At 44.4% G+C, this 455,497-nt stretch overlaps 2 protein-coding genes, 1 long non-coding RNA gene and 1 pseudogene across 32 annotated transcripts; 1 reads left to right on the top strand and 3 right to left on the bottom strand.

Moving 5' to 3' along the window:
• Positions 1 to 51,870: 51,870 nt before the first annotated feature.
• AFAP1L2 (actin filament associated protein 1 like 2) lies at positions 51,871 to 144,710 on the bottom strand. Of its 9 annotated transcripts, XM_037011389.2 has the most exons (22): positions 144,543 to 144,710; positions 141,618 to 141,704; positions 139,176 to 139,229; positions 87,527 to 87,655; positions 81,611 to 81,685; positions 80,273 to 80,367; positions 74,851 to 74,941; positions 72,181 to 72,264; positions 69,176 to 69,381; positions 67,854 to 68,033; positions 65,207 to 65,296; positions 63,687 to 63,771; positions 62,982 to 63,086; positions 60,477 to 60,688; positions 58,574 to 58,719; positions 57,673 to 57,784; positions 56,825 to 57,064; positions 56,536 to 56,740; positions 56,103 to 56,258; positions 54,135 to 54,328; positions 53,887 to 54,003; positions 51,871 to 53,041 (listed from the first exon to the last, which is right to left on the bottom strand). In XM_037011389.2, exons 2-22 carry the CDS (start codon positions 141,655 to 141,657, stop codon positions 53,015 to 53,017), a joined length of 2,643 nt encoding a protein of 880 aa, XP_036867284.2. In that variant the 5' UTR covers positions 141,658 to 141,704; positions 144,543 to 144,710; the 3' UTR covers positions 51,871 to 53,014. The 9 variants fall into 9 exon arrangements, with proteins under 9 accessions (XP_036867284.2, XP_036867285.2, XP_036867287.2 ...); XM_037011390.2 differs by lacking the exon at positions 141,618 to 141,704; XM_037011392.2 differs by lacking the exon at positions 141,618 to 141,704 and having other exon boundaries at positions 139,176 to 139,224; positions 144,543 to 144,561.
• A 21,526-nt stretch (positions 144,711 to 166,236) lies between these two features.
• Positions 166,237 to 454,789, bottom strand: ABLIM1 (actin binding LIM protein 1). 22 transcript variants are annotated; one of them, XM_017654275.3, is made up of 24 exons: positions 371,291 to 371,482; positions 306,671 to 306,805; positions 286,042 to 286,225; positions 282,466 to 282,575; positions 261,424 to 261,550; positions 259,858 to 259,951; positions 214,593 to 214,680; positions 211,392 to 211,450; positions 208,976 to 209,059; positions 200,327 to 200,404; positions 199,446 to 199,601; positions 196,357 to 196,392; positions 194,666 to 194,795; positions 184,888 to 184,992; positions 183,042 to 183,089; positions 180,098 to 180,244; positions 177,816 to 177,907; positions 176,454 to 176,559; positions 175,708 to 175,772; positions 175,020 to 175,080; positions 174,390 to 174,397; positions 173,188 to 173,262; positions 172,185 to 172,265; positions 166,237 to 171,046 (listed from the first exon to the last, which is right to left on the bottom strand). In XM_017654275.3, the coding sequence occupies exons 1-24, from the start codon at positions 371,346 to 371,348 to the stop codon at positions 170,933 to 170,935; spliced, it is 2,241 nt and encodes a 746-aa protein (XP_017509764.1). In that variant the 5' UTR covers positions 371,349 to 371,482; the 3' UTR covers positions 166,237 to 170,932. The 22 variants fall into 22 exon arrangements, with proteins under 22 accessions (XP_017509764.1, XP_073096469.1, XP_073096473.1 ...); XM_073240359.1 differs by lacking the exons at positions 166,237 to 171,046; positions 172,185 to 172,265; positions 173,188 to 173,262 and adding exons at positions 189,352 to 189,366; positions 192,384 to 192,503 and having other exon boundaries at positions 173,296 to 174,397; positions 180,098 to 180,238; positions 282,418 to 282,575; positions 371,291 to 371,566; XM_073240363.1 differs by lacking the exons at positions 166,237 to 171,046; positions 172,185 to 172,265; positions 173,188 to 173,262; positions 371,291 to 371,482 and adding exons at positions 189,352 to 189,366; positions 192,384 to 192,503; positions 454,555 to 454,789 and having other exon boundaries at positions 173,297 to 174,397; positions 282,418 to 282,575.
• On the bottom strand, positions 214,688 to 224,170 carry LOC108393483 (cytochrome c pseudogene; annotated as a pseudogene).
• Positions 254,792 to 261,667, top strand: LOC140850340 (uncharacterized). Its single transcript, XR_012133002.1, has 2 exons — positions 254,792 to 257,152; positions 259,764 to 261,667. It is a non-coding gene; the product is annotated as an uncharacterized lncRNA (long non-coding RNA).
• Positions 454,790 to 455,497: the final 708 nt, after the last annotated feature.

Raw genomic sequence — 455,497 nt, 5'->3', positions numbered from 1 at the left:
AGCACAAATACCTAGTTGTATGATTAACAGTTAATTTAATGTTCAATAATTAGCAGATAGGTTATGTACATAAGAACATTAAGTAGTGGCTAAAAAGATGATCAAGAAAAATGGAAAAGCTGGTTATGCTACAGTTTGTATGGGATGAACTAAAAATGAATTATGTACGTAGAACGACACTGGAAGAACATACACTATAATGTTAACAGTGACTATCCCTAGGTGGTGGAATAGGTGTGATTTTTCAACTTGCTTATTGGCATTTTCTTTTTCTGTATTGAGCACACGTTTGGCAATGACTTTCTTGATGAAGTATGAGAACTGGAGATAATGCCGAAATAGCCAAAGTTGATTGAGTGCTTAGTTTGCACAAGGCATTTTCAGGCATTGTGGTATTTCGCTTTTGTGGAGTTTTTAAAAAAATCAAATATCGTCAAGACTTGAGCAAGGCCCGAGTATTACTGCCCCATCGCTGTAATGGGACAATAGGTAAACGGCAGTTGCCATGACAAATGGAAACGATGCCAAAGTAAACTTTTTCACAAGGGCCGGAGCATAAATCCCGCGGAGTTGGCGGAGGATGGCACAGCGCCCCCTGCTGCGTGGCTCAGAGGTCGGAAACCAGTGCAGAAGTACGCACCTTCTTTTATTTGCCGACCTCGGCCAACCCCTTAAAAACGCGAGAGCCATTGCGGGCCCGGTGCACCTCCGTGGGCGAACGCCTCCAACCCCGGCGGGCTGCCCGCGCCGCCACCGCCCGCGGGGCTACAGGTGAGCCACCTGGCTCCCGCCTCGGGCGCACCTCCCGCGGGCCTGCAGCGCCCCCTGGCCAGCGCCCAGCCCCTCGGGCCCGCAGAGCAGCCTGGCGCCCGCTGTCCGCTTGCGCTCCTCGCCGCGCTCATCCGACCGAGTCAGAGCCCCGAGCTGTCTCCGCGCCCCGGCCCTACTAGCGGCCTCAGAAGGGGCGCTAGTGAGTTATCCGCGCTCCCAGGAGAGGGGACGCCCGACGCCCCCAGCCGCCCCCTTCCGGAGTTCGGAGGCCGTGGGGCCATTGTTCAGGGTTGCGGGCTTTGTTCAGCATTGTCTGTGCTGCGTGCACCTGAGCGCGGCCCCGAGACCCCGTGCACTTCTTGGGGAAGTTGGCGTCCCGCGCTGGAGCGCACCTGGCGCACGTCTCTCCCGGTCCACGCTGTCGGCGCGGGCGAGCCGGCTGGGACTGGGGAGGGGCGCTGCGGGCTCAGGAGTGGCTTCTTCCTCGGGTCCCCGGCACAGGAGGGTGGAGCTGAAGGGCGCAGACCACAGGTAAGGGGACTGGGGCTCAGTGGCTGTGGGTTGAGGAAGGAAACGTATTAAACCCAACTTTCGTGGTCCACTCGCAGAGTCTCCTAACCTGGCGTCCCCCAGAAGGGAATTCGCCTTTTGAATAAAGGCTTTGGGAACATGCTCAAGCCCACCTCCCCCCTTTACAGAACTGGCGCAGGTCGTGGTCCACTCGCAGAGTCTCCTAACCTGGCGTCCCCCAGAAGGGAATTCGCCTTTTGAATAAAGGCTTTGGGAACATGCTCAAGCCCACCTCCCCCCTTTACAGAACTGGCGCAGGTGTCAAGGTGGCTTCCAGGCAGCCGCGTGCAGTCTGCCGGCAGAGCCCGAGAGGGGTCCGCTGCCCTAAGAGAGCCTTGGGAAATCCAGTGGATTTGTCCTCCATCGTGTTTGCACATGGTGGGATCTGCCTCCCGCCCTTCCCCCACCACCCCGACCTTTGGCCACCTACTTCTTGCCGTCCTGCCCAGGGCTCCATCTTTGGCCACTGACTGGGACGTTGAACGGAAGGGTCTCAGAATTGTGTATTCGAAACTTGCCAGGTGACACTGATTTAGAAACATGGTGGGCACCTTGTTGCCCTGTGGGGTCATAGGCTTTTCAGCCTGGAGGGGCCTTTCAGTGGGGCCACCATGCAGTGCGTTTGGTGTCTTGGAACTCAGTATTTAGAATCTGTACAGTTTTCAAATTATGAGGTCCTTTAGTAAAATAAAAATCTTAGAATCTCTAAGTGTTTTATAAATTCAGGTGTAAAAAGTCAAGGTCTATTTGGCTTCCATTGTGACATTATATTAAGAAATGTGCATTTGTTGAAAGAAGTCAGAAAAGAGAAGAAGCAAGTCAGAAAAGTCAGAGAGATACATACCATTGCATTTGGCAAAGCCATGGGCGCTAACTTGTGAATTGCTAACTTTCAGCAGCCTGCACCCCTGCTCTTCTTGTTGCTGATGGGGTACAAAGCCCCAAGAGTCGTTTTTCATGTGGGATGTGGCTCTCATTCTTTTGTAGAAACCCAGCTCAGAGCCATCTCTTGATGGTATAAATATGTCCTAGACTAGGTCCCCAGGCAAGTCCCACAGGGGAGCAAGAGGTTCCTTCCTTCATTATACCTGTCTAAGCGAAGACCATCAGTGACATATGTTTCTTTAAATCCAGTTTTTGGTCTACCGTCCAGAGCTTGGAGTAGCTATTTCCCTTCCCTTAAGTAGGCTCAGGTCCCCTGGAATGAATCACAGTCACATGCCCCTGGGTTTACAGATAAAGAAATTAAGACCCAGAGGGTGGAAGACTGCCCCCCCTCCCCCCGGCATATGGGAGAGCCTGCCAGGAACCCGGACTCCGGGGTGTTTAATGAGCTTTAATTGGCAAATGATGACACGGGATAAACTGGTGAAAACATACAAGCCTTTTGTTACAGTGTGCTCACCTCTCAGAGGATTTCATCACACCTCCAACACCTGGAAGAGTGCTGGAGACAGGGCTTAATAGTTGTTATTGAATAAATGAAACTTCATACAATCATATCAGTGGAAGGGTCCACAGTGTTATGAGGTTTTAGAACAGTGGTCCTCAAACTTTTGTACTTTGCAGATCAGTGGGAAAAGAATGTTTTAATCAGGAGAACTGCAACAGAATTGCAGATTTTGTATTTTCTCCCACTAGCATATTAAAAAAAACAACAGATCCCTCCTATCAATATAAGGCTATTGCAGGTCTCTTGAGGACACTGTTCAGGGGGCTCTATCCTATGCAGTGCCTCTGCTTCAGCATCACTACAAGTCAACTCCCTAGGACAGCTGAATACATTTGCAGTCCCTTCCTTTACACTTTTAATCGTCTAACGCTCCACACTGCTTCCTTTACCTCTTTTACCCACAGAATTACCTGCTGGGCCTTCCTGGATTTGCTTGTTATCGTCATCCCTCACTTCCTTTCCTTATCCTGAGTCCCTTCTCTTGAACTGGACTTCCCTGCTCTCCGTTTGGAAAACTTTGCCCTCTCCCAGGGCGCTTTTGCACTGTGGCCTCATGTGATCCTGGCAGCCAGCCTTTCCAGGTAGATAGGATGGGTGATGTCACCCCCATTTTTGAGAGAAGGAAACTGAGAGACTGAGGTACAGACCATGTTTCCTGAGAAGCTCCTGCCCAGGTTTCCTTATGTCCAATTTGGTGCTCTTTCCACTCCATCTGTGTGCTGCACACTTCTTGTTGCAGCCGAGCTTTCTGCACCAGAGGACCTGGGCTTGACACCATTAGCTCTTTGACCTTGGGCCCCAACTTCTTCAAGACCATTTCCTCTTATGTAAAAGTGGAAATGATCATGTCTACCCTTATGGGGTTATGAGTGCTATGAAATTAATATATTAAATGCAATGGTAATCTTTTAACATCATACATTTAGAAGCTGTTTTACCATTAAGAGGGATGTTCACATACTGTGTCACTGGATCTTCACAACACTGCATAACTTTGTGAAACTGATAGGATCCCAGTTGACAGACAAGTGAACTGAGATGGGAAAATTGTTTCCTGCAAAGCCACCCAGCTAGTTAGAAGCAGAACTAGTCTGGAATTCCGTCTCTGGTCTTCTGGTCCTGTGTGTATTCTCCCAAACCTCAATGCTTCCCAGAGTCCCACGGCAGTGAACTTGGGCCCTGTACAACTTCAAGGATTTTCAAATATCAAAACGAACACTTTATTACTTATTCAAAAATATCAAACCGAAATTATCTCTGGCTAAAAGTGTTCTCTTAAGCAGGTGTGCCGAGCATGGGAGGCCCTGTGCTTTATCTGACCCTCTTTCCCCCAGCCCTCCAGGGAATCCAAACAGTACATTGTTCATCCCTCTGTGCTGACTTCTGGTTGTCAGACTGTTGGATTCTGAAAATTTGCAGTTCTTTTAAGGGGAAGTAAGACTTTTCCCTAACCAGCATCAAGGGATGTCGTCCACATTCCTTGACTCTCTAAGGCCCGAACCTAGTATTTTGCCAGACAGACAGGAAGATGACTGTTAGAATGAGCGACACCAGTGGCCTCTTGGCTGGACGTTTTTACCTGATTTCAAAATCTTCTATTCAAGTGTTGACTATTCTTGTCAAGGGCTCAGATTTCCATCCTGCTGATTGAGCGGGGCTACCAAGGGCTAATCTAATATTTGGGGTTGGAACTGTATTATGTAAGGAGGTGGAGGTGGTTTCCCTTTACACCCTGTGCTCATTTCATTTCCGATCATAGAGGAGAAGATGGGCATTGCTGTCAGCTGTCACAAGTCCGGCCCTTCTTTTTCAAAAGTAGCCTTGTTTTGGCCTCCGTTTCTTCTCTATCATGAGAAAGGTAATCCCTGGCTGGTGCAGAGTGCAGCACCTTGTGGTGCTCTGCAGCCAGTGCCACTCACCTGCTGTCCCAAATGTTGCCAGTGCTGTGTGGAACGAGGGTTTGAACACAACAATCAGATGAGAACATTGCGGGGGTAAAAGGCATCCAAGTCCACGTGTGAGAGCCCCAGAAACCAGGAATAATGTGTGGGTGTAGCGTGAGTAGCAGACCAGAAAGGAGCAAGTGTCATGAGGAGGCGTTTTGTAATGGAAAAGGCCCAACAAGGTGCATCTGGGAGTGAATGGGCTTCCCCTGGCTTGCAGACCACTCCTGTCTACTTTGTACAGGAATGCGGGGAACTCTGGAAACCTCACATTATGTGCTCTGGTGTGGGAGTTTCTGGCAGGTATTAGCTTGTGGAAGATGGCCAAAGGGCAAGATTCAGGGGTGGCAGATTTGTTATTATGTTTCTTTTCCTTTATTCTGATTCCCCAGAATCAGAAGGTGACAGTTGAACAGATCACCGGGAGGCCACAGTGGGGTCCCATCTACTTATTGTCTGTGTAACTGGGGGTGGGGGGGCAGAACAGCTTCCGTATGCCTCTCTTTGCTCATCTGTAAAATGGGGGTGACACTCTCATTAGCTGGCTGTGAGGGTTTGGAGAGAGACGGCTAAGTATGGGCCCTGGTGTCAGGCACACAGTGTATGCTCACTAGAAAAGTAGTTTGCCTGTGGAAGTCACACCATCCTTGAAATGCTTTTAGATATAGGGTTGTATTTAGAATGTTGAATCAGTGCCACAAAAGTTTTGAGATGTGTGTGGAGGGAATAAACTATTTGAGATGACTGGGTGGGAATAGATAGTAAAGTGTGCCATTAATACCCACCCCCCCTGCCCCCAGTCTCGACACAGCATTCATTTATCTGGGGATAAAAAAGGCAGTGAGCACAGAGAGCACGGAGGTTCGTCGGGAAGTGTCTCTCTAGCCCATCTCTAGTAGGCATTGTGGTGCTTAGTTTACCCAGCGGTTGTGTGCCTCACCTACTGTGTACCCAGCCAGAGCACGTTGCTGGGGCTCCAGCACAGACAGACGTGGAATCTGGAGTCTCTGAGGCATTTGCCACCCACCAGGCAAGACAAACGTAGCAGCGACCTGTTTCCCGAGTGGGCTGTGTGACAGGAGGGGCTGTGCTGGGGGACAGGAGGGAGTGCTATCAAGGCCCAGAGCCGGCACCATCTAATCCAAACACTTACGAGGAGGCGTGTGGCTTCTTGCATCAGTTTGCAGATTGCCAACATAAATTTTGTTTTAGTGAGCAGGAGCATAGTAGACTCTGGAAAACATTCCTCTGGACAAGCAGAGGTGCATAATGAGCAAGATGAGGTTGCGTAGGTTTGCCTCAGAGCGGACAGAGGGCACAGCGTTTACTCAGTGCCTTACTATGTGGCAGGATCCTTCTGTACGTCCACCCTGTGGAAGCCTGGGAGGCTGCTAGAATCCTGGTTTCATTAAAAAAAAAAAAAAAACTGGTCTGAACCTCAGAGTCTTGGTTAAAAGGCGTGACCCCAGAGATCATCCTGAACCTATGGACTAGACAGCACCAGGAGACCTTTATGTCTGTGCTGCCCCCCATCCCCACGCCTGGCTCCTGCCTGGCTCCTGGGCAGCAGCTGGGGACGTGACCCATAGGCTGGAAGCTAGCTATCCTTTCTGTCCACCTTTCTCCCTTTGATGTGTCTGGGAAGCTCTTGACTTCCTCTTGCAGTAGTAAAGCTCCAGCCGTCACTTAGATTAGGTGGAAACATGAGCCTCTTAGTCATTTGAAGCACAAAGACTCTGCTGGTTGGGACATCTGACTTTGCTTCACAACTATTCTGAAGTCCAATAAGCTGAGTATACAGGTGCAGCAAGGTCTGACCCTCATGGGTCCACGATAGAGGGAGGATCAGAGAGGGGTTTAAAAACCAAAAGCATCTAGTCCGGCTTCCTCTCAGGGTCCCAGGGCATTGATGAGAAGTGGGGCTCCTGGGTCAGGGTGCAGGCTCTGTGCCGCCGCAGGGCAGGTGTGGCCCCTGCCTATCAGGTCATCACAGTCGGGTGCACCGCCTCAGTGTGGACGGAGTGCTGAGTGGTGGTGCAAGGTCCCTGAGCTGACCTGGGCTCCGGAAGCAGCATGGGTAGAGGAAAGTGGGTGGATTAGGAGCCGGGGATATGAGCTGTGTGAGTGTCTGGGCCCCTCCCTTCTGAGCCTCAGGGACCTCTTCCATCATCTCTGAGGTTTGCATGGCTCCTTCACTGAGTTTCCTCTTTAATTTCACCCCCCTATTGGGCCCTGGTGTTCCCAGTTTCTGCTCCCTGAAGGGAGAATTCAAGCCCAAGGAGTAAGCTCTGTCCTATGGAAAGAACTCCCACACTGTTTATTCCTATTTCCTGTGATCCCAAGGAAGGTCTGGCAATAGCTCTAAAGTAAACATGAGTTGGGTCATTTTAAACTTTTCTGCAGAAAAATCTGCATTTCTTAGGTAGCTTTGACTTTCAAGGGAGCTGTTGCTCAGCAAATCCTGTGAAGTCAGAGCCAAGTTCTGTTTTATTCCTGCAGCTGGGAGAGGTGTGTTTTTAATACCCTGGCAGAGGTGGCGTAGTGCATCTGGCAACCGAGAGAATTCATCGTAGTCCAAGTTAAGGGGACCTTGGTGAGTTGCTACATAAACTGACATCCCCCCAGGGAAGATGTGGGTCTGAAGACGTATATAAATGAAAACTTGGTGCTCCCGCCCTGTTGTCCATGTTTTTAGATGCAGAGGAGTGGCACCTAGGGAAGATGTTCAAGGGACTTTCTGATTGCCTGGACCCGGCTGGCGTGCGTTTCCCCGCTGCATGCCCATCCTGGTGCACTGCATGCGGTGACGGACCACTACCCTCGCTGCCCAGGGGTGCAATGTTTCTCCTTCTCTATATTGGGTTTGTAGAATTATCTCCTGAATGAGTATCAGCATTATTTGTTCAGTGGAAGGAAACTTTTGTAAGACCCACACGTAGCCTTGCTTTTCCAGGTCTTTTTTTTTAATGGGTAAGTTTAATGCAGAGAAACTGTAGGGTGAGATCTTGAATGTACTAGATCCCAAAGGGCAAAAAATGGGAATTTCTAGAACCCATTATTAAGATATTTTTAGGTTTTTCCCTGATAAATTATACTGGGATAAAAGTCTAAATTTCATTCTTTGTGACTGAAAAGATAATTATGCATTTCCTGGGCCTTAAAGCTAAAATGTGAAGTATACATCATGTGTGTGCCCTTAAGGGATCAAGGTTAGTCTATAGTTTCTTATTAAAAGCCGCTGCCTTCCACTCTATAGCCCTCATAAATTGATAAAAAAATTAGACCCCATGGAACAGAATTTTACCCATAATTATAAACGTTATTAGGCAGTAAAAACTTAAAGCCAAACTTTAGTTTCTTCTTCAGCCACATTACTGTTTAATTTAGAAAGTGCAGGCTTGGTGATCTTACTGGAAGGTTTCAGAACATGAGGACATTGGAAATCAGATCTTCAATCTGTCTGAGCCTGACTCCTCATAAGAAATGGAGACGTTGAGAGGGAGAGATTCTACCCAAGTTCACATGGCTAGTCAGGGCTCTGGCTGAGCTAGGACCAGGACTCTTACCTCTGGGCAGGCACACCTTCCCCCAGTCTGTGAAGGAGCTGGGGGGTTGAGGGATGGGTGGGGAAGATGTTTGACTGTCCTTTAAAGTCAAAGCCATTGGAGTAAAGTCTTCCATGGCCTTTTGGGAATTGGGGTCTCTTCCTGGCTACTGTAGCTATTATGGCAGGTCTTATCCATGCCCTGGAAAAGGCTGAGAAGTCATCCTGTTTGGGAGTGTGATTAGGGAGCACCCAGAGCTAATTGCTGATGCTTGCTTTCTTGTCCTGGCCCTATAATTATATCAACATGCCCTCTTCCCTGTTGTTGGAAGCCATCTGCATTTTCCTGTTTTTGGAGGTAAGTTTTCTTGGTAGGGTGTAAGATGTTAAGAGGTTTGGTTTGCTTCACATCCTGTTGATTTTAAGTTCTAAAGGTCCCTCAAATGCATCTTATGCATCTTCATCTTTCCACCCATGGCCAGCCAGCTGCCTCATCTAAGCACCATCATCTTGTGCTTGGACCATTGCAGTAGCTTCCTGAATGGTCTCCCTGGGAACACCTGGTCCCACTCCAGCCTATTCTGCACATAGCAGTCATTTCAAAATTTAAAGCTGATCATGTCTGGACTCCTCTCCACCCCTAGCCCCTGCCTAAAACTTTTAAATGGTGTCCCATTGCTCTTAAGAGGCCTTGCTTGATCTGACTTCATGCCACCTTCAGTCCCCACTGTGCCCCCTCCCTCCACCCTTTGAAGTGCAGCCCATCTCCTTCCATTCCTGTCCAGCACTCTTGTGTCCTCCCACTCTAGGAGTTCTCAGTTATGGTGGCCCCTCTGCCTGAATCATCCCTTGCCCCAACACTGCCAGTTGGTTAACTCCTATTCATCCTTCAGCACCCAGCACAATTCCCCCAGGACCCCCAGATCAGGTCAGATTCCCCCTACTAAAATCTTCTGTAGCCCTGGGTACCTCTGCTGCATAGCACTTAACACAGACATAAGTTTACTTGTGTGTGAATTTTTAAAAATTAGTATCCATCTTCTGCACCAGATGTAAGCTCCATGAGCAAGAGATTCTGCATATTCTTCACTGATGACTATGTAATCACGGCACCTACCACTGCATTTGGCACATAGTCAGTGCTTGAGAAATAGACTCATGAACGAATAATGAAGCAAATCAACTTTCATTTTACTTACCACCTTGTCGTTCCTAAGTTCTAGCTTCCTGAAAATGTGGGAGAACAGAAAGGACTCAGAATGTCTTGCAGTGTCCTGCAAGGAAAAGCAAGAGGATGGCATGGCCGGCTATCAGAGTCCAGCTGGGCATCCCCCTGTGGTCTCTGAGATCGTCTCTTGCACTTCCTCCCTGGTCTGGGTCTCAGCATGTAGGTATGCTTTCTCTGCTGTGTTTGTTACCCTTCCCACCCACCTGTTCCCCTGAACCTGGAGGATGTAAGAGAGGCTGGAAGAATGGGCAGTTGCTGACCCCACCTATCCCCCTCTCAAAGCCATGCGGGTAGACGATGTAACATAGTAGCCTCATGGCAAAGGGATTGGGGAGCAAGAAGACATGTTTGGGGACATGACTCGGATGAGGCGTCTGGAGGTGCAAGCACAGTCCAGATTCTGCTCCAGCTCATTGCAGGACTTTGCTTCCTGTGGCCCTGCCCAGTTTGCAGAGTACCGATCTGACCATCCCTGAGACAAGAGAGGCCCATGGTGCTGTGTGATTTGTCCCGGGTCACACAGCTGTTGGTAGCAGAGCTGGAACACAAAGCCAAGGCTTCTGCCTCCTGAGCTGGCCGCACCACTCTGGGCTCCTCTGGCGGAGGAGAAGGTGCAGGCACGAGCTCTCTCAGCCTTGGTGCTCTCATCTGTAAAGGGAAAGGGTCGGACCAGATTAGTGATTCTCAACCCTGCTTGCTCCTTAGCTCCACCCAACGGCCCTGGAGATTCGAGTTCTGGAGCCCAGGCAGGTGGTCTTCAGAGGCTGGGTGGACTCTGTTAGAAAAAGAAACAGCAATCACACATGCATCAGCTCTCTGTTTCAGAGGGAACCTCAGCAGAATGCTGAGGTCATTTATAGGGGAGCATCAGGGACATCAAACAGGTACAAGGAGGGCTCATCAGAAACCGGCATCCACCGTAACAGCTGAGCACAGGTTCAGAAAGGCTCGTGGGCCAAAGGATGTCTTTACTGAGTGACCTCTGCTCATGCGTCTCCTCCCCTGCCTCCCACTGGGGGAGATGGCGTATCTCCAGCTGGAGAATTTGCTGGTGGGACATTTAAAAAGGAACAGTATTTTTCTGTTCTCTGCAGGGCCTTGGGGATTCCTGGGCCCTTTGAAGTAATTCATGGACTCGTTCAGGAAATTTAGTGCCCAGCTACTGGGTGCAGAGAGCTGGGCTAGGCTCTGGGGAAGATGGGAGCAGAAGTGAGCCTTCCTTCCAGACAGCTCAAGGGAGTGGAGTCCATGGGAACAGCGCACGTCATGGGCTGGGCTGCGGCAGGGGTGCGTGCGTTGGCAAGATCTTGATGATCTCTGAATGCAGTGACGCAGAAAGCCTCTGTTTTCTGGGAGATCAATTTGCTGCATTATTGAATGATTTTTTTTTTATTGCCCCAGCCTGTGTCTCATCCTCTGCCATTTTTTAAGCAAATCGAAGATTTTTTTCCTTTAATTCAGTCTGCTGCCTTTATTTGTAGTGTATGTCTTAATTCTGCCTATGGGAGCAAAACAACAGCGGCAGTGGCAGACTGGTCTAGACCAGTATTTGGCAGCTCTCCACTGCAGCTGACTGCTGGTTCAGCGTATTGGACTCGAACCATCTTCTCTGTGAGCAGAGATGGAGCAGAGGGCGAATCAGGTGAGCAGAAGCTGCCTGCTCAGAGAAAAGGTAGGGGAGAGAATGGGAAATTCTGCAGAGGAGCCACGGAAGATGGAGCTGGGATCAGCCCAGGGGGTGGCTGACTAAAAGGGAGCCACAAACAAGAGGTGTTGCTCCTAGACCCAGACAGCACCTTTTGGTGTCTCCTTCCTAATACTTTCCTGGCACTTGGCAATCCCTATGGTTTGTGCCCACCCCTTTTCCTGCTTCCCTAGCAGCCCCCAAGCCCACAGGCCTTCATCTGCCCCCTCCTGGCTTGCTCTGGACTCCGCCCACCCTCCCTGTCCTTCCCCTGTGCTTACCTGCCACACACTGATGGTCACAAAGCATCAGCATGTGTACTTCCCCTGCAACTAGACATTGGCCACATGCAGTTGGCTTTTCAAAATATCCCTCCCAGTGGCATTCTCAGAGTTTTTTACTGGGTATCATATAAAGAAGGAAAGATTTATCCACGAACTTCCTACCCCAAAACTTTTTACCCCTCATTCATATTAATTGAATAAATAGATCAACGTTTTGTTATCTCCAGCACTCCCTTATCACAGGTACACTGAAGGGAGCACCTTCAGTGTTATGTTGAAGGATCACATTTTCCCTTCTTTAAAATTGTTCCCTTTACATCATTTCCCAGGTGTGGTACTGTAGGGTCAAAGGTGTAAGCATTTTTTTTTTTTGACTCAATTTTTTTGGCCAGATTGTTCTCCAAAAAGGTTGTGCCAGTTTACAAGGCCATCCCTGGAAAATTTTTTCCTGATTTAATCTTTCCCAATTACATTTAAATTTAGAAGCTGGTCATTTAAATATCTCATTGTTTGAGTGAAAGCCTTTTGTTATCTGTTTGAACATTTTTTCCCAGGTGCTTTTCTATGAATTCTATGAATTATTTGTTTACATCCAAGATTAATTTTTACAGCGAGGAGCTGCAGCCTGGAGGGGCACCCAGTTATCATGCCTGACCACGGGCAAAGCTGTCAGAATCAGAGGTGCTCTATATCCCCTCTATATATGTTTAAATTTTTTCTCTTAAAAATACTCAAATTTAAATACAGTGGTACCTAATAGAAGTAAAGTAATAGGAGGGATTTCTTTAAGTTATCCATCTGGTAATTTTTGAGGTGCAGTATCATTCAACAACTCCACATTCCTGTTTTCTCTCTTTTTACCTATTTGCCCTGGTCACATAACGTAGAGACCGACTCCTCCCCTCTCTACTGTGTAATGACTGCATCTGGTGTCTTCTCTCCCAGTGTGCCCATCCCTCCATCTTCAGGAAGTCTACGTAAGCAGAGAGACCATTGGGAAGATTTCAGCCGCCAGCAAAAGTAAGTCCATGTTTCATTCAACCCTCCATTAAATGCTCGTTTTGATGTCTGTGTGATGGACCCAAGGAAAACCATGTTACTGCAGACAGTTCCGCCCCACTCCCGTCTTCCTGCCATGCTACAGCCAGAGCCTTTTCCCCACGGGCCTGACCAAGTGAAAACCCTTGGCAAATCCCTGTTGCAGAATGTTTGACTTGCGCTTTGAAGTCCTCTGTTATGTGACCACTGTACCCAGCCAGCCTCATCTCCTGCCATTCCTTCCTCCACCTAATCAGCATCCACCCCACCTGCTTCAGCCCCACCGGCCCATTCCCAGCGGGCCTGCATATCCCTTCCTTCCCTGTCTGGTGAAATCCCCCTCATTCGCTGCTTTCTGGCTGGTGCTTCTCTGACTTCTGCTCTCTTACCCCTGAGGTGGGGGGTGGGGGTGTGGATTCGAGCCAGAAAGCCTGCATTTGATTCTATGCTCCACCACTTGCTGGTCCTTTGGCTTTAGGAAGTTGTTGAATTGCCCTGTGCTCAGCTTCCTCATCTCTCCAGTGGGAATAAAAAGCCGTAAATCTGCGTAGGACTTGGGGGAGCCGGGAAGCTAGGGAGCTGATAGCTAAAGGGTATAGGGTTTCTTTTCAAGGTGACAGAAATGTTCTAAAATTGACTGTGGTGATGATGGAGTGTACCTGTGAATATAGTCAGAACTGTTGAATTATATACTTTAAATGGATGAATTGTATGTGAATGATATCTCAATAAGTCTCTTAAAAACACTAATCTGTCTCAGCGTGGTTGTGAGAATTACTCAATTAGTACATACTTAAATAAAGTGTTTCAGGCAGCACATGGCATATAGGAAAGATGCAGTCGATGCTAGCTGTCATTTGTTGAATTTTTGGGTAAGGGGACCTCGTGTTCCAGGGTGGCTGGCTGTGTCCTGGGCTAGATTGTGGCCCTGAGGGCTGGGACCAAGGCTCTTGGGTATCCTTCACTGGCCCAGTAGCCCCTCCTCTCATATAACATCACTGAATTAGACGTTTCCATTGTTACGAGGACTTTCATGTCAGGACCTGCTTGTGAGCGAGGTGCCGGTGGTGGGCCTGTGCTTCCTGCTGCAGAGGAGGGCTGCCTCTGGCTGGGAGCTTCTCCACTATTATCCCCTCTCCTGTGCTCAGAGGAGCAGCAGCCTGTCCCACCATGAGGTTGTTCCTGCCTCCACACTGCTTCAGGGGAGACCCACCTGGGACCAGACTGCAGGGGAGCTGGTTGTCACCTGTTCTGTTCCACTGTCCCCTAGTGATGCAGTGCTCGGCTGCAGCGGACATCCTGTTTCTGATAGATGGCTCTCACAGCCCCGGGAAAGGGAGCTTTGAAAGGGCCAAGTGCTTTGCTGTCACAGTCTGAGACGCTCTGAACATCAGCCCGGAGAGAGTGAGTGCATGTCTTGTCTTTGTACTCTGGTGTCTTTGGTTTCAAGTGACAGAAGTCTAATCATAAGCAGAAGAGGGCATTTACTGGCTTGTGGAACCAGGAAGGGTGCGTCCTGGTTCCATGCATGGCAAGAGCCAAGGGCTCAGCATCTCTCTTTTTTGCCTCAATTTTTGTGTCCTCAGTTGGCTTCCTTCCCAGGCTGGATTTCCTTGCATAGCAAAGGTGCCCTGAATTGTTCTTCAAGCCGGTGACCCCAGTAAAAGGAAAGTGGACTTCTTTCCCTGTAGAGCTGGCAGAAGTCCCACAAGGGCTCTGGTTGGGTGGCATAGGTCACATGACAATCCCTTGGCCAATCCCAGCAGTCTGAGGGAAGAGATTGGCCAGACCTGATCATGTGGTGGCCCACGTTCTTGGCGTCGGGGTACCAGGTGGATTCTGTTTCTCACTAATTGAGGTTGTATTTGTCAAGCACAGGGAAGGGAAAGCATGCTGACAGGACACAACTGTAACTACTGCAAGGACTAATCTTCCAATGAAGCACAGCTCCTGCCCTCTCTGTTCACTTGAAGGAACTACTCCTGCCTGATGAACCCAGCCAGTTTCTTCATTTCTTGTTCTTCAGGCTCCACATAGTAGGTCTTAAACATCAGCGCAGTGTGCTCGCTGTGGCTCTTGTTGCTAAACTTGGCATCTTGGAACAACCCACGAGAAAAATGGGCAGTGAACACAGTTCCCAGAAAACAAAACACAAATGTTTCTTAGACTTGTGAAAAGATGCCCAACCTTACTCAACATAACAGCAAATCTCCAACTGATACACCATTTTTCACTTACTAGATGAGCAAAAATCCAGAAGTTTGGTGACATGCTCCATTGGCAAATCTATAGGAAACTGCTGTTCTCACATGTTGGCTGGTAGGAGTATAAACTGATGCGGCCTCTAACCTGACAGTATCAATCCAGGTTACAAAGGCTTGGACCCTGTGGCCTGACAGTTTCACTGCTAGGAATTTATTCTACAGATTCTCCCAGATGCAAAGTAACCAACACACAAAGCTGTTCACTGCAGTGTTCTTTGTAATTGTAAAAGCTTTCAGGCAATCCAGATGCCCCTTCGCCGGGGATGGGTAAATCCATTGGGGTGCATTCATCTAATGAAACACCAGGTAGCTTCAGAAAGTGAATGAGGGAGCTCTCTGATGTGGAAAGACACCGAAACAAACTGAGTGTAAAAAGTAAGGTTTAAATGGTATGTATACTATGTTACTTTTAATGAAAAATAAAGGGAGATGAATAGAGTCTAAATTTGTATTTGCTTGTTTATGCATCAAGAAACTCTGGAGGGATTTATTAGAGGCTAAGAACAGTGGTTTCCCAAATATTACTTCCTGCATGCCCAGATTTTGTCCTCTTTGAGGGAGAGGGTGGGAATGAGCAGGTAGGGCACGAGAACAGGGGGTACTCATCTGTGTAGACTTTTTTATACTTTATGGATGTTGAACCTTGTGAACCTAGCCAAAGCTCAAATAAAAATTTTAAAAGGGCATTTTGGTCTGGTAAACCGTAATTACTTGAATTAGAGACTAGTTGCATGTAGGTTGAGGAAGGAAGTGGTTTTCCAAGGTGACGTTCCTGGGTTAATCCGGAGTAAAGTGTCTTTTAATCAGGGCCAGATTTTCTCCAGAGTGCATGTCACCTGGGCAGAGGGAGCACACCACTCTGGGCGGGGTCAGTGTCTCGTGGGTATCTGAAGGTGGCATCGCAGACATCATTCTGTCTAGCATGAACAGTCTAGAAGTTCCCGCCGTGAAGTCAGTCCATCACAGACCCTAAGAGGGCCGGGGCCGAGGACTGCCGAAGCCCCGCCACCTTCCACCCGGGGCCCCGCTTTTAAAAGGAAACGATTCCCTGTGAAGTCTCCCTAGTTTTTCATGGAGGAAGAGCCATAAAAACCAAACACCGTTGGCCCTGGCAGTGAAGTAGTGTGTTCCGAAATGGGTCATTGAAGACCCTGGAGGTGGCAAGTTGGGAGACACAAGCTTACAAGTTACTAGTGAATGTTTCACAGAGGAGGAAGCAGGCCCAGAAAGGCTGAGTGCTGACCTAGGTCACACAGTGATTGTAGGAGAGAGCTGAGTGGGAGAACTGGGGCCCTTGACTCTCCAAGACTTGCTCTGTTTGGTCATTTTCCCTCCCAGTGGGTAGCCTTGGGCTTGGATTAGGTGATGACACTTAGCATTCACACCGCGCTGTCGTGTAGCAGGAGGGCAGCTGACAGGGTGGCGTTGTGTGTGTGTGTTTGGAAAGGGTGGTGCCGCAGTGTCCTCAAAGGGTAAGAAGACCCAGGACAAAAGACTTCACGGCTGGTGCTGTTGGGAGGAGTATCACAACCCACAGGGTTCCTGAGTTCAGGGAATTTCATCTCAGTGTTGCAGGACCGCATCTAGAAATGTGGCAGTAAGTTCTGGAGGCTGATTTTTAGGTTAGACACCAGCAAACCAGACAGTGCCCACAGCGAGGAGCCAGGACAGGAAGAGCCCCGGAAGCTTCCATGTGTGAGGGCACCTGATTGACATTTTCATGTGAAAAGAGGGTGAGAAGTGGCTCTATTTTATTAAGAGGTCAGAATCTGGGTGTTCAGGGAGGTATATTTGGGCTTGTCCTGAGAAAAACTTTCTCATAGCAAGACTTGTTGAGCAAAGAGTTTGGGTGTGGGTCTCAGAGAGGGGGTGAGTGACTTAACCTCCAAGGTGCTCAGACTTGCTGGGATGCTGGTGAGTGGTTTTGGCATAAGGACCATGTCAGGTGGTTCAGTTGGACTTACGGCTCCAGGTTTCTGTAGCTGCATTTTTTAATTTATTTATTTTTATTTATTTTATTTATTTTTATTTTGGTATCATTAATCTACAATTACATGAAGAACATTATGTTTACTAGGGTCCCCCCTTCACCAAGTCCCCCCCCACAAACCCCATTACAGTCACTGTCCATCAGTGTAGTAAGATGCAGAATCCCTACTTGTCTTTGTGTTGCACAGCCCTCCCCATGCCCCCCCCCACATTACACATGCTAATCGTAATGCCCCCTTTCTTTTTCCCCACCCCTATCCCTCCCTTCCCACCCATTCTCCTCAGTCCCTTTGTAGCTGCATTTTTTGTGTCTTATTATCTCCATGTACAAGGGATTTGATTTATACATCTTACTTTACTTTCTGGGAAGAAAATTTCAAGTGGCTGTAAAGTAAGGCTCTTGATGAATACTCTGTTGTTAAGGTGGATTTAAGGTGTTTTGAAGTCTCCCTCTCAGCACTTAAAAGCTGAGAAGTTCACTACTTGGCTCTGCTAGAATGATGGCAACAGAGTGATTGCAGTGTGGTGAGAGATTTGGGCGGGCTTGCTCCTGAGCATACAGTAAACTGAAGATAAAAGGCAACTTTTTTCTCCCAAACCACCAATTAAATTAAATGCCTTAACTACTGACTCAAGCTGTTTTCATCTTGTTTTGTTTTGAAGTTGTTTCCTTCCTGTTTAATTGAAGTAAATATAGCCAGCTGTTGGTCTCAAAGGAGTTTTTTTAAACTAACTCATTAACTTCACTGAATAAAAAGATATTTGATCAAAAGTACTCTTCCTACTCACACGTTTTCCATTTTTCCCAGCCCCCCTACCTGCTTTACTGAGTATGCTTTCAGAATAGCATCATGCAAATACAAGCAATATGAATATATATTATTATTTTCCCCCTTTTTACACAAACTAGCATGCTATATGTGCTGTTCTATCTCTTGCCATTTTATCTTCATGTTATCTTGGCAATCTTTCTGTATCTAGGCATACAGGAAATATGACATTAACATAGGTGTATTTTTTTTTTTTTACAGCTTATTAGTGTTCCATTTTAAGGATTTACCAAGGTTTAATCAACCCCTTATTGATGGACATTTGCTATTACAAATATCCCATGAGTCATTTCACATCTGTGGAAGTGTATCTGTAGGGTAATTTCCCAATAGCCCCACGCATCTGTGATTTTCAATAAAGGTCGACAGATTGCTCTCCATGGATGCTGTAGCATTTATGCTCTTACCAGCAATGTTTGAGAACGCTAGTTTCCCCAGCAAACATTGATCTAACTTTTTGCTCCATCTCAAGCATCTTTTCTTACATTAAAGAACCATTTGTATTTGCTGTTCTGGGATCTTTGTTTATACTCTTTACCATTTTTCTCTTGGAATGTTGATCTTTTACATATCAATTCCTAGGCACTCTGTATATTGGGGAAACTAACCCTTTATCATGACATGAGGTGCAAATAACTTTACCATTTGTCTTCATTTTTTTGGTGGCACTATGGTATGTTTTGCCCTACAGAAATTTTCATATAGTCAGGTTTATCAGTTGAAAGACTTGATTTCCAGTTCATCGTAAGGTCTTTGACACTTTGATGTGATAAAGGGGTTTTCCCACGTTTTCTTCTAGAGCTTTCATGGTTACATTTTTCATGTTTAAACTTTGAATCCATTTGCAGTATATCCTTTATTCTTGTGTAGGTGGCTAGCCAGTTGTCTGAACATCACTTACTGACTAGATCTTCTTTTCCCTACTGGTCTGAGGTGTCCCTTTTATCACAGGCTACCTTCAAGGGAGATTTCAAAAGGGTCGCTCCTCAGAAACTCCTTCTTGAGCTTCTCCTCTGCCCTCTTTTCCAGTGTCCATCTTCTGCCCATGCCCACCAAGACTTAAATTTCTTCCTACTTAAGACACCAAGGGTGTCTCCTCAGAACCTCTTGTTGAAGGAAAGTCTAATGGGCCATGTTCACCAGGAGATGATACAGTTGGCCAAGTGCTCCAATCCTCCCCCAAGCACCAGCCCTGTTCACGGGACATCAGTGTAGGAATTTAAGTGGTGAGCAAGGGCAGCCTCACTGCTTCAATAGGAATCACTTGACCTATTTGCCATTTTGGCCTGAATTGGGATTAGTTATGAAAATAGGAAGAAAGAGTATCATATCTCCAGGGGTTTTGCAGAGCCAATGATTAGGTGCAGGACTTGGAAGCCTAAATGTTTATAGCCTTCTCTGCAAGGGGCACACTAGTGTCCTAAAGGTCCAGAGAATGACGTTAGTTTCCTTTCTCCAGTTTGCAAGGCATTAGATATTCTCATATGCCTCCTGAATTAGGATGTAAGATCTGGAATCACCTGTGGCTCTCACTCCTTCCCCTGCAGAGGAACTTCAGCTCCAGTACAGCTTGCCTCTGGGCAGGGTGCTGACTGACTATAGTCTGAGAGCCTGGAAGGACTGATGCACCCACAACCCAGGGTGGCGTGTGGTGGTCGTGGTCAGTGGTGACCCACCAGTGGTGGCAGCTGTGGTTGGCTTGGGTGGCATCCCTGGTTGGGTCAGCAAAGCAAGCATTTTGCCGAAGGCCTGAACTGGCCAATGAGAAGGCAAGCAGTATAACCGAGGTTAGTAGGATCATCCTCCCTACACTTTAGTTTCTCCTACAAAATGTGGGTATTCCCAGTGTCTCTTTGGTAATAATGAGCTAATATGTGAAATTGCTCAGAACACTGCCTGACCTGGGAGGCAGTTGGGCAGTGTGAGCAGAGACCCTGCCCTAAAGATGCTCCCGGCTCAGCTGAGAGCTGCCAGACTGGGGTGGAGAAGGTTGAATGGGGGCTGTCAGCACAGACCACCAGCAGATCCAACTGTTTCCTTCCAGATGCTCCTTCTGTTTTCTGGAACCTTCCTTTAGGGGACTGGAGAAAGCTCTGGCCCTGGTATTTGTTGAGTGGGCAGGAGGCAGGGCCAGGAACCTTTCTGGGCTCTTCTCTTCCCTTAGGAATGTGCTTGACTTGACCCCGCTCTGAGACCGCTGGGCCCCGTGTCTCCCACTGCAGGTCAGAGTGGGAGCATTCCAGTCCAGTTCCACTCCTTGTCTGGAATTCCCATTGGATTCATTTTCAACCCAACAGGAAGTGAAGGCAAAAATCTGAAGGATGGTTTTCAAGTATGTATGATTAGATGCTACAGGATTAGGAGGAAGCCAGCTGCTCTTCAGCTCACTCCTGAAGGGTGAGATTAGCTTCAGAGAGGGCTGAGGGCCAGCCTCTAGAACTCCAGCTGAGCACAGTGGAGTGATGGGCATTCCCTCCTCAGGCTGCCCCTTATTAGTACATGGTAATGTCCTGGGTGGGAAGTAAATGCAGTTTTAAAAAAAGTACTTAGGGCTATTACCTGTAGTTGTCAGCTACCTGGGAGAAGGGGCAAGTGAAGGTCAAGCCTGGGGTGAAGAGCCTGAGGGGGTGGGAGGAACCCCGGGTCCATCTCTGGATCTGTCCCTGCAGCTCACAGCACGCTTCTCAGAGGCTCAGTGCTGTGGTCTGGAGAGAGCAAGGGCCCCTGTGTTACCAAGAGTGCACTGAAAGTGGTGAATCGCTGTGTGTGTGCTCATACACACCCTGCAAGTATGTGTGTAGTGAGGGCCACAGCTTTACTCACAAGGCAGCTGATATGTGTGGATATGCACATGTTTCTAGATGGGTTTTGTGTATAAATGTGATGTATGTGTATTATATACATACACACAAACATGTACCTGTTGTTCATAAGCCCTCACAGAAGAATGCCTTTACTTGCCACTTGCCCCCCTGGTCTCTGCTGCCCTTTGCACTGCTGTCCCCTGAAGCCCTACTCAGGTCCCAGCCACTTACGGTCATCACCGCCAGCTGCTGAGGTCCTGAGTTCTGAGGCTCTTTCTCCAGCCCCGGGCCTCTGTGGGCCTGCCGGCACCTCAGGAGGCCGCAGTCCCCACGCTGGGCCCGGCAGGAACCTTGGGGCCTCTACAGGCCCCAGGGGCTCCCAGTGACTTTATCTCAGGCTGTTTATCCCGGCCTGTGGGTGCCTTGGACAGAAGGAGGGGCGAGTCAAGTACAAGAAAGTAGAAAGGGAGGAAACACATTAAAATGTTTTTAGAAACTACTCAGTGTACATTAGCCCTCCTTGTTCCCCTGCGTCCTCTTCCCCCAGGCCTCCAAGAGATGTGTTTCCTGTAGAGGACAGTTATAGCTTAATGCCCGTATCTTGGGCCCAGATACATGGAGCAGTACTTGCCAAAGTGAGGTCTTTGGTCAGAAGATCTGGGTTGGAATTGCCTAGGGGTAGTGAAAGGAAAGGAGCGACACACAACAGCAATTTACCGGAGAGTTCCGCTTTATTAGGGAAAGGTGCTGGGTTATATAGGAGGGGGCATGAATTGATTGAGGTGTCACTTCTACGGGGCTGGTGGCTGTTGGCTAGGTGCTGGGATTGGGAGGGGGGCGAGAGGTGATTGGGCTTCAGGTGGCGCCGGCGGGAACTGAGGACCCCGAAGAGAAGCCGGAAGTTTGCCATCTTACTGGTGGGGACCCTTCATTCCCCCCTTTCTCCTCTATGGGTTTGTGGACGTTGCTTTCTCTCTGGCTGCTTCCTGCTGAACAGGGGCGGAGAAGGGAGTGAGGGCTTGAGGATTGGGAGGAAAGGGTTGATAGGACTCCCCGCAGTAAGGACGAGTAGATGTGGACTTCTTCAGGTTTGGAAATCAATGAAGGTTCCCTGTAACCATAGGTTGGCCAAGAGGATATGGGTGTCAGGAGCCAGGCGTCTGCGGCTATTGTTTCCAGGAACAGTTTCCAGTGGAGAAAGGGGTCCATCTCAGCGTGTGGTGAGGAGGTCACGTGAGAGTGAGGGATCTTCTGTGGCCAGAAGCTGGTAGTTCCTGAATAAAAGCTGGTTGAAAGCTTAATTAGAGATTTTTCCTACTTGGGATTTGATGAACTTTATTATACAGGGTAAGAAGAGACAGGCGAGAAGAATGATTATTATGGGGCCTGCAATGGGCCAGAGCCAGGTGAGGAGGGGGTTTGTTAGTATTGACGAGAATGGGTTGGAATTGGAAGCAGAGTGGAGACTGGAGGCAAGGTCGGTGAGTTTGGTAATGTCAGTTTCTACAATGCCAGATTCGTTGATGTAATAGCAGCACTCTTCCCAGAGGAAGACGCAGGTGCCGCCCTTCTCGGCTGTAAGCAGATCTAGGGCCCGCCTGTTTTGAAGGGTGACTTTAGCTAGCGAAGGGACCTGTCTTTGGAGAGAGGCTAGAGAATCGGCAGTGGATGTCAGGGCTCCCTCAAGTTTGGCGTTGAGATCTCTAACTGCCTATAGAGAGTGACCCAAGGCTTCTCCCAAAAACCCTGCCCCAATGGCTGAGGTGATCAAAGAGCTACTGACTATGATGGGAAGGAAAGCAGCTCTTTTTGTGCGCGAGGGCAAGGGAGGTTGGAGCTCAAGGAATTCTGCCATGCTGTAAAGTGTTAACTGTGGGATTAGGGTGACGAGAATGCAGGGTGTATCGGAGTTGAGAGGCAGTGAGTTGAAAAGACTGCTATTACACTAAAAGAAGTGTCCCGGTTGCGTAAAAGTCTTAGAGCCGGAGGTAGGGGTGTAGATAGAGAGGCAATGAAGTGCGCAGGAGGAGGGTGGAGTTGGGCTTACACAGTGGTGGATGGTGAGATTATCTGCGTATTCTGGTTCCCATAGGGGTATGTCTGCCAGGGGGCAGAGGGGTTGTCTTTCTGCATGGAAGGAGTAGTTGGAAATATTAAGGGGCATGGCGGCCAGCAGTGGGCGCTATAGTGATGCACACAAGAAACAATTGGCGGTGTTGAGGGTGTGGTTGAGAAAGATGGTGGTGTCCTGAATGAACTGTAATGAAGAGTAGGAGAAATGGGAAGAGGGGTGGGGATAAGAAGATGAAGAGGCGCCATCAAGAGTTTGGATAATGACTTTTTCGGAATGTCTGCTATCTGATGCAACTTGAGAGATCTGGGAATGAGAGGGAACATACTTTCAAGAGATATGAAGGGTACTGTGGAGGGTCGAGGACCCCCCGTAGTAAACTGAGGCTGTGACTCTGGCAGCCCATCGAGAGTCCCAGGGATCTGGGATTGATAAGGAGAATGAGCCGTTGGGATATTTCATGAAACGGTTGGAGGAGTAATACTGTGGGTACTGGAAGTTACCTATGTAGTGAATTGTGCAAGACTAGTAGGGACATCTCCTCTAGGTATCTGGCCATCGCCTGCAATAGGCTTGTTTTTGGTCATAGAGGAAGCAGAGGTAGGGAGAATAAGGGGAGCTGCTAGTGAACACTTCAGTGGAGGGAGGAAAGTGGAGGTATAAAGGCTCAGAGCAGCTTTTCAGAGGGCAGTCTGGTGTGGCAATGAGGGCAGTAACTTTTGTTTGATGCTGTGTGTAAGTCTGTCTGACTTTGAATCGCCATACAAAGGAGGCTGGGTGGTGGGGAAGATAATAGGAATGAGGAAAAAAAGCGAGAGAGCAGTAAAGGAGGAAAAAGTCATGATTCGGGTATGGATGGCAAAGGGGGTGAACAGGATTTTGGAGGAAAGAGGACAGTACGGTCAGGAGTCTGGAGGGAGGGAGAGTCTGTAAACTTTTGAAGGTTAAGAGATCTTTTAGGTGATGTGGGGACAGAATGGTAAGGGGCGCTCTGAATGTCAGTTTATGAGCTTCCTTCTGCAAGAGCTGTCCAGCGGCTAATGCCCGTAGGCAGGGGGCCCATCCCTGAACTGTGGGGTCTAATTGCTTGGAGATATAAGCTACTGGGGCAAAGCATATTGGCCTAGGACTCCTAGAGCTTGACTGGACCTCTCATGAATGTATAATGAGAAGGGCTTCGACAAATCAGGAAGATGGAGAGCTGGGGCTTCCACAAGGGCTTGACGGAGCTTAATGAAGGAGTGTCGGGGTGAGGAGGATAATGGTTTTTTAGGGGGGCTCTTGCTGAGGTTGTATAGGGGTCTTGCCAACAGGGTGCAGGGAGAAGTTAGGGATCTACGTTCTAAAATATCTAGCTAGGCTTAGAAAGGGCCTAGAAAAGAAAGGATTTTTGTCTTGGTTTTGGGAATGGGCAGGTCAGAGAGGAGCCATTTTCTGTCTAAGGTAATGGACTTTCTTTGTTGAGATAGAAGGAATCTGAGGTAAGTGATAGGAGGGGAAGAGATTTGAGCTTTGACGGGGGATACTCGGTAACTTCTGGAAGCTAGAAGGTTAAGTAGGGAGGCAGTGTCAAGTTGAGACTGTTCCCATGAGAGACTGCAGAGTAGAAGATTGTCTATGTATTATAAGGTGGACATGGAGTGATCATGATGGAACTGTTTGAGGTCCTGAGCTAGGACGTGTCTAAAAATATGGGGACTATCTCGGAAGCTTTGTGGCAAAACTGACCAAGTGAGTTGTTTAGAATGTCTTGTGTATGGGTCCGTCCAGGTGAAGATGAAAAAATCTTGGGAGCAGGGGTCTAGAGGGATAGAAAAATGGGTCTTTGAGATCTAGGACTGAGAAGTGGGATGCTGAGGCTGTATGGATTTGGAACTAAGGGATGGATAGGGACAATGGCTATGTTGATGAGGCGAAGGTCTTGGACAAGGCGGCAAGATCCGTTGGTTTTTTTAACAGCTAATATGGGGGTATGTCTTTGAGATCTAGGACTGAGAAGTGGGATGCTGAGGCTGTATGGATTTGGAACTAAGGGATGGATAGGGACAATGGCTATGTTGATGAGGCGAAGGTTTTGGACAAGGTGGCAAGATCCGTTGGTTTTTTTAACAGCTAATATGGGGGTATTAAATGGGGAGTGAGTGGGTCTGCTTGAATGATGGGTTGGAGGCTTATGAGGGCTGAAGTGGTTAGGGGGTATTGGGCCTGACAGATATACTGAAAGGGGTCACATAATTTGATAGAGGCAGGGGGACATAGGGCCACGGAGGGGCTTGTAATGTCCCAAACTTTGGGATTTACAGGGTGTATGAGGGCAGAACCAGAGCTTTCATTGGGTAGAGGGGGGTCATCGGCTATGAGGGCCATCAGAAAGGGAGTACTGGGGGCTGTGGGAGTGGATATAGTTATGGAAATGTGGAGGAGGGAAAGGATGTCTCGTCTTAGTAAAGGGATGGGACACTGAGGCATAACCAGGAAGGAGTGGGAAAAAGGTATGGGATTGTCTTGGATTGTGCATAAAAGGGTGGGTGGGGGGTTTAATGGGAAAATCTGTTTACCTCCTACTCTGACTATAGGAGTAATGGCTGGTGTGGTAGGGCCCCGGTATTCTCACAAGACTGAGAAGGTGGCTCCTGTATCTAGGAGGAAGGAGATGGGGTGACCGTCTACTGTTAAAGTAACCCTGGGCTCCTGTTTGGTGATGGAAATGGTCGGGCGAGAAGCCCCCGGACCCCATCAATCTTCTTCTGCCAGCCCCACTACGGCGGGCTTAGGATGGGGGTTGTTCGTCCAGCCTCCCCTTCGGGTGGTTGGGCAATCAGACCCCCAGTGGCCCTTTTTGTGGCATCTGGGGCATGGGGTGGTAGGAGATCTGGGGGAGGGGCACGCCCTTGACCAATGTCCCTCTTTTCTGCACTTGAAACAAGCTCTTGGGGGGGCTTGTTTGTAGAGGGGCGCCCAGGTTGTGGTTTTATCAGCTGGGCCAACATCTGGAAATTGGCCTGATCAGCCTTTTGTTTACGGCATTCTTTCTCCTCCTCCCGCTTATGGAAGACTTTAAAGGCCACTGTTAGGATCTCAGTCTGTGGGGTAGCGGGGCCCTGTTCTAACTTTTGAGTTTAGCTTTAATGTCGGGGTAGCCTTGAGCTAGGAAGTATGTCATAAGGACATGTCTTCCTTCAGGTGTTTCTGGGTCCAGGCTGGTATACTGTAATAGGGCTTGAGTGACTCTGTCTAAGAACTCAGAGGGGATTTCATCTCTCTTTTGAATTATGTCTTGGAGCTTTTGAAAATTGACTACTTTACAAGCTGCCCTTTTTCAGACCTGCTATTAAGCAGGAGGCAAAAATATCTCGAGAGCGGAGACTCATGGCGGTGTTATAATTTCAGTGTGGGTCTTGTTCGGGGACAGCAGTGGGGCCAGGGGGATAGGTGGGGTCAGTCCTGTGGGTTTCAGTAGCCTGCATTTGGGCGAAGTCCTAAACTCGTCTGCGCTCTTCAGGGAGGAGAGTATTGGCCAGGAGCATGAAAATGTCATGATGCGTGAGGCTGTAAGACTGGAGGGTCCATTGAAACTCCCTGATGTATGTCATGGGATCAGTGGAAAAGGAACTTAGGTGTTTCTCTAGTTGGGCTAAATCTCTTAAGGAGAAAGGGATGTGAACGCGCACGCTGCCTTCGGATCCTGCTACCTCCCGGAGGGGGGCGATAATTTTGGGAGGCTCTTGGGACTGAGTCTGAGGGGGACTGAAGGGTTCTGGCTCAGTCTGTGGGGGAGTGAAGCAGTCTAGCCGTGCCTAGTCGAGCAGGTCCTGAAGTGCAGAAGGGGGCAAAGAAAATAAAGATAGAATCAGACCCACATGTCGCCAGCTAGCAGCCCAGCTGCTTGCCTCTGCTGCTTTAGTTGGGCTTGAACTCATGACTCTGAGGTTAAGAGTCCCATGCTCTACTGAGCTACAGCAGGGCTCCAGTTAATTGCTTATGGAATGCGTTGTTTTCTATTCCTGCCACATCGGCAAGTGGGGGAAGGGCATAGCTAGAAGCAGGGGCGGTGTTTCTACACATCTTCAAGGTCTCCCTATTTTCAGAGTGAGGAGTCTTGGCAAGATATGTTTTTGTGGACAGATAACTTCTAAGGACTGCACTGGTTGTTCTCTAGCTTGTGCTTTCCCATGCTGCGTTCAGACATGGGGGGAGGTGCTTTCCCATTCTCTCTACAAACATGTGAGAAGACAAAGGCGGTCCCTAACAGGGGAGAAACAGGTGATGAGGGCAAAGACGGAGGAGGCCCCTGGGACCTAGTTAAAGGGGGGCTGAAAGGCTCAGGCTTAATCTGCAGGGAATGAAGGTGGAGGAGGTGAGATGGGGGAGGAGATGGTTGGGGAGGAAGGGAGAAGGGCTGTTGTAGGAGAAGAAGGGGAAGGGAGTGAACGGGAGGCTTCTGTGGGGGCGGCGGCTTGCAGGCTAGGAGAACTTGGGAGGGGGCGGGGAGAGGAGGAGGCGGAAAGCTTCGATATAGGGAATCTCCTTCCATTTTTTCAGGCGCTGGCAGTAGTTAAAAAGATCGCGAGTGATGTTAGGATCAAGAGTTCCCCCTGCAGGGCATTGGTTTTTATTGTCTAGGGGGTATGTCGGCCAATCTTGGGAGCAATATTTACGGAGAAGTTTTGGTTTTATATCAGGCATCAGGGAGAGGGTAGCTAGATGCTTAAGCAGGCATTCAAGAGGTGAACTTTCAGGGAGGGATGAGGAGGCTCCCATGGTAAAGGACAGAGAAGGAGACAAACAGGGGAAGACGAACGGAGATCCTCGGACTGGAAGCAGACCACAAGGAGACAAAGGGCGTCCCCGATGATCCTTGGTGGTCTGCGGAAACTCGTATACGAGTCGGAATTTCTTGGGAAGTGTGGGTCGTCACCCAGACTTCCCTAAGAAGGCAGAGTGCCGGAGTCTCGAGGTACCTAGCGCTAGGCATTTTCGGCGGACGGAACAGAAGGAGGAGGGGGGGAAAGGGAGCGTTCTCATCTACAAAGGAGTCACCTCGTTTATAGCTGTTGGAGGGGGGTGCCTGAGAGTCGACCGCAGCTGTGAAGGCCGGATGCGGGGATTTATGACTGTCGGAGGAGAGGCCTGAGCATCCGCCGCAGCCGTAAAGGCTTGAGGCGGGGATTTATGGCTGTTTGGGGAGGGGCCTGAGGGTCCGCCGCAGCCGTGAAGGCCTGAGGCGGGGAGAGTTCCCTCCTCATCCCCGAGCGTCAGGGCCTTGCCGGACGATCACGGTCAATGACACTGCGATAGCTCGGGGAAGAGTGGCCCACCCCGGGGAAATTTTGCTTAAAAACTTTCAGCACTGATGGAAGGGATGGTGAATGCGTTTGACTGTCGGAGGAGGGGCCTGAGCGTCCGCCACAGCCGTGAAGGCCTGAGGCGGGGATTTATGGCTTTTGGAGGAGGGGCCTGAGGGTCCGCCGCAGCCGTGAAGGCCTGAGGCGGGGAGCGTTCCCTCCTCATCCCCGAGCGTCAGGGCCTTGCCGGATGATCACGGTCAATGGCACTGCGATAGCTCGGGGAAGAGTGGCCCACTCCGGGGGGAAAACTTACCTAAAGGCCAGAGAGGAGTGGTGAGTGTGATGAGCCAGCGCCGGAAAAAGAGGACGAGGGCAAGCTGCTGCTGGTGTCGGGGGAAGACGGGGCCCAGTTGGGGTGTCCCGTCTCCCGGGTTTCGGCACCAATGAAAGGAAAGGAGCGACACACAACAGCAATTTACCGGAGAGTTCCGCTTTATTAGGGAAAGGTGCTGGGTTATATAGGAGGGGGCATGAATTGATTGAGGTGTCACTTCTACGGGGCTGGTGGCTGTTGGCTAGGTGCTGGGATTGGGAGGGGGGCGAGAGGTGATTGGGCTTCAGGTGGCGCCGGCGGGAACTGAGGACCCCGAAGAGAAGCCGGAAGTTTGCCATCTTACTGGTGGGGACCCTTCAGGTAGGAACTGGCTATGTTACGTTCCTGGCAGACTTGCTGAATCACTCTCTGGGCAGTGATACTTAGGACCTGCCCTTCTAAAGACTCTCTACCCACTGCCTCCCTGTGAATGTTACACACACTAGCTTTTTGTCAACAGCTTTATTAAGCTGTAATTAAGTACCGCAAAGTTTACACACTAAATGCATACAATTCCGAGATATGAGTATATTTTTAGACTTATGCAACTATTACCATAATCTAATTTTAGAAAATCTTCGTCATCCCAACAGGAAGCCTCATAAATAGGCACTTCCTCAGAGAAGGTATACAAATGGCCAAAAGCACATGAAAGGATGCTGAGCATCATTAGTCATTCAGGAGATGCAACTCGAAACCATATGGGGTACCACTTCACCCCCACGAACGAGGCTGACATAAAAGACTGTAACAAGTGGTGGCAGGGATGTGGAGAAACCGGAATCTTCTTAGACTGCTGGTAGGAATGTAAAATGGCGCAGCCACTCTGGAAAACGGTTTGGCAGCTAAACATAGAGCTACCTTCTGACCTAGCAACTGCACCCCGAAATAACTGAGAACACATGCCCGCAGGAGAATTTGTACACTTCTGTTTAGAACTGCAGAATTTATAAGAGCCCCAAAATGGAAACAATACAGAAGTCCAAAGGATGAACCAATATACTAAGCATGGTATGTCCATACAATGGAATACTGTTCAGGAATGGTACCATGCATGCTGCAATGTGGAGGAACCTTGAAAACCTCATGCTAAGTGAAAGAAGCCAGACACAAAAGATCACGTATTGCATGATTTCATTTATATGAAATGTATGGGATAGGCCAGTCTGTGGAGACAGAAAGCAGATAGTCATTGCAGGGGGCTGTGGAAACGGGGACTAGGGAGTGACTGCTAATATGTATAGGGCTTCTTTTTGGGGTGATGAAAATATTTTAGACTTAGCAGTGATAGTTGTACAACCTTGTGAATGTATTAAAAACCAGTGAATTGCATACTTATTTTAAAAGGTGAATTTTATGGTACATGAATGATATCATTATTAACCTAATATTTTATTATAAAACAACACTTTGTACCCATTGTATGCACACTAACCATCTGCAGAAGAAAAAGCAGCCTGTCGGTTTAAGTTTAGGACTAAATGTCCAAAACTGGATGACTTTGACTCAAATGATTTGGCCTTGCCCTCTTCCGAAAAACGAAGCAAGTCGCAGCAAATTGGTTCATAAAGCACGTTAGAGATCGTCTAGTATCTCTCCCAACCCCTTACCTTACAGAGGAGGATGCTGAGATGGAGAAGGAGCAGGAGGCTGGGCCAGGACCGCAGACTGGCACTGCCAGTCCAGTAGGCCCACCCAGCTGTCCTTTCCCACCCTCCCACCCCCTGAATAGTAGGTTGAGCCTCCTCTCAGAGCTGTTGAAAGTTGCAACTAAGAGCTTGGGAGCATTATTCGTGACATATGAAATCCAGTCAATAAGAATGTGCTAGATGAGGACACTGGGGATGGAGAAAGAAGCCTCTTTATGTGTCTGAACAAGGTCAGCTTCTCTTCTGGGGATGTGGCCGGTTAGCACTTGTGTATCCTAGGGTGACTAGGAGAGGCAGCTGACAAGGCAAGGAGGCAGTGATGAGCTTCTTGGCCACAGTTGCAGAGTCACTGAGGACAGTAAGCATTAAGACTCTATTAAGCAGAACAGAGGAATGTTGGCCCGAATGGCAATGAAGACTTCCTGGGGCTCTCTACCCTTTTTCTGCAGTAAAGGTTTAAGTGTTGGACTGATTAGGGCATCTCTACCCCAGCCCCAGAGTACCTGCTTTTCCAGACCAAGATAATCCCCCAGTGTTTTGAGGTGGCAAAAAAAACCACTCTGACAACCACCTCATTGCTACTTTGTAATTAGTTTAAAAAATATTGCAATAAAACCTTCCAGTATTGCACCCTGTGATAACATAAAACCAGATAAAACGTGGCCTGCAGAATTGGCTCCAAATGTCCAGCAATCCTGGCCAGCTGGCTTGCAAGTTCACTCAGTCACTTCATTAATCTCACGTAACACAACTCTGAGTTCTTTGTGATTGAAAGTTTTTTGGACCCCATCTATAGCTTTATCAGAGTTTTATGGTATTCAGATAGCTCTGCAGAAATAGCACTCACCACTTTACCTCAGCACAAAGCATTTTACAGCTTTTCTAGCCTCTTTCAAACCATGTTAACATTTACATGCAGCTTTTAGACTAGTTATGATTGTGAAGCATTTTATTCTTTTTTAACCTAATAGTATTTGGTCTGTATTTTTGCATAAAGCTGCATTATTTTTCATGTTGATCCCTTTAAATGTTTATATAATAGTCCAACGAATTGAGCAATCACAGTGTACTATATCATTCCCTCAAAGGACACATTTAGGTTGATTCCAGGATTTTTGTCTATTCCTTAAAAAAGCTATAATCAACATCCCTTTACCTACAGTGGGTTTTCTTTTGAATTATTTTCCAAAGTTTGTTCCATGGACTGCCAGTGTCAGAGTCACTGGCAGAGGAGAGCTGATTTAAAATGTAGATTCCTATCATGTGATTGTATATTAATGATACCATAATAAAAAATAACAATAATAAAATGTAGATTCCCAGACCTGGTCATGCGCCTACCATTTCAGACACCCTGAAGGTAGAATCTGAGAATATGCATTATCAAGTCTCCCTAGGAATTTTTTATGCTCACTGGGATTTGACACTAATTCCAAAGGTGAACTTGGAATAGGCTGTTAGTTTATTCATTACACAAACTCCCGCTGGCACAGCACTTTCGCGGCCCCAGGAGACCCTGGGCACAGCATTTAATCCTCAATACTATTATTTTCCTGCTTTCACAGGGAGGCACGCAGAGTCTCAGGTCAAGTAGCTTCCCCATGTTCACCTGGCTGATATATTTCAGGACTAATATTTGAGCATCCCTGACCTTGGAGTCCATTTCGTAATCACTACTACATGATGGCAAAAATGTTTACAGATGTAGACCCCTCCCAGAGCCCGTGCATTGCAGTCCTAACTCCCTGACGCAGTGGTCTCTCTGTGAACTTTCACTTTCAACCTAGTTTAGTCCCGTTGGGGGCAGATTAGAAGAATCATGGTGAGACTCTTGCCTCAGGCCTCCCTGTCTGGAGCCAGACCCTGGGCTCAGAACAGACTCTGAGACAGAAATGCTCTACGGAGTAAGGGAAGTGGAGATAGCAGGGTTTTTCTCATTTCCCAGAGTTCAGAAGCTGCTAGGAATCTCACCTGACTTCTGGAAGGGCCAGGTAGGATGCAGAGGTGCAGAGGGTAGCGGTATAGGTATTTGTGTGCTGAGTGGTATGAAGGGTGGGTACCCAACAGGCCAGTAGAGTTAGAGGCCTGGGCTCTCATGTCCTTGAAACTTAATTTCTCTCTAACCACAGTGTAGAGTCTCCTGGGGCACACGGCTAATGGCACAAAGGCATGGTCACTGGGGTACCTTGGCATTTGGTGAGAAAAATTCTGTACCCATTAGATAGAAGAGTGTAGAGCAGGGGTCAGCAAACTTTGTCAGTGAAGAGCCATGTAGTAAATATTTTAAGCTTTGCAGGCCATAGGGTTGTTGCATAGATAGTACATAAAAGAATGGGCCTAGCTATTTCCCAATAAAACTTTATCTACAAAAACTGACAGCACACTGGATTTAGCCAGTGGGCTATAATTTGCCACACTCTGGTGAGGAAGGACCACTGGCTTTGGAATCAGCCTGACTGGGTTTAAACTCCAGTTCTGACCTCCACTAGGAGGGTGAGAGGCAGGTGGCATGACTGTATGTGTAACATTGTGGTTTAGAACTTGGGCTCTGGGGGTGGAGGGTCCAGGCCTCAAGTCCTGTGTGCACCACTCATGAGCTGTGTGACCTTAGATGAGTCCCTACTCTGAATCCCCAATCTCATAGATCTGTGGCAGGAATTATGTGAGTTAAGCATCTTTATACACACACATGTGCCTGGCACACGGTAAGTGCTCAGTAAGTATGAGCAGTTAGCATTGCTGTTCTCTGAGCAGTGGTTTCCTCATCCAGTAAATGAGGATAATATTGGCACCTTTGACTGTAGTTGTAAGGATTACACTCAGCAACAGGTGGGTGAGGGGTTTGGCATGAAGTAGAAGCTCAGTATTAGCATTAATTACCCTTTAGAAACGGGACATGACGCCTGTGCCTCCTGTCAGTCGGATGTATTCACATTAGAGTGACTGTAGGCCTTTCTCAGAGGACTGTTTTAAAGAGAGCCATTGTCCTAATTGATACTCAGTCCAGTCTGAGAACACATGTGCCCCCCAACACCTAAATCTACATAGTCTATGATTAGCATTTCAGAATGATGATCTAACGGGGTTTTCTCTGCACATGGTTAATAACCATGGTGATTCTATCAGCTGCCATGTTGTCGCTCATGTTTGGATGTGTTAACTGCCCATTGCAAAATCCACTGTAGTGAGTCACTGTTTTCTGCCCAGTTACACGAAGCCAGAAGTCCTTCCTCTGAGGACACTTGCATGAGTGTCCTTTCTTCAGATTAAGTAGAGCATCTGTACTGGGATTCCCAACTCAGTCCTTATCACTGGGCTGTTGGGTTAGAGAATCTTAACAAGCCTTGGCAGATGGGGGGCCTTTAGCATCCTGGTGAGATGGAACCACTGGAACCTGCCCTGACCTGGAAGTAGTCATAGAGCCCCACCTTCCAGCACCAAGCCCTGCCCTGGAAGTGGGCCAGAAAGGCCTCATGGTGGAAATGACCCTCCTCAGACCCTTGAATCAAAGCCCTGCCCTTTTTTTTTGCAGATTCTTCACGCACCATTTTCCCAAGCTCGGTTATCTACTATCCCACCCCAAGGAGGTGTTGTACTGCGACAAGAAGGGAATGATGCAGGGACGGGGAGGTGGGAGCTGGGTGTTGGGCCGGCAAAGTAGAGTTGTCAGCCCGGAACCACGCTAGGGGAGAGAGTAAAAACACACGTACATGAAGAATGATGTTAGGACAGAATTCAATGAGATGTGCCGGGTGAATCTTAAGTCCACGGGGAAGTTAACTTCACTGTGGTTGTGGTTCAGATGGTGAGAAAGTGCTTATCTCAGCAGCAACTCTCACTTAGAGTCTCTGCTGGGAGAGAGCGGCGTCACTAGTAATGGAGGAGCCCATCGTTTCAGGTTCCCATTCCAACTTCACCTCCCAAGGTTGCTGACTCTTTCTTCTTTGTTTTTTTTCTTACTGGGTGAGCTCAGAGGAGGGCGCACAGAGACAGGCCTTGCTCTGAAATACCTTCTGTGCAAAGGGTTTCCTGGGGGCACAGATGCCTCTGTGCCCCAGATCCTCATCCTTGTCACTGATGGGGGGTCCCAAGGGCACGTGGCACTGCCGGTCAAGCAGCTGAAGAAACGAGGCATCACTGTGTTTGCTGTGGGCGTCCACTTTCCAAGGTAAAAGTCCCAGTCGCTCTGGGTTGGCTTGGGGACCATGGTGTGGCTGGAAGGGGATCTGGAGAATCCTGCCTGTTCCTTTCTTCACTTGGTTATATTATTGCTGGAGCACAGAGGGTTCCAAGTCTTTGGAAGTCTGAGTATTTGCATTGTCTTTAGTCTGGACCCTTGGTTATAAGAGCCAGAAACTTGACTTGAATTTATTTGGGTAAAAATGGAAATTCATGGACTCACCTCATTCATGGACTCACTAGATGGGTCAGGGGTCCCACAGAGTGAATGTCAGGTTCCCCCCAAGAGACCTGAGTGTCATGAAGACTCTGTCCCCTATTGGTATCTGCTATACCATCAGCCTGGCTGTCTCAGGAGCCTGGAACTATGGTTCAGGCAGCACCCAGCCCACATGTTGCGAGCTCCACCCTGCAAAGACTCATTTCCCCAGTTTCAACCTGAATGACCGGAGAAAGGATTCTGATGAGCCTGAGTCACAGGCCCGCTCCTGAGGCCAGGGGAGTTGGGAGTCTGTGATTGGCTGACCTCCTCCAAACACATGTGTCCAGATGCTGGAATATTCCTTCTAGAAGAGAGAGGGGCACTTGCCCTTAAGACTTTCAAACTTAAAATTAGAGGTGTCGTCTCTGGGCCTCCAGTTCTCATAAATGTTAAGTGGGTTGACTCTGGGCACTGTGCCTGTGCATAGAAGTCTCTTTATCAATTTTAATACATAATTTATTCTCTCAATAAGTATAGGTTGTCCTCCTTGTGCCAGATGCTCTTGTAGGTTCTCAGGATACAGAGACAATACAAAGGTCCTGCCCTCATGGAGCTTCCATTCTAGGGAAGGAATAGATAATAAACAAGTGAGTGAATGAATAAGTATAACAGGTGGAAATAAAATGCAAAGGAGAAAAGGTACAAAAAAAGGTATGAGGTTAACAGTGATGAGGAATAGAGAAGATAGCTATCTTAGGGGGTCTGGCAAGGCTTCTTTGAGGAGTTGATGTTTGAGCAAAAACTGATATTTGGAAGGCTTGAAATGAGAACAAGCCTTCCAAATATCAGAGAGGAGAGTAGGCAAGGCAGGCAGATGGCAAGTGCAAAGGCCCTGTGGCAGTGGCTAGCTTAGTGTGTTATAGGAACAGCAAGACAGCTAAGGAATGGCTTGAGCCCAGCAAGCAATGGGTGAATTATAAGAAACAGGTGGAAGAGGTGGGCAGGAGAAAGGTCTAGAGACTTTCTGGTTATAGAAAAGACTTTAGAGTTTATTGTGAGGAGGCTGGGAGGTCTGTGGAGGGTTTTGAGAAGGGAAATGACATGTATTGGTTTCTGGGTAGAGAGCAGACAGGCTCAGCAGGGCAGAGGGAGAAGCAATAACAGGGGAAGTGGGGAATCTAGTTAGGAGGCCTCTGGAGTAGCTCACACAGAGAGAACAGTTGCTTGTAGCAGCCAAGTAGCTGTGACCCCACTGGGGAAATGGTTGGGCTTCCGATATGGTTTGAAGGCAGAGCAGTGGACTGGCTGGTGAGTTAGACAGGGTGTGTGAGGAGAACCGAGGGCTTTGGCCTGAGCTCCAGGGTGAATGGTGGTGCTACTCGGTGAAATGGGAAAGATGGACAGAGGAAAAAGGGAGATTAGTTCTGTTTTCACAGTCAAGTTTGAGGTGCAAATTGGACATCTAAGAGCAGCAGCTGAGTTGACAGTTGGATGTAAGAGTCTGGAGCATAGGAGAGTGGACAGGCGTAGAGACTAAAGCGGCAGGTGGTATTTACAGCCTCAATAAGATCACCTAGGGAGTGAGTGCGGAGAGAGACGACAACCAAGCAGATACCCTGGGTGTGCCTCCACCTGGTAGGCTGATGGTCACCGCCACCACCACTGTCATTGCAGAGAGGCTGGTATTTAACACAGGCCGCCTCGTCATTGGCTTCTTTTGTGTCCTTGAATGTAAACCCCTTGAGGGAGGGAGTGGGTCTTTGCTGCATGGCTCCCTGCCCAGCGTTCTCCTCGTGCATGCCGGATAGAGCGCCTTGCACGTAGTAGTTACCAGAAGGTCTGTTGAGGAGGGAATCCACACAGGGGAAATATGTGGCTTATTCCAGAAGTTTCTTCTCCAGCTGCTAGTTGGAGCAGCGCTGCTCAAATGATCTGTGGTGAAGGTGCCATTTGTTTTGTTTTTCTCATCCATCACAGACAAATACTTTTTTGAAAATACAAAAAAAAAAATGAATTACTAGAGAAAATGGAATGAAAGCAAAGATATACTAGAAGATCAAATGTTTATTATTCGATCCAGCAAACACAAAGTGACTCTGTCAAGTTGCTGTACAACTAGTGTCTAAATGTTGCTCTCAGTGTCCGGGCTTGTCTGGTTCTAGACCAGGGTCAAACAGTTAGGGGACCTGCATTAGCCCACAAACTATGCGTTGGCATCCCCGGCTTAGAGAAATCAAGAAGCCATTGGTCAGGAGAGGGGGCATTGCCCAGAGCTGCAGGCACAGGAACCCTCTAAGGAAGCCTGTTGAGCTCCTGGGCCCACCTGACTCCTACCCCAATTCCTAGTAAAAGGCCAGGACTGTTGACCAGTGGTTCTCCTAGTGGTTCCCTGGACCAGCAGTATCAGGATCATTGAAACTTGCTAGAAATGCACACACTTGGACCCCACCCTGTTAAATCTGAAACTGGAGCAAAGCCCCTCAACCTGTGGTTTATCTGGCCCTCAGTGCTTCCGATGCCCACCAGAGTTAAAAACTGGGCAGCATGATCCTCTGAATGAGATTAAAAAAACAGATGCTTGTTCACCCTCTTTCTCCTTTTTAGTATTTATTGAGCACCTTCCCTGATGGTTCTCAGCTACGGGTAACCATCTGAATTACCCAGGGAGCTTTTCAGAAAGTCTGTTGCTGGGCCGGGAGAGCTGAGGGTGGGGCCAGGCAGAGCTGCCCACTTATGCCAATGTGAGGCCAGCACTGTCCTAGGTACGGGGAGAAATGGCTGGTTTATATGGCTTCACAGGAGAGTGGGGAATTTTACCTAGGTGAATTTCAGAGGTAAATGTTTTTGCTTGGTCTATTTAAAAACATTTTTATTGAAGTATTGTTGGTTATAATATTGGTTTCAGGTGTATGACATATTGATTCAGTAATTATATACATTGCAAAATGCTCACCATGATAGGTGTAATGGCCATGTCACCACACAAGATTATTACAGTATTAGTCACCATATATAAGCTTTGCTTTATTTTGATGAAATTTTGGTGGGCAGGATTCTAAACGCATCACTTACTGCCCTATTGTCTTAAAAGGAGGTTTCTCAACATGATTTACCCTTTCTTCATGCCCTGGGGTCACCATCCCCGCATGGGTACTCACAGTGATGCCCTCCAGCTACTGAAGTGTGCTGGCTCTTTTCTCCAGCTAGCCTCACGTTGCTGACCTCTGAGTTTTTAAGTCCACAGTTTATAATGCTTCAGTGTGTTTTCCTGTTGCTAGCTGCCAGTGTTTGTTCTCCTGCTATCACCTAGAACCACTTTCCTTCATTTCCTTTCTGGTTAAGTTGTTCTCCTCAGCTACGGGTTACAAAACCAGACAACTAAATCTGTTCGGACCGTGTCTCTGATAGGACCTGATGGTTCCAAGCGAGCAGAAGTATGTGGACCATAGCATCACACACTGTGGCCCGTGGTTGGGTGTCCTGAGCCTGTGGTTCACCTCTGGGCTTCACCTGCATCCTAGATGGCCGACGTTGTGGCTGAGTGGCTTCTGGGTCGGTGGGGCTGTGTTGTGTCCACAAGGAGCCCATGGTCTGGGGATGGCTTGGCAGGAGGAGGGAGGCATGGTGTGAAGCTGTTAACTTCCCTGGTGGGGGTAGGGGACGGGTGGCAGGAGCTCCACATGCTGGCCAGCGAGCCGTGGGGGCAGCACATGCTCATGGCTGAGCTGGGGGAGGACGCCACCAATGGTCTCTTCAGCGCCCTCCACAGCTCTGCTGTTTGCACGGCCATCCATCCAGTTATGGGCAAGAGGAGCCTGGCCATGTGAAAGTGGGGGTGCGGTGGGGAAGCTGCCCTAAGGCAAGAGGTTAGGACTCAGGAGGCTCCCCGGGGAGGGAGGCTGAAAGGAACAGGGCCCAGCAGCCGGCCATGGGGCATTCTGCCCTGGAGTCGGCCTCCCTGTGGGTTCCTCAGCTGGGAGCCCTGAGTTTGTCTCCGCATGGCAGAGAGGCCCAGGGCTTGTCCCTAATTAAGGAGAAGGAGCCCAGGCAGTCTCCCCACTGTGGTCAGCATGGGCACACGTCAGCTTGGGGTCGCCCAGGCACCACTGTCAGGGTCCACCCGGAAGCCAGAGCGGTGTGTGTAAGGCGTCCACATGCGCACAGCACATGAGAGCTGTGCGGGCCAGGGAGCTGCTCAGAGACCAGCTGCCCAGCCAGCGGGCAGAGCAGGGCCCCTCCCCTGGGGTGCTCTGCCTGAAAGAGGCAGAAGGTAGCTGGGGCCGAGGCTGGTGGAAGCATGGGCAGGGGAGGGAGGTGTGACCCTTTCTCCTCTGTAGGGTGTGCTCTGTGCCACAGACTGCAAGGTGTAGACTCACCCCTGTGAGCACAAGACTCCGGAGATGGTCAAGGAACTCATTGGCAACACCCTGTCTGGAGAGGCTCATGGGGGATGGCCGCACTGCTGGCCGTGCTCTGCCCCTTCTCCAGGTTGGTCCACTCAGTCTGGGGTCAGAGGCCCAGCGCCTCTGGGGATCGAGGGTGGGGGTTGAGGCCCCCAAGGCCGAGTGCTTGACGGGGATTGAAGGAAACCTGGGACAGAGCTGCAGGGGCACAGGGGCAGTCATCTCTTTGGGGTCAGAGTCATGTGCTCGGGGTGAGTGACAGTGGCAGGTCACAGCCATTCTGGAGGGCTGGCAATGAGACAAAAGCTGGCCCTACAGGGCAATAGTCTGGATTTGGGAGAGTAGTCTGGTCATTTGGTTCCTCTGAGCGCTGGTTTCCATACTTAATGGGGGCTGAGGGAGGCAAGAGGCTTAAGATCTTGGACGAGTTCCAGTTGTGGGGGCGGTGGGGGAGTGTGGGATTCTTCAGGACTCACGGGGGCTCAGACATTCTAGAGCACCTGCTGCCCAGCCATCAGCCATTCCCTCAAATCCGTGCACCATCCTTCAGCACTTCATCCAGACCACCCGCCGCACAGCACCTGGTCGGTAACTGGCGAGCCTACCCTGATGCCCTTTCTGGAGGGCCGGGGCAGTGTGTGAACTGGCTGCACCTTTGCCCTGCGCCTGCCCTCAGTGACTAGCTCGGAGCACACGCAGCAGTGAAATGGATTGGCTGAGAAGCGTGAGGGCTGTCCCGGGCCAACGGAGAGGCCGCAGGCCATCTTGACAGGGAAAGGCCATGCCTTACACGTGGGTCAGAGGAAATGGGGCCTTGTGCCATGTCAGAGGCCACCAGCAAACGTGTCCTGAGTGCCTGCTCTGAGCCGGACAGTGCGTAGTGAGGACACAGGCAGAGTTGTTGCCCCCAAGATACCCATCCAGATGGAGCCTTGGACAAGAAGACCAGTGACCACCCTGAGGTGTCCCAGGTGCTGGAAGGGGCCTGTCCTCCCTGGAGCGTCACGGAGAAGGGGATGTTTGAGCCGTCTTGAAGGATGCAGGAACTGGTGGCAGGGGACAGAGGCAGTCAGAGCTGGGGGTCCCGGGAGAGGCCGGTGGGCAGAGACCATACTTCATGGCTCTGTGCTCAGACTCTGGAGAGAGGCTGTTGAACTTGTAATTCCAGAGTCACCACTAAAGAGCTGGGAACCCCCCTGTCCCAGTTTCATTTGCAAAGGGGGGTGATATGAGCACCTACCCCAGAGGGTTGTCCAGAGCATGCAGCGAGTTAATATGTAGAATGCTCTGATGTTGCAGGCTTCTGGAATGATGGCTGCCTATAGTAAGCTCTTCATCAATTCCCTCATTCAAGAAGTACTCACTGGGGGCCTCCTATGTTCCCAGCACTGTCCCAGGCTCTGGCGAGTCAGCCAGACAGCTCACACATCTGGCCCCATGAGCTGATGCTCCAGTCAGTGGGCCAGGGCAGCAGTAAATCAAATGAACCCATGAAAGAAACTGTTAAGTAGTTGTAAGTGCTGTGGAGAAAAAGTGCAGGGATGGATCAGGGTGGGGCAGGCAAGTGGTTGGGAGCCGATCTAGCTGCAGTTGTAAATAGAGCGGCAGAGTAGGCCTTGCTGAGCTCGGCGTCTAAGTGGGGAGGCATTGGGCCGAGGAGCTTTCTGGGCTAGGACTTGGGGTTTTATGCAGACTACTAGGAGTAAACATGGAGTGGGAGATTTCTTTCTAATGAGTTGGGAGTTTGGCAAACTTAATTTCAGCAGCTTCTTGAGTTCATAATTGACTTGACTTTTATCCCAACAAAATGTTTTGCTCCAGGGAAGACTTTGCCGTAGAGGTGAGCCCAATTAGCCTGCCTCTTCAGTGGGCAGCCTGGGGTGGTTATCTTGTTGGAAAAAGCCCTCACTGGAAAACCTGAGGGAACTATATTGCCACGGCCCAAAGGAGAGAATCTTCTTAGGTGAGGCCATCCCTGGAGCTGCTGCCAACCAGGAGGGCCCTCTGCCCACAGGACTATGAACTGCTCCTGCTGAGCAGGCCCATCGCCCCAGAGGCTCAGGGGAGCTGGAGGCAAGGACATGTGGGCTGTGGGTTTGTATCCCAGCTCTGCTGTGTTCTGGTAACTGTGTGACTCTGGGCAACCTAACTCCCCCCTCTGATCCCATATCCCCACCTGGAAGAGGGAGGTCACTGCCTCTTCACATAGCTGTGGGTTTGAGGTCAAGGTGGGGACACCTGGAGCCTGGAAGCCACCACGGGAATGGTGGCCCTTTGTTATCACAGAACGTAGTGCTCAGATGGGCCTCAGAGGTCATCAGGTCCAGTAGTTTGCATATCCTCTTGAGCTGTGGAGCCTCATATGAACACTTGTGCAAACCAGAAAAAAAGCACATTTGGGGTGAAGGGGTGGCACTGTGAGAGGCACCCTGGCCAGTCAGTTGATATACTTGGTGGTCACTCGCTGTAATGAAAAGGAATGCAGTTGAAAACTACAGACAGAGTTACTGTGTTGAAGAGGGAACTGAAGACCAGAGAAGGAAAGTAACTTGCCTGGGGTCACAAAGCCAGAACCCAGTGGCCTGCTTCCCAGCATTTCCTGCCCCATCCCCACCTGCATTGTGCTGGCCCCGGAAGGTAACTCAGAGTAGAAAACTATTGCCACGATTCGGAATTTTGAATCAGACACCTCTAACTTCAAACATGATAGCCAACTTAACATTTTTTTTTCCCAATTTCCTCTGGATAGTTTGAAACATCCCCTGCTCTAGGTGCAGATAAAAGCTGGGGTAGAATCAAGAAAGAAAACAAAGTCTTTCTTGGCCTGCTTCCACATTGGAATCCTATATAAGCTTTCACTGTTTTAGATAACATTCCAGGTTTCTGTCTTGCCATTAAAACTTTGATCTCCACCATTTGTTTCCTTGGGTTGTAGTTGGAAGAGAGTATTTGTAACCCACCCCAGCACCGACCATCTGTCCAGGTAAAGTGTGCCTCTTGGACTCTCATGCTCTTTCTGGGCCCCTGGACTAGACTGGCTTCTAAAGGGGCATTGCACTCCTGGGGCAGAGGGTATGGCTGGAACCAGCTCCAGGTCACAGGGACAGGCCTTTCAAAGGCAGGCACAAGCATGTGTATTCTTTCTTCACTTGCTCAGTCGTGTTTTTTTCACTAAGAATGGAGTGAATGCTTTGGAATCGCCTTCCTTAACCGGTGTCCCTTGCATTGACAAGAGGCAGAGAAGGGCTTGCGTTGAGCCCCAGCTCTGCAGAAAGAAAGCCTCACATCCCAGTGCCAAACTCAGGGCAAGATACCTGAGCCTCAGTTTCCTCCTCTGTAAAATGGGGTAACATTTGCTCCATGCCCAGAATCCTCATTTCCCTGCTCTATGTGATAGTAGGTATACATGGGTGAGGATTCAGGAGATAATGCCCTCAGAAGTGCTTCATCAGCTATGAAGTCCCAAGCAAACAGGAAGGCTTACCAACATCATTAAGCGCCATTCAGCTTGGTCCCCATTGGGCTGCACTGCTCCTCACCCAGGGTCTAGTGCATTCCACTGAGCTGGGAGCATAGAGGCTGCACTCAAGTATGTTGGCATCCATCCTTTTAATGATTTGCTATTCCTGATGAGGTAAGAAGCCTGCGTCCTGGAAGTTGTACATGCAGGCACTGTGGTGTTTTCTACATGGGGTTTGGCATTCTGTGTTGGAGTTACCATCTCCTGAAACACAGGAGAAACTTTAAGTAGAGTTGTTTGTGCTTAGAAATAAAATTTCAAGCACATGACTTCCAGTCATTGATCTTCAGCTTTCTTGTCTCAAATGGGGGTTTTTATAGGACCCACCTCCTTCGGTTGTGTCAGTGAAGTGAGATAATGCGTGTGTGGTACTTAGAACAGGACCGAGCCCATAGCAGTTGCCCAGTTGAAGGCCACTGTTGATGCTATGAATGAGTTCCTGGTTGTTTTCATGTTCCTCCAGCTGACACAACAGCAGGCTGGGTGCCCAGAGTTAGTAGCCTTAATAATTTTACCTTTGAAAAGTATACATTTTCATTACAGCGAGTGACCACCAAGTATATCAATATTTTTAAGTAGAAAGGACAGAATCACCAATTCCAATGGTATCCACACTCAGCTGTTTATCAAGCCCTTTGAGCCTGAGATACATGAACCCAATGAAGGTCCTGCCTGTTCTGTCTCCTCCCAAAATCAGGGAGGACGTGTGGTATTATCTGCATTTTGCAACAATCGATATGGAAATTGGTAAGGAGCTTAGATACTGACCACAAGGTATCATAGCAGAATGGGCCTGATTTTGACACTGGCTGCAGTTTCCTCTGTGAGATAACCACCTTTGAAAGAGGCATTACCCCTAATTTGTACCAAAAGCAAACACCGTCTTACCTGTTACAGAGTGCCTGCTTCATGTCAGGCTGTATGCTAAGATTTCCCATGGATGAGTTCATGTAATCCTCACCATACACTATGGAATAGATGAGAATACTGGAGCTTGGAGGGGCTAATTAAGGTGCCTCAGTAAGTGGAGGAGGCCACGGGTATTGGCTCCAAGACCCAACCCACAGAGGCTGCCTAGAACCACGCCGTGGCGGGCCTAAGCAGCAGTACTGTCTGCACCAAAGCATCCCTCCCAGTCCTGAGACCCCAGGCCGCTGCCGCGATGCTGCTGAGCTCTTCATTCCTGCCAAGCTCGGGTCTCCCTCCAGTCAGTCGTCACAGCCACCTGGAGCGCCTCCCGGCCCTCAGCAGCCGTGGGTTATGCAGGCATGTTGGGTCAGTTTGTAGGGCTGCCACAAGAAAATACCACACCCGGTGATTCAAACCATAGAGATTTATTTTCTCACTGTTCTGGAGGCTGGAAGCCCAAGGTTGAGGTGTCGGCAGGTTTGGTGGCTCCTAAGGCCTCTTTCCTCACTGTCCTCACATGGCCTTTCCTCAGCACATCTCAGGTGTCTCTCCCTCTTTTGTGAGGACACCAGTCATATTGTGTTTGAGCCCACCCTATGACCTCATTTAGCCTTAATGTCATCTTTAAAAGGCGCTATCTCCAAATACGGTCATATTCTAAGATACTGGGGATTAGTACTTCTGCATAGCAATTTGGTGGGGGACACAATTCAGTCCATAACAGTCCAGGTCTTGGCACATCCCCAGGTAGGCCTGTCATTCACAAAAGACCTTATGGGGCCCACCATTGAGTGTCCTTTACCACCCACACCCAGCCCCTCCTCTGCATACCTCACTTTCTTTCCCCTCTTTGCTGCTAGCTTCCCAGTAGCCCCCAGAGAAAGGAGAGAGCAGGGCCATGGTGGGACAGGGTGACCTGCCAGACCTCACACCTCTGGCCACACCCCTTCAGGCTGGGCTGATGTGCTAGGCTGTTGATTGGCATCTCCTTGACAGGCCCTGTGACTTACAGCCCTGCCAGAATGGGGGCACTTGTGTTCCCGAAGGACTAGACAGATACCGCTGCCTCTGCCCATCGGCCTTCAGAGGGGAGGCCAACTGCGGTACATACACACAGGACTCCTAAGACTGACCATTGGGAAGCCGTAGAGCCAGGGTTCCCCCTTCCCACCCTTCTAGCCACTAGGTAGAAACTGGCCCTTGAGCTAGAGCCGCCTACTTTCCAAGTACCCCACTGCTCTGTCGTCTCACGTGATACAGCCTCTCAGTGGTCTGTGAATAAGTAACTCAGGTGGTGGAGCCCTGGGTGGGGCAGCGGCTCCTGCTTGTTAGCTGTGAATGGCTGCTGCCTGAGCTTTGTGTGTCCAAGCCTGGCTGCAGGCTGGAGCCAGTCCAAGTCTGGGTCCAGGTTCTGGGTAGTCTCTCCTAGAAGAGGAGCAGGGAGTCTCAACCGTTTTTGGTTTTAAAGGTAGATTATAATAGGCTTTACCCCTTAGGGTTGTTGGGGGTTTTAAATAAGATTACTTATACAAAATGCTTAGTGCAATGCTTGATACATAGTAGGAGCTTCTGTATTTTAAGAAAATGTAGCTCTGAGTCAATTAGAGGTCTATGAGGAAGAAGAAAATCTTGATGTCCTGCCTCACAAGCTACACAAAAATCAATTCCAGATAGATCACAGATCTAAGAGTAAATGGCAAAGCAGTGAAGCTTCTGGAAGAGAATGTAGGAGCATATCTTCACGATCTCAAGGTAGACAGAGTTCTCAAGGAGGATACAAGAAACACTCGCCATGACAGAAGAGTTATAAAATAGTTACATTTAAATTTTTAAAAAGTGGTTGGATGGACACCCGTAGAGCCAGGAGGGAGAGCTCTGTGTCTGGCCCTAACTCTGTGATGTGTGCTGGTCACTGACCCCTGGAGCCTCAGTTTCTCTACCCTGTCTCCCTCCTGGGAGGGGGTTTTCTCCTACCCTGTGAGGTGGTTGGGCATCTCAGGTGGGATGGTGATCTGCATGACCCAGGTGGCTGCAGCATGATGGCTGCTGTGATTCCGGCAGCCCTGAAGCTGAGCCTGGAATGCAGAGCCGACATCCTCTTCCTGCTGGCCAGCTCAGCGGGCACCACCCTGGAGGGCTTCCTGCGGGCCAAGGCCTTCATGAAGCGGTTTGTGCAGGCTGTGCTGAGCGAGGACTCCCATGCCTGCGTGGGTGTGGCCTGGTACAGCAGGGACCTGGTGGTGGCGGTGCCCGTGGGCAAGTACCAGGATGTGCCAGGCTTGGTCAGGAGCCTTGATGGCATCTCCTTCAGCAGAGGCGCCACCCTGACAGGCAGTGCCTTGCAGCAGGCAGCAGAACGTGGCTTTGGAAGCACTGCCAGGACAGGCCAGGATCATCCACGCAGAGTGGTGGTCCTGCTCACTGAGTCACGCTCGCAGGACAAGGTGGCCAGCCTAGCACATCACGTGAGGGCCCAAGAGCTGCTCCTGCTGGGAGTGGGCAGCAAGGCTGTGTGGACAGAGCTGGAGGAGAGCACAGGCAGCCCCAAGCATGTCATGGTCTACAGCGGCCCACAGGACCTGTTCAACCAAATCCCTAGGCTGCAGGGGAAAGTGTGTAGCTGGCCGCTGCCAGGTAAGGTCCCAGTGCCTGTGCCAGCTGCAGACCAGCCTTGGCCCTACCCAGGGGCCAGCTGCCAGTGGCAGGCACTTCCTTCTTTTGGTTTCCACTTCACCAAGGCCTGTGCTAGGGGCTGGAACAGCCCCACCTCTGTGTACTAGCCACATGACAAGAAACTTCTCAGTTTAATGGTCATTCAAATGGGACTAATAATAGCACCTCCTGAAGTTTTGCAGGGATTCAGACAAGCAACATACACGCTTAGTATAAACAGAGTGTGCACTGTTATTTTAATTCATAAAATTGTTAGCATTGCTCCTTTTTGTTCATCATTATTGGTTATTGTTGCGCATGCTCTGTGAAGGCTGCGCTCCCCCCTCTCTGATGGCAGTGCACGGAGAGAAGCACTGCCAGTTCGCACATGCACACGCGCAACGGAAGCAAATGCTTCATGAAGTGATACCGGCCTTTCTACCTGAGACGTGTTCTGACATTTCCTGCTCAGTTTGACAACCAACGAAGTTGATTTTGTGACCCTCCACTGGAGCACAGCGCAGTAGAACACTGTGCCTGGGGGTAGACACGTGCCGTGTAGGGGGTGCAGCCAAGATGTAGATGCCAGAACACATCCACTCTGACTTCTAGATGTGGAGGTGGGAAGGTGCATGTGGAACTCGGCTCCTAGGCCCAGATCACTCAGCAGAGGTGAGACCAGCCTGGAGGGCGGGTGGGAGGAGGTCTCCCCAAGGGAGCCAGAGTGGGTTTTCTAAAAACAGTTTTAGATTTACAGGAAACCTGTGACAGTAAGAGTTCCTGCATATCCCATACACAGTGTCCCTCTTGTAAGATGTTAACAAGGTACATTTTTCACAATTAACAAACCCATATTAATATATTATTATTTACCCAAATAATATATTAATAATATATTAATAATTATTTAATATATTATTATTATGAATAAAGTCTATATGCCTTGTTCAGATTTCCTTAGTTTTTACCAAATGTCCTTTTCCTGTTCCAAGGATTCCACCCGGGATACCTCGTTATGTGTAGTTGTCATGTCTCCTTAAACTCCTCTTGGGACTTAAGTTTCTCAGGCTTTCCTTGTGAAAGAGTTATTTTTAAAAGCCAGTAAGTCAGATCCTCTTTCTTTGACCTTTCCAGTGGCTCCCTCTCACTTGGAATACAAGCTACACTCCTTCCATAGGCTTCCAAGAGCTCACTCGGCGGGCTCTGCAGCCCTGCATGGGGTGGGGGAGCTCCCACACAGGCCCGTCCCCTCCACAGAAGCCCCACGTATGCCTCCCGCTCACATGCACCTCTGCAGTGCTCAGTGAGATCGCCACGCCTCACTCCTTGTCCCGGCCCACCACGCCGCTCCTTGCTGGCCTCTCTTTTCCCCCAGTGGCCTCTCACAGAATTTGTAGTTCTCTGTTGGGTTCACGTCTTTCTCCCTAGACTGTCAGCCCATTGAGGGCAGGCATCAGTCCATTCTGTCCACTTGGTCTAATTAGTGCCTTGTGTACAGTGCACAGCATGTGAAAGGTGCTCAGCAATGGGACAGCTGAGGGTGAAGGGGAAGTTGCTGTCACCAAGGGTCCCCAGAGCTCAGCCACTTACCTGTGATAGGCCTTTATGTCTCTCACATCACAGCTCAGAGGGAAGTGTGGTCTGGGCCAGCAGGGTGACTTGGCTGTCTTGTGGGCCCACCTCTAGGTCCAAGGTCACTGTTTCTCAGCCAGCAGGGAGGAGGGAGAAGGGAAGTAGAAGGCAAGCCACTTTTTTTTGAGGACATAACTTGGAGGTTGTACATTTACCTACAGTCAGATTCAATCAGACACATGGCCCCACCTAGCTGCTAGGGAGGCTGGGAATGTGGTCTAGCGGGTCATTCACATATCCTGCTAATATTCTAGAAGAGGATGGAGAATGGCCACTGCTGTGGACAGCAGACTGGCCGACCTGGGCTCTGCCCACCCAGACTAGTCCCCACTTTGCTGGCCTGGCCCTCAGCCTGCCCGCTGAGGCCTAGTCTGCTTGTTCCCACAGGCTGCCAGGCTGTCGCTGGACCTGATCTTCATGTTGGACACCTCAGCCTCAGTGGGGTCTGGGAACTTCGCCCAGATGCAGAGCTTCTTGAGAAGCTGTGCCCTCCAGTTTGACTTAAATGCCGATGGGACACAGATGGGCCTGGTGGTGTAAGGCAGCCAGGCGCAGACAGCTTTTGGGCTGGACACCCATGTCGCCTGAGAGGCAGTGCTGCGTGCCATGAGCTGGGTGCCCTACCTGGGTGGGATGGGCTCGGCAGGCACAGCCTTGCTGCACATCTGTGACAGAGTGATGACTGTCCAGAGGGGTGCTCGGCGTGGTGTCCCCAAGGCTGTGGTGGTGCTCACAGGTGGGCAGGGGGCAGAGGATGCAGCTGTGCCCGCCCAGAGGCTGAGGAACAGTGGTGTTTCCATCTGGGTGGTGAGTGTGGGGTCTGTCCTCAGGGGGGCACCGTGGAGGCTTGCAGGTCCCCAGGACTCCCTCATCCACGTGGCGGCCTACACAGACCTGAGGTGCCATAAGGATGCACTCATCCAGGGGCTATGTGGAGGTGAGTGGGCAGTCCACACCCTTTGGGGCTGCCTCTGCAGTGGGGACCTCAGCCTGACCCTTCGCACACATCACTACAAGGACCACAGCTGCTCCCAGTTGCTGAACCCTTCCCATGTGCTAGGCTCTGTGTGAAATCCTGTGCTTATATGAAACTGCAGAAGCTACAACTGTCCCCATTTGATGTTTAAGGTACAGACAATTGAGCACAGGTACCTCTCCTCAAACTTGAGAATTTCTGCACTCTATTTAAATAGAAGATATCATTAAGATACCCACAGGTCCCCCCAAGGGTGTAAGACCCCAGGTTGACCCTGACTTGGGTAGTGAATGACAGAGCTAGGAGCAAACAGGCCAGCCTGACTTCAAGGTTTCCTTTTGCCGGTGACATCCACCTTTTAAAAACCATGTGGCCGTAATAACAATCGTAGGTTCTTCCGCGTGCACAGCACATCTGAGAGAACAATCTCCATACATGTGTAGGAAAGCTATGTGGGAGTTGGGTCTTTGACTAAGCCACACAGGATGGAGCACCAGCCATGTGCCAGACTGTTGCTTAAGGCCCCAGAAACACTAAGGTGTGTAAGACAGTACTCCAGCGGCCTCCCACCTGGTCTGGGCTTCTTCAGAGTAGGGGTTTTGGGTGTGATCCAGGCTGCTTCTCCTTTGTAGAAGCCAAGAGGCCAGTCAACCTCTGCAAACCCAGCCCATGCACAAACAAGGGCACCTGTGTCCTGCAGAATGGGAGCTACCACTGCGAGTGCCGAGGGGGCTGGGAGGGCCCTCACTGTGAGAACTGTGAGTGTGGCTGCTCTGCTGTGGGAGGGGTCGGGGGTGGCCTGGGACCTGCTGAGGCCCAGGAGCTCAGCCGGGGGCAGGTTCTAGGGTGTTTGCTCAGTGGAAGGAATCAGGCAATCACTTATGCATCCATGCACAGAACATTTAGTGGGGTCTCCTACTTCCCAGGCATTGTTCCAGGTGTGGGGAGCACAGCAGTAAACAAGACAGTAAGAATCTCTGCACTTGTGGAGCTTCGGTGCTGGTGGGGGAGACAAGCAGTTTATGTACAACATGTAGCATATGAGGGAAACATTACGGCAACTGGGAGGAGGGCCTCCTAGGGAGGCCTGAGTTCAGGAGCCGTGGGTCCAAGGGGACTGGAAGACAGAGGATGTGGGCACAGAGCAGGTGGAGGGCAGGTGTGGTGGGAGCAGGTGGAGGGCAGGTGTGGTGGGAGCTGGCCGGAGTTCTTTTATGAGTGTTTCTACTTGCTCAGAAAATGGGAGCATGGGCCGCCAGCTGAGTGCGGATGGGGAGGCAGTTTGAGAAGTGACTGGGAGAGGAAGAGCCTAGACCAGGCCAGGGAAGATGACAGCCGGGCAGCATTAAGGGCCCACCTGTGGCTCCTGGTCTGATTTTAAGTTAGAGTGGCCAGCAGCCAGAGGAGGATTCCCACCAGGGCCTTGGGTTTCCAGCCACTGGCAAAGGTTGGCTTCCTGAGCCCAGGCAGTGGATCTGAAGGGCAGCCAGATAGGGCCTCTGATCTGGCATCTGCTTGGGTTGTGGGGTAAGAGCAAGACATGCAGGGGCCCGGAGGCTGCTGTTTGGCCAAGAAGAGGACTCAGACCCTTCTGATGTCCTCACAGTTCACTTCTTTTCTAGGGACCTTGAGAGATGCCCCCAAAGCACGTGGTGCCTGCCAAGAGCCTTCAGGAGGGGAGCGGCTGTACCCCTCCCAGTGCCAATCAAGACCTGGGCACCCTGGAGGCTGCAGGGCGCCTGCCCTCAGTGGAGCACCCTGTCTGGTGGGAGTCCTTTGAGCATCTGCCTCCAGCTCGGTGCAGAGGCCCCCTGCCCACTCTCCTCACCCAGGGAGAAGAGATGCTCCAACCACAGACAGGGCTGCTTGGGACACAGCAGCAACCGGCTCCACCCTCTCATGATGGTGTTGGCGTGTAAGTAAATATGTACTTCGTGTACCTAGTTGTGTCCTGTTGAGCTTGTGTCACCTGCCCCTTTTTCCCTGAGGAGAAACAAAGGAATCTAGAGACTTCTGATGGCCTCTGTGAAGTTCACTTTGACCACAACAAATGCTAAACAATGTTTTGGGGACAGTACTACTCAAACGGAGGTCCTGACTAGCATCCTGTGGACCGTGAAGCGACGGCGTCGCAAGGAGGAAGTGGGGACCTTTTCACACACCTTTCCCCAGCGATGTCCTATATGCGTTCATTTTAGTTTGAAAAGGGACTTGGCATTTTTTACTTCATTTGGTGAGTGGCTCTGTGTGTGGGAGAGACTTGGAAAGACCCCAGACTGGAATATGAGCCATTACCCAGCTTGTTTGGCTGGTGGGGAGGGGCCGAGTGCACCCACAGTCCTGGCCAAGGGCCACGTGAAAGTGGCCTTGGTTCTTGGCAACATCCCCTTGGAGGGCCGACCTTTCAAGTTTACTTAAGGGGCTTAGTTGTGGGGTTGGTTGTGGGGTATTTGAGTGCTTTTATTCTGCTTTTCGTGGGGCAAAGAGAATAGCTCAACAAATACAAAGAAACAGGGTTTACACATAAAAGGCTTAGTTTCTATTTTTAGATCCCAACCCTCAAAGACTTTTTTTTTAAACCTTGTCTACTGAAGGTACCACTGAATTAGGCAGAGGGAATTCTCTTGCTTTTCTACAAAGACATCATTTACATACTATGAGTTTTGTCTCTTCCTTATGAAGTTTTGTACTACTTTGTCTCATCATTTTGCATTAGCTAGCACCTCCAGGATAATGTTTATAAAAATAGTGTTAACAGCATGTGTCTGTCTGCTTCTGGATTTTCTCATGTTATTTTCTGTGGATTATATTATCAGACTAGGAATGCTTACTGCCTTTCTTAAATTACTGTCATTAGGATACTGAGATTTGTGGCATGCCTGCCTACTTTGAGACCTCTCTTCACATTTAATCTATTCATATGATCAGTGTATTTTCAGTTGTTGAACCACCTTTGACTGCTTGATTTCTTTAAACACTGCTGCAATTCATTTGCTAACATTTTAAGACTTTTTCATCTATGTCCAAACGTGAGATTTGGTTTTTCTTTTGTGATATGTGTTGGAGTTTTCATGTCAGAGATAACTTTCTAAAATGGAAAATACACAGCATTTTCTTGTAATTTAAAAGTTTTGTCAGTATCTCTACTTAGGGCCTCCTTTTCAATTCTGCTGGTTTAACATAACCTTAGGTTGTCTTTTTTATTGTATCTATTTTTTCAAGAAGCCCAATTTTCTGTTTGGTTTTGTCATTTTTAAAAGAAACATACTCATACTTGGAAGGTTGCCTAAGTAGAAATTAAGAGAGTTCATAAATGTGTTTATTTTCCCCAACAATTATTTAGGAGTGTGTTTACCTTCTAGGAGTATTGATTTTCAGTCACTGTTACATGATCAGTTTCTGATGTTTCCTATGTGTGGGTAGATTAATTATACTATGAAAATCCTCTTTCAGCCTCACCTATGCTAAGATCCCACCTGTAGTTCTACCAGTTTTTACTGCACGTATTTTGAGTTGAGTTCAGCATGTAAATAACCAAGATGTTTCCCCCTTGAGGTAGAAGTCTTCCAGGCCCTGCCCCAAACCATTCCATGAAATACAAGAAAAGTCCAAAATATAATGAACATTTTATTTAAAAAAAACAAAACAAAAACTAACTCATCACTTGGTAAACTGACACCAAGTGTTTATAACAAAAGAAGTAAATGCCCTGGGATTAGAAAGACAGTAAGAATCAAAAAACCTCTACTTCACAAGAACCAGTGTTAGAGAACTCTGAGAACCCCCAGAAATGAGGCAGAGATGATAGATGAAATGTTGCAACCTGTGTTAAACAGTCATCAAAAGAGAAGACAGGCAGCCCAAAGAACGGCACTGCCAATTTTAAGATGAGAGAGACCACTGCAAACAAAATTCACCGCCCTTTTCTTGGAAGGGGCCTGGACCTTAATTTAGCACAACTTAAACAGCATTATATTAAATACCTCTTCCCTTAAAAAATGGCCTGGCCACAGGACTGAATCTGTAAACAGAGTAATCTTTTTTAAATATGGCAATGTAAAAAGTCCGTTTAATCTCAAAAGATACTTTTTACTGGTTTTAAATTATAGAGTTTTAACCTTTATTTTTCCCATAATACAGTATCACATAAATTGTATTTAAAAGCAATTGATCCAGTCCTTAATTTAGTGGTGATAGTGTCTTAGCTTAGTTCCAAATATCTTCCCCTGCCACTGGTTTCTCAAAAAGCAGGTCATAAAATCACAGAAGATTCAGCTGGGCCTACTAATTTTGGAGAGAAGAAACCTGAAGGCAAGGATGGTTTAACCCCAACACTGCTGAGTATTGAATAAGAGATGATGGTCAGGAGTTTAGGTCTTCTTGGTCATCAACGGCACGTGACTGGTGGGCCAGGGCCCTGCTACCGTGATCTCTCCTTCCACCCAAGCCTCAACATCAGAAGCTTTTCACTACTTAAAAAGCTTGATAAAGCAGTTGATGAAAACTCCAAAGAAGAAACATAGAATAACCCTAAATACAGCATTGTTTACATCCAACAGACTGAAGTTTCCAAAAAAGCCTTCTTTTTCTGTTGTATTACTTCCTTTGGCTCCGAAAGGCAACAGAGCCTCCTCTCAGCTGAAGCTCTCCATCCACGGCACCCCGGTCCTTATCCTGTCACAGAGTTGCCACTTTAATGAAGCAGGATTGTCACCAAGGTCCTCACCGATGGGACAGTCTTTAGATGAAGCTTGTTTCCTAGCTTGTTCCTTTCTTCTCCCATTCCTAGGGTACCATTCAAGTGTCAGCACCCCCAAAAGAAGAAAATTAGTTATTCACTGTAGCAACCTCCATATGCATAGAAAAATGTAAGAAAAAACTTTTTTCAGATTTCAACTTTTGTGTGTTCATCACTGCTGGGGGCACTGATTAAAGGATTGTGAGGCTGCAGCAGAGTGCTGGGAGTGGTCTGTGATGCCCACCACACAGTGACGGAGCAGTGACAAGCATGCTTATGTGGATTTAATAGTTACTGGCTCAAAATATCTCCAAGTAAGCAGGATAGAAATAAGGAGCAGAGTTTGTTGAAAGCAAGGGCAGCTGTAGGCATGTTTACTATGCAAATGGATGGATTAATCACACTTTTGGCCTAGCCCTCAAGGGAACCCAGTAATGACATCCGCTCTCGGTTTATACCTTACCAAGCCTTTTGCCACTCGCTGGCTGGGTGGCTTTAGGCACATCCTATTACCTCTCTGAATCAGTTTTTTTGTTTCTTTTTTTCAGTTTTAATGGCAGAAGTCCTTTAGCATCACTGACTTTTTTATTTAAAAACTATCCAGTCACAGTCTGTCTCTGAACTTCAGCTGTCTCCCTGGTATCTGCGCAGAGACCAGTGGTGGGGATGTGTGCAGGATGCACGCGTCCTCGGGCTGATGTAGGTAAGAACACTGGACTCAGACCCAGACACCTTTCTGGCTGGTCAGTGCCAAAGACTGAGCCAAAAACATGGCAGAGCCCCAGCTCCTGCCAAGAGCAAGACCCCATGCAGCTCAGAGCATGGGCCCCACCTTAGGGACAGTTCTGCCATTCCCTGGGGACCCAGAAGGAGGCAGGGAGTGACTGCTTACCTTGGCTTTCTGGAGGACGGAGCCTTTGCCTGTGACCATGACCGAGAGGGGCCTGCTCTTGAGTGCTGTGGCAGAGTTGACTGGGGTACAGTCTGGAGAGGGGGTGGCAGCTCTGGGCTGTGGTGACAAGAAGAGAATGAGGCCTGAGTCAAGGGGAGGGAGATGTGCCCACGTGACCCGTTCCCCCAACCCTGGTCCAGGAGGCTCTCTGCAAGAAGCTCAGAGGAGCTGTGGCTCCTGGCACTCACTCGGGGGCTCACATTCTCCAGGTGAGTGGTGTCCACAGTGGTGCCCAGCGTCACGGGCCCGGCCTCAGCCTTCTTCAGGTTGTCCTTCACCTCCATGATGTTGAGCTCGAGGTCCACACGCCTGCTTTCCTCCATCCTGCACTCCTCTTCCATTTCCTTCAGCTTCTGCTCCAGATTGGCCAGGACTCCTTTGTCTGTACAGAGAATTAAGCCGGCTGCAAGCGGCAGCTTTCCGCCAAGGCCATTCCTGGTCAGTGCCAGGTGGGTGGGTGTGGACGCCAGTTTTGGCTTCAACACCCAGAATTGGGATGGGCCTCTCTGTGTGCAGTGGGCAGCCTTAAAACCCAAGTCCTATGTTAGAATCCTGCAAAGTCTGGAGAAGGTGCTAGAGAAGGCTCTGAAGAGAGATGTCTTGACAAGAGGGTGAGCCTGCAGCCTGAGTCACTTCCGGTAGGCCCCCCAGTTCTTTGGGTAGCTGCTGCTGTCACAGTGACCCCAAGGGGAGGGAGCTTTGATGGTTGGGCTGTTTCAACCCTTAGTCCTTCTGGCCCTGGGTACACCCCAAGGCCTAGCAGAGCAGTGGTCCTCAGACCCTTATTTCTTCTCACCCTGGAGTACTCGGGGTGGCACCTCGGTGACCTAGGACGTCACTGCTGGAGAACAGGATGGTACCACATGTGCTCGGCATAGTCCCGAACACCACGAGTCAACAGCCACTGAAATTAACTTGTGCTGTTTCCAAGTTTTATGGTAAGTAAGCATCTGTCAGCCTTTGTTGGTGGCAAGTAGTCCCAAGGATCACTGTTTACAAAAAACTCATGGAGAAATTGATGTTTTGGGGATTGGAATAAAAAAAATACAGGTTCATTACTTGAATTATTTTCTTACAGTCTGTGACTTATTGGCCTGGGATCTGCAGGGCTTATTTGCCAGGAGGATAAACTATAGTGAAAACTTTCTCCTACCTAGACTATCCAGGGGAGAGAAAGCGCTGGGGACCCCTGGGTCTTCCTCCCAGCCCAGCTGTACTCTCGGGGTTTTCAAGGACTGTCACACACAAGCCTCTGGTCACACACATCAGCACGTGTTATGACTCCCATCTCCTTACCTCCGTGCCCTGATAGCCAAGGCTACTGAAACCTCCAAGCCAGTGGGCAGAGATGTATAGAGACAGCTGTATAAAGGGATAGGACGGTTGGGGGAAACAGGGAGTGGTGGAAATGTTCTAAACTGCATTATGGCGATGGTTGCACAACTCTGAATATGCTAAGAACCATTGCATTAGACAGTGTACGTGAGTCAGGTATACTGTCAGTGAATTACCTGTCAATAGAGCTGGTCATACAGAAAGGTAGTGACTGTGCCCCACCCGTAACTGTCCCCCACCAATCACGTTACAAGCTTCGCGAGATTCAGCTGAGTTTGTCCTCAAACCTGCTTGTGTCAGTGGTGCTCCGTCAACTGCACTCAAGGTACTAAAGTGAGCACAGAATCATGCTGTGCAAGTGAAGTCAAATGCCTCAGGAGGGGCCTGCAAAAGGCAAGCCACTAGGAAGTGGCTGACGGATGACAGGTGCATTCAGAAAATAATCTACAAGGACTCAGATGTTTTTGCCAGTGTCTGGAAATTAAGGACGACACTGTACAGGTGTGGTTAATGCAAGGACGAAGACATGGGACTCCCATCAGCTGGACTGAGAAATATGCATTTGTTTTAAGTGAAAGTAAAACATATATAACTTTTAGAAATGCCCTTTAGCCAGCTTTCCCAACTACCTCCTTGTCCTGTTGACAACAGGTCAGATGGTCCCTCTGCACAGGACAGCAACCTCTCAGATGGGAGAGAGGGGAGAGAACATTCCCGGGGGGCATCCACCAGGGGCAAGACCGGCAGGTCAGGTGCTCAGGTCACGGTTCATCCCGAGCAGAAGGCCCTCCTGGGGTCCCTCTGCCTGGGCAGCCCCTTACCTGTGCATCTTAACAGGGCCTCTCTCAGCTCCCGTTTCTCTCTCCGGAGCTGAGCCAGATGGCCCCGGGTTTCTTCCTTCTTCTTCTCGAGCCTCTCCTTTTCCTCTGTGTACCGCCTCACTTCGGCTTCTGTTCTGTTTTTGCCAAGTCTGATGTCTGCAGACCCAGAGAGGGGAACCCCCAGGTCAGCCCGTGTGACACAGGGCTGTCCCAACCCTCTGCATAGGCTCAGACCGAACCCTGGACTTCAGCAACAGATCAGAGCTAGACACCGGGCTAGCCTAGCAGAGACCAAAACAGGACACTGGGCCCATGCCTGCTTGGCTGTGTGACCTTGGGCAAGTCCTTTCACCTCTCTGAACTTGTTTCCTCATCTGAAAGGGAGGGGATGGGGCCAGCTTCCAAACATTCAGCTCTCATCTAGCACAGGCACCTGCAGTGATCGCTCTCAACCTGTCCTTCGTAGGTGGGCTGGCCCCAGCGGGGGTGATGGCCTCAGTGGGGGTGACGGCCTCAGCGGGGGTGATGGCCACAGAATCGGGGCAGCTTGGTGGGAAGGAGACTTTCTGCTGTTCATCCTGGACTTTGACTGTCATTCTCAGGGAAGCCTCCTCAGGCTCCAGACCCTCTTGTGGCATCTGGGTTGGAAGAAAACAAGTGCACAGCCAGCTGAGGGGCCTGGGAAGGTGAGGCTGGCTCACCTGCTAGGCGACAGCTGGTACCTGCAACCCGGGGTTCTCTGGGGACTCCACGAGGGGCTCCTCTGGGGCAGGGCCTGGGTCTGCAGGAATGGTCTCAGCCGGAGGGCCCAGTGGGGGCGGTGTAGTGGAGGGGTCCTGGGTCTGGGCAGCACTGGGGCCCTGCAGGATGGACTGGACAGGCGTGAGGTCCAGGTACACTCGGTCAGAGTCAGTCTCGCTTGGAGCATCTGTCACAGGGGCGGCTTCCTCAGGGGATTCCGCCTGCAGAGGAAAGAGAGTCAGGTGACTTTCACCATGGCCTCTGCTCCCTGGGCTCCAGAAGGGGCACCAGAGCTGTCTCAGAGCTCCTGTCCTGGTCACATGCTGGAGTGCAGAGTGCCCTCCCTCCTGGGGAAGCCTCCTACCGAACACTGGCCTTCTAACTCCAGCTCAAGTCCTGGATTTGCCATTCAAGGTGGGATACCCAGGACACAGCATTTGAGAAGAGACTCGCAGTACCTCCCTATAAGGTGGTCAGGATTAAATGAGGTCATCTGCAGAGGCCTTTATCCCAGTAAATGGAACCTGCTGTCAGGATGACTGTTCCCCCTCAGCTATCAGTTTGGCCCTGCATCCCAGCACCACAGCCCTCAGCCCCAGCACTGATCCCGGTGGTTAACCAGCTATTTCATCTAGACAAGTCTCCAAGCCAGGGGGACTGTGCAGCCCCAGTGGACAGTAGATGACCTCTTAGGTTTTTGCTGACGACCCTGCAGATGACTCGGGAGTCTGCTCATCTGAAGGACAATCCAGTGAGCTCTGGTGCTGAGACACTGAGGTTTAACAAGAGGAGTGGACAGCCCCAGGCCGCTGCCCAGCAGGGTCCTAACCATGGCCGTCAGCTCCGACATTGCCACATCGTCATATAGCATCTCCTGGTGATCCTGGCTGGGCAGGCCATCAATGTAAGTGTTTGGCTCTGAGAACTTTCTCTGCATCAGTCTGGAAGACATGGCAAAGCAGGAGAGGGGGAGATTCAGAACTGGTAAAAGCCACCAGGGTCAAAGGATTTATGAGTTGAGGGGCAGGGACACCGTAGGCTGTGCAGGGCCCCTGGGGACCAGCACTGACCTCACTTTGAAACCCATTTGTTAAGGGTTACCTCCTCCCTCTCCCCCTAGGGCCTTCCTACTAGAACCCCTGGTTCCAAATTCCTCCTCTAGGAAAACAAACTTGCCAGGCCCCATGCCTGTCCTCTTGGTCTCCTTCTGCCGTCTCACCTGGACGCCTCCCTCTGTGGATCTCATTCCAATGACAACAAACCCTCTCTCATTCCATCCTCACAGTGCACTTGGGGCAGCTGAGACCAGACTTTCCCCAATTTGTACATAAGAAAATGGACTCTGTTTCAGTTCGCTTTGCCAGCTGCCACCAGCACCACTTCAGCCGCCCCGACCCCGGCCACTTCTCCCCCCGGCCTCAGTCTGCTGGAGAGGGCTCCATGGGAACGTGCGGAACTAGCAGCAAGGAAAGTGGGCGACCAGGATGGGCCACGACTGCCATAAGGGGCTGGAGAGACGCCGCGGCTGCCCTGGGCCTGAAGCCTGGTGCAGCGCTGAGCTCTTCGCGGGGCCTCCCTGAGGGCTGCCCCCTGGTGCCTGTCTTCCTGCTGCTGGAGGGAGTTTTCGGCTGCCCTGGTGCTCAAGTGACCACCAGAGGCCAGTCTGGGCCTGGGTAAGGAAGCCCGGCTGGGAACAAGAGGGTGCAAAGGGGAGGCCCCTTTATACTCACAGCAGAGACGTTTTGGCTGCGCTCACAATACAGGAAACCCGTTCGGCATCCACGTAGTCATAGATGAAATCTTCTGGGTCTGTCTGGGAGCCTGACTCAGAGAGCAGGAGGCCCAGCCAATGGCCCATTTCCTCGGAAGACTTGGCCTGGGAGGAGGCCGAGAGGGCCGTGAGCAGGGTGGAGTGTGCCGCCTGGTGCCCAGCGCCCCCCAGGACTGTGCCCCCTCATTTCACTAGCATGTGCCACCCCAGTGACCTCACGTCACATTTCCTGCCACTAGTGATACCTTGAGGCCACCACCACAGTGCTGTAGGCATTTGTCTCAAGTATCACATGTGAATGACAACCACGTATTACTAGAATGCTAATGGGCTAGGAGAGAACTGCTGAAATTGTGTTTTATAGGTTGACACCTCGATTTTATGAACTGTCACATGTCCGTTGATTGCCCTGGTTCATATATACACAACTGTCTGGATCCCTGCTATGAAATAACAAAATTCAAATTTTTGTTTATGTTTTCAGTAAAGTCGAGATGTCTTAAATACCTTAGACCAGGTCAGCTACCTCTGAGAAGTTGTGAAGTTGGTGCCTGGTTTTTTCCAGGGGACAATTCATTCGAATCAAATACATGTATTTAGGTAGTTGAATTAAAACACCTACATCATTAATTGCCTTTGTGACAAGAAAAACCTGGGAATTCTATCAACGCTGCAGGTTTACTTCCATGCCAAAAAACAGCTACCACTTTGGCATTAACACAGCACTGCTCTACCCCCTTTTTGCTACGTTTTTCTTACAGAGGCAGCTGTAAGCAGAGTCTGACATTTCGATTCATTTTCAGGTGGGTTTCTCAGTACAGGTTTTCATGGGCATCCTCTAGCACCAGCTGCCACCATCCCTGCCCTGGGCACCTGTAACACCTTCCTAACTGGTCTCTTGTGGTCCTTTCTGGTCCCCTCCAAACCGCCCACCACCTAGCAGCTGAAGGAGGCATCTCTAAATCCATATCTAAACATGCCACCCTCCCTTGAAACCTGTAGTTCTTGGGATCAACCCCCTACTTCCCTCCTGGCCTCCTCACATATTCACAGCACCCACCCCACTGCCTTCCAGCACCTGTAAGTAATCAACAAACTAGGTAATTAGCTGAATACAATTTCACTCTTATACCAGAAGGTAAGCTCCATAATAGGGAACACATCTATCTCGTTTACCTTATTACTGTACTGAGTACATGTCTGTCAGTGGGGCTGATGGATAAATGACAAGCTTGATCCTGGGAAGCAAATGGATGTTGGGTTCAATACAGCCACCAGAGGGCAGTATTGGAGCAAAATTTGGATGAAGATCCTGGATGTCGGACGAACTGGGTGAACCAGGGAGTGTGCTTATGTGCGTGTAAAGAATGCTAGCTGCAAGCGGGCCCCGGCTCAGTGCAAGAAGGCATTATGTCACCTTTTATTTTTGTAAATGAACATCACATCAAACACAGGGTGCGGAGTGGGAGAAATGTAATTGTATCACAAACCTAATTGTTCTCTGATAAGCCCTATCCGTTGTTGTCATCTTTATATACGGAGCCCCAACTGGTGATACACAAACCAAATGAAACCCACTGTGAGTCCCCAGGTTTTTCCAGCTGCTCAGGGAGTTATAAATACTCCACTTGCACTATGTGCAGGAAGTAGCTCATTGTCCCACTCCTGTAACCCAATCACCCTGAGGTCAGAAAGGGAACGGAATTTTTTTTTTAATGCAAACAATCTCAGGCAAAGGAAGTAAAACTTAAAGGCAGTTTCACTGCTTCTCCCAGTGTAGGATTATAGTCCCTGCAGCTTGCAGCAAACAGCCGTGACCTCCATGCCCTGGCTAGGCCTGCCTCCCTCAGGGGCTGCCGTACCTCCAGCTTGAGCAGCTCCTCGCCCTTGTGGAGGATGCGGAAGGAGTAGAGGTGGTCAGGGCTCGGGTCTGGGACCACCTCGCAGCCCACCAGGCTGAGGGGCTGCTGGGCCACCTTGCTCCTGTTCCGGTCCTGGTAGATGTGCAGGTGACTGTCCCTGATGGAGCACCAGCGTGACTTCCACTGGCTGTTCACCAGCACGTTCAGGTAACCTGCAGGAAGGAACGAGGCTGCAGGAGGGCCTGGTGGCTGCACGTGCCCAGTCCTTCCGGAATGTCTCCCAGAGTCTCAGTGCCAAGATCTGTCATACTTTGCCCAAGAAACTTGCTCACTTTGTGGAGACTGTGAGTCTCACGGCGTATTCTTTCTCCTACCTTCGGGTGAGCAGCTAGGCCCTCTGAAGGTGGGCAGTATAGCTCTGCTGGTTTCTGGAAAAGGTATGTCCAGAGGGAAGAGCTGTGTCATTGCCTAGGCCAGGCTGGGCGTGTGTGCGCTCGGAGCAGAGAACAGAGGCTCCCACCCCGGCCTTGCCCTCAAGGCCCTATGCCCCCAGCCCGCAGCAGCCCTCCTCCCTGCTTCTGCTCATTGAGGCCGCGCGCAGGGCCTCCTGACTGCAGGAGCAGCTCCCTTGCCTCTACAGCCTTACTTCCCTCAGCTTCCCTGACAGCCTCTCCATCACGGGGTCGCTCAGTCTCGGCCTGCAGAGTCCTCCCCCAGCTGGCCTTGGCCGTCCCTGCGCCCTTCACTGCCTGCCCTGCCTTCCCTCGGAACACTTGGATCCCGGAGCAAGGTGACTGGGCTTCCAGGGGGGCAGCCCCAGCCGGAGACAGCGAGCTCCTAAGCGCAGGGGCTTGCCGCAGTCATCTCCAGGGCCCAGGGCTGTGCCCGTGGCCTCTATTGGCCACCGAGGCAGGGCTGCACCCATCATGCGGTCCTCTGTTCTCACATGGTAGCATGGGCTGGGTCCAGCTTCCTGAGGAGAGGACAAGTGCTCCCTCTCTTCCCTGCCTGCTTAGAGCAACGTTTACAGAGCTGACCCCACACACCAAGCACAGTCAGGTCTGGGCTACAAAAATGAGTAAAACCCAGTCTCAGGGCCATTTGAACACCCCCTGTGTGATGCACTGACATCACTGCTGCTCACCTTCCCAGAGGCCCTGGCTTACCAAGTGGATGCCTTCTCCACCTAAGGGACTGGTGGCTGCTCTGAACCTTAGCTGGGATGAACTGGGCCCATGCAGCAGGGTCAAAGTGCACAGCCACCTCCCACCCACCTGGTGCGGGACACACAAAGGGGACTGTGAATTTCTCAGAGACATGACACTTCACAGCAGCAAAGCAGAAGAATCAAGCCTAGGACCGAGGACTTCTGGAGCCTCCAGGCAGGTGCCCCACTTGCCCATCACAGTTCTCTGAACCAAAGAGCACTTTGCATCAAGAGAGGTGGGGAGTTCAGAGGCCAAGTCCAGGGAAGGACAGTGACTGTGTTCTCTCCTGCCCTTCTCTGACCACAGGGGACAGGAGCATGCTTCACCGCTGAGGAGACTTCCAGCAATAACTCACCGTATCTCCCAAACAGTGACTCACTGAAGCCAGGCCCCTGTGCCAAACACCATGCTCTCTGAGGCTGCAGGGGCCGGCAGAGCCAGGCCTTCACCTGGAGCCTGGGCTGGAGAAACAGGAGGCCCAGGCTGGCACGTGGGTTTCATGAGGAAGAGGAACAGGCCTAAAGATGGATAGTAATGGCCTCCAGGCTGCACGGAGAGCTGTAGCAGTGAATCGCAGGTCTGGAGCCAGGACAGAGGTTAATTTCTGGGAAAGGCCTTTCTCTCCTGGTCTCGGTTTCCTCAAGGCTGAGTGAGACCAGCAGAGGTGACCTCCAAGAGCCTAGCAGCACCCATACACACCCTCTGACCAGCACATGGCTTAGTTACCTCCCTAATGGTATCAACAGTCCCACCTACGTATTTGCTCCTCCCCATGGGCACCATCCCTCACCAGCCTCTGCCGGACCTCTAAGGCCCAGGTCCACGAAGTCATTTATGACCACAGAGTGGGAAAGGTTTGCTGTCCCTGAGTCCTTGCAGCTACTAAAATGACAGAGCAGGTGGTTATGGGTTTATAGCCATCATCTACTTTGGACTGTAGGCTCTCAGAAGCATGTCCTCCATCTGCTTGGTCCCCTTTCCCCAACACTGGGCCTGCCGTGCCCCATCATTATTGATCAATGAACATACTTTTTAAAAGACCATTAAGAGGACAGCCATCAATTACCCTTCACTTTCCACAAAGGATCCAGCACTGCAGCAAGAGCCTGCTTAGGCATTAAGAACCACCTGCAGTGCAGATCCACAGAGGCTGTGGACCACTACAGACTCATCACCCCTAGAGAGGTTTAAAGCAAGAACTAGAATCTCTGCCTTTGTGGTCTGAGCTGCCTTCCTGGAGAGGGGCTGCAGCCCAGTGGAAGAGCCCCTTCATCCTAGAGGCAGCTGTGATCCTTACTGGATGTCTCGAGGGACTTCTCCGCAGGCTCCAGTGAGGTAGATTTCTTTCTGCCCAGGTTCATTAGGTTGCTCAGTTTGAGGCCAGCAGAAGATTTCTTCTTGACTGTCAAGATGAGAGAAAATGCCATCAGCACTGTACACAGCCCACTCACATGCCCTTAGGAAAGATAGGAAAAACAGTGGACTTATTCCCACTGCATCTGCCCCTGGGTGCATGTACATACACATCTGCACGTGCACACACACACACACACACACACTCTCTCTCTCTCTCTCTCTCTCTCTCTCTCTCTCTCTCTCTCTCTCTCTCTCCTGCTCCCTAAACCAGGGTCCACAGGCCAGAGTCAGAATTCTCTAGAATCATACTCAAGAGGGACAGATCAACTTCTCTAACAGAATATGTCAGCATTTAATCTTTACAGACTGTATTGATTCAAAGACATGTGAAATAGGGTTAGCAAACAAGAAGAAATGAAAGAATAATCTACCCCCAGCAATTCACGGAACTCAACTTCAATCTGGTCATCTCTCCCTTGTCCCTGGATCTATTAACGTAGTATTTCCAAGAGTTTATACGTTGGAGGCATGTTAGAATCAGCTGTCAGAACCCACTAGGGTTGAGCCAGCCAGCCCAGCCGCCCAGCCTCCCAGCCCGGAAGCCACCCCCCTCCCACCCCCAGGCCACGAGCCACGGTGTTGGTACCATCTTTGGCCTCTGGGACCTCAGGGTGGCCATCTATGGAGCTTCCACAGTCTGAGGCGGACAGGTACTTCTCAGTTAGATCCGGCTGTGGAAAAGAGAGGCAAGTGGGAAATCTTGTCTGGGAATGATTACTTCAGAGATTATAATTTAAGGGAAGATAACGGCTCCTGAGTGTAAGCCAGGCGTTACCTGCAAGTCCATGTCAGTGGTGGGACCCTGGCTGGGCTTCACCTTTCTCAGGTCCCCTGCCCTGTCCTGGAGCACCTTCCCCTTCTTCAGGCCACCACCCACCCATTCATGTTCCCAAGTTCTCAAAACGGCCATTCATCCTGATGTGACAGCAGCCCCACAGCCAGCAGGAAAGGCCCGAGGGTCACCACCCCGACTGAAGCTGCAGGGCTGGGAACTGAGGGGGCTTGAGACCTGAGTGCTACCAGTGCGCCAGGCTCTGGGGAGGGCTGGCCTGTCTGCTTGGGGTCAGGTCATGAATCATGTTCCCTGGCCAGGTGGGGTGCTCGAGTGACAGACCCCTCTGAGCCTGCTCTGCATGCGTGTAAAGTAGGGATAACATCTCTGTCTGCAGTTCAGGGCTGAGGGGGACTCAGGAGAATCCCTGGCAGAGGGTAGTGGCTGCTGCTGTTAGAATGTGAACCCCTCAGAATGTTCCAACAGGCTTCTTCCAGACAACTGCTTACTCCAGGCCTCTGGAAAACAGGCTGAGGGGCTCCCAGTGTCCTGGCCTTAGGCAGGGACACTGAGGTACCTGGCCAGGAGCTCTGCATGCCAGGTCTGTAGGGGGAGCTCGTTTCTGGCCTCAATGTGAAGAGAACCCAACTTTACTCTGACTGGTTTTCATGCCAATGACCAAGGAAAGAGTAAGACAATTAGAACCTCAGTCCTCTTCAGTCACTTGGCAGGGCTGCGGGGACTTCACGGGGTGGCCTGTGCCTTCCTGAAGAACAGAGGGCCCCTCCCCGCTCAAGCCCCTGCCTCCTCCCTGCCAGGGGCGGGGACCCCAAGATGAGACACAGGGGACCTCTGCTTTGCACACACCCAGGCACCTCCCTGCAGATACACAGGGACATGACATGAGACCCCACAGGTGACGGCCCTCCCCTTCTCCAGCATCAGCCCAACTTCCCAGACATTGACCCTTAAGCAGGGGCCCTACAGCTCCATGCAGATGAGCACTAGAGCCCTTCGGCTGGGGTCAAGGTCAAGACAATTCTCCCTGCACTGGAAGCTCTACTGGGTAGCCCATGGGAAGGAAGAGCATCATAAAATACATCTTGATTAAGAATGGGGCATAAAGTGACTTTTGTTCTAATAAAGCTTTCCCCACAAGCAAGAAAATATTTTAGGTCTCTTATCAACTTCCATCAACTGAAGCTACTCTCCTTATCCAAGCATTATATGCTTCTTAGTAATGGGGATGAAATGCAAAAGCAAAGCTCTAAATTTTAAGTTTTTAATTTTTATGGAGAAACAGTGGAACGCTTCCGGGCAGAGTAAAGGCTTACTTTCTGGCAGTTCAGGCGCTGGGCTTCTGGGGTGTACTGGTTTCCCTCGGATGTGCCTTCTGAAGGCAGGCCACTCACCTCCTGGATGACCTGAAGGAAGAGAAAAGCAGTCAGCAGCGGCCAGACTGAAACGGGAGCCCCTCAAGGGGCAGTGAGCAGAGGTGAGAGACGCTGCGTGACTTCCAAGGAACAGAGACCATCTGCAGCCCCACCTGCCCTCGCCTCAGGCCCTGGCACCCAGGCTCCACATGGCCTCAGGGCTGAGCTGGGTAGGCTGTGGTGAGAGAGGCGTGTTTTTTCAGGCCCGCCATCCTGCAGGCCCCCATGATTTCTGGTGGCAGGCAGGCGGCTGGTGGGGGACAGGGCGGATTATTTGCAGTAAAGCCTAAGGATGGCCAGAGCAGCCAGCCTCACCTCCAAGAGCCCCTTCCTTGTCCCCATCCTAGGCAGGGGTGGCTGTTCAGTTACGAGTATGATGAAAAACTACAATCGCCAAACAGCCCCCTGGCTTTGGGGGGCTGTGGGGATAGCTGTGGTGTGTCACCACGGTGCTCAGGAACTAGACCTGCAAATTGCCTCCGTCCAGCACCAGCTCTTCAGAATTGCTTCTGACAGTCCCCTGCACCCTCCTCCAGGAAGGAGCCTTTGAACCGGCACCAGGGGCCTGGGCTGGGGGCACACAGGTCAGAGGAAGCTGTGGCTGCATTAGGCAACACAGCCTTTTTGAGCCAGGGGCCACCTGGGACATTCCTGGAGGGTAACAGCCCAGGGAAGCCACAGACACACTGCCCTCCTTGAAGCCCTTTGGAGATACAGACTTAGCAAAGAATGATTTCAAAATCCTCCTGTTTCAGTCTCCGCCTAAGGGTTTAAAATTAGCTTTAAATCAGAAAAGCCAAAGAACAGAATGCAGAATGGCTATAGGGACAGAGAAACTTAAGGTATTTCTCACCCAGACAGACTCCAGTGCTGGACCTTGGTCCACGTGGTGAGCCAAACGTGCAACATGGCACTGTGGGGAGACGGTGGGCCCTGGCCCTGGAGTCAGCCCCCTAGGGGTGTGACCTTGGGCCTGGCCTCAGTCAGCATATCTGTAAGGTGGGGCAACACCTACACCACAGGGCTGCTGTGGGGATGTGAGTAAAGTACCCAGCACACGGCTGGCACATTCATCATGATCCTTATCAGCTGGGTCCTGGATCCAGATGCCCCAAGCAGGGGAAGCAGGCTAAGCCGGGAGGGGGTGGGGATCCTCGTCTCTGGGACACACCTCCCTTGTGCCTTCCTTTTCTGGGACCCTCATTCCATCCTCAGCATCTCCCATTTACTGTCATGTACCTATCCCAACCCATGGCAGAGGTGTGATGATGCAGACTTGCCCAGGGAAGGTAGGTAGGTGGGACAGAACAGATGCATCTGGTCACGATCCCATCAGACAGGCTAACAGCCCCACCAAACTGTGAGTGTGTGCAGGTCTGACAGCCAGATTCTCACAGCAAATCCACTCTGCACTCATGACCCGGGAGGAAGAGGGCCTCTCAGTGAAAGCCGACAGGCTATACCTTCTGGAGGTGGTCTTATCTTTGGAAGTATCAGCAAGATTGGGGAGGGGGTTGGCAGGGGTCTCAGGAAGAGGGCAGGAGAGCTGGGGAGGGAGTCTGGGAGTCAGAGGAAGGGCACGTAGCTCTGAGTAGTCAGAGGAACAGCACTGGGAACGGCAAGCAAGAGCAGTGTGTGTGCATACGTGCAACTATGGTCAAGAATTTGTGCACGTGCATGTTTCTGCATGCAAGTGTGTGTGAGAGCACACACATATACATGTGTGCAGATGTGGGTGGAGGGCGGATACAATGCTCCTACGCTGGACACACATGCATGTGGCTGTGATGGAGGAGGGGGCAGCAGGGAGGGACGGACGGGATCTCTTGGGCTCTCTGCCCTCTCCAGAGTCCCTTCTGGGTTTGGAGATCTCTCTGCAACATCGGGCCGATTCTTGGTACCAACCTTGTATCTTCTGGGATTGTCAAGCTCATCTTTAATATGGGGTGGGCAAGTCCACCCACCAGGTGCTCCATTGTTATGAGGGCTACATCCTGGGTAGTGTAGGCAGAAGTGACCATGTGCATTTGTGTGGTAGAACACAAAGGACTGTGGTCAGAGTCCTACATTTGCAACCCAGTGTTGCCATAGTGACCCTAATCAGTTACCTCCTCCCTCTGAGCCTTAAATTCCCCTCCTGTAAAGAGGGATAGTGACACCACCCAACTACCTCCAGTGTGATGAGGTGAGTTACACTTACTAAAAGCGCATGGCCCATGCTAAGTACTTAACAAGTGGCAATGGTGTTTATTCTTCCTTAATTAGGAAGCTGGTGATGCTTCCCTAGAGGCCAAAAGACAAATGGATTTAAAGCAGAGCCCAAGTCCAGACCACTGAGAAGGATGCAGCCAAATACTGTGATCCATTCCGTTCAGAGTGATTGCTACCACTTAGAACACAAGAAGCCCTGTGAACTTGAAGGATCACAGACCCATTACCCATGACAACATCCTCCCTTTGGGAAAATGCTGGGGAACCAGAATAGGAGCCCCTGGGAGCCCCAAGGGGGAGCAGGCCCACTTCCCCAGTGGCCTGGAGCCTCCCTCACCCGGAGCCACTGCTCAGCCTGGTCCTTGCTCTGCAAGCCCAGCACGATCACATCAGCATTCATTGGCGTGATCTTCAGCTTGTGCTCCTTCTTCCGCACTTGCTTCTCCTTGTGGATGACGCTGCTGCCCAGCAAGTTCACGTCCAGCTGAGGGCTGTGGTCCTTGGAGGATTTGTAACACTGCAAGAAAGGAGGTAGGATACTCTGCTTGTTGGGGGCTCAGGCAGATTCTGCAGCGCTGGGTCCACAACGAAACTGCAGGCTGGACCCCTGCAGTGCAGAACCAGCACCTCAAATGCTGCCAGCTCCTGTTCTCCGCAGCAGGGTGACCAGGCAGACTCCCCCTCCTCCAAGACCCTCCTGCCGGCCTCCGCAAGGATGCCCCAGGACCCTGTCCATCCACGCTGCCTTAACTGTAATGCAGGCTGCGGCCACCCCTCAAATACGTCCACTGCAGGGGACTCTCATATCTGGGGAAGAACAAACTCCCCATTTCACTGCCTCTCTGCTTTTCTTGCTCAGCCTCCCCAGTAAGAGATCCACAAGGAATGGAGGCTAAACTTCCTCTCTGATCAGGTAGGCAGATGTGCAGGCCAAGGAAGGAAGGGACTTTCTTTCCCTACCAGAGAAAATACTTTGCCCCTTAGTTTGTCACGTGAAAAATGGGGGTCCTCAGAAGACTACCTGAAGGCACAGGACTACCTGAAGGAACACCGGTACAGTGCAGGGCACGTACAACCAGGGACAGAAGGGTGTTTATGACGTTTCCACGGAACCTCGAATCAGGACGTAGTACTGAATTTTAATTTAAAGTAACAGGAAACAGGGCTGTGATCAGAGTATTACCTTCTGACTCCCTTATGAGTTTTGTCTTATAATCAGTAATTCAAAATACCGTGACTTCTGAGAAAACACGGGGCTCTCCTGGATCGATGAATGCAGTGGCCAGAACTGGGGCTGGAGGCCAGCTGGGGAGTCCCGACTGGGTGGCAGGCTTCACACAAAACCTCCAGTGACCAGAATGTGAGGAAGAATGAGCCTCTATCAGGGGACAAAAAGATCCCAGGGAAAAATGTCTACGGGACGGGACTGGGGGAGAGGTGGTGGTAATCACAGCCTCCTTTGAGACTGATGGAAATGACTAGACTGTTCTAGTTAAGTAAAAGGACACTCATCATGCATGCAGAGTCCTGCATACAATTTCAAATTAGGGAAAGGTGGAGATTCGGTGGAAGAGGCTCTAGTAGTCTGGTATAAGGGGCCATTTCCCCACCCTCTCCCTCAAAAGACAGAAGACCAGAACTCGATGGGAGGCCACTGACCAGGAGCCTGGTGTCCTTGATGACGCAGAGCTGCTTGGCCCACTGCCCCAGCCACTTCTTGCGCCACAGGAAGGCACAGATGCGGGCATCACGCATCAGCTCAATGCCAGCCTCAGGCGAGGGCCACTGGTAGGGGGCGGGCTTGCCCTTGCAGCCCTCCTCTTCATCATAGGACTCGTAGGAGCTGCTCACGATCTCTCCGTCCTCTGCAAGGAAGACCCAATTGGTCACGGCCCCGCTGGGCAGGCGGTGCTCCTAAACATGCTTCGTCATTCAGGAGTGAGCGCGGCAGGTGGGGGAGCCGGTGTCTTCCCGGCTACAACGCCCCTGCCCCTGCACTCTGGACCCAGCCCCACTGCCACCAGCCAGCCGCAGAGCCGGGCAGACTTTCCGGGCCCCAAACAGCCTCAGCAATGACCCTTGCATGCTGCTTCTGGCCACAGATGTGAACAGCTGGAAAACAGGAGTTTCTCTCCTTCCTCCTCAGGTCCTGTCACCTCAGACTCCACAGAAACCTCTGACAAGACACACCCACAGTCACTCTTGAGAAGGCCGGTCCCCCTGCCTGGGGCTTCTGTCTCTTTGACGGAAGGATGAGGCGGTGGGGTGACCATCTCTCTGGGTTCCTCTGGGCCTGGCACTCTGCCATTCTAGGGGTGACCATCTGAGCCCAGAGCTGGGCAGGTGGCAAGCCTCCACCAGCTGCCTGCCCGGCCGGACCTGCTCTGTCCCTGGTTCTGCCCTGAGGGCAGAAGGGGACAGAGCTTCTCAGAAACGGAAGGCGAGATAAACGTAGCAGGATGTGGCTCTCAGATGAAGGCGGCCACCTCCCGCTCCTAAATGGCCCCCTCAGCATCATAGCCCTTAAAAAAAAACCTTATCCTCCACAGATCTGGCCTCCTTCCCTCCCACTTAACACCTCCCAGCACCAACTCGGCTTCTTCTCATTTCCAAGCCATCCCCTTCCTCCACCTCTGGCAGCAAATGAGCCAAATTCACATTTTAGTTCTGTTCCAATGAATCCCCAAACTCACCAAGTACAAACTGCACTCGGCTACATGCCCACTCTACATGCCCCAGTTTCTGCCCCCACCACCCCCGCAAGAGTTACTGTTCTCTGGGCCCCACTGCACTATTCAACGCCAACAAAAACTAGGGGAAGAAAATGTAAATCAGTAAAACCCTGAAAAGCAGGACACACAGAAAAGGGAACCTCAGGATTCCTGGTCCAACCCCTGGCTCAGCACAGGAAGCCTGTCATAACCTCGATGCTGTTCTAGCCTCTGCTTGAATTCCCCACGGACAGGGTGCTTCCTACCTCATGATCACCGGATACCACCGTTATTGGGCATTCCTAACAAAGTCAGGCCACCGTCGACTCCCCTATGACCTGTACAGACATGTTCTGTCCCCCTAAGTCAGGGTGAATGAAACTCCCCTTTGCTCTCCGGGACATCCTTCAGAAAAGAGACGGCCTGTGGCCCCCTGCTGCCCCTTCTCCGGAAGCCTCTTCTATCTGCATAGCTGGGCTCCTATGTACTAAGAAAGCAGAACCACAGTTCAATTAGAATATAGGAGAACGAACAAGGCCACTGGCCCAGTTATTCAGGCTACAATGCCAATGAAAATGTGTTTTAAGTTGTTTTAATATTCCTAAAAATAACACTTCAAATATTTCAATACCGGTTTTCTTTAAAAGCAGTGTGGTACTACTTGCCTTCATAGCTTAATAAAAAAGTTGCACAGTTCATAATTTTATACCTATTCAATAAGCAAAGACTGAAAGTAGCAGCACTACCCAGAGGGAGACCCGGAGCGCTCATGTGGCTGGTAGCAATGCCGATTAACACAAGCCTCTCAGGAAACAATCTGGCAGCCTGTTGTTTCGAGAGCCATAAAAACACCCAGGCCCTTTGACCCAATAATCCCAGTCCTGGGAGTTTATCCTAGGAAACTAGTTTTCAAAAAAGGAAGGAAGGGGGAAGGTTACATGCATCAAGACATCAATTCCCAGGCTATTTATCGGTCAGCAGGGCTATATCAGGGAAAGTACGGTTTCATCTGCTTGGGAGCATACGATACAACTATCATCATTGGGGAGTGTTGGTAAACTCGATGAATACAATGGTAAGTGAGAAAGTACCACTAAAATTACATATGTGAGTAGATCAGTACTAAAAGGAAACAGGAAGAGCTCAAAATGGTTGATTTAATCCAGTGGTAGGATGGGGGTGATTTTATAAATAAATGTCCTCAGCGTCAGTATCGTATCATCTGTACAGTAAGTAAGATAAGTAGGATGATGCGATGTCAGTGTTATTCAGTGACAAGGTTTATCCTTTAGTAAGGAAAACTAAGGGCAGGAGGCTACAGAGTCTAGTGCACAAAAGTTGGGGTAATCTCCCAGCTGCCTGGGCTTCTAGGGTTGACCCACCTGTCCCACGGAGAATTTTAACACCTGCCCGTCTGCCACCAGGGTGGGGATGGGGATGCTGAGAAGAAACAGCAAGTCAGTGTGTCAAGCTACCTGGAGTAGCTTGGAGGAAACTTAGGGAAAACATACTAACAATTTTATTCATCCCTAAGAGCCATCATAGCATAACCATAAATGGAGGATAATCTTAAACAGATAGTTGGCTTCCCGGGCTGGTGGGATGAACAGAAGTGAAAGGCAGGGTGCTCAGATAATTCCATCCCTGTTTTTGCAGTCCCCAGGTGGCCTGTACACTACAGCGGCTGAAGTCCCTGGAACACTGGGCAGAACAAGCATGCAGCACCTGGGGTGCTTCAGCCATGCATCTGGGTGCAACAGGCAAGGGCTTGTGGAAAGCAGAGTAAGCCTCTCCTTCTGGAAGGATGACATACGGCATGTACATGCAGGACCCACGCACAAAAGACAGGAAGAGGTTGATGGTGGTTTGGGGAATGCACCCCAGGTCTAAGACCCAGGCAGCAGGCAGCAGGCATGGGATCACAGACATTCCAGCTCTGGGGACAAGCAGTACCCAAGGTGATCGTGGCATAAATGACTCCTTCAGGCACCTGCACCCATCGGGGGATTCCAGTGGGGATAAATCTGCCAGAATGACCTGTGTGATACCAGAAGCAAAGAAAGGGGTAGGATGGAAAAAGACAAGATGAAGAGAGGGACAGACCTGAGTGCAGAGTCACAGAGACCCGGGTGGTGATGGCTGCTTGCCCACCTAAGTCAGTGCTTCCCCATTGGCGGTGCGGGCTTGTTTGGAGAGGCCCTAGCCTGGCCAAGGGCATTTTTTTCCCAACCCCTTCACATCCAGAGACGACCATGTAACTACCTGTCACCAGTGGAATGTGGGTAGAAGTGATGTGTGTCACTTTTGGTTGGTACTTCTGAGAACTAGCTGGGTGCTCCACTCCCTCTCTGCAGAGAAGTGTGTGTGTAGCCTCAGAGGGCAGTGAGCCCATACTGGCAGGAGCCTGGGTACCAAAACTACCTGCTGAGCAGTAATACCCACCTTGAACTTCTCTGTGAGTGAGAAGCAGATCTGTGTTGTGTTACTAACACAACTAAAGGGGGTTTTATTTGTTACAGCAGCTACTGTTACCCCAGCAGGAGACATCATCAAAGAGGTAGCTGATGTCTTGGGCAAGCAGGACTGCCCCTCGCATCTGCCGTACAGGCCATCAGTAGGGAGCCCACTAAGCTTCTACCTGCAGAGCAGAACCTGACCCAGCAGAGCCATGTGGGGACAGTGCTGATGAAGCAGGACAAGAATTCAAACAATGGGTCTTTGACAGGAAGTCAGCAACATCGCTGTTGGCCAATGAACTAGACCCGGGGCCAGTGCCCAGTGTCAGTCCTCTTGCTGCACCCTGCATGTCCCACTACTCAGACAGGTACAGGGGACAACAGGTAGGAACTGAGTGCAGGTTGGCTGGTAATGCAGGTGAAGCCTGCTCTTTGTGGCAGGTGTGCCCAGTTCTCCCCAAGTCATCCTTGGTCTTTGTCCTGGCAGGAGAGGAAAGGCAACCAAGCACCTTCTTACCTTGCTGTGCTCAAGCAGTCCCTGTGATGTCACCCACCGCGCCCCCACCCCACCCCAGAGGTGAACACCAGGAAGGTTCCGTCCTTCTACTTGCTTGTGCCCAGATGAAGGATCTGCCACACAAACAGGCCCCAGAGAGTGTCTGGGAGGCAGGCCCCAGCTGGCACAGACCACCCTGAGAGAGCCGGGCTTCAGATGCCCGGGGATGCTCACCATGCATGGTGAGGCACCCCTCCCCACCTGCCAGACGCACCCTCAGCTCTGATCTGAAATCACAGCCTGCCTGGTCCCTCGGCTACACACCACACCACATCTCAGTGGGTTCAAGTGAAGTGATGTCCGCCCACAAAGCCAGCCTCTTCGAATGGAATAACCTAGTCTGAACAGGCCCTCACCTCCCACCCAGTTCCTGCCATTGGAGGCAATAGGTTCAGCGTGAAGAAAGGAGTCCAATCCGATGGGGCTCCGAGTGGCTGGTCCCTCTCATCCCTGGTCCTGTTCTTCATGGAGCCAACAGCCCCTTTCAGGCACATTCATTCCCACCAGCAAGGCTCCTCACCTCTTACATTTGCAAATTGCTTTATGGCTTTCAAAGACTTTCACTTACAAAGGAAGGAAAGGGAAGAGGTAATAGGGGCAGAAAGGACCAGAGCTCAGCTGCCTGGGGAAAACAGGTCACAGTGTTTTTCTTCCATGATGTTTGGGGCCTTTCTGTGTTCTAGAATCCCTAAACCAAGAACATTTCTTATCTGATGTCCTCAGGCTGAGAATCAGTGACCAAGGACAGAGGGCTCCAGCAGGAGCCCTGCCCCTGTAGCACAAGACATCTTTTTTTAGTACCTAAGTGAGGTCAGTCACTAAGTAACCTTCCACAGGCTTGCAGCCTCATTCAGAGAGAAGCAAAGTCCTCACCATGTCCTGCAGCTGACTTCTACGTTCCCATCTCCTGTCTCTTCCCTTCCCCCTCCCCTGCTCTTACCACACTGGTCTCCTTGCTGTTCCTCAAAGATGCCAAGAGATCTCCTGCCTCAGGGCCTTTGCATGTGCTGTGCTATCTGGAGAGTTCTTCCAGATCTCTGCCCCCACCCACTTTCCACTGCATTCAGGTGTTAGCTCAAGGTCACCTATCAGAGATGCTTTCCTTTATCTAAAACAACACCCTCTCCTGCCCCAACCCAGCCCCTGCTGTTTTCCATCCTAACACTTTATCATCACCTGACACAAGCTATGTTTATCTCCTGTCTGCTTTTTATCACAGAATCTGAGGGCTGTGACTGCTCTCCTGAGCACAGCCGAGTGCCTGACTCCTAGAAATGTGCTTGGCACATAATGGGACCACAGTAACCATTAGTCTAATGACTCTGGCTCAGCCTGACCCCACTGCCATTGTTTGCAAGGGCCTGCTAACCCTTAGCCAACACACCTGTCCCCATCACGTTTCTGTGCCAACTTCAGCAACACCCAGGTGGGAACACCAAGAGCATGAGGCACAGTAAACTGGCTCACTGTGGGCCATCCTAGGCCCCTCCTTGCAGGGGAGCTGGGTTTGCAGGAGGTCTCTACAGAATGTCAGAGCAGAAGCGCAGTGCTCTATGGCCAGCAGGAAGCACTGCAGCCCCTCCATGCCCCAGCCCTGGCCCCAGGATGTACCGTTGAGGGATGTGTCATATGGCTCAGCCTCTTCATAGTAACCCTCTGGAGACTCCGTCTTTGGGATGGAGAGTTGTTTCTGTTCTGGAATCTGTGGTATGAACAAATAAACACTTTCAGATATGATACACTGGGAACAACTTGGAATGAACCCTTTGGGTGGAAGAATGGAGAAGTGTAAGAGGAAGAAATGCCTGGCTGGACTTCCAGCAAGTTGGGACAGAGAATGTGGAATACCAGGACTCCCATCAGCCACTCCGTCCATACTGTGTGGTTTGCATCCAGTGGAGGGCTGTAGGTGTGCTGCTTAACTTCTGCAAGCCTCTGTCCTCTCCTCTGCAAAACAAGGCCCAAACTGCCCACCCACCCCATATGTGAAACAGCATTGTGCACGTGACTAATGCACACAAAGATATGGACAGGCTGTGTGGTCGCTATTATGGCATCCAAACAGCATATACCTTCTAAAAAGGTAAAAGCTAATCAAAGGCACACGGGGTATGACCACGTTTCTAAATCCTAGACTTTTATAGCAGTAAGTTCATTTGTTCATTCATTCAGCAAATATTGGATGACTTCTGTGACCTAGCTGCAAGGGACGTGTCTAGAGGCTCAGGAGTCAGTCTGCAGAAGGACTTAACTAGGTAGTGAATGCTCCAGCTCCTGATGAAGTGCGGCCCTGCAAGCAGGGCTGCAACAGGAAAGGTCACAGTTCTCTGGGAACCAGGAGGGAATGAGGAACACTTAGGACCTGGAGGACAGGATCTTTGAGTTGAGTCTCATAGGGGACACTGAGATGCTTATTGGACAAAAGGGTAAATGAGCATAATTTGAGTAGAATGAAGAACATACGCAACTGTGAAGAAGCAGGGAGCAGGAAGTCATTCTCTATTCCTCCATTATTTCATCTGTAAAATGGGCACCAGACTATTAAAATAACCTTATAAGCAATAGCAGGGAGAAAAAGGAAGTAGACTGTTGCATGAATATTACATTATACAGGCCATAAATGTGTCAGCACCCATTCACAAGAGTCCCAAGTGTCTTTCTGAATCATGAAAGCCCTGAGGACAAGTAAGGGAACCTTCATGATGAGCTGAGAACAGAGACGGTAAAATCTGAAGTGCGCTCTCACTCCTGGATTTGAAAAGTCCTTGTGCTGGGAGTTCCACGTGAGGGACAGGCCTGGGCCTCCAGGGAGCTTCAGATGAAAGCGGTGGGGGGTGGGGGGGATGGATGGAAGAGGCGGCAGCCAGTGGATGGGTTGCACTGGGTCCTGAGCTCAGACCCCTGGGTCCTGGAGAATGCCCTGCCCTGCCTGCAGGGGAGGGATCTAGACCCTGCCTTGGAAAATGAGCTTATTTTAGGGACCTATGACAGAGCTCCCCTAGTCCTGGCCCATGAGAGGTGGGACCGCAGTCAGCCAGGGCTCGGGTCCCTGCGGGACGGTACTCCGCATGCACTGCAAGCACGACCACCCTGGCCTCCCCCACAGCAGGGCAATGCTCCTGCAGCCACCCCACCAAAACTGGGATCCCTGGAGCCACGTCCTGTGGTGTGGTGCCTACAGTCTGTTTGTATGGACGCTGGAATGAATGTAAGTGGGTTTGAATTGGGCTTGAGGACTCCATGGCTTTCCTGTGGGCGTGTGGCAGCCTCTCTGACCTTGCTTTCCCTCTCTCTAATGCAGGAATAGAGCGAGGGTTGTCTAGAGGATTCATCGGTAAGACAAAGCATGACAGTGCTTCCCCGGGGCCTGGCCCATTACACACACAAGGAGGCTCCCGTCTGCATAGTCGGGGTACCCTGCACAACCCAGGGATCTGCGGGAACCAGGTGACTGGACTGCTGTGCAACAGGCTGAGCCAGGGCTACAAGAAGAGGGTCAGCAGAGGCCGGGCCACAACCTTCTAACATCACCTGGCCTCACACCAAGAGAGCTGATAGGAGCCCCAGAGGCAGGCTCCCAACAGCGTTAGGCACAGCAGGTGAAACACCAACACCCAGGAAGGAGCAGAATAATCTGTGCATTTCCTGAACAGCCCCACTGCTGCTGCCCTGGGGCTGCAGATGTGGCTGTTAATGGGAACCGGCTGTGCATGGCACCGCAGGCCAGACTCCTTCCTAAGGGTGAGGGCCATGTATACTTGCACACAGTGCATACAGTCAGTAGCTGCTAGTTGGTGACCTTTCACCTTTGCTGCCATAGGCCTGGCAAGACGTCTCTGTTCCTCTCAACCACTCCTGGCCCTTGGTCAGCCTGAGGAAGGGCTGCCTGAGTGACCCAGCGGGGGTCCTCTGAGAGCCGGCTTCCCAGGGCCTGAGGTGAGAGCGTCTCCTCTCCTGGGCAGCTGCAAGGCCTCCGCACACGGGTCCTGGGGCTCCCGCTGCCCAAGCTGGGCCCCCAGTTCCAGCCACCAAGAGGCCAGCAGGCAGGGCTGGGACCCCTCTCCCAGGGAGGTAAGTGCTCTCTGGCGATAAGCTTTAAGCACCCAAGATCTGGTGCTGGTCAGGTCCCTGTGGTCAGGGCAGCGGGGGAATGAGCCTTTCTGCAGGAGCTGCTCATGGTCATTACCACCACGGGAGGCGCGGTGGAGGGGCGTTTATGGTCCCGTCTGGGGGTGGAGCACCTGTGTTTCATGAGTCTCCCAAGCCTCTCACTGTAAAATAGCCTGTTAAGTGAATCTACTGGGAGAGGCAGTAGAGGGCAGTGGTAGGAATACAACCTCCAGGGCTAGGGTTCAAATCCTAACACTGGCACATCCAAGCTGTGTGACCCTGGGCATCTCTGGGCCTCAGTTCCCCATTGTAAAAGGGAGAAAGTAAGAAGTGTCACATGGGGTTGCTGTAAGGATTATACTGTGCTCTGCCCTGTTAAATACCCAATAAATATTAGCTTTTACTAAACTAAAAAGCATAATCTATCAATCACAGGAGAAAAATTTGGTGGAGGAAGAAAAGATGCCCTTGGGAGACAGAGACGTCTGGGGTCCACCAAGCTTATATGCAAGTTCAGCCTTGTTAAAAAAGGCAGCAGTTCCACCCTCAAGGCTGTCAGGGCCAAAGATAAGTGCCAGGGTCAAGTTAAAGGATAAAATGGTTTACACAACAATCCAAAAGAAAGCCACATAATCACACAAATACAATGGCCCATTTTGAGGGATCAAGGGAATAGGAGATCCAACTTCCCAGAGGTAAGAATAAAGGGCTGCTAGTGTAATTCCTGTCGCAGGCTGGGAACATTACATGAAGATGGAGAAGAGATGTGGCCTCAGGCCTGAAATAATGTTCTGAGGGATTGAAGGGGCAGGGAAGCAGGCCACCCTGCCCAGCCCGATTGGCTTGAGGTCTGCAAACTTCTGTGAGGGCCACACAGTGAGCACTCCCAGATCTGCAGGCCACTCATGGTCTCTCAGCGCAGTGATTCCGCTCTGCAGCTGAGGTGCACAATCTCCCATGGCTAATACGTCACTGAAAAGTGTGGCTGTGTTCCAGTAAAAACTCATTTACAAAAGCAGGTGGCTGTGGCGCCCGGGGGCTGTAGTTTGCCAGTTGTGACCTAGACAGGAGAGCTGAAGAGGAGGTGTGACTCAGGTGCCCTGAGGCGCCCCTGCAGTTCTGAGCAACCAGCCGCAGTGCACACTAGGGAAGGTTCCCGAGTGGTGGATGGCAGATGCAGCCAGACACATGGTGGCACTTGCTAAAGGCACCCTCCCTTAGCTCCCCCTCCCATTACCCTCAGCATCCTGAGCACTGTGGCCCTGGGCACATGATGTGACAACCATGGTGACATCCTTTCGTGGAGTAGCTGTTTCCCCCCAAAAGCAATTCATCTAAGACTAGTGCCAACGTGTGTTCAGGCCTCAAAGGGGAGATGGGGTGGAGGCGGCCATGCTAGCCAGGAGCATGAACACGGCCAGCAAACATCTGTTTCTCCTACAATGACCACAGCACCTGGCGGTACAGACAACAGCCTGGAGGTGCCACAGCTGCGTGAGTCACTGGCCACACCCACGAGGTTGCCCCAGATCCCGGCTGCCCCTTCCGTGCCTGGACAGGTCTGCTATTCGCTGACTCTGTGGGGGATGGAAGGGGACCCAAGCCACCAAAGAGAGAATCAGGACATCCTAAGGGACGGAGGCCAAACTGCTGGCCTGGCCACAGGCACTGAGGATCCCTCTTCTGCTGCGGCCACAGCCAGCAGTGAGCAGGCATTTGGGTGGACAAGCCACCGTGGCACTCTGAAGCTCTGGAGTCGGGGTAGGAGGGGGTGCGGTCTCCTCAATCTGAGGAACAGAGGTCACGGGGTCACCCCAGGCTCACGCTGCCACGCTCCCTCCATGCATCCGCCTACTGCAGCTGCAGCTCCGCTTCTCCTCCCTCAGAGCCAGAAGACACAGCTGTTCGCTGCTCCGCCTGAAGCCACTCCTCTGGGGGCCCTGGACTGACGGTTATGGCTGCTTCAGGCAGACGACCAGAGAGGCAGCGTGAGGGAGAGCAGAACCGTGTGCGCGCAGGAGGGAGGCAAGAACCTGGTGTGTGCCAGGCCCTTCCTCACTCCACATCTGGAAGCCCCGTGGGATGGGAGGGACCCTTTGTAAGCATGAGGGGGTAGCCGCTCAGGTGTGGCGGTTACCAGCATCCTCGGCATGGCGGGGCACCCAGGACCTCGGGCTCAGCCCATCAAGCCTCATCTGGCCTGAGACAGAGTCCCGCCAGCTGTCACCCAGCTTGAGGAGCCTCATGCAGTGTGACACTGTCCTCGCGCCCCGCCTGCTGCGAGAGCAGCCCGAGGAAGCCCCCTGCCCTCAGAAGGGCATGAATGGCGAAGGCTGCCCTGGGGCTGGGACCCTTGAGTGTGGCCTGAGCCCACAGGCCTGGTGGTGGATGGCTCGGTGGGAGCTCAGTGACCATGGTGACCCCCAGCTTCCTGCTGGTGCTGACCCCCCGGGCACCCACAGGAATCCTTCCCACTTCATGCCTCATATCATTCTAGGGAACCTCCCCAGTCCAGCCTTAGAGAAGAAAGAACTTGGGTTCAAATTCTGGCTGTGTCCCTGGAAGCAGGTGTGGTATGATTTACATTTGTAGATGTTCACTGTGACCACAGCTAGACAAGCCCCTGCTCACATGGTGCTACCTAAAGGGCCAGGTGTGACCTCAGACACATGGTGGCACTTGCTAAAGGCACCCTCCCTTAGCTCCCACTCCCATTACCCTCAGCATCCTGAGCACTGTCGCCCTGGGCACATGATGTTACCTGCGGGCAGGCGTCACTTTGCTCTCTGTCCTCCAGTGCCCTGCCCCAGGCCCTGCACACAACAGGTGTTTAGACAAGGCTAGATGCTTGGTGGATTGACACCTGTGAAAACAGCTAAAAGTTTATGGTACCCAAGTCAGGAAATCAGGGGCCAACACTTACAACCTTGGGTGCTGGGAGGTCCGGAAGACCCTTCTGAGGGGCTGAGGACTGCTGGTTGGGCTCCCCATTGGTCAGTGGGTTCTGCTCCTCGGGCGCTGTGGGAAGCAAACAGAAGAAGGCTTTGGTGAGGGGCGCCCAGCCTCACAGTGGGGCTCACTACCCAGGAGTGTCTGGTCACACGTGCCCAAGAGTTCTACTTGGGCAGGTGTTAATTACCCAGCCAGGCAGTCCCAAGAGCCAGTGTTGTTTTTCCTCCAAGAATAGGGCACAGTGGTGCCCTAGCCACAGGCGGATTCCTCAGAAGGAACCGGTTTGGGGTTGCTGGCAGGCTCTGCACCTTCTCCTCCACCTGTCCCATGCCAAAAATGGCCTGGCCACAGACTTCAGCAGGCTGCGGCTGCCCTGCAGTCACTATATTGAGCTGCCCTCGGCACCAACCCTGTGATTACAGCTCTTTCCACCCATCTCCCCGGAAGGCAAATGACCCTGGGCCCAGTGATTGCCTTCCTGCAGATGAGTTTTGCTGAGCCCCAGGCTGAGGCTGGGACAGGAGGTGGCAGAGCCACAGTGAAGAACTTGGCCACCAACCTTTTTTGTGCTTCTAAGGAAGAGACACAAAACACTTTTCTGAGCCTGACTGCTTCAGCCAGTGGCCCAGCCAGCCCCGAGACAGGCGCAGGCAGGTCTGAACCCAGGGCTTTGCTGGGTGATGTTATGAAGCCAAGATTTGAATGGGACTGAGTGCTTTGGGGTGCTGTGCCCCCACCTCTTACTGAGCCTCTGCATTTGACTCTCAGGCTTGGAAGTGGGGAGACAGGGCTTCTAGCCCTCCTTCGTCTGCAACTAGGCAGCTTCCAGTGGAAGATAAAACATTCTGCCAAGAGAGCACCTTTGCACAAAAACTGACTATTAAGACAGTTGCTGACATCACCGCATCCTCCTCCCATCACCCTCGGAATGCATAAAGTCCAGGCTTCTATCAAAAGACATAAAGCTGGAGCTGTGGGATCAGCACCCCACACAGCTGCTTTCTTAGACAATCTGAATTATGACTTCCTATTCCTGGACTACTGCTGGGAAAAGCTGAGAGATTTTAGGGACAGATTCCTTATCCACAAAACGGCTGCGAGACCTTTAAGAGGCAAGAGGTGGCCTGATGAATTATCCCAAAATATATCAACCCAAAATATCATCTACCAAAATGCAACTTCCAAAAATAACTCTGCTGGGCCTGTCTGTGGTGCTGGCTGGGAAGAGGGCGGTGTGGCACAGGACCAAGGCTTGTACCTTTCCCACTCCCAGGGGCTGGGCATGCCATCAGCAGTCCCAGCCCTTTACCTTTGTCCTGGGACTTGGCATTCGGTGGCTTGTTGACCGTCACTTTGTTCATATAAATGTATTCCTCATCGGAATCTGCAGAAGGAGGATGCAAGACACAGGCTTCATGTGATTTCATGAAGGGCTAGGGCTTCTAGAGAGAAACAGTACCTCCCCACCCCCACCCCGAGACACTGTCGTCAGCTTGGGATCCAGGAAAAGCACACAGCATTTTCAGCTGATTGAAAGAGTCCATTATAGAGCTGACAGATTTCCAAAAAAAGAAATGTCAAATTGCTGAATGTGAGTTTTCTGGGAGCTGTGGTGGAGGTGTGGAGGGGAGGGTATAGAAGGATAGCTTTAGGAATAAAAGCCTTAAGTAAAAAGCCTGAAGCACCCATACCTCAAAGATCCGCCTCCTATTTTACCAAGCAGAGATTGCTCTGGGTTTTCTAGCATTTTATTTAAATAGTAAAACATTTCCTATCAGTATTCTCACTCTCATCTGAGTTACCTGCAGGCTAATCAGAGTGCTGTCCATGTAAGATAGGTCCATGGAGGATATTGTAGTTCCCAGGCCCATAGGTAGGGAGCCACTGTGGGCATCTGAGACAGCCGAATCCTGAGCTCTGGGTTTGATGGGGAGAATGTGCTGGGAATTGGAATTGGAGCGCCGCTAGCCACATGCTCTATGCTGTAGGCTGTACACAGCAGTGGCACAGCCCTTCCCCTCCTTTAGAAGTGCTTCAACACAGGTTGCTCCCGTTCCAGTGTTTGTCTGGGCAGAGACAGGTTAGTCTCCTAACACTTGCTCAGTTTCTAATGCCCCAAGGACTCTATCTTCAGATGACGCAGACAAAGTTCATTCCACTGCTTCTCCTCTTAGAAATCCTCCTGCATTTCTTTTGTGGCCCTTAATTGGCATTTCCTAGAAACCTGTGGCTGATAAATCCCAGTGGCTGGAGGCTGTGTCACTGAGCCAAGGGACCCAATTCAAACCCCAATTCAGTGTCAGTCAGTTCCACACCACGGGCCACCCAGACTCCTGCCAAGAGGCCCACAAAAACAGAGCCCTTACAATCCAGAGGAACGGGAGGAAGATATGGCCTTCTGCCATCAGCCTGCAGGAATGCCACCCCAGTGCCCGGCCCTGCCAGGACCAGTCAGCAAAGTCACCCCCTGCACCAAAGGCAGTGTCAGTGTATTGGTGGGGGGCAGGGTGAGGAAGAGTGAGTTCCAAACACAGGCACAACTGCGTACTTCCGCCAAGACCCCAGCAGCTGGGTGAGTACCTCCTCCACAGCAGGGCCCCAGGGAAGCGCTCAGCCGGCGGGAGGCAGAAGATACCCAGTTCTCAGCCAAGCTCTGCCATTAACGGTGTAATTCTGAGCAAAATACCTAACCCGTGTGCCTTGATTTTCTTGTCTGCATAGTATGGAAAACAGTAATGATGAAGCATTGCCTGTTTCTACCTAACAAAATTCAAATATTAGGTAATTTGAAAAAGTAAGATACCCTTATAACTAACAAAAATTAAAAATGACAGCCTAAGACATGGGAAATAACTCAAAGACTCAAAAATAGGAAATGCTGAAATAAATCATGGCCCTTCATCATATAAAGAGCACCTTCAAAAATAAATGAATTATTGGAGAGAGTGTAAACTGGCACAACTATTTGGTGGAGAGTAATTTAATTCTAAGTGTTCATATTCTTTAACCCAGCATTTCTACTGCCAGAAATTTATCCTGAAGATAAACTCCAGCATGGAAACAAAATTTTATTTGAGGATGTTCATTGCAATATTATGTGAGATTTTTTTTTTTTTTTTTTTTAGTAAAAAAAGAACAAGACTTAAAGCCTAATCCTAGGTTGATGGTTGGACAGTACTGTTCATCCGTCAGTGGTGATCACCCAACTGAAAAATAACAAAGTAGCTCCATGTCTGCTGTTTACTAAGATATGCAAGACTTACAGTGAAAGGATCATGTTTAAGAAGAGCAAAACAAGAAAAATTATGTGAACTGTCATCACATGGAGATGCACAGACAGCAATTCTAAATGTAAAAATACTTTAAAGCAGAATGCAGAGGCGATCCACAACTGCAGGAAGATATTCAACACAGATTAAGATCAAAAAAGGAATCAAAGGAATGTAAACTGTTTAATGTTCATTTTATGTTTATTTCTTTTTTGGTGTGGTTGGGTAAGCCCCCCATCCCACACCCCACGAGATACTGTTATTGTTTTAACTGTTGGACCGAGCCCAATGTTTCCTCCCCAGGCTGGTGATTTGCAAATTGCAGAGAAAACTCACAAGGCTGCCTTTCCTTCCTCGGGTGCTCTGCAAGCTGCTGTTGACTAGGTTTTGACTCTCCGTGTTGCTAATCCAATACCATTCAGGTTGGTAAATAAGAGGCTCCCAGACTATTCGCCATCCTGGGAAAAGCCCAGTGAACGTGGCCCTGGAAGGGGAGGCTGCTGAGCTGTCCCATGTCTGAGATGCAGTAGCCGTGGGTTGGAAACCTTTGTATTATTTTCTCATTCATCTTCAGAAGTGCACTGAGCACCAGCATAGGTGCTGGATACAGCAGGGAATAAAATAGACAGTGTCTCTGCCTTCATGAACCCATTGTGGGAGGTTAGGGGAGGCAGACCCAAAAGGGGAAGTTACACAGCTAAGTAGGAAATGATGATGGCCACAGGTAGGGTTGGAAAGGGGAGCTCACTGTACTCTGAGCTACTCTGCAGAGCGGAGTCCTTCCCAGAAATTGTGAGGGGCAGGGAGAGACGGGACGTGGATTCTCTTTGCTGTGGTTGGATAGACAGAACATCTGAAGCTCTTCCTATCAGAGGGGCAGCCTATGAAACTCTCAGTCTCAGAGCAGGGTATTGGTGGCCCCACAGCCCTCAGGGGTCAAGGCAGGAACAAACAGCAGGTCCTGGATAAACAGACCTCAATCTCTGCCTTGATCTCACCATCCAGGCAAAAAGCAAAGAGAGGGAAAAACTTGTATTACAGTAATACAGCAGAAAATCTGAACACCCAAACGGGCAATTCCAACTGAAAAGCATAAACATACACAGATGCTGGTACTCTGACCGAAATGTGGGGGCATCAGCAGCTCAGCCAGGGTTAGACCACAGACTCTCAAAATGAGTAACCTGCTGTTACCTACAAGCCCCATCAGGCTGAGCTAATTTTCTGGAACATAGACAGTGAAATAGTCTTGGGAGTCTTCCTTGAGAGGAAGATGAGTGCTTTAATTTCAGGGGCTTTGGAGTCTGTCTTGTGGAGCCCAGAAATCAACATGGTGCAGATTAATCTGAAACATGGGGAGATGAGGGGCATATAATGGTTAGGTCCAAGCCCTGTTTGCCACTTACAGTCATGTGCCTTAAACAAGTGGCTTTCTAGGCCTCAGCTCCCTTGCCGGTAAGACAAGGATAACAACCAGGTGCTGTAATCCATGTCATTTCATATGTTAAGCTCAATGCTGGGACACAGGAAGTACCCAAAAAATGTTAGCTGCTGTTCTAACCACTCTGCCATCGAAGAGGGTGCAAACAGGACCAGGAGCGGATGTTCTCAAACAGTGGCTATTAATAAGTGGGCATCAACCTTGGGAACAGAAGGGGCAGCCACAGGCCTTGGTATAGCTGTGCACATGGATTGGTGGTCTGGGTGGCACTCTGGGGACCATTCATACTGGGGCACCCCCTGGACTGTTCTCAACAGCTCCTGAGGCCCAGCAAGCTGCAGTGACCAATGGTGGGGAAGGCCTGGCTTGAGAAGAGCAGAACTTATGAAGATCAAGGGTGAAACAGGTCCTCCTACATGAAGCTACCTAGCACATTAAACTGAAAAGGGACCCTACGCAGGGGACTCTGATATAGTGGTGAGAACTAAGAACCAGAGGTGAGACCCCATCACAGAGGTGCTTTCCAACTCCCAACAGAGGTGTTCTTTGTCATTGAACATTCTCAAGTCAAAGCACATCTAAATGGTCTGGGGAGTGTGCTTTTTAAAGGTTTTCCCTGATGAACCCTTCTGTGAGTGATTCATCCCTCCCCAACTCACCTGCTTTGTAATGTGGATTGCCCATTTGCCATTCCCACCTTTGATGTGCTGCTGACCAGCACTCATAACAGGCCAGCAGACGCTGACTACAAAGCCAGGAGCCTGGGAACCACTGGGTGGCTTGGAGAGCTGCAAAGGCAGGATGGGGCCCAAGGAAAACGCCCCTGATGAAAGGCTACAGAGCTGGACGATTCCACCAGAAAAGAAGGCTGCCAGACATACAGCAACATGCTTCAGCTTGACAACATCTCTGTTATTCACAGCATAGAAACTAGTTCCACAAAGAACAAGGAAAAGGAAAAGGGACCCTGAAATATAGCCTGGAGGACGCAGGTTGGATGTAAGGGTGAATTCCTAACTGTGATGGCCAGAGCAGGTGCACTTCCCTTCCCTTCCCTGAATTCAGGCTGCTCCTGCTGCAACACAGAGGTATTAGATGTCCTCAGATGGTCTCTTACTGTCCCCAGACATCACTCCCAATTCTCAAACATTCAATTTAAAAATATACTCAACTGAACTGTTATTTCACAAGAAAGCTTTTCTTTACAGAAAAAAAGAAAATCTGAATGTGCTAGATATGAAGCCTGTGTCTATAAGACTTGTACAAGAGTTTTCAGACTTGCCTTTTTATTCACAAAAGCCCAAATCTGTGAACAATCTCCATGTCCATCAACAAGTGAATGGATAAGCTGATTTTGGTATATTCACAGAAGGGAATACTTCTCAGCAATAAAACAACAAACTACTGACACATGGACAGACAGCATGGATGAATCTCCTGAGCAAGTAGGGTACACACCATAGGAAGGATTCCATTCATATGAGGCTCTGCAGTGGGCAATGCTAACCTATGGTAGGAGAAATCACACGGGTTACCTTTGGGTGGGCTGGAGAGAAATTCCCCGGAAAGTGACCAGGAAGAAGTTCCTGGGATGAGGGAAATGCCCTCTGTCTTGTTTTTGATGGCAGGTACACAGGTGTATACAATTGTCAAAACTCACTGACCTGATAACTAAAGATCTATGTACTTGATTGTATATAAAATCTACCTCAGTAAAAAAAAAATAGAAAAAACAATGAACTTGGGGTTCTGTGATTTACAAAGTCTTAAAACTGTTTTCTTGCTTTCCCTTGGGCCATCTGACAGACACTGGCCAGGTTATTTAAACTCTCCAGGCCTCAGTTTCCCCATCTGTAATAAGAACACTAACCTCATAGGGTGTCTTGAAGATGAAACAAGTTAATACGTGTGCATATGGGAAGTACTCAAGCGTTACTATTATGTAACAGCTTATTATCCCATCTCTACTTTCAACCAGGAAGGAAAAGTGCTTTGAAAACACTTTGTTTAAAACCTCACTCATGGGCTGCCGTGTTGAGTGTCCAGAGATTTCTGGGAGTCTTGTTCACATCGTATCACTCCTGCACTACTGTTCTGGGCTAAATTGTGTACCCCCGCCCCAAATTCATATGTTGAATCCTCAATATCTCAGAATGTGGCTGTATTTGGTGAAAGGGTCTTTAAAGAGGTAATTAACATTAAATGAGGCCTCTAGGGTGGTCCTGATCCAAAATGACTGGTACCCTTATAAGAGGAGACCTGGACACAGACATTCACAGAGAGAGAAAACAGTGTGAAGACCCAGGGAGATGACTGTTTACAAGCCAAGGAGGGGCCTCAGAAGGAACCATGCCTGCTGATACCTTGATCTCAGATTTCTGGCCTCTAGAACTGTGAGAAAATTAATTCCTGTTATTGAAGCCACCCAGTCTGTGGCATCTTGCTGTGGCAGCCCGAGCACACATACAGCCACCGCTCTGGTCCCACCGGGACCTGAGGCCCGGGCCACACTTACTGCTGCTCTTGGTATAACACCGGAGGAGCTCGGCCAGGCCACTCTTCTTCACCACGGCTGTGCTGCTCAGGCTCTCCTGGTCGAGAATCTTGAGGAAGGCGTCCAGCTCTGTCAGCAGCTGCTCCAGGGCTAGAGACAGAAAGCAGAAGAACCCTCAGAGCAGCGGCCTTCTCTCCAAAGGCCCAGCTCAGATACACCTCCGGAGCCCCTAGCAGCCTGCCATGGACTCGAGGGCCCAGAGGGTGAAAGGTTGGGGTGAGACCTGGCAGCACATGGGAGGCCTGGTTGAAAGGCAGATTCCCAGTGTCAGAGTCATGGGGAGAGGGAAACAGGCCCTCGGCTTACAGATGGACCACCTCTGCCGAAGCTACAGGCCTCCCATTTGCTGGAGTAAAGTGGCTAAGGTGGCCCAACGAATCCCATCAAAGTCTGGAAATGGGATTGTCTTCCTCAATAAAAGGTCAATCAGAACGGCTCAGGGTCTAGTGGACTTGAACACAGGTCAAACCTGCAACCATCAAAAGAAGTTCTGTGGCTGACTCAGTTGTTAATCCTTTCCCCAAGGATGGGGAAACAGAGCCACTCCAAGGAGATGAAACAGTGGTTATATTGTTCCTGCAGAAGAATGGATGACCCATCAAAAGCCATGCTTGGATGGGCAAAGGGTTTCCTCAGTGGCTGGGTCACCTCAGCTGCCACTGAGTCCAGCATCACTCCCAGCCAGTGAAGGGCTCTGGTGCCCAGGATCAAAATACTAAATATAGCTTTCTCAAAGGCCCCCATTGCAGAAGCACTTGCCCATTTCTAGCTGGAGCCACCACGTAGAAATGCTAGTGCAGAAGGCAAGAGTCTAGGGGCATGCATTCACCATTATCTTTGCTGTTATTATTTATGACCTAAATCTCTGCTAAGAACTGGACGCTCATTTGCTGATGGGCTCATCATCTTGGCTGCCCAGCTGGCTCTCCAGAACATGCTCATTGAAGGAAGCAAGCTCCTTGAAGTTCTGAACAGTGCTTTCCAACCCTGGCTGCACTGGACCACCTGGAAAGCTTCTCAAAATTCCGATGCCCAAGCCACACCCCAGGCTGATTATCAGAACCTCTGGGAGTGGAACCCAGGAATCTGTAGTTCTTAAACCTCCTCAGGTAATTCCAGCATGCAGTCAACACTGAGAACCACAGGTCTAAACACAGGGCCAGAGGCCATACCTGGAGGGTGGTGCTCCTAAAGACGGCAGGCAGAAGTTGTGACCTCCCCTGGATCATGTGCTGCAGGAACCGAGGGGTCAGGCGACCTCTCCAAGCTCATTCCCTACTGAAAAGTGGAGACGACTATGCGGGCCCTGCCCATCCCACAGGGCTACTATGGATGACAAAGTCTCTGCAGCTCTCCACAGCTGAGCTTGTGAAATCATCATCTCTTCTCATCCTGATTCTTTTTCTCACCCCAAGCATCATGAATTACTCATATTCCCCACCAGTAGCATTCCTCTCTAAGATCCCTTTAGAGAAAAAGCAAGAGCTTCCAATGTAACATTCCCTACCTTACCACATAACAGAGAGGGGGGAAAGGAAGGCCACCTCCTCCTCGGAGAAGCCTTCCCTAACCATGCTTTTCCAGATGAGATATTTCGTGTCATGTCCTAACTCAGCATCTAATTCCTGCCTTCATAGCCCTAATCGCAACTTATTAACAATATGAACATAAAATATTCTTAAAATAAAAATTGAAAGTAACTAAAATCAACAATGAATAATATCAATGGTCCTATTTATCTTGCTCATTTTTTTTAATTTTTTAATTTTGATATAATTAATGTACAATTACTTGAACATTATGGTTATTAGACTCCCCCCATTATCAAGTCCCTCCCCACATACCCTATTACAGTCACTGTCCATCAGTGTAGTAAGATGCTATAGAATCACTACTTGTCTTCTCTGTATATACTGCCTTTCCCATGTCCCCCCCCTACATTATGTGGGCTAATCGTAATGTCCCATTTTCCCCCTTATCCCTCCCTTCCCGCCCCCCACCCCCAGTCCCTTTCCCTTTGGTAACTGTTAGTCCATTCTTGGGTTCTGTGAGTCTGCTGCTATTCTGTTCCTTCAGTTTTTTTATTTGTTCTTATACTCCACAGATGAGTGAAATCATTTGATACTTGTCTTTCTCCGCCTGGCTTATTTCACTGAGCATAATACCCTCTAGCTCCATCCATGTTGTTGCATGTGTAAGATTTGTTTTCTTCTTATGGCTGAATTAATATTCCATTGTGTATATGTACCACCTCTTCTTTATCCATTCATCTACTGATGGACACTTAAGTTGATCCATTTCTTGGCTATTGTAAATAGTGCTGCAATAAACATAGGGGTGCATCTGTCTTTTTCAAACTGGGCTGCTGCATACTTAGGGTAAATTCCCAGGAGTGGAATTCCTGGGTCAAATGGTATTTCTATTTTTAGTTTTTTGAGGACTTGCTCATTTTTAAGTTGTAGTTCTATCTTTCTCACCCTTGTACACTCTGTTAGCTCAAGGAGCATTGAGACCACATCTGTTCTGTATCTTTGGCACCTCACAGTTATAAGTGTTGAATGAGTGTTTATGCAATGAATGAAAAATGAATGAATAGATTTATAGGCACCTACTAGTGCACAACAACTCTAAGAGGTAAGCGTTATTATACCCATTTTGCAGGGGTGGACCTGGTGGCCCAGAGAAGGCCCATAAGGTCCCACACAGCCCACGGCAGGGAGCCGGTTTACCACCTGATGCCAAGGCGAGCACTTGACAACTTCCTACCCAGTGCCTCCGTGTAGGGCCTTCTTCTAGTATCCCCCAAAGGCCTGGATTCCCAGAATTAGACCAGAGCCCTAGCCCACCTCTTGCCTCATCAGAGAAAGAAGCCCTTGTGCTTTCCTGGTTCTAAAGGAGAGCCCAGCACCCTACTTCTGTTCAAACACTCCCTTGAGTCTCAGTGCGGTAGTAGCCTCTGAATTCCATGCCTGCATAACCAAGCCCCTGGAAGGAAGATTGCCATTGATTGTGGGGCAAGTTGGAGGTGGGGAAAGGGGGTGAGGACTGGTTTCAGCAGACAGCAGTGATAACAGGACTAGTGGAGAGGATTGTCAGATCGTGTCCTGGGGCTAGCCAGCTCGCTCAGAGGAACAGATGGTACCCATCACAGACCAGAGCCCCCTGTCCCTGGCAGGAGTACTCCTGGAAGCATGAAAGTAGTCCTGAAAGAAACTCTAGTCTGTCCAAACTGGAGACGCAGAGAAACCGCCTCTCTCTTTCTTCAGCGTCCAGGTGAAGTACAATGAACAAGGCAGCTTTCACAGAGGTCTGGGTGTCCACTTCCCTCTGCTTCTCAAAAGTCCAGTGAAGGTAAAGTGCAGCCAGTGGCCCAAAAGCTGCATGTGGTAAGCGCTGGCCCGAGTGCCTACAGGTGGGACGGAAGATGGCCCTCCTCTCTACCAGAGAGATGGGATGGCGAATGACAGTGAAGGCGAGAAAGCAGGCTGCATCTGCGTTGGCTTGAGAAGAGCCACGGGCCAAGAGTAGTCTCTCAGCCCTGCCCTTGGGTACAGGGAAGAACCCTGCAGGGGCGTCCAAGAGGCCAATGGTTTTGCCCAGTTTACTTAAAACTGATCAGCCTCTTAATGGAGTGGGCTTTGAAAAGGCACCTGCCAGAGCTCTCAGAGCCCACAGCTCAGTAGCAGGTGAGACCCCACCAGGTGGCTAGCACCCAGCTGGGCTGTCAGCCTAAATCAGAACTGTGGTTCTTGCCTTTTGCAAGCTCATGGGCAGCACAAGACCAGCACAGGAGAAGCAATTTATAGACCAAGGCATACCGTCAAATAGTCAAGAGTCAAGCAGGTGACATCAAGTATGACAGGAGATCGGGTAAGAGTCCTAGGCCTGGAAGGCTTCTGGGAAGAGGCAGAAGTAGTCTAAGGCCTGAGGATGGTTTTTATTTTGTTTCTTTTTTTTTTTTGAACAGCTATTCACAGGTTTCCTGTTGGCTGCGGGAACTCAACAGGCTAAAACTCAACAGTCAAACTGGGGAAAATGAAGGATAAATATGAGGAAGTGACACTGAGCCTTGACCTCAGCTATACTGGATGAGGAAAAGTGAAAGGGCCTTGCAAGGCAATTAGGATCTCAAGCTGCATTCTTCCTGACCTCCCGGACTCTTCCAGGATGTTACTGCGACTTCTGCATGTTACACAAAAAGAAAACAGCACAAAAACTGAAAGGGTCTCCACTTTCACATCCTTGGACATTCCCAAAAGCTACCCTATTCCTGGAAAACAGTCTTTGTTTATTTTCATGTGAGCAAATAAGTACTGAGCCAAAAGGTATAAAGGGTTGTGCCTGGCTCTGGGGAAGCAAAGGTGACCCAGATGGGCTCCTGAATCCTCCCAGGGGCCCTGTCTGGAGAGGGGAACAAGTGATTCACAGGGTAAGAACAGTAGTAACTCAGGAATGTCTCCAAGGATCAGGAATGCACCAAAGAGAGACAAATTCTGGGGTTATCAGGGAGCGGGCTTTATAAGCTGGTCATGGAGGATGAATAGGAGCTCACCAGGAAGAGGCAGGGACATTTCAGGAAGAGGGAATGATATGCTCAGAAGACGCAAGGGCTGAAAGCACATGGTAGGTTGGGAAAGCACCAACAGCTTTGTGTGTGTGGCATACGCAGCATGGGGACAGGACGGGGTAGGTCTCAAGGGGGAGCAGGTGGGCTCTGAGGCCAGAACTGCATAATTAGATCATGTGGGCAGATCACAAGGGCTTTATCTGCTTTGTGAAGGAGTTAGTGCCTTATCCTGCAGGGCCTCTGGGCCATGCAGTGGGGCAGGCCATGCAGCAATGCTCTTCCAGCAGGCTAGAGACAGAGTAACTGCAAACAGCGGGGAGGATGGTGGAAGCAGACCAGGAGGGGAGGCAGGCAGGCCGGGTAGACAACTGTGTTGTGTGCAGTGAGAACAATAAGGGTGCAACCCAATCACAGTGGCCGGCAGTGTAGGGGACGTGGCTGTGCAGGACTCTGCTCTCCTCCAGTCCTCGCCACCTCCTGCAGGTGCACGGTGTGGAAATGGGCTCCCAAGGCTGAATTACAACCTAACTCGCTCACACCTGCAGCCCCCTGGGGCTCAAATCCAAGTGTGTCCAAGTTCAAAGTAGTTGCTGTCTGCCATCTGTTGGCTGCAGCCCTTCTCAAGAAGTCAGGGAGGTTTATCTGGGTCACAGCCTCTGCCTCCTGTTCCAGCAAACCTGGCAAGGCAGGGCGTGGGGAACGGAAAGGAGAGGTTGGACTCTGAATATCCGACAGAGGTGATATTCTCATTTGATGCAGGGACTGGAAGAGAGGATGCCCCTGGGTGGCTGAGAGGTGCAGAATGCCACCAGACACAGAGGTCTGAGGACACTGCAGGGAATTGGGCCGCCTGTGGGCCCTGGTGGTGAGCCAGGCTGGTGGGCTGAGGAGAGCACCGAGGAAGCAGCGATACCCTCCTGTTCCACTAGGATGGCTGTGCCCCGTGGAGGGCTGAAGACTCGCGGGACCAGGAGCCGGGGCCACGGAGCCTGGGGTGTCCTTTCCCTTCCTGCCTGGATCCTTCAAGGTCCGTCCAGGCCCCTTCTCCACAAAGTTGCTGGCCAGCAGCGCTCAGCTCTCTTGCCAGCTTTTGCCCCCCAAGGCTCCCCACTGTCGGATGCAGTCGTTCGCAGTCATCTCACTGTGCGCCAAGTCTGTATTCCAGGCGAGGCAGGAGCTCTTTCTGGTCAAGGGCCCGTCTTTGCAGTTTTGGGCCCCTCACAAGGTGCTAAGCATAGCAGAGGCCAGTGATCACTCCTTTTGGGTCCAGCTATAGGCTCTTGGAAATAACAATCCACAAAGACAAGGCCCGGATAGGCACCAGTGACATTTTTCAACCCTCAAAGCTCAGAGGAATGTGGCCATTTCACTGAGGCTCTGGGATGTGCTCATCCTGCTCCCCTTCCACCCCCACCCCCCCATCTTCCCATGTTGGTCCCTTCCTCATCCTCCAGTGGAGGGAGTGAAAAATAAGTGTGTTGTTCATTCTGGAAACTGTAGGCCCTTGTGCTTTCCATCCTGGCTCTGTTAAAGTTCAGAGTGGTCTGCTCAGGGTCTGACAAATCATCAATAAGATTCTTGTTCAGGACTTCCAAGGCCCACGCAGGGCTGGGCGCTTCAGCTGCTCGATTCATTGCCCTCAGCCATGGCGAAGCTCTGCCTCCAGATGACCTCCTCCCCCAGCCTTTCTCATCTTGAAGCCGTCTTGCTTTTTGGTCACTAGGCTCCCAACCGTAAATGTCTTCCCAACATGTCGAAAACACAGCTCTTCATAGTTCCCCTGCTGTTTCATGCACACACTTGTATTTATTCAGCTGCATTTGCTGAAGACCCATGACTGAGCATGATTTTCCTTCCAAACATGAAACTAAGCAGACCTATTCTTGAAGTATAAAGACATGCATCCCCTTCCTCACTCCAAAAATTCCCAAGAGCGAGCCACTGGGCATATTATCTGCATGAACTTGGCTGCTAGGGACCAACCAAAGTCACGGGGCTGAAAGGTTGTGTGATGAGCTACAGCACCACCCAGTTGTGATGGAGGGCAGAAAAGGCTGAGAGGCCAGAAGGGAGACATCAGGCCAAAGAACCTTTTCTTCAAAAGTATCAAATACCAAGCAAGTCTTTACAAAGTACCTGCTGTGTGCCTGGCACGTTAATACAAAGTGGATTTTTTCCTTCTTTTTTATGGTTGTAATAGACACATAAAATTTACATTTTAAGCATTTTGAAGTTTTCAGTGGCATTAAATACAATCAAATGTTATGCAACCATCATCACCACTATCTAGTTCCAGAACTTCATCACCTGAAATAGAAACTCATTAGACAGTTGCTCCCCATTCCTCTCTCTCCCAGATTTGTAGCAACTACAGACCTGCTATCTGTCTCCATGGATTTGCCAATTCCGGACAGTTCATAAAATTGGAATCATATAATATGTGGTCTTTTGTGGTGCTTCTTTCACTAGGCATAATGATTTCAAGGCACATCTATGTTGCAGCATTTATCAATACTTCATTCCTCCTTAGAGCTGAATAACATTCCTCTGAATGGACATACCACCATTTATCCCCTCATAAAAAATATTTTAGTTGTGAAATAATTTGCATGCAGTAAAATCCTCTTTTAACTATATAGTTTCAGTGTTTTCACAAACACACTCAGCTGTGGTAATGACCACCACACTCAAGATATAAAATATTTCCAACAACCCAAGGTAAGTTCCTTTGTGCCCTTTTGCAGGTGACCACTTCCCCACTCCCAAGCCCTGCATAGTCTTTGGAGTCTGACTCTTTTTACATTTAATGTAAGGCATCTGAGATTCATCCATGGTGGTTGCATGTATGAGAATCTGTTCCTTTGGATTGCTGTGTAGTCTATTTTATGGATGTAGGAAACCTGTATGTCTCCATATATCCATGTAACTCCTCTGCTGTATGGGTCTGCATAGACACAGCAGGTCCTGTGCCTTGACACCAGACTGCCATGCTACTGAAGGCACCTTCCTGCCAATTTGAAAGGGCATGCCTTCTCTTGGTATTCTTCGTGGATGACCATACAGGGGCATGTGCAAATCAGTGAATCTCAGCAATGGCTGCACAATGGAATCACCTGGGGAGTTGAAAAAAATTCAGGATCTCCCCAGAAATCCTGCTGTAATTGCTCTGGGTGTGGCCTGGGCCTCAGGAGTTCGCAGAACTTCCCAGGTGATGATTCTTAAGTGCAGCCAAGATTGTGAACCACTGAGACAAAGTTGTGATTATTGCTTTGTGAGGTCTTTGAACTTAATAAATTTATGGTTCTTTTAATGACAAACTTCCATAGCACTTCTATATGATTCAACTCTGATTTTACATGTCGAACTTTCTAGATTCGTGCCTATTATATAAAATCAGATACACTTGAAAATACACTTTTCCCCGCCTCAAGTCCTTTCCCTTTGGGACAGTAGGATGTGGAAGGCAAGCACCAAGGTGTCTACGTTTACACACCATTGAACTCAGCTCTTCTTCCTGCTTAAACAAGTGGGAGTTCTTATCCTTGACAATCAAGAACCCAAAAGATTTGCAGGCTCCCCCTCCAGCGGTTGTCATTGATCCTGCCTGCTTGGACCCCAGGAGACTGAACCAGAAATGTAAATAACTTCCTCCAGTATAAATACTCCAGGAGTTTTTCTTTATCTCCATCTCCAAGCAATGGCAAGGGGGGAGAGGGTTTTGTTCCATTTACCAGTGCTGTGAATGTGCTGCTCCCTGCCGAGCCTGACCTCTGGGTGAGCTTGTCATCATTTTTGCAAGATCTGCGTTTTCTCACCTGTCTTGGAGTCTCAGCGCTTTAAACACTCTCCCCAAGAAGAGGCCACCCTCCGCATTCCCGGCTTCGCTGTGCAGGCTGAAGAGATGGGACAGATGCTTTGCTATGGCTTGAGCTTGCACTACTGGAAAAACAACTCGACTTGCTCACTGGTACTTCTCAAATGGAAAAACCCTCCCCAAGAGCAGAATTCCAAGCCCAACTATGGAGCCAGCTGGAAGCAGAGCTGCTCAGATAGGGCCCTTCGGAAATCCACACACTACCCCAAAGGCATCAAACCGTGCACATGGAAGCAGCACGGCGCCAGGCCTGCCAAGGGCCACTGCAACTCCGTATCCTCCTGCCCATCCAGTCCAACAGCACACATGCTATTGGTGAGTCTTCCATCTTTATTGTTTTCTGTTTGTCCCATGAGTGCAAGTCCTTGTTCTGCAATGAAACTGAAAGCTCTGTATAGGTAAAGGACTGCATCTCCTGGTTTGGCTTCTCCCACTGTGCTGAAACAGCGCTCAAAGTCAGTGCTTAGAAAACATCTGCTGAGCATAAGGCTTCCAAACAAACAGACACACACACACACACACGCACGCACGCACGCACACGCACGGCCTAATGGAAGCTCCTACTGAGTTGTCTCCTACTAAAAGAACCTGGGCTGGGCTGTCCAGTAGGGACAGGAAAAGGGCTTACCAATCCCTGGCCACAATTCCAGGCCCTACCTGGGCCAGTTAATATCTCTCGAATGAGCAGTCAGGGGCTGCCCTTAGCAGTGGATGGGGCTAGGAACACATGATGCATCTCACTTCTGGCTGGCACACTGGTGGGAAAACTTTTTCAAGGGTGTAGGTGGGAAGGGCATGGTGGCGGTTGCCCCCCGTGAGCCAGGAACCCCGGGCCAGAGGAGCTTGACTGCAGGACACTCTAGCAGTTCAGGGGCACATGAGGGCAGGGACAAGACACTGCAGGTTCCAGCAGCCACCAGGGTCCAGGCTAGACAAAGAGGCTTTGGGGCCCAGGAGGCCTTTGTTCCCCAGCCCAGTTAGGACATTCCTTAAACGCAATCTGCCAGAAGAGTGGCTTCATTCAGACTCCCAGGAGGCCAGTTATGCGGGTGGGAGGCACAAAGGTTCAGCTGGGTGGCTCCCTGAGTGGCAAGTCTCACAACTGGCACAAACCATTTCAGTCTCTGAACAAGAGGCTGTTGGGGGTCACTCAAGTTCACACTGGAAGTTTAGGAAGTACTGTGTCTGATAGGAAAAAAAAATGGCAGCTAGAAAATAACCACAGTCATCTCTCAGTGGAGGGATTATGGGGAATCTTTTGTTCCTTTTCTAGACCCTTCCCTACTCCTCAAAACAGAAGAGTGAGTTATTACATACAGAAAAGATGCTGCTCTAGTGGCCACAATGCTTTTGGTTTTGGTTGCAAATTTAGGCTTGTTCCTGCTCACTTGCTATTCATATTAGAGAAAAAGGACACGTACTAAAGATGTATGGAAAGAAAAAAACCACCATACCATTCGGATTTCCTGTTTATTCCCAGCATTTGGCAAAAGTAATGAAACACCATTGGACTGGTGTGCCGGGGTGGGCTGGGGGTGCTTTCATCCTGGGCAGGCCTCTGCCCGCCACAGGGTCACACTCAGTCCCGGCGGTCTAAAGCGAGCACCACCCTGACCTCGCAGTCAGCCGGAAGGAGGCGGCGCCGTCCTGATGAAGCGCCCAGCAGCCCACACAGGCAAGGGTGCTGCGCGGAGGCCCCGAGGAAGCTGGGTGGGAAGACGGAGGCCTCCAGGTGCCCCCAGCATCTCTGCCCGGCCTGGACCCTGGAGGCTGCTGGAACCTGGGGGTCTCACGCCCACCCTCACGCTCCCCTGGCTTCCTGGTTCGGAGGGAGCCATGCCCTCCCCACGGGAGCCATGCCCTCCCCACCTGTACCAGGTTTCAAATTCAAATTGTCTGCATCGTAGTTCAAAATCTTTTTTCATTCTTGGCTCTACCACATATTGGCTGTGTGGCTTTGGGAAGTTTAACTTCTTTGTGCTTCATTTTTCTCATTTGTAAATGGGAGAAAATAGTACCTACTTCACAGGACCAGTGTATAGATCACAAAATAATCCCATAAAGTACATACACTAAGTTAGATGTTAGCTGCTAAAAATACCCTAAATTCCTCCTATAAGATGCATATAGAAAAGCTTCATGAACATATACTCCCCCACCACACATGCATGATAATTTTAGTAAGACAGCTTCAAAACGCTAAGTGGAAATATCCATGCTTGGTTTTGCAGAACAACTGAACTAGGTCCTAGCAGAAGGACAGCAGGGGAAACAGGTGGACTTCAGGTTAAGACCCTCTAGGGAACCACCTTTCTAGAAACACATAATGCTGAAAATTAAGCAAGTGGAGGTTTCCAAGGCTTCCTGTAGCTCCCCAGCCCAGGTCTTAACAGGTTAGACACACCAGAACACATAGGTAGAACAAGAGTTGGTGCCAGATCGTGATTTGAGAAGTAGCTGCCAGGTTCTTCAGCCTCTTTCCACCCTCTGCCTCTCTAACCACCATCTGCCCTCCTTGACAGTCCACCAAGGCAATGCTCCTTTGGGCAAAGAACAGCATCCAGCGCTATTGCAAACGTGGCCTCCCGCAGGATGACCCATAAGCATGCACAGTGATGGCTGTTGCTTCTCCCCCTTCCCCAGCATCCACCTGCCCTTACCTGCACATCATTTTCCTTTGGGAAACCCCTTTACCTAACTATATGTGTGGGTTGGTTGGGACTAGAATGCTACCCTCCACTCCACGGGCAGCCACATGACCTTGGACCTAGCCAATCAGAGTGCTTCATTCCTCCAGTCACAGTGATTGGCTTAGGGATGGCCAAGCCAATGAGCATCAGCCTTGGGACTCTTTCTGGAACTACCATTAAGTGTCTCCTTCCCCGAGGTCTCTGAGCTGCTAGCACATTACCCAGAGGCCTCTGTGGCCATCTCTGGAAGCAGCCTACCTGAGGAGGAAAACAGCCTGGAGATTCTGACGACAACATCTCAGCCCCAATTAAAATTGGCTTCCCCCTACACCACTCAATTATTTGTAGCCAAGATGTCCTGTTTTTTGGTTAATCCAGATTGAGCGGGGTCTCTTCTGCTTGCAAATGGAGATTAAACTACCACAGCACATTTTTTGACCCTGGAATCTGGGCCAGGCAGTCTGTATATACAATTTCAGTTCCTCCTGTGAGGTAGGCATTATTCCCATTTCATGGAGGGAAGCCAAAGGAGGGTCACACTGTACATATCAGAGCTCAGATTCAACAGGTCCTTCTGGCCCCACGCCTAGAGTTTGTTACATTAATTTGAGTCTACTTTACATTGGTAAAGATGTGCTTATTAAAACAGATTGTTGAGACAACAGAATTCAAAAAAATTCTGATGAAAGCAAAGTGTGGGGAAAGATCCAGGGAATAAAAGTACTTTGAGAAGTCTGGGATAAAATGTCACTATGGCCTGGGTGAGGGCAGTGGGCAGTGAAGACCGACTTCTGCCAGCCTTAGAAATAAGTCAAGAGTGGGAACTGACGGGGGATTTCCAAAGGCCCAGAGGGCAAAAGCAGAAAAGGGCATGACATCTGGGGAAATGGAAGGATCTGAACAAGACCTTCACTTATTCCACTCAGTGCTGATGGATTTCAAGAGAGTCAAGCCCTCCAGACCAGCCTGATGGGAGAAACAGGGTAGAAGCTATGACTCTTGGCTCAGGAAACAAAATAGCTAGGTGAAAATCCAGCCCAAACCTCCACACCAGACTCCCCAGTGCCAGGGGCCAATCCAGAGGATGGAACAGCTGATGAGATGGGTGGGGTGTGAATGTTAAGTTATGGAAGAGCATAAGAAAAAGATCTGCTTAAAATAGTTCTTAATGTAAGAAAAGTGGAAAAGCAAAAATCTCCCCACAAAGGGAACTTTAATAAAAAAAATTTGACAAAAGTAGTTCTGAATGGCTGTCTAGCTAGATTAACCCTGCTTCTTCTGAGCAGAACATCCTAATGGACAAGAACTGATAATCAAGCAGACAGCTATATATGATTGCTTCATGTAGACAGACCCCATCAACTTGGAGTCATTCCCTTGCAGAAGTTAGGAATCAATAATGAATACAAATGAATTGTTTTAGTCTACTTAGCATACTTTCCCCCTTCTTTTGGTAATGGGAGAACCTGTTCCATTGGGTTCTTACTTTCTAACCCCCAGCTTAACCACAGGAGGTAGAGATGTAGCAGAAGACTGGCCATCCTTCAGGACCCAATGATATGTTTGAGCAAGGCCAGAATTTTCCAAGGATTTGCTATATGGGTTTTGGAAAAAAAGGTTCTTTTTTTCTTTGGATTATAATCCATGAGGATGTATAGTTGGAACTGCAGTTGACACTTCGCTTTCCAGTCAGGATAAAGCCAGAAAACGCTGATAACTAGAGAGCTACCCACATTGCTAGAGTCCCTAGGTCCAGCCGCACTTACCAACTGCATGAACCAATAAATTCCCTTTTTCACATAAGCAGCTTTTGATCACAGAGATGATCAAAAAATCCTTATTAATATGCAAGTGAAGTTTGAACAAATGGGGTCCCCATGTAACCACCCCTTTTATAAGGCATATCTCAATTTCCCAAAGGCATAAAATAGCCCAATAGCAATCTTAATTTCCTGCTTCTTTTGAAAGTCCAAGTACAAACCGGGCCAGGAAATTTCCTTGAATAACCTACATGGTGTCCAAAACACCAGAAAAATGGGTCATAATGGCCAACAAACACTGAGGGTATGGCTGTGATGGTCCTGTTTACACCACAATGGAAAGCAGCAGGCCTAGGAATGCACAGGGGAGGGGAGAAGTGGGGCTGCATCCCTGCCAGAAGCCCATCTCTTCTCTCTTTGCTGACTGGTGCCATGTCCTTGCGCTGCTCTCCATGGTCCTCAGAACAGAGTCTGCAGCAATGTTTTTCAAACTGTGGGCATGACCTTTTAGTAGGTCATGCTGTTAACTCAGTGAGTTAGCAGCAGCTTCAAAAATATAGTAGAAGATATCAGAATGCACTGCATCTAGTTAAGGAGTATACCTTTCACAAAATCTCTGTTTTGGGTGCATGTGCCTCTGCCCTGGGACACAATGTGAAATACATTGCTTACCATGATCACAATCAGAAAGTTTGAAAAACACTACCACAGGCCCATGCTCTCTTATATAAAACCTGCAAAGCCAGAGATGTTTTAGAATTCAGTATATTTCAGATTCTAGAAGAGGAGAGAGCATGGCGCATATACTCACAGAGAGGTCTGGAAAAACACTCAGGAATAACACACATTAATATTTCCACGGCAAAATGCAAGTACTCATGCTAAATGGGCTCAGTACATTATAAGCCACCTCACATCACTTCCGACATCTCCAAATTAATTTGTGCCAACCTTGCAAAGAAACCTCTGGTTTTCCAAGTTCTGGGATTTTGGAATTGAGATGAAACTGTGGACCTATTTTTTCTTTCTTCTGTCTCAGAATCGACTTATGGATGATGGTGAATCCACACTGGGCTTTTAATGAATGTATGCAAAGTCATAAGGCCTAAGAAATTCAAAGGGCTGTGGGCAGGTGGGCCTTTTAAGGACCCTTTTCAAATTAACTTTGCTTCTGAGTGAGGTTTGCTGATTGATGGTCTAATATGGTACTGTCCCACGGTTTGGCCACTATGTGGTTAGTCTGAATACAGATGTGCTGTTAAGTGTAAAGATGGAATTCCTAAGACTTAGTGACTACCCCCCACAAAAAAAAAGGAATGTAAAATATCTCAACAGTTTTTTTTATATTGACTACAAGTTAAAATAATAGTATTATTCATGTACTGAGTCAAATAAAATATATTCTTAAAATTAATTTCACTTGCTTTTTAAGTTAAAGAAATTTTAAATGTACTTTGAAACTATGTACGTACTTTGGTTTCTATTTCTATTGGACAGCGCTGGTCTAAAATGTTATCATAGACAGAGAGAAAAGGGACTTTGTCAACATCATAGGGTTCATTAATAGAAAGCTAAAAGTCCTATAACTGACCAAGGCTTTCTAAACCTTAATTCAAGTCATTTGGTGTCCTAAAGAGCAAAAGGAAAGCACGAGGCTCATTCTTTAATGGGAGTTCCTTGGGAGCAGCAGAGAAGGGTTCAGAGAAGGTAGAGACCTCCGAATGCATTGGTCATGATTTACGGAGGTCAGAAGAGGCAAGGAGAGAGAAGCTCTCTTCTCAGGAAAACAACCCTGACCTGATGAAGAAGATTTGGTTCCTCGGTGCAAGCTGTACGTTGTTTACATGAACAAGGGCCAGTTATTCATCACAGAAATGTTCTAAATTAAACCCTTGAAGCCCTATTACATAAACAATGTAAAGGTATCACAGTTTTGAGTTGGATCGTTGTTTTTACTTAATGGTTTAGCCAAAATTTGTCAAAAGAAATTGCTGATGTACAATTTCCGGCTCTTTCAGCACATTTCAGTTTGGGAGAACATTTTAAGATTGTGCTTGGCTCTTTATTCGTATCCCCTTTCCCATACTGGCCAATCTCAGAGGGACGTTAGCTCCTCAGCTCCCTGCCCCGCCTCTTCCCTCCGACAATTTCTCCAACACGGTGGCCCCCAGCCTCAAATAGCCTGGAAGTGCCTTCAGCCACTTTTTCTCCGCTGTACCCAAGTTCTCCAAGGCATCACCCATGCACACCATGTTCTCTCTGAGCTATTATTCCCTTGATGCTCTAACCAGGCTTCAAGAGCACTCCCAGGCGTGGTCATCACTGCAGCCCACCAGCTCGCCCTGCTCCACCCCACCACCACCCTGGCCCTATCTACCGATACCAACTGGTCAATAAGTATGTTCTGGATATCAGCTATACATCAGTGGCCTCTTTAAAGATGTATTTGAGGATCTACCCTCCACCAGGACCATGCTAAGCAATGCAGTAGGGCAAACCTTTAATGTCCTATTTCTAATTTGCATGTATTCCTTGAAATCCTAAAATATGAATGCATGTTACACCTCTGTTTGCATGTAATGTGGTAGCATTTCCTTTATTACCTTCAACTACAGTGCCACTAGACTGATAATGCTTCTTATAATCAAGTGACATCTTAGAATCAATCATTCCTCAATCAGACCTTGTCCTTCCAACCATAGGGATTTTCCGTTCTCTCACAGTGAGGAGGCTATTTGCACAGTGTTAAGTTTTTTTGGACAACACTTTACTTTCTGTTTTTAAGTCCCTTAAATGCTGAAATTGTGTCTGTTTAGAACCTCAACTAGATTTTTACAGTACAAGACCTGGCTCTTGGAATTCCCTTTAGGTGCCCCTCCTGAACCTGCCAGGTACCTATGGAGGCAGAAGGTGACTGTTAGGCACACAGCCCTGAGCGGGAGCTCTCAAGTTTGACTGACAGGCAGTGCTGGGCCTGGGTGAAGACCCCCTGTCCTCCATCCAGCCCATGGCTCTGGAAGTCTCTGCCCTTTCCATTCTAAACTGGTTGTTGGGACCACATCCAGCATCTCCAGAACAATCCCAGCTCTGAATCCCAAACCTGGTTCAGGAATTGCTTAGAGAGGCTCAATTGGAAAAAACTGGGAAAAAGGAAGCCTTCTTTTTTTTTGCCTTACTGTTGTTCTGAAGGCCATTTGGCATAAAGCAAAGCAAAAATACAATTAACTCTAAATTAGCAACAAGAATTAATAGATCTTATGATGGGCCATTTTCTACTGAAATTTAAATTATGAAAATAGAATTACCATTAAATGAATAATAAAATGCTATTATTGGTAAACTGGGAAAAGAGAAAGAATAAAATCAAAACAGGGAAACCGCTTTTAAGAATAAAGTCAGCCAATAGTCAGTTTATTGCACTGAGCTCTTTTAGTAAACCCATATGGTAGGTATGACCGTTCCCCCAGATGAATAAACAGGGAGGTTAAGTAACTTGCCCAAAGTCACATAGGTAGTTAAGTTCAGATCTAAACTCAAATCACTCTGACCCTCCCTCTATCACCCAGGATGGCCTTTCTTTCAATTTCTTCTTTCATGTCCAGAAGGTAAAACTTAAAAAAAAAATAAAGACCTGTAGTCATTTGAAAATAGAGCCTAGCAAAGAAGGCATGTCTAAGACTAGATTTATATATAAATACAGAAGAACTCTGCTAGCCTATTTCAACCCTGCCCATTAATGCATGTTGCCAGTGACTAAGTCATATCCTATGAGAACAGTAACACAGTAAAAGAGAACAGTAAAGGACTCAGGGAATACATGTAACTTACAACAGGTGCTGAGACCACCGTCACTGAAGTTTCTGGTGTGTGATATTGACTTGTTCAAACACTAGGTAAGTTTACCTGTAAATCTTGCGTGGTAATCATTGTACTAATGCAATATTTGTTAAGATGTGTGGCCACATTTCAAAATATATCAACTTTATCACTGGGTTTAAAATGACTTTGGGTTTTAAAAAGACGAAATGCCTTCTCATAGAGTTAAGTAATCAAGAACAATCAACCACTCGAATGTACTTTGTAAGCCCCACGTGTAAACCCTCTGCATGGTAACTGGGAAATGAAAAGTGGTGGGAACATGGCTGGATGACCACGTACCAGTCCTACTGGAAGTATTCATTCAGGTCCTCTGGAAGTGAGGCACCTTTCCCTGCCCCCTGCACGGCAGGTCTACTCAATCAGTGGGTTCATGGGGAGAGTTATACCTGTTAATGGAAACGTAAATGAAGGGGTTTGGTTGGCAAATGATGCTTTAATCAAAATCTCCCTACAGCTATTAGAAATAGGTTCCAAATATGTGATTTGCTGGCTGAGTGCAGACCTGGTCAAAGAAACCCAAATAGCACTCCCTGCATTGCAATAACATGTCTTATCCATCTTTCATTCGTTTAAAAAAAGTTACTGGCATGGTCAGGGCAAGAGGCAAAGGAGGTCAGTGGAAATTTAGAAGACTAAGAAAGCATCCCATCTTACCGGCTTCCATTTTGGATTTCTGCCTTGGCCCTACATTCCTGTTTCAACTGAGCACATTTTTGTGGAGGACACCAAACAGGGTCATATATATGACACTGCCACCTTACTAGAGCTAAGAATGAACAAAAGCCACAGAGACAGAGTGTGATAGTTAATTTTAGGAGTCAACTTGATGGGACCTGGGCTTCCATAATCACATGAGCCAACTCCTTATAATAGATCTCTTACCGTACAGATAGATAAATGAATAGATGGGTGAACAGATAAATATCCTATCGGTTTTGTTTTTTCTATAGAACCCTAACACACAGAGCTTTTGCAAACCGAGGAGATGCCCTGTGCAAGTTGAAAGACATTTAGGAAAAGGCAAGAAAAACTTTACGTAGTTGGGAATTAAAACATTACTATTGCCCTGAAACCTGAAAACTCCTAGGTACTTTTCTTTCCCAAATTTACCCCAACAGACATGGTTTAAAACCCCACAGATGTGGACAGTCTCTTGAGTGTTGAGGTTCAGAAGTTCTCAGAACTTTGGACATGCATTTTCTTTTCCAAGCAAAATTTCTACATCAGTACAATTTCTTCCACTTATATCGGTTATATTTCTGTATTTCTTCCACTTATTTATGTTCTATTCCTGTGAATTCATGGGACCAAGTGCCAAGAAATAAACCTGGACAGAAAATGTTGGGCAAGTTTCTTTCTGAGAAGGTGTGGGATTCTGTAGTGATTCTGTGATGTCTCAAGTGATCCCAGTCCAGAAATAGCAATGAGACCATCAAGAATATTCCCAAACTCTTGACATCTGGCTTTTAAAACAGACCCTTACTCTTGAGGAATTCTGCCAAACATTAAACTGAAAGTCTAAAGACAATATTCACTTGAGAAAAGCATTGCCCCCAACATGTGACACCTGAACAGAGCGAAGCGGTGGCACCATCTTGACATCCCTGTGGCAACTAAGAGGTCACATCCTCTAGTGGAGTGTTGCTTCAAGCCAACCTTCTCACAGCTTCATTTCTTCAGGCATTCATTCCTTCACCAAATACTTATGGAGGACTTAATACTTATGGAGCACCTAATATGCATGAGAGCTTTAGACTGGACTACCAAATAATGATCCTCTTGGAGTATACATCAACATGCCTCATGATAAGTTCCCTTGCTATGATTATGTTAGCTTTCCTGCTAACAGATGAACAGTGATACAAAATTCCTGGTATTCTTAGTGTCCTAGGATTCTGTGATTTTCCAGGCATGAAGTAACAGCAGAAAACCTATAGGCTATTTTATTATGGCAGCTGTTAAATTCTTTCTTATGATGGACTGGTAGTGAACAGAATAGATCCTCCCAAAATATGTCACTTTGGCATATTGATTATTTTAAATTAAACTTACTTAAGAAATAGCAGATATAAGAATAACACTCTGACCTTCCTATGTCCTCCTGAAAGCAAGAAATAAATCTCTCATGTGAGGTATCTTCCCTATACCAGGAGGACAGAAAGCATCCTTATCACCAGAGATAGGGAATTCAAGGCCAAGAAAGCTGTATAAACAAATCTTGTTACTTCTTCATTCATTTGCTACATCAAGCCCAAACCCCTTTGTTTTGTCAAATCTTCACAAGTAATTGTTGCTTTGCCTTAAAGGCATAAAAGCTGCTTGCCTTGGTCACTTCTTTGAGTCTTATATTTCCATGAGCTCCCATATGCATGAAATGTTGTTCTCCTGCTAATCTGCCTTAGGTCAATTTTTAGCCCAGCCAAAATTTTTCCCACCTACAGAAGTGGGAAGAAATCCTACTTCTGTTGCCGGGTTAACATGAAGATTAAATGAAATCACACCTGAAAACCACTAACCACAAAGCATTATTCAATAAACATTTAAGTAGTTATTATCCCCCTAAGGGGTTGAATAGTGGCCCCAGTCCAAGTCCTACTCCTGGTCCCTGTGAATGTGTCCTTATTTGGTATTGGGTCTTTGCACATGTAATTAAATTAAGGCTCTCAAGATGACATTCTCCTGGATTTGGGGTGCGCTCTAAGTCCCATGACTAGTATCCTCGGAAGAGGAGAGGCAGCAGTGAGATGCAGAAACGCAGCTAACAGGCCACGTGAGACAGAGAGGAGTTAATGCTGCCACAGCCAAGGAAAGCCAGGCACCACCAAATGCCGTAAGAAGCGAGGGAGAAGTCTCCCCTAGACTCATCAGCGGGACTGTGGCCCTGCTGACACCTTGATCTTGGGCTTTGGGCCTCCAGAACAGTGGGAGAATAAGTTTCTGTTGCTTGAAGTCACCTAGTTTGTGGTAATTCGTTACAGCATCCCTTAGAGACTAAGACACCCCTTTCAACTCATGGAATTAGGAATGGAATATTCGTTGCTAGTCTTAAGAAGAAAAAAAGGAACTCAGTAAGGAACAGATTTACAAGAGATGAACATGGCTGGAAAAGGTCTGATTTCCTATTTGATTATAAGAATCTAATTAGGTTTAATGTCAGCCAAGACAAAACTTCTGAATTTGAAAATTCGCTGAATTTGAAATTCACCATTCTGGTGAAACCGAGCCCTCCATTTTTGCCATAAATAATCGTGAACAACTTTCATGAAAAGTTGGGCAGATGGTGAGCCAAGGATTCTAGGCCCAAGCCCAACAGGTGCGGGCTGGACAGCTGCATGGAGCCTATTGGAGAAGAACTCATCCAGGCTGCCCCCCACCAGGCTCAGCCCTCATTAGGTGACTGACAGTGGTGTCCAAGCCTCACATACACTGAAAGTTGTCTTGTGAAAGGAGGTTGTGTTGTGAAAGGACACAGGGGCAGCAAGTTCAGAAAACAGATTTCTGGGAGTTGGGGTAAGGCAACTCTTGAATTGTACGCCAGATTTAGAAATCCCAAGTCGCTCCTCTTGGAAGGTCCCTTGAGTGCCCTGGCTTCCCATGCCACGTATGCACACCACGCATGCCACAAGGCCCAGAGCCAGGCCAGCTGTCCACTGCACCATTCTCAAGTCAGTGCCCTGGGCCCCCAGCGGCCCCAGGCTGCAGGAGTGAAGCTGAGCTCCTGTTCTGGTTTTGAGTCCTTGTCCCTCCTTGGTTTTCATCACATGAGCCTACAACTAACATCACTGAGCAAAGGGCCCTACATAATTTAGACTCATTTTACTTAATCCTCCACAATGCTATAAAACAGATGTTATTAACCAATCTTAAAGTTGAGGATAGGGAGTGAAGTAACCATCCTGAGGTTACAGAGGTAAGCAGCGGCAGAGCCACAGCAAAGCTCAAATCTTTGGCCTGGCATCCAGTGCTTACTTCCACACGGGGAGGCCTTTTGCCTCCAACATTCAGCCTGTTCTGTTCATAATGCAAAAATGACAATTTGTCATGTGATGGCATGTATGCCAAGGTGTTCTGCCCACAATATTTTATTTAATCCTCACAAGCCTATATGAAACATGTCCTTATTCCCATTTTAGAGATGGGGAAATGGGGCTCTCTGAAAGGGACAGTCAAAGCTACACAGCCAATATGATGTGGAATAGGACGTGGGCCAGTGCCCCAGAGCCCTTGCCCACTCCCAAACCTGAACCCTGGCCCTGCCCTGACTTGATAATGAGATCACCTGTTGCTGAAGTTGAGGGGTGAGAACCAAGCTGTCACTTCATTTTGTTCTTCGGTTCCCTTTCCCCTGCTGACATCCCGTCTGTGACCACTGCCGAGGTTTGCCTCTGGGCTCCGACTGCTGCCCTGGGCAGGGGAGGGGCCTGGCATCACCTTGCATATGGGCAAGACCCTTGGAGCCTGGACCAGTGTTCTCGGGTGGCCAGAGACTGAGGGAATGTATTCTCTTCCAGTCCTGCAGGCTAGAAGTCTGAAATCAGGTGTCAGCAAGGGCTGTGCTCCCTCTGGGGAAGGATCCTCCCCCACCTCTTCCCAGTTTCTGGTGGTTGCCAGTGAGAGAGGGACCATGGGCTTAGACAGAGTAGGGTGAGGGCCTCTGGAAAAAGCCAGGGAAGATATTTACAGTCAAAGCAATGTAACAATGTAAAGTCCCTATCGAAACTCTGTGTTCAGCATTATGCAAAGTCAAGGTTACACTAATTCTCTAGGGTAAAGATACCAGACTAGGATATAGACATCTTCAGTGACATCAGTTAAAGGTCAAAGGGCCAGGAGCAACTTGGCCTGGAATGTCTGAGTGTTCTGCAGGGTATCTCAGCATAACCCATGACTTTACTGTAAACAGTCCTAGCAAACAGACAACAACCCAGCCCACCTTGAGGGCGGGGCAGGTGGTACAAGTCCACACCCTAAGCCCTCAGTTCCCCAAAGTCCTCAACTGCCTATAAATCCCCTAGACAACACACCATCCTGGGCTCTCTTGTCCCCGCCTAGCGTGAGCCAGGAGCTCTTTCCTCTCACTTTATTTCTACATAAAAGCCTGTACCTTGCTCTCCTACCTTGAGTGTTTGTGAAGTTCATTCTTCAGCTTCGTGAATAAGAACTCCGGCGTCACCAGCAATCCTTGGCCATCCTTGGCTTATGGCTGCATCAGTCTGATCTCTGCCACTGTCACGTGGTGTTCTTCCTCTGTCTGGGTATTCAGGCTGCCTTCTTAGAAGGACAGTTATCTCTACTGGACAAGGGCCCACCCTAATCCCAGCAAGACCTCATCTTAACTGGATGACATCTGCATAGACTCTGTTTCCAAAAAAGCCAGTACTCTGGAGGTTAGGACTTAAACATATCTTTTGGGGGACAGAATTCAACCCACAGCAAGGCCCTCTCTCCACAGCCAGCCTGGCTCAGCTGATTTACCCTCAGGCTGGTGACAGAGGGGCAGGATGGGGGTCCCTCTGGGTCCTCCTGCTCCCCCTTGAACCATGAGTTTTGTTTTAATATCCATACCCCAGACCAAATAAATGAGCTTCTCTCTTGAGGGGTGGGGTCCAAGCACCTGGGGGCTCCCCAGATGATTCAATGAGCAGACTGGATAGGAACCGGCGTCCTGGGGCATAGATTTACTGAACCGTTGGTTCAGAGAGGGCGTCGTTCACATGCAACCAACACCAACACTCCTCTACGTGTGTTTCCAGGGTTTCCCTGACTCCTTCTATCCTGACATCCCGAGCCATCAGGGCTTGTTTAAAACCTGCTTCTCCTCTCCTCTCCCCACCCCCAGGCCTATAAGCTTCACGAGGAATATCCCTTGCGTCTTGATCACCACTTACTCACAGTGCCGAGTTTGGTGGCTGGCACACATGAGCGGCTCAGGACAAGCTTGCATGAATGAGTGAGTGAATGAATGAGTGAGGAGTGAATGGACACAGGTACTCTGAAGGGCATTTTAGGAGACAAAGCCACATCAGCAGGGTCAGCCAAATCCTGCCATTTTATCCAAGAGTTCATAATCGAGATGGTGGGACAAACCCCCCCCACCCAGCCCCCACAACTCAGGTAAGAACATGCTGACTCTTCATAATTGCTGTTCGATGGGGCAGGGGTTGGAGGGACAAGTGACTGAGTGATCAGAGAAGGCCAGATGGAGTCTGGGCTGGGCTGCGTGGATGTGGAGAAATGGAGACGGAGCAGTGTTCAAGGTGGTGGCGCGAGCTTTGGCAGGAAGGGCGCCTGCAGAATGCATTTCAGGCAGGCCAGCAGTGACACGGGACTCCTGCGGGTGACCCGAGAACGCTGTCAACCAGGTGGAGAGGTGTTCACCTTGCTCTCCAGATGAAGCCATCCAGCTGGCACAAGGGCGCCAGGGACGGCTTGGAGCAGAGGAGTGATGACGGAAACAGAATTGCAGAAAAGTTTGCTGGCCATGGTGTGTATGTGATGATATGGAAGGAGCCAGACCAGCAACCTGATGCCCATCTCTGCTCCAGCCCAGCCACAAATTCAAGTTCACCATTCTGACGGAGGCTGGGCATTGTCAATACTACCCAGAAACTCCTAACAAGACATTTATTACAAGGCAAAAGTCTGAAACCAGGACTTCAATGCTGAGGGGTTTCAATAGGAAAGAATTCCCTCCCCCTTTTCAGTATACATGCTGATTAAATCATTGTGAGCATCTTAGCAAAGAAAGATACGAACTCCTCCAAGTCCTGCTTGACTCTCAGGAACATAACAGTGCCCTGTGATACAAGTAAAATGTGCAAAAGTGTTTGGTGTGTACGTTGTTTTCTTTCACTCCTAAGCTAACATATAATCCAGGGATCCCCACGCATGCCCCTGTGGACCCTCCAGCGAGTCCAGTTAATATTGGTATCTTGGATGATTCCTGGGCACTAACATGATAGTACACATACATGAGGCACAAAATCCAGTACTAAGGTGGCCATCAAGATGATCTATAACAGGCTTAAAATAACTTTTTAAATTATTACTAAGATGAAAATATAAAAAATTAAGATTCTAATCAAACTGAGGTCCAGTTTGAGAACCACAATCTTTATGTGATATAGAAAACCATCTACAGTAGCTTCCAAGGATAGTCCTTAGCCCCCACCACACTCCCTACAGAATTCACGACCTTCACAAATGCCTTTCCAGCTACCCCATCCAAATCCAATTACCACAATCAGCATAAGGGGCAACCTTTGTTCGAGCATCCTTGATTTTCTAGATACCCATCATGCTTTTGTAACTATCTCTATCTTTGGGGCTGAGACTGATGACAAGGGGAAGTGTGTTCCTAGCAGGAATGTTTAGTGAGCAGATTCAGGAATTACAGTGAAGAGCTGTGGGTCTCAATGCCCAGTTACAAGGTGCTATCTCTTGGCAAAAACGGAAGATTCTCAGATTCCAACTAGGCAGCCCTGGATTCTGGAAAGACAGGCCTGGCAGGGATCCTGTCAAGAGGAAGCACATGGCCTTCCAACAGAGCAGGCTGCGTTAGGGTCCTCAAAACCGAAGGACAAACTATGATGGAAGGAAGGGGAGGGCAGGGATCAAGGCCTGTGGACAGGTCATTTACTTGTCACTTGTGCCCGTACACTTCCTAAAGGATTTTTGAAAATGGAAACAGGAAACTAAAACCCAACCTGAAAGAAGGGGAAGGAAAATATACCCCAAAGGTAGGCTAGAGTTTATGAGGAATATGAAATATGAGCTCTGCCTTTCAAAATAGTCAAAAAAAGAAGTCAGGTATAGGAGAGGAGGCAATTGTTCGTATCTAATCAAAGGAAACATACCAGTTCTTCAGAAGGGACAAGCCATTTCCTGATACTAAGTTGTAAGAGGAATTCCTCACATTCAACAGATCAAGGCATCCCTAGTGTTTTTTTCATATTAACACTTAGGGGCAGGGTCACACTGATCAGCTGAGATGGTTGGGCCACACCACACCCATGCACAAGGCCCCAAACACACGGAAGGTGACAGCCCACACATCAGTTTCTGGCTGAGCCAAAAGGAAAATAGAGCTTTGGGTGACTTCCCATCTCCTCTGAGTAACAGGAGGCTTCTAGACAAAAGGCAGCAAAACAGAATACTGCCTGTGCCAGGGCACATCATCAGCTGTTTGCAGATGGACATGCAGGGATTTAGAGTCATATCAGGCCAACCTTACATTCTCTGAGAACATGCAACAGAGGGCAAATTTCAGGGTGCATTCCATCTTCAAAATGTCAGTGGAAAAATGACCCAGTGATTCAGTCCATCTGTCTGTGGAGGCTGTCTTCCTAGCATATCCCTCCCCTCCTTCAGCACAGGACAGCCCAGCACCATACACCAAAGGGACAGGATGTGGCTGTGGGCAAGAGCTAAATGTGAAAGCTAAATGTCTGCAGAGTAACAAGGAACTGACCAATAATGAGCCCAGTCCCCAAAGCAGCGATAACAAAAGGCCAGAAGCCACACTAGAATGTAACCTTCAGTAAACCACTGTTAATTGCCAGGGAGCAAGGAATGACTGCTTGCTTGAACTTGCAAGTTTATTTCAGGTTATTCCAAAGCCTTCCTGGGCTCCCTGGCAAGGAGGCAGAGGCGGGCAGAGGGGGTGGAAGAAAGCCTGCTCTCCACTCTTTTTTAACTGTTACAATGTTTCGCAACAACCATAGCAGCAGCTGAGGGCTACCTGACTGCATACACACTTCATACAAACAGAAAGAACGTGATGGACTTAATCTTCCCACCCTGACAGGCCAGGCTGAAGCATGGCATTTGGAATAATGACGACCCAGACACATTAACATATTCCACGTGCAGATAGGGAGCAGAAATATGAGGCATGAGTCACCAGGAGCAGGATTCCACAAATGGCAGCTGAGACTGAGCTGGTGAGACCCTGTCCCAGAGGTGTAGGAGATAAGAGGGTCTTTGAGGCTGCACATGCGCCCAGGCAGCTGTCAGCACGGTGACGGATGCCACTACTGCACAACTACAGCCCAAGGAGAACAGGGACAAAAATCCTACATTCATGGAAACTGATTGTGGTGGGCACTACAGGTGTTCTTTGTGGCAGCTGTTTCTTTGGCTAGGTGTGAAAAATCACTGCTGATTTTTAAAAACTTTGTATGAAGAATTTTAAATGAAAGTCATGAAAAAAATTTAATGAAATATTTCAAACATACAAAGGAGGGAACAGTAAAATGTACCCCCATGAACCCATTGCTGAACTTCAGTTGTAAACATTTTGCCATTCGTATTTCATCTCTGCCGCCCCTTTTCACTGAAGTATTTGAAACAAACCCATGTAGGTTATATGTTTAAGAACCGCAATATGAATGAACACCTCAATGTATCTCTATTGGATAAAACTACTGTATATTAATTCAAAACCGATGATCATCCACAACAAAACGAACATGCCTGAACCGTATTCTTCATTTATTTTGGGCGCACACAGCCCCAGTGCAGGACGCAGAGGATAGCAGCAGAAGGAGATGAGATACCCTGTCGTCTTTGGCCACCACCAAGCAGCGTGACCCTGGACAAGCTGATCAACCTCCCTGACTCTTAAGTTTCCTTGCACTAACAGAGAATCAGAGGTTAGTTTCTTAAGTTTTATCCAAACTCCAAATATCCAAATCCTACTGTTCTCAGGCCTCTCAGGGTCCTTGCAAATGAGCTCTAATACTGCCTGTGATTATTTCGCTTGCACACTCTCCTTTGACTAGTGCAGTATCTGTATGCACATCGGTTCATTTTAAATCCACATTCTGTGGTGGGAGCTAATATTTAAAGTAACCAGATTCCACACCCTAAGCACTGCTGGTTAGTTAAAAGGTTCCAATCAGAAGGCCACACCCCCGAGGCAGCTGCTACAAGGCTTCAGGTATTTTTTGAGGATGCTAAATCAGTTTCATGGCTGAAACGAGTAGTGTTCAGGATAAACGGACTGGCTGGACATCTTGCTCCAGCATCCTGCCCTGGCATGAATAGGATGTAAGAATCTAGGTAAACCCAGCAGCCTACATACACCATTCAGAGTCACATCCCAGGCATGGGACAAAATGCAGTGCTCACACGTCACTGTTGCCTGAGCCGCTATGGTGGCGAAATCCTGTCACCAGCATTTTCCTGCACCTGCCGTGAGTGAGGCACTGTTTGTGCAGACCCCTGACTGCCAGAGCTAAGGCATCATCAGGCCAGTAGAACAGACTTGCAGATGATTCTTCTAGCTCACAGATGTTTGGGGGCAGCTGGCTTCACTCTGCTCTCACTTTAACATTATAAACGGAGGTGACGTTGGGGAGGGGCCTGTGGGCCACTTCTGGATCTTCACATTGGAAGTCCCTGTGTTGGCCAAAAGCACCCACTGTGTGGTTATCTTCCCACTTCTCAATTTTTACTTGCATTATTTCTCTCCATCTGGAATTCCCTCTTCTTTCCCCTTCTCTATAAATTCTTTCCATCTGTTCAAGCCCAGTTCAAGTCCTGCTTCCTCCAAAGAGCCTTCTCCAGCCATCAGAATGTCAGCGGCAGCAAAGCCGTGCTGAACCAATCTCCCCATTTCCCATGACCGGGAAGCGTATTTCGGGACTGCAGGGAGACTGGGAATTACTCACTGTGACAAGGCTGGTGTCCGCGGGGCCTCCCGCAGGCCCAGCATCGGCTGGCAGGGGCCAGGCTGGGACTCACTCTTCCTCTCTCACCCTTCCCCACTTGCCGCCAGGCAGAGCAGCTGAAACAATGCCGGCAACTTTCCTCAGCCTGGCTGTCGACGTGCTCAGTTCTCATAGAAGAAAGCCAGGTGGGTTTGTGCTGGGGAAGACAAGGGCAGGGACTGGGCCACCAGGTTGGAAAGAAGAAATTCGGGTCAGCGGGCAACAGGCAGGCCCACGGGATAAGAGGGCTGCTGGTGTGGGTGGCTGTAAATGCTGATGCTGAAGAAAACAATACAAAAGGAAAGATGATTTACAAGGTCAGAATTTGGGCAATGGAAAATTCCGTGTGTTTACTTAATTTTTTTTTTAATAGCACAAGAGCATAGGGAAGATTAGTTTTTTTATGGGGGGTGGGGGAAGGCCCTTTTATGGCTCATAAACATAGTGAATTAAACAGGATTTCAGTGTGTGGGTAATATTGGTGAGTCCTACTGTATTTTATCAGAGAATAAAAAAAGATAAAATGGAATATCTGTCCCCACGAGAACTACATTAACTTCTCCCCTGCAAGTCACATCCTGTAGAGGCACAGCAACAACGCAGGTTTCGTTCCCTTAACTTGGATGAAACAGCAAAATTCTTGACTAATTTGTTCCAAATTGAAGTTTTCCTTGGGCCTGAAGAGTGAGGCTGTAGTTGTTTTGTGGGGAATCTCAGGACGGCTGGTGGGTTTAACCCCCAGAATGACCGCTGGTCTTGTCCCTTGCTCCCTGGACAGTCACCCGGGCAGGCACCGGGGCTGCCTGTGGGAGCGCGTGCTCCTAGCCCAGAGGCCTTGGGCACTGCTCTTCATTCCAGTGGGTTCCCAGATTTTCCCTCTGTAAACACTAAGCCCAGGCCTGGACTGACTTGCCATTGTTTTGTCCCAGAATTTATGGCTCAGATAAGGGAAGCTGCACAGAGCTGGGTGGGGTGGGAGGAGCAGGGGTTGCCACTTATGAACTAACCTGGTATTTACTTTTGCTTTAATTCTCCGTATCTCAATGTCCAGAACAGGCCGAGGGTGACCAGCTCCGGAAGTCTCATGATGCCAAATACCTTCTCAATGACTTCTTTTGTGTATTTTCTTCTATTTTTATTAATTTAAACTTTTAGTGGAAAACTGGAATGTATGCACATGGTAAAATGTGTGTGTGTGTGTGTGTGTGTGTGTGTGTGTGTGTGTGTGTGTGTGTGTGTGTGTGTCAATCAAACAGCAGTACAACACAGACAATGAAAAGTTTTCCTCCCATCTCAGAACTTCAGATATTGGTTCTCTCCCTGGCAACGACTGTAAATGGACTGTGCACCCTTCCAAGAATTTCCTCTACATAACATTCTGTGTGAAAATATATAAATGGAAAACTACAGATAAAGCTCTTTCATACAAGTAAGCTCAAACTACATATAGCATCTGAATCTTGTTATTTTCACTTGCCATATGGTCCCTTGGAGATCCACTTTGGGTAAACATTGATGTTTAGATTATGAAACCTTTAAAAAAATCTATTAAGAAACCTTTGTTATTGCTGTGTCTTAGAGGATGTGACTTGCAGGGGAGAAGTTAATCTTTTCCATCCATAATCCTTTTAACAGCTACATGGTATTCTACTGAATGGATGCAATATAAGTTTAATAATATATCTGATGTTTAGAAAACAATGAAAGCTGTTATTTTGCAAAACTGCATTACAGGAAATGCATAGGAATGAGGAAAATCTCATTAACCCTCCCTCTTCCTCTTTAACTTTCAGTCCAAGCACTTCAATTCAAAGTACCCCTGGGTTACCCCAAAATGATGGCACTGGGACATTCATTGGTGAACAGCAGTGAGAGCAGGGCAGGAGGATAAAAGCCAGGCCCCCAGAGCTCTGGCTCCTCTCTCCGGCCTCCCCCTGGAAGGGTCCCAGCCTTTGTCACCAGGTTACCTGTCAGTGTGCACCCCTCAAACCCCAAGAACAAGTAACAAGATAATCTGTCCCTTCTCTGCAGGCAAAATCAGCAAACAGACAGAGACGGACCAGGACCCCAAGCCCACATCTGCCTAGCATTTGTACAAGATACAAAACGTAGGAGCCCCCCAGTTTACCTGTCATGTCAAAGAACAACACAGCACAGCCCCATCGATTGAAACCATCTCACGCAAATACACGCCCAGTCCACGCTCACTCCTGTTGCTTCAGCATTCCAGGCTTGCAAGGACATTTTGTTGGTTACTTCATAGCCCTTAACAAGCCCACCCCTTAAATCTCCCAGGCAACCTGACCCTAAACATCCCAACTGAAGTTACAGATTTGAAATGCCTGCACATTATCATTGGATTTTTCTGAAACTTGGTCATTTAAGCAGAAAGAGAAAACGTGTTTCTGGAGACTCTCTGCATGAGACAAAGAGCACAGCTGGTTAAGGCTCTGGCTCGGAACCACAACGCCGGGAGCGACAGGCCCAACAATCAGGACCACGGTCTCATTCTGGGGGCTGCAGATGCGTCTTCTTCCCTGGAGGGTCTTCACAGATACCCAGCTGAGCGAGACAGACTTCTAGTGGGCCTCAAAATAAAGGCAGACGCCGCGAGCCCTGGCTTTTGTGAGGCCGTTCTCACTGGTTTGGGAGCAGCAGGGTTTGCTCCAGATTTATTCCCAGATTTCTCTAGCTGCTAGCATTTACACAGGAGCTGCCAGAGTCCTGAACTCACCCCCTCGCTGGATGATTCTAGAAGAAAAAAAGAAGTCCTGCAGCTGTTTCAGCTTTTCTATCCTTGGAAAGGCCTTCCAACTAGGAGCTGGAAGGGGCCCAGAGCTGACGCTGCATCCTGAAGAAACTCTTTCCTAGACAGATTTTAGAGAACTGTGTCTGTGGGCAGAGGAGTGAGGGGATGAGCAGGGAGTGAAGCCAGGCGGGGAGGGTCCGGGTGGGTTGGAATCCCTCAGAAACAAGCAGTGGCACGTGGGGACAGGGGTATGCCTCATGGCTGTGGTGAAGGGAGTTTGTCGTGTGTGTCTAAGCATTATTTCAGGTTCACTAGGATCTCTGTGCTCGCTGAACCATCAGCCATTACTGGGGGCTACTGTCTCATCCTCTAGAACAGGGGTCAGCAAGCTATGGCCCACTGGTCATACTGAGATGACCACTCTTTCTGTGCTGCTCTGTACTAAGAATGGCTCTTACATTTTTAAATGGTTGCAAGAAAATTCTAAGAAGAATAACTTATCATAATACACGAAAATTACATGAAATTCAGATTTCACTGTCCATAACGTCTTATTGGAATATAGTCAGGCCCATTTATTTACATATCATCTATGCCTATTTACATACTACAGTGGCAAAGTTGAGTCACTGCCACACAGACCATATGGCTGCCACAAGTCCTAAAATATTTACTATTCACCCTTTACACAAAAGTTTTCTGGCCAACAGGCAAAACTGAGGATATCATATAGGTACTACCATAAAAAGAGAAAACACCCATGTCCACAAAGAAAGCTTCCATTCATTTTTATTCAATTAATTAATTATTCAAGATAGTGATAAGAATAGAGTACAATGTTTTAAAATAAAATATACTAATGAGAATGAAAATCTTTGTTTTAGAGGGGTATAACATTTTGCTTAATTGGGGTTCAAAGGTAATGCTCTGACCAAATTCATGGCAAAAATTCATCTATCAAAACCATTCTTAGCTTGAAAGCCATTGGCCTGTGCAAAAAGGAAGGCAACTTCAATTTCTGATTTCCTATTTCAATTCCATAAAAATCTAATGGGGAAAAAATACACACAAATTTTAGATTAGATTTGGGACAACAAAGTATCACGTGGCCAATTGTATTGTTCCTTCTACCCCCTAAAAATGTTCCCTCCTTAAAGGAGCCACACATGCTAAACCGTTAGAGAGATTGTGAGATCTTCCAGAGGAAGGACATGTGTATTCACTGCTACACCCGTGCTCTAACTTGTGAAATAAACCAACATATTTGGAGCATCAGCTACGAACCAGGCCTTGTGCTCGGATCTGGTGGAAGTAAGGCAGGGGTGGGGAATGAAATACAAAGAGGTGCGAAATATTACTTACATGTAAGGATTTTCAACTTAGAGAAGGAATAATACCAGTTAAATAATAGAACTAAACTCTGATGCCAATCAATGCTGATTCTACAGTAGCTTCTGACCAGCATATATATAAGCCATCTTCACTGGAGTCTACAGATAGATTTCTCTTCACTCAGAACTGAAGAATCTCTAGAGTCATTGCTCCTCATGGAAGAGGGTTACAGCAATTATCTAACTCAAAAACCACAAGGAAGAGCATTTTGAAACAATCTCATGGGCTGAAACAACACTGTAAAGTTAGACCCCTGATAATGCAGTTGAACTTATTATATCCAGAACTGTCGGCACTCAATTAAAAACACACACAACTTCAACACCATCCAAGGGATAGGAATACTGAAGACCTAAGAATAGAGAAACATGCAAAGAATAAGAGACCACCCAGGCAGAATCAGCCAGAGACAGAATCGATTGGAGCTTTTGGGCCTCCCTAGAAGTCACCACCCACAGAGCCCCGAGCCAGGGGGATGGGAAGGAAATGGTGGAGACACCCCAGAGGACTGGGCTTGGCACATCCTTCACCTGCTTTCCTAATACAGGGAAGGTGAAGGGCACTTAACTTGGTGTTTTTAAATATCACTAGGTGGCATAGTTAGTTAAGGTCATAATCCACATAAAAAACATCTCCTCTGGCTCAATTTACTAATTCACACTCACCACGCTCCCCCCCACCTCCTACCCCCAGACTTCCCAAATCAAAGAACACCTTTCTCACGTGAACTCTGTCTTAACTAACACATGAAGAGTTATCACACAAGTTTTACAGATGGAATATTTTACTGGGTTATCTGAGAAGCCTGGCAGAGGTATTTCTTTTCTAAGACTCTTCAGAGGGGCCAGTCTGAAGGCAAGGATCAAATGTGGCACAGTTTGTAAAACTGGATTACTCTGGGTAAAATCCAGCCAAGGACAATGACATGCTTCTTGGAAAGAAGCCACCTCTGTGTCCGTCAAGGTGCGATGGCCGGGAAAGACACAATCTGTCGGCCACTCCCTATGTCAGGCACAGTACCGTAAGCCCTGTGCATTTAATCAAAGGTTCAGTGGTCGATGCTGTCTACAGAACCAGGGTGTTGGGCAAACAGCAGTTAATGAATAGAATGGCTACTGGTTTCCCCAGTATGATGGTAGAATTGTTCCTTAATTATTTGAGTTCTCATACTCGTTTAGATACAAAAGTGAGTAGGATACATTTCTGCCCTCGAATGCCTTAATTTCAATTCAGCAAGACAGTGATGAAGTAAGGTCTGGGGAACACAGAGAAAGGAGCACCCATTGGCTGGAGAGGCTTCAGGAGATGGCATCACCACAGGTGGCTCCATCGCAAAGGGACGCTGAGAGCCCTCCCCAGGACTGAGGGTGTCTGTAAGAGGGCTCAATTGTGTTTTCTGCTATATTTTCTGACAGATACTTGCTTCCCCAAAAAACTGAATCATGGTTTGTCTGGGTCTTTGCTGGTGCCACACCTCCAATGCACTGTGCCCCTCTCTGCCAGGAAGCCTCTCGAACAAGGAGGGCTGTCACAGCACAGACTCCAAGTCAAGGGAAAGGGCCTTCAGAACTAAGGGTGTGCAGCACCAGCGCTCCAGCACCTGCAAAGGGAGAGCTCTGTTGGCCAAGAACATGGAGATGCGTTCTTCTCTACATTGCCATGGAATTCACAGGACAGCTGCTTACAGTTCCTCTTGTTTCAGTGCTAAACATATTTTTTTAAAAAAGCATTAGCCTTGTACTGACACGGGAAATTGACTGGAATTTTCAGTCAACTAGGCGCAAAACTCTCTCATACTACTGAAGCTTATACCGCTTACTTTATTAATCCTCACCAATCGATACTCATGTAGACACCTGGATGGAATACATGAGAGACTGGAACACATTCTAAAATCAGAGCCCTTTCCAGAACAAGCGAAGAAGCTTTCTATGAACAAATATTAAAAGTGCCATCACTGTCTTCATTATATCCCCAGAGGCCAGGAGACTTGGGATGTAAATGAATACCTTCTAATCTGATGGATGACAATTTCTTCATGAGAAACAGTCTTTTTTCCATAAAGCAATGTTCTCTTGCTTTTCCTGCAAATGTACCATCTGCTACATTCAAAGACCTCTGCTTCTAAGATGATGCCTGAAGTGTAATTAGCCCCCAAAGACCAAAAATTAATGGCTTTGAGAAGTAATGACCCCATCATCTTCCACCTTCCCAAGGCCCTACAGTCCTGGAAGTCCCCAAAGAGGACCTATGGAGGAAATCAAGCTTGGCCTGCGGGGTACACCATGTACACCAACACATTGCTGGTCATCAGTAAGAGGATCAGGGCTAGAGAGCCCCAGGCCCACCAACGATGAAGAGGTACCTGGCTCTTCCATGTCTTAGGACAAGACACTTACCAGATGAAGCAGGGACTATACAACGACACCAACTATGTGCTTCTAACCTATACCAGCTCTCTTAAAACAGTGATGTCTGAGACAAAGTCAGCAAAACCAGAACCTTCAAAACCAGGTCAGACTGACCTAGCCTAAATATCCTATTTTCCCACAATAAAAAACAAGGAACAATCACCTACCATCCAGTGGAACAGTTAAAATCTTGGGAAAATTCTCCCATAAGACAAACCTTTGTGGGGTAACAAGGAGGTGGAGGAAGAGACAGACACTTTCTCCTTTAATGGATGTTCTGAAATATCAAGGCAACTTGGGTTGCATTTTTATTGCCATTTCTAGGCAAAATCCTTGAGATTTCTTGTTCCACATGGATTTACCCCACATTCCTATAAGCAAACTCTTCCAGGGCAGTCACATGATGCTCTCTTAATCCCATAACCTCCAAACCCCAAGTGTTTGATGAATTCTGAGGAAGTGAAAGTTAAGTAGGTCTCTTCCTTGAGTAAATCAGTTCCCCTGCCTTACAACTCCCCAGAGGGTGGAAAACAGCCAAGGTCAGCAGTGTGAGTCTGCTTGGGAAGAGATGATTTCATTGGTGGAGACTTTATGGGGCTTTGTGTTTTATGTGGCAAATACTTTTGCTATCCTTTTGCAACGGAGGAAAAAACAAAACAAAACAAAACTCCATCCCTGGCAGCGATTGAGTCACACAATCTGTGAGGAGAGTGTAGCCCAAGTTCAACTTCACTTCCCCAAGTCTGGGTTCTCAATGGAACTTAGTGCTGGGGGATGACTAAATTTATGCTCAAGAGGCTTCCAATCCAAGATGTGGGGCTCTCCTCCAAAGGCCCACTTACATCAGTCATTCCACTACGAGGGAGCAGACAATGGCTCCAGAGACGACTCTAAGTAGAATTTCCTACCACACTGCCCTGGACAGTCTCTCTCCATTGACAAGGCACCCAAAAGCACCTGATTCCAAACTATTTGAAAGACCAGCCCCCTGTCTTCTGTCTCCAGGTGGTCTGTCTTGAACCCTTGGTTTCCTCATGTCTACAATGGGAATGAAAAACTCTACTTACCTTCATAGAATTTTAAGGTTAAATAAGATAATTCACATAATGTGCTTCTTTAGAGGGTATGGCAATATGAGATAACTTATTTATTACAAGCTTCCAGATGGCAGGAACAATGTTGGATTTGATTTGCACAATCTCTGACAGAGATAAGGGTTTACAACATGCTTGTGATGAGTGGGTTTTTTAAAAATTAAGAGGGAAAGAACATGTCACAGAACTATAAAAATTAAAGCAGGGTGGCAATGGCATATGAGTATACAAACAGATCAGGAAAAGACTAGATTGTATAGAATAGCCCCTAATACATATGGTGATTTCTAATAAAGACACTGAGAAAGAGAGATAGATTATTGAAAAACAATGCCTATACAACAGGGTAGCCATCTGGGAAAATACACATTTAGACCCCTATGTCATATTTTATGAAGAAATTCAGTGTTCAAAACTTAAAATATGGAAAATAAGGTCACAGAAGTACTAGAAGAAAACACAGCTGGTGGGATTGTAAAATGGTGCACTTTGGAAAACAGTCTGGCAGTTACTCAAATAATTAAACATAGAGTTACCACACGACCTAGAAATTCTACTTCTAGTTATATACCCAAGAGAAACAGAAACATATGTCTATATAAAAACATGTATACAAATGCTTATAAAAAAATGCTTATAGCAGCATTATTCATAATAGCCAAAAAGTAAAGACATCACCACATCAGTGGATGAATGGATAAAAAAAGGTGTGTTTTATCTACACATATACATATCATGGAATATTATTTAGCCATGAAAAACATGCTACAATTGTAGTACTCATAACATGCTACAATTTAGACTGACCCTCGAGTCAGTTAAAGAAGCCAATCATAAAAGTCTACATATTATATGATTCTATTTATATGAAAGTGCATTAGAGGGAAATCTGTACAGATAGAAAGTAAATCAGTGGTTCTTTAGGGATAGTAGAAGAGAGAGAATGGAGGATAATGGGGTGATAAGGACCAGGGATTTCTTTCTGAAGTGATGAAAACGTTCTAAAATTGACTTTGGTAATGATTGCACATATGTGAATATACTAAAAACCACTGAATTGTACACTTTAAATGGTATATTGTATGGTATGTGAATGATATCTTGATAAAGCTGTTTTTCAAAAAAGGAAAAAGATTTTTTAAGGTATAATTTCAGGGAAATACTTTCTAAGTATAAATGAAATCTAGAGCCATAAAAGGAGATAAATTTGGCCACACATACAAAAATCATACTTCAGAAAAGTAAACGTACAAGTGAAAAGACAAGAAACAGGGGTGGGGTTGGATCTCCAACTTATATCCAAAGGGTTAATTTCCTTAACATATAAAAAGTACATACAAAATTAATTTTAAAAGGCCCAACCCAATAAAAAAATGGGTAATGCATATGAACAGAGCTTACACACACAAATGGCTTTTACATATAAGATTTCAATTTACAATAAAAGATACCATAAAGAGATACCTTTGCCCATTCCAGATGGGCGAAGATGAAAGGTATAATAATGCATCATGTTGATGAGGGTGTAGAGACTGCTGATGAGAGTGAAGAGAACACAGCTTTCCAAGAGGGCACTTGGGCAATATCTCATCAAATTGTAAATGCACATACCCTTTGACCCAGCAATGCTACTTCTGAGATTTTGTTACAGATATCCTTCATGTGTCTCAAATGACATACATGCAAGGACATTCCCGGTGATGCTTGTTATAGCAAGGAACTGGGAAACTCTTAAATGCTCAATGATTACATAAACTATGCCATCTACTCATAAAGGAAATACTGAGCAGCCTTACAAAGAATGCAGCAGATGTATCAGGAATCAGAAGGTCACCAGTGAGTATGCTTCATTTGGGAAAAGGGGCACAGTTATGCATACATGGCTGCTTATATATGGGCTGGTCTTTTGAAGGCTACACAATAAACTGGGGTAGTACTTGCTTCCAGCAAGGGAAAGTGAGTGAGTGCACTCTGAGGGTCTTACTCTTTAGTGTACCCTTTTGCTTTTTAACACTTTATAACTTGGGGTTGGAAAGGAGGAGAGGGAAAGGGACACAGACATGAGGGGACAGGCGGAGAAACAAAGAAGGGAAGAAAAGGAAGAAGGAACAGAAAGAAGGAAGAGGGCAGGAAGAAGGGAGGGAAAGAGGGAAAAGCGAGACAGGGACCATGAGGGTCACTGCAGAGTGGAGGAAAACTATTTGGACAAATACATCCTCGATAGATATTATCCAAGGTAAAATTCTAGGGGTTTTCACATTCCATGTCATAAATTTCTGCCATATATGCATACTTCATAATAAGCATGTATGATTCTTGCCATGAAAAAAAGAAGCAAAATTACCGCATTGAACTGTCAGAGTAAAATAGCAATTTGAAATGTGTGGCTGTTGATTACACTATTCTCAATTATTTAAAAGTAACTCTATTGGAAAAAGTGAAAATAACAAAAAGGAGAAAGAAAAACTGGGTTAGCCTGGTTGGGCCCTACCAACTTGGAAATCTGACCTTTTATCTTTGCCCTACAAAGTCAATGGAGAGACAACCCAAGAGGGCGGATGGAAGCACAGCTTGGGGAAGGGGGTTTGCAGACACCCTGCCTGAGGCTGCCAGCACTGAGACCCCTGCTCCCAGCTGCAGCCCAGCTCTGAGGCCAGCAGTCTTCACCAGTTCTACCTAACTCCCAGCTCAGCTTCGTTTCTTCTCCATCATCCCCTCCCACACGGCTGCAGGAATGAAGCAGACAGACGCAGCTGGGAGCCAGGGATCAGGTCCTGGCTGTAGCCCTTTACCTCTCCCAGTACCAGTACCCTCATCCACTCAACAACAGTGGATGTAGCAACATGCTCTGCCCTGGAAGGACTAGGCTCCCCAAAACCCAAGAGCCTAGATGCAGAGGGTTTTACAAATAGGTCAATAGGAAGGGTCATCATTCCCTAAGCTAACTGCTAGAAGACAGTACGTGGTGCATAAGAGGAGGAAACATTCTCTCTGATTATTTGGGGCTTTCCCTGCAGCCATAAATCCCATCCTTTTCTTGGCTTCTTGCTGCCTTCAGCCTATCTCCACGGCTGTTGGGGGCCTTCCTCGCTGAATCAATGGCATCTTGTTTGTGGTCGTGACCCAGCTCCAAGCGATGAACCAACTTCTTTGGGAGCGTCTGCTGAGAGCTTGCTGAGAAGGGCCATTGTTCCCCACACACTTGTCCGAAGCCTCCATTTAGGGCCGGCTGCGAGTGCTGAGGGAGGATGGTCAGCACCGGGGACATTTGCCAACAAAAGAGAGACAGCTGGTGGGGCTTGAATGGCGTGTGCCTGCATGTTGCCTGAGGTGAGATTTATTTTCTAAGTGAGAACACCCTCATTTTGTTATTTGTTAAGAAATGGGGAACATGCTCACCTTCCCTCACCCTGTAAGAGACCATGACCATCGCATGGCCACAGAGCTCAGAGTGTCACGGGGGCAGCAGCCCAGGCTGCCTGCACACCGGCTAACCACCTGCCTCTGGGCCCACAGAGAAGTGCCCAGGTCACATAGGCTATATCCATGTGGCCGGGCACCATGCCTGACCCCCGCTGACCCTCCACACACCTACAGAAATGCTAGACCCGTACACTCAACAGGGACCTCCAAAGGCTCGAGGCCTGGTTGAAAGAGGCAGATGGGAAACTAGACAGAAACTCCCGGGAATTACCAGAAACAAAGTGAATGCCCACCTGTGCGCCAAACACTCTAGTGTGTATTTTAAGGGCTATAAATCTAGTCGTAGGGATAATGCAGGGATATGAGGAACAGAGAGCCATATCCACCAGCACAGAGACGTGCCAACTGGGTCCCGTTCGGAACAGGAGCGGCTGGGGCCAGACGTGATCAGTGAAAGCTGGCTGCCTGAAGGAAGAGGGGCTCTGGGTGAAGGCCGGTGCGTTTGGGAAGAGTAGAGGGATGAGAGCATACGCTCCCTATCGTAGAGAGCAGCACGAACAAAGGCCTGGCTGGGACACGGCAGAGAGACACGACACCTGGAACCCCGGCTCAAAGAGAAGCCCCTTTTCGGACTGGCTGTTTCATCAGGCCCGGGCTCTCCTCAGGCAGGCAAGCGCCTTCAGCGAGCAGCGCTGGGGAGCCCTCCTCCCATCCCACAGGGATACACGAGGTGGCTGGACTGTAGCTAGTGGACTCAACACCCCCTTGTACACCAGAATCCAACATGGCTGTAGGTCCACTCTGAAACAACGTGTGGATGGAGATCAGGTCAAGCTCCGTCAGGCTAGACGAGGCAGCAGAATGTGCTCTAGGGTCTGATGGAGCTGGCTTGGGGTCCTGCCAGTCTGGCTGTGAGCTTTTGCTTGAACTGCCTCTGGCCTCAACTTGCTCCATCCCCAGAGGAAGGACAGTATTTACTGCTGGATTCCTGCCTCCCTGCCCCCACGCCCAGTCCTGATTCTGCAGGCCTGGAAGAAGATGAAAGTGTCTGATGGGAAAGCTTCGGGAAGCCTTTTATTAACATTCTTAGCTCGGCCCAGCTCAGGGGAACAAGTCCCTGCATTCCAGGGACCTTCTCCCCGAGCAAAGCAATGCCAAGAATGTCAGTGCCAGAGTCTAAGGTGCTTTTCCTATCAGCACCCTCCCAGCGTTTAGCTACTGCAGGGAGGCCACAGGGACCAGGTGGAGGGTGGGAGCCGGCACTTCATGTTCTGACCACCACCTCTCCTGGGGTCTCTAGGGATTAAATGAGATGATGGGAATAAAATGCCCAGGGGAGGGTACTGCATAGGAACCTGTGACACGGTCACTGTCAGATGTGGGCAGCAAGGCTGATGCTCAGTGAGAGTGAAAATCCACCTTCTGAGAGAAACAGAATCCTGCTCACCAGCTTTGTGACAGCTGAGTTTAAGGCTCAGGTCCTCGGTTACCCCATGGAGACAATGGCCATCACAGGACTTCTGACATCTCACTGGGGTATTGGTGAAAGCAAAAAATGGAACATATATTGAAATATAAAAAGTAAAAGGCACTGGTATTCACTTTTATTTTTAATAATCACTCTTGATTCTTGATACTCCACTTGATGTCAAGGTGGCACCAGCTGCGGAGCAGGGAAGATGAAGGCAGGGCTGACAGATGGGGGGCTCTCCCCCAAAAGGTAGTGCTGGAAGTCAGGAGAGGCAAGACGAGTGTGTCCCCAGTGCCCAGCCCTACCCAGGTAATAGCTGCCAGGAGGCCAGTGGGACCCCACTGCCAGGCCAAGGAGTACCAGCCTGGGATGAGTGAGCAAAATACACCCAGCAGCAACGTGTCCCCAAGATAGATGCTCTTGTGGGGTTGCAAATGGTATCCAGGCCAGGTGGGCACTGGTCCTATGAAGCTTGTTATCCTCTGTATCTCGTAGCTGGGCACCCTGGCACAGAAGGGTGCACTGCCTACAGGACTCAAATGAGTGTCACCAGCCTGACCCAATCTCTTACGGAGACTTCACTCGACTGTGATACTGTATCTAATTGCTCATCTCACCAGGCCATCTCAAACACGATTTTACCCAACCCTGAGTTCCCATGACCAAGAGAGCCAGCCTTCTGGCCGAAAGTGCCTCAGGGAATTAGGAACAAATTAGCAATGACCAAGAGGGCACTGTGGACTTCTCTCTGCCTGCTATGCGGTCCCCAATCCAACACTGAAATAATCACCTTTCATCCACAGCAAGTGCTTTTCAGGTTTCAAGACACTACTATGGGTAGCTTTTCACTAATACGCCCAACAAGCCTGGATGTGAGTAGAACAGTGATTATGAGAATGGGGAAAACCGGGCTGGGTTGACAGAGGGCTAATGAGGCATCTGTTCTCACACTAATGGGTTCAGAAACAGGAAACAGCTCTTCATGACTCAGCCTTCCCCTCCCCATGCACAGCCTTATGGCAGCATTAGTAAAAGCAAAGGTTTTAGGCTTCATAAAAAAAAACATGGCAGATGCACAGCAAATTCAGCCCAACCAACCTACCACACCTACCACAGTAACTAGCATTTGGGGCTCTGACCATGTGCTGAACCTACTGAGCAGCATTAGATTCCACCCAGTCCTTACAAACCTCCAAGGAAAGGGTAATCACTCCCTTTCAGAAGAAGAAAAGTGAGCTTAGAAAGGGCAAGTAATGGCCCAAGGTCACAGGTATCCAAGCTGGATGCGAACAAGGTCTGCAACTTGTGACCATTATTATATTCCCTACAGTCTGAACAGTGGGGGGAATAGAGCATTTGGTGTCTCTTCAAGTGAGAGGTAATTCCGAGATGGAAGGTGGCTCCAAGGTCAAATAGCAGGTCTCTTTCCCTGGCTTTGCCTGGTGGGAGGGACGCGGGACCATCGTTCAGAAATCTCAGGCAACTGTCCCACACCAATAAGCTGCGTGCCTAAGGGCTTGCTCCATGCCCACCCACCCAGAATGACCTTCAGAAAAGTGTGGAAAACTGTAAGAGGTCTCTGTTGCCTCAACCTCTTCAGGCAAGTATGAAGTCTATTCTTTTAGGATGTGCTTGCATTTTTCCTGTGGACAAGACTTTCTGGAATCCAAGGTGGTGTATCTGGTGGCAACCTACCCATTTGTAAGAGGAAGCGGCCACATGACTGGGTGGCTGGGGAGCTCAGGACTGCTTGTTAAGTGCCCCCAGAATAAGACCCAAGCTCCCTGGCATGGCCCAGCTCTCCTCCCTCATTTCTCTCCACCCTCCCTGTGGCTAAGCTCTGCCCCAGCCCCCACCCCTACACCACTCTAGCTCATGCTGGCCTCAGAACCTTTGCACTTGCTGTTCCCTCTGCCTGGAACCCTCGAGCCTGATTCTCCAGACGCAGTCTCCTCCTCTTCATTCAGGTCTCAATTCAAATGTCACCTCCTCAGAGAGACTCTCCACAACCACCTTGGCTTTTGTGGGACCATTCCCCTAACTCAATCACTCTCACCATACCCTGTTTTTGTTTTTCATGCTACTTACTACTATCTGGAAATTTTTTAGAACTCTGCGTGGCCACGGTCTGCTGTCCACCTCTAGCATGTAAGGTCCACTAGGGCAGATGCCTCATTCGTGTTGTGCCCAGCTTTACCCCAACATCTAGATGATACCTAGCACACAGTGAAGCTCAAAAAAATGCCTACCATGTGAATACTTAGAAATTCTCCCATGCAAAGGGACCATTTAAGGACATCAGTAAGTTCATTAACAAAATTGCAAATCCTCTGAACTGGAAAGGACCTTGGGCTGACACTTGAGTATAAGAAAACAGAAATGAAGATTTTGATGATTCTGTCACTGAGGTATCAGCATTCCAGTGGAGTCAGGAATTGGGAATGCAGGCCCGGAGATGTGGGGCAGTTTTTGGACACTGTCAGTAAACAGACAGGTCAGACAAAGGACAACTAGAAGATGAGATGTCAAGAAATGGCTTTCACGCATGAGAAAAAACAATGGAAGAGTCAAACCAACAGATCCAACCTCAGGGTTTTTTCCATTTTCTGAAAACCTTAAGCCTTAGTTCTTGGCTTTACACGCCTTTGGATTTGCTGCCCACCCACGGAGCCACACCCCAAAGAGTTCCCTGCGGCCCATGCTCACAAGACCTGGGGCAGCTCCAGGTCCCACCTCCTGGGCCCCGGTGGCCCCGCAGATTTACCACTGCTCAGAGCAAAAGTGGTCCAAATGGCTCTTTCCAACCCACACCTCTGAGTCATGAGAAGCCTTTTTTTAAAAAAATGACAAAGGAAAATGACTACTATTTCAAGAGATGGAACAAATGTTTGGGGCCAACTCCATGCAGATCAAACAGTCCCAGGGTGGGAGAGGTGGGAGAGGCAGTTTATCTTGTTTGGACGTGCCGATTTTGAGTGAATAATCCCACCTCCCATGTGGAGAGCAGCAAAAATGAACTGCTGCTCAGAGTCTAGCAACTTTGCATCCAATCCATCAGGTACCAGAAAAATCCAAGTCCAGTGCATTTTTACTACACCTGGTAAACCTTTGCCCATCAGCTCCTGGCCAGGACCCACACTATCACTGTGGACCCAAAGATGACTCCAGGCGCTCAGAGTGAGCAGCTGGAGGTGAATGGGAAACACACAAATATTAGAAGCAAGCTCTGTCTTCCCAGGCTTATCCCGGGGTGGGTATGCCCACTGCCCTCCCCTCGGGATGACGGCGCACTGCTCATCAGCACCACAGCTCCGGCAAAACAGCAGCTCTGAAGTCAAATGTAAGGGTGGTCGGTTATTAGCACCTGATGGGCAAAGGGTCTGAGACAGTCCAGCAGTTGGTAAGAAGGAAAGTGGCCCCCCCATGGAGGGTACAGGGTGAGGAGTTCCCGCCCCATCTTTCCGCAGCACCACTGCCCGCGCTTCTGGGGTCACCCTTGCTATGCCAAATTCTGCTTCAAGTCCGATTTGTCGACCTCTGATATCAACAGTAGACTACTATCAGCAAACTCCCACAGATCCCCTTTCACCCCCATATGCCATTCCCCACCCCAGCAGAGATGACCTTTCCAATAGGTACCTTTTTGTTCGTGTGTGTACAGCTTTATGAATTTTTAGTGGCTGTAAATGCTTTCATCAAATGTCTTATTCTGCTTCTTTCCTTTCAGTCAGCACTATGTCTTAAAGATCCATCTGTGTTGCTGGATCCACTGCTTCTACAGCTGCAGAATTCTCCAGGATGTGCACCTGCCATCAGAGCGCACCTGTTCACTCTCCCAGGTGACCCCGAGCCTGCTTTCCGCTCTCGGCCACCACAAATAATGCTGCAGAGATCCTCCTCGCCTGCCCCATGTGGACCCACCATGCAAAAACGTCTGCATGTTCCAAGAACACAAGGCCTCCTGAAGCTTCTCATTCCTGTCAGCCTAGGGTGATCGTTTTGGTCGATTTGTCTCTGACGACTAAAGGAGCCCAAGTGTTTCTTTAGAGGCTTGTTAGCTTTCTGGAGCCTCCTTCACCTGTACCCTTGATTCATCCTTTCTACTGAGATTTCTGCCTTTTTCTGGTTGACTTGCAGAGTCAACTCTGTATATCCTGAGATGTTAATCCTGCAAAGGTTTAGACATTGTAAATCATTTTTTCCAGCTGCTACTAACTTTGCCCAGGATTTCCACTTGAGAACAGAAGCCCTTAACTTTGATGTAATTAAACTCTGCTATTACTTGAGAACAGCAACCATTTCTCAATCATACAATTCCAGTTTCCTGAGCACTCACAATATACCACCCATGAGGTTAGGTGCTGTGGACACCAAGAAAAAGGATGGCTTTTGACCCTCGAGGAGCTTACAGGCTCCTAGGAATACAGACTTCCCATCACCTGTAACATGGACACAATGACTGTGGCTGTGGAGGGCTATACATGGTGCAGTGAGGAGTTAAAGGCTGCAGGGTATCAAGGTCAAGGTGTGAAGGCTGAGTGAGCCTTGACAAATAAGCCTGGCAGAGAGCCTGAGGGGAGGACATCCCAGGCCAATGCAAAAGCCCATCCCAGCATATGCAAAAGCCCAACTTGGAGATCCACAGGGAATCCAGCATGGCTGCGGCACAGAGCAGAGTGAGGAACAGCCCCAGAGGCTGACAAACAGGAGGGGCTGCACAGAAGGAGCTCAGATTTTCTCCAGTGCATTACAAGGGGACGGCACATTCCCGTGCTCTCCCCACAGGCACTGGCAGGTTGCCTGAGACACTGCCTGCACTCAAGGAAGAGGGCCTGGTTCAGGGGCCTTAAGAGATCTGGGCTCATCTTAGCTACAGCAGTAATGTATGTACTTTAGTCTCAGAGAAATCCATAGACAGAATACTCTAGAAAGGACGGGCTTGTGAGCATCCACATTCAACCACCAAGGGGATAGAGACACCCACTGGACAGGTCCGGACTGTCCTGAATGACACTAAGACTCCCCTTCCTGGTCTCCGCTGGAAGCTGCTCTGCTGCTGCTCTTGCATGATGGATGTTCTCAGCCAAAAACTCCCTACTGCCCAGTGTGCTTTTGCCGGAAATGTGCCAAATCAAGTCGTTAGTGACAGGCAGAATCATACCCAAGACCCCACCAGGATCTCTGCCAGCCAGCTGTTTCCTCCTGATTTTCACACTCAGTAATGGTAATTTTTAAGGAAAAAATAAAGGCACTGGTAGAGAATATTTTACTCCAAATGATGTGACTGCCCTTATTTTTTCCAACTAAGAATTAATCTGCTTGCACAAACACATGGCAGCCAAGTATGAAGGCATCGAGGTGGGCAGCACAGTGAGGCGCTCAAGGCTTCAGGGGCTGTACACCCATGTTCATAGCAGCATTATTCACAATAGCCAAAAAGTGGAAACAATCCAAATGTTCATCAACAGCTGAATGGATAAACATAAGTGGTATTTTTTTAAAAAGGCTCTCAGGGGTTCAAAGTCAAGGTGTCAAGGCTGAATGAGCCTTGGCAGATAAGCTTGGAAGCTGGAAGTCACTCCACCCCAACAGAACAGCTCTCTGCACTCTCACTTTCTCTCTCCGGGCTGCCTCAGCCTCCCCACCACAAAAGAGAAATCTTGTTACAGGGCAGCAATCCCTTCCTTTGAGGCTTATATAGCCTTTGAGAGTAAATAGCCTTAGGGTATTTCAAGAAAGTGGGGCTGTCACCTGATACCTTTACACACACACACACATGCAGTGTCCCAAACAATGCACTCACTAGCTCCTCTCCCTCCCACGGTAGCCCAACCAGCTAGGATTTAGGGCTGCAAAGATGTAGAAGATTGGCAGCCACTCCCCTCTACGCCCCCACCCTGCCCTCCAACCTACCAAAGGCATTTTCCAGCACAATCCCTGCAACCACTCTTGCTGAGGTGACCCCCAACTCTATGGCTAGAGGAGGGGAGCAATTCAGGGCAAAAACACTTCACACTGGAGAGGCCTGCTTAGCTCAGAGGCTCCTGCCTGCCAGCTGCCATGCCCTCCTTGGGAGTCCAGATGTACTTGAGAATAGAGGCTGAAACTGACCTGCGCCCACTCTCTTGCTCTGATCGTGGGCCCCATGTTCTCACACAAACAATGTGGGCTGCTGGTTTGTTCTGACGTCAACATTTCAGTGCCTTCCTGCATCCTCGAGAGCACTGGGGCTCTTACCTCAGGGTCTGAGATGCAAAACACCACACATTAAGGGATTCACTAACAAATCAGAGTCCCCAAAGTCTCCTTCGGTCAACAAATCAGAGTCCCCAAAGTCTCCTTCGGTCATGAGCGGAGACCTGGGGGTGGGTGGGGACATGGGAGGGAGACATGCTTCAGAAGGATTTGATCTCAAAAGCAACAGACTAAATGCTCCCTCTGAGAGCAAAACAGCCTTTCCCACTCTCAAGGGAAGCGGTGCGTGGCGAGCCGGGAGCGACACCTGGATCCCATAACTCTTGGCGATTTGCTCCCAGCCTGAACTGTTTACAGTGACACACACCAAACCAACATCAGATGGGCAGGAGCTGGACGCTCGCCCACTGAGAAGCCAGGAGGTCAATGGGAAAAAATGATTTTCGTCCATGTTGAGCCTTCATGTTTGGAACTTTTATCCAAACTGTGGCAGTGTTCTCATGCTCCCCCGGTGCAGATGCCAGGCCTCCCTTGATCCAGGGAGCTTGGATGGCAGTGGGAGGAGCCCCACACAGGGCTGACACTGTTTCTCCCACCCCTTGGAGGTTAGCAGGCCACAGGGCTATTTTAGGATCCACAGAGGATAAGAACCCTCTTTCTTGGGAATCCTAGTGACCATGACACTAACTGCACTAGGCCAGGTGGGATGGCTGGCAAGGTCCCGGGGTTAGCAAATGGCTTAGACCATGAGGGTTAAGGAAGATGGCCTTCTTTGCAACAGGCCATGCAGAGCAACACTTACTAGGGCCTGATGAAGCACCAGGGGCCATGCCAAACAGATGTTCACCAAGCCTCCTTCTCCTCCAGGAGGGAATGAGATGCTCCTTGCCTGGCCCAGAGCAAGCCCCACTTCCCCACCCTGACTCTGAGATCATCAGCTTCTCCTGGGAAAGCCTAGGATTCTAGACATGGCTACTAGAAATTGAGGCTGGCACTAACAGAGAACTGGGGTCAAAGGAAGGTGCTCTCTTTCTGGGTCTGTCTGGCTTCAGGTTCTCAGGAAGAATCCCTTTTCCAGACTCAAGACCCAGGAGATCTGAATGGAATTGGCATAAAAGAAAAAAAGAGAGTGAGAAAGTGGGAGAAAACCAAGAAGGAAGAGTAAGGGCATGAAAGGAGAGAGTGGAAGGGAGGGGAAAAGAGAAACAGAGAGTGAAACAGCTGCATGTGCAGGAGCAGGTGTGAGACTGCATGCACTCAGAATGGTCCTGGGGTGCCGAACAAACACTCACACTTGCTTGTCATGGTTTTGCATTAATCTGACAGGCTTTGCCACACGTAACTTTCAGGGTTTCTGGGATGTTGACTTACTTGGAAAAAAGGCAGGCTTCGACTGTCTGCAGCGAGACACAAGCCTCCCCCAGCTCAAGTACCTGCAGAGACTCCCTCAAGAGAGCCCCCAGGGTGCAGACACCTGGAGCTGTCGCAGTGCAACCCTGGTAACACTCTAGACAACTGCACTAGACCATCCTACACACCACGATCCTCAGCCACAATTCTAGCAGATCAGCCGCAGGGACCTCATCTCTAAAACATGCTAAAAGACATGTAACCCAACTCTGCCATGCCTGTCACGGGCCAGCGGCCCTGCCCTAGGCATTCGAGCAGCAAACATGAGGCTATTTAATCCTTGTTACTTCTACCCAAGATCTACTACGTCCCTATCTTTCCTTCCACTCATGTAGGGATCTGCCAAAAAGCCACAGGGGCCCTCTGTTAACTGTAGTACCTAATGGTGGTGTCCATCTTTATTTCTTCAAAGAATGTTCTAGAAGGAGATTCCACAAAAGGCCTGACAATGTAAAGGGCAGTTAGGGTGGCAACCATTTCAAGCTAATACAGAGCCCAGGATTTTGAACAAGAATACTCGCTTCCAAGGAGAACCAAGATGGTAAGATAAAGATGTGCCCCAACCACAACCACCCAATAGGTCCCAGCCCCAATATCAGGGATACCAGGCACCTCAGCAGAGTTCCTTCCAAAAAAGGACCACATTTGAATTTTAGTAAATCAGCTCAATATGTTCTAGGACTGTAGGCCTTAAATAAAAGAAGTCAGTGAAATCTCTGAACAATAAGCTCATTCAACACGATCCTTTTTTCTCCCCCCATCTGCGAACTTGAATAAAGTTAACATGAATAAATCCTGTTGTGTAAAAACAGGGGGTGGGGGGGAAATAAACGGGGGTGGAGGATAGAAGGAAATGGCAGGATTCCCACTTGTTGGTCTATAAGGAAGGCTAAGACAGTCCCCAGAACCCAAAAGGATGCCAGCATGCCGGGGCAGCCCTGGAAAGATGGTGGCAACAGTCTGCAGGCCAGGTAAGAAAGTACATGGAATTTCCCCCCACCCATGCACCGCATCACCCCCGCTGCAGCCCTCCCATACTTGTACTCAAACCAGAAATGGACCATTAGGCTGCCCCAAATCTGGCCCTTCCCAGGCGGAGCAGCCACAAGCCAGACCCGACCCTGCATCAGGGACGTTTCACTTCAAATATGCACAGAAAATATTTCCGGCCTCTTCCCCTATCTCCACTGTCCTTCAACACAGCCAACACAATTAGAACTAAGGACCACACCAGCTATTATTCAGTTCTTCCTGAATACTCCAACAGGTGGAACAGACTTGCCTTTGTGAGCTACTAGTGACTTGGGCATATTTGTAAGAAGAGTTGCACATGTGAAATGCTCCTTTGTAATTTATGGCTGAAAGTGACCTGGGCTCGTGTGGTCCTCGCGGATGGAAGTCCTACGGCCTTCCAACACACCATCCAGCAGCCCGGGTCAGAGCCAGACAAGCCAATTCGACATTGGTTTTACTTTTTTAATGAAAACCACCAAGACCTTCAGGTTCCATTAGGACCACCACCGTGACACTTCTTCATTCTCATGGGATGCCATATCCCATCTCCTAGACTGGTGCAGTAAGCCCTCTGGCTTACGAGGTTTCTCTGCCTGGAAACAAGAGGACTGACCCCTTATATCACATGGGACCAAGGGCATTATTTTGTCAAATCATGGGCTTCCCCCACCCTGCCTTCAAAATCAATCCTAGCTAGCACAGACAAGCAGGACTGCCAAGACCAAAAAGTCAGCCAGGAAATACTTACGGTGCAGACTTGGGTACTCAATTCCAATTCAATAACTTTATTGGTTAAAAAAAAACAAAAAACTACCTCAGAAGGCTGCCAAAGTCAATACATTAGCGCCATGCGTATGTAGCAGCAGAATTCTCAGGGTGAGAACGGGGACCTAATGCTTGGATATTCCATGACCCTCCTGGGCTCATCTGCTGCCTCGGTTTTAGGACAACTGTTTTTCCTTTTCTCTAAAGAGAGGGAGAGCTTCCACCATCACACTGTTTGTGCCTAACAGAAATCTCTCTCGCATTTAGGATATCTTCAAGCAGTCGGTCTTTTTGTTTTGTACCAAAAACCTTCACTCTCTTCTGCTACACCTCCAGATTGCTGCAGACATGTGACACCCAGACCTCAGATTCTATTTACGACCTGTGATGGTCTTAATCTAACCACACACTTGATGGATTCTTCATCTCAGACTACAGTCTCACAAGCCACCAGGGTTTGTTTTAACGTCAGCTTTTTGGACGTATCATTTACACACATACATTGCCCCACTCTGAGTTTTCAGAAACACATAGAGCTACCACTACCACTATAAAGATTCAAAAAAACAAAGATTTCTATCATTCTAAGAATTTCTCTCCTGCCTCCTTTTTGTCAACCCGTTCCTCCAGCCCCAGTAACCACTGACCTGCTTTCCTTCTCCATAGCTGTGTCTTTTCCAGAAAGTCGGATAAATGGAACCCTAAAGTGGCTAGGGTTTTTGAGGCTGGCTTCTTTCACTCTGCATATGAGTGTATTTCACTCATGGTTAGTTAAGACTGCTAGTTTTTAAGCTTTGGACTTTTACTTTCTGGTCAAAAGAGACAGAATCATTGGCTCTAGTTCATCTTTGCTATGGAAAAAACAAATTCCTGATTTGGGGTCTTTTAATAAAGCTGAATCCTGGGAACATGGTGACCCACCATCTCCAGGTGCCCAGGACTAAGGTTTCCTGGGACTTGGGACTTTTCAGTGGGAAAACCAGGAAGGTCCCAGGCAAACCAAGACAGCTGGTCACCCTCCTTGGGGAAGCTACCTCCGACGGCGGGGCTGCACATTCGCCAATGGGATTCCTTCCGCTGAGCAGCAGGCTGCTCTCTCTGACCTAGCAGCTGACTATCCTTTCTGGGTTTAATCGTGAGCAGAAGGCCAATCTGCTGGGGCTGAGCCCCCTTACACAGAGCTCACCACACTCCCCAGGCCTGCAGGTGCCCTGAAGTCCCTGGGAGGGGCTCTAGGAAGTGAGATGAGAACCCAGTAGTCTGTTCAGAAAATAGCAAGCAGGGCTGGTGGTGGGCTCAGCGCCCCTCCACACACCTCTCTGATATTTAACACCTACAGAGCTGCGACGGGAAGGTTCTCCGGCTCACTCTGGTTTTGCCCCAGATCAGTACAAGGTGCCCAGGGTCAGGCCGGCTCCTACATGGTCTTCCTACACCTTGCTCAGTGGGGTTTGTGGTTAGTTTGTTTCGAGACTAGGGAGAAGGTGAGAGCCAAGTGATAGAAAATCAGTAAAAGAGCTGGAGGTTCTTGTTGGTAGGTAAGGGTCTCTCCTATACAAACTCGAGTGACATCAGAAAAGTCAGGCAGGCCCAGGATGTGGCCCCACACACAAGGCTTCAGAAGGAATGATTCCTTGCCCATCTCCTTCCCAGCTGACTGAAGGGGAATACACAGATGCTCTGGCAGGCTACATTGCCTGGGAACAGGCTGAGCAGCCCCAACTCTAACTTCCCAATAGCTTTGAAAAGCAAGTGATGGGCAGAGCTGGTATCCAAATTAACAGCGGGGACCCCCCACCCCAAGAGGGCAGGAATTGATGGGGTTAGAACCATGTCATAGAAGTTTTGGGGTATTTGCTCCCCTGAATTAGTTTAACATTGCCCCTTCTCAAACTATTTACCAGTAGCTCTTACAAGTTATTCCAACAGGCAGCCTGTGAGGCAGGTTAGTAATCATTATCCTCACTTGTACAGATGAGGAAACAAAGCCCAGAGAGATTAAGTGACTTGCCCAAGGTCGCACAGCAAGTTAGTGGCAAAGGCCAGATTAGAACTCCCGAGCCTTGGAGTGCCCAGGCCGGCGCCCAGCTCTGTGAGATCCCTCAGCCATGGGTCCAGAGCATGGGCAGAGCCAGGTCTGTGCCCTCGGGAGTGCTGGAGGCCAGGTGAGCTGCTGCAAACGGCACAGGCAGGCTCATACTCACAAGCAGAAACCTGCAGGATCCTTCTCTGTACCACCAGACAGCAACACCCCTGTGCTGGAACAGACAGAAATAAGGCTCACGTTGGAAAAGCCTTGCATCTCCACTTTTGGAATTTGGCTCTGAGATTTTGCTTCATTTCCCTCGGTGAAGCATGTCTGCTCCTGAGGGCCAGGGTATGGGAGGATATGCACTCCTGTTGCCTGGAATGTATTCATTCAGTCATTCCCCAATCATGTCACACCTACTGTGTGGCTGGCAGTGCACCAGTGACCGAGGACAGGGGCACTTGAAGGAGAAAGACAAGATCCCTGTCTTAGGAAACAGACATAGACTCATAAGACAATGTGACATCAATTCAACTAATATTTGTTGAGTACCCTATGATGTGCCATGCATTGATGAGGCTACACTTCAAGTAGGGAGGGAACACAGAGGCAATCAGGGGAGGCTTCATGGGAGGGGAGGCATGTGGGCTAGGTCCTGAAGATTAAGGAGAATTTCACTGAGCAGCTAGTCCCTTCTGGCTAAAGGGACACTGATAAGGAATGAGTGTGAAATTGCTTTGAGTAGCTCTTTCTAAATAAACCCTTGCTGTTATTAGAACAGGAATTCAACCCTTCAGAAATTCAATCTTAGGGATATTTTGTTCTATTTCTGACTTTCAAGTTGTTAGGCCTCAACTGACCCATCTCTCAAATGGGAACAAATAATCCTTGTTTCAGAGGGTGGTTCTGGACTTCGCTAACAGCTCTGGAGACACCCTTACACAGAAGTCCTTGAGAAGCAAATTCCTAACATGGTCGATGGCATGCTCTTTCCCACTAAATCTGCTGCTCTCTGCTTGCAACAGGAAGTTGGTTTTATTTATAAGAATCACAGTCCTAAACTGACCTTTGTTGGACTATGCACATTCCCTCCCTCATTTCCCTCTCCTGCTCGACACATCCCCCCTCCAAAGATTCCTCAGTGACCACAGAGCAAGAAGCATTGAAGAATGCTGTGGAAAATGAGATGGACAAACATTGGAGGGTCTTTTCTAGAGGGGGAAACCGAGGCCTGAAGAGCTCAGTGACTCACCCAAGGAAACAGAACATGTGGGTGTCCCAGGTCCCAAGCCACTGCGTTCCTCATTGCCCCATGACTGCTCCGCTTTATGTGCCCCCAGCCCGGGCTCTGCATAGACATGCCATCCTCCCCCCTACCCTCAGCTTGGAGAAAGTCTCCTTACTCTGAATGACCAAATTCTTTAGGGAACATTTCCCATCATTAAAGGAATTTGGAAGAAAACTGGCAGTTTCCTGAGCTTTGAAGCCTGTCGGCACCTCTTGGCCCTTTAACTATGCCTGGATCCACAGTTCCCAGAGCTCCCAGCCCTTTATAACAGGGTTTGGGCCCAAAACAGAGTTCTCCTACCCCCCTGGCCTGACAGCACCACAGGTGACCTCTCAGTATCTGTTTCAGACTATTTCATTGCCAAAGCAACAAGGGCTTCCACACAAAGATCCACACAAAGTCAGAAGGGCTCAGGGTCAAGTACAACCCTGAGCAAACCCTGAGCTTAGGACTCTGAAGCATCACATTTGAGACTGTTCTAAGCAGTATTCCCACAGCCTTTAAAGCCTATACTAGCTTTAAAGATTTAAATTTAATTACTAAATTTCTGCAGGTCCATTAGATTTCTGCAAGTACCACAAGATTTGGTTAAAACACATTGTGTGAGTATCAGCTTCACTCTATATTTGCTTTTACTTTTCCAGGTGAAGGTGTATATATAATTACTTATATTTTTTCAGTGATTCTCAACTTGGGCTGCACATTAGAATCACCTGGAGACCTTTAACTATTAAACCACCCAAGCCGCACCCATAGACCAATTAAATCAGAAGGTCTTGGGTGAGGCCTGTACATCATTTTTTTTTTTAAAGCTCTCTTGCTAGTTCCCATGTGTAGCTGAGGTTAGATGCCACTGCCTTAGGTAGACCATCAGTGGGGGAAAAATCTGAGCTCCTAGGCTTGGAAAATGCTAAATAAGGATGATTTCTCCAAAGGCAAATGAATAAAATCCATCTGCCCATCCCTTTTAATTCGTTTTTTTTTTTTTTCAGACCTTCCCTGACCACAGAGCTCAGGATTCTCATACACATGTTCAAGTACTTTCACTGGCCTGACTTTTCATAGTCATCTCTACGTTACCCTAGCAGTACCCTAGAATGAAATGCCCTTTCCTGGGATTCAGTTGATCCAACTCAGAAACAAACAAAAAACCACAGGAAAAGAATGATTACACTTTCAACCAATTACCGTGACCCAAATTAAAGTGAGTATCTCAACTGTGCCTGTTTGGATCTGAGAGTGATGCAAATTCAGGAAGCTTCCATGTGGATGTTCCAAGTGCAATCCACAGATAGTAGGTCAGTCACATTTGGCCCTGGTTACACTCACCAGCTGGAAGAACAGTAGGAAACAGAATCCTGGACCACATGGTGTGAGTTCAGCCAATGGGCTCATGCACAGCGATCCAAGGATGCCCTTATGAGAGTCATACATATGAAAATATCAAGGATGGGAATCTTTTGAAGGTACCCTGTAGGCTTTAGCACCACTTACACAACACTGGATTCACATACAAGATACAGCAACTCTACCATCACTATGTATAACAACTCTCATAATACAAGTTCCATTGCTCCGGGAAGACACCCCCCCAAACTTTCCCCACCATCCCCACCCCTTGTTTTTGCTTGAGAGCGCCACGGCTGTCAAGAACAGCTTAGAAGGGATGAGAACAAAACCTGGAAATGTTTCAGCATTTGACACAGGGTGATATTCCATCCTCTCTTTAGCTCCAGAGATCTCTTTACATCATACAAAACAATGGGGAATCAGCACAGACCCTAAAAATAATAGGCTAGTTTTGGAGGATGTAAAATACATAACATGCAGGCTGAGGAACATGAAAAGCAATTTCTCCTATATCCACTGCTTTGTAAGATTTACGAATTGAGAGAAAACATTTTTAGACTCTGAGGCAGTCTACCTATCAGGAAGGGAGAGCTCAACTTCAGGAACTTCAGGACATAGAATGAGGTACTTAAAAAACAAACTTTAAAAGTGTCACAAATAGTAAGAATTCTTCTTTACAATGTTTGCATATGTTCAAGAGCCCGAGAGCCCGAGTAAATCTTGCTTTTCCATTTAACTTTGTTAAAATCACTACACGTGGTCATTTCAGAATTATTCAGTCTCTGATAAGCAAGAAGGGACTATGGATTCTAGTTAGAGTTGTACTGGTTAATCCAAGACTGGGCCCAACATACTTCGTTTTGCACAGGCCACTTTTCAGTTCAGTGAGTGTTCCAAGTAGTCACTGGCTTCTCAAAAGAATAGGGAATTCTGCATCCCTGGAAGAGGGGGTGAAATCCCCAGTTCCTCCGCTGAAAGCTGCAGTAAACATACTAGTAGCATTCACCAGTGAGGCTTAGAGATTTTCCTCCAGAATGCAACACTCAAAAATGAGTTGGATTAATCCCTGTGATCCAGAAAATTCTTAAATGTATCCATTTATCACTCTCTATGTCTGATTTACTGCAAGATGATGAGGCAGATAAATGTGTTATCAAAAACAAACACTCTGAACTGGAAAATAAGCTTCCTTTAGTTGGCAAAAAGCCCCTAACTGATATTCAAGGGTGGGAGGATTTTAAGCTTCCAAGAGAAACAGATAACTAAGAAGACTTTCTCAGGTCAAGGGCCAAGTCAAAAGCTATTTAGACGAAAACCTTCTGATAATAACTGGGCATTTGGAAAGAAGACCCCAAATATTATCATTTGTCATAACTTACAAAGATGAATATGCTGACTCTCAGAAAGTAGCTTGCAACTTGGACCTTCAACCTGCAGCTAGTACCCTCTGAGCTCTGCCACTGGGGAATGGCAGACACTGAGCTGGAAGGGCCCCCAGAGGCCAACACTTCTGGTCAGGAGGGCAACTCAGGTCCTGAATTCCCTGTGAGGGTCCCTCCCAAAGGGCAGAAGGGGCACCGTGGGGAAGGGAGCACAAAACTGTCATTTTACAAGGAGAGGGCCTGTGAGTTCCTCAAATGTTCTGAGACTACATAAGGGCGCATTCAGTCATTCCGGCACAAAACTGACGTGATCTCAGCAGAATTTGAGAAAAAAAAAAAATCCATTTAGATACGTGAGAGTGGCTCCAAGATGGGTTCACAAAAAGAAACTAAAGGTTGCCAACTAATTTAACCCTGTCACCCCAGCTGGCTTTTGTGCTCTTGGCAAAGACACTTCCTTTATACGTGAAGTGCTGATAGGATTTAGGCCTTTTGCCCTCACCTGTAACCAGGTGACCCACATGAGAAAAAGCTATGAGAAAATCAAAAGACGCGACTAGTTTAGGGAACTACAGCCGGTCCCCAAAAGGTTCCTTCACGTCAGCTTCAGAAAGCAAAAACCACTGGGAAAGAGATTCCTTGGGAATCTGGCTTTCTCCTTCATTACTCTCTCCCAGGGGAAAACAAATATAGAATGAGTATTTCCTCTCGCAGGTCTGGCAGAGACGAGTCTGGGACAAGAAAAGTTCAAGAGGCTTTCCTAAAGGAAAGAGGAGTTGGGGGCGCCCACAGCGTCCCGTTTAAGGGGCAGCTCTCTAAGCTTTTCCAAAATAGCTGCAATGCGAGGCTTCTAGACTCCAGCCCCGGGGCTCCGAGCACCGGTATAAGCGGGCACCGGGCCGGCTCACGCAGCAGGATTTAGCCAAACCCAACCCTCGCCGCTCCACACTGGACTAAGCCCTGGGGCCGGGACTCCTCCACGCGCTCCACCTGCCGGGCATCCCATTCGGCCCGGACCCCTGCGCTTCTCCTCATCCCACTGAGGGCTGGAGGAAGCGAGAAGAGTCGGGGGAGAGGCGGTTGCCGGAGCAGCCGGGAGCAGAGCTGCGCGCCCACCCCACCACCCAAGCGCCCCCAAACAGCACAAAATGATTCCGACCCCACGCGGGGCCTCCTCCGTCCCAGGCATCTTTCCGGGGAGGCCAGGACTTGGGGGTGGGCGGTTGCCAAGCGCACCCTCCCTCCTCCAACAGGTGGGAAGCTTCGCCACACCGCCCCCGCCTCCGCGCCTGGGAGGATCAAAAGGCCCGGGCCCCAGCCGCCCCCTAGGAGCCCCCCTCGCCTCGGTTGCCCCGGACTTCGGCCCAGGTCTGGGCCGGGCGGGGGCGGCTGGCTCTGCCTACCTGGGTCCCCGCGGGCCGGGAGGCGCACGCGGAGACGCCCCCCGCCATCCCCAGCCCTCCTCCCCCATGCCGTGCGGGGCGGGAAGGGAGTGGGTGCGCGCCGATCCCCGCGCCCTCACCTTTGTACCGCTCCATCGGGCCCCGGCGTGCGCTCCTCGCCGCTCCGCTCCGGCGCTGTGCTCTCTCGGCGCTCGGCTGGGCGCCCAGAGCCGCCGCGCTGGCCCCTCCCCGTGAGGTCACGCTCGCAGCCGGACCTCCTGGCGCGGCTGCAGCGCCCGGGCCCTCGGACCCGTCCCCACCCGCGCGCCGCCCCCGCCGGGGAACTCCGAGGCCAACGGAGCAGCGTTCAAGTTCGTGCGCGCCCTGCACCCGCTCCGCGCACGCCCCCCACTTCACGTCTGGGCCCCGGGAGCGGCGGGAGGGAGCGAGGCCGGGACGCGCCTAAACTCTGAGAGAGGCTCCGGGGAGGAGCGTGCTAGGTTGGGCCTTCAAGAGCTGTTTTCCGAACCGGCGGGGTGTGGAGGGCTGCAAACCCACTGCCTGGAGGAGGAAACTGAGGCGTGCGCCGAAAGTAGGGACGTGTCTAGAACGCCTCCAGCTGGAGCCCCCTGGGCCAGAGCGCTGGTGCCCTTGGCCCCATCCTCGAGGAGCAACAGGGGGATAGAGGTGCTCAAGCCCTGTCCCGCGTCTGTCCCCGTTCTTCGTGACTCGCTCCCACCCTTTTGCAACCTCTCTGGGCAGCGGCTGCCGGTCGCACACACACTGGGGCGTGTGTAAGCGTCCTACTACCGAGACCCAGGTTCCTGGGCGCAGTTGTTCGAGGCTCTCCTGAGGACTAGAGTTTCTAGAGCCGCCTAGGTAAACGCGGGAGCCCGCTCGGCACGGGAGGCATCTGTCCCCCCAGGGAGCTCAGTCGTGGCTCCAACTGCACCCCACGCTGCACTTTTATTCTTTACCTTCTGCCATCTGTCCCTCCAGTCTCAACACGCCCAATTCTTCCCCATCTACCCCCAAAGGAGATCACATTTTCCCTTAAACTTTCCGATTTTCACTTTAAAATCTCAGTCATGGTCTTTGCAGGACGCCTGGGTTTTCAACAAGTCTCCCCCAACTTCCTTGAAAGAACACTTGAGGATTTGTTACTGTTGATGTTTTCTACAAGACTTCCTAATTCTTGGAACAGAAGATTTAGCTCTCATGTTTGGAGACCTTTAGCCCCTGCAGTCTTAGAACTATTTTTCTTAGTTGTATCAGCAGCTAACATCCATGGAGCCCTCCCCAGAAGCCTGGCATGGTGCTGAGCTCGACATGCCCTGCCTTTTCTTTTCCTAATAATCCTGGGATGTGGGAATTATGATTATTTGTACCACATGGCTGAAGAAACAGGTTTACAAAGGTGAAACAACTTGCCCAAAGTCCCATAGCTAAAAAAGCACAGAGCAATCATTAAACCTAGGTCTGCTTCTTCCAGATATTTGTGCACAAAACTTTCCCAGCCCTCATAGGAAGTGCCAGGCTGTGTTACCATCTCATAGAGCTTACAAACAAGTGAACAATCACAGCACAGCCAGGTGGATGCTCTGATGAGATGGAAGCACCAGGGATTCTGGGAACCCTGTGGTAGAGGGTCCTGAACCAGTGTGGAAAAAAACTTGTAAATCTGGGAAGAGCTGATGGCTGAGCTGTCTCTTAGAAGATGAGTTAGAGCTAGTAGGTAACCAGAGAGGCAGAGTGAATACAGCGCACCAGGCAGAAAGGACAGTGAGGACAAAGGCAGCAGGTAGAGCCGCTTCAGTGTCAAACAGTTCTCTGTTGCTGAAGCCGAAAGGGAGAAGCCAGGAGTGGAGGAGGTGGGGCCAGAGACACAGGCACAGGCCTGTTTGGAAGGCCCAGAAGACTGAGTGACCTGACAGCCAAGGGGACATGCATTTCTGAAAGATGAGGGTGCCAGGGGTCTCTCTGAGACTAGGTGGAGAGTGGAGGACAGGAGACAGTTGCACCAGCCGGGTCTGGACAGGGAGGAGAGGACCAAGGGCAAAAATACACAGGCAGTCTGGTGCCAGGGCTCAGGGCCTGAGCACAGGTGTGAGGGGAAAGGAAGAACTGACACGGGCACTGTAGTTTCCAGCAACCTGGGTGACTGGGCGGAGATATCACCGCTCACGTGCTCAGTCCATCCTCAGATATTACCTGAGGCCCTGGTAGGTGCTCAGGGGACATGAGCAAAGTGGGCCAGGGGCTCTCAAGGGACTAACATTGGAAGTTAGGGGGTGGGGGTGGGATGGCAACAAGCAGGAAAGGCAATGAGCACGTTGAGTCTGAGTCAGATGCAGACAAGGGGCAGTGGGCTGGGGGAGTTGGGGGCAGAAAGTGAAGGGCCCACGGTGCCTCCAGGGCAGTCTGAGCCTGCACACTCACCCATTATTTCATTTAATTCTCTCAGCCACCCTTTCAGGTGGGCCAGGCTCAAGAAATAAAAAAAGAGGACCCTGTGGCTAGAAGGATGACATGTCAGGGAATCCGAAGACAGGAAATGGCCTCAGCAGGCCTCACGAGAGCTGGAGATGGCACTGGGTCAGGACGGACGGTGCTCTCGCCGCCTCGTGTCCTCTATTTCTCTTTTCCCTCCTTCCTCCCTTTCCTCCTCTTTCAAAGGGCCCAGCATGGCACCCACATCCTATCTACAGTGTCCACAGACCACCCTCAGCGGTTCCTGGTTTTCTTTGAAACTCTCAGGGAGAATCTGATTGGGTAGCTCTTGTTTTGAGACCAGCTTCAAATCTGGTAGCTGGTCACTCCTGGTGAGATCCCAGCCCACCTGCAGTCAGCAGGGGCCAAGGGGGCTAGGATGCGCTGTGCAGCCCCACTCAGCAGGGTGTCCAAGCTGACCCTCCCAGAGGCGCTGAGGGTGGGACTGGCCCTGACTGACCTCGCTAAGAGCAAAAGACAGGGATTAAACCATCTCCATCCTACAAATGAGGACTCCAATAAATCAGAGGCCTCACCCAACTCACCAAGTTGAGTAATCTCTTTCAGAACTAGGACTCAAAAGTCAGGCTTTCTGATTCACACCCCTCAGTGCTGCTTTCTCAGGGCTCGACCGGGACAGGGCTGTAGCCCAGCCAGGCCTCCCGCGGCCAGCAGTTCCAGTCACCATGCAGCTCCCTGCCATCAGGGGCAGCTCCGTATCTCTGTCGTGCCTGCTCCCCACTCACCAACACCTATCCCACCCCTCCTCCCAACCCCATGCTGGCTTCAGCCCTTTATTACCTCTTCCCAAATCCTCTCTAGTTTATGGACAGACACTTGGCCTCTAGACAAACAAAAATCAATCAAAAATGTATGTGTAGTGAATTTAAAATGGGAATTTGCCGCCCTTTCCAAGAAGGAAACCAAACCCTACTTACAACTGTCAGTAGGACTCCTAGGCCTCTGGAGAGCTCAGCACTGCTCCCCGCTCCATAAACCCTGGCTGCGTTTACCCGAGCTACTCACAAATTCTAATTCATTGAGTTTCTGGCCTTAAGATTTGGTTTCCAGCTCATTTTCAACCCTCTGAGGGCTATGATTGACCCCTGCCCAGACCCACAGAACAAAATGGGCTGTTCTGACACCTATGGTCCTGAAACCAAATTGAGTGCCCCACCTTGGAGGCTGGTTGCTGGGTGTTCCTGCCCAGCTCAGCTGGCATGGGGGTACACCACAACCTCCAGTGTGCGGGTGTAGGTAACAGAGACACCAACAACTGAATGCCAGAGGGTTTTCTCCAGTAATTCCTAAACCAATTCTTAGCAGCAGAGAGGTTTCTCCAGCCACAGGGGAGCTTCTCCATGGACTCAGTGAGGAACAGGTGCTACTAGGAGGCGTTTGCTTCACAAGCATTCATTGTTCAATTCTACAGTGATCCAGGCAGCAGATAAGATTCCCTCTCATGTCATAGATGGAGACCTTAAGTAACCCGCCCAAGGTCACCACTGGGCAGGGCCCAAGCCAGTCTGGTTTGAGTGACATCTCTGACCCAACTTCCCACCAGGGTCTCTTTTGCAATGTTTTGTCAAAAGCAACTATTCTTTACTTCATTCCTACTCATTCTTCAACAACCAGCTCAAAGGTCACCCCTCTGAGGACAGCCCCCTTTTCTTCTCTCCCGACTCAGCAAAGTTCTACTCTGGTTTCCCAGCCTTTCTACCCCTATTCCTACCATCCACCTCTGCGTGGTTTCATTAGTCCTCTGCCCCCACGTTTAACACAGTACATGCTCCATCATGACGTTGAATGAATAAATGAATGACTTTTCCATTTTTTCTATCTTGGTGTTTCTGTGAAAAGGGAAAAAAAGTCTTTGCTGGTTCAGATTGATGAATCTAATTAGCAGAGGACGTATCAGATCTAGCTGGGCCTTGGGTGGGATGAAATAGGAGGAATCTGGCATTTGAACCAAGCCTTGAAGGGTTGAATTAATTCCTTTTAATTGTGATAAAATATACATGACATAAAATTTACCATTTTAGGCATTTTAAATGTACAGTTCACTGACATTAGGTACATTCACATTATTGTACAACTGTTACCACCATCCATCTCCAGAATTTTTTCATCATCTCAGTCTGAAACTATACCCATGAAATAATAAATCTCCATTTCCCCCTCTTGCGGTCCCTAGTAACCACTATTATACTTTCTGTCTCTCTGAATCTGACTATTCTAGGGGCCTCCTATAAATAGAATTATACCATACTTGGCATTCTGTGTCTGGTTTATTTCACTTAGCATAATGTCCAAGTTTCATCCATGTAGCATATATCAAAATTCCTTTCCTTTTTAAAGCTAAATAATATTTCATTGTATGGCTAGACTACAGGTCGTTTACCCATTCATCTGTCAATGAACTTTGGGTCTTTCCCAAATCTTTTGGCTATTGTGAATAATGCTGTTATGAGCCCTGACATACAAGTATGTGTTCAAGTCCCTGCTTTCAATTCTTTGGGGTATAAACCTAGAGTGTGATTGCTGAGTTACGTGGTAATTCTGTTTAACATTTTGAAGAACACCAAACTGCACTATTCTTACACTCCCACTTACAATGCATGAGGGTTCCAGTTTCTCCACATATGGCCCAATGTCTGTTTTTGTTCATTTTTTATTCCCATCTTAGTGGATTTTTTTCCTTTTTTAAGACTCTAAAATCAGTATGGCATATGTTGACATTTCTTAAATATGAATGGTTGCTACACTACTGTTTTTTATATTATACAGTGAGGACAGCTGGCTGGGGTCCAGTCCTCTCACAGTTTTACATTTGGGGTAACTGGGTCTGGAATCTCAAATTGAAGTGTTCATTAACTACCCAGGTGACTGGACCTCCTGGCCAGCATGTTTGAAATATTCCAGAAGGTAAAGATAATGAATATTTGGCTTAAAGAACAAAAGCCAAGGCTGAGAGGAAGGGGAATAGATGGAAGAGAAGAGAGAGGAGGCTGGAGGTGGGACTCCTGGGTGCCCCCTCAGTTGCGCTCTGTGCCAAAGTCTACAGCAGAGGCAACAGGGAAAGTAAAGAAACTCCAGCACCATCACCGCCCCCTGCGGCCTCCCACCCACCAGGCACCTGGCAGAGCAGAGGGCTGTAGGCCTACAAACAGGGATTTGGTGACTCTTAGCTGCACCTCTAGGAGCTGTCTATTCTGGTCACTATTCCTATAATGATTTAGTTTATGGAAAGGCCTATATATTTTTTATACATTTCCTTAAAATACTCCTATGAGGTAGAGTAAATGAAAGGTGACTCTCAAAAGACCTACATAATTTAAGATCAAAGAGTCCAAGAATGTCAGTGGGGGAAGTGGTACATAGAGGACCCCCTCATTTCATGCGGAGAGATCAGTGATTCTAGGAACGAGTATCCTCGCCCAGGTCACACTGTGGGTCAGGGCTCATGGCCAGAACCTAAGGGCCTTACTGTGGTCTGAGTGTTCAGGGGCTTCCTCAGTCCCCAGGACCACAGGTTTTCTGGGTTTTCTGTGTACAAGGGGTACACTGTCTTCTTGAATCCCTGCAGTGCTAGCCGGGCCCCCACCCTTTCTCTCCCTCTCAGGAAAAGCACAGTGGGTGCTCCTATAAACCATCCCCCACCCTCCAGATTCTGCTGTGCCCCCTCCACTGCCCAGGAGAGATCAAGGATTATGCCCCCTTCCACACCTTCCCCACTGTCCTCCTGAAATCGCACGGCCACTCTAGTTAACAGGTAAGATACTCACACTCTTTTCTGTCTCCTCTCGAGAGGGAGGTTAGAGGCAGTGGAAGGACAAATTCTGCCCACCCAAATCAGCGGTTCTGTAACTGACCACAAATGCTTCCTTGTTCTGTCCTTTTCTTTCCCCATTTGCCTTTGTCTTTGCCTAACACTCCCCCGCCCACCTCCAGGCCCTTTGCCTCCCATTTCTTGCCATGATTCCCAAACCATCAACGTAGACCATTTTGGAGCTGTTTGAAAATTTGGAATCCTTAGCAAATCCAACAATGTGACCTGACAATAAGGCCTCGGGACCCACAGACAGAGATGCCAGCACCTGTAAGGGTACCAGCAGCTGGCAGGCGGCACCAGGGACAGACATGGTATTCAGGAAGAGCTCTTCCTCCATCTGCTTCTCTTCAGGGCTTGGCTGCTCTTTCTCTCTGGGGAGTCCTCAACCCAGGTAATCCTGAGGAAGTCACACAGTGCCACTGAAGTTTGCATGAATTCCAGGGCCTGGGCAGTTGCCAGGGGCTTCATCTTGAATCTACTTCCTTGCTTGTTTTTGCTGACTCTTCCTGCGATTGCTAAGATCATCACTTCTCATATGAGGCTCAGGCAAAACGTCAGCAGGACCAGAACTGGCAGCCCCACAGATTGACCAGAGTCCTCAGCACGGAGACCTCGGAGGGGAATCGTTCATTCATGCCTGAAGCACAGAGCACTTCCTGCTTTCCTCTTCCGGAATGCCCTTCCCCACCTCAGCAGAATCCCAGCAGGTGCTTCCAGACCCTGAGAGGCCCTCTCCCACTAACAGGGCTTCCCAGGAGGTCTTGAAATGAATGAAGCGTCAAAAGGATTCTCACAATCCTGTAACACTTTCTCCCAAGATGCTTTTCTCATTTAATAACAGAAAATAATGACCTTTTTTTTTTTTTAGGTCTTCTCTCTCTAAATAGCCTATAGGGTCACATGAACAGTAACTCAGTATAGGCCTCTTACTAACCAGTTAGGGCTGGCAAACCTCTGGTGTTTGGGTCAGACGTGCTGGGGGTGTCCAGAACCTGCCACGAGCCCACAGCCTCTCCCATTGAGTCACCAGCCCCTCTGCCCTAGGTGCTTCTCCAGTGCTGAGCTGTCAATGAATTTGGCTCCCCAGGCCCCTTGAGGCTGCCTGGGCATCACACCAGGCCAGAACAGCTCAGCCTCTGAATCCTTCTGCACTTTGCACGGCTGTGCTTCTCCGACTCTCATTCCTGGGTTCCAGAGCACCACTGTCCCCTGGCTGACACACGTGGCTACTACTTATTCCAGCACCTTGAGCGCTCCTTTTTGGACCCCTTTCCATGATTGGATGGATGGAATGGAATTTTAAGTCTTTTTCCCAAAGTCATTGGGGCAAGGGGTGGCAATAGGAAGAAATTACATAAGGATTGGCCCAGCCTTGCAGACAAAAAACATTTTATTAGTATCTAAGAAAAAGTAGATAGATGGGCACTGATGGGACTCCTGCCAAGTAGCCCCTGCGGCAGGTGGGAGTGACCTGGAAGGCCACCCGGAGCATAAGGAGTGCATTTTTGTGTCCCTGGGGTGATCTGAGATGCTTCCTCAACAGGGCCTGTGTGCTGTTTCTAGCTAGCCCATCTGCCTACCCTTACAACCACAGTACAGTTTTTCTTTAAAAGTGCTGATTTAGTTCAAACCCTTCAGTTTCAAGGTTGGAAACAGTGGTGCTGAGAAATGGAATGACTAACCTACAGCCATATAAGCAGGTAGTGGCAGGCACTGGACTGGGGCTGGACTCGGAGTCTCCTGATCCATAATCAGGGACTTTTCCTGCAGCAGCCACTGGGTAAACCCAGGGTCTTAACTGCTTCCTATATGATGAGAAATGCTGCTGTACCTGGCCAAGGCCCCAGTCCCGTCTGCTGAAAGCCAGCCTTTGTAGAGCTCCAAACACCAGGCTTCTCACTGGGAGGAGCCTAGCACATAGTAACTGTCCACAAATCATTCACGAAGGAGGAGGGCATTCTCCACTGAATGACTGCATCCCCAAGGGGACAAAAACCCGTTCCTGAGGGAGGGGGAAAAACATCTAATGTACGGTATATAAACACACAAAGCATATAAAGAGATACACAGTGTACCTGTGGCATTAAAATTTCATGGAGGACTGAGATCCTGGCACCAATTACAAGTATATATGGGGTTTTCCCCACACCACCAAGCAATTCTCTTAACACCAGCAGGGTGTCCTACAGTTCACCTCTATTTTGACAGTATCTACCTGGAGAGAGTATCAGATCCCACAAGTAAGAGTTCAGTCCTACCAAACTGCACTGTACTTCCCATGCCCCACTTCAGGCACCACTCCCAAGTCCAGGTTACCACCTGCAATTTTGACCCACCACTATAGATTGGTGGTTCCATCAACCCCCTACTTGGGTTTCATTAATTCTAGAGCTGCACAGAGAACTCAGAGGTACATTTTACTTACCAGATTTCCAGTTTATTCTGAAAGGATATGGTTCAGGAACGGCCCAGTGGAAGAGATGCACAGGGCCAGGTCTGGGGAAGGGTGTGGAGCTTCCATGCCCTCTCCAGGTGCACCACTTTCTCCATATCTCCCCATCTTCACCAACCCAGAAGTTCTCTGAACTGCATTCTTTGGGGTTTTTATGGATGCCTCATTACACAGGTTTGATTAAATCATTGACCACTGGTGATTGGTTTAACCTAGCACCCCTCTCACCCCTGTAGGTGCTTTCCAAAAGTCACCTTATTAACATAAACTCAGGTGTGGTAGAAAGGGCTTGCTATGACTATCAAGACACCTTTTATCACTTAAGAAATTCCTAGGGTTTTTGGAACTCCATGCAGAAATAGAGGGCAAAATGTCTAAAAACCTCCTGGAGAGAGGTGATAATTAAAGGAAGGTGAGAAATACTTGGAATATGGGCCACGGTTAGATTCTCTGCTCCACCTCCTTCTAACTGGGTGACCTTGGACAACTTACTTAACCTTTTGTACCTCTGTTTCCTTCTTAGTCAAATGGGAATGAAGATTATACTCACCTCTTAGGTTGTTGTGAGGATTACATAAGATAATATACAAAAAGAATTAGCTCAATGTCTGCTATGTAAGCTCACAACAGATGTTAGACAAATAATTATAATTTAAAAAAATAAGATTGCTGAAAGTGAAGAAGTCATCTCCCACAACATGGTAATGTGGTAAGAGTCACTCGTGGCAGAGAAAACAGAGCTACCAGTCTTCCCACACCATGCTACATGCAGGATGGTCCTATTTGGTGCCAAGGATTGGATACTGGTGCTTTGATTTCAGCCACCCAGCTATCCACTCAGGAAGCCACTCTCTACCTGTCTGTGTGTGATGCTAAGTTTGGTGCCAGGTGCTCTGTTGAATAATAAATTGCACAAAGCCCTTGAGGGATTTATAGCCTCAAAGGGGAAACTCCATCCCACTGGTAAAAGAACCTAATCCACTGTTAAACCACAAAAATTCAACTAAGTAATTTAAAAGATCAAATCGACCTTATTGAACAATGCATGAATCTGGCAACATCCCATCTAGCAAACAGAAAGAAGCTCCGTGGAGCTGTAGAAAAGGAAGCGACTTTAAAGGCAGAGAGGGGACGGAAAAAGGGAAATTATTAGCAAAGAATGTATTGTTTTAGGCAAGGTCGCCCTCTTAAGGGGAATGGAAGGGGTCCATCAGTAAATTTCCTAGTGCTGACTAGGAAATTCCATGCTGACTGGTTAAAGGGTACCTCACTGTGGAGGCAGGCAGGGAGGGAAGAGGTTGAAACTGCAGAGTTAGGTTCAATATTAACTGTTGGTTTTGTTGACATCGGGCCTTAACATCAGTGGCTCCATTTGGGCCTATGGTTTTCTTTTTAGTGCTATTAAGCCGGTGCTTTACAAACATTAGCATGTATAGGACTCACCTGGGGATCTTGTCCACAATCATATTCTTATTCGGTAGGGGTAGGACCAGACAGTCTGTATCTCTCTCTCTTTCATTGCACTTTTTAATTTTAATTTTATTTATTTTTCAGCTTTCTGCATTTCTGACAAGCTCCCAGGTGACACCGAAGCCACTGGCCCTAGACCACAAATCAGGGAGCCAAATTATGAAAGAAGCTGCCTTTTCCCACAGTTAGCCAAACTGAGGAAATAGTGTTTCTCTTTCTGTGCTGATGGCTGTGCATTACTCTGACCTCTTACGGGGCCCACAGAAATGTCTAGAAAATATCATGCTGGGAAATTCTGGGACAAAATCTTCAAGGCAAGTCCATTCTGCAACCTAAGGTCACAACTGGTGTCTGGGATTTCAAACACCGTGTTCCAACGAGCCAGCGTCAGTGCACCTGCTGGATCACACACTCATACTTGTTTTTCTTTCTCTGTCAAAATACTTGAAGCAGAGGGAGGGGAAAAAACAAAAAAAGATAGAGGGAGAAGAGAGTAATTGTAATGTGCTTCCCAGCATCCTTTTAGAAGCAGCCTCAGGTAGCCACCACTGCTTCTAGCAGAAACAACAGAGAATGTAAATGGGAGTCATTCACAGAGGAACCTCTAGGAGGGCAGAAGAACACTGGAGACCAGGATCTCAAATGTCTGGGGATCTTGCTCTGTCACTCGACTAGAATTTTTAGTGTAATTCAAGTAATGTTTATGGAATGCCCCAGAGCAGAAGGGATTGTGGTGTGGGGCTTGGAGCCAAGAACAGGCAGGCCCCAGAGGGCAAGGAACAACAATCATTTTTTATTTTTTATTTTTTTTTATTAATGTGTTTGAAGAGCAGTTTCCTCAGAAAAACAGTAACCTGTTAACTTATAAAGATGTGGCAACTTGGGCCTTTTAGAGAATGAAGTTGCAGGTGTGTTTGTGGATTTGTTCTTAGATCTGTGCACCCACCAGAGGTCTCTGGGTAACATTCCTCTCCTGCCTCACTCAACTACTGCTGCTTAACTCAAACTGGGAACACCAAAGTGGTGCATGTCTTATGATCCATGGGCTAGCCCACAGGTGGGTCTCCTGCAGGGGGTGTGGAAAGGGGGGACAGCTTGGGAAGCTGTGAGAAAGGTTTTGCTGAGCGGGGGTCATGTCTTGATTCAAGCATGCCCTTCAGCCTGAAGAGTTGAATATATGGGCTAGAATCCCAGTTCCACTATTTATGATCTGTGTGTCATGTTTCTTCATCTGTAAAATGGGGATGATAATACCTACTTCATAAACACATTGTAAGGATGCTCTAGGAAGAAGCATGCAAAAAACAGCATAGCTTCTGGCACTGAGTGCTCAAAAAATGGTAGTGGGTCCATTTAGTAAGTACCCAAGTCAGAGTACAGGGGAAAGAGCTAAAAGCCTAGAAAGTTGTCTTTCTACCAATCCCTTCCTTCTTGCACACAGACCCACATTCAACACCCTCACTCTAAGCCGTAAGGGGATAGCCTACCTGCCAAAGCTTCTTGCCCACTCCCACCAGAGAGAAAGCTAACAGCCGCTTCTGAGCCTCCCGCATCAGAGCTCTGGAAATGACCACCTTGCTCTGGGTCATCAGCTTTGCCAATCTCCGGTCCCTCTGCATCTCCGGCTGACACTTGGCTGGGTCTTGTTCTTGCTCTTCTCCAAATCGGACCACCTCTTTTCCACTGCATAGCTTTTGTTGTTATCAATAAAATAAAAAGAGCTTTATTTACATCTTTCCAAATTACAACACATTTCCTATAGAAGGCTTTGCTGACATTCTAGAATCCATCAGGCCAGTCATTCTTCACACACTTATATCCCTCTGTTGTGTTTGTAGGATTAGTAGATTCATGTCTGTTTGCTCACTATTTTTCTCAAACGCTTAGCATAGTGCCTACTTTGTAGCAAACCTCTCGATTGGATATATATATATAGATACATAGATATGTATATATATAATATCACACTTCTTTTATAACATCTGGCAGATTCCAATACACTAGTGTTGTCAATAAAATTTTGTTACTTGAACTAATTTTATTTCACAAATTTTTAAAATTAAGATATAATTTACAGATTAAAAAATTCACTCTTTGTGGTGTATAGCTCTGTGAGTTTGACACCACTGAAATTAAGACACAGAACATTTCATCACCTTCAAAATGTCCATGTGCCCCTTTGTACTCAACCCTCCCACTTCTCTGTCTTCTAGAAACCTCTGATTTGTGGTTTTCTGTCATTACATTTTTGCCTTCCCCGGAGAATCATACAAATCTAATCACATATTTTTATTTTTAAAAATATTTTTGCTCTGCCTTTTCTCTCACTTAGCATAATGCATTTGCATTTTACCATGTTATTGCAATAGCTCATTCCTTTTTATTGCCAAGTATTTATTATTCCTTGCATGGATGAACTACAGTTTGTTTATCCATTCTCCATTTGAATGACATTTGGGTAAAAAGTCAGTATAAACATATATAGGTTTTTGTGCAAACCAAGGTTTTGATTTCATTTGGATAAATACCTAGGGGTGAGATTGCAGGGCCCTATGATAACTGTGTATTTGACTTTATAAGAAACTGTCACCCTGTTTTCCAAAGTGGTTGCATCATGTCACATCCCACCTGCAGCATATGACAGTCCCAGTTGCTCTGTATCCTCACCAGTACTTAGTATGGAGAATTCTTTATATGGTTTGGATTCTAGTCCTTCATCAGATCTGCAAATACTTTTTTCCCAACTGAGGCTGATTGTTTCATTCTTTTTATGATATCTTTCAAAGAATAGAAGTTCTTAATTTTGATGAAGATTAAAAATTTTATGGATTATGCTTTTGGTATATCTAAGAACTTTTGTCTAACTCAAGGTCATGAAAAGTTTCTACATATCCTAGAAATTTTATAAGTTCAGGGTCTGTATTTAGGTCTTGGTCTGTTTTATCTCTTTTTTATCTTGTGAACATTTCATCTGCTTTGGTCCCAAATCTGATCTTCAGTTTACGTGTCTATGTGGCTCTCCAGCCATTGTGCTTGTTGAGCACAGGGACGGTGTTTTCTCAGGGACAGCATTTGCATGACCTGAGAGTGAGCTGACCTTGAATCAGGAGCCCTTGACACCTCACTTGCCTCACCCAACCAAGTTCTTGCCTCTTATTCGTGTTCGTATTTCCACAGCATCAAGCACTGTGTCTCTCACTCTAGATACTGAAATTTAAAGATGAGATACTAGAATGGCTTTAGAGCTACTTATCCCATTGAGAATCAAGGAAAATTAGCACAAGTAGGAAAAATCATTTCTAGTCATTAAACAAGCACCAAACGTACGCTGTACACGTACTATGCATCAGAAGCTTGAATGCTACTGGGTGGCCCAGACCTCTAGAAAGTTATTCCATCTCCTGTGACCTTTGTATAATGCTATTCATCACATTTCCCAGAAGACAGAAGTCCAGAGTTGTATGACCAACCAAAGTGCTCTGACGGGTGTTTTTAAAATCTGAGGCACATTCAGGTAGAAAGCAGGAATGGATAGAGAAATAATACGTGAGCCCTGAGTGTGGACCAACTTTCTCTCTTGAGTTAGAGCAGGGCCTGATGTGAGAGTCAGGTGCCAAACTTCCTGGGATACTTCTCTCTCATTTTCTAGCTGCATTTTCCCCCCCTAATGTGAAAGAGTTTTCAGGTAACATCTCCCCTCTGGCTACCTGGGGAGAATGGAATAGGGTGTTCTCCATCCAAGGGTCTTAAAGATTCAGGAAAAAAATTTTTTATTCATGTTGTGAAAAATATGAATATGAATTTTTAAAAAAATCTGGAATTTGACCTCCTGGCGGTCTTAGTCTGATCAAACAACAAAAATATCATAAACTAGGGGGCTTATAAATAACAGAAATGTACTTGTTACAGCTCTGGGGGCTGGAAGTCTGAGATCAGAGTGCCAGCACGGTTGGGTGACGGCCCTCTTCCAAGTTCACACTTCCTGTTCTCTCCTCACCTGGCAGGAGGGACTGAGGTTGTTTCTGGAGCCTCTTTCATGAGACCCTCATCCCAGTCATGAGGACCCCACCCTCATGACCCCATCACCCTCAAAGACCCCACCCCCTAACACCATCACCTTGGGCGTTAGAATTTCAGCACATGAGTTTTGGGGGGACACACACAGACTGTAGAACTGACCTGTTTCAGGATGTTTTACAGAAGGCACTCCTAACCTTAGTCCTGAGAGAGACGTGTCCTTGACGACAGAGCAGCAGACCTAGAGGTGTGTGAGCTACGGCAGAGAAGGGGTATCTCAGTGTGTGGGGCGGGGGTAGGTAGATGCTTCCTTGGGTCTCTGCGCATGTGCTTGGGCAAAGAAGCACAGTGGCTAAAGAAGGACAAATCCAATCTCACCTCTGGAAAGATCTGGAAAGACCACCTCTGGAAAGAACCTCAAAGCTTTGACAGAACCCTTTGTCCCAGGCTGGAAAAAATCCATTTAAATACTGTGCTGTTTTTTTTTTTCTTTTTAAATTACGTAGATTGAGAAATGGTGAGCGTAAAGTTTAGGGATTTGAATTTAAGCACCTTCTGGGGGCACGAAAATACTCATTCAAAGAGACTTTTATGACTTTGGCATTTTTGCATTGTTTAAAAGTTACCGTTACAGAAAATGGAAAGGAGATGCCAAGATTTCAATTTTAATTTTAAAGCAAACGTAGTCCCTTCCTAGTGATTAATAATTAAAATAAACTTCATGCTTCTAAGGAATAGCCTACTTTGGGCAGTATTTTTAAAAATTATAATTGTGAACCCCCAGCCCCAGTATCAGAGGGGCTTATTAATCATCTCTGTTCCCCTTGTTCCTTCCTTCTGTCTCCCCCTCTTTCTCTCAGGCTCTCTCTCTCTCTCTCACACACACACACAGAAATTACAGGGTTCCATTTTAACCTATTGAATCAAACTCTGGTGGTGAAACCTAGGAGTCTGCATTTTTAACAAATTCAGGGAATATAGACATGGCTATTCAAGTCTTAAAACCACTGATTTACAGGCCCTTTCCCCTCATGGTGGTAACACCCAGCGCTAAATACTAATAAGATTAATGATCATGCTAATATTTTGCTGCCATTCACAAGTGTTACTCTATGCGCAGGGTCAGTGCATCACATGCATTGACTCACTGAAGCCTCCTGGCAACTCTCTGGTACGAGCATGGCCCCGGCCTCAGCAGGGAGATGAGGACAGCGGGGCAGGAGCAGCTTGTGCAGCTCTGCTGCCCGGCGACAACCAGGCACAAGTGCATCTTCCTTTCTTTTCTGGGAAGGAAAAATATCAGACCGTTATCTGCTTCCTTGGTGTTGGAGAAGCAGGCCCTGTTTCTCTACACCTGGCCTGGGCAGGACATCATGGTGTCCTGGTGCTGGGGGTTGGCACACCAGGGGAGTCTGGCTCAGGGCTCCCTCCACCTCCAACTGCTCCACCTTGCTGAGGAGCTAGAGACCTTTTCTCACTGGTTGGGACGCAATATTAGTTTTCTCAGGGTCTCATAACAAACTCCCACAAATTGGGTGGCTAAAGACAACAAAAATGTATTCTCTTGCAGTTCAAGCGTCCAAAATCAAGGTGTAGGCAGAGTCACGCTCCTGCTAAAAGCCCTAGGAGGAGACGGCGCCATGCCTCTTCCAGGTTCTGGTGGAGCCTGGCATTCCTCGGCTCGTGCCAACTCCAACCTCTGCCTCCGTCTTCACGTGGCTTTTCGTCTGTGTCTCTGCGTCTTTTCCTTTTCCGTCTCTTTTAAGGACACTCATCATTAGATTGAGGGCCCACCCAAATCTAGGATGATTTCATCTCCAGATCCTTGCCTTAATTATACCTGCAAAGACACTCCAAATAAGGGCATATTCTGAGGTTCTGAGGGAACGTACCTCTGGGCAGAACACTTTCCACACACTACAGACGCTTTCACATGTAAGGCTCAAAAATTAAAACAACCACTTTTACATAAAAGAAGGATTTGTAATCACAACTCCTGGCTTCCTGTGCTGACTCCCTCCAGCCAGGCCCTGATGGCAGCTCCTACATTTCCCTGGAGTGACTGTCACAGGAGAGAACTTAAGAAGGAGTTTTCTACATTCACCCTCCTGGCATTGTCCTGGCACAGTTAACAAGATTGTGTGCCATTTTTTCACCATTCAGAGGTTTCTCAAGGTTGTGAGGGGAGAAAGCAAGGAGATCAGAACCAAGGGATCGTTTTTCCTTTAAGCAACTATGAACCTGACCAGCTTACTCTGATTCCCTGCTTTCTTTCTTTAAATGTAGACCATCTCTTTTTAATCTCCTTGCAAACAAAGTGCCATTTGAGTGGATTCTGATAGAATGTGTTCAGAGGTCTAGAATCTGGCTATGCTGAAGGGTGGTGCTAGCCATTTCCCAGGGAGGCCTCTGGGGACCGTAGCCCTCTTTGGGAGGGCAGACTTCCTAGGCCTTGGCTGACTTCTGGTCCCCTACGTTAGGGTGACAGTCAGTGACAAAGCCTGGGGATGGCTGGTTAGTCACAGACCAGCTCCACTGTTGACCTGAGACCACACAGTGTGGGGCAGGGCTTCCCAGATTTGGCTGATCATCAGAATCATCTGGAAGCTTTAAAATTTTGTTTTAAGAGACAGCTTCCCAGCTCCCAGCCTAGAACTGCGGAATCAGAATCTCCTATGAACCGAAGCCTGAGCTTTACAGTTAGGCCTGGGTCCAGATCTGCTTGCCTCCACCCCAAACTCTCCGTGCGGGCTTGGACAAGTCAGGCGGCCTCTGATCATCGTACATCGAGGGGTGACAAGGTTGCTGGCAGAGGTCAGAGGTGAAGCGTATGAAAGCGCCTGCATCCAGTGGAAGCCATTTGATGAATGATTAACAAATACCAGCAATTTACTCTGAGTTGCCCAAAACAGTTTGTTTTTAGGTGGAGGAGAAGAGTAATTGTTCTTTTTTTTTTTTTTTTTGTAACCAGGAGAATCCAGCTGAACCTTGCTCCTATCTGAAGGGAATAGCCATTGACACAAGAGACACAAGGAGGCACTTCTGAAGGGAAATGCCATCGACATTTTCTAACTTTGAAGCGTATGTTTTCACACAATAGCAGGAACGAAAGAACCTACTCTTTCTGTGCCAGCATCCGTCCAGTTTAGAACAAAATGTTATTCATGGCCAGACTCCACCTTGCCAAGAAAGGCTGGCATTTGTCTTTGCAAGGACGGTCCTCTGGGCAAGGCTTAGAAAACTGCATGCTCACATGGAGACCCCAGATGGCTGTGACAGCCTCAGGAGGAATGTGGCTCTTGGACTTGATGGGAGGGGGCTAGAATCCTACCTGCTTGCCGGTGGGCCCCTCTGTCCTGGGTTTTTGCTTTGCAGATTAAGCACAGTAATCTGTAGAAAAGTACTTTACCCCATACCAGGCACACGGAGGCCTCAGACAATGTTAGCTGCTGTCATCATAGCACCACCAGTCATCCTTTCCTTCTCATCTGGACTCAGTACCCTCCAGCCTGATTCCCAGGCTGAGTCTGGAAGCCACCCAGGCTCTGCCCTGCCTTCAGGCCCTTGGGGATGTTCTGGGAGGGCCCGCCACTGACACAAGCTAAGGGCAAAGCAGAAACAGCCTCTGCTTTGAAGGACAAGTTTTCCCAAGCCAACTTTTCTTTTTAACTGATGGGAAGGGTTGAGTTAAGAGGTAGCAGCAGGGGGACAGTGCATATAAATACAGAAAAGCCTCCCCAGGGGCTGCTATTGTGCTTAGTACAATGGCAGAAATGGCAGGCCCTGGAGAGCATTTTTATCCAGTTGAGATTGGAAAGTAAAATAAATGTGGTCATATTAGACCCTTCTTAAGAGCTGGATTCACTACGGCCCTCCCCTGAGGGCTCTAGGAGGGGAAGGGGCCCTTTTGGTCAGAGTCCTGGCCTCATCTGGGAGAAGGGAGGTCAGGGCGTGGAGGCAGGTCCTCCAGTCTGGAGTTGGGATTCCCAGAAGCTTTGGGCACTGATCCTCTGACCACCCTGGGCTTGCTCAAAAGCTGCCAGCACCAAGTCTCCACCCTTCCCAAGGCTTTCCGGCCAACAATGGGCATGGCCAGCAGGGCAGGGTTGGTGACACAGCCAGACAAGGCTGTTTGGCTTTATGGGGAGGAGGAACCCCCCAGGGATGGACAGGAGGGGCTGAGCAGGACTGGTGGCTCCCTGGAACTAAGGAAATGTCCTCGGATTCTGTGAGGATTGGCAGCTCAGCCTTTGCTGACTTTGTTTTGAAGTAATACAATTGGGAAGATCTTTCTGGAACCAAGGCCATCTTTCATGGAGTCTCAGCTCTTTCTGCATGTGGTGTTTCTAAGCAAACCTCAAGCAGGCTAGGGAAATCCTCCCCACCCAGGAACCTGGGGCCCAACAGCTCTAAAACGCCTCTGAAGAGCTGAGCCCCAAGCTGGCACGTATGGATGCTTCCATTTTGAGCAGCCTGCCACCCTGGCTGGCTAGCGTTGTGGGGACACTCAAGTCCTTCCTTTCATGACATTTGTCCACATGCTGAGCTTTTAGCTGGGGAGCTGGGGGTGGAGGGCTGGCTTAAGGAGCGCTATGAAATGAAGTATGAGTATGCTGAGCTCAGGACTGGGCCAGGGCTAAGTCCTTACTACACGGCAGCAACTTTGTTCATGAAAGCTTACGCCTGAGTGTTCATTTTGTATTATGCCACGTCTTGTTCTAAGTGATTCTCACAATAACTATTTGGGGTAGGTATTATTGTTATTCCTATTTTATAGAAATGGAAATTGACACTTAGAGACATTAAGCAAATTGTCCCTAAACAGATAATTACTGGTGGAGCTGGAATGAAAATCCAGGCAGTTTGACCATGTAGCCTGTGCTCAACCGCTATGGACTTTTCGATCCTTAACTATTGGCAACTATTCAGAGAATTTCTATCTTAGTATATTACTGGACAAAGAAAAGGTTGTTATTGAAGCATATAAAAGAAGTTGTGGGCTTGTTTTAATGCTGGAGTATTCATATAAAGACTAGGGGTTGGGGGGAGGTAGTGGAATATCCCAGAACAAAAGCTAAAGTTCTTTAAACTGTTTAAAATACTACCAAGAAACCCTCATTTCCTACTACCAGCTGTTGACAAAACGCTTTCCTGTCTCTGAGCTCCCACCCTTACCTCGTCTGGCCTCACAGCCCCGTAAGATAGTCAGACCAGGTATTTAACTCACTGATGAGGAAGCTGAGGCTCAGAGTTTACAGGGTTCTTCAAGTCTAAGTGGTTAATTCCTCGTCAGGAATTATGTGCTGGGTCCTGTGTGGTGCTTAGCATGGTTTATTATTTAGCAACCATCTCCTGTAATATTTTGTCTGTTTTGCAGATGAACAAACTGAGGCCTACAGAGGCTAAATAACTGACCCTACGACACACAGCTAGTAAGTACCCCCTAACCATTGTTCACAGCTGGTACCTAGGTGGTAGTAACAGGGCTCATGGCCACATGAAGGGAACTGGCCAGTTCCACACTGAGAACCCACTCTGGGCAGGGCGCCCTGGGGGATTTAGAAAGAGGGAGATACAGTCCTTGCCTTCAGAAGGCGCACAGGCAGTGGGATGTGGAGGAAAATAAATGGGATTTGAAGTGGGACAGAACTGGGCAATCCCAGCTCTGATGTTCCCTGGCTGAGTGATCATGTATAATTAGCCGCTGGGTTGTAGTCTCCTCACCTGTACAGTGGAGCAGCAATTATCCATCTGGTAGGGCTGTCATGAGGGACACGGTTCACAAAGCCTGGATTTCCATGTAGGGAGCATCTCACTACAGTTCAGCTGAGGAGCAGAAACACACACAGAGCTGGCAGTACTCGCAGCACTTGAGAAGCTCCAAATGTGTTGGCCAACCACAGGCCTGCGCAGAATTTACTGGGGCAGGCTGGGCTGGGCCCATCAAGGGAGCTCTTAGAGACTTGTCTTTGATTTAGGGCAAATGGAACCCATGGGAATTCACAGGGTAACTCCAAAGAGCTTCAGGCAACTGATTACAAATAAAGTTGCCATTACCTACTGTCCCTGGGGCCAGATCCTCATGGTGCTCCGCCTCTTGGAAAAGTTGGACATTGTACAGAAAGATTAACGCCATTGGCAAAACTGCAGTGGGAAGAGGGCACGGTATGTTCAGTTCAGGGAATCTGCAGTGTTTTGGAAGGGTTGAATTGAAGATTCAAAGGTGGGGCGCTGTGGGAGGGGAAGCTACAGGGCGGGCGAGGCCTTGAGGGTCAGGCAGGGTTGGACTCCCAACAGAGGCTTGTGAGCTCTGCTGCGTGTGTGTGAGGGCTGGCCACGGAAGGAGGCGGAGAGTCAGCTTTCAGTGAAATGGTCAACAGTGGCAAGTTCAAGGTAAGGACTGAGCATAAACACTGGCTGTGGTTAACTATGGACCAACATGGAGATGCTGGCGCTGGAGAAGGCAGAAGTGACAGAACACAGACCTCCAGCTGGAGCCTCCTACCTGTTTTGTACAGGTGAACTACACGTGCCAGCTGTCTCGAGAGTAACCTGTCTCCAGCTTTGAGGTGAGGGTCCACGTGAATGCTAGTGTGACTGGCCCCTGGACAGGTGCTATGGACTGTAGTTTGTGTCCCCTCCGCCAATGTGTATGTTGAAATCCTAACACCCAGAGGGATGGCACTAAGGGGCAGGGCCCTCAGGAGATGATTAGGTTGCCAGGGTCATGGAGGATGGATGGGCTTAGTACCCTAGTAAGACACTTGAGAGAGCTTCCTGCCTCTCCTTCCACCATGTGAGGACACAGGAGAGGACAGCTGCCTGCACACCCAAGCAAGCCCTTACCACACACCAGAATGGCCCACATCTTGATCTCGGGCCTTCCAGCCTTGAGAACTGTAAGAAATAAATGTTTGTTGTTCAAGCCACTCAAGTCTGTGGACTTCTGTTATAGCGGCCCAAACTGGCAGCCCAAACGACCACAACAGGCTTGATACACACACACAGAACGGCACGGCTAGAGGAGGCCATCTGGAATGTCAGTACCTCCTTGTATTTTCTAGCAGGCCCCCAATCTTGGCAGTGAAGATAAGTAGCAAATCAAAATCTGGAAGATTTCTTTCACTTGCAATTTGATAATGCAGGGGAGGTCAAAGTGTGAAAGATGTTTTTCCTCCCATTGCACTGTAGTTTCTTAGTAAAATGGCCAACACACTTGGTGGTTCAGAGCTCTTGGCCTCCTCAAATCCCCAGTCTTACCTAAACGATGAGACTGTCACTGCTCAGTGTCCCCAGCAAAATCAAACACCAGCTAGACCCGTATAGTGCAACAGCTTTATTACAAAATGTTTTCTTTAATCAACTTGGTTAATATGGTCTGAATTATTGGACAAATAGTCCTGGAATATTGCTATCTGTTGCATTTCCCTCTTCGCCTGTGATAAAAACGCATCTCTGAAGCTTTGGTTTGCTTCCGAGTTTGCCGTGGTTATTGGATGTTGGGCTCACACTTTTTCAAACCGGGTGGACCTTCAAAGCGAGCAGGGGAACAAGAAAGGAAGTGTGGCGTGGAGGCGTTTAGGAATAAAGCACAGACTTTATTCACTGAGTTGTGAGTACAACAGGACGCGGATTACAGCTGCAGGGGAGTGGCAAGTCTGCTATCAACAGGAGCGCGGAGCAGGTTGGGAGGCACGCACAGCAACGGGGACCAGCCGGGCGCCTCCGCTCTGCACACCAGCACGCGGGACTTGGGCGCAGACCGACACCCACTCACTTTCACAAGGGACACGACACATCTTTGAAACAGCAGTTCTTCCAAACATTTGCTTTCATATTTCTGGAAGGGATGAGAAGGCAGGAAGACTGTATGCCTTCTGACACTTAAAAAAAATTCCATGAAACCCAACTTAAAATGAAAAGGCAAGAATTTCAATGTAGGACTGTCAGCAACTCACAGAAACCACACACATTTATTACCCAACAGGCCTGTACATAAAACCCCAGAAGAATGTCAATTTTATGGACAGTCATTTTCTCCTCCAGACTGAAGAGAGAGATGCATGTACAATCGTTAAGTGGTTACCACCTTTCTGAATGACGGTGTATACACGTCGTCTTCATCAACCTTCGGTGAATGGGCTCAGAAAGTGACCCATGGGATCTTCATTCTTGGGAGAGACAGACGCTCTGGGGAAGAATTTTATTTAATCACAACTGCCACTCAATTACACTAAGCTTCGGAAATGTTGGATTTGTTTAATTTTGCTGTGTACACGTATGTTGTTTAGAAAGTTTCTTTCTTTCAGTGTAAACTGACCTCCTCCCTTTCTGAGTTTGCCATAAATTATCCTTTTCCAAATAAAACACAAAAATCCATATGCGAAGCCATGCCAGTCATCATCTCCCCCACTGCTTCCTGGGCAGCACATGGGAAGACAGTGATTTTTTTTAAAAATGATAAAGTGAAAGTTTCTCTTTCTTTCATTACGAGTTAGGTAGTTCCCTTAATGTCCATCTTCACCATAAGGTGGTGTCCCTGCAAATCTCAAACCTGAAGTAATCTCTTTTTCTGAGTAGAACATTCTTCAGAAAGGAGTGCTAATGAGTGAATCTTAGGGCATAGTGACAAACACTTGGTTTGTCAAAAGAAGAGAGTTCTAAAAATGAAATAAAATCAAGGCTGGTTTAGGAAGTAGATTAAGCAATGACCAGAAATACAAAAGTGATTTGTAAAAACTGAGCTTGCTTCAGAGGATGCAGAAGGGTGGAAGACAGTTTATTTTCCCTCCACTATTTTTCATGACAGAAAGAGGGCTCACACAGCCTGCAGGGGCTGCCCGCCCCTTTGACACGCAGAATGCCAACACCAGGTTTGCTTTAAAGAGTTTCTAGAAAGACTTACCTAGTCAAAAGTGGTTAGTTTCAATTTTTTAAACCTGCAAAAGCGTATATATTTTACATAATCATCTGAGAAGCAATTCTTTAGAAAAAGGTGTCTGCTTTAAAGTGTAAAGAAATTAGGTCTAAGTTTTATAAACATTCCAGCAAGACTTCTCTGAGCAGAGTTGATTGACATAACCAGACTGAGAGAAAAGCTAACTCTGGCTTTTCCGTTTGAGGTTTCAGAGAATAGGCAGTTTATCTTTAGTTGTTGAAGAAGTCACTTTGAGAACATTTCCTAACTGAACCACACCAACATGCAGATGCATAGTGAGCTGTAGAAGTTTCCAAATGCTCTTTACGGCTCATCCTAAATCACAGAGGAAGACTAAATGGTATCCTGGCTTCTCTGGAAGGAACTTTAATGGAAGCACTCTTTCATATTGATTTCATGCAATCAGTGTGTGATTAAAGAATCACAAGCAAGCTCAAGGCTCAAAAGTAGTGAAGCCCTTTGTGTGTGCACCAGGGAAGCTTGCCATATATTAACTCCTTTCCCGGAGTGAACAATCCCCATTAATTTGATGGCATTAACAACTGCAATTTTTATGTGTAGTGCAGGCGGGGTGCAAGCAGAGAACCCTGATCTCCTATGCAATGGTCTGGATATTTTGAGGACAAGCATGCTGAGCCCAGTTCAACAAAATGGCCCATACATTAGACTGGGTGGTAGGGAGAGGTTGCTCCACAACCTATCCCTCCAGCTGGAGCCTTCTGCTGGGCGGCCCACCCCGCGTTATGGCTTCCAGTGCCCCCTCCCCAGAGCACAGAGCGCTCTGCTTGCAGATAGGAGGCTACTGACCTTTTCTTGGCGTAAACTAGCTAATACACCTGATATGGAAAGCAACTTTCACCCCTTCTAAATTGAAGGCAGAACTGAATTAAAAAGATACAAAAAAAGGTAGACCTTTCATTAGTGGGCATAGATTTTGGGCTTAGTTCTTTAACTATCACTGCAGCTTTTATTACACTGACATTTGATCTGCATGTGCACAGGTCATAACTCATTAACTGATGAAAACCTTTATTATCCCCATAACAAAAAACCTGTCCCAGCTAGCGTGGGGACCCATCAGGCGGTCCTTGGCATTGACTGCAGCAGGGAAAACCTGGAGGTACACCATGGTCCCCACCCCTCACACCTCGCCAGAGCAGAGCAAGGACTACATGTAGGCATGGTGTGGAGGCCACCAAGGCAGGAGAGGCCAGAGACAAGATGGGGCAGTGGAAACTGCGAATGAAGCAGGGGGCCACTGGTATGCAGCCTGACTTCCATCGAAGGAGGGGCTGGTCTCCTCAGGTCTGCCCCCGTCAGAATCAGCTGCAAAATGTGTCAGTGTGTCCAACACACACACACACACACACACACACACACACACACACACACACACACACACACTCTCTCTCTCTCTCTCTCTCTCTCTTGTGAGAACAGGCCTCAAACACTCTATGCCTAGCACTGGAAGGACAGGCAAATTTAGATTCCTGGGAAAGAGCACAGGAGGATTACAGGAGACAATCACGGTGCGCGCTGCAGACCCAGTTGACGGAGTGTCGTGAGTGAGAGGTCTGCAGCACAGAGTCAGAACTCTATTTGCTTTTCACCATTGGTGTCAGCTCTACTACTTCTAATACTTGGTACCAGCAGGAAGAATTTCTGCGCTTTTCTTACTAGTGGCCTATGCAGGTGAATTAAAACATTTTCTCCTTTGCCTTTGAAACGGGGTTTAAATTCCTAAGCAGAACCCAAAGCATGAGAATAAATGTGACATCCTCCTCTGTGTGGAGAAGGAGATACTCCCCCTCATCTGACTCACATCCTGTTTGAGGCCTGACCAGAGCTCTCAGGGATCATGGCGTGGTCTGACGTGCAAGCTTTGGTGAAATCCTAGACTCCAGTTTGAAACTCGTGTTGCTGGGGTTGAGGACTCTGCTGAGATGCTCTGGTGTCCACATACAGCCGACTAGGTCTGTGGTCTTCAGTGTGATGTTGCCTTGAGCTGCACTGGTCATGGGGTATGCTGGCTTCTGATACCAACACCTTCCGTGAAGGACGCCAGGCTGAAGATGTGCTTTAGCCTCACTCTAGACCTTTGAGTCATGCACACCTGTGCAAATGCTCCTTACAAGCTGCAGCACAGCGTGACAAATATTCAAGCAGAAATGAAATTTAAGAGCACATGCAGATTCTCAAAACTACACTGGATGAGTTAAAATACGCACACTCTCTCTCTCACACACACACACACATACCCATGAAGTCAACAGAGCTAGGCCAAGAAGCAAGCTGAAAAGGCTCATCTTCCTTTTAAATCACTCTGAAGCAATCTACCTTGGTGTTGCAGAGATTTAAAAGACAAAAACATGCCTTTCCTTAGCCTACTACTAAAAAAGACCTTAAAAAAAACAAACCCAAATCAGCATGGGCTTGCTCGGATTCAGAGGATGCTGGGGAACAAGCAGGGGATGCAGGGTGGATGAACTGGCATTGGTAGGACTCAGAACTTTGTCTTTTTTTGGCCAAGAGAGCTACGGCCCCTGGGTGAGAACCATCTAACAGGGAGCAACTGGGCTGGTCAGGAGACAGTTTTTCCCTCCCCCGTCTTTGCAGTGGTGGGGCCCGAGACAGTGCCTGTCCTTGCTGGGGAGGAAGGATGAAGCCCACTCTCTGCAGCAGAAAATGAGTTAAGGGATGTTTTCCTTTCATTCCCTTTTCCTCTCTTTGCCTTAAATTACTTTGGCTGCTGTTCAGTGCACTCTACCAGAGTGGCCGGGTTCCCCAACTCTTGACTTCCACCCTGCTGGAGCCCAGGCAGGGCTGCATCAGGCAGTGAGGAAAGGAGCATGCAAAGGGGCTGCCACCAACCACGTGGATGTGTCCCTCAGGCTCTTCCTTCTCAGCCACAGTGCTACAGCATAAATAGATTCATACTTTGGAATTGATTACAACTGCTTTTTTCCATGTGGCATCCTAAGGGCACTTGCTGGCTCTTATCCATACAGTCAGCACTATTGTTGGACAACAGTTAAAGGAAAACAAGAGAAGTAGCTCCTGTTGGGTACATAAGGTCACGTGAAAAGGTCACATGTGAACACTGCTGTCGAGTGTGGGAACATAGAAATTTCTACCCCTTTGCTTCTTGGCAAATGTTGCCATTGGCTAGCCCAATATCTGGCTCTTGGGTGTTTTAATCAGATTTTCCCTTTTGCTTGTTGCTGAGGGACAGTAGCTTGCAAATTCTCCACTTGAGCTGAGCCTTAATACAGCATCCTATGTGTCACTGCCATCGTCAGCCCTTTTTCTATTTGCCGTCTACACGTGGGACCTAGAAAAGTCTTGCTTTTTTCTTCATGTCATTGCGTCTCCAAAGAGGTAACTTGTCAAACTCCTGTATGGACATTCCAAAGATATCCCGAAACACTTCCGGAGCTAAGTGGCGCTGTGATGGGAGAAAAGAACAGTGGTCAGTCTGGCTGGCCGTGTGCACGGCCTTGAGCGAGGCTTTCCAGTTGGCCAGTACTCATTCTGAAGAGCTAGGCAGCATGATGGAAGGGGCTTGTGAGCAGGCACTGGACCCAGTAGGTCCTTAACTAGTCACGCCAGGGGGGTGTCCTCCCCGCCCCCGACAAAAGAGCTGGCAGAGTATTAATGATTATTCTAACACTGAACGGCGATGGGACATAGGGAGATGATTCATTATGCTGGAGGCGAGTCCCCTTCAGGTCCTCGGGATGTGGAAAAGATGTAGGGAAAATGGACCATAGCAATGAGAAGACGAGAGAGAGCGAGCGAGAGCGAGAGCGAGAGAGAGAGAGAGAGAGAGAGAGAGAGAGAGAGAGAGAGAGAGAGAGAGACTTCCAGGGTGGTCCTGGGGCTTCCTCCTGGTTCAGTGTCAGGAGTCCAGGTGGCTGCCTGGTCGACTGAGGAAAACCTTCCATATGTCATTCCTCCTAGGAAAGTTCCGTTAGGATACGGGAGCCTTTATTCTCTGCCAGGCTGACTGCACATACAAAGGTACTGCCTTTTGTCAGGGAAAAGTAATGTTTTTTTTTTTATATGACTGGCAGCCAGAATTTTTCTTAATTAAAACCGTGAGATGGAGGACAAAGGTCAGCCTTCCATGTCTAAGGTCTTGGGTATGTGTAGCCAGCTGACTCTTTAGCAAGGAGTGTGGAGACGGCAAGAGACACTTGTCGGTATAGACGTCTACAGAACGCTTCCCCCCTCACCCACCCCCTCACCCCCCGCCTCAGCGAACTCAGCCCAGGCTCGGGGAAGATGACGATGTGGGGCCATCCGAAGGGGGAAGGAGACTCCTTTCTACATCACCAGCCGTAATTCCGGCAGCCCCAAGTTTCCAAAGGGAAGGGCTAAGATCAGGCTGTGTCTTCAGGATTTTACCACACTCTTAGAATAAATTCGGATTTTTCCTCCACAGTTATCTTAGTTCTACCTCCACTTTGGGGTTAATCGTTTTTATTTTTTGCCTTCACTGAAACACTTCTTAGGGGAAAGCTGGGGGGAAATGCACAGGGATCTACAACAGGCACCGGATTTTAAAAAAGTTTTTTCTTTACCTCCAGCCTGGTTCTGTCCACATCACGCAGGATTTTGTTGCGCCCTCTGTTGGTCACCATCAGCATTTCATATGGAAATATCTGAGAAGCAAAGAAGAACATCTCTTCTAGAACATCCCTGTCCATTTTATTAACAAGGAAAATTTAGCTAATACGCAGGACTCCCCAGGTGGAGCTTCTAAGACATCATTAATAGAGCAGCTGAGTTATGGGTGCTCTTCACTCAAGTTTCCAGAGGCCAGGAACAGGTTCTTAGACCATCCCAACTCCCCACCACGACCCACACAGCGCTGTGCCTTTGGGGGCTTTGTTGAGGGAAAGAATATAAACTGAAGGTGAAAGTTGAGAGGCACTGAAATGACGAGTGCGTGTTTTATCTGGCCAGATAATACTGGGACGCTTCAACAATCTTGTTCTGGGACTGGCTCAGGAATCCACCAAGTAGGCAGGCCCAGAGGCAGTGTTCTGACGGGATGACACACTGAAATAAGCCTGTTATGCTCATCAGGGAGCAGAGCCCTTGCACACCTTTGCTGCAATGTGATGTTCTGAAGCTACGGTGACCCAGTGTCCCAGTTTTCCCAGGCCTGAGGAGGTCCCTGGGGTTGCAAGACTTTCAGTGCTGAAACCGGGGAAGTCCTGGGTACACTGGGACACATTGGTCACCCTCTCTGGAGTGGTCTGTAATCGCTCCATGGGCACTGGGCATGCCTTGTAGTGCTCACCGCAGTGGGCTGACTTAATAGCAAGGTCATAGGAGAGATGTGTTGGTCCTTCACGGTGCGTGCGCAGCACCACGCCCAGAGAGGGCTTACACCTGCTGACGGGTGTAGCAAAGCCAGCTGACTGCCAAGGGGCTCTGCAACATGGCTTGCCTAATGTACCAGCCTGGCACCAAGGGGCCTCAACCCTGACATGGTGAGAAGGCAGATGAGCTCTGGTTCAGGTCGTGCCCCATTTGCTGTGCCCTCAGGAGAGGAGAGAGCAGAGGAGCTGCACTTGCCTTTGGTTCCAACATGTTGGGCATGGATACTCCCCGGTCCATTCTTGTTCCAGACATGTGGCCATCCAGGAGCGTCTGCAACAGAGAAGGCGGCTCAAGGAGGGGCATACCCCAGCGTGGGGAGCTGTGGGCTCCCAGACCTCCTTGTTGGGTCTTAAACGTTCTCCACCATTTCAAAGTAGGTCATCTTAACTATCACAAATTATTCTAAATAAGATCCTTGCTGAATAAGAGCATGGATACTGGGACTACTGCTCTTTTATAGTTAAGTTGGGAAAAGACCCCAGCTCCGTAACTATTGACTAATCCCCAACTTAGACTCACACATGAAAGGACAATTGGCCCTTTAACAACAACATAGATTTGAACTGGGTCCACTTAGACATGGATTTTTTTCAGTAACTATGTGGGAAATTCTTTTGGAGATTGGTGACAATTTGAGAAAAACATTTTCTTTTCTCTCACTGACTTGGTTGTAAGAATACAGTATATAATACAGATACAAAATATGTGTTACTTGTTTATGTCTTTGGTAAGGCTTCCCATCAACAGCAGGCTATTTGATAACTTTTTGGGGAGTCAAAAAAGTTTTATTTAGATTTGTGACTGTGCAGGGGGTCAGCATCTCTAATCCCTGTGTTATTTATTCAAGGATCTATATACGGTATATCAAGAAATTGCCAAGGCTCTGATTGTTTTCTTATTTTAATCTTAGTTTACTTTGCATTTTTTTCCTTTTCTCATTCTCCATGATAATTTTGTAAGGTTCGGGTTCTAGGAAAAGAGGAACGGTACCAGAGCAGCTCTTTCCTATTGGCTAAGACAAGAGTTTCTTTTCTTTTGAGACCGCACAAAGGAGGGGAGGGCCTAAGGCACTGAGTGGGTATAAGTCAAAGAAAAAGGCTGTATATGGACAGACCTTTGACGCTGGTCCCCTTCCACCCCAGAGAGGACTATGTAAGGCCAGAGCTAGAGAGTCCTCTGACACCTGGCCTGGTCCACGCCGTGACCCCCAGGCTGCAGGGCCAGCTTAGGCATGCATGCACCGCATGGCCCCTCACATCCATGGTCTAATGCTTAGACAGATCGGCCTGCAGAAGAATGTTCTCAACAGAAACCCTTCCCTGGAACAGCAGCTCATGTCTGGATCGGAAATGGCTGTTTTGCTGTGTGGCCCACTTGAAAAAGAGAGTAGTCCATACCTGGTAGTCTGGAGAGGAAATAAAAAGAAAGTATCAGAAGGGAAAGAACAGAAAAGCACAGAAACATTAACAGAGAGACTACATCCTACTGCAGCCCCCCAAACACTCCCCAGTCACCCGTGCTCTGTCCCTGCTCTGGTCTCTGCACCTGCTGCCCCTCTGCCCCCTTGAAGCCAGGAACTGCCTGCTCCAGTTTCAGCCAAAACTGCCTTTTCTCGTGGAGCTCTTCCCTGGCACCCTAAAGGTGCTTCAGCCTTCTCTCTGCATGTCCGAGCACAGCATTTACCACACGGAGCTTCTCTCTTCATTTGATCATTCATGCCCTCTCTCCCTTTCTTCCTGTCCCTCAGAGCCATTTGCATTCTGAAGGTAAAGCATTATCGTGCTTATGACCGCACCTCCAGGTGTCTAACCGAGTGCTCAGCACATAGTAGGAGAATGAATCCATTCTTACAAACTTCTTTCCCATGGTCTCAATTCAATAGAGACCCTTGGTGATTTTCATAAGTGTGCCATTATCTCACAGAGGACAGGTGTGACCCTGCTTCAGGCTGTAAGACAGCATGAACACAGCCAGGGTACTTGTGATGGTCTAGCCTCCCATTAGCAGCCCAGCCACAGGGGCCTCACCTCGCACCCCTCCACTGACGTCTCCATAGCTGCTGTACTGAGCGAAGTCTGTAGAAACAGGCTGAAACGACAAAAAACACATTATTAGAAAATGTACTCCACAGTGATCAGTTTGGGGTCAGGTGAAAAGGAAGAAAGGATTTACAAAATCCTAAGAATTCTTCCCAAGCTGAATTCCTTGATCTTTATTATTTTTCTTTCCTTTTTCTTCTTCTATTACTATGAAATCCCTTTGTCTTTTGTAGTATGTCCAGTGCCACTGCTCAGAAGGCCCTTGGTAAGCAGGTATCTCTTGTGGATAAATAAAAATACATTTCTCCATGGAGTCACGCAATTACATTTGTTCTATGCTTTGTGGGAAGGGTGATTCCAATACTTTCCTATATCTTTTTACAGTAGAGATACTAGCTCAAATAATTACCTTTGTTGATTGTGGAAATATCTGCCACACAATCAATTAATCTAGTCTTCCTATAAATTTATACAGCTGTTCTGTCTAAAGTCGATTTCTCTTTCTCTCAATCTTATCGATAAGTCAAAGTAATTTACAAAGAGATCAAGGAGATGGCAGTTTTCTTTACATTCCAACACTGAGATCATAGTGTCAGGCATATCCAGACAACATGTCAGCACTTCCACCAGGACTGAATGGGGAATAAACTCAGAAACAATTAATTGACACTCTTACCCGGTGAAGCCCATTTCTTCCATAGCCCGGGAGAGAGGAGGTTTTAGATGACAGAGCATGTGAAGCTGAATGAGAAAAAAGGCAAAAAAAAAGAGCAGTTGTTAGGAGACTGGAAGGCTAATTCTTAAATGAAATCAGCAGTGCATCTTCTACCCTTCAGAATAGAAGATTTAGAAAAATGCACAGATTATTGGGCTCAAATGTTCACAAAGTGCTGTCATATGTGGGTGAGGCAGGGATTATGGGGGCAGTGATTGAGGTGGGGTGGGGAAGGAAGAGTGCTTAGATGCTTTATCTCTGGATCCTCGATACAGCTCTAAAAGTGCTGTAATTATTCCATCTTACGGGAGAAGAAGTTGGGGCTAAGAGAAGTTAAGTATCTTACCCAAGGTTGCTCAGCTTGTAAATAACAGACTAATGATTTGAACCCAGGGCTATCTGGATGCTTAAGTCCACATCCCAGCTGGCATGGCAGGATTAACTGGCCTGGGAGCCAACCGTGTAAGTTATCAGATTCACTGGCCCACTGCAGGTGGGTTCCTGGGAGGTCTGGGAGAGGGCATCCCATCAATCAACAGCATAGATGCCTCATAAACTGCTGGGTTCTGGAGGGAGCCGAGCTGGGGTTGAATTCTGGCTCTGGAACTTAAAAGGCCTCTTTACCTATAGGCATGGTATTTCATTTTTTCTAAAGTCTTCATTTCTTGGCCCATGTAGATGTAGTGCTATGTAGGCGTGCTGCTCACCTGAGTTAATGGGAGAGTCATAGCGACCGGCTGACAGGGACGACCTCTCCCGGCCCTCCTTCTCCATCTCTTCTTTTAATATCAACTGCCCCAGGCCCGAGTTGAGCTATTCACAAAGCAAAAGGAAAGCAAACCCTGCCATCACTTTCATGCAGCTGCAATTTCTTCTTTCGAAGGTCCTGAAGGAAGTTTCTGAGCCTGGAGAGGCCCGGATGCAGACAGTCCCAGAGCCTGGTGGCTCCTCAAGAGGTAGCCCAGGTTTTGGACCTTGAACCCCTCCTTAGCCTTTTCATTATCAGGGCTCCACTTCCCTAAGCCCGGCCCCAATCAGAAGAATGTTCTTTCTCCTTTGCTCTCACCCAAAGCGCCAGCAGGTGACCTTAGGAGGTGTGTGTGGGTGTGGATTTTAGGTGGGAAAAGAGAGTTTTGGAACATTGTTCTTTAGAAAGAAATAACATTGATTTATTTAAAAATAAGAAAAAATAAAGTAAAACCTGCTCATTGTACAGGTTTTAGAAAATCCAAAAGGAAAAGAAGAGTAACCGGTAATCCACCACCCAGAAAGTATTACCATTTACATTTCGGTTTATATCCATCCAGTATTTTTCTATGCACATGTCGTACAAAACCGGGATCATGCTATAAATGGACTCTTGTATCCTTTCCCTCCATATAACTAACCATACAACCTCCATATATCATGTCACATGCATTTCCTGCATAATTATCTTTGGAAAATGCCATTTGAAGGGATTCATCAGTCCCTTATTGGTGGGATGGTTTATAATTTCCTGGCTCCCTCTACCCCAGGCTGTAAACTGACTATCCTTTCAGTCTTCTGAGGTGCTGCAGGCTCATGCTAGAGGCAGGAGGGTATAATGAGGGCTTCTTGGTGGCAGCCCACTCAAGTTCTCTCCTCTCTCCTAGCCCAGACATACACACAACTTACACAAGTCCTGAGGGAAGACCTGGAGAAATGCTCAATCCCCAGGGAATTCCTTCTGCAGAGCCCGCTCGAGGGAAGGGAGGTGTCACACTAGCTCGGTGGACACCTTGGCTCGACTGGCCCCTGGCATCCATTCTTCACGTGCACAGCACATGCAGTATCTCGCTCTCTTTACACAATCCCGAACATCCCACGTCCCTCAGACCCCCAGCCTCCTGGTCATCTCTTCCAGAGCCCACTGTGTATTCTGCCTTGGAGTCCCTCGATACCCATCTTGCCTTGACTACCCGACTGCCAGCCCCAGAGGTGCGGGACCGCCTCCTGCTCATCCTGGCGGCTTGCCCACAGCCGTCATTCAAAGACATGCATCAGCGGAACGGAATGGAAGAGCGCAGCAAAGCAGTTCAAGGACAAACCTTCATCAATTGCTCTTCTTGCAGCTGCCGGCGTCTCAGAAGCTCCTCCTCATCTTCCTCTCTGCCACTAGATCTGCGTCTCATGTCGGCTCCTAATTCCACAGCAAAGACAACTTCTCACGTTAGCACCATGGCGAGGGGATCTTCAGGGACTAGTCCACCTGTGCTCACCTTGTCAGGCTGGCAACATTGTCAACAGTACAAGGTAAACCAGAGCCTACCACTGATTCGGCACGACTGGCTGGCTTCTCAAGACAGCGGGCCCACTGACAAGCCAGTTCTAAGTGTGATCAAAAAGGCATGAATTTTGGCCTCCCAACAGTGATCTGCTCAATTAGAACTTGGTTTGCCATGACCACTGGATCTAAGTCAGCCCGGTGGCTATGGGTCAGCGCTCCCTATAGGTGGAAGGGGCATTTACGGTTATTATTTTGATGTTCCTGAGGTCCTTTTTCAAATTTCAATTTCAAATTCAATTCCTTGGACGAGAGGAATCCAAGCTCATCTATATACCAAATAGGTATGATAGACATTCTCACGATGTTTTAAACTCTTGTAGTTTTCTCTGTTTCTGAATATTTAGATTTGTCATCATTCTGTCACCCTGTTTTCTACCCTTAATAAACTCATTAACAAACGTGCTTTTTATTTTTATTTTAAGGGATGGGTCTCCAATGTTTCCCTTCCCTCAATCCTTTGAAAAATGTTCACAAAAGAGTTTTTTGATTCGTGGGTCAATAAAAAGTGTTCAAACAGCTAAAAAGTTACTTATTTTGGTATAATATAGCAGATCATGTATGATTTTTAAGCTTCCTGGAAAAGGGGAGACAGGGAGTGGGAAGGAGGAATCTGTCTGAATGGTTGCAAAATTAAGGTAATTATTGTTTTTTCTAAATTGCTTGGGTTAAACTGGCTATGGGAGGAAACAGGAAAGCTTGCTAATCTAACCAAAATTAACGTTAACTAATAGCCTCAGTTTTTCTCATTTTGATTAGTGGACCAGAAATTTTCTTCATTTTTGGAATCCAAAAGAGCTTGAAGCTATTTAGTGATGATGGTTTCAAAACTGCAATGTTAATTCTCCCTCCCCGAAAGTGTAGTTGTTTCAGTGACTCCACTAAGCAACGTGACCGAAGTAGGAACCTCAAAGGCCTGCAGAACTGACTGAAGGGCATGGACTAGCAGAGAAAAGTTGATGATTGACTCTTAATTCCTAAAAACCATAAACGTCAATGGGCATTTTCTCTCTTTAATCTACACTAATAAAATTAATAGACACAAATTTGCAGGAATTTGATAAATCTTAAGTCAACATAATGTAAAGAATACGTGTGAATAATGAGCCCAGAAGGTAGAGTCTCCTTCAACTATTTCTATAATTATAAATTGCTTTAAGACACACTCATATTGCTTGTAAAAGCTATTCCAAAGAGAATTTGATGAAAAATAGTGTGATGAAGAAAATTTGGATATTTTGGAAAATTGAAGGCCTTTTAGGTTTTCAACAGAAATGTGATAAGCTAGTCGTATGTTTGGAAAGCTGACTCACTAATTTCAGTCTTAGTTTCTGAGTTTGCTAATACTTTTTAGGCCAAGCGATTTCACTACTGACAAAACAGGAAAGACACAGACACAATTCTAAAGTATAAATTCGTGGTTGAAAGCAAAGCATGAAACAGCTCACATGTGACATTTTAGCAAACAATTCATGAAAATGATATGTGTAAAAGTCATATAACTTTACACAAGTAATATTTCAGAACAGCTGCTAGTCTAATAGCCCTTCTTAGTAATGGAAGACATGATCTAGTGAGAAAAGTGAAGTCTTTCAGTGTTAAGATGAGAATTGTAATTACAACCCAGAAATAGTCTAACAAATTTAACTGAAAGAAGTCACGCTTCTGGGGACACTTGGTAAATTCATCCTCTAAACTTTAAGTATACAGAAAAGTGTTCTTGGTAGGAGGCTATGATGCAGTTATGTTCAAAAGAGTTACTGATTTTGTGGTGGTGACTCTGAGAGCCCGTGCAAATCATTAGCTTCAGACCAGTTCTGCATCTCAGTAGTTCTGGTTAGCACAAAGCTCTGGTGGTTGGGTTTTTGTGACTTTGAAGCATTTTGCATCCATGTTAATACCACATTAGTTCTTTTCACTATTATACCTCTTGGTCATACTTTTCTTAAAAATCTGTAGGATAGGATACCTTTTCTTGAGTATCTTTAAGCACTTTGAGAGCTCCTAGCCATTTGGCCCTTTGGCTTAGCTGCAACAGTTGCATACCTACGGCGGCAAGTGAGGGGGGACCAGGCCAGTGGTCCGTCTCAATCTTTGGTATCTCGTTGGGGTCTGGAGCCTGGGCTGCTGGGAACTTGGAAAACTTGATGATATCTTCTGAAGACTTGCTCTGGGCTGCCAGGGCAGCTGCATCTAGGTGGGAATCAGGTGGAGCTTAGCTATTGGTTTGCAAAGCCCTGGTGGTACAACCCACTTACAAAGTTCCTTGCTCTCTGGCAAAAGTTTCAACTCCAGAAAGCTGTTTATCACCAGTAGCATTGTCCTTATATTTTGCCAGAAGCAAAGCTTCCTTCTACATCTGTTCTGCATCTGAAAAACCTTGTTCTGGAGCCGTGCCACTCAGTATTAGCTGTAGCTACATGTGGCTATTTAAATTTAAATTAATGAAATTAAATAAAACAAAAATTCAATACAATTAAATATCAGTTCCTCAGTTACGTTAGCCACATTTTAAGTGCTCAGTAGCCACATGTGATTAGTAGCTACTATACTGGACAACAGAGTTACAGAACATTTTCCTCATAGAAAGTTCCATTGGACAATACTCTTCTCGAACAAAATTAGAAATCTGAATCAGTAATTTGAAATGAAGAGTCTAAAAGCAAGATGCTGTCATTTGATGTAGTTGCTAATCATAAGAGAGTTGGACGGCTTTGTATCTTTGCAGCTTCTTAGCCACAAATATATTGGTCCAGTTCATTCTAATCCTTAGTTATTATGTATCCATTCTTGAGTGCTAGGAATAGAAAAGGGAAAATCCACTTTCAGCTTGCAGGAACTTAGTGTTGTGACTTACCTATGCTGACTTATGTATGTATATACGCAAAATACTCAGTGTTCTGTTCAAGGGTCTGCACTTAAAAGTGAGCCATCCAATTTTTAAACCAGGAAAGTGAGACTAGCAGCAACATTAGTTCACTGAGTTCTTAATGGCTCTACTTAGAGTTGTAAATGGCTTAGAGCCAGCCCCAAATCTAATCACAGAGACTGAGCAAAGCAAACCAGGTTAAAAGGTCAATCCCTGATTCCAGCTAATTTTGCAAACTGGCCTGGGATGTTACTGAACATTTCAAAATAAATTTATGATGCTTTAAATAAAACTTTCTTCTTCCCTGGGCTCACATATTGTAATATCTGGAAATAACTTTTTGAATCTTCAGCTCTAGTTCCCCACCTTTCCAGTACCCTGTGTGTCACTGTCCTTAAGTGACTTGACCAAGGTCACTCTATGTGATAATGAAGGGTAAAGTCTTGGCCAGGCATGAAACAGTGTTTCTCTGAATCTCTAACCTCATGAGAAGAAAAAAATTTGGCTTGGAGAACACCGCCTACTATACCCTCTTCATAAAAAAAGACAAAATGTGTTAGCATATCTAAGACTGAGTAGTTCTGCATTACAAAAAAAATTGTGACTTCATTTTCCCACTGACACTAGGTATTACTGTAACATCTATTTCTATTGCATGGACCTATTTTGCAGGATATCCTTTGGGAAGTTCTGTTCTGGTTGTGCTACTCTTAATTATAACAGATCTACTGAAAATAAACAGTAAAACCACAGTAAGTTTCACAAAAAGAAGTCAACTAAACTCTTCCAGATAAATAACCTAACATCTAATCTCTTTAAGTCTTAATTATTTGATTATTTTTGTTTAGAGGCAGAGTCCTAGACATGTAAGTATTAAAAAAAGTAATTTCTACATTGAGAAATCAAACTCTGGGAGCCTTATGCTTACATTAAAAAAAAAAGCATGACTTCAAACAGTACTTACGCATGGGAATTGGTGAAGTCAGTAAACATTCACATGTTAATGAGTGGGTGAGAAGACATTAAACCATAAAAAAAATAAAAACAATGTTAATAAACTTAAAAAAGCAAGCACATGGCATGAATATCTTAAAAGAAAAAGATGAAAAAAATAATAGTTCTAGAATCACTACAATACATAAATTCTCCTTTTTTCCCTACAATGTTGGCTTAAATATTTTCCTTATACATTTCCAACTTTATTTGCTTTTCATGTCATCCTAATCCTTAAGGACTCATTAACATCAGCTGGATTCTAAAGCCAGCCTTCAAATTTCCAGGCGCAATTTGTGGGTAATTTTCTGAAATCACCTGAAGATCAGTCTTGACTTTCTATCTGTTCATAAAGATTTATGGCAGATGAATCTATAGAGACCTAATAATGGTGGAGGGAAACGTGACCTCCACTTAGTATTGTGATTTCCTGGGGTTAAAAATTCCATATTCCCAGGAAAGGAAAACACAATTTAAAATCTCTATCACTGATGCTTAGTTTGCAGGAATTTCAGACAAGCTGGCCTAAGTCACTTGTTTTTGCTGATGAGAAAACCAAGGGACAAAGAGATCATGTCCATATCACAGAGGTGAAGAGCTGGGAGCAGGGCTAGGACCTCTGTTTCAGCATGCGACCTGTCCACTCCACCACAGGGCACAGATGTCTGCATGCCCCATGAGAAACTGGGGAACTGGACAGTCAAGTTGACATAGACTTAGTCAAATTAGTTTTTCTCGGTAGCTGGCTTTTCCCAGTTTTAATTCTTTAAACTAACTGCAAGCTCATTAAAATTATTATAGAGGTTGGTTAAATTATTTGATGGCCAAAACAAATAACACAAAAAAGTCTTGTTAGGGTATTTGTGAATTGTGTGACCAGTTTTCCCTTCTTTATGTGTGGACTGATACATGGTTTGATGGGCTCAGCAAATAGGCTAGGGGCTTCCTACCCAAGTTAAGTGCTAGCTAGGAAAACCAACCCACAATATTTGCATCTTAGGAGACCATAAAGGCAGAGTACACTGGGTGCCCCAGTTTTATTCTCCAAGGCAGATAAGCCTTTCAGAGGACAGCAGAATTCAGCTGATGCTGCTACGTAAGAGCTACACAGAGGAAAGCGGGTTTTACCATGCTGTTTGTAGATGGGTGGTTTTCGGTAGATGTTGATCCCTTGATCTGTGGAAATGAAAAGCAAAGGTGTGTGATTATGGGAATCAGTCCAGCAGTGGGAAAAAACAGATCAACCAAGAGGCAAACCAAACTGAAGACTCTTGAACAAAAATAACTCAGAGGTTAACTTTTGTATTACAAAGATTCAGGTTATTGGAAGAAGAGATCACAGGAATGAGAGAATTACTACAGACAAGTGACATGGAATCCTTTGTAATGCATCTTAGGGTAGATAGAGATGTAATTAATTCATGAGCCATTTATTTAAAATACACGTTTCCCTAAAAGTGGGATTAAAACAGGAAGAAATGCAAGCAGTGAATGTACTCTGATGGTGAGGAAGACATAACCATTTTGGGGAAGATCCCCAAATTGCTACTGTCTAGAAATTGAGCTCCCAGCAGACACCAGCGGCTCAATTTACTTTTCAACTAATGAATGGAATAGTGGAAAGCAATGTAGTAAAATAAAGATTTTTTTTTTCAAACACAGAAACAGTTTTTATATGCAAGGCTAGTCTGATGTGCTGACAGGATATTTGACAAAATCTTAGCTTATATAGGCCAAATTCAAAAAAAAGGAAGGAAGGAAAAGAAAAGAGATGCCAAATATTATTCATATATTTATATTGGACCCCATTTGATTATGCTACCATTTCACTTTGACTGCAAATACTAAGGAAATTTCAAAGGGTTTATTTCCCCAGAATCTTGGACACTGTATCTCAGTGGGGTGTTCTTTTTTTTATTATTATTCATTTTATTATCATTAATCTACAATTACATGAAGAACATTATGGTTACTAGACTCTCAGTGGGGCATTCTTCATTTGAAAAAGTCACAAACAGGCAACATTGATTTTCAAGGTTCAGTGAAACTTGTTTTAAAAAAGCAGTCCTATCTCAGTGGTATGAATCTTACTGAACCGTTTTCTGTTTTATTAGTTAGTTTAGAATGTAAATGGAAAATGATTACAGATTCCAAATACATATACTAACATTAATATAATGGGAAACTTATTAAACTACTTTGAGTAGCTAAAAGAAGCAAAACAATGTACTTCCTATTCAAAAAAGATATCATGACCTCTGATAAACAATTTTTTTGCCCTTAAAATTTGAGCTAACCCTAAACATCAAGATATTGATGAGTTCTGATTCTTCCAGCTCCTGATGGCAAATTGCCATTTGTATTGTGACAGTAAAGGCTTGTGACTATGGCAAAGCTTACAGCACCAAGCCTAAATTGCAAGATACCTCTGTTGGCTATGGAGGTGGTTAAACACAGCAGAAGGACCGCCCAATTGATCCAACTTGATCCCCCTCTGAATCGTACATAGAAAGAATCTGCACATTGGAGACAAATAGGAAAACAAAAGTACTCTCAAGTAACACTGTGGTCTGTCTTTAGGATGAGGGGATAACTAGTTCGCCATTGTGATGACTAGTCAATGACATGGAACCACAGAGTGATATCATAGAAGGCGCTAGTATCAAGGTAAAATTAAAATTTTAGTAAAAACAAAATAAGACATTAGAACAAAGCAACTCAACCCTTACTCCTTCACCCTCTGCTTCCACCTCACTTCAGAAAAGTTTGAGAAAACTTAAGCTTTCAATACAATCCTGGCATTTTACATATATAGCTTTTGAAAGGCCCCCCCTAGGTTAGATCCTGCAATTTAGGGTTTGTTGACTGTGTGCATCCCAATTAAAAAAGCATGAGAAATGGAGACGAGACAGAGGTATGTGGCTACATTCTACACTGTGACAGACACCAAGACATAGACCATGTCAGCTCCTACCTGGAACATGGAAATGTTTAGGGGCCTGAGCGTAAGTTGGAGTTAGAGGGCGGCTGTCTGGCCGGTAAGGGAGAGGGGAGTTCCGGCCGCTGGACGGCTCATTGCCTCCAATGAGAAGAATGGAGAAAACAAAATGAGAGAAGGGAGGGTGATAAAGAAAACCAAGCAAGCATAATAAAAATTCAGAACAAGCTGGAAGGAGGTACATCAAAAAGGAGAAACAAAAGAAACAAACTCAATTTATCAACTTGGCTTGCAAAGGTGATTTTAGGTTTGTTTAGTTTTCCGAAAGAGAGGTTCAAGGTCAAGTGGAATTAGGTTAAAGCAGCTAGCAATAAGATGCGTCATTCCAGTAGCATGCGGTTGAAGGCTGTGAGCTAGCAGTAAACTGATTTGATGGAAAGCACTCTACAAGGAATGGAAGTCACTTGCTAATGATTCAGGATCAGTTGTCAGATGGCTAGATCCCAAGCATGTAAAGGGGTGGGATATGCAAACCCAAATACAGTCACTTCCAGGCATGATGACAGAGGCTGGTGGTGGGGATGGGTTCCTCTGGGTGGAAGGCTAAGCCTGGGACTCTGTGGGGTCACACAGTGCTCCCCCTTAGCAATACCAAGTGCTGTTAGGACAGCCTATGTTTCTGTTTCCTCACTTTGAAATACACGTGATAGAATTAGACCCCTTTCTTCCAGGTACTTTAGCCCACTTATACCTCTCCCATCTTGTTCTTCAAAAGCTTCTCTGAGGTTCCACCTAGTCTAGCAATTCCAGCAATAAAACAATTCCTGAGCACCTGCTAGGCTGAGCTTCCGCTAAGGAGAAGGAAATGAATGAGATACATACAGTCCCTGCCCACAAGGGGCTCCAAGTCTAGCTAAGGAGATAGACTTACAATAGATACACAGAATACCATGTGATCACTCAGGTATATGAAAAATTCTATGACACCCAGGTGAAGGTGCCACTGATTCTTCAGGAAAGCTACAGAGAGATGTTAGATTAAGCTGGGCATCAAAGTGTAAGCTCACCAGGTGGACAGGCGGGCAGAAGGGTGAGAAGGCCCAGATTCCAGAGTGCTGGAACATCATGAGGAAGGAAAGGCCATGGTGTGTGGGTCAACAGGACTGACCACTGTGGCTGGACAGCATAGTATTCATGGAGGAGAAAACAGGGAAGAGGCTGGAAAGGTTCACTGGGACTTGGAGGCAGAAGCCTTGGGAGCCACCACAGTCCCCGGCACTCCCTTCGGACCAGGAGAAGTGCGGGGGTGAACGGAGGCTGGTGCAAAATTAGAAAGAGATCAGCTACTGCCCTAAATTCTCCTCCGACCCCACATTGGAGCAAACATCTGATCCAAGAATACATTAGAAGATGCAGGACTATCAAAAGTTAATGAATTGGAAATCTAATTACTTTAGTTATTGAGTTATGAGAGTTCTTTATTCTGGATACAAGCCCCTTTTCAGATATATGATTTGCAAATATCTCTCCCATTCTGCGGGTTGGTTTTCACTTTCTTGATAGTGTCATTTGAAGTACAAAAGTTTTAAGTTTTGATGAAGTCCAATTTATCAATTAATAACAATTTTAAATAAATCTTTGATCTTTAGAAGATTGAGCACGAGCCAATTTCTTCAAGTCAAACTACTCTAAATCTGGCCAGCAAAGTATAAAAGATGTCAAATGCTGGAGTTTAAAAACAACATATTTAATCGTGTTTTAATTTCTCAGTATGTATATGTTTAGATAACCAGAGCACATATCTGTATAAAGGGGCAGTAATTATTTATTATAGGCTCACATTTAGATTCCACGTTTTTGGTTATCATGTTCTGAAACTTTGGTCTTTTTCCTCAAGGGTCAGTTTATCATCTAGCTCCCAGTATATTACAGTGTAGACATTACCATTGAAGCCAGATATTAGCTTCTAAATATTATGAAGCTTAATCCAAACCGTTGACTTACTAAAAGCCTCATTTAAAAAATATTACTTCATTTACTATCATTCTCCTAAAGAGAATTAAACAGCCCATGTCTGGAAAAGTGAATAAAAAATACACAGGTAAAGGCAAGCAGGGGAAGGAAGAATATGGTTTATGTGTAGAAGGAAATTCAATTTTAAACCTACTGAATCAGAAGAAAGTTTTATTCACCTTTGTGTGCTCAGCATAATACCTGGCCAAGAGTAAGTGCCTAACAGATGTCTGTGAATGAATCCTTGAAGTAGACCACCTGCTGACTCCTACAGCTACGAATGGCCTAATTTAGTAAGAGCCACTGTAGAAGTAACTGTCATCTTTCTCTTGATAATGACAGCCCGATGCTAGTATACAGCAAGGGGATCCCAATAGCACTCTCTTTATGTCACTTTCCTGCTCAAGTTGATCCTCAAAACCCCAATTTAATTGGTTCACTTAATAAGAACTGTTTACTCCTACAAACTACAAAGAAATTATTCACAAGGGGAATCCATAATTGAGAACCAAGATCATTCTTGTGAGCTGTTCTCCAAAGAAGTTCTAGAGAGACTCAACTTTCTTGTGTTATTTGAGATGTCTCGAGACTGCATAGCCTGAGCACTGGCCTCTATGGTTTCTGAACCACCCTGCTCCCTGCCTCTTAATCCTTCACCTCTAACCTTCCTGTTACTCAGGAACATATTCTCACAGGTTTGGGTCATAATACCTAATCAGATGAAATGCCATTAAATTTGTTTTGATAGTTATGAACCATTGTTATGCACACACAAATTTTTCTGCGTATAGGGGACACACAGGTTTAAGGTTATTAGAAATAGCATTTGACCAAGTATTAAATATCTTTCTATCAAAAAGATGCTCTGCTGGCAAATGGCAGAAGAAGCCCATCGCTTCTTGGAGACAGTTGATGACCCTCAGAGGCAGCTGCCTGAATTTCCAGTGGATGAACTCTGGCTGAATGCTGTCTCCAGTTGGGCACAGTTCTGTATTGGGCTGTGTGTCTTCAGCAACCATTGCCCTTTCTTGTTGCTAGAAAAAACACTAGTGTGTGCAAGTCTTTGCAAGTAGATTTGACTCTATAATTATTTAAAACCTCCACAAAATATTTTAAAACACTAGATAAAGAGAGACTCAGAAACACACTCATCTAAGTGATTCTGCCCAAGATGATCTCCACACGTCACAGTGGTTCATTGGGAATAAGGTTTCAGGATGTCTAATGTTGCTAGGTACAAAATAATTAGACCTTAGAAGACCAAAGGCATTACCAAATTTTAGCACTTACTATTTATTTGTTTGTTTTTATTAAGGTATCATTGATATACAATCTTATGAAGTTTTCACAAGAAAAACAATGTGGTTACTACATTCACCCTTATTATCGAGTCCCCTACCATACTCTGTTGCAGTCACTGTCCCTCGGTGTAGTAGATGAAAATTTTGGCACTTTTAAAAGAAAAATTCCCAAGAGCAGGCCTCTTTCCCTTTTCTGACTTGAACACCTTATCTTTAAATGGTAAAACTTTAAATTCTATCCTGGAAGGAAATATCTGATGAGGGCCATAACAGGTTATTTTTGTGCTGGGTTCATTACTTAGGCAAAAGAATAGGCATCAGATGAAATATCATATATGTATGAGATGTGATAAGGTGCTGTTATTATTAACATCATTGTCATGATCTATCAGCCCAGAGTTAAGACACTGCCTAAAAATGATAATAGTGTATATATCACATTCATAGCCATTTTGTTACTTTAAATAAGTCCTTGTATTGGTTCACTCAAAGTTGTTGGTGATCTTCACTATTGTGATAGCAGCTACCACATGCATATTTCTTGGTCTTCACTTTTAACTCCGTCCACGTCAGCCTAATAAGTCAATTTTCCAGTCCTTGGGAGACGGGCGGCTTGCAGGACGCTCACTGTACTAACAAATTCAAATGCTCTGCCTTCACTTTCAATCCTCTTTTTGGCACCCCGAGAGCTTAAATGACAAGTTCTAAGAGAAGAACCTGGAAATGGCTGTGTGCATGTGTCTACTGGGGGGACTCGTCCAAGTACTGCTTAGCTTTCTGGATTTTAAGTGCTTATATTCCAAAATATGAACGAGTATTTTGAGGGGTCCTTAGGTTGGCAACATCCAGAATTCCATGCAGAATTCAAGGTTGCTGGTCCTTGTCTAAAGGTTCAATAAGTGTTAAGGTTTCCTTCAGCAAATGTCAAACACATATTTGCACCACAGCAACTTATATCTATGTCAAAACAAGGAAGATTCCTTTCAAAGAGACTTAATATATGTAGCCCTCTTGTTCACAAATCTGATTTATACTTCAGGGACACAGAACGGAATGTCTAGCAGTATTTCAAAGGGGAGGGAAGAGAAACCCAGCAAACACAGCACAAACAAAGCCCAAAACAAAGTGAGAATAGTTTCCAAACCCCTAAGCATGCACCGGTCCAAATGGCCCAACGATGACGTACCGATATAGAATGAGGCTGGAAGGGAGGTCAGAGGACAGACAAAAAAATATCACAAAATAACATAGTTGTTACAGAAAATGGATGGAGTAACCAATGCAGCAGAGAGACAGCCTGTGACGTGCGTCTCTGCTAAAAACTCATGCAGGCATCCTCAGCTCAGTGAACCCTGGGGGCCTAGGCCACATGCATTAGAAATAAGGACCAGGAAGTGAACTTGGCAATGGGAGGCTAGGCTTCTGGCTGTCAAAGTGGCAAGTGGCCCCTGCTTCTAGCTGAGATGGACATCTTACTCTGGGGTCCTCAGGCTCCCAGCTTACATTTGTTTTAAAAATGATTCCCCTGAGATCATGAAACAAGCTCCAAGATAAAATGTAAATGTTCAAAAGAAAGGCCCTGGAAAGCCCCAGGAGATTCTTTAAGGATATCTCAGATGTGTTTCTCAAATGGTCATAGGTACCTTCTGCACTGAAATTTCGAAGGGCTAGAGAGGTCTTCCATGTAAATAGATATATATTTTTCAAAATAACTAAGAACTAATTCCTTGGAGAATCAGCATGTAGCCATTCAACCATATTATGCTTTTAAAGCAGTATCTTTAACATACAAATTCTCCATGATTTTGCAGTTTAGCAAAAGACTCATCTGATTTTAAAACTAATCATTACATACATCATATTTTGTATCTTAAATATATAAGCCATTTCACATGAACAAACTATAGGCATATGTCTGGTAAGAAGAAAATAGGAGAGAGATTATTAGATGTTTTTTAAACTCAGGGCCACTCTAATCCTTCTTGGCCTAATGCTTTTTATAATTTAAACCTATAACATTTGACTGTGTTTTTCAAGGCTTCAAATTCAGACTGAAGACAGAAAAGAATGTATATCTACATTTGTAATAAAGCACCATTTAGGCATACAGAGGTATTGTAATTTTCATAACCATTTAGTATTTCTATTGAAAAGTAAAAATTTGTTAATTTTATAATTTAAATGACTGAAAGTAGTTGTTTTAGCCTCAATAAGAAGGTGATTTTCTAATTAAAAAGAGATGGAAAATAAAAGTTTGTTTTAAAAGTTATACCTCATATATATTTATGCTTAAACCACCCCCACCCGGCATGACTCAGGGATGGAAAGGCCTGGGGTCTGGTCCACATGTCGCCACTTCCTAGTTGTGAGCCTTTGACCAGGTCACTTAACCTGGGCCTCAGCTGCCCCTCTCCACCCCGCCAATGCTATGAAGAGTGAATGGAATATGCAATCAAAAGTGCGTTAAGAGGGAGAAAACACAGACAGTCGAGTGCTTATTACACACCAGAGCCATTTACCTCCCACCCTCCAGTGACCTAGGAGAGGTTTTATAGATGAGATAAGTGACACTCCAAAGGTCAAGTCAACACACCAAGGTCCCCAGCTAGCAAGTGAGCGAGATCATATTCAAACTCAGGACTCCAAGTGTCCATAGGGGTGTTCATCTCCATAAGGCTGCTCACAGACACCAGGTTTTGTGAGTCTCAGTATTTTGTGATGTGTTATTTGTGCAAACTCTGTATAACTGTACATAGCATGGGACATTTTTCTTCCTACAAAAAGTATCTCTTCTGAAAGATGAAACATGTAACAACCACACAATAAAGCTTACATGTTAATGAATTAAAAATGGATTTTCTCTTGCACATTAGAAACATAGAACAAAATCTTAATTTGGCCAATGGCTTCAATATTAAAGTCTCTTTAAAATACATCTCTGAAGTTTGTTTAATGATTTCTTATGGTTTTATAAACATTCTTTAAAGTATCATCTGGACATCAAGGTAACAGAGATTTCTCCCCTCCAAATACTAATTAGCAATAATAACTGAATAATCTGCCAAGATTTTTAGAAAGTGCTGTGCTTATGGAAAAGACAGATCTCTTGCGCTAATGGCAAGTGGCATGCCTTCAATATGCATGTCAGCAGTATGATTTTCACAGCGTAGTAAAAATAGTAAATGCTAAAAAAGGACACAGAAAATAAGTGCATGCTGATAAGTGCAGTGCATCTTTATTTTAGGCTCAAAAATCCAAGTGAGGAAAAGGAAGATAGTTTGGGTAGACTGCAAACAAAAGTCCAGTCACGTAGAACATGAGGCTACTCGAAAGAGGCGTGAGGGGTGTGAGCACTTGGCACACAGGGTTGGAAGCCTTTAGGCCTTAAGACCCCTGCCAACATCTTGCCTGCTACTCCCTCCTTCAGCTGTTTTCATTGGTTAATTCGGTTTGAATCAAGAGCACAGAAAAAGTTAGTGTCCGTCCTTCTGGGAGCTCACATTCTTTGTAAATTATGGCCCCTTTGTGACTCCTTGGGACTCCTGGCTTCCTGACACACGGAGGGGAATAAGAGCCCCAGCTGAGGACGGCTATGGAAGCATAATGAACAATGAGGAAAACAGAGGGAATGGGTGGAAATGTCGGCCCTGAAAATGAAGGCCAAGCCTCTCTTCTCTATCATGCAGAAATCAGGACAAATCAAAAGATTACTCTAAGGGTAACCTCAAGGAGAGAACTTTAAGTTATACCATCATAAAACTTTTTGTATTATCCAAATGTTTTAATATTTTTAATGGTTTGTCACCATTAAGACAACTTTTGGATATTCATTGCTAAATACTAGTGTGCTTTGCAGAGCCTTACCATATACCAAATTGGGCGAGTACCCCAACTATATATTATATTTTGCTTTTGACACATAGAAAAACAAAATAATAATATATATATATTTTTTTCTAAGCAGTAGACAATGGATCTTACAGTCTTAAACATACTTCCTGTTTCTTCATCTAAAGCCCTTAGAAATGACATATTTCTACTGATAAGAGAGCTTATGCCAATTCTAAGACAGTGCTGGGTGTAGCCATGACACACGCAGGCATGCTGAGAGACCCAGAGCTCAGAGCTAACTCTTGGAGATACACCTTATTAGCCTTCCCAGGGTGCTAATAAATCTCCACTATGCAGGGTGCTGCCTGGAGGAGGCTGCCTCCTTACCTTTGATATGGGGAATGAAGTGGTGTCGGAAGGGGGAGTTGGGGCGGGAGTCGCTGTGGGCGGAGCTGAGGCTGCTGGTGCGCAGGGAGGACAACCTGTGCACACCAGGAGACAGCAGCTCTGTGTAGAAGGAGGCAGGGGCAGGGCCAGGTGGAAACAGAAAAGAAGAACAGAAATTAACACAGGAGCGGGGACAGCGTCATCGTTCCAAGGGCAAGAAACCAAGAACGTTAATCAGGAGTCTGAAAGAGGAGGAAGGAAAAAGGGTTAGGAATGCACCTGTGGAGGATTAGGCGAAGTGGGGAGAGTCTGCAAACAGGCTCGGGTGGGTACAGAGTGACTTTCTGAGAATGCACCCTCTCTGTCAGGATGACACCAGCTACTGTCGAGCCAGGACAGGGCACATGACTTGCACTCAAAAGCTGCTGTTTTACAAAAAGCACTTGACAAAACACAACCCTCTAAAATGCATGTGAAAAAATAAAATGACCATCATTTCAAGAACTTTGAAAAGGAGTGCTTATAGGTAAGAGTCAGATTCTTTAAGCTGCAAACTTCTCCCCACTGGAAGTTTAATTTTATTTTGCCTACATAGAAGGAAAACCTGTTTGTGCCCCCTGGGTGGCAAAGAGCTGCTTACGATCCTGAGAATTGTGTATTGGCAGCACTGGGGAACTGGAAATGCAGTACCTCGGAGGGAAAAGGGCCATTAAGACTAAACCCATTCCTAGGGGATTTGCATCACCATCTGGCATCCAGGTGTTCTATACTGACAACAACTGCACCACCGGAGCCCCACCAATTTCACTTTAGAGCGGAGACTGTGAAAAAATAGCCATTAACCCCAACTGGCATCATGCGCATCCGTAATACACTGTGAAGAGAGAAGAGCACTTAGGATGGGGCTGTTCTAGAGGCTACTGGCATCAGAACCATGGCTGGAGCAGATGGTAAACCTTCTAGTGCTCAACAAGGACATGACCTGGTAGGGAAACAGCATCCCTGACTGACCACTTCCCTCACTATTCAGGGGTCTATGGAACAACTTCCTAGGAGACCCATGTCGTTCTGACAAGGTCATGGCTCCGGCATAGCTCCGGTCTCAGTGACCTCAGCATATGGCCATATGGACAGGTGATGACATAAAGGATTTCCCTCTATCCACATAGATAAGGGCTTAAATCCAGACCCAGCTCCAGGGCCTGAATACAATGAATATAGTCATACATGATTTAAAAAAAAAGGAATTCATTTCCTGAAAATTCTCATTTAATGTAACTTAACAAATACTGAGTAAATATTTATGAGCTTAGGGAAAACTATAACTCACTGAAGGATCAAATAGTAAAAATTCAATCCTCTACAAGCATTAAATCTATGGCTTTAAAGAGAAGATTGCAGCCTTTTTATTTCCTGTTCATTTCCTTTGATTTTATTATAAAATAAGTTAGCATATGAATGGATTTGTTCTCATCAGCCTGGGCAGAAGCAAGGAGCTTAAAGTGAAGTCTTCATAGGCATACATCGCCCCCAAGTTTGTTTAGAAGGCCAGAATCTTCCTATGTGTGAATCTATTTCTCAGGGAATCCTGTGTCTGTGCTGTGATCTTTATTCTTTTTCTATTTCATCCACTAATAGTAACAAGAACTAAATTCTACACAAATGAAGGTCAGCTGAAGTCCACTACTATTTGATATTCTCTATCAAAATCTATCACTAATGTTTTTCTATGCTGTCCAAGTCTGACTCAGAATCTTAGGGCTGGAAGTGTTCTTAAAAATTATCAATACAACCCTGAGGTTATACCCAGGACTTCCTTCTAGAAGGTGCTTAACAAGCATGTTAGCAACACCATGTACCTGGACAGGAGAAACACAATAACCCCATCAACATATAGCTAATACTGGATTTTAGATTAATACGATATACCAAAAAAGGCACATCAGAATATTTTCTCTTGAACATCATCATTTTAAGTCTCAAAGTGATGAGATTTTCTTCAAGTCTAAAAAAAGGAAAAGAAACATCTCCCTTGCTTCCAACTGTTCACTGTTAAGTGTACTTATTTAATAAATCATAATGAAGATAACCATAAATAAAATGTTTCAAGAAAAGATATAACACAAACTATAATTAGATATGAGTTTTCACTTTTTTCTGGGAAAGGGGTAGATATATTTGGCAGCCAGATTTTTAAATACACTATCAGTGGCGGGGTAAAAAAAGTCACATAGAAACATAGACTGTAACATAGAGTAAATCCCAGGAACAGCTGTCCTTACCAGGTCTGTGAAAATGCTGGGGAGAGCGAGATGTGGTCGGAGTGTAGCTGTGGCGGCTGTACACGGGGGAGTTGATGGAGCCCTGGCTAGTGGACCGGTGGATCATCCGATCCCGAACATCCTGGTACCCCTGGAAACAGTGTGAGACAGCAGGAGCAGAGGATGTACATTCAGGCCATCATCATGTGAAGTGAAATCAAGTTGTGCAAAAGTTGCCCAGGAACTATCATGTCTACCTATTCACGTATATATTTTAGGGACATATTCCTTAAATAAGCGTGCAAACAGGCATCCCATGGCCAATGCTTTTCTTCAAAACCTGTAGTACTTGCATCTACCAAAATTTTAAGACATAAAAATTAAAAACTCTGATGTTGATAGAGCTCTGGGAAAAGAGGAAATAATGCCAATGGCCACATGGACAATATACTTTACAGTTTGATGGCATGTTCATATTCATCATTTCATCAGAGCTGTACACTAAGGTAGGTCACAGGGAATTACCTCCCTTCTCCACAAATGCAGACGGTTTCAGAAGGTTCCAAGCAGGAAAGAGGCCTGTGTGCAGGTGTGTACTTCATACAGGCAGAGCCTGCCTGGGAACCAGCTCCTGACTCTGATCTCACCCCTCGTTCTGACTGCCAACCCACACTGTCCATAACATTGATCCGACGACAGTTTTAAGTAGATTTTCTGGGAGAACAATCTGGTGGCAGCCTCAAACCTAATAATTTCATTTCCCACTTTGGGTAACTTATTCCAAGGCAGTAATAAAAAGGGACCTTTAAATGAAAAAATTCACTCCAAGATAATTATAATACCGCCATTTATAAAGACAAAACTTTATATTACATGCTTAACACACTGGGGAATAATGAAGTAAATTATGGCATATCAATTCAATGGAGTACAGTACTGCCACTATTATGCCATCTGTACCCAAGTAGGTGGTCAATACAAGGGGAGGATAAAACCAAGAAAATACTGAAACCAAGGGGTATAGTGTGAAGGAGCTACTCCATTTTGCAGATTGGTATCATTAGCTTCCTGAAGATCTTTTACTAAACGGCTTGCAAGAGTGACTATAATTTGGTAGCTGTGTCTTAGCTTTTGAATGCTGCGGAGCGGAGAGTACGTCTGTGGCTCACTACGGAACAGTCACTGATGTCCCTGTGAGATCTGCATACAACGGGAGGTGATTCCTACGGGAACAGCCAACCTGACGGACTGGATAAAAGCCACTGAAAGACCTGTTTGCCCTGAGAAGGGGAGCAAGACTATTGAAATTAGACCAGAAGGAGTGGCCTCCCATGAAGCTGGCTCTGTTTATAGGGCACTCTATGACCACTGCAGGCCATTTCAGATAATCCAGCATTTCAGATCAATTAACCATGGACTAGGGGAGAGAGTCCCACATCGGGACAAGTGGCTTCACTGGCTGCAAACCCTTTCCTACCACTTAAGAGTCACAGGTCAGATCAGTGGAAGGCTGTTTTTACCCCATAGTCTCCATTTAAAAAGAAATTTAGTGCTATGTCCTATGTCTTCCATGTAAAGAATTCCATGTGCATCATGTTGCACACGGTTTTTCTGTTCTTCTGTTTAATGTCCTTTTCCAAAAATTCCAGTCTGGGAAAGGTCCAAGGAACTCCCAAGTTCCACCCGTTATAATTTTCAAAAATGGGACTTACTTCTGCCGATGGAGTAGGAGACAAAGTCCTTGGGGACTGGAAGAATAAAAAAGAATTTAAAGTTATAATGGTATTCACTTATCAGTTTTAATTAGAGTTGCTTATCAAAATTACCTGGGAACATTACTCAAAATACACCCCCTCCAACACCCCTTTCCTGTCCCCGTCTTCTGATTCAGTAAGTTCAGAATGAGGCTCAGACAGCGACACAATGACAAAGCCCGTGGGAGATCATGGATGCTATGTCTCTGCTAAGGACCTGGGTTTTGATAAACACATTTTGCTGCTCTAGGTGATTAAGCTTGACAAATTGGAATTATTTCCCCTATATGCTCAAACTATGCTCTGTTTACTGCTGTGAGTTAGTGTCTGTGGAAACAAAGAATTTTATAAACATGGTTTTTAACAAAATTATAACCACAGCAATCACATAAAACAGTTTGATGACTAAAACAGGCCTGTGATGACCAGGCCTGTAGCAGCCTGCTCTGGTGGCCTTGCCAACCACCATTCACCTGGCTTCCATCCTTCTAGGCACACAGGCTTCCTTGGGGCAGTCAACAGACCAAGGCCTCTCTCACCTCAGGGCCTTTGCCCATGCTTGTCTCCTCTGCCAGCAGTGCTTTCCACTCAGATGCCTGCAGGGCTCAGTCCCCATCTACAGTGACGTGTCTACTCAAATGCACTACCATGCAGTTCCTTCTGTGACCCTTCTATTTAAAGTAGCAACCCAGCCCTGGCATACTTTCCTTACTCTGCTTCATTTTTCCTCAAAGCACTATCACCCTGTAAAATTATATATTTGTTTGTGTACTGTTTGTTTCCAACATTAGTGCAAGCTCCAGGAGGGCAAGGACTCCATTTACAGCTAAGTATGCCCAGCAACTATGGCTGGCACGTATTAGGCACCCAACAAATATTTCCTAAATGAATGAAATGTTTACAATTGAAACGGAAAAAGCTTTCAAATAGAAATGAGCTGAAATCAAAGCATTCTGAAGGTCATGGCCAGTGGTGGATTTCTCAGCTTTAGAATTTGTCCCTTTCCCCAAATTTGCGAGAGGCTGCTGGGCTCTCTTGTACTCTGCACTTCAAGCCCCACGGGCTCATGTGAAGCTACAGCCTGTCTCTGGGGGGCCTAAAGGAATAAATAATCAAATAGCTTGTAAAGCTTACTAAGTTGTAAGATCCACGTTTCAGGGAAGATTTCACCGATACATCTGATTTTGATCTGGGGCACCCTTCCACCGAGATTCTACGCCCAGAGAAACCCGCAGGTCACCATTCCAGACTATGACAGGAACGATGTGGATCATGACAGCAGCCAAGCATTTTGCTGAGCACTTATGTGCCAGGCCGTGTTCTAATCTAAATATCCCACCTAATCCTTACAGAAAACCTCTAAGTTAAGTATTATTTTTATCTTAAATTTACAGATCAGGAGCTTGAAGTTTTACTGCTCAAAATGGAGCCATTGGGAAATACACAGAAATATACACACATTCCCCAAACCCCATAAAACAACTCACCTCCCCCTTGCCTGTATGACTTGAATATTAGGAAATTCTCATCCATTTTGCCCCAGGACCAGCCCCTGTGTACTTTCTTCAGGAAACTTCCTTTGCCCTCTATCCCCTTAACTAAACTCTCCAGGTCCCAATGGCAACTGAACAACCGGGGCCAATCAACCTGCCTCTGAGAGCTGCTGCGATGCAGTTACAGCTTTACGACCACTAGGAGGCACTACATGAAAACAGATAGTATTTGGGGCCCAAAGGACTGAAATACAGAGCTGCTATGATCTGGAATAAAACCCAGACTGGAAGATAAACACACAAAAAGAGCAATATAATATTATAAATAAATATAAACATAATTATAAGACAATAAATATTGTATATATTATTGAGAACAAACTAAATAACATCACATTTTCATGCCTTTTCTTCCTCTAAGGTCTCAAAGCACAGTTTACAGTCTGGTTTAACCTTGGTTGAACAGCTAATTTTGGTCCACTGCTTGGGTAACATCTCTCTTATTGGACTCAAATTAGTCCACGGGTGATTCCAATTTAAAAAAAATAGAGGGGAAAAAAATTAGAGAGAGTTTAATAGGCCAGAGGAAATAGTCAGGAGCCCATGAGACCTGGGTAGGCTGTGACAGCCTGGGACCCCCGACCCAGAGAAGGGATGGGGAAGGGGAGGACCCCAAGGGGCTGAGATGGTGTGCTCCAGCTTCTGGAGCATTAGTGTTGGAAGAACACGAATAAGCCCCAAGAAGACAGGTTAAAAACAATAGCAGTAGCTGTCATTTGCCAGACATTTACTGTGAGTCTGGCTATCTGCTAACTGCTTTAGTAGATTAGTTTATATAGATTAACTTTAATAAGTAACAAATTATCTAGACATTATATAATACTCATCTTTAATAGACAGTTTATTTAATCCTCTAACCCTATGAGGTCGATTATCATTATCCTAGCTGTTTTACAAATGAAGAAACTAGGCTCCGGACAGTTGTCACATGGCCAAAGCTGCACCCGCTGCATGAGGAGTCCGGGGCTGGGCCCAGGTAATCTGATTCCAGAGCCCCGGCTCGCCCCATTGTGCTAAACCATGGCCCCAACCCCTCTACTCTTTCTGATCTTACACATCATATCTTTAGATGCTAGAAACTGCAGCTAAGTTTAGGGGGTACACTCTCCTCATGATCCCCATGAATATGCTTCAGTTTGTCCCAAGACCAAGACCCCCCAGAAGACCCTCCCGCCCTCACTCCCTTTGTGCAGCTCACAGAATCTGCCGACAGCCCTGGCTTGCTTTCCAGAGTGCCAGTTCTGCTGTCCCACCACCCAGGACTAAGGCTTATTCATCCTTCACTGCTGCTTTCTGTGGCTGGTCTGCTCTCCCCAGCACAAGGATGGCATGATAGGTGTTTGGATACCTCAAAGCAGCTGGTATGGAAGCCTGCAAGCAGTAGGCAATCAGAAGGACCATTGGACTTATTTAGATTCCAATCAGTAGTTCTTGCACACGTCACAAAAAAGAAGTAAGTCATTGTACAACTCACAAATTCTAGAAACCTATTACCTCTCCCAGGCTCTGCCTCTCCTGTTTGTCATCATAGGCCGAAGTGTAGAAAGGCTCATAGGTAATAAGGTCTGGACGTTCAATATCATAAATTGCCTTGACCTTGGGAATGGCCGCTAAATCCTTGTAATCCAGGATTTCATTGTCCACTTTTGCCTGGCACAGTTAAACAGAAAGAAAATTACTCCGCATTCTCATTTCTTTGGGGAATTATTATTGCTGCTTTTCATGTCTTGCTTAAAAAGCGAAGACCTTAGAAACAAACAAAAACCAAAACACTTTCCTTAGCATAGTCATACTCTTTAGAAAGTTGCCCATTTATACCATATCTTAATCATGTTTTAAAAAGAACTCAACATAAGCTTAGGAGAAACTCTATGTAGAATTCATCAAGTAGAGAAGCCTGGAAACTTTTAGGAAAATTTATTAAAATTTATTACAGAGAAGGAAAAGCTCAAGCAGATGGTCAAAACATCCTCCCAGATGGCCCAAAACAAGAACTGCGTATTTGACAAACTAAATATTTAAATATCTTTGTGGCAGAATTTAAGAACACTCAGTATCAGTGTTATAAAATGTATAATTAATCTTCAAATATCGATATGCAAGTTAGGCACAGCAATTTTTAAAGTCCTGCATCAGATCACTGCACTTTACAGGACATCTGCTTGATGGGTCCGCCGATGGCCATATTCACATATTAAGTTCAATCACCAGAAGGAGAGTATGACTGAGAAGACTAATCTACAAAAATAAAAACAGGACCTCATAACAGAAATAGAAATCATTTTGAATTATTCTGTTTTGGATCACCCACAGCACTGCTGCATCCCAGTTCCTTACCTGCCCCAGAAGTGTCTCTTCCAGAACTGGATACTTACATAGATAGTGTGACCCGGAGAGCCAGGGATACTGGAGCCTGGTCTAGAATAAATGCTTTCGGAGGAAGTCCTGGTAGGCTGTAAAACAAACAGCGACTTGTAAGATTTCAGACCATGGCTGCAGAATCAAGACTGGCCTGAGTCCCTAAGCTTCACTAAAAGCTAAGCTGGCTAAAAAAGGAAAGATCTGTGACTTTTCTGCATAGGGAAAATATAATCTAGAAAGAAAGGTAACCGAGAACTAGCTGTGTAATCAGCCTTGAAAACGTATTTGGGGATTTTCTTCTCACCTTCTCTCCCTTGTCCCTTACAAAACCATCTGACCCTACCTTCAAGCACATTTCTCTATAACTCCATTGCCACAAGCCTGGCTCCAGTCACCTCCTTACGTTAGTTACCCTTGCTATTTTCTTTCACAGTGTCATTCCTATTTTTTCCTTCATGAATAAAATGCATAAGCCGTATTTGCTGGCTTCCTTGTATCATACCTATCTCCCTCATCACTTTTAGTTATGACCCCTGCCCTCATAGGGTTTATTTTTTCACTAGTGTAAACGCCCAGTGTTTTGCACAGGCACATAGAAGGCATATTCATTGAGAGAATGACCTAGTATTTATTACTTATAAACAAATACTCAGTGTGTGGACACGACTCATGTGAATTACATGATCTGAGCCTAACCATGCAGAGACTCACTGAAGTAAGGCTAGTGGTCAGCTGCACAGGAAGATAAAAGAAACCAGACTTTATAATGTGTTTACAGAATCCTGAGAGTGAGATGGTGGTGGAAGCAGGAGAGAAATATATAAACTAGGATTAACTGTTCCTATCTCTGCTTGGCTCAGCAAATTCTGGAAAGCTCTGCCAAGAAAACCAAAGATCTAGTCTTAGACGACTTGCTCTCCTCTATGCAAGTATTTCTTGGAGAGGATATCTTATAGTTCTTCGTTTGGAATAGGACTTTTTTCTTTTGGTACTGTTTCTACTGGTATTTGGCACCTTGAATGTGAGTGTAACTGGACCAAAAAACCTCCCTAGAAACAAAGATGCTGTATCACCATGTAATTCACATCTTAAACAATGAAAGCAAGCCCAGTGGCCAAGTCAAGTCAGGTAGTGACTGGACTCCCTCTAACATAGGAATTCACTGGAGGGTTGTGACAATTGCTCTGGACCAGTGCCTCGCGTATCTCTGGGCTACCTGGGCGGATGGGGCGGAGGAATCACACTGTGCACAGGTGGTTAGGTGAGGCTCACCCCCAGGACAGGACGGTAGGTCTGGCCCTCTTCCGCAAGACCTGCCACGGACAAGCACTTGCCTTCTGGAGTTACAGATTTCCAATCACAGACATATCTCAGCGAGAAAATATCCAATTCTGAGTATACTGAAAAAGGACTTGCATAGTCCTTGATCCACTTCCCAATCGAAATACTAAAGTGACACAACTGAAGTGCAGCCCTGCTTTAGCCTGAGATGCTGCCCTTCACAAAACTGAGCCAGTAGCCGTCTCTGCGGGATGGTCATTAACTACAGGTAGTCCTTTGGCTTCCAGTGGCTGGGAGCTAATATTTGCCAAACCCAATACCAAAACTTCATGAGTAACAACACAAGAATATTAGTAGCAGCTGACATTTACTGCCCACCGACTACGTGGCAGGCCCTGTGCTGAGCACTTCCTAGGTTTGGTCTCATTTTGATTTTCTCATTAACCCCATGCAGTAAGTTCTGCCATTGCCCCTATTTTACAGATGAGGAAAAAGTATGTATGCTCCCAGCCACACAGGTAGGCAGGTGTCAGGACTTGAGGCAGACAGCTAGAGACAGAGCCCAAGCTCTCACCTCGGCACTAAAATTTCCCCCATACTGTAAGGTAAATGTATCATTTACTCCCCACCAACATATGGGACAAATGACGTAAAAAGAAAAATACTGACATCAGCCAGCAGAAGAGGGTCCGCTAACGGAAACTATTTTTATTGTAACTGGCTCTCTAAGAACCTGGCAATGGCTCACTAGGTGGGGGTGGGGCAGAAGAGGGTGCACCGCAGGACAGTCAGGCATCTTCAGTCCCTGGCGTTGCCATGGCAAAGGCCTGTTTTCATTAACAAGCAGCTAGGACATTACATGAACAGCCAAAGTGCACACTGAGCTTTGTGGTCTCTTCCACATCACTCATCCTTACTTTGGTCAAATGTGGGTCAGGGAGCCTGTCTGCTGTAACGATGTACCTGGGGGTGGCTCTGTGCACTGCGCGGGCTGACAAGAATGCAGGCAGAGCACATGTTGGGAAGTGATTTCTGATGCTCTCTTCCAGGGATGAAGAACCCCATGGAAAGAAAAGATGTCTTGGCTGAGCTAGCCTGGGTCAGTTCAGTCTCTGCCTCCCTGTGAGTCACGCAGGTCCTTGGAAGCATGTATCTGGTTCATGCTTTACAATATTAATATTGTTGAGCTAAAGATTTTAAGAATTATCTGACAATCTAATTCTTGTTGAGTCTCATTTGATTCTTTAAAGGTTTTCAGATCTGAATCACCTCTAATATGTATATGCCTGCCACAGGTGCTCTGATTCCAAAATAAATATTTTACGTTTTTTGTAGTTAGATGGTGTTCATAGTTAAGGCAATTGTTCACCAAACCCACTGATGCTCTGGCTCCTGTTGGAGAGAGACACTCAGCCCTGTGCATCTGCAGACTGTTTAGCATTATATGAGAAGTGCTCAGATGTCTCCTGGAGATTTAGAAACTGCCCTTTCTTTCATTGCCCTGGCTATTGTTTGCTTTTGCTTCATTCTGGCCTCCTAACCTTACTGTAAAATTTACTTCACTGGACATCTGGCTTATGGGTTGAGTTATATTCTTGCTTGCCTATTTTCTTACAAGGCTCTTACAGTAGCATTTGTTTTACAATGGCCCTTCAGAAATGAAATAACGGGATAAAACACAACCCTGTATAATATAGCAGAGTTAATAGGCTGGCTTTGGAGTTAGATAACTTGGTTCAAATCCTGACTCTCCTAGTTGCATGACATTATATGAGTTTATCTTTCCTTTTTCACTTTTTTTTTCTTTTGACATGCCTGAGCTTCAACTTCTCCATTTATAGAATGGAGGAGTGGGCATTAACACTCACTTCATAGGGATAAATGAAACAATATATAAATAAAGCTTCAGGCACCTTGCCTGGCACATGGCAAGTACCCAGCATTTTCCAGACATTTGAGATTAAACTGGATTTCTTGGATGCCTTCCCATCCAAACTCAGAGATGTTAAGTAACTTATCACAGTACACAGGGTCCCACTTGGAGTTGACCTTCCCCTTGTTGAGAACTCGGTAAAGTGACTCTGCATAGTCCCAAGGTGGTGATTTACTGCTTAGGTCTTGGCTCCAGTAACTAATGCCTGTCCTATGTCTGGTGGCGAAGACTTTGCACAGCCTTATCTGACAGGATGGCTCCTGGTTTTCTGCCTTGTGAACTGTTTCAACGCTAAGTGGCACACACGATGTTCTGATTTTTGCCACAGTTCCTAATGGCTGCTGTCTTGCCAATGGGTTTCAGCCTCAGGCAAGTTCACTATGGATTCAGTGAGACTGAGAAACGACCATGGAATGTTCTTAGGGTGAAAGGGTTTATTGCCCAGCTTGTTCTTCCGGCGATAGGTCAAGCACTAGAATTACGTCTGCATCCAACAGTCTGCAGTCTGCAATCCTCCTTCGTCTCTGCCTCCTCCCAGAGCACCGGGCAGAGCTCTATATATAGTGACTCAGCCAATAATAGCTAATTACCTACATGTGTGGAAGCAGTAGCCCAACAGCAGGCCAGTTACATCACCAAGTAGTTGAGGTTCAGGTGAGGATTCTGGCCATAGGAACCTTTACTTTATCCACATATGCCAAAGTGTATTTTCTCAACCAGCAGAGGTTAGAAGTCTCTCCCTTATAAGGATACTAAAATTACTTTTAAAACCTGAACTATTGTTTCTGGAGTTTTAATCTTAGATATGTGGAATTTTACATTTCAATTCTAAATATCTATAATTCTAAACATGTTGAACTGTAAATGAATACCTTGTTTATTATTAATAGAACCTCTTTTATTCTTCTAACTATATTTTTTCCCCTAATTAATACATAACTTGCTGAGGGTCTCTGATGGCCAACTTCAAAAGGTACAGAACTATTTTCCAATATGTCAGCTCAAATCCAATTCCAGCCAAGTTGAAATTCATTTGATATAAAGAGTGACAATTGACCAGCCTGCTTTCCCTCTTTCAAATCCCATTTAGTGTCTTTTACCATAATCTTAACTGTAGTAACACCCACTGAGCTGTAACAAAGTTTTACCATGTTCCATATTTTCACAGGTGATCCTTATGTGCAATTATTTAACCTGAGTAATTATTTCTATCCATTCAGAGATCCAGATTAACAACAGTGACCCAGTAATTACGAATTGAATTCACTAACCCAACAGGTCAACAGCCTTTGTTTCTGAAATTCTCTATAAGAATTATTATGAACAAAATGACTCTCCTGCCTATATTATAAATGAAGATAATGTCAACTATTTATTCCCAAAGGTATGTCCCACTTCTGTTCTGCAGAGAAAGAAAACAAGGATCTGTGATCAGTCTATTAGAAACAGATGCAGTTTACTAACTTTCCTTTAAGTACCCTTTATTTGTGCCTTGCAGAAAAAAGCAACTTGAAAACACAGTTGAAAAAATTCAGTTCTTCCTTTTGACACTATCTTTGGCACACACACAAAAAAAGGCAGGGGCAGAGGATGGGGTGGAAAAGGCAAAATAGATGTAGAAAGAATTGCAGACTGGCTGGGATCTCTCAAAGTATTTTGCCAATCAAATTAGGCAAATAATTCAATCCTTGTTCTGGCAACAGGAAGAAAGGAGCTTTGGTAAGAACTTTCTAGTTGTATGTTGGCTGTGCTGACTCAGTCTCTCATGACTACATTTACCTCCCCAGCACACTTTCACATATTCACTTTTGATTTTAAAAGGGTTTATTTTCCTCAAAAAAAAAAAATCAACAAGGAGCAGTATCATTAGAAGACTAGCAGTTCAACTGGAAAGAGAAAACATTGGCATTTGATCACTAACCGTTGATGCTTGAAATGCATGTCTTTCTTTTTGCATGAACTCTTTTTAAAAAGCCCTCTAAATACCTTCTGGCTGATTTCCCCCCTATGCCTTTGTTCATCTGTTCTACCACTCAGAAGGCAGTCACAGAATGAAAATTACATTGAAGAGATCTTTTCATGTTTTACTCCATCTCCCTGATTGACCATTAAAACTTACCAGAGCTCTGCCTGGTGAGTAAGCAGAGAAATGACATTGTCCATTTATTTTCAATTATGGGCCACCATGCACGCCTGGGCCGTCCTTAGAAGGAGAGTGCTGGAGAGCACCCCGCCACCCCTGCCCTCCCCCTATTCAGGATGCGACAACTACGGTCATCTAATGTGCATTCACCCAAAGCCATGCTCTACGAAGGGAGAGAAACTACAGCAACTGGCCACCAGACTGAGAAGATCTTAGGAACATCTACGGGACAACTGCCGATGTAAGGTGACTGACACCTTACACGAACTGCTCTGAGGTTGACAGTACCTGCCTTGGGTTTTTGTTGAAGTTCACCAGACAAGGGGGTGATAACAGCTGCAGAAGAAGGAATACTTTAAAAATCTGCATATATGAAACATTCACTGTGAAGTCAAGAAAGGGTGAAATCACTTCCTTTGGGAAAAGGAATCTGTCTTAAAGAGGCAGCAGGAGGTGCTCAAGACACGCCCTCCTCCACCCTTCTCTGGAGATGCCATCAGCCTGTACTGAGGCCAAGAGGCCTCTGTGTCTTTCCAGTATAAATCTTAACACCTGGACCTTCTGATGCATTGTAAAGACACACCTTCATTGAGTGTCTTTCATTAAAAGAATAAAATATTCGAAAGCTAGGAATAAAGCACCGTGTATTACAGCAACATTAATAAAACAATAATCAACACCACTGTTTCCTTGTTCTTGACACATGTAAAGCCTCTAATTAGCTCCTTTTAAAAAATAACACATACAGTATTTGGTCGGCATATTACAGGCTTGTACGTGCATATATTATGATAGGTGAATGTTAGTTTCAAACGAAAATCATCTCACACCCATTTTGCAAAGCGGTCCACTCATGCTTTACCCTCCAAGTGCAGTAGAGAAGCTGCTTTTTAGGATAAAGCAAGTGATCCACCCCAAATTACAGACTTGGTCCTGGGAGTATCATGTGCTTTGTCTATAATGAATTATAGCAGAAATCACAAGTGCTTAGTACTGAGTTTACCTATACGCAAAAATCTGCTATTCATATAAAACTCCAGCAAGTGAGTGAAACTGGAATGGGTTTTTCCTAGGCAATTCTATGTTCATCATTTTCTTTTACCTGTAACTCAGCAAGAGGAAAGGAGGAGCAATTTTACCATATAAACAATAAAAAGACTTGCCTCCTATATATTTGACTTTCCTCTACAACAAAATCAGGGCTTATTTCGGGGGGGTACAGAGTGCCAAGTGTCCCTGCAAGGTTACAACCAGCTTCTCTGATAACTAAAGGGAGGTGGATAGTATGTGGCTAAATGACCTGCTGCATAGGCCCCAGTATTTAAAAGACCAAAATATCTATGTCATGTGAGACTTGCTTTGGACTTTTCAGGCTTCTTAAAGGTTCTGGTGCGCTGTCCCCCATTGGCCAGTGGGCGCAGGGACTCTGCGTCAGCCGGCCTGTTTCCTCTGCCAGGTCCCCAGCTGTTTACAGCTTTCAGTGAGAGTGCTAAAGGTGATGTCCCTGATATCTGCGGCCGAATAATGGGAATCAGATGTCCCCTCTGAACAAAGGATAGGAAGGGAGAAGTTACTAAAACCAGACCTCTCTCTCTCTCCTCTTCCCCGTTAATTTCTCAAGATGTTCTGTATCTCTTAAACTAAAGGGTCTGGAGCAAACCCAAACGTTTCACACTGGATGGCCGTGTTTTTCTTTGTAAAAATGCATCACTTGGCTATAGCCTTAGGCTAACAAAACAGAATGTATTTGAGTTAGTATACTTTTGGGAAGAAACCCAAAAATGACTGAAAAAGCAACTTCTTGCCAAGTCTAGGTACTAATTTTGAGCAACACTCACTAATTCCTCTGGATTTAGGAGACTAATTTCTCTGTATGTGAAAACTGCCTGTGGAGCTAAAGCTTCAGATAGACTGAAGAGCGTCCAGCAAGTGCAAGTGGGCATGTAACCCAGCACCATGGCCAGCACGATGCTTCCGAGGCCTCGATCCTGCAGGTAAGTGTAGCTGATTATGACCTGCGTAGCCTTGGCCTGATTTCACTCTACAGATGCACAATCTTTGGGGGTTGATAATCTAAAAGGCGTCTTTCCACTCGAAAACTCTACACTTCCAACTATCTTTAAAATCATTTAAAGAATGAAGGTAAAGTTTTAATAAATGTAGATCAAAGCCAACACTCTTCTCGGCCTTACTGCAGTCCTGGCAGGCCCAGGAAAAAGGCGTGGGCACAAAGCCCGGACTAAAGTGCTATGCTGCCCTCTTGAACTGTCAGCAGAGCTACAATATGGGTTTCATCTGGGCAAAGATGGGATTGTGGAAAGTCACTTGTAATTTAACAGGCCAAGGTTTCCACTGATTCTCAGGGACCCCTTAAGATGGCCGAGTGTGTGCAGGGCGCACAACCTCCTGCTTCATTGCCCATCTGGGGAGCTGGCCGAGTCCTCACCTTGCTGCTGTGTGGCTGCTGTGGGTCGCGCTGCTCTCTCCCATAGACACCGTCAGACTTAGCCAGTATTTAATGTTCTCACCCTCTGTATTCCCAGGATTCTCTCTCTCCCTCATTGGGGTATAGTGGAAAGAACATAAGTCATGGCCTCACAGAGACCTGGATTCCAATCCTTGCTCTTCCACTTACCAGTGGGATAATTCAGGGAATGAATGTACACGGACTCCCCCAGCCTCTGAAGAGTAAGTACCTGGCCTTACCGGTTTCCTTTCCGCTTGGCTACTCCTGGGCCAAGCGCTGCTTTTCCCGAGCCCCCTGCTTCTGCTGTTCTCGTCATCGGGCCCACCCCTTCCGCATCTTCACGTGCTCACGTTCTGTCTAGCCTCCAAAATTCAATCAAAGACTCCTTCTCCCCTGAGCCGTCTTCTCTTATCTGACATGCCCTGACCTGGTGATCCATGTCCTGTGAAATGCCTCCATACCATTATATAATTATTTATGTGTCTCTTCTTCCTACTAGTGTAGGCCAGGAGCAACCAGTCCAGCACTAACTGTACCTGGGTGCTTGGCAAACATTAGTTCCCTGAAGAAACCTGTGAACACAGGACCAAAAGGGTAGCTTCTTGTGTGCTTGCTTTAATGAAGACAATGCTTTAGCCACTGCTGTCAACGGAAACAGTGATCAGAGAAGAAAGCAGCCAGGATCAGAATGTGAGATACACTCCGTGGGGTGAGCAGCAGCATCTGCCTCCGCAGGAGCCATAGAAGTTATGTGGGCAAAGCAGCAGGGGGAGGAGAAGCAACGGAAGCCTGGGGCCAGGACAGCGGCTCTGAGCCCTCTGCCTGGACACAGCGCCAACCTGGAGAAATGGAGACCGTCCTGTGCGTCGAATCAGACTTTTGGGATAAAAGAAATCAGATGAAGAATGACGAATGTTTGGTGGCTGCCATGAAAGAGGAAAAAAAGGAAGAATGAGCAAAGAAATGTCAACTCAGAAACACTATCCAAATGAAAAAACCTTCAGGAAAACAGATCTGATGATAAACGCCAAACAGCACCACTCCAGTTTGATGTGTGTGTGTGTGTTTTGAGGCCCATGTTTAAAAGCATACTAACTGGTCTTCAAGTTATGACATCTTTACCTACATTCCAACCCCATTTCTTTTGACTTATACATTCTTATATATGAAAGCAAGAAGCCAATGAAGCCACTGAGAGATTTTCTCAAGAATCTTGTTCCAAATGCTCTCAGAGTCTTAAAGATCAAGGATGTGGACTACTCAGTGGGGTAGACAAAAGATTCCTAAAACATTTTCATTTTGCTATGGTAACTGCACTAATGTGACACCCAGTGAAAGGTCTGGAAATCTTGGCTCAAGATTTGTGATCTGTAGACACACCCTTCAGAGAGCATAACGTTTATTGCCTTATTCAAAAACTGATTCCCCTTTGGACTCCACCAGCGTCAGCCTGCAGCCCCCTCGGAGCCCACTGGAACGTCGTCCCTCGAGGGGCATCATCCTTCTTACTGCTGGGCTCCCCAGGGGTGAGTGCACCGAAGGCTGGCCTGACCTCCCACGTGGACAATGTTGGCTTTAGGAGAAGAGCTTTGAAATTCTCTGGAAAGCTTTACAGAAAGGAAGAAAAAAAACCAAAAGCTCCTCTTGGCCAGAGAGAGTGGAAGTATTTCGCTAGTTGTTTTCATAAGCTTATCCACAGAGCTGCATCAAGAGGTGACCAAAAGTGGCTTTTCGTTGTTTTAAAATCTAGTAATAGGAGCGGCAAACTCGGGCAATCCTTAAAACAACACACATTCCACACTGTCTGCACTGGTATTCTTCTCTTCATCTCCCAAAAGATTTCATCAGGGATGAAGTAAAAATGATTATTCAAAATTACTACAAGCAACTGTAGAAGTAAGTGCAAACCACCAGCTGCTTGGGTGGTTTCTGGGTTGCATGCCCAAGCTATGCTGTGAATTGTACATTCTTTTGATAAAAGTGACAATATGTACTGTCTTTAATGTTCTAGTACTTCATAAAGATGGCCCACTTCCAAAGCATCCATGGTTCCTCAAAAATCCCAGAGTTGCCCAGACTTGGGAGACTGTTCCAGCATATGCCTGCCTGGTTGATAGACTTGAGGGTTGTACACGTGTGCTCAAGTGGAAGCTGTATATTGACAGAGACCAAAACCATCCTGGTATTGGTGGATAAATTTGTTTTCAGTTTCTCTTGTCTTTACTCTGTTATTTTATGAAAAAAATGTCTTTTTTTCTCTCCATCCATTTAAAGCAAGCTGCTGCTGGGGTTACATACATAGCTCCTCATGCCTGCTAAGGGCAGTCTCAAAAGACTGAATAACATACTCTGCAGTCTGGCTTCCAAAATAAATTCAGGCCAGTCTTTTCACTGAGATGCCAAATGTAATTCAACACCAGTTTTTCCACTAAATAAGCTAAACTGAGAGACAGTGGACTGGGATCCATTCTGATGATTGCTCTGAAAAACTGGGTGTGTCTGAACAGGGTACAGATTATGATAATGACCTTACACCTGTGTGCAACAATTTGCTTCTGAAACAGATGAAGCATTGCCATCTGGAAGTATTCTGAGAATTAACTAAGACCAGGAGAAGGCTTCAGCAGTTAGAGATAAAGAGGGTTTCTGCCAGCATGTGCAATGTTCTAGGATAGGTCCCAAGATATGTTGATGTTTCCTAAGGGTTAAGTTACAAAATAACCCAGATGTTGCTCACATTGATATGTCTGGCTCATCATTATTTCCCCCAAAGCATCAGACAAAAGTGTTGGTTTTTTGAGATGATGGCTACTTGATGAGTTTAGATTTGAGAGGTCAGCAAAATGTCCCAAGAGCTGGGCATGGATGCAGAGTTTGGGCTGGAGCAGTGCATTATGGACTAAGGAAAAAAAACATCTGGTGAGGAGGGCACCAGATGTTGGAACTCGAACTCCATGAATCATTTTTTCACATCTGTATGCTCTGACGTCTCCCTTGAATGCTTTCCTGAGAACCTGACTTACCCAAAGGCTTACTTTACCCAAAGGAGACATTTTGGGGGGAAAAAAAGCCACAATCAATTTAAGGTAGGAGGGGACCTGCTCCTCTGGCCAAATTGCCTTTCAGCTTGGTCTACTGTAGAGAGAAAAAAATCATAGAAAAGCACCTTCAACCAAACTCTGGCCCCAAGAAGTAGTGACTAGGAAATACATGGCCTGTAAAGGCACCTAGCATCACAGCCAATGGTTTCCTTACCCGCAGCTTCTCCTCAGTCTTGGTAGATTGCTTACAGTCGGGATGCCAAACGGTTGAACCTGCAAAGACACAGTACATCCCTAAGAGTTACAGGAGGTGGAAAGCAGCCACAGTCCGAGAGACCAAGCTTCTGACAATGGCTTGTGTCCCTCCTTCCCCATCATGGGGGAGCCCCAGAGCCCTCTGCCCACGTGCATTTTGACAACTTCAAACTTTAGGTGAGTTTTCCTCACCAAGTCTGAGCTTGTTCTAGAAAGGTCATAATTCTAGACCCCAGGGACCACCAACTGGGCACAAAAGTGTTTTGATGCAAGAGATACTTAATTCTTGACTGGGTATTGCTCTTTTTTTAAACTATTTTTAAGAAGCCACATTGTTGTCCTTTAAAAGTAATGTCTGTGAGCCTGCTACAAGCTGCCCTGAATTTCAGAAATATAAGCCACAAGCCATGTGTCCATATAGGAAAAAAAATTTATATGAGGGAAATAAAGTCAAGCCAGAGAGTCTACATCCAGAAGCAAAACTCACTGAATTTTTTATTGATTCAATTACAGACTCATCGACACAGATATGGGAAATCAAGCCAACTAGTAGAAAGGTTGAAATTTGTATTACAAATGCAAAAAGGTTTCTTGAACTTTCAACCTTTTAAATAATGAAAAATAAAAGTCTTTACTCTTGAACTAGTGAACTTCACTCTTGAACTAGTGAAGTTACTACATAAGTATCATTTTCCGTTCCTGGAGGAATGTCTTAATATCTCAGTGAGGCACTCTCGTAGATGGCCCAGTGTCACAGAACAGAGACACATCTGATAGAAAGCACTTATCTTGTAAAGAATTCAAGCCTGCCATATGATTTGGAATACCTAGGAATATAATAGACGTCCTTCATATGCTTATGGATAAGACTTAGGAAGTCCTACATTCATATAAGGGAATGTTCAAATGTGGGGACAGGCAGAACTTGGAGGAGCACTTAATAAGACGTAAGCAAATAAAGCTACTAAGTTATAAGCAGCGAGTAAGTGATATAAATTCAGCAAGAGTCAGCATGAATATTAGACTTTCTACATTTCATCTTTGAAATCTTTATCACTTCAAGCAGCCATCTGTGCATGTCAAAAGTCACCAAATTAAAGTAACTCTTAAATTATTTAATACCACTGAGCTAGAATAATAATGACAAGGAAAATATATTTTATATCAGAATAATACTTTAATCCCTCCTAGCTTGCTTAACCCAGCCGACCCTCACCCTCCCCAAAAAATATCAAACAAAACCAGATAGACACACAGTCCCTTCAGCTCTAACATTACTCTGAGGTTGGCTACAAAGCACAGGAAATCCTCTGAACGTGGGGAGCCAGGACCCACGGGGTTAGGGCTGGGCCTGCAGGCAGCACGTGCTGTAGAGGTTTAACTGAGTGGCTGTCTTTGGCCAGCATGCCAGTTTGCACAGAGTGTCATCCTGTTCTCCAGAGGTCCCAGACATAAGGAGTGTGACTCAGGAACATCAGATGCCGAGGAAAATGAAACTGTCCTTCTTCAAGGTGTGCCAAGAGTATAGATAGAAAGCACCAAAGCCCAACGCCAGAAGAGATTTACAACAATCCCTGGCATTCCGAATATAGCCCATTCTAGTGGTAAATTGTTTATTTGCAGTAAGAATGTGCTGTATTTGTTCACAGCTTGAAATTACCCTCTTTATTCAGCTTCCAGAACCATGTGAACGTGCAGTGCTGCACCCAGAATCTTTGAGTCTCAGGTCCCAGCAGACCTAGACTTAACATGCAGGTCTGTGTCTTTGTTTTTGAGGGCTATAACGAGACACTAAAATCAAAAACAAAGCCTGGAGACCAAATAAAGAATAAATCTGCTCTATGCTGAAAATGAACAGTGACACCTGACAATTGCTACTGCAGATTTACAGCCTGTCCTCGGGGTAATGTGTCATATAAAGCCCACATGAGACCATGGACCTGGGTGCTTGTCACATGCCTTTATCAGGCCCTTTAAAGTGCAGTGATTTTTTTTTTTAATTAGAATTTTTCAGAGTGATCATTCAAAAGCTGAAAGGATGTTTGGGCTGTCAATGACTCATACAGATTTCTCATACAGCATTTTTTAGAGGAGAGTATTAAACTTTTGCTTTAATACTCAAGAGTCATTTCTGTTGACTTTCCTTAGTTGCAGAGAAACAGAGGGAAGCAAACCATTCATTAAAAACACACATAGTGTTAGAAGCAAAGAGAAATGAAGAAATGACCTGCATAGGCAGATGAGACCCAGTAATTACCGAACTGAATGAGCAACAGCTCTTACGGTTCTTGCTAATTTTACTGATAAGCCCTTGTCTATTTAATGACTCTTTTTCTAGCTAAAAATAGTAAAATGTTTGCACAGATGGTGCTGTTTGACTAGAAGAGAACCCTCCCCTACAGCCTCTCCAAGAAGCTTCAGAATTTTAGAGGAGATTAAAAACTCGCCATAGTTGTACACTGGGAACATTTCTCAAAATTATTTTCAATGAAAAAACAAATCCAGCGGCCTCCTGAGAATACATGCTTCCTTGCCACTAGAGACGTCTCCATGTCTCTTCCAGGGACGTTGGGTGTGTTCTCTCTTTCAGTATGAAAGCTATGTCATCTTAATGAGTGAGATACATCTGTGATGCAATTTCTCAAATATGATATTTTCTTCTTTCTGCAAACCTAGATAAAAGCAGCCTGACAGGCCTCAAAGAAAATCCTTCTCACAGGACAGTGAAAGTATAGCCATCCATTAAGTAGCATTTCTAGAAATGTTTTTTCTTTTTTGATCTTTTATCTCAAGCACATTGGTGGTGGTGGGAGGCGGGGTGGGAGGAGGCCTTGCTGATGTTCACTCTTGCCTTACTTCCACAGTATCAAACATCAAGCCCCATTCATTCATTCATTCATTCATTCATTCATTCCAGAAGCAACATGTTCCTTTGTCAACAGCCTCAGGGGCTCCCACCCTGTCAATCAGCCTGTCAATTGCTTGGCTGATTAATACCAACTGATGAGGTAACTTCCGGCTCCATTCATTTTGGATCTGGGTAGATGATCCAAATTATCTTGCTGCTAATGAAATGTCTCCTTCTCTAAAACAAATGAATAGAGCAAGGTTTCCTTTCCCCAAGTGGGGAGAACTTACGGGGTTCTTGAGTCTCCCTTACCTTGAAGATACATTTCCTCTCCTTCTGTGAACATCTGGTTGCATCTGCTGCATCGTGCACAGCTGGGGTGGTAATGTTTGTCACCTGCCTGCAAGAGAAGGCGCAGGGAATATTTAGCTGACTTGTCATTGTTCCTAGCCTCTTTCTGGACTTGGGGATTTGGAGGAAAAGAGAAGCAGCTGAGGCAGGAAAAATAATTGTCCAGTTAACCAAACTTCCTACACCAACAGCTGACTCCGTTGGAACCCAGGCCTGCCGTGATGGGGCTCCCTTGCCTCTCAGAGCTCCTGCCTTCCATGTCTCTCACGGCCTGGGCTCCCCTGGAGGGCTCCCAGTTGCACACCATGTGCCCAGGATGAGTCCACTCCATCTCCCAGAAAACCTCCCCTCAAAAGCATTTACATCCAAATTGATGTTGGAGACTAAGGCTGGTTCATACTAAAGCAATAAAAAGAAAGGCTCCTCATACTTAGCAGGTTTCTGCTTTCTTAGCAAAACTGACTAAAATAATAAAATCTACCCAGCTCACGTGAAGATGAGCAAACCATTGTAAAAGGCATCACCCACTGCTTTTATCTCAGAGGAGCCCCAACGCTCTTCTGTGTTGTTTATAATAATCTTTTGCTAAAGTCTTATATTAAGTGTTTTATGAAGAAGGCATTTAACTGAGGTGGCTCTGCATTATTTATGGGCATTTCATATTCCTAAGTGTGACAGATGCCACATCAGGTGATGACTTCCCCAAAGCAAAATGTCACTGGACACAGGGACAACTCTCTAGACAGGTGCCAAGTCACATTAGCATCATGCTCCAAATGAATGCTTGATACAATCCTTTCATTCAGAGCTTAGCAAAAAATCACCACCACCTAAAAATGATCAAATGTTCTCTGTGATTAAATCATTTTATCCATCAACTGTGAATACATTTCTTTTGCACTAGTCATGTACAAGGCAGTACAGAGAGTCTAGAATTAGAAGTGGTTGTGCTCTGTGCCTGCATGAAAACTCAACAGGAAATCAGATCAGAGGTCAGGTGGTTGTGTTTTTCTCACACCCTCTTGTGGAAACTACAGAAAGCACTTAGCAACTGGAGTGTGAGATGATGGTCGGCTACTCAAGGTAATCAAGTAGAAAAAAATGGAAATCATTTAAAAGTAGACCCAGGAATGAAATCTTTTCAGTGGCGCCTGTCAGAAAATTCCAGAAGTGGTGCTCTTGTTCTTGTCCCCACAGTTTTTTTTTCTGTGATTTTAATTACCTTAAGACTTAGGATCACATAATTTACAGATTTGTGCTGTATCTCCGCTAATCCTATTGATTTAGCAAAAGCACCATTACCAATCATACTTGTACAGTAATTCTACAGTTGTTTTGAATAGCTGTTTAAAAGATAATCCTGAAATTATAATGTATTTTGACTTTAATAAAGAGTTCACAAGCAAAATTTGCTGCTATATTCTGTCACACTCAATCTTAAAAACATATAACCTGGTTAAGACTATAAAATGTGAGAAGTGTTAAATATTCTTTATTTAGTATCATACATAAACCACACTAAAATGCCTTTCATGAAGTAAAAGGCAACATTTTAGATACAGCTTATTTTAATTAAATTGGCATAGTCAAGACCAGAAGATAGTGGACATTGTCAACTTATCTTCAGCCCTTGCCTTTAATAGGCTAATGAACACAACTTGAAACACAAGTGAGTCTTGCTGTTCTTTGAGACAATGAGGGTATTTCTTCAGTATTTAAATATATTAATACAACCAGTTATATAAATCTAAATATAAAACCAACCTCTTACAGGTTTTGAGATGGTATTCACTGTCCCTGTGAAAGTTGAACATTACTAATAAAATCCAATCATATCTTTGGAAGGGGAAAATGGTGACCACACTTGCTGAACCAGAATTACTATCAAGGTTCAAAAACCTGATCATATTCATCTAACCACAAGCCAATCTTATTTAAGTCAGGACTGTCCAAAAGAAACATTCTACCAGCCATTCATGATCTGAACTCTGGTGTATGGTGTATGAGACCAATTTAAATATATGGTGTAAATAAAAAAGGTCATGAGACATTTCAGTTTTGTAATAAATAAGGCAGTGGCCTTATTTATTTATTATTTATTACTCCTTAGTAGCTTTTTTGAGATAAGCTATCAAGTTGGCCCTTTCTGATGACTTCTTAATGCCAGCGAAGATCATTTTTGTTCCAGGGATGTACTGCTTGGGATTCTCCAAATACTCCATCAGTGTCTCATCTCCCCAGGTGATGCCTTTGTTCTTGTTGGCATCTGTGTAACAAAATCCAGGGGCCTGACCTGTCTTTTGCCCAAACAGACCATGGAGGTTTGGCCCAGTCTTGTGCTTGCCTCCCTTTTCCACAGTATGGCACTGGGCACATTTCTGAACAAAAATCTTCTTGCCCTTCGCGTCACCCATTTTTAAACCGCTCTTTCTTCGCGCTCCATACGAAGGTTCCCATTCGCAAGCCAGACGTCCCACTCTCTAAGTCCCAAGGACACACCGGCCTGCACCTATGTACCGGTGTTAGTGCACCCAGTTTTTTATTTGTTTTTTTTTTCTCAGGGGGGTGAGGAGGGCATAGGAAATGTCAATGCAAAGTAATTTCTTCCCTTAGGTCATCCAGGGTCAAATGTGAGTGAAAGGAGGGAAGAGAAGATACTTCCTTCTATGCCATTTTGGCTCAGCTGGGATGTCTATGTTAGGAGGTCCCATTCAGTTAGGACAATCTGGATTCTCAAGGAAAATATAAGGGAAAGAATTAAAGCCCCTTTATAGGAATCTTGCATCGTCTACAGTGGAACGCATACTCCTCAGTATACTAGGAACAGAAAGAAATTTCTTCAAGCTGAGAAAGTGTATCTACTGTATGTAATGGTTCAACATTAGAAGCAATTTCATTAGACATGGGAACAAGACAAGGATGTACTCTGTCACCAGTGTTTCTCTAGCCAATGCAGTAAGTCAAGAAGAAATAAGTATGAAGGTCACTAACAAGAGTTCAGTCAAGTGGCTAGATTAAAAAATTAACATATAAAAGCCAAAAGATGATTTCCTACTCATCATCAATATAAATTAGGTCAGTGTAATGGGAAAACAGGATGCCAATCTGTAATAGGGACAAATCCTTCAGTGCACAATTTATGTAAAGAAAACTACAGAACTTAACGGATGGACATAAAAGACTTAGAGACATATAATATTTCTGGGTAAGAAAACTAAATATTGGAAAGATGCCAATTTAACTAAAATGAACTTATTAATTCAATTCATTCCCAATCAAATAGTCACAAGGGTTTCTTCTGTAGACTTTGACAAGCTGACTCCTCACTGAATGGAAGAAAAAATGTAGACAAATACTAAGATATATTTTGAAAAAGGAAGCAGCATCAAAGGGGGATTTTTCTCTTCTTGTTCTAGGAAGTTATTCTAAGGCTAAAACAACTAAACGCTTTAATACTGGTGCAGAAATAAAAAAATAAATGAGCGGAACAGATAACACAAGGAACCAGTTGCAGCCATGTACACAGGAGAATTTAGTCTATGATAAAGCTATTGTTTCAAATGAGTTAAAAAGTGGATTATTCCATTAATGATGAGAACATGGATTTTCCACTAAGAGAAAGGTAAATCCAGATTCCTAAGTCAAACTACACAAAAATGAATTCTAGGACTTACAAAGCCAAACGTTGAAACAAAATTATAGAAATATTAGAAGGATACATAGCAGACAATTTTAATAAATTTGGGGTAGGAAGGCTTTCCAAAGGCAAAATCTAGAAACAATGAAGACAAATACTGACTGCATAAAAAAATGAAAGTCTCTACACATGAAACAAAGTAGAGAGAGAAACAGAAAGTACATATTTGCCACACATTTCAAACAAAGATTATTATCCAGAATATATAAAGAAGTGTCTATAATGAAAAATAAATGGCAATTAGGCAAAGGGCAATTTCCAGAGGAAATGTGGATGACCCAAATTAGCTCAATCCCACCAGGAAACAGGGAAAACGCAATTTAGAAAAAATACATTTTTTTTTCATCAACTTGGCAAAGATAAAAAGAAGACTAATGTGAGGAAAACAGGTATTCTTATACACTGTTAGTGAGCAAAATTATTTTTGGAAGGCAACTTTGGCAATATATATTAAAATTTAATATGTACATACTTTCTGATGTACACATTCTACCTCCAAGAAGCTATCCTACAGAAATTCTCACACATGTGCCCAGAAGTATACGTATTGAGAATACCCAAAATTATTTATAACAGAAAAGAATAAAGAAACAGAAAACAACCTAAATAAGAAAGTAGTTAAATAAGTCATTGAATCATATGTAGCTGTTCAAAGAATGAAGTAAACATATGGACTTACATGGAAAGAGTTCAAACTGATATTACTAAGAGAAAAAATTAGTTGGAAAAATAATGCTTACAATATAGTCAAATAATGTACTAGACAAAAGGGTGGAAACACTGGGATAAGTCTGAGAGGATTCAAATCTAGTTTCAGCCCTATGTGGTCTTATGGAGGTAGCAATCACTGTAACCTTCAGCTTCCTTATCTATGAAATGGGTATACATGGATAAATGATGAGAGGGCTATGAGGAACCTAGCACATCACCCCACACCCCCTCATGGGTCCCATAGTCAGGCTCTGTTCCTATTCTTTATGTCAGAGAGAACACACATGTCTCTGTACATTGATATTCTATGTGTGTCCTGATGGAGAGATGAGGAAAATGCATACCAGTTTGCTGGGGTTACCACTGGGGAGAGAGGCAGGAATGAGGAATAGAACCTAACACTTTCCTTTGTATGCTTCTGTGTCATTTTGATCTTTTACAAAAAGAACATATTTTTGTGTTACTGTATAATAAGAAAATAAAGACCTAGAGGACAAATAGTCCATCTGTCGTGTAGTCATGACACCTGGGCTTGAGTTTTTACCTGGGCTTGTTCTAGGAATGAGATCTTGGGCAAATCACAAACTCCTGGAACCTCTACTGAGAAGTAGAGATGACGATGTTGATGATGATAAGAATAATAAAAGTGAACATTTTTATTGTGATTATTCTGTGTAACTGTTTTACATTCTTCATAAATGCTTTATCACTTGTCTCATAATAACCTAATTAGGTAGGACTATTATTATCCCCTGCTTTGCAGATGGGGAAGTTGAAGCTTGGAGAGGTGTAGTCACTCATCCATGGTCACACAACTAGGACGTGGAGGCCAGGCCGTCTGCTTCTGGAGTCCATGTTCCTACCTAGAACAATAACTAATGGTCACATGGTACCCCACTGCTACAACTACCCCACGGAGGTGCATTGGGGTGAATGATCAGCTGATATTTTGAACACAGTATGACGTACTACATGCAACAACGATAATAGGAATAACACCCCAATAATCCTCTGCACAGAGATGGTCGCAGAGCCATTCACTAAAAGGCTCATTAGTGTGGCTTGGGATGCTGGTGAAAGGCTGTCTGGATGCCCTTCCCAGGCACAGAGTCACAGGGAGGGGCTGTGTTGTAAGGACTGTTACTCAAAGATGCACCGAAGGCACGTCAGGGCCCAAGGTGGCAGGGCTTGGCTCTCTAAGCCATTTTAGCAAAAAGGCTGCTAGGAAACACCACCACCAGAACACCAGGGATATCTGTCTTGACCCTGGTGCTTAATTCAGCCCGTGACGCTGAACATGCTAACAAATTCAGTGAGCCAGACTCAAAGGGCAGTTCCACAGCCACTGAGTCTTTCTGCTTTAGCAGCAGCACAGGACTGGGGGGCCATGTTGGGTCAGGTTCTCAAGGGTAAGGAGTCCCTCTTTTGCATGTGTGAGCTGCCTCCTCTCTGTTTCATTTCTTCTTATGCTGGCACCCAAGCGATTCACAGATGAGCCCTGTGCACAGGGCCAGGAAAAGCACCAGAGCTGAACAGACCTGCAGTCACATGCAAACTAACGGGAAAAACACGGACGCAGCTGCATCTACATCATTTAAATTGGAGTCATTCTCAGAAGAAGGGAAAGTAGTCCGATCATGAGCAAAATGAAAGACCAAATAGTGCCCATATAAGAATGGATAATATGCACACCTTTTGTTGTGGAGAACGGGGTATTGATCACAAACATTTAAAGCGTAGTGTGGACTTTGTTGAGACAGGCAACTTAATAAGCAACAGGTACCGGGCCTCAAGCCCACGGCCCTCACCCGAGCTCGCCCATGCCATGCCGGAGAACCCGATGCACAGCTGGGCTCGTCCTCATTGCTCCCCGCCCATCTTTGAATCCTGCCACTTAAAAAAATTAGAACCTTATTTTCTTCATTTTCACATATTCAAAATGCACACGTTAAAAGCCTACATCTTGGCTGGCATTAAGCTCTATGGACAATAAGCAATTTGCTTATCTAGCTGAGTTTTATAAAGCACCTACTCACACGCAAAGTGTTGAAAATTGCTTGCCTTTAATAGTGCTGATTAAGTCAGGCTTCTGTGGTTATTATTACTATTTGGTTAATCTCTAAATTGAAGTGTGAGCTTAGGATACAGGTTTGAATACCATCTGGGGAAATACATCTACTGTAAGGCAGGATTTAGTGTAAGGAAGGCCCCCAAATTATGATGAAACCCATTGCCTAAAAGAGCAGAAAGGAGTTCTGGACTCCTGGTGGATGCAGGGGGTCCTGGGAACGGGCTGTAACATTTGGAATCAGGAGATACTATTTCTTAGTTTGTAATCCAGGAGACCTCAATTACGTCACTGCTTACCCTCTCCCAGCCCCAGGCCTCTCATCTGTAAAAAGGGAAGGGTTGGACAGGACAATTTCAAGTCTCTTTCAGCTGTAAAACTCTCTGATTCTGTGTGAAATGCCATATCTCCACAAGTTCACAAAGCAGTAACAGAAAAGCACATCGGGTAGAGAAAGGGAATTCTTAACGGCAGGAAGTGAAGTTTAACCACTATTCTGTAGTATCTGACACCCAGGAGGAATTCTGCTGCCCCAACTAAGCCCTGTGCCAATTGTAACAGGCCACTGGCAGCTAGAAAAGAGAACTGTAATTATCAAGCCCATCCTTGGACAGACAATCTGCTTGGCTCCTGGATGGCTAACTGTCCTAGGATTTCAGCTTCTCGTTATCCCCTTTCTCTTGGAGTGCTCCACTCCTGATATGAGCGCAGGAGATGTTGACCTTGAGGTCAACCTTCAGCCATTTATAACTTATGCCTTACCTCCTTCCAATCAGGACGTTTGGATTCTTAGCAGACAAGGCCATGATCTAAAAACTTTAGAGGGTAAGAAAAATCAGAAGACTTTAAACTCCAGCAAACATATTTGTTGTGTCCGAGCTTCTTAGGAGATGAGGACAAGAGGCGAAACAGGCTGCAAAAGTTTCGCTATGTGGTAAAAAGATGGTCATATAACAATTGTCAGCAGAGAGGCAAGGTTTCCTGATTCTAAACTAACAGCAGTCACTGTAGGCTAAACTTCCACAGGGTCTTGCTCTGTGACAGGTATCGTACCAAGGACTTTAAATGCCTGGTCTTATAACAGTCCTGTGAGGTACGTGCAATTTTGCAATCTCATACTGTACACAAAGAAACTAAAGCTCAAAGTGAACAATTTAACCAAGGCCCCCACTGCTTCCAAAAAGTAGAGCTGGGCTTTGAGTCCAGGCTTACCCTGCTAACCTCTCTAAAGCAACAAAGGAATTCTCATAGAGGGACCTTGGCTCTAAAACTGAAAATCATCTTCCATGCTAATTTTGCTGATGGCTGGAAATGTTCAAGTAATTGTTTCTTATACAGACACATGAGAAAAACCGAGGGTGTAGCACTGACAGATAACTGAATGAAGTCATTTCCATAGAGGAAGTTAAACTCTCAAGGTCTAGGTTTATGGTTTTTTCAGATCTAACTTGATTCAGAGATGGTGCTTAGAATACCCAGAGGAATAAACAAATTACTTTCCTATCCCTAAGACTCTTGCAAACTTAGCTGTGGTTGATGGTGACTTCAGATCAAGGAGATGAAAACATTTAGAGGTTAGTGTGTTGGCCTAGATCAGGAGTTTTCTAACTTTATTGCACATCAGCAACACACAAGAGCCTTTAAAAACTGTTCAGTGGCCCTAGGGTGAGGCCCAGAAATCAGCTTTCAAAATTTTGTAAGTCTGTAGATCATCGGGAAACACCAGTCTGGGTGGCACCAAAACCCCAAATCTGATGGTAGATGAGGAAGCCGAAGGGAGTAACAAGGATATGCTGTCTACGTGGCAGGTGCATGGGTGGGAGGGGGAGGCAGAATCACGCAAGTCCCCTGTTTTGTTCCTGCGGAAAGGCGGTGTGGCGGCTGACTCAGCCTTCTTTGCACTCATTGCTTTTGCCCTTGAAATGGGAGAGGTTTCCAATGCATCTGCACTGGCCTGATCTCCAAGTTAGAAGACTCATCTGTTCAGGAGGTTTTCTCCTGATGCAGCAGCCAGAACAGGCAGGATGGTGAGGGTGTGCCTTGGCTCACAATCTGTATCCTGAAAAAAGGTGAATAAGTCATTCTGCCCAGGAAGCCTCGCTAAACCCCAGAGGGCTCTACACCAGTCTGTGCAGAACCAACCCTCACGGATGAGAGCATCTTGCAGCCCACTGCCTTACCAACTGCAACTCAGTGGCTTACTTTTCCCAGTGAAGATGCACAAATAGCACAGAAAGAAATACACCATTGCCTTCCAGTGCTCTGAGTCCCTTTGACCAGCTGCTCAAAATGTAAAAGACAGAACCTACTCCCTTCTTTCATGGGGAAGTGGGGTAAAGAATGAAAAGCGTGGCAACATCCAGTGCAAATGCATATTGGCTTTGCACAAATGATTACTGCTTTCTCATCTCTTTCCAAGGAATTAAGGGCAAAAACTTTAAAGTGGTCTTTACAGTTTAACAGTGTTATGTAAATGTTATTAGTAAATGTGTGCATTCCTAAAAGGCCTAATCAGTCTCTTTAAATTGATCTCTAGATTCAGTGCAATCTCTACCAAAATCCCAGGTGGACTGTTTGTAAAAGTTGATATGCTGATCCTAAAATTTGTACAGTGATGCAAAGGACCTAGGAAAGTCAAAATTTGTTTAAAAGAATAGGATAGAGTCGGAGGATTTAAACTACCAGATTTCAAAGCTTACTATAAAATTACAAGTAATCAAGATAGCATGGGATTGGCACTGGGACAGACATTTGGATCAGTGTAACAGAAGAGAGAATTCCAAAATAAACCCACACCTTTATGATCAACTGATCTTCAATAAAGCACCAAGGCATTGGATGGGGAAGGGACAGTCTTTCCAACAAATGATGATGGGATGTTGAATCAAACCTCCACTTCACACCACAGACAAAAATTATCCTAAAATGCATCACAGACCTAAATGTAAAAGCTAAAACTAAAACACGTCTAGACAAGTACATTGGTCAAAATCTTTGTAATCTTGGTTTAGACAAAGATTTCTTAGTATACAAAAGCATGATTCATAAAAGAAAAAGATTGATGAATTGGATGTCATCAAGATTAAAACCTTTTTCTCTCCAAAAGACATTAAGACCACAGACTATAATTAATTTCTGCAAAACATTTCTAAAAGAAGGGCTAGTATCTAGAATATATAAAGAACTATTATAATTCAATAAGAGACAGAGTGACTCAATTTAAAGATGGGCAGAAGATTGAAATAGACCTTTACCAGAGAAAATATATGAATGCCAAATAAGCACATGAAAATATTTTAAACATCATTAGTCATTAGAGAAGTAAAATTACACCACAATGAAATACCACTACATACCAATTATGAAAGCTGTAATTAAAAAGTCTTAACTATAACAAGTGTAGAAGAGGATGTGGAGAAAGTGGAACCCTCCCCCACTGCTGGTGAGAATGCAAAATGGTACAGCTACTTTGGAAGACTGGCAGTTTCTCAAAAAGTTGAACATAAAGATACCATGTGACCCAGCACTTCCACTCTTAGGTTTAGAAATGATAACATGTTCACATAAAGGATTCTTTGTAAAAGTTCATAGCAATGTTATTCATAATAGCCCCAAACTGGGAACAATCCAATGACTCTGGTGAACAGTTGAACAAAAGGGAGAACATTCAAATAATGGAATATTGCAAAACTATTGCTTTTTATTAAACAGAACAGACTATGGAGACATGCAACAACAGAACTTCAACAATATTATATTAAGTGGAAGAAACTAGATAGAAAAGACTATTTGCTGTGTGGTTCCATTTATATGAAGTTTCTAGAAAAGGCAAAACTAAAGAGATATAATAGATTAGTGGTTGCTGAAAATGGAGATGAGAATAGGATTGGGAGTAGGACTGATTGCAAATGAGCAGTCCAGATGGGATGATAAGTCTATAACTGCGTTGGGGTGATGGCTGCGTCCTGTATAGACGTAAGAAAAATAATCAAACTGTACACTTATAATGGCTGAATATTATAGTTTGTAAACTACCCCTCAATAAAGAGACATGACAATTAATTAAAAAAGAAAGAACAGAGACAGTGGCTGGAGAAAAGTCCTAACCAAGAAGACAGGAGGAACATTTTTGCTATTCACTATCTACAATGACACATCAGGGTGCACATGCATTCAATTGTTTTTGGGGATCCAGATTCTTTGGGGAAGCATGGATTCTTTTTCCAGAACAAAATATATCTGCATATATACAAATCTAGATATACACATGTAATATTGCACTGTTAGCAATGATCTGAAGATCTAAAAAAAAAAAAAAAGGTTTGCTAATATAATCATTTCTCTGTTTTCAGAAGAATTACTCTTCTCTGAGATTACTATTCTCTGATATTACTTAACAAGAATCACTATTCCAAGAAAAGAAACTGGTCTGTAGAGAGATTAAGTCCCTTGCCTGGGACCATACAAAAATGCAAACCTGGATTACTTAGCGTTGCTACTGGGAATCTTCTAGGTGGTTGTTCACTGTGTGCTTTTGCATACAATATTTAACTGGATTCTTCTCTGATCCTTTGAAATAGGAGATATCATTTTTGTTTCATGGTGATTGAACTGAGGCTCAGAGGCCAAATGACTTGCTGCACCAAACCGAGGTCGCACAGCTAAATGTCAGACCTAGGGAACACGTCAGACCTTTGGACACAAATTTGACTCTTTCATATCAGTATCACCACACCACACACATTGTTGCTCTTGTTTCAGAAATCCTAGGCAGCTAGAAAAATAATTCCTGCATAATATAAAAAGATGGCTAAGATGACTAAGAGATATTTTATTAACATGTATCTTGGATTCTTTGCCAAATTCCAAGGCACAGCAAATAACTACACTGAAGGCAAAATACAAATCTGAAGCCAATCAAGATGGCTCACCATTGTGAAACCGACCTCTTCTCCCTGGTGCTCCCGCAGCTCTGGGCTTGTATTGTCACGCATGTTTAATTTTGCCTCCGGTTATTATGGCTGGACTGTCTGCTCCACCCCACTATGTACCATGGAGTGTAAATGGATGGACTTTGAACAAAAAGAATTCAGGGTCTGCATTCAGGCCTTGCAAAAGTGACCTTGGACACATTTCTGGACTTATGTTTTTATCTGTAAAAACTGGCATAAGAACATCTATCATGTAGGATTGTCATGCAAATTAAATAATCAAGGGAAGTTGGCAGCAAAGTGTCTGGTCCCAGTCACAGCAGCTGGGTCCCCTCTCACACAGGGTTACATGCTCCTTTAGAGGCACAGGCCATGCCTCTTTCTCCATGATTCTAGGATCTCTCTTTCCATACAGCAAGGATTTTTAGAAATGTCTGGGAATTAATAAACCCTTATCAGAAAACCTCTAAATCGATTAGCAACAACTCCCTGTCCAATTACGGCAGTCAAAGGAGAAGCCTGGGATGAACTTCTGTGCCCTGGCTCGAATCTCAGTATTTACTTGTTCTCAGACACCAGACCGAGCACCTCTGAAACCATATCCCATCTGCACCCTCCCTGTAACCCTATGAGGTATGTATTCTGCCTTAATAGATGAGGAAATTAAAGCTTGCGGAGACCAAGAAATTGCCTAAGGTTCCTCAGTTAGCAAGGGATGGAGCCATCTGTAATCTGAATTTAGGGTGTGTCCAATTCCGGACTGTGCTCAGAACTGCTGAGACCTATAGCCTTCCAGCCCCTCAGGAGGTCAGTTCCAAGGGAGGCCCCCCTTGAGGTCTGCTCCAGCAGAGCAGATCTCCTATGACTTTACAGGCCCACCTTTCAACTTCTTCTTTTTCTCTTTTAAATACAAATAAAAGTTTATGGATCAAAATTAAGACCTACATTTTTTACAACCTGCAAAGGCTTAAAGAAAGACCAGATAATTCTTTTGAAAAGACAAAAATTTTACTTTCACTCTCTCTCTTGCCCCCAGCTATTACAATGGTGTGACCAAATGTTAAAGACCACCATAAATACCACCAAGTCCTTTAAAGACAACTATCCCAGATGTTACTTCTTGACACAGGTGGTCTTTGTGAATTGAGACGTGTGACCCTAAATCCTTGTAAGACAGCCTGGCAGCTCCCGACTGCCTGTCATTTTCAGATGTAACAACAACGTCGTGTCTCCCCGGTACCAAACGTGCTTCCTTGAAACCAGAAACTGATTGAATAGCATGGATAACATCATCTCATTATTCTCTTCTGGTGCAATATTAAGGAATACAGCACAGTTCAGAGGGTAAGCAGGGCCCGCGGATTAGGTATTGAACCTCCTTAGCCGAATCTGGCCCTCCCACCAGGCATCCTGTTTGTGGTTGGTTTGCTGTTACACGGTTTGGCTTTTTTTTTTTTCCTCCTTGGTCATCAAAAATGCTACATACTTTATTATGTAAGAATAGAAATAGGTTAGCATAAGCATAGCCATCTTAAAGGCCTAGAAGCCATTTTCTGAGTATGTGACTTAGAAAGAAAAACTGGAACTGGGTAAGGCCTTGAAAAACAAGTAAATCATGAGCACCGGGTGGTGGGCAGCTGTCACCCTTGGTCAGCTAACCTTGGTCAGTAAATCTTACATACCAAGCTTATCGTGCAGAACCTCCCTAACCATTGAGGAGTAGTCTTACCCTGCCCTTGCTTAACCCCAGGATATATGTCTTGCAAGAATAATGTATAGTTATAGAAAATTGCTATGAGTTAAGTGCTTTGAAATTGCTATATAAACCCTTGGCTCTGAGTGCTCGGGGTCCTTGTTGAGACCCGCTGCGTCGGGCTGACTTGGACCCCAACTAGTTGGCTGAATAAAGACTTTGCTTGAATTTACATCTCTATGCCTGTGTAGTTTGTTCTCTGGGGAAGCCTCGGAAGCCTGGACCCTAACAATTAGATTGTCCTCTCTTACAAGGTAGGCAGGAAGTCTAAATACTCTTTACTCCCCTTTTTTGGAGGAGGAAAGAGGTATGCCTTTTTTTTTTCTTTAAGGAAACGTCTCTACTGAAGTATAACATACACGGAGAAAAATGCACACATCATAATTGAGCACTTGCGTGAGTTTCCCTAAGGGCACCACAGCTTATAACTAGTTCCAAATCAAGATGGAGAACATTGTTTGCACCCAGAACATCCTCTCGTCCTCCTCCCATTACTATGACACCTCATGACTATGCTGATTTGCAACTCCATATGCTAGTTTCACCTGGTTTCGGAAGCAAGCACATCTGGCTTCCGTTACTCAACACCGTGACAATCACCCACAATGCTGAGGGCATTGTTCCTTGCTACATCTCATTCTTATGTAAATATGCAACATTTTATTTATTCCTTCTGCTCTTGATGGACATTTGGGTAGTTTTAAAATGTTGGCTGTTTTAAATACTATTGCTGTGAAAATCCCTGCTCAAAGTCTTTTGGTGAATTACATACACATTTCTGTTGTTGGTAATGGAACAGATAAGACTAAATGGTATATGCCAAGGTCACTGGGTATGTTTATGTTTAGCTTCAGTAGCTGCTGCCAAACAGTTGTCCAAAGGGTTGTTTGCCTTTTATTCTGATTTTAATCTGAGAGGAATTTGAAGGAATTAACTAAAGAAGAATCAAATTAAAAGTGCTTTGCCAAATGGATTCCCAAAGTGTTTTTCTAACCGCTGTGAAGTGAATGATCTATTTTAAATGATATGGTCTCTAAGTAAACGCTCTGTAGCTTAATCCCATCAGGTATCCATTATTCTAGGACCTCCAGTGTGCCACTAAACAACTCTCAATCCTTTTGTGCTTGCCCTTCCATTGGTAGTATCCTTTAAATGGATAGACAGACATGGATGGAATGCAAATAACCTTTAAATTTAATTCCTGAACTGACTCAAATCAACAGACAATAGCTGGCTTGCCAGGATGTCTTTGCAGCAGTCTTTGCCATAAGGCCTCAAAAGTGGCTTCTTCTAGTTAGGGCCAAGGCCTGCTGGAAACAGTTAAAAAAGAATTGGGTTTCGAAGGTTGAGGGCTTCATTGGCTACTGAAAGATCTAACTTTTCCTCTCATGATTGAGCTTCAACATTTCTTATCCATTATTTTCACTGTTCATAACAACCTTTGTTATTAATTCTTGAGTGGCATGTTCAGAAAGCCTGTTTGCATTTAATCCACACAATGCTTTTGTGGAGTACCCTATTTTTTGTATGCCTATTTATAGGCTAAGAAAAGCCTTCAGAGCTACAGTTAGTGCTCAAAATCTAGGGTTTTTGATTAAGTCCATTTTCCCTTTCCCCCTCATCCTGCTATACGTCAAGGGTGAGAGAGACTGAAAGTGACTTTGGTAGCTGGACTGCTTAAAAATAATATGAGTTCTTCACTCCTCATTCCAACTTCTTCCATAAATTATCATGAAGGAAAACAGAAGCTAACCACTCACCCACCTAAGATCCACGAGATCTTGTAAGGCTATCCCTCACACTATAGCAAACTCACTTGAGGGGATGATAATTGGAAATGGTTGACAAGAAAAGGATCCCGGTTCCTGGAGTCTCCTCGGCAGGGGGTAGGGTGGGTCAATGGGACCATTTAAGAATATGTTATTAGGCTGCCCCAGTTTCTGTATGTGCAATGTCAGGAATGACACAAAGGTGGATGTTTGAGGAATCTGTTAGGTTGAACCATATACTGAACATCCAGAATGACGACATACCAGGACTCACCTGTGTGTTTCCCCTAATCCTATGTACTTTCTGAAAGGACTTGCATGTTCTAAATTGTGAAAGGGTATTAAAGTATTGGTTCTGCCTAGCTTGCAAGATAGCTGTGTAGGTAAAAGAAATGTTAATTACATATAAATTCACTTTGAGTCATTGGACATAGAGAAAGGATGATCTAGCTTGCAAAACACCAGATGACTTTAGTCATTTTCTTTCCACTTACACTTGAGGGGCATTTTTTAAAGGGGTCTCCTCTGGAAGTTGGACGTGCTACTGTGAACATTCAGGAGGATATCAAGTCTGCTGCGGCTCTGCACGTGGTAAGAATGATTAGCATAACTCCAGGGAAGGAACCAAGAGAAATTCATCACGGTTCTTAATAGGACTTGCTGTCCAAACTCAGACACCACCCTACAGGCAAGGTCAAAGGTTTTACATCCTTTCCTTTCTTAACACAAGAAGATAAATATTTGCCTTCAAGTTCCTCTTGAAACCAAATCCCAATTGGATAATTTGTGTCTCTTGTGCAAGGGCAAACACTTAAAGTTTCTTATTACTCATGATCTCATTCCTGGTCTTTCCAAAGCCAGAGCATGTTGGAATCAGGAATGTACCATGACAGTAACCCAAAGGGTCTCTTCCACACCAGCCACTCCAAGGGAATCAACGATCAATACATGTGTCCTGGTGGCTCAATGGCACAATTAAATGCTTGTGGTGGGGGCAGAGAAGCTGGGAAGGAGTACAGTGATATCAGAATACAGGACAGGTCCCCTTTATTTCCTATCTTAGGAATGATTGTGCAATTTATAGGAAACATGAGAAAGACAAGAGTTTTTTTAATTAAAAAGATTTAAATTTGTTATATAGTATACAGCAAATGTGTTATCCCAATTCAGTAAGATTTAGTTTGTTAACTGCTTTTTCTTTGCGAAGTAGCTATCTCTAAAGTGCATTCCTTCTGTGATTTCTATCCTTCTCCAGGAATTACAAACATTTCCCCACCCCACCCCACTCTTTCTCCTTGCTCGGAGCTGCTATTCTAAAATAACTCTTGCAGGACTTCACGGGGCTGGGTGAGACACACAGCTTTGTCCTAGCTTCGGATCTTCACCAGTATCTTTAAAGATATTTCCACTAAGACCACTGGTCTGAGTTATCAACTCTTTTCCTTGTTTTTTTGATGCTTCAGCTCTGGGCTGCTTATAACACACTATCAGACTAAAAATATTTTTTCTTCCCCAGGGTTAGAGGAGCCTTCAGCGTGGGAACCAATAGTGGAGCAGGCAGAAAAATACAGCTTGCTTTTAAAAACATCCTTGTCTGATTTCCTTTCCCATTGTGACTGGACTTCACCCCCTTTAACAAACAGACACGCCTTGCAGCCCAGAATCTACAGAGCCCCAACTCTCTCGTTTTGCTGGGAGCAGTGGGGAGGGGTGCTTCTGGCCGTCCCTGAGTATCTGTTTTAATTGTCAGTAGGAAGGAAAACCAGAATGAAAAGCAAACTCTAAAGAAGGCCGATATCTGAAGGAATTCAGGACCCCCCAGGTTTGGCAATGTCCCAAATCAGAGCCCGCCGAAGGCAAGGCTCACACCTTTGGATGCGAGCCAGAGCATTTCTGTATCCTGCAAAGAAACAGACACCCAGATTCACATTCCACGCTCTGCGCACTGGGCGGGTGGGTGCTTGCCCTGCCCCAGTTTTCTGGATCCCTCTAGAAGGGCTGGCCTCAGGGGCTGGAGCCAGGATAAGAGACGAGTGGTGGTGGGGCCCTGCCAGCTGCACCTGCCGTTCCTCCACCAGTCAGCCAGGTGATGGCGGACCTGTTACAGGGGAACCAGGGACCCCGCTGTGGCTGCACGCTGGGACCCACATAACAGCCTGAGCCCTATATCTGCCAGTGATTTTGTGAACTCCGGGCTCCATTTTGTGCTGTCACCTCGCTCTGTAATCTTCAACATGCTAGACTGTGAACCAGAGCTGGTGTCAAGCCTGCGTTTGCTTTAGGGCAGCAGGCCAAGACTTTCTGAGGTAAATGCTCCTTAGTGAACTGAACTTACAAGTCAAAGCGAGCCAGCTTCTCTGGTGACAGACCAATGGGAGAAGCCCAGCTGCCCAGGCAAGGACTCGCCGCTGGAACCTCTGGCCAGTCCTCAACCCCTAGGGCTCATCAGCCTGGACTCTTTACTGAGGCCCCGTACTGAGTGAAGGACATTTTCAACATGGGTGAATTTTTACTAACTACCCTGTGGACCACAGTACTCTCCAGATAAGAAGTCTCTAATACCATCCCATTGCTTACCGACAGAAGCTGAATTTCCTAACCCTGGCATTCACCATCTTCCAGTCTGGTCTCAAACTACCCATCAACCTTTAACAAATTAGAAGGGCCCCTCGAGAGGGGTGCAGTAAGTCAGGACAGGCTTGGACATCAGCACCTTTAAAAATCTCCCCAAGGGATTCCCAGGGGCAGCCTAAGCTGAGAATGAGTCTTCTTTACCTTCCCAGACAGGCATTCCTTTCCATTTGCACTTAATTCTTTTCCCAAATACACACTTTTATCCATTGATATAAAGTAGACACCATTCATCCAATGCATAATTACATTTAACTGCTGGTTACTTAGGCTTCCATTTCTCAGAACCAAGAGCAATTGACTTACTCATTTTTGTGTTTCTAGAGTCCAACTGTTGCTAAGCACATATAGGGTTTAGGGTTTTATTTTTGGTAAAAATTATCTATTTTATTTAATGAAATACCAATGCTCTAAGCTTGGTTCAAATGCTGCCTTTTCTAGGGACCTTTTCTTGCCAATCTAACCAGGTCCCTTCCTTCCTCTGCACTCTTGCAGCATTATTAATTCCATGCATATAGCCTTGAGCTTGTAGATATTTCTGTGTTTTATGACTTCTGCCAACTTTTAAGTTCCATGAAGGCAGGGACTGTCTTTTATAATTGTGCATTATCACTATAATTATGTTAGCACATTATAAGCATGAAATGCTCAATTATTACTTAAAGGATGAATTATACATCAAAATAGTAGACCAAAACTATGTTATATAAGTACAATGCTGAGAAAAATCATGTTGCAGAGCAATGGCAGAATATACTGCCATTTTGAGAGCAAGCTATACTGGTGAATCCCCAGTAGGAGTTTATTCTAAGCTGTTTTCCTTTTAAAAATTCTTTTTGTACCTGCCTCATCTCTTTCTGGAATAGTCCCAGAATGAGTCATTGGACGTAGAGAAAGGATAATCTAGCTTGCAGTTTTTCTCCTAGCGCATTTTCCAGCAAAGAGTAATTTTTTTCTTTTTGAGAGGGCATCTCTCATATTTATTGATCAAATGGTTGTTAACAATAAAATTCTGTATAGGGGGACTCAATGCACAATCATTAATCCACCCCAAGCCTAATTCTCGTCAGTCTCCAATCTTCTGAAGCGTAACGAACAAGTTCTTACATGGTGAACAAGTCAAAGAGTTATTTTTAATTCTTTCAGTATGCAATAAACAGGTCACCTGCAGAAAATACTCCTAATTCTCAGCAGAAAACCCATCAATATTCTCCAATATTCCCTTCCAGCTGCTTATTGCATCAAAGTTTAAAGGCCTCCCTATCCTGTTGAAACAACTAGTTCCCCCTCTGCCACACTCTCAAACTTGAAGAAAGTGGCATCACTTTTTTATCAGCAAACTATCTCCAGTGGACAGACGCTCTCTCAGTGCCTTCCTGGAGCAGAAAGGCTGGTTTGAGCAATTCACTACCAAGACAACTCAAATGCCTTCTGTCCAATTAGGATAGTAAAGCTGCTCCCACTTTCTTGCTGCAGGCCAGCCGTGATGAGCACAAGATGATTTCAGGTGAACCTTGCAGGGGATAGGGGTGTGTGTGGAATGTTTATTCCAAAAGCAATGAGTCTATTAAAGGCAGGAGCCTGGACAAAGTGCTGTTTTCTCCTGTGCATATGGAAGGCCAGAATTAGTAATTTGGGGAAAAGGCAACATGTTAACAACCCAATGTGATGCACATGTACAGGATACCTAGTATCTACTAATCTTATGCTGTGTTGTCTAGGGGCTGGGGGCTTGTCTGCATGAGGTCAAAAGCCTTTAGGCAGGGGCCTTACTTATCTTTGCATCCCTAATGTGTACAAATAGTACATGCTCAATTAGCACTCCTGGAATCAAAGACTTTGCCCCCAGATCAAGAGGAAGGGACAGAGGTTAATTATGATTTAAGGGGACAGAGAAGACTTCATGGAAAATGGACCCCTAATTTGAGATTAGAAAAATAAGCAGAACTCCCTTTCATCACTATATACACCAAAACTCAATAATTTTTTCCTATCAGCTGCATTATAGTCAAGAAGATGTCCACCTGCAGGGCTCCCCCTGCCCTCCCTTTCCCCAGCCAACAAAAGCAAACCCAGAGAACCAGACATATCTTTACCTGAAGTTACTTTTCTATATGATTTCCATGCACAATGATAAGCTGAAAGTTCATTTTTTTTTACCCCTTGAATTTAGAGAACAAAAATTAAAGGGGGACTAAAAAGAGAAGAGAGGAGGATATTGATTTTTCATGCAGAGAAGCAGCTATCTCAGGAGAAAAATGTGTTCCAAACATCCCTACTGTACCATATAATGGCTCAGAACAGGAAGAAATTAGCTTTATTTCAGTAGCATCCAGTGTTCTACCACCTCTTAACTCAAGCAAAAATAATTCTCTCTCACACACAAAACCCACTGGCAAGCAACATCCGACAGTAGTCATTTCGCACTCAGTTTATCCCGAGCTGGTTTGTACCACATCACGGCAGTTTCATCAGGTTGACACGCTCCAACTCACCCTTTCCTAACCTATCGTAAATGACCAACAATAAAAATCCAACTCGGCCTGCAGCTCAGTGTGCTTAGGGTCAAAGGGAATTTAAAGCCCCTCACTAATTCTGGTGGCAGATGAGAGGAAAGGGCCTCCCTCATTTACCAGCAATGAAAGAACCACTAAATAGGCTCTTAGCACTCCCTGCTCAGTCCAGAGCATTCAGATATAAGCAATCAATTTTCCACAAAGGGGAATGAACTCAAGGCTCCCAAGCAATATATCCTGTACCAAAGAGAGAGCAAGGATTAGTATCCTGGCACAGTCTAGTTAGCTACTGAGATGTGCCAAGTTTGGCCATGTTTTGAATTTCCAAGATAGATACTTGAAAATGTCATCACAAGCCTGAAAAGTTTTCAAATGATGCCACCCCTCGAATGATTATACCGGAGGAGGCACTACGAATTGCCTTTAGGTTCTAAAGGCATCTCTTCTTGGATTATCTACAGATTAGTTATCTCAGGTGGCTTTATACTGCTCACAGTAGACTCAGAATAAAAAGTTATTTTTATATTTATATTTTATATTTAAATTTATAAGCTGAGGCAAACATAATTAAGAAGAGAAATTAGCTTTCTGAATTACAAGCTGTCTTGATAATTTATGCAGTTTTCCCCTGGATTAATTTTTATAGTTGAAATGGAACAGTGCCTGTCCTTTCCACAGGCCCTTTAGCAGAGTTTAAAATGTTTCTACACTCTTGTGATCCTATTTAGATGTTTAAAAGCTTCAGTTTGAAAACTAAACTAAGAGGCAAAAAGCACCTGTCATTGGTTTCTATCACCATCACATCTTTAGGGATTAAAGATTACACTTCTAGTCTCCACGTGCTTTCTGCCCAAAAGCAAACACACCAACCTTTTGGAGAAATGAAAATTTAGTAACACATCTGAGGACATCTCCCTGAAAGTGGGTGAGTCCAGATTACTGTGCAGGGGATGGAAAAGAATAAACCATGCACATGATCACATTAATAGCCAAGTCAAGACAAGGGTTATTGAAAGGCAACATGTATCTGTGGCTACACCTAGCTGGCAGTTCCCCCAGTGCCCGTGTCGAGCTACCTTGCTTTTTTGGAGAGCCTCATTCTCCCTCACCTCCAGACATGGGAGCTCATTCCCTCCTGCAGTCATGGCAAGTGGTCCAGGCTGCAAAGGGGCCTGCACTGCAATGGAATCTTCCCCGGGCATCTTGATGTGAACTGGGGAGAAAAGAGCCTTTTCCACTGAGGTTGAGAAGCTCTGAGCTAAGCCCTTTCCACACAGGGAGAGTGTGCTTGTGAGCCTGGATGCACATGCAGAGACAGGTCAACACTGCTGACAGCACGCTTGCATCACCCGAGGCCCTGGCTGCAGGCGCTCCTGTCCCCTGCGGTAGCTTGGTGATGTCAGTCCCCTGCATCAGCTGGTGTTACATGGTGAACTGTCATCCCGAAAGAGATATGCTGAAGTTCCAACTTCCAATATCTCAGCATGTGACCTTATTTGGAAATAGGGTTGTTGCAGATGTTAAGTAGTTAAGATGAGGATATACTGGAGTAGGTTGGGCCCTCAATCCAATGTGACTGATGTCCTCATAAGAGGAAACGGAGGCAGACAAGGGAATGACAAGTGACAAGAAGGTAGAGACTGGAGTTTGTTACTGCGACCCAAGGAATGCCTGGGCTACCAGCAGTGGGAGGAGGCAGGAAGGGTGCTCCCCTAGACACCCCAGAGCTAGCCGGCCCTGCTGACACCTTAACTGCAGACTCCAGCCTCCAGAACTGGGCGAGAATACATTTCTGCTGTTTTTATTTCTGTGAAGTACTTTACAGCACTTTGTTGGGGCTGCCCCAGGACATGAATCTAGCTGGCGTGACGTGGGTTTCTGTCTCGAGTGCCCAAAGGTGCTATTATAGCGTCAGAAGTGAGCGGGCATTCCTCCATCGCAAAAATTAAAAAGTGCCTTGTGCGACACAAGTAACAAGCTGTTTCCTCAACTATTAAAAGCAGATCACATACCTGCCACCATCCTTTATTTTTGCATGAATGTTACTTTCTCCTGAGAAATTATACAAATAGATGGTATTGGTTATGCTGGCCTTGCATTGGATACAAACTTAGGAACCCAGCGATTCATGTTGGTTAATTCAGGGAACGTGCCATTGACCTGGGAGCACACAGTGAGCGGGCACTACTGAGCTAAGTGCTCCCGGGGAATCACAAAAGACAGTTTCTTCTGCTTCCTTTTCAATTAAAGTAGCAGATACGCAAACACGTTTCTCATTAGCCTCTTATTTTGCTGAACTCCTTAAGGAAATTCCTAGAAGTCTCACAGTTCTGGCTGGTGCTTTTCTGAGGCTGAACGAGAGCTAGACTTGCAAATGAGTGACAGCAGATGCCATCTCTGGGTTTCTGGGTTCTCCTCCAAGATTAGGGCTGCTGATTATGGAGAGAATGGCTTTTGCCCCTTTCCGCACAAACAGGAGGAAAAGCCTGAGATGGAACACTCCTAGTTTTAGACAGAGGAAACGGAGTGGGTTGAATTGCGGCCCTTACAAGGTATGTCCTCCTGGGACCTCTGAATATAACCTTATTTGGAACAAGGGTTTCTGCAGATATAATTAAGGTAAGAATCTTGAGGTTGTGTCATCCTGGATGAGGGTGGGCCCTAAATCCAACAGCATCTGTGTAAGAAAGAAGAAGGAGACACAGACCCAGAGATGCAGAGAAGGGGCAACAGGCAGATGGAGGCAAAGGTTGGAATGACGCAGCTGCCAGCTAGGGCGCTCCCAGGAACCACCAGAAGCCAGGAGAGAGCACGGGACAGGTTGTCCATCAGAGCTTATGGAAGGAACCATCCCTGCTGATACCCTGGTATCAGTTGTCTGGCCCCTGGAACTTTGAGAGAATATCAGTTTGAAGCCACTGAGTTTGTGTACTTTGTTATAGAAGCCCTAGGAAACTAAGATGGAACATCTTCCACACAGACATAAAGGGAGGACAGTGTGGTGTGGGCCTATCCTTACTCACCATGACTCACAATCTACAGCATTACAAAAAACTTGGAATTTTCAAGACTTCACAGAAATCTCATAATCAGCCATGAAGGTAACCCTAAAATTTGTTCTGAACCCTACATGGTCAGGCAAAATCATTTATTAACTCACCACTTGCACACAGTGCTGGGCTGTAGTAAGTTAGGCTGAAGCAACCCCCCCTTTACTCTGTGGGTAACACAGAGTGGTACCTAGACACACAGGGCATGGTGCAGCAAACAAGACATCATCTTTGACTGTCTGCCAGGAATCATTTAAATATATGGTCATATGTTTTTTTGTATGTGGCATGATTTCTTGGTGGAAGGTAAAGAATGAGGCCACTATGTGGCTATTAAAAAGAAGTCATAATCCAGTGACTGCAATGGGGCATGTGGGGGGCACTTGATAATAGGGGGAGTCTAGTAACCATATGTTGTTCAAGTAATTGTACATTAACGATATCAAAAAAAGTCATAATCTATAAGCATAGACCCTGAGTCACTGCCAAGGAAAGGAAACTGTAGCATATGCATAATATGGCTATAGTTGTATAAAAAAGAATATGTACCCTCCCACATATATCTGTGCACAGGAAATGGGAGAAAGGCAAGATACAGAACTGTATATTTTGTATATGACAAAATTTATGTGACTAAAGTCATATTTGCTAACACTTCTGTGCATGTCAGGGAAATTACAGACCAGACTCTCAACAATAGTTATCTCTGGGGAGTGGGGTTGGGGAGTTAATGGAAGATGTTTTCTTTTATCTTATACCAGAGCTGGAAAACCATAGCCTGTGGGCTAAATCTGGCCCATAGCCTGCTTTTGTAAATAAAGCTTTTGTGGAATGCAGTCATGTCCGTCTAGTGACATGGCGCCCAAAGCTGCTTTGGCCATGCAATAGAAGGGCTGAGTAGCTGAGACAGAGACACTATAGTTCACAAAGATGAAAATATTTACTATCTGGTTCATTATAGAAAGAGTTTGCTGCCCTCTGCCTCATATGATTCTATACTGTGGTTATTTGTTTATTCATATTTATTTACAGTGAGCACATATTACTTTGTATGAAAGACTTTAAGAAGTTGTCTGCTTGGACAGCGGCAGGGGATCCCCCAGACAATCGCCAGCAATCTTCCTGGAAGCAGCTGGGAACTCTGGAGTTTTTAGGTGGAGAAGAAAGGATCTAATGGCCTGGGAAAGGGAAGGTGTTCTAAAACGAAGAAAACACAAAAGAAGGTTTGAGCAAGACCTTCTCAAATATCCACTGAAAGCCCAGAAGAGAAATCCACTCAATCGCAGAGAAGCAGAGAACCACTTACAATAAGCAGAGAAGCAGCTGAAGGCTGAGTCTGGGAGTGTTGGGGGCGGTGGACGACTGAGCTGCTCTGCGGTCCGCTTCGGCGCTCTCACCAACGGGCTGGGTTTTTCTGGGTCTCAGTGTCTTAAAGTTTGAGAAGGTCAGACTAGATTAAATCTGTGGAACTTCTGTGCCATGATAGTTCTTGGAGTCTTGAGCAAGAATTACCTTTAACACAGAAAAGCAGGTGGAGAAGAGATCTTTCTGGTTGGAGCAAGGCCAGCTTCAGGAAGCAGCCAACTGAGTTGCAGCCCTTGCTGCTATGAGTTCAGATTAGGCAAGGCCCTGGTGACCAAGTGGCTCTGGGCTGGGAGTGGCATAAGTGAACAATTAACCTGTCAGAAACTCCTTTCCAATATTCTCACTGCACACACTAAGTTATATTGCAAATCACAAGACATATTTATTAGTGAGGACATCCAAGGCCATTATGCTGTCTGAGGAACTGTGTTAAGCTCAAGGGGTGTTAAGCTCAGTGTGGCTCAGGGGTGGTTACAGGGCCAGTAAGAGGTGGTGTTCTTCGTGGTGGGGAGAGAAGCTGGATGGCGCATTGGAGGTCATGTACCGACGCCCCCATGTGCCACAGCCGAGCACTTCTCAGCAGTCCTTCCCCCAGCCCCCCAAGCTGCAGGGCCTTCGGAGTTTCCTCACAACCGCAAATAGCATGTGGGCACCACCTTCCTGCTCCCATCGAGGAAAATGGGAAGCAGCTGGGTTGGCCCCAAACCTGGGTGAAACTTGGTTATGGGCCAAGGAAAGCTCTGGCGGACCAGCGTGACCAGGCTGCAGACTCTGCCCTATGAGCGTTGTCATCAGGACGTGCTGCGTGTTGGAAAATTCAAGCCGCCAGACAATGAGTGACCTGCCCCCAGCAGCCTAGCGCAGGCTGCCTGGTTCCACCCAAAGGCTCCTGCCACGGATGTGGAAACCTCTGTGCATGAGCACGGTAAACAATTTCTGCCTCAACTGTGTACAGACAGCAGTTCTATCACCTTAGAATGGGCTTAGAGAATCAGGTGTACATGTAAGCAAAGGAATCTGATCTTGGCCTTCTCCTTCAGCAATGGAATATCCTAGGGCCAAACTCATCAAGACTGGTGTCAAGGGAAGGCAGGCAATTGGAAGCACTTGGTTATATTAAAGATACAGAAGAAATGCTGACACATCTATATTTTTAGGCTTTTCCCTAGTCTTTTTCATTTGAAGCTTCTACCTATGGCTGGTATGGCATTTTTCTTGGTTTAAGCTTCATGTTCTAAGGGAAATCAGTATAATGCTGGGAGGAGAAGAAAGGGAAACTGATTCCTAGGGCTGCCCAGTGGAACCACCTCGGTTAAAGTACATACATGTGACTCAACAGCAGCTGAACTTTTTACTAGTAAATCTGCTTACATAAAGAAAATGAGAGCTTAAACAATCAATTAAGTCCTATCAGTTAAAAAGTGACTTAAGATATGTCAGCCAGTTATCCCTTAGAGATAAATGAATAAGCTCATATTTATAATAGTTATAGGACATTACAGGTATTATAAATATTTATAAGCTCAAATAATAAAGAAGAGGGAGATGAGACCTTAGGTCTCATTTATTTGTCAAAGCCTGTGGTAGACCTTGGGAGTCAGCCAGCAGACACCTGGGAAGGAGGAGAAAAGGGCCAGAGAATATGGACTTTGAATGGAGACATCTTGGGTCCAAATCCTGGTTCTGCCAGTAATCACCTGTACACCCCCAGGCAGCTGCTCTCAGCCCCAGTTTCCTTTTTTGCAAAACAAAGATGGGCTTAATATTCCCAGATGTGCATGTTGTAGATAAAAGGACTCTATGAGATAGGTTTATGTACTGCTAAGACAGTTAGAACCGTAACCACCACCATAACCACCCTTTAGTATATACTCTAGCCCTCAAGGAGCTTAGCCCTCAAGGAGCTTACCCTGCAGAGGTTAAGGGGGGCTGACCCACAAACAGATGACTGCAACAGGCTAAGACTCTCAGCGTAAGGGGCCAAGTGAGGAGGGAGGGCATGGAGAGAAATCGTCCAAGACTTCTGTGCTGGGGAGTCAGGGAGCTGTCACAGAGGGGGAGCACTTACATTCAAGGGGAGGAGTGCTTTATCAGGCAGACAGCCACGGTTCCTCCCTTTCTTTCTCCATCCCACTCTCCCCATCCATCCATTCATTTACCTTCTGTAAGATAGCATTTCAGGTGCTGGGAATATGGCAGCACCTGTCATGTTTAGATTCTAGAAGCGGGTGACAGACAAAAGCTATGTGTACAAACACAGAAGAATTTCAGATCATTGGGAAGAAAATGCTACAAAGATAAAACAGGGCTGGGGATGGAAGACGACCTGGGGGTCGGGTAGGTGGAGGCAGCTTGGGCCGGGTGAAGGAGGAGGCCTGCCCAGGGAGTCACAGGCAGGCTGAATCTTAAGGACACCGATGCCTGGGGGAGAATGTTCCAGGCAGAGGGACAGTGAGTGGAAAGACCCTGAGATGCAAAGAGCGAGTGCGTGAGGGACAGAAAGACAGCTAGTGGGGCTGGAGTGAAGGAGGGGGAGAGACGTAGGTGGCTTGGGGGCAGGGGTAGGATCACAGAGAGCTGGTCAGCCAAGGTAAGGTTTTTCGATAGGTTTTTAAGACTCTGAGGTTTAGGAGTCAAAGCAAAAAACCCAGTCAAACACTCCCCCCACCCCAACCCCTTAGGCTTTAAAACTCTTTATAAAACACAAAGGAAGACTGGAAATGTCTACCCCACCCCCACCAAGTTCTTAGGCCCTAAACTTTGTAATGTAAGAACCAACAGTTCTTTAATCTGCTGCCAGGCCAGATACACTTTGCATCCTAAACAAGCCGCCAAAGCAAAGTAGAAAGCTGGATTCAAACTTTGTTAGAGGATATCCTCAACTTTGCAGAACACACTTCTCTTGTCTTTTCAAGTATGTTTATTTGGACAAGGTATACGGATATAAGGGCGGATGCAAAGAGCCAGCTGCAGAGAACCAAGACAAACTAACGGGATGAATAAATAATCACTCACTCTTAAATAGGAGTAGGGAAAGATAAAAGCATTGTTAAGTGTAAGCAAACATTTCTGCTTCAGCTAATGTTTATGAGAAAAAAAACGACCTCATCGTGAAAGCAAGCTGAAGATGCAGACACGTATTTGCCAAAAACATTCTGGGCTTGGTGACCACATAAAGCGGCAGGGTTTGTCCCCTCTGTTATTAAGGCCCCCTCACCCCAGGGCAGCACCTTCATAAAGCCTGTGCAGCTTGAGGTGCTGCGTAAACACATACCAGGTGCCCCACTTAGAAAAATGGAGCTGAGGTCAGTCTATGAACTTCAGAGTGAAGAACATGTTTGGCTTATTTCTCTCTCTATACAGCACCTTTACACCCTGTATATTCAAGAAAAGTTCCCATTTCAAGTCATCTGCCTCATCTGGATCCCCCCTTGTCCTGCTACCTGGTGCAGGGAATGTGGGTCCTTAGGAGCAGCTCCCTTCTGATTTCCTGGAAGACACTCTCAATCCTCTAAGACTTCATAGTAGGGCACACAGAGAAAACAATATATATTTTTTCATTTGTGATCTGTGAGTATTTTCTTTTCACTGTATAATTTTCTTAAAAACAAAGAGATTGGGGGTGCCATGCCTTTGTGTCAAATCCTAGGGGTTGGTACATTCTTTATTTTATGGAATCCATGAGGCCATTGTAGTGTGAGGGGCTTTAAATAATAGACGTTTAATTTCAGGGCCTCATGAAGAAAAATTTATAAAGCCCTTTCCCCCAAATCCTACAACCCACAGACCCACTTTTCCTGTATCCTTAAAAGATTGCTCTGATAATCCCTCAAACATTAAAAGCCACTTGGATGGGGATTAGATTTATAGTTTTGAAAAAAAATATGCAGAACAGACAATGGGGGCAGGACACAGGTTGCAGACATGTGAGCTTCTTGCAGACCAGGCTCCTGGGTGGTCTCTCTATGGGATTCACTGACATTCATTTGTTGGTTTTTTTTATTCACTTTTTTATTAAACTACTGAGCAACCAATACGAGTAGGCGTAGGCACAGGCACTGTGCCACATCCTGGGGATAAAATGGGCCTAAAACACCAGTGTTCTCTGCATCCATGGATCCGAGATCTAGAGGATGAGGCAGTGAATTTTAATAATGAGGAAATGCTGCTGATAGAGCCCATGGCACGTGACATGTTGGTAACTCCAGGTAGAGGTAAAAAGACGGTTTGCCTCGCCATCAAAAGCAGAAGACGTAGTCTTTGAAAACACTACGGACCAGTGCAACTCCATCGGCAAGAATGGACTTCAACAAGTAGAGGCATTTCCCAATAATGTCTGGCCAATGCCACTTGCCATCTCCTGCCCAAGCCGGGCTGGACAGGAGTCCCCTACAGAGTGGCCTGTCTCATCCTGTTGGGTGGCAGCTCTTGGACATCATGGCGCTCAGTGCAACATACCACCATGTTCTCCAAGAAACCCCGTGACAAGGTCACATACATGACTCGGTTATAAGAGAGAACTCCTTTATGAGCTTATGACATTTAAGGCTCTGACTGCAGCATGGGCCCACCAAAATGACAAAGAGGGGAACTGAGCAAAACTAGCTTCAGATGTTTTGTACCAATATTTGTTGACCTTTCCTTCACTTTGTAATCTATTAACCTAGAGAGCAAAGAAGCGGTAGCATATGCTAAAGGCGTAAGAACATTTCTAAATGGGAAAAAGTCCTGCCACTGACTTCACTGTTATCGGCAGATTGGGAAAAGGTTGTGACTATTCTATTTCATGGACAAAATGAGACCCAATTCTAAGAAAAATCAGAAAGTTTGAGACTCACTGGTAAAGAAGGGAAAAGAAAAAAAGAAATGAAAGCACTTAGCTGCAGGTTCCAAAGAAAAAAAAACAAAAGTCAAATAGGTGTGCCCAGACTTACTCAAAGCCACATATATATATATACACATAAAAAAACTATATTTACAGACTTGATAAGTTATAGTTAATTATTTGCTTTATACAATGGGCTATTATGAGATTTTTTTTTAAACAGAGTATATTCCCAGGATGCACTTAAGAAAGGATTCAACTTAGAAAAATTTGATTACTATACAACCAAGGCACTGTATCAAACAAGGGGAGTGGCCAGGGCAGAATATATATCCAGAATGGTGCTTCACCCCTCTTCCCCCACCAAGCCCAGAACATGATTTCATACAAAAACAAACCAAAATATAAAACCAAAATGGTCAGGGCAAAATATAATTGTATTGTCACTGTTCCCTCAACTTGGACACCTCCCTTGGGGCCTGGCCTCCAGGCTCACAGCCTTCTCTTCCTTGTCATTTAGTGGGTAGAGGCCAGGGATGCTGGTAAACATCCCACAAGACAGCCCCACGACACAGAATCATTCTGTCCAAAATGTCACTGTGCTGAAGGTGAGAAACTCCGGCCTACACGAGGCAAAATCCTGATGGTCCCTCTACACAGTTAGGGAACAAGGAGGGTTTTGAACTTTTCAAACCTTTTAAATTAGCTATTATTTAGCTGGAAGGAAACACCTGCAAACCTCTGTTCTCATGAGATGATAGTCCCTGGACCAGTTGGACAAGCCACTGATGCAAGAGTTAAACTCACTGACACATGAAGACGCCTAAGCAACCACGAAAACACTTCATTACAACTTGCATTCAAAGTATTATGAGAAGAGGCTTGGCGAGCCTCACACTTAGTCTTAAAAAGCCTTCTCCATAGTCATTTATACCAATAAGCCATGGCAAATTCACCTATTCTGGAAGTACGTAGGCAGCCACCAGGCCTTTTGATCCATTACAGACTGGCAACAATTATATTCTAATGACTTATTTTCACTTGTCAGAACCTGTTTGGGTAACTTAAATGACTTCCCCTCATACGGTCTCAGGAAAAACAGTCTGAGTTTTCTTTTAAATCCCCTACCCGGGTGCAGTGAGAGATGAAGCCGCTACAGCGACCACATTCTTGTTGATTTTGGGCCTGACTCGTTTTTTTCCTAAAATCATAAATTTATTTCTTTTACAGCTGAGATGATTTTTCTCATTTCATTCCTCCTTTAGTGCTACCACCGTACATTTTAAAGCTTTTTTCTTCTAAAAATTAAACTGTAGAGTGTAATAACTAGGCTTTTAGAAAACCTTTTTATTAAAAAGGCGAAAATCTCTAGGTTTCTTTCCTTTCATGCTTAAAAGTGGGGGGAGGGTGGAATTATCAAGTTTTTTCAACCTGTAGCTGTAACAAGATATGAATAATATCCAAACGTTTTGCTTCCTCATTTTCATTCATGGAGACCTTCGTAAAGCAAACCCCACCCTCCCACATCTACAGTAACAGATTAATCTACTCAATTCCCCGCTCAGTCAAATCCCCCAAGTAGGACTCCAACGTCCTTTCATCTCAAATATCAGTTCCACAGAGATCCCCAAACCACAGGCGAGACGAACAATCTGAAAGCCACCCCTCTTTTCAATTTGGGGGTAATAGCCTGAAAAAACACAAACGTTGTTTAAAAGGTCAATAAACTAGAATTTTCAAATAACCCGCCTTTCCTGCTTTCCTCTTGTACTTTATCAACGAAGAAAGTCTCCACAGTATTTCATTTTGTATCATAAGAAAAACAAGAAGTGTAAGTAAAATGTATTCCAAGCCAAACCTGTGGCTTCTGTCGCCTGCAGTCAGCAGACCACATCTGGAGGACCCTCGGGGTCTCCAGCGTCACCACGGAGCCCAGGAAATCTCCCATCTACCCTGCCAAGCAAAGGACACGTCGTGCAATGCCTGCTTTACCTTTTGCCAGGGCTCCTTTTCTCCTATTTCTGCTCCTTGGCGGTGCTGAGCTGGGAATACCTCTGGATTTCAAACTCAGAACCCAGCAGAGAGGCTTGTAAATGGCAGACCTCAGCAGGACAGGCTGCAGCTCCCAGCCCGCCTGCCCGCCTTGGTTACATAAGAGGGCTTCTCTCTGAAGCTACGCAAACAAGATGTGCATCTCCCTAAAGACACACAGGAAAAAAGAACAGCAGGCTAGGCGCTCTCACGCCTGCCTCCCTCTCCTCGCTGTACTTGGCTAGTTAAACACACCAGAAACCACTATGGGCCAGTCCATGTCTCCACAGAAAGGAGGGGTGTAGGTTTTCTTTTTTAAAGGCAGGTGGGGAAAGTACCATTTTACATCCGCTCACAATTGTCTGCAACGTTAAGTCTGACAGCAATTGTCCCTGAGGCAGAGACTTGCATTGAAACCAGATTCTCATGATTTTTACACGTCTTTCTTGGATTTAAGGTGATGGGAAGGTATACAACTGAGCACAGCTCTCTAAAGCTGACACCTTCTCTCCCAAGTCACTGCGTCTGAGGCACACATTATGGAATCCTTTGTGTAAGTGTAATAAAACTGAGTGCAACTTGATTTTGTTTTCATTAGTTCTTCAGAGTTTTCATATTCATAATTTTGGGGGGGAATATAACTAGAAAATGGCTTTGCTTATCATGCTTCCATGATTCCTATTTTTGGTACCGTTCATATTGTGCTTTCTTTGCAGCAAAAAATACATTCAAGATACTTTTTGCACATTACATCATTGTCAACTAAATCATCCTGCAGAAATCCCAGATGAGCCAGTGACAGAAGGAGAAGCCACAGGCTCTTCATATATGTAAACACAGAGAGAGAGCCCGAGCCGTCTGCTGTGGCAGCACTGCGTTTTCATGTACCCCTTTCTCAGGATGAGGGAAGGATTCTGTTACCACCCTTGGCGTTTCTAACAAGATTGGAGTGATTTAGGAAAATATTTCTTGGAGTTTATTGCCTATAAAGATCAGCAAATGAAAAGACCCTTTGTGTGTGTGTAGAATCTAAGCTGGTTTAGAAGCTTTAATCCCAAACACTGTTGAAGAAGTGTAAGGTTTCTAGCAACACAGCAGTGCTTCCAAAGTGGGGAGGAAGCTGCTGGATTGCACATTAAATTATTACAGGTGGTTAACCAATTTTCTAGTGCACTTCTCTTCTGGGGGTCAAAAGCCTCCATGAATGTGCCTCATCATATGCTTGTAGGGCCAGTTTCCCCCAGTGTGATCTGTAGCCCCTTGCCGCTACCACCATCACCCAGAGCAGGGTGGCAATGGTAACATGCAGATCCCAGACCCCGGCCTGCACACCCTGAATCAGAATCTCTGGGTGAGAGCTGGGAATCTGTATTTTAAACAAGAGATACAGGTAGTTCTTATGCACAGAGGTTTTAGGACCCCAGCCTTGGCTGGTAAAACCAATTAGGTTTTATGCCTTTTGCTTCTGTGAGCTCAGAACTTGCCTCCAGTGTGGGACATTAGCAGGCAGCTGAGTGTTTGTCAAAAGAGTGAAGGGGTCTTATTCAGCCATTAGAAAAAAAACAAATCCTACCATTTGCAACAACATGGATGGAGCTAGAGGGTATTATGCTCAGTGAAATAAGCCATGCGGAGAAGGACAAGTACCAAATGATTTCACTCATCTGTGAAGTGTAAGAACAAAGAAAAACTGAAGGAACAAAACAGCAGCAGAATCACAGAACCCAAGAATGGACTAACAGTTACCAAAGGGAAAGGGACTGGGGAGAATGGGTGGGAAGGGAGGGATAAAGGTGGGGAAAAGAAAGGGAGCATTGCAATTAGCATGTATAGTGTAGTGGGGGGGGGCATGGGGAGGGCTGTGCAACACAGAGAAGACAAGTAGTGATTCTACAACATCTTACTACACTGATGGACAGTGACTGTAACGGGGTTTGTGGCGGGGACTTGGTGAAGGGGGGAGCCCAGTAAACATAATGTTCTTCATGTAATTGCAGATTAATGATACCAAAAAAAAAAGGAGTGAAGGGGTCCCTTGTTACTAAGGAAAAAGGGGAACTCAACCCAGCTACCAGTCACGTGGCTGGAAGTACTCAGGCATCGGAGCTGGGACCACTGCTCCCCAGACTCATCTCCTTTCTGCTCTATTATATTCAGAGTACTGGCTCCCCTTTCAGATTTTATTTACTTAACCACGTCGATAGAGATGGTTCTTCCAGGATAGAGAGAAAGAGGATGGTTCATCTTCAAATGGACCAAGCAAATTTCCAAATGTGTGTTTCCAAGTGAAAAGGGCTGAAAATCATCACCATGGGGAGTCAGGGGGCCGAAACATCTACCTGGTTGGACAGCGGTTGGGAGGCAATGAGAGGGCCTTCTTGTCGACCTGCCTTTTGTACATTCACATGACTATGATTTTGGGAAAGAAAGTGAAGAGTAAAGAATGAACGCATGGGCCCAGGAGCCTGGCTGAGGTGATGGCAATGTTCTAAGATTGGACTGTGATGGTGGCTGTAAACCTGTACGTTTACCAAAGATCACTCACTGATTGGCACACTTACCAAACCCAAATCAACACTGAATCACACACAAATCAAACTCGGGTGAATTATAAGGTATGCAAATAAAGGTGCTGCTAATAAAGGGGGTAGTTGGTTCAAATCTGTCCTGAGAGGACTCTGTGCTATAGCGAGGAACTGATAGAGCAGCTTTGACAGCCCAAAGAAACATGAGAAATGTCTTTATTATCATCCTAAACACTGAGGAATCCTCACCTGGGGACATGTGCCAGGCATGCTGCAGAACAATGAAACAGAATAGCACTAAGCTTCCAGAAGTTCCTACGACACAGATCCTACTTTCGTGGATGCAGCAGATTGAATTTATGGGCACACATATATGTGAATATTTAAAAGTAAGGAATTAAAGAAAATTTTGAGCCAAAGCATTAATATGACTTTTAACTTGTACATAGGAAATAATCACATATAATTACATCAGAGAGTAAATAGATTGGGGTGAGCCTGATACCTTCATTCAAACAGGAAAGTCGTAGCTCATTCAAAATACTGGGCTTTTTGAAATTTGTTTCTTCATTTATAAAATGAAGGAAATGGGGGGAAAAAAACTTCTTATAGCACTGTATGTCAGGCAGTGCCCTAGATGACTCACTGATAATCTGATTTAAGCCTTTAAGAGGTAAATATGGTGATCCACATTTTACAGCTGAGGATGGTGTGGCTCAGAGAGTTTAGACAACTTGTGAACCATTATTTAGCTCCAAGCTTAGCTACTGGAATCAAATACTGGTGTGACTGGTTCTATCAGTTCTTTCCACTAACCACTCCTTTCTCCCTCCCCCTTTACCCAAGGCCACTTGAGGCTCTGAACTTCAAGTTTTGCTGAGGGCTGTGAAAACAGGTAGTTTGTACACAGTTTTCTTTTGCAAGGCCACTCCAAAATGTCCTGTTGGGGGAGGGGTGGGGGCGTGAATTACCGTGCCAGTTCATTTCCGCTGGGCTGGATGGGGCCCAGCCTGAACCATCCCTCCTCCTGACCACCTGGCCAACTCTAAGCAGGTCCATCTGCTGTAATTGGCAGTAACACCCCTCCAAGGTGGGAAGCGGTGAGGCCCGGGAAGCAAGCAGGTTCAGGTGGAAAATCAAGGAGGAAGCCTGTTCCCAGGGGGCCAGGCTGCAGGGCAGCACGGCTGCCTGGGGCCCAGGGGCCAAGATGCTTCCCTTTGCCCTGGAACATTCACCATCTCCGGGGTCTCTTGGGGAGCTTCATATCCTTACCTAGAGAAAGCTGTGCCCAGGAGAGAGGCTGTCCTGGAGACCTTTGGGTGGTGCCATTTTTCCAGATATACTCCGAGGTTAGATGCTTATTGAAAGAGGCTAAGTAAGGCATGTGGAAAAAACAGAGCTGAGGTAGCTTGAGACACCACCTTCAGTCTGAGTTGTCCTGAATCCAGAAGCTAGAAGATTGCCTGAACCTAAAAGGGTTGCCAATATGCCTACCAGAGGTACAACCCAGATTCCAGAAGGGCTGGTACTGGGTGTAAGAGCCATTTGGGTCTCTTGCCACCCACCATTTACCAGGGAGGCAGATCAAAGTGGATATAAGCATTTCCTAAGACGGCCAATCTTTCAGATGGAGAAACGGATCCAGGTGAGCCCACAAAAACCAGTTTTCCTCATAATTAAACTAAAATAATGATAGTCCGTAATGGAAAAAAATATTCTTAGTTTTTAAAATTTATAACCTGACTACTTTCAGAAATGATTATAAGTGGAAATAGCACATTTGAGCATGCAATTGAACCAAATGGTGAAACCAAATCACAAGTTTAAAATCAAACAAACAAGGTAGGAAAAAAGTGACCTAAGAATTCAATAACAATAGCAAACAGAGATAAGTTTCCCACCTGCACCTGCCTGTAACTACCCGTTCCTCAAAATATAAAGCCAACTCTTTTTCTAACAGTTGACAAGAATCTCTTTTAAACTTGGGGCATTGACTGCGTGTGCCTCCTACTTGGCCTTCACACATCTCTGGGTCCCCAGATATCTTTTGTATACTGAGATACACTGCCAAAGATTAAGCTCTTTTTTGCTCCACTAAGAGTAAGTCACAAAAATTACCTTGGAATTCATTGAAGGTCACCTCTCTTGGGTGATGCACCTTGGAATCAATTGCTGAGAAAAGTGATCTAATCATCCCCTTTAGATATACAGTAGTAAAATAAGACAGAACAGAGGCAGGGATGAAGCACGTGGGGAACAGGGTGACGGGGAAGGACTGGTACTCTGGGTCCATGAGAAAACAGACATGAGCCCTTCTGAGGCCCAGGAAGGGCTGGGTCCTGGAGAGTAGAAAGGACAACTCTGAGGGGTCATCATTTCTGTGTCCAGAACAGGGCCAGCCCAGGAGATCCATCCCTTCCCTGTGCTCAGCATAACTTATCCAGGAAGGCTGGCTCTCTGCTGTTGGGTTCTAGTCATTTCTAAAGTTGAGAACCACCCTCAGACTCTGAAGATGCTGCAGTAGCCTTGGGCCTACAGCGGGTGCACCGTTAGGTATGCCTGTCTTATCTATTGGAGAACAAATCCTAAATCTTACATTTTCTTCTGGGGGCACCCATGTTGGGCCCACAGCCTGAGCTCAATACTACTTGTCGATTTCTCTGGGAGAACTACATTCACCACTTGGTTCAACGGTCACCCCTCTTCCCACCATTTCACCAGCACTAAGCAAAACTCTTCAATAAGAAGTTAAATAAAACTAAAAACAAAGCATCACTTTAACTCAAAATACAAATTCTTTTCAAAATGTCATTTCCAGATAAGGAGGCCTTTCCACATACCCTGGGAAATGGGGTGATTTTCTTCATAAATATCTACTTTTTACTTCTTCTGAATGCAGTCCTCTGTTACCCTGGCAACACATTTCCTCTTGTCACTAATGTAGGAGAAAGTGGATAACTTTGGGTGAATCAGGTAGATTTTCATCAAGTCATTTATAGTGTCAATGTGCTTATGCCCTACTGGGCCAATTCTAAATCTGTTAATGATGGAAAGAACAAAATATTAGCCTCAGTTTACTCTTTGCAAATAAGATGCTACAACCAATACATCTTAAGCCATATGTTGAATTTGAACTTGGGCTAACTTTCCTGCACTGGGAAGATTTTATGTTAATCAAGTCACACTTTACGATCCAGGGCATGGTTCTGTGTGATGGCAACCTGTGGCCAAGCAAGAGAACAGAAGTTTAAATGACCACAAAGGGAAAGAACCTGGCATACAATTTTGCATTAAGACATTTACTGACTTGAGTACCATTGTTGTCCTTTACCACGGTTTTTCTACCTAACAAGTTAACTTTCAAAGACTGGAAGAAGAGCCAGAGAGAGAGGGGATGGAAAGCAACATGACTACTAATTATGCTAGGGGGTTTGCATGCCTTTATTTTTAATCCTGCAGCCCTGTGAGGTAGCATTTAGTATTCTCATTTTACAGATAAAGTACCGAGACTAGCAGGACTCCAACTCTATCACCTCGTGCATCTCTGCATTGATAGATGTATTGGCACATATGTATGTACCAGTGTGTTTAAATTGAGAATCCACATACCATAAAATTCACCTTTCAAAGTGTACAATTCAGTGGTTTTTAGTATATTCACAGACTTGTCTGACCATCATCACTATCTAACACCAGAATATTTTCACTAACCCCAAAAGGAAACCATGTACTGATGAGCAGTAGTCATTTTGCCTTCCCCCAGCCACTGGCAACCACTAATCTACTTTTTCTCTATGGGTTTGCCTATTCTAGATGTTTCATGTAAGTGGAACCATACAATAACTGTTCTTTTGTGACTGGCTTGTTTCATCACTTAGCATAATGTTTTTAGGGTTCATCCATGTTATTGTATGTATCAGAACTTCATTCATTTACATTGCTGAGTAATATTCCAATGTATAGATGTATCACATTTTGCTTAACTCACATTTAAAATGAGGCCATGGCTACAGTTTGTTGTTAATCTACAGTTTTAAATTAGGAAGGATAACCAGTGTCCTTCTATTGGTCCTATGCAGACACTGGTTTTCCACTGAGCTCTGGAGAGTCTTAGACTAGAGCTCTGTGGGGAAAGAGTGCTCCCCCGCCTGAGACAGCATCCGGCCTCTGTAACATTCTCCACAGGCCCAGCCAGGTGCTCTGTAGAGCCAGCAGCCAATTAAAGGAGACAAGACACTATGAGGTCTGACTGTGTGGAAATACAAAAGACATTACAGACCCTGTGTGACTTTCAGTGACATTTACACTGGTAAAAAGCCAAACAATCAGCAAATGGTTATTGTCCTGTAAACAGGTGCCACAGGGCCACCAATGGGTCTGACTTTCTTTATTCTACAGGAATAGTATATTCTGGTCCCTGGGCAAGTTATTTTGGGAGGTAGATTACTTGCGTTTTTTGCAATGCTTACTTCCAGGAGGATCATGAAACAGTGTGTGTGTGTGTGTGTGTTCCTCTCTCCTGAGAACTGAGAGACCTTCTGATCATGCTTCTGTTACTAATTAGCTCCTGGGTCTCTGGCACTTGGTAGCCTCATCTGTTAGCAGAGGCCAGTACTAACTGCCTTACCACTTTACAGGCCTGTTGTGGGAATTAAATATTTATGAAGTCATTTGAAAATGTCAAAACTATTATACAAAAGCAGGATATTGTGGTGGTTCACTGCCCACTAGGACATAGTCCAAGCAATATTGCTAAGATTACTTGGTTCTTTTCCCTTCCCTAATCCTCAAAAATATTTGGGTCCACAATTAAGTGGAAGAAGGAATGAATTCCTCTGAGCACAGTGAGAATGAGAAGAATGCAATTAGTTTTCTGTATGAACATGGATTATTGCTCTTGCTTTGCATGTCTGATACACATAAGAAAGGGAAAGCTGGCATTTCTGCCTGTCTTTTGCAAATTACATCTCTGATGGTGACAAAAATATTATATGTCATGCAAGTGCCATGGGATAACCTGTGTTTCCTACTCATCGCTTATGGCTTTACAATATAACGTGCTTAAATACCTACACCAAAAGGAAAGAAGGGGACAATTTTTTATTTTTTTTGGTAAGGATGTGGAGAAATTAGAACCCTATTTGGTTCTCTTTTTTATTATTAAAGTTTTATTGATATATAATCTTATGAAGTTTTCACATGATCATCCCTGTGGTTACTACATTCACCTATATTATCAAGTCCCCCTCACACCCCACTGCAGTCACTGTCCATCAGCGTAGTAAGACAGGCTATACAGCCTTCCCCAAGAACCCCCTACATTATGTGTGTTAATCACAGTGAAGGGCCTCCCAATTTATGATGTGTATTAGTGTCACAGGAGCATCATAAATATTTGTCCCTGGGTTTTATGAAAAAGCAGTTTAAGTCAAAAGTAAAACAAATGTTTTAATCCCTCAGAAAATCTAGGAAAAGGATTTGGTGAATCCATTGTGATTCCATTTTCTACACTGCAGGAGATCAGCAGGCAGAATGTAAAGCAAGCCTAAATCCTACCCTTTCTTCCATCCACTGTTTTCAATTTCACACATAAGACAGGGCAGCTTGGCCCCCACAGGCATGAGTGGAAAGGCATTAAGGGGCCAGAGGACTAGCCTTGGCTACATTTGAGGGTCTCTCTCTTGCACTGTGTGGACTGGCTGAGCCATCACATGTTCCTCCTGGAGAGTACAGGTGTCAGAGTGAATACCACATACAGACATGCGCCACTAACCTTTTCGGGTTGATTGGGTGTGGGGAAGTTAGGACAAAAGGAAAGGGAAAGCCTCTGAGACCCGAGTAAGAAAAGCAGCACCCGGCGGGCCGTCCTCTGTGAAGGACTGCGGACAATACCATTTCCTCTGTCCCTGAGACAAGCACCCGCAGGAGCAGCGCTGCAGCAGTGGTCTGGCAGGTGTGGCCACTGGGAGCTGCCCAGCGGCCACTGGATGATGGATGACAGCCTTGGTGCTGAAGGAGTGGGCAGAGTGCGGGGTAAACACCGAGCCCCTGGGGGAAGGGACTGTGCGAGGCTGCAGAGACACCAGGACAAAGTCGGGCCACCCCTGGCCTGCTGATGGGCAGGCTCAAGACACAGGGATGAACTGTTTTTCTTTACCCTTAAGATCTTCTGTTTTCAGAAGTTTGATATTGGCATTTTTTTCTGGGCTGCTTTCCGTTTGGAACTATTTTGTTGCTGTTTTCTTTGTTCACGAAGTTGGGAGGGAACAACCTGTATATAGAAAGGAATTTTGCTGGAGTGAGAGGTCTCCTGGAGCCATCCACCAAGGATGGAAGGGAGTTCCTACAGGGGAGGGCCCCGATGTCTACTGACATCTGTGACCTAAGTAGCGCCCTGTACCACGAGGCTGCTGAAACAGGAGGGGAATCGGGAGAGGGAGCCTGCTCCAGAGGAGAGTCAGAGGGAGAGACGGAGATAGAAGGTGATCAGCAAACTCGGGTATTACACGCTTAATGTGCTCTGGTCTTCCATGTTAGGAGGCAGACTGCAAACATCTTCCAAATTCTCCTGAATTTATAGGTTAATTAGCATAAGCTTCTAAAGATGTGCCATTTACAGCAAGATCCCTCTAAAAAGAGAGTCTTGTTGATGAAAACAAAACTGAAAGCCAAATAACCATAACTAGGTTATTTGAACTGCTGGCTCTGACCCTCAGATCCAAGACAAAGAGAATTGTGGAACTCAGATCCTTGGAGTCAAAGGACTTGAGAAGTCAAGTGGTCCGAGGCTTGGATTTATATATGCATGTTTAATGCTTGTCCTTAAGAAACTGAGGCTCAAAGCAGTTGAGAGACTTGCCCAAGGTCACACGGCTCTGAGTTCCAGAGCCTAGAGTAGATCCCACATCCTATTACCTGGAGCCCTTTTCATTAAAACACCAGCCGCCCTTCCAGCTGATGAGGTGGGTAGGGTTTATGACTACTGCAGAAGAACAGAGAGAGAATTTTAGAGCAGGGTGGAGTTTCAGAGGTAACATGCCATTCCCTTACCTGTGAAATGCACAGTGCCAAAGACCTGCCCACAACTCCGAAATTAGTGACCTGGCTGAGCCTCGAGCTTCTTGATCTTTGCCCAGGCACCTTGTTTCTCCTCAAAGCTCCCTGAGGTGCCCAGTGGCATCTGAGGGGAAACTAAACCCAGGGAAGAGGCTTCAGGGCACCTCTGGTGCATAGTGAGGGTTCAATTAAAACTAGACCAGAGCTTTAGCTCTCTCCATGATGGTACTTGTGAAAGTTCCCAGGTTTACAGGAGTGGCTGAATGGTGGCCCCCATAAGATACATCCATATCAAATCTCTGGAACCTGTGAATGTTTGGAAAAAGGGTCTTTGCATATGTAACTAAGCTAAGGATCCTGAGATGAGGAGATCATCCTAGATTGTCTGGGTGGTGGGCCTTATGTCCAATAACAAGGGTCCTTCTAAGAGAAAAGCGAGGGGCAGTTTGACACAGAGAAGGGAAGATGTGGAGGGGAAGGTACATGAAGATGGTGGCAGAGATGTGGGTCATGCAGCCACAGGCCACCAGAGGCTGGAAGAGGCCAGGACAGGTTCTCCCGGAGACCCTTTGGAGGGAGCAGGGTCCTGCTGACATAGCGATTTGGGACTTCTGGCCTCTAAGAACTGTGAGAGAGTCAGGTTATGTCATCTTAAGCCATGACTGTTGTAGCAGATACAGGAAACTGATACTTTTACAATCTCTATGCATAAAATCAATCACAGAAAACAACCACTCCCACAACAAGCACAACAAAAAAACCAAGGATCCCAGAAGGGATAAGCAGAATGTGGTATACCCATACAGTAGAATACTATTCAGCCTTAAAAAGGAAGGAAATTCCAACACATGCTGCAACACAGATGAACCTTGAGGAATTACGCTCACACACACACAAGAACCTCCGCTTATGTGAGGTTCCTAGATTAGTCAAATGCACAGAAAGAGAAAGGAGAATGGTTGTTGCCAGGGCAGGGGGTAGGGCTGTTTATGGTTGTATACTCACCATTATTGTTTAGTGCATGTAGAGTTTTAGTTTTATAAGATGTAAAGAGTCATAGAGATGGATGATGATAATGAATTAAGATTATGAATGTATTTAATACTGCTGAACTGTCCATTTAAAAATAGTTAAGCTAGTAAAATTTACATTAATTTTTAAAACTGGGCAGGGAAAAACCCGAAAGGCAAGGATGACAGCCTTTACACACTCACAATCATAATGTTTCAGCAACAATGGGGTCAGAGAATGAAAGGTAGGGGAGGAAGGTGGAGTGTGTGGAGACCAGGCCTGTTTTCCAGGGGAAACCAAGCCAAAGTGACTCATGAGCTGTCACGTGTCAGTGTGCTGACCCTGCAGGACGTTTTTCTGGATCCCACACCCATCTGAGGAGGTCAGCACACCCACTGGGTGGATCTTTAATCTACCCTGAACACAAACGACTCCCCAAAGTCCCAACTCTGAAGACATTTGTGGAAAGCCTCCAAGCCTTCAGTTTACAAATGGCCCTTGCTGAAACCGGGAGCCAGTCTTGTGAGAGGCCCCTGAAGCCACAGCAGACATTCCCCTCGAGGGAGAAGCCAACGTGAGCAGGTATTCGTTTCTTCAAAATAACACATTCTTGGAGTTAGCTGATTTTACGTATTCCTCTCACAGTTGTTGAACTGAATCTGAAGGTAGTTGGCTTCCCTCCCCCAAGCCTTTTTGCCCCCCAAATCTTTGGGGGGAACACAGTTCCACCTATGGACTGAAGAGACAGCTGCTCTGATCCTCAAACATGGCTGAGCCAAATCCTTGGGCTGTGTTTAGTGTCTTCCCACCTCTCTTCCTGTGGCTGGACATCTGGGAAGTGGCTCTGGTGTTTTATTACTGTTCTTTGAAATGGAATTTCCCAATTGCTCCCAACTCAACAGGTTTACTTCAGCTCCAAAGAGCAGATCAGACTTGGGAACCCCAAAGGAAATGCTGTCAGGCCCCCCAGGGCTCCGTGTGAGAGGAGCTCTCTGGGGCTCTGGGGAGGGAAGAGGGTCTCATTCAGGGGACAGGCAGGGAGCGCCCACCACCACACTTGGAGTCTTAAGACTTCAAGCTGCTGTCTTCCCCAACAGCCTTCCTGTCGATGTGCTTCACCCTGGGCCAGAAACCCAGCCTTGACTCTGCTTGGGCTGACATCTACAGCTCTACTGGAAAGGCCAGCATGTGGGGAGGGTGAGGTCCCCTTCTCAGGCTTCACTGCAGTTAATGCCACCACCACGCCATGCCCAGAGTTGTGCAGTTGTCTCCTAGCTGGCCTCTCTGTCCCCACCTTTACCCCTCTTCCATCCACTTTTTTAAAAAATTGGAGGTGAAATTCTCATACCGTGACATTATCCATTTTAAAGTGAACAATTCTGTGGCATTTAGGACACTCACGATGTTGGGCATCTGCCCCCTCTACCTAGTTCCCAAACATTTCAGCTCTCCAAAACTGGGCACCAGTGAGCAGTTCCTCCTCACTTCCCCCGCCCTGCAACTCCAGGCAACTGCCAGCCTGCCTCCTGTCTCCGTGGATTTACCTACTCTGGACATTTCCTCCAAATGGAATCACGCCGTATGTGGACTTTTGTGTCTGGCTTCTTCCACTGAGCGTGTTTTCAAGGTTCATCCAGGAAAAAAATTCCATGTGCCAGAATTCCTTCCTTTTGTAAGGCTGAACAATATTCCACTGACTGTGTATATATTACATTTTGTTTATCTACTCATCCACCCACGGACACTTGGGCTACTTCCGTCTTTGCTGTTGCGAACAGAGTCATTACGAACATGGGGGAACACGTGTGTGGATACCCCCATTATTTCTTTTACAACAGTCTCATCTAATCACATCAAACTCCAGCCACACTCACTTCATTGGCCTCCCACCCTTAGGATAAAACCCTAATTCCTGAATGTGACTCTCGAGGGCCTCACACCCTGACGCCCCCACTCCTCCAGCATCCCCTGTCACACCTGTGCTCCTGTCACGTGTGCTGTGCTTGCCCTTACCTCTGAGCCTCCGCAGAGGCTGCTCCCTCCTCCTGGAGCACCCTTCCCCTGGGGAAGAGACAACTGCATTCACCACCACTCACCTCCTTACTCCCCAAGTACAATGAGCTGCACTAGGTCCTCACATAGAGTAGTGCTGGCCCCTCTGTATTTCATGAGAGAGGGTGGCACAGAGCTTGTGTGGGATGAGCAACGCCACACTGGACCTTGCTGTGAAATCCCCCAGAAGCTGCCCAGAGATACTCTGGCAGCTCTTCAGGTCTCTGCCCTATGTCTCTGAAACATGCCCTGCTGAGAAGTTGGAAGGTGTTGGTGTGGATCTGGGGTGCTGGAGTCTGCCCAACAATGTGACAAGTGACAAGCCGCAGGACCAGTTAGTCCCCCTTCCAGCTGCTGGGTGGCCTGACTCACCTCTACTCAGTATACCCTCCACCCAGAGACGTGGGACGGGTCTGAGGCAATCTTTACTTTTTCAGCAGGAGTTGGTTCACACCCCACAGGCCTGGGAGAAGTGGGGCAGTGACTCCGATCCCTGGGAATTCTGGCCCCGATTCCACAGGACAGACTCAAGCCCAAGAGTTGCTCAGCTCAGCTCAGCCCAGAGGCAGAAGATGGTGGGGCTGCTGGGAAAGCAGGAACCAAGCTCTCTGGTGCGAGGCAGTCACACCTGAACTTGACAGGCTTCAGCTCAGCCTGGGCCACAGGGTGTTCTGGGTCACAGAGGATGTGGTTTTCAAAGGGTGGAGACGTCTATGCCTTCACGAAGCTTCACCCACCCTTTCCTTTCTGAGCCTCTGCTCACTGAGTCTATATTGTCACATGCACACATGTACACACAAGAGCACAAACACATACATACTCCTACAAGTGCATACACGTGTACATTCCCACAAGAACACGAGCATGCACACCATACATGTGCATGGTCCACACGGACACATATGCTCGTGCACACATGCTCTTCATTTCCTCTTTTCTGACTGATAAAAATAAGAAGTCTAATATAACACCTCCTTCTACGTAATTCTGAGTAGCCCCTTTATCATTCTTTTTCTTCCTTCAAATTCTCCATCATTCCAATTTCCACATGAACATTCAGCAAACTGCCTGTACACATGAAGACAGTGCGCATGTTAATTCTCTGACATTTATCATCCACAACTATTTCTTCCCTCCATAGGTGAGAAAAAGATGAAAAAAGTGGAAAAGGAGACTCATGTTTCTGAGGGCCTCTGAGGAAAATGAAGGTGGCTTTGAGCCACTCGGCCACTTACCTCCAGGACCTTCCCTGTGATAAACTGGTGGCAGGCTTCACATTTCACCCCAAAGAGCCCCTGGTAGTCCTTTTCGCAGTACGGGGCACCATCCCTGCAAGACAAAGAGTGTTCAGCTCCTGAGCGGAGGCCACAGGGCAGGGGAGATGCCGAAGCACATCCCTGTGAGCCCTTTTCCACAGAACGGTCATAGGACATACTTCTCTGCCACCCAGCACTCCCATGCCCAGAGAGCCGGTCAGATAACGATAAAAACACACAGAACCAAATAACCCACAGAAATAACAGCCAGACCACCACACGATCACCACTGTGATTCCTCGATTGTCTCAAGTCCTAAGAAGCAAAACCCTGCACCGTTCACTACCAGGCCAGATGCGCTTCAGCTGTGGTCCCATTGTTCCCTGCCCTCCGAGGCGGCCTGCATGCTGCCTGCCCCCACGTCTGCTTGAGTTCACACACCAGAGCCTCCCAAAGCGCTGAGACACCAGCACGTCCTCAGCCCGCAGGCAGCCTGAGGGGCCCGGCGCCTTCTTGGATAGCTTCCCACAACCTCCTTCATTCACCTCGGAGTGCCGTAAAAATGCCATTTTCTCTGTGTACCATTCACTGCATTGGAAAGGTTTAAAAGCACCACTCCAGCCAGCCCAGTTACTATGACTGCACCGCCTTCAGTGTTCGTTTAAAAGACGGTCATTTTTCTTTTCTTACTTTGGCTGTGCCTCAGAATCCCCTGTGGAGTTTTCCTTCTGTAGCCTCCTCCCAGACCTACAGAGTTAGTTCTCTAGGAAGTGGGGCCCAAGCTACCTTCTTTGTTTTACTGTATTCTTAAGTTAACTCCATTTAATATTTCTGAATAGGTGATATATTCACCTGGTTGTAGAACTTTTTTTTAAAGCATAAGAAGGTGTATAGGTGAAAATCCTTCCTCATCGCCACTGGACCCCCATGCTTATTCTTTGCTCCTTAACTCAAAAGGCAACCACTGTAACTAGTTTCTCCAGGCTACATTAAAAAAAAAGAGAAAAAAAGGCAGAAAAACCTTCACTGACTTGAGCTATAATCTACACCAGCATCTGAACCTACCACAAACCCATTCCCTGGAGGGCTGTCTTAAGCAAAGCCCTAATAGGTCAGTGCCTAGACCCTGTGTGTCTTTTGGGTGGCCTACAAATATGTTTACATCCTGAAAGAGCAGGACAAAGGTCTACTAGTTCCAAATAGGGGGCAAGATTAACCAAAGCAAAATTAACAAATGCTTAATTGGCAACAACATACAGAGTACAGGTCTGCCTCACTAATAGTTAAACCAGGCAATGATTATCATTTCATTAAATGTATGGTAGGCAAACTATGGCGATGGAAGAATAAAATTCTTTTCAAAGAGATTATAAAAACTAGACAGTTTTAGAGCAAAGGTTCATAATGACTGTGGGACATGAATGTCTTTCAGGTCGGTGGGTTGGAGTGGGCGGGTCCCTGAGGGTGGAGCCTACGGGGGGAGGGGCCAAAGCACCCCACCCCACATACAGCATACAGGATCGCGCAGCCGAGACCCCGCCTTACTTGCTGATGTACTCCCCGGTGAGGACCTTCCCGCAGGACTTGCATTTGAAGCACCCCAAGTGCCACTGCTTTTCCAGCGCCAGCAGCGCCTGCCCGTTCTTGATGTCTCTCCCGCAGCCTGCGCAATCTGGAAGAGAGCGGCAGCCGGCGGTTATTGCATTTGTTCTGCTAACTCCAAGCTTTGAGGCCAGCTCTGAACCCCAGTGTGCACCATCACACTCAATAAATATTTACTTAAGCACCATTTCATTCTGCTTTCTTTCCCTGTAAAAGTCCTTCCCAGCCGTCTCATGGGCCCCGTCCTCACACAGCTTGGAAACTTCACAAACCTCTGTGGATCCAAGGGGATGCATGTCCTTCATCCACTTACTTCCTTGGGGGTTATTTAAATACCCTCTGAGTTCCTGCTGGCCCAGAGAATATTTAATTACAGCGTCTGGGCTGTGATTTACAGAAAGCCTGCATAGGCCTTTGATTAATTGAGGGCACATGTGAGTCGCTGAGCACCTCAAGCTGGAGGCCTCCCTTACACTATGTATGTGGTTCCTGGAATGCTGCCATACATCTCTTTTTTGTAAACAGGACTCTACTTCTTTATCAAGCTAAACCAGACTTTCGAAGATTTGGGATCATTAGTTAAATGGCTCTTAATTCCTTAGCCTTAAATTCTCCAAGGCTGGTGTCTGTGCAGCAGATACAGAAGAAAGTTTCTTCATGGTGCCGATTGGGCCCTGGAATGAGGCAGCCTGGTTCTGAGCCACAGGACCCAGGCTGGTCGGCCTCGTTTCCTCCTATGGAAGCTGGGTTGTTATTAGCGCCTGTCTCGAGCCTTTGTGAAGGCTCAGGGAAATAATGAAGTTAGCACAGGGGTGGCACAGAGGAAGTGGCTCTATGGATGTTTGCTTTAATTATAATTGCCATTACGATTCTGATTATTGACTACTTCACCTTTAGGGAAGTTGAGTATTGAAAAGAACCCAGAAGAATGTAAATTGGTACAAACTTTTTGGACAGCAATACAAACATCTACAGACATTTAAAAATCAATGTACCTGAGAAAAGGAAAGAAAGCACAGCTGTCAGGTTGGCCACGATGCCCCCAACTGATCATGAAAACACTCATGGAATAAAGCACCGTCCAGACAAGGCCTCTTGGTAGACATCCCCCTCTTCTGACCACATCTGTGGCTGCTGCTTCTTTACCAATAACACTTCTAGCCCAACTTGAACTCTCTATCCTCCTAGAAAAACTTACGCAAATGCCCAGTCACTGACCTGCGCTTGTTGCCTAACAGCTCTCGACCCAGAACTGCTCCTGCTCCCTGAATCCTCCCTACTAACGCCCAGCACAAGCCCAAATCCTACAAAAGTTCCTTCGAATCCCACTCAGAAATGGCTCACAAGTCCTCTGGTTTTCTTCCTTGCTGCAGTCACAAGAATTTGAGTTTTGTTTTTTTTTTACTACAGGTGTGTTGCTGGTGATCTTTGGTCCATGGCTATTAACATACCTTTAGACTTAGCAACTTCATATCTAAGACTTTGGGACTTCGGTCTATAAATAAATTCGCAAAAGAGTGTGTGGTGTGTGTATGTGTGTGTGTGGCACCTGAAGCATATATTCATTCCTGGCAGCACTTCTGTAATAACAAAACTGAAAATAGCCCATGTGGACATTAATGAGGAACTGGCTAAAATGATTATAGTATATTCAATAATGGAATACTACAAATTGTCAAAAAGAATGAGGCAGATTTGTGAGCTGACATTGAGAGAATGTCCAAAATAGATTATGTTTAAAAATCAAACTTCAGAACACTATATATAGTAGGAAAAGAGTAAAGAAATGAATATGCACATATGCTTCTATGTGAATAGAATACTTCTTGGGAAAAAAAACCTCTTAAGACACTTCCCTCTGTGAAGGAACTTTTTAATTCACATCCTTTGTATTGTTTGAATTATTTTTTTTATCATGAGAATGTAAAAAAAATACTGAGGAAATAAAGTTAAAAATGTATATGCTCTACAAATTATGACTATTACAGATTAGAATTTCTTTAATTATAGCCCTTTAGAAGCTGAGAGCCTATTATGTGGTCCCAAAGCATCATGTATTTTTTTTAAATCTGGGGTTTATATGTATCCCAGAATCTCACCAAAAATCCTATAAAGGGGATTTCACATCTGGAAGTGTACTACAAAAATAAAAACAGAAGGCAATGATATTTGTTCACAAATACAATTTTTAAAGGTTAGGAGCACAGTATGAATTTAAGATGAATTGACAGTTTTTAATCCAAGTTGAACTGTATGCGGTCTTCATTAAATCACGCCCACTAGGTGGCAGTAAAGATTTAAGTAATAAGAATTTTGAAATCAAAATAAACTAGAGATGGCTTTTCAATTCCACAGCAGAAGACAGCAGGACCCAGGGAGGTTGGCAACGTTGTTCGGGGTCTCCCCCTGCGCAGCACCGAGGTCTATGGAGATGGTAGGCACGGGGATGGTAGGAGCACGGCCTTTCGGATCAGAATGACTTGGGCACCAACTTGCAAGCTACTCTCTCTGCACCCTCACTTCCTCATCAGTGAAATGCTGACCCATTTCCTAGGTTGCTGGGAGGAAGACAGACCCTGCGATGTGAAGCGTTATGCATGACACTTATGCTCAGCACATTTAGGCTCTCACTGTGGCCCACCTTTCTAGGGGCAGAGCTGCAACTAGAAACCACATTTCTTGATTCTAAGTTTTGCTCTCTTTATAAGCACATTAATGCCCAGATACCCTGGAACTCTGAAAGCAGCTGAGACACAGTTTGAGAGCAATAATGACCTCTGATCACTCTGCACTGAAGGCTTTCAATGAACCAGGCACGTAAGGATCTTGTAGGCATGGCACCATTTATTCTTCACAGTCATTTAGTCAAAGTGCCTTGTATTCTGGGGGCCTCTGGCCTCTGGTGTCCTGTAGCTCTCAGATCCTTTATGCCCTGCAGTGTCCCAAGGAGGGCAGATAGTCTACAACTGATTTTGATAATGATTTATAGAGAAACATTCACCAAATGCTGAATGCTTGGAGCCAGCCAGCTGGTAAAGCTGAACTCAAAGTAGAGGTGAGAGAGTAAGTAGAGGCTTCTTCATCCCAAACCTTAAGAAATACATTTAAAAAATCAACACAGACCACCTCCTACGAATAGAATATTGGCCTACATCAGCTGATTCATATTCCCGTGTGTTTCACAGATGCTACCCATTCATTCCTGTCTGGACAAAACCACATTCTCCTCTTATGCCTGATGTCATGCTGGGGAAAGTGGAAAAGATGCACAGACAAAAAGATTCGTGCTGGACTGTTCACGCCTCCCATGCTCATCCCAGCTAAGCTCTTTTATAAAGAACAAAATGTCCTACTCTCTATCTTCATGTTTTTCAGCTGTTGAGAAAATTGTTTCCACATCACTGAAGCAGCTGCTGATAAATATAGAAAGCTGGTGATTGGCACTGGAATTATTGCCAAAGTCAGAAATAGGTGAATACGGAGTAGCACCAAGGATATCACCCCCCCGCCCCCACCAGCAGCTCGCCAGTATTCTATCAAGGACGAATGAATAATGACCAAATGTGAAAAAGGGAAGCCACCACCATCACCACCTTAGACGCCTTGCCCCAAGCCTTTCATTCTTGGCGCCAAGAGCAAAGCAGGATGTGGTGATGTACGTCCAGCGAAACCACCATCTACGTACATGCCTGCTTCCACATTTATAGCACTGTGTTTAAAGGCAAGAAATCCTAGAAAGTAGGGATCTTGCCTGTCTCCGTTAATATATCTAAAAAATTTTTTTGGCATAGGGCCCCGGACTCCTGGGCTTCAAAATCTAAGTTGAAGAAGGTGACAAATGGCTCTCGGGAAGGAAACCAGTGTTTCCAAGCTCAGAAACATGTCATCAGTAAGGCGGCACTTCAGGCCCTGTCAGACAGGATGTCTGTGTGTCCTTGAGAACGATGTCTGCCTTCCTAGAGTTTCCCACTGGGGAAGAGTAAGGGCCAAAAAGATGTCTTAGGCTATGAAGGTGCCTCTGGAGAAGAAGGCTGAGGACATGGAGCTCTAGAAAAGGCAACCGTGTGGTAACTAAACTCCCATTTATCTCCACCCTCCCAGGCCTGGGTGCTTTAGTCATGTCTAGAGCCATTAATGAAGGTGGAAACTGCCATCTATGATCCAAGCTCCCAGAATATGAGATTTTCCTAGTGTCTTGGAAATTTTGGCTTCAGTCTTAGAGGTGAAGACAATGGCGATAAACATCCCATCTTCCAAAGAAGGGTGCTAGGAATACCCTTGAAGGACTTAACAAAAGGCAGTAGAACCTGCCTCGCAGCTATCAACCCCTATTGCCTACCTGCCTCTGAAAACAGAAATTCAAAAAGGCATAGAGGAGAGTCGGCAGGGGGCTGTCCACGCAGCGGGAGTGTGGTGGTATTCCCTGTCCTTCTGCTGTGATAGAGGTCAGAGGATCCTGCAAGGAGGGGAGCCCAGCCTCCCACTCCCTTTCCAGATGTCTCCTGAGGAGGGAAGCTCAGGTCCTCAGGCTGCCGAGGGACACAAGAGAAGCCTGACGGCAGATTTCTCGGGACAAGTTGGCTTGAGGGTCCTGGAGCTGGGAAGCGTTCATGGACAGAACATGTGGAGCCTGCTGAACTTGGAAGATGTGGCAGGCAGGAAGCTGGCTGGAGCCTCCCTTGATGACAGGCTAAGGAGCAGACGAAGTGGGAATGGCGTGCACCTCCATCACTTGGCTCATGGGGGCCCTGGGTCCTGTGGCTGGTACTGGGTCCAAGCAGCTTGAATGCACTCTTCTGAGAAAGCTGCCAGCCAGGGTGGGGGACTTCATTAGCAGGAGGCTCTGAGGAGACCATGAGGGAGCAGGACCTGAGGCTGGGGGGGGAGGGGGGGAGTTTTTGCACAAGGTTTGCCAGAAATTGTACCACTTTTGTCAAGGAACTCAAAACGTGTCCCAGAAAAACATGCCTCCGGCCTGTGTAAGCTGAAAGAAGAGCATGACAATGCCAGTTACAACACCTTGTTCCTCTTACCTCTGACCTGCTGTGTCCTGCCCAGACCTCAAAGTAGCCGCAAGCAGTACAGGAAGGAGGTAAAGCAGGAGTGAAAGAAGAGGCTGTGTGCCCTTCCTCACGGCAGGTCTCTAATTCGGGCCAGGTCTGAGCTGGGCACAGGGTGCAGCTCTGCAATGGGAGTGAGAATAAAGGTTTCCACCGGACTGGACTTTAAGAGCTGGAAGCGACTAGAAAGCTGTGGCCTCTGCCCAAGATATTCTTAAGGGTGGGAGAGGGAACTCCGATGGAGGATAGTAAAAGCAGCTGTAGGAAAAAATTAGACTCATTGTTTTGCTCCACGTGTGTTTCGGCCCGTGCTACAAGCTATGGTGCAATTCGTGGTGGTTAAGGACTTCGGAGGCAGGGAGACCAGAGTTGGATCCCAACTATGACACTGAACTGAGGGACCTGGGCAAGCTAGGAAACCCCTGGGCTTCAGTTTCTTCATCCATAAAACAGGTAGGGGGGCTATTGTAAGGATAGGAGAGAATGAATATGCGTGGTCACTGGGCGGTGTTGGGCCCGTGGTGAACGCTCTGTGGCTATTGTTCTCAAAGCTGCAATAATCTCATAAAACCTGCATTTCATCTTTCCCTTAACAAATAAACAAGGCCACTGTCAGCCTCTGGGGAAGGAATTCTGGGTTCTCTGTTTCCATAATCACCACCATCATCATATTAACATTATTATTATTAGAGTTATTACTCAGCTTTTAACTTTTGAAAGGTCTTGCACTTCTGTTATCTCAATCCATCTGTCAGGCTTCTGCTCCCCTGTAAGGACAGTGATTATCTGCATTTTACAGATCACAGAACATTTGAGAGCCAGAGGACCTTGGTAAATGCTTCATTTTGCACACAGGAAACTAAGGCCAAAGGTGGGTCCATGCTTTGCACAAACCGCACAGCTAACCAGGGTCCAGTTAACAGCAGAGTGGGACTGTCTGTTCCTCATGGCACACGAACCCTGGCCTTTACAACTTACAGGACTTCTCTGAGTAAACCTCCAGTCACTGGTCAGTTTCCCTGGTTATTGCCTCTCCCACTGTCAATGGGCAAAAAGGAGCCGTGATAGAACTAGAGCATGAGGGGTTCGCCTTGGGGGTAAAGATGACATGAGTAGAGAATTATTGGAAAATAATGTGTATCATAAAAGGGACCAGAGAGTTTACTCATTTTTTAATTGATGCTTGCTGACATACTGACATGTTAGAAAATATCCATAGGGATTTTGAGTCAGTTCAGAGTATTTCCTTTCTTTACTGTGAAATATTAAAAATTAAGAGTAAAAAGAAAATCAAGTGTCAGTATTGAAACTTTTGCCCATATAAGTTCCAGAAATTCAAGCTTTCCCTGGAATCCTTTTTAACAAATAATAATAATAAGGAACTCTATTTTGTCATCAACAAAGATTAGCACATAAATTCATGGCTTCCACGTAGGTGAAAAATAAATAGAAACAAAATCATTTCAGATTTAGGTTGTTATTAATAGAAAGTGGAATAAGACTTTGGAGACCCTATAAAATACTCAAGTGCTGTCCTTTTAATAGATTGTTAACTACAAGCCCTCTGTCCCTGGCCAGGACTCAATCTAAGGAGTATCAAGGAAAAACAACAAAACAAATTTGAGTTTCAGAGTTTGGCTAACTTGAAGTCCTGAATTTAATGACATCATATCTTGTTATTCAATTGTTCCTAGAGTACATGGATTTTCCTTTATCTTGTGTGATAAAATGGTGAAGGTCAATTCTTCAGAACAGCTGTCCTAGCCAAAAGAGAGAGAAAGATGGGACACAAGAAAAGACTAACCTGACTGTGGGTCAGATTTTGCTAGGCTAACAAGCTGCCTAAGACACAAGCCTTCAACACATGTCAGATCAGCCTCCAACACATGGATTCCTTCCTGGAAATAGCTGCGTGGAGGCATGCAGTAGCTGCCCACTTTACATAGAACTGATATTTCCCATTTTCTAGGGTTTCCATCCCTCCATAGGGTCTAATGTCAATTGCCTCCTGTCATCACACTTGACTTCATGTACCTGTGTTAACAGCCTGGCCTTTTCTGTAGGCCCTTCCGTTGGCAACCCATGGATTTAAAAATGTCAAGGCTTTAAGAAAGTCCAGGTTTACCTTATGTTATTTTCGTAAGAGTTGGAATAAAGTTTTAACATCTTTAAGATATAAAGGATTTGGGTACTTGAAAATCTTTCCTTGACCAAAAAGGCCACATCAGTTAGTAGTGATAAGAATGTTCATCTAACAGGTAGATATCAGTGATGGCTGACATTGTTTCATCTTCATCTTGCTGTTCAATGTTCCAAACCAGACATTTATGAGTTGACAAATAATGACTATCCATAGTCCATTAAAAAAATTTTTTTAACCATGTAGAAATGCATCCACGATTTTCTTTTTTAGCATGTCATGGCAAACACCGTAGGTATGGGGTCTCCGTAGGAAAGGAGAGTTAGAGGGCAAAACAGAACATGGCGCTGTAAATGTGTTAGGCTAAGCATTTTCCAAGAATCAGTTTCAAAAAGTACTTTGTAATTTCTGAAATTCGATGCTGCCATTAGCCAAAATGCAACAAGAGGTCACAGGACAAATCCCAGTGGGGGTGGGGCCAGTCAGGATGTTCATGCACATGCAGTGTATTTGCCAGTATATGGGGAAAAAAAGGGGCCTCAATGCTATAAATAAATTTATATCTCATATTCACTCAAAATGAATTATTTTAAAACACTATGTGCTGCCTGAATATATAACCTTGAACCAGACGTTCCATAATTACTCATGTCCCTGCTTAGGTCACTTGTTCCCTTTGCTGTCTTTGTGGCCACGATGTTAACATCACAAGCCAGAACAGCATCTGTCCTGCTATTTTAAGTGAAGGTTCTTGTTGTCTTTGGAAAACAATACTGCACAACAAACACGTTTTCAGGGGCCATAATAGCAACAGATTGTCAGCTTTCATCATGAAAGGTGAAGGCTGGCCTGGAAGCAAGTCATTTTCTAAGTCCTCTATAATCTAACATTTGGCAATAAGTCCTAACATTCTTCCTTAATAGTGTATTCATATATTTTTATAGAATTTAGGTTACTTTGGTCATAATATTTATTATAAGTACAGACCACTTGCAGATTTGAAATTTCCAAGTCTAATCCCTCAACCAGTGCTCACGGAATTCTGTTGAGGGTAACTGTGGATAATTGAGGTCAAGCAACTCTTTCCTTCAACTAATACTGGGTGTGTTTTTCCCATATTCATGACCAGAATTTAAATAGGAAATTGAAGGGAGCCTGTTTGCTTGCTTTTCCTCTCCATTAGTTGGTTATTAATTTATTAAGCAGAAATCCTATGGCTAATGCTCTAGGCATGATGATGAGCATCAGAGAAATAGAGGACAGTCTGTCATGGGCTTGGTACCAACCCAGACCCACACCCCAAAAGCATCAGAGTTAAGAGTCTGCAAATCTCTGGAGACCCTATAAAATACTCAAGTGCTGTCCTTTTAATAGATTGTTAAGTGTTTCTACACTTATGGACGGTGATTTCAATGGGGTATGGGGGGGACTTGATAATAAGGGTGAATGTAGTAACCACAATGTTTTTCATGTGAAACCTTCATAAGAGTGTATATCAATGATACCTTAATAATACAAAAAAAAAACTCTGTAAATCTCTGCTAGTTACCTTTGGAGGATGGCTTTGAATGGCCCATGAACATACCACAGCGCTCAGAACTGGATTCAATACTGATTCCAATGGGCCTGTGGAGGCTGAATTTCATAGCCTACTCAGAACAAAGTGAATTAAATGGGTGCCTTATCTAGGGTAAGGCTGCCAGGTTTTTGGGAGTATACCTTTATGGAACAGAACATGTACTTTGGAAAAGATACTGAAAACTGGTTAGAAGTTGAGAACTTTAATGCTTGCTTAAAGACAGTGTCCACTGTCTTGCATATGAATCTCTCGAACAGCCACTCTTTCATTTCCCCAAATAACAAATACAAATAATAGCATGCCTGTATTTCTGGAGGGATGTAATGGAGATTTGTTGATGGGAAATAGAAAATATTAGCATAAAACATTAATACTCTTTTGTCACCTGCTCTAATTTTTAGGTTTCAGATCCTATTACAGATAACTGTGTGTGTGTGGGTGTGTGTTTTCACATGCATATTTTCAGAACTGTAACCAGAAGGAGGGCCTAAACATAATTAATAGACCATCACCCTAGTAAGTACAATCACAACTTCAAAATGTGCAACTACCAGTTTCAAACCCCAGCTGGTGGAAGCCAGGCCCAGAGGTTCATTGCTTTGCGGCCCATGCCCTGTCAGTTTCCATCAGTCCCTGTGATTGCTCAGCATCATTTCTGATGATGCAGACATCACGGAGATTCATCTGAGATTAAAAGCAGGATTCTCTTTTCCCTGAAAATTGCCACCAGGATAGCAAGAGGATGTTGTTGAGAAGCTAAGAAAACAAAGCCAAGCACCAGGCAACCATGGGATGCTCTCAGAAAGGCTCTGGTCACAGGGCAGGCTCAAGGACACTGATTTCCAACCTGCATGGGTGAAAAGCTCAGGCCACAGCTTTGGTGGACAAGGTGTTCTTGCTGTGGGTCTTCCCCAAGGACAGGGCAAGTGACCGCTCACCTAGCACATGGCTCTACCAGTACTTCTCTGTGGACTTGGAGCCATTCTCCTCTCTGCATACCATGTATAACCCAGACATGCCCAGCAAACATTGTTTGATCCCCGAGCCACCCCTCTAAAGGACAGACACTGTAGGTATTTCTGTGGGAAGATGGAAGTGATGAGCCTGAAGCTCAAAGCCTGAGTCCTCAGCACTGTTGATACCCTTTTCTGGACAGTGTTTGGAAAACTGGGGTCATAGTTCTACCTGCTGGATACACAATGACCAAGTAGTCCTCTGCTCAAGTTATGGCTAGCGGTGGGGGAGGAAAAGGGGTAGAAAAGAGGATGGAAGGAAAAGGGGTAGAAAAGAGGGAGCAAAGAAGAGGGACAGGTGCGCCAGGGAAAGGCAGCTACCTGCAAGCACCTGGGGCCACGCAATGGTGCCCATGCCACAGCCTGTCACACTGTGAGCAGTAGCAGCCACCAGTCCAACAGTGCCTGGGGGAGGTTCAAAAAATTGGCAGCCACTGCTTTTGAGATTTGAGATAGTCCTTGACAAATCCCTCTTAAAACTGCCAAGATGAAGAGAGAACCAAGATGGCGACATGAGTAGAGCAGTGGAAATCTCCTCCCAAAACCACATACATTTTTGAAAATACAACAAATACAACTCTCCCTAAAAGAGAGACCAGAAAACACAGGACAACATCCAGACTACATCCACACCTGTGAGAACCCAGTGCCTCGCGAAGGGAGTAAGATACAAGCCCCAGCCTGGTGGGACCCGAGCGCCCCTCACCCCAGCTCCTGGTGGGAGGAGAGGAGTCAGAGTGGGGAGGGAGAGGGAGCCCAGGACTGTTAAACAGCCAGCCCTAGTCATCGGCACCAGAGTGCAGACACAGTGCGTGGGGTGCTGGAAAACTAGGGAATTAGGACAGTAAGACCTGTGAGTGGGTCCCCACAGCCGGTGCACCCAGGACAAAGAAAAGCGAGTGCTTTTTGAAAGTCTTAAAGGGACAGGGACCCCACAGCTGGATGGAAGTGCCCCAGGACACCTAGCCCAGCAGCAGGGAATTCTGGGGAACTCTGGGCACCTGAACCTCTGCAGTGCAGCTTGGAGGCCCCTCACCACGATAAACAGCCTCCCACCTGTTCCTCCTCCGACACGGCTCCGCCATATTGGAGAAGCAGCCTGAGGCAGGTCACGCCCACAGCAACTGCAATGCTAAACTCCATAGCAGCCAGGCAAGATCAGAAGCCCTGTCTGCACACAGCTGCCCAGCACAAGCCACTAGAGACCGCTGTTCTCCCAGGAGAGGAAGGCCACAAACTGGCAAGAAGGGACTTTCTCTTACCCAACACACACACCAGCTCCCCACAAATAATCTATTGCCATGAAAAGGCAGAAGAAATTGATACAGACCAAGATCACAGAGGCAAACCCTGAGAAGGAGGTAGACCTAACCAGTCTTCCTGAAAAAGAATTAAAAATAAAGCTCATAACCATGCTGATGGAGCTGCAGAGAAATATGCAAGAGCTAAGGGATGAAGTCCGGAGGGAGATTACAGATGTCTGGGGGGAGATTACAGAAATGAAACAAACTCTGGAAGGATTTATAAGCAGAGTGGATAAAATGCAAGAGGCCATTGATGGAATAGAAACCAGAGAACAGGAACGCTTAGAAGCTGATGCAGAGAGAGATAAAAAGGATCTCCAGGAATGAAACAATATTAAGAGAACTGTGTGACCAATCCAAAAGGAACAATATCCGCATTATAGGGGTACCAGAAGAAGAAGAAGAAGAGAGAGAAAGGGATAGAAAGTGTATTTGAAGAAATAATTGCTGAAAACTTCCCCAAACTGGAGGAGGAATTAATCGATCAGACCATGGAAGTGTACAGAACTCCCAACAGAAAGGACCCAAGAAGTACAACACCAAGACACATAATAATTAAAATAGCAAAGGTTAAAAACAAGGACTGAGTTTTAAAGGCAGCTAGAGAGAGGAAAAAGGTCACCTACAAAGGAAAACCCATCAGGCTATCATCAGACTTCTCAACAGAAACCTTACAGGCCAGAAGAGAATGGCATGATATATTTAATGCAATGAAACAGAAGGGCCTTGAACCAAGAATACTGTATCCAGCACGACTATCATTTAAATATGAAGGAGGGATTAAACAATTCCCTGACAAGCAAAAGCTAAGGGAATTTGCCTCCCACAAACCACCTCTACAGGGTATTTTAGAGGGACTGCTCTAAATGGGAGCACTCATAAGGCTAAAAGATGTCACCAGAGAAAATAAAATCACAGCAAAGAAAGCAGACCAACCAAATACTAACTAAAGGCAAAAAATAAAATCAACTACCCACAAAAGCAGTTAAAGGAAGCACAAAAGAGCACAGAAAAAAACAACCAACATATAAAGAACAAAAGAGGAGGAATAAGGAGGGAGAAAAATAAAGAATGACCAGTGTTTAAAATAGCTCAATAAGTGAGTTAAGTTAGACAGTAAGATACTAAAGAAGCTAACCTTGAACCTTTGGCAACCACGAATCTAAAGCATGCAATGGCAATAAGTACCTATCAATAATCACCCTAAATGTAAATGGACTGAATGCACCAATCAAAAGACACAGAATAATAGAATGGATAAAAAAAGCAAGACCCATCTCTATGCTGCTTATAAGAGACTCACCTCAAACCCAAAGACTATAGGAACAAAACAGCAGCAGAATCATAGAACCTAAGAATGGACTAACAGTTACCAAAGGGAAAGGGACTGGGGAGAAAGAGAGGGAAGGGAGGGATAAGGGTGGGGAAAGAGAAAGGGGACATTACGATTAGCATGTATAATGGGGGGGCATGGGGAGGGCTGTGCAACACAGAGAAGACAAGTAGTAATTCTACAGCATCTTACTACGCTGATGGACAGTACTGTAATGGGGTTTGTGGGGGGGAATTGGTGAAGGGGGGACCCTAGTAAATATAATATTCTTCATGTAATTGCAGATAAATGACAAAAAAAAAACAAAAAACAAAAAACTGCCAGGACCCAAATGAATTAAAAGCTGGGACTCACATACTCTCACAGGCATGTTCACAGCAGCACCATTCACAGCAGCCAAAAGGTGGAAACAATATAAATGTCCATGAAAAGAGGAACGGATAAACAAATAGTGGTCTCTCCACACAGCGAGTATGTTCAGTCATAAAATGGAACCGGCACTGATAAACGCTACAATCTGGATTGACCTTGAAAACACTAGGCCAAGGGGAAGCCAGAAACAAAGAGCCACTGATGTATGGTTCTATTTACAGAAATATCCAGAATATGTAAATACTTAGAAACAGAAAGCAGATTGGTAGTAGCCAAAGGCTGGAAGCAGGAGGGAATAGGGAGTAACTGCTTAATGGGTATGGGGTTCCTTTTTGGGAGGGTGAGGAGGAAATAAGGAAAATGTTTTAGAAGTAGATAGAGGTGGTTGTATATGACACTGAGTGTCCCAAAATCTTCACTTTAAAATGGTTAATTCTATGCTTTGTGAACTTCACTTCAATTTAAACAAAGTGTACCAAGAAGGTTTGTTACTCCATTGTAAACTCTGGTTTAGTTTGTAATTTAGTTGTAAACTTTAATTGTAAACTTTAACCTGGTGAAGAGTTTTACGACAAATCTTTAACTGGCTATGCACCCCCCAGCATACATGGGCTTTTGCCAAAGAGGAAATTACTCCTGAAATTCTACATCAGTTTCTCAGGTTCAGTACTCATTAGCAAACAGCAGTTCATTCACTCTATCCCAAAGACAGGAAGAAGAAAGGGAGGGGTAGGATGTCAGTTTCAGTTGATCATGTGACCATTTAACAGACACATGGCTGGAGATCACAGCAAGGGCACACTGCAATAAGACCTCAGTCTAGAATGGGCCTTTTCTTTTCTTTTGTAAAGTTAGCATTATTTTATTTTTAATATACTTTGGTTGTAAATAGGTAACAGACATGGGAAAAAAAATTTCTCTATATAGTAAAAAATGACTTCTTCCCCTGCACTGTCTCCTAGCCACTCCCTCCGTCCCCACTGAAGATAAGTGCTAACTAAAAGCAATTTCTCAAATACCCTTCTGGGGACAATTTTTAGGAATATAAAACTATAAGTGCATGCAGCTTAATTTTTACTGCTACTGAAAAATTAAAATTAAACTTGGGAATGACTGCTGTTCCAATCATTAAAATCATAGTTTTGCTGGTAAGTTGTTAGAAGGTGTGGGTCTTAGTACCACAAGAGGCATGTTTAGTCAAACAAAAACAGTACATAGTAAAAATGCTGTTATTTTTCCATTCACAGAAACTTTTTTGCAGCCACTTTCTGTTTTTGTCCATTAGCTACATCCATTCTCTATTAAGCAGAAACTTTTCTTTCTTTCTTGCAACTAAGATAATCAAGGCTGGTTCAGTGAAAAGATGTGTCATTCAGGGATCTTTATGTGTAGTTCATAATTGTTACAGGTTGTAGTCTGAAAAAGCTGAATATTAATGATTCTTTTTGCAACATTCGTTGTTCTTCTGCAATGAACCTCTGGCTACTACAGAAATTCCAAATTCTCTCTACTCTCCACTTCACACCCAGAAAAGCAATACTGGAACTGACACGCCAGGTTAGACCCCGTCCCCTGCAAGCTGTTCCCCTGATGCCCCCGGAGGTGAGGTCTCCCTCCAACCTCACATTCAAACACACTGGGGAAATGCATTCTATGACACTTCTACTTTAAAAAACAAAAACCTTGTGTTTTTGTTATCAACAAATTTATCTGAAGCAATAACTATTTCTCCTTTCATTAAATGTATAAATAAGATGAGAAAACGAAAGTGAGTTGAAACATGCCAATACACCTAACTTCCCATGCTCCCAAGCCGTAACTATGTAATTTTACAAAACCACAAAGATCATCTTCATTCAAGCAGCAGTTAGAACTCAACAATCTGGACCTGGGAGCTGAGATTTACTCCCTCCAAGGCTCTCCTGGGATGACATCAGTTCATTCGCTAAGTGAACATTTGTGTCCTTGCTAGGTGCGTTGTGCTATTCATAAGGATCAAAAAAAATACAATCCTTGCCACCTAGAAGCTCAAAGTTTGGCAGGAGAGATAAACACACAAAGCACTAACAGGGCCACATGGTAATAACTGCATAACAGACATGCAAAGCACAGTTCTGACCAGGACACGTGGGTGCTGGCCCTGTTACCAAGGGGTCTAAGTGCCTTCAAGGGCTTTCAGCCTTTTGTGTGACACTCAAAAGAATAAATGCTTTCTGAAGAGAAGACATGAGCAAAATGCTATGGGAAAAATGTCTGTAAGATCATACACATCTACAGCACTTCACAATATCCAGTAGAATGTCCACCAAAATGTTAATGGAGATAATCTCTTTAGATTTCAGATGCTTTTTATTTCCTTCTTTGTATATTTTGGTCATATTGTATTGTTTTACCATGAACACCTAAACCCATTTAAAAAGGGAAGATTGTTATTAGCCCCGTTCAGGATAAAGATGGTTTTGGTTCAATTTCCAGAATTTTTATCCAGAGCTTTATGTGCTAGACTTTGTGTAGAAAGAGAAAAAACCAGCATCTTTGTATTTAATGAGTTCATTATCTTGGTGGCAGAGGTGGGCACGCTTCTAAACAACTAACCGTGAATAGGTTATATACCAATGTAGATGGCTTAGTTGTGACAACTGTATCATAAGATTATGTTAATTGTGTAATAAAGAATTTGGCTGGTGCCTTGAACATAGTTGGTGCTCAAAGAAATGTTTGTTGAATGAATGAATGAATGAATGAATGACATCCTCTATCTTTGTTTGCCATGGCCTTTTCATTTACCTTATCTTTTCTCACAGCCATTACCTGTGCCCACAATCAATGGTCTCCCCAACCCTGATCATTGATCTCAGATCACTGATGTTGCACACCACTATCACCTTCATCTTTCTAGATAGAACCTTGTTTTCACTGGGTCATCCCCCAGGTTAACAACCGTCCTTAGGAGCTACATATTGCCAAACTCCACAAGACCTCCTGACACCTGGCCCCAGTTACTCTTATCTTCCCAACTCCACTCCTTAGGACTTAGGCCTTGGCTCTGTTTGGGTTTCCCCCTGCACTGCTTTTACTGGAACCCTCTCCACATTTAGACGGTCCTCCCATGCAGTATCTCATTTAACTCTCATAACACCCCCTAGAAGTAGCTATTTTTGATTTTTAGATGAGGGCACTAGGATTCTGAGACATCAAATAAATTGTCCAAGGCTCCATGTTAGGATTCAAACCCAGGCATTCCAAAATGAAGAGGCTGTGCCCTTAACCATTATGCTACACCCTCTTCTGTTCCTGTCTGATTCTAAATATCTTTAAGCTCAAATTCTAGTCCCCTAACTTCCTTAAAGAATAATGCTTAATACATAGATGAGCTTATTCGGTGTCATGAATCTTTCAAGCACTTCACTTATATGAATCCCTATAACAACTCACTGAAAAGGGAACTATTCTTGTTTTCCATCTTGTCAGCAAAGAAGTGGAGGCAGAGATTGAGTTCTCAAGGCCGCACAGCTTGTACTGGTAGAACTGGGATGAGAGCCAGTCTACAACTGGTCCAGAAGCCATACTCACTAGCAGTGCCCTGCCGAGCTGCTGCCGTCCTATCATATAGGAAGTGAGTGTCTAAACAAGGGGCAGATCTGTGCATGGAGACCCTGCCATAAAACAGACTCTGACAGTCTTTGGGCTGTGTGTGTATGTGGTCCAGACTTCAGTGGTTTTTATATTGGTAGAAAATATCAAATGGGCAGCAGATAAAGACAGCTATCATGAAAAAAGCAGTCATGAAAATTAGAGACTGTTTACACAAAAATTCAGAAACTAATGCCTAAACAATAAGCTATTTTTTAATGAGTCCACAGCACTTTTATACATGTACTCATTTAATCCTACAAGTTGGGTAACCGACTATCAACCCATTTTACAGATAAGGAAATGGAGGATGAAGGGGCAAAGAGATTGCTAGTAAGTAAGCGGCAGAGCCGGGATCTGACCCAGGCAGATGTCGGTCGATCATCCCCACTCGACTTGTTGTTAGATGCCTCAGCAGACAAGTCCCATTCAGCCGGCAAATGACTTTTTAAAGACAGAACATAAAGATCAAAGAAAAATTATCTTGCAACTATTAAAAGCTATTGCACCAAATAGAAAAGTAAAATAATTGAAAAATTCTTCCTCCCTTTTGAAAACATGCATGTGACTGTTTATCTGAAATGGCTGAAACTCAGTCCAAGTAGAACATTCGCCCTGGCACCTGTAGGAGGGCCAATTGCTGGCAGAATAATGACAGTGCTGGGCAGAGTGCGGAATGGGGGTTTGGATGTATTTGTGCGTGGGCGTCTGTCATGTCAATCTGCCAAACCCACACGCCATCAGATACCCTCTGAAGTAGAGTGACTGTAGACAGCAGCCCACTCCTGCTCAGGTACCCAAAATAGTCAGGAGCCATGCAGGAAACAAAATCCAAACCCGATTCCCTGCACTCAACGCTGCCACACACGGGCTTCTCCCTCACATAGCTCCTTACCCCACGGGGGCCCCACCCCTCAACTCCGGGCAAGCACAGGAAGAATCGAGTGGAATTAAGCTTTAGAGGAGTGGACATACCTCCTAGTAGAGCAGTATGTCTTCTGGACATGGTTTTATTTTAAAGGTAGGGTCAGCTAGACATGGGCAACTGACTTTTTTATTAATAATAAAAGCAGTTCAATTAATGTCATTATAATCCTGAGAGAGAACTTTTACTACTCTCTTCATGATATAGAATATTTGTTACTTACTGAATTCAAATTCTATTAGTCTGGATGCAGCAACAGTTTTAACTAATTCAGGGGCAATAATCTTTAATTAAGGTAGTTTGTTTCTATGAATAACTTCCTAATGGCTTCCACTCCCAAACTTTGCTACAGAAGGAGGGCAACTGTGGCATGTAGAAAGCACACAGCCCTTTGGGGCAGGAAGCTTGGATAAGCCTGCTGACAAGTCACTCAGCAAAGAGTGATACTTACTCAGTAAAATAAATATCAGGGTTGGTATTACAGAATGTGCAGTCAGCCTGGGTTTGTAACCCAGCTCCATTGCTTACTGTCTGTGTAATCTGGGGCAAATTACTTAACCTTTATGACCCTTTATTTCTTCATCTTTGAAAAGGGATCGTTTTTGTACCGACCTCTAGGGTGCTTATGAGGAATAAATGAGTTAAAGTTTGTAAACCAGTCTCACAGTGCCTGATCCACAGTGAGTACTATGTGAATATTTGATGAAGAGAATAAAATAGATATAAAGGTTAGAAGACTTACATGCAGGAAACAAGCAGAGTGCTCGTGTCATCTCTGGCCCTCCACGGGGAGTTCTCCTTAAATCTCAGCAATACAGACACAGCAGCCCGCGAGCTGCTGAGAGATGCTGCAACTCTATCCAGCAAGCTCAGAGACGATCTGTGCAAATTCTCATCCCATCACTTACTTAGCTTCTGTTGGCTTCCTCTCTCTGTCTCAAACTGTCTTTCACCTGTTCGGTGATGATGGGAAACCAGCTACAGAATACAAAATAAGATTGCAGTTCACAAGAGCAAACTTGTTTTTGAAAGAACAGAGAAAGAGGACTTGGGCGCTCTGATCTATTTCACTGACTCTGTGAACATCATCAAAGAAGAATCTCGTATTGTTGCTTTTATTTTGGAAGATCTGTCAACTTGAAAAATATTATATAAGAATTTAAGTCACATCAGGATAGGTTTAAACTATAGGACAAGTTTTAGAGAATTACAAATAACAACCTAGTTTTCTCTAAATAGGCTCCAGTGAATCTCAGAGACTTGCTGAGACTCCTTTAGCTCTAGTATTTGAGCGCCTTCCTAGTTCAGGTATTTTGCGTATGTGTATCCACATATACGAGCTCTTTATTTTACAGACACCCACACCCACATGCCCCAGAAGTGCTATTTGAGTACTTATCTAAATAGACAAGTACTTGTTGAAAATAAAAATGTTCTGACCAAAGCAGTTGCATAGAAAAGGGATTTTATCCACTGAGAGCAGAGGAGAAAATACGATTTGGCCCAACAATGTGCACATGAGCACTGGCTGTGACCTCTAGAATGAGGGATGTAATGGATCTGAGTATTTGGACATTTATAATTTTTGTTTCTTTTTAATGTGCATAAATGTGTGTCATATAAAATAGAAAATATAAACAAAGGGAAAAAAGTTTAACAAAAATTGGAATGACCACTGTGCTAAAGCTGTGGGCTAGGAAACATGTTCCCAGATTGCTCGGACAGGGAGGACTGGGAGCTTTTGAATATTCTGCTTCTGTTTCTTACACCAAACAATTAAGAGTATTAAATGAAACCAAAGAGAGAGCCAAAATCCAGGAGTCGAACGACCTGCTTCTAATTCTGCTTTGTTATTAAATAGCTTGTGTGACCTTGAGTAGGCCCCTGGCCTCAGTTTCCTCACCCATCAAGAAGGTCACCTGGACTAAAGGACTCCACAGGATTCGAGGACGCAGCCGTTTCTATTACAAGCTTATGAACGTGATCCTCTGGTACAGCTGGCATCCTTTCCTGGAACACTCATAAAATCCTTTTTCTTTTCTTTCTTTCTTTTTTTTTTTTTTAGATAAGTATTTTTTATTGAAGGGTAGTTGACACACAGTATTACATTAGTTTCAGGTGTACAACACAGTGAAAATCCTTTTTCTTAACTGAAGAATTCCTCCAAAACTTTTGGTGATATAATTTCAAAGCAAGCCCTCCCAAACCGTGGGGTGACTCTCCCCACCCCAGGTCACCTTCCTAGTGTGGGGCACGGGAGGTAAGAACAGTGAAGGACTTGAAACCCTACTGGGGGCCTGGCATTGTGCCTTGCTTTGTAGCTGTTGTCCTACCCGGGCTGCTGTTATTTACCAGCAGGGCATATAAATTCACTTGTTAAGGACCCATTATGTTGAATAAGATGCGCTAATATGTTTATTTTCTTCCTTCCTCCCTATGGTCAGATGCAATTTCTATGCAAATGCTTTGCTCAGAACACACTTATTTTTAGGTACAAGGATTCTTCTACTTTGACAGGAAGATTTGGAACCACTATTATAAATTGCACAGAATTCCTCCAAAGAAGAAGTGGCTTATTTCATTCTTATGTACTGAGACTGGCAGAGCTTAAATGGGCTTCTTCCAGGTGTCCTGAGGGCTGACAAAATTCACAGAAACCAAAGCAAACCTCTAGACCACTTCTTAATGCCCCAGGAAAGAGACGGAAGTAGAGCTTCATTGCTTGGTGCCCAGAGCTCAGAATACATCTCACTGAAGAGTTAACTGACCTACCCAATATTATTTACAAGAAGAAATGGTGTAATTGGTTGCTATTTTTATTTGGGGGGTAAGTTAGCTTTCTTTGCATTCCCACTGCTCAGTCAAGAACTTGTCGTAAAGAATTACAAATCTCATGACGTATGTTATCAGCCTGTTCCCCACACCTTCCAACCCTGCTTATGTGTCATCTATTAAGACAGGTCTCCCCTGATGGCCCCATATAAAGGCAGCCCCTTTACATTTTGTCTTCCTACTTTAAGTTTCCGCATGTATTAGACATGTTGGTATGTGCATCTACTGTCTGTCTGCTCCCACTGGAAAGCAGGTTCCCGAGGAGGCTCTTTTTTTTCATGGCACATCTCCACTGTGAACGGAAGCACACGTTGTAGGTGCGCAGCAAATGATACATTCAACAAGTAAGTCAGAAGCCCTCCATTGTGAATAAAGAATATTTAAAAGCAATAAAAAATAAAGAATTATTTAAGGGTAACTATAAATTGCCACATTTGCCCTAGCCCCCATAGGGATAGCTTTCTTAACACACAGTTATATCAATCACTTCACCACCAAATGTTTTCACAGCTCGGCCTCTGTGATTAGAAATGGGCATGTCTAGTGTAAAGCTTTACAATTATTTTCCTTCGTTTGCTCTCAAAATGCACTTTGATGTCCCATTCTCTTCAAGTCTTTTTGAAGTAAGGGAGATGCTTCTCACCGCATGGGTTTCAAAGAAGGCTTCATGTTTTACAATAAAAAATGACTTGGTTAGGACTGCTCTTGGCTCCAGCCAGCAGTTCCACAAAAATGAAGGTACTTGCCTAAGTACCGTTGAGGAACTCGTGTCGACGGGAGGTGGGGGCACTTACTGCTGGAGCAGGGCGTGTCTTTAGGGCTGGATGACATGGGCTGTGCACAGAGTTGACACAGGCAGTCTCTCCCATTGAACGTGACTCGGTCTCCGGGTGGAAACGGGCGCCTGCAGACAGAAAGACATCACTCTCAAGGTTACCCCAGCAATTTCATTCCTTTTCCTTATTCCTGCTTGCTGCCCTATGGTGCCAATTCATTTCTTTGAGGGGCACGAGCCAAAATGTCTGAAATGCAGTCTTAACCCAGCCAGCCAGCTGGATGTGGGCCAAACAAATAAACATGCCTCATTTTGAGAAGAAGGGAGAATACACCGCTTCTAAAGGCAACCAGACAGTCAAATGGAATGATTTACCTCTAATCATTAGTGGAGGGATGTTCCAACAAGTCACTTAGCCAGGCACACATGATAAAATTTTCCATTTTCTAAATGGAAAATCCTTCGGGAAGAAATATCTTAAATGCCATAAATTCCTATTCAGGCTAACGGCCCCTCCCCAAGAGAACTGGTTACAAGTGAAGCATTAACTCTCTTTCAGTTTCCTGTACCTATGTGATACTTATGCTGAATTAGGCTTTGTCCTGAACATCTGAATGGGTGAACTGAATGTTTCACAGTGCTGGAGACCCAGTCCCTTTTGGAGAAATACAACACTGCTGTAAATACCTGTTTAAAAAAAAGCTTTTTTTTTTTCAGAAGGATAATTTCCTTTCATGTAGACATTCCTCAGTAACATCCCACTGTGCAAAAATACCGCCTTCTCACGTATGTTTATCAGTTTCTTTTCCTTCCAGGTCAGCAAGCGGATCACTTTTTAAAAAGTCGTAATTAATAGCCATCTGACAATTCCCATGCCTGTTTATTTGCAATTGGCCAATTTGCCAATAATCTTCATCAACACAAGTTTTCAAATGTGGGATTCTGTCAATTAGGAAATGTAAAACTCCCAGGTGAAACATCCCCACATATCTGAGTCAGAAGCAATTACTTAATAACAAATTCAAGCTTCTCGATAGAGTTTTACTTTCACAGCCACTATCCTTCCTTAAGTTGCCCTGATGCTGCCTGACCGTTGGTAATTAACTGTAAAACACAGATACTACATTTGGACTTAACTCCACAAGTGACTTGATACCATTCATCAAGGAGAACATCCCCAAATTTGGTGCTGAGTTGAGTTGAGATGGGCTTCTCTCCCCTTGCGGTGCTGTTACTTTCCATTGTTCAGAGAAGGCGCAGAGAGGTTAAGTGATTTGCCTGGATTGACCAGCTTGCCTGGAGACAAGGGCATAGGAGGTGCAGGAGGCATCCACCAACTCAGAACTTGCTCTTTCTTTAATAATCAAAGCCACACTCCAGCAGAAGCCAGTGGGCCGACTGCTTCATTAATTAAACCTGAACAAGCCCCTGTCTGCTCTGTGAGGAGGGCATCAGGAAGTAAACGGTCCCTACGCACAGGCAGCAGAGGGTCTTTGCCTCTCTGATCAGGGCCCAGGACTAAGAGGAGGCCGGCTAGGCACCTGGGGTCTGAGCGCTCATGTGCAGACCCTGCACTGCCTGGTCCCACGTGTGAGAGCCCCCTTAAATCACCCTGGGCGCCTCACTTGCCTTACCCTAGTCCTGCCTGTGAGCTAAGCCTTTATTTCTAGACTTGAACCCCACATGGATCCACTATGGGATAAACCAGGGTCCAGTTCTCAGCAGAGGGTCAGGTCTTTTGAACTTTGAATCTTATGTTATAAATGACCCTCTTCCTTACTTTCCTCCTTCCCTATGTCCTCTGCCCACCTGGGTTCACTTCCTTTTTTATTTGCATGAATGTAATAGTAAGACAACTGGATTTAGTCAGGAAACCTGAGTTCGGATGTTAGTCTTGCAACCTGGGAACGTCCCTTAAACTCAAGAGTGACAGTAATTCCTGACTGACTTCACACAATGGCCATGAGGATTAAATTAAGTTCTACATGAATGCAATTTGTAAACTGTAAAGGGGTCCTCCAATTCAGGAGGCCTGGAGTGTCAGTTAGCAGTACAGCCCTGAAGAGCAATACTGAGCGTCCCTGTGCTGGCTCAAACATCCAGGGCTGGGGCTGGGGCTAATAAAGCTTCACATATCACTACCAACTTTAAAACAATGATCTCTTAGAGTCAGGATCAGGAGTTCATCTGGGCCAGGGCCTTCCAACCTGGCTGAGTAACATCATACTTGGGAACCTTCCAGAAACTACTAAGTAAGCATAAGAGGTTGCAGAAGAAAGGCTAGAAATAGATGTTTTTAAAGAGTCCACCCTCAGGGTGGGATTGCAGAGATCATTCAGGTTTGGGGAAATCACTGGTATCTAGTCTGCCAATGCTCATTTTGCAGATGAGGCCGTTGCCTTGGGAAAGTTAATTCATCCAGGTCTCAGATCAGCACAGGAAGCCGGGCTAGAACTTGGGAGTCCTCAGTGCCCAGAGATCTTAACGAGACTTTGGGCTGCAGTCTGAAAAGTGAGCCATCAAGAGGAAACCTTGCTTTTGCTTGATTACAGAAAAGCTTCAGGCTCATTAATCCGGAATTTTAAAATTATGATTAATACCTATAAAAAGTTATTATGATTTTACTACAAATAATTCATCTAAATCTTTTTATGATTTAACTGAGTATTACCCTTGTTAATTAATATATATTATTACATCTATCTGGTCTAGAAACATGAAAGGCTGAAAACCAGAACAAAGCACCTCCTGGAACAGAGTTTTTACAAAGGCAGACAGAGCACATGACCGTCAACTCCAAAAGCCACAGGATTGCCGATAGAATCGATCAGTAGAATGGCTGGCCCTGGTTGGGTAGCCTCATTATAGGAATCACACCTGTCCTAAGTTCTACATTGTAAGCACTCAAAACACAACAACAGTGAAACCATCAATTTTTCTCACTCACACTTCACACAGTTGACCTCTCTCTTTTTGGTCATCTTAATCAGGTTGCTTTGCGCAGTTAAGATTTCACTTTGCTAGTTCATAATGGCTGAAGTGTGGGGCTCAGCCAGGTTTTTCCCTGAAGATTCAATTTTTTTAGATATTGTGGATTGTGCAGTTTCTGTCACAATTCTGCCACTGTAGTTCGAAAGTAGCCATAAACATGCAAACAAATGGCTGTGGCTGTGTTCCAACAAAACGTTTACAAAAACAGGTATTGGGTTTAATGTGGCCCACGGGGCATAGTTTGCCCACCTGGCTTCAGAGTAGATGAGACCATTTTACACACACACACATGAACTTTTACTTACGAATAAACCTTATCTTTCTAAGCAGTTATGATATTTCCTCACAATGTTTCCATTGCTCAAACTGTTTCAAGACCTGGAGCCGCCTTCACACTAGGTTTCACGCCACTTAAAATCAGTCATATTATTTAGCAGAGGCCATCATGGAAAAGGTTTCCCAACTAAATTACTTTTTGACTAAGATGAAAAAAAATTAAGGAAGCATCTGAAAAAGAATGTTTAAAGACTAAGTACAACTCAAGACGAAAGTGTATATCCCAGCAGAACCGAGCACCTGGGTGTTGGGAGAAGCCATCACTTACTTGCAAATAGTACAAGCAAAGCAGTTGGGATGGTAGGTCTTGCCCAGGGCGGTCACCACCTCTCCTTCCACGAACTCCCCACAGCCATGGCAGCGTGTGCCATACATCCTCTGGTAGTCCAGCGTGCAGAGATATTCCCCATTCTTTATGAAGAAGCCCCCTTGTGCCAGGTCACAGCCGCACACTGTGGAGAGACAAGTTCATGGCTGGTCATCATCTGCCAGGCTGCTGGGCAGCCGTGCCTTTGACTGCATGCTGGTAACTTACTCTATGATCTCAGTGGTTTGGGGTTAGGGGAGGGGCCTGGTACAAAGAGCTATTTATTGTTGGACTCTGAATTCTCTCTTGCCTCTCTCCACTTTATTTCCCTCCCTTAGGGAGCTATGCAATATCTCATACAAGTAAAATCCATTGGCTAGGTCTCAATATCTAAGATTCAGAGATAATCCATCTTTGATGGAAAGATACCATTGGTTCATGTCTCAAATATGAACAAAGGGATCCCTGGCAGGGCTATTTAGGAAAGGAGCCCACTGCTTGCCCACACAACTGCTTGGTTTGGACTAAGACTGTTACTGAACTGAGTAATAAATTCCCACTATACCAAAAGCAGGAGCTGAAATGTCCCCAGTGTCTATTTTTACACACTCTGGAAATACTTTCTCACAGTGATGAAAATTTCAGACATTCAATTTTCTCTTTGTTCAGTAAATAGGATAAGCCAATTATTTATATATTAGGGAGAGATAAAAATGAACAAAGAGGAATGAAAAGAGAATATGTCTAAGATAAAACCATCATTCAAGACCTTAGTACATGCAAAAGGGGATGCTTTGCTGTGTCTGGATTTTGGCATCACTTTCAAAACGGTGCAGCTGTGGATCATGGAGATGGTGCAAAGCAGCAGATCCTGGGGTGGATGCCAGGGGCTTGGGCCTGATCTATCTACATGTTCAGACAAGACCAGAGGAAGGTGCAGCCACTTGTCCCAAAATAAAGCCTACGGCAGACCCTGGAATAAAGGTTTTTCCAGTGCCACAGGCCTGGTAAGTACCAGCTAAAGCTGGAACTCTCCAATCTCAACCTGTCAATTCTCAAGGTTAGGTGACTCCCATATAACCAAGGGCCTTCAGCAAAGAATCCAGAATTCTTCTTGGTTATTCCTGCAAACATTTGGAATGGGCACTCAGTGAGGGTAGGAAACAGGTGACTTCAACCACTAAACTGCTTTCCTACAGACGTGTTCTAGGGTTCCTCTGATTAGTTCCCATGACTCGTTCATGCATCCAAATGATTCAGAGCTGAGCTCAGCAAGACTGAGAGAGCTCACTACTCTCCCGCTCTCAGTTACTTACCTGTACTGACTGAAAACTATTAGAGATGTCAAGGTGACATAGAACCTGCAAACAAGTTTTCCACCATGGATTTTTCAGTCTGTTTAGATCAACACTCCACAGCTATGACCTCCTTTGCAATTTATAATTAAGTAACCCAAGATGATGGCTTGAGTCCACCACACATGAAAATGACCGCCCTATAAATACCTCTGTGATCACATTACCTGGAAACCAGCTCATTCACCACCTGCTGCCTCCTCTAATCTGACAGTGCCCCACTGTTCTTATACCTATTTCTTCCTTGCCAGATGGATTCTGCAGGTTGAGGGAACTCGGGTTTGGACTAACATCACCTGGATTCTGTAAATTCCTTCTGCAGCAATAGACAGAATTCTGGGATTGGGGGGTGGGGTCACAGAACATCTTAGAGATTTTTCTTCAATATTTTTCTATGTGCATATCTTATTTTTCCACAAGATGACGAGCACTTTGCTGGTGGGCAGCTGTGTCTGTGGGGAGGTCTCTCCCTGTGCACCAGGTGAAACCTCAACTTAGATGGGGGAGGGTTCTTGACTCTGAATGAGAAAAGAATTCATTAAAGCAAGAGTAGCCTGGAATAGCAGCTGCCCTGCAGGCAGCAGAGAGCAGGGAAGAGCCAGGGGCAGGGAAGCTCAGTATAGCGCAGATCCCTTGTGAAATCCTAAAGCAAGGGTCACCTGGCATCCTGTGTCTGCTTGGATCTGCAAGGCATGGGAGCTAAATCTACCACCCCAGGATTTGGGGGAGCCACAGAGCACTGGATGGAGTGAGATTATATTCTGAGAACTTCCCAAAGCAAAGAAAGGAGATTTTCAGGCAGGCTACTAAAGAGCAGGTTACAAAACTGCAGTTTCATCCGGGTCACCCAGGCGACGGGAACTTGCAGGCCCAAATCTGAGCCCTCAGTAGCCCCTCCCTACTTTTCTGGAGTAGAACAGAGACAGAGTGAAGATGTGTGCTTAAGTCTGGAGCACAGAATGGAGTAGCAAAGTGAAGCCTACCGCTGGAAGAGCGCAGAGACAAAGCGCAGTCAGCCGAGCAGTGACAAGGCTTTACTTACAAACTACACACTTGAAGAAAAGGGGGGGCGGGTGACCTCAGAGAGGAGGAGCACCGAAGGATCTGGAGTTTGGGGTTTTATAGGGCCTTTGAGGTAGGGGTGAGCATGAAGCATGATGGATACAGGGGGTTCCTAATTCCCATTAAGTTTTGTCTTAGGAATAGGATTAGTTAGGTGACTGTGTTGGGTGGGATCTCAGCCTTCTTCACCCGCACAGGGTCATTGCTCTTCTGAGGTCTCTCTCCTGCCCTGGTCCCAAAGTTACTTAATTGATTAAGAGGAGAGAAGAGGAAGAACAGCCTATAGATTAAGTTTAAAGAATAAACTGGGCCCTTTTCACAGGCTAAGTAGATCTTACAAAGGCATGACCCTTGTCCCGTTTCCCTGCCCTACCTCAACTTAATGGTAAGCGCCCTCATCTTTACTTCTTTTGATTGTTCTTCAGGAACCTTCAACCATGGCATCTAATGTAATACCGGGAACAACAATTTTTGAATTAAGTTGAATCCAGCCGCAAACTTGGCAGTTCCCCTGGAATTTCACCCCTCAGTGACATCACTAGTTCTGATGAATCGGTTGTTCTTCCAAACTTGAGTATTTTTCAAAGCCACTGGAAGTGCCAAAATAACGAATTTGGACTATCAGTATAGTAATTCCCTTTATTCTCTCCTCCAGTCGCCTAGGGTAAGTTTAAAAATTCGCAAATCCTTTGTAAATGGATCTGGTGGTAGCAGGTAATTGTGCTAATGCAGATTGTTCAGACAGCTTCAAAGCTAATTCTAAATGTTTTGGAGATTCCTCGTATGTGTGGCTTCCTTAGTGTTCCCCTGCACAACCTTTCTAGTTCACATGGTGAAATCGACAGACTCTCCTTCATTAATAAAGTGCTAGTTTACATGAGCCCAATAAAGCCTTAGAAAAATGACTTTGCAATTACTGTTGAGAGTTGTCAAACTACAATCAAACTCTGCTCCTTTGCAACGTGGTTTGGCCTAGCCCTCAAATTCAAAGCAGTGGCCCAAACTGGCTTTGCAGATGGACCACCACCTCTGGTGGCTCTTACACAAGGAAACCAGCATCTGCAGAAAGATTCACAGAGGCAGCGGTCACTGTCAGCACACAAACCAAGCCCTGAGAAGGAGAATCTGTGCTGCCAATACCTAAAAGATACTTAACATGATTACATTTCCTAAGAACGGACCAGTTGTGACATAGTTTCAGACTCCCCCCTTTTGCCCTCCAGCCTTATTCTTGCCTTTTCCTCTTCCTCTGATCACTACATCTCAGTCTCCTTGGCCAGACCCTTAAATGCAGGCACCTCCTCTGAACTCCATCTCCTTCCTCTAGAACACAGGCGCCTCTGCAATTTCATCCACTGTTACAGCTCAGATTTCATCCAGATCTCACCCACTTTTACATCTTTAACTATGACTCTGCACAAAGGGTCAACGTCTCTGTCTGTGACGCCTTCCCTACGAGTTAGGCCTTTATGTTTAACTGTCCGGTGGACACAGCTTGCCTGGCTCAGCCTGGCATTTTCCAAACCCTTTCCTCTTAGCTTCTCTGCCATCCTCCCCGGTAACCTTTTGCTATTCTTCTTCTAGTCCCTGTTTCAACAAAATGGTAGCACTATTCATTCTCCTGCTTTTATACTACATTTTTTAACTGGCCACTAAATCCAATCCATTTTCCCAACAAAACATTTCTGTGATCCATTCCCTCCTCCGCCTTCTTGCTGTCACCACTAGCATGCTGGCCTTCAGCATCACTCTCCTGTACTAAAACAATTTTATAACAGTGCAAACAACAGGCAAATAACAACAACAACTGGAAACAACCCAAATTTCATCAGTACAGCAATAGCTGAATAAAGTATGGTATGTCCAGTCTAAGGATCTGATAATAAAAAGAAAGGATTAAATCAATATCTACAATCTAGAGGCCTGTCTAAGATGTAGTCAGTGAAAAGACCACCACAGAGTAAAGAATTTTAATGATCCCATTTTAAAAAAAGGTCTATATTTTTATGAACAAGGATGAGGTTAGCACAAATGTGGATTATTAAATTGGTTATCTCATGAGGATGAGAATTAACTTTTTCTTCATGTATCTATGCATCGGCTCACTTAAAATACTTTAATTGTGGTAAAATACACACAATATAAAATTTTCCGACTTCATCACTTTTAAATGTACAGCTCAGTGGCATTAGTACCTTCCTATTGTCGCGCAGCCGTCACCACCACCAGCCCTAGGACATTTTTCATCTTGTAAAACTGAAACTCTGCACCTATTAAACAAGAGCTCCCCATTCCCTATTCCCCAGCCCCTGGCAATCACTTCTACTTCGTCTCTATGAATGTTTAACTACTCTAGGGACTTCATGAAAGAGGAAGCTCACTTTAATAATAGAATGTTAGGAAAAATTATCCGAAACTTGTAAAAAAGGTAAGGGAGAGAAGCATATTCTTCCAACATCACACTGCAGCATTAACAGCCCACACGAGGATTGTTTCATTACCCAGAGCATTTGATCTCTGTTTGACAAGCAATTTACTATTGATTAAAGGCCCAGACTTTCAAAGTTAGTGGTAACGTGTAGATTCTTGTCTGATACAGATGCAGATGATTTCTATACAGCTTTATTGTCCTGTTGGACTGCTAATCAGTTTATATCCAACCTACTCCTTTGATTCTCCTCTGAAGAGCTTTACCATCCTGCTGGAGACCCGTTAATGTGTTAAATAAATCTTTCATACATGTTCACACTTTATTTTTATGAGTGTCACATATTTAACTTTTGAAAATTACACTTTGACAAAGGGGGTTACTCTTTTTAACCAAAAATATCTGCAATGAACGTTGAAAATCGTTTTCAAAAGCCTTGGTCTGTTTCACATTAACAGCTTAGCAAATAGTTTTAATTGATGGCACAAACCTTTCACATCCAAATGGTCACAAAATAGCCATTAGTAAGGTCAAGCTTCAGTGGGAATATATTAAATTTCTGACTTTGGTTATGTCATTTATCTTTGCTTTAGTTGAAAGTTAACATATGCCCAGGAAAAAACATAGATTCCTTTCATTAAAAAAAATTGAGCTGCCAGTAAGAGAAAATTAATTGCTTTCTTCTCACTCATCAATTATTTAAAACATGCCCCATTCCAGGCCGCACTGAACTAGCCTGCTTTGCCATCACAACATCACGGCCACAAACAGCCATACACCTTGTTGAGATTTACTCTTGAATTTATTCTCTGCAAACCACTGGGTAATACTTGGTAATAGGATCTAATACTTGGGTAAATAGGAAAATGTACATCTAAGCAACTTTACCCAAAATTTGTGAAATTAGTAACAGGCACATCTTAAAATTTTAAATCCTTAAAGAAAAAAGTAACAGGAGCTGCCCACGTTGCAAAAATAACATGGAACAGGAGGGGTACAAAGTGCAGAGGTGTCAAATAACAGTGAAAACAGAACAGTATTTTAGTGGCATGAACAGGGCTGCAGTAGCAACTATTCAACTTTCTAAAAACAGCATTTAACATTTTGTCGCAGCAAATTCATTTCAGCAACATTCCAATATGAAGTAGTTCATATTGCCAAAAATTCAGGAGAATAGACAGTAGGTAAAACTCTACCCAGAAGTGGGTAAAATGCAAGTCATTTTCTTGATCTCAGTCAGCAGACTGAACATCCCTGCGGGGCTGCTGCTCCCACTAGTATTTTAACCAATTCTTACCAGAAAGAGAGGGAGGGATATTAAGCAAACGTGATCCATGTTTTCAATTTAGTTTTGAGCAACCCAGGAATTTTAACTGTGGGATGGAAGCCTTAGGTGGGTCCTTTCTTCTCTTTCCTAGGACGGGGGCTGGTGTTTTGGTCTGGTTCTCTGCCAGCTGGTCAGCCCATCACGGGGCAGGAGGAGCCCTTCCGAACTTGCTCCTGTGAAGTGGAGGCCCCCCATGGCTGGGACCTGGGTGACACGTGCTCACTTCTGCTGCTAGGGGCCATGTGCTCCAAAGTGCTACTTTACCCTCAGCCAGGTCAAAGCCCTGTCCCACCCCCCTGAGGCAGTACCACCCCTGCCTCCTCCTAGACCTCCGTGCGCTGGAGCCAGGGGTGGGGTGGACACGGGGTATGGAGCTCTCAGACACCTCACTGGAGGATTGGCACTGTGAATACCAAATACTTCCCATCCTCTGGCCCACCTAAATTTTAAAAGAATTTTATTTCATTCAAGATGTTTTTCTGTTCATTTCCTGAAGGCAGACTTTGACATAGTGTCTTCCCAAACCACCAAAAATTCCTTTAGTTTAGGATCTCGTTTAATTAGTTTTTGCTCTGAAATCCAGAGCCATGTGCTTGAAAGTACCATATACTGAAGCTCAAGGGTACTATATGCTGCATCCTAGAGCTCAAAATAGCTGCACAGTGGCTCATAAACAATAGTGTGAGGGGGCAGCTTCCTACCAGAAATAACTATTTGCTAATGCATTATCTTTGAAGCAAATACTAAGCCTCAAAGAACACATTTAAATAGTTCTCCACATTCATCTCTAAATGCTCATCAAAATCAATGATCATTTCTGGGAAAGAAGACATCTAGAGGTCCAACCAGATGGCAAAACGGGCCCCCAAACCAAGGCATTTGAGGGCTAGTATTTAATTCAGAGTTTTAATTTATAACAGTAAGTAAAGAGCCTTGGCTAAAAGGAATCATTTTAGAACCTCTTTTATTAATAACATCTTTGACTACACAGTAAGCCTATTTTTAACATTTGTTGTGGAACTTCATGTGCAAACAATATTAATTATAAACAGCTCAAATAACAAAGATATCACCCAGAATAATCTCTCCCAATGTGCTAATTTTGTTTTGTTTTTATGCCTTCTAAAATTTGGCCCATAACACAAAAACAAGTACTAAAGTCTTCCATGATAGGATAGATTACTTTAATAATCAGAAGTATCAGGCATGAGGGATGAAAATGTGCACAAAAGGCTGGAAAGGCTGGTTATGCTTACCAGCACCTTGCTCTCAGAGTGTAAGCCCATCTCACACTGGGCCGGACAATTGAATTGAGGGCCCATGGTAAATTTTATTAAGATCTATATTCTCTCCTTTCCCCTTCCACTTTTCAGTCCCCATGAAGAGCTGCATCACACATCTTTGCCTTTTATGAATTTGCAGACATCAGGGAACTAGCCTCAGTGAAAGTCACATGTGTGTCTGCAAGCTGACCTGATAGGAAACAAAGGCACAGAGGCACCACCACTTTTACCAGCAGCCACACGAAGCAGTTGCCATGGGCTTTATTAACTCTCCTATTGGACTCTTTTTCTCTAGCTTCTCGCCTGTCCACTTTACCCTGCACACCTCCTCCAAATTAATATGGTAAGAGACTCCTTTTGTCACGTGGTTCTTTTCTCTACCAAACACTTTAACCTTGTATATCAGGTCCTCACATCTACCAAACATTCCTCTCTTCCTGAACACCAGCGCTTTACTCCAGCCAAACTGACCCTCTCACCCCCCGCTGGACAGACACCTTCTCTCACCTCCTGCCCATGCGAACCCCACCCAGCCTCCCTGGCACCACTCAGGTCCAGCCTCCTGAGGAAGGCTGGAAGCCCCCAGTCTCCTCCAGCTCTGCTTCCTTGGGGCTCAGGACAGTTACTGACATTTGATTCACATTTAATATATGTTGTCTTGTACCTGTGCTGCCATTGTGATTTTCCCCTTATCTCAAATGCAAACTTTTCAAGGCAGAGACCACTTCTTATACTATGTTACATCTCCCACAATACTTAAAGAGATGGGAAATTATTGTCCTCTATCATTTCCCTCTATGCCATATTGCTTTAAGCCAGGCTAGGGTCTGGGCAGTGTGGGCGGAGCCAAGTTCCTTTGGCACAGCCTAAGGAAAGGAACCAGTAATCCTGTCTTTGTTTCTGAAAGTACCTGGGGCATCAAGAGGGTGGTACCAAAGTAGTAATTCCACCCCCTTCAACTTCTTGAGCCTTAAGACTCTGAACTTCCTTAGCAACTGAAAATAACTGCAACTCAACAACACAAGAGACCCCTTCAATTCCCATGTATATATATATGCTTAGGGTCATACTATGCTCTACTTTGTGTTTAGCAACACCAAGAAGGCCCTGAGGACAGAAAGTAAGACTGGAGCTGGTTAAATGCACCGTAAGTTTAAGGCACATGAGAAGGAAAGGAACTAGAATGGAATCCCAGGGCAGCAAGAGCAGCAGAAGCTGGGAGAGAGCGCTCAGGCAGGAAAAGCAGATGAAATCGGGATGAGGCCAAAGAAAAAGAGGCCAGGGTAATAAGTCTTTAAATGTATGGCGGGTTATTTTTAAGGAAATCAATAATCAGCTCTTTTTCATCTAAGGACAAAATGTGGAGAGTTGATTTTACATGTTCCAAGAGATGTAGGTTAGACAAGCTTATGGCTCTAACCATAGAGGCGATTCCAGCTGCAGTAGAGCTGAAGGAGATGCACCGGATCTATATTAGGAAGTATTTATGATAGAATAAATGGCCTTTCTATCCAAGACAGCAAGCTTTGCACTTACTCTTTTGTATAGGAACAAGTAATACTGTTACTTTCTTGACCTATATACCTAGGTCAAACCATAGGGATTATACTGCAATGAAAAGAACATAAAATTCATCATCTTACCATTTTCTAAAGTTCCATTTTGGAAATGAGATATAAAGTGCTAGTTCTGATAGCATATAAACTTGATAATAAAATTTTACTTTTAAAACTATTTAACTTCACTTTTAAAACTATCTAAACATAGAAAACCCTTAATTTGTATCTTCAACCTGTCTACCCCCCAATTTTTATCTGTTTTATTCCATAAAAATCCTTGCATTTTATAAATGCACATATTGTACATGGAAAGATCCTGACCTGGTAAATGTATTATAAACTCTTAGAGGGCAAAAATGGAAAGTGCTATTAGAGCTGGGATGCTTTCCCCAGGTCCCTTCACAGAACTGAATTTTCTGATACTTTTAGATAAACATTTAAAAAATAATTTTGTTGTTCATGGGCTCTCTTGATGGACTGAACATCACAGAGGCCAATGGATGTTTAAAAGCTATCAAAGGGTAGCATTTTCTACATCCTTGGACACATAATTAAGACTCATTGCTATGTGGCAACAGTCTCTGTTAAAACATAATTCTCTATGAGGATTTCTGCCAGTGCTACCTTGAGGGAAGAGTTCACTTGATCTGATTTTTAAAATCTTCCACAGATACCTAATGTTTAGAAGTCTTTTAGAAACCTAAGTGACTATAAGTAACATGTAATACTAGTTCCATTTCTGAAGAGGAATAGAGTTGCAATTAATATTTAAAATGCTATCTTTTAAGTGTCCGTGCAAATGTCACAGTTCCATTCATTTCCAGTAGAAGGTCAATGAAAGTTAATGCTAGACCCCTGCCTTTATTACCCACTGCCTTGAACAAGACAGCCCTTCCCCTTGACCACAACTGGCAGGCTCCCCCTTTCCAGTTGTGGAAGGTTATTTTCTGGAGCATCCATACTCTACCACATCTCCCCACTCCTCAGCCACACCTCTTGACCACTGAGCTCTAGGGGGCGCTACGGTCTCAGATTCACTGCACCTGGGCTCTGGACTACCTGACAAGCACCTTTCTTTTGTTCTTTCCATGGAACCACCTGCTACCAGCCACGGTTCCACTAGGAAGCACATTGTTTGCCACCAGCTCACAGATTTTTCAGGGGCAGGTACTGTGTCACATATACCTTTCAATCCTCCACAGCCTAGCATGCAAATGGGTGGATGACAGATGCTCTATTCCATGCTCTTCACGTGGCAAAGATTCCCAGGTTGAATTATGTAAAAATTAAGTGACTTTAGTAAGAAAAGAATGCAATCTGTTCTTTGGAATAACGAAGTCCATTTAATTGACCTTTATTACCAGGAGGAATTAGGTGGTAGCTGTGTTTTGTTTTAGTCCTTTATCTGTCGGCTCAAACTTCTCTTCTTAGAGAGGTGGGGGTTGGGGGAACCTTTCCTGACCACCTGCTCTCTGCCCCCCAGCCCCAAATACACCAAAATGTTCCTGCTGCAAAGCTCACATTTTTGCCCATGCAGCTGTAGTTTCCCTTTATCACACTGATCATAGCTGGCAAATCAAATGTGTATGATTATTTGAATGTCTGATTAGTATCCTTAGTCTATTCATGCTACAAATACCATAGATTGGGTGGTTTAGAAAAACAGAAATTTATTTCTCATAGTTTTGGGGGCTGGGAAGTCCCATATCAAGGTGCCAGCAGATTCTATCTGGCAAGAGCCTGCTTCTTGGTTCACAGATGGCCATCTTTTCACTGGGGAACTCCCTGGGCTCTCTTCTTCAAAGGGGGCTAATCCCATTCATGAAGGTGTCACCCACATGATCTCATCTCCTCCCAAGGGCTCCACTCCTAATACCATCACCTTGGGGATTCACCATATGAATTTTGCAGGAACACAAACGTTCGGGATATGGCATATCTCTATGAAGGCAGATATTATGACTAACCTGTCTGTTTAACCTGATCATGTATAACTTTTTTTAAATCACTTAGCACTCAAAAAGTATTTGTTGAGTAAACAAATGTTACTGTTTATACTCAGAATGTATAGCATGCCCTACAGGTTAGCCAGGGTTTTCATCATTCACAGTCACTTGATTTCAGTTTTCAGCTTTGAACTCATGGATACAGATCAGCCAGGCAATCGGGGCTTCTATACCCTTGCGTCTTTTGCCCCATTCAGAATCCACCAGATATATTTGGATAAAATGATTTTTTTCCATCTCCTTATTACTAGGTATGTTTAGAGACTATATTTTGTATCTACTCTTTAGCTGAGTATTTTATGACTGAATTCTACATATAACGAAGCTGTGCTAAAGAAAAGCCTAATTCCTGGGAATTTCATAAGAAACAAGGGCCATGATCAGACAATCCTCATCTAGATGGTCCTGAATAGGCTACTGAAATTCTCTTTCTTTTGTTCTTTCCTTAGGCCTCCACTTTTTCCCCTCCAGCACCCCACCACCAGTTAAGTCTCATGTCCAACAAAACAGTGGCTCTCAAATTTGGTCAGCCTAGATTGCTGGTTAGAAATGCTAGACTCCAACCACTGAGATACTCATCAAAGAGATGAGGGTAAGAACAGGAATTTGAACCCTTCACCATCATCCAGGTCACATTGGGGTAGGTGCTTCTTGGACCATATTTTATAAACTCTGCCCTAGGGGTTTCATAAATTTAACACCCCTCCAGGTAGCTTTCAAACCATATACATGGTATCTCCTGATACAGCATATCTCTTGAGACTCACCTAATTCTCACTAAATAGTGGTTCTTGTACTTGTAAAACAAAGAAAAACTCAGCATTTTAGAAGCCTCCAGACATAGCAGAAAGGGTGTCTCTGGTTCTCAGTTACACCGCAAATGCTTTTCTGGGAGGGAAGCAGGACCTGCTCAATGACCCTGCTCGGCTTTCCACGGCAGGCGATGGAACACTGCGGGGACTTACAGGGAAAGGTTGAGGGATTGTTCATTTGTATCATGGGACAAGTAAAGGAACCTGACAAAGGCCACTTCCCCATCACAAGGAAAGGTGACTTAACACCTGTATGGTTTTAATGTGAACAAAAAGATGATAAGTTGTTTATCCCAGTTGTGTCATGGTTGATCTTATCAACCAAGGAGGGATTCCGAAAGGAACCCTACTTTGGCTCTAAGCTATCAGTCAGTTGATAATACCTCTCCGGACACTATCAGAATTCTTTCTCAGATTACATAAAAGAAAAAAAAATGACTAGTAGGGTTGATTCTTATAGGATACTTTCAAAACTACAACCCAAACTGCACTAATTCAATCTAATTAGCAGCAGACAAATCTCAACCATAATGGTTGAAAAGTTTGACTATATTTACGTAAGTGCAGTTTTTCTACTTTTCAGGGGATCTATGGTCACAATATGGTTTAACATCATTTCAGATGCAAATCCAGGCCTGTTCCTAGGATCTGTGTTTCTCAAACCTTCCCAATTTCAGTCATCTACCACCTGCACTATTTTTTTTTTGTGTTTTTGATCTATTTATTTTATTTCCTTAATGTCTTTAAAAAATCAGCTCACTTTTATTATGCACAGTTATTTTAAAAGGCAAATGTATACCATAAATCAAAACTTCCAGTGCCACTTATCCATATATAAAGAATTTGTAGAAATAAATAGTAAATGGTACAATTCCATTTGAGCTTTGATATGATTGCTCGATCAAGTCTTCGGGCCGGAAAGCTGTTCTTTCTTACAGAGACCTATGCTTCACAAACTTAGAAGGATTAAAAAAAAGGACTGAAGAGAGAACATTTTTTCACTGAGTGAAAAATGCTGTGTCTAGAAAACAATTTCACAAAACACAATTTCCACCTTCCCATGTTTATGAAGACATCAATTAAAATAAAATCTGAGGGACCTGGAATTAATAATTTGGAAATAATGATCTATGATTAGTATATTACTCAATGATAAATACTTCATTCATTCAACAAATATTATTGAGTGCCTACTCTAAGCTAGCCTTATTTCTGAAGACTGCTCATAAATCTCCTGCTCTACTGGTACCTGCATTCTAGTAGAGGAGACAGGCAAAATGTAAACCATAACCTAAATTGTGTACACACACACACACACACACACACTTGTACACATCAGATAGTGTCAAGGATGAACTCAGTGATAAGTGACATTTGAGAAGAGACCCAAAGGCAGTGAGGGAAGTCATCAGGCACATATCCTCGTTAAAAGCTTGTCAGGGAAAAGAACAGTAGGTGGGAAGGTCCGGAGTCTGTCTGGTGCTTGGTTTGTTTAAGAACAATCAAGCAGGCCAGGGTGGAATGAGCCAGGGAGAAAATGGTGGGAGATGAGGTCAGAGAGTGATAGTGGGGAGTGGACACCAAGGCCAAACTGAGGTCTTTGGATTTCATTCTGAAAGATGGGGGAATTCTTTGGAAAGCTGACAGGATCTGACTTTTTTTTTTTTAAGGATCTCCTTGGCTATTGCACTGCAAATAAACTGCAGGGCCATACAGGAAGACCTGATACAATTGTTAATTCAGGAAAGACATGAAGGTGACTTGCAACAGTGGGGTGATCTTTGGATAGTGATAAATGGTCAGACCTTGTATCCACTGAAGACAGGGCTGACAGGATTTGTTGGTGGGTTACTTGCGGCATGTGAGAGAAAAAGAAAAGTTAAGAATGATTCCAAGATTTCTAGCCTGAGCGACTAGGAGGAGGAAGGTAATTGGCAACTGCTAAAATTAAAAGGGTAGAGAAGAAGAAAGGGGTGGGGATGGTGTGAGTAGTGATCAGGAGTTTGATTTGAGAGGCCCACTGGAGATGCTGAGAAGGCCTTTGACGTGGACTGCAGTCTGGATTGCAGGGAAAGGTCCAGAGCTGGTAACTGTCAGGGTGCAGATGGCACTTACACCATGAAACAGGGTGAGATCACTAGAAAGGGGACCTAGAGAGAGGTCTGAGCATGGGGCACTCCAAGGGCTTAGGGTCGGGAGATGGAAAGAGCAAGCAGGAAGACTGGTTCAATCGTTGCTTTAATAATGCTTGAGGAAAATATCAGCTTTCCTGCCCCCTCTATAGTATACACACTTCCATAACTTTGGTGTACAAATCATTTTCTTCGAAATGTGTTCCTCCTTGATCACATTGGGTGAACTCTGGCACACCCTTGCTCAAGAAATACGCTTTCATGTACAGGAACTGAGAGTTGTCGAGAACTTTATGTAAGAACCTGAGATTATATTTGCAAGATACAAGTGAGCCTGCCCTCACCTTATGGATGCTGGAAGAAAACATGAAAGTCCTAGGTCAGAAGAGAAAGACTTTATTACTCTCACCAGGTAACATGAGCTTCATATTTGTTCCTGGTTCCCCATGCCACCCAAGTCCCCCAGAGGCAAAAGAGGTGGACCTGGCTGGCTGCTGCAAGTGCAGTAGGTTTGTGTCACAGCTGAAGAACTCTGAGCGTAGGAAACCCCAATCTTTTATAATGAGCTGCAAGCAAACATGTCCAACCTTTGCTCCAGAGGCAGATATTATCTTTGTTATACTAGACAGCAAACAAATTCATGCTCTACTCCAGAGGGAAACACTAGCTCTATCTTCCAAGGTTCTTTGCTGTATATCCAACCTTGATAAAATAATTCAGAACAAAAAGTTACTAGAGTCTCTGCTCACAAGAGACCCAAGGATAATTATCTCCCAACAAGAATCAAAATTGTTAAGCAGTGTATTTTATTTTAGAGAATTTATGAGCCCTTATTCTGTTCCAGTTCAGAATTCAAAAGCTTAACTATTGAAAAAATCTAAATTGTATTATCTGACTCAGTAACAGTTGAAATGGTACAAAATTCAAAAGAGAAAATACTCAGGATTATCATTTCATAAACAAAAGATGGCATGAAAGTGGGTTTTTCATTTGCTGTGAGAAGGGGACACATTTGTATCAGACTTCATTTTCTTGCATCCTGGGTAATTTTTTAAAACTGTTTCTGAATGACTAAGATTTTCTAAATAGGTAATGAAAGCCTGAGTTCAGCTCTCAGGGGATTTAAGAAACTGCTTCCAGTTCGCTGGAGTTTGATCAATTTTCCACTTGAGTCCAAAAATAGCCATAGTCAGTTCACCCCTGCAAACCCAGGTGAGAAAGCTAAAGGTCTAAACCAGCATAAAAACTAAGTAGCAGCAACATCTTAGCCAGGAGCTGCCTGGCAGAAGCCTTCAGCACCAAGTTCTCTCACCCACTGTCTCTGCCAGGCAGATATGTGGCTCTGTGATCAGTGATGGACAGCTTTACTTAACACTGAAGTTTCAGAAGATCCTGTTACTGTCTAATAAGCGTTTGAGGACATATATCACTGTGAGCACTTGACAAACTTTGTCGATTAACTATGCCAAAACATTAACTAATATTCAGGTCCCAAAGGAATACATGGTCATTGTTCGTTCATTCATTTGCCTTACTGAGCGCTCACCATGGCGGGCATTGTTCTAGGCACTGGGTACAGAGTGGTGAACAGCACAGACAAAAATATCTCTGCCCTCAAGGAGCGCACTCTCTTGTAGGGCACCAAAGATAAATGAATGAAACCTGTTAAATAATGATAAGTATTAAGGAAGAAAAGACAAAAGCAGGGAGAGATTTGATATAGGGACTAGCTGAAATTTTAGGCAGAATAGTTCAAGAATGGATCACTGAAAACAGAAAATATGTCTAGACAGACTTTCTTGGATTTTCTGGTCACTGGTATTTTCTAAAGAACTTTCTGGCAGAAAAATGGATCTAGGGCATTATCCTGACACAAATGCTTAGGATAAGCAGCAATAATTATAATGAACAATGTAACATATCAATATGATGAGCTATATATGTGTGTATATATATATATAATTAAAATTAAGTATTAATATATAATTAACTACTGAACATATAATAAACAGGTTTCTTAATCTCTCATAGAGCATGTATTATAGCCATGATGCAGACAAAGGTGCTACATTAAAAAACTGCCACATCCCTGGAACTATGTCAGAATGAAAGGATAGCATCTTACAAAAAACTCCTTTAAGTCAGAGGGATGATTGCTGCTTATGGGCAAGGGTGAGAAACAAAGCTACTGATTACTGAAGACAAAGAATAGCTCCATCCAGAACCCTGCAGCCATATTTTACTCCCATTGGGTTATTGCAAAGAATAAGCTAAGCTTTGGGGATCTCCTTTTCTTTTAATCATAGAATCCGTCCATTAATTAAACCACTTTTCCTCGTCTCATCACCAGAGGGGTACATTTTCCAAGGTCACAAATGGGAATTCGGTTCTAGGTGTTTCTACACTGGCGTTCTTTATTATTCGGTTCCTGCCTCTTGCCCTTTCCCAGGGAAATTCCACACATGATTACACAGCTTCAGCTGTTGCCTGGGCGCCAAACACTGAAACGCTTCTTGCCAACACAGCCTAGTATCTTGAGTGCTAAGCCGACTGAACTCTGGATGCGCCATGTTACTAGGCCTCAACGCATGGCCAGCTGATCTCTCTCCTGGACGCTACCTTACCCATGAGCCTCTGTTCCCTCAGTTGGTGGCAGCCATCTGTCCACCAGGCATTCCAACAGGAAACCTGGATCCTCCTTCACTCCTCACATACAATCCCATCAACCTTAACTTTAAATGCCCCTTAAGTCTGTCCCTCCGTCTCTGTCACACTTACTGTCACTTCACATTTTCCACCTGGACTATCATTATCTCCCCAATGGGCCTTCCTGCCTCCAGTCTGCACCTTATGTATCAGAGCACCTACTACTCAGCATCATAAATGCTGTTTATTTATATGTCTTTACATACCTCAGGAGTTGCAGACAAATGTGGTATGCTGTCTCTTTATTCTCAGCACTTAGCATAATAACTTGCATGGAGTATATGTTCAGTTAACATCTACTAACTGGATAAATAACTCCTGGACCATCAGATCCCAAGATGTCAGACACTTCAGGAAGTGAGATGGGTACACCAACAAAATTCTTGCTCACTAACCATGATCCTGTTACAGCTAAACCGATGAAGTCATGGACTGATTACTGGTTTATGTTTGAGCCATGACCTGTAACCCCGAAGTCATGCTTTTCCACCATTGTACTTGTCTAGCTCTCGTGTAAGATGTTTAGTGCCCTCTTTCTCCTTCTCTGTTCAAAACTCAATCTTAGTAAAAAAGAGCTTACCTCTGCTTTTTGTTCCCACAGGTATTTGCATTTTAGGGTTTTCTTTCTAATTGTGCAAAACCACCACTGGTCCCATTCGAGGACTATAAGGCTTTGGCAACATGGTATATGTGTAAAGGAGAATAGGTTGAGAATTGAAGGGAGAAATTCTGGCCCCAAAATCACAGTCAGAACCTGAATGTTTCTCCTCTGTGCTCAACCAGCTCTTGCCCAAAAGCCCAGGCTTATTTTAGCAAGTGCCCTCTCCTCAATATCCTCTGTCCCAGGACATTCGCTCACTATCTGCACGTGACACCTCCACTGCAGACGTAACAGGAAGAAGACAAAACTGGAGTCTAAAGACGCAGCAGCAGTCTGGCCCGCCTGGGTCAGGAGAAAGATGGCATTCCTCAAGAAGACTTATGTTTCTGCTGGGACACCATCCTAAAGGATCGATTAAAAGTAGCGACTCTAAGGAAATTTACAGTCCCCATCTGACAGTGAGGGAGAAGGAAGCAGGTCCTGGGACGGAGGGGGAAGGGTCTTTGTGGAGAGAGCAGCCCCACATGGTGGCAGGCGAGGTTCTCAGTAAGTCTGAGAAATGGCTCTGCTCTGTACCTTCTGTTCACTTTTTCTACATACTTTAAAACTGCTCTAAAAATGAAAGTTTCTTAATTTAAAAAATGGAAGAAAGAAAGAAATGGCCCTGGCTAAGGAGCAATGTCTTGTTCAGGAGATGGCCTGAGAATACAAGGTCAGCTGTCACCTACTCAGTACTATAACTTCCCTTGAGGGGACCTTGAGGAATCTCTAGAACTGTGCTGTCCCATACCATGGTCTTAACTACGTGGAGCTATTGAGCACTTGAAATGTGACTAGTCCTAATGAGATACGCTGATAAACTAGTGCGAAAAAAAGTAATGTCAAATATCTCAGTAGTTTTTATATTAATTACATGTTGAGATGATAATATTCTGGTTATACAGGAATAAATAAAATATATTATGAAAGCTAATTACCCCTTTTTACTTTGGTAATACTATAGCTATTCGAAGATTTGGAATTACATATGCAGCTCACAGCATATTTCTATTGGACAACACTACTCTAGAGTCTTAAGAAAAAGAGTCTTAAGAAAAAGGGAAGAACTTGCTAGAGCATAAGGAATGGGGAGCTCAAGCCATTTTCTTTGGATAGTAAAGAAAAGGGTGACCCCAGGGACTTGGGAAATAAGACAGTAGACATGGACAGCCTGTGAGAAAATTCACAGGAATAGAAGACATTTATTTTAGTAAAGTTTTATTCAACTAAAAGTAACTCCTACGAACAGCAAGTGCTCCTAAAATATGATCCAGCTGACAGAAAGATTCAGCTTTTCAGGAACATATTTATAGCATGAAGTAAGTATATACAACATTCGAACAGAAATAACATTCAGTTTTCAAATTTAAGCTACAAGAGAACAAGAACAAGGACGCTCCCCACCCACAGGGGAAAAATGAGTATGTCTTCTAACTCCTTGATGGGTTGAACAGTGACTACCTGGAACTGAGACTAAAATATTGTACCTTCAACTAGAAATATAAATGCCTGCAGCACTGTGGTCGTTAATGGATTGCATTTGTTTCATACCAAACCTACCCATTGAGCCATATCTCAGGAAATTAATGAGCAAAAAAATAAAACATAATGCCTGACTTCACGTTAGCCACTCAGGATGTGACCAGAAAATATTTTTTCTCTGACGTGCCACCTGGCTCTAATTCAATGCTTCTGGGTTCTCTACATCCACATACGTGGCTATATACATATATACGTATATGGAATTGGCAAACTTCAGATGTGGGGTGACTTAAAAATCCCTTGGCCCAGCCTCTTTATTTTACAGATAAAGACACAGAGCCACAGAGAGAGAGGCAATCTGCCTGAGATCACAGCTGCTCAGGGGTGACGGTGGGAATGACGGCCACACGGTGTGGCAGCGCCCAGTACCCCGGATGAGACCCTACTGCTTCCCGATGACAAACCGGAGCTGTCTGAAAACTGGGAAGTTTTCTTCTTATTTGCGGGGGTTTTCAGGACGATTAAAGGATCTCTTTCTCTTTTTAAAAGTTATTTAAAATTTTTTTCCTTGAAGTATAGCTGACATACAATATTATACTAGGTTTAGGTGTACAACATAGTGATTTGACAATTATATACATTATGAAATGCTCACCGTGATATGTGCAGTTACCATCTGTGACTACACGAAGTTATTTCCGTAATACTGACTCTATTCCCTAGGCTACACTTTGCATCCCCATGACCTCCTCACTTTATGACTGGGAGTTTGGCGCGCTCAATGACACAGTCTCACCTGAGCTAGATGCCAGCGCTCGTTCTCCTGAGAGGTTTATACTCAGTGATAGAAACAGTTGTAGACTCCAGAAAAGCCCCTCCCCATTCTTTTCTGCCTGTCTGAGAGTCACTGGGCAGCCTGGAGTCTATCTGAGAACCTCCCTGGCCGCAGACTGGTGGCTTAAGATGGCAACGCTGAGTTCATTGCCTAAGATACCCAAGATGCAACACGGTTTGCAGGGATGAGAGCGCGTCCCACATACAGAGGGCAGGGGGCAGCTGTGGAGCAGGCTCACAGTCTTGTCCCTCTTCCATCTCTCCTGTTTCCCTCAACCAAACCTGAGCCCCCCAGACACACCCTCAGCTCAAGCAACTGCTTTCTTGAACACACAAAAACCCCTCTCTTTACCCATTTTCTCCACTTAGCCATGCCTTGGCTCCAGGATAACGGGTCAACATATTTCATTCTGAGTTGCCAACAGATGAGCCCTAAAGGGAGGCTTGTTAATGGAAACCAACCTCAAATTGGTAGCTTCTCGGATGGGAGGTATTTTTCTGCGTGGAGGCATTCCAAGTGTTCTTGCTTAATTCCCACTTAACACACACACAGCCTACATTACCCCACAGGATCCGGTGACCTAGAACCCCAGCCTTACAAGTTTCTGAGCCCTCCTGTAAATAATGGCTTTGGGGACAAGGTGACTCTGTACTATGAGTCCTTCATTTTGAAGGAAAAGATACATGAAGTACAAAACACAAAATTGCACTTTCACTGCTCTTCCACACTTCATCTGTCCTCCCAAGATCAGGGACCTCAGCTAACACCCAAAGGCCTACGTGCTGCAGGTCTTCGGGGACTCAGGTTCCCCCTTGAATCTAACCCAACCCAAACCAGAGGAAGTCAGTGATTCCAGGGCTTGTGAGTACATTCACTTATCACATGGAGTGAACAGGAAGGCACGGCCCAAGACAAGCTCTGACTGTGGCATGTCAGCAAGCCCACAAGCAGGAGGTGCCATACCTTTGCAGGTGAAACATTTGATGTGGAAATGTTTGGTCTGAACCCGAAGCACTTCACCCTTGCACGGCTCCCCGCATTTATGGCAGTGAATGACAGGCTTCTCCGAAGGGTGGTGAGGGTCTTGGGGATGGGCCACTGCAAGAAAAACAAAAGAGCCATGAGAGTAGAAGGCATCCCTACAAAAGCCATCTGTGTGGCCCTGCGTAAAGGTACCTGCAATTTTGGTACCAAAAGAGCCACAAATTGATCCAGTAAGTGGGAACTGTGCCCCTTCTCCCCCATGCCATAATCATGGGGGTACACGGGTAAATCAGGAAGTGGTGGGTTTGACAGACCAGTGGGGAAAACACCGGGATTGTTCTTCTGGGAGCCAGAAGTCCCCTTCTTTCCAAGCTTCTCTAGGACTACACAGTTGGGGCAGTAAATACACGATCTTGTTTGGTTCAATATTTTGTAATACACATTTTTAATACATCTTTGAGTTAGAAAGCACCTTTCAGCACATTCACTGCAGACTAAGTTCCTTAAGGATGGGGACATTTCTTAAAATTCCTGTTTTTGCTTCCCATTTGCACTTCTCCCCTCTTACCCTAGCTGCTCAGAACACAGCAGAAGGCTCCTGCCCCAAAGGAGCCCAGGAAACGCTCATTCTCTTATGAGCGTGCGCTGGCTGGTTTCTTGTCTGTTCTACCAGGTAGTCCTTCCTGATCTTAGTTTGGCAACTCATTTAACCTCTCGGAGGCCTGTCAGGAGCCTCTGATTGTGTGCCCCATTCCTAATACACACTTCGCAGGCAGTCATTTTTTAAAAATTAGTAACTATGTGGATCTCTCTGAATCTCACCTGCTTCTTCTACAAAACAGAAGATTTTGAAGGTCTTTTCAGATTCTAAAATCATATGTTGGAGTCTACAGTGCTTGTTTCCCCAGTTTCCAGAATAAAGCCTTCAGAGAATAGAAGTTACTGTGGTTGTCCTGCCCCAGGAAAAGGATTTGCAGCCTTTCCTTTACAAAGGACTAAGAGACAGGCCAGGGAGAGTCTTCAGTTAATGTGCAAGCTCTCCAGCCAGAGAATGCAGATTTTTGTTATTAAATTCCTTTCCTGATTTGGGTCCTCAGAAGTAGGAACCACGTGATATATAAAAATGTATTACATAAGTACCTACATGAGTGTGATATGGGATAAGAACAGGGAACCCAAAATAATCAGCCAACACAAAGAACAAAGATGATTTTTTTTCCTCAAATGGTAAAACTGGATTGACAGAGGGACTGTGGGCAGATTTTACTGACACTCAATTTAGAATACACCTCACTGCTACTGAGGTGCTTGCAGGACCCCGCAAGTATAATAGGGCATTGTTTTTCTCAGACCACTGTAACATTCTCATTTCACCTGGAAAGGGTTTGAACCAGACCGTCCAAAGGCTCCATTACGAGCTACATTCTGGGAAACAAGGTGGTTCCTCTGAGATTTTGAAGAGGAGCTGAAATGTGTAGTTTCATGTTGAACACCTGATCTGAATTCTCTGCACTGGACGTGGGGAGGACCTGGTACCAACACTGTGGTGGGCCTGCATTGCCTTATCTTCTGCTGGGATCTCTCCTGGAAATGTGTTTAAAACAGGAGTCTGTATTATCTAAAGAAATTAAGGAAGGGCATCCTTTCAAGATCTCTGAACAACCACTGACTTTTAAAGTGATATGTAACAAGGCCAAAAATCTATTTACCTGGGCATTAAAAAATGGTTACCCTTAATACCAGCTTTATTTGCCAGTGGAGAATATGCAAATGGTTTCTTTAAGTTAATTCTTGCTTCCTATAAGAATGGAGGAAAGTGGTATGCCTTGAGCATCTGTCGACTAAATGCCAAGCATCATGCCAGGTGTTAACACACAAATAATTTTATTCCATCTGCACCAGCCCCTCTGTCTCTTGGTAAGGTGGGTAATGTCATTCCCATTTGACAGATAAGGAAACAGGAAGTTGAGCAACCTGCCCCAGGAGCAGGTAATGGAATCTCAAAGGTCTACACCCTTTCTGACTCCCAAATTCATGCTCCTCCCATACTATTGGTCTAAATCAGAGATTGTTATAAGTCAGGCAATAATTTATTTAGCCAAGTTCAAGTGACATTCTCAAAGCAGAAGCTAGGACTTGGCTACAAAGGGAATGCACACAGTGTGTGTGATGAAGTATGGCTAGCTGGGCATGGCACCCAGGCGGTGATCCTCAAGGTAGCTCTGCCCATCCTCGAATCAGAACCCCCTGGGCTGTGTATTAAAAATACAGATTCCTCAGCCCCACTGAACTGGGGCACAGTGGGGATGGCTCCTCAGGTGGTTCTTAGGCATATCACAGTTTATGAACTATTTCCCTTTAAAACTCAGACAATATGGGTAAGCAAGTTAGAGAGAAGAGTTAGAGTGAAAAAAACAATCCACAAGACCATCTTCTTCAGAAACAATAATAGCACAGGGTAGAACTCTTGACCGTAAGGGAGAATGCATTTTTTGGATAAGAAATCTGTAGTGCAGTTTCTCTTGGCATTTGAATTTTTTATAGCTAAGCAAGCAAGCTATGCTGAGTAATGAGGATAGGAAAATATCACTTCACTTGGCGTTTCCCTTTTCTGAACAAAGGTGCCGGTGCAAATAAATGCTGGCCTCAGTCGCAAAGGTCAGAGTTAGGATCAGCATTTTGCAAGCATTTCCCCTTGAAAATATATATTACACTGTGAAGTCCTCTATGCCCAGAGATGACCTTTGTTTCCACCCAGAGATGAACAGAACAGTTCACTTGCTTTCCATCATACATCAGCCTAGGCAGACATATATCAGAACAATCCACTTGTGAAGGAATGGACTTTTCTTTTTAGGGAATGACAGAATCCGAAGACCAAAAGAGACTCAGTGTTTATTTCACCCCAACTCAAATTACTGTAGGCAAGAGAATATTCTCTGACCTTCCCTCCCAACAGCACCATCTCTCCCTTAACCAGCCTTGGAAACCACACTGCGTTCTGCTTGGTAGTTTTCCCAGGCCTGACATCTGCATTACCTCATTTCTCTGCAATGTAGGAGGAACAGGGACTGTTAACCCCAGCTTACAAATGGGCAGACTGAGACTTGGAGGAACGAGGTGACTCACCCAACGTGACTCAGCCAAGAAGTGAAGAGCAGGTAGTAAACTAACGCTGTGCTGCTCAAACCCAAACAACCTTGCAATCACCAATGCTTGGAGCTGTGCTGTCACCCTTGATTCCACCCTCTTTTTCATCTCTCACTAACCTCTGTTCACTTTCACATCCCTTGGTTATCCCTCTCTCACCCGACGCACCCAGCCCTCAACTCCTGACTCTGGTTGCCGAGTTTCCTACGCCCTGGCTTCTTCCCTCCCAAAGCCTCCTGCAGGGAGGAGCTTAATCTCCCCTCCCTAAGTGTGGGCGGCGCTTGCTGACTTTTTCCCAAAGACAACAGCATGGAGAATGGGGGGGAAAGAATAACTTTGTAGTGGAGAAACCTGACTGACACTATCTCAGCCAGGAGGTCAAGGTCAACGTCAACAGTGATAGTCATGCTGACAGGATATACCTTGATCTAATGGGATGAAAACTGGCATGGTGCTTCTTTCTTCCAAAAAACTACTCCATAATCCTAGTCTAATCACGAGAAAATTCCCAAACTGAGGGACCTTCTCCAAACACCTGCCCAGTACTCTTCAAGGGTATCGAGAACATTAAAAACAAGTTGGAAAGTCCTCTTGTCACAGCCGAGAGGAGCCTAAGATGATGAGAGGACTAAATATATCTGATAGCTCTCCTGGCCCCAATCAATCAAGCCTAAAGTCCCCTGCAGGGCCTTAGGGATCTTCAGTAACATGGCCCACACCAGCTACTGTGATATCTGAGAAGGAACTACATCTGCCGAGTACTTATCGCTGTGCTGAGTGATTCTGAACTTAGGCAGCCTGACCCCAAAGAACGTGCCTAAAACACTCCACTATTTATTTGTGTAAACATACAAATCCCCCTATGGTGGGACTTCGGACCACCTCCCGGTCCGTGATTGCCATCATGCCCAGTGACTTCATGTGTACTGTGCCTCCCTTGGAAGGCCTCCTACTTTTCTCACCTGTGCAAATCCAACCTGACCCATGGGGCCCAGCCCACGTCCCGGCTCTACTCTGAAGCTTTTGCTATGGCTTAGGTGAATCAAAGACTGCATTCTTCTCCCAGTCCTTCAGCACCGAATACCTGTGCTGTCACCCAGGCACTTCATTTTCCCTTGCGCTGTGCTCATTTTGCTTTCTTTCACAACGCATCAATCCTGGCCTGGCAAAACTGCTACAATCAATGGTTAGTTCCTTTAAATTTCTGGGATACTTCTGATTTCACACATCAATAGCCTGGGTTGTCATCTTTTTACTTCGCAGTTCAATTTTTGAATTAGGGAAAATATGGTTATGAAGCTACAGAGTCCTGAACTTATGACATCTCAATAAATAACTATAACACCATTATACTATTATCATAGGTATTATTTCTTGAACCCTTGTTATGTCCCAGGTGCTATAAATACTCATTTATACCCACAATCACAAATAATCCTCATGGATGCCATACAGGAGTGCCGTCTTATCACTCCTGCAATACAGATGACACCTTTGCAGAGAGGAGGACACCTTTGCAGGGCTGGGTAACTTGTTCAAGATCACACAGCTAAGAACAAGTAGTCTGGCTCCAAAGGCCACACTCTGAGGCTGGGGATTTCCATAGGAAAGTCTTATCCAGCATAGATGGAAATCAAGCTAGTGCAATGTACTAACTAAATTCTGATTACCCAGCTCAGAAGAGGTGACCACCCAGCGGCACCATAATCCCAAAGGTCACACCTGCTAGCAAATAAGCAGATGGGAAATAATACTTCAAATGTAAAAAGAAATTACTCCAGGCTGCAGCAAATGATGGGAAAAGAACACTTACAGGGTAAGGGCTGTACAACAGGGAAATACAACCTACCGTCAGGAGGGCTCTCCCTGCAGCCGCCACCCTGGGCAGAAACTGCCTCTGGTTGGCACTGGTCTGGATGTGCAACCACAAAATGGTATTCTGCTGGTAAGGGTGATTTCTGCTCAAAGACAGGAACCCTGTTCTCCTGGCAATCTACATTTTAGAGACCCTGCTTCATTACTTAGAATATTTTCTATTCCTCTACTCCTTTCATTCCCATTTAACTATAAACACAGCACAGAGATGACTTCTCTGTACTCCTGCTTCTCTCCGCCTCCTACTCCCTTTCTTTATGCTACAACAGCACTAGTATTGAGCCTAGGAAACAAGAAATGCAAGAGCTTAAATAAATTCATAGAGTGCTTAATTTGCAGTTTACCTAAAAGTCCATTTCCTGGTATGGCAACTGGTAGTTACTTGAAGCTATGCACTCTTACCCTGTCATTAGGTGCCCCAAATGATCACTCTCTTTAATTGGCTCCCACAACCCAGTTTCGTTATACCATATTAGCTTGGTGATCAGGAGTACGATCTGGCACAGAGCACAGCCCGAACTCCCGCAGCAGGGGAGCCGTAGGGTGCCTCTGCTCTAGCTTCCCGGCCACTTGTCGCTGTCTGCTTGCAAAAGGGCCTGATACTTGCTTTGCCTTTTCTGGGGCAACTCGAGATAGGACTTTGCTATTCCTCTAAACATAAAAAAGACACTGTCAGCAGTCAGTCAGCTGGGCTCCTGATTATGGAAACAGTTCAGGCTCAAATCCAGTTAATCTGATTCCCTCAAGGTCCAGAGGTACTAGGATTATAATAATTCAGCCAGGAAAGTCCCTCCTTGTAAATCACATGATGCTCCTGCCCTGATGAGCTACACCTGCCTTCTGTATGTGCCGGTTAATCTTAGAGGGAATTTAAAATCAGCTTGGTGTCTTCTCCTCCTCCTTGTAACAGAATGACCCCCCGCATGCACCTCTTGCTTGAGATGACTCACTGAGACAACACCCTTTGCTGACCCCCCTCAGCCTTTCTCTGACAGCGCTGTTAGTCATTTTCCTCTGGAGTACAGTCATCGGTATAAAGTGCCACCTCTCTTCCCTAACAGCAGTTAGAAAGGACCTTGGATGAGGAGTTAGGAGTCCTGACTCCCAGTCCTGCCTTGTGCTTCCACTTCCCGGAGATTGTAAAGAGGGGCTAAGCGTACAGGACCTGCCTCGTGGGCTGGTAGTGGAGACAACATGAAGTCTTCCCTTTGTGGGAGCCCCGACAGCACCCGCCTGGCACATGGAGGTCCGTGTCTGCTGAACGTCAGCCAAGAGTGTCACTAACCCATGAGAGCAAGAACTTCCAAAAACTAACGAAGTCCTTTCTGAAATGTGATATTGCCACCCAGGATCTCAAACAGTCCCTGTACCAGCAATGCCATTTAGAAATGGAGCAAGACAAACAGTTGGGCAGTGGCTTCAGTCTGAACCCTGCTGGCAGAACTCTGCATCTTTACGGACTGCTAGAGGGTCACTTCTGTGCCAATTCTGAGATTGGGAAGGACAACAGCCCCCCTAGAGCCATTTATAAAAATGCAAATTAAGAGAGAGGGTCACAGTCTATTAGCATTTAGGCTTAGGGGCCTGAGACCAGGGTTAGCCTAGGCATAGCACCACCGCTGCATTCTGCCACCTAATCCCAAATCCAGATGTTAAAAAGGCAAAGAAGGAAGTTCTTGCTCAGCGTGTCCCAGTGAGGTACAAGCCAAAGGCTGATAACAGCACAGGAAGCTTCCCAGCTTTCTTTGCCTTTTCTTTTTGGCTGCTTCTGGTCATTGCCCAGGACACATTGGGAATAACTAACTAGTTAAAGAAAGGCATTTTAGACAAACTGATAAATATGATAAATATGTATGGGTATGGTACTTTACAATTTACCAAAGGTGTTCAAACATAGTAGTATCTCCCTTGATCCCATCAACCCCAAATTCTCCTCATTCTACAGATATAAAAATGAAACTTGAGTGATGTGAAGGGATTTGCCCTCAGAATGGTGAGCTGGAGCCGGCTCCTGCCAGCTGCGGAGAGCAGACCGTGCATAGCTCCGCCCAACCGTGCGGTCAGTGTCTTCACCTCTGTAGCTTGAAATCAGTCATTACACAATAGAAATTGGCAGATTGCAAATCGGGGCTTTCCCCTGTCCCCACTCTCAGTGCCAGTTGTTAAACACATACCAGCACACCACTGGTTGAGGTTATACTGCTAGTAAACAGCAAAATGAGGCTTTAATTCAGGTAGATGCAAATTTCAGAAACAAGAAGTTGAACCCTTTCTGAAAAGGCACTCTCACTCCTACTCTGTGAATAAACACACAATCTCACCTTCCCCTGCATCTCTCCATTGTTTGCGTGCCCATGGGGGAGATGAATGCAAATGACTTGTGCTCGCAGCATCCACCATGCAGGATCAGATGTGATTTTATAAATGCCAGAAGCACTCTCTGGGTGCTTAGGCTCCTCCCAGACCTGAAGTTCTGGCCCAGTTAAGCTTTTTATATGACACAGCTAGCTTTGCTGCTGTTTCCTTCCCAAGAAAAGGCAAATATGCATTATTTATACTTGACACCTTGCCAGGTATCCTCCTAGGCATCCAGGTGATAGCATAACCCAGGGTGGTTTGATCATTCCATCATCATTTTACTTCAGGGGTTCATCTGCGTGAATGGGAGAGAAGAGATTATCTCCTGAAGTTCAACAAAGCTTAGACTTAGTGAACTCAATCACCAGGAAAGAAAAAAATATGTTTGAAGTCCAACATGGGACTGGAAGGAAAGGTGAGGGAGAGATTTAAAAATGCTCCCATGAAAGAATAAAGCAGGGGGGATCTCGCTTCCCAACTTCAAGCTCTACTACAAAGCCACAGTAATCAAGACAATTCAGTACTGGCACAAAAACAGAGCCACAGACCAGTGGAACAGAACAGAGAGTCCAGATATTAACCCAAACATATATGGTCAATTAATATACGATAAAGGAGCCATGGATATACAATGGGGAAATGACAGCCTCTTCAACAGCTGGTGTTGGCGAAACTGGACAGCTACATGTAGGAGAATGAAACTGGATCACTGTCTAACTCCATACACCAAAGTAAATTCTAAATGTATCAAAGACCTGAATGTAAGTCATGAAACCATAAAACTCTTAGAAAAAAACACAGGCAAAAATCTCTTGGACATAAACATGAGCAACTTCTTCATGAACGTATCTCCCTGGGCAAGGGAAACAAAAGCAAAAATGAACAAGTGGGACTATATCAAGCTGTACAGAGAAGGACACCATCAATAGAAAAGGCATCTTACAGTATGGGAGAATATATTCATAAATGACAGATCCAATAAAGGGTTGACATCCAAAATATTTAAAGAGCTCATGCACCTCAACAAACAAAAAGCAAATAATCCAATTAAAATATGGGCAGAGGATATGAACAGACTCTTCTTCAGAAATTCAGATGACCAACAGACACATGAAAAGATGCTCCACATCACTAATCATCAGAGAAATACAAATTAAAACCACAACGATATATCACCTCATACCAGTTAGGATGGCCAACATCCAGAAGACAAACAACAGCAAATGTTGGCGTGGATGTGGAGAAAGGGGAACCCTCCTACACTGCTGGTGGGAATGTAAACCAGTTCAACCATTGTGGAAAGCAGTATGGAGGTTCCTCAAAAAACTAAAAATAGAAATACCATTTGACCCAGGAATTCTACTCCTAGAAATTTACCCTAAGAATGCAGCAGCCCAGTTTGAAAAAGACAGATACACCCCTATGTTTATCGCAGCACTATTTACAATAGCCAAGAAATGGAAGCAACCTGTGTCCATCAGTAATGAATGGATAAAGAAGATGCGGTACATAAACACAATGGAATATTATTCAGCCATAAGAAGAAAACAGATCCTACCATTTGCAACAACATAGATGGAGTTACAGGGTATTATGCTCAGTGAAATAAGCCAGGCAGAGAAAGACAAGTACCAAATGATTTCACTCATCTGTGGAGTATAAGAACAAAGAAAAAACTGAAGGAACAAAACAGCAGCAGAATCAGAGAACCCAAGAATGGACTAAGAGTTACCAAAGGGAAAGGGACTGGGGAGGATGGGTGGGAAGGGAGGGATAAGGGGGAAAAAGGGGCATTACAGTTAGCACACATAATGTAGGGGATGGGGGGCGTGGGGAAGGCTGTACAGCACAGAGAAGACAAGTAGTGATTCTATAGCATCTTATTGCGCTGATGGACAGTGACTGTAATAGGGTAGGTGGTGGGGACTTGATAATAGAGGGAGTCTAGTAACCATAATTTTGCTCATGTAATTGTAGATTAATGATACAAACATAAAAAAATAATGAAATGAAATGAAATGAAATGAAATAAAATAAAATAAAATAAAATAAAATAAAATAAAATAAAAATGCCTCTGTGAAAACTCCTAAGTGCAACCTTCCAACCCTTGGGAAATAACTTCTTATCAGCAGTCAACAGATATTGACGCTGTGAGTGCCACCGTGTGTGCATGCTGTGCCCGGATCTGCGGGGGACTCGAGCCTGGCTGCCTGCGCCGTCCCCACCGCGGAGGGCAGAGATCCCAGGTATGTGCGGAGCCCACAGGAAGCCCCACCTGGCGAAGCTAAGCAACACAGAAAACCACTTGGGAGCTGTCCTCTATCTCTATAGATAGAGAGGCACGGTCTGCATGCTAGGACTTCTGAAGAAAGATGCATGCAGCAGGCAGGGGCAGATAGGTGGAGAAAGTTCCACGCAGGAGGGAGTGCAATTTGACAGGTGGGGTGGGCTGTGGGTGGAAGACTAACAAGAGGAGGAGAGTTCCGAGAGCAGGGACACCATGAGCGACGGCCGGGAGGTGGGAGAGCCCGGGCATGCTCAGGGCACGGTAAGTCGGGCAGTCTCCTGGGACAGGCCCCGGGGACAAGGGCAACCGCAGGGCAAAGCCGCAGCATTTCTCCCCAGACAGCCCTGTAAACTCCAGATCCGACTGCCAAAAGCCTACCGTTTAGTAAAGTAGAGGCAGGGAGGTCCAGGGAAGAACGGGGGGTTGGTGAGAGAGAGAGATTATAAATGGGAATGAACGAATATAAATACAAGTAGAGACTAAATCATGTGCCGGAAGAAAAGGGTAAGATGAGGAGAAACCAGAAAAATGCTTCAAGAAGGAACCACCCGCTCAGCTATGCCTTAAAGGAAGGGGAGAATTTAAGTGGATAAGAAGGAAGTGGAAGGCATCTCAGATGACAAGGAGGGTGGGATGGGGTATGTCTGGAGAACATCGGGACATCTGGTTTGGCTCAAGCACAGAGTAAGTGAAGGGCATGAGGGAATACAAGGCCATGAGCGAGGTTTGCCCCTATGCTGCCTTGAAGAACAAGCTATGAGGAAAAGACTTTAAAGGTACCCCATTTCCCCCTGGGCCGAGGGTACGGAGAGAGGTGATATGATCAGATTATAGTCTGGCCTATTTCTTAGGAGTTGAGACAGGACTGTTTGTCAGCTCGGAGTGCGGGCCCACTGGAGCCCCGTGCTGTGACGGGATGGCCTGTGCGGAGGGGCCACCTCCAGCGGGAAGCCAGTCATGGTTCTGGGCAGACAGACTTGGTTCCAATCTTGCCCCTCTTAGCTGTGTGATCTTGAACAGTCACTTTTCTTCCCTAAGCCTCAATTTCCTCTTCTATAAAATGGGGATAAAATCCTGCTTTGACACTTAGGAGGATAAACGAGCTACTGTATATTAACTGCTCGTTGCCTTTCCTGATAGTGAATGTTCAAGAAAGGGAAGCCGTTGCTGTGTCCCTGGTGTTTCAATGCAGGCATATGGTGGGGTGTAGTTCAAGAGCCTGATCGTAAATGCCCGTGTGTTCCACCTTAAACTCAAACACGGTATGTAATTTCTCACTCTGTTGTCCTCTGCGTCTTCTGTGCTATGTGATACACAGTGACTGTTCAGTTCGCCCCATGAATCTTACAGCTGTCTCTGCCACCATTTCAGGTTAACCTATAAGGGCTACAAGCAGTACATTTTGTTTTAATAGCTTTATTGAGAAATAATTCATGTATCACACAATTCATCTATTTAAAGGCAAATTCAATGATTTGGGGGATTTTCACAGAGCTACGGGACCATCACAATTTAATTTTGCAACATTTTCATCACCCCAAAGAGAAACATACCCTTTAACAGTTACTCCCTATTCATTCGCCTGCTCAGTCTTAGGTAACCACTTACCTATTTTCTGTCTCTATAGGTACTTTTTTTTGTCTCTATAGATTTTAAGCAGCAAGTTTAACTAGTACCTGTTAGTCTCAGCCTCTCATCATTTGCACAGCAACTGGAAGGAGCTGTATATACACAGTCAGGGTCACCTAATACCCTCTACTCATCTTACACATTATTCATGCCTGAAATCCTCCCCACTAAGGCATATAAGTGTTTTTCATCAATACATCCCCACCCTGAAAAATGTCCTCATTATCATTTCAGCCCCAGTGCCCTCTTGGTAAAGAGTTTCTGAAAAGACAAAAAAAAAAAAAAATTCGAATGAGATACAATTAGATCCAGTTCACATCTCCAGTGGGAGTTGTCACAAATACAACCTGCCTGGAGGTATGTCCACACCAGTGTCAGCACCGAAGATTTGCCAGAAAATTAGAAACAATAAGCTATGACTATACATAGTTGATCCCTCAAACACAACAGTGTAGACTTCTGATTCATTTTTCAATCCCTCTGCCACATAGCAACCAGAATGAGCGTGCAAGGACGTAAGTCGAGCAGACCGCCACACTGTCCAGGGTGCCCTGCTGGGGATGGAAAGCCCCGCCTGCCGCTGCAGCCTCTTCTCTCCCCTGATCCCTACAGCTCCCAGGCACCAGATCCCGCTGCTCCAGGCACATGCCCCTTTCCCATCCCCGAAGGCTCATCTCACCTGTCCCCAGCTATTTGCAAGGCTGGCTTCTTCTCCTTCCACTCTCACCCTAAAGCAATCTCATCTGCCACCTCTCTGGGAACTTTCCTTGGACCATCTAAGTAAAGGCAGTCTGGTCTTCCTGCTTCCCCCATCTGTTTACTTTCTCTATACTTAACCACAGCCTAAACCTTCTGTTTCTCTATCTTCTGTCTTCTCTACAAGCAACTGCCGGTATATTCCCAGGGTCTAGCACCTTTCCTGGCACAAGGTCTGTGTCTATAAATGAATGTTCAATATGTTCATTTACTTAATATTGGCCTGATTTTCTCTCTCCCATACCAACAGCTTCCAGTTGAAACTGAAAGTTGGTTGAATACCTTGAGTTCAGCAACAGTATCAATTGAGTAATTTTGATGATGTCAGTAAACTCAACACATGACATAAGATAAGTCTCTGACTCAGAAAAAGAAGCTGAAGGAATGACCTTATCGATGGCTCAGTGTCAAATCAACTGTTGAAGTTTCTTGCAACAAAGTACAATTTCCTGCTGACGTGAGCCGCAGGCAGGAGGCCAGGTGGTACCAGAGCCTTGGGAAAGCCAAACTAACTACGGTGTGCCCAGAGAACGACATACAGTGGGAAGAGCCAGCAGGGACTGCTGCAGAGTGGGCGGTCAGCTTCCCCCTGTAGGAATCTCGAGCACACCTGGATTCTGGCCTGACACTTTAAAACAATTGTTTTTACAAGACCCCCACATCCATGCACCAAATCACTGTCAGACATCTCACTTCATTCCACAGCCCACAGACGAACAAGGGTCATCGGCTTGCTTGCCCAGGGGATGCAGTCATCAGCACCCAAGCAGGCAGAATTTCTTGAAGTTTTATCATTGGACAATATGCATTACTGGCCACAGGAAGCCGTGCATATGGTCCTGGAGTTGCATAGCATGACAGAAGTTTACAAAGTCTTGAGCAACTTGAGGTGAATTATAAAGAGATTGCTCAGCAGAAAGAGGTGGCCTTCCTGGGTTCTCCAACTCACCTACCCCAGATCTATACGTAGGCCTGGGACCCAAAGCTAATTTGCTTAATCATCTCCATATCAATGCACACATTACCTCTGATTTTACTCAGCCAAGAGGAATAACAATATTATCAGCAGTAAGATCAAACAATTACTGAGTTCTTGCTATATGCCAGTCATTGTTTTAAATGCTTTTCATGTATTGATTGATCCAATTCTCACAACAGTCCTATAAAGTTAATACTCTTTTTCTCTGATGAGGCAACAGAGGCACAGGAAAGTTAAGTGACTTGTCCAAGGTCACACAACAAGAACAAAGTGAAGCTGGGATTTGTACTCAGGCAGTCTGGCTGCAGATCTCCGACTTATGAACACAGCTAGGTTTTTAGGCAAGCCTATACAATCCTGTAGGCTTAGGGGATAATTCTACAAAGCCAACAAGGCAAAATGGAGTGATAATCATACTAAGAAAGAGATGGATATATACAGGAAAGGGCTTCACAAGTTTGGGTTCTGAGCCAGTCTCTGTTGGGAACCTAGCTGCAGGCAGTTTGACGTTGCCGCTCCAGCAGTTACACATTTCATTCTGCTTGCCACTATGTCTTAGTTTTCTTCTCTGTGCAAGGAATCTCTGCCCATTCTCTTTTGGCTCTGGGCTGTGTACCTACCCTGTTATTTAAATAAACTCTACAGATCACCGACCCTCAATCAACATGTATTGAGTACCTACTGCATGGCAGGAGCCATGTTTGAAGCTTTTACACATATTCTCTCATTTAAATGAATCCTGACAATAAAACTATGAACCGGTTAGTAGTGGTTCTCTTCCCATATGTTTTTATCAAAGTTTAAGGAACAAAAGAGGCTTATATGTATAATGATCAAGGATGCTTATAATGCATGATGGCACTTGCCTGTCCCCCACTCCCCATAGGCAGATGTGTTCAACTTTCGGTGATTTTCTGGTCTTCATTGCTGTATTTCTTAGCACTGTGTTTATACCAGCTCAGCTGTTACTTAGTAGCATCCTGCTCTTACCAATATGCATCACTGTTTTCAGTTAAATCCGTGGTCAGTGCTTACCCTTTGAGAACCTAATCACGGTTCTCAGGCCCTGCAGTGCATCCTGAGAGCAGATTCCCTTTCTTATACAACTTTTTCTTCCTCCTAGATTTAATCACTTCCTTTTCTCCCACTTGCCTTTCTGGTAAACAATCCATTGTGTTTTTTTTTTTTTAAAAAAAAACAAGTTGGAATTGTAGATCTACCAATAATTCTTTCCAATGTTCAAACTTTTCAGATAATTTATCAAACCTCCCAAACCTCCCTGGAGGGAACACCAAGTACTAAATTCCCAGTACTGTTTTCACTGAAAAAAAAGTTGAACCTCACACAGGTCAGAACTTGGCTCTGTTTCCTCTGGCAAGTGTCAGAGATGTGATTCATCTGATACCAATCCCGGCATGGGCTCTCTGGCAGCATGCCACCTCTGGGTAACAAAGATGTACCGGAGATGGGCTGCACAACTTCGGAGGGCACTGCTCCTACTGCAGGATGAGAACAGTGCCCCGCAGGGGTAACGCACAGGCCCTGTAGAGAAGGGGCCTTGCCATCTCATCTTCAAACACTGACCCCCTGCCCCTGACAGGATTGTATTGGCTATGATCTGTCCTAGCAAGGGGCTGCTGCCCAGCCTTGTTTGCTTGGTTCATGTTCAGCAGCTTCTTTGCCTACTTATGCAAAACCACCATGTGAAGGCTGTCTCACTGGGCCCTGCGTCTTTAGTGGTAGGCGCAGCCTTTCCCTGGGGCTATCTCCACAATGTCAGCTCCTTCCTATGGCAAGAAACCAGCTCTTGTTTCCAGGAGTGTCTCCCACTCAAGATAGGAGCGATGGCAGACTAACAGGAGGCTGGCTATGACAACTCACCTCCCAGAAATTCCCAAGAGAGGGGCACCCTCTTTCCAAAGTCCCTAAATTGTAATATTTCTCAAAACACTCTGATTTATTCAAAATGAGTGCTATATAGAGCACATGATGCCCAACAGATGGGGGTGAAGCGCTGTTGCAGTGACGATACATGAGATGCTGGTGTGTGACAGGCCGTCCAAATCCTGAACTTGTCCTCTCCCTGGATGTGACGCAAAAGCAAGGGGACCAGGGAAGCATGGTAAAAGGACATGGTGATGTAGAATCACAGGGAAAAGTTCTTCTAGATGAAATAGTAGTTCCAGAAAAATCAGGCTTCTGAGGCCTGAGTGAGGGTTTCCTTTGGACTTTCTGATATTAACCAAGCAGCATTTTACTCTGAATTCAGCAGCTGGGACAGTTCTGATTTGTATCAAGCACCCAAAAAGATAATAGCAAATTCTAGTGACCTCTGTTTAAGATAAATGGCCACCAAAAGATTCTGAAATTACTCTGTTGAAACTTTTCCAGTTGGAAGTGAAGAAACTCAACTTGACCAAAACATACCTATTTTAGCCCTACTACAAGAATATCCAGGATGGAAATATGTTTGCCCAGGAAATTACCTTATTTTGTTTTCCTCCAGGAAATGTTAATGTAGATGTTCTAAACCATTGTTTTCAAGCTTCAGGTCTCGACCCACTGAAACATGAAATCAGCTCAATGGGTCATGACCGGCACAATTAAAATACAGAAGAGAACAGAAAAGAGCAGAGTAAAGGTAAGTATTGCTTCCCATGACTTTACTGTAGCCACTTAGATGTGTATGTGCAGGAGTTCTGGGTCTTGATGTGTGTAAATGTATTTCCTACTGTGGCAGGTGTGGTGAACACTGTCTTAAGCACCAGACCACAATCTGGAAGCTCTTTGGCTGATTCCTGCCCACAAACATGTTTTGCTTGGCCTACACAAAAGATTTTTTTTTGAAGAGAAAGCTGAATCATTTGCCAACACTTAAACATCTGGAGATTTTACACAAAAAACTTTATTTCTAGTCACTCTTGAGAATTGGGAGTTCTGGCCAGTTGGCCCATGGCCCTCCATGGAAACTAGGATGGAACAAGAGTGACTTCTCTCTTCAGGGAGGGACATGTTATCTGCCTTGCCCCAGTCTCCACTCATTTAGGTCATCTGCCTGGTTCTCAGAGACACTGTATGTACAACCTCCAGCTCTATTCATCCTCACCTCATCTTGATCTGCAAAGCCCTCTGTTTACTCTTCTGTCCACTGCTGTACTGAGTGACCAATAGTAGCTCTTGCCAAACTCAGCTGGCTGCATTTCCTACTGCTTCTCTTTTGCCAATTTGACCACCTTTCTCTCATTTCTTCATTAGCCACTTGTTGCACTCCTATTCATCCTTCAAAGCCCAGCCTGCCATGACCTTGCAGCAGAATTAATCATTCCCTATACTATAGTCCCATATTACTTTAATAGTTCTCTGTTGCATACATTTCACATTGTATCCTAACTACTTATTTGTCCATAGTCTTTGCTAGAATATTAGTGCTTTCAGGTCAAGAACTTCATTTTATCTTTTTAATTTTATATATATTTAATTCATTTCTATTTATTGCTTATCTCTTGTTAGGTTGTATTGTATTGAATAAATACTTAAACAAGTATAACCATCTCCCCCACCAATACATATCATTCATTCACGTATAAGTTCATTCAACATTCATTGAGCATTTACTATGGAGCAAACACAGTGTTAGGAATACAAGTTGAATCAAACACCATCCCTAACTGTAAGAACTTACAGAACCCCTCAAGGCCAATCTTACATGCTCCCTTTTCTAGAAAGCCTTTATTCCATTGAAACACTACTTCCTTCCTTCGCACCTCCACAGAATCTTGTTTCTACCCCTTCTATCACCTTGCATTGCCTCTAGGTGCACTCCTCCCAACACTGACTAGTTCATTAAGAAGGCAGGAACTTTCCAGCAGATCCGGTCATCCCTGAAATGCCTTGCAGAGAGCAGACCTCAGTAGGAACATGATGTGACCAAGAAGCCCACTGCTGTGGCTCATTGTTTCGGGCTGGGAACTTCCCACATGGCAGAACTTGTAGTGGTTTCCAGGTTGGCAGGAGCAGCATAACTGGACTCCAAACCTTATTCCCACTGATGGCCCTCAAACTCTGTTCCTCAATGGCTGCTCAGACAGGGGTCCCACATGTGGTACATAAACAGCAGTCCAGTAGATACTCATTTAGACCATATGTCACTTATGGGACCCTCCATGGACCTGGGAACCTACAGTCAGTCCCTGCCATTTTTCTGGGGGTACTCAGCCCTCTCTCCCATTTCCCATCAGACACTTCCATGTGGAATAACCTTGCTGTCTGTTTCTACCATTATTTGTTTATCTTAATTTTTCTTAAACGTCTCCTTTCACACTATTTCAAATAATAAACAACAGAAAGAATATAGACAGTTAGACTATAGACTAATGTAGTGGTAGTGGGTACCAAAACCACTGGTTTTGAAAATATATTTTTGCTCCTCAAACACTCCAGAGGGTGTTTTAGCCTTTGTCAACCAAGATATTTCCTGAAACTACCTTTTGTGAAAGGATTCCAGAGAGCTCTGCGATCCCCAGTAAAAATGCTTGCCTAAGCCTCCGAGGATTAGGAATGATGCCTAGAGAACGACACACCTGTGCTTCGACTCAAAATTACTGCTGCCTTCCCCAAGCCAAGCTGAGCCCGAATTCACTCCTAGAAAAAGGTGCCTTGTAATTTCCTCCCACGCCCGCTCTGCTCACCTCAGCACACCCAGCATCTTACACTGACAGCAGTGTCTTAGCCACTCGGATCTCACAGAAGGTCTGTTCTATTGTGACCCATACCTTCAGTCTACACTGCAGCAGAGTCAGAGTGAGAACGATGCTCTTTGCCTTATTTTGGCCGCCTGTGTCTTGTAAGCAATAAAAAGTTAGCAAGAGGAAATGGAGAGGCTACCTACGTGTAAGTTCTCACTTACCTGCCTGGAGAACTGATTATTTTACACACAGTAACCAAGGATTACCTGGACAGTGTCCAACTGCGGTTCCTAGATCAGGAGTACCAACACCATCTGGGAATTGCTGGAAATGAAGCCTCAGGCCCTTCCCCAGACTTACTGAATCAGAAACTCCGAGCAGAGCCCAGAAATCTGTGTTTTGACAAGCCCTTCAGGTGGTTCAATATGTTTGAGAACTACTGCCCTAGGGAGTGATTTCCCAGGAAGTAGTAAAGCAGCCAGCATCTTCATGGTTAAGTCCAATTATTCAAACGAGTCAGCCCATCTGATTGCAATGGACACAGAAACTCACCCCTGGTGTCCCCCCAGGGAACACTGGACCATAATAGCATTAATCATGTCAGCGTGAACACAAATACAAGGTTTCAGAGAAAGGCGGTCATGCATACAAATATTTGCTCTCCCCACTGTTAGCAAAATGTGCCCTTGAATACACAGCTCCTGCCAGTTTGGGATAAACATACCTCTGGGTATGAGTCACCATTGAACCCACACACAATGAAATAGGAAGCTGGGCTGGTTTCTGCTGTGGTGTGCCCAGATCAGACTCAGCCACAATGGGAAGAAATCCTGCACCACTCACCAATCCCCAAACCTTCTGGGAAGCCCTCTGACTCAGTCGGCATTTTGACTTTGGCATAGGAGAGGCCAGCAATAGCAGGACCCTGCTTCCTGACCTCCAGGGGCTGTCAGTATGACGACACAGAGGGGCCCCCTTTTCAAAGTGAATCAGATGCCAACATTCTCCTCTTGGTAGAGCGACTCTCTTTTCTACAAGAACTTGGGAAAGTCGGTTTGTTGTTCTTCAAAAGAGGGTTTCTGTGATGTAGTACAGGTCGTCTCACCCTTCCTGTTCACTTGACCAGGTAATTGGAGAGGCAAGAGGCAGGGCCGCCTCCCAGCTACTCTGGGACTGGCCGGCTATAGGGCTGGCTCACCCTCCAGCCTGGATGCCTCATGTCTCCCCGTTCCTGAGTTCACTGCCCCCCTGCCCATCAAACACTGCTCCAAGAGCATTGGGTAAATTTAAATCAAGGTGTTCCTCTCTCAGATTTATTTGCACGTGCAACCTTAACTCTAATTGTGAAAATGAACTCTTATTTCTTTCTGGATAAACATTTCTTAACATCAGTGAATAGGTGGCAGAGGACAGGGGATTTGTCATGATTTTTTAAAAATGTGGAGTTCTTTCCCTTAGCCTTGGAAACAGCCTGTCTGCAAGTGAAGATGAGCTGGGATAGACCATACTCCTGGTGATAGCAGCACTTTCATTCGTAACACAGTAAGAGTAATTCATGCTCGGATATTTTTCTTTTGGGTGGAATATGATATTGAAAACTGGGGCTCCCCTCCTGTCAAAGATGCAAAGTTCTCAACTAAGTTGTGTGTATAAGTCACCCATCAAGACAATTTATTCTGAAGCTTGTAACATCATTGTGTCTCCTTAAATTGACAGCTTCCCCTTAGACCTTCCTTAGGGAATATCGCTGTCCCTGGTGTTCCCTTGAAAAGCTTGGGGCTTTTCTAGTTAAGAGGAAGACGAACAGACAATTCCAGCAGCAGGGAGGGGTGGGGCACTGAGCATTACCCTGGGAAGCAGGGTCGGAAAACGGAATGTAGGAAAGACTATTATACACTAATGAGGGGGTCTGAAAGGCATCTCTGGCATATGAGGAATTATTACACCCCAGAGAAAGATCTATTGTCCTCAGATCTTCCTGAGGATGGAAAAGAAATGGGTTTCAGTTATATTAGGCAGTGTTCACATGCCTGAGTGGGTAGTATGTGTGTGTGGATGTGTGTTTTAAGAGAATTGGGACAGGGGCAGATACCATTAGAGGCAACACGTCCTGTCTCTCAAAGTTGTTTTACAAGACCATGTATGAAGTCAACAAATACTTGAGGAGGGACAGTCTTTCTTAAGTCACACAGGTGACTGGATTGTTGTTTGATTTCTCTGGCATTTACTTAGGTGCACAGAGTAATTCTAGAAGAATTTACAGAAGGGATGGGCCTTTGAGACGCATTATGAGGAAGCCGAGCTTGGGTTAGGTCCTGACACATACAGAAAAGTCTCCTCTTTCTCATCCAAGGGGAGGAACACCACCGACCTTGATGGGTTCGAAGAGTAGAGAGTGTACGTGCAGCTCTCAACACAAAGCCTGCCATTTAGTATGTGTTCAGTTCCCAGCAGATAGATGCATAACAACATTACAAGTCAAAAAAAAAAAAAAAATGAAACAAGATTGGCTTAAATAGAGGTGAGGAGGAAGATGTAATGTAAGAAACTTGGGGAGAATCTGCAATGACTGACCAGAGGTTTTGAACTTCATCTTGTCACTCATTCACGTTTCTAAGCTGGGAATACGATGATTCCAGGGTCCTAAGAGGCTTGCTTGGGTGCCAGTCTGCAGGACATGTTTGAGACATGGTACACCACTGTTCTCAGAAGCTCATAAGAAACTGAATGTCAGGTGAACAGTAAACATCACTCCATTAAGACTGGACTGAATCCCACTCTACCCTAAAAGCAAGCTGGGCCATAGAACAATGACAGAAAGCTTCCAGGAAGCAAAAACAAAAATTACTCTATTTACCTTGAGGTGTCTCCCTCAGTGTTAAATTCTTATTCTCTCCCATCATTTCCAAACCATAAGCATCCCTTATCATCTCAAGTAGATGAATATTTACATAACTTGATCTCTAGTATTTGTTTATTGTTTTCTCTAACAAAAATAGTAAATCCCTTTTGTGTATATTTTTTAAAACTTGCACTAGCACAACCACAAGCTACAATTACACTTTTAAGTGAGTATAGTGGCCTCTGGAGTTCAGGTTGAAGAGTGTGTATTCAGGAAGACAGATATTGACTGATAAACCCACAAAAATCTCTCCTGTTTCTGTTATAGGATGCAGCAAGGGTAAGACATCCTTGAATACATCAGAGGAATAACTATTTCACCAAGACTCCTGGATCAATAAATGTTTGCAAGTAGCAGTGGACAGGCGCCTGGTTAGGAGACAAAAGATAACGAGGGTCAAAATGCATCAGCAGATGCCATTCTGCACTAGAGATGTGCTCCACTGGCAAGCTTTCTCCAGGCCGTGCCAACCCCATACCAGGCAGATACATGGAAACTTGCTCCAGGAGAGAAAGGATGGCACAAACTAATGTGGGCCAGCCCATTGCTTGGTAGTGGGCACAAGACGGAATCTATGTCACTCCTTCCGAAGCCCGCCATGTTCCTCAGGGTGGATGCAGCCATGATCTGCATCAGCTCCAGGGAGGAGCTAGGCCTCTCTGGGAGCAGGAAGAGATGAAGAGCGCTGGGGAAGTGTCCGAACTGGGAAGACACACGTTCTGGCCCTAGCTTGGAGAACAGGCCAACCTGTTCCAAGTGTTTGTGAACCTAGGGCGGGCAGACCCTGAGCTGTGCACTGGCAATTACAGCCGGAGACACAGTGCTGCTTCAGAGAGGCCTGCCACCGGGAGAAGGAGTCAATGAATGTCAACACACCACTATCCGTGCGCACCACTTGATGGAGCGGAGGATGAGCACCGGCTCCGCTACCTGCTGGGTGACCTTGAGCAATGGACTTATTTCTGAATCCCAGTTTTCTCATTTCTAGCATGAATGCCTGGATGTATTAGTATGGGTTCAATACCCAGCAGATGCATAATAACATTAAATACAAAAAAAAAAAAAAAAGAAAAACAAGATTGGCTTAGACAGGGGTGGGGAGGATATAATGTAAGAAACTTGGGGAGAATCTTCAATGATTAGCAGGAAGTCTTCAACTTCATCTTGTCATTCATTCAAGTTATTTGTTGTGTGACCTTGAGCAATGGACTTACCCTTTCTGAATCCCAGTTTTATCATCTCTAGCATGAATGCCTGGATGCCATGTTCCCCTGTGCCCTTTTTGCTTAATTTTTAATTTTTCTGCATGCAAACGTTTACAGTAGTTTTTTTAAATTAAGGTATTATTGATATACACTCTTATGAAGACTCCACATGAAAAAACAATGTGGTTACTACATTCACCCATACCATCGCGTTCCCCCCACACCCCACTGCAGTCACTGCCCATCAGTATAGCAAGATGCCACAGTCACTATTTGCCTTCTCTGTGCCACACTGTCTTCCCCATGCCCTTCTTACTTTAAAAGCTATGATGAAATTCCTTTCTTTCCAATGGAAGCTTTTGTGTACCTGCCAAAAAAAACCTGCTTTCCTCTGCTGTTGGCTGAAGTCAGCGCAGTCAGAGAGCTGGGAGGCACCGACACAGACCGACACAGACCTCAAAATAAAAAGGAACAGCCTTTAATCAGTGGCTAAGGGCTAAGATAATACTAGTATGTGACCCCTCAGTGACCTGTCCAAAGTGTTCCAGTTAGAAAGTGGCTACTGACTTGTAAAGCAAACATGAGCTCTGGCAAATCTGAGTTTTGGGAAGCCTGCAATGACTTAGAAAGAGTTGCTGATTGGTACCTACTGATAATATATATACCACACACAGCAAGTCTGAGGCTCCGATGGGCCACATGGCAATGGAATGAAGAAGTGGCTTTTGTAATCCCCTTTACCATCACTCATAAATTACTCATATTGGGAAAACAAACTAATCCATTAGCAAGAGAGATGAGGGTCAGGATGTTCTAGTTGGGTGGAAGGTACCGATGGAGAGACGTGACCCTTAATAAAAATCAACATCTATATTTGTTGCTCTTAGGGTTTCTAGAAGCACCCCCAAAAGATAGGAACCACTATTAGAGGCACCTTTATCTGCACCAAATCATTTCACTCAATTACCACTTACTCAGTGAAAGACCAAAACTAAAGCAAGCAATTATTAAAGATACGCAGGAGGAGAATGAATAGAGCAGAACCACATTTCTCTCTGTCCTAAGGTGCGGCCTTAACACTGCCAGCTGTCATGATCCGAGTTCTCTAGCCATCCCTTAGTATGATAAAGCCGAACTGGGTTCCCAGCAACAAGAATCGATTTGAGTTCAGCATGTTCACCTCAAAACTATTCCCTGTAGGGGCCTTAAGAGAAAGTAGATACAGATAAATCACTAACACGGTTCGAGACAGCCCCCAAAGAGCAGACATCCATGTTTATAAAGTTAGGTCCCACAGCAAGAAAATGTGGCAGAATGAATCCAAGCTTAGCAAAGGGCAAAATTAAAGGGTGTTTACTCAAGGTATAAAATCGTGAGGTGAAGGCCCCTAAGACATATTATTAAGAGGAAAAAATCAAGTCACAGAAAAATGATCATAGAATGATACCATTTTTATACTCCACCCAGCTATCTTATTCCTGTCTAGAAAGATAACACACTATTAGCAATTTTACCTCTAGAGGGGAAGGGGAACTGATGTTGATAGGGTAGAGGCGAGGGCCTTTCACTTTTCACTCGCTAGTCTCCTGTAACATTTCACTTTTTTAACATCAGATGTATTTATATATTACTTGGAAAATTAAAATCAAGCATTGCTGCGCTCTTTTACATTTCCCAGATAAACTAATAATTTAAACTGCAATTCAATTCTGAAAGGTTCAACTCACGTTTCAGGGCCACGCCCAGCTCATAAATAATGTACACCTGTTCGCAGCACGCCTGCCTCTCCCCTTTTACCTTCTCCGTGCCCCCGTGATCTGCACCGCTGACACAGGTGCGTCCTTCAAGGTGTTTGGAGGAGTGACAGGAATACCAGAATGACAGGTTGTTAAAGCAGCACGCCTGAAACCTTTCAAACAGCCCGCCTCTCCTTTCAGCCAGCCCCAGCGAGGCTTGGGCATGTCCCAACACAGCACACAGCTGGTGAGAAGAACCCTTTCATGACACACCTTAATTAACTTATTGACTCAGGTGGGTGTGAGGAAGGGCGTGAAGGGCTAGGATGGGGACAGAAAAGCAAGTCCCAAGCACACCCAAAAATTCAAAATGCAATAACAATCACAGGGGACACACATCCGGGAGCTCAGAAATAGGACGAGCTTCAAATGTCGTGGCTGAACGCAAGGTGCTTAATGAAGTCTCCCTTCCATGGAAACCGAGGCTCCACAATACAGAGATTCTCGCACCAAGAACATGTCTGCCCGGCTCCCCATGGATCACCCCCCGGGAGGTTGCCGAGCCCTGCAGCACCATTCCAACTTCAGCAACCTTGCTCGGGGATCGACATTTATAATTACCTTTCTCCTTCACCATGGCAACCGGGTCCTCTGGCGAGCAGCACTGGAGGAAGCAGGACTGAGCCCAGGGGCGGGCGCGCGCCCGGGCACGGAGATCCGCAGCTGCGGAGGCTCGAGGAAAAGCCCCGGCACCCGCCCGCCAAGTCCCCGGCTTCTTTCTAGAATCCCGCCCCCATCTCGGAACGCCTCGCCCGGGTGTCTGCCCCAGGGACTGCCGCCCGGCGGCCGCGCCCTGCTGGGGACTCTGCCCTGGGGCCGAAACCGCTCGCCACAGCTGCTGCTGTAGCAAATGCAAAATTCCACCGTCCTAATCTCTGGTCACTGACACCTCCTTGCATTCCTCGGCCAGGCCCGGGAAAACGCGCGACAGAACGCTCCCTCCCGCAGTCTGATAAATGATTGCCAGAAGAGGGGGCCGAGGCACAGCAGGCGCTGCTTCAGTAAGTAAAACTAGTCAATCGTTAGCTAGTAGTTTCCTGTTACTGCCAGTCTCAGTTCTTGGAACAGCTTCTTGCAGACAAACGCAATAAATACAATTAGACTTTGTAGAAAAATGCTGGTAACTGCTTCGAGTTCATTTTCTTCAACTTGTAAGGTCTTGGGGGCTCCGTTATAATGAATAATGACACTCGATTGGCCTTGCTGCTCCCCCCTCCACCCCAGTCCCCCAGTCTGTAGTTCACCTGAAAGGCAGGATGGGGAGTCGGGTGGGGACTGAGACAATGAAGAGGATCTTTCAGGATTCAGTTCCTTATCCAGGATCAGATTCAAGATCAAAGTAAAAATCTGATGTATCCATTAGGTAGGATTCTGACTTCCACCTTCTCCCAGCTTCACTGAATTGTTCTAAACAAGCCCCTTGGATGTATACGTATGAGGGAGAAACCCTAGTCACAAGGTGAGAGGCAAAGAGTCACACCCCACTGCTCACCGGCCTGCGCCTGGCCCAGCAGCAGGGCTCCCGACAAGGCTTTTGATCTCTGACCTGCCAGGGGCACAGGTCTGTCTCTAGGGAGCAGAGGACCCTGGGTCACAGAGCCGACGCCCGCCCCATTCCAGCCCCTGTCTCCCAAGCCCAGATCTTCTGTGCCCCACCTCATGTGGTACACATCCACCACGTGGGAGAAATGTGATGAGCAAGAGACAAAAAAGACAGATGAAGCACCACTCTGGGGAGAGCAGCAGATGGCCTACACATCTTTCAGAACCAGAATGCACAGCCAGTATTAGACTGTATTTACTGCAAATATTGTAACGTGTTGGGTCTAAGAGAGTCAGGCTAGCAGAAAGGAATGAAGTCAGTCCACCTGCGTCATCTTTGACTTGGAGGTTGTCGATAGCTCAGAGTGCGGAGTGGTGGGGCTGGGCAGGCCCCTCCTGCCGGGTGTCTGACTGTGAGCAGTAGCAGATTTCAGGCAACTGTGACATTCCGACATCTGTGACTCAGGGCTTTCCTATTAATAGCTTGGGGCTCAGCCTCTAAGGGCAAAGTCCCCTCCAACCCCTGGGTCATCTCTTCTGACACCCTTTCCCCGCAGTGTGCCCTGCCCCCACTGTAGCCCCATAGGGTCCTGTTTTTCCTGAGTCAGCATCCAGCTGGAGCATAAGCACTGAAGAGCCTTTAAGCAGCTCTCTCACATCCATTCATAAATATCAGCCTGGCATGACAGCAACACAACCTCAAGTCCGGAGGAGTGGGCAGTGCTCATGAGTATGGGGGAGACAAGCCCTTCCCAAATTTTCGTGGCTAAAACTGCATTTATCTACCTTCCCACCGCTAATTACCCTCAGAGTCCTTCAGGAGACGGTGACACGCAAAATAACATCACACGGCTGGACTTGATTTGGTGCTGTGAGCCCAGCAGGTGAATTTATTTTATTATATTTTTGCTGCATAAATAGATTAGCACCTCAGGCGCTTCTCTCCAAAGCTTTCATGTTATGCAGCTCAAAGATAAGGGAACAGTACTCTCTCTCCCCATCTCGTTATCCCCCTCTCTCCCTAATGGAATATGACAGTAAAACACCATTTTTTAGTTCAAACCTAATCATACATAAGTGTTCCAGATACTATCAATGCAATTAGCTCAATTTCTCTTCTATTCAGGATGACGATTTTTAATCTTGAGATTTAAGTTTATTAGCCAAACTGGTCCTTTATGACAGTTCTGAACCTACCTGTATACCTTTGTGGATGAACTGCACACAAACTCTGGTTTACAAAGGCTCTCTAGCAGCTTCAGAGACTAAGCAAGCAGAGTACCAGCTGGCGCCTATTCATTTTCAGAGGAGCCTTTTCTAAAGGAAAATACTACATAGTGGTTCAGAGAGATCCCCCCCCTTCTGTGTTTTCCATGAAAAGAATTTTCCTGTACCACAAAGCGAATGAGTCACCAGCATTGAGCTGCTAAATAACAGTCATATGGCTCAAGTCCCCCCAGCAATCAGACACTGCTGCTACTCCAGGGTAAAAGCATCCACTGCACTTTTAAGATAACCAAAGAGGGTATTACCAGAGCTATTTTGGGAATGTAGGAGAGTAAAACTAAACTGTTTTTGTCTCCTTGCCTCAGGGCCGAATAGTTAAGAGCTTTGAGCACAGAGGCAAAGCGTAGATCTTTTCTACTTTACAGTTGAAGCTATAAGAAGTGCAGCAAAATGAATCAAGAAAAAAATGAAAAATGTATGGTTCATAAGATGGCAGGACTTTTTATTATTATTTCCAGAAATGATTTCCGAAGAACTTATCTCAATCTCATTCCACTCACATGAGATAAAACTCAATAATACAGACACCAACCCATGGTTTTATTTGTTGTTTTATTCCCCACAGACTGACTCACTGCTGCCTTTTCATTCACTCATAGTATGAAGCAAGGGTGGTCCACAAGTTGCCAAAGGATAAAACCACGTTTTGTTGGAGAGACAAGCTTTGTTAGCCTACAGCCACTCTTGGCAAAAATTCAAGAGCCCTCATTCAAGAAGCCCTGCCAGTTAAGAGGAAAATGCAACAACCAGCAAACAAGCCCCGTGGAGCCCACTTCCTCATTGCTCTGTCACTTCACCAGCACCCGGGGATTGCCTACTGCTCGTGCACCTGTAAGGCAGGGATGTCATGGCCCCTCTAGACCCCAGGACCCCAGGTTCCCAGGTGTCACACATCCCTGAGCACCTTTGGACTCACTGGCAAAACTGCACTCAAAATCCTTTCTGAAATCAGCTGAAAGAAAATTCAAGAATGAGTTCCTTATTTGTCTATTATTGAATGTTTACATTTATCAACTTCACTGCAGACATTTATGGAGCATCTACCATGTGCCAGGGTCTGGGCTGGCAGTTCGAAAACAAGGAGAAAGAAGCCACTGCTCTGGCATTAACATCTAGTGGAGAAGATGCACACAAACAAATATTTTCAGTGAAATTAGGAAGGTGCTAAGACCGAAGAAGGGTGCTCAGGCTACTGAGCCCAGTGGGGAGCCAGGAGAGGCTTCCAGGAGGGGTAAGGGGGCAAGTCAGGGCTGCCAGTGAAGAAAGGGACAAATCCAAGTGAACACAATAGGGCACAAGAAGCCACCAAGTAGTTCTCTGTTCCCAGGCAACAGAAAGAGGCTCAAGCTAAGGCCGGGTGGTCGATCAGGGACAGCTCTGAATGCCACATGAAGGAAGCTGGATGCTAGAAATGATGGGGTTAGCATCTCAAACCTGAGCTACCTATTTCTTCCCAAATTAAGTTCAAAAGACTTTGGCTACATTTCAAAGTCTGTCACAACTTGTTTCCATCCACACTGCCTCCTTCCACCATATTAGAAGGAATTGGCACATCCAGTAAGTGTCTTTGTTTACTATTTAAATATTTCCCTGATAATCAGAATAAAATGATAGCCATGCACATCTCACAGACAGCATTTTAAGTTGCATAAACCATCTGGGTTTATCCTTCTGCAGTAATAGCTTCATGTCCTCACCGAGGCTGTGAGCACCATGAAGGCAGGAGGGTTTCATTTTTTTTTTTTACTCCCAAGAATGCAGTGTTGCAGACCTCCTCCAGGGCTAGAAATACTAGGGGTGCTTTAAATACAGACACCTGGGCCACACACCCAGACCACACCCAAGATCTGATGATTCCGATCCTCTGGGGATGAAGTATGAGCTCCAGTCAACATCTTACATGACTAAGGACCACTGGCCTAGCACACTGGCCTGCAGAGCATGAGATGAATGAACGTAGATTTATAAACGCGCTGTCTATATACCATACCGCCACATCTAAAAACAGCTCCTATCCCCTCAGTTGGCTAAAACAACAATCATCCTGATATTCACTGCAATCTTAATGAAAAGGTATTGGAAGTGGTGATTCCAAAGTCTCCTGCAATCAGAAGCAAATTCCTAAATCTCTGAGCCCTCTGGATCCTACCTTCATATCCTAAACCAAGAATTCATAGGATTTTTTCCACTGGAATCTCATGGAATCAATGCCCAGCAAAGTTCTTTTTCATGAGTTCTTCAAGTAGAATTATTTTTCATTTGCATCCAAAACTTCTCTATGATCCTTCCCAGAAGCCAATTCTGAGTTTGGACTTAAGCAATAGGTTGCAGTACTGGAATTCAAAGGCTCTTTTGATAATAAAGAGTTTATGGATTTTAGCCTAACTTCAGGCACATGAGATGTTCACAAGAAGTACAGAAATAACTCTGAATTACTTGGGAAAAGGCATTTTTTTTAACAGTTTATCATTAGATTTATCTTTTTCCCTAATATATTCTAGGTAGAAATAGAGTAACTGGGAAAGAAAAATGGTCATTTCCTATCATCTCAACTGGAACTGCAATGCCTTCTCTAACAATGTTTCCTTCTTTCTGGTATTTGATGCCACCCAATGCTCTGGACTTGACTATATAGCAGTGAGGGATTGTCTTGTCTATTTTTGCAAAGGATTTTGGGCTCTCTGAAGAAGGGATCACATGTGACTCTGTATATACATAGTGATAGACACAAAGTGGGAATGCAATATTTGCCAAACACTAAGGAATAAATGTTTACTAGCTTACCACAGTAAGTCAAAATGGCAGATAAGTATTCATTTTTATAGTCAGAGAGACTAATTTTAAAATTCTAACTCAAGTAAACTAATAGTAAATTCAGTCTCATATGTAAATCAATTTAATGGTGGCTTGAAACTATTTGCCAAGATGCAAACCAGTAATTCACCTTGGAAAGAAAGAAAGCTGAAAAAGAACTTAATCGGGTAGTCATTTTATGAAGTCTCCTTAATCACTAACCCTCAGTACCACTTCTCTCACCGTTTACAGAATGCTTACTGTGTGTCAGCCAGCATTCTAGTCTCTTTACATTTATCATCTCATTTAATCCTCATATCAACTGGATGAGATAATATATTACACTTTATATATGAGGAAAGAGGTTTGTCAGAATCCAGAGCCAAGGGTCCTCCCTTCCACAGAGGTTGTAAAAGAGCCTCCCCTTCTTTGGCCCCAACTACACACACACACACACACACACACACACACACACATACATGCATACTTTTTTTGGAGTCAAGGGGGTACCCAATGTACATTGACCTCTTTGGCATTTCCAAAAGACCTGGCCCAATGGAAAGGTTGCATTTTGCCTTGTCTTTATAAAATGATCTTCTCTTCTGATACCTAATCCTTTGTTAGTCTGGGACTTCTTCTGACCTGCTGGGTGAATAGCATTATAACCTTGGCCTGTTGAGCAAATCCTTTGCTGGACATAGGAAGATATTATACCAGATCCACATATCAAGTCTTTTTATGCTGCAATTCAGTCATCCTTCTCTAGCATTCCATAGTTTACATAGAGAGACAATTTTTTTAAATTTGGAGGGGGATCAAGGAATTTTTGCGAGGTTTACAAAGCCTACACTTGCCTTCCTCTTTTAGCCTTACAACTCTAAATACACCCTGGAACACTCCCAGAAAATAACTTCCCTCTCATTCTCCTAGAACATTTCAGCCATTATCTGAGGGACTGGCCAAATAAAGCATGCAATGTGCAGAGCCATTGTGCATTCTCTCTCACAGGAAGGGCAGCATGTCACCCAACACACTCTCAGTGAGTTTCTCCGGTTCTTAGTTACAAAGGGAGAAGGGACCATGCAACCAACACCTTCGCTCATGGAAAACTATAAGCCATATGAAATAATAGGTGCTAATTTCATGCACCTGTAAGATGAAAACTAAAGTCGTAAGGCGACTTGCCCAAGGTTACACAGTTCCTTAGCAATGGGTCAAAACTCCTACCCAGTGGGTATTCCATTATGCCATACAGGCCACATAGGTGGCCTGCTCAAACACAGCCTGGGCTTCAATACCAGCTCTGCCACAGGCTGAGTGACCTTGGGCACGTTATTTTCTCTCTCTCTGGGTTTCCACAATCTTATCTGTGAACTGAAATAACACATTCACTTGGGAGGTTGTGGTGAAGCCAGGACCAGCTTCATGGGCATGCAACGTGCAGCTGAACAGGGGTCTTGGGCTCAGAAGGGCCCTCTGTTTGATTTAATGCTTTTCTCTTGTATATGGAGATCTGCAATAATTTTGTCTTTGAACTTGTGTTTTGTAAATGAACTCTGATGGGACAATGGAGTGTGCATGTAAGCAGATGAGATATGTACATGTGGTATGTGTATCTGCCATTCCTGCTGCCCCTTTGCATAGTATTTGCAATACCCCATGAGCACAGAATTCCAGTGGTGATGGAATTCCATGATGCATGAGAATTCAGGGAGCCTCAAAGTGAGTACAAGATATGCATGTTACATCTACGACTGAATAAATGGGTGCTGAGAGGTCACTTTCCATTCAAACCAGAACATTTGCTTTGAATGCAGAAATAAGCAATGGTGTTCTAGCAACACAACCAACCAACCCAGGAGCCCTATGGTGTCCTTTCTGACTCACGTTACTTCCCAATATTGGCCAACTACGTATACTGAAAATGAAGACATAGAAAGAGAAGGAGAGATAGGACAACACACTGCCCCTTTCCCTTTCGTCAATAAGCCAGCAGTAGAGAGTGATGGCAGAATGTGCACACATCAAGAAGTGAAACAAAAACAGTTGAGCTTGTTGTGTGTAGAATTCCCATCCTTCTGGAAAGAATGAAATGCATTAAGTATCTGCAATCTACATATAATATAAATTGTATAATTTCAGTGATTCCACATATAAGTTAGATGCTCTTATATTTGCATTTCAAATGAGCACTGCACAATATAAACATAAAAGGTAAAATTCAGGTTAATAATTTAAAATTGTACTTTATTTAGGACACTAAGTAGCAAATAAAAAATACCATGATAAGATAAAAAAGAAAAAAGCTTTATGTTTTAGTGCCTTTAATGTGACTTTATTCCTGCACTTTGAACAAGGGGCCCCACATTTTCCTTTTGCACCGGGTCCTCCCTGCAGACTCGGCGCCCAGCCCTGGCTGAGGACGAGAGATGCCTTACATGGAAGTGCCTGGCACTGAGACGGAGGTGTAATGAGCAGTCGCAGTTGCTACTACTGTTTAGTTTCTTACTGCTTCATTGATTCATAACAAACTAGGATAAGGTTGAAGACTGTGAAATGCAAATTTTTAAAACCATTTTAGGCTATCAGCAACCTTTTGATAATATTGAATCTGGGGAATTTAACTTATAATGCCTTAAAGAATTTTAATACCTCCTGATACTTTTGTTGCCAAATGAGAAAATGCAGTGCAATGTCAGCCATCAAAGGACGAGTGGACTTCAATGCTACAGGAAGTCTTCCCAGGAAGGCAAAGCTGTTATCCTTAGCCATTCACTCATTCAGCACATATTTACAGAGTGCTTGCTAAGTGTCAGGACCTGTTCTAGGTGCTGGGATATCTCAGTAAACAAAAAAAGACAGAAATCCTTGCTGAGACGGAGCTTACATTCTAGTTAGGGAAGAGGGAGTTGATATAATGACCAAGTATATATGAGTAAACTCTATATGTATAATATTATGCAATAATTATCTATTTAGATAGATAGGTAGATAGAAAGATGCTAGAAATGTTAAATACTATGGAGAAAAATCAAGGCTGGGGCATAGTGTTGGGGGAAGGAGCTGGAGTTTTCTCTTTGAGAAAGCATCATTTGAGTAAACCAAAGGACCTGGGAGAAGAAGTGGTTACCAGAGGGAAGAGCATCCCAGAGAGAGTGATCAGTAAGAGCAGCCCTAAGGTGGGAGCCTGCCTGGTATGCTCAAGGCAGTGAGGTGGCGAGTGAGGCTGGAGGCAGGCAGAAGCAGCAGTGACAGTGATGTTAGAGAGGCGGCAGGCATTAGGGTCCTATAGGCGGTTGCAAGGACCTTGGCTTTTACCACTAGTGAGGTGGGAAGCCACTGGAAGTTATGAGCAGAGAAAGTTGCATGCTCTGATTATCATTTCCAACCATCCTTCTGGTGTCTGTGTGGTGACTGGAGTGAAGGGCAGTGAGCCCCCGTGCAGAATGCTGAATCCGTGTATGAAATAAAAAAAGAGCTCAAGAGGGAGATAATGGCACAATGGGATGAGATGGAAAGAAAGATTGTGGAAATAAGAAATGAAAACTCAGAATCAAGATAGTATCATTAGCCATAAATGAAAACATCAAAGAACAGGACACTGGCAAAAGATTTAATTCTTAGCCTAGAGAAAAATTTGAGATGAACTCAATGAATGCAGAAGAAAAAGCCTAAAACAGTGAGAGAAAACCAACAGTGCAAAATAAAGGAAGACTTCAAAAAACTCATGTCCCAGAAGTAGAGAACGTAAGAAGCAGAAGATATATTCGAAGATCAGCAATGCCTTGATAGGAATCCTTGATCAAGGATTTCCTTGATATGAAGATAGGTCTGAACTTGTAGATTTTATTAAGAGTATAGATATAATATTTTGGTGAAATTTGATACAGAATGCTGACTCCAAGTCCTAGCCCAAGCTTCTGAACTTCAAGGGGTATCATTGTTCATATATTCAGACTTCGAAAACCTATCACCCACAAAGAGAGAAAAACCCAGGCTAACTTCAGACTTCCCAGCAGCATCAGCGAGGTGTGGAATAAAATGGAGCAATTCCTGCAAGTCTTGAGGCGAGCAAGTGTGTGTCCCAAGAACCTACCCAGCCAAAATGTGCACACCTAACAGCAGTGGGCAAACCACCGTAAGCACAAAGGTGCTCAGGGCATAAACACCACAAACTCTTCCTGGGGAAAGAGCTTGACACCAACATCCAGCCACTTAAGAGATGAGTAGAAACAAACTCAGAAATGCAAATATTGTGGTAAAAGGACTAGCGGTAAGCAGTGAATTCCTCTAAATATGAAACAGATACCCTAGTTATTGGGTTAAGGTAATAGAAGAGAATGGGGATGTTTTGAGCAAAGTAAGCTAAGAACACCATGAAAACAATATTATAACAAAAATCAGGAGGTGGGCAGGAGAAAAGCACATGAGTGCTGTGCTACTGTCCTTGTTTCCACAGCAGGAAAAGAATGACTTGCAGCAGACTGTCCAAGATTCTTCATCTAGGCATCTCAGAGAAGAATCTGAAATGACATCACCCAACTGCTACATCTTTGCCTACAGAATATGCAAAATCTCATCACCGTTTTTATACTTTAGCTCCCATTTCTTAAATTTGGTAAGGTGAAGGGAATCACAGGCAAATGTATCTCCAGGATTCTTTACGAAAAGGAATATGACGTACCTTTGCCTTTTTACTGATTATGTCCAGATTCTTGGCACAAGAACCAAAATTGTTGCTAATCTATTTACTTCTAGAATTTCCACAGCATCTTTCCTCCAGAAAGGCTGAGGGACTAAAAAAAAAAAAAAAAAGATGATACACTAGCTCTAAGGATAACCACATAGGATTTTGTGTTTCTATTTAATCTGTATTATGAAAATGCCATAGAGATCTGAATGACAAGACTTTCATTTATCAACACAGAGTTTTGCCCAGGTGTAATGATATGTCTTGGAGGACCTTGCCCCATCCATTCCTCTTCTGTCCCCCTTCTACCCCTCTTTTGAGTGGGGTATGAGACAAATGACTCACATTGGCCACGGCTAGCTGGATCGTTAGTAGATGCTGGATGAGGGGTCAGAAACTTGTACAACAGCTGGAAAACACTTAATATTTAATAATATTAATAATATTGATAATAGTAACACATAACGTATTTAAAAAAATGAGCTGAACCAATTAGGCTTTTACTCCTGGGAATCTGAATGAAGAGACATATAGAAAAGTCCCAGTGAGTAGCAGGTACTTGTATTAAAAGATTAAGTAAAGCCAGGCCAGGGACAGGCATTTCAGAGCCACCTGGATACCAAAATCCGGAGGGGTAGAGTATCAGAGGAAGCCAAGTGGGAGGGCAGAGTATAGGACATTCACCAAAACTGAACTAATGGCCCTGGAGCGCCCTGGAACTTTATGCTTCCTGAAACCTGGCTGTTCAGCATTTCCTGTGTTCCTATGAAGCCTCTCTATGTTCTTAAACATAGACGTTCCTCCCTCTTTTGTTTGCTTGTATCTCCTTGGCATTCACCTCTACATGTCGAACCTGGTTACTAGAAACAATGCAGTGCATGAATTAATTTAGCTGGAGGCAACTCTCAACTAATGACAGATGGGGAGAAGGTAGATAAACAGCTCAGCTGAGGTATATCTCGGGCATATGCTACACTATCTCCCAGAGTTCCCAATCAATGGAGCTTGGCTGCCCGTGCTGGTGACTAATTTGGTAACTCACCTTTTGTTCCCTTCACTCCCCTACTAGTGTTTCCTGGGGTCACCTTCTAAATAAATGACTTGCCCTTCAAATCCTTGTCTCAGGGTCCGCTTTTGGGGGGAGCTCAAAACAAAAGAGAGTGTAAGTTATCCATAGTTTTATGCTAAAAAAAAAAATTAAGAAAAATCTGTCTTGATCCCGATAGCTTTACTTTAGATTACTAGAGACTGATTCTAAATAGAACAATACCCTGAAGAGGCCAAATATGCTCGTTAGACAGAATATTTGACTTTTTTCTCAAGAGAATCAATGATTAATTGGATCATTTTCTTGAACCAACATAATGGAATTTGTATGCATGCACGTGTGCTATAGCGCTTCTTCCTTTAAGGTGTGTAAATGAGCCTCCTTGCATCAACTCTGGTAACTGGGGTCAGAACTAACAACTGCCTTGTAAACAAATATGCCCCCAAACATCTTTTAAGCCTGCAGTTATATTTTGGGAGAAGGATGTGATTTATGACATTTATCGAGCTCTACAGAAAAATGTCATTTTATAATGATGTTCTATTGTATGTACATATATACATGGGCTCTCTTTTAAAAATTTTAAACAGCTGCATATTGCTACAATTTAACCAGAGACTGTGCTCATACTATGCCATATGCCAAGCTGGCCGTGTTTTTCAAAGAGGTGTAGAAGGTAGTTTTATTCCCTTCCTCCCTTCACACCATTTCCAGCAACATGGAAAACACTTTGCGTATGTATTGGATTTGCTGGGGTTTGGGGAGATTAGAGGGAGAACAGGAAGGGAAATATTTAGAACTCAAATTCTTCTTGGTTTTGGATCTGCATTATACAATATATTTTTTTCCCTTTCTGAATAAAATATACTAAGAGTGCTGAGAATTTACCAGTATGCTTCATTAGCTATTGTGTTTGCACACAGAAAAATGCAACAAAACTATAAAAACAGCATTAAGTGATAGCATCGCACAGTTGAAAGCAAAGTGGGAAAAAAATTAGGGCAGAATGAAGAGAAATAGATAACTATTGACTCATTAATTTTGCTAAAAAATATTTATGAGCTTCAACAATATGCAAAATACCACCTGGAAGTGGCTGAAAGTGGAATATAGATCACAGATGCCTTGATTCAGGTCTCAATGAGCTTACTTTCTAATTAGGCACACAGCACAGGTACCTAAATAACTCTCAAAAGCAGGAGAAAGGGATTGGAATCAGAGATCCTGAGAAAATGCTATTAAGGTTTGGAGGAAGGAATTCTTGCCACTTAGCAAAAGAGATAGGGGAAAGCTTCAAGTAGAATGTGTTCCTCCCCAAATATACAGAAAGTTGGTTGGGCTCAACATCTTTTCACCAGCTGCTACAGATAGAAAGTGAACTCAACCACTCCTGCTTTGGAGATAAAGAAGCTAATCAAGAAATGTGTTGGACGCAGTTGCTGGTATCCTCTTTAAACTCATAATATAGACCAACTGAACCATGATCTATTCTAGATCAAGTTGAAGTATTACTAAACAAATTAATATCATATGGTATTTCCATCAAGGATAATACTGGACCAATTGATGAACTCAACAAGTAGGCAGTTATTCATCAAGCAGCCCATCTGCCTGCATTTATGCTGGCTACCAAGTGATCATGGAGCTTGACTGTACCCTTCAAGGACAAATCTGGCCTGAGCAAAAGATAACAGATGAATACGTCCAGCTACGTACAAGAATCACATGATAGCACTTCAGGGAAGAGTGATATGAAACAGAATTGGGAGTTGTCCCAGAGGGAGAGTAAATGTTAAATACCCTGGAATATTCTAGTGATGTCAAAGATGACCTTACAAAATCATCTGGGTCGTGATGGACAGAAAGGGAGAAGGCCAGGTGTTGGCAGCAGCCCCAACTAACTGGCTTTTCTTCCGAGCACATCTTTATCCCACGGACACTCATTTTATGCCCTGAGAATTCTCTTTCCATTGCACCACATACAAACCTTTGTGAGCTGGATTTTCCTGGGCATTGTGAGTCAGAATGCCTCTGACATCCTGTGATTCATTTCAGTTGCTCTCTATGGCCTCTGAACTTGGATGAGGAAAGATGACCAACCAAACTTGGGGCACTTGTAGCAGGGATAAGGAAACCAACTAATGTCAACTAGCATGAAAAGTAAAGGCCCTACCCTCCTTTAAAATATATTTGCAGAGCTTCGAGTTGTAGAGATAGAAGCAGTTTTAAAGATTAAGATACAGGATATAACAGACATAAATATACATATGGAAATTTTCATTCTAGTGAAAATGAGTTGTGTCACTTTGGGACAATAGCTCTGACATGAAGGGCAAGTTTAATGCAAAACAGTGCAGTCACTGGGGAAAATGGTTTGGCAGTGTCTCAAAAAGTTAAACAGAGAGGTGCATATGAACCAATAATTCCATTCTTAGGTATACACCCAAGAGAACTGAAAACATGTCCACATAAAAACTTGTACACAAGTATTCATAGAAGCATTACTTATAATATCCCCAAAGCAGAAACAACCCAAATGTCCATCAGCTTATGAATACATAAACAAAATGGGTATGTCCATACAGTGAAATATCATTTGTCCGTGAAAAGAAATGAAGCACAGATATATACTACAACATGGATGAGTTGTAGAAACATGGTAAGTGAAAGAAGCCAGAAACAGAAGGCCACGTGCTGCATGCCTCCAATTTTATGAAATGTCTAGAGTAGGCAAATCCATACAGACAGAACGTAGATGGGCAGTTCCCAGGAATGAGGGAGTGGGTGATAGGGAGTGACTGCTAATAGCTGCAAGGTTGCTTTTAGAGGTGATGAGAATGTTCTGGAGGTAGATAATGGTGGTGGTTGTACAACCTTGTGAATATACTAAAAGATGTCACAGAAGTACATGTTAAAATGGTATATTTTTATGGCATGTGGATTATATTTTAATTTTTTTAAAGTATGAAGTACCTTTATTTACAAAACACTGTAGTATACACTGGAGAACAAAGACCATTATGACCGCTTCTCTGCCAACAAGAACCTTACTGCCTGGTAGGGAGGGACACATGGACAAACATAAAACCAAGCATAAAGGTGCATAAGGACGCATATAACAATCCGTGCATGGGCATTTGTATGCTGTATGAGGGACCCCCAAAAGAGGGGAAGTCCAGAGAGGTTTCATTGGAAAGTTTCACCTGAATCTGAAACTAAACTAAAATCATTTTTGATAATCTTCAGTCTTCTCTTCTGCCATGTTAAACAGGGAGAAAGAAGGCCAGTTGTTCATCTAATTCCACCTCTGATTTATATTACAAGGCTTGGGAAAGTAATTTTACTTCTCAAGGCCTCAGTCTCCCACTTCTTATAGGAAGCTGTTGGTATCAAAGCTCTATTTCTACCTTTAAGACACATCTAGAATTCTAACACATACCAGTCCATCTAGAGTTCTAACATTTAAATCTGCAGGTCCCATGAATTCTGACTCTGCAAAGGATTTCTCTAATGCCTGGGTGCGGAGCCTTCTGAAGGCTGAGAGGAGTCACTGCTCTCCTGGCTGACCTTCCCATCCCAGTGAACAGCACACAGACTATGCTATCTATCTTCCTGTTGGCATCTTGTCTCGCCTTCCAGGGACAGAATCGCTCCTCTGCTGGCTACCTGTCTACTCGAACGAGAAACGTGCAACTCCTGTTACCCTTCTGTTGCCAGCGTGTGTCTAGCATCCCAGGCCTATTCCAGACTCATGGCCGATTTACTAAGTTAACAGGAGTCTATAGCCATAAGCAACTGGTCATACCCTAGAATCTAGAGGATCAAATGATGCTTAATCAGGGTTTCCGTGAAGGTAGGCCACTCTTAAGAATCATATTTTTTTAAAGCTGGGATAAAAACTATGCCAAACAATATTGAAACAGACAACCTTACCTCTGACATTAAATCAGATTAGTTTTATAGTATACATAATTAAAACTAATGGGGTATTTCAGTATATTTAGTTACTCAGGGAAGTAAGTCAGTAGGGAACATTTCCGTGAAAATAGTTACCTGTCTATATTCCTGAGCTGAAAAATAAATAAATAAAAACAAAGAAAATAAATAAAAACAAAGAAACAAAACAAGTTGGACCAAACGGTGTCTTCTATTTTTTTCTTTCTACTTTCATATCACTGGAATATTTTCCTTGTAGTCATATTCTGGGTATAACTTTTCTGTTTTCCAGCTCAAATTCTATCTTCTCTTTCCCTGGCTACCCCAGGCCCAAGATATCTTTCCTTTCCTTGAAAACTAGTTGTATTTATTACCTAGCCATTTATTTGGCTTCTCATATATTTGGGGTGGGGAGAAGAAGACAAAGGGCAAGTATTTATTAAGAACTAAGTGCTAATATATTTTCTTCTTTTATATTTATATTTATATTTGTATTTTTTTTTAGTCCTCATAATACTACTGCAACGTAGGTAGTGTTTAAAACTGAGGCTCAAAGATATTATGTGTGTGTCCAGGTCACATAGCTAAAAAGAGTGGTGCTGGACTTTGAACTTGGAAGAGCAGTTTGACACCACAGCCCAGAACTGCTGCCGCTATACTGTATGTACTACTTCTCCAGGCCTCAGGCAGGCAGACAATTGTATGCCCACTGTATTCTTAACACAGTGATTTGATTTCCACAAATACGCATTCATTCATTTATTTATACATTTACAGCTTTTGTCTTTGGCAGGTTCTACAGTGGAATATAAATACATGAATGTGGCTCCCTGCACACCCTCAGGGAGGAATTCACAGTGTCCTAGAAGAGCGAGACTTACAAACAAGCAATTCTAACCTAGACGTGCACCGGATGCTGTGGAAGCATAGAGAGGGATGAGGTAAGAGGGAAGATAAGTTGCCCAGAGGAGAAAAAGCTTAAACTGAATCCTGCCTGAGAGTCAGAGCCCCAGGAAGGCTATGCCAGGCAGCAGAACAGCGCGTACAGACAGAGGCCCAAGGTGAAAGCGCTCTACAAACATCTGTGACAAAGAAGTCGGATGAACGTGTTTGCAGGCTAATGGTAGGACATGATAGGAAGGCAGGGTCTAACCATCAAGAGCTTGAAACTATGATGCTGGGAAATATGATTAATGGAATAGGAAGCCTTGGAAAGGTAATAAGAGTTATTGATAAATATAAATCAAAGAAAAAATGCATACTATCCAGTGCTTTACCACACAGATGAAATCTCAGATCTCTCCTTCCACGCCCTCCCAAGCCTCAGAAAAAACACTCCACCACCGATCATTTCCAACCTCAACAGAGTAACAGTCCAAGTGAGCCTGCTATTTTGAGGGAACAACATCCCATTCACAAACTGGATTTGGCCCTGGTGGCCTGGCGTGCTGGAGGAACTGAGGCCTTGAGGTAGCACAGCTCCTTCCCAGCACCAGATTCCTGTGTGTTGAGATGACTACTTTGTGTTCAGAACAGCCACTAGTCTAAGCTGTCCGTCAGGAGAGCAGGGTGGAGGGGAGAAACCAGACATTTCTCCTTGCTGTATCTCTGGGGATGTATTTTTTCATGGCCAGGTCAAACACTTCTTTCAAATTTAAGGGACTGTCTTCATAATTGAGGCTGAGGTTTGCAAAGTATTCAGCATGTCTTCCCAGCACAGCATCGCCATACCACTAGGAAGATGTGATAGAAAAGCTCTGTAGAGACTTGAGGAATATGCTCTTCAACTGTAGACAACGAAGTCCTCAATGTCCAAGATCTTCCCTCTGGCCCTTTGACATGCATGCATAACATGATCTACAGGACTGGGATTGGTGACAGTGAATGGAGGGAGAACGGGACACGAAAAGCAAAGTTATAGAATCACAATGTTTTTAGTTATGGTTAGTTAGAAAATAGGTTGATATTGCTTCAAGAAAAACAATGTACAGACTCCCACGGGTACTCTCATTTATGTGGCAAACCTGAGTGTTTGGGGCTTGGGGAGACCACCTCAAGTGAAGACAAGCCCTAGGAGTACACTGAACGCAACAAGGAGGACACAGCAGGTGCTGGGACCAAAGCAAAACACCTTTCTATCCTCAGGGACATGAACTGTTTTTCGGGGAGGTAGCTGCCCCGTGAAGGGCTGCCCCGTGAACTGCCAAGCCCTCTTTGTTCCATGATCTCCAGTTCAAAACATTCGGCTCTGGGATTTGGACTCGCTGACCCTTTCCGAGATACCCTTAGGGCTTTGGATAACAGGGCCAGTCCCTGCTTGTTTGTCAAGAAGGTAATTGCCCTAAATATGTTCTTTCATTGGTACTAGACACAAAAGCTCAGAAGGACAGAAACTCAGGTTGAAAAACTTCCTCTAAGTTCCCTCAGCAAAATGAGGAGAAACCCCATACAAGATGGCTTATACTTGTGAGTGAGGGAAAAGGAATGTTTGTTAATTTTCTGGGCAAAAATAATACATAAGATCATCCTCTAATTGGAGTTGCTGAAATACTTAATTGGTGCTCTTAACAAATTTTAAGTGTGCCCGTGCTTAGCAGATCTCATCGGTCACTTGTCCTTATGGTCACAGGGCTGAGCTGAACAGCATCACAGTCAAGGCCAGAAACTTGGGTGTCAAGCCAACCTGGGTCCAAATCTAGTTCTCTACTCACACCTGTGTGACTTCTGGCAGGTTTCCTAACTGCATATGCCTCCATTTCCTCATCTGTAAAATGAGGATGAAAGAAATCCTTGCTTTGCAGGCTCTCAGAGGTGGCTGTTTTTCTAGAATAGTACTGTGTTCATGATCACAGAGAGTTATATCCACATGCAGAAGCTGTTTTGTACATTTACGTATATATTTGCTTTGTCTCCATGTCCCAGCCTCTTTCCTGTTCTTAAATGGGGAAAACGGTTCCTTCCCTACTGACTTCCGAGGGTTGTTTTGAGCGTGACATAGGAGAGATACTTGCAGGAGCACCATGAAAAGCATGCAGCCCTGTGCAACTCACAGCAGGGGTTGAGTAACAGACAACAACAGGAAGCTGCAGGATCTTGAGGTCTTTCTGGCAGCTGCAGGAGGCCTTTGCCAAAAAATCCGTGAGCATCCTGTCAGAAGCTGCTCCTGAGCACTTGGGGGCTTCAGGAGCACAGGAACATGCCTGACTGCAGGGGGGCTCACTTCCTCTGAACACCTGTCCTAAACAGGATACTCCGAGTGCACATGGTGACTTCCTGGGAATCCTACTTCCTATGTGGTGTTTACAGTCCTGGACCCCAGCGGGACAAAACCTGGGCCTCTTGTTGCTTTATAGCAGTAGGAATTAACAACAGAAATCATTATTTTAAATAACACTGAACAATTTTATTGTATTATTATTGTAGCTAAAATTTAGTGGGTGCTTATATGTGCCACTATACCAAACACTTCTGATATGAATGTTCTTATTTAATCTTTATAAGTCAGAATTGCCGTTAGGCCTAGACAAGCAGGGCCCCTGGCCCTAAACCATACCTACCTGAACAATATCTAAGTCCCCTTCTTGGTGCCTGGGAACAGCTGGGGCCAGCAGTGATTTCTAGGTGGGGCACCCCAGCCTCCTCTTTGGGGCTCTCTCTGAGCCTCTGTATCTCTCGCATGGTGTGCAGGGGGTTGACCAGATGGCCTGAGGAGCTCTGGGCCTCTTGACAATTGGATTGTCTAAGGGCCCTGCAGCTGCCTGCAGCTGGCTCCATTCTAGGAGGGGAGTTTGGTGAGCAATCACTCCCCTGAGGCTGCCATGGTAATTCTTTCCCATGACTGAATAAGATTGGGCTATTGATACACTGATTTTTGGGTGGCTCAAATCATTATACAGACAGGGGCTCCACAAAAAAATATTTGTTTAAGAACTCATATACCCAAGGGGTAAACCTGTTCATATATCAATCATATAAGGTCTACATTCTTCTGCATACCTCACAGACGGGGAAACTGTGACTTAGAGATTTTAACTTTCCAATTAAATACATTGAGTAGATAGAAGAGCTGGGATCAAATTCTGGAATGTCCAATCCCAAAGCCACACACTGAACTAATTCCCCAGATTTCCTCATCTGCCTCCACTAAGATATGGATATCCCAATGATAGTTCCCCATTCCTTTACCCAAAGTTCTCTTTAATACTGTTCATTCTCTTGTGACTGAACCTACTGACAAGCCGTTGTCCAGCATATTCTCATTCAACCATGGTTTACCTGCTCTCCCCTTGACTTCCTGCCTTCTCCTACTTGAAGACCTTATCTCTTTAATAAGCATCAATAGCTTATTCCACAAACATCTAATACGAGCCTCTTTCAGTAGAAGCACTAAACTTATTCACAATAAAGTGTTAGCTCCAGCAGAAACCTACATGTTTAGTGTTTATCCCTAATTGAGGAATAAACTTTTTTCCCTCAGGAAAGATATTTGGGTATCCGCCAGCATGTGAATTCATTATTTGAGAGAGGTGCCCTAAGCAGCAATAGGCATGTCAGCTAGTTCTGAAAGTTTTCCTAAAATAGCTTATTAGGTAGCTGGGTGTGGAAGTCATGTTTCTCCATCCCCGCTCCTTGCTCCGCTGGAAAGGATGGAGTGAGAGCCAAGAAACAGTCACCATTAGCACTGGTCACATCTGCCTCCTGTCCTGCCTTAGCACTGACCTGCTATCCACCATCAAAGCTCGGTATAGCCTCAGTGAAATACCACTTCCTACCCACTAGGATGAGGAAAATAAAAACTCAGATAATAACAAGTGTTGGCAAGGATGTGGAGAAATTGTAACCTTCATAGGCTGCTGGTGGGAATGTGAAATGGTGCAGCTGCTTTCAAAAACAGCCTGGTTGTTTCTCAGAAGGTTAAACACAGAGTTGCCATATGACCCAGAAATTCCTCTCCTAGGTAGACACTCAAGAGAAATGAAAACATACACAAAAACTTGTACATAGATGTTCATAGCAGCATTATCCTTAATAGCGAAAAGGTGGAAATAACCCAAGTGTCCCTCAACTGATGAATGGATAACCACATGGTATATGCATACAATGGAATATTATTTAGCCATAACAAGGAATGAAATACTGATACATGACACAACATGAATGAACCTTGAAAACATGCTAAGTGAAAGAAGCCAGACACAAAAGGCCATATATCATATGATTCCACTCATGTGAAATGTCCAGATTAGAGATGGACAGTAGATTAGTGGCTTCTTAGGGATGGGGGCGGTGGGGATAGAGAGGTTAGAGTGGGGGTCAGGTAATAACTAAGGGTACAGGGTTTGTGAGACAGTATAAACATTCCTAAATTCACTGTGATGATGGCTGCACATATCGGTGAATACACTAAAAGTCACTGAAATATACATTTAAATGGGTAAATTTATGGTATATGAGTTATATCTCAATAAAGCTATCAAAAAAATAATTGCAAAAACACAAATCACCCCAGTATAGTTAATTCCCTTACCTCACTTAACCTTAATCCAGCCCTGGCCTCCTCTCCAGGTGTCCAGGAATTATCCTGTATATATTTTGCTTTCTGGCTCACTTGGCTCACCTTCATATGTTTGTGGGGACTGTGTCCAGAAGTTTCTGCCTCCTTACTAATTCTAGAAACTGATTTGGACAAGGAGCAAAAGCAGTTGGGTAGGTATCATCTTTATTAAGAAAGTTTTCATTATAACTTCAGTCTGAAAACTCCTAAGTGCAGTAACTCTTGTCCTCAGACTAGGCTTTCTCCACTTCTTCCCCAGGCAGATGGACAAGTAACTATGTTTTAATGAGCTTCACTGAAAAGAAGCCTCAGCAAGTTCTCCCAATATTATAAATCCTTTCTTTTTCTTTTCTTTTTAAATATTTCATAAGATGAGCACACCCTATGCAGTGACACAGTTTAGATCCTGACTTCACAGAGGTCATTCTTTACCAGTGTCGATCTGCTGCTTTAACTATGTCTTTTCAATTCAAACTTGATCATATGAAAGAACAGGGTCTGTTTGCAGAGATCTTTCTCTTCCATTATACTTCCTGTTATAGACAATTTTTAGTACCAAGTTTGAACAGACACATTTGTTATGACACTATAAAATCATGGACAAAACTATTCTCAGAATTTAGCTCGAGCTGTACTTGTGTTATATTTTCCACCCTACTCATTATATATTAAGGATAGTGTTTCCTTTGAGAATACATCGATAAAAGAAGAGTTCTAGATAGTACTTTGTTACTCATGCCAATCGCAAAACACAAAGCCATGTCCGGAATGGGATCAAAGTCACTTACCAGGAGGATCAAAGTTGTTAAGCAAGTGCTCAAGTATGCAGGAGACCTCAGGATGCACGTACAGCAAATGGGTGATGGTGGCACGCCTCTGGGAGGGGTAGGGAATCCCAGTGACACTCACATCCTCAACAACCCACCTCCTTCTAGATGAGGCCCTGGTGCTGACTCTCTCAGATGAGGTGACTTTGCTTTTCTCAGAGCTGCACAATTTCCCCAGACACTTTAGACCAAGAAAGGAAGGCATCTTGGCATGAATTATAAAGAGATGAGAAATGGTCACCAGGAGCCCAAGAGGCTGTGCTTCCCCACAGCTCCTTATTGTTTTTTCCTCACTGCCAAGCAAAGTAGATTAAGGAAGATGTATTTAAGTGATTACCCTCAAGAGCTTAGGCTCGATATCTTCAGATGATCAGGTATAAAAACAGCCACTACCAGGAATTCAAGACTGTCACTCTGAGACATGAATGCATATTCAAGAGTCAGATTGATATGCAGAGCAAGAAAAAGGACAATGCTGCAATATCTAAAAGTATTTACTGCAAATATCCCTAGTATATTCAACATCATGCAGGAAGAGTACTGTGACTGGGCCTAGACATATATATACGTGTTAAATCTAAAAATGCATAGCAGAAAAACTCAGAATAATAATTCCAAGTTCTTCAGTACTTCAGATCTCACAGAGGGAAACCTCAGTTAAAGTTCTTCAGCTTCAACTAGCAACAAACCCCGCTCCAGGCCCCAGTAACAATCCTTTACGTTTTCTAGAGGGAAATCCCTCCCCCTAGTGTCATGAAAATCTTAATGCTTGTAACAGCCTTATTCGATTAATCCAATGTTAATAATATTCTTAATGCTGTTTCATACATTTTCTGTTATTGCAGACTCTAGCAGAATCACATGATGGAGACAGAATTACTATGGAGGCAGCTGTGTGCTTTCACAAGGGGCAGGCTAGCAGGACCCTCACGCAATTATGATGCTGATATACAAAGGTCAACCCTGGTAATGAGCATTTACCCTCTGACATCCACTCAGTACGGAGAAGCACAATGTGTGACTGTCAATAACCACACAATAATCATAAGACAGAGTGAATAAACCCACACCTTTGCTCCTGTCACTGGACTATTATGTTCTGATACCTTTTTCTTTTCTTATAGACTCTAGTAAACAGAACACAATGTATAGACCTGGAAAGGCCTTCAAAAATAATCTTGTCCAGTGGTTCCCAAATATCTCTGTGCATAAGAATATTCTGTTGGATTTTTTATAAGTACAAACTATGGGACACTAGCCCAGACCTCTGAATGAGGTTCTTTGGGCGCAAGTCCCAGGAAGTTACATTTCTCAAGTTCCCTGGACCAGGACCAACATACAGAAAACACTGATCTACTCCAGCCCTTTAAGATGAGGAAGGTAAGTCTCAGAGATACTAAGTGACTTTTCTATGACAACAGAGTAAGCTCACGGTGGATCCGGGTCTCCTGAGTCCTCAACTATGACTGTTCCTACCCAAGTCATCAGGTCCTTCCACCACAGTTATAGACAGATGAAGCAGAGAAAAGACATATTTTGCTACTAGTTCCTAATCTTTAATGTGGGATTTGGCAACAGAACTCAAGAACCAGAGGATCCAAATTCACTGGAATGATTCCAGCCCAATGGGAAGCAGGATGGAAATGGAGATAAGACTCTGTCCCAGAGGCCATCCAGACTGGGGCAGAGCTGGGGAAATTTGGCAGCTGTCGCTACCACAGTCACATGGCGAAATTTATATTCTCAAATTTTGGGAATGAAGCCCTATATCAATGTTGCCCCCAGAAAAATTCTTCCAAGGTCTTTCTCTAAAAACAGTTTACAAAGCAAGTAAAACAATCTGAGTGTATTCTATTTCTTGCTTGCCTATTTGAAGAGCCTTCAAATATACAATGTATATAGGTTAATACAATGAATAAAGGTTATACAATGTAAGATATTTTGTCAATGTTTCCCCAAAATGTGGGTTATCATTAAAACATAGATGCCTGAGACCCATCTCAGACCTACTAGGTTCTTCTAGAGTGTTGTTCTAATAAATATCATAGTATGAGAACCTCTGCCCTATACCATCAATTCCTTCTTCCTGTGGTTCATTTCCTAGAGCCCTGCTCTTTATGCACTGAGAACCTGAGCAGCTCTATCTGCTTATGTGTGTTCACATGGCCTGCTGATGAAACATATATGTGTATTACATACAGAAGCCAGAGGCAGCTACTTTAATATAGACTCTAGTATACACTAAGAATACAGAACCATAGATTTTGGACAGATGATTGTTTTCTTCAAAATCTAGCATCTTTCTGACCAAGCAAAAGTGTAACTATTCCATGACAAAGCTGTTCTGCCTTCTTAGCCTCTAAATTTGTCAAAAATCGCTCACTAAAATGAATTCTATGGCACTGATTCCACCTTAGTGCTTGTTCTATCAGCAGAACATACTCAGGCCACTCCTAAATTTTGACAAGTCTGTAGACCTACATATTTAGTTCAAGGAGCAATTATGTTCTGATAGATTGCCAAAGGAAAAAAAGTTCTTCTTCAATAAAAGCATTGTATGTAAAAGTTCATGAATTTTAGATCAGGATGAACAGCAAACGAAACATGTGCCATAAAATAGGCTGATGAGAATACAAGAGGTTTATTTGCTTTTAAAGATAATCTGACTATATGTCAATGTGAGGGGCTGGCTCCTTTCAGGTACTAGAGAGAGTCAGGCTTAGATGCTGGGTGCTTAGGTGATAGAGCCAGCAGTGACCAGGGGCACCAATGAACTAATCCTCTTTCCACAGTGTCCAGGGTTCTTAATCTCTTCTACATAGGTCACAGTAAACACCCAGCAGGGGCCTCCAATCTTAAAAAGAGATTTTCAGTGGTATCTGCTTGACAGTATCCATGAAAGCACAGTATGGAGAAAATCCCCAAAGCAGAGTAAACCCATGTTTTCCACTGCTGCATGAACAGCAGCCTCCTGCTACAACCTGTGTAAAATTATAGTCATAGCATTTACAGAGCAGTGTAGGGATGTTTGGGACAGTTTATATGGTGGTATGACAAAGTATCACAATGCACTACACTACAAAGCTAAGGTTAATTACAAATGCTCAACTTGTACCCAAGATTTTGCCAGGTGAAAATTTTATCCTATTTTATTAGATAGAACTCTTGATCCTGCTAGCAACAGTTCCTTTGCATCTTAATAAGCTCCTCTTCTATGATAAACTATGAAAAGACACCATCAGTGGGCAATTTCACCAAGGGGCTCCATCCCACACTGAGAGGCCCTAAGCACTCTGCACACTGCAGGAGCTCAATAATAAGATGAACCTCCCAAATTAGAGCCAGGCATTTTGGGCAACACAGTGCTCAGGGGACAGATGCCTTCACTACTGCTCTTAATTTGACAGTCACAGGTCAATCCCCACAGCAATTTCCATTAATGAACTCTGACTCTTCCTTAATTTTAGTTTATGAAATGATTTAGGTCTTTTTTTTACTCCAGACAAATGCCATCCTTTCCCTTTAAAATATCTGCTAAGATCTGCTTCTTGCTAAGAAAAAATTTTAAGAGAAAATCACCATCTTAAAAGGTGAATCTTTATGGGATTTACTTTTCTAAGGAAATGGTCTGAATTTACAGCCTGTGGCTTCATCAGTGATAATGGGGTTACTTGCTTTTCAGTTTTTGTTTTTGTTATATTCGGAAATAAGAGAACAGAAGAGCCCAGCAAGGCCACTGGAAACACCTGCAGTAGCTCACAGTGATGAGGATGGTCTCTGCCACTGAGAAGAACAGAGTAAGTGGAGAAACAGCAGCTAAGTGGGAGGGGGTAGAGGAAGGGGCACAACTGCCCTTCCCGATAACAACGCTTCTCCCACGCCAGCAGCTATACCGGCTTCCTGCCACCAGCAAGGCTTAAGTTTTGTCCTTCTCTTCGTCTGCATTGTCAACCCTGGGCATCTCCTCTGCAAAGCCCAATGTTTAGGGGGGTCTTACCCATCCCTCCAAAGCAGGCTGTGATTTTCTGGGCATACTGGCACAGGCTCCCATCTGGGTAGGGCTGCTCTGGAAGACCTGCTTCGTCCATCACTCTGCAGGCTGCTGCCTCTCTTCCCGTAATGCCACCCGCCCAAGACCTGCTCAAAACAGAACAAGCAGCCAAACCCCCTCTTCCATATCATCTCCATTAATAATTCATATACTACATAAAATCTGCTGAGCATTCAGGATTGAGAGGACCGAGGCACTCTGAGGACTGAAGCATAATTAGTTTAACAGACAGCAAGTGTCTCAGATCACCCTGGGACAATACTCTCCCTCGGCAAGATTTCCAAATGGCAGCGCAACTCAGGCTTGGAATGACTTCAAGGAAGCAGCCGCAGACAGGGATCGGCTCTGGGAGGGTCACAGGCATCCCCAGAGCTCCAATCCCATATGTCAGACAAGGCTGGCCCAGGAATCTGTTTCACAGGACCAGAGCTCCAAGCAACTGACCACGTATCACACCCCACCAGGCTGTGGTCTCCTTTAGCTGCCAAACATTCTCTATACCCTGAACGCATCCCATATTCCTCAACCATAATCCTTCCTGTGCTTCCTTCTCTTTTCCTAAAATTCCTCAACCTTCCCCACTGGCTCCTTCTGAAAATCCACCTGTGTTTGAAAATGCAACTCAACTGATACCTCCTTCATCAAAGCTTCCAGAACCACTCTGGCTAGAATCAATTTCTTCCTGCCTTTCACAAGATAGCAGCCCTTCCACGGCTTTTACCATGCCCTGACGGTTATCCACAGACGGTTCTATTTCCCTTGCTAACTGCTAAGCTTCTAGTGGGCAGCAGCTTATCTTTGCTACCATTTCTTACACATAGAACTCTACACATACTAGGTGTTCAATGCCTTATAAGGAGAATTTGATAATTCTTGATAAGTCACTGTGAAATAGACTACCCAATACTTGGATGAAAGGCAGATATCAAAGACAAAACACACTTCAGTCATTATTAACTGTTTACACAGGAGAGGAAAATTAAGACATTCTATGCCAACTGGCCCGAGAACTCCTGTTCCTCCATGTGAGGCTGTAGGATGTGACTCTCCTCCAGCCAGTCAGAGCTGATCAAAGTGCCACTGAGTTGGAAGGCACCAAGGGACAGGCACATGCCTGAGAGGGCCAGGCCAGCTGGGGCCACAAGACAGTATCCCAGTCATTAGGAGACAGGCCGTCCTTGCTGGCGGGATAAAGAGCTGAGCAGAGACCCAGAAACCCAGTGTCAGCAGTTCCCTGTACCTCCGCTGACGGAGGTGCTGGCCCCGGAGCAGGTGTGTGCTGCCTGCCTGCCCCAGCTGCCCCTTCAGGCCCTCCCAGGAGGAAAAATGCAGATGGAAGTGTTTCCAGTGGTGCAGTTTGAAGTATTTATAATTCATCTATCTCAACACAGAATAGCTCCAACTCACTCTGGCAAACCTCATGTTCACTGTCAGTTTACTAGAAATGCCACACACCCACAAATAATCTATTTCTTGACCATGCAATCAGGGCCTCTTACCCACAGTGCCTTTTGTTGAGAGCATTCACCTCTGGACTTAAACGTCGACTTCAATAAGGAACTTCCTGTAGTTTATGGTCACCAGAAATATGTAAGGTAGATAAGGAATATAACAGGCAGACCTGATTAAAATCAATGCCAGGCTTCTTTCCATCCTTTGTTTAAGGAAGCTATCTTCATTCTACAAATATTTACTGAGCACCTCTAATATGACAGGCCAGGTGTTAGCTGCCTTAATGATGAATAAGACAGGGGACCACATAAATTAGCAAGAGACACAGGCCTAACTATAGTGCGACTTGGTAAATCCCACCCCAGGGTATAGTTACAGCAATAGAAGGCTGGGGAGTTGGCTTGTAGATTTTGGATATGGTTAGTGGTACCATTCAACCTTCTGTCTTAATGAAAGAAAATGTATTTCAGAGAGGGAAGTGGCTTGTGTTTCACATTTTACATGGGCAATTTTATGTATTTCTATTACATTCCCAACAATGGCACACAAAAAATGTTTCTCCTTGTAGGGAGTCAGCAGGAGGAGGGACAAACATATTCCCTCACCACCCTGTCCATGCCATGCTCTAGTATTACGAAAAGACATGATAGCGAAAGATCAAGTCAACCTGGTGCTGGTAGATTATGGAGTATATGATGTTTTAAGAAAAAACTTGCTAAGAAAATAAGGGGATTCGGGTAAGGCAGAAATGAGCAACCCAAACAGGATGCTCCAAAAGGAAGCTTTGCTCAGAGATCACACGTGAGGATGGCAAGGGAGGCCGGGGAATGCAGATAAAGTCTTAGAAGGAAGAACCGATTCACCCACAGATGAACAACTCTGTTTAGAACTAATGTGGCATTGCCTTCGAACAGGCATGAAACATGCCTCCGAACAGGCTGCTCATGACCATTCCTTCTTTAGAACTCTGGGGAGCACTTGGCACAGATCCACAAGTGCATTTCACACAGATTTGCTATTAACTGTCTCTCTCAGTACTTTTTTTGTCCAAGTACTTTATGACCACATGTTTGCTAATCACGACAGCCGTCCTGTTGAAGGAGAGGGGGACACATCTCCACAAAGCCCCAACATCTCCAACTGAGAAACTGAAACCTGGGATGATATTGTTTCCCTGGAAACCAAACTCAAACCCACAGTCAGAATGGGATGTTTGAAGAAAACCTGAACTCCCCAAAGGCACATCCAAGACCTTAATATGAATAAAAGATGCCTTTGGCTATTTTGAAGTTCAAGGCTGTAGAAGGTTTTAGAACACAGTGTTTTAAATGTGGCTATAGACAGACCACTATTTTTCTAACAAAGGAGAACTTTCCCCTTGTCTTCCCATAGTCTGGACAGATCTGGTGACTTTCCACTGCACCCTTTATCTGTAAGGACGATTTATTGAATACAAAATCGGAGTCTGATATGAAAGATACTTTTCAGCATAATCATTTATCCAGGCACCCTTTCACCTACAGGTTACCAAAATAGGGTATGCAATACCTAAAAGATAACCTATTGTAGTGCGGAAAGAAAATTCTAGAATATATATACATATCAATCTCATTTCTAACATTATAAAATATGTGTATGCTTTAAAGTATACATAATATTAATAAAGTGCAAGTGTATTATTTATCAGTTAATAATATACATAAATATGATTTTTTTTTTTACCTCTTTTACCATGAGGAATGCAAAATCAAGAGAGCTGGGAAGCCAGGGGTTATTTTATCAAGATAAATCATAAGGAAACTAACAAGAACTCAACTAACCAGAAGTAAACACTAAATAATGGATGAAAGCACAGTTAAAAGTAACCAGAGAAGAACAACACCGTGGTGGCTAAATGCATGGGCTCTGCAGTAAGAACATCTCATTCAAATCCTGGCTTTGCTACTTACTGCTGGGCAGCCTCAGGTGAGTTCTTCAATTATTTAAGCCTTGTTTATCTCATCTGTAAAATGGATATTATGAGAGTATCTGTCTTAAGTACCTGCTAAAGCCCTTATTAGCTCCTAGTACATAGGAGGGGCTCTATAAATGTTCACTCAAATGCTTCAATTTCAAATATTCGTAGGACTAAAACTAGAAATTAAAACAGTAACTGAGGCAGTAGGTTGGTCCTGAGGTACTTGTGAGTGGTGGGGTACGTGTAAAGTGCATCACCCATCAAAAGGAGGAGCTGCTACCCAGATCCAGGCAATTATTACTGTTCTGGAATGCAAGCCAAGTATATCGCCAGATGTTCCAATTTTTATGCAACATCTCCCAAGTCTCAAACATTTGCAACTAATTTTTAAAAAAAAGAACCAAATTGTCTGCATCCCTCCCCCACAAAAAATACAAAAGAAAACATGTTCACAGGCCTACGATGGCCTGTGGGCTATCAGTCTAGGACCTTGTACTATTTCAAACCTGTGGTATAAACCCTCTCACCCACCAAGTTCAAACTAGTTGTGATTTATTTCAGGTACTGGAGGAAAGCAGTGGGGTGCAAAATTTTTATAAGCATTAGAAGATTTAAAAGCATTGGAACATTAAAGATTCATACCTTCTCATTTGTGAGATTGGGTTTTAATTATGGCATCTCAGCTATGAACCACTGCAAAAGTGGCCACGTATTCCCAAACAATTGAGTGTATGATGCTAGTGGCACTTACAGATTTGTCCACATTTTTTTCCTTGCCACAAATACAAAAGCATGTCGTTTCTCCATTGTATTATCTTGTTTACACCTACCATATGTAGTCTTTTATCTTTAATCATCAGTAGGATACTATTATGCCTTTACTCTGTATTTTTTTTCTTTTATAAAATTGTATAACTTACATACAGAGGAAAGCATAGATCTTAGGGGTATAATTCAATGAGTTCTAACAAATTCATTTGCCCATGTAACTCAGTTCTCTATTAGGGTTGAACACTTCCAGCACCTCAGAAAGTTCCCTTGCTCCTTCCCAGTCAATGCCCACCCCCACACCAGAGACAACCACTGTTCTGATTTTTATCACCATTTTCACACGTTCTAAGAACTTCTTATAAATAAACTATCCAGATCGCACCCTTTTGCCTCTAGCTTCTTTTGCTCAGCCCATTTTTGAGATTATCCACATTTCGCCGAGGTTTACCTCTCATATTTTCCCCAGTCATAGCTTCTCTCCAATATGCTATAAATCATAATCTGGGCATTATTACCCCATGGTAACACCAATTCCATGAACTTTTGGAAATGAGAACAAATGCAATTCATACTTTCGGAGTCCCAAAGCATCCCGTGTTGATACCACATCAATCATTGGGACTGGCCATGATCTGGGGGGCTGCCTGGGTGGGCAGTATTTCGGGAAGGGAGAATTTAAGACTGTGCCAGATTGGAAGGGGCAGTGCTTGCGGGAGGGAACCTATTGGAAGAGCTCTCTGTGCCTGGAAATACTGAATCCAAAAGGGAAGTGGAAATGGGGAAGTATTCAATTACACATCAGTATTGGTGGGGGGTGGGGGGGGGAAGGGAGAGCACCTAGCCAGGTTGAGGTGTGAAGAGAGACAGATAAGCTAGACAACCAAGGCCAAATGGAGTGATATAAAGTGATGATTAGCAGTAAAGGAAAACAAGATAGTCCCAACACCTTCCCACAAAGCTAGAGTACCCCTCTGATCCATCCCTTTCTCACATGGATGCATACATCCAGCCACAATGAGGACCTGCAGTGTTCACAGGAGGCGGCTCCAATGGACAAAAAGCCAGAACGAAAGGATGTAGATGCTTACCAAGGGAGATGAAATCTGCAATGTAAGGGGATTGCTTAGAACCTCAAAGATGAAAGCCTGAGTGACTAGAAAAAAGTAGAGCGTTCAAGACAAGAGACAGAGGAAAGAGAATGTGTTTCGGTGGTAATGAATTAATTTCAATTGTCCTAATGAGTTTACCATGTTGTCAGAACACCCATGGGGGTGGATATTGTCCAGTGGCAAATGCAGCACTCCTCAGTGCCTCAGGGGAGAAGTCACAGCTGGAGGGGCAGCTTTTGCAGGGGCCACCAAAGTGAGGGCTGGAGCCCCGGGAATGGGTGAAAGAGAAAGAAAAGGTTACTAGACCATCAGCTTCTTGAAAGCAGAGGTGGTCTCCCCCATTTGTGTTTGCTTCAGGGGAGGTGCTGCAGAAATATTTATAAATGGTGGACCTTAAAATGAATCCTTCATGTAGGTTATTTGGGAAAAACATTAAAATTGCCTATCTAGACTCAGTTTATTCATATGGGCCCTCTGCCCATAACTGCTTGAATCTCTTGGCTTATTGCATTAAGTAAATGATTAAACTCAGCAGTACTTCCTAGCATTCTAATTAAAGACACATACATTTTTATTGATTAAAATTTCCAGTAACACAGCAGAATGCTATTACCCTGCCAAGAAGAGAAGCACTAAAAAAAAATGAAAAAGAAAAAAATCACACTACTCACAGAAGGCTTCAATTAATCAGAGAATCTGAGAATATGATAATTAAACTCACCTAAGAGGGATACACGTTTGCAGAGAACAGACTCAGAAGAATATTGGATTCTAAATGATATTATCCCTTCTACAATCCACTTCATAATTATAAATGTGCAGCCATCAGTAACACTGTGCCCAGAGAAATCTGAATGTGGCATAGACCATGATCTATATAAAGGCAATTCAATCAGCATTTACGGAGCATTTCTTTGCACACAGCCCTGCTATAGGTATAAAACAGAGGAACAAGCGCTTTGCTTTTCATTTCTGATGGAAACCAAAGTACTTTTTAAAGGCTCAGGACAAAGCAGACCAAAATAGCCAGCACCAGGATGAAGTGGGTGGCGTCTGTCTTCAACAGGACAGATGGATCATTTGGAGCTCTGTGTGAGTGTGTGTGTGTGTGAGTGTGTTTCTGAGTTTCTTCTATTTACTTATTTTTCAGGAGGAAAAAATGGCTTGGCAAAATTAATGTCTAAACTCATTTCGGCATATGGAGAAACAGAGGTGGGGAAAGGCAGCCTCAAAATAGAGAACAGAGCAAATGGTAATGCCTGAAGATGTAAAAGGAGAGAAAAAGCTCTGTAAGAATTACAAACGGCTTAAAAGATCATCCATGTGAGAGTGGAAGAAAGAGCAGTTACATACCTGAAGGACCACAGGATCCACGACGTGAGCAGAAACAAAGTCAGACCCGCATAGGCTGAGGAACACAGGCCAAAACAAGGATCACACACAGTCAACTCACCAGCCTCCTGCCTTGCTTTGAACTACATCCTTCCCTAGACGCTCCCAGCTCCTCTTAGGTCTACCTCTACGAAGCCTTCTCCAACTCCACGCCTATGAATTGCCTGTCTCTGAATTGCTACTTTACCCCTAAACTCACAAACATGATTCATAGTTGAGAGTCAGGTTATGTCAGATATGTTCTTAGCTATAGTTTCTCTCATTTCATTCTGATATTGAAGGAATAAACTTTGTTAGAAAACATTTGGGAAACCCAGGAAATTAAAAATGGAAACAACACAGTCCTACCACCCCGAAACCCCTGTTTTTCACTATACCTTCTTTCAGTTTTTTTCTATGAAATTTTATAAAGTTCAGATCACATTATATATGCAATTTACAACTTTATCAAAACTTTCCCCATGTCATTAAAATCTATTCTTATAATGTTTAATGTTAAATTTTTCATTGAAATTTATCTTCCACATGGTGAAGCACACCATACAGTGTATACAGCTCAGTGAATTTTTAATGGCATACCCATGTAGCCACCTGTCAGATCAAGATCTAGAACATTCCTAACATGCCAGTCAATACAGCACTACTACCTCCAGGTAATCATTATTCTGACTTATCTCAGCAGATTAGTTTTGTTTGCTTTTGGACCCAGATAATTCATACAGAACGTACCCTCCCACATTTGGCTCTTTACACGCTGCATAAAACTCAGCTCAATTCATTTTTGTTGTAGATGTGTTGACTTTTGAAGGTACTGCAAACATTTTTCCAAAGTGACTGGTTCACTATATGCTCCATTGCAACGCAGGAGAATTCTGGTTGTTCCACATCCTGGCCAATACTTATTATCAGTCCTTTTAATTTTAGCCCTTCCAATAGATGAATAACGGTATCTCACTGGGGTTTTAACTTGCATTTTGCTGACAGCTAATGATGATGAGATGTTTTTCATATGCCTATTGGCCATTTTAGTTATTCTCTTTTGTGGAGTATGGATTATTTGCCTTTTCTTTATTGATTTGTGGGAGTTCTTTATAGACATTGAATATGAGCTCTAGAAGGTGGCTTGCCTATTCATTTTTTTAATGATGCCTTCAGATTAACAGTTACTAATTTTAATAAATTTCAATTTAGCAAATTTTTTCTTTTATGGCTAGTGCTTGATTTGGGTTCTTTTAAAGAAATCTTTGTTTAATCAGTGGTTATGAAGCTATCCTCCTATGTTTTATTCCAGAACCTTGTTTTTAGCCTTTATGTTCCATCACAAATTAATTTTTGTAAATGGTGTGAAATAGGGATCAAGTTTCCTTTTTCCCCACATGGATATCCATGGCTCCAGAACCATTTACTGATTGCAGTGGCACTTTGGGTTAAAACCTTCAAAATCAGAAATTCGTATGAATGCTCTGAGGATCATCAAGGGAGTGAAAATTAATTTTTCTTTTTTGCAAACAGACAGAACATCTGCAAGTTTATTGGAAGGCGGGATTTTAGGAAGTTTCTTGGCATATCCTTGACCTAACTCTTCTTGCAGCCTCTCTGCGGCTCTTTCGCTATGTGAACACACAGCTCTTTCCCTAGCTTTCGCATGACAAAATCAAGTCCTCCTCACCTGCTTGGTGATAACTAAATGCTCCCTGTGTTCCATGGGTGCCCAGGCATCCACAGTCATTGAAGAGCTGTCACCATTTAGTAGATGGCCCCACACTAGTGTCTCCCAGGCTGAAACCTAATAATATTACGGAGCATCCACTATACTCCACATTCGTTTATATACATTAACTCCTATAATGCTTATAATGACTTTATGCACTAGATAAATGTTTCCATTTTCTGGGGCTGCCTTAACAAAGCACCATAAATTTATTAGCTCAAGTGACAGAAATTTATTGTCTCAGTTCTGGAGGCCAGAAGTTCAAATATCAAGGTAGAGGCAGGGTGGGCTCCTCCTGAGACCTGTGAGCGAGGATCAGTTCGAGGCCTTTCTCCTTGCTTCTGGTATCTGTGGGCATTCCTTGGCCTCTGGATGACTGTCTTTTCCTTGAGTCTTCACTTCATTTCCCTCTGTGTCTGTCTCTGCAACCAAGTTTCTCCTTTAAGGAAGGGCACCAGTCATGTTGAATTAGGGCCCATACTAATGACTTCACATTAACTCGATCATCTGTAAGGAGCCTATATCCGTAAGGTCACATTCACAGGCAACCGGCAGGCAGGACCCCAACGTCTTTTGCAGGCACACAATTTGATGCTTAACAGTAAGTAAGTAACTGCAAGGGAGGAAAGAGAACTTCCCAATAAAAACAGAAAACAACATTTATAACAAACTCAAAGAAAATGTAATATAATAATCAGTAACGGTGAGAGCTGATTTATTCAATTAGGTTACCTGGGAAAATAGTGTTTTTCCAAGAATCTCAGGAGATGTTAAATGACTGTGTTTTCAAAACCTCCTAAGAATTCCTTTTAATTCTATTGCTAACCTCAGGTATAATGACTAGGAATGGAGAATTCAAGTTCTTTCATGGTGCTGTTTTAATTTAATCATGTGTATGTAAAATCAAGAGGGAGTTTATTTACCTTGGGGAAAATCCGTGTTGCTTCTGAGGACACTGGTCCCCTCCCTCTGGGACCCCCCAGCACATGACGTGCTGCCGTCTGCCTGCGTCTAGCTGTCGCCGGCCTGTGTGCACCACAACGGGAGGAATCAGAGCTCTTTTCCGTTGCTGTTCCTCCAGTCCTAGTGCAGGGACTGGCACAAAGAAGGGACTCAGCAGGTAACAGCGAAATGAATGAAATATAATACTTTTCAGTTCCCGCTTCCATGTACGTATTGACATCTTCCACAAGGAGAGAAAAACCAAGAAACACCCAAGAAAAGTGTGAAGCTTTAGGAAATTTTTAATAAAATTAAGACTCTACTCCAAGGGGCATTCTTCCTTCCCACCTGTCCTAAAGCTACACTCCAAACTCTTCTGCCTGCAGATTTAATTAAGAGAAATCTGTCAGAGCACAGCCTACTGACAATACGCTAATAAGCTGACTGTAAGTGAAGAAATAGGTATTAAGATTTTGAGCAGAAAAACTTTATTTTCTAATAGTATCTGAGCTTTTTCCTATCTTCAATATGAGAAAAAAACATGAAGGTTGCTAAGGACTACCTAAGTGAAATACAACTGGAAAAATACCCACTCGAATCCTGCATATTGCTTCTTGACAGTTAAAAATAGATCATTCCTATTAATCCTTTTAGTTTCTTTGTACAAATCTAGGTCACATCAGTCAAATGATATTTTTAATGTTGCATAAAATCAAATCATTTTAATTAGGTATTTCTTTCATTTTATTTCTAAACCTTTTTTTCTCTTTCTACAGCAAAGGAAAAACATTAACATTCTTGGTAAACATGTTTTCAAACAGGCTTTCAGTAGCAGAAATGATTTGTAGCAAGTAATACTTTTGAAGAGTGAGGAATATTCATTCTGACTGAAATACATTTACCTGTTGGAAAATTTATTTATTGAATGACCATACAGACTTTTCTAACTTCATCTCTAAAACATCTTGTTAAGCCTAACTAATCCTTACTGCCTTTAAAACCATTATTTTCTTTTTCAAAAAGTCTTCCACAGATGACACTTTCTTATTTCTTTTAATATTCTGGGTCATTGGTCTATAAACTAATGCCTGCTGTGTTTGTGAGTAAAGTTTTGTTAGAACCCAATAATGTCCATTCATTTATGTATTGTCTGTAGCTGCTTCTGGGCTACAATCACAGTTGAACAGTTACAACAGAGAACATTTGGCTGACAAAGGCTAAAATATTAACTATTTTGTCCTTTACAGCAAAAGTTTGCTTTAGGCTAGACACACAAACTGTTCAAGTCTTCTATTTCTTAGCTTTTTAAACATCTTATTCATTGGTTTCATCTGTAGAGCATTTCCTCAAGATGGTTAGTAAGGTCCCCGAGGGTTATAATTCTCTCTCTCTCTCTCTTTTTTTGTTTAATGAAAACTGAATTTTCTATCAGGTTAACTGGGCACAAGACATACTTCAGTAAGTCTCAATGTGTTCATTCATGCCACTTCTACGGCTACTGCGTAGAAGGCATGCAGACTGCATTTGGGGCCCGCATTTATCATCCCTCCTTGTATCCCAGTCCTTTGCCGTGTTACTTTCCAAAACTCTCCCGCCTTGAGACTGAGCTTGACCACATGACTTGCTCTGGCCTATAGGATAAAGAAAAGGTGGCTGTACTAGTTCTGAGCTTAGGCCTCAAGAAATCACTCATGTTTCTGCTTGCTCTCTGGTCCTGCGTCGCCGTGATGAAGATGTGGCTGGGGTGACCCGGTGGTCACTGAGGAGTGACGCGTGGAGCAAAGCAAACTCCAAACATGTCCGTCCACCAAACTGCCTCTGATTCAGCAGAAAGCAGCGACCCCCACCCCCCAGACAACCCTGCAGAGCCATGAAAAAATGATAAATGTTCATTGCTCTAAGTTTGGAATAGTGTATGAAGCAGCAATAACTAATTGACGTAAGAGTTCCCTGTCTGAAAATACTTCCTACTGATATTTAACATTTCCTTGGAATCTTAAAGAATGAAAAAGTTGCAATTTTGATAGTGACCTGGTTTTCATGTGACTATACTCTTAAAGGTAAATGCACATAGATATCCCTCATTAGCCAAATCTCAAAAGAAATTAACTAATCAATAAAAGTTCAGTGAGTACCCACTATGTGCTCATCAATGAGATTTTTGAAAGATACAAAAATCATAGTTTCTAATATTAGTGAACTTAGGATTCTGTGATGGGAGGTGAAACAAAATGTGAGGTAATGTGCATATAAGGATAACTGAGCCCCAAAATCCACAGAAACTTTAAGTTTTGGTTAAAACATGGGCTTGGATCATGTGTTTACCTGTGTGTCTTCACAAAACCCCAAAAAGAGCAAGAGAGGAAAAGCTGCAGACAAGAGATGTTAACACAGCTTTGGAAGCTAGAAAGTAAATGAAAGACACAAGCAAAGCAAAGGGACCTGAAACTTCTCTAGAGGGGAGATGGCAGCCAGGGGCTAGCAGGGAGGCCCCAGGTACCACGGGAGGCAGGATGAAGGCTGAGGCTGTCAGCAGGAGACCGGGAGGACAGCCTTGATGGGAAAGAGCCAAGCCTCCATTCTGCCCCTGCCCTTCTTCTCTCAGGATCCTGACTCACCGGTACCAGCTAAATATGACATGAGGTGCCGTGCCAAGCAGGACGGTTTTCACCCTGCCCAGGTCCTTACTAATCTCTCATGTTGCTTGGTCGCCTCGCACATCTTTGGCACATATATGCTAGTGGTCCTTCCAAGATGATAGATTCAGAATGACAATTACTCTGAACAGTACCTAGAACCCTGTCTGCCACCTGCTGAAAGATGCTTAGGAAATTAATGACAACAAACAGAATGTTAATGAGCTGCTCTAATGCTAAGTCCAGGGAGGCTCTATGACACATCAGCAGACCCTCCCTGACAAAGCTACCAATTAGAGCCAGACTCTAACAGTGAGAATGCCTTTAAAGCTCAGGAAAGTAAAGACATGGGTGAGGCCCAGAGCCTCAAAAGTAAATGACTAATTAAATTCATGAATCTGTATGAGCATTTGAGTGTTCACATGGCTTCTATATGAACACCTTATATATGAAAACTAGGGAGAACAGACTATTTAAACCATTTTAAAAGAGTCACTAGAGATGTGCTTCCCACAAAGTAACACCACGAACATGCTGACCTACTTCCGACAGCACTGTGTACCCTTGCCTTCTAAATCTCTATACCCCTTCAATTCATGGGTCAGCATGAGGTATAGTTGCCACGCAAAGGATTATAAAGAAGAGTAACACCCGGCTTGGGGAGTTCCTACTTCATGGAGGTCTTCAAGGTGCTGGGGTGCAGTCACAAGGCTGTGGGGTGGGGGGGTAAGCCTGGGACAGGAGCACCAGGCCCATTCTGTGGTTGGCCGTCCTATGAAAGCCCAATGCCCGGTGCTCCTGTGGCCCGCTCCCCTGTGCAGCACGTTCCTGGAAATGTCATGCTCGGATCGACCTGGTCACTGACCTTGGCAGAACTCATTTGCAATGGCAGCTGTGACTGCCTCTTAAAGCAGGAAAACCCATCCAGCATTCCATTCTCAGATATGAAGCCTGAAAGGAATGCTAATCAGCACATTGCATTTTTTCCCCTTTTTGGAAATGAATGGCATTTTAGAGATAAGTCTTGCTAAATCTCAATATTATAAATTGATACCCTATCACCCCTACCTTTAATGCATGTTAATGGTGGAGAAGTACACGTCAAGTCAGAATCTAGTCTAAAATAGAAGGCTGGGTATCTCATATGACTAAATTACCATTAATTGTACCAAACACTGGCTCTAAGCATATCCTTTTAAGCAGTAAGTAGTAAATCACTGTATCAATGTCTTATTGCATCCATGATCATCCACCTAGCTAATGCTTCCAAGGTGTGCCCAGAGAGAAAGGACAGGACGGTGTGATCTTACTAAAGAGAGACAGATGAGCAGGTGAAAGCTTTGTTACCTTAAAGCATCAGGGACCCAGCTACAAGAACAAGAGATAAAATTAAGGATGGTTAAACTTGATTTCGTTATATATCCTTTCAAAATAGCCTTCTGTTTAAAAGAACAGGTCATTGAAATATACATTGTCAATAGTCCCAATGACGAGTACTTTTAAAACTATGCAAAGTCATGAAACTTCTCCCATTCCAAATATAAGGTGTGCCTGTTTTTGAGTCTCAGAATAATCTGCCAACTTTCAATTTAATTATGGCTGAGATTCAAGCCAATTGTTGAATGTTCTAGGGATACACTTTCCATAGATTCCAGCTGGCAGCACGTGGGAACACTCTAAATACCTTAAAAATATGCCATGGAGTGAGAAGGAAGAAAAATCTTGAAAATATTTCATTTCTTTCCAGTTTGACCATGAAAAATATAACCACACATATGATTACTCTGCTTACTTACAATCTCTCTGTCATGTAAGATTTTCTAAAACCTACTCTGTCTTTCCTGTAAATCAAAACTAAAATCCATTCATTTTTCAGTGCAGGGAAAACAGGGCTTCAAATTTATTCCAATAGAGAGCCGTCTTGAGATATCCTAATTTTATCTCTAAGACCCCTTCAGTCAGGAAAAGACATTGAATCACAGTTTCCAACTCTAAATATCAGTAATACATTAATACTAATAAATATGCACAGAGTCATTAAAATTCATAGTCTATCTTCCAGGAGAGCCAAAAAGCATCAAAGAATATGTTTGTAAATAGCATGTGATATTAGACTTTGGAAAGAATGGAGAGGAAAAAGTTGGAATAGAGTTCTTGGCTTACTGCTCACACAGGCCCACTGTCAGCCTTAAATTTTTAAATCTGATGTTTGTCAACTTTCATCTTCCCAGTACATTTCTAAGGCAGATCAATAAAGAAAACAAAACCGCATTTCCAGATTTTATAATCAGCATTGTCTTTCAAAATCACGTTCATTAACAGGAGGACATTTTATGGCACAAGAAGCCATAATGCATTATTTACCAGTCAGAGTAAGCCAGCCTTCAGGTCCTTTGTACCTCTCAACAGGCGTGAACATGTGAGGTGCAGCACACCTCGGCTCCCCGGTCCCACCCTGGGCAGGAAGGCAAACCTTGGTAAACCCAGAAGGACAGAGAACTCAGAGGTGAAGGTGGAAGAGCACAGACTGAACCTGCCTTGCATGGAATTACCCCCCAGCCCACTCTCCAGACACCAGAATAAATGACAGTCTCTTGTCTTAAGGGGTCTAGTATCAACAGAAGCACATGAATTGATGCAGTCTACTGGTTTCAGTGGAGTAGTGGGCAAGACTGCTGCGCTGCCTCTGAGACAGCGGTGTTGGCTGTCGACCCCCAGGGATGCCGAACAGGCTGAGCTGGGTCCCTCCTGAAGCCAGCCTCCACAGGGAGCAAACTCTCCCACAAACACAACTGCAGGGGAAGCCTTCAAGGGACAGCATCCACACTTAAAACACCCAGAGTGACCCCCACACATGGGCAGAAAAACTACATAGCAAAGCAGGCAAAGAATCCATCTTGAAGCTCTGTTAACCCAGAGGCACTGTCATAGAAACGGGGTATGAAAGAAAAAGGGGGAGCAGAAATGGGACACAGATGTCCTCCACAGTCACTGAGGACTCTTTTTAAAATGCTTGGACAGACCAACCTACCTAAACTTAATTTACTTTAGCTGGACCTCTGATACAAAACAATTATTTCCATTTTAAAATCCCATTATATTAATAATATCTTTAAATGTGTTGATATATAAGATATGCATTTTATACAAACGTGTTGTGCACAAAATAGATTAGAATGTTAACAGAATAAATGTAAAACTGCTTTAAACAATGGAAAAGCCCCCATCTTTAAAGATAGCGAATCTGCTGAGCTGATAAAACGGACTGTCAAACCAACCTCGGTTGTCTTCGACGGTGTGATGAGGGTCCATGAGTTCAGTCTGTTCCCAGGTCATTTATTTACATGCACAAAGCTCAAAGATTTCAGCTTTTCTTTATGAGGTGGCCGGCACACAGAAGGGCTGCATCTGCTCCTCAAAGGAAAGGCCTGGGCTCTGGCTTCCCTCCCAGGAGTTTGTGGGCTGAGTTGGACTCAGGAGAGGGGTGTGCCACCCAGAGGGTGTGCCACCGTGAGCTCAGGAAGAATGAGGAGTTTCCTGCATAATTGCAGCTCCTTCCTCAAGGACAGAATCCTCATCTCCTATTCTCTCCACTGTCTCCTAATGAATCTAAAGACCACCCTCACACCACACCTGCAGAAAACTGTCCTTTCTGGGAAGCCACCACTAAAACACATCCAGAATGTTCCTGGGATTTTCCTCCACTCTGCCCAGTGCACAATCCAGATTTTGGTCATTGTCATTTCACAAGAACTCAAACACATGAGACAAAGAAAGAAAACGATCGATTTTTCCAAGGCTTCTTGCTCTTCTTTTCACTTAATGAATTATCATCTCACCAGATAGGCTCTTTATTATACTTTTTAAAAAATACTAGGATTTAAAGAAAATACTATAACTTGGGGAAGCTCCTTTTCCTATCAGCCTGGCTGTTCATGGCTTTGGATGTTGTTTCTCGACAAAATACTGCTCTGAGGCAAGTCGCAGACTTTGAGCCCTTTTATATTATTAGGTAGAGGCTGCCCGAAAACAATGACCTCATCTGGAAAGGTTCAGGAAAGGGGCATTTTTTCCTTTAGTCAGTAATGCCCTGACGCTGGGTTGGATTATCCACCACCCACTGTCCAGTTTTTCTTTCAGTTATTTTTGAACACCAAGGCGTTTGCAAATTAGAAACGTTAGGAAGACACAGTTTCAATGGGAAAAGACACTTAGGACAAATAGTCCCCAGCATCAGACACATTTATTGGCTAACAGGCAGAAGGAAACTGGAATAATTGTTTTAAGTGTGAGAGTAAATCATTTAATTCCTGCAATAAAGACATAAGCATCAGCACCCATTCTGAGATATTAATTTATTATAAGGCCCATAATCCACCCATTCAAAGGAGAGACCATATGATCTCACTGTTTAATATAATTTTTAATTAATTGAGTGTTCCCAGATTATTCTCTTCCCTATCCAGGTGGCTTTTTTGTTTTGTTTTGAAATGGCTCTGGGGATAGCCAGACTCCTGGGTCACCCCATCCTCCTCCAGTCCAGGCCACTGCCTAGACCTTGTGCCCCTGATAACGTCCTCCTGACTTGGCCGAAGCACCAGGCGCCAGACAAAGGATCACAACTGGACCGCTCATTGATAAAATGCTTGGCATTTGCAGAGCTGTCATGTCAGCTTATGCCAAAAGGTCAGTCCCATTTATTGAAATCTTCTGATTATGGCTAATGCATAGCATTCTCCTGACAGTGAGCTCACAGTTTAGCCTGAACATATTTTTGTTAGTGTCTCAGGAGTCTTACCATAAGGAGGGAACAGAAGTCTTTTATATTTTTTTTATTGCCATTAGCCCTCATTTCAAGTGTAATGGAAGCTAGTTTCTCATACTCCCTTGAAATCTCAGATCATTATTCCCACCCGATTTTAAATGAAAGGGAAAAGAAACTGTGTATAGGGATGCAGCTATTTTCTGGGTCTAAAACAAGATTCTAGTGTAAAAACTACTTGTGTTGGTTTCTTGTCTTTTACAGGCGGCGGGGTTGGGAGTGTGTGTGTGTTGGGGGGAAATCCAGTATTGAATCTCTGACTTTTGAACAGTTTTCCAAAAAAGTAGCCCATTCTTAGTCATAGTCCTCCAAACTGGACTTCTGTTTGGTGATTTATTAGCCTCCAGAAACCAAATGCTTAAAAACTGTTTAAAATGAGCAACTGTTTTCTAGTTAAATGGCTGTGGTATTTCTACAATGTCATTTTAAAATCAGAGTTACTGCTGTGTGTTATTTAGCTCATGTTACTCAGTCATCTTAGGAACCTAGAACAGAAGTCTTTCCCTCAGAACTCCTCAGAACTCTTCATAGAAAAGCAATTATCAGTCAACATAATTAATAAGTAAAAAATACTTTAAATTGCATATTCACATATTTGAGAAATGCTCGGTTAAACATTGTTAAACAGGTTTCTGAACCCTGGACTTTTCAGAGACATTATTATGCATGTGCGCCTTGTAATTTTTTTAAGAGGAGAATAAGCTAAGAAGCATTTCCTGAATTTATTTGGCCAGAGAAACCACCCCCAGGACAAATATTAACTTAGCACAAAATGGAAAACACTGCTCTAAGATAGGAGAAGGCTGGAAGAGATTTTAGAGATAATTTACTTCGTTTTGTCAAAGATGAGAAATCTTAAAGTCAGAGGAATTTAGGGACGTGCCCAAGGCCACACAGAATGTAGAAGAAGGACAATTCTGCCTGGCAACATTCAGTTCTGCTATTTGGGGGCTACAATAGGCCACCATGCTTGGCTGTGTGTGTAAGTAAGGTATGGTCCCCAGGAATGCTGCTATGCCCTGGTAACATAGATGCTGTGTGTTCTTAGGTAAATGGCACATCTTACCACAGATTATGTTGAAAGACATAGCCTAGGAGATGAAGCCTACCTTAATGTAATTTATGACAGAGCTGAAAGAGAAAAATAGCAGATATCAGTAACAAAACATGCAAAAGGCCCTGGCCTCATCTTTTAAACTAAGCAGAAGAGACAGACACTTGAAGCAAATTGAATTCCATAGAAAAATGATTCCGCTGGGAAAGATAAAAACTAAATTTCCTAAAAGGTCATATTCAATAAGGAAGAAGACCCTTCTAGACATAACTAAAAAGGCACAGGAAAAAAACTTAGGTACAGATTCATCATTTTTCTTGAACTGGCATTCCAATAACATTCAGTTATAAGCCCAGATCATTGACACCAACACAAGCTCAGCTATGTGACTCCATGGGAAAGATTAATTTCAAGAACTAAAAAAACCTGCAGTTCACCACACACTTAGACAGAAAGCACTCTCGATGATTGCTTAACCTAGAAACAGTCTTTATAGCACACAGCTATCTCTGCTATTAGACCAAGTTGCTGTTTATGATTTCCAAGTGGGTCCCATATAATTATTTTATAACTGGAAATGAAATTTTATGGACTTTATGAAGATAACATCAATGCCCGTTACGTATGCTCACTATATATCTCAGCTTCATAAACTGCAAAGAGAACAGCCTCATTATCATTCAAAGCTCATATTTACTAAGGGCTCACTCTGCAGACACTGAACAAAGATTCTTTCATTGATTTCTTATAACCTTCTGAGGCAGGTATCGTCATTATCTCCATCTTAAAGATGAGGCAACTGAAACGGAAAGAAGTGAAAGCAATTGTCCAAGGTCACTCCTCTAACAACAGATACTTGGACGTAAGCAGTCTGAATCAGAGACCATGCCCAGGAAGCTAAAAAACCCTCAAGAATATGAGCAGCTTCGGGTGAATCACTAAATGAGGAAGGTGCCAAAGCCATCTCTATGCCGAGATAAGGGTGGGGCCATCCAAGACAGGAGTTCAGCAGTATGAAAAGTGAGAGTGTGCTTTTTGCAAAAAGTCTAAATACTGAAGACTGTATGGGAGAAAGGGTGTCATATATTGACTTCAAAGGAATCATTTTTCTGAGATGTGTTCTAGTCTCATGAGGTTGTTCTTAATTAATCTCAGTTGAAAAGAGACCAAGCTGATGGTAATAGCTGTCTCTGCAAAGGTTGCAGCAATGGAAGACCCATCATGGCAGACTACTCCCCCACCTCATGCTCCACAGAGGGCACAACTCCATGTTTAAGTTGGAATTGTCATCCAAAACATACCAGATCAGAAAGAGGCAAAAGACCCAACTTCTCGACCCGGTCCTATTACTAATTCAACAATGATAGCAAATCACCAAACTCTCTTCTAAATCTGCACATTGGGCCAATAATACCTGCTCTACCTACATCAGAAGAGGTGAGAGATAACAAGAGTCCACCCATATTTTCTGTCAATTCTTTTTCTTCGCTTTTCCTCTCTTCCTCTCTCTCCCTCTTACAATTTCTTTCTCTTTTCCTTTTTATTGGGGTGGCCTGAGACTAATATTTGTCAAAAATTCTCCAACACACAGAAACCAGACACCCTACACCAAGGAAGAGGCTGGATGAGGATAGAGTAGCTAGTACATGGGAATCCATCATCTGAGGGTTTGTCTCTGCCTGCTTTCAACTTTCATTTCTTCTAAGAAGATCATCTACTTACTTCAGCAAAGCAAGTTGGGCTAGTCTGCAACTATCTGCACCACAACTTTATAAATCTAGTCAAAAATTTAAAAACAAAACTGTAGGGAAAATGGAAGTTGCCAGGGTCAGGATCCTCACCCGACCCTAATCTACTTGCCCAATGCACACATGCAATGATGTAACTGGCCTACTGCGTAGGTGCATGTTTGCACATGTGTTGGCAATGCACCATTATTGTCTGTGTTGCCATATAAAGAGCTCTGCCCAGTGCTCTCCCCAGAGGCAGACAGGGAGACAGATGGCAGATGAGACCAAGTGGGGTGAATCTAGCACTTGACATACCATCACGAGAATAAAGCTTGGTATAAACCCTTTTACCCACAACGTTCTGTTGTTATGATTCAGTCTCACCAAATCCAGAGTGAACTTGCCCAGAGCTGAAAACCTCTGGCAAAACAAAAACAAAAATCTTTCTACTATGTTCCACATTCAAGATAATAAGTCTAGTTAAAGGGACTTTTAATGGTAGAGCAAAACAACAGCATGCATTACACCTTTCAAAGTAAGTCAACACTGATGATGCCTTGTTAACCCTTATAGGGATCCTAAAAACCAACTCCTGGGGTCAAGGGCAAAATTGCCTTTAGCAGGCAAATCTCTCTCTCAGACAGTTGCCTGTGGATGGCTCATGTTCTACTCCGTTGAGTACACAGACATGGAGGGCATGGAAGCTACAGGGAGCCTCTCCACCATTGAGTCCAGTTGTTTTCAAGCTCATATACAGAATAATCAGGCTTTTCAGGGATTGATGAGGGGAAGAGGGAGAAGGGTTGACTCTGGGCTCCACCCCAACTTCCACCAGAGAAACTGCAGCTTTTCTGCTTCATTTCCTGGGCTTCCAGATCAGCCTTTATTTGAAGAAAGTGTTCCATAGCTAAAAACAAACACACACTTTGAAAAAAAATTTCCATCCCACCCAATCCTTTCATTTTACAAAAGAGGAAAATGAAGGCCAGTTAGAGTTAGTGACTAGTCCCAGAAAGAGTGAGTGGCCAAGACAGGGTTATGACCAGTCACAGGCTCTGAGCACCGTGCTCCTGTGTAAGCACTGTCCCCAGATTGCCAAGCACATAGCCTCTAGTGAACACACCACTGTCCCCCCCCTGTGGGTGTGTTCAGGTCTATCCACTGCGGCTCTTACTAGAACTGCCCAGCCCTACAGGGCAGGCTTGCAGTTCAATGGTAGTGGTGTTCTAATTCTTGTTTTAACATTTTTAAAGTACTAGATAGAGAGGTCTGGGGCAGGAAAGTAGCAAGAGCCCCTGCTAATTTAAGATGAAAAATGAAAACCTTCTGAAGTTTAATGTCACTAAATAGAAAATAAGAAAATAATATTTGGTTGATAAAAGTTGAATTTACACACAAGTTAGGACAGAAGCAGGATCTGTCCTGTTCGTGGTGACCTTTACTCTTAAAGTTTTGTTAATTAGAAAATCACAGCTGAGCTCTGTGTGGGGTCTAACCCTAGATGCCACTCTAGGTACTCATCACAAGTACCTGGGTACTCATCACAAGTACCTAGCCTCTGCAGTAAGTCTGGTATTGCATTCTGTATAAATACCACTGTTGCTGGCTCTAAGAAGGTGGGCTCTATGTTTTGTAAAATGGGATGAAACCAAAATGGGAGGAACGAAACCTGATAAATTAGAGTGGGCAATCCCAGCTCTCCCTAGGGTCTCCTTTAAAGAAACTCCTAAAATGATCCCAGGTGCTGTGCACTAGGTGAGTAATCTAAGCAAGTTATTTTACGTATATGGGCCTTGGTGTTCTCACCTGTAAGGTGGGGATAATTAGAGCACCTACCTTATGAGGTGTTGAGGATTTAAGTAAAAAGTTCCTGGTAATAGTAACCTCTTTGTAAATGTTAAGTCATCACTGTTGTTGTTACTCTTCTTCTTTAAAAGAAAAACCACATTATTTAAGTACCAGACAGAAAGACCAGGAGCAGGAAAGCAGAAGCCCTGCCATTTTAAGATGAAAAATGAAATGAAATTGTCCTGAGTTAATGTAAATCAATGGAAAACAATAATTGCTTGATACAAGTGGAATTTCCAAACAAGTTGGGATCAGTCGGGTTTGTCACCTGTTCTAGAGCCTGGGCTACTCAGAGCCAACCTGGAGCCTCAGCATCACCATCACCTGGGCACTTGGTGCAACACTTCAGCACCCGCCCCACTCCCACCTGCTGAATTAGAATCAGCCTGTAAAGATCTCCAGGGCATTTATGTGCATATTAAAATTGGAGAAAGGCTGCTTTATGGCATATGCTTAGATTTTAGTGTTTGTAAGTTAAAGGAATAAGACCTCCTCCATCCATTATCCTAAATTCTATACTCCTTTGCAGTAGCCCTCATGTTAGTTTCAGCTAATCTGAATCTTAAAAGCAGATGCTCCTTTTATGGGACAGAATAATACTTTGGGAGGGTATGCAAGCAACTAAGTCGCCTCTCGTTAGTAATGTCAATGATTTTAAAAAGTCATCATCATGATTATCCATCAATGGTTAACATTTGCTGAGTTCTTAAAATATGCAAGAATTAATGCAAGGTGCTTTCCATATGTCCTCACTGAATACTTACAGTAGTACCCTTTTGAGTGGGTATTACTATCCCCATTTATAGATGAGGGAACTGAAGTTCAAAGAGGCTACATCATTTTCTCAAGGCCAAGTGGAATGCAGAAAAAACCCTTCTTAAACCTACTCTCTTTCTACAAATTAATCCCTACAGCATCAAAATCCTATATCTGTAAGCAATAATTTTCCTTTTAGATAAGGAAAACTAAGATACAAAGTGAGTGAATGAACTATGTAGCATCAACAGTCTGAGACTTAGGTCCGAACTAGGCCCATCAGAATTCAAGTTTTTCAAATTAAAGAATTCTGTGGCTGGAGATGCCATGATAATGCAATGGCAGTAAAGAGATGGGAAAAAAACCACGTCCATGAAAAGAAGGGTTTCCGTTCATGAAGCTTTGCACTTTAATCCTAGTCTCTGCAGTCGACGGTTTATCAAGGTGTCAGATACCTTGGCCGACCAGAACTTCCAGATTTTTAAGGCCATCACCTGGGGCAACTGGTCCTTATCACACATCTCAGCTAACATCCTACACAGTGTTATTCGTGCACACCTGTGAGACCCTCCCAAGTACAGTCTCTGATCTCCCTCACTAGATCTCTATCCAACATAGATGTTCAAAAAGTTCAGAATTCAGCAAAGTTAATCAAGATCTTTCCTTGATAGCACCAGTGTCATAAAGTCAAAGATACAGGTCTTCGACTCTGAAGCCCCAGTGAACACCTTCCCTTTCCTTCCCTGAGGGCGGCAGGAAGAGAACCGGGATTCGTTGGCTTAGGCTTCCTTGCTAGGTTGTGACGGCTGTCACAGCGCAATAACACCACAGATTGGGTGGCTTGAACAACAGAAATCAATTTTTTCACAATTCTGGAGCTTGAAGTCCAAAACCAAGGTGTTGGCAGGTGTGGCAAGGCCCCCGTCCTCGGCTCGCAGAAGGCTGCGCTCCCACTGTGTGTTCACAGTCATTCCCCTGCACGTAAACGTGTCTGGTGTCTCTCTTCCTGTGTCCAAATGGCTTCTTCTTAGAAAGTCACCACTCCTGTTAGATTACGGCCCACCCTAATGAGCCCATTTTAACTTAATTACATCTTTACAGGCCCTATCTCCAAATACAGGCACATTCTGCCGTACCAGGGGATGGGGGTAGGCCTTCAACATACGAATTTTGGGAGAGCACAATTCAGCTCTTAACAGATGCTGAATGGACCTTTTCATCCATTATCACCAAATGCTGAGGCCACGCTGAGGCTGTCTCGTCCAGTCTGAGTTCGCTATGATCTGAATCTCTCAGGCCCGAGACTCAGAGCCCTCTGGAGAAGGAAGGAAGAGAACCGAGTCCAGGTCAGCCCCTTTCTTTTCTGGTCTATGCGATCAGAGAAAAACAATTCTCAGGCTCCCTACCCACTAGCACAGCCCATCCTCTTCCCTGCCACCACTCAGCACCAGCTCATGTGAGGTCACTTGGAGGTGGGTTTTTAAAAAAATTTGAGTAGCACTTACAAAACAGTCTGAGTCAGAGACATGAACAGTTACTAAAAAGTACAAACTGGAATGCAGAGCTGGAGTCTGGCAGCCTGCAAGGCTGCTTGTGGCCTGGGGCAAAGCTCCTGAGCAATGAGGAGATGTGGCCTAGGGAGCTGGCACGGGGCTCCCAGGACAGCTGTCCTGTGCAGCAGGACAGCCAGGAGGCAAGAGCCAGCCCCGGCCCGCCCACTCAGTCCCCGGGCAGCGGCACTAGCAAATGTCAGCAAGTAGGAGGGGGGAAAACTAGCACAGTGTGAACATGTCAGGAGGTGCTGGGTTCTCACAGGGTATGTGCCAACAGCTTCCAACGACGACCTAGACGTTATGTGTGCCTGTGCATCTAAGCCATGATACAATAGGAGCAGCCAGAGGAAAGTGAGAGTGACATTTACTATTAAAAACCCCGACACGCACCATGCAGTCTAATAAACTTCATTAATTTAGATTGCCCTTATTTTCAATTTTAGTAATGCAGCTATTCTTTCCATCATAAATTTTTTAAGTTGGTTCTCAAGACCTTTTCAGATTAACATAAAATTCTGTAATCTTCCTTGGGGGTTTTAAAAGATCTTTTTGCCATTTCATTTGGTATATGATAAGTGCTTTAAGTAAAAAATTATTTCAGGTCAATATATTATTAAATGTACTGAGGGGTATATTTTAGAGACCGCTTGCACTTGCAGATGACACAACTCTAGAGGAAAATTACACCATCAAGGAAGCAGAAGGAAAAATTAATCTTCCAAATACAAATTTCCTTACTAAGCTCCCTATTAACTCATTAACACATGTGAAGAAACAACAATCACTAGACATTTAAGGACAACAAACAGCATAAAATGAGACCAAGATGAAAATACAAACACATGATTCTAGAGAAAACATACAATTCATGTAACAGAAAATGACCTAAATAAAAACTCAAATTCAATTCATATCTTCTAAGGCATTTGAGAACACACTCTGTCCTCAAATGAAATAAAAATAGGGAAAGAAAAATAAGTTAAACAAGCAGAGAAAAAACGTCTTGGGAAATGAAAAATGATTGTGAAAACAAAAAATTCAATAGGATAGAAGAAAATATCAAAAAGATCTCTAAGAAGGTAGAGTAAAATAAAAAAGAGATTGAAAATATGAAAGAAGTGAGAGATGGAGGACATGCAACATCCAATGAGTCCAGAAAAAAGAGAACAAAGAAAGTAGAGGGAAGAAATAATAGAAGAAAATTTCTCAGTCCTGAATAATGGACACAGATCTCCATAGGGAACAGGCAAATCGGGTGCTGAATAGGATGAAGACAAAAACAAACAGCAAGACATATCCTGGTGGAATTTCAGAACTCTGAGGGCACAGAGATCTACAGAGAGATCGAGAGTATCCATCAGAGACCAGACTGGCTAACCGCGCAAGGGAGAGAACAGAAGCTGCCATCAGACTTGGCGTCTCCGCTCTGGATGTCAGAACACAGTGGAACAAAGCCTTTCGACTTTTAAGGAAAATGCAGCTTTGAATCTGAGTATCTATACCAGGTCAATAAGCATGTGGGTAATATAAGACATTTTCAGACATGCAAGGATTCCATTTACCTCCCATGCACCCTCCGTGAAAGACGTTACTTGCAGATTGACTAAAAAAGAAGGAAAAGTGAATCCTAAAACATAAAGCTTTTCTAGATTCCAAGAAAATGTAGAATTAATTTAAAAATAAAATGGCAGGGGGTGGGGAGGGTGGTCCCACAATCACAGCTATGCAACAGATATAAAAATCAGTAAGTCCAAACTAAAGTGTGGTCAGAGGGTTCCAAGAAAACATTTTCAAGTAAGTATGTGTCATTCAACAACTTAGTATAATTAAGAGGATGACGAGCTTAGTGATGCTATTAATACATTCATATTGCTTAGCAAAAAAAAAAAAAAAAAGAATTGGAATTAAACACTTTACATAAATTAACAATCTGTAGAAAAAAATCATGGTCCAAATGAAGCAAACTAAAAAGTACCATAATTTTGAGTATTAAAAAAAGACTTTCTTGGAAAGGGCCCTTTGATAAGGATGTTTTAATAATGCGCGAAACATTCTTAGAGCAAGACAGGTTTCGTGCACAAAACAGTTCTCCTATAGGTCCAACCACATACCTGCTTCTGTAGTTAAGAATTCTTACACAGTTTTAATGTTATAAATGTTGTCTACTGGCTTTCAAATCTAAAAATTAACTTACAATAAATAAGAAAGCATGAAAGTTAGATTTAGAATACTATAAACCTGGACAATGTAAACGTAAGGTATAGTCGAGAGCAGTGAGAAGGCAGAAAATGTGAGCGGGAGAAGAAAAATGAGGTGGAGAGGTGATAATTCCCTCATTTTACATACAGGGAGTCAGGAGGTGTTCCCTAAATTCAGATTAAAAAATAGCAGCCCATAGAGTTATAAAGACAACCAATAGTAGATTTAAATCTAATAAAAATCCAGAAAGTGAGTATTAAAACTAGTTAGGAAGAGTCATTGAAAGAAATGCAAGTGCAAACATTATGTACAATTACAGTAGTACTCACCAGAAGTAAAAAAATGAACTTTCTAAAAACAGTTATGTCTGCTCTCAAAGGGCAACACAAGGGATCCCCGTGGTGGCACAATAGTTCTGTATCTTGCCTGAACCAATGTCAACATGCTGGCTGCGGTTTTGTCCTACGGTATCACAAGGTTCCAAGTATTGGGCACAATTCCAATACAAAACTAAGCAAAAAAGTTATTTTAAGGATTATATTCTTAATTCTACCAAGCTTAAAGATTTTGTTTTTTACCAGCTTTACTGAGGTGTAGCTGACTAATAAAATTCTAAGATATTTAAAATGCACAATGTGATGAATTGATATACATACACATTGTAAAAGATTCCCCCATTGTTACATCCACCACCTCACATTTAATCTTTTTCTCTTTTCCCTTGGTGAGAAGGCATGAGATCTACTCTCCTTACCAAATTTCAATTATACAATGCAGGATTACCAATTATAGTCACCATGTTATACACTGGATCCTCAAATTATCTTATAATTCTATTTCCTCACAACCCCCTGGGAATCACCAATATACTCCCTGATTCTATGAGTTTGACTTTCTTCTTTTAGATTCCACATGTAAGTGATATCCTAATACATTTCTAGAGGCCTAAGCAATAAGGTAGTTCATTTCATCAGGGCACGAGGACAGATTCTCTTATGAAATGTCATTGATAAAGTTCTAACAGGAAACACTGCAAATGATGGCTGATATAAATTAAAGAGAACCTAGAGATATATGTCATATTTATGGATTTAAAGATTCAATATTAAGATGTTCATTTTCCTGAAGTTAATTTATGGATTCAATATAACCCCGATAACATTCTTAGAAGGTGTTTTAAAATAGGAATTAGATACAGAAATATAAAGGGCCTAGGATGGCCTTTTTGAACAATCATGAAAATGAAAAAAGATGGAAGACTTACATGATTTAAAGACTTTCTATAAAACTACTAATCAAGACACTGGGATACTGGCATAATGAAAGATAAACTGATCAATGAAATAGAATAAAAATTCCAGAAACAAAACCATACATATATTATCAATTGATTTTCTACAAAGGCCCCAGTGCAATTCAATGAGGAAAGGAGGCTTTTCAACAAATGGTGCTACAACTGGATATACATGTGGGGGAAAATGAACCTCAACCTCTACTTAACAGCATACACAAAAATTATTTTGAGATGGGTCACAGATGTAAACTTAAAATCAAAACCTATGAAGCTTTTAAAGAAAACATAGAATATCTTTGTTACCTGGGGTTAGGCAAAGATTTCTTGGATAGGATATAAAAAGTACATTCACCAAATAAATTATTCACCAAGATTAAAACTTTTGTTCATCAAAAGACACTATTAAGACAATAAATAGGTAAATCTCAGCAGGGAAAATAAGACATTTGCAAAACAAAATGAACACTGAACTTGTATTCAGAATATATATATTATATATATATATATATATATACATATATATATATATTAAAGTCCTACAACTCAATATGAAGACAGACAAAACAATTAAAAGGTGGCGGGGGAGGGGGGACTTGAACAGGCACCCCACAAAGAGAGGTATGCAAATGATCCCTAAGCACATGAAAAAGTTCTCAAATAATTAGCCATCAGAGAAATGCAAATTACAATCATAATAAGATTCCACTACACCACATGAAAATACTAAATGTTGGTGAGGATGTGAAACAATTGGAACTCTAATACATTGCTCATGAGACTATAACATGGTATGACAATTTTGGGAAAAGGTTGGACATTTTCTTACAAAGTTAAACATACACCTGCCCATTGACCTAGCAATTCCCCACATCTAGATATTTATCCAAGAAAAAATGAAAACACAAATACATAAAAAGAGTTCTCCAAGAATGTTCACAGCAGCTTTATTCATATTAGCAAAAAATTATAAAATAAGTCAAATGTCCATCAACAGTATGGATAGCATCAGAAATGTGGTTGTCTGGGGGTAAGAAAAATCACTGACAAGGGACAGAGGGAATATCTGGGCATATGGAAATGTTCAATATTGCAATAAAAATATGGGTTATATCGATGTGTCCATTTGTAAAAACTGTATAGCCAAGATTTTCACATTTCAGTGTATGCCAGTAATACCTTCAAAAAATAACTTAAAATGACAACAGAATAGAAATTTAGATGAAATATGAATGACAGCATTGATAATTGTTGAAACTGGGTGACAGATATGTGAGGTTTTCATTAGACTATGTTGTTTATTTTTTATTATAGAAATCTTCAAACACACGCAGAGTGAAAAATGTACCCAGAATTTTAAGTTCTTTATCACAGCAACATAATCAGATGTTTAGAATTCTAATCGTTTGAGATTTAAAATTCAACTGGCTGACTTGTCTTATTTTTATTCTTTCTTTTTGAATTGTAAGCTAAAATTTAAGACTTTAGTCTTATTTTTTCAAGCTTTCCTCTCTAAATACCACACTATATGTAAGGAAAGTCTTATTGCTAATAATCAAAAAGACAAATTACAGATTATCATTAATATACTACCTTCCTAAAACATTGGCTTTTGAAATACCATAAATATGCCAATGACTTACAGGAGAATTTTAATTAGATGGCTGAAACTTAGGAATTTAGTGAAGATCAATGAAAATAAGAGTTTGCAGAATTTAAAAAATTTTAATGATAAGAATGATTCAATTCTATTTTAACTTCAACATTCTTCATATTTCCTGTATTTAATCACTGTCATGCCTGTATGTTGAAAAATATATAAGAATAAAAACATTTTAAAATAGCATAACACTTACTATGGTCATATAAATAGTAAGTGAACTCCACCAATTAAAATACACTTTCACTTACTAGGCATTCAGGAGCTCCCAAGCTATTCATTTTTAAAAATGATAATGTTTAAATAATTTTCATTTGGTGATTTTTAAAAAATGTAAATTATAGCAGATACAATTATTGTTTTTAAATACATGAGCTTTGGGAATATCTAGATAAACTAATTTAGACAATTACAAACCCTACTAGGGAAATTCTACTACATATAATTTATGCTGAATAAAACTTAATAGGTATGATGTATGGAATAGCATTAGTGAAATACTATGAGTTTTACAACCTTAGAAATAAGTAAGCAATATAAAATTGTCTGTGTTCCTTCAGCCTGAAATGCCCTTCACAAGGAGACATACTTTCTACCCACTGATCAAAAGAATTGTACTCACCTTCAACACAAAGCTCACAGGCGTCTTCTTCCTTGAAGCTGTTCCTTGTAATTTCAGTCTAAATGCATCAGTCCACCCTCTGCTGCTACATTAGGTGTCTAAGATAACAGCATATTTGCCTTATTAGAATTGTCTCTGTCTTTTCCAACAGGTCTATGTATTTTGTAGTGGTGAGAAAAGTGGTAGGTATTGCTGTACCCATTTTACAGATGAGAAGTTAAATACTGAGAAGGATGAAACAACTTCCCCTGAGGTCCATCGCCGACAGTGGCAGTAGGAGGCGTCTTGTCTCCCAATCCCACACATGCTTTTAAGGACAAGCATACTGCCCTCGGAAACACCTAAGCAGCTCATGGCTCAATCGGCTCCATTGCCTCTAAAGTATCTGGTCTGGGTTTTACATACTACACACTTTATAAATGCTCGTTAAATTTGGTCTTAGTTTACATTCCATACTGTGAAAATAAGATAGTCAGTTTATCAGTTCACTCATTTGAACAGAGTCCAGAAGGTTCTCGAATCGGGCTGGGGGCGTGATCCACCACTACCCTCTACTGGAGAACAATTTTCTCACATGGAACTTTTCATGCCTTCTCACTAGAACAAGCCTGCCTCCTTTTTAGAGTCAATATACTCATAAATCTTTATCCCTGGAGAAATCTGTGGATTCTCCTTGTAGAAGTGGTATGTAGAGTGTACACTCCCATGCCCAGGAATGCCAGAGGAAAAAACAGATATTGGACTTCTTATTCCCTTGAACCACGAACCACTTCTTTCCAGTGTGGTTAGATCAGCAAGGGCCGACTTTTGAATAATGACGGACACTCTATGCCTGTGAGGCTCGTGCCTAAATTCAGGATGCCACCTGCCACGTGTAATTTACTTGGTGTTTCTGCGGTTCAGCTTATCTAGTTACTTAGTGGCTGGAACAATTTCTCTCTCGACCTCTCCCTCTCTGTCTCTCTCTGCCACACCCACACTCCATCTCATAACAAAACATCTCTGAGGCACCTTGGAGTAACAAGAGCTTAAATTGTTACTGTGTAAACCACAAAAAAGTAACTGTATAGTCCTTCTCAGGAAACTATTTTCATAAAAGGGGATTATCTATAAATCTGCTCTGGACAGCTGCTAAACTAGAAGTCAGGATGGAGATTGCATATTGGCAGAGATTTCCTAATGCCCAGTTTCAAGCTCCCTTTAAATTGATTATAGCTAACATCATTTTCGATCATGCAATTCACAGGCAAATACTGCCTTTGGTTATTCTGAGGGGGAAAAAATTAATGGGCAGGGAAACCAGGCTCTTCCTTTCTGAGTGGCTTTGTTGTAGGTCATTTGCTTATAACAAAGAGAATCCACAGATTGTTTCCAAGCATAAAGATTAAGTGGATCATCGCCTCTATCGACTCTAATGAGGAGTCAGGTCCAACTTCAGTGAATTCAGATTCTCAAAGACAAACTCATGAATAGTTCATCAGCTGAATTAGGAAAGCTGCTTCGTAATTCCTTTCATGTATACCAGTCTTAAGGCTTTTTCAAATGATTGGATAATTGTGCCAAAAATTTCTGAGCTCACTGATGTACCTTAAACACTATGGTGAGACAGTAGAAATAAAAGTGTGAGTGCTTTTTCATTTATATCAGATCTAGTTCTCAAACTTAACATGTAGAAGCAGCTCAAAATCAGCGGAGAAGTGTCCGGTTCATGCTGTGACCTTCAAGCAGAAATGAATTTAAACCATCTTGGACATACAGGCATGTTTGGGCTCATGCTTAAGACTTCTAGTCATGGGCATAGGTAATTTTTAAATGCTAAAACAAGAAAGTAGGCAGAATTATGACTTGACTAGAACCAACCAGACTGAGCTGTGTTTTAAAGCAGTTTCTAAAATATCATTTACCGACAAAGACTTGAGATTAGGATACCCATCCAACAAGGACATTTGCTAGACATTTGCCTCTATCCCCAAGTCAAATGCAGGCCCCATGAGGATCTGGCTACGGTCCTGGGGGGCCAGTTACCAGTGGGCAGAGGGCAAGCTAGGAGAGCACGGCAAAGAACAGTGGAAACAGGCGAGAGTGTTCTGAAATGTATTGTTTGCAGAGGTTGAACGCCATGAAAAAGGACAAAGGAACAGGAAGCTGGAGATGGTTTGGCAAAAAGCAAACATAGGAGAGACTGACAGAAAGAAAAAACTATGAAAAAAAGTCATTGATTCAACAAAAATTTACTCAAGCCCATGGTGAGAACCGCTGTGACATGAGAGGCACACTAAAAGCAATGTCTTAAATTTAGTGCCATGCTAAAGCAGAAACAAGCAAGAAAATGAAGCCCCAATATCTTGCAAGACAGTTATTTAAGATTATCATTTTAATTTGTGCGGCTGACTCAGCACAGGAAATCATAATGTAAAGTTGGAAATTGTACGAAGTATGTTGTTTTATGTGAAGAATGCTGCAGTCAAGCACAGGGCTATGGGGAATGAGAAAGGGCTGTGGATCAAATTGTTTGTTAATGCATTTCAGTGGGTTGTTTCCCAAGACAAATCACCAACGGGTCAGGTTCACCCTGAAACGTCTAACGCAAGGTAGTCATTGTTCTTACCCTAAAGGATTGGATCCATTTAAAAATCACCAAGTCAAACTCAAATTTTCAAACCTGAATCTCAAGGGCAGGACTACACTCCATCGTAATGTTACCCTAGAATCTAACAATCAATCAACACAGAATCTGTTGAATATCTATAAACAAAATACAATACATAATTAGATACGGAGACAGGAAAACTGTACACAAATAAGTACAGCAAAGTTAAAAAGATTGGGAAGCTGTTGGGAGTTGCATCAATTTAGGCACAGGCTCTCTTTCTAAGACATCCTCTTATGCAAAGTTACATAAACAATAATTAGAGCAGCAGTCACAGCTCAGTCACCAACGGATTGTCAAACATTTTGTAGGATACCCTTATCAATAGATAAATCCCCCAACTAGATGTTATTGTCACAAATGTCCACTGGCAGTGATACCACAGTTGACCCTGAGAAACAAGTCAGTAGCTGGAGGCACAAACTACAGGCAATCGCAGATCCCAACACTTAATGTTTATTTTCCTGGGGGAGTGTACAGGGGACAGCTGGTAGTCTAACAGAGGAGAGAGATCTTCTTCTCTCTCTAGACACCAACATGACGAAGCCTGAGGCTAAAGACACCCCAAGGCAACTGCAGAAGTAAGGTCAGAAGTGATAAGCTTTGGGGAAAAATGTCTTCCCGAAAGCAGAGAACTGGTCTGTTGTTTGACTTGCTGTGTTTCCCAAGGGGTCTCATTATCCTAATTCCCATTCACTATAAAGAGAATGGCCTGCTATTTTGATTCATTTTGTTCAGAGTTTTGTTCAAGTTCAAAAAAGTTAAAAACCTGCCCAGTCCTGCAGAAAACCAGATCAGCCTCTCCCTAGACCTCCAGGAAGCCTGCAAGGCATCAGTAATATGCTTTCAGACACACAGAATGGCATATTGGAGACCAGCACCTTTGTTAGAAATATAATGTGAGCCACATATATCATTTAAATTTTCTAGAAACCATATTAAAAAGGTAAAAGGAATCAGATTAGTTGAATTATAATAGTTACTTCATTCAATCTGATACATCAAAATATATTTAGCCGTATATACTATATCCCTTCAACAAGTGCTCAGTAACCCCGTGTGGCTAATGGCTGCGACAGAAACAATGCAGTAGTTAGAGACCATAATATCCCAAAGTTCTCCAGTTAGGGTTTTGTTTTGTTTTTTTAATGACAAATTTACTAAACTACCAATCCTAAGGTCCTGGGCTTTCTGAATACTAGTCGCTGGAAGCTGTTTACCAAAAGAGTTTTCAATGCTTTACTAAGCTATTTTGGTAATCGCTATTGTTCACAGTCTATTTTGGTGGCAGGCCTTTTATTTGCTCATAGTGGTGATGCAGACAAAACACGTACAACTCAACTGTTTTAGTGATGGGAAACCTCATTAAAAATTTCCTTTGCCATAAGGAGAAGGGCATCTTAAAAAGGAACCACCAGGAGAAGGATGGCAAGAGTGAAATGCATGCTGAGCTATCTCTAGAGAAAGAGATCCGCTCCTGGCACATTCTTAGCAAAACAACCTCACCAGGCTCCCTTCCAAGGCTGTCTTGTGAAGCGAAGCAGCTACACCCTCTGAGGCCATCACAAAACCTCTCGGTCTAACAAAAACAGCCTGCATTTCCCTGAGGGTGCTTCCTCCTACCTGTCAAGTCCTCTCTCCCGGCTCTCTCTACCACAAACACCTCCATGCCAAGCCTGAGGCAAGGGTGAGGACCTCCTCTCATGGGACCCAAAACCACGTGGGACTGGTAATTGAAAGCATAGTTTATGTCTGGTGAAAGAAGAGGTCAAGAGAGGGTAGAGGAAAAAAGTGGAGAGAATACAGAAAAAAAAGAGAATGAAAGAAAAGCAAATGAGCTAAGTAATTTAAAAAAGAAGTACTCTCCCCCTCTAGTTGGGGAAGAAATAAAGGAAGTGAGGGAGGGAGGGAGGAACCAAAATAATAAAATTACCTCTCCCGAAGTCAACTCTAGGGTCAGTTTCTTAATGCTTGGGTGAGTTGGCAAATAAATTTTCTAATATGATTCATATAAGTGGATTTGCCACAAGGCTAATGATGCTTAAGCTTCAGGGACTCTCACTTGCAGAAAACCCTTTCAAAGTCTGAGTGGACCCCTAATATTTTTCACATGGCCACATATCCATAAAATTTGCCCATACCCACAAAAATGTATTTTAATCAGAATCTTTTAAGACTACCATCTCTTTCCATTTCGACTTCCTCCCTTGTAGTACAGTGGCATGGGGTATATTTTAAGAATCTGGCTAAGGAGAAGTTGAGTCAGGAATACAAATAGTTTGGGGTTTCACAGAATATATTTATGGGGTTCACGGTCACTTCCATCTACAGTTACATTATTGCTAGCTATTGTTGCAAAGTGTAAGAATGACTTCCAGGAATATTCCTACTGGTTACGATGCTGACTCACCTAGTGTCCTGATATAAAAATGTGAGACCAGAGGTCATATGATCAGAGTGTGTCCCATGGCGTCTAGCACAGGAATTATGTGGGTACTAGAGTTAGAAACGAGGTTTGAATTGTGCAAGGGGGAAAGCAGGTCTATGGAAATATCTTCCAATCATCACACATGTAAAATCAGAAGCAGAGGATTCAGAACTTGTCAACCTCTAGTCAAAACAGAAGCTCTCTCCCATCATAAACAGACTTGGTAATGAAAGAGATATAATTATAACTGTACCATACATTTTTAAGTGATATGAAACAGAAATTATCAAAATTCCTGAATTTGTAGACCCCAAACTGTAGTAGTTAGGGCAACCGTGTATGAAATTGATTTATATATTCCAGCTAGCAATAATAAAAACAAATTTCAATAAGCTATGCTAGAGGAAAACTAAGAGTATTTTTCTTTTTTCTACATAGAAAATAGACAATATTGTCTTGCAAAGCAGAGTATGCCATCTAAAATGTGAAGGGGGAAGTATTGTAAAGATATCTCATAATATGCTTATTAACTGCCTAATAATATGCTTAATTATTTATTAATTATTCTGTATTCTATGATATTCTGTAATTGTCACTTTAAAAAGTTTTGTTAGTTCTTACGATTTTTTTCTCCTCTTAAGGAGTCATTTTTATATCTAATTTTGTATTCATTATTTTTAGTCTGTTACCTAAAGAGGGCTCCTCAAATTCTATAAGCTCCAGGCTCTATAAAACCTGGATCTCTGCTAATTAGCAAAAATAACTATACACACCACCATCCCATCATGTGCACACACATGAACACACACACATATTTACTTGGGCAAGAAGACTGCCATGCAACCGAAATATCTGACTCTCTAAAGTCAATAGTTCACCCAGGTCAAGGATACCTACTGGACTTCCCATCCACAATTCTCACAGGTTCAAATGCCCAGAAGATCCAGAGGTAAGGTGTTTCAGTAGAGTGCTGGCTACTATAAGAAAATACAGTATATACATTTTAGTACAGACTAAAATGCAATCTTGACAGAATATCCACTTTGGCTTTCCTGAAGGAGATGCATGGGTCCATCTTGGCACACTGTTTGAGTTCCATTATTTTACTAGAATATGTGGGGCTCTGAAACATTTATTCATTCCTCATTCATTCCTTAAAATTCCAAAGCCATTCTGATATGCCCCACTCAAAAATGACCCATAAGCTCATACCTATTTAGATGCAGGCATGAAAAGGCCAGTTGGTGATTATAATATTCAGACTATTCTTATTCCATTTGGGGATCTATAGTCCCTATACAGTATCTGTCTCACAAAACACCATGTACTCATCTGTTTCATGTGAATTTTTGCCTGTAACGAGAATGGCGGTAACAAAAATCATCTCATTTCTGGTTTTTATAAGCAAGGCAATGGGCACTGCTATCCAGACTCTCCTTAGAAATTTGGTTTCACTAGGATTTTGCATAGTTTTCTTTTGTTGATTGTCTTGTTTGCAGCCATCCCTTTTCAGTTTGCCACGAGCCCTTCTGTTGCCATAGGATAGATTTTATAGGAACTGGATATGCTCTCTTTCTTTTGATGTTCAATTTCCATGATGGTAGTGCTGAGATCATTGAAGAAGCCAAATGTAAAGCCTACGATGGAGCCAAACATCACAGCCACGCACACCACTCCCAGGACCAGGTGTGGTCGGCCCTTACACTGGACTTACACATCAGTCAGGGTCCTGGTGGGGACCGATGGAACATTCAAACTGGATCATTTGGAGAGCACTGAACACAGGGGATGTTTACAAAGGTATGGGAATTGTGTAGGTAAACCTAAAAGGGACATGCACTGCACTGAGGCTAGCCACAATGAAGAGTGACTCTACTCCTGGGCATGAAGAGGGTATGAATTTGAAGCAGGCAGCCAAATGGAGGGACAACCAACGGAGGCATGGAGGGGAAGGAGTTGGAGGGACAGGTACCCCAATCCATTTTCTCCCACTCTCAGGCAACTTGTCAGGGTCCCCATCAGCTGGACCCAGATCAAAGCAGAAGTCAAGGAAGCCATCAGGAAGCTGCAGAGGTCAGTCTCCCGGAACGAGAGCAGGGCAAAAAAGGTAGAGAGAGTGGAGTTAAAGGAACATGAGGAAGATGTTCAGCACATCCTTCAGAATGAAAGGAATATTTTTTCACTACAAAGTGTATTAATGCCATAACTAAAAGCTATAGTAATTCCTTCATAAAACCGAAAAATTACAATGCAGAGGTATCAGATGGTTTTCAAACCAATAAAATAAATGCACAAGATATTTTAAACAAAATATTTTTAAATAAATGTTAAAATAAAGACATCCAGCCTATTATAAGCTACACTGAGACTGGTTACACCGATTGCTCACACGACATCTTCCTTCTACTTGCCAGGCTCCCCCGTGTCATGATGGCCCTCTTGGTTTGGGGTTGTTGGTTTTTTTCACTTTGCTGTCACCATATTGTGAGACATGCATGTTAAGTGGATCTAAGCTAAGTAGATGACAGCTCCCCCTGTGATGCTCCCACTCTGACAAATTCTAGCGGTATATGGAACAACCCCGGTATAGGTGTTTCCATGACATGGGAATATTTTGGGCTTTTAAGGGCAAAGCTGAACCTGCTCAACATAACTGTCAATGATTTTATACAGGCACTTCCTACATACTACAAATCAAACCTTACTTACAGCAATGGATTGCTTCCTTCCCCTACCGTCCCACCCACCAAGGAAATACACACCTTCTCACTCAGCTATTGCCATGACATGACTGGAGAGAGCATTTTGATACCCAACTCAGGGTTTGATAAGGAAGAGATGAGTAGCTGAGAGGACATTATCCTGGCATCAGAAAATGCTTGGGAAGGAAGAAGCCAATTCTTGCTGTGTTGGCCTTTTCTTGGCCAAGGATGGCAACAGAACAGGGGGGAGGTTTCTGCTCTGGAACTAGTACAGGACAATCACCTGCAGATGAAATGCTCACAACTCCTTGCATTTTGGGATGGTGGTTGTGGTTATAAAACTGTTAGCAAGTCATAAAGGAACACAGGAGCCATGCCCCATAGGAACACGGGTACTGTTTTTAAATACACAAAAATAAGATCTGGCAATAAACTATGCATCCCAGAGAAATCAAGACTAAGTGCAAGATGAAGGGAAAGGGAAAATACAAAACAAGGATTATCAAGACACCCTCCTCAGAGTGTTTCTTATCCAGTGACAGGAACAATAAGACTTCTAGCTGCATATTTCCTACCACTGGTATTTATTTAGAGAAACTATAGCATTTTCATGAGTGTCGGTCTTTTTTTAGTAACACTAAAGAACTTTCACAGGGTTATAATTTGCTTCCTGTTTCAATCAGCCAGCTTCATTCAACAGGATCATTTCCCTTCCAGGGGCAGCTTTTAAGAAAACTTCACTCCTTTCAGTAAAAGAATAATAAGAACTATGAGGAATTCACATATACCTTTCTCTAAATGCAAACAACAGTAATTGATAAATATCACTATTGCAAAGGATATCACGTCTCCCTGCTTAAAAATTCACACAATGACTTGAGTGACAGCCAAAAAGGACTCAAATGAGACAAAAATGGGAAGCTGACTTCGACCTATTCTGCACTGGGGAGGTGCTGTATTTGCTGGGTCTACACACCAACTTAAACTTGAAAATAATTTCCCAGAAATGCCTAAGAGGAACATTAATAAATATACGTCAGCTCTCGTAAGCATTTTACTTTCTAGAATGTTCTTCCAAAAGAGAATTCTCTCAAGCCGCCCTCTATGCTCTTTGGGATTGGCCTGGGATTGAATGCCTTTTCTTCCTGTTTATTAATCACAGAGTTGGAGCTGGTTTTTTAATTAACTTCATTTAGGTCATGAAATCATCCATTTGGCACCTCAGACTTTACATCTCATTTTACAGATGAGAAAACTTAAGTTCACTGAGGTTAAGTGACTTGTTGCAGATGAGCCAGCTAATCATGATGAGCCCAGAACACGGGTCTCTGGGTATGGAGTCCGGGGCTTTTACTCCTGGAGGACTTCTGGGTCCCTGCCCAAACACAGCCATTCAAAAAGAGGCTGTCAACAGCCAACACAGAGAGACTCCAGCCATGCTGGCCTCTGAAGTGGAAAGCTACCCTTGAGAAAGACTGGGAACCCTGGAGGCCGGGTGTCCTTGTGACTAATATTACCAAAAGATTCCCAAACCAGAGCTGGATGTGTCCAACACATGGTGTGTGGGGGGTCATGGGGAAGACAGTGTAGCTCAGAGAAGACAAATAGGGACTCTGGCATCTTACTACACTGATGGGCAGTGACTGCAGTGGGGTATGGGGGGGACTCGATAATAAGGGTGAATGTAGTAACCATGTTGTTTTTCTTGTGAAACCTTCATGAGAGTGTATATCAATGATATCTTAATAAAAAAAAAGTATTGTAAGTATTTTGGCACTCAGTTGACTCAATTTCATGATAAAAATGACAATTATACAAAATATCAATGAGAAAAGATTGTATGATTTTATTTGGACATAACATCTGCCAGTCAACCCACAGTACAAACAAAAAAACAAAAAAACAAAAAAAACAAAGCTGAAGTCACATCTAAAATTTCCTACCACTGGAAATCTTTGAAAATTTACTCACTTTTACTATAATATTGTTCTTAATAAACTTACTAACTTTCATGGGAGCACGGACTTGCTTATTTGATGCAGGGAAAAAAGGTAAAAATATTTCCCAGACAGGCTGAAGGCCAAAGGAATTGGAAGAGTGAGCCAAGAATGAAAATTCCAGTCATCTTAGTTGCTCTACTTAGGGAGCATTGCCCTTTCCTCCTAATTAGTTAGCCAAACACCATTAAGTTTTACAAACACACCTAGGATTAGTATCCAACCCTCTTCCTTCAATTCTTTCAACTGTAAAATCAGTTGTTAGAAAAGGACAAGCCTGGGAATTTGGGAGTCTTCTGCTCTTTTTCCTAGTAAGAACACATTTAGTAAAACAAAGCAAAAAACAAATTACATTCCTTAAAAGACACGTATTTCCTAACAATGCCTCCTCCCTGATAACCGATCCAGGCTCATGGTGCAGCTGACTTGCCCACGCTCAGCCCAATGGGTCAAACCGCCTGGCTGCTCACAAGCAAAATCGGTTCCCCAAGGAAGAGAAAAAGCAGAAGGGGACCATGTTCTTCTTGACCTCAGCCTTCACCTTCACCTTTCCTTTTCTATAAGAAACATATAGTAACATATTTAATATTTGGAGTATTGGGTCTATTTAAGCTTAAAATAGAAGTGCATACATCTAAAAGAAAAAATTTCCTCTGAATACTAATTTTTAACTTTCAACCAAATATACTTCTGAATTCTTTTATTTGCGTATCAAGAGTAAGGAAAATGTTAACAGAAACATAATGTGGAAAGAAACATAAATAAAATAAACATATCATAGATTGTCCTTGAAATTCGTCCTAAGAGTTAGGTACACAGGATGGGGCAATCACTTTCTACCATGCCATCACATGGAGCCAGATCGTAGAAGTCACCTGTCCCCATTTCCCCCTCTATTTACCAACCAAAATAATCAAGTATTTCCTGTCCACAAAAGGATAGTGTGAGGATAAAGCAGAAAATCTCTGGTACTGTTAGAACAGCATTTTCCACCCACCCCAAGAGTCACTATTTTCTGTCTCAGATTACCTTCTGGAGTCCTCCAGGCCAGGGGAGTAGCTATCCAGTAAGAAATGGAAAAAGCAGAGAGCCTTTCATCGTCTGGCATGTCCTTCCGTGTAAGGACAATTTGATCCTTCCATCTTTGTGGACAGAGTTAGAGCTGATGCTCCAGCTCTGGCTGCTATTCTTCAGCTACAGTAACGAATTAAAGTAGGTAGATGTATGCAAATGTTACTGGCTTTTCACAGACAGGGGTCTAAAATGAGTACAGAGAAGGAAAAAAAAAAAAAAACTCTCCAAAGCCTACCCCCTTCCAAGAAAGAAACAACATCACGGCAAATATGTTCTTCTAATTTTCTTACGTGGGGACCATTATCTCCTGAACTTACAAGAGATGCTTCCTTAAGGATAATCACGTCTCATCTGATTGATAGACTTCATCTTGAACATACATGCTAAACTGTTAAAATCATGTAAATTTCCCAGGTTAGAATTCTCCTGCTTAAATGACATCAATAATTTGGGAAGCCAAGGGAAAATCGTGTCCTTTTAAACTCCAAGAACAAACGATCCCCTATGTGAGTGGTTTGTATGCAGGTCTTCAACACTGAGTTCATTACATGCTAGCTGCTTCTGTAGATTCTGCTTCCTGTAATTGCTTGGACTGCTTGGAATTGTTCATCAACAGGAGCAGCAGGAAGATGCAGGAAATTGGTGACTTTCATTAATGGAAACACTACCAAATAAACACGGAGCTGCCGTGGAAGCTGGAGCCACCGTGAAGCCAAGGATGCAGTGGTGCCAATTTCAGATCACTGCTGTGAGCCCATCAGCTGATGCTCAAGTACTGTAGTATTACTCATTCAACCACTGTCTACCGAGATCCTAGGGTGACCTGGAGCGGGGGATGTTATAGCAAAGGGAAGCCTCATCTGTCAATGATTCACCAGTGGGGTAGGTAATTCTCGACATCAATGTCTGTTAGGAACAAGGGAACCGTCTGCTATGAATAGATTCTAAGAATCTTACCGCTGAAAGGGATGTTTGCAGTCCTAAGGAACGGACAAAAACAACAAAATGTATTCTGCACAGCAAACGAAACCATCAACAAAATGAAAAGGCAACCTGCTGAATGGGGAAAAGTATTTGCAAACCATGTATTTGATAAGAAGTTAATATCTAAAAAATATAAAGAATCATACAACTCAATAGCAAAAAAAAAAAAAAACTGACTTAAAAAATAGGCAGAGCATCTGAACAGATGTTTTTCCAAAGAAGATATACAGATCACTACAGGCACGTGAAAAGACAGATGCTCATCTTCACTAATCATCCGGGAAATGCAAATCAAAACGACAGTCAGGTATCACAGAACACCTGTTAGAATGGCTATTATCAAAAAGACAAAAGGTAATAAGCACTCACAAGGATGTGGAAAAAAACAGAACCCATGTGCACTGTTGGTGGGAATATAAACTGGTGCAGCCACTATGAAAAACAGTTTGGAGGTTCCTCAAAAAATTAAAAATGAAAACAATAATTCAAAAAAATATATTACCCTCATGATCATGGCAGCATTATTTTTAATAGCCAAGATATGGAAGTAACTTAAGTCCATGGATGGATGAATGGATAAAGAAAATGTGGTAATACAGTTGACCCTTGAACAATGCAGAGATAGGAGAGCTGTCCCATGCACGATCAAAAATCCACATATAACTTTTGACTCCCCAAAAACTTAATTACTAATAGCCTGCTGTTGACCAGAAGCCTTAACCAATAATATAAACAATCGATTAACACATATTTTGTTATATACTGTATTCTTACAATAAAGTAAGCTAGAGAAAATGTTTTTTCCAAATTGCTGGAAATGTTCAAAAGTTTTTTCAATATATTTATTGAAAAAAACCTGCATATAAGTGGTCCTGAAGAGTTCAAACCTATATTCAAGGGTCAACTGTATAATGGAATTACTATTCAGCCATAAAAACGAATAAAGTCTTGCCATTTGCAGCAACATGGATGGACCTTGAGGGCATTATGCTAAGTGAAATAAGTCAGACAAAGACAAATACTGTATGATCTTACTTATATGTGGTATTTAAAATCAAGAAAACAAGTTCACAGACACAGAGAATAGATAGAAGTTGTCAGAGGTGGAGAGTGGAGGGTGGGAGAAATGGCTGAAGGCAAAACATACATATTTCCAGTCATAAAATAAGTAAGTCATGAGGATGTAATCTACAGCATGGTGACTACAGTTAAAAATACTATATTGCATATTTAAAAGTTGCCAAGAGGACAGATCCTAAAAGTCCTCTTCACAAACAAAGAAAGAAATAATCTGTAACTGCGTGATGACAGATGTTAATTGACTTACTGTGGTAATTATTTTGCAGCATACACAAAATATTGAATCAGTATGCTGTATATCTGAAAGCAATAGAGTGTTACATGTCAATTATACCTCAATAAAAAAAAAGTTAAAAAAGAAAAAACAAACCAACACCACCACAATGGAAATCATGAAGTGAGAGCATTGAACAAGATCAATCAACTAGGATTTCTCAAGCTTAGCACCTTTGACATTTGGGGCCAGATAATTCTTTGATATGGGGCATGTCTGTGCATCAGGGGATGTTAAGCTACATCCTTGGCCTCTGCCTACTAGATGCCAGTAGCACCCCTTCCCCAGCTGTGACAACCAAAAATGTCTTCAGACATTGTCATATGTCCCTGGGGGTGGGAGGAGTTGGGTACCAATGACATAGATAACTAGTAATAACTCTTGAAACTAGGGTTTTATGATATGTTTAAAAGGCAGGAAGCTAGAAAGAGGGAAAATAAGAATTCACATAATTTCCCTCTGAGTCAAACATCCAAATGGTCATAGATGACCACCAAAAGTTAAGTGATCTGCTGTCCTCCCACCCCACATACACATTTTCTTTTCTCTATTTTATGATAGGAAGCCCAATATGAAAACACCTTTATTAAGACCTGCTATACAGTCTAAAAAGAATCACATGTGGTTCCATTTTATAAGAAAATTTTCCTTCTCCCAAAGCTACTGTTAATGAGGACAAAGAATAGAGCATTCTCTCCTGATTCAGGCTAGATGATTAATTACCTCTGTGGAGCAGCAAAGCGGCAGCCATGTCTGCCAAGTGTGCCTGGGACCCGTAATTAACCCAGAAGGTCTTCCACGGGGAATCAGACTAGAGCCAAAGGAATATAATTAAATCCCTTACAGTTTTAAAGGTGCTCAGGTCCTACATTCTTAATGATATTCATTTTTGTGCCTTGAAGCACCATTTCTCTTCCCGTTTTTGTCCAGAATCTACCAAATAATGTAGCTTTGTAGTACTCAATATTGACATTAAGTTAAAAAATAACAAGGTACAGAAGAGTGTGTACTGGGCTGCTCTCATTTGTGTAATGGACAAGATACATATGTGTACACATGTAAGCACAAATTTTGGAGGGAAACCAAAGAAGCTGTTAAAGTGGCTGCCTCTGGGGAGTATCAGTGGGGACATGGGAAGCTCGTTGCACTGAATAGCCTTTCATGTCATTTGAACTTCATTCAAGTGAATAAATAATAACACCAAGTGTTAAATAATAACACCAACTATCATGGGACAAACTAGGCAAGAATTCAAAGAATGGCCGCAGTTTCAAGTAGGCAAAATAATGTGAAACCAATGGATTCCATGCCCCTCATCCCAGCCAAAAGGCCATTGATCTTCCTGCTTTAAATGACAGGCTTTACATTGGCTATGGCTTCACAGAATCCAAAAATTAAATGTCAGGCTTTCTCCATAAAAAGTGTAATGAACATTTTTTGACTACCTACCATGCCCAAGATATTGTACTAGGCAGTTCACATAAATGACCTCAGTTGGATCTTAAACAACCTGAGAAGTAGAATCTCTATTATCATATATACTCCAGGACCCTGACCAAGATCACCTGGTTGGTTAAGTGGCCACAGTGAGGCTTGAGCTTGATGCCAAATCCTGTCCCTCCACTGCACCACACATCTTCAGAGCACTAGGTGAAAGTAACCTATCAAGGCCATTGACCTCACCCCTCCTTGGAATATTCGTGAGATGAGTGGCTGGTGTTGGGCACACATATAATTCTAGATATTACAGTTATAAGGGCACCCATCCTTGTGTCAAAGTTTGTATGTGGTAGAGCAGGCCACAGGAAATCGAAAGCGGATCTTGCATTTGCCACACCCCATCTTCTGCAGGACAATCCCAGCAGCTTTGTGCTGACTGATCTGGCTGAGGTCCGGACTCCCCGCTTCAGCTCTGTGGTGGCCTCTGGGAACAATCTCATTGTCTGATGGTTAAACATTTTCAGAATCTCCATTCTTTCATCAAACATACCTGCCTTTTCTACCATTCCTTCAGAATAATTCTCAATAATCATTCCTACAAACATGAGCCACAAAGAAGGACCTATGAAAAGTCCACACAAAAAAGTTCAATGAATCTTTCTTAAGTAATATATTTTCACAGCATTTTCAGGAGATGCAAGGCCACCTTGGACAATGAGCAAGTGCAGACAGATATGTTTAGGAAAGAACAACTTAGAGAAGCCTTTGCACCATAACATTTACTCATCCTGAAACCTCTTTGTTGAGCCCTTTCCCCCAGTTCCTTATGGAAGTAGCAAGACCAGGGGAAATGTATTCAAATAAAAAACAGTAGCATGAACACTTCAACCTTAAAGAAAATAAGACAACCAAATCTACTTTGCACATAATATGAACCATCAAACCATACTTCCTCTCATTCTGTGTCGGACATTTGCCTGCCATTTACTGTCCATCTTCACAACTCCGACTAACCAAATGAGCAAACTAGAAAACTAATGGTGCATGTAAATGAAGACCTTTCCCTGGGAGTGGCTTAAAACCAAACACAGAATGTCTGAGACTCTAGTGCCTAATCTGAGCCTCAAGGGTCCTGAGCCAGTGCCAGCCCACCTGATAAATCAGGCTCACACATGTCAATTCCTCTATAAAAGCTGCCCTGGGAATTAATTGGAAATGGTGCTCAGTTAAGGAGGACTGCCACACTGTTTATTAATAGACCAGGTAGCTTTTCAAAGTCTGGTTTGGTGGCAATGGGGTTTCGCTGTGTTCTTTCCCAAGACCATTACGGGCCTGTTCCCTTTTGGGACAGCTTCCTTAGTGAGCAGTAACTCCTCTCAGGCGACCGTCACCTCTTAAGAGTGGAGGCAGCACAAGATCTCCTGGGCCTCAGGAAAAAGCACAGTCACAGCTCCTTCAAGGACAGACTGTAGATTCTGCCTGGCTAGCTGGGCCCCACTGAGCGTGTACATCCTGGAGGTGCCCAAATGTGTCTCCCCGCTTAATGCAAACAGACCGGTCTGGAGGGACGTCCTCAGTAAACGGGCAAGCAGGCCCTGAAAATAACTAAATGCCCTTAGGAGGTAACTTTTAAGCCTCATAGTCAGATCTCAATGTGCAATCACATTTTCTTCCTGATAAAATTCCAGAGAGCTAAACTTCTAAATAAATCCATTAGCTTTAAGAAATAAAAAAGTTGTCATTGACACACAGTCTCCATGTCATATTTACACATACATGTGCATATACACTCACATGCACACAGGCATTTTAAGGGAAAGGGAAGGGAAAATTTGTTTTCCTGGCATCTTCTACCCCAAATCATTGCTTACAGGAATCCCACTGGTGCCCAAAGAGGCCTTACTAAGCAGAAGTTGCCTTATCCTCGCCTGGGCATGCGCACAGCCAAGGAGCAGGGGGTCGCCTGTCCTTGGCTGGCCGGGATGGACAGGAGGGCTCAGCACCTGGATTATTCTTTCCCACCTTTGCTGACGGGCAAAAGCCCACTGGTGCTTCTAGACCCAGCCTAAGTGCGCTAACTGCTCCCCCTTCTTCAATCACAGCTCAGGCGTATGTACCTCGCTCGGCCAGAGCACTGAGCACATTGTACAGTAATGATCATTTCCATGGCTGTTTCAGCAGCACTACAAACTCCTGCCCAAGCTATTGTACCTTCAGCTCTTGGCACAGTGCACAGCCAGATGGCATCAGGACACACCTTTGCTGAATAAATGAAAACTTACACTAGTGTGATTTGCTTACTCAGGCCTTTCTAAGTGTCAGGCCAGATTTTGGTGAGGAAGAAAAGTGACAGATCTAGGGACAGGAATACCCAGGGGAGGCAGTCTCAGGAGAGGCTCAGAGCTGCAAGGGGCAGAGGACAGCTTTGGGTACCAGGAGGGACATACGATGATGGGGGTCAGGCCCCTCTAAAAATACTCAGGTTATCCAGAGAGCAAACTCTAACCTGGCTGTAAACTGGAGTCTGGGGAAATGGAATATGGAGCAGGCAAATTTTAATGTCTAAAACAGGAATAAAGGAAGCAGAGCCTACTACCCAGGGGGCCAGTGTATGGATCATATTGGAAGGCTGAGGCAGGCCAGTGTGAAAGGACTGGAGAAAACGGTCAGCGTGCATCCTGACCTTTGCAAAACCTTGAAAAACGTCATCCATCTATCCTTGCCTGACTCTTGCCCACCCTCTTCCTTAGTACCCACCTACCATGGAGGCAGCCTCTGCTTTTGCAGCCTGTCTGACATGCCTATACAATTGTATAAAGATAAATATGTTTCAATGGAAAAAAAATGTGTTGTCTGTATGTGTTATCTGATTCTAGCTCTTGTTGATTGCTTTTGAGTTATTTTGCACCTCTTTGTATTATAGGTAACTGAGAAATATGCAATCTCTGTTTTATCTGGTATAGATTCAATTATCTTCCCTCCCACTTAGTGGGAAAATCAGTTTGTTTCCATTTACATATTTATTTCAACATTTCTGATCTGGAAATGTGTCTGGTGTTCAATTCTTTTGAACTGATTATAACATGCAGGGTTCTTTTGTCGATTAGTGAGTAAAACAAAGCCTTTGACATGTGTTCATTTTGATATCTGCAGGACAATTATGATTTGGCGTTTTCCTGAAGACTCTTTCAACAATTACTACCACCTCTACTCCAAAATTTCAGTTGCTTTTTAAAAAGAAGACCCTCATTTCACATCTGGAAGGCTACTTATATTTAAATTGCACTCATTTGTCATTGTGCAGTGGAAAGAGCCACTGATAAGAAACTCCTAGTGACCCGCAGTTCTGCCACTTACTAGTTGTGTGTCCCTGAGAAAGTGACTTGATTTCTTTGGGCCTCGGTTTCTTCATCTGTAAAATAGTTACAGTGAGGATCGAATGTATATGAAACACAAGCCTGCAAGTAAAGCACCTGAGACAGGAGCTATTACCCTGGCATCATCACCTACATGAAAGTAAGGAATTCTTAAAATTGGAGAAACTCAGCTCCTCTCCTTTTTTGTTTATTTTTTGAAATTTGAAGACTTTGATTTTAACTTTATTATGGAAAATTTCAAGCAGGAAGAAATAATACCAACCCCAATGTGCCCAACCAAGTATAATTCAAAACATTTGCAAATATCCTTATATCTCTCCTTCCTCATTTTTCTGTAGTATTTAAAAATTATTTTATCCATGTGTATGCATATATAACAAAAAAGGGCATCATATTTTTAAATAACCACCATGATGTTACCCCAACTTTTTTTTTCAAAGCCATCATTTTTTTTAAATTAAGGTATCATTGATATACAATCTTACAAAGGTTTCACAGGAACAACATTGCAGTTTCAACATGTGCCCATATTATCAATCCCCACCCCACCCACCCCACTGCAGTCACTGTCCATCAGCATAAGATGCTATAGAATCATTACTTGTCTTCTCCGTGTTGTACTGGCTTCCCCATGACCTACCTGTATTGTGAGTACTAATTATAATGCCCCTCAATCCCCTTCTCCCACCTGCTCTCCCACCCCCTTCCCTGTGGTAACTGCTAATCTCTTCTTAGTTCTGTGAGTCTGCTGCTGTTTTGTTCCTTCAGTTTTGCTTTGTGGTTATACTTCACAAGTAAATGACATCATTTGGTACATGTCTTTCTCTGCCTGGCTTGTTTCACTGTGTATAATACCCTCCAGCTCCATCCATGTTGTTGCAAATGGTAGGATTTGTTTTATTTTAATGGCTGAGTAATATTCCATTCTGTATATGTACCACATCTTTCTTTTTAACAGAAAATAAGTAATTTACTTTTAAACATACATTAACATAAAAAACACAATCCAGAAACAGGAACAACAGCCTTACACTACATGTCCTTGAAGATATAAGGATGAATTTCCAGTTGTCTAGATAGCTACAATAAGGAGTAACTATTTGGCCAATACCTACCCCAGCCAATGCCTTTCCACATGCATCACTTACTGCAGCTTAGGTCTGCTTTTATCCATTTATTTATTTATTTATTTATTTATTTTGGTATCATTAATCTACAATTACATGACGAACATTATGTTTACTAGGCTCCCCCCTTCACCAAGTCCCCCCCACATACCCCTTCACAGTCACTGTCCATCAGCATAGTAAGATGATGCAAAATCACTACTTGTCTTCTCTGTGTTGTAGAGCCTGCCCCGTACCACCCCCACATGTACCACATCTTTTTTATCCATTCATCTATTGATGAACATTTAGGTTGCTTCCATATCTTGGTGCTGCAATAAACAGAGGGGTCCACATGTCTTTTTTAATCAGGGATCTTCTTTTCTTCAGGTAAATTCCTAGGGGTGGAATCACTGGGTCAAATGATATTTCTATTTTTAGTTTTTTGAGGAACCTCCATATTACTTTCCACAACTGTTAAACTAATTTACATTCCCACCAGCAGTGTAGGAGGGTTCCCCTTTGTCCACATCCTCGCCAGCATTTGTTGTTTCTTGTCTTTTGGATGTTGGCCATCCTAACTGGTGTCAAGTAATATCTCATTGTGGTTTTAATTTGCATTTCCCTGATAATTAGTGATGTGTGGCTTCTTTTCATGTGCCTATTGGCTATTCGAATTTCTTCTTTGGAGAAGTGTCTGTTCAGAACCTCTGCCCATTTTTTAATTGTTTTTTTTTGTTGTTTTTTGGGCATAGAGCCATTTGAGTTCTTTATATATTTTGGACATTAACCCCTTATTGAATAAGTCATTTATGAAGCTCCTCTCGTGCTTTTGCCCAAGGATGCAAAGTTGCCTTCAGCAACAGCCTCTCCCTAGCACCAGACCTGATCTTCTCCCTTCCCTATCTATTCTCCTTCCCATCTTTCCCTAGAAGCTACTCTAAAAGGTACTTCACTCTTTCAAGGCTCTCCAAGGTAACTAATATTTCCACCCTATGAACAGAACAAGGCCTGGGGAGCTCTGAGGAATCCTACCTTCCTCCCACGAGCACAGAGGGCACATTTTGTAAAGACCTTCTAGAGCCAGGCACTCACCTGGACTGTCCCCTTAAGAAGAAACCTGAAGAGGGAGGCAGCCAGGGCAGTGGCCTCCCCAGGGGAGACAGGCAGGTGGGCCTCAGTGTGCTCCTGAACCACACCAGCTATTTGCCACCAGATACTCAATACCTGCCATGCTTCGGCCCGCAAAGAAGCCGCGTATTCTCTTACTGCAAAGCAAAGCAATTAAGTTAAAACATGCTTCGCATTTTCATGTATTCTGATATACTGTGAGTACAGTTATGTTTCTCTTTGCTCTAACAACGCCCCCAGCCACACAATGTAACTCAATGTTGTGTTTTAAAAAAGAAGAGGAAAGCTTCCTCAGCAAACATCAGGCCTTCATTCCAAAATTGGCATTTGGCAATGTATATTTTAAATCTCCCCTATTGCATATTACACTAAAGAATTTAAAAAGTCCTTAACTGGTGAGTTAACAAATCCCACCACTAGTAACTTACCCCATGGTTATGCCAGAAAAACAGGCCAAAGATACATGTTTAAAGATGTTTCTTGCAGCATGGTATGTAGAAAGCAAAACCAAACAGAAACAACAAAAAAATCCTAGAAACACCATTTCTTTTAAAATGCAGACCATCTGCACAAAAATGTGGTACTGGCATTATTAATGAGGACCCACACTTCTGTATATGCAGGTGTGACCCAACCGAAAGGTAGATTATCAAGTTTAAAGAACTAAGGACAAACTGGTGTGTAGGATGTGATCCTTAGGAAAAATGAAATGCATTTCTTCTCAGAGAATACAAAGAAACTCCCTTGGAGGAGAAGCACTGGATGTCAGGGAAGAAGAAGTCTCTGCAGGTACTGTTCAGATGTAAGCCATGTATGTGTATCACTTTCCTTGTTTTTAAATGTCCACAGGCATTTTCTGGATTGTATGACTTGAATTCATTTTCTCTTTTGTGCATTTCTATATTTAATTGCTATTTTTTTATCCCTCCAAAGAATATGAGTGTGTGACTTGTAAAAAAAAAAAGTTTTAGGAAACAGGCTTAGAGATTTGTTGTTACAAAAGAGAATGAAACAGCTGTTATGAGTGTGTGGGAAATCTATTTTCTGCAGTTTTCACAAAAATACTTTATTTTGCTAGTGGGCAAAAAGGTTTTGTGAGCTATAGCAGTTCAGTTCTGTCTACCTTGCAGAAACAATGTTAAATGGGAATTCATATAAGTATAGCAATTAAGCAACCCCAAAATTCTACAGAATCTGAAAATGTCATCATCAAAGATACTTACCTCTGGGAGGCTGACAGATCCCAAGGCATAAACAACTCAATATCATTTCATCTCCCTGCCATCTTTTCTAAAGTGAGTCTGATAGTTACAAACATAAATGTATGGTGTCACCTGCTGAAACAAACTAACAAATATTTCAAAAGCTTTTACCAAGAAAAAACAGTTTAACCTCAGGTACAAGATAAAATTTTAAGTGACAATTCAAAAGCTTCTGTTTGTGTTTTGATATAGTAGCAAAAAAAGTAGAATATGGAACTTTAGAATATGGAGAGGAGGAAAATATCTTTTCTCATCTTAGGTCTTCGGTTGGGTCTTTGCAACAAAAGACAAATTAACAAGAGGACAGCATAAAAATTTATTAATATGTGTTTCACATGACACAGGAGCCTTCATAAAAAAATGAAGAACCAAAGAAATGGTTAAACTTTTTATGCTCAAGTTTCAGATTTTTTAAAACTGAGATACAATTGAAACATTGTTATGTTAATTTCAAATGTATAATGTAATGAGTTGATATTTGAATTTATTGCAAAATGAACAACACAGTAAGTCTGTTAACATCCATCACCACACATAGATTTTTTTCTTATGATGAGAACTTTTAAGAGCAATCCTCTTAGAAACTTCCAAATACGCAATACAGACTTCTTGTAGTATTGTTAACTATAGCCACCATGCTAGACATCAGATTGCCAGGACTTTTTTATTTTATAATTGGAAATTTGTACCTTTTAACCCCCTTCACTCATTTCTCCCACTCACCACGCCCCTCCCACCCCTGCTGTCTCTGGCAACCACCAATTTGTTTTCTGTATCTATGAGGTCAGTGTTGTTGCTAGGCTTGATGAAGAGTAGAAAGTTGTGGGAAAATGTGAAAGGACAAGGGTTATGAGCTAAGTGTAGAAATTGGGGGAAACAGCAAGGCCTGTCCAGATTCCTTGCACAACATCCTTTATCCTGGAAATAAGGGTGCTCCTTTCCTCTGGGCATTGCAAGGGCACCTCTCACATGCAGGCCTTTATGACCTGCTTCAACAGAAGAGCAGGAACTCCTTCCTGCACCTGCCATTTCTCAAATTCCTTCAGTTTGAAATAGTTAATAAGTCAAAGTGCCATATTTTACAGTAGCATATCCATCAAATATCAAAACAAATGCAAAAAGGTATTTCTGTCTCTTTGTCATCCACAAATTGAGAATTTTCCCAGTGTTAAAAATAAAGTGGTCTTCTATCAACTGGTTGCCCAAATAGGGGAAATAAGCTAGATACCCACTTTACAGTAAACAAACAAAGTAATTTCAAATGGATTTAAAATCTTAATAAGTAAAATTATAAAACTTTCAGAAGAGAAGATGGAATAGCTTTAATGACCACAGGGTAAGGAAGTATTTCTTAAACAGGAGTCCAGAGCATAAGTCATAAAGGACAAGTTTGATAAAATTGACTACTTTAAAATTTAAAAATTCTGTTCAAAAACAGCAACCACAAACAAAAACAAATTGGGAGATTTGTAAAAGTATGACAAAGAATTGATATCCAGAATTTATAAACAACACCTACAAATGAAAAAGTAATAATAAACATAGTAATCCATTGCCAAACAGATAAAGATAAGCCGCAATTCACAATTGAGGAAAAACAAATTACCTTATATGAATATATGAAACAATGTTGTTCAGATTTATTAGTAATCAGGAAAATGCAAATTACAACTAAAGTGACTTATCATTTCATAATAATGGCAAGTGTTGACAACTTTCTGGAGAAATGGGAAAAGGAATTTGTGGAGAAACAGTGATGCTCTTATACTGATGGCAATATAAAGCCATACAAGTGCTTTGCAGAGCGAATACTCAGCATATAGTAAAACTGAAGATGCGCAAGTCTGAAGTACTGCTAGTTCCTCTTCTATTTATGCATCCTGCATCAGGAGGACACATGTCAGAACTTTTACTGCCTAACTGTTCTAATAGCAAGAAATTGAGAAGGCAAACTGAAATATCCAAGAATGGATATATAAATTATGATACAGTCATAAAATACTATAAGGCACTAAAAAAAGAAAAGAATTAACTACAGCAACATGTGTCAACATGAATTAATCTCAAAGACATAATAGTGATTAAAAAAAGGCAAGCTACAGAATAGTACATAATCCTTTTATATAAAGAATGAAAATACGCAAAGCCATGTTGTCTGTTGTCCATTTACATATATTTGTGGGAATACTCTACGAGCATAGTAGTGATATATTCATAATAGCAGTGATCCCTCGGGAGAAGAGATTAAAGAAATTTGAGAGGAGTATATAATGGAATTCAGCTGTATTTGTGACAGTTTTATTTCTTAAAATATCTGAAGCAAGTATGGCAAAACCATAGAATTCTAACAGTGTGTATATTATGTTTGTCTCTATTCTTTTCTACATTCCAAATACTTTCTTCTAAAGTGTTCACAAAGTAGTGTTCTCCAACCTCTAGTTAGGAGGCCACTCATTCATGCATTCACTCAACAATTATTTGCTGAACATGGGCAAGCCTGGTTCTAGGTGCTGCGGGAGTACTGCTCAGCTCCGTGTAACCATGTGCCGGGCACTGTGGTCAGCACCTTCCACGCTTTAGCTCCTCTAATCATCTTCAGTCTGAGGTTCTCATTACCTTATTGGTCAATGGGGAAATTGGAGCTTAGGGAAAGTACTTGGCCACCTTCTTGTAGTTAGCAAGTAGCAGAGTTAAGTAAAAACCCAAGATGACTCCAAAGCCAGTACTCTCCCCAGGGCACACACAGCCTTTCTCCAGAGGTTTCAAAGTATGGATATACCCTGAACTCCAAAACATGCTGGGGTTTTCCATTCAACATGGTGTCACCACCACGGTCCCAGAGCTGACCACGCCGTCAAACTCTGGGGTGATACCAAGGCCCCAGGGGAATGAGGACCCCTTTTCAAAAAGGTGATGGGCTTCTGGACTATTGTGCTCAGAGTCAATTATCTATGGTATAAAAATTCCCCAAAGGATCAAATCTTGAAGTAGTCGCTCAGTCTAATTTCCAAATTGAAACAGAAGCTGCTGAATGAGTATTTTTTAACATCTTCTGTGAATGTCCATAACTGCCCTCAGGACTTAGAGCACAGGAAACTGTGTGGCATAGCTAACTAAGGAATGGAGTCTGGATATAAATCCAGGGTGTGTCTTAAACCCAACCTGAGAAAATGAGACTGTGCTACAGTATTATAGGAAATAGGGAAAAGACAATATTTTGATTGAATAGGAGTTTGCTATGCAAAACTCCTTTCTGATTCGTTTTGCTTTGTGGCCTATTGTTCTGCTAGCAAAAAGCCATGTTATTCAGCTTGGTCAGTCCAGTGATTGTGTAAAACTATAAGTCTATTGAAAAAAGGACAGTTTCCTCACTCTTTCGGCTACTTCACTAGAATATAAACAGTTTCAGAAAAGAGGTATTATTATATCAGTTAACTTTCATACACGTAAATCAGCCTAACTCAGTGACTTTTCATTCTTCATTCAAAAATTGCTTTACTATTTATGCAACTGAGCTATGTCTCTTTTCTAAAAATAAGTATACACAAAGAATGTATTCCTTGAAGGAAAATATGGAATACAAATAGCTGAGGTGCTGCTTCCCCTGTTGAAGTACAAAATTCCACCCAGATCAAAATGGCCCGAGTAAGCTATAATCAGTCACCATAATAAAACCCTGAGCTATTGAACTAACAACACTGGATTATGTAGCTGATCCATAAATTACACAAATTAGAGCTAAATTCATAGTCAAACAATAGCAAGTATGTGACCCTTTATAGGACTATATTCTTAGATCCATTTTATATCTATATGTTTATTTCAATTTTCTCACCTATTTTGTTTTAGAGATAAAATACACATATGATTATTCACCCTTTTGAAGTATACAACTCAGTGACTTTTAGTGTATTCATAAAATTGTACAATCATGACCACTATCTAATTCCAGAATGTTTTTACCACCCAAAAGAAATTCCCTCAGCTCTTGACAACCCCTAATTTACTTTCTGTCTCTCTGAATTTACCTGAATGTTTGATAGAAAGTTGAATCATGCAACATGTGACTTTTGTGTCTGGTTTCACTTAGCAGATTTTTCGAGGTTCATCCATGTTATATCATCATTCAGCACTTCATTATTTTTGTTGCTAAAATATATTCCATTGTATGGATGTACTAAATTTTGTAAATCTATTCAATTGTATATTTGAGTCATTTGCACCTTTGGGGTATTATGAATAACGCTGCTATAAACATTCATTTACAGGTTTTTGAGTGGACCTACATTTCTCAGTCCTCTTGGTCATACAGTTCAGGGTGGAATTGCTGCGGCATATGGTGATTCCGTATTTAACTTTTTTTGAGAAACTGCCAAACTATTCAGTGTGGCTGCACTATTTTACATTCCTGCTACTGGTGTTTTAAGGTTCCAATTTTTCCATATCCTCATCAACATTTGTTATCTGTTGTTTTTTTAATAACCATCCTAGTGGGTGTGAAGTGGTATCTTGTTTTGATTTGGATTTCCCAAATAAGTAATAATGTTGAGCATCTTTTCACACATTTATTGGCCATGTGTATATCTTCTTTGGAGAAAACTCTATTCAAACCCTTTGTATATTTTTAAATTAGGTTTTTGTGTCTTTTCAGTTGAGTTGTATGAGTTCCTCATGTATTCTAATAGACTTTTATCAGATATGTGATTTGCATATATCTTCTCCTATTTTGTGGGATGTGTTTTCACTTTCTTGATAATGTACTTTGAAACATAAAAGGTTTTCATTGTGATGAAATCCATTTTATTTTTTTCCTTGTTTGCTTGTATTTAAAAAAAAAATCACTGCCTAATCCAAAGTCATAAAGATTTACACCTTTATTTTCTTCTATCTCACCTACTTTGAATTATGCTACCTTGGCATGTTTTATATATTATAAACTGCCTTAAAAATGTTTCTAGAAAAAAAGTAAGATATTATTAATGAATTAATTTTTTTAAGTCATAGTCATTGAAAAGCACAACTATGCCAATTACTTTCATATATGGAAACTTCTTTGACAAATACATAAAAAACTAAAGGATGTAAAACTCAAAATACAAAAGTGAATTTTTTATATCGATTTGGGCTCTACTTGAATTTCAGGTGATATAAATCTAGTTTAATGTTCAGATTCTCTGACCTGTATTATTGTGTTCATTTAACTTAAATATAATAATTAAGAATATCCTGGACTCCTTGATTGCGTATTATGAACCCTAAAGGTGGATTAGGACCATAGTATGGAGGGCCACAAGTGTAAGGTATAGTTCGGATTTCACTGTTAAAAAAAAAAAAAACACTTAGAAGTTTTTTAGCAAGGGAGTGACACAATCTCAATGGTATTTTAGGAAGACTTAGTAGAGTGTCTGGAACAGTGTGAATTACACAGGGGGTGGGGCCAGGGTAGGTAATAGAAGAAAGAAAGCCCTAAATAAGGACTGCAAGGATGCAATTATTCTGAATCCTTTGACTGAATGAATTGTCTAGCAATACAAAGCAGGTCAAAAAATTGCCCCACTGCTAGTGTGACTTGGTCATATGTAATTCAGCCACTGCAGTGCTGTACCCCAAGCAAAAACATTCTTTGAAGAGCTAAAGTTTAGTCTCTGAAATTAATTTAATCAGCTGTGCTAAAGAGTTTTAAAAAGTCAGCCTTCTTGTAGCATGCCAAGCTGGAGTTATTTATTTATGTGCTGAACTGGAACCTGCTGAGATAAACCCTTAGAGACGCCACACCCCATTTTCTTCTGTACCCAAGGAGCACAAGTGGCACAGGGGAAGATTGATTTACAACATCCAAATTCAGTCTCCTTATAATGAGGTAAAGGATTAATTTGCTCCCAATAAGTAACAGACCAGGCACTTTGCCAAATACCACCTGTACCAGAAACATCACCCTGGCGCTGTCACGTCCTAGTGAAATGTTTGTGGCATCTCATCTTCCTTTGTATTTTCACCACTAACTCTCCATGGCAGGGCTGTGAGACTTCAGTAGGTAGATGCGATAAACTCTGATTGGTTCTCTTGGCTCTGATCCCTGTCCCCTAATTTAATTCATCCTGAACCTGGCTGCCCACTAAATCTTCCTAATATACCACTTCAGTGATCACTCTCTTGCGGAAAACCTTCCAAATGGTTTTCTGTGTACACAGCCAAGTCCAGACTGCATAACCTTACACTTAGAGCCCTCCATAATATGCTCCTAACCCACTTTTCCAAGCTTATCAATAATAGTTCACTTTCCCAAGTTCTCCATTCTAGGTCAATTGTGCTTCTTCAGTTTCTCCCAAACACTTCTATTTTCCTTGACTATCACACTTTGCTCCCCTCATCCTTCTTCCCTGGAAGCCCTCCTCACATCGCTGTTTTCCAAATCCATCCAATCCTGCCAGACACATGTATTTATTGGGAGCCTCCCAGATCTCTGGGCACATAATAGGTTCTGTGCTTTCCTGACCATGACTTGATTTATCATAGCATCAAATCCTCAAGAGATTTTTTTACATGGATTACTGAATTTTCAAAAGGTTTACATCTTCTCTGGGCAACAAATTGGTAATTTTCCTGAGGGTGAGGTCTCTTTTAGTATGCCTTAAATCTAGTGAACTCTTGGTGGATATCTAGTAATTAAGGAAATAACACTCAAGAAGTTACGAAGGTTCTTATCTGCAATAGTTTTTAAGTGAGGACATGCCACCTACACTGGCTCCAGAAAGGACTTAAAGCAGCTTCCCAGAGTGCAGAAAATGCAGTGAGTTAGCAAGTACAACTTTGGAGTTCCTTTCGCTTTTTCCTACCATGTGCACAATTCAGTGTAGGTACTGCAAAGGTTTACAAAGATAGATCCTTGAGTTTCTGCCCTCAAGGAGTTCAAAATCTAGTAAGCTAGCTTAAGCCCTGTTATTTTCTATATATAGTTGATCCTTGAACAATATGGGTTTGAATGGGGTGGGTCCCTGATTTGCCTATTTTTTCAATAAATATATTGGAAACATTTTTGGATATTTGCAACAATTTGAAAAAACTCCCTGACAAACTGTGATGCCTTATTGAAACAGAAATATTGAAAAAATTAAGAGAAAGTTACAAGTGCATAAAATATATGTAGATATGATCTATTTTATCATTTACCACTGTAAAATCAGCACCAAGCAGGTAGTTAAGGTTTTGGGGAGTCAAAGGTGATACATGGATTTTTGACTATGTGTAGGGTGGGCACCCCTAACACCCACATGGTTCCTGGGTCCACTGGAATAAGGCAGAGAGGACGGCATGAAGGGAGGAAGGCAGGCTCCTCCTTGGAGTCACACTGAAAGGTCTCAGTCTAAAGAGCAATGATTTCCCCAGGTATCTAAGATTATTTATTTTGTTATCTCTAGAGATAGTACAGTATTGTCCTTAATTTCTTTTAGACACAGATAAACAAAAATTTTCCCACTTTTAATGTGTTTTAGGGACTTAGGAGCCAAATAGAATCCCACTTTTAAATATTTTTATTATATTAATAAATATAAACAATTGGTCTTAGACTTAGAATGAAAAGTGTTTCGGTAAAAGTGCCTTTGTAGTCAAGTCAAAGTTGTATTTGCAAAGCTGGAATAGGAACCCAGTAGTCAGATACCATGGAGAATGTGTGCCTCTGTCCCCAAGGAGACTAGGGAAGGACTAGGGACGGGTAATCACTTATCTCTATATTACTTCCAAACATCCAACTGCAAGTCCTTAACCAATGGAAGGCGAGATCTTTCTGACTCACCATTTGTGGAGCAATGTAACACCTCAACTTGCTGGCAAATAAATATTTTTGTAAAATATAATCACAAAGATACCTAGAGCTTCTGCAAATGAGATTTTGACAGGGGGTAGTGTTTTTCCAGAACCATTTCCATAATCCTAGGGTGCCCCCAGGAACCAGAAGGCACTGGTTTTGAACTCTGCTATTATGCCATCTGTCATCTGTGAGGAATAGCTTGGCCCTAGGCTATGAGATAAAACACAGACACTGCTTGTGTGAAGCAAAGCCCTCATAAATAAGAATGCAATAAATGGGCCATAGTGATGTAAGTCTCATTGTCATTTGGAGTTTGATTATCAAGCCAAACCAAACAGAGATGAAGAATTAGATGAATGTGCTGGATGACTCAGTCTAATATTAAAAAACAACATCCCAAGGTATCATTTTAGTTCCTGCTTCAAAAGTAATAAAACTGACCATTATACATATTCATTAACCATTGTTTTAAAAAAAATGAAGAAGATATTTTTGCTGGGAAAAATATAAATGGTACATCCAAAGACATCTATGTAAACATGAATCCAGGGGCAGCATTGAGATTAGCAGTACACATGACAAGGCAGTCTATAAAATCATAAAATGCGCCTAAATACAGTGACCAACATGCAGATAGAAATATTACTTTTACCACTGAGTGCTTTTAAAAAGCTAACTTAATGCAGTGATGCTTAAAATATATCTATCTGAAATAGATATGAAACTATATGTTGCTAAACATGCTAACAATTCCAGAAAAAGAAGGCACACTGGCATGTCCCAGGTGCATTTGTGGGACTGTGGCAGCTAGCATTAGCAGGAAATAAAATGGGGACAGAAAATGGGCATTCCCTGATCAGTTTGAGAGTACCACTTTTTCAAATCTCCTGACCTGTTGAAATCTAGGTTCTCTTCTACCCTGATCTTTGAGACTTTCATCATCCTTAGTGCTTCCTGACTCCTGGTTTCAAATACAACCTCAGTTCTAATTCCAAACCCCTCCTAACATAAACCTTGCTATCCCTGGGACCCCAAATCCTGACCCTGTAAATAGACTTATTCATGTCCTGCTGAATCCTTTATCCTAACTGAAGGAAGATTCTAACCTTGTATGATCAAGAAATACAAATATTACTAAAAACTTTTCCAAAAATTTTCATCTCACACTTCAAGATTATATACTTAAAGACACTCAAAGTACAGTTCAAAGTCACACAGAAAAGAAATCTCTAACCTTTGTTGCTATACAATATGAAGAACACTTAAACAGATCAAATTGATTAAGCTCTTAGAAGATAGTGGCCAAAAATGGAATGACTCTGCACTTGAATATCCATACAATAAAGTACCTGGCATTTTTAAAGGTCCTGCACATCTCAGAATTTAATGTTTTTGTAACATTAGTTCAGCCTCAGAGAAAAGGCACCATTACAGTGTTCATTCTGGGTAATGAATATAAGGATGTTCACTGTGCTATTTTATCCTCTTATGTGTTTATTAAAATACTTTGATAAAGAATTAAGTTGCATAATCTTATGTTTTTACTAAAAGCAACTAAACTGTAGATGTTATAAGGATGAATTTTGTGGTATGTGAATTATATCTCAGTAAGAATAAAAAGTTAAAGCATTATGCTTTCCTGACTGGAGATGGGAGAAATTTGAGGCATCTAGAGAAAATCATTTGTTCAAAGCCAAATGGGATATCCATGGAAAAATGTACAAATGTGGAGAAAATTTAATGTGGCACTTTATCCCCTCCAGTCATTCAATAAAAGCCAATTAAAAGGTAATGTGATTTTGAGTAATTGTGAAATGTAACAAAAGAGAATCCATTTGATCTTAAGGCTTTGATCATTCTCCTTAATACCACACAGCTTTGGTGACATGGAAGTGCATTTCTTTCTCTAGTTTCCCATGTTCAAAATAAGCCTATGGACAAATCTGAAGAGGTTTAATTATAATAACGTCAGAATGTAGATGTCAAATATGTTGATCATGTAAAAAAGAGTGGTCCAGCCGATGGAGTTCAGGAATCGGAGTGAAGGAGAAACGGAGGATAATTAGGGGCTCTTGTTCTTCAGCTTCCAGCCCAGTGAGTCCATAGAGACTGGAGCTGATGAACAAGAAATTAGGGTAAAAGTATAATTTTTAAAATTAAAAAGAAAGTTTGAAAGTTACAATTAAAATAATAAAACACCAGGTAGGGCAAAGAGAAGTAGAAATATAGTAGGTATACTAAAGCTTTATCTTTTAGAGTGAGTCTCATGTTAATGAATGAAAGAAAGAGCATTGTAGAGTGGAGGTTACCTTCCAGAGCAACACTTTGCTGAAAAGTAGTTTCTTCTGATGTGTAGAGCAACTGAGCTGGAATATTTTTTCTTTTTATTTAATACCATTCAGTACTGTCTGACTTTTTCTTTTTACATTCTACATGCATTGCTTTTACCATGATTTCTTGATTCTTTAAGTCACAGAATGGAGGGGAAAATAATCTGGACAACAAATAGGCACAGTAAAGATATTTTTGCTATCGAAAACATGAATCCACTAGATACGACAATTTCCCACTTCAACCCAGATGGTCAAATGCCAACTTGGCTGGCTTTCAGGCAGCGTTAGGTCCTTGTTTCAACACTGGAAAATAAACTGAATGCAGCCTAACAGGCTTAAAGGAAGTTCAATCAAGATATTTGCTTGCTAGGACATATTTCTATTAGTAAAAAACAAAGTAAAAAGAAGAAATAAATACACTGGAACTGATGATGAGTGGACTCCTTATTTTCCATGAGGATAAGGAGAGCCATTTCTAAAGCAACAACAAGCCTGTCAGTGTCAATTTTTTGAAGTCTTAATCTGAACGTACCAGGTGCAATTCTAGAACACAGAGAAAGAGTTGTCACCAAAATGATTTAACTGTGTTTCTAGGCAATATATGAAGAGTCTTTTATAACTTGGTAGATAGCTTAACATGCATTTATGTGATTCTTCACTAAGTCTGGAAAATGCCAGCATATGCCTCAAAATTTTAATAATACTCATTTTGTTGGTTATTAGTAAGAATTCCATTTAAGAAAAGACATTTTCAGCTTTTCATACAAGTACAATATACTGTATATAAAATAAGCAGGAGCAGTAACACAAATAGACAGGTACAGATTTTTAGCAGAAGCTTTACCCATTTCCCTACATTCTTAGAGGGAAATCTGTGACCTCACTTGGGACTGTGTAGAAATAAATAATCCTAGGGGACTTCCACCACTTCCCTTGGAAGTCTTTCTTATTCTACCAGGAGGAAATCTGGGCATGATTAAATCCCAACTCCTACACATCCTCCTCGGGGACTGGTTAAAATGGAAAGCTGTGGGTATGGAAGGGAAGTGGCTACAACCTCAAATTTAAATTTAGAGGAAAAGTAGTACTCTACCAATTAGAAGTTGTTAGTCACTTGGACAGAGCTGGTATGGAAACAGACATCTGAAACAAGAAAAAGTCCTGCTTTTCGGAGCTGATGAATAGACTGCAAATTGAGGAACAGGCTGTCTTAGCACTTTGGAAACCTCTTTACAGTAGTGGTATACTACTGTCAAGTTACCCTAAAGAATTCTCCGAGGCAACACCTTGATAGACGTGTTCTTAATATGAATCCTTTACAATAATGGAAGAACACTAGATTTCAAATCAAAGGCCTGCCAGTAACTGGAAAGGTGTATGTAGAGCATCTATCAGAGGAAAGGTTAATATCTTTAGGAAGAGAAATGGAGGGACATCCTCCTGCCGCTCCTCCTCCCCTCCTCCTGCCATTAAAAGACAAAAAACAGGCAATTCACAAATTGAAGTATGTGGGAAAAAGTCAGACTCATTCCTAATCAAAATCACGTTAAATTTGAACAGGATGCTTTTCTTTCCCTGCAAATAACTGGCAGTTTTTAAAGTTTTAACTGGATTACTTTAAGTTAAAATCAAGTAACTGTGAGGGCAGCATTACAAACTGTTAGAAATTTAAAATGGTACAGCCTTTCAGGAAAACAAGTTGGCAATATGTCTTCAAATTGTGGTACATTCATGCATTGCAGTATTATGCAGTCATGAAAAGAAACATACAGATGTTTTCATAAAAATGGAAGTTTGTTTATGGAAAACTGTAACAAAACATAAACACAGAAAATTTACCTTTCTGTCAAACACACGAAAACACAACCTGCTCATAAGTTGTGGACTTTCTACATTTAATAAGAATGTTTAAGCCTACTATTAGGGTAAAGCAGGCTACTTCCATCCTTACTTAATTCTTACTGATTTTTCTAACTTTGGTAGAAAGCTAGCATATCTCAAGCTGATTTCCATCTTCTCAAATATGAATGCTTTAAAAAAAACAAGGAATTAGTCAATTTTTATATTTTGCATTATAAAATAAAAGCTCTACTGAGTATTTTTTTCCAAAGGCCTTGAAGATTTTTAAATTACCATGTCTATGTTATTTTACATGTTATCAAATCAGTTTGTGAATTGCAAAATACTCAAGTTTCTTTACAGACCAACAATTGACAAAAGCACACTTTAGTTCCACCAAAAAATGTGGAGAGATACAATTTACCTGTGTCCCATTACAGTACTACTACATTACTGGAGTTTATTTCCAACCATTTGTAAGCAAAATAAACAAAATACCAACATTTGTACTCCACATATCACCTGCTTCCCCAAGTAAAACATCCAGACCAGCAACATGAATGTGAAAAAAATCTCCCTCCCCAATCAGTGATTTTGAGCCAGTTACTTAACTTCATGGTGCCACAGTTTCCTCATCTATCTAATGGGGTCACAGAATCATCTACTTTGCTGTGGTCTGAATGTTTCTGCCTCCCTCAAATTCATTCATTAAGATTCTAACCCCCAACGGTGATGGTGTTAGTAGGCGGGGCTTCGGGGAGGTGATCAGGTCATGAGTATGTCGCCCTCAAGAATGGAATTAGTGCTCGTGAGACAGAAGGGGTTTGGAGAGCTCCCTTCCACCACGCGAGCACATGGCAAGAAGACGCCGGCTGTGAACCAGGACGACAGCCTTTACCGAAACATGACCAGGCTGGCACCTTGTACTGTCATCCTGGACTTCCCAGCCTCCAGAACGTGAGCAGTAAGTTGTAGTTGTTTACAAGCCACCCAGTCTGTATAGCAGCTCAAACAGACGAAGACATACCTCAAGGATTGTAAGTTAATCAATCTGTGTAAAAATCTTAGGATATTGCTTAAGTAGTACCTCAATAAATGTTAGTGTCCATAATTTTTTTGACATGTACTAGCTTTTGTAATTATTACTATTACTACTACTACTAAGAAGTAATACTTTTAAAATTATTATTATTGTCATTGTTATCATTATTATTATACATGAGGATATAAGTAGTAGCAGAATTAAAGCAACTAGAAAAAGCAACTTCAAGGGAATTTCACCTAAAAATGAAGATTTAGAGTATCTTCTAGGATGAAGAGTTTATATTCCACTGGTGTTGGTTTTAGGGGCAATGAAACCTAGACAGCATCAGGGCTGCAGATGTGTCCCTGGTGTCTAGAGGGAAGTACTCTCAGAGCGACTCAATTAGCTATTAAAGGTGTCATATATTTTAGAACTCAGAAAAACTAAAGGTCAGCAAGAGAACCACTTGTACTTTTTGAAGTTCAAATTGCCAAACTCAGATACACTGCCAGATTTCTTGAATAAATTAGACAAAACCATCTTGGATGTTTCTGTGAAATAATAATGTTTTTAAACTCAATTTTAAATCAGTCCAAGTGATTTTAGTATATTTTTTTTGTTGTCTTCCCTTTATTCTTTGTTTTTCCTAGGCATGAGGAACTCCTTTTTTTTTTTATTAAGGTAACATTGATATATAATCTTGTGAAGGTTTCACATGAGCAACAATGTGGTTACTACATTCAACCATATCGAGTCCCCCCACCCAATCCCACTGCAGTCACTGTCCACCAGCCTAGCAAGATGCCACAGAGTCACTGTTTGTCTTCTCTGTGTTACACTGTCTTCCCTGTGACACCCCCACACCATGTGTGCCAATCATAATGTTCCTCACTTCCCTTCTCCCTCCCTCTCCACTTGCCCTCCCCCACTCCTCCCCTTCGGTAACCCTGAGTCCCTTCTTGGAGTCTGTGAGTCTGCTGCTGTTTTGTTCCTTCAGTTTTGCTTTGTTGTTATACTCCACAAGTGAGGGAAATCATTTGATACTTGCCTTTCTCTGCCTGGCTTATTTCACTGAGCATAATACCCTCTAGCTCCATCCATGTTGCTGCAAATGGTAGGACTTGTTTTTTTCTTATGGCTGAATCATATTATATTGTGTATATGTACCACATCTTCTTTATCCATTTATCTACTGATGGACACTTAGGTTGCTTCCATATGCTGCGATAAACATAGGGGTGCATATGTCTTTTTGAATCAGGGATCTTGTTTTATTTGGGTAAATTCCTAGGAGTGGAATTCCTGGGTCAAATGATATTTCTATTTTTAGTTTTTTGAGGAACCTCCATATTGCTTTCCACAATGGTTGAACTAATTTACATTCCCACCAACAGTGTAGGAGGGTTCCCCTTTCTCCGCATCCTCGCCAGCATTTGTGGTTCCTTGTCTTTTAGATGTTGACCATCCTAACTGGTGTGAGGCAATATCTTATTGTGGTTTTAATTTGCATTTCTCTGATGATTAGTGATGTAGAGCATCTTTTTGTGTGCCTGTTGGCCATCTGAATTTCTTCTTTGGAGAAGTGTCTGTTCATATCCTCTGCCCATTTTTTTAAGCATAAGGAATTCTTAAACATCTAAAAATCAAATTTGTCCTTTTCAGAACTAGGCCAGGGAAGTAACTGTGTTGGTCAGTAATACATTTAAAACACAAAACCCTGAAGTTTGTGTTAAAGATCAGGCCTGGCTGAGCGAGGCCGTCAGCTGCCTCTGCCTCCTGTTTCTCCATCATGAGCCTTATTTGTAGGGGTTAAAATGCAGCAAAGAGGCGAGATGCTGGGAAATGGTGATGGGATGGCCCTGTTTCTCAGCTCTGCCACACAGACCACGTCTGACCTCTAAAAAAAGAGGGACTTACGTAAAAGAAGAAAAAGCTGCTTTCTGCAGAGACTTCATAGAATATTTTTTAAAAAACACCTAAAGTATAAACAGCATTTCTCTGGGTATCCACATGACCAAGTGAGACAAGGAATTGGGGAAAGGACAATTCTCGTTTTCCTAAGAACCAATGGGGGTGCAGCCCCTACTGACAACCTAGGTTAGCATCTTGGGAGACCAAAAGCCCTAACATGGACACAGAAGCAGAAGTTTCATGGTGGGATCCCAGCTCAGTTGGTGTTAACATCATGGACCTTGTTATGATCACTCCCTAGGAAGATTATAGAACACTGCAGTGAAGCACTTGTGTTGTGGAGTCAGACAGACTGGGCTCAAACCAAAGGAAAATTAAAGTTTTCCTTCTACCTCACTGGCCATCTGTTCTCTATTTCTTCCTTCTCTGTTCAGTCCTAAACTTCAGACAGTCTTCTTCAACTGTCTGGGGAGAAGGGCCAGGGGTTTCTAATTTCCATTCCCCTACAGAACGATACTCTTGTATGAGCAATAAAAATGAATTACCAAAACAATGAAATCAAAAGCCATATAGAATACAAGCCACTGCTCAGGCACTTGTCGTAATTGCTGTAAAAGTTCCTAAAACTTACTCTCAATTCTGATTTTTGCCTCACTGGGGAGCAGGGACAGGGCGTGGGTGGGCAGCAGGCTGTGGACCACCTTGAGTAGCACTGTCCTAAAGACCACGTCTACTCCATCTACTCTCTCTTAACAGAGACAAATCCCCAAATTAAAGCTCTTGTTTGACCCTCCCTTAAGATAGGGACTCAGATGTCCAGCTGCCTGCCTGATGCCCCTCGTGGATTTCTCGAGCCATCTCAAATTAGCACACGTTACCAGCTCCTACAGCTATCCCCACCCCAAACATGTTCTGTCCCCTTAAACAGAACCACACCCTCCCTCTCCGCGAGGTACTTTTTTTGCCTCACAGTCTAACTCCGTTACACCAGTAACTCCTGTCAACTACCCCTCCAATCTGTCCACTTGTCGTTCCTCCACTGTCCCGCTGTCTAAGCCACGCTCCTCTCTCGCCTGCATCACGGGATGGGAAAGCCATCCCAGCTGCTCTGCTTGCTCTCCTGCCTCCCTGTAACTAACTACCCCCAAAGCAGCGAAAGTGAAGTTTTAAAATGTGAATCAGATCACATCACGCCCCTGCTTAAAACCTCCAGTGGGTTTTCACTACTGTCAGAATAACGACAAACTCTGTTACTGCAGCACACAAGACCCTACCTGGCATGGGCTCTGCCTCCCCACCAGCTTTCTCTCTGACCTCATTCCCATGAGCAAATATATTCCAGCCACACAGACCGTATGTCTTTCCTGAAACACACCAAGCCCCTCTCAGCAGCTGCACACTTGCTGCGGCCTCTGCCTGTGACACTCCGTCCCAAGAGCCTCGGGTGACTAGCGCCTTCTTTCCATTCTGATCTCAGCTCAGAGGTTCCTTCTCAAAAGGGCTTCCTGAAACCTCCAAAGATGCCCACCCACATTCTAGTCATTCTTTCTCACCTAACGCCGGTTTACTTCTGTCACACGTCCTTACCACTCTCAGAAATTCTCCTTTTTGTTTCTTGTCTTGTTTATTGTCTGTCTCCATCTTCCCCAGCCCCCAACAGATTGCCCACCTGAGGCCCATTCCCTGCCATGGCCCAGCACTTGAACAGTGCCCAGAATATAGTTGATTCACAAAACATATTTGTAGAATCAATAAACAAGTGATTCCAAGAAATGCCACTTAATAACCCTTTAAATTTTTAATCTCAGTGCCTTTGTTTCTTCATCTGTAAAATGGAAAACTAATGCCTGCCCCACCTGGTGACTGTGAGAATTCACTCATTCATAAACAAGGTAATGTATGTAAAGCATGGACCACAGGGCCTGGCAGCTTTCTGTGAATGGCGGCTGAATGAAAATTATGTGCAGTGGCCAGAAATAAGGAACTTTCTAGAACACTATAAGCTCATTCACAGCATATATGATATCCCTCCTTAGTTCTGCCAGAAAAGGTAGGGAGAGACTTTCAGAGAGGAAGGTGCTGACTTCTTCTAGTTTTTCAGCTGCGGATCCCTGAGCCAGCAAAATGTGGATACTTAGTAGCTGGTAGGCCCTGGTGGAAGTGAGTATGCCTTTGCATTTATAGATCTTTCACACTAAAATACCAACCTAGGTTTGCAGCTGTCTGGATGGAACCTGGAAATTTCATTTCATTTTATATTTAGAAGTAAACTTACTGTATATACCACCATTTTTTCTCAAATATGCCTATTAGAAATATGACTCCAGTTTTAGACTCTCTTTCAAAGGAAATGGGTGATAAACAATCATGATCTTTAGTGTAACATCCAGATTACACTAAAAGCAGTAGAGAACACACAACATGTGTACTGTACAGTCAGTCCCCTCAATTTATCCTTTCATAAAATTCACATAGAGTGAATATTATTATTAACTAATGCTTCCCTCCTCAACCCACCTGATCCTCTATTTGTCTAAGGGCCAGCTTATCTGATTCTGTGGCATCCCGTTAAAATGATCTATTTTTTCTTGTGTTTTGATGTATTTTTATTATGTTCTTGTAAATCTGTGTCTATAACCAATTTTAGTTGAATGAGTAGAGAATTAGACCAGATTAGAAGTCCCTGGTTAACATGGTTCCTAAGAATACATCAAGGACATTAAAGAATGGATGATGATAACAATCCAAAAATTCCCTGGAGTGCTAAAGCTCCTCCTATCTGTCCCCTTGTTTGATAAATAGGAAGTTCAAGTAGCACAAGAATGCACAAGGAAATACACATGCATCTGTGCAAGCTATTGGTTCTCTTCGTGCCTGAAGAAGAGAAAAGTAAATCATGAACATTTGTAAAAATTGTTACTGCAGGGCTTCTTATTTCAAAACACTGTATTTCAGCCTCCCAACGCTGGCTTGCCAACACGATCAATTTAACTAAATCAAATACTCAGAGGCAGGCATAGACCTTCCTATTCTTCAACCTACAGGCACCTCAGACACAGAGAAACACTGACTCCACTGGTTCATAAAAGGTTAGCACTTGACAAGTTACATCAGAAGATACTGTATGAAATTTGAAGATGGGTATAAAACAGAACTGTTACAAAATGAGTGGATTCCAAGGAAGAAGGAAGAAGAAATTATCCAAACTCTCCCACTGCTATGTCTTAGCGTCCTGAAAACACAACTCAAGTCTAGACTGAGGTATTAATTTATCACTGACTTCATGTTGTTATGAATTTTTAGAAAGCAGCCTATTTTAACCACAAATATTTTATGGCTCTGTTATAGGAAGGAACTTTTTCTGCTGGATGGATTTGTCCCATGAGATCAGGTGGGGAAAGAAGTTATGATCGTCATCTCTTTACAAAGCAGGAGGATCTGAGGCTGGAAAGAGTTAAATAAGTCCTGAAATACACCCAGCCAGTAAGAGGCAGAGGTAAAATCTGGACTTGAAGACCCACGCTCTTTCTGTATACTCTAGTGCTTTATAATTTCAACTAGAAAAAAATATTTCTTAAGCACCTATGAGTTATGCAGTGCCATGTTGAAATTTTTTAGATGGGTAAGACACATAGTGCGGTCAAACCAACTAAGATGTGAATCTCGGCTCTGCCATTTACTATCTATATGACATTGGGCGACTTGCTTAACTTTTCCAAGTGTCTTTAAAATGGGGATAATACAAACCTCATTGAGCTTTTGTTAGGATGAAATATTATGATGTTTGCAAAACAGTAATCACTAATATTAATTGAGTTTTTACTATCTGCCAAGCATTGTCCTAAATCCTTTTTTCTGTGTGAACTCATGTAATTCTCTCAACAATGCCTTGAGACACTTTGCTACTTCTGAGGAAATAGGCACAGAGAGGTGAGGGTACTTGTCCAGGGTTGCCCAGCTGTAAGTGGCAGTGCTGGGATTTGAACCCAGGCACTCTGGTTCTAGACTTGTCTGAGCTATAATGTTATAATGCCTCTCACTGCCTGGAGCATAGAGAGGACTCAGTGAAAGGTAGCTTAAAAAATGTTTCCTTTCTAAGTATAAGGAATATAAGTAAAACAAACACATGAATCTCCATAATGTAAAAAAGATTGTTACTCAAACGACTCCAGAAAAGCAGAAGAGGTCTTTCTTTCTCAGAAAGAAACAGTCTTCATAGCATAAAATAAGATGGCCCTTAAAAAATAGACACTATTTTGTCAGGAACTTGTGAAGAAAAGGGCATTGCGGGTGGAAATGGAGTCAAAAGCGAAGTTGCATTTGGAAAAGATGAACAGTCTAGCTTAACCTAAGCAAAGGTTTCAAAGATGGAAAAGTGAAGTGGGCCATCCAGGTCATGCAGAGCCTTGAATGCCGTGTGAGAAGAATCTGAAAGCCACTCAACAGGCAATGGGGAGGTTATGAAAACTTTTCATACAGTGAAATCACTGCAATCATGCAATCAAGCTGTAGAGAACTAATTAATTTGGAAACTGTCTCTGCTGAGTGCACCTGTCTCTTCACTCTGCTCAATGTGTGTGTAAGTCCAATGAATTCATCTCTGACCTCCAAAAAAAGTAAAACGTCCTGGTACTTATCACAAAGGAGCTTTGAATGCAATTTGTGACAGGGAAGCCATCCACTCAAGGCTAAACTGTAGAAAATTAATAGTCAGGGCTACATAAAATGAAATAGAAATAGGATATGGGATGATATTGCTAACAGTTGTCCATATGTACAAATGACCCAGTTTACAACTCTAATTTCTTTCTTCATATATGCTCAAAATATAGGAATAGCATTACATGAAATTAATTACTTAATAGGCTTTATTAGACATTGAAAACCATGACATGATCACACCTGAACTGCTCAACTGCCAAAACAATAAGAAAAAATTACAAACCTTGTGAAATCCTGTGCTTCAATAACCCTCATTTTAATGGGAATCATGAACTAAGTTTGGAGAGTTGGCCTGTGTTTTAGCTAACTTATCTCTATTATTTTTCATTCTTAAAAAGCATTTGTAGCAGTAAACAGACATGAAATTAGATGCTATCTCTGGTTGGCCAGCTTATAATGTGCAGTCTATACAAAAGTGATCCAGAAAGAAAAATTCAGTTCAATTCTGAAATTATGCCCTCAGATATTAAGAGACAGATGCAAAGACAACAGTGAAAATGTCATTTGTGCTTGTTTTAATATAGCCCTGGGCCTTCAGAAGTCATCTGTTGTATTGTGCCCATCCCTCATCTGTTCAATGTTTATGCACATCCAATGAATTCATCTCTTCCCTCCACTTTGCCTGTTTCCAAAAACAAACGAACAAAAAATCAAAACATCCTGGTTCATATCACAAAGACTAGGCAAGAACGGTAGCTGAGCTTTTTGACAGCCACACCTGCATGTGAGCTCTGTTCCAGAGGACCAGGCTCTGGCTCCAATAACAGGCCAGGATGAAGACTTCCTAATAATTTCATTGCTGTACCATTCCAAAATTCACGGGTATAGTGAAAATACAATGATTTATCATCAGACATCTTGATTTCTAAGCTTAGTCACACCCTTCATGGGGTGTTTATCTACTTTTACAGCTTTTCCTTTCTGAAACCCCAGACGGAAGGGGTTTGCCTTCCTCTAGCAGTTGTTCTGGACTATCTCAAGTGCTCTAAGCCAAATGTCAGGCAGTGGCTGCCCATTATCCATTGGCGACATTTGCTTCTTCCTTGTTCCAACAATGTAAGTGATCTGTGGTACAGGAAATATACTTTGTTTGTTAGCTACAAATTATAACAGCCCGAGCTAAGCTTTATTCACATGGCTATTCCCAAATTAAAACAATAAACACACACACACACACACACACACAGCAGGAGTAGAGGGAGGGGAGCCAGGTGCTGGGTGCAGAAGTGAAAGAGGCATCACTTCTAGGATCGTGTCTTCCTCCCTCGCTCTAGTCCTGGCTCTGTGTGTACACATGCACATACACAAACACCACAAAATCCGAAGATGACCTAATACCGTGCAACACATATAAATAAACAAGCCTAAAGCCACAGATCAGGACTTCTCGTGTTTTCTTTAAAGGTGTATGCGGTTCAGGTCATTTCACAGAGTGTGTTCATCTGTGCAATGCTCTCTGATGGTCCCCATTTCCCTCCAGGGTAAAAGCCAGAGTCCTTATGGTGGTTCACAGATAGCACATGACTGTCCTCCCAGGTCCCCACCGTCTCTCTGACCTCCTCCTCCTCCTAGCCTCACTGTGTCTCAAACACTCCAAGCACGTTCCTGACCCCGGTCGCAATGCTGTTCCTCCTCCCTAGAATGCTCGTAACTCCAGATACCCACTCATTGCTTTCTCTCCTCCTTCTCTGTGTTTACATGTCATCTTCTCAGCGAAGCCTTCCCTGGTCACCCCATCCTGCACTCTTCACCCCTGTCCTAGCTTCATTTTCTCGAGCTCTTATGGCCACCTGATATGCTATATATTTTTACTTACAGTTCACAAATAAATTTTTCACGTAATTAAAATAACAACTCAAAGTGTCAGCTCCCATTGGCAAGGATATTTTTAATGTTTTGTGCACTGTAACAAAATAACAGGGGCTTAATAAGTATTTGTGGAATGAATGTACTAGGTACTAGGCAGACAGATTGAACTAAAATATTGTTTCTGCTATTCAGGTCGTAACAATACCCATGAATATTGAACAAATAAAGTCAAGCCTGTCGAATTAACTTCAGGAGGGTCTTTGTTAGTGTGGTGATCTTGTTAAACTTATTAAATCATTACCAAACGTTTTGGAGAAACAACTTTAAACACTGTTCATAATTAGTGCACATATGTGTATAATTTATTTTAAAGCAGAGTAAAAAACCCAAAGTGAAACTAGGAAATAAATTTGAAGAGACAGTTTGAGAAAGTAAAAAATGTTGATAATATTTTCAGCTAAGTTGAAGGCAGATAAAATAAATTCCTTCTGCCACAGCTTTATGTTGTTACTATTTATAAACTCCAAAGCATTCTACTGAATTTTAAAAGTATATTACATATGACAATTTCCTACAGAACATCTTTCTTCCAGCATTCCATTAATGAAATGTATTTCCAGTAAACGTCATTTCTTTTCTATGACAAGTCAATAAGATAATAAAAATGGTTTTTCACAAAAAATTTGTCCTAAATGAAAGTCATATTTTACAGATTACACTTAGCATCCCACCATTACTTTCATGAGAAATATCTTCTTTTTCAAGAAACAATCCAGAAGTAGAAATCATTGTGTTTACTATAAAAAAAACCAAAAAGTGTGTAAGAGCCATTTCCACTGACTTATCCATGAATACTTCCTTTTACTAATTGAGAAAGATGCTGTATAATTTGACCATCATGATGCTGAAGACTGAAGTGCTGGATGGAGAACCTGCCATAAGTACCAAATTCATCAAAAGGAAGAGAAAGAAACATGTCTGTCACTGGTGCTTAACTGCAAAGTCTAAGAACTATATAAAGTAATCCAGTGCTTCTCTGAAAGAAGAGTCAAATAGGTAAATCCTCATTTCCCAAATTTGCATTTCCTCTTTGCCAAATAAATGTTTCGTATTTTTTTGTCTGTTTGATTCATACCAGAAACAACAGGCCAGAGGCTTGGAAAAAAAGAAAGAAGATACTGACATTTTCCTAGTCCTTTGCATGCCATACAGAAGTTAGCATTTAAATTCTTTTATAAGTTAGAATTTCTTCTCTGAGTTTTCTTATGTTCTTTTATAAGCTAGGTATCTTTACATTAAGCCTGATCAGTCAATGCTTCCAAATAAATTCATCCAGCAAACCTAATGAACATTAGGGACCTTTTTTAAGAGCAAAGTAGGCCATCTGTCAATGTGTAGGTCTCCCTGACCAGGATACAAGCATCATGAAAACCAGCATAGAACAACCAAAGTCAAGAAGGAGACTCTCCTTTCACTAAGCAACTTTTCACTTTTGTTGGCTTGAGGACAAACCATTGCGGACTTCTTGGAAATTGTATCAGCTTTCCTAGTCAACTAGGAGCCACCTCTTGCAAAGGCAAAGGTGATCAATAGCCTAAAACTTTAGTGTCATGGCTCAGATGACAGTCAGCCCCTTCTCCAACCCCTGTGCCCAAGTAACACTACATAACATGCTGCCAGTCTCTGCCCTTGTCTGCTACAACTCCAGCCAAGGGTTAAGCATTACAGGAATTTATCTAGCCAAAGTAAAATGGACTCATCTGATCTGGAAATTCATTTTTAGTTTCAGGACTGGGAAGTGGAAGAGCTTTCTGAGGTCATCTAGGGAACAGATGGGAATAGGGGACAGGGCTCCGAGAGGAAGCCCTGTCGTGTGGTGTGCCTAGGATCACACAGGAAGGCAGGGCTCAAGGCCGAACTCAGGTTTCCCAAGTCCTCACCCAATTCACCCGTGAGAATGAACTGCTTCCTGTGGAGGGCTTGCCATTTTGATTGTTTTTAAGAGAGGACATTTGGACTAAACTAAAAAAGAATTAATATTCAGGTTTTTTTTAAACTGAAGGTAATATGTGACCATGAATAAGAATAACCCAGCCTTTGCGAAATCTATCAGCACCAGGCTCTTTTGTGATTATCTCGTCCTAAAAGCAATAGGTCTCTTGAAGTCAATCATTCTGGGGAAATCACTAAAAATTACAGCTTAATACCTATAATTATGTTCTAAAAACCTCAAAAAGATATATGTACAAAGATGTTCAGTGCAGTGCTGTTCATAAAAGCAAACAAATTATCTATCAATAAGGGTTTATTAAAGCAGGAATGGTGCGGCCATATGCTTGAACACTGTGTAGTCACAAAAAATGAGTTCTATCTGTATGTACCAATATGGAAAGATTTCAATATATATTATTTAAAAAAGGCAAATTGTTTTTTCTTCAATAGGTAATATGTAGCAATAGTAGGTAATAATGCATAGGTAATAGATCAATTTTAGTGTCCTAGTATATACATAACTTTTCTCCAAGAGGGAATCTTAAGAAACTTACAATAGTAGTTATTGTAGGGGATATGGACCTTTCACTTCCCATTTATGTTATTTAAATTGTTCTGTTTGAATTTAAGTGCATGTGTATATTCCTCTTTTATGTCAAAAGAGTTTCCCTTAGATAGTAAGATTATAGTTCTTAGGATGAAATAAGAAACGTTTACCTTTTTAGTTTCTAGTTCATTTCTGAGTTACATGTTAGGTGGTCTCAGTAGTGCCTCTGGCCATGCTTAGCTCAAACCAGCTCAGGGAGATCAGTGGCCGGTGTGAGTGGGGGTGGGGAGGTGACCAGAGGCCCCAGGAAAACAGCTATCACACCAAGGATTTCAGCCAAGCTTGATGTCGGAACATAACTCATGCCTGGACACAGTGAGACAATACCTTCAGGGACTCTTAGAAATATCTGGGGGTTAATGTACATTACAGATGTGGAGGCAGCACATTTCCAGTGAGCACCCGCAGGTCATCGTCACATTCCAGAACCTGATGACGGGTGGGGGTGTGGAGTGGGGTGGGGGAGAGGTTCAGGGTACCTGGTGTACACATGACCTAGTAAAACAGAAGGCAGGGGCAAGAGTGGGGAAACAGCCCACGGAAGAGGCCACCTGGAGGCGCGCCAAGCTCCTTCCAGAGGCCAGCCTGGCAAAGAACACGGTGAGTCAGGTGAGCATCTGCATGTCGAGCACTCCTCATCCAGACGGGGAAAACAAAACTGTGTCCTTGGTCAGGTTAAGAGCAGAGATGTATGAGGAAATGAACTTCCCATTCATACCCCAACATCAAAGAGTTCGACTGAAAGGACTGAGAAACTCCTAGGACAAACCCTTCTCCTCCCATCCCCTTCGTATGTCTGTCTATCCCACCAAACTATGCATTTCATGGGTGGCAAACAGTTTTCCCTCTATTTTCTCAATAGCTGCTCATGAAATGTCTACTCAGAGTCAGGTTCTAGGGTAGGCTAGGATCTGGGAATATGCATCTTAACACGAGGTCCCTGGCTTCTCAGAATTCAAAATCTAGAAGAGGATAGAGCCACCTAGACCACGCTGAAAAGTTTAGTGTCCGTGTAGTAGACACTAAAATGAAAAAGTCTGAGGGCGGAAGTGCAGCTGTCCAGGGAAAAGCAGAGTTATACCACCAAGTTCAAAATATGTTTACTAGCAGAGACAGCAGGGTGAAAGGAGGCTCCAAAGCAAGGCCAGATTTAATCAAAGGGATTCAGAGAGCCAGGGCAGGATGATCCCCAAGAAACACTAAGAGGAATGCTCACGTAGATCAAATGTTATGAACTCTAGCAAATAAATATCCTGTATCACCTTAGACAGCTTGGCTATGGAAGGAGAACAGACTGAGATAAACGAGTTCAGCACAGCTCCAACTACTCCTTTGTCGTCTTTTTCAGAGTCAGTCCTCCAGAAGAACACCCCCGGGTCCCACCCCTTTTTCTGCAGTAAAGGCACGCCAGTGTCAAGCAGCCAGTATTAACCTTACAGTAGACAACCAGTTAGTATCACTCCTCTGGCTGCCCAGGAAAGGGATGAGGCCTCAGACCTGACTATCTTAAGGAGTGTGTATATTCAGGAAGGCAGGAAAGAGTGGGAGTGGCCATGGGCTTCTGATTCCAGACATCAATCCTGGGTCCAATGTGGCCTCTCTGAGGGAGGGACTGTGTGTGCCTCTTACATTGATACTGAAAACTTCCCAAACATGTTAGTGGAATGCATGAGGGAATGCCATCCTCAGAACTTGCTTAGCCTGCTGTATGCAGACAGGAGAACTCCAGGGAGGTCCTCAGGGGGCCCCTAACACTAACACTGTCAAAGCATCTGCCCAGCCTTCAGAGAGGCCCCCAGTAGTGTCCCACACCTGCGGCTGCCTCTTTCTCTGTCACCTGCTGGCTGACCTTCCCTGGCGCAGGTGGCCAGGTTCAAGCCAGCGCTGCTGGGGGCTTGTGAAAACTACAAGCCAGAACAAAGGGTGTGGTTATTTTTAACCACGCAGAGTCTTTTATTTTTGTACACTTAAATATATTCTGCCTTTTCTTTTATGACTTTCAGGCTTCGTATTGTGTATAAAAGGTCAGGAAACTTCCAACATTTGCAGGTTATGAATTCACCTGTGTTTTCTCCTAAGACTTCTAGTGCTTCATTTATTTTACACTTAATTACTTAACACATTAGGAATTCTGTGTGTGTTTAAGAAGGGATCTGTATTTTTATTTCTAAACAACCAGTTGTACCAATGCCATTTATCAAATAATCTCGCTTCTCACACTGATCTTAAAATGTCACTTACTAGAACTAAATTCCATATATATTTGTTCACTGTGCTCTAATTGTTTTCCACTACTCTAATTTTTCTTCAACACTGAACTGTTTTAATTATTGCAGCTTCATATTGCATTTTAATATCCGGTAGGGCTAATCTCCCTTAATTACACTTCTTTTTCAGAATTCCACATATTTCATTTTGAAAAATGAGTAAGAGTATCATTTTGCTATGCCCCTAAAAAAAGATTCTGTTGGCATTTTAATCAGAATTTCACTTCTTTTATAGAGAAATTTAGGGGAAACGAACATTTTTTCTATATGGTACCTTATTATTCAAGAGAATAGTAAGCCCATCCAATGACTCTGAGCTTTCACATTTGCCAGTGTAGTTTTTAAATTTCCCTCACATCCTTCCTGTATGCTCCATTTCACTTCAAATGTCTTATTCTTAATGTTTGACATGCTTGATTGCCATTTTTTAAATTCTAAAACTATGCTGCTTCCTGTATTTGGAGTACTTTTCTGCCACTTCTCCATTCGGCAAGTTCCACTCATTCTTCAAAGCCCCATTCCAAGAGGCCTTGCTTGGTAAACTTTTCCTTAGCCCCAAACCCAGTCAGGATGGACAGCTGTCCCTCCTCCATGCTTCTGTAACACCCCGTGTGCACCATCACCACGCCACAGGCCACCGTGCGCAGCGGCTTCCGTACACAGGGCTCAACCCTCATTAGTCTGGGAGCTCTGAAAGTACAGGAGCCTGGCTCACAGCCAGCACTCAGTGATTACATCAGATGAGTGAATGAATGCATGAATGAATGAATGCCATAATCATAGAACATGCTTCTTCATGTTTCAGTAGTGCTTCGGCAGTGCTAATAATGATAACCTTGGTAAATGGTAGAATTTGCAATCATGTGATAACGGCATTTTTCCCCCTTAAACACAAACCATGTTTAAAAATGCAACAAAATATCTCATAATAAGAAGTCATAAATAATTAAGAAATGAAAACCAGATACATTATTTTTCTGGCATTTCAGCCTAATATGAAGAGGGAGCACTGTGGTGGGCAGAGCATAGTCTGGTATTAATAAGACCTGAGTTTAAATCCTGAGTCAACTACTTACTTTAACTAGATAGCTCAGGTGAGTTTCTTCATTTCTCTGTGCCTTATTTTATCTATCTGGGCATAATACATATGTTCATAATGGGATGTCTAGGAGACATCTAAAATTTAAGTACTCAAAATGCTTGATTCCCCATCCCCCAGACCTATTCCTTATATACTCTTCCCCACCCCACGAAATGACATGCTATCCTCTCAGTTGCTTAAAAAAAAATGGAGGAATCCACAATTCTCCTCTGTTACTCCGTGCTTCCAACCCATCAGCAAGTCTTACAAGCACTGGCTTGCAAATATTTCTAGAAGTCAATGATTTCACACCAGCTGCTCTTCTACCCTGTGTTCTAAGCCACCACTTTCTCTTGTTTTGACCATTACAATAGCCTCCTGACCTGTTTTCCTGCTCACTCACATCTATCATCCACATTGTTGACTGAGTGATTCTTTTAAATATATCAAATTATGACACAACTATGCTCAGAATTATCCAAGGGCCTCCTATCTCACTCAGTCTCAAATAGAAGGAAACTCAGGCCCTCACAGAGGCCTTCAAGGACCGATCTGACACCCGCCTCTTCCTATCTCTTAGACTTCATCTCCACCCCTCACACTTTTTTCTCTGACCAGCCACAATGGCCTCCCTGCTGGTCCAAGGACGTACAAGCAAGTTAGACCTCAAGGCCTTTGCATTGCTTATGTCACCTAGAAAACCCTTCTAACCAGAATCTGCATGACCTCCTCACTTCCTTTGTGTCTCTGCTCAAATGTAACTTTATCAAAGAGGCCTTCCATTATCACCTCCTAAAATATAGCACCTTCCCTGCCCCTCATGTCCCCAACATTCTCTCTTCTACTTGCCTTTCTTTATTTTTCTTCATAGCACTTTATCACCACCCCTCACATTACATGTTTATTTGGTCAGTGGCTGTCTTACCCCAATACCTGGAATAACTTGAGTACTAGTAAGTGTTCAACTAATACATACTGGATGACTAGAAAATGAACACATTATTTATAACTATAATTGTACCATTTATATAAAGTGTCTAACCAAAAGTGGATTCTCTTAAAACAAACAGTAACTAAGGAACTGGTGCAAAAACTAAACCATCACTGATGTTCATATTCATTACTTACCCAAATGCTTAAATGAATCAAAATAAAGACTCTCTTGTTTTCTACAGAACAACAACAAAAGTCTCCCTAGGATCCATTAGAGACTGCCAAACTAAACCCTCTTTTCTACTTCTTTTTAAACATTTAAAAATTATGACTTTCCTAACTGCCCCGTCCCCACCCTCCTTTCTTCCCGTAGACTCTGGGACTCTTCTCCTTCTGTTCATTCCTGTTTGGAGCTGAAACCCAGAAATAGCTGTTTACTTCATTGTCCTCATTTCCCTTCATTGTGACCATTCAGTTCTCTGGTGCCTACCCTATTGTGGATGTGTTTTTTACATGAATTCTCAATAAGTTAAGAAAGAAAAGCGTGGGTAAAGACCTTGGACACAGTCTGAAGTAAAATATACTATAGGATAGCTTCTCTTAAGAAAAGCTATAAATTGACTCTAACACAGTTACACATATACCAACAAATATTATTCCATATGTAATAATGTTATAGAGCTGGAGAAAGAACACACTGTACAGAATAAAGAACTTCAACCTATTAAAATGTGAATAACAATAGTTATGCAAGTAGACCCCTTCCTCTTATGAGCCTACAAAGAAATTATCTAACAAAGGATCAAAATCATATGACCTCTAATTAATCAGCAAGTGGTTTTTGAGTGCAGGACCTACAGCTCCTGCTTTCATTTTTATGCTAATGCAGAGCCCAATAGTACAAAGATTTTATATGTACATCTACTAAATAAGGACTTACCCACCCAGTAACTATAAAACAAAATATGGACAAATTCCTTGAGTGGTAAATGCAAATCAGATAATTTTCCTGATAAAATAATACACTGCACAAAGGAAATAAATCTCTGATATATTGGCATACAATCATCAGATAGGTAGTAAGACCAAGAATAATCACAGGCAAATTTAACTACACGTTTTAAAGCTGCTCTGAAACAGCACTACTAGAAGAAATAGAGCCACTCATTTAAAATGATTATGGAGGGACCGAAGGCAGTAAACATTTCTTTCCCATAACAGTTCTCTAGATAATTTATCCCAATAGAAGGAAACTATCAAGTGAATTATCCAAGATATAAAAAACAAATACTCCAAAATTAATTTGGGCTTGACTTTGCACTAAATGTTATTGTTAGTCGATAGTGGTAGTTACACCTGAGCATACCAACTTCCCATGAGAGGAAATGGCCCAAAAATGTGCTGGACTGAAGGGGAGGAAATATCCAGCTCCGGATTTAAGTTAAATTTTGATGTTCATAATATACAAGGTAGCTAATACTATATAGGCAGGTATGTAGATATTGACCAAATTTCTATCTTTTGAGACCAAGGAATACTTTCACACCAAAACACATGCTGGCTGGAAACTCTACTACCTAGGAAGGCCTCAGTACCTGTTTTCATGGATGGCCCCATTATACACCTGTTGTTCCAGTATCCTGTCAGGTTTAGTATTTGTCCTAGACAGAATACTTTTATAGATGATCACTGACATGGTACATGTAAAATATATATTTAAATGTGAGCAATAAATGTTGATTTGCCCTTATTTGCCCCAGCCTTATTCAATCACAAACTCTAAATACCTTTAATATTTTTCCACCAAAAATGATGACAATCCTAACCCCAGAGTGCTGAGTAAGCATTTCTTAAGTTACTTCATTAGTTATCGTCAGTCCAGAAATAGGTGAGACTTGGAAAAGATCTGGCTCTGTAGGAAAAAGATTCAATAAATACCACTTGATTGGAGGCGGAGCCAAGATGGCGGCGTGAGTAGAGCAGTGGAAATCTCCTCCCAAAAACACATAGAGCTATGAAAATATAACAAAGAAAAATCTTCCTAAAATAGAGACCACAGGACACAGGACAACATCCAGACCACATCCACACCTGCAAGAACCCAGTGCCTTGCGAAGGGGGTAAGATACAAGCCCCGGCCCGGCGGGACCAGAGCGCCCCTCCCCCCAGCTCCCTGCGGGTGGAAAGAAACCGGAGCGGTTTTATTTTTTTTGGCGAGTGCTTTTTGGAAGCCTTAAAGGGACAGGGACCCCATTCCTAGGGAGGCAGGGTGGCGGGACTGGTGAGCGGGTGCCTGGGACCGGCACTTGAGGACGGAGGAAATCGCGCGTTTTTCCCCTTTTTTTATCTCTTTTTGGCGAGTGCTTTTTGGAAGCCTTAAAAGGACAGGGACCCCGGTGCTAGGGAGGCAGGGCAGCGGGACTGGTGAGCGGGTGCCTGGGACCAGTGCCTGAGTACAAAGAATATCCCATGTTTTTCCCTGCGGGAGCGGTGAACGGATGCCTGAGACCGGCACCTGAGGACAGAGGAAATCGCGCGTTTTTTCCCTTTTTTTTTTCCTCTTTTTGGTGAGTGCTTTTTGGAAGCCTTAAAGGGACAGGGACCCTGGTGCTAGGGAGGCAGGGCGGCGGAACTGGTGAGCGGGTGCCTGGGACTGGCGCCTGAGGACAAAGAATATCACGCGTTTTTCCCTGCGGGACCAGTGGGTGGGTGCTTTTTGGAAGCCTTGAAGGGACAGGGACCCTGGTGCTAGGGAGGCAGGGCAGCAGGACCAGTGAGCAGGTGCCTGGGACCGGGACCTGAGGACAAAAAAAAAAATCAAGTGTTTTTTCCTTATTTTTTTTAAAATTTTTTTTCTGTTCCCTCTCTCATTGTTGCTGTTGTTGTTTTGGTTTGGAGAGTGCTTTTTGGAAGTCTTAAAGGGGCAGGACAGGTCACTTAGACCAGAGGCAGGGAATCTGGGGATCTCTGGGCACTCTAACCCCCTGGGCAGCATGGAGCACAGAGGCCATTTACGGAGATAAATAGCCTCCCAGCCGCTCCCCCTCCAACCGGGCTCCACCATTTTGGAGGAACAGCCCCAGCCAGGCCAAGCCCACAGCAACAGCGGAGATAAACCCCATAGCAACCAGGCAGGAAGCAGAAGCCCTGTCTGCACACAGCTGCCCAGCACAAGCCACTAGAGGTCGCTATTCTCCCAGGTGAGGAAGGCCACAAACCAACAAGAAGGGAAGCTCTTCCAGCGGTCACTTGTACCAGCTCTGCACACTATCTCTATCACCATGAAAAGGCAAAACTACAGGCAGACAAAGATCACAGAGACAACACCTGAGAAGGAGACAGACCTAACCAGTCCTCCTGAAAAAGAACTCAAAATAAAAATCATGAACATGCTGACAGAGATGCAGAGAAAAATGCAAGAGCAATGGGATGAGATGCAGAGAAAAATGCAAGAGCAGTGGGATGAGATGCAGAGAAAAATGCAAGAGCAGTGGGATGAAGTCCGGAGGGAGATCACAGATGTCAGGAAGGAGATCACAGAAGTGAAACAATCCCTGGAAGGATTTATAAGCAGAATGGATAAGATGCAAGAGGCCATTGAAGGAATAGAAGCCAGAGAACAGGAACGTATAGAAGCTGACATAGAGAGAGATAAAAGGATCTCCAGGAATGAAACAACACTAAGAGAACTATGTGACCAAGCCAAAAGGAATAATATTCGTATTATACGGATACCAGAAGAAGAAGAAAGAGGAAAAGGGATAGAAAGTCTCTTTGAAGAAATAATTGCTGAAAACTTCCCCAAACTGGGGGAGGAAATAATTGAACAGACCATGGAATTACACAGAACCCCCAACAGAAAGGATCCAAGGAGAACAACACCAAGACACATAGTAATTAAAATGGCAAGGATCAAGGACAAGGAAAGAGTTTTAAAGGCAGCTAGAGAGAAAAAGGTCACCTATAAAGGAAAACCCATCAGGCTAACATCAGACTTCTCGACAGAAACCCTACAGGCCAGAAGAGAATGGCATGATATACTTAATGCAATGAAACAGAAGGGCCTTGAACCAAGGATACTGTATCCAGCACGACTATCATTTAAATATGATGGCGGGATTAAACAATTCCCAGACAAGCAAAAGCTGAGGGAATTTGCTTCCCACAAACCACCTCTACAGGGCATCCTACAGGGACTGCTCTAAATGGGAGCACCCCTAAAAAGAGCACAGAACAAAACACACAACATATGAAGAATGGAGGAGGAGGAATAAGAAGGGAGAGAAGAAAAGAATCTCCAGACGGTGTATATAACAGCTCAATAAGCGAGCTAAGTTAGGCAGTAAGAAACTAAAGAAGCTAACCTTGAACCTTTGGTAACCACGAATCTAAAGCCTGCAATGGCAATAAGTACATATCTCTCAATAGTCACCCTAAATGTAAATGGACTTAATGCACCAATCAAAAGACATAGAGTAATAGAATGGATAAAAAAGCAAGACCCATCTATATGCTGCTTACAAGAAACTCACCTTAAACCCAAAGATAAGCATAGACTAAAAGTCAAGGGATGGAAAAACATACTTCAGGCAAACAACAGTGAGAAGAAAGCAGGGGTTGCAGTACTAATATCAGACAAAATAGACTTCAAAACAAAGAAAGTAACAAGAGATAAAGAAGGACACTACATAATGATAAAGGGCTCAGTCCAACAAGAGGATATAACCATTCTAAATATATATGCACCCAATACAGGAGCACCAGCATATGTGAAGCAAATACTAACAGAACTAAAGAGGGAAATAGACTGCAATGCATTCATTTTAGGAGACTTCAACACACCACTCACCCAGAAGGATAGATCCACCAGGCAGAAAATAAGTAAGGACACAGAGGCACTGAACAACACCCTAGAACAGATGGACCTAATAGACATCTATAGAACTCTACATCCAAAAGCAACAGGATATACATTCTTCTCAAGTGCACATGGAACATTCTCCAGAATAGACCACATACTAGCTCACAAAAGGAGCCTCAGTAAACTCCAAAATATTGAAATTCTACCAACCAATTTTTCAGACCACAAAGGTATAAAAGTAGAAATAAATTCTACAAAGAAAACAAAAAGGCTCACAAACACATGGAGGCTTAACAACATGCTACTAAATAATCAATGGATCAATGAACAAATCAAAATAGAGATCAAGGAATATATAGAAACAAATGACAACAACAACACTAAGCCCCAACTTCTGTGGGACGCAGTGAAAGCAGTCTTAAGAGGAAAGTATATAGCAATCCAGGCACACTTGAAGAAGGAAGAACAATCCCAAATGAATAGTCTAACATCACAATTATCAAAACTGGAAAAAGAAGAACAAATGAGGCCTAAAGTCAGCAGAAGGAGGGACATAATAAAGATCAGAGAAGAAATAAACAAAATTGAGAAGAATAAAACAGTAGCAAAAATCAACGAAACCAAGAGCTGGTTCTTTGGAAAATAAACAAAATAGATAAGCCTCTAGCCCAACTTATTAAGAGAAAAAGAGAATCAACACAAATCAACATAATCAGGAATGAGAATGGAAAAATCATGACAGACTCCACAGAAATACAAAGAATTATTAAAGACTACTATGAAAACCTATATGCCAACAAGCTGGAAAACCTAGAAGAAATGGACAACTTCCTAGAAAAATACAACCTCCCCAGACGGACCAAGGAAGAAACACAAAAGTTAAACAAACCAATTATGAGCAAAGAAATTGAAGCGGTAATCAAAAAACTACCCAAGAACAAAACCCCAGGGCTGGACGGATTTACCTCAGAATTTTAACAGACACACAGAGAAGACATAATACCCATTCTCCTTAAAGTTTTCCAAAAAATAGAAGAGGAGGGAATACTCCAAAACTCATTCTATGAAGCCAACATCACCCTAATACCAAAACCAGGCAAAGACCCAACCAAAAAAGAAAATTACAGACCAATATCCCTGATGAATGTAGATGCAAAAATACTCAATAAAATATTAGCAAACAGAATTCAACAGTGTATCAAAAGGATCATACACCATGACCAAGTGGGATTCATCCCAGGGATGCAAGGATGGTACAACATTCGAAAATCCATCAACATCATCCACCACATCAACAAACAGAAAGACAAAAACCACATGATCATCTCCATAGATGCTGAAAAAGTATTTGACAAAATTCAACATCCATTCATGATAAAAACTCTCAGCAAAATGGGAATAGAGGGCAAGTACCTCAACATAATAAAGGCCATATATGATAAACCCACAGCCAGCATTATACTGAACAGCGAGAAGCTGAAAGCATTTCCTCTGAGATCGGGAACCAGACAGGGATGCCCACTCTCCCCACTGTTATTTAACATAGTACTGGAGGTCCTAGCCACGGCAATCAGACAAAACAAAGAAATACAAGGAATCCAGATTGGTAAAGAAGAAGTTAAACTGTCACTATTTGCAGATGATATGATACTGTACATAAAAAACCCTAAAGACTCCACTCCAAAACTACTAGAACTGATATCAGTATACAGCAAAGTTGCAGGATACAAAATTAACACACAGAAATCTGTAGCTCTCCTATACACTAACAATGAATCAATAGAAAGAGAAATCAGGAAAACAATTCCATTCACCATTGCATCAAAAAGAATAAAATACCTAGGAATAAACCTAACCAAAGAAGTGAAAGACTTATACTCTGAAAACTACAAGTCACTCTTAAGAGAAATTAAAGGGGACACTAATAAATGGAAACTCATCCCATGCTCATGGCTAGGAAGAATTAATATCGTCAAAATGGCCATCCTGCCCAAAGCAATATACAGATTTGATGCAATCCCTCTCAAATTACCAGCAACATTATTCAATGAATTGGAACAAATAATTCAAAAATTCATATGGAAACACCAAAGACCCCGAATAGCCAAAGCAATCCTGAAAAAGAAGAATAAAGTAGGGGGGATCTCACTCCCCAACTTCAAGCTCTACTACAAAGCCATAGTAATCAAGACAATTTGGTACTGGCACAAGAACAGAGCCACAGACCAGTGGAACAGATTAGAGACTCCAGACATTAACCCAAACATATATGGTCAATTAATATTTGATAAAGGAGCCATGGACATACAATGGCAAAATGACAGTCTCTTCAACAGATGGTGCTGGCAAAACTGGACAGCTACATGTAGGAGAATGAAACTCGACCATTGTCTAACCCCATATACAAAGGTAAACTCAAAATGGATCAAAGACCTAAATGTAAGTCACGAAACCATTAAACTCTTGGAAAAAAACAGGCAAAAACCTCTTAGACATAAACATGAGTGACCTCTTCTTGAACATATCTCCCCGGGCAAGGAAAACAACAGCAAAAATGAGCAAGTGGGACTACATTAAGCTGAAAATCTTCTGTACAGTGAAAGACACCATCAATAGAACAAAAAGGAACCCTACAGTATGGGAGAATATATTTGAAAATGACACATCCTATAAAGGCTTGACGTCCAGAATATATAAAGAGCTCACACGCCTCAACAAACAAAAAACAAATAACCCAATTAAAAAATGGGCAGAGGAACTGAACAGACAGTTCTCCAAAAAAGAAATACAGATGGCCAAGAGACACATGAAAAGATGCTCCACATCGCTAATTATCAGAGAAATGCAAATTAAAACTACAATGAGGTATCACCTCACACCAGTAAGGATAGCTGCCATCCAAAAGACAAACAACAACAAATGTTGGCGAGGCTGTGGAGAAAGGGGAACCCTCCTACACTGCTGGTGGGAATGTAAATTAGTTCAACCATTGTGGAAAGCAGTATGGAGGTGCATCAAAATGCTCAAAACAGACCTACCATTTGACCCAGGAATTCCACTCCTAGGAATTTACCCTAAGAATGCAGCAATCAAGTTTGAGAAAGACAGATGCACCCCTATGTTTATCGCAGCACTATTTACAATAGCCAAGAATTGGAAGCAACCTAAATGTCCACCGGTAGATGAATGGATAAAGAAAATGTGGTACATATACACAATGGAATACTACTCAGCCATAAGAAGTGGAAAAATCCAACCATTTGCAGCAACATGGATGGAGCTGGAGAGTATTATGCTCAGTGAAATAAGCCAAGCGGAGAAAGAGAAATACCAAATGATTTCACTCATCTGAGGAGTATAGAAACAAAGGAAAAACTGAAGGAACAAAACAGCAGCGGAATTACAGAACCCAAAAATGGACTAACAGGTACCAAAGGGAAAGGAACTGGGGAGGGTGGGCGGGCAGGGAGGGATAAGATGGGGGAAGAAAAAGGGGGGTATTAAGATTAGCATGCATGGGTGGGAGGGAGAAAGGGGAGGGTGGGATGCACAACACAGAGAGGACAAGTAGTGACTCTACAACATTTTGCTAAGCTGATGGACAGTAACCGTAATGTGGTTGTTAGGGGGGACCTGATATAGGGGAGAGCATAGTACACATAGTATTCTTCATGTAAGTATAGATTAAAAATTAAAAAAAAAAGAAAGAAAGAAATAAAAGGGTGATTACTCCTTGATAGGATAAAACTATTGGTAAATCAAAGATCAACGCATGCTTTAAATATCCTTAATGTTGATCACTTAAAGGGTGTCAGATGATCAGCTATGGAGGTACTCTTTTCTGATAATATTCCTTTCTCTTAATAAATAAAAAAAAAAAAAAAGCAGTTACTGTGTGCTGACCCTCCAATGAGTTCTGCACAGTGGTATAGAGGGCATGTCAAAGTGTGGGCAAAGGGTCTGTTTGTTTCTATGCAGAAGATCAAGGCCTAGCTTGGATACCCAGAAAATGAACTAAGATACGATATGAGGAGGAGCTTCTGGCATCAGAACTCTCTGGAGGACTTGTGCCAGGGGATGATCATCAAAAAGCCTCGGCAGGGATCCGGACGATGCTGCGGTTGTGGCTGCATCCAGCCCACCGTTTCCTGGACTTGCCATTGGAATGAGGAGGGAGATGTCTAGGCTGGCATGTGCATACAGTGAGACAACGAATTTGACTGGATCTGTACTGTTGGAACTCAACTAGGAGTTGGGAGGGGTGCAAGGTGTAGCACTCCAAAATCTCATGACTATAGACTATCTACGGTTAAAAGAACATATGGGATGTGAACAGATCCCAGAAATGGGCTGTTTTAATTTGTCTGATTTCTCTCAGACTGTTCAAGTACAGTTGGACAATATCCATCATATCATAGACAAATTTTCACAAATGCCTAGGGTGCCTAAATGGTTTTCTTGGCTTCACTGGAGATGGATGGTAATTATAGATTTGCTTTGTTTATGTCACCGTATTCCTATTATGTTAATATGTGTGTGCAAATTAGTTAGTAGTTTAAAACCTATACATACTTAAGGTACTCTACAAGAAGATATGTCAAAGAAATAATCAATCCTCCCATGTTTCCTTCCATATGCTACATCTGTAGCTTTTCTTCTTTCTTCCTAATTACAACCCTTAAATAGAATTCGTGCCTCATATCGAATTTACCGAGTATCATAATTCCTCCAGGTGGTAAAGATACCTCGAGACAAGTGCTGGGCATAGAAGCCACAGGGCATAAATCTGCAAAGAAGTAAAAAGCTAACCTTTTCAAACAGTATGGCTTCTCTCTCACTTACCAACTTTACATTTCCCTGTATGGCCCCGGAAGATGACTGGTTAGCCAGAGACGGGTAAGATTCCTCAAGGGAGGAACAACCTAAGACAGGCACAGTCGCAGGGGGGCCATCAGGTGAGAATTTGGGGATCAACAGAGGTGAGGCTCAGAACCTCACCCCCCCTGCTTTGAGAGAAATCTTCTGCATCCGTGGATGTCTTACTGCCCTTGTCTAGCCTGGATTAATACTTAGTCCATAGGCACACACCTGATCATCTGATCATCTACATTTGCCCTCTTACAGCACTAAACTATGTTTTCTACCTTTATCTTGCATCTACCTACCACTTCAGCATTTTATTAAAAATAAAAATAATAATAATAATAGAGGGAGAAATGTGGGATCAACATATAAATCAAGTACAAAAATCAAATTAATATTCATATTTGACCTGATTGTTTATAGGTCATAATGCATGATCAAAACCGAAAGTTTCTGTGATGACTGCCCTTGTACTGTTCACCATGTAAGAATTTATTCACTCTGTAAGAATTCGTTCACCATGTAAGAACTTGTTCGTTATGCTTCAGAAGATTGGAGACTGACGAGAATTAGGCTTGAGATGGATTAATGATTGTACATTGAGCATTGACCCCCCTATACTGAATTTTATTGTTGTTAACAACCATTTGACCAATAAATATGAGAGATGCCCTCTCAAAAAAATAAATAAATAAATAAAGTTAAAGGTTTGCTTCCAGTCAAACAAAAACCCTTTTAAGAAGCTTAAGAGAATTGTTTCTCAGCCATCTCAGCAGGATCCCAAGGTGGAGAAGAAATTATCCTCAACAGATTTGTGACTGTAGATTTGATCTAATGGAATAAGACCCAATGATATTCACAGAAGCACATAACATTTTTGAGAAAACTGTATCTGTGGAAACACAGCTAGCTTGGACTGAAAGGGACAAAGAGGGTACAAAATAAAAAAGAGGCTCTAGGACCCCCCCAAATTTTACCACAGGGAGCTGAATGCACAACTGAGCTACAAATAGATGCATGGAAAATAAAGGAAGACTCGGAGGGCAATTACAAGAGCCCAGAGAATAGAACCAAGAGCCTAGAGAATTATTCATAGGCCTTGAAACCTAATCACATTTCCAACCTTTTCCCAGATGAATTTCAGAATTTCTATGGGCGGATGGGTTCTTGTGTCTCCTATTTACCCTCTGTTTTGAACAGAAGTATCTAAAGAATTTATCTATGCCTATTTCACCATTGTATATTAAATGTATGTGGGTGAGAGGACAAAAAAAAAAATACCACTTGATTGAATATCAGTGAAAAAGGTCAAAAGATCAAGAGTTAACCACTATCCATCAGTCTTCTTGCTTACTGTCAAGAAATTTAGGATAAACAGTTGACATTTCTGCCCTTGGGGGAAGAGGAGAAAAGAAAGCATGCATTTTCTTAATTGGTGAATCCCTTTTCCATTTGACATTAATTGCAATCCACTAGCTTCTATTCCCTTCTCAATACAGAAAAAATATAGTGATTAATTTATACTAGTAAATATTTAATTCATACTCAAATCCAATGTCTCTATTTTCCATTTTTCAATGATCTTGTTTAATCTACATCAATCACTGTAATTGTTTCCATACCTTCTCTGCCCCAGGCTGCTGCTTTTTTACCCTTGAAATAGTTTCCTCACTAGTTTGTTTATGATTTGGACTTGGTCCCGGGCTGTTGTCTGATGGCATGTGTGCTCTAGATCATGAGGTACTCAAAAAGGCAGCAAAGGTCATACCATAACTTGTAGGGCAGAAAATAACAGATAAAAATGGGAGTCCCTCAGTAGAGCCTACAGGAAATGGAGGACTTGCTCTCTCCATGGGCTGGAGTCACAGGTACCTTTTTAGCCTTGCCGCACTGTCATCACCAAGGTGGGTAGTCAGGATGGGCCACAGGAGATCACAAAGCTTCAAAATGTTTCTCAGAAAGTTCTTGAGGAAAGTGAACGGAACAGGTTCTTTTGGCAGAAGCTGTTCCATATGGCTAGAGCTGCACATTTTGAGAGAGAACAAACTCACTATACTAGTGTAGTAAAGGCAGTACGTGCTGTCCATCCCTGGTGACATTACAAAATTTAATGAGTATAGATAGCTGAATTTTTGATGAAGTGTGTTTGATTATAAACTCTAGAAAGGTTGTCTAGATATCCAATAGATGTCTATGGGATGGATGGATGGATGGATGGATGGATGGATGGATGGATGGATGGGTGGACAGACAGATGAATGGATGATATTCCCAGAGACTGCTATTTTAACAAGGGTGAAATGCTGACCACTTATGCTCTTTTCCCTTTCTCTACTCAAGTACATTACAAGCCAGTGATTAAGCAGATAATGGCAGCCACAAGTATTGATTCAGGTTGTTGGTAAATCTTGCGAATGGAGTAACAAAATGTCAAACTATATCAAGTGACTAGCACTATTTATGTCCATGAACATGAATATGGATTAAGTTAGAGAAGAACCTGAAACCACAGGCTCATGAAAAAGAAACATTTTGCTCATAAAAGATGATGAAGACTAATTTACCATTTTGAAGAAAATGTTCCTTAAACTTTAAAAAAATTTCATCTTTCATTTTAATGGGCTCTATTAATCAGCACTGTTTTGTTCCTCTCTAGAACGGAGGGACCTAGCAACATGCATGTAAAACTAGGATCGGTTAGGAGGGCAGACTTCTTCCTGGTGCAGTGGCCTCTCCCCTTCCCCTTGCTATAGTCAAACGTGTTGCTTAGCCACGTTCTGTGCTTGACCCTCCTTGTACCATCATGGTTAGTACTGGGATGTTACGGAGTCAGGCACAACACTAGCAATAATCTGCCATATGAGAGGAAGCGTAAGAGAGGGGCTTTTGGCAAGATGTCTGCCTAAATGAAAATGCAGTTAGTATAAAATGTAACTCACTACAGTATAAGCTGGCAATAAAATACCATCTCCAATGGATATTGTGGGTATTTGTACAACCAGGGATGAATTAGTTGAAGTGTATCAAGGACACATCTCTCACTTCCCGTCTTTACATCTGTACTTCTCTATTTAGGAAAGCCTTTGATGTAGAGGTTTACTAGTTTAATACATCCTTGTTTGTCTGCCCTATTTTTCTCCTCCTTACAACAGATCCTGTGGCCCCCCTCCCACTTGCACAGACTCCCTGCTCCCCAGTATCCTGCTCTTTCACTTCTCCCTGTTTTACCTGTGCTGTTCCTTCTAAAATGGACATCTTTCACTCTCCCTGCCAAATTCCCATTCATCCCTCAAAACCAACTCATACCTCGCTCCACTGTGAGGGGAAGCTATTCTTGGGGTCTCCAGTTACAATAGTTGACCCTCCCATAGCAGTTTGATCATTCATTCCTAGAAGATAATCTTTTTCACATTCTATTCTGGTCAGCTGTGTACATAACTTTACACACACACACATGATAATTTGGTACCTAAGCTTTAAATAGGAGAACTGGTCTAAGAATTGGTTTTACTGTGAATTCAAGGGCAGATTAATCAAGTGTATTAGAATAGGTGCCTGTGGGGAAAAGGAAATAGGATTGGGGCATGGGGACAAAAATAGACTAACAAATCAGCTAAGAGAGATGACTTATAAACTGATGATGAGAGTGAGCTATAACCTGAGAAACATGACTAACTCAACCTTCCCTAACAGATCTCAGAATTTTTTTTTAAAGTAATGCTGTTCACAGACACAATGTGGGAACAATTTCACTTTCTGGAATCTTTCCTGAAACATGATTCTCCCACATGGCAGATACTGATGTCAAAAACTCTCACATGAAAAAAAAATCTATTTATTGAATTGAAACCCATTTATTTTGAATGCCAAAAAGGCCTTCCAGGAAATAAAGTATGTTGCTGTTTTGATTTTTTTAATACTGAAGCTAGTTAACGGCTAAATGTGGCTTTCAAATATATTTTCTCTTTTCAGTTTGATAAGCTCCTTGAGAGTTATATAGCCCAGAAAAATGGCCCCATAAACACCAAATAAGAACTCAGTGTATTAATCTTTATAACATCACCATGAACAAAACTGACTAAGATAGAGTGATACAACTAGTGATATAACAGGCACAGAATTACAGGAGGAAGTGAAAAGAAAGGAGAGACAATGAAAGTCTCCCATTTTTCAATGAGCAGATAGATACATGTTTGCTCAGCCCTGCTGTAAGCATGGAAGTTGAAGGAGTCAGCAAAAATGAGTGTAGTTCTGACTCTTATGGTCCCTCTGCACCTAACCCTTTGAAAGAGCCCCTGTCCAGCAGAGGGCTTTGCTGCTCCGTAAAGCTGATGACAGCCCCCTTCACCTCTTGCTGATACTGCCCAGGACTCAGCTCAGTCTGCAACCAAAACTCTTCATGCCTAAGTTAGGACATCTGAGGTCAAGCATGCCCAACCATCTCCCAAATTCCTGCAGTCTGAGTCACTGAATGGATGGACAGCCCCCTCACTGCTGTATTCCTCTCCCCACTCAACCCTTTCTGCCCCATATGGCTTCCCTCCTGCCTCACATCTCTCACCCTGGCAGCCTTCCACTGTGCTCCTTGGACCCATAGTTGCATGTAAACAAAAACCCCTATCTATATCCTCAGTCTTTACCTAAAGTGCCCCCTGCACCTCCTGGCTCAGCTGAGATCTGGCTCTTCTCTTCCCGGCAAGCGTGCCATCCTACACCGACACGCTTCTCAGGTCAACACATGTTGCACTGTTTCTTTTTCATGCTCCTCTCCCTGGAAAGCCCTTCCCTCCACCCCAATCTTTTTTATCGGGCTCATCCAAGAATCCAACTCATTTTCCAAGAAAGCAACCCTGCTTTCTTCAAGAAGCTTCACCTGATCTCACAGTCCTTACTCCCATGGCTGTATTTGGTGCCACTCTTTGTGTCATCAAAAAAACTCTCTTTTTATCCTGTATTAGCTTAGCTCTCTCCTTCTCTCTGAACTCAGCATATTCTATGATAAATATTTATATATTTGTCTCTCCCACAAAACTGTGAGCTTCTTGAAGGTATATACTGGGTCCTAGTCATCAATTGCTGGCACATAACAGCTGTTCAATAAATGTCTGTTGAATGAATGAACGAAAAACTATGTCCCTAATGCAAACAAATGAAATGAATGAATGGGGAGGAAGTGAACATTCTTTGTTCATTGGATTTTTCTCTCATCTATTAAAGCTATGTCTACTTGTTAGCAAACAACACAAAGATGTATTCAAAGAAAAGTTAACCGTCTCCTCTCCCCACCTTTGCCTTTGTGGTAACCGTAGTATGTACTTTTCTGTGATATTCTCTATGTCCCTGGTACACATAAATATGTACACATAGGAACTTTTCTCAGTTTACAAAATGGATCATACAATACAAACACTTGATTATAAAACTTGCTCTTTTTACTTAATAATGTATCGTGGCCATCCCTCCAGACCAACATATGTGGGTCTAACTCATTCTTTCTAAAAATTGCATTACAGTCTGTGGTATGAGTGTACCATAATTTAGTCACTTATTAACCAATGAATGAACATGAAGGATGCTCTCAGTTTTATGGAGATTCTGAAAACAAAGATAACAAGACTAAACTAACATTTCTAGAGCATGCATACCTCAAGGTATTTCTCCGCTAGTACAATGGACTCTACCCACACACACCTGTATCTTTTTTCTCAAGACTCCAGCTCCTGAAAAGTTAGTAGGCTGCTGAAAGATCTCTTCTGTGTACAGTACCTGTTATGTGCCATTTGTCTTGTACAGAATATGTATTTTAAATGTGTTGAAATGAATCGAAGCCTGACCAGATAGAAACTGTCTGGAAGGATACACAGGATGCACTGTCTGTCATGCTTAATTCTGAGGATTTGGTAGAGTGGGAGTAATTCATTTATAATTTATATGCTTCTGATTGAATTTTTAATATATTACTTTATAATTTAAGTAATTTAATATATCCTTAATAAATGAATATAGTCTATTTTGATTTTATATAGAGATAATGAATTTTTATATATTATTTTTATAACCCAAAAATAGCTTTTTAAAAACCTTGCTGGATAATACAGAACCTTGAGTTAGAAGAAACAAGCTCAATTTCAATGGCTCCCAAATCTGCCTGTCCTAAAGAATCAACTGGGGCTTATTAAACATTCAGATTCCCAGGCCTTTCCCTGAATGTTCTGACTCAATAGATCTAAAACACAGCCCTGGTGTCAGTATGTTAATAAATACTCCAGATAATTCTTATGATCCAACTCTAATCTAATGGCCCTTAGAATTGCTAGAGAAGCTTTTCATATATGTGGATTTTTGGGCTTGCCGTCAGAGCTTATGAGCCATTAGATCTGAAATAAGGCTTGGAAATCTACATTTAAAAAATGCTACCTAGATATTTCTCCCCAGATTTGAAAACTCTATTCTAAGTGTGGTAATTTCCTCTAGTGGGTCATTTAAAAATCAAGATATGATGGCTTCATTTTGGTCTCTAGTAGTAAAAATATGTTAACAAGTTAAATGTCTTTGATGAGAATATTCCACAAGTTGGGAATATCTTAACTTGCCCTATCGTGGAATTAAAGAATACTTTTTATTGTTAGTTTGAATAATGAGTTGAATTTTAGTACTCTGTTCATACTAAAGAGCAGCTGAAGTAAAGAATGATATTTTCCTTTCTAAAATTTTTAATAAAATCACTTCTCTTAGGAAATTAAATGCTTTCAGTATTTTCAAATTAAAAAACAATGTCTACCCCTACCATAACCTATAAGCTGAGATATTAGAAATAAACAGAGATCATTTTTAAAATCAATGAGACTTATCTTTCTAAATGTCCAAAGACCTTCCTATTTATAAATTAGGTATGTAAACAGACCCATTAACTTTCTGACCCTGAAACTCTATCATACATTCAGGAATATAGTTGAGAGCAGGTACTGAAGCTCATAGTTCTGACATCTTTCACAGAAAAGGAATGGCAAACAGACATTTTTTCACACAAGCTCGATTCAGTGGATACTCTATTAGGCAGTCTACTAATAATTTAGAAGTGTTTTTTTACAAATTCATAAAAATAAAAGTACTTCATAAAAACATAAGAAAAATCCTCAAGTAACTGGTGATATTGGAGAAGTTCTGGTCCTCAGAACTGAAGTAAGAGGAAACACAGAGTAGGAATAGCAACGTAACACCACCAGGGATCAATGGCCTTCTTTCCTCCACTTCATCATCACCAAATACCCATGAAGACGTTGCTACATGTATTGGAAATGCCAAGTTACTCACAATGGCCATTCCTTTTAAATTTCAAGTGGAGGGCATTTTCTCTCTCTTCTTAGTAAATCAATGAGTTTGATGTTTACTATAATATTCAAAGAACTAATAATAGGGAGGCAGTAAAAAAAAGTAGGTGTGAACAGAAGTCAGGCAGCCTGAGGTGGAAATCAGGATCTGACACTCACCAACTGTTCGAGCTCAAGGTAAATTACATAATCTCTCAAAATCTTAGTTCTTTAATCTATGAAATGGGGAAGTAATAACAGTATCTGTTTGATTCAGTTATTGGGAGGGTTAAATGACATATAACACATCTAAAGTGCCTGGCATTTAATAAGTATGTAATAGCTGATATTTATTACCATGATTTTTCCCCTGCAATATTATCCAGACTTGAAACTGTTAAATGTAAGGTTATCCACATAGAGTTTGGAGGGGAAAAAAGGCAGCTGAGTGAAATGTCTACTTCTAACTCCAAATCATCCTGCTTGAAACTAGGTTCAGGATGAAATATTTAAGGACTAGGCCCCAATCCAGGGCTCTAGCCCTCTTAATCACTGAAGCCATCTTCATTTCATATATTCAGATAAACCACAGAGGCCCTGTAACAGAAGGGGCTGCACACAAGGTGAAAGTGGGGGGTGGGGGTGGGGTACCTAAGGAACTTGATGCTTCCTAAGATATACCAAGGTTCCCAGTAGTTACTCAGCTTCTAAGGTGTGCAAGCTTCTACACTCAGGGGCTTGGGTGGTGTGCAGCTGGATCAGAAGTGGAGTCTGACCACAGAGTTTTACAGCCTATGAGAGACACCCTCCACATATTCCTTGTGGTACCCAGGACAGAGGTCAGGACCAAAAGCCCCAGTCTTACAATGCCGTTCAGAGATTGTACAGCTGGAGTCACTTGGAAGATTCCACACACAAGAGTCCCTGTCATCTCTTTCACTTTTTTCTTTTTTTAATGTGCACAAATGATTAGGTGTCATTAAGCAGATAGTATCTCAGGGCCCCATGCCACCTCTGTAGCCCAGTATCTATAAATGTAAATTCTGTCATTCCATCTAGGCCCTACCACCCCATTTCCAGGCCGAGAACCAACGAACCTTGTTGTCAAATCAACAGAGACCGGTTTCCTTAAAAAGGAATTTAAACACTGTGGGCAGAAATTACTCTATTCATTACATGCCCTGGAATGAACCCTGAAAGGTAGTACTAAATTTTCTGAGAAATGTTATTAAGTTTCTAAACACCCCTCAAAAGAGCAGAACCCTTCAGAGTTTAAAAAAAAAAACAAAACTGCAACTCCTCACAAGTTTCAGGGTATCAAAAGGGGTGGTACTTTGCAAATACACTTTCTAAAAATAATCAATATTTTCCTTAAATGCTTAAGGCAAAGCAACCAAGTCATTTCGTTTTAGTTGCCGGCAAACTGCACAATGACTTGATCTCTGTAATATTGCACTCGTAGTAGCAGCCACTGAGCTATGACTAACCCACTCTCCCCAGCATCACCACTGGCTCCGGATGGCAAGAAATACATTCCCTCCACTCTTGCCTAAAAAGCAATTCTGATATTTTTCTTTCACCCAGTTTCACCTGCAGTAATTGTTTCACTCCAGAAAGAAAACCGGTGTGTATATGTGGGAGAGAATTAATGCAAAGAGGAGCACAGGTAAGGAATTTACTTTTTTAATGGGGTGTAAAGCACTGCAGCTTTAAATCTTACTGCATCAAGCCCTGGATTCCTTCCATAACCAAACTGCAAAATGGTATCAAGAAAGGAGGAAAAAAATACCTTTCTCCCTCCTGGACAGCCCTCCGGGCGGCTCCCCAGCAAGACAGGCAGCAGGGAGCCCATCCCCCACGCCCGCCCGGCCCAGCCAGGCAGCTTGTACAGGTGAGCCGGGCACCGACCTTGGCCCTCGGGCTTCGCCTCCATCCGGGGTTCAAGGTCAAGGGCGAGGGCTTCCTTCCCCCCTACCAAGCCGCCCAGAACCCAGGGATCCGCTGCCAAAGTTTCAGGCCGGACTGGGCCCGCGCGGCTCTCAGCCCCTGGCCCTCGCGCACCTGTCCGGCCCGCCCCGGCCGGCACCACCCCAGGCCCGACGCGGGGTCTGGGGACGGTGCCCACCTCGTCCCCACTCACCTCTTGTGGACATGGCTCACGCAGCAGGAGCCGCAGCTAGAGGGCGGAGGGGACACCCGGCAGGGCGTGGGGCGGAAAAGCCCCCCGAAACGCACCCCCGCGCCACGCGCCCGCCGCGGGGAGCCAGCTGGCGCGCGGGGTCGCCTCCCGCAGGACACCTGGGCGTCCGCGCGGCCGGCAGGCGGGACGCAGGACTGCTGGGGACCCGCCGCCGGGCGCGGCAGCGCTGACAGCCCGCGGCCGGCGCTGGGCGGGGCCCGCCTCCCCCGCCTCCCCCGCGCGGCCGGGCCCACCGGGTCCCGCGGCCGCCGGGGACGCGCCGCCGGCTTCGCAGCGGCGCCGGGCAGGGCTTTTGTCCCCGGGCGAGGTGGGGCGTGCAGCGAGGGTCTGCGTCTTCCCCTCCCCCAACCCGGGTTCCTAATTTAAAATAATAACTAATAATACTGCTGCTGTTATTAGTGACTTTCCAGCCTCCTCCTTTGGTCCCAGAGAAAGCAAGCAAGAAGGCGCTGTTCTGGTCCCTCCCCTAAGGGATGCCCTTGACGGGAGGGGAAGACCACGTCGCCTGAGGGGCTTGGCCCTTAGTGAAAAGAGGCCTTGGGAGGTCCGCGCGCGGGTCAAAGCAAAATTCGCGACACTTGAGCCCCTTCAAAGTGTGCTGGGTGGGGGTGGGCGGGGCCCTTCTTGCAGCGAGAGAGCAGGGCTGACCCGGCGCGGTGTCTTGAGTCAACAGACATTGAACCAACGTCTGTAGAAACATTTGATTCACTGTATCAGCTCTGAAGTGTCAGGATACGGGCTGAAAACAAATACACTTTTTCTGTATATCAAGATAAAAACAAGAGCAATCTTCTGTCCTGAAAGTTTATCAACTCGAGGTTGGTGCTAGTAAGTAACATAACAAAAGCCACCAGATTCAGAAGTTCAAAACTGCACAGGTGGG

This window comes from Manis javanica, chromosome 7 (genome assembly GCF_040802235.1).
Source record: "Manis javanica isolate MJ-LG chromosome 7, MJ_LKY, whole genome shotgun sequence".
Lineage (NCBI taxonomy): Eukaryota > Metazoa > Chordata > Mammalia > Pholidota > Manidae > Manis > Manis javanica.
Note: the sequence above shows the minus strand (reverse complement) of the source record. Positions and strands in the feature narration are given on the sequence as shown.

Bases quoted from the DNA above. Each gene is read 5' to 3' on its own strand.
- AFAP1L2 (XM_037011389.2), bottom strand. From the start codon at position 141,657: ATGTGGTCCAGGATTCTGTTTCCTACTGTTCTTCCAGCTG. The intron at 87,656-139,175 runs GTGAGTATGAGC...TTCTGTCTCTAG, and splicing joins GATCCTGCAGGTTTCTGCTT to CCCTGGAGCAGCTGCTGACA. The intron at 68,034-69,175 runs GTCAGTGGCCTC...CCTTTCTTGCAG, and splicing joins TCAAGGACACCAGGCTCCTG to TGTTACAAATCCTCCAAGGA.
- ABLIM1 (XM_073240358.1), bottom strand. From the start codon at position 371,348: ATGACCTGGGAACAGACTGAACTCATGGACCCTCATCACACCGTCGAA. The intron at 214,681-259,857 runs GTAAGTGGCCGA...CTTCTCTTGCAG, and splicing joins TCACAGGGAAGGTCCTGGAG to GCAGGTGACAAACATTACCA. The intron at 200,405-208,975 runs GTTGGCGCTGTG...TTTGTTTTACAG, and splicing joins GACGGTCTCCATTTCTCCAG to CCTACCAGGACTTCCTCCGA.